Source organism: Mustela putorius, unplaced genomic scaffold (genome assembly GCF_011764305.1).
Source record: "Mustela putorius furo isolate JIRA1106 unplaced genomic scaffold, ASM1176430v1.1 tig00537335_pilon_pilon_pilon, whole genome shotgun sequence".
Classification (NCBI taxonomy): domain Eukaryota; kingdom Metazoa; phylum Chordata; class Mammalia; order Carnivora; family Mustelidae; genus Mustela; species Mustela putorius.
In genome coordinates, this window is record NW_025422457.1 from 908765 (window position 1) to 1485480 (window position 576716).

General features: G+C 42.6%; 4 protein-coding genes, 1 non-coding gene and 1 pseudogene across 7 annotated transcripts; 4 read left to right on the plus strand and 2 right to left on the minus strand.

Moving 5' to 3' along the window:
- The first annotated feature begins 32193 nt into the window (after nt 1-32193).
- XPR1 (xenotropic and polytropic retrovirus receptor 1) lies at nt 32194-286026 on the plus strand. The gene is made up of 15 exons (XM_045074328.1): nt 32194-32471; nt 65240-65291; nt 196244-196345; nt 208085-208308; nt 210940-211089; nt 211345-211428; nt 215714-215795; nt 228743-228933; nt 229144-229323; nt 235367-235538; nt 236656-236850; nt 267394-267560; nt 271660-271799; nt 276814-277035; nt 280078-286026. The coding sequence occupies exons 1-15, from the start codon at nt 32403-32405 to the stop codon at nt 280136-280138; spliced, it is 2091 nt and encodes a 696-aa protein (XP_044930263.1). The 5' UTR covers nt 32194-32402; the 3' UTR covers nt 280139-286026.
- LOC106007345 lies at nt 138061-139849 on the plus strand (annotated as a pseudogene).
- An 8840-nt stretch (nt 286027-294866) lies between the features above and the next one.
- Nucleotides 294867-343127, plus strand: KIAA1614 (KIAA1614 ortholog). Of its 3 annotated transcripts, none has more exons than XM_013064238.2 (10): nt 294867-294898; nt 308546-309489; nt 310222-310285; nt 320245-320388; nt 326842-328382; nt 330135-330291; nt 331707-331965; nt 336908-337035; nt 337679-337863; nt 341937-343127. In XM_013064238.2, exons 2-10 carry the CDS (start codon nt 308580-308582, stop codon nt 342128-342130), a joined length of 3582 nt encoding a protein of 1193 aa, XP_012919692.2. In that variant the 5' UTR covers nt 294867-294898; nt 308546-308579; the 3' UTR covers nt 342131-343127. The 3 variants fall into 3 exon arrangements, with proteins under 3 accessions (XP_012919692.2, XP_044930243.1, XP_044930244.1); XM_045074308.1 differs by lacking the exon at nt 294867-294898 and adding an exon at nt 306698-306926; XM_045074309.1 differs by lacking the exons at nt 294867-294898; nt 341937-343127 and adding exons at nt 306698-306926; nt 339740-340068.
- An 11365-nt stretch (nt 343128-354492) lies between these two features.
- STX6 (syntaxin 6) lies at nt 354493-401622 on the minus strand. Its single transcript, XM_004767898.3, has 8 exons — nt 401266-401622; nt 381299-381468; nt 378278-378372; nt 370362-370424; nt 366210-366335; nt 364855-364961; nt 360431-360525; nt 354493-356107 (listed from the first exon to the last, which is right to left on the minus strand). Exons 1-8 carry the CDS (start codon nt 401298-401300, stop codon nt 356031-356033), a joined length of 768 nt encoding a protein of 255 aa, XP_004767955.1. The 5' UTR covers nt 401301-401622; the 3' UTR covers nt 354493-356030.
- Nucleotides 401623-448819: 47197 nt separating this feature from the next.
- Nucleotides 448820-450982, plus strand: IER5 (immediate early response 5). The gene has a single exon (XM_045074317.1). The coding sequence runs from the start codon at nt 449057-449059 to the stop codon at nt 450020-450022; it is 966 nt and encodes a 321-aa protein (XP_044930252.1). The 5' UTR covers nt 448820-449056; the 3' UTR covers nt 450023-450982.
- An 80123-nt stretch (nt 450983-531105) lies between these two features.
- On the minus strand, nt 531106-531212 carry LOC123390372. Its single transcript, XR_006604960.1, has one exon. It is a non-coding gene; the product is annotated as a U6 spliceosomal RNA (small nuclear RNA).
- Nucleotides 531213-576716: the final 45504 nt, after the last annotated feature.

Genomic DNA, 576716 nt, shown 5'->3' on the forward strand with positions numbered 1-576716 from the left:
AGGGCAGGGGACAAGGACAGGTGTGAAAAAGACAGAATTTCCTACAGGTATTACTCATGAAAAATAAACTAGTTTTAAAAATAAAGTCATTTTTTAATCCGCTTAGAGAACTTTTTCAAACTCACAGAATTATTTTAGAAAAGTATCATTTTGGTTACATAATCTTAACTCTCAGTTTAGGAAAATGTTCAGCTAGAATATGTCAGATGTTAGGTAGAAGTGCCTGATGGCAAATTATTGATACATCGTTCAATTATATCAGCTCAACCCTACTATTTTGAGTCATCCGGCGGGGGGTGGGGTGTGCGGTGTAGGGGAAATTACATAGGTTTTAGAGATTCAACCTGGATTCAACTCTCCCCTCACTGACTACACTTGCAAATTGATCTTGAATAAGTTACTTAACTTCACAGAGCCTCAGCTTTCTAAACTAAGTGCATTTTGCAACAATACTGCATAAGGTGTTATAAAGCTTAAAAAAATACCTGTAAAATGCATTTTATAACCTGTTAAATCCTCTAGTGTACAGTAGGTACTGAATAGTGACTGAATGAATGACAGCTTATTATTCTAGAGTTTGCTACGTGTCCATACTGAAATGAAAAGGAGACAAACCGGTAGAGGAAGAGATGGGGAAAGGGAGGGAGAGAGAGAGAGAGAGAGAGGAGAAAGAAAGAGCTTCAATTTTAGTTTCTTTAAGTGTGGAATTTTTAAAGAATGAAAGTGACCGCTAAGATTTAGAAAAAGAAAAATGCAGCAATAGTTGAACAAAGGCTCTAGACTTAGAATAATACAGCAAAATTCTGAAAATGCCACTCACACATTACATACAGCACCTGTTGTCCTTTGATGCTATCTCAAATGTCACTGTCTTTGGGAAGCCTTTCCTGATTTCCCAGGCAAAGGTAAGAACCCCCTCCCAATGAAGGCCGGGCGCGAAAAGATTCACTGTGCCAATGAGGTGCCCTTTCAGAGGATTTAAAGCCAATAGAATCAAAAGAACTTGCCAGTTGGAGAGAAGAGGCCCCTTACCTATGTGACTTCCCTTCGCAGTAGTGTCCAAAGTGACAGCTCAATCACCTGAGTCTACTCTTGAGTCTACAGTTGGGCAAGAGGTAAAGTCAAACATATGCTCAAGGATGTTTTAACTTACTATCCACCACAGGTAGTTTGGGAGTATGGAAGCACCTCAGAAAGATGTTTAAAATCCCTATTCTTTTAGAAAGAACTTGATCTGACGGCTTGTGGTTAGCTGGCCCGCCATTACTCTCTCATTCCGCAGCCCTCGCCTCGGCCACATGATGCTCCCGCCCAGCGATGGAGACACGAGTAACATTTCAGGGACTTCAGAGCCAAACATTTCAGAGGTGACTCTGATGGCTGGGACAGAGAAAGGAGCCAGAGTTCTAAATTTGGTGTTAACAGCCAAACTGTTGACTTAAAATCCACTAGAGGAGGGGAAAATGACTGATGATGGTGAGTGTGGTTAGAAGAGCTTAAAGCAAAGCTGGTAGATAGCCATGCTTCGCAGTAAGCAGTGGAGGAAGGGGAGAGGAACTCAGGAAGAAGTATTCAGGGAAGGGACCAATGCCAAGGTCATTGGTCATCTTTTCCAAAGAGGTTTTGTGGGAATGTGCAGACGAATTCAGACAACAGTGGATTTTAAAATGAAGCTGGACTAGGGAGGTAGAGCGAGGATTACTGACGATCCTTGTAAGGAGAATGGCACAGAAGGAGAAGTGTCCACACAGGCTTGGCATCCTTAATTGCTCCCTCCCCACCCATGGGCAAGGTTATAGGCATCCTGTCAATGGAGACTAGATTCTAGATATCTACACTTTGAGAAATCTCCCTACTCTGGTTCCCATCCAGTTTCCCGAAACTTTTGGCTCTATCTTCCTATCTCCAGCTATAGATCCTTTAACTCTCATTCAGCTCCCCCCTCTCTGCCCACTATGTTTTGGATTAATACCACTTACGACTGTCTCTTTGTTTCTCACTCTGTGTCACCTGCAGTGCTGCCCTCAGCCCCTTTGTGCTCCCCATCCTAGGGCTCTGCTTCAGCAGCTTCTCAGCTGGGCACCCAGACCCTGATTCCTGGCCTTCCTCAGCCTCCCACCTTGCCCAGTTTGGAACAGAACTGGTTCAGAAGGAGGGAGATAGGCACACGGGATGGAGGAGGATAGAATCAAGGAAGGAAGTGACAGTTGGCTTCACTCTGAGAGGGACTGGATAAAGGGAAGGAATTGGTAGAGAAGGTGATGGGGGCAAGTTTCCTGAGTGAGTGGGAAAGTGTTAAGGGCACAGGTGGAGGCCTTGACAAGAGGAGGGGACACCTCAGCCTCTGAGATAAGATAGAAGGAGATAACAATGAAGATGGGCACAGTGGAATTTGTAGGCGGTGAGGATTATGCTGGGAGTGAGGGCTGCAGAGGTTGGGCAGGAGTTTTGAGCTTCTAAAAGTTTGAATGGTCAGTCACGGGAAAGGGAGAGTGAACTAACCAAGAAACAGCATTTTGAGTAACCCTGTGAGACTAGTAGAAGCTGGAGACCCAGGACTTGTAAATCATTTTCTCCCGAAGTGCGTTAGCCCATGAAGACCATCTCTTGTGAGCCAGGCTGACCATAAATCCTGGTGATTAAGGCCAGCACACAAGTCTTGATTTAGCTCAAGGGTCAGATGCATTGTCCTTAGGACCCTGGAGGAATCAGAATAGAAGAAACTTAATGTCCCTTCAACTCATCTCTTGGCTCTATGAAAGGAAGTGAAGGCCCTCTGGGCCACAAACATTGATTCGCCAGGAGAGTAGTAGGCCACATGGAGAAATTACCATTTTCCATGATCAAAGCCAATGTCTCACTTGCTGCACCCTGGCCCTGCCCTGATTGAGCCCTGATGTCAACCCAGCCTGTTTGCCAGATTTCCTGCTGCAATTGGAAATTCTCATGACCCTCACTGCCCATTTTCTAGTAGAAGATGAGCATGTGGCTTTCCTGGTCTCTTTGCCACACCGGACAGGAGAGTATCCTGGGAGAAAACCATGAAAGATTCTGAGGGAGGTCAAGCTTCGTGTATGAAGTTGGATCCAGATGGGCCATTTGCAAACTCCAACGGTGTCGCCATCTTGCCGACTACTTTGCCAGGGCTCTGGATCCTGGCCCATGACCTGCCTGGGATGTTAGTTCCAACAGCCTGGCTGGACCCTCCATGATGAACTGTCTGAGAATGTTCAGGGCTTAAAAACACAGCTGCTGTTGTTCTCTGGAATGAACCACTCTGCACAAGGGTGCCCAAGGAACCCCAACTCTACCATCGGGATATGATATGTTCCCTTAGCTGGCAAGGAAGACATCCAGGACTGAAGGGATTTCCCCTCCTTTCCTTGCCAGTCCATCTACCTTCCTGAGAATGTTCTGGCGCCCCTGCGGTTATGGAGATCCAAAGCTTCCTTGTTGCCCAGGCCCTTATAATCACAGTCCTAGGATTCCAAACACAAAGGATAAACAAATAAGTGCCAGGCCCCACACATTCCAAAACAAAATGCTGGACCACCTTTGTAGAGACTGCCAGTCTAGCCATCACCTGTTTCTACCCTATAAAGGAGTAAAGGGAAAGTAGCTGGTGAAGGATTGACTCAGAGACCGTGCACCCCACTTCATCCACAGGGAATGGGGGGTAGAGGTTTCCTTCTTACTTCAGGCCAAAGGCAAAGTCTTCAGGGAAAACTTAGTGAGTTTGACGTACCCTCAGGGTTAGCTCCCTAATTTGTGGGGCCCAGGGCAAAATGCAAATGTGGAGCCCCTTGTTTAAAAAGGAGGAAATGGAACTATAAGTACTAATTTTTTTTTTTAATTTTTTTTTTTTTTTTAAGTGGGGCTCTACTATTGCTCTAAGAAACAACTCCTCTTGAAGGCTGTAAGGTCTGCTTTAGGCAAAACTCAAGGCCTGGGTCTTTTAGGAATTCAGAGGTGAAAAACCATATGCTTTTCATGAATTGCTTACTGTGTGCCCTGTCTTCTTGTTTTACCCTCATGACAATCCTGTCATTTTTTACAGGTCACCCAAGTGACCCATGGTCACCCAGACAGTCGGGGGCAGGGATAGGATGCAGACCCGGGGTTTACTAGCTCTAAAGTCCACGTTCTTTCTATTGTACTTTAATGTCTCCCATGGAAGGTGGGAAAGGGTAGACTGCTGGGGTTTTCTGAACATCTACTCTTGCTTTCACGGTGCTTGGTGGAATTGGTCCAGCTCTTTGAGGATGAGCTTTCGCTTCTGGGCGACTTTCTTCCAGCCCCCACCCAACATGCGCATAATCTCCACTCTTCCCTGCAGCTCTCTGGCCACACACAGAGTTGCTGAGCTGCTGGTGGAGAAGGGAACAAAAATGTCTCCCATCGTCTTATACATTCATTTGTTCATTCACAACGGTACCTGACCCTGCTTCCTTTGACCTGTGAGTTCCCCGCACAATTGCACCACTTCGTCCTCCTCCTTTCAGCCTTCTCTCTGTCTGGGGCCGGAAAATTTAATGGAAAGACAACTGAGAGGTTATGTACGTGATGAAAGGAAAAGAAATTATTTCAGAGTAGCATGCTTTCTGAAATGAGATTTCAATGTATTAAGCAAACAAACCCCAAATGACCTGTCTGGCCAATTATCTTGTTCATCCAAGAATTATTTTATTACTCGATTCAGCCGTTGGCCCATGTAACTAACTGCTATCAAATAAAACAAAAAGGGTCATAATTAACCAGAAGCCGGGCAATGAGGCTGATGATCTTTTCCCTTGAGGTTGTCGCCTTGGGTTATATGTAAATTCGTGGCTGTATTTGATGCCTTGTCTAAAACATGGTCCAAAAGGCCAGAGCTGCAAGTAACCTTGACAAAGCAAGAAGGGAGAAGGGCCCAGTGTGGAATCCAAAGATTCCAGAGCTGGAAGTGTCATGGTGGCCATTGAGTCCAGGCCCTGTGTCTGACGTGTGAGGAGACCGAGGTTCAGAGATGCTGGATGAACTTTCTGAAGACGCCTACATAATTAAGGCAGGGTTGGGCCAGGAACATTTGGCGCCTGGCTGTAAGTTCAGGGCTTTCCCTGTACACACTGTTATTTTGCCCCTGGTTTTTTTCTGGAGGTTATTTTTGTTTACTTGTTTTTGGAGGCCCCTGAGTGGCTCAGTCAGTTGGATGTCCGACTCTTGGTTTCCACTCCGGTCGTGATCTCAGGAGCGTGGAATCGAGCCCCCTGTCGGGCTCCACGCTCAGTGTGGAGTCTGGTTGTCCCTCTCCTTCTCCTTTACCCCTCCCTTAATTGTGCTCTCTCTGTCTCAAATAAATACATAAAATCTAAAAAAAAAAAAAAAAAAAAAAAAGTTATGCCAGCAGAAATGAGAATACCTATTTCTCCATACTTCTGCCAATTCTAGAAATTCTTAAAGCTTTTTGAGTTTTCAGTTTTAATTTCGTGTTTCTCATAGGTAAGAATGGCATATTGTTGCTCTCATGTACATTTCCCTAATTACAACTGAGGCTAAGTATCCTTTAATATGTTTATTGGCTACTTACATTTCCCCTACTGTAAAATGCCTGTTTATATCTGAGGCACACTTTTCTATTGATTTGTAAACTCTCTTTGTATACGGTTACTGTCCTTTTGTTATATATTTTGAAAGTATTTTCTCTTAGTTTGGTTCTTGTATTTTAATTTCATTAATGATGTCTTTTGTCACAATAAAGTTCTTAATTTTTATAAAGCCTAATGTATCAATACTATCCTCTGAAAACTCTGTAGACAATTGAAAGATCAACCTGGAAATGACAGATGACCTGCACTTACAACCCATGAGCAACTGGTCACATCGCCCCATGGAAGGGACCAGGAGTATAAGCCCATGCCCTGAAGGTGAAAAACTGGAAATATTCAGTGAGCGGCTTGAATAACGACCACAATGGTCTAAATCAGAAAGAGACCAACAGAAGCAAGGGAAGAACAATAGAGTGGCAAAGAAAGGGTTAACATGTCTCCAGGTATTAGCCGAGAAAACTGTTGTCAAGTGATAGAAAATGAATTCCAGTCAAGAAGATGAGACTTCATATGAAGTAAACCTGGCGTATGATTCTAAGATGGACACATTTTCTCAAGAAGCTGAGAAGGTAAAGCCCTTAGCATTCAAAGAGTAAGCATGGGAATAGGTTGTTAGCTTATTAGCCATCGACTTAATCCTCATGCGAGGGGCTTGTATAGATCATCCAAATATCAAGTCACCAAGCCAGAGGGTATTTTTTTACTGTTTCTGGGGGCGTGGCAGAGCTGTCTGTTCTTGAATAAATACCTGCCCAGCCCCCATCCTCTGTGAGCTCTCTTAGTATGTGTGTGTGCACTTCCGTGAGCGGAAAATCAATACCTTCTTGGACAGATGGAAATTGAGCTATGTCAAGGCATACATGCATTGTCTGATAGCATCTTTCTGCCAGGAATCTAATATATTGATCAAATTTCCCTAGCAGAGCATCCGTGTAATATACAACGGAAACGAGAGGCTACTGGTAGGAACGTGGGCTCTACGTTTTGGGGAAATGTCTCCTTTCGCCGAAAAATCAAAGCTTGAGACCTTCATGCAGGGCACTGCCTCTCCTGACGAGTGCCCTAATCTGGCAATTTCTGGCAGGGATCACAAACAACGGGCTCTCCTATCTGCTCCTGTGTTTCACCTGCTTCTTACTGAGGGTGAGAAATGATTTTCACAGTTGGAACACTCCTGTCACACACAGGGTTCTGCCTCCTCCTCTCCTTCGCCTCGACCCTCTCCTCCCCCTTCTTTGAGCCCAAGCAGCATTCCCCTTTTTTCTCCGGTCACAGCAGCAAATGTGTGGGTGGCCATTTGGCTGAGGCTCTATAGAGCTGCAGAAGTTGTACCTTTGTATTGTGCACATGCTGTTTTGATTGTTGTTAATAACGTTTGTTATTAGTGTTGCTGTTCTTGTGAAAAGGTCAGGGTGATGACAGGGAGGAGATGGACGGGCTCTCTGCCTGACTCTTCCAGACGTGCTCATTCCCAGCTCCGGATAATGACACACTAGCACAAGGGTTACTGGCTGACCCTCTGTTCATCGTTGATGAGCCTGCCTTCAGCTGTGAAAGAGGAAGGGACACACAGAAGCAGAGAGGAGGATGTGTCTGTATTTTTAAATAAACTGCCTTGTGATGCAGAAGGCCTATGAAACATTTCAGATATTGAACCTTAGATACATGGAAAATTACTCACATGGTTTTATATTTTTCCCTTTAATGACTCTAGTAATCCAAAGGGAAATTATTCCAGTTAAATGACTCATCTAAAGCACGTTTTTCAACAGTATCTTGGGCAAGGAAGAATCTATTCAGAGATAACAATTTATTATTTAACATTTCGACAGGTCCACAGAAGTACAAGTCAATTGAGTCCAAATAAAGAAACGCGCTATTTTTAACAACTTCTACATGTTCTTGGCAGAACCTAGGCTGCACTTTGTAAGAGGAAAGAACGGGTGTGTGATCTCTTTCCTTCAGGTTTTCAATTAAAATGTGATAAAAAAAAAAAAACAATACTAAAAGAAAAGCAAAGAGATTGCCTCAAAAATTTTTATGAAGATACGATGAAACGATTAGCAAGGACAAAAGAAAGAAAGAAGAATGCAGAAACAAAGTGTGCCCGGGAACTAGAAATAGATGCTCCTGAAATAGAGAAATTGTACTATTGCTATTATTTCATTCCTATTAGTGAATAGGTTGTTAGAGGAGATTTTGTACATTGTAATATGCTTTTATTTCCCTATATAAGAGGTAACTTATTCTTCATAGATGAAAAAATATCATCCTATTGGAACTCTATCATTCAAATGTGCAACAAGTCTAATACGGGATTTTTATATTTTCACAATGTTTTCAAACATTTCATATATGTTACTTTATATAAGAAGCATGCATTGTTGGGACTCCTGGCTGGCTCAGTCAGTCCACTGGCTATTGATCTTGGGGTTGTGAATTTGGGCACCATGCTGGGTGTAGAGATTGTTTAAAAATAAAATCTTGGGGGCATCTGGGTGGCTCAGTCTGTTAAGTGTCTGCCTTCCAGCTCAGGTCATGATCCCAGGGTCCTGGGATCAGATCGAGAGTCAGGCTTCCTGTTCAGCTGGGAGTCTGCTTCTCCCACTCTCTCTGCCCCTCACAGGCCCCTCTCCCTTTCATGCCCTCTCTCTCTCTCTCAAATAAATAAGTAAAATCTTTAAAAAAAAAAAAAAAAAAAAAAAAAGAAGGGGCGCCTAGGTGGCTCAGTGGGTTAAGCCCCTGCCTTCGGCTCAGATCATGATCCCAGGGTCCTGGGATCAAGTCCCGAATTGGGCTCTCTGCTCAGCAGGGGGCCTGCATTCCCCTCTCTCTCTCTGTCTGCCTCTCTGCCTACTTGTGATCTCTCTCTCTCTCTGTCAAATAAATAAACAAAATCTTAAAAAAAAAAAAAAAAAAGAAGTATCCATTGTTGTCAGATACGTAGGGCAGGCATTATTATCCCTGTTTCATTGATGAGGCAATGATGACCAAGGTCATACAGCAAAATAATCATAAAGTTGGAACACATTTCTTCAACATCAAATCTGTTACAACATACTGCCTTCTTAGACCAAAACCTTGCCATATTTTTGGACATGTACACCTTTCTTTTCTTTCTTTTTCCTAGGACTGAGTTTGAGCCCGTAAGTCCTTGAACAGCTTTGTCTAATTTGTAACATTTTAATCTTTCTTCTGAGGGAATGACAAACTAGGATTTTATTCCCTTTGCTGTGAAAATGGAAATTATGTTGTACTCTGAGGGCCCAAAGAGGGAAAATTGGCCCAATTTACCACCTTCTATTACCTTCCCTTGGAGTGACTTATACTGACTGTGTTAATTGCATTAACAATGGAGAAATTAACATAGGTATGTCATGATAATTGGATATAGACATTCGTAAATCCAAAATAAGAGTTTGAGTAATCATAGCATTATGTAACCATCTGATTTCTATCTCTTACTTTTCTATGCAGGTTAGCTCTTTACTGTCATGTGTTTAGTGTTTAAGTCTGGTTTTACCAACATGTTAATAAATTGAATGTAGGATTTCTCATTTCCTTTGTAACCCTACAGGTAAAATCTGTCATCTTGAAAACACTTTTGAAGGCTTCTTCACTTAAAAACATTTCATGCTCCAAGGGTACCTGGGTGGCTCAGCTGGTTGAGTGACCAGCTTTCGATTTTGGCTCAGGGTACGATCTCGGGATCATGGGATTGAGCCCCACATCTGGCTCCATGCTCAGTGTGGATTCTGCTTGTTCCTCTCCCTCTACGACTGCCCCGCTTGCTCTCCGCCCCCCTCTCTCTCAAATAAATAAATAAATATTTTAAAAATATATTTCATGTCCCATTTTTGCTGAATACTACATATTTATTTCCTGCTTCCCATGCTGAATTTATGATGTCCTGCAAATAATCATGCTAATTGATTCCTTCACCAATTCATTTATATATCCAATTATATATATAATTCATTTATATTATATATAAAAGCTAATATGTATCGTACTCCCACATTTACCACATTATGTTGTAATTATCTGTTTCTCCTAGAATTGAACTGTCTGAGGGCAAACTCTGTGTTCGTAATCTTCTAATTTCGGGAGGCAGCTGGTACATAGTAGGAGTACAGTAGGTATTCGGATGAATGATACCAATGAAAATGCCACCTACTTGGCAGATAATATGACCAAACGCTATCTTGAGGTGAAGACAACACTGATTTCTCTTGCTTTACTTAAATCACTTTTCTTACAAATGAGAGGCTTGAAATATTTGAAAGAATAAGACTGTCTTTCGAGAGGAATTTAAAATTGCATTACCATGCAATTTAGATCAAATAAACAACCTATTTGGGGGGTGGTTGGATACTGAATGCCCCTGAAACTATTAAATATTTTATCAATATGCATCTTTTTTTCAGTAGGTTGATATATGCATGCTATAATCACAAGAAACCTTAGGTGGGCATCAAAATACACTATATTTTATCGGCATTGATGGTATAGCAGTGAGCATAGCTGCCTTCCAAAATACACTGTATTTTAAATCCTGGTAGAACAAATAAGAAATAATAAAAAAATATTTATTTCGTTGTTCCTTTGAAATTCTGCCTCTGGTTAAACTGAGCAGCCTTTCCAGAATCCCTGGAACTGTAATAACACGCCACTAAATGCTTTTGCTTGTTCAATTTTTCATTTGCAAAGGTAATCCACACTTTAAAACCTGGAAACCTCTGAAATGTGCATCAGGCAGGAGGCTGGTGTAGAGATTGCCTTGAGGTCAAGGCTTTCAGTTTTTGGTTGCTGAGTCGGAGGTTTTTGCTGAAGGCCACGAAATATCCCTTCATTAACTGGTTCTTGGCGGCAAATATAATTAAGAGAGAGCCACACACCAGAATGTTGTAAAAGGATAGACATCTCCTGTGGTATGAAAACAGAGCCAAAGACGCTGATCTTGGGAGTGTCCTAAGAGTCCTGTACAATCACTACCCTGTAGTTGGTGGGGATGTGACTGAACAAAATGGTCTGGAATAAAGCGGCTTTGTAACGCTGGTGGTTTCTGACAGATGGGGCCATTTTTGTGGGGCTGGCATGCGCAGAGCACACAGGCCTGACTCCACATGTTGGCGATCCCTCTGGTTTACCAAAGCCCTTCCCCGAGGACTCTCATGTCAGGCCAGTTCGGTGCGTGTTTGTACAGGTGGTGGATCAGCTGTTTTCCCTGGAAGCCATGCCCCTCTCTTTCCTTTCCCCATTGAGGGTCACTCAGGGGTGACAAGAAGTTCACTGCTCCTTGAAGGCTAAGCCTGCTGTTGCCGTGGCTGCCAAGACACAGCCTCCAGGAGACAGCGATTTGAACCTGGCTCGATGACTGCTGTCTCCAGACTCACTGGCACCACTCAGTTTGGGGAAGAAAAAAAAAATACACCTGGTAACATTCAAGTCCAGAACTGTAATGAAGTTAGGGTGACGAGATGTATCCTTTTAAAGGGATTAACCCAGTGTTCCAGGAAGCCTTTTGAGGATAATAAATTATTTATTTTGTCCAAAGGAGATCGGAATAGGAAGTCTTCAATTGTGCTCCTTGAGATCAGAATTTTCATCAGACCTTGACTCCCAGCAGCGGGGAGGTGGCTATCTGTGTTACACAGAACACGTCCACAGTGGATCATTGTTTTCACCTGGGTCATCCGTGCACGCTGCTGATCGTGTGTGCCAAGGGCTCCTGAACGCACCAATTCCACTCTGCTGAAGTCAGCTGTGAGAAAGCTGGATGATGTGGTTAAGTGGAGAACCCGAAACTATTTTGGGCTGGGAAGGAGGGATTTTGAAAGGCTAATCTCTGCCTTTGCAAGATTATATACTATGGATGACCCCTTTCATCATGCATTTTTCTCCTCCTTGCTTTACTAAACAGACTTGAACCATCTGCCAAAACCTCTCTTCACACCTTTGACACTCCTCAAACCAGACACTTTGCAATTTCCTGGACACAATATCAAATACTTGTCAAGTCCGTGCTATGTGTCAGGTACTGTGTTATATCTTCTACCTACACAAAAGCCCTTCAAGGTGGGTAGTAATTGTCTATTCTTTTATCCAATCAAGAGATACCCAGTGAGCATCTACTATATGGCAGGCATATGCTAAGCAATAAAAATATGGCTGTGAGGGGCGCCTGGGTGGCTCAGTGGGTTGAGTCTCTGCCTTTGGCTCAGGTCATGATCTCAGGGTCCTGGGATCGAGCCCCACGCCAGGCTCTCTGCTCGGCGGGAAGCCTGCTTCCTCCTCTCTCTCTCTCTGCCTGCCTCTCTGCCTACTTGTGATCTCTTTCTGTCAAATAAATAAATAAATTCTTTTAAAAAAAATATGGTTGTGAATGAAGCAGCCTTCCTAGCACTAAAAGCCTAGCAAAGGAGACAGATGTCAAGTAATGGCTGTCAGACAAGGATAGAAGACATGGGGACATGGAGTGAGGAGGTCTGATGTTGAGGTGAGGATGCTTACCCTGAGGCACGAATTAAGGTGGTGAGGGTGAATGCAGCAGCTGAGGAAAGAGTCTGAGGGAACGAGAACAAGTCAGAGAATGGCGAGTAGAACAGTGGTGTGGACAGCACAGCAGATATTTTTGGTCCAAATCCTGGTTTACCACTGACTTTACCTATGACTTTGGGCAAGTCACTCACCTTCTGTCCCTCTATTTGTTCATTTCTGAACGGGGATAGTAAAAATACTAAGTTGGTGGGTTTTCTGTCTTGACAAATGAGTTACTATGAACATAGTAACCATAGTTACCAGAACATAGTAAGCGTTATAAAAGTGTTAGTTATTTTAATAAGGAAGTGAAGGTATTCTGAGTTACTCTGTAGCCCAGAGCATAGAATATGAGAAATACAGAGAAAGAAAAAGAGGTGAGGTTAGAAAAACCTATCGTTTGGATTAAGGGGGTTGGCGGGGGCAGGGGTAGGTCCTGTGAGCATGTGAAGGACTTTCCTGATCTGGAGAACAGTAGAAAGTCACCGCAGGGATTTAAGCCCGGATATGACACAACCGGCTGCTCTGAGCCAGCTGGGGGCTGTGGAGATGAACCAAAGTGACTAGATTGGCGAGATATCTAGGAGGTAGAATTAAAAACGCTGGATTGAAAGTGTGAATCAGAAAGAGGGAAGAATGAAGAGCGACTACTTGGAGTAGAAAGAAGCCAGGTTATCCCTTATGTTTAAACAGCAGGGGGAGGTTCAGGGTAGCTGGGGACGAACACGGGCTGGTATGTGTGGTGGAGATAGTTGAGGAGAAATGGACGGTGGTGGAGGTTTGAGGAAGTATGACTTGAAATACAGTTTGTGGAGAATGGGAGAGAGAATTCGCTAGGGAAGCCAAGGCAGGGTAGGGGACCCAGGCGAGTTTGTGGTCTATTTTTTTTTTTTTTTAAGATTTTATTCATGTATTTGACAAAGAGAGAGAGAGAGAAAGTGAGAGCAGGAACACAAGCAAGGGGAATGGGAGAGGGAGAAGCAGGGAGCCTGACGTGAGGCTTGATCTCAAGATCTTTGGATCATGACCTCTGAGCCAAAGGCAGATGCTTAACGACTAGGCCACCCAGGGGACCCGATATTTGATTTCTAGTGGGACCTGACTGCTTTGGTGTAAGGTTTTCTCAGCAGCTCTGGGATGTGGAGACGTGAGCAGCTGAGAGCTCCAGGATAAGGGTAGTCAGACAATGGTAATTACGATCCGATCCAACATTTGTGAAGGTTTGCCAGATGCCTGGTGCTGTGGTAAGAGCTTTTCATATATTATCTCATTCGATTCGATGCAGGCAGGTCTTAAAGTTGCAGGAAAGATACCAGAGAGCACATGAACTGACTAAATTCCAGCCAGCAAATAAAAGCTTAGCTGTTTGGCACGTTAGTCATATGATTGTTACATAGAAATTGTGTTTCTCTGGCCTCACAAATTTATGGGAAAAATTAGGGTCCAAACAACAGTAATGAAACAATGTCTCTTTGGCCTTGTCCTATTTACTTTGAAAAACCCCTTCCTCAAGTTCTATTTAGTTTCCTCAGGCCGTTGTAACAAAATATCACAAACGGAGTGGCATCAGACAACAGAAATTTGTTGTCTCACATTCCTAGAGGCTAGAGTGCCCTGAAGCCTGTAGGAGAGAATCCTTCTTTGTCTTTTTCTGGTTTCTTGTGGTGGGGGAGCTGCCAGGCCTTGGTCTTCCTTGGCCTGCAGTCTCTACTTCGGTCATCACTTGGCCTTCTCCTGGTGTGTCTCTGTCTTCACACAGCATTTTCCCTTTCTCCTAAGTACACCAGGCATTGGATTTAGCCCACCCTAAGGACCATATCTTAATTTGTTTGCATCTGCAATGATCTATTTCCTATATGGTCATATTCTGAGGTACAAGGGTTAGTAATCCAACATATTTTTCTGGTAGATACAATTCAACCCATAACGAATTCCTTCCAATAGTTATGGAAGTGCCTTGGAGTATCCCTAAGTGGGCATGATCTAGTACTCTTCTTTTCCTACACACTTTCCTCTTCTCCTGTTTTAGTTTGATAACCATGGTACTTCTCACAGCGCATCAGGATCAACATACTGCTGCGAATGCTCCCAAACATCAAAGAAGAACCAGAGGGACAAGGGTCATGGAAGGGGCCATCATCTCCATGATGCCCCTGCCACCTGGGGTCCCCTTTGCCTTCTCTGTATCCATCAAGGCCTCACATGTCCCAAAGGTGACCTGACCCTGTGTGTATACACCCCCCACACGCATGGGTTGTAGACTATCCTACCTTATGCTTTGTTTTTGTCCACTCTTCTGTAGGTCCTGCTCCCTAAGCACAGCTGGGCTGAGATAATCAGTGACAGATGTCGTTCGGGACTTATTCATCTCTGTCACTGACACTGACCTTGAACCAGAATCCTTGAACCAAACTTATGAGCCTTGCTTCTCTTTTCCCCTGGTCTGATGGCTGTTATGGTCCTCCTTAGAACAAACTAAACCTCTGTTATACTTGAACATGCTTAGAAATAGCAACAGGAATCCTAGGATGAATGCCACATAGCTCTCAAGCCATGATTAGGACTTTCTATGATGTATGTTTAATTTTATACAAACAATTCATCTGCAGTGTATGCTTATCATCAAGAAGGGGTAGGTTGGGGGGGGGCGCCTGGGTGGTTCAGTCTATTAAGCATCCGACTCTTAGTTTTGGCTCAAGGAGTGACTTCAGGGTTGTGAGATCAGCCCCATGTCAGGCTCTAACTGGGTCTGCTTGAGATTCTCTCTCCTTCTCCTTCTGCCTCTCATGTTTGTGCTCTGTCTCTTTCTCAAATAAATAAATAAACATTTTTTTAAAATCATCTTTTGCCATATTAGAAAGGGCATTTTTCCATGTACTTCCCATTTTGTTTCTGTTCTCCTCCCCTTTCTGAGCCTACTGACCCCAGTGAGGTGTTTAAGTCCACAGCCCCTTCGAACCAGCCATAGTCCCTTACTGCAGATAGCACAGTCACACCCGGTAACATTCAGCTAGAGTATACCTTGATTTCTTGTAAGAGGCTCTATCATTAAAGTAATTATAAATGTTTGTACCTCATCCCCCCACTAGGATAGTTTTCACTTTCCCCACAGTAGGGAAAAGGTTGACTGTAATCATACCTGGGTGTCTTTGATGTGTCTGACTCCAGGTGTGATACCTTTCTTCCAATCAAAATATCAATCTAAAGTTAGTTAATCAAGCAACAAGTATTGGTTGAGAGTTTCTTACATGCCCTGCATTAGTGGAAAACAGACACAAGAAAATTACCTTTTTGGTCATTGTTATTTTATCCTCTTTAAATTGTCTATTCAAGGCATAGTACTGAGACCTACTATGTGTCAGGCACTGTGCCAGGCATTAGAGGATACAGCAGAAGCAGAGCAGACACACTCTCTCTCTTCTTAGACTACACCATCTATTGGGGGACCTGGACCTTAACAGTCTCACAGACAAATGCATATTCACAAATGCAAGATCTGTGAAAGAAATGTAAGGGTGCTATGTATAAGAGGGAGAGCCTATGTTAGATGGAGCATGGAGGATCCGTGATATGTAAGCTGACTTTCAAAGGGCCGGTGAGAAAGGAGGAGTAGAATAGCTCATACATGAGAACAAGGCATGGAAAGGCTCTGAGGCAGAACCGTGGTGCCTCCAAGAGACTGAAAAAAGACTAGTGAAGCTGGCGCACGGGAGGTTAGGAGGAAGATGAGACCAGACGAAGGAGAGGAAGGGCAGGACAGATGCTGTATGGCCATGGTAAGGATTCCAAATTCGACCATATGTGCCGTGGGAGGCACTGAAAGATTTCAAGCAAGAGAAAGGTTTGATGGGACTTAGGTTTTAAAAGATTGCTGACTCTTGTGTGGATACTGGAGTAGGACCAGAGAGGGGAAACCAGCTCGGAAGCTATTATTACAGTTCAGGTGAGAGAATATGGTGACTGGTGCTTTGGAGACAGGAAGAAATGAACAGATTCAAGAGATAATTTGGAGTTAGAGTCAACCAGTTTCTTTCTAAGGGAGTATGGAAAGAAAGCATCAACCGATATCGATCACTGAATTATTTCAGCTCCAATCCAAATAATCTGGACGTTAATCCGCTGCTTAGCACTGGGGTCACTGCCGAAAGCCTGTCCCAGTGCATTTCTGGGGATATAAGATTGAGCAAGACCCAATCCTCCAATTCAAGTGCAGAGAGAAAAACTGACTTTTGTTTTTGAGCATGCTTTGCCTAGGGCTTTGTGGTCCATCTCAGGATTTCAGGAAGTGAACAAATGAACTTTTTTTTTTTTTTTTTTTTTTTTTTTTAAGGCTGTCATCAGAAACCAGCTTTCAGAGATATACAGAGAGCAGGAGCAGGAAATGATGAATGATTTTCTTAATTAAGTAGACAATCTCCTGCCTACCAAGTCTCCTCCCCCATTCTTTGCTTTTTCTGTGACATTCACCAGTGAGAGCCCGTGGGAATTATCTTTGAAATACACCTGCCCAATACACCCAATCTGCATTCCTCACACCCTACCAGTCACACGGGCATACTCCATTTTCTACCAGCACACCCTTCTCCTTATCTCCCCAGATCTAATTGGTTCCTCTCCTAGCCCTCTTTCCCCTCCTTCTGCCCAGATGCTGGCTCTCAGAAGACAGCTGGGAGGACGTGAGGTGGCACGTACTGTAACCTGGTGGGACGGACATGCTGGGCTTCCCTAACTGGTTTTTCTTAGTATCAGTCTGTCACGCAAAAAGAGGAACTCCTTCCCTCAGTCAAGACAAAACATCTCTTTGTTGTAACGGCCAAGTCAGAGGATTCCGGTAGCTCGTGGAGGTGTCTGATGAAGAGGGGGATTTTGCTTTAGAGACCCGTTGCCTGACGTCAGGAATACGAACGAAGCACAAAAGAGCGATATGTTTCTGCACCAAACTCTCCCTTTCTCCAACCTCTCAAGGGTTAACTTAAAATGACAAAAGTGGGGCGCCTGACTGACGCGGTCGGTTGAGGGTCTGCCTTCAGCTTGGATTGTGATCCCAGAGTCCTGGGATTGAGCCTTGCATCAGGCTGCCTGCCGGGTCAGGAGTCTGCTTGTCCCTCTCCGTCTGCCCTGCTTATGCTCTCTCTCTCTCTAAAAAAAAAAAAAAAAAAAAAAAAAAAAAAAAAAAAAAAAAAAAAAAAGGGACGAAAAATAATATGCTCAATATGTTGATATGTTGATGATAGTAAGTTTCTCTTAGGTGATGAGATGGGGGTGGGTGTCTATTTTTCTACCTCCTTACACTTTTCTGTGCTTTCTAAATTCCCTACAATTAATGTCTATTAATTCTATCATTAAGAAAAAAACCCTAAAATTAAGACTGAACTTCCTTAAGGTTGGGAATGTTTTGGTTGGATGTACTTGCAACTGAACAGAATATCAAAAAGCTCTTACACACCCCAGTAGGACGTTAGCCACATTTGATAACAGGACCCCCATTCCCCAAATGCTTCAGATTTCTCGATTTTCTGGATAGACTGTATTACCCCTTGCTTGTGAGTCTGTCACTCTGGATTAAGTTTCCAGCCGTCCCAGGTGTTGGAGAAAGAGCTTAGATTCTAACAACATTTTTTTTTTTAAGATTTTATTTATTTATTTGACAAAGAAAGAGAGAGCACAAGCAGGGGGAGAAGCAGGCTAGAGAGGGAGAAGTAGGTTGGAGAGAGAGAAGTGGGGTCCTGCCATGCAGGGAGCCAGACGTGGGGCTCGATCCCAGAACCCTGAGATCATGACCCGAACCAAAGACAGACACTCAACGGACTGAGCCACCCAGGTGCCTCTAACAACATGTTTTACTAACAAGAATGGATCCGCATGGATCTAAAAACAGTCATGCTTTTTACTCCTGGGGATGCAAAAAAGCATATATTAAAGAACCTATTTATATTACTATGTGGAATCTACTCTGTTAAGTGCTGTTAAGAGTGAGTAGGATAGGGATGGTTCCTCTCCCTAAGGAGCTAGCTGCAATCTGGGAAAGGTTATTTCTCCAACTTTAAAGATGTTAAGTGTTTGCAGAAAACAGCGATTGTCCTTCTTTGATCAAGACATCTGTGAGACTTAAAAAAGACAAAGCCATGTCAAAGTGAGCTACGTAATGGCCTACAGCAATTTTTATAGCCTGAATAATAAGCAAAAACTCTTTTAAGTAATGAAAACGGATCATCTGAACCACTCCTCAGTAACCATTTTGATTCAGGAACAAAATAAACATATTTATTTATTTTTTTTTAATTCTTTGTAGTGCTGTCTTTGTTTTGCTTTTTGGTCAGGGCTTAAGTACAGATAACAGAAAGCCACTGTAGCAATTTTAAGCAGGAAGGACTGACTACAGGGAACGAGGTGCTCATACCACATTGAAAGGACCGGAGGAGTGGGCTGCTGTCTGCGGCAGCAAGAGGAAATCCTGGCTCCATGGGGATGCTCATCTCCCTTCAGGTTCGGTCACGAGGCCACCTTCATGGCCTGTAACCCAGGGTCTGACTTATGAAGAGCACCACCTCCATAAAATGAAATACTAGAGAGAAAGGAAAGGGTAAGCGAAGGAAATTTGTTTCTATTTGCATAACAAAGCAAGGAAGAAAAGAAGGTAGCTAGTACAGACCTTATTTCTGCATTTGGTTCCAAAGGCCCATAATTGGTGTTTTTAACTTTCTTCCACTCCCATTTCCTGGTTTTGTTTTGTTTTGTTTTGTTTTTACCTTCAGCCAGCACATCAGCTAATCACGCTACTTTAACTGATGGGGTAATTTGAATTTTCATTGGAAGGGGTGGGAACTTTTGGTGATCCTGCCTGTACTGGCCTGGGTCATCTTCAGTTAACTTTTCACTGCTGGGCAGGGGAGCACAGGGAGTGCCCTGGAGGTTCCCCTTGGTTTTAGGTCTACTCTTCCCCATCCATTTCATTTGTAGTGGAAATTCCGTTTTGCCTTGAAAATCAGAACAGATCATTCCAATAACACAAAAACCCCCTTTTACTTGTTGGTTTAACATCACAGAAAGCCCAGATTGCCCAATGGCTTCTCAGCTTCCCCTTTAATGGAACCATTGTTGAGTCTTCCAATGGAAGTGATCTTTCTATGGATTTTAAGCCTTCTGATCCAGCAGAGAGCCCAGCATTACACGTAGCAGATATAAAAACTTGATGGTAGGTAGCATTTTTTTTTAAAGTCGGTCTGCTTTTTTTTTTTTTTTTTTAAAGCTTTTATTTATTTACTTGACAGAGAGAGAGAGAGATCACAACTAGGCAGAGAGGCAGGCAGAGAGAGAGGGGGAAGCAGGCTCCCTGCTGCGCGGGCCTCAATCCCAGGACCCTGGGATCATGACCTGAGTTGAAGGCAGTGTCTTAACCTACTGAGCCACCCAGGGGCCCCATGGTAGCATTCTTATATATAGGGAGAGGTGATACTACCATTCTACTCTCTGGCTTCTAGACTCATGTCATCTGACAGGGAGATGAAACATCATGTCTTGGCTATTGGTTAAAGCATTGGTCCATTCTACAGCCAGCCCTCCAACTACTCAGAGTGGTGTCTCTTAGCTGATACCATAACTGAGTCTTCAGTAGTGAAAGGTCCCCCCATAATGGGTCTGTGATTAAAGGAGTGAGACTGATACAAAGCGAAGGTCAAGCAAAGCTTTACTTTGCGCCAAGCATCGAGAATTAAATGGACTGTTCAGGGTCGCCTCTTACAGAGAGGGCGACCCCTCCCTGCCTTACAGACTAACTTTTATAGAGCAAAGGCCACGTGATTGGGCCGGGCCACACATAGGTGGCCAATGAGATTGTAACACACAGAGAAAAGTGCACAGTCATGCTAGGTCACACACGGGTGGCCAACTGAATTACAATTCACCCCATAGTAGCTATATGAACTAGCCTATCACCTTGATCAGAATTGGCACCCAAAAGGTGGGGCCCACACTCCTTTTTGCTAGGGAGACAGTATGCGCGCTCTACTGATTGGATGTCTCCACCTGACCTGCCCTGCCCTTGTATTTGGGGTTTGTTACCTGGGACTGGTTTCCCAGACTTGCCTTTAAGTAAGTTCCCCTGGTGGGGGGAGGGGATGCAGGGTCAATTTACGTTTTACTGCATAAACAACAAAATGGCTGTTGAACCGAGGTGGGGCCGCTCGGGCTCAATAGGCCCTTACAGTAGGTTGTAATGCCATCCTGTAAAGGCATACACTTAGAGATGATGGGATACATGGTGAGACCAGTGAAATCCATAGACATCTTCCCTTTCTTTCAGTTCTTTGGTAGGAACAATATTAAATGGGGCACTGTAATGGCAAATAAAGATGTTCACAGATGGCACTGCTGGCAAAAAGTAGTTGGCAAAAAAGGCAAATTCCTATCTAGAATAATTACCCATTCCAGTAAGGATGAGTTACTTCCTCCCTTCTCAGCTCCTATGATGGAAAGAGTTCAATGTACATGACTTCCCACCAGATATCTGACTAGTCTACCCCCACTCCAAATATGGTCTTATATTAGGGACTCAGCATTGGTCTCTGCTGGCAGGTTAAAAAATCAGCAGTTGGCAGATCAGGCTTGTGGGGAGGGGGGAAGGCAATTGTTTTGAGCCCTTGTAGATCTCGTATCTCTGCTACTGCAACCATTGGATCCATGAGCCTATCGACCAAGCCCCAAGGTGGTTGGGAAGAGAGGCTGACTGACATTCATAGAAATATAAATCATTATGCATGTCTGATTATCGGGTACCCCTTGACAACAACTGTAGGCACATTTGTAATCTCTATGATGCATTCAGATTTCTTGGCTCTAAGAAAAAGCCGTCTCTTGTTAACTTAAAGAGAAATAGATTTTATTGTATGTCTTTGGGTTGCTTGAAGTATTAATGTGAAAGCTGGTGAACTAATCTAAGAAAAAGACAGAAATCAAGAAAAGTTTACAGCCAAAAACAGAGCAGAGGTCATGCCAGAGAACGATCAGGTTATACACTGCCTTTGGCAGTCCGACTTTGGACGCTCTCTGCCATTTTCACTGTTGGATTCTTAAATGTGCTTCCGCCTCAGAATATGCTTCTCCTATTGCCGCATCTTTGAGGACTTCCACATGAGACAAAATTCCTGGCAGGAGCATCATACTTGTCAATTCTGGGCCCTCATGCTTCCTGCCAAGGAGCTGGCATAGGGATTATCTGTCCATTTTAGGCCTACTAGGAGCTGAGGTCTCACTTCCCATCAAGACCTAAGTGATGAGGATACCTTGTCATCTAGAAAGATAGTTCCCCAAACCCGGCAAACAACTACCAGAGCCTCTAGGCCTTTTTTCTCCTCTGTATAGCAGAAATATCCTCTTCTTCCTCCTCTTTTTCTTCTTCTTTCTTTCTTTCTTTTCTTTCTTTTTTTTTTTTTTAAGAATTCCATTTATTTATTTGACAGAGAGACAGATTGAACAAGCAGGAGGGAGGGAGAAGCAGGCTTGCCACTGAGCTGGGAGCCTGACATGGGACTTGATCCCAGGACCCTGGGATCATGACCTGGGATCATGACCCTGGGATCACTTAGCCCACTGAGACACACAGGCGCCCTAGAAACATCACTTTTCTTTTTTAAATTGTTATCCTTTGTTATGATATTTTAACATAATATACTTTTTTAATCCTTTTCTGCTGCTATGAAGATTAAATTAAATAATGTATGTGGGGGCGCCTGGGTGGCTCAGTGGGTTAAAACCTCTGCCTTCGGCGGGGGTCATGATTCCAGGGTCCTGGGATCGAGCCCCGCATCAGGCTCTCTGCTCAGCAGGGAACCTGCTTCTTCTCTCTCTCTGCCTGCCTCTCTGCCTACCTGTGATCTCTGTCAAATAAATAAATAAAATCTATAAAAATAAATAAATAAATAAATAAATAATGTATGTGAAATACAGTAAATCTTGGTTGTTATAATTTGGTTTCCATTAGTATCTCAGTGTCTTTTTCTCAATTGTCCTGAGGCAATTTCTGCAATTCCTCACCTTGGATCAATTCACCTATCCTTTCCCTCAACTCCTGCTCCTAGACTGCTGTGTACTGCTGGGAAAATAGATAAAACCTTCCCAGTTGATTCTATCACAAGTAAATAGTTTCCAAATGCAAGGAAGCCTCAGTGCTAGTTGCATACTTCTTGCAATACCTCTTGTGTACCAACTCTGCTCCCATTTTCCCAAGCAAATGGATGAACTTGTCTCCTTTACAGAAGGAAAAGGGATTCCTCCTTTCTATCTGCAAACTTTTGTTTGCCTGTCCCAATCATGACTAATACCCCCAACCCCAAGTCTCAAATGATATTAAGTCTCTCCTCCCTGTAAGGGCTAATTGTCAGCATTCTTCTTACTTTTCTGGGTCCTTGCTTGAGCTTCTGTTCCCTGGATTTTCTGAATCACTTTACCAACTGGTTTCTTCTTGAAGGCTTGCAGTATCAAATGCTGCAGAGACAGCTTTTCGTACTCATTGGACATCACTGGTTTTGGGATCATCTAAATAGAACACTTAATTGTTCTTGTAGATAATCGTTTTGCTGATAAATATACTTTGTTATAATTGAAAGCAACACCAAAAAATACAAGGAATAAAAATCCCTTGAAATCTCTAGCCCAGACATAACCATTCTGAATGTCCTTCTTGGTCCTGTCTCACTATCCAAACATAGGTGTATTTTATGTCTAGTTTTATACAGAGAAAATTTATGTCCCCTTCCTTTCCTGTATAATCAATTTTTCTTTCTATACTGAATCATTTACACCAGAATATATACATATGGCTATTTCTCCAATCTTAAAAGAAAAACCTTCTATTATCACGTTCCAATGTAACTATTACCTCTTTACTCCATTCCTCTTTACGGATATATTTCCTGAAAAAATGATCGTTTCTTACTATATTGGCTTCCTCCCATTCTAATCTCTTCCTTTTGGTCTTCTTTGTGGATTCTTCCTCATCTTCCAAACCTTTAAGCACTGGAGTAGCCCTCGGATTTGTCTTCACACCTCTTCTTTTTTCTATCTACACTCACTTCCAGAGAGTCCATGGAATCTCATGGCTTTAAATATCTTCATTCTGTTGACTCACAAATTTATATCTCCATCCAGTTCCTCTCTGATGACCTCCAAACTCTAAATTGCCTATTGAACATTTCCACCTGCATATTTGGCAGGCATCTTCAACATAATACACCCAAATTGAACTTTTGAGTTTCACCTGCACCTCAAACTTGCTCCTTCTGAACATTCCCCAATCTCATTCTTCTAATTAATTGGGCAAAAGACCTCAGAGTCATCCTTGATGCCTCTCTTTTGCTCACATCCCACATCTAATTCCCCAGTGAAGCCTCCTGACTCTGTCTTCACATAGAAGACTATTTCCAATTTTTCCAGTCCAAACCACCATCATTTCTCTCTTGGATTATTCCAATACTGTCTTTACTAGTGTTCTTATCTTGTGGGATAGCTTATGTTCCTCCAAAAAAAAAATGGATATGTTAAAATTGTAGCCCCCATTACATGTGAATGTGATTTTATTTGGAAAACAGGTCTTTGTAGATGTGATCAAGTTATGATGAGGTCATTATACTCGATTAGAGTGAACTGTAATCCAATAGGACTGTTGTCCTTATAAGAGAAAACAGAAACAAAGCAGGGGGAACAGCCCTGCAAAGATTCAGTGATATATAGAATGAACATCATTTAATGATGGAGGCAGAGATTAGGGTCATGTAGCTGCAAGTCAAGGAATGCCAAGGATTGCCAACCACAATAGAAGTCAAGAGAAAGGCATGGAACAGGTCTTCTTCTGGAGACTTTGAAAGAATATAAACCTGCTGAAACTTTGATTTTGAACTTCTAGTCTCCAAAACTGTGAGAGAATACATTTCTGTTGTGTAAGCCACCCAGTTTGTGGTTATTTGTTATGACAGTGCTGGGAAACTAATTCACCTTGCTTTTTCTTTATCTCCTCTGAAGACTACTTGCCACACTGGGGGTGGAGGGGAAATATATATATGATTTATATGACTGATGATGTCACTCAAAAACCTTCATTTCCTCAAAAAGTTAAATAGAGAATTGCCATATGACCTAGCAATTCCACTGCTACATACGTGCCCCAAAGAATTTAAGGCTGAGAATCAGATACTTGTACACCAATTCTCATTGCAGCATTATTCATAATAGTCAAACAGTGGAAACAACCCAAATGTCCATCAACAGATGAATGGATAAACAAAATGCAGTATATTTTGTTTATCACTAACAAATGGCATTAATGATTATTGTTCACCGCTAACAAATGGTATATTTGTTTCTAACAAATGGTAACAATGGAATATTACTCAGATTTAGAAAGGAAATGCTGACACATACTACGACATGGATAAACTTGAAAAGATTATGCTAAGTGAAATAAACCAAACATAGAAGAACAAATATTATATGATTCCACATATATGGGGAATCTAGAATAAACAAATTCATGAAGACAGGAAGTAGAACAGAGGTTATCAGGGCTGGGGGGGAGGGAAGAATGGGAAGTTATTATTTAATGGAATAATATTTAATTTTATTTAATGGATTAATATTAATTATTTAATAGAATTTCTTTTTTTCTCTTTAGATTTATTTATTTATTTGACAGACAGAGATCACAAGTAGGCAGAGAGGTAGGCAGAGAGAGAGGGGGAAGCAGGCTCCCCACTGAGCAGAGAGCCTGATGCTGGGCTCGATCCCAGGAACCCGGGATCATGACCCAAGCCGAAGGGAGAGGCTTTAAACCACTGAGCCACCCAGGTGCCCCAGGTATAGAATTTCTCTTTAAGATTATAAAAAGTTCTGGTCATACATAGTGGTGATGGTTGTATAACACTGTGAATGTACTTAATGCCACTGAATTGTACCCTTTAAATATAGCTAATATAAAAATTTTATGTTCTCTATATTTTATTACAATTGTTAGAAATGTATAGGGAAAAAGTGGTTATTACTGCATGTGAAGGAAAAAGATAACTCCAAAAAAACTGAAAAATACAAAATCTCCAAAGTTTCATTTCACTCAGAGTCCAAGTCTTTACCTTTTCCTAAAAAGCCCTCAGCAATCGATTTGTCTTCCAGTTACCTGTCTGATCTGATCTTGCTCCCTGAAACATTCCTTCACTATACCAGTATCCTTCCTGTTTCTCCAATACACCAAGCATATTCTAGTCTCAGGGCCTTTGAACCTGCTGAACGCTCCGCATTACTCCCTGACCTGACTTCCAACTTCAACTCATATCCACATAGTTTTCTCCTTCCCATCCTTCAGATCTCTGACTAAAAATTATCTTATTAGGTGCCTCCTTAGCGCAGTAGGCAGTGTGTCAGTCTCATAAAAATTATATTATTAGTAAGATGATTACTATTGGGAACTGGAATACTTCCTGACTACCCTATGGAAAACCATACAACAATCTTTCTAGCCCTTACTCTGTTTTATTTTTCTCCATATATTTGTCATCATCTAACCTATTGCATACTGGTTGATTTGTTTGTTTATTGTCTTCCCATTTGACAGCAAATTCCCAGGACTTTGTTTTATTCACTGCTCTATCTGGAACAGTGCCTAGAACAATGCCTGGTAAGTAGTAACTGCTCAATAAATATTTGTTGAATGAATTTTTTTTTATTTTTTAAGATTTCATTAATTTATTTGACAGAGAGAGAGAGACCATGAGCAGGGAGAGGAGCTAAAGGAGAGAGACAAGCAGGCTCCCTGCTGAGCAGGGACTCAAATGTGGGGCTCCATCTTGGGACTGTGATCATGACCTGAGCCAAAGTCAGATGCTTAACTGACTAAGCCACCCAGGAGCCCCTGAATGAAAACTTTATTATTTATTTATTTTTGAGTGAATACTTTATTTTTAAAATTTTTAAAAGATTTTATTAATTTACTGAACAGAGAGAGACACAGTGAGAGAGGGAACACAAGCAGGGGGAGTGGGAGAAGCAGGTTTCCTGAGGAGTAGGGAGCCTAATGTGGTGCTTGATCCCAGGACCCTGGGATTGTGACCTGAGCCAAAGTCAGATGCTTAACCCACTGAGCCACCTAGGAGCCTATGAATGAATACTTTAAACGCTCTTTTATTACTTGTAAAATACCTTCCTTGCTCCTTAAAAAAATACTCCAGGCATATATAATCAAAAATTGTGTCTAAATAAAGGTATTTCTAGAAATTACTGAATTGAATCATTTGAAACTTCATTTGTAAATTCTTTTTTTTTTTTAAATATTTTTATTTATTTATTTGACAGAGAGAGTGAAAGAGCACAAGCAGGCAGACCAGCAGGCAGTGGGAGAGGGAGAAGCAGGCTCCCCACTGAGCAGGGAGCCTGATGGGGGGCTCCATCCCCGGACCCTGGGATCATGACCTGAGCCAAAGGCAGTCACCCAACCAACTAAGCCCTGTAATTCTTTATATTACAACTATGCCCTGTAAATTCTTTATATTAGTTCTTTTGTTTTGGGGGATTTTGTTTTTAGTTTCTTAAGAGGGACATTTAGTGCCTTGGTGCTGTTGTTCTAAATATTTTTTGGTTGTGGAAACCTTTGGGAAACTGTATGGACCCTTTCTCCAGAAACATATACAAATAACATGCAATATTTTCCATGTGATTTTATGGGGGTCATGAACCATCTCAAGTCCATCTATTGAACCCCTAGTTGGTCTAGGAGTCTACCATATTTTAAAGCTGCAGTGGGCCCCATGTAATTCAGAGTCCGGGTTGTATGGAGAACACGGCCTTTGCTCCTGTGAAATCCTGACTCGCTCAGCTTCAATGGGAGGTGTAGTTCAAGATTTGATCCCTCCTCAGGTCTTTACCCTTCAGCTTGATCACCAGTCTCATTTGCTCAAGCAACAGTTTGACTTTATGTTTATCACACATAATTCTAAGTTTTAGAACAGTTACTTTGTGGTAAGTATACCTGTTCCCAAACTTAGAATTAGATGTGATAAATATAAAGTGTCCAGACTCAGCACTTATGAATTTCAAGATAAATTGCTGAGCACGCTATTAAGTTCTCACTCTTTGTTATTCTACAACAGGTATACGGAAGAAATGCAACTTCAGATATATGAAAATAAGACGCCGTTCACTGCTCAGACTTCTGCAGCCCTTCATGTCTTCAAAGCCTCTTTCTCTGAGCTTACCAGTGACTCTTTAACTGCTAAGACCAATAGCCTAGAGGTCATTCTACTCAACGTCTCTGTAACATCTGACATCGTGGGTCACTGCTTCCGTTATGAAACTTTCGTCTTTTTAATGGCTTCTTTTACACGGCTGTCTCCTAAATGTGTTGCTGCTCCCTCTGGCTATACCCAGCCTCCTTCCTTGTCTCATCTTTTTTTTTTAAGATTTTATATATTTGTTTGAGAGAGAAAGAGAGAGAACATGAGCAGTGGGGAAAGGCAGAGGGAGAGAGAGAAGCAGGTTCTTTGCTAAGCAGGGAGCCCGATGTGGGGCTCTATCCCAGGACCCCAAGACTATGAATTGAGCCAAAGGCAGATGCTTAACCGACTGAGCCACCCAGTTGCTCCCTTGTCTCATCTTCTATATCATACTCACACCAGGATGCTTCTTCAGACCCCTTACCATTTTAGTGTATGCTCCCTCCCTAGGCTGATTCATCAGGACTTCCTCATCACTTAAATATGAATGGCTCCCTAGTGTTCAGTTCTTCTGTCTCTTTCCAGAGCCCTAAATTGTATTGCCAGTTTGGAGTACTGCACATCTCATGGATTCCTAATGATTTAACACTCCTAGACAGGCCTCAAACCTGCCTTCCACTTACATTCCTTATCTCAGTTCACGGCAACATTATCTACTTAGTAACTAGAGTTAGACCGACATGTTACACCTCCTTTTGTCCATCACTATGACTGGGATCAATAGTGAGCATAAAGTAGTGGGCAAGAACTAGGACTCTGGAGCTGTACTGCCAGGGTTCAAACCCAGCTCTACGCTTTATTAGTAGATTTTGAGCAAGATTCTCCTTTTTTTTTTTTTTAGATTTTATTTATTTATTTGACAGACAGAGACCACAAGTAGGCAGCAGGCAGTCAGAGATAGGAGGAAGCAGGCTCCCTGCTGAGCAGAGAAAGCCCGAGGTGGGGCTCAATCCCAGGACCCTGGGATCATGACCTGAGCCTAAGGCAGAGGCTTTAACCCACTGAGCCACCCAGGCGCCCCAAGATTCTTTTTTTAATAAAAATTTTTTTTAAAAAAGATTTTATTTATTTATATGACAGAGAAAGAGAGAGCACAAGCAGAGGGAGCTGCAGGCAAAGGCTGAGGGAGAAGCTTGCTTCCTGGTGATCAGGGAGCCCATCTTAGGGCTGTATCCCAGCACCTCAGGGATCATGACCTGATCTGAAGGCAGACGCTTATCTGACTGAGCCACCCAGGTGCCCTTGAGCAAGATTCTTAAGTACTCTGTCTTAGTTTACTCATCTGTAAAATGAGAATAATGACAGTAGCTACCTCCTGGGGTCCTTGCAAGGATTAAATACGTTTGTATTTACAAAGCACTTAGAACAGCATCTGGCACAGAGTGAGTGCTGTACGGGTGTTTGCTAATAAACTGGTCTCTGATTTGTCCTCCTTCTAGTCCCTATTGCAAACTGCTTACAGATATTTTCAAGGGGCTGCTAATTATTGAGTGGTCAACTGGTCATTGTGCTAAATGCTTTATAAGCAGAATCTCAAATAATCCTCATAACAACCCGCTGGGGAGGTGTTATTATCATCCCCTTTTGAGGGATGAGGAAACTGAGGCATTAAAAGCTAGTGTACTTTGGGGTGCCTGAGTGGCTGTGTCGGTTAAGTGTCCGACTCTTGGTTTTGACTCAGGTCATGATCTCAGGGTTGTGAGATGGAGCCTCATGTCAGGCTCCACGTTCAGTACAGAGTCTGCCTGGGATTCTTGCCCTCTTCCTCTCCCTTCCCCTCTGCTCCTTCCCCCACGCATGCTCTTTCTTTAAATAAATAAATAAAATATTTTAAAAAAGAGCTTATCTACTTTGCCCAAGGTCACACAGAGTCAAAATGCCAGAGCTGGGATTTTGATTCAGGTCTATTCCCTGAGCCAGTGTTCAAAACCAGGAATCTTTGCTATACTGTTTCCCCAAAACTGAGCTAGTCACTCAACTGCTTTACCGTTTTCAAAGACCCTATACCGCCCATGCTGTCATGATGTATTTCTTCATAGTCCTGTTCCAGTTTAACTCCATTTCCTGTAACTTTCCTCCATGCAGATGCCCCTCTCCTTCCTCTCCACCCCCTCCCTTCTTACCTTCCTTCTTTCTTTTCTTTGTTTTCCAACATTTTTGAATCCTTGAATGCCAGGCACCATGCTAAGTTGGAGAAAACAAGAGAAATGAATACTTTATCTTCAGAGAGTTCATAGCGTGACAGAAATTACCCTTGACATACAGGGAGGGGATTGTACCAGGGTGATGTGGGAGCCAGACCGAGGAAAGGAGGGAAAGGACTAGGAAGAGTTTCTCTGCCGAGGGGACATCGTGCTGTTTAAAAGGACATTCCAGTCAGACAACTTCTTGCTGTCTTTAACACACCCAACTTTTCCTTGCTTTTTGCCTTTGAGATCTTGGAGATGTCTTTCTCTCTGTCAGATTGTTGTTTAAGACTGTATTTCAAAGTCGCTTTGTCTGGAATATCATCTTTTCCTTCCCAGTCAGTTGGATATTTGTTTCCTTGTACATACACAAATTCAGCATAGATCCCACTGCAGTCTAGCTATTGGTCGATCTGCCCCTCTCTCTGACTAGACTGTGATGTCCTCGGGGGGAGAAAAAAAAAGACTCTTTTTTTTTTTTTTAAAGATTTTATTTATTAATTTGACAGAGAGAAATCACAAGCAGATGGAGAGGCAGCCAGAGAGAGAGAGATAGGGAAGCAGGCTCCCTATCTGAGAGAGAGCTCAATGCGGGACTCCATCCCAGGACCCTGAGATCAGGACCCGAGCAGAAGGCAGCGGCTTAACCCACTGAGCCACCCAGACGCCCCCAGAGTCTTATTTTTGAACTGTACTTCATTCCCAAGGTGGCACGACCAGCATATCATAATACTCAGTATAATTTTGTTAAATGAAGAGTTATTTGTTTATTTACAAAAGAAGGTGTAAGGCAAGGGGCCCTTCTGATATAGAGTAAAGCTATTCAGACTATTACTTATAGCCTCTAGAATAGTGCTCTGCAGAAAGTAGTTGTTCAATAAATACTAAGTATTTGATAGTTTTGTCAGTGAAATATCTGAATATCTGAAGTTATGTTAGGAATAAGGAAACATTAAATCTACTTCTTCAGATAAATTAAGATTTTCATGTCTAATTGAGCGTCAGAGCTCTGGATCAGGCATGAGAAAAATTAAGAATTGTTGGTTATAGAACTAGGATTGGGGATTTCCTTTCTTCCCTGGGTCAGGGCCTGTATCCAGTTTTGTGAGCAGCTAAGACAGCAAAGTATGGCTGTTGGGAGCAGGATGTGAGGTCACCAGGGGTTGCTGCCAAGAATGTAGCATCCTGGTCCATACTCCACTAAAGGCCCAGCAATCTCTTTTGCATCTGCTCCTGGTTCCATCATCCTAGGTGCACCATTCAGTCATTTCCCTCTCTGTGGTTGTGTCTCCTTACTGGGAGCATAGTCTTCTCTTTCACCCATTTATTTCTCCTAGGAACATTTACTTTCACTAGAGGGGGGATTGTTATGGTGGGGAGAGGAGAATGGTGTTGAGATGAGAGGAGACCTCATTGCTATTCTAATCCTTGTTCTCGTTCTTACGACGATTCCCCTTTCAACAGTGGTTGAAACTTATGTACAAGAAAGACTCATAGCCTCTGCCTATTTTCCATCATGCCTCATCCCTCTCCAGAGGAAATGATTGCAGAACCCCTACTAGCATGAATTAAGAGGAAAGGAAAGGGGAAAAATACAGGGAGGGAAAAAAAAAGTCAACAGCAAAGACTGATACTTCAGAATACTGTCCTGGTCACAGTGGTCCCCTGGTCTCTTTGGGTGTCACCAAAACTGTGAGAATTAAAGGACAAAGTCATGGAAGGGGTTTATAATTGCATTTGGAATGTACACAATAAGTGTTTAATAAGTGTTAGTTGTTATTATCCAGTGCTCCTTTACTCAGAATAGAACCTGGGTTTCTGTTCCATATCAGGTCATCTAGGACAATCACTCCCACACTCAAAAGAAGCTCTAACTGTATGAGTTATCTATTCCCTATGCTTCCCTAGGACAGTTCAGCCTGGACAACAGATGCATTTCTGGTCTCCCTGGGGGTCGGGGTTGTCACAGTACCCTTAGGGGATTTTCTTTCCTCCCAATATTAGTTTTCGTCTCAACTTCACCCCAAACCCCAGGAAGCTCAGTCACAGGTCCAGTTGGTAACTTTCCCCCAGTATGCCCCCTCCCAGTACTGGTTTGGCTGCAGGTTATGTTACTGAGCTTTCTGGTAGCTCTGGGACTAGACAATTACATCGAAATTCAAAAACAGCAAACAATTTTTGGCACTGTAATCTTTAATTAAATCCAACAAGCATTTATTGAGCGCCTAAAGCGTGTACAATACAGTTCCTTTAAATACGTTTGATTCTTAACTATTTAATCTGTTTTACTCACTTTGGATTAATGTTGATCCATCCTTAAGAGTTGTATGAAGAACAAATACTAAAATGAAAAACTGTTTGCACAACTCTTTGCAAATACAAACGTCTTGTGTGGCTTATTCTTGCTACAGTATTAATATTAATTGCAATAACAACACGGCCGCTTTCCAGGCAGGCGGTAGAGTACAGCCCTAAGGCCAACGGAGTCAGACGGAAGAGGTCAGGGGAGGTGCCTCCCGCACGTTCGGCCCAGAAGGGGCGGAGCCTCGAGGAATGTACCCAAACCCAGCCCCTTACCCTGCCCCTTTCGTCGGTGCGGCGTAGGCGGTTACCATGGGGATGACGTCTAGAGGGCGGGGCGGGGCGGGGCTATGGAGAGGAGGAGGAAGATGGCGGGAGGGCGGCTCTGAGGAGACCTCGGCGGCGGCGGAGGAGGAGAGAAGCGCAGCGCCGTGCCGCGCCGGGGCCCATGTGGGGAGGAGTCGGAGTCGCTGTTGCCGCCGCCGCCGCCGCCGCCTGTAACTGCTGGACCCGAGTGGGAGTGAGGGGGAAACGGCAGGATGAAGTTCGCCGAGCACCTCTCCGCGCACATCACTCCCGAGTGGAGGAAGCAATACATCCAGTATGAGGTACCGGCGGCCGCCGGGGTGTGGGAGGACTCGGAGGGGCCACCATCTCGCCGTCCCGACCTCCGCTGCCTCCTTCCGCTCCCGCTGCTTCCCCGCGCCTGGGCGGACTTTGACCCGGTGCGGCGGGGAGCCACTGCGGCATCCCCGCCGCGGCCGGCCCCCTCTGGGCCCCGCTGACCTTCCCCTCCCCCGCAGCCCCGCTGCCACCGGGGTAACGGATATGCAGGCGGCGGGCCGGGAGGGAGGGCACCGCTCGGCCCGGGCTGGGGAATAGTGGTGGGAGGGCGAGCCGCAGGTTGGGGAGTCGGGGCGGGAGGGCAGCCCGGGGTCGCGGCGGTTCCGCGCTGATCCCCTCCTCCCCGCTCACTCTGACCTCTCGTCCCCACCCTGGGCGAGCGCCCCCTCGCCAAGGTTAGGTTTTGTTTCTCTCTGCTCACCTCTTACCGAGGAATCCTCTTCCGAGATAAGCCCCTTTGGTGATTTTCTTCATTCCACAGAGCCCTTCCGCTTTTCCCCACTTGCCCACTGTTGACAAAGGCTTTGTAACAGGGTTGAAACTTGATTTAAATGTATATCATATATGCAGTGGTTACTGTATGCAAACGTATTGTAATCGTCTATTCTGTTTTGATAAGACGGTGACTGGTCTTTTTACCGATTGCCTGAAGTATACAAAGTAATCACATCTCTGGTTTTGACTCTCCTGTTTTGGAACGGAGTGAAGGGAAAGGGGAAGAAGGGAAGAGAAGAAAATAATTAAAATTTTCCGCTTTTCTCTCCTAAGATTTTTGTTAGCTAGGGAGAAAACTACTGTATTGTAAACAATGTACTTTTAAAACATACCTGTGTATTACAGATACCATGCCCGTCCCCCATTTCTGTGATAACAGCTCCTTGAGAGTATTCCGTAGGTACTGATAAGAAACCATACATTAATATATTAATATAGGGGAAAGTAAAGATAATGAACCCATTCATATATTCAGAAGGCAAGGTACCTGAAGAGCTTTAAGCACTGCAATAGGTTTTTCTCAGTAGCTGGCAATTCAGCGCCTGGATAGAGAAAGAAAGACTTATCTGTAACCTCCAGGAATTCACATCTATGAATGTGCAGGAACAAAGAGTATAAAATCAATATGAACACAAATATGTTAGCTACATTTTATGAATTAAAATATTTTAGTTCTCTACTTAATTTCTGTTCAAGTTCATTGATAGTATGTTTAGGCAATAGCACAAAGTTTATTTTTCATATAGCAGATGTAATAATTGAAGAAGACAGGGAAACCTAGAAGATTGTAAAATAAATTCCCCTTGTAAAATACAGTGTTTGATTATTGCCAGAAATGAAACACCCAGAATTATTAATGCTTTCTTGTCACTTAATTTTCTTATAGTGTTTTGTGGCTACACTTTGTAAGAATGAAATAAGGCACTAGCTTTTCAGCCTGTGGAGTTCTTGATTTATTGTTTCTAATAACATTTGGTCAGTTTTAAAACCTTGGCTAGGGTCCAGATGATGGTTTTTATTGAAAGGAGGGTATTGGTCTTTCATCTTGTAGTAGTAATTTTCAGCACCACTGCCAGTTCTTCATAGAGGCAGAGAACACAGCATGCCGAAGCAGCATCTTACACTTGTTAGGTAGTATGGAATGCTTAATTTGGGCAAAAGTAATAGTGGCTGGTTGTATGCTGTGATTCGTTTTAAGTATTACAGTACTTAACTGTCTCCTAGAATTGTATTAATTTGGAATATCTGGGACTGGAAAGGGAGCCATAAGACTTAGTTTGAAAATTCAATTACCTCTTGATTTGTAATGTCAGCTTTGTGGCTGGAGTAACCACAGTAATTCTGAGACTTCCCATTCACATACTCCGTTTAGACACTAACACTAATTGGTTAGGTTGGTTACAGAGGGAGTGTGACTGCATTATCTTTCCTGGGGCAATTATAAATTATTTTTAAAAATTCATTTATTATGGATAATTGAAATTTTGTTCTGTAAGAGTCCCTATTACATGACTCCTGTCCCAGATAAACTCATTGTTTTGTAGGTAAAATTAAATAAAGGGGACTTTGTGAATTGGAGCCTTGAAAGACATTTTTTTCTTTTTTTTTTTTTTAATAGGGTTGAGGTCTGTGTTGTATATTGTTTCTCAATAGCTGATGCTATTTCTTTAAAAATACTTAAAGAGGCATAGATAGGAGTTTTCAGAGTCCAGGCATTTTGGCAACTTAAAAACTTTGGGGGAAAAAAAGATAGCCTAAAAGAGAGTAGCTGTTGCCAGAGAAAGGAACTTTCTTATAAAGCAGTAACATGCAGTTTCTCATATATGAAGATTGTGCCCTGAAACACTGTTAGTAGAACAGACACCTGAGTTTGTTTTTCGAGCACTGGTGGTGAAATTTTGGGGTATTACCCCTGATGTGTAGCTAGGGTGCTTTCTAGTGCTGTGAACCACAATGAACTGTTCAGCTTCTTTGGTTTTTATGTCATTTCACTACATTAAATTTTATTTGAAATAGGCAGAGCATTAGAAACTGAAAATTTTGTTTTAATGTCTATAATTATTTGTATTATGTGTATACATGGTCAACAATAAAGGCAGTTCTTATATATGTTAGCCATGAGACCCTAGGGACAATCTTTTTGCCTGTTCAGAGCTCTTTCCTTTTCCATAAGATAAGAATATAGGGCTGGAGCTTTTCAAGTTCCATTATGGTTCATAGGTTTTTGGTTTAATTTTTAATGCTTTTTGGTTTTTGGAATATTAAAAGTTATCAATATTAGTGACTCATCAATACCCTAATAATTACTAGAGTTTCTGATTTAAATAAATTGTAGCGTTCATAACTCAATCTTCAGAGGGAGAATAATAAAGCATAAAAGAGAACAACAAGAAGAAACCATATAAAGAAAATCTATTTGATCCATTTGTGAATAGTTTTTACAGAGAATAAACACAAATGAGCAGAGACCATCCCTTTTCCAGTCATCTATTTGAGAGTAAATCTTGGCGTAGAAAATAGAACATCAATAAATCTTTGTGAGAACACTTTAAAAAAAATTAAGAATCAGTGATTGCAATTTTAGAGCTCTGTAATTGATTAATCAAAATTAACAGACCAGTTTCAGCCACATAGACTACTAGTATGATGGTGTTAATATTTTACAGCATATTCGCAAAAGAAGCAAATATATTTGGTGCCTTAGGCTGCTGACTTGTGTTTTCATCCCTAGGGTCCTGTGCTGCTTTGGTTTCTCAGGAAATAGGAAGGGTTTTTTTCAGTGTATACTGTAGTTTTGTAAGATACCAAAATAATGAGGTATCTAAATTTCAGGATTTTAAAGGGAATTTAAACACTATTTACTTCTTGTTTTTTCAGACAGGGAAACTCAAGTCCAGGGAGGTTAAGTTGTTTGTTGGGGATCATTTATAGATAGCTCATCTCTTGAGCATAGAAGTGTAAGCATTGGGAGTCAGGCTACCCTAGCTGTGTGACCCTGATGAAATTACTTCCTCTTTCTGGGTTTTAGGTTCTTCATTTGTAAAGTGAGAGAACTGGATTTGATGGTTTCTAAACTCACAGGATTATTTCCTAAAGGACCCATCTAGCTTTAAATGTCTGTGTTTTTATGATTTAATTATGTTTGTTATGTGAAGAAGACAAAACCTAAATTTAGGACTATCATTTACAAATTTTTAAATTTCAATTCAATTTAATTAACATGCGGTAGTATTAATTTTAGAGGTAGAATTCAGGGATTCACCAGTTGCATACAACACCCAGTGCTCATTACTTTAAGTGCCCTCGTTAATGCCCATCACCTAGTTACCCCATCCCCTACCCACCTGCCCTCCAGCAACCCTCCATTTGTTCCCTATCGTTAATAGTCCCTTATGGTTTGCCTCCCTCTCTGTTATCTAGGACTATTATTAATAGTATTTTTGTATATTAAAGTTCTTTTAGAAAAATTTTGAAGAGATTTTAGTCTGTGAATGGAAAGCTGACCCAGTGAAACTTTTATTTAATTTAAATAAGAAGTGATAATCCTGGATTGATTTTTGTTGTTGTTGTAGCATTTGGAAAAGGAGAGATTCTGTGTAAACTGTACATCCTTTATTTTTCAAGTGTAAGGACATATTGCCATGACATTATTGTGATTTTCATTTATAGAACTATCCCATGAGAACACTTGTGTTGCAGGCTTCAATTTCCCATAGGTATTATGTTGATTCATTAAGGTTAACTTGTCTTGCTGGAACTTGTTTGAAATTTCCAGTTTGGCCACCCGATGGGGCACAAACCACTTTTACTTTCAGGCACTTCTGCAAGTATAAGTACCGTATGGCATATTTAAGGTAACACTTGTAAATAAGATGCCTGGCACTTACCAATGTTTCTTAAATGAATAAATGAATGTTATATAAAAGAGGAACCTATTAGTATTCTTTATTACATTTGTATAATGAAGTATGTTAGGGTGAGTATCCTGGAAAGATTATACTTGTCCATCTATCCCTGAAGGTTGGTTTTGGATCAGCTTTTGGGTGAAGGCCCAGATCATAAGAACATAAGAATCTTATTTGACCTGTGGTGACCATGGAAAATTAGTCCTGGCTTCAAATCCAGTCATAATCTGGAAAGCATTTGAGAGACTGATTGAGTTGTGCTCGTAGGTGTTTTAAGTATATCTCTATCATAGTTCCCAAAGGAGAGTACCCCAAACTCTCGTGGAGTAAGAGAAGATAATACTAGAACTGTTTGTTATATGCATTTTTATGAACAAGACAAGGAAGAAATAAAATTTTACCTATATTTAATAAATGGACCAATTTGATGATCTCATTAGGTATTCTGAGAAAATGAAAAGGATTGCTAATAGTTTTCTTACTTGTTTGTTCACTTTCAGCAAATATCAATTCATCTAGTTTATAGGTACGTAGAATTTATGGATATTATCTTGTTTTGATTAAACTTAACTCTTATAAAATGAATGTGACTTAGACTTAAAAAGACTTGTGTAAAGAAGCCTCAACAATAATACCACTAAAGCAAGCATGTGTGAACAAAAAAAAATGGCAGAGCTGACAATTCTACTTCTAGTTCTAGTTTTCGGTCAGCCAAATTACAGATAAAAACAATGATACTTTAATAGATTGGATAAGAAGTTTGCCAAAAAAATTTCAAAATAATTAAGATAATTCTTTGAAATAAGATTTTACATCCACTGTCATCGACAATGAACTTCACACTAAGCGTATATTTAGTATTTCAAGTGTCCTGCCTTTGTCAGGTCTGTTTTTCATTTTATAACCATTATAATTAAACTTCCCAGTCAACTAATTCCTGAAGTTTGAACTAGACCTTTGAAATATTGAATCACAAAATGTTAAACTCAGGTTTTAAAAATAAAGCTTTTAAAAATGAAGCTTTTCAGTAGTTTTCTGAAAGTATTGCTATTGAAAATTTCTTAGATTAAAAATATTTTTGTACTATTTATAAGTGAAAGATAAAAATTGTTTATTTTATCATTGTCTCAGCTTTTAGAAACTATTTAAAAATTCTGTTTTAGAGGTGCCTGGCTTGCTCAGTTGGTTCAGTGTCCAGCTCTGATTTTCGGTTCAGGTCATGATCTCAGGGTCCTGGAACTGAGCCCTGTGTTGGGCTCCGCCCTGAGAGTGGAGTCTGAGATTCTCTCTCTCCCTCTGCTCTGCACTCTGTCTTTGCTCTTGTACTCTCTCTCAAAATAAATTTAAAATTCTTTAAAAAAACCAAAAAACAGTTGTGGAGGATATAATTTATCAATAAATATACACATACCAGAAGTACATAGTAAGCTTTTGTTTTTGTATTTGATAGGGAAATCATATAAAAAAAGATTTAGAAGACTTTGCTCAAGTTGTGCAGCTTAACTCAAGCTGGTTTGTGGGATTGCCTGGTATTGAGCTGGCCTTTGGGATTGAGAGTGTCAGAGTTCACTAGGATTGTCATTTGCTTTTTCCCATATTCCTGTTACCTAGTAAATGCTGAAAGAAGCCAAGCTGACAAAGCTCATGAATAAATGCCCTAAATTATTTATTCACTGCGACAAATATTTGTAGGGGTTCTATTTTTTACTGTGGGCTGATCGATTTGTGCTAAAATTCTAGCTCTTTTATTATCTTAAAAATAGAAAAAACAATAATATTTTTTGTTTTGTTTTTGGTTTTATGTTTCAGTGTTTTCAGAATTAAAAATGGTGTGGAAAGGGATGATTGCAGATTGAGGACTTTGGAACACTTATAAATTTGAGTCCCTTTGTAAATAATGTGGAAGACTTTTTCCTTAGCTTTTTAAACTTTTTATGTTATACACCTTCACAATAATATTTTTTGTTTTGTTTTTGGTTTTATGTTTCAGTGTTTTCAGAATTAAAAATGGTGTGGAAAGGGATGATTGCAGATTGAGGACTTTGGAACACTTATAAATTTGAGTCCCTTTGTAAATAATGTGGAAGACTTTTTCCTTAGCTTTTTAAACTTTTTATGTTATACACCTTCAAATCTGATTTGTTTTTATTTTTATATGTATTTATTTATTTAAAAAATGTTTTTGAAGATTTTATTTATTTATTTATTTGACAGACAGAGATCACAAGTAGTCAGAGAGGCAGGCAGAGAGAGAGAGAGGGGAAAACAGGCTCCTTGCTGAGCACAGTCTGATTGGGGACTCAATCCCAGGACCTGGGATCATCACCAGAGCTGAAGACAGAGGCTTTAACCCACGAGCCACCCAGGCACCCCTAATTTGTTTTTATTTTTTTTTAATTATTTATTTTTGGAGAGGGGGGAGGAGCATAGGGAGAAAAATCTCAAGCTGACTCCCTGCTGAGCACCGAGTTCAACACTGGGCTGGCCTGATCTTATAACTCTGAGATCATGACCTGAGCAGAAATCAAGTCCTACACTTAGCGGACTGAGCTACCCAGATGCCCCTAAATCTAATTTGTTTTTAGGAGCAGATTTAGTTACCTCTTTCTTCCTATCACTATACAGGTGTGGTATAGCTATAGGGATTAATTAGAAAATTCTCAAAGAGTTGTTTATTTATTAGAGGTCAGAGGAAAGTATAATTAACCTGCTATAAGCATAACTTAACACCTGTAACATTTTCTGTAAGAAGAGGACAATATGTTGATTGAGGGGACATAGTCTTATTTGTTGAGGATGACCTACAATATTTAGAAAGATTGTAACTAGGAATGAAGAGATATAAGGCCTTAGATCTAGTTCTGTTACTGACTATTCATAAAGAATTAGTGAACTAGTGATTTTTTTGAAGATTGAAGGGCTGAAATGTAATCATTCAGGAAAGTGGGAAGTTTTTAGATAATTGTGTGACTTATTTAGGGTAAATTGGTAAAGTTGTAATTTAGAGTAATCCATGTGCTTTCGAGGCTTTTTTGTATCTTAGAGCAATGGTTCTTAAACTTTTTGGTTTGGGGACCACTTGAAGCTCTTGACAATTATTGAGTATTCCAGTGTCTACTGATATATGCTGTATTGGAAATTAAAACTGAGAAATGCTTGAAACACAGGAGTATATAAGTATATCTACTAGAGACATGCTCTCACACTTCAGGCAGCCTCTGGAAAACACCATTTACTTGTCAAAGAATGAGGCTGAAAAACCAAATGAAGTTTTGTATTATTATTTAAAAAAAGAGTTTGGATCTTTTGGGATTCCTGAAAGGGTTTCTGGTTTTTGTTTTTTGGTTTTTGTTTTTAAGTTTATTGAAGTAATCTCTACATCTAATGTGGGGCTTGATCTCACGACCCCAAGATCAAGAATTGCATGTTCTTAAAATTTTCCCAATCTGGGGAATGGAGCCAGCGTTCCTGTCCTGGTTGTAGAAAGAACACCCCCAAAGATCAACGAACTAGAAAGACCTTGAGGCATTCGATTGTGATACTGACGAGTCATAATTTTAGACAAAAGCTTTTGAGAGCAGCTAGGGCTAAGAGATTCCTTATGTACAGAGAAGGTCCATCAGAATAACATCAGACCTTTCCACAGAAACCTGGCAAGCCAGAAAGGGCTGGCAAGACATATTCAGGGCACTAAATGAGAAGAACATGCAGCCAAGAATACTTTTTCCAGCAAGGTTGACATTCAAAATGGATGGAGAGATAAAGAGCTTCCAAGACCAGCAAGGTTTAAAAGAGTATGTGACCACCAAGCTGGCACTACAAGAAATATTAAGGGGGGGGGTTCTATAAAAAATAAAGAAATATTAAGGGGGGTTCTATAAAAGGAGAAAGAACTTAAGAGTGACATAGAACAGAAATTTATAGAGACCATCTATAGAAACAAGGACTTCACAGGCAACATGATGTCAATAAAAATGTATCTTTCAATAATCCCTTCCAACATGAATGGCCTAAAAGTTCCCATTAAACAGCACAGGGTTGCAGATTGGATAAAGCGACAGGACCCATCCATATGTTGTCTACAAGAGACCCATTTGGAACCTAAGGATATATCCAGACTGGAAGTGAAGGGATGGAGAAGCATCTTTCTTGCCAGTGGGCTTCAAAAGAAAGCTGGGGTAGTGATTCTTATATCAGATAAATTAGATTTTAAACTAAAGACTATAATCAGAGATAAAGAAGGACACTACATCATTCTTAAAGGGTCTGTTCACCAAGAAGATCTAACAGTTGTAAATATTTATGCCCCCAATATGGGAGCAGCCAACTACATAAGACAAATGTTAATCAACATAGTCATATTGATATGAATACATTCAATTAGGGGATCTTAAGACGCCATTTTCAGTAATAGATCATTCAAGCAGAAAATCAGTAAAGAAATAAGAGCATTGAATGACACATTGGACCAGATGGATCTCATCGATACATACAGAACATTCCACCCTAAAACAACAGAATACTCATTCTTCTCGAGCACACATGGAACTTTTTCCAGAATAGACCACATACTGGGTCAGAAATCAGGGCTGAACTGATACTAAGAAACTGAGATTATTTCCTGCCTATTCTCGGACCACAACGCTTTGAAACTGGAACTCAACCACAAGAAAGTTTGGAAGGAATTCAAACATTTGGAAGCTAAAGACCACCCTGCTTAAGAATGTTTGGATCAACCAGGAAATCAAAGAAGAATTTAAACAATTCATGGAAACCAAAGATAATGAAGACACTTTAGTCTAAAACTGGTCCATCTGGTCCTTTGGGATTCGGCAAAGGTGGTCCTAAGGGAGAAATACATAGCCATCCCAGCTTCCCTCAAAAAAACTGAAAAATCCAGAATACATTAGCTCTTTTTACACCTTAAAGAACTGAAGAATCAACAACAAATTAAGCCAGCCTGAAACACAACAAGGGAAATAACCAAGATCAGAGCAGAGATCAATGAGATAGAAACTAGAGATGCAGTAGAACACATCAACGAAACTAGAAGCTGGTTTTTTGATGGAGTCAAAAAGATCAATAAACCATTGGCCAAACTTATCCAAAAGAAAAGAGAGAGGACCCAAATTAATACAATTAGGAATGAAAAGGGAGAGAGATCATGACTAACACCAAGGAAATAGATACAATCAGAAATTATTACCAGCAGTTATATGCCAATAAGTTAAGCAACCTAGATGAAATGGATGCATTCCTGGAAACCTGTAAACTTCCAAAACGGAATCAGGAAGAAATTGACAACCTGAATAGACCAATATCTAGTAATGAGAATGAAGCAGTGATCAAAAACCTCCCCAAAGTAAGAGCCTAGGACCTGACGGATTCCCTGGAGAATTCTACAAAACATACAAAGAAGAAATAATACCTATTCTCCTGATGCTGTTTCAAAGAGTAGAAACAGAAGGAAAACTTCCAGACACTTTTTTTGAAGCCAGCATTACCGTTATCCAGGCAAAGACCCCACCAAAAAGGAGAATTTCAGACCAATATCCCTGATGAACATGGATGCCAAGATTCTCAACAAGATCCTAGCTAATAGGATCCAACAGTATATTAAAAAGATTATTCACCATGACCAGGTGGGATTTATCCATGGGACGCAAGGGTGGTTCAACATTCACAAATCAATGTGATAGAACAGATCAGTAAGAGAAGAGAGAAAAACCACGTGGTCCTTTCAATTGATGCAGAAAAAGCATTCGATAAGGTACAGCATCTGTTCTTGATTAAAAGGATTCAAAGTATAGGGATAGAAGGAACATTCCTCAACCTCATAAAATCTATGAAAAACCATGACGAATATCATTCTCAGTGGGGAAAAGCTGACAGCCTTCCCTTTGAGATCGGAAACAACAAAGATGTCCACTCTTGCCACCGTTGTTCAACATAGTACTAGAAGTCCTGGCAACAGCAATCAGATAACAAAAAGAAATAAAAGGTATTCAAATTGGCAATGAAGAAGTTAAACTCTCTCTCTTCGCAGATAACATGATACTTTATATGGGAAACCCAAAAGACTCCACCCCCAAACTACTAGAACTCATTCAGCAATTCAGTAATGTGGCAGGATACAAAATCTGCACAGAAATCAGTTGCCTTCTTATACACTAACAATGGAAATATAGAAAGGGAAATCAGAGAGTTGATTCCATTTGCTACAGCACCAAGAGCCATAAGTTACCTGGGAATAAACCTAACCAAAGAGGTAAAGGATCTATACTTGAAGAACTACAGAACACTCATGAAAGAAATTGAAGAAGACACAAAAAGATGGAAGAACATTCCATGCTCATGGATCAAAAGAATAAACATTGTTAAAATGTCTATACTGCCTACAGCAATGTCTACTTTCAATGCCATCCCGATCAAAATTCCACCAGCATTTTTCAACTGGAACAAACAATCCTAAAATTTGTATGGAGCCAGAAGAGACCCCAAATTGCTAAGGAAATGGTGAAAAAGAAAAGCAAAACTGGGGTATCATGTTGCCTGATTTCAAGCTTTGCTACAAAGCTGTGATCACAAAGACAACATGGTACTGGTACAAAAACAGACACATAGACCAGTGGAACAGAGTAGAGAGCCTAGATATGGACCCTTAACTCTATGGTCAGATAATCTTTGACAACGCAGGAAAAAATATGCATTGGAAAAAATACAGTCTCTTCAATAAGTGGTGCTGGAAAAATTGGACAGCTATGTATAGAAGAATGAAACTCGACCATTTTCTTACCCCATACACAAAGATGAACTCAAAATGGATAAAAGACCTCAACGTGAAGCAGGAATTTATCACAATCCTAGAGGAGAACATAGGCAGTAACCTCTTTGACATCAGCCACAGCAGCTTCTTCCAAGATATGTCTCCAAAAGCAAAGGAAACAAAAGCGAAAATGAACTTTTGGGACTTCATCAAGATCAAAAGCTTCTGCACAGCAAAGGAAACATCAAAACAAAGAGGCAACCCATGGAATGGGAGAAGATGTTCACAAATGACACTACAGACAAGGACTAATATCCAAGATCTGTAAGAATTTCTCAAACTCAACACACACAAAATAGATAATCACGTCAAAAAAGAGGCAGAAGACATGAACAGACACTTCTCTGAAGAAACATACAAAAAACTAACAGATACATGAAAAAATGTTCATCATTAGTCATCATGGAAATTCAAGTCAAAGCCACACTGAGATACCACCTTACACCAGTTGAATGGCCAAAATCAATAAGACAGTAAACAACAAGTGTTGGAGAGGATGTGGAGAAAGGGGAACCCTCTTATACTGTTGGTGGGAATGCAAGTTGATGCAGCCACTTTGGAAAATTGTGTGGAGATTCCTTAAGAAATTAAAAATAGAACTGCCCTGTGACCCCCCAGTTGCACTACTGGGTATTTACCCCAAAGATACAGTTGTAGTGAAAAGAAGGGCCTCTCTACTGTAATGTTCATAGCAGTAATGGCCACAGTCGCCAAACTGTGGAACGAACCAAGATGCCCTTCAACAGACGAATGGATAAAGAAGATATGGTCCATGTAGACAGTGGAGTATGATGCCTCCATCAGAAAGGATGAATACCCAACTTTTGTATCAACATGGACGGGGCTGGAAGAGATTTTGCTGAGTGAAATAAGTCAAGCAGGGGGAGTCAGTTATCATATGGCTTCCCTTACTTGTGGAGCATAAGGAATAACATAGAGATGTTGGGAAATGGAGAGGAGATGTGAGTTGGGGGAAATTGGAGTGGGAGACAAAAACCATGAGAGACTGAGGACTCCGAGAAACAAACTGAGGGTTTTGGAGGGGTGGAGGGTTGGGTGAGCTTGGTGGCGGGTATTATGGAGGGCACATATTGTATGGAGCACTGGGTGTGCTGTATAAACAATGGGTTTTGGAACTCTGGAAAGAAAAAAAGAGAGTTGCATGTTCCTTTTTTTTTTTTTTTTTTTAAGATTTTATTTATTTATTTGACAGAGATCACAAGTAGGCAGAGAGGGTTTAACCCACTGAGCCAGGTGCCCCAGTTGCATGTTCTTCTGACTGAGCCAGCCAGGCCCCCCTTCCTGAAAGAGTTTCTGAGGGTTGTTGCCTTAGAACACAGGATTCCTTTCAGAGTGTTCAGAGATGGCCTAAGTTCTCTAGTTGTAGGGAGCACAAAGAGGAAATAGGGAATCTCTTGGATGAGAATTCTCCGATATCTCCCCTATGACAAAGGGTGTTCATTCGGGAAAAGTGAAGTTGGCTTCCTAGGGAATTCCCAATTCCATTCTCTTTTCTTTGAATTGAATTAGTAGATATGTGGTCAGCTTGTCATTAAGGAGAATGGAATTAACATTTATTGAGCAGTTAGGAACCCAGTTTCAGCTTCTTTTCATAGGTTAATCTCATTTAATCTTCACAAGATAGATTTATTATTTTCATTTGAGAGAGATTAATCAATTTGTCCATGGCTACACATCTAACAAGTAATAGAGCTGAATTTGAAATTGAATCTGTCATAATTTAGAGCTCTTGCTTTTATACAGGAATTGTAAATAACAGAGGTGGTAGCAGGGCCATTAACAACAGCTGTGATTTTTTGAGTGCTTCCAGTGTTAGGCCCCGTGGTTAAGTACTTTACAAACATTTTCTCTTTATCACAAGCTATTTAGGTAGGTTCTTAGCTCTGTTTATAGATGGGGGAAACTGAGTCTTAGGGCAGTTGAGTAATTGATATGTTTATAGTGCTAATTGTGGGTAGGCTTCTCAATTCCTACATCATAATTGCTTTATGAAAAATAAACCAATAAATTCATTCATTTATATGTGGTGTGACCTGTTCTTGAGCACCTGCTGAAGTATTGGTTGGTGCGTTTTTATTCCCAAGCCTCAGTCTGTATGGTTTGGAGGTGGTGGAGTGTGGTCTGGAGGTCAGGGTTAATTTATATTTTTCTCAAGATTATCTATGTAACTATTATTAGATAAGCAATTGGTAAATAGAGGACTTTATGAAGATGAGGCCTTAAGAAAGAGATATTAGTGATAAGAATAAAAAGAGGAAAATAAAAATGGGCATAGCTGTTGCTATGCCAAGTTATGGCATTTGGCTTCTAGATCATAGATCATGGGATGTTAATTAGATGTGTAAGGAAATTCAGAGATTATTTAGCCCAGTTCCATTTTTACTTAAATAAAAAATGAGGTTTAGAGAGGTTAAGTGATTAAAGGTTATATGGTATATTTAGTGACTGAGTTAACACAATTAACTTGTTTTGCTTTATTGCTTATTATTTTACTTTCTTTGCTAGTAGGTTCATATGTGTACAGAGGATAAACTCTGAAGCCAGACTGCCTAGTTCATGTTCCAGCTCTGTAATTTACTTGCTGAGAGACCTTAAGCAAGTCATTTAACCTCTCTGTGCTTCAGTTTCTTCCTCTGTAAAATAGGGATGATAATAGTAGTTCCAGTACTTTGTGAGGATTAAAGGAATTAAAATAAGAAAAGTGCTTAGAACAATGGCTAGCACATAGTAAGAGCTATATATTTGCTATTAAAATTATTTCTCCAGCAGCGCTCAATGATAATGTTGGGTTAACAGATCTTTGTAAGGGAAACTGAGTCTTTAAGCTTCTCACTCTGGGCTTAACTAGTTCAGGTTTTCTTGGAAAACGGCTTTGTTTATTTTAGCTATTACTCCTATTATCTGTGATGCTTATTAATAAATTGTCCTTAACCTTTTTATATATAGAAAGAAAACTAGGTGGGAACAATTATGTGGTTTTGAAGTTCCCTGGTAACTTATAGTTTAGATATTATTTATTTAAGTTATAGACACTGTATTTTTTTTTTAATTGGGTGAAATTCACATATGTTTTAAGTATGACCAAGTAGCTTGAATGAGTTGAGTTTTTAGTTATTTTCAGTTTTCTGATGAAAATTTAATTTCTAATACTAGAATTGGTTTTAGAGTTAGAAAGACCTTTCAGCTCCTCTGTTTTATAGATCAATAAATTGAGGGTAGAGAAGCCAAGATGATGTAGTCAGAGTCTTAAAACTACCTGATAGTAGAGCCAGAAATAAGAATAGTGGCTTCCTGCTCACTGCTGTACCTTGCTGAGGCTTGTCACTGCTGTATAAATGTATGTATGTTGTTTTTGCTTTTAAATTTTAAGAATGTATTTTCTAAGAGTATGAATTTAAATGTTCTAATGATTATTCAGATACTCTGCATTAATACATTTATCTGAATCTAATTCATTAGATCACATTATCAACCTAAAATCATTCTTGTGTGTGTCAGTTAAAAGACTGAATAAATTAAGGGACCCAAACCTTAAAAATACTACTGTTTACTCACAGAAAATTAGCCATTGCCCTGTCTAGGTAGAAACTTGCCTTGGTTGAGAAGACAGGACTGAGGAATTATGGTAAAGCTTGAGGGGTTAGGTGAGAATGAGCAAGGCTTAGGAAAGTTGAAAAATCATTTGGCCATTTCTCTGTAATATATCTATGTTTCAGGGTTAACTCAGGTTATATCTGTATATTAGGGACAACCCTCCCCTCTCCACTAAGACCTCTTTTGACATGTTGCCAAACCAAATCAGGACGTATATGACTAGAGAAGATCAGAATGTGTGTTAAATCAATTCACGAAGTATTTGTGAATGACTGCCTCTTTTTTTTTTTTTTAAATGATGAAGGGATGACGATAATACTACCAGCTAATGTTTATTGATTGTTTATGTGCCAGGCATTTTACATATAATCCTTATCCTCTAAGGCAGGTTTTGCTATCCTTGTTTTAAGAAGACACCGAATCAGAAAAAAAAAAAAAAAAGAAAAGAGAAAGACACTGAATCTTAGATTGAGTAAGTTGCCCAAGGTCACATAGCTAGTGAGTAGTAAAAGCCAGAATTCAAATTTAGGTGTGTTTTATTTCAGAGCCTGGATTTTTAATATGGTATTACACTCAGGATTATGTAAGAGTCTAGAGATCTGAAGATAAGTGCCTGTCCTGGAGGAGCTCAGAGCTTGGGTGGTTTCCTCATCATAGTGTACTGTGATTGTGTTACAGAAGAATGCCAATTGAATTTGCTCTGGAAATCAGAAGTATTTATCTTGGAAATTTTCACAGAGGTGGCATTTGAACTGGGATTGAGTAGGGTTTGATCAGATGGTGAAGAGGATAAAGGGTCAATCTGGGCAGATAGTGTAACATTGAACAAAGAATAGTTGAAAGCATATTAATGAACTCTAGTTCATTAATATTAAGCATATTAATGAACTCCGGTTTAGTAGATAGGTTGGAGAACTGAAGGGGTGAGGTTGGAAGGGGGAACTAGGAGGGATGAAGAGGTGAGAGGTGAAGGGATGAGTACCTTGCTAAATTTATACACTTCTGGGTGTGACCCATCAAGGATTTTAAAGAAGAAGTTAGTGGGGAGGGATCATTACAAAGTGAGATGTTTAATTTAGATCTTGGAGGATGCATTGGAGACAACAAGATCAAAGACAGGAGAACAAGACATATGTATAGACAAAAGTATTGAGAACTTGAATCAGTAGCTTATTTAATCAATTTTAGTATGTATTTTTCCTATATTTTAACATTGAAATCAGAATATATCTTATAATTAATGCTGTGTCATAGATTAATTGGCAGACATGTTTTTCATTTTTAGAAACACAAAAAATAATGGTCTATGTTATTAGTGACGTCTTAGATTTGATTAAATTTGATGGTAATAGTATGTTTTACTTTTTTTTTTTTTTAATTTTATTTATTTATTTGACAGAGAGAAATCACAAGTAGTTGGAGAGGCAGGCAGAGAGAGAGAGAAAGAGGGAAGCAGGCTCCCCGCTGAGCAGAGAGCCCGATGTGGGACTCGATCCCAGGACCCCGAGATCATGACCTGAGCCGAAGGCAGCGGCTCAACCCACTGAGCCACCCAGGCGCCCCTAGTATGTTTTACTTAATGCTTGCTGTGTGTATGTCAGGTAGAGTGTGTATGTCAGTATCCAATATCTGGCAATGTCTGCCATATTTAGCAACTTTTTTCTTTTTTTTTTTTTTTAAGTAACAGAAGTTACTGAAACACCATGAGATCTACCTAGGATGTCATGAAGGGTTGAGTAAGAGATTCTTAAGAGCATGGTCGAAGAATGAATGGAGAAAGTAAGAAAAGTTCATCTTTGTCTCCATAGAGTGTGGCTGGAGCTCTAGAAATAAATTACTTTGGTATCAATTTAGAGTTTTCTTACATTGTTTAGTCAGCGCATGCAGATTTAGCCCTTTTATGTAATAAACTCAAATGCAGCCAGTGATAATGAAATTGAGATGTTGTCTTTCCAGTGTTTTTAAAATGTTTTTATAATAGCAGGTAACAAAGGTGTTGATGAGCAAGTGAGGCACCACTTCTTATCAGAGTTCATCATCTTAACAATAAACTTTTTTGAGTCAAATATTCTTGTTTGAAAAATGAGTATTGGGGGCGCCTGTGTGGCTCAGTGGGTTAAGCTGCTGCCTTCAGCTCAGGTCATGATCTCAGAGTCCTGGGACCGAGTCCCGCATCGGGCTCTCTGCTCAGCAGGGAGGCTGCTTCCTCCTCTCTCTCTGCCTGCCTGCCTCTCTGCCTACTTGTGATCTCTCTCTCTGTCAAATAAATAAATAAAATCTTTAAAAAAAAAAAAGAAAAATGAGTATTGAAATATAAATATCTCAGATTATACTGCCATTAGATATTTGCTAGAGAGGGCTACAAAATGTTTCCTCTAGAATTTGTTTGCTTAGTATGATGGACTTTGAAAAGTTCAGTTCTTGATAGATGGAAAAAGTAGACATTACATTGATTTAGAGACCAATGAAATTGAAATTATAATAACCCTCTGAGCCTGGGCATGTCATTTAGCCTTTCTCTGTTAAAATTTTCTCATCCTTAAACTGGGTATAATAATAATGTCTACTTTAGAGGATAGTGTGAAATGAAATGAATTGATAATTAGAAAGCACGTAAGATAGTCCGTATGTATAGGAAGTAATAATACTGCCTGTAGTAAGTGTTGTGTATATTAACCATTATTATGTATCTATCCCTAGTGATTTGAAGCCAAGCTGAGCAAGGTTCATTTATTTATTGTTGAGACAACTTGGGGAAGGGAGTCAGTGAAACTCTAACAAGGAAGAAAACAGCTTAGACACTATTCATGGACAAGTGGAAGCTGAAAGAATTTTACCTTTTTTAAAAGTCTGGTATTTCACAGAACATTAAGTTTATGTTACTACTTGATGGCTATTGATGAAATAAAAATACTAATTTATACATTTTTGAAAGTTTCTTTCATTTTTGAGGTAGATGAAAAACTGGGAAGAAAATTGGCAACTTTTTCCTTTTTTCTTCCACAGTTTTCTTGTGAAGTCTTATTAGAATTGATTGATAAGCATACAGTATTAGAGAAAAAAATGTTTTAGGAAAAGAAATCATCGAATGCCTTATTTTAAAATTCCCCCTTGACCTTTCTTTCATTTTAAAGACAATATAACATGGTGCATTTTATGTAGGAAACACTTAATAAACCACTATATATTTACAACTTTAATTATAATGATTTAAATTTTTCAACAATGTATCAATAATTATTAATAATTTAATGTGTATTTTGTGAATCTGCCCTGTTAAACACAGAATATTCTATTAAAGTTAACATCGGGATGCTGGATGGCTCAGTTGTTGGGCCTGGCTTTGGCTCAGGTCATGATCCCAGGGTCCTGGGCTCCCAGCTCAGCAGGAAGCCTGCTTCTCCATCTACCCACTCCTCCTGCTTGTATTCCCTCTCTCTCTGTCTGTCAAATAAATGAATAAAATCTTTTTTAAAAAAAGATTCATTCACAAGTAGGCAGAGAGAGAGGGGGAAGCAGGCTCCCCTCTGAGCAGAGAGCCCGGATGCGGGGCTCAATCCCAGGACCCTGAGGTTCCGACCTGAGCTGAAGGCACTGAGCCACGCAGGTGCTCCTAAATATTTTTAAAATAAAGTTAACATCTTCCTTCCAAATGTTGTAATATGCAACCATACAGAATATTGTAGTAATTGGATCATTTTATTACCACTAATATTTGAAATTAAATAAAAATATCATTGGTAAAAGATAAAGTAATAGTATTAAATCTTTTCTTTTTTTTAAGAGAGGAAGGGGACAAGGGTAGAGGGAGAGAGAAAATCCCAAGCAAGCTCCACAGCTCAGTGCAGGGCTCGATCTCACAACCCTGAGATCATGACCCGAGTTGAAATCAAGAGTTGGACATTTACCTGACTGAGCCATCCAAGTGCCCCTATTAAACATTTTTGAATGCATCACTTTCTAGTGTTCAGTGTTTGTGCATTTTTTAGGGAGTGAAGGAGGGAAGAATTCACTACAAAGGTTTAAACCTGGGGAAACTGGTTGAGAATAGCTACTTTTAAGGATGTTAACTCATGAAATTAGATCTTAAATATGCTGATTTCCTGTGCAAAATGTTTATATGGAGAGAAGGAGCTAGAATTTGAAAAATTGTATCAACAGATTATCATAATTGAGATAGTAGTTAAAGAATTCACTAAGGGAAAGTATGTAAGGCAGAAAAGTAGAGATCCAAATAGAGGATGTCTTGGGAAATATATTGTCACAAGAGTCAAGAGTTGTAAAGATAAATGGATTATTAGCAGTGACAAGCTGTGTAGACAGGTCAGTGAGAACGAGAATTAAGGATAAGCCTTGGATATGACAAAAGGAGCTTATTGGTGGATTCTGAACATAAATTTGTCTTTTGCAGACCGACTTCCAGGTCTTAAGAGGTTAAAGTCATTGATACAACACATGTGTAATTTTCATTTGAGAAATGTGGCTACTAATAGGGTGAGGAAAATAGGAACATGTAGGATAAAGCTTTAAAAGTTTCTTTGAGGGTATATGAGATATATATTTGAAGACAGTAGAGAAAATATCTTTAATTTTATCTAAGTTTTTGGCTTTAATTGCATTTCCCTTATTTATTGGCTGTGAGATATTCACAACGTTATTTCTCTGAAACTCAGTTTTCCTGTGTGTAAAAGGAGGTACTATTTACCTTTCAAGCTTATTGTCAGAATTAGATTTAATAATATAGGAAAGTATCAGCAAGGGCCTGACCTATGGAAGATACTCCTCAGTAAAGTATAGCTGTTAATTTCTGTCATTATTAAAGGTAAGCCAGGGGAGTAACTTTTATTCATTTATTCAACTGACATTTTATTTTAGGGTGTTAGTGCTTAATCTGATAAGACTCTTTCAATGTCGTGAAATTTCTTGGAAAGCAAATGATGGTAGCTAGACTTTTAGAATCCATTCTTTGAGAAACTACCTTCTGACAAATTGAATTACTGTATTTCATAGATCCTAAGATGCACATTCTCCTCTTCCAACACCTTTGAGATTGGGATTCACCTCACAGATAGTTTAATTGGTGATATTTTTCTTTCTTAATGATTCATAAAATAATGGTGTGCCTTGACAGTTGATGATGTCTTCAATTTAATGAAATATGGTAGTATTTTTTTAAGTACAAATATCTTCATGTATTTTGACAAGTAGTATTTTTGTGGGAACAGTGGGAACTACAGAGAATAGTTTGTTAAGGTTAATAGTTTATTAAGGTTTTGCTGTGTTGAAATTGGAGCTGTGAAGTGATCTGACACCCATCAATTAGAAATGGGGCAGATGACTGGCTCAGTTGGAAGAGCATGTAACTCTTGATGTCAGGGTTGTGAGGTCAAGCCCCATGTTGTATGTAGAGATTTCTTTAAAAAAACAAAAAAGAAAGAAGAAACTATTTGTATAGACATACAGGAAACAGCATTGCAGAGCTTTTGGATTCCTTTTTGTTTTTGTTCAGATAAACTGGCAAACTGTTACTAAGAGCAAAAGTGAGAACTTTATGTTGTGATAACTATTATTTTTGGGTAAAATCCAGTGTGTTTTACCAACCTGTATAAAACTTAACATGTTAAAGAGAGCTGGAAGCCAAAAGCATTAAGAGCTTTTCTTGTGACTGGTAAATGAAAATGGTTGGAGTTTTGTGTACAAATAAAAGATAATGAAAATTGGGAAAAATAAGAAAGGATTTTGCATTTTGATATTTCATGAAACTGGAACTGCTATAAAAGAATTTGATAAGGGCGCCTGGGTGGCTCAGTGGGTTAAGCCGCTGCCTTCGGCTCAGGTCATGATCTGGGAGTCCTGGGATCGAGTCCCGCATCGGGCTCTCTGCTCAGCAGGGAGCCTGCTTCCCTCTCTCTCTCTCTGCCTGCCTCTCTGTCTACTTGTGATCTCTCTCTGTCAAATAAATAAATAAAATCTTAAAAAAAAAAGAATTTGATAAAAATAATAATAGCTAACACTTGAAAAAATAAACCAGTGTGCTGATTTTGGACACTTAGGTTTTGTGTTACCAAGACTGTGAAGTTTACTAATATATTTTTTAAAAAGATTTTATTTATTTATTTGAGAGAGAGAAAGAATGAGAAGAGAGCATGAAACGTGGAAAGTCAGAGGGAGAAGCAGACCTCCTGCTGAGCAGGGAGCCAGATGCAGGACTTGATGCTGAGACTTCAGGGTCATGACCTGAACTGAAGGCAGTCACTCAACCAACTGAGCCATCCAGGCACATTTTCAATTTGTACTGTGCTAAACGCTATGGCCTATAAAAATTAAAGTGAGATTGCTCTCTGCCCTCAGAATTTACACCTGTTATCACAATAAATATAAGAATGAGCCATATAGATTTAATTAGTTAGGAGAGTTAGTTGTTATCAGCTTTATTTTATCATCAGAACAGTACTCTTAGACAAGGAGGATGCTGATTTATTCTGTCAGACCTGCTCCAGCCTAGAAGTGTGGCTGCATGACTTCCCAAGGGCATTCACTGTAAGTGAAATTACAGTGTTGGTGGCTTTGACATATGGGAATGCAATTTTGCTTATTATTGCTAAATAAATCATTTCAAATTGTCATAATTTTCCTTTATATAATTTTGTATACTTATAGGAATAAGAATCTTAGCTCCTTTGATCAAGATGAGTAGATATTGGTTATTATCTAATAACATGTACATTTTGTGACATAAAGGTATTTTTCAAATCTACCTCATATATTAATTATCTATTGCTATATAACAAGTTACCCCCAAACTTAGTAGCTTAAAACAATAATAAACATTTATCTCAGGCTGTTGCTGTGTGTTAAGAATTTGGAAGCAGTTTCACTGGGTGTTCTGGCTCAGAGTATTTTTGTGTGTGATTGCAGTTAAGATATTACCTGGGACTGCAGTCATCTCAAGGCTTGACTAGGACTGGAGGATCTAATTCTAAGATAGCTCACTCAGATGGTATGCAAATTTGTATTGTATTTTGTTTTGTTTTTCAGGAGGTCTCAGTTCTTTACCACTCAGAACTCTCTATAGCGCTGCTTCTGTTTTTTTTAGTGGCTGGCTTCTCCCAGAATAGGTGATCCAAGAGAGGGCAAAATGAAAACTACAGTGTCTTTTATGACCTAGCCTTGGAAGCAGCACTCTGTTTTTATGCAGTAATCTATTGTTTATACAGGTCAGCTCTGTTTGGTTTGGGAGGGGTTGCACAAGAGTGTTATCATCAGGAAGCAGGGATCTTTGGGAGTCATCTTAGACTTAGGGGCTATTTGGTCCACCTGGTATAAAAATCTAATGATTAAGAAAAGTTTTAGAAATAAAAGGAAGAATATCAGAAATAGAGGTAAATCTTAGAAAATAGGGTTTCATTTGAAATAGTAGGCTATGTGTCTTTTTCTCAAGCATGGCTTATAGAATTTGCAGTGCTTGGGCAAGATACTTTAGTCACCTGAGTCTCAAATCTTCTGTGGTAAAATGAGAAATGCCTTTGCATTAAAGAGTTAAAGCTCTGTTTTTTAAGAGTTAATGCGTTAAAAAATTAAAGCAGTGTATTCAGAATATTCAAAATGATACCCGACGGTAGGTATTTAGTAAATGTAATAACTATAATTGCTTTTATTGTTGATCAGTATTTGTGGCCATTTCCTGAGCTCTCATGTATACCCAACCTAATCTAATCTAAGCCTGATCACTCTTCTGAAACCATTTATTGATAGTTATAGGTGAGCTCCTAATCCTCAGATCTAATAATATCCTCTTAGTCTCTTTCTTTTTGATCTCTAGCAGCTTTTTATTTTTCTTTCCTTTAACTTATGGTTATATTTTTTTAAATCTTACATATGGATAGTTTAAGTTACAGGCTCTAAAGTAGAGAGTCAGAGTGTAGGCATCCTAATGTTAGCTGCTTTTCTTTATAATTCAGTTGTAGCATTCCAATTAGATAGAGAGATAGCATTCCATTTGGATAGAATAGACATCTATATTCACCATCCAGCTCAAGAGACAGAAGAATTATTAGTATAATGAACCCTTTCTCAATTGTTGTTTACTTAACTCAGATGTTTTCAGTTTTCTTTTTAAATTATTTTTCCAGTTTTATTGAGATATAATTGACACATAACACTATATAAATGTAAGGTATACAACATATTGATTTAATTAATTTATTATAAAGTGATTACTACTACCATAGTCTCAGGTAACACCTCCATCCCATCACATAATGACCATTTCTTTTTTGTGGTGAGAACATCTAAGATCTGCTCTCTTCACAACTTTCAAATATATAATACTGGTTTGTTGGGTATAATCACCATGCTGTACATTAGATTCTCAGAACTTCTTAATCTTATAACTGGCAGGTTTTTTTTTTTTTTTAAGATCTTATTTATTTATTTGACAGACAGAGATCACAAGTAGGCAGAGAGGCAGGCAGAGAGAGAGAGAGGGAAGCAGGCTCCCTGCTGAGCAGAGAGCCTGATGCGGGACTCGATCCCAGGACCCTGAGATCATGACCTGAGCCAAAGGCAGCGGCTTAACCCACTGAGCCACCCAGGTGCCCATAACTGGCAGTTTTTATCCTTTAATGAATATTCCCCCCCACCAACAGTACCCCAACACATAGGCATTGTAACCACCACTGTATTCTGAGCTTGGCTTCTTTAGATTCTCTGAGCTTGGCTTTTTTAGATTCCACATATAAGTGCTATCATACAGTATTTTTCTCTGACTTATTTCACTTAGATTAATGCCCTCAGCAGTTGTCCAAATTGTTGCAAATGACAGAATTTCCTTCTTTCTCATGGCTGAATGATATTCCATTATATATGTATATACCACATCTTCTTTATCCCTTTATCTTTTAACACTTAGGTTGTTTCCGTGTCTTGGATATTCTGAATAAATGCTGCACTGAACATGAAGGTGCAGGTACCTCTTCTCTAAGCAGCTTTTGATAGTTATTAAAGCTCTTCTTTCTTTTTTCAGTGTTAACATTAGTTTCAGGTATATAACATGGTAAGAATTAGATGTAATAATATAAAAACGTGCCACAGCTCTACACATTATGCTCTGCTTACCACATGTGCATCTATGATCTGTTACCATACAGACACTTTTACAATACCATTGATTAATATCTCTTCTTTCCTGAAATGCTCCTTTAATTTTTGTGGCCCTGTGTATATATATCTGATTTTCGCCTCGGTGTCTTCTCTGATGGTTTGTATTCTAAAAGTTTATGTGTTGGGACCACTTCTCACTTTCTGAGAAATTGCTTTTACCTAGAGCTTAGGCAGTTTCAAATCATCTTTATGTAAGATTTCCAACTCTTAACCACTAGCTCTGACGTATCTTTCAAACTGTAGATCTCTATTTTCATCTGTCTACTAACTATCTCAGTTATCCTATAGATACCCAAAATGGTTTGTCATCCAAATGCCTATCTTCTTTTTTTTTTTCCTCAAGTTTTTTCTTTTGTGTTTTTTCAGGTCAGTAGTATCAGGAACCATCCTTCTTTTTACCTGGGCTCAAAATCTGGGAGATCTTTAGATCCCTTAGTTCATGTTTGTTTGTCTAGTCTTTCCTCTTTGCTTCTTGGTTTTTGCTTCTTGGTATCCCTCTCTTTACCATATTTCACCTGCTTTTTTCTTCCATTGCTACTGCCTTAGACTTTCAATATGCTGTGTTTATTTTTTTAAAGTATTTAGCATATTGTGTTCTACTTTACCTAGTGACTTCTTGTTTGAGTCATCATTTCTTCAGAGCCTGGCATAGTGTACAGAGCAGACATCCAGTGATGTTCATTGAATGAATAAAGCTTGGTAACTTCCTTAATGATGATATTAATACTCTAGAAATATTTATGGTGTGCCTCTTTTATACAGTTATAAGCAAGGTGGCTAAAACCCTGACTTTACATTCATATGGGGAACAAGTGACACAGATAACTAAAATATAAGGTAGAAATATTAAGTGCTATAAATGGTTTCATATAGAGTACTGTAGGATTTTAGAGGAGGGAGTGATAATTTCTACCTGGAGAAACCAGGACAAAGCATAAAAGAGGTTAAGTTTGATCTAGACCTTGAAGAATAGTTAAGATTTGGAAATTAGATTTTAAAGGTGTGGGTAGGGTGGGGGATTCTAGTAGAGGCAATAGTTATAAACAAAGGCAAAAGATGAAAGAAATATTGAGGTCCCCCAAATGAGTAATTATAATAATAAATAATTCATTCTGGCTTTGAAAGTCAGATGAAAGTGAAAGTGATTTTCTTCAGTTTGGAAGATAAGCCTAAAAGATAGTTTGGACCATTCTGGGTACCTTAGAGACCAGCAGAGGATTATGAGCTTTATTTTGTGGCTATTGGGAAATCTTTGTAAATTTTTAAGCTGGGGAATCAGATTGATGCTTTGCGAAGATTGATAGGGCAGCAGTTTGTAAGATATTTTAGAGAGATGAAAACCTATAGATTGGTAAACCAGTGAAGAGTTCACTGAAATAGTGTAGGTAAAAAGATAGGAGAGAATGAATGTAAATGAGGTTGTGATAGTGGCATTGATTGAATCAGATCACTAAACTGATGGATAGAAAGGAGAATGTAAGAATGTTAACTCTGGGGGCGCCTGGGTGGCTCAGTGGGTTAAAGCCTCTGCCTTCAGCTCAGGTCATGATCCCAGGGTCCTGGGATCAAGCCCCACATGGGGCTCTCTGCTCTGCAGGGAGCCTGCTTCCTCCTCCTCTCTCTCTGCCTACTTGTGATCTCTGTCAAATAAACAAATAAAATCTTAAAAAAAAAAAAAAAGAATGTTAACTCTGCTAGGACAGGGATTTTTATTTTCCTCATGACACCTCATTCCAGGTGTCTAGAGCAGTGCCTGGCACATAGTAGATACCCAGTGAATATTTGTTGAGTGAGTGATTACTGAGATGGTAAATCTGTGTGATTTGGCTACTGGCAATGGCATTAAAAGAAGTGTAAAATGTGAGGAGAGCAGGCTTTGGGAAGAAATGAATTTTGGACATTCTGATTTTGTGTTAGGAGACATGTGGCTGACAATATAGTTTTGGGAGATATCCACATGGAAATAATAAAAGCCACATCAGTGAATGTGAGAATATATTAGTGCAGTAATTTATAAATGTGAATATAACATGACATGTTCCAAATTAGATCTTCCTATTTTATATGTTTTATACATTTAATAATTTCAATTATAATTTATGTTGTAACAATTTTTGCATATTAAATTGCCTTTTGCTGATGGGGTGCTTTTAAATTCTATGAAAATTGGCCCATGCATAATCAAAGTAGGGTTTTGTATTAAGTTTGTACAAGGGTACATTAATTTTGAACTTTAATATATTAAATTATAAGAAGTTGTGTAAGAGTTTTTATTGACTTTATAGCTTATTTCTGTCATCAAAAACAGAGCTAGGTTGGTTTATTTCTATATGGGGCTAGAAATGAGCATTAATTAGATGGTGATTCTTTGTATAGGACACATGAGAATGCTAGCTGCCCTCTTGAAGTTTATAATTTGATTTGCAGAACTGCCCTTAACACTTCAGTATCATGAAAACAAGCCTGATTTCTAAATAATGAGACAAAAACCAGGTCACAGGTAATGACCTATACATTATTCACAGAATACTCAGTATTTCTGGTGAAAAAATTAAAAAGGTAATGCATAAAGAGGAAGTAGAAACTGAAAAAGAAATAATTGAAAAAGAAATAAGTTTCTGGCGTACTGTAGATAAGCTCATGATGTACATATTTTGGAAAATATTTCAAAATTTTGTTATTCACAAGTTCCATTTAGAAAAGTTTTCAGATTAAAAAAAGCTGGTGATGTAAACTTTATCTAATTATTAAACACTTTTAGAGCCCTCTTAGCGCAGCAGGCAGCGCATCAGTCTCATAATTATTAAACACTTTTAATAGAGATTATGATTTTTTTCAAAGATTTTGTTTATTCATTTGACAGAGACAGACACAGGGAGAGAGGGAGCACAGTGGGGGGAGTGGGAGAGGAAGAAGCAGGCTTCTTGCGGAGCAAAGAGCCTGATGTGGGTCTCTATTCCAGGACTCTGGGATCATGACCTGAGCCAAATGCAGACACTTAATGACTGAGCCACCTAGGCACCCCAAGATTATGATTGTTTTGAAGGTTTATGATGAATATCCCTTTCCCTTCCTCTTTAAATGCCTGTTTGGTTCATTGCTTATTAATCAATAATTAGATTCCAGTGTGCTGACTTTGAATATTGAAGTCAATGAGGACAACATGGGTTAGATATTTTATTGATGGAGGTATTAATATTTATAGTATGATATATATGAGGCTAATGGTGATTTGATAGGAAGTATGAGTTTTTTTCTCCATTTTTTCAAAATTTTATTTAAATTCTAGTTAATATACAGTGCAGTGTTGGTTTTAGGAGTGGAATTCAGTGACTTACAGACAATACCCAGTTCTCATCATATCAAGTGCCTTCCTTATACCCGTCACTCATCTAGCCCATCTGCCACCCTTTCTATCCATCACTTCTAAGTTTGTTCTTTAAGAGTCTCTTGTGGTTTGTTTCTCACTTTTTCTTTTTTCTTTTTTTCCCCTCTCTCCCATATGTTCATCTATTTTGTTTCTCAGATTCCACATATGAGTGAAATCCTATGGTATTTGTCTTTCTCTGACTTTTTTCGCTTAGCATAATACACTCTAGCCCTATCCATGTTGTTGTAAATGGCAAGATTTCATTCTTTTTGAGGGGTGAGTAATATTCCATTGTGTTTATATACCACCCGGTAGGAATTTTTTTAGCTTCTGATTTGAGTTTGTGAAAAGGCCTGTGAAATGGCTTGTGCTTTGCAAGGGGGATTAATGATGATCTACTATGTGTTATTAAAAATTAACAACATAAGAAATTTGAAATGGCAGTATTATTGAACATACATGTTAGGTTTGAGCTATACCCTATATCATACAACAGATATATATTTGTGTGTGTGTGTGTGTGTGTGTATGTATGTGTGTATGTGTGTGTATAGTAGAAAGTTTAATATAATTAGGAGACCTTGTTAAAAAAGCATATGCAAACTGGGATTTGCATTATTTTCTTAGGAGTCTGTAGATTTCCCATGAGAATTAAAAATAGAGTATGTTCATGACAGGGATTTTCTGAAAATGTCATAGCATATTCTAGATCATCTAGATGACTGTCTTATAAACTAGTAAATGCCAGGAGATTGTAGTAACCATGTTTATGCTTGTTTGGTCATGTTGGCTCTAAGTAGTATTATACTACCTTATGAAGAGTTAATTGGAACTGAGGTATATCTAATGCATAAATGATTTATTTATGTCCAAATAGTAGATCACCAAATGATGCCACAACCCAGTGTATGAACTAAGTTTTGTGGTATTTCACATTGGATTAGCTAACATTCTTTGAGTATCTTTAATGTTCTAAGTACTCTTCATGTATAACCACGAGTTATCATTATTATAAGGATTTGTGTTTTAAGAAGTTTTAATTCTTGAAATAGACCTGTGAGATATGTGTGATCACTTCTCTTGTACAGATGAGGACATTGTTATACAGAGAAGTTAATTTTCCGAAGCTTACATAGCTATTATAGTAGGGTTGGTTTTTATACACATTGTCCAATTCCATAACTCCTACCCACTGTACTATGCTACCTCATAGTAGGGAGAGGTAGTAAGAGGATTATATCACATCTAATAGTCATATAGGCATTCCAAATTTAGAAGAGCAGATACAATGACAGCATTGTATTCGTGTTGCCAGTTGAGATTTTGTTTCAGCAAACCTTTTTTCCCTGTCATGTTAATGTTGGTTGAATAGTATTGGTTTTGTGCTTGTGTTCGGATTTGATTTGGAAGATTTTACTGTTATATGAGTTGTTATAAGCACTAAAGGAGTTTTGTCTTAGTACATATATTTCAATAACATGACAGAAACAATTTAACACTCAGATTACAGTAGAGATGTTGAGATAAAAGATTGCTTTGAATCCTTTGAAAATCCAAGAAATTTATTGTTGGGTGTGTGGGAGGCTCTGTCAGTTGAGTGTCTGGCTCTTGATACCAACTCAGATCGTGATCTCAGGGTTGTGACACTGAGCCCAGCTTCGGTCTCTGCCCTTTAAGGGGAACCTGCTTGGGATCTGCTCCTCCACCCCTGCCACACCATGCTCTCTCTCAAAGTAAATAAATAGATCTTTTAAAAAAATCTAATCTATGTAATGCACATGAATGTATATTGATTTTTATTATACAAATTCAGAGGTGTTTTTATTTTGTTTATTTTAGGCAGGGAGAGGGAGAGAGAATCCTCAGCAGGCTCCATGCCCAGTGCAGAGCCCAACACGGGGCTGGATCACAACGCTGAGACTGTGACCTGACCCAAAATCAGTGTCAAATGCGTAACAGACTAAGGCCACCCAGGGCCTGCAAATTCAGAGTTTTATATAAAGTAATGGATATCCTTAAAGGAAAATAGCATAAATTGAGGAACCTCTTTGAATGTGTTTTTTTATGTATTTGGATTTACTATTCCTAACCCAGGCAAGTGCTTTCATATTATAAATACATAGATACTAATGTAGACATTACTTTGTAGGGTTTTTTCCCCTTCTTAGTTCCTAATTGGGGGCTATTCTCATGTCACAAGAAAAAAATGGTATCTATCCTGTTTATGGAGTTTTGTAGACAATATACTAAAAAACTTAGAGGTTTCTATTCAGAGGAAAACCGAAGTAGTATGAAGGAGAAAGAATTGTCCCAGATTTTACTGAGAGTTGTGTTGATTGAAATGAAATTATGATTCAGTTTTACAATAAAAATGAAGGCTATCATTTTTCTTCTTATAAAATTTTAATCATCTTTTAAAAACTTAATTTAGTAAGCTTCCCTTTTGCAAATTTAATTCATTTTCGTAATATGTCAGTAAGGTACTGCCTAGTATCCTTTTGCAGTGTGCTTTGTTCATTTTTAAAATAATTTTCTTTGAGGAAGAAAGGTTTTTGAATTCAAGAACTATTTATTGAGCTTCTACTATGTAGAAGTCATCCTGCTTGTCATTAATGGTTTATTTCATTCTTGATATCATCATTTAATTTTGGTACACATGCCTGTTATACTCCAGAAGAACTTTATTCAGATATTTGAGTCTCCGATATTACCTGTTCCCATAATAGATTTATTTTTGTAAGCATTCTCTGGCTGGGTTTATGTGTTTCTTCTTATATTTTTCTATCTAGGGATTTACTTTCCTCTAAGTAATCTATTCATTTACTCTCTTGAAATATTTTATGGAAGACTCTAACATAACCACCACTCTAAACTTGTGTAGGATTTTTAATATGAAATTCTAGTCCAAACTGACAAAGACTTTCAGATGTTTGATAAAATCTTCTGGACTAGCTTCTTTTTTTAGACCAGAGGTTAGTGGTCCTTGAGACATCTGAAATTGTAAAGAAAATAGTGAATGTATATACTTTGATCTTCAAAGAAGTTCCATACCTTTGTCATATATACTTAGGGCTTTTGTACATAAATAAGTTTAAGAATTAGTGGTCAGTAAACACTAGGCTGAGCTTCAAAGGTAATCTTAGAAAAGTTGTGATCCAATAATGAAGGTTCTGTAAAAAAAAAAAAAAAAATGATTTCTGTTTGTGTGTTTTTAGATACCTCTTCTGACCAGTTCTTCTTCTTCTTTTTTTTTTTTTTTTTAAAGATTTTATTTATTTATTTGACAGACAGAGACCACAAGTAGGCAGAGGTAGGCAGAGAGAGAGTGAGAGAGAGAGAGAGAGAGAAGCAGGTTCCCCACCGAGCAGAGAGCCCGATGTGGGACTCGATCCCAGGACCCTGAGATCATGACCTGAGCTGAAGGCAGAGGCTTAACCCACTGAGCCCCCCCAGGCGCCCCCCAGTTCTTTTTTCTGATGCTGATAACCATTTCTCTGACACCAATTGGGTGTCTAGTAATTCACTTTAATTCTGATAAGAACTATCCAGAGTTAGCACAGACCCCATGGATAAGGGCTTAGTCCCCCAAGACTGCCTTCACTTGAGATGCCAGCTATAAATGGGGTACCCAGGATACCCATACTTCTGCCTGGGTGACTACAAATCTTTGGCCACTGGTGATTGAATTCAGTCCCCAGCCATTCCCTCTTTCTCAGAGATCTGGGGGTGCGGCTGAAAGTTTTAACCCTCTAATCACATTAATCAGGTGGTCAGTTTTTCTGGGGACCAAACACCACCCTGAAGCTATTTCGCACCCCCTCCCCCCACTACCCACCATGAACTGTCTCAGTGTATAAAAGAGAGTAGATTCTAAAGGTTTCAGAAATTTGTGCCAGGAACCTGAAACAAAGAGCAAATTTTTTTTTATTATACCACAATTGCATTACTGTGGTGTCTCAAATTTTATATAAATAGTGAATCTTACTGAATGTTAAGGTTTTAAGCATGTGCACTCTTAAAATATTTAATTATACATAGTTTTCCTATGAAGATCTTTTTAAAAAAAAGGGTTAAAATGAACAAAAATGTATTGATTAAAAATTTTAATTTTGTTTCATTGGGAAACTTTTTTACATATGTTGTCAAGCTTGGTTAGTCAGAGAACTAACAGATTGGTCACTGGTCTAAAGCAAATGATAAATTCACTTGGGAAGAATATAATTTACTAGATTTGAATATAGACGGGTTACCCAGAAGGTTTATTTCCTTTTTTGGGGGTTGGTTTAAGCTTGAAAGACTCTAGGGCAGTGGTTCTGGGTGTGGGGGTGCTGTGTTGATTTTGACCCTCATGGGACATTTGGCAGTATATGGAGATATTTTTGGTTTTTACAGTTTTGATGGAGGTGTTGCTACTGGTATCTAGATGAGCCTAGTGAGTCTCTTGATGCCAGGGATGATACTAAAAATCCTATTATGCACAGAGCAGCCCCTCAGCCTCCCCCCAGACAAAGAATTATCTGACTCCAAATGTCAGTTGGTGAGGGAGGTTGGAGGCCACTTTGGGAATCACCAAGTGTTAGATGGTATTTGAAGTTTCGAAGCTTTGGGACTGGATATAGCCACCTGTTTAGGACCAGCTCTTCAGCATTGGAGCCTTATCCACTCAGTTGATTCTACTATATTGATAGGTGTGGGGAAATGATTTTCATTACTGCTCCCAAACCACTTACTGGGAGACCAAACTGCAGCCATCCAAATTACCTAAATATTATTGGTAGTTAATTCACTGGTTTGGAAGAAAAACAATCTATAAATATATTTATAGTCTGGCACTCTTACGGAGGACATTCCACGCCTTCATTGAAGACTGTATCCAAGATAAAAAGAATTCCGGAGATTGTCTATGTAGCATGTGCGTGTACTTGACACTACTGAATTGTTAATGTGAAAATGGTTAAGATGGTAAATTTTATGTTCCTACAAAAAGAAAAAAGTTGTATCCATTGTTTCATGTTTTCTTAAGCACTGTTCCATATATACCTTTTGGACCATTGTTCTCAGTTTCTCTCGCTATTTTTTTTTTAGTCAAGAGAGTTTATGATCTCTCAGGAGAGTTTTCATTCTGTTCCCAATGCCCTTTAATTTTTAAAGTGTACATATTAGTCATTTTCTTAAAGATTGGACAATATTGGGTTGATATGAAAGTATAGTATTTGGGTTTCAGCTTACTAAAGTTAATTGAAGTATATTACTAAATTCTCAATTTAGTAGTCTGGATTGTGTAGTTTGGATATTAAAAAAGAAGTAATTGTTTAGCATCAAATGCTGTTAGTTTAAAGATTACTCATTATTTCATGCACTTTTTTTTTCTTTTAATAGGCTTTCAAGGATATGCTGTATTCAGCTCAGGATCAGGCACCTTCTGTGGAAGGTAAGATGTACTAATCCCTAATTTAGTCACATAAAATCCCTTTTTAAGGGAAGATATTTTAAACTGCGTAGTAGAAAACTAATAAATCCTGCCCTGTTATACAGATCTTTTATGCTTTTGAAAATATATGTTATGATTACTTTATATTTCAGTCAGCTTTTTGTTAAGCTCACATTTACCTAAAATAGATCCCTTACAATGTCCTTGAATCACCTTAGCATTGTGAATCACAGATACTGGTTTAGAGTCAAAGTTCTTATCTGTATCATCTCCCTTCCCCCCAGTATATTTTTATATCTGTCTCTCTATCCATCCATCGGTTCATCCATCCATCCTTTAGTAAATCCTTAGTCCATAATTAGTCTGGGCAATTTAGTTTTCCTTTCTATTTATGCCATGTTTTTTTAGATTGGGATTAGTAAACAAAACAATGAAGCATATTTACTGTGTATATGTGTGTAGGTGATATAAACATGTATCTAAATGCATGTGCACACTTCAGCAGTCAAAAAATTGCTGATCTAAGGGCAGTAGTTGTCTCTCCAGTTACCTTTATTGAGCTTTTCTGTTATCTCAGCTTCTGCTCACTAGCTCATTCCTTATGGGTTTAACCTTTGGTAGGTTTGGACAGCTATAATTTAAAGTTGTAAGAGTTCTTATGTCATTAAATAATGGAGCTAATTCAAGAGTTATTTCTTGAGAGAGTATTTCCTCCGATGCTGGGTAATCTTTTAAAATTTCATACCACCTTTTTCTCAGGAAGGATGAATGTGAAAAAGTATATACCAAGAATAATCTAGATCGTGTGTATAGATTAATATATTTATAAGACACCAAACTGGAGTTCTGTGAAGTCATTCTAGTGACAGGCTTTTGGAGGCTTATTTTTATGGCATGTAACAGATGCTTAAGTTGTTTAATATAAAAGTATAGGTCTATAATTAAAAAATCTCATTTCTTTGCCGAATCACTGAATTCTACTCCCGAAGCAAAAAAAAAAAAAAAAAACAAAAAAAACCCCCCACAACTCATTTTTTAAAATTACATAGAATTCTACATCTTTCATTTGCATTCAAAATGTGCTTCCTTTAACATCTTGAAATCCTTACCAGGGTATTAGCACTTGGGTATTAGTTTTATAATATGTTATTGAATTTTGGATTATAATAATATTTAATTTATTATTAAAATATATTTAATTTTCTAATGTTTAACAGAAAGTACTTATTTATCAAAATGTTCTTTATGTCTTAAAGAGTACCTCTCAAAATATTATAAAAATAATTTTCTTAAAATTTCATTTTAAGAAAAATGAAATTACATGGAAGTTTAACTGGTTCCCTCATCCTGTGTAATTTTTTATTATTGGTTCTTTTAATTTTATTATCAAGGTTGGGCTACTTCTCTTTAGTTTTTCTTGTATGTTTTATCATCCAGTTTGTAACCAACTTATTTTGACATGTTCTGGTGATCCTCATTCATCCCTTCATGCCGGCTCATGTTGCTAGTGATTTTCATACACTTTTAACTGTTATTAGAGAGAAACTGAATTCTGTGATAATATGTTAAAATGCTTATAATTAAGAACGTTTTTTATCTCATTGCTCAGAGATGTTAACTTTGGGCCCTGTTGTAAAGAGAGTATTGTGGCTGATCATAAAGATGTATATGCTGCTTTCATAAGGGAAATATTATGCACTTGTTTGTTCTTTCTAATCTCAGATTGGAGCCATGTAACTATATCTTCTTAAATGAATTCTTCTCTTTTGAGGTACTTAAGAATCAAAGGTATTGGAAAGTGGTTTACAGAAACACTATTCTGTGTAGTATTGAGGTTAGAAGATGTTATTGACTATAATTTTGTCTCATTTGATTGTGATACTATATTAATTTACTGTCTTTCTGTGGTGTTAAATTTGAATGATAATTATTTCTATCATTTATTCTTACCATTATGTTTTTATTGCTTTTATTTAGCTGTTATCTATAAATAAAGCAGCGTAAGCCTATCTATCAATAAATCTAAGATAGGGCTTTCAACTTTAACATTTTTTTTTTTTAAAGATTTTATTTATTTATCAGAGAGAGAGAGGGGGAGAGAGCGAGCACAGGCAGACAGAATGGCAGGCAGAGGCAGAGGGAGAAGCAGGCTCCCTGCTGAGCAAGGAGCCCGATGTGGGACTCGATCCCAGGACGCTGGAATCATGACCTGAGCCGAAGGCAGCTGCCTAACCAACTGAGCCACCCAGGCGTCCCAACATTTTTTTTTTTTTAAGATTTTATTTACTTATTTGACACAGTGAGAGAGAGATCCCAAGTAGGCAGAGAGGCAGGCAGAGAGAGAGGGGGAAGCAGACTCCCTGCTGAGCAGAGAGCCCGATGTGGGGCTTGATCCCAGGACCCTGGAATCATGACCTGAGCCGAAGGCAGAGGCTTTAACCCACTGAGCCACCCAGGTGCCCCAACTTTAACATTTTTTAAAGGCAAAATGTTTGCTAGGCCTTGATTTTGTTTTAAAATAATGCTTTTTTCTCTTTTTCTTCACCTTTTTTTTTTTTTTTCCTACACCTTAAGTTTTTAGTAGACTTAAAACTTTTGGTGCCAGTGAGCAAGTTTTTTCTGTCTTACAACTGAAGTATATCCTAAGTTGATAGTTCTCAATTGTGCTGTATGTTTAATTCAGTTTACTTGTGTTTGTTTTGTTTGTTTTATACAAATACTGATACTTTGTTCCCATCTCGAACAAATTAAAGTAGGATCTGGGAGTGAAGCCCAGGCATTGATAGTTCTACACTCTCCTAGGTGATTCTAATAAATAGCCAAAGTCTAGAACCCCTGCCATAAATCTTAAATAATTTTATATCAATATGATTAATGCTAACTTCTTTTAGATAGTAATTAGCCAGTAGGTTTACAAGATTCTTAAGTTCATTGATAATTAGATTATTCTATTAGAATACAGGAGCATTTGTTTTTTATAGCATCCAGAGGACGTTTATATTTTTCAAAATATTTATTGTATTGAATCAAATCTAAGTAATTAAGAGCTATACTGAATAATTACATGTGTTGAATGGTTATAAGGTACATCATTATTCAAGTTAAAAAACATTTTTGCTGGGGTGCCTTGGTGGCTCAGTCAGTCAAGCATCTGCTTTTGGCTCATGTCGTGATCTCAGGGTCCTGGGGTTTAGCCCCACATCAGGCCCCCCGCTCAAGTGGGGAGTCTGTTCCTCCTGATGCCCTCCCCCTGCTCACTCTTTCTGTCTCTCAAATAAATAAAATTTATAAAAACAGAAAAATTTTGCTAACTTATTACTTTAGATGAGTTATAGTAAAATAAATAGCTTTCTCATTCAAGGTGACTTGAAATGGGTTCTGTAAGAGTGAAGTGGTTTATTTGATAAAAGGCATAGTATATGAAACTGTTTGTTGATAAGAAGTTGACCACAGACACAATTTTTTATACCAGTGAGTCATTTTCTCGCAACTGTGTAGGACATTTCAATGCCTTTACCCTTTGTTAATAAAGTGGGCTTTTTCCTCACTTAAAAAAACACCACCAAACAAAATAATTTCAGTGCATTAAGAAATTAAGACATTTTCACCTAAAGTTGCTTTTTTTACTCAAATAAATAAGCATTCAGATTTATGGTATTTTGCTGCATTCATCCTTTCAGAGTAAATTACACGTGTCATTCATTTATATATTGATTCATGAAAAATAAAGGGTCTCTTTTTATTTAAAGTAGATGTCTTATAATTGTAATTAAGAAGTGCTCATATTCCAAAACAATATACATAAGAAAGTTTAAGGACTTATTCTCAGGCATTCTTTATCAATTTATTTTTAATCTCTTTTGATATATATCATTACTTACTCTTCTGGATAATCTGTTTTTTTGTTAACTATTTACATTTGGAAATGTTCTGTGACTTAGAAGATGACTTAAATTCCATGTTAAAGCTCATAGGATTTATTGATTTTTTAAATAATGGCATTAATAATTAAACATTTTAGTATTTAAATTGGCATTTTTTTTTCCTGCAGAAAGACTTGTAGAGCAGCATACCATGACAGTAGAATGAGAATATTAAAGTGACTAGAATTGTGGATCTTTTTTTTAATTTTTAATTTTTTAAATAAACATGTTTTTAATATATATATATATATTTATCCCCGGGGGTACAGGTCTGTGAATCGCCAGGTTTACACACTTTACAGCACTCACCATAGCACAGACCCTTTCCAATGTCCATAACCCCACCCTCCCCACCCTCCTCCCCCCAGCAACCCTCAGTTTGTTTTGTGAGACTGAGAGTCACTTATGGTTTGTCTCCCTCCCAATCCCATCTTGTTTCATTTATTCTTCTCGTACCTCCTTAACCCCCCATGTTGCATCTCCACTTCCTTATATCAGGAAGATCATATGATAGTTGTCTTTCTCCGATTGACTTATTTCACTAAGCATGATACCCTCTAATTCCATGTGGATCTTTTTTTAATGTCAAGATCAGGTATACACTTAGAATCTGTGGAGTCAGTCTTTTGTAGAATAGTGTTTCAAGGAATTTTTGGAAAGTGATGTGAAAAACTGTTAAACTCTATTGTGTTTTTACAATTCCTGCTGCTAGTGAGGTACTGGGTATTTGGGACAGGTTAATTGAAGCTGCCAGCTAATGGTTCTCAGCAGAAAATCAGCGACACCTTAACAGGATTATTTTGAGACAAAACAGTTTAGTATAGATGTGAAAAGAGACCACTTAATTGCAATACCCATTTGACGTAGTCAAATTTTCAATAATAGAGAACTAGTGGTAAATATAAAATGATGAATTAATTTTTTTTTTTACCTTTTCTTTCATGCTTTTTGTCTTTCCCCATTTGGTATCTCAGCCACTTTATGAAATTAATCTACTTGGGTAAATAGTCACAACTTTTTTGGGGGGGAATTTCCCCCTTTCCCACAGTACTTTTGATTTACATAGTTTATATAGATATAAATTTATACACTAATATTATTTATATACTATATTAATCAATTTTTTATTTTCTCTGATTTAATTTCAAGTAAAGCTTCAGGCTTTGACATTCTCTTTTTAAAATATACTTTCTTTTGTTTAGAAGCATTACTGTTTTCTGCTCTTTACTTGTGACAGCAAAATAGCATCTGACAGTCAACCTAGGTCACAGAATTAAGAGATCATTGACATTTCTAACTGAAAGGGACTTCATAAGATCATTTTGCCTCACCCTCATTTTAGATTTGTGTGATCTGAGACCACATTAATGTTGCATGGCTCAATAAGGACAATCAGGATCATTAATGTTGTATGTACCTAAAAAAGAGAGAATTCCAGAGGAAAAAACCAATATTGAAACATAAAAGTGACTTTTTTATATTGACTTTGCATTTTTATCCAAATGATATATTTGAATACAATTTTTAATTGGGTGTGCGTGTGTGTGTGTGTGTGTGTGTGCGCGCGCGCGTAAAAAAGATTATTTATTTATTTATTTGGTCGTGAGAGACAGAAAGGCAGAGGGAGAAGCAGGCTCCCCACTGAGCAGGAATCCTAATGCGGGACATGATCCCAGGACCCCAGAATCATGACCTGAGCTGAAGGCAGATACTTAACCATCTGAGCCACCCAGGTGCCCCGTAATTGAATATTTTTTTTGAGTCTCTGTATTTTTAAAAGATTTATGAAGTGTTAATAGTGAATAATACTGAACTGTATGACTTGCTGGGGAAAAGCTGATTTTATCTTTTAAGAACTCTCTCTCTGCTCATTTTTGTTGTTGTTGTTATTCCGCATGGTTCCCAGAAGTATTGGGGGCAGTTTATAGAATTAAAATTATTGGGTGATAGGAGTTACAGGGGTTAGAATACGGGAGAAATTAAGATATAATAGTACTATAAAGCTCCAGTAAATTTAGTATGTAGACTTAGATATTTTAAAGATCTTAGAACAGAAAAAGAACATCAGGTAAAAATTAAGGAAATCTAAGTATATTATAGATGTGAGTTTATAATAATGTTTCAGTTTTGGTTCATTAATTGGGACAAATTACCATACTTATATAAGATGTTAATGATAGTGGAAACTTGTGGGGGGTATATGAGAACTCTGGACTATCTTTGTAACTTTTTTGTGAATCTTAAACTATTCTGAAAGAAAACATTTATTTAAAAAAAATAGATGCCTTAAGGTTTTATACAATTGCTAGAAGCTAATTGTAAATTCCGCTCTGAATTTTCTGGGGTTAAGGAGATAGATGAGAGAATGATTAACATCACATAAGGTAGATTTATATCAGTTTCTCAGAAAGAGTTCAGCTGGGTGGCTTAGTCCTTAAACATCTCACTTCAGCTCAGGTCATGATCCTTCAGGCTCCCTGTGTAGCAGGAAGCCCGCTTTTTCCTCTCCCACTCCTCCTGCTAGTGTTTCTCACCCCTCACCCCCCGCTGCTATTGTCTGTCAAATAAATAAATAAAATCTTAAAAAAAAGAAAAAATAAAATCTTAAAAAAATAAATAAAATCTTAAAAAAATAAAGAAAGAAAAAGTTCTGCTGTTAATGGCCATGAGATTTAAGAGAAATTCTTCCTTTGGACCTTCATGAAGAGTATTTGGTGTGGTGATTAGTATCCCTAACAGCAGTTTTACAAAGAGCATGACAGTGGAGTTTCATAAGGCTCCTTTTTACAGTCCAAGGGTATAATGTAGAAATTTATTACTCTGACCAAAGGACCCCAAATAATCTGGTCCTGGGGTCATGACCTTACCTTTTACCATTTTCTCCCTTGGTTACTAGGCTCTAGTAGTCATTTTGCTTTTCTTTCTAAACCTAAATTAGGTCTAGTTTACTCTTAGAACAAGGCTTTTTAGCTCTCTACCTGAGGAGAATCATTTAATTCTTGTGGCTATGTCCTTCAAAGGGCATTCTGAATATCCAATCTTATATAGCCACTCAGTCACTATAAATTTTATCATGCCATTTTATTTATTTCTTGGCATATTATTTGTCACTTTCTGGTATCTTATGTATTTATTTTTCTCATTGATTTATTAGTTTTCTTGAGACCGATATAAGTCCCTTTAGACCAGAGATTTTTGTCTTTTTTTGTTTGATACCTTGTATCTGAAATACCTTATGTATTTATTGAGCACATCAATGAGTAGGAATAAAATGAATCCTTTCCCTCAATCTTCTTTGAAGCCAAAGTACTATTTGTGGTGAAAAAAAAGGAGTAGATTGGCCTAGCTTGCTTCTTGTTTTTATTTTTGTTTTTTAATTTTTAACTTAATCTTGAGATGCAGAATTTTGCCTTCTGGTTAGATGGCTAAGCATATTATTCGTTGTTGTTTTATAATGCTAATGCTGTAATTTCATAAGGTATAGTCTGAGATGACACATGTAGCATTTCTTTAAAACCAGTAGGAAAGCAGATGAGATTTTAATTTAAAGATTTTGTGTTTTTGTGGCATTGTGTTATCTTGATGCTGAGCGTTGAGTTTCATTTGACTACTGAGAAATCATTATTTTATAAGCTGTTGAGTGACTATTTTTTGTAAGACAACCTGCTTATTTTTGTGTTTTTTTTTTTTGTGTGTGTGTGTTTGATATGCTTTCTTTTGAAAATAATGAAATAAGCATAAATCTGAAAAATCATGTATGAATTATTAGAATTTTTAATCTATTTCAGCAGAATATTTATTCAGTGGAATATAGTTTTTAGATTATTTGTTAAAATGGAAAGATTTACTGATGCTTTGTTTTCCTTTCACACTCTGCCTCTCCTTATATTCTTTTTGATGGGCAGTTTATATAGCTAATATTAGCCTAGTACAGCTCTCTGACTCAGTTGGCTTAATATAACTATCTGATTTTCTGAAGTGGAATGAATAGATACAGTTAAGGACATAAGTCAGTGACCACAACTACACCAGTCTCTGCTATTCTGCCATGTCTTTTGTTTTCCTGTGCCCTCCCCAGTCTTGTAAACAGGTTTTGTTGGATCATTTTTGCTTAGGTTTCCTCTGCTTATTCAGCTTGGTTAGCAGATGTGTTACAGTCTCCCTAAGCTCCTTAGAATTCAGCTCTTAGTGGCATTGATGATGAAAGTATGCTTGTAAATTATTCATTACGATTATATGCTTGAATGGACAGAGTCCTCTTCAGGCATCTTCTTCTACCTCACCTCTGTCCCCAGGTCTTTGTTGTTTTAACAGATGTGAGCTTGCTTTTTAGTTTTAGAGAATGGAAGACTGAATTGCATTTCTAAAATTCATGAAGTAGTTTTTGCATGTGTGTGATTAATATCAAATCTATGCATTCATAATATATTACTTTTCTCATATTTATAATCTTGTATCTCCCCTTCCCCCCAGTTTTCCATTTTGTGTATCATTATCATCCTTAAAAATTATTTATATGACTCTTCTTAACTGGAAATAAAACTATTTTATATTTATAATAGGGAGAGTTCTGTCTAATTTGCTATATTTTCAGATTGTCTTTTCCACTTGTCTGTTAGTACTGTTTAGTCATTTATTATTGATTTTCAAAAATATTTCTGCTTGTAATGGGTTAATATTACATGAGAAGACTATATACCAGCGACTAGTAGAGAGTTTAGCTGAAAAAATGAAATACTGATTCATTTGTAGTCGTTGCAACCTTGTTTTTAGAGCCATTGAGAAATACAGATGGCTAAGAGTGAAAGTTGAGACAAGAGCCAAGCCAACAAGATAATTATCATCTCTATATCAATGATATACTTTTTAATCCTCTCATTAACTTCTTTAAGAAAGGATAGAAGATCTGATTGATATTCAAACCATGTAATAAAGTTTTCCTTCTTTTTTTCTTCCTTCTTTCCTTCCTTCCTTTCTTGTTTCCTTCCTCCCTCCCTCCCTCCCCTCCTTGCTTTTTCTTTCTTCTTTTGGATTTTTAAAAAATCGAAGTACAGTTGACACACACTACATTAGTTTCAGGTGTATACTGAAGTTATTTCTGAAGAGTATTATTTCATGTTTAAGTGGAGTAGAATTACATATTCATGTATATTGCAGAAATGGCCACTTCTAGATAGTATTATTACCTGCAAAAATAATCTGTGTGTTCCATAAAGGTGCCACTAACCTCAGGCTAGTTCACTAATACGAAAGACGTGCTTCTGAATAGTAAATAGTACTGCTCTTCAAGTTGACGAAATGCCTTCTTTTTTACTAAAAGAGAATTAAATATAATTGGATGCTCATTGCTAAAACACAAGATAATGATGTAAGTATGGCGTAAAATGATGTGACAAAAATGATTATCAAGTCTGAGTAGCATACAGGTAACAAGCTAGAAGAAAGGAAGAAACACTTGGGACACAGGTTTATAATCCTTTCTTTGCATACCACAAAAGTAAAGTGTTTTCAGTGTTTCAATTTTTCCTTCCCTTCTAAAAATCAATAACATATAAAAATACTGTATCACACAGTGCCTTTTTTAAAAATTGTAAGTTTGAGGGACAGAGGTCATGAAGTAGAGGGGATAATTATAAAACATTAAATCATGAAACAAAAAAGCTTTGGGAATTATTGGTATACTCTGTGTGGTAGAGGAAAAGATGATATATCAAATGATTGAACTTGATGATTTCAGATAGAGTTTCCTTAATTAGCTATTGGACATCTGGAACAATTGTTAAAGCTTCAAGATGGCAGACTTTAAAGTAAGATAAGTTATTTTTTTTTAAAAAGATTTTATTTATTTATTTGACAGACAGAGATCACAAGTAGGCAGAGAGGCAGGCAGAGAGAGAGAGAGAGAGGAGGAAGCAGGCTTCCTGCTGAGCAGAGAGCCTGATGTGGGACTCGATTCCAGGACCTTGAGATCATGACCTGAGCCGAAGGCAGCGGCTTAACCCACTGAGCCACCCAGGCGCCCCAAGATAAGTTATTCTTTATGCTCTTTGTTTTCTTTGGGCAGGACCACTATAGCTGTTTAATGAAAGAATGCCACTGAAAAAGGTGGAAAGAAACATAAAAAGTTATGATCAGTGAGTAGCTTCTAGCAGTAGATGTACATCATTGAATAAAAGAAACAAAAATTCCTGCCTTCAAAATGGAAAAGATGCTCAAAAAATTAGAGCCACAATAGCTTCTAATTATTGAGCCAATATGAGGAAGGAATATTTGAAAGAGTAGTTAATTCCTTGTATTAGTTTTCTGTGGCTGTTTTAACAATTTACCACAAACTTAGTGCCTTAAAATGAGAAAAATTTATTCTCTCACAGTTTTGGAGGCCAGAGTCCGAAATCCAGCTGCACTTGTGGAGTGTTGGAAGAGAACTTGCTGCTTCCAGCCTTTAGTGGTTGCCTGTTTGCTTGGCTTGTGACCACTTTTCCTCCAATCTCTGCTTCTTTATTTTGCCTTCTACTTTGTTTATTCTCCTCTGTGTATCTAAGTACATTTGTCATTGGATTTAAGGCTACCTAGATAATTCAGGATGATTTCTTCTCAGGGTCATTAATTAAATCTTAAAAATCCTTTTCCTAAATAAGATAACATCACAGGTTCCAGGGATTTGACATGGATGTCTTTTGGCTGGGGTGGTGATGGTAGTGTTTTTTTGTCTTACCACATCTCTAATTCTAAATTGAAAGAAAGTACATTGTAATGCTCTTACTTCAAATTGTAAAACACATCATCTACAGGTCCACATGAAGCATTTGGTTTTACATTCTAATCTAACCACTTTGAAAGGAACCGTCAAATGATGTCAAAGAAAAATTCAGTTATGACACCCAAAAAGTAAACAGCTGCTCAATAGACAGTCAGGCTTGAGTGTATAAAATAAAGGACAGTTTGGGGACCTGGGTGGCTCAGTTGATTAATGGTCTGACTCTTGATTTCAGCTCAGGTCATGATCTCAGGGTTACGGGATGGAGCTCCGTGTTGTGCTCCTCACTGGTCAAGGAATTTGCTTGAGATTCTCTCCCTTTCCCTCTACCTCTCTCTCTGCCCCTTTCCCCACTCACATGTACTTGCATGCTCTCTTTCTCAAATAAATAAATAAAATCTTTAATAAAATTAAAAAATAAAGGACAGTTTATTAGCATGTAACCAGAGTTAACCTGTAAAGTATCTAAACCATCCCTCCTAAGAATTTCTTTTATATTTCTAGTATCTACTCTCCTTCCTGGGGGAAACAAAAGCAAACCTCTTCCTAGAATACAAGTTAAGTGTCCCCTCTTCCCTCCAAAATTTCTACTATGGGAATTTTCAGAGATATACAAATATAGAGAATGTATCCAGGATCCCATTTACCCATCACGCAGCTTCAGTCATTATCAGTACAATGCCTAATCTTCTTTCATTCCATCTCCCAATTAGTTTGAAGCAAATTCAAACTATATTATAGTTTGAATTTATATTACAGATTGAAATTATATATATGCAACTACTTTTAAAGGATAATCTCTGGCCCCATTACCAAAGTAGAGTTGATACACATAAAAATACTTTTTAAAAAAAGATTTTATTTATTTATTTGACAGAGAGAGATCACAAGTAGGCAGAGAGGCAGGCTGAGAGGAGGAAGCAGGCTCCCTGCCGGGCAGAGAGCTTGATGCCGGGCTTGATCCCAGGACCCTGGGATTATGACATGAGTTAAAGGCAGAGGCTTTAACCCACTGAGCCACCCAAGTGCCCCTACACATAAAAATATTAATACTAATTTCTTAATATTAAATATCTGACAGGATTCACATTTTCCTAAGTGTTTTCTACTCTTTAAAAAAAAAGATTTGTTTGAATAGGGACCCAAATAAGATCCATCTTTTGATAAATTGCAGATTGATTAATAAGTCTCTTAATTCTCCATTGACTTATAATGGCACCATCCAATACAGTAGTAGTATATAGCTATTTAAATTAATTAAAATTAAAATGGAATATTCTGATCCTTAATCATCAAGTGCACAGTAGCCACATAAGGTTAAAGGTAACCTTATTGGAGAGCACAGAATATTTCTCTCTTTGAAAAAAGGTGTCTTGGGGTACCTGGGTGGCTCAGTGGGTTAAAGCCTCTGCCTTCAGCTCAGGTCATGATCTCCGGGTCCTGGGATCGAGCCCCGCATCTGGCTCTCTGCTCCACGGGGAGCCGGCTTCCTCCTCCTTCACTCTCTCTGCCTGCCTCTCTGTCTACTTGTGATCTCTGTCTGTCAAAAAAATAAATAAAAATCTTAAAAAAATTATTGAAAAAAGGTGTCTTGGTCAGAGTTGATCTATAGTATAGGTTTCCCCTCCAACTCTTCTGTTTATTTTGCATTTTCTGTTTTTCTTTTTTAAAATACTATTGTTATTTGGTAGAACAAACTGGCTAGTTTGGTTTTCTTTGTCTCCAAGAGTCTGGATTTTACTGATTACATTCATGTGGTATACCTTAATATGATTTCTATTCTTGGTATCTCCTGTAAATTTGTAGTTAAATCTAGAGGCTTGATCTAATTCAAATTAAATGTTATGCATATGTTTTTTTTTTTTCAAGGAACATTTTATACATGTGGATGTTTACTTCTATTAAGAGGGATATGTAATATCAGATTGTTTCTGTTTTTGTAATGTTACTAGCTATTGATGATCAGTGCCTAGCCCTAGATCCATGACTTTACTGAGTTCACAAAATGGTAATATTCCAGCATTCCTGTGTTTATTAGCCAGAATTTTATAAAAGAAACTTCCTTTCATAAACTGGTTATTTTTAGCTATGGTTTTAGAAAAGGTAGAGTAGTTGCCTACTTTTTACCATTTATTTTCTACTTTTCAAAATAATATTGATTCTCTAACATTTTCTGAAGATGAGTGGTGAAATTTTTTTTAAGTGTATTAATGAATTAATATGTTTAAACATACTTAGAATGTTTTGGTCCAGTATAGTTTTATCCGTATTATTGATGAAATTTAAAATTTTGGACCAGTAGGAGCCTCTTCAGGTGATTTCCTCACTTGTTTTGATATGACTGTCATAACCTTTGATAGCTTCTTTTCTATCTGATATGATAGATTTTTTCCACACTCATGTATTTCCACGGGTGGCATCTGGGATTAGCTATTTTGCAAAGGAGGCTAATTTCTTTTAGTGATAACCAATGAATCTTAATATCTTTAGAAGCCATACTGGGCACTTCTTTCAAAGTATCAGTAATACTGAATTATTCATTGTTTTAGATTTTCCTTTCTAGCAGAAAGAAATACCTATACATATATACTTATACCTGCCTCCGTGAGTCTTCACACACACACACACACACACACACACACACACACACTTAAAGTAAAAAAAAAATTATATATACATACATGTGTGTTTGTTCGCATGCGTATTTAAAAGAGATAAAATACCTGTTCTTTTTATTTTTTAACAATTTTTTAAAAAAGATTTTATTTATTTATCAGAGAGAGAGGGAGAGAGAGCGAGCACAGGCCGACAGAATGGCAGGCAGAGGCAGAGGGAGAAGCAGGCTCCCCGCCGAGCAAGGAGCCCAATGTGGGACTCGATCCCAGGACACTGGGATCATGACCTGAGCCGAAGGCAGCTGCTTAACCAGCTGAGCCACCCAGGCGTCCCAAAATACCTGTTCTTTAAAGCTTAGATTTCTTAGTATACTTTCGACTTGAAAGTATCTACTCTAACTGAAAAAGTGAAATGCGATGAGTTTTAAGATTGAGTAACATTTTTAGCATAACTCCATGTACAGCTTTTTGGGATTAGAGTGTTGGGGGTAGAGAATCTACCTGTCCTGATTAAATTTTCATTTTCTTTATTGAAGGTTGAGTGGTGAAACATAGTTTATCACCTGTGAGATGGAGTGCCAATTTGTGGTTCTTGATGAGAATTTGATCAGTTATGTGCTTGTTACAAGAGGTGCAATCAGTGAGGTTAGAAAGGGAAATTGAATTTATATTGGTGTGTTATCACATGCGATTAATTTTGCATATATACCTGAGGCACATGAATCTTAAAGTTTGAAATATCTACACTTTGAATCAGGCATTGCAAATCTAGTGTGATTAAATATATTTAAGAGTTCTATTGTTCTACAGTTGCTGTGCAGTTCCAAAATATGTTCTGATTAGGCTGTTCACAAAGGAATCTTTTAGTACTATAATGAGAAGGTAAAATAACTAAATTTATGTATTCCTTTTAGAAAGAATGGAACAGAATAAGGTGATTTATGTTGTAAGATGTATTATTTTTATACTCTTATTTTCCCTGACTGGGATGTCCCTCATCTTAGTAGAAGGATGGATTGCTGTTATCTTTTTAAAAGACTACAACCATGGGGTGCCTGAGTGGCTCAGTCAATTGGGTGTCTGCCTTTGGCCCAGGTCATGATCCCAGGGTCCTCAGATCGAGCCCTGTATTAGGCTCCCTACTTGGTGGCGAGTCTGCTTCTCCCTCTAGCTCTAGGCCTCCCCCTGCTTGTGTTCTCTCCCTTTCTCCTGTCAAGTAAATAAGTAATATCTTTAAAAAGACTATAACAACTAGTCTTTCTATTTAAGGAAAAACATGATATAGTCCACCAATGACACAGTAAATAAATTAGGGTATTTACAGCAGATATTCTCAGGAGCAGTTTATGCATAATAGCCATTAAAGAATTTCCATAAATAAAGTAGTAAGAAAATGATAAATGGAAGAGGTGAGATTTGCATTGGGTCTTAAAGTGTAGAAGAGGGCCTTCCAGGAAGAGAGAAACAACAGGGCAAAACCAGAGGTGCAGGACATTCAAGGGAGATTTAGTAGAGCACTGTAAGTAGAGGGTTATTACAGGTGAATAGTGAGCTGTAAGGAAGAGGCCAAATTTCCAAGGGGCTTAAATTTTTTTTTAAGTTGGACTTTATTTGGTTGACCAGTATACTGCAACATTTGGGCTGTTAGTCTAATGCAGGTCAGCATTAAGAGATGATCGTGAGTTCTTTGTTCTACTTCAGCAGTATCCAGAAAGAGTCTTGGTGCTGTTTTGAATGGATTTCACAATTAGAAGTCCAGAGGAATGCTGACTTTATTTAGTTATGGTATCATCCAATCTCCAGTTCCACAATTTTTGTGTTTTTTTATAGTTGTATCCTTTTTCGTGTTGGGAGTCCCCTAGCTGTCTGCCATTAACAATTAGGGCCACATGCTTGCTTCTTCAAGAGTATTGGAAAAAGCAGATTCATAATTTTTAGCTTGCTATAGGACCCAAAATATGCACAGAAATCTTTTTTGTGTGTGTGAGATTAATATAACTTAAAATTAATGATCTTATTTTTTTTTTTAATTTTTTTTTTTTTTAATTTGACAGAGAGAAATCACAAATAGATGGAGAGGCAGGCAGAGAGAGAGAGAGAGAGAAGCAGGCTCCCTGCTCAGCAGACAGCCCGATGTGGGACTTGATCCCAGGACCCTGAGATCATGACCTGAGCCGAAGGCAGCAGCTTAACCCACTGAGCCACCCAGGCGCCCCAATGATCTTATTTTTTAAAGATTTTATTTATTTATTTGAGAGAAAGAGAAGCACAAGCCAGGGAGAGGGAGAAGTAGAGTCCCCTCTTAGCAGGGAGCCTGCTACGGGGCTCAGTCTCAGAACCCTGGGATCATGACCTGAGCCAAAGGCAGATGCTTAACTGAGCCACACCCCCAAATTAATGCTTTAAAGTGTACTGAGATTCCTGGCATTTTTAGTGCATTCAGTTTTGTGCGACCATTATTTTTATCAAGACATTGGGCAATCTTTTTTTTTCTTTCCCTTCCAAAGTTTTGTTTTGTTTTGTTTTTCCATAATCTCTACTCCAAGTATGGGGCTTGAACTCACAACCCTGAGACTGAAAGTCTCATACTCTTCCAACTCAGCCAGCCAGGTGTTCCCAGACACAGAGCATTCTTTTTTTTTTTTTAAAGATTTTATTTATTTATTTGACAGAGAGAAATCACAAGTAGATGGAGAGGCAGGCAGAGACAGAGAGAGAGGGAAGCAGGCTCCCTGCTGAGCAGAGAGCCCGATGCGGGACTTGATCCCAAGACCCTGAGATCATGACCCGAGCCGAAGGTAGAGGCTTAACCCACTGAGCCACCCAGGCGCCCCCAGACACAGAGCATTCTTAAATAGAATTTACTTAAACAGAAAACAAGGCTTATTTTAAAGTAATTTTTGGCATGATTTTGCTTGCTGGTTTCTCAGTCTGTGTCACTTATAGAATTTTTTTTTTTTTTTTGAAGCTTCCTTGCATTCATATTTAAGCTTATAATTTGGGGGAATTAAAAAAAAACAGCTGGTAGAATGCATTTTTTGTTTTGTTTTGTTTTGGTAATAGTTGAAAAAATAAGCAACAAGGTGAAAACCTGATTTTTCTTTTTGATTCACTTTTGAATAGAGTGGAGTAGTTTATTGTTTTTCAAATTAGAGCTTTCCATCGGGCATTTGGATTTGGATTCTAACTTTTTAGTATGTCTGCACAGCACTATCTGAAGAGGGCTGTGGATTATAGGAGGACTTCATTCTCTTCTACTTTTATTATAGGTTGTGTGTTATGGACCTAGAAGAGTGAAGGTTATGCTTTCTGATTTTAGTGTTTTTTTTCTTGTTTTTACCCCATCTCTCCAAAAAAATCTACACAATGTTTATTTGTAGTAACCCAGTAGAAGCAAAGTGTTGATTGTTGTAAACATAAATTCTGGGCATTTGTGCAAAATATTTTTGAAGGATTTTAACTTTTATTTCTTAGTAAGAAGAGATTTTAGGGGGTTCTGATGTTGCTTGTGGATGTCTTCAATCTATATACTAATTTTTTCTCATAATCTCTTTGTTCTCTATGGAGGTGTTGACGTTGGTGCTGAAGTAATAACATAAAGATGGCATTGGTATTTCCAATTAGCATTTCTTATTCAGGTCCTTAGGAACCCCTAGTGAGAAATTAGAAAAAAACAATTAGGTCAAATTAATTAAAAAAGCTAAGAAGACTATTTAAGGTCACTATATTCAATCAGCATGATACTGTTTTTAGATTAATAAGTAAAAATGCAGTGTAACTGAACATATATTACAAATATAAATTTGTGAATTATCAGATGGATTTAATCACTAGCCAGTAATTTCTGCCTATTGTTCTTGTGTACTTTCATATCATCTATGATTTACAAGACTGATTTTAAAAAAGTACCCTTAATTTCTTGCTGTTTTTTCATTTAATAAACATTTTGTCATCTGCTGTAGTAGCATATGCATTTGAGGTAATGAAAAAGTTTGGCAGTAGTGGTAGTGGTTGTACCACATTGTGAGTGTGTTTAATACCACTACATTTAAAAATGGTTAAAATGGTGGGGTTCCTGGGTGGCTCAGTGGGTTAAAGCCTCTGCCTTTGGCTTAGGTCAAGATCTCAGGGTCCTAGGATTGAGCCCCACATCGGGCTCTCTGCTCAGCAGGGAGCCTGCTTTCCCCTTTTTCTCTCTCTGCCTGCCTCTCTGCCTACTTGTGATCTCTGTCTGTCAAATAAATAAGTAAAATATTAAAAAATTTTACTACAATAAAAAAGAGAAGAAATATGAGTAAATGTGTATTTCTGGAATGATTTCTTTGTAGCTATGGAATTTTTTTTAGATTTTATTACAGGATTTATTACTAGCGTAACTGGCTTCTACTTTTAGCCCTAAGTATTCAGAAGAACAGGAAAATGGAATCTGGTTATGAATTTTCTTAAGTGTTTTTGTAAATGTATTCTTCATGTGGTTAAAAATTATAAACTTTCATAAAGATATTTAATTTTCTGTGTTGTAAAATGAAGCATTTTGTTTTTTATAAAAAAATTTCCCCCCAAATGAAATGAAGTCTGCTTCTCATTTTTTAAAAGATAATCCTTGAATACCTTAATCTAACAAGCTTATAAGTGACAAGAAGAAAAGCCATTTTCTTTTTCCTGGTTAATATATATTTTTATCATCTTTATTGAGGTATGACTGATTTAAGATACTATACATACTTAAAATATGGAATTTGATGTTATGGCAGTTGTATACATACTGATGAAAGCATTGGTATAATTAAGACAGGGAACATCGCCATCACTGCCAAAACTTCCTCAGACTTTTTTGTAATTCCTCTTTTCCACCCCATCTTATTTTACCCCTTCTTAGTTAACAACTGATCTTTCTTCCACTGTTGAATCAGTTCGTACTTCCTAATGTTTTATACAGTGTCTACTCTTATTTACTGGGCTTCTTTCAATCAGCTGATTTTTTTTGAGATCCAAAGTGGTCATTCTATTTTACATTCCCACTTACCCAGTTTTTCCATATTCTCTCCATTGCTTGGTATTTTCAGTCTATTTAATGTTTAATCATTTTAGTAGCAATATAGTGGTATCTCATTGTAGTTTTAATTTGCATTACTCTAATTACTGATGATAATTGAGCATTTTCTTTGTGCTTATTTATCATTTATATATTCTTCAGTGAAATGTCTTTTCAAATCTTAAGCCCATTTAAAAAATTAGTTTCTTTATTTTTTCTTATTCCTGAGTTTTGGGAGGTTTTTTATATTCTGGATACCAGATCTTTATTAGATGTAGACTTTGCAAAGGTTTTCTCCCACTTTGTAGCTTTTAAAAGGTCTTTTCAAGAGTGAAAGTTTTAAAAAAATTTTTTTAAAAGATTTTATTTATTTAACAGACAGAGATCACAAGTAGATGGAGAGACAGGCAGAGAGAGAGAGGAGGAAGCAGACTCCCTGCTGAGAAGAGAGCCCAGTGCGAGGCTCGATCCCAGGACCCTGGGATCACAACCTGAGCCGAAGGCAGAGGCTTAACCCACTGAGCCACCCAGGTGCCCCAAGAATGGAAGTTTTAAAATTTCAGTATGGTTTCATTTATCAGTTTGTTCCTTTATGATCATTCTTTTGGTCAACTCTAAGAATTCTTTGCTTAATTCATGGTGCTATGGAATGAATATTTGTATTCCCCCCAGAATCATACGTTGAATGGAATCAGCACCCTTATAAGAGAAAACATGAGAGTGCTTGCTTCCTTTTTTTGTACTCTGCTGTGTGAAATGTGTGAAGAAACATAAGAGGGCACCTGACTACAAGCCAGAAAGAGGGTCTCATCAAAACCTGAACACAGTGGTACACTGATGTTGGACTTCCCAGGTCCCAGAACTATGACAAATAAGTTTCTGTAGTGTAAGCCACCTAGACTGTGGTAATTTGTTGTAGCTGTGTGAACTAAGACACAGGGTCACAAAAATTTTCTTTCACGTTTTCATCTAAAGCATTATAGATTTAGGTTTTGCATTCAGGTCTGTAGTCCATTTTGAGTTAATTTTTTGTGTTCAATGTGATGTATGGATGAAAATTCCCTTTTTAACAACAGGTATCGTTTCAACAGCATTTGTTGAAAAGACTGTCCTTTTCTTCACTGCATTGTCTCTGAATATTTGTTAAAAGTCAGTTGTCTATATATGTCTGGGTCTATTTCTTGATTACTGTAGCTTTAGTAAGTTTGATATTAGGTAGTGTTAGTTCTTTAGCTTTGTTCTTCTTTGGCTTTTTGTTTGGCTCTTGTAGGTCTTTTGCATTTCTATATGAATTTTAGAATAAGAGTCTACTGAGATTTTGATTAGGATTGTGTTCAATCTTTAGATTATTTTGGTGGCAATTGACATCTATATGATATCAACTCTCCTTAATTTTCCAACCTATAAATAAGATCCCTTCACTTAGGTATTCTTTTATTTCTTTTGACAACCTTTTGTAGTTTTAAGTGTACAAGTTTCTCACATCTTGGTCAGATTTATTCCTAAGCACTTAACATTTTTTGATGCTATTATAGTGTTGCCTTTTCATTTCAATTTCCAGTTATTCACTGTTAGTATATAGGAGTAGAGTTGATTTTTGTATATAGATCTTTGCTCTGCAACTTTGTTAAACTCACTCATTAGTTCTGGCAGCTTTACATACCATCATGTCATCACTTTTTTTTTTTTTTTTTAAGATTCATGAGAGAGAGAGTGACAGCACAGTGGGCAAGGGGCAGAGGGAAAGGGAGCATCTCAAGCAGAGTGCACTGGGTGTGGAACCCAGTGCAGGGTTTGATCTCACGACACTGAGACTACCACCCAACCCAAAGCCAATAGTCGGATGCTCAACTGACTGCACCACCCAGGCACCCCCATTATGTTATCTTCTAAATAATACAGTTTTACCTTTACCTTTCCAATCTAGTTGTCTTTTATTTTTCTTGCCTGATCACACTGGACAGAATTTCTAATAGAATGTCGGATAGAAGCATAAGAGTGGACATTCCTTCTGTTCTTAATTTCTTAAGAGTTTTTTTTTTCCCCTATGAGTTTTTTCCTTTTTCTTTTTTAAAAATTTTTTAAATTTTTTAAATTTTAAACATATAATAAATTTTTATCCCCAGGGGTACAGGTCTGTGAATCGCCAGGTTTACACATTTCACAGCACTCACCATAGCACATACCCTCCCCAATGTATATAACCCCACCCCCCTTCTCCCAACCCCCCCCTCCCAACCCCATGAGTTTTTATCAGGAGTAAGCAGTGTTGGACTTTGTTGAGTGCTTCCTCCCCTTCTGTTGAGATGATCATATTGTGTTACTCTTTTTACTTTGTTAATATGGTGAATTACATTGATTTTTAAATGAAAAACCAACTGTATTTCTAAGATAAACACCATTTCTTAGTTTGGGCTGATCTGCCAATATACTATAAACTGAGTGGCTTATAAGCGATAGATATTTATTTCTCACAGTTCTGGAGATGGAAGGTTAACGTCAGGGAACTGGTGTATTTGGTGTCTGTTGATGGCTCACCTCTGCTAATAGCCATCTTGTCACTATAACCTTACGTGGTGGGAGAAATGAGGGGATGTCTGTAGGGTCTCTTTTGTAATCTCATTCAGGAGGGGTCAACTCTCAGAACCTAAGCAACCTCCCAAAGGTGCCATCTTTTAATGCCATTGCATTGGGCATAAATATTCATATCAATTTTGGGAGGATACCCTCACTCAGTATATAGCAGTCTACTTTGTCATTGCATACCTTTTAAAAATATCACTGAATTAGATTTGCTAAAGTTTCATTAATATTCTTACATCTGTATTTATCTACAGGTGTCTTTTCTGGTAATGTCTTTGTCTTGTTTTGGCATCACAGTAGTGTTGGCCTCATAAAATGAATTTGGGAGAAATTCTTACCTCTTTTTTCTGGAAGAGTTTGTATTGCATTGGTATTGTTCTTCCTTAAGAATCTGATAGACTTCATCAATGAAGGCATCTAGGCCTAAAGCTTTTTCTGTGGGAAGGTTTAAATAGGAGTATTTAGATTATCCATTTCTTCTTTAGTAAACTTTGGTAGCTGATGTCTTTCAAGTGGTTAGTACCCTTAATCTAAATTGCTGAATTTATTGACCTAAAGTTGCTCATACTATTCCTGTATTATTCTTTTACTAGCTGTAGCTATGTGCATTCATTACTGATACTCACAGTTATGTCTTCATTTTGTTTCCTGATCAGTCTTGCCTAGAAGTTTATCTATTTTATTGTTCTCAAAGAACCAGCTTTTGGTTTCATTGATTTTTCTCTCCTTTTACTTTCTATTTTCTATTTCATTGATTTCCTCTTTGACCTTTATTATTTCCTCTTTTTCTGCTTACTTGGAGTTAATTGCTCTTTTTCTAGCTTTTGGGGTATAAGCTTTATTTTCAGTGTTACCCTTTTCTGTTGATCATCCATTTTTTTTTTTTTAAAGATTTTATTCGTTTATTTGACAGAGAGAGAGAGTGAGAGAGTACAAGCAGGGGGAGTGGGAAAGGAAGAGGGAGAAGCAGGCTCCCCACCAAGCAGGGAGCTCAATGTGTGGCTCTATCCCAGGACCCTGGGATCCTGACCTGAGTTAAGGCAGACGCTTAATTTGCTGAGCCACCCAGGTGCCCTGGTCATCCATTTTAATTGGCATCTTAATCCATGTCTTTGTTGAGAATGCTGTTGGTATCAGCAATCAGAATCAACTACTTCATAAGTTGGAAAGAATATTCTGGGTTATCAATTCAAATCAAAAGGCTAAGATTGGGGCGCCTGGGTGGCTCAGTGAGTTAAGGCGCTGCCTTCGGCTCAGGTCATGATCTCAGGGTCCTGGGATCGAGGCCTGCATCGGGCTCTCTGCTCAGCGGGGAGCCTGCTTCCCTCTCTCTCTCTCTGCCTGCCTCTCCGTCTACTTGTGATCTCTCTCTGTCAAATAAATAACATCTTTAAAAAAAAAAAGAAAGGCTAAGATTGTGACCTAAACATATCAAGATGCAGGCTAATTAAAAAGAATCTAAAATATTATACTCAGTACCAGAAAATCAGTTTGGGAAGTATGGGATAAGGGAGAGCAACTTTAGTGCAGTATTGGTTAAGATTTGTTAGTAGGATTCACAGTGCCTGGATTCCAGGTATGTAATGTCCGGGATCCCAGGATGTAATGTCGCCTCAGAAAATCCAATTTGATCCAAGCCTTTATTAATGTAGATACAGTGGTTAGAAAAAGGATCATAATAATTCCACTGTTCCTTACTGAATAGACCATTTCTAGAATCTCCTATTGAATTCTGAGCACCACATTAAGGGGTTTAGACATGCTAGAACTCTTAGCCAGAGTAAACAGATTTGTAGTGGATAAACCATGCATAGTAAATCTTGGAATTAGAGGATGTTAGAATGTTTATGGATTTTAGAGATTACCTTGTTTTTCAATTTAGGAAACAAAAGCCAGAAGCTATTGACTGTTTATTCAGTGTTAGCCATATAATCAGTGGCAAGTGTTGAAGAATGGATTTTCAGTTTCTGAAGATCATTTCAGCATTCTTTCCACTGAACCATCTTGTCATCAAACACTGGTTCAAAAAAGGTACGTGAGAGGTCTTGAAATCATCTGTGTGAGAAAAAAGTCAGTAACCAACAAGAAAGTGTTAAAGTGAGATTGTTTTTATCTTAATAAAAGATTGAGCTATCCATGTGGTTCCCAGTTCCTGGAGGTAGTCAGTGAGACAGTGGATTGAATAATCTCTTTGGAATGTTGTAGATGGATTCATGTATCAGATAAACTTTGGGCTCTATCAGCTCTAGAATCCTTTCTGAGTCTGTTTCTTCTTTTGGTGGCTGCCACAGTCTCTCCTTTACGAGTATTCATGCTGCTCAAATTTCCGAAATACTAAGTATTACTGCCACCAGCTTAGAATTCCCAGGGGTGACTTGTAAAAGGCACTCTTCTTGATTCCAAGGCAGAAATATCTCTTCCTGTCTACATTATGACCATTTTCTTCTCCATCTCCCCATTCCCCCCCCGCCCCCCAGATGTCAGGCAGGATCTTTGGGAAGATTCCCTACTTCTAGTTTTATAAGAAGAAATAGGTTTTTCTTTACTTTTGTTTAGAAGATGACTTCTTTCTTCTAGAACAATTCTTCTACCCCAGTCCTGTTTCCAAAGTTGAAGCCAGAATTTCATTGTTTTTTATACATATTTGTGTGCTAAAATGAATACTTTCTAATGGTGACATGTCTAGTGGCATGTCTGAAAAATATTAACTTAGACTCATAGATAGAAGTAATAAGAGATTTCAGAGATTATCTGGTCCATGTTTCATAAAGGGTGTTCTCTGGTTTGTTGAACAATTTATGAACAAATGTTCTATGGCCAAATAAGTTCGGGAAAAATTTATAAAAAGAATAGGCTTTTCTACTATTTATTAGTGTTAGTATTATTATTTTTAATTCTGGCACATTTCAGGGCCTTTCCTACTTAATATTTATTATATGTTGTGAATATAAAAGAAAAGGAGATTCATTATTTAATGTTTCCCAAATATATTTGACTATGGAACCCTTTTTTCTTCTTAGGAACAAAAGTTCTGTGAATCACTTTGGGAAAATCGACCTTGTCCACTTCCCTTAATTTAGAAGATGAGGTAACTGAGACCTAGGGAGGTGAGCCACATTCCAAGGGTCACTAGTTACTGATTGAGTAGAAATCACAGTTCTGATCAGTTTTGGCCCTCTTACAACAATAAAAAGTTAATATCCCTTCTACTTATATTTTATATTCATTTACTCTTTTTCCTTACCTCTTACCCACTCTTTTTCTCTTCCCAACTTTTTTGCTCTCTTGTCAGTCCTGTCATTTCTTAACATGGTTAAGATATTTGAAATTATGGTTTTATATGAGTTTTCAAATTATTTTTTCCTCTTAGAATTAAGAGTTTGTTTTTGTTGGTTGAAACCTAAATATATTATGTTTTTCAAAAGCAGACTCCATTGTGCAATTTTTAAAAAATGTCCGGTGAATTGTAGAAGTCTTCAAATGGGTGAGAATAATTATTATTTTCTTTAGCTTCTAACAATAGAAATTGTGACTCTAAGGTTGCTTTCATTCTGACATCTAATGTAGGGCTAACTATGGAAGTTTTGGTTTGTTGCTAAGGTCAGTAGGAATATGAAGAATTAGGGAACATAGATTGTTTTGGGTAGTTAAAGTTTGGAGTGGAGAGTTGACCTTATTGACATGAATGTAGCCCTGCTTAAAGTTAGTGACCTTGGGAGGCTATTTTTTCTCCTTGCCATTTCCAATGAGAAAGATGAAGTGAAATGTACTTTGCTTTGCTAAGATACTAATACTGACGTATGTAGAAATATTGTCAGTATGAATTATTGAAATAATTTTTATTTTTTTGGGTATTCTTAATTTCACTTGTTCTGTTTTCACTTTATGGTGAAATATAAGGTTATCTCCTTGAGACAGTTCCAACCTTTTAAGTGTGTAACGTGGAATATGTTCAAATGCTTATTGTAGTTACTTTTTAATGTAATTAAGTCTTTGACAAGTAAATAAAATTTGGGGTGTATTGGATGTTGCTCTGTAATAGTTGTTTGTTGGTATCTTTGTCTTATAAGCACTGTATGACTTGATTTGTGTCAGAATTTAAGTAACAGTAACCATGAGTTAGGTGTTTCAGTGTAGAGTATCAAACTCAGGATATTTTTTGAATAGTGAGCCTGTGTTTGGAATAAAATGAGTTAACATTAATTTAGATTTCGAGGCAGTGCTTTTTTTTTTTTAATATTTCATCAATTTGTTAGACAGAGATCACAGGTGGCAGAGAGGTAAGCGGGGGAGGGGGAGCAGGCTCCCTGCTGAGCAGAGAGCCCGATGTGGAACTCCATCGCAGGTCCCTGAGATCATGACCTGAGCTGAAGGCAGAGGCTTAACCCACTGAGCCACCCACTGAGCTATTAATGGGTTAACTATTTTTTTTTTTTTAAAGATTTTATTTATTTATTTGACAGAGAGAAATCACAAGTAGATGGAGAGGCAGGCAGAGAGAGAGAGAGGGAAGCAGGCTCTCTGCTCAGCAGAGAGCCCGATGCGGGACTCGATCCCAGGACTCTGAGATCATGACCTGAGCTGAAGGCAGCATAATGGGTTAACTATTAAAGAGTAAAACACTTGCCGTGCCTGGGTGGCTCAGTTGGTTGAGCATCCAGTTGTTTTTGCTCCAGTTGTGATCTCAGGGTTGTGGGATCAAGCCATTAAGTAGGGCTCCGCACACAGGGTGGAATCTGCTTGTCCCTTGCCCTCTGCTCCTCCTCCCCATTTGTCCATGCTATCTTTAAAATAAATAAGTAAGTAAGTAAAACCTTCAAAAAAAAAAAAAAAAGTAAAACACTTTGTTCCATTGATCTGAATGAAAGTTCTCTATTGATAATGTTTATTAAGTGAATCTGCAGCTTTTTGCAGAACTTAGTTTGCTACTTTACTCATGAATGTCAGTTGTGCTTTTATTTTTTTTTTTTAAGATTTTATTTATTTATTTGACAGACAGAGATCACAAGCAGGTAGAGAGGCAGGCAGAGAGAGAGAGAGGAGGAGGCAGGCTCCCTGCTGAGCAGAGAGCCCGATGTGGGACTTGATCCCACATGACCTGAGCCAAAGGCAGACACTTAATGACTGAGCCACCCAGGCACCCCTATCATTTGTCAGTTGATGGACACTTGGGTTGCTTCCATATCTTGGCTTTTGTAAATAATGCTTCAGTAAATATGGGTGCATATATCTTTTTGAATTGTTGTTGTTTTCTTTGGATAAATACCCAGTAATGGGATTACTGAATTATACCGTATTTCTATTTTCAGTTTTTTTTGAGGAAACTCCATTTTGTTTTCCACATTGACTGCATCACTTTACATTCCCCCCAACAGTGCACAAGGGTTCCCTTTTCTCTATATCCTCATCAACACTTTCTATTTCTTCTGTCTGATACTAGCCATTTTGACTCATGTGAGGTGATGTCTCATTGTGGTTTTGATTTGTTTTTCCCTGATGGTGAATGATTCTGAGCATCTTTTCATTTGTCTGTTGGCATCTGTATGTCTTCTTTGGAAAAATGTCTAATCAGTTCTTCTGCCCATTTTTAATTGGATCATTAGTGCTTTTTTTTTTTATTGTCTTATAGAAGTTCTTTATATATTTTTCTTATTAACCCCTTATTGGATGTATCATTTACAAATATATTCTCCCATACAGTATTCAGTAGATTACCTTTTGTTTTGTTGATGGTTTTCTTTGCTGTGTAGAAGTTTTTTATTTTGGTGTAGTCCTAGTGGTTTATTTTTTATTTTGTTTCCCTTGCTTGAGGAGACATACCGTAAATTTGTTGTTATGGTTGATGTCCAAGAGATTACTGCTTGTTTTGTTATCCATTTTAGGTTTTTTTGGTGTGTGTATGGTGGCAGAAAGTGGTCCAGTTTTAATCTTTTGCATGTAGCCCAGTACCATTTATTGAAGAGGCTGTCTTTTCCCTGTTGTGTGTTCTTGCCCCCTTTGTGTTAGATTAATTGATCCTGTAAGTGTGGATTTATTTCTGGGCTCTCTGTCTTGTTCTTTTGATCTCAGTGTCTTTTTGTGTCACTACCATACTGTTTTAATTACTGTATCTTTGTAGTGTATGTTGAAATCTGGGATTGTGATACCTCCAGCTTTGTTCTTTTCAAGATCGCTTTGGGTATTTGGGACCTTTTGTGGTTCCATGCAAATTTTGGGATTATTTGTTCTGTTTCTGTGAAAAATGCTGTTGGTATTTGGAGAGGATTTCACTGAATTTGTAGATTGCTTTGGGTAGTATGGACATTTTACCAATATTAGTTCTTCCAATCCATGATCATGGAAATCTTCCCATTTGTTTGTGTTGTCTTCATTTTTTTCAGCAGTGTTTATGGTTCTTCAAAATACAGGTCTTTCACCTTTTTGGTTAAGTTTATTCCTAAGAATTTTGTGTGTGTGTGTGCAATTATAAATGGGATTGTTTTCTTATTTCTCTTTCTGCTACTTTCTGTTAGTGTATAGAAACAAATTTCTGTATGTTAATTTTGTATATTGCAACTTGACTGAATTCACTTGTTAGCTGTAGAGGTTTTTTGTGTGGATTCTTTAGGGTTTTCTATATATTATACCACATTATCTGCAAATAGTGATAGTTTTACTTCTTCCTTACCAATTTGGGTGCGTTTTATTTCTTTTTCTTGTCTTACTGCTTTTGCTAGGACGTCCAATAAAAGTGGCAAGAACGGATATTCTTATCTTGTTCCTAATAATTAGGAAAAAAGCTTCCCATTGATTAGGATGTTAGCTGTGGGTTTTTCACCAAAGTTCTTTATTATATTGAGGTATGTTCCTTCTCAAACCACTTTATTGAGAGTTTTGGATAGTAAATTTTGTCACATGCTTTTCTGCATCTGTTGTGATGATCAGTTGGTTTTTATCTTTCATTTTGTTAATGTGATGTATCATGCTGATTGATTTGTAGAAATCATCTTAGCATTCTTGGACTAAATCCTGGTTAATTGTGATGAATGATCCTTTTTAATATATTATTGAATTCAGTTTATTAATATTTTGTTGAGGGTCTTTGCATCTGTATTCATTAGGGATTTCTTTTCTTTTTTTTCTTTTGTAGTGTCTTTGTCTAATTGTGATATCAGGGTCATGCTGATCTTGTGTAATGAATTTGGAGCTTTCCTTCCTCTTCTATTTCTTGGAATAGTTTATAAGAGAATAGGTATTAATTCCTTTTTAAATGTTTGGTAAATTTGTCTGTGAAGCTATCTGGTTCTGGATTTTTGTTTGTTGGAAGTTTTTTGATTACTGATTCAATTTCAGTATCTAGTAATTGGTCTGTACAGATTTTCTATTCCTGATTTAGTTTTAGAGGATTGTATGTTTCTAGGAATTTATCCATTTTTTTCCAGGTTGTCCAATATAATTTTTTTTTACTTGAAGTTTTAATCATCCATGAATTTCCTTTAATAACATGACAAAACCTGGAGAACTGCAAATCATTACCTGAATTTTTGAATTAGATTATTTCAGAGAAAAATCCCGAGTAATATACTCACATGTATTTCCTTAAACATGGAGAGGAAGATGTGAGTGGTTAACCAGTGGTAGACTTGACATTCTAGTGGAAGATACAGGGAGATTTGGGCAGATGTGAGTACATATAATTTATAAACATAACCAACATTATGGAAAAGGGTAGAATAATAGTATGGAGAAAATTTGTAGACTGATAGATGAGAGAGTAGGAAAAGTAAAATAGCTGTATAATAATTGTGTCTAAAAAAATAGGAATCAAGAGAATGAGCCAGTTTTGGGAAATGCCAAATAATAAATTTGACTTTGTGGAACATGTATATAACTGATTACGTGAACTTTTCATCGTTCTTATTTTGTTGATTAAAGTTTAAAATAGGGTGCCAGGCTGGCACAGTTGGTGGAGCATGAGATTCTTGGTCTCAGAGTTGTGAGTTTAAACCCTTCTTTGGGTGTAGAGCTTACTTTAAAAACAAAAATTAAAATAGTTTAACATTTAAAAATCTAATTTTTATTAATACGTTTTTCTCCCCAAACAGATTGTTAGCTTATTGAGTCTGGTAGAAGTTCACCTTAAACCTCGTTATGTCTCCCTTACTTTGGTTTAGGGATTTAATAAATATCAACTGATTAATTTTGTTGATGAGCAAAACCTTTGATGGGTTTAGAAGACTTTTCATTCAGAGGCTCATAATTTACTTTTGGTCTCCCAGAGTTTTTGTTAAGAGCAGAATCAGACTCAGTTTAGTCTCAAAAGCTCAGAATATCTTTAAAAAGAGATGTAAAACAATAAGGAGCAAGAGAAGAAATGTATAAGGAGACTTACCTGTCATTAGGTAATGAGCATGCTCCACAAGGAAGAGAAGGATGCAGTTTGCAGAGAGCAGTACAATTCTAATTTATTGTTAGAGTTAGTACTATTGCTATTACTCCCATTTTTAGATATGTTGCATATCTTCTGAATATCACACTGAAGCAGTAATTTTTTTCAATAAAGTCTTAGAAGTGAGTATGGAGACACTGGTAGAATGGGTAGTTGTAGGTGTTTGTTGATAACTCAGTCACATTGAGAAAGTTGCCTCCTCTATTTCTGTTTTACTGAGATTTTTTATCAGCAATGACTGTTGCTGTTTGTCAAATGCTTTTTCTGCATATATTGAGATAATTGTGTATTTTTTCTTCATTATTTTGTTAAAGTTGTAAATTACATTGATTCAATTTTGAATGTTAAACTCAACCTTATATTCCTGAGATAAATCCTAGTTGGTCATGACATTATTATTATTACTATTGTTATTTTATATATACCTAAATTAGGTCTGCTAAAATTTAGGGAAGGGTTCTTGTGTCTTTGTTCATGAGGCATATCAGTAGTAGTTTTCCTTTTTTGTAATATCTTTGGTTTTGGAATGTAATGTTGGTCTCATAGAATGAGTTGAAACTAGCTTTCCCCTTTTTTGTGTTGTAGAAGAATTTGTAGGATTATTTTTCTTGAATGTTTGATAAAATTTATCAGCAAAACTATCCAGCTCTATGGTTTTCTTTATGAGAAGATTTTTCTTTTTTTTTAAATTACAATTTCAATTTCTTGAATAGGTATCATAGATATACTTCTTGAGTGAGCTTTGGTAGTTTTCTTCTTTCAAGGAATTTGACCATTACCTCTAAATTGTCAGATTTTTTATAAAAGACATTCATGATATTCCCTTAATATCTTTTTGGTGTTTCCATTATCTGTAATATAACTTCTCTTTCATTTTGATATTGAAATTTGTTTATTTTTTTTCTGATTGGTATAAATAAAGGTTAATCAGCTTTATTGATCTCTTCAAAGCACCACATTTTGGTTTTATTATTTTTCCTTATTGTTTGCCTTGATTTGTATTTTATTGATTTCTACTTTTCAAAAAATTATTATTTCCTTCTTTTTCCCTCTGAGTTAACTTACTCCTTTTTTCCTTAGTTTCTTAAAATGTAAGCTTTTGTCTCTGTTAAAAATGCTGTTGCTTTATTTGGCTTCCAGCTGCAGTCCTTTGCACCGGCAAAGTCCAGGTTTTTGGCTTCATGACAGAGCATCAAAGAAGCCAGTGTGCAAGTCTTGGCAAGCTACAGAAATTCGGCTCACCTCTCTGAGGTTCTTCCCTCTATGGAACCGAGTCACTCACCTCATGTTTCTGTTCTTTCAGCTCTATTTGCTACTTTAAAACAGATTTACTTACATATGTTATTCAATATTCTAGTTGTATGACTAGATATGGGTGGTATGGACTGGGTACTAGTTAATAAGTGTATTAGTTTTGTGTGTTCAGCAATTTGCTCATCTAGACATGCGTATTTGTTCACAAAAGCAAGTTATGCTGCATTCACCTAATTTTCTTTTGAAGTTGGTTTTCCTAATTGAGTAGGAGAATGTCATAGGCAAAAATTTCAGGAACAGTTTTTTAACTTGTCATGCCGAGTTTGTGGACAGGATGAAAAAATGTGAGATGGATGATAATATAGTTAGGGGGATTTGTGGCTGATTAGACAACTTCTAACAAAGTATAGACAGATTGTGCTCGCTGAAAGGGAAGGTTTTATTTTAATTTTTTAGTAATTATTTTCATGAAAACAAGTCATGGTTTAACATTGTTTTATGAAGCAGTTAAAAATTTGTTTTTCTTGACAGAAGACACATAAAAAGATCTTGATGCATTGAAACAATGGTTTTTTACCTGGGCGTGTCCCTCAGAACCACCTAGAAATGGTTAAAAATATACAAAATTGGATTCCAGTTTATATACACACTGCATCAGAATCTTCAAGGTAGGATGTTCTGGGGAACATATTTTCAAAATAGGATTCTAAAGATTGTGATGGAAATTTCTACTTATGAATGATGAGTTATAATTAGTGGTATGCTGGAGCATCTCTTCCCAACCCTTTGTTTGGTGTTGGTAGTTTGAAATGACCATGATGGGAGTATTTACATTACAGATATTAGTAAAACCTGCAAGAATAGCACACTGGTATTAAATGTAAATAGGGATAAATGTGAACTTTAAAAAAACCTATTGAGTGGGAGAATGGTGGCATGATTGCAGTTAATATAAAAAATATTTAGGGATTTACCTATTTCTTGGTATGAGTCATTAGTAAGATATAGTTTTCAGAAAAGTTAATGTTCTATATTAACTTGTAAGAGCAAGAAAGGTCTTCATACTACTATGTGAAGCACTAATCAGATGATCTTTTTCTGGAGTTATGTAAATGGTTATAGATACTCTGTTTTTAAAAGCATATTGAATCTTCAAACCTCTATACTGAAGAAGAGTAAGAATTATTTTATATGACTGTATAAGGTAAGATTTTAATTGGTGGGTATGGAACAGCAAATTTTGCTTGTTAGAACTTTCAAATAATTAAAATAGCCCTAAAGTCTCTTGAACAAAATTCACACAAATGAATTTGAAGATCTAATTGGTTTTATTAAAGAATGTATGAATTGGATAGTACTCTCTCTAACAAGTAGAGAGGCTGTCTAAGGAATTATATAAAATGGAAGGTTTTTATAGATGGAGGGTGGGAGCAAGAAAGTTATTAGCAAAAGAAAAGATTTTTCCAGGAGCCTCTGTTTGGTAGGGTAAAAAGGGTAATCATGCAGATTACCTCATCTTTCTTTGGGGGATGGAGAGGATTTAGGTGACAAGACTCATTGGCCCTGATGGAAAGAATAATTTTCTGACTAACCTTTTGAGGCCCCATTTCTAGTGTGGCTGGAACTACAATTAGATTGAGTATTAAGCCCTGGTTTGGGAACTTGGTCTAAGTGACACCGCTTTGGACCTGTGGTTTTCTTTTTTTTAACAGGTTGTACTGATTGAGATATAGTGAGTTTTGGAATTGGTTGTCAGGTGGCTAATACACACAGGGATATTGGAGGGATTTTTTTTTTTTTTTAAAGATTTATTTATTTGAGAGAGAGTGCTAGCACAAGGGAGAGAGAAAATCCCAAGCAGACTCCCCGCTGAGCGCACAGCCAGCTATGCCTTGAGATCATGCATGACCTAAGCCAAAATCAAGAGACTTGACTTAACTGACTGAACCACCCAGGTGACCCTGTACGGAATTTTTGCATTTGGTAGGTAGCTGGACTAGATCAGTGATTTTTAACCATGGTTGCGTTAGAATCATCTGAGGAACTTTCAAAACAAAAACAAAACCACCTCAATGTACAGACTGCATCTAAACTGACTAAATCAGAATTTTGGAACATGGGCATCTGTATATTTTAAAGCCCTTTAGCTTATTATATTGTATAGCTGATAAGGAGAATCACTGGATACAATAAAGTATAATGTATTTTCCAGCTTAATATTACAAATATAATCCTGATCATTGGATGGTAACAATTTGTTTTCCTGGAACAGATTTTGAATCATCTCCATTTGTAAAATACTTAGAAAACCTGGGATATATAGGTCCCAAGGAAATGCATAGGCATTAATTTATTGAATCTAAGAACAGAGGTTGTAATTCTGGGAACCTGGATTAAAACATTTGTATGATAATTTTAATGATTAGTAAAATAATTGAAATTCAGTATGTTTAAAGTCAAAATGCATTTTAAAATTATGAAACAATAAAAAGTTATGAGTAGGAGCACCTGGGTGGCTTAGTGGGCTAATCCTCTGCTTCGGCTCAGGTCATGATCTCAGGGTCCTGGCATTGAGCCCCACATTGGGCTCTCTGCTCGGCGAGGCACCTGCTTCCTCCTCTCTGCCTGTGTCTCTACCTACTTGTGATCCCTGTCTGTCAAATAAATAAATAAAATCTTTAAAAAAGAAAAAAAAAGTTATGAGTATATTTAGAATTTTATTTCTTATGTTTAAAATGTGATGATGATATTGAGAAAGTATTAATTGTTGATGCTGGGCACTGGGCATGTTGGGGATTATTCTATCTACTTACTGCTTTATTAATTTTGCAATTTCAATAAATAGCTAAAAAAAAAAGAAAACCGCTAAAGCTAGTCTATTAACACACTGAAAAACAATGTGTTGCTGGTGTGTCCTGAAAACATAATGAATTAGGATGGAAAATTTTTCTCTTTTATTTATTTATTTTATTATTATTATTTTTAAAGATTTTATTTATTTATTTGACAGAGAGAGAGATCACAAGTAGGCAGAGAGGCAGACAAAGAGAGAGGAGGAAGCAGGCTCCCTGCTGAGCAGAGAGCCTGATGCGGGACTTGATCCCAGGACTCTGGGATCATGACCTGAGCCGAAGGCAGAGGCTTTAACCCACTGAGCCACCCAGGCGCCCCAAATTTTTCTCTTTTAAAGTTGGTTCTTTATTTTATGTAGCTATAGTCTTTCTAGGAAAAACAAATTATTGGTAAATTATATTGAATGCTTGGAGCAGATAGCCTTGGATGCTCACAAAGCTCAATGAAATTCTGTCAATGAAGATATTAGTATCTGAAGTAAGAGAGTGTAGATTGTATTTACTAATAATATGCAGAATGAGACAGTTTCCCCTACGGCCAGAAAAACCCCTGGTGTTCAGAGCTAAACATCATTAATAATGGTTGTGCTAATTTCTACTTCTTTTTCATACACTGTTTAACTGTAGGGATCATGCCTTTAAGTAATGGACTGATGGTAATATAAGAAATGTTGGGGTTCAGAGCCGAGTTGACGGCCAAGAAAGAATTCTTGAGATGTCTTCTGTGCAAAAAGGTGGTCTTTTAAAGCACGGGGTCATGACCTGTGGGCAAAAAGAGCTGCACTGGGGTCATGAGAGTGGCTGATTATATATTTTCAAGCTGGGAGGGGATTGGGGATAGTTTCCAGGTTTCCAGGACCTTGAGGGGGCTTGCTGTTGTTAGGAAAAGGTCATTTATTACTGTCTAGTAAAACCCTAGTCATGAGACCCTTCAGATGTATCAGTGGGCCATGTGCTTGGGGGATGATTGCTAACATGTATCTTGAGGGTTAGAGATAAAGGAATTTCCCAAAGGAATTTTTGTATGTTAAAGTAAACTCAGCAGGATCCTGGGGGATTGGGATAATGTTGAGCTAAGATTGCCTTTTGCCCATAGCAAAGTATTAACACTGAGGCAGCTGAGCTCCCAGAGGAAGGTCACTTTGTTTTAAGGACTTGTCAATAGACCGTAAGTAGTAAGGAAATTTAATTTTTTTCTTTTGCCTTTTTTTTTCCCACCTCAGTACAATCCGTTTTATACTGGGTAGAGGTGGTGTGAGAGGAAGCTTCTTTTTCCTTCCCTTCTATTCTCCCTGAGTTCCTTTCTTTCTTCTTGCCTGCTTTCCTTTCTCTTATTCTCATGAGTGCCCCATTGCCACTCTGTCTTAATCTTCTTTCACTTGCCTCTTCCCTTTCCTGATAGCTATGTCTGTCCTTGCCTGTGTTTTTTTCCCTGACAGTTTCTCCTACAGTCTCGGTCTCACAGTTTCCCCTTGTCTCTCTTCCTATCTTTCTAATGGTATCTCACCCTTGTCAGCCTTTCTCCTGTGTCTCCTGCATTTGTTCATCTGCTTCTTTTTGTCTCTCTCTCTCCCCACTCTCCCTGTTCCTGACTGCCAGGCAGCCTGTTTCACCCCCTCTCTGCCTTCTGGTTTCTCTCTCTCTCTCTATCCGCTTATCTCCTTCTTCATTTTGTCATTCCCTCTTGGTCTTTCTGTCTCTCTTGGTATGTCTCTTTCTCCCTAACTATCTGTCTCTCGTCTCTTCCTGTCTTTGTCTTTTTCTTGTTTTCTAGGCTATGTTCTGTTAAAGCTCTTTGTTGCTCACTCTTGCTTTCCCATACCTTCTGTCTGTCCCCCACTCTCCTTTCTCTCCTTTGCTTATTATCTGTTATGTGTTCAGTCTCTGTTACTAATGTTTCACTCATTCTTCCACAGAACAGTCATTGATGATATCTGAAGTACCCACACTGTCTGTGTACAGAGATGCTCTGGTGTACTCTAGGAATACCAACAGAATTTACATTTTTGAAAGAAATGTAATTGCTCAAACTACTAGTTCTAGGTAGTTCACGGTTTCGCTACATTCCTTTTGATGTTATGTATTTGTGAAGATGGATTTTCATTAGTTTTAAGGTAGCATGTATGTACTACTACATGAAAATCACTGAAATCACACATTGACCATGGTGGTGTCCAATGTGATTTCAGTGTTTGAGAAGTTACATGGTGCCCAACATGACCTAAATACTTAAGTTATTTAGATCTAAGTATTTAGTAAATGAAAATATTAGGTATTTTTTTTGCCCTGGAGTCACCATGAAGAATCTACTAGGACAGATTGTGGTGTGATTCAGGTAGAGATTCTGAAACTATGTTCCCAAAGTGGATACAAATTGAGGGATATTGTGTGACCCATGGTTATGTTAGAGGTGAGAAGTATTCATTGTGTGAATGGAGGTCTTGGTCCTTGGATTTCTGACAAGATTCTCATGGGGATCTGTACTTAAACAGACAGGTATAAGGAAAGTAGCAGGCACAAAGAAGTTTATTTAAGTGAAAATACACTCTCAAGGAATAGAGTTCCTCAGGGTAGAACTGGCCCATACGTTGTTTTTGAATTAGATATTACTGGGTCTTTCCAGATTGGGAGGAACTTTGATATACAGTGAGATGGTGTCTAATGGAGGCTCCTTCCAGTCATTTGGGAAGCTCGTCCCACAGGCTGGGAGGGGGAATTTTTTTTTTTTTTTTTTTTTTACCAAAACTGTCTTGGCAGCCTTTAGGGGTGGGGGTGCATGTAATGCAAATGCCTTATAATGAGTCTAGGGGTTACCCTAGGGCAGAGGTGGGAGAGGAGAGCTGCTTGTTCTTTACCTGTGGTTTGTGATCTGTGAGGCCCAAGGTTATGGAAGCTATATCAGGATGTTGAGCTCCAGGGCTTATAATATAGCTTTTAAAAAAAATCCTCATCCTTGCCTCTAGTTTAAGTGTCTATTAATCTTGCTCAAGGATTTGGGACTCTACCTCAGAGTGTTCCTTCCCTGATCATGTCTAGCTTCTACCTAAGAGTTATAATGGTGAACTTGGTAAAAGCATAACTTCCTTTTGCAGAGAGCACTTCAAGTTAGAGGTGTGTATAATTTCTGAATATAGTTCCAGAGTAAGGAAAATTCACTTCTCCTGTATGTCTCTCCTTTATTACTCACATCAAACACTTCATTTCTGACTCTCTGGCAACCAAATATGTAAAGTTTCTTTCCTCACCAAGCAGTTGTCTGTGACACCACTGGTGTCCCATAATTCCATTTTTAAAAGATTTTATTTATTTGACCAAGAGAGAGACACAGTGAGAAAGGGAACACAAGCAGGGGGAGAGGGAGAAGCAGGCTTCCCGCTGAGCAGGGAGCCTGTTGTGGAGCTCCATCCCCGGACCCTGGGATCATGACCTGAGCTGAAGGCAGATGCTTAATGACTGAGCCACTCAACAGCAACCCCGTACCCCATAATTCCATTCAATTCTGGCACTCTTTATTTGGAGTTAGTATTAGATCCCACAAGTTAGTGGCTCAGGTTCCCACCTCAGATGCCAGTCACAAGTCCCAGGTTGTCATCTGTACTTCTGACTGACTGGCTGTAAATCAGGGTTCTCATGGCCTGTTTCTTGGGGTTCAGTAATTTGCTATAATGGCCGATGGAACTCAGGGAAATGCTTACCTAATGTTTAATGGTTTATTATTAAAGAAATGATAACGGATACAGATGACAATCCAAATGGAAGATATACACAGGACAAAGTATGTGGGAAGGGCTGTAGAGCTTCCATGCTCTCACTGGGCACATTATTCTCTCAGCTACCCAGAAGCTCTCTGAACCTTGTACCTTGGGATTTTTATGGAAGCTTCATCACATAGACGTGATTGATCATTAACTCAATTTCTGGTCCTTTGCCTCTTCCTGAACTGTAGGGGATTGGGCTGAAAGTTATGAGTTTCAAATCATGGGTTGGTCTTTTTGGTGACTAGCCACCAATCTAAGAAGCCCACTAAACATTTCCTTATTAGCACAAAAGATGCTTTTATCACCCAGGAGACTGTGGGATTTAGTAACTGTGTCAAGAACAAGGTCAAAGACTGAACAACAGAACAAAAGATCCTCCTAGTGCTCTTATTACTTAGGAGATTACTGGGTTTTAGGAAAACCTTAAAAGAGCTTTGTGCCAGGAACTAGGGACAGACACTGAAACACGTATTTTTTCCTATTATTTCACAGTTCCCGAAATGTATCATCTTAAAATTTTCCTATTGACTTAGAGAACTTTAATAAGTCTATGACTCTAATCACACTTGGTTCTTAGTGTACATGTTTGGTGTTGTATGTGTGATTTATTACATTCTATGCTCACAGATTTGCAGCCACTTTTCCCTAGTAAATGTCCTGATATATAAACCATCAGGTTTCTCCTTGGATCATCTCTAATCAGACCCAAATTTAGGGATTCCCAGGGCCTGTGTGGATGTGGAATAAGTATGTCTTAACATCTTCTATCTTCTTTATTATATTGTTAGACTGTCTTTCTTCCGGTGATTCTGCCAATTTATGTACTTTCCCTTTATGGCTGTCAGCCTGAGAATATCTGTGTTGTATTTATAGCTGCTTTTTAAGCTTTATACCTGAAGTATTTCTATGAGGATAAAAGATTTCTAGGGGAATTCTACTCTGTCACTTTTTTTAGTTTTTGCAATATCATTTATTTGACGTTAATATTATATTAAATTACATTATATATTATATATTATGTGTCATAATTAACAAATTATATATTTTCCAGTTATATAATTTATGGTTTATAATGGTGGATGTTTAACACTTGCATTTTCCTAGAAACTGATAAATGTTAAATTTTTTAATACTGAAGATTACAAAATGTGTTCTTGAATTATTAAATATAAATTATTGCTTTTATCTCTTCAGTAGAACTTTAGAACTTTTAACTTCATCTTTTATTCTCTACTTTTTATATATGGTTGTTGCATATTTTAGTACTGCATATTACATATATTTTAAATTCTGCAGAGCATTACAGGTTTTGTTTTTTACAGTTAAAGGTCATTTATCCCATATTTATTTACTCTGTATTTGCCCTTTCTAGTATTCTCATCCTTTTCTGCTTTTCCATTTTTCCACTTGAGATCATTTTCCTTTTCTAAAGAACTGCCTTTAGTATTTCTTTTACTGCATATCTACTGGCAGAAAATTTTGCCAGGCTTTGTTTGTCAAAAAAACTTCCTTTCACCATCCTTTTTCAAGGATGTTTTTTCAATGGGATTATAATCCCAGGTTGACAGTTTTTCTTTCAGCACATTAAAGATTCCATTCCGTTGCTTTCTGGCTTTAGTATTTTCTGATGGAAAGGCAGCTGCCTGTCTTACTGTTGCTTTTTGAAGGTAATAAACCTCTTTTTCTTTATTTCCCCCTCTCTTCTTGATTTCCAGTAGTTTTACTGCAGTGAACCTAGATGTGGTTTTCTATGTGTTTATTCAGCTTGGAATTTGCTGAGCTTATTAAATTTGTGGATTTTTTTTTTAAAGTTTGGGAAGCTTCCTCAGCCATTATCTCTTCAAATATTGTTTTATCCCATTCTTCCCATCTTCTCCTTCAGAGACTCTTGACTAAATGTACGCTAGCCCATGTGCATCCTCGCATATATCTAATACTCTTCTGTATTTCCCATTCTCTCTTCTTAACATGCTTTGATGTTATAAATTGAACTGTCTTTCAGTATACCTATTTTAGATTCCATCATTTCTAGTCTGCTATTAATTCCATCTACTGAATTCTTAATTTCGTATATTGTATTTTTCAGTTGCATAATATCTATTTCATTTGTTTCAATGTATTTTGTTTTTCTGATGATTTTATCTTTTCATCTATTATGTCCATTTCTCCCAATATTTTCTTGAAATATTAATCATAGATATTTTAAAGGCCTTGACTTCTTAAAAAAATTTTATTTTTTTAGAGAGAAAGAGAGCACGAGCAGGTTGGGGAGAGGCAGACTGAGAGGGAGGGAGAGAATCTTAAGCAGGTTCCACACCCAGTTTGATCTCAGGACCCTGAAATCCTGACCTGAGCCTAAATCAAGAGTCAGATGCTTAACCAACTGAGCCACCCAGACACCCCGAAAGTCTTTGACTTTTAAATCCAATATCTGAATGATTTATGAGTCTCCTCTATTGTCTGGCTTTTCTACTCTTGGTTATCATGTTTTCTGGCCTATTTTTATTATTTGTAGAATACCATATGTAAAAGAAGCTTAGAGTTTTCAGATGAATAACATTTTTTTTAAAAGATTTTATTTATTTTATTTGATAGGCAGAGAGGCAGGCAGAGAGAGAGGGGAGGAAGCAGGCTCCCTGCTGAGCAAAGAGCCCCATGCGGGGCTCGATCCCAGGACCCTGGGATCATGACCTGAGCTGAAGGTAGAGGCTTTAACCCACTGAACCACCCAGGCGCCCCATGAATAACATTCTTGACTAGAGATGATTCCCTTTTCTGTTAGGCTGATATGTCAGTGGCTGAGTACTTCTTTCCACTCAGAGATTGAGCTGGGTTTAGGCTTTTGTACAGTTTTAGTAGTTTCATTAAAATTCTGGCTGCCCTTGTTCCTAAGTCCTGTCTTTCAGGTGCTTTGGGTAAGAGCCTGGCAGATCTGTCTCCTCAGTCCTGAAATGTAACAGGAATTCACTGAGAGGGACTTTTCAGTGGTTCTCAGCCTACTCACCACTCTCTAGCCTCCAGCACCAGGTACCTTCAAAACCTGGTAAATCTCTTGAGGAGCAAGCATGTTGATTAGTTGTATACTTGAGGCAAGGCCTCTTTCTGCCAGGTTTTTGTGTATGCTCAAATTTGTGACCCCATACAAGCACTAAAAATGCTAGTGGGCTCCCTCTCCACTCCCCTACCCCCCCCTCAGCCCCCACCACCACCATCAGAGATTCCCCATCTAGGTTAAGCCCAGTCCTTAGCTCATGTTCTATATCAGAAATTGACTCACTGGGGGGCACCTGGGTGGCTCAGTGGGTTAACGCCTCTGCCTTCCGCTCAGATCATGATCTCAGGGGATCAAGCCCTCATTGGGCTCTCTGCTCAGCAGGGAGCCTGCTTCCTCCTCTCTCTCTGCCTGCCTCTCTGCCTACTTGTGACCTCTGTCTGTCAAATAAATAAATAAAATCTTAAAAAAAAATAAAAAAAGAAATTGACTCACTCTGGAAACAAAGAAGCAACTGGTGATAAGTAGTTCTACCCTGAATAGTTCTCTAAGTCTTCATGGCTCCCATAGCAATCTGATACTTCTACAAGTAAGATTTTAAAATTGGTCCAGGCTTTTCTAGTTGTTGCAGTATGTTTGCTTTGATCTACTTCATTCTTCTTGAAAGTAGAAGTCTGTAAGCATTTTTTTTTTTAAATTAAAAGGATGCACTTATAAGAGCCATTTAATAAAATATAAACTTATTTCCTCATATATGATTTAGCTAAACCACTTCTCCCTGCAAGGGATATTTTTGATCTTTACTCTGAAAATATCAGTCACTTTTGTTCCTCCAGATGCAGAATACATTTTGAAGGAAATTTCCTTTGTTTACTGATAGCATAGGTAACCTAGGTAGAAAAAGCAGCAGAAGTAACAGAAGACATTTTACAAAAGAGCTGTTGGACATATAGGATGAGAGAAGACAAGTAAAAGGGAGTTTGAAGATTGTGGTCACTGTAAAGTAAATAATTTTGAAGATTTTTGAAGTCAAAATACTCTGGAGGATCAGAAGTTCCCAGCAAGGCACAGTTGTCTTTCAGATGTTTATATTCTAATTGGGAGATTTAAGATTGAAAAAGTTATTTTAGGTATTCTAGATCTAGTCTCCAAATCTCTTATCATTTTCCTCATTTTCTGTATCATATTTTTTGCTCTGTACTTAGAGATATTTCTTCTGTTTCTTCCAGGCTATAAATTTGGATTTGAGGGGTGAATATCTACCAAATCATTAATCAAGAAATTGTGTTATTTAGAAATTGAAAAAATTCCTTGTTCCATGTTCAAATTTACTTTAGTTGTCTGATTACATTATTCCATGTTTCATCTCTCTCCTTCAGTATTTTATTTCATTGACTCTTCTGATTATTTTGTGTTCTCTTACTCTGTACTCTGATTATTCTACTTGATATTTGCTCTATTGAGTCCCCTTGTCTTTGTAGTACCTTTTGAATTTAGGTCTGGTGGTTGGACCATATGGATTTGTGGGCATCTTGTGGATGGTTGAAAGCCAAAGAGTTCCTACCCCCATGGATCTGAAGTGGTAAAGATAGGCAAATTGCTGTCAGTTTCCTTATGGGGCAAGTAGGGGAATCCTTCTGTTTGCTATTTGCTCTGTTCTCTCCATAGACTCAGCCCACCCATTTTTTATGAGGATATTACGGAGGTGTGGATCACTAATGCTAGGCTGATGTCATTCTTTTCTCAGGATCCCGTAGTGTTCTGTATTGACAGCCTCCCAGAGTGACCTAGTTTTTTTTCCTCTTCCTAAGCCCACATGCTCTTCTACAATTGCTTGTCCAGTGAGTATCACTTCAAGAAAAACAACTGACAGTATTTGATTTTTAAATTTTTATTTTTTATAAACATAAATTTTTATCCACAGGGGTACAGGTCTGGGAATCGCCAGGTTTACACACTATACAGCACTCACGAAATCACATACCCTCCCCAATGTCCATAACCCGACCCCCCTTCTCCCAACCCCCCTCCCCCAGCAACCCTCAGTTTGTATTGTGAGATTAAGAGTCACTTATGGTTTGTCTCCCTCCCAATCCCATCTTGTTTCATTGATTCTTCTCCTACCCACTTAAGCCCCCATGTTGCATCACCACTTCCTCATATCAGGGAGATCATATGATAGTTGTCTTTCTCTGCTTGATTTATTTCGCTAAGCATGATACGCTCTAGTTCCATCCATGTTGTCGCAAATGGCAAGATTTCATTTCTTTTGATGGCTGCATAGTATTCCATTGTGTATATATACCACATCTTCTTGATCCATTCATCTGTTGATGGACATCTAGGTTCTTTCCATAGTTTGGCTATTGTGGACATTGCTGCTATAAACATTCGGGTGCACGTGCCCCTATGGATCACTACGTTTTTATCTTTAGGGTAAATACCCAGTAGTGCAATTGCTGGGTCATAGGGCAGTTCTATTTTCAACATTTTGAGGAACCTCCATGCTGTTTTCCAGAGTGGCTGCACCAGCTTGCATTCCCACCAACAGTGTAGGTGGGTTCCCCTTTCTCCGCATCCTCGCCAGCATCTGTCATTTCCTGACTTGTTGATTTTAGCCATTCTGACTGGTGTGAGGTGATATCTCATTGTGGTTTTGATTTGTATTTCCCTGATGCCGAGTGATATGGAGCACTTTTTCATGTGTCTGTTGGCCATCTGGATGTCTTTCTTTGCAGAAATGTCTGTTCATGTCCTCTGTCCATTTCTTGATTGGATTATTTGTTCTTTGGGTGTTGAGTTTGCTAAATTCTTTATAGATTTTGGACATTAGTCCTTTATCTGATATGTCGTTTGCAAATACAACTGACAGTATTTGTTCCCAGTAAGAAACTTGTGATTTTAAATGAAAATTAGAGTTTTGAAAACCTTCATCTGCCACTGTAAGCTTGACAGCTTCCTATACTTAACATTTCTTTTGAGACTAGTAGTAGTATTAAGTAGTGCTGTTTTATAATGATATGTATCAACTTTTGGAATATCTGTATAAGCAGTGAACTAATATTTTCCAAATGGCCAGTGCCTGATTTTACAACGTAGTGAATGGATGCAAGATCCATTCAAAGTATAGGATGGACCAAGGGGTTTTAATATTAAGAAAAGATATGCATTGCAACTAACCTTTGAGAAGCTACCACTTGTTGAGTTTTGGTGTAGTGTCAAAAAAGAATATCTACAATTATCTGTAAAGGATACTAAGAAGCATTCCCTTTTCTAGTTTTGTATGTGTATGGCTTTATTTTCTTTAATCACAACATACTGAAACAGACTTCATGCAGAAGCAGATAGGAACATCCAGTGGTCTCCTGTTAAGCCAGGCTTTGAAGAGATGTGAAAAAATGAAGAACAGTGCTAATCCCCTCACTACATTTCTTCTGTTTTGGAAAGTGTAATTATTTCTTTTAAAACATGTTACTTATATAAACACATTAATGGGTTTTATTATTTTTTTCTTTTTTTAATTGAGATATAATTGACATGTTATAATTGACATGTAACTTTTTATTAGTTTTAGGGATACAGTATAATGATTTGATATTTGTATATGCTGTGGAATGATTACCATATTAAATTTAATTAAAGCTATCACCATTTTAAAGTGAATTAGTAACTAAATAATGTAAGTGTCTGTGTTAACTTTTATATGGTTTATATCCATAGATAAAATCCATATAAAAAGCACTTTGGATCATCAATAATTTGGGGTCTCAGACCAGATTGTTTAACAGTCACTGGCTTGGGCGATGTAATGTAGGATCCTAATTGAATTTTCTAACTCTACCATATTATGCTTCCAAAATCTAATCTTGTTACTTTCTTACTCAAAACTTTTTATTGTCTATCAGGTAACACTTAATACTTGTTTACTTGGCTTGCAGATGAGTTTATCTCAGATTAATTTTCTAGCATACTTCTCAGTATTCTCTAAAGTTAAACTTGATTAGTTGCTGTTTCTTGAAAACTCAGTATTTTTTTAGTGAGTTGACTTTTGCTTATGTTACATCTTCTTAGAAGAAATGCAACTGTCTTCTGATATATAACAATAGGAATTTTGCCAAGTTTATAGATTCATTTAATGTCACCTTTCCCTAAAACCTTCTGTAATGCTCTTAGAAGAATATTTCCCTAATACTCCTAGCTGTTTCTTTTCCCATTATGGCACTGACCAAATTTTAACTTGTATTGTAGTTATCTGTCTACATGTTTTTAAAGGAAGAATAGGTTTGTACTTCTTCTTCCCAATGCATTCTGCTTATATACATTATGTGCCCAACAAACATTTATTTTATGAAGACTATTGCTGTATATTAATTATGGTAGTATAAAAGGGTCTTTCTCAAAATTTGAGAAATAATTTCAAGGCTTGTATATTGTTTATTCTTTTTTTTCTTGTTTTTAGCCTCTTAAATCGTGAGTTTAACATTACATGTCTAGGTAAATGGTTTTCCTGTCACATAGTCTAATTTATGTTTTAGAGTTGTGTTTCCTAAAATGTAATACATTTGTAATACAAATGTATCCAACAGATAGGATTATTTTAAGTTGTACAGTTACTAAACATTTTCTTTTAATCTTTCTATTATTTTGATGTGTAGTAGAAAAAATTAATATTAGCACATCATGATTTCACCAAGAGCTGTATTTTTTTTTAAATATGTTCCAGAAGTTATTAGTAGTTTTAATCTGGTTTATCCTCTTTTGACATAATGAGGCTAAAATTATGGCACAGAAATAAGCGTTTTATGATTATCATATTTCCTTAGCTAACAACATCAGACACTTTGAAAGGCTAAATGCATTGACGAAATAACGCAAGCAAGAAGCAACTATTATCCTTTGTTTTCAGATGCTTGTTTATCATTATTATCCCTTTTTATAGAACAGAGAAACTGAAAGGATATTATGTGTAAGAAGGAAAAAAAACATGGCGTATTTCTCATGGAGTTTTACTCTTTTTCATATCGAGCATTTTGGTCTTTTGACTTACTGCAACTTTTACTAAGAATCAAATAGGACAGACTTTCTTCCCCAGGTCAGTGACTGTAATGCTTTCCTCATGGTGCCTAGTATATTCAGTGACATCAGGTATTGTTTCTTTGGTTTCTTTAGTTTTTTTTTGTAATGTAATTTAGTCATCCCTTTTTCCTCTTTTAGTTACACGCAGTGTTAATAAATGGACTAAGGAGAACAGCTTAGCCATGTATCAGAAATGAATGTATTAACAGAAATGAACATATTAATCTGAGGATGTAGTTCGTCAGTGGATGGTAATACTTAATAAGTTTCCTGAATACATTCTGAATTTTCTCAACAATAATAATGTAATGATTTTCACTAAAAATTTTAACTGTATTAAGTAACTATTAATGTGATAGATTGTGCGGAGAAAAGGTTTGGGGAGATGATGGCCATTTTGAGAGATGCTCTACATATTTAATAGAGTTTTATGGTTTCCTAGTGGGGATGATCTTAATTTCTTTACCTTCAGAAAGGCATGTTTTTGTTTGGAACATTTTATCTTGGCAATATCAGTTATAAAACCAGGAAGCCAGTAAAACTGAGGACAGTCCACCCCAAAAAGAGTCAGAAAACTATGGGAAACATTTTTTTTTTCCAGTCATTTAAAGGCTAGGTGTGCTTAATGAGTAGAAAGTAACACTGGTCAAAATAATTTGATCTTAAAGTGAGATCATCTGTTAGGAAATCTTACTGGTATCCTTGCTGATATTTATAAATCTTAAATAGTATTTTAAATTGTAACTCCATGTGGTTGGTACACTTAAAATTATTTTCCCTTTGAGGGCAGTTTTTTTTTTTCTTTAACTAAGAAATTAAATGATTTTGATTGTTTGAATCAGAATATACAAGCAGAGTTGTTCCTACTTCATTTTTTGGTTGTGTGTGTGTGTGCGCGCATGCGTGCGCCCAACATAGGTTTCAAGATAGTGGTACTGGGATGACTGTTAGTGACTATTAAAATATTCTTACTGTTACTTTAATTTTGGATCAGGACAGTATAGTGGAACATGATGACACAGGTATTATGGCTTAAAAATTAACAGTTGTTCCCTACTAAAGGAATCAACCTTTTCTGGTCACAGTATTAGTTGTTTTTCTCACTTTTTATTTGAAAATTTACTTTGCTTAGGTCTTAGAAATAAAGAGCCCTTATGTGGGGATTCAGATAATAGTGTAGTTCTGCTTCCAAATTGAATAAAATATTATAAGTACTGTAATAATAAATACTATGTAAGAAATAATTTTCAAATACATTTTAAGTGTCAAGCTGTATCTCCTACTTCGTTTTGCTGTACAGTGTGTTATAGTAGTGAATATGGTAATGTTGATTTATGAGTGAAAAGGCTATTACTACTTTAAGACTGTACTTCAGGCAACGTACAGTTAAGTTAAATCTATGGGAAATTGTGGGGGAAAAAAGGATTTCTTTCATTTCTTGAACTTTATTGACCATATTGTTATCAGTAGTCCCAGTTTTTTAACAGATCAATCCAAGTTTCTGTGGCTTAACTTAATGAAGGTTTAACTCTCATTCACACAAGACACAGTAATATGCCTGATCAGGTCATTCTCCTAGATATGTTCCTTCCAAAAAGTGATTTAAGGATTCTGCCTTCTTCTGTCATGTAGTTCTGTCATTCAACCTGTGACCTTGAAGGTCATCACAGAAATGGAAAAAGGGTAGGATATTGTGTGGGAGATTTTAATTGCCCCAGTTTAGAAGTGGAATATATTACTCCCATCTGCATTCTGCTGGCCAGAACTCTGTTATGTGGCCCCTCCTAATTGCAGAGGAACTGGAAAGTATTGTTTATTTGTGTGCCAAGCAGAAGAGGAGTTACAATTATATTGGTAAGCACTAACATTCTTTTCCACACTGATATTTAGTAAACTTGTTTATTTGTCAAAGTTGTGGTATTTAGTAAGCATTTATTACATGCTATCTTATATGGAACAATTTTCTTTAAATGAAGGAATTTTAAAAAAATCAAAGAACCTCACAGATCTCTGAACATTAAAATACACAGTGAATGACTAATAAAAGCAGTTTTTAAAGGTACAAAACAGTATAGTTAAAATGTAATATATGTTAGCAGATAAAAAATTATTGGCAGGAATTGAATGCAATCAAGGAAAAGTGAGTTAATACCTGGTTCAACCTGATTTTAAGTGTGATATTAATTGAGAGAGGAGAGCATGGAGCTTTTCACTTGAGAAGAATGAACTCTAATGGAAAGTTAGCAGATAGACTTAAAAGGGATCATGTAAGAGAATTTGAAAGATAAGATTGGAGAGGTTTTTTAGGGTTCTCTCTGCTGGATCAAGATGTTTGATTTGATATTTAATAAATATTGATGTGTTTAAGCATATTTCTAACATTTTATTTCTTAGAGATAAGTAGAGCTAAAGTGGTTTATGAAAAGACAAATGTTTCTGGCAGAAAACAACAGAGCAGAGTGCTAGGAAATAAGAGAGGAGCTGCCTTTTGTTTTTTTAAAATATGATAATGCTTATTAAATTATCTTTCAAGAAATAGTAAAAGGCAAACTTAGTTATCTAAACCAAACCTAAGTACCATGTCTTAGAGAATAAATTTCATTAATGAGGAATGGCAAATATAATTATATAGTGACATAGGATAGAATTTCGGAAGACTTTCAAGTTCCATTGTCTTAAACAGTAGGTGATGTGACAGCCTCTTTCAGAACCTTTTGTGTGTGTGTGTGTACAACATAAAAGACTGGAGCAAATAGATTATGATAATTATCTATCATCCAGTAAGAGAAATTTGAAAACTGTTAGCATAAAGTAACATTTATAAATTGGTGGGTTAGAGAAATCTGAGATATGATTTTGTATGTAGGACATGAAAATGAGTATTATAATTTAACATTATTAGACCAGGGATTTTCAGAATGTGTTCCTTTGGACCAATAGCATCAGTGTCACCTAGGTACTTTTTAGATATGTAAGTTTTTGGTGGGGGGTGGGGGCGCCTGTGTGGCTCAGTCAGTTGAGCATCAGACTCTTGGTTTCTGCTCAGGTCATGATTTCAGGGTCTAAGACCTGAGCCCTATGGGGCTCCGTGCTGAACAGGCAGTCTGCTGGAGATTCTTTTTCCCTCTGTCCCTCCCCTTGCTCATACCTGTGTGCGCTCTCTCTCTCTCTTTCTCCCTCAAAATAAATAAATAAATTTTAGCTATCTAAATTTTTGGACCTCGCCTCAGACATACTAAATCAAGGGATGGGCTTGGTCAGCTGTGTTTTAACAAACTCTTCAAGGGATTCTAAAGTTTAAAAAACCACAGATTTAGAATGTTATTATTTTTCCTTTCTGTACCAGCCAGTAAAATTAAGGAGTTATGTCCTTAATAGGGTGCCTTAGTCAGTTATACTATCCATATCAGTATGTTTAAAAGGTAGAATTTATCAGAGAGTAAAATCAGAGCATGTGGAGGTTAGATGTCATTAGAATTTACAAGGAAATTCCTCCATTCTTTGCTGACACTAGAGAAAATCCAGGTTATAAGATTTCAGAGTTTAGGTAAATTTGTGTTCCCATTTTTCCTTTTTGGTATCATTTGTTGACATTTATCCAACAAGTCTTAGAGTGTTGAGTTTGACAGACTGACAGTAGACTTAGGTAGTTGTTAGTAATTGGTTTCCAGTGCCCCTTGATACAGTATGAAAATAGGTCTTTGAGAGAGGTAAGGAAAGAAGTTGTGCCTGTCTTGGGTTTGAGCAGGGATTGGAACTGTCATTTTGCCACTGGGTCATAGTTTGAAAGTCATTGTCCCAATGTAGGTAAAATGTCTTTCTAAGACACATTATTAGAGTTTAGATTTTTGTTATACATAATGAGCATTTAAACAGAAATGTGTAAAGGAGAGAGTTAGACCTTAAATTAAAATGTTACTTTAAATTAATTTGTATATTCAGTTATACATTTTAATTTTGTGTAGCATTCTCATTAAGAAAGGACTAAAGGAAACTGAAGAAATTAGTTGACAGATTGGCCTGTGGTATAAAATGATCTGATGTATAATGTAACCTAGTTGAACAAAAATGTAGTTTTACTTTGTTTTTAGTTGATAAGTTAATTTATGGTTATTAACCTGTGATTTGACTATTCTTTCGAAAAAATCCTGCCTAAGAAAGTTAAATGCTTGACTATCAGAACAGTGGTCCCAAAATAGAGTTCAGACTGTTTTTCAACCTGACACAGTTGTCTCTCCTGCTTTGCTTTCTTCCTGAAATGATGTTTCCATTTTGGGGATGCGAAGAGCCATGATTATTTATAGACTAGTGTGTTTTGGACAGGTGGTGTGTTTACACAGGTCAGTGGAATTATCAAATGTCCCGTAAGACCTCTAATGTGAACACATTTCATTTTATCATCACTCTTCATATTTAAAAAAACAAACTAATTATGTTAGGTAGATGGAGAACATTCTCTTTAATTTTATATTTTAGTGCAGCAGGTATCCTCTAATATTAAGTTTTCCACAGTTTTGGAATGATAGAGTTACTGTTAAAACATATAGCTTTATCACTGAAAAATTTTAAAGACTTTTTTTGGTATCTTCTTAAAGAGCTTACGAGTTATAAACATCTCTCCCCTTTTTTAGTTTCTGTTTTATATTTAACAGGAGATTTTAGGGAGTCAGATCCTATAAGTACCTAAAGCATTCGTAAATTGTTGAGGCTTTTAATATTTATAATTCCAGAATGGTAATAAAGTCATAAAGTAACTGTTGGTAATACTACATAACAAAAACTTTACAACTTAAAAAAACTAGTTTTCTTAAGCATGTACACATATTTTTCAGCTCTATAATCATTGCTTTATTAGTTATGTAAGTAACCTGAGAGTGAATACTCCAATTATTTTACTAAGATCATTCTGCCACAAGGACACCGAATTCTTTAAGTCAACCTGTATGTGTTAGTTGCCTTCTCTAGTAAGAAGACAGATAGCTGTCTTCTCTGTCTTATCTACTAGGAATAGTAGTTAGCTTGCCTTGAGACATTCGGCTGTTTCATCTTTTAAAAAATTTTTTTAATTTTTTACTAACATATAATGTATCATTAGCCCCAGGGGTACAGGTCTGTGAATTGCCAGGTTTACACACTTAACAGCACTCACCATAGTGGCTATTTCATCTTAAATCATATAAGGAATTGCTTTTACTTATATGTAGTAGGCAGGAACTACTTTCATTTTATTCCTTTTTTTTTAAATTTATTTTTTATTTATTTTCAGCATAACAGTATTCATTATTTTTGCAGCACACCCAGTGCTCCATGCAATCCGTGCCCTCTATAATACCCACCACCTGGTACCCCGACCTCCCACCCCCCGCCCCTTCAAAACCCTCAGATTGTTTTTCAGAGTCCATAGTCTCTCATGGTTCACCTCCCCTTCCAATTTCCCCCAACTCCCTTCTCCTCTCTACCTCCCCATTTTATTCCTTTTTAAGACCTCCTGCTTCTTCAGAACCGACTCCTCTCTGTTTAGAGACTGGATGATATAATATAGTCCTATTCGGAAAGATGTTAATAGTAAAATGGTCTCCTTCTTCTACTTACCTGTCTTCAGCTCCTTCTGGAATCTTCTCTTTGTTCTATGTCCATTAAGCCCCAGTTATCCAAAGCCATCTTCAGTTTTCTATATTCTTCATTTTACCGAATTAACAGCTCTTTGTAGGATCATCCTGATGCTTTATCTACTAGGAGTAGTAATTAGCTTGCCTTGAGACATTTGGCTATTTCATGATCTTATATCACATGGTTTAAAAACCTTTTTCTATCTGGATATTTTGTGTAACCATTTGTATTGATCAGTCTTTACTGTTCTGACAGTTCCTATTTTACCCTTCCTTCTACAAAGATAGAAAGAAGAATGTGTTCTCCTCCTGAATACATATAGCAGTAAAAAACCAGAATCATGTGTCAAATCCTGGAGGTGAGAAGTGGTCCCAAAAATAAACAAATAAATAAGTAAACCATAGTCCTTACAAGGAGGAAGATTCTTAATCATCTAATTCAGTGAGATAAACATTACAAGGAAAAAGAGAACCAAGAGCTGTGAGAGTAAGAAGGTGACATTTGGCCTTGAGAAGATTTAGTAAGAGATCAATGAATATCGTAGACGGTTAACATTTTAGCAGGGTCTTGAAGCAGGGCTAACTTATCCATTAGGAACAGTCACAGATTCACTTTAAGAAACTTAAATAAATACGGTTTCTCTTACACATGCTGCTGCTAGTTGAAGTGCCATGATGACTAGAGAAACACTACTTAGCTAAAATAAAAACCATTTGAATAAAGATGCCATTGATTAGTGAATGTAATGATCATTACGTTGAAAGGCAATATGTGCTTTAATATTTCCTCAGTTGTCAATTTAATGTCAGGTTTTCAGGAAAAAATGATATGTATACTTCACTGGTAATAGAAATGTTATTAAAACATGGTGGTGTAAGAAATACATTTTACATTCTAGAAGCACTATAATTTTTTGGTTCTACAAACCCATTGCCTTACAACTCACATCTTAGCATAGAAGAAACCTCCATGGTGAAATAAGGATTGACCATTTCAGACCTTGATTTTATTCAGCATTATAAGCTGTAACCTTATGTGTAAGTTACTTATTTCTATTTTATAGATGAGAGAAACAGTCAAAGAAAGATTTGGAGTATCTTTTTCTGGTCTGACATTTAATAAGGAAGAAGTGGGGTCAGGATTTTAAGCTGGGTAATCTTGATTCCAGAGATTTTACTCCTTAATCAGTATACTTCCAAGTTGCTAAATTCAATTTTGGAGTAGTTGAATAAAAGGTGTCTTTGGGACAGCTAATAGATGTTCTGCATGGTGTATAAGTCTAGATTTCAGCAAGTGGTGATATGGGCCAGAGATAAAGATTTTGATATCTTCCATAACAGGCGGTAGACTTTAGTTGGAAGAACCAACCCTGGAGATTAGTATCTTGGAAACCATGATGAGAGATAGGATGTCAAGAACTGTGAATGGTCAGTATTGTGAAATGCAGCAGAGAGATCTCAGAAGATACGGTTGGAAAAGGGTCTGTTAGTCTTAGCAGCAATAAGGATGTCATTGATGACTTGCAAAAAGAAGTATTTAATCAGTACTGCCTCTGTAATATAGAGGAGAAGTTGAAGCACAAAGAGATTAATCTTAGAATGTGACCTTTACTGGAAATTTTTAACTTTTATTTATTTATTTGGTCTTAGCAGATGTAATTAGTAAAGGATTGTGAGATCCTTGTCTGTAATGAGTCAGTGAGGAATGAGAGAGATGCAATTTAGTTCTCTTTACTACTTATAAGGGAGATTTGACCTTTAATATTTTTTTAATGTGACTTCATTGAATAATGCCTGTCGAATTGCAAAAACCCCCTTGAATTCAGAAATACATATTGTCAGACAGAATGTGTCTGTTCTGTGTTTGATAGTCCAAGTCTATTTGAAAACTGATCAAATATTGTCTTTAAATGATTTTAAACAGATCTGGGTATTACATTATGGCTCTCTCTAAACATGTAACTTGTTTAGACTTAAGAAAAATTGATTTCCAATTAACACCAGATTTCATAAAAAGGAAAATATTAGCTAAATAATTAATTCTGTGAGATGATATGTATTCCAAACAAAAACAGGCAACATCTGTTCATTCAGTTGGGAGGACAAGATTGAGCTTGGTCCTCTAAATTTTTAAATATTGTTCAGGATTTTTATTTCAAACATCTTTTAGGTACATTCATACTAATACTATGTCTCACTAGAATGTGAAGTCTTTGATTTATATAGTCATAAATATTTTTATTGATTGATCAAAGGGTGAGAGTACATCATCTGACATTCTCTTAACTCGAACTCCCTCGTAATGATTTCCTTCATCTACAGTATAATGAATTACATTAATTTATATTAAATCTTCTCTCTTAATAACTGAGGCTCTAGTTTTCAAAATTGACTTATAAATAAGATAGTAAGAAATAAATTATGTTCAGAATAACTCTAGTGTGTGTTCCATTGTATTCTAATTATGTGAAATTTTGTAATTCGTACCATATTAAGGTGTTTCAGAGGATTTTGAAGGTCTTCTAGTTTCAGCTCCCCATCCATTGCATGAATCCCTTTTACATTATTACTGAGCTGAGTCTTCTTTTCACACCATCAGGGATAGAGAGATCATGACTTCTCAAGGTATACAGCCTCTGGTCAGTCTTATGTGACTGTCATATACTAGACAGGCAGTGAACAAAATAGACACTTGCCCTGTCCTCATGAAGTCTGTAACCCAGGGGTGATTTCAAGTAATTAAAATAATGTAAGCATTCTGAAGAGAAATATATAGTGCTATAGAATAATATGACAAGGAAATTTAACATGATCTGGGAGGGTCAAAGAATTTTGTGTCAAGGTATTAGTGTTTTAACTAACATTTGGACGATGAATGGTTTAAGAAATATGTTGGGGAAGTTTTTCAAGTTTGGAACAGAGCATATGCCAGAATCTAGAGTTAAGCTTAGTACGTTTAAGAAACCTGAAAGAGGGCATTCTTCTCATCTCCATAGGAAATCTAGCATGTCTCTTACATATTGAGAACTAAAGGAACCTTAAAAGAATTTGCAGATTTGGAAGGTCAGCATTAGCAATATTGAAGTAGTTCCCTTAAGTGACTTTGTAAGAATTGGACATCAACAAAATAGGGAGAAGATGTGAAGAATATAAGAATACCTCTCACAAATAACTGGGTGGGGGTCGGGGAGTGGAGACAAAAGATGATATGAGATATTATGCAAGTAAGGGCAACAGGTTGTAAACATTGGAGTTAGTACTAGTATACCTAGAGGCTGGTAAGATAAGAAAATTCAGGTTATATATTACCTGAAATGGCATTTTTTAAAACAAATGATTTGGCAAAAATTATTTTCTTCCTTTTTGTTTCATGTCTCTCCTTGCTGGGAAATGGCCTTTTGCAGTAGTGATAATATAAATTGATATGGTTGTTTGATTGCTTGACATTTTTTTTAAGTTTTTTTTTTTTTTTTTTTTTTAATTTATTTGTCAGAAAGAGAGTACATATAAGCAAGGAGAGTGGCAGGCAAAGGGAAGAACAAGGAGCCCGATGCAGGACTCTATCTCCGGACGCTGGGATCATGACCTGAGCCAGAGGCAGTCACTTAACTAACTGAGCCACTAAGGTGTCTCTACTGACATTTTAAATTTTATTTTTTAAGTTAACATAGAGTAAGGTTTACTTTTTTGGGATGTACAGTTTTATGAATTTTAACATATGTGGTGGTATAGTCACCACCACAGTCAGGGTACAGAATAGTTTTTTCACCCCAAAATCCTTGAGCTATCCCTGTGTAGTAACACTCTTCTTCTACACATAACCTTCATTTCCCATCACTATAGTTTTACCTTTTTGAGAATGTCATATAAGTAGAATAATATGTATGTAACTTTTGGATACTGGCTTTTTCATACAGAGAAAGTCCTTTGAGATTCATGCAAATTGTTACTTGTATCAATAATCCATTCCTTTTATTACAGGTTTTTGTGTGAATATAAGTTTTTTATTTCTCTAGATACTCAGGAATGGGATTGCTGGGTCATTTGGTAAGTCTGTGTTTAACTTTATAAGAAACTGCCAAAGTGTTTTCCTGAGTGGCTGTTTCATTTTGCATTCCCATTGGCAACATAAGAATTCCAGTTCTGTATCCTTGTCAACACTTGATACAGTATTTTTTATTTTAGCCATTCTAATATGTGTGTAAATGGTATTTCATTGTAGTTATTTTTTTAGAGTATTTCTTATAATTAATTAATTTATTTAATTTGACAGACAGAGAGATCACAAGTAGGCAGAGAGGCAGGCAGAGAGAGAGAGAGAGGAGGAAGCAGGCTCCCCGCAGAGCAGAGAGCCCGATGCGGGGCTCGATCCCAGCACCCTGGGATCATGACCTGAGCCGAAGGCAGAGGCTTTAACTCACTGAGCCACCCAGGCGCCCTGAGTCTTTCTTATAATTTAAATAGCATAAAATTACTCATTTAAAGTATACAATTTAGATGTTTTTAGTATATTCAGAATAGTGCAAGCATCACCATAGTCTTAAGTTTAGAACATTTTCATTACTGTGGTTGTCTTTTGCATTTCTCTAGTGGCTAATGGTGTTGAGTGTTTTTTCACTTGCCATCTCTGTTTCCTAGTCTTTTGTCCATTTTTTATTTGTATCGTCCATATTCTTCCTGTTGAGTGTTGAAAGTTCCTTATGTATTCTGGATATCAGTCCTTTGTTGATTATGTGTACTGCAAATATTTTCTCCCAGACTATAGCTTGTCTATTCATTCTTTTATTTTTTATTTTATTTTTTTTAAAGATTTTTTTATTTATTATTTGTGTATGAGAGAGAGGGAGCTTAAGCAGGGATAGGAGCAGAGGGAGAAAAAGAAGACTCTCTTCTGAGCAGGGAGGCTGTTGCGGGGCTCAGTCCCAGGACTCTGGAATGATTACTGGAGCTGAAGGCAGACACTTAACTGACTGAACCACCCAGATGCCCCATCTTTTCATTTTTTAACAGTGTCCTTTGTACAGCAAAAGTTTTTAATTTTAATGAAGTCCCATTTTTAAGTTTTATCATTTTGGTGTCATCCCTGCGATCTCTTTGCCTAACCTCTGGTCACAAAGATTTTCTCCTTTATTCTCTTCTAAAAGTTTTACAGTTTTACATTTAGTCTTGTCATCTCATTTGAGTAATTTTTATGGAAGGTATGAGGTTTAGGACAGTTCATTTTCTTACATATGGTTGTTTACTTGTTCTAATATGATTTGCTGGGAAGACTCTCCTTTCTCTTTTGAATTGTGTTTGCACCTTTGTCAAAAATTAATTTGCCAAATTTTGTGGGGTCTATTTCTGGACTATGTTCTTTTTCATTGTTCTCTGTTTCTGTCCATCCTTATGCCAGTGTTATAATATGAACATTTTCTTGGTTATGTCTTAAATTTAGATACTGTGATTTCTCTATCTTGTTGTTCTTCAGAAATTTAATGATTTTCCTAGTTCTTTTGCCTTTCAATATGAATTTTAGACTCAGTTTATCTATATATACAAAAAATCCTCCTGGCATAGTGATTGGAAGTATGTTAAATCTGTGAATCAGTTTAGGAAGAGTTGACTTCTTTACTGTTTAGTCTTTAGTCCGTGACCTGTGGTAAGTCTCCTTTTGTTAGAGCTATTATAAATGGTGTTGTTTGTTTGTTTGTTTGTTTTAAGATTTATTTATTTATTTTACAGAGAGAGAGAGAGAGAGAGAGTGAGTGCGTGAGAGGGAGAAGGGGAGAAAGAGAATCTCAAGCAGAGTCCTGGTTAAGCGTGGAGCCTGTCGTGGGGCTCAGTCTTATGACCCTGAGATCATGGTACTAGCTGAAAACAAGAGTCCAGCACTAAACCTGCTAAGCCACCCACATGCCCCTGGTGTTGGTTTTTAAATTTAATTTGCCAGTTCATAGCTGGTATATAAAAATATGATTGATTTTTTTTTTTTTAAATATGTTGACCTGTGTCCTGTCACTAAAACCTCAGTTGAGTTTTAGGGGCTCTTCATAGATTGCTTGGGATTGTCTTTGTAAATAGTTATATTTTCTGAGAATAGAGGGAGTTTTATGGCTTCCTTTCCAATCTGTATTCCTTTTCTTTCTTTTTCTTAAATTATTGCACTGACCAACACTTCCAGTACAATGTTATATAGGTGTGTTGAGAGTAGCTATCTTTTTGTCTTATTCCCATCTTAGTCTTCACTGTTAAGTATATTGTTAGCTGATATTTTGCCTCCAGAAATGCCTTTTTATCAATTGTGGAAATTTCCTTCTCTTTAGTTTGCTAAATGATTTTACGTTGAAGTACATGGAGTTTTATCAGATGCTTTTTCTGCATCAAATGATATGATCACATGGTTTACTTTTATACTGTTAATAGGGTGGATGGCATGGCTTGATTTTCAAAGATTGAGCTATTTTTGCATTCCTGGGATCTACCACACTTAGTTGTGGTGTATTATTGTTTCTGTATATTGCTGGATTAAATTATGTAATAGTTTGTTGAGGATTTTAAAAATTTATATTCCAGAATGATATTAGTCTGTAGTTACTTTCACCTGTGTCGTCTTCGTCTAGTTCTGGTATCAGGTTAACATCATTATCCTAAAATGAATTGGAAAGTATTCTCTTCTTTTTTTTTGGAAGAGATCTGATAGTTTGGTATTCTTCATTAAACCTTTTGTAGAATCCACCATTGAGACCATCTGGGTTTAGGGGTTTTGTTTTTGGAAGAGAATTGTTTCTGTGATTATCCAATTTCTTTAGCAGTTATAGACTCCTTAGATTATCTATTTCATCTGGTGTGAATTTTGGCATTTTGTGGTTTTGCAGGAATTGGTCCAGTTCATCTAAGATGTGGAATTTATGTGCATAGACTTGTTTGTACTATTTATTATTACCTTTTTAATGCCTGGGTTCTGTAGTTATATCCCCTATTTCATATTAAATGTTGGTAATTTGTATCTTCTTTTTTTATCTGTTTTGCTTGGCTTTTTTTAAAGCCAATTTTTAAAAGATTTTATTTATTTATTTGACAGACAGAGATCACAAGCAGGCAGAGAGAGAGAGAGAGGAAGGGAAGCAGGCTCCCTGCTGAGCAGAGAGCCCAATGCAGGGCTCCATCCCAGGACTCTGAGACCAGGACCTGAGCTGAAGGCAGAGTAAAACCAATTTTTAAATAAAATAGCTTATTTTATTTATTTGACAGACAGAGATCACAAGTAGGTAGAGAGGCAGGCGGGGCAGGGAGCAAAGCAGAGAGCCCAATGTGGGGTCAATCCCAGGACCCTGAGATCATGACCTGAGCCGAAGACAGAGGCTTGACCCCCTGAGCCACCCAGGTGCCCCTTAAGTCAATTTATTTTTAATTTATAAAGAGCTAGCTTTTGATTTCACTGATTATTGAGTTTTTTGTTTTCAATTTGAGCGATTTTCTGTTTTTTTCTTTTTTCCTTTATTTTGATTGCATTGAATTTATTTTATTCCTTTTCTTTTTTTTTTTTTTTTTTAGTTTCTTAATGTGGAAGTTTAGCTTATTGATTTGAGACCTTTCTTCTTTTCCCATATAAATATTTTATACCATAAGTTTCCCTCTAGATACTCCTTTGCTGTATTTCTCCAATTTTGATATTTGTATTTTCATTTTTCTTCAGTTCCTTGATTCCATTCCATTCCATTCCATTCCACAGGTGTAAACCTGTGGGTTATCTAGAAGTGAGCTTAATTTCCATGTGTTTGGAGATTTTGTTGGTATCTTTTTATTGTTAATTTCAAATTCTTTTATGGTTTAGAGGGATGTACTTTATATAATTACAGTTTTTGTAAATTTGGTAATGCTTATTTTATGACAAAGGATAGGGTCTATCTTAGTGAATGTTCCATATGTACATATTGAAAAGAATAAAATGATGTTCTTTGGTGGAGTGTTCATAAATGCCAGATCCGGTTGGTTGATGCTTTTGTTCAGTTCCTGTATGTTCTTGTTAATTTTCTATCTGCCCATTTTACAGATTACTGAAGGAGATGAGTTGAAGCCATCAGCAATAATTGTGGATTTGTCTATTTCTCCTTTTAGTTTTATAAATTTTGGCTTCATGTTTTGAAACTCTTATTATTAGGTACATACACATTTAGCAATTTGTGAATTCATGATGAATTGGCTTGTTTCATTATGTGATGAATTTCATACGTGGTAATTTTCATGGGTCTGAAGTCTACTTTGATGTTAATATAGCCACTTAATCTTCCTTTGAATTAGTGTTTGCATGGTATGTATTTTTTCTATCCTTTTACTTTAAAAGTATTTATATCATTATGTGTAAGGTGAATTTCTTATAGACACAGAATACAGTTGGATAATTTTTTGAAACTCACTGTAACAATTTTTTTTTTAAGATTTTATTTACTTGACACAGAGAGATAAATCAGAAGTAGGCAGAGAGGCAGGCAGAGAGAGAGAGGGGAGGAAGCAGGCTCCCTGCGGAGCAGAGAGCCCCAAGCGGGGCTAGATCCCAGGATCCTGGGATCATGACCTGAGCCGAAGACAGAGGCTTAACCCACCGAGCCACCAAGGCATCCCAACCATCTGTCTTTTAATTGGTGTTTTAGATAGGTCATTTATATTTAATGTGATCATTGTTTCATTTGGAATTAGATCTATCTCTTTATTACTTGATTTTCTATTTATTTTTAATTTTTTAAAAAGATTTTATTTATTTATTTGACAGACAGAGATCACAAGTAGGCAGAGAAGCAGAGAGAGAGGAGGAAGCAGGCTCGCCACTGAGCAGAGAGCCTAATGCGGGGCTTGATTCCTGGACCCTGGGATCATGACCCGAGCCGTAGGCAGAGGCTTTAACCCACTGAGCCACTCACGCGCCCTATTATTTGATTTTAAAATTTTTCTCCATGTTTTTCATCCCTTTTTCTCTTTTGAGGAGGGAAGTTGTTTGAATATATTTAGAATTCTGGTTTTTTTTTTTTAATTTTTTATTTTTTTATAAACATGTATTTTTATCCCCAGGGGTACAGGACTGGGAATCGCCAGGTTTACACGCTTCACAGCATTCACGAAATCACATACCCTCCCCAATGTCCATAACCCGACCCCCCTTCTCCCAACCCCCCTCCCCCAGCAACCCTCAGTTTGTATTGTGAGATTAAGAGTCACTTATGGTTTGTCTCCCTCCCAATCCCATCTTGTTTCATTGATTCTTCTCCTACCCACTTAAGCCCCCATGTTGCATCACCACTTCCTCATATCAGGGAGATCATATGATAGTTGTCTTTCTCTGCTTGATTTATTTCGCTAAGCATGATACGCTCTAGTTCCATCCATGTTGTCGCAAATGGCAAGATTTCATTTCTTTTGATGGCTGCATAGTATTCCATTGTGTATATATACCACATCTTCTTGATCCATTCATCTGTTGATGGACATCTAGGTTCTTTCCATAGTTTGGCTATTGTGGACATCGCTGCTATAAACATTCGGGTGCATGTGCCCCTATGGATCACTACGTTTGTATCTTTAGGGTAAATACCCAGTAGTGCCATTGCTGGGTCATAGGGCAGTTCTATTTTCAACATTTTGAGGAACCTCCATGCTGTTTTCCAGAGTGGCTGCACCAGCTTGCATTCCCACCAACAGTGTAGGTGGGTTCCCCTTTCTCCGCATCCTCGCCAGCATCTGTCATTTCCTGACTTGTTGATTTTAGCCATTCTGACTGGTGTGAGGTGATATCTCATTGTGGTTTTGATTTGTATTTCCCTGATGCCGAGTGATATGGAGCACTTTTTCATGTGTCTGTTGGCCATCTGGATGTCTTCTTTGCAGAAATGTCTGTTCATGTCCTCTGTCCATTTCTTGATTGGATTATTTGTTCTTTGGGTGTTGAGTTTGCTAAGTTCTTTATAGATTTTGGACACTAGTCCTTTATCTGATATGTCGTTTGCAAATATCTTCTTCCATTCTGTCAGTTGTCTTTTGATTTTGTTAACTGTTTCATTTGCTGTGCAAAAGCTTTTGATCTTGATGAAATCCCAATAGTTCATTTTTGCCCTTGCTTCCCTTGCCTTTGGCGATGTTCCTAGGAAGATGTTGCTGTGGCTGAGGTCGAAGAGGTTGCTGCCTGTATTCTCCTCAAGGATTTTGATGGATTCCTTTCACACATTGAGGTCCTTCATCCATTTTGAGTCTATTTTCGTGTGTGGTGTAAGGAAATGGTCCAATTTCATTTTTCTGCATGTGGCTGTCCAATTTTCCCAACACCATTTATTGAAGAGCCTGTCTTTTTTCCATTGGACATTCTTTCCTGCTTTGTCGAAGATTAGTTGACCATAGAGTTGAGGGTCTATTTCTGGGCTCTCTATTCTCCATTGATCTATGGGTCTGTTTTTGTGCCAGTACCATGCTGTCTTGATGATGACAGCTTTGTAATAGAGCTTGAAGTCCGGAATTGTGATGCCACCAACGTTGGCTTTCTTTTTCAATATCCCTTTGGCTATTCGAGGTCTTTTCTGGTTCCATATAAATTTTAGAATTATTTGTTCCATTTCTTTGAAAAAGATGGTTGGTACTTTGATAGGAATTGCATTAAATGTGTAGATAGCTTTAGGTAGCATAGACATTTTCACAATATTTATTCTTCCAATCCAGGAGCATGGAACATTTTTCCATTTCTTTGTGTCTTCCTCAATTTCTTTCATGAGTACTTTATAGTTTTCTGAGTATAGATTCTGTGTCTCTTTGGTTAGGTTTATTCCTAGGTATCTTATGGATTTGGGTTCAATTGTAAATGGGATGGACTCCTTAATTTCTCTTTCTTCTGTCTTGTTGTTGGTGTAGAGAAATGCAACTGATTTCTGTGCATTGATTTTATATCCTGACACTTTACTGAATTTCTGTACAAGTTATAGCAGTTTTGGAGTGGAATTTTTTGGGTTTTCCACATATAGTATCATTTCATCTGCGAAGAGTGATAATTTGACTACTTCTTTGCCGATTTAGATGCCTTTAATTTCCTTTTGTTGTCTGATTGCTAAGGCTATGACCTCTAGTACTATGTTGAATAGCAGTGGTGATAATGGACATCCCTGCCGTGTTCCTGACCTTAGCGGAAAAGCTTTCAGTTTTTCTCCATTGAGAATGATATTTGTGATGGGTTTTTCATAGATGGCTTTGATGATATTGAGGTATGTGCCCTCTATCCCTACACTTTGAAGAGTTTAGATCAGGAACGGATGCTGTACTTTGTCAAATGCTTTTTCAGCATCGATTGAGAGTATCATATGGTTCTTGTTCTTTCTTTTATTGATGTGTTGTATCACATTGACTGATTTGCGGATGTTGAACCAGCCTTGCAGCCCTGGAATAAATCCCACTTGGTCGTGGTGAATAATCCTTTTAATGTACTGTTGAATCCTATTGGCTAGTATTTTGTTGACTATTTTCGCATCTGTGTTCATCAAGGATATTGGTCTATAGCTCTCTCTTTTTTTTTTTAAATTCTACCTATTTATTTGACAGACGGAGATCACAAGCAGGCAGAGAAGCAGGCCCAGAGAGAGGAGGAAGCAGGCTCCCCGCTGAGCAGAAAGCCCGATGTGGGGCTCGATCCCATGACCCCGGGGATGATGACCTGAGTCGAAGACAGAGGCCTTAACCCACTGAGCCACCCAGGCACCCCTATAGCTCTCTTTTTTGATGGGATCCTTGTCTGGTTTTGGGATCATGGTGATGCTGGCCTCATAAAATGAGTTTGGAAGTTTTCTTTCCATTTCTATTTTTTGGAACAGTTTCAGGAGAATAGGAATTAGTTCTTCTTTAAATGTTTGGTAGAATTCCCCCGGGAAGCCGTCTGGCCCTGGGCTTTTGTTTGTTTGGAGATTTTTGATGACTGTTTCAATCTCCTTACTGGTTATGGGTCTGTTCAGGCTTTCTACTTCTTCCTTTTCAGTTGTGGTAGTTTATATGTTTTTAGGAATGCATCCATTTCTTCCAGATTGTCAAGTTTGTTGGCGTAGAGTTGCTCATAGTATGTTCTTATAATAGTTTGTATTTCTTTGCTGTTAGTTGTGATCTCTCCTGTTTCATTCATGATTTTATTTATTTGGGTCCTTTCTCTTTTCTTTTTGATAAGTCTGGCCAGGGGTTTATCAATTTTATTAATTCTTTCAAAGAACCAGCTCCTAGTTTCGTTGATGTGTCCTATTGTTTTTTTGGTTTCTATTTCATTGATTTCTGCTCTGATCTTTATGATTTCTCTTCTCCTGCAGGGCTTAGGGTTTCTTTCTTGTTCTTTCTCCAGCTCCTTTAGGTGTAGGGTTAGGTTGTGTACCTGAGACCTTTCTTGTTTCTTGAGAAAGGCTGTACCGCTATATATTTTCCTCTCAGGACTGCCTTTGTTGTGTCCCACAGATTTTGAACCGTTGTATTTTCATTATCATTTGTTTCCATGATTTTTTTCAATTCTTCTTTAATTCCCAGTTGACCCATTCATTCTTTAGAAGGATGCTGTTTAGTCTCCATGTATTTGGGTTCTTTCCAAACTTCCTCTTGTGGTTGAGTTCTAGCTTCAGAGCATTGTGGTCTGAAAATATGCAGGGAATGATGCCAATCTTTTGATACCGGTTGAGTCCTGATTTAGGACCGAGGATGTGATCTATTCTGGAGAATGTTCCATGTGCACTAGAGAAGAATGTGTATTCTGTTGCTTTGGGATGAAATGTTCTGAATATATCTGTGATGTCCATTGGTCCAGTGTGTCGTTTAAGGCCTTTATTTCCTTGCTGATCTTTTGCTTGGATGATTTGTCCATTTCAGTGAGGGGAGTGTTAAAGTCTCCTACTATTATTGTATTATTGTTGATGTGTTTCTTTGATTTTGTTATTAATTGGTTTATATAGTTGGCTGCTCCCACGTTGGGGGCATAGATATTTAAAATTGTTAGATCTTCTTTATGGACAGACCCTTTGAGTATGATATAGTGTCCTTCCTCATCTCTTATTATAGTCTTTGTCTTAAAATCTAATTGATCTGATATAAGGATTGCTACTCCTGCTTTCTTCTGATGTCCATTAGCATGGTAAATTCTTTTCCACCCCCTCACTTTAAATCTGGAGGTGTCTTCGGGCTTACAATGAGTTTCTTGGAGGCAACATATAGATGGGTTTTGTTTCTTTATCCATTCTGATACCCTGTATCTTTTGATTGGGGCACTTAGCCCATTAACATTCAGGGTAACTATTGAGAGATATGAATTTAGTGCCATTGTATTGCCTGTAAGGTTACTGTTACTGTATATTGTCTCTGTTCCTTACTGATCTACCACTTGTAGGCTCTCTCTTTGCTTAGAGGACCCCTTTCAATATTTCCTGTAGAGGTGGTTTGGTGTTTGCCAATTCTTTCAGTTTTTGTTTGTCCTGGAAGCTTTTAATCTCTCCTTCTATTTTCAATGATAGCCTAGCTGGATATAGTATTCTTGGCTGCATGTTTTTCTCGTTTAGTGCTCTGAAAATATCATGCCAGCTCTTTCTGGCCTGCCAGGTCTCTGTGGATAAGTCTGCTGCCAATCTAATATTTTTACCATTGTATGTTACAGACTTCTTTTCCTGGGCTGCTTTCAGGAATTTCTCTTTGTCACTGAGGCTTTTAAATTTTACTATTAGGTGACGGGGTGTGGGCCTATTCTTATTGATTTTGAGCGGGTTTCTCTGAACCTCCTGAATTTTGATGCTCGTTCCCTTTGCCATATTGGGGAAATTCTCCCCAATAATTCTCTCCAGTATACCTTCTGCTCCCCTCTCTCTTCTTCTTCTGGAATCCCAATTATTCTAATGTTGTTTCGTCTTATGGTGTCACTTATCTCTCGAATTCTCCCCTCGTGGTCCAGTAGCTGTTTGTCCCTCTTTTGCTCAGCTTCTTTATTCTCTGTCATTTGGTCTTCTATATCACGAATTCTTTCTTCTGCCTCATTTATCCTAGCAGTGAGAGCCTCCATTTTTGATTGCACCTCATTAATTGCTTTTTTGATTTCAACTTGGTTAAATTTTAGTTCTCTTATTTCTCCAGAAAGGGCTTTTATATCTCCCGAGAGGGTTTCTCTAATATCTTCCATGCCTTTTTCGAGCCCGGCTAGAACCTTGAGATTGTTATTCTGAACTCTAGATCTGACATATTACCAGTGTCTGTATTGATTAGGTCCCTAGCCTTCGGTACTGCCTCTTGTTCTTTTTTTTGTGGTGAATTTTTCCGCCTTGTCATTTTGTCCAGATAAGAGTATATGAAAGAGCAAGTAAAATACTAAAAGTGTGGCAACAACCCCAAGAAAATATGGTTTAACCAAATCAGAAGAGATCCCAAATCATGCGGGGGGACAAAGGGGATAAAAAGAGGTTCAAAAAGAAAGAAAGAAAAAAAAGAAAAGAAAAGAATTTTTAAAAGGAAAACGAATAAAGAAACATATAAAAAGGAAAAAATATATATATTAGATAAACGTTAAAAAACGTTAAAAAAGAAAAAGGTAAAAGTTTAAAAATATTTTAGCAATAGAAGAGAAAAAAATGAAAAAGAAAAAATTAAATTAACTGCAAGACTAAAAAAATCACAGGGAAAAAAAAAAGAAAAGAAAAGAAAAAAATCACAGGGAGAAACCGTGCTTTGCTTTCTCCTCCTCTGGAATTCTGCTGCTCTCCTTGGTATTGAAACCATACTCCTTGGTAGGTGAACTTGGTCTAGGCTGGATTTCTTGTTGATCTTCTGGGGGAGGGGCCTGGTGTAGTGATTCTCAAGTGTCTTTGCCCCAGGCGGAATTGCACCGCCCTTACCAGGGGCTGGGCTGAGTAATCCGCTTGTGTTTGCTTTCAGGAGTTTTTGTTCCCTGAGCGCTTTCCATAGAGTTCTGGAGGAGGGGAATACAAATGGCGGCCTCCTGGTCTCCTGCCGGGAGGAGCCGAGAGCCCGGGGCCCCACTCCTCGGTGCGCCCTCAGAGAACAGCGCCCCATTACTCCCGTCAGCCTGACCTCCGGCCGCGCTCCGAGCTCACCGAGCCTGCGACTGGTTCAAGGTAACCCCGAGCTGCGAGCTTACTGTCGGCTCTGTCTCTGTAGCCGGCTTTCCCATTCCAATATGCACAAGCTCTGCGACACTCAGACACCCCCGATCCTTCTGTGACCCTGCGGGACCTGAGGCCACGCTGACCCCGCGTGGGCTTCGCCTCGGTTTAGCCTCTGGTGCTATGTCCCTCAGCGGAACAGACTTTTAAAAGTCCTGATTTTGTGCGCCGTTGCTCCGCCGCTTGCCGGGAGCCGGCCCCTCCCGCCGGGGTCTATCTTCCTGTCGCTTTGGATTCACCTCTCCGCCGGTCCTACCTTTCAGAAAGTGGTTGTTTTTCTGTTTTCAGAATTGCTGTTCTTCTTCTCTTTGATCTGCCGATGGATTTGCAGGTGTTTGCAATCTTCAGATAAGCTATCTAGCTGATCTCTGGCTAGCTGAAGTAGTCTCAGCCTGCTACTTCTCCGCCATCTTGACTCCTCCCCTAGAATTCTGTTTTAATTACCTTTATTTTTTTTTTTTAACCATTTCTATTTCTGTAGTTTTGGTGTTTAAAAATGGTTGCTCTAGGGATTACAATATATATATTTTACCTTTCACAGTTTACTTTAAGTCAGGATTTTACAATTTTATTTGGAGTGTAGAAACCTTAACACCAAATAGGTCTCTTTTTCTTTTCCCCTTTATGCTGTAGTTGTTGTATGTATTATATCAGCATACATTAAAAACCCTGTTAGAAAAGGTTACAATTTTTTTTTCGACTGTCAAACATTTTAAAGAACTTAGCAGCAGAATACTTCATTACATGTACCTAAATATTGATCCCTTCTGTTGCTTTTTCTTCATTGCTGAGGTTCTTGGTTTTTATTGGCATTATTTCTTTTACATCTGAAAAAATTTCCTTTATTAACTTTTAAAAGATTATTTATTTATTTATTTATTTGACAGAGAGAGAGAGACAGAGAGGGAGGGAACACAAGCAGGGGGAATGGGAGAGGGAGAAGAAGGCCTCCTGTCAAGCAGGGAGCCAGATGTGGGCCTTGATCCCAATACGCTGGGATCATGACCTGAGCGAAAGGCAGATGCTTAATGACTGAGCCACCCAGGTGCCCAGCAATTTTTTTTTTTTAAAGAGTTGTATACTGGCAACAGATTTTCTTCCATTTCTCTTTGTTTCACCTTCATTTCTGAAGGCTTTGTATTCTGTGTCAACAGTTCTTTTATTGGTGTTCTTGAAAAATATGATTTCATCACCAAAATTGGCCTCCTTGATTTCTGATAAGAAATCCAGTTATTCAAATTGTTGTTCTATAATAACTAATGAGTTGTTTTTCTCTGGTTACTTTCAAGAATTTAGTTTTAGTTTTAGTTTTTTGCAATTTGATTATGGTATGTTTGGGCATGTATTGCTTTAGATCTCATTTGAGGTTAAAAGAAAATACTTTGTTCAGAGCATTTCTGACATTAAATGGGTCGGTTTTCCACACTGAGCAATTTTCTAATTCTCTGCGGTTACCAGCTGGTTTTCTACAATTTAATGCACTTCTGATGCTACCTAGAGTTAGCACAAAACCCATAGGTTAAGGTCTTACAAGACAGTAGCAAATACAGATGCCAATAGCAAGTAGTGGGTCCCCAGATTACCTGTTCTTCTGTCTGACTTGGCTATAAATTAGGGTCCGACAACCTCCTCCTCAGGTTCAGTAATATGCAATAACAGCTCACAAAACTTAGGAAAATACTGTATTTTCCTAAGTTGTTCATTGTTCCAGATGAACAATGAACAGCCAGATGAAGAGGTACAAAGAGCAAGGTCTGGAAGCATCCCAAGCCCAGGAGCTTCTGTTACCATGGAGTTGGACGGCACTGCCTTCCTGGCATATGGATGTGGTCACCAACCTGAAGCTCTTGGAACCCCTTCATTTGGGATTTTTATGGAGGTTCCTTTATGAAGGCATGGTTGATTAAACCATTGGCACTCCTCAGCCTCTCCCCTCCATGGAGGTCAAAGGTAGAAAGCTCTTTCATCCTTCTTCCTATTTTATTTTACTCTGTGGTTCAGATTGGCGAATTTCTTTTGATTTATCTTTAGGTATATTGACTTTTCCTCTGTCATCTCTATTTTTTTGTTGGACCCCTTCAGCGAATTTTTATTTCCATTGCTGTTTTTCACTTCTAAACTTTTGATTTGGTTCTTCTTTTTATCTTTTATTTGTTTGTTTGCTGGAGCTTTCTGTCTTTCCTTTCCTCTCAAGAAAATATTCTTATTCGATGAAGCATTTTTTTCATAGTTTTTTGCAACGTAATTCCAACATCTGCATTATCGTGGAAGTTGGTGTCTGCTGTCTTTTCTACACGTGTTGAGATTTTCCTGGGTATTTGTATGCCAGGGAATTTTGGGTTGTGTCTTGGACATTTTGAATATTATGTTATGAGATCTAAGGTCTTGCTTATATCCTGTGTAGGGTGTTTTTTTTTTTTCTGTTTGTTTTTTGTTTTGTTTTTGAAGATTTGCTTTAAAGAAGACTGATTGGTTCAGTTTGACACAAGTATGAACTTCATTTTCTGTGGTTTGTGATTTTTTACATTAGTGTCTTTTTCAAAGCCTTTGTTTTGCTTCTCAGATATGTCCTGTGGGTATTGTCAACCAGTGGCAGCCTGGGATCTGTACACTTCTCAAAATTTGTGCTAAGACGTTTAGGCTCATTTTTCACATATGCAGCTTGCAGGTGATCTCAGGAGTTCATAAATAACTTTATGGGCTTACTTTCCCAAGGTCTTTTCTCTGTGCATTGTCCTTGGTCCTTTCTAGTTCTTTGGAGTTCCACTTTTTGGTCCTCTGGTCAGATAATTAAGGCTTTATTTATCCCATATTGCTAAGCAATTCCTCTGATTTTGCCAGTGTCTTAGGCCAAGCACTGCAGGGCAGAAAGAGAAATGGGTCCATTCCTCTTCTAGTATTTTAGTTTCTGCAGGTCCCTATTGTCACCATTGTTACTGCCTCCACTATCAAGGAATTTCTTGGGTTGTGGGGTGCAAAAAAATGGATAAAAGAAAAGAAAAGCAGGGATTCCCTCTACTGAATGTTAAGAGATCACTTTTCTTTTCCTCAAGTCAGATTTACAAGATATCTGGCACTCTGTCTACTTGGGTGCCGACTTTGTGTTTCAGGACTGCATTGAGGCCAGGCCAATGGATATCAAAAAGGAAAAATAATCGCTATCCCTGTGACTGCTTTGCTTGTACTTCAGATTCTCATCTTTGTCTCCAAACTATTTGCTCTTACTTACTTTTCAGAGCCCTCAAATAATTGCTGCATGCATTATATTTAGGTTTTATAGATGAATTCAGTGGGAGAGAAAGATGGCGTGTGCTTACTACATCTTACTCAAAACCGAAACCTTGATTGCTTGTTTTTTTTTTTTAAATAGGTTATTTAAAAAAACTCCTCTTCTTCTCTAAACAAACAAACAAACAAACAAACAAAAAACCAGATTCTTTAATACATTTCCTTGGGTAATCTTCATAAACCTATGAATAGGGAATTTTTTGGGGTGTTTAGTAGGGAACATGAATATAGGAATCACTTAAAAATTTGCTGCTTTGTTAAATGCCTATCTTACTGATTTAAAATTACATTTATTTTATGTAGCATGATCAAAATTACCTTCATGATTTTTACAGTTCACTTTTCAAATTGAAATCTACTACTTGTGTTGTTTTTATTTTAAGTTTTCTTTTGTTCTTAATTATGAGTAACCATTATATTGTTATTTAATATTTGCAACAGCTGTGTCTTTACTCACAACCTCTTTAGTGGATCTAATCAAAGACTCTAATTTCATTGCCTGAATCCAAAACTTAGAAATTGGTATACTTTTTTTTCTTTTTAAGTTTCCTGGTCATCATAACAATTCAGCCTCAGTGGGTTATTGTAGCTGCCTATAAACAACTTTTATCTTAGTTTTTATCTTCCCTGGCTATCAGGATAGGCACTGTTTTCAGAAGATGTTAAAGGTATGGGATAAAAATGTACTTATTTTTCAAAGCTCTTATTCATTCACTTGGGAATGAATTGTTTAATTGTACTTTTTAGCCCATAGAGATTCACAGGTCAATCTGTAATTTGTAATTTGTCTTGTTAGGTTTTTAGTGTTCTTAACCTTAGGGATCATTTGTTGTTTCTTTAGTATTTGCTGTCATTCAATACACAGTGAATAAATTATCTGAAATTTGGATAGTGAAGTATTTTTTTTTTATTAATAAGCTAAAAGGGAAGGGTTTGTCACTGGTTACATATGAGGCATTGCAGAAATGTTATTCTGACTTTAATTGAAATCTGCAAGGCAGAAACAATGAGATAATATAGATAAATATAAGGAGTAAACACATATACACAGAAAAATAGAGATTTTTTTTAGTCATAAGAGATAAGAAGGCTGGCCATTCCCTCAGTTTTGATGGCTTTCCACTTCCCAGAAAGCATACCTCAGATTTCTGTGGGTAGGTCCCTAGTTTTCCAACCCAAACTCTATGTTCATGTAGCTGACTCTCCCTTATTTAAAGTGATTAGAGTGTCTGTTCTTTGAAATCAGAAGGATAACAAAAATAGGTATACAGGGGCACCTGGGTGGCTCAGTCAGTTAAACGTCTGCCTTCAGCTCAAGTCACGATCTCAGGGTCCTGGGATTGAGCCCTGCATGGGGCTGCCTGCTCAGCACAAGTCTTCTCCTCCCTCTCTATCTGCCCCTCCCCCTTTGCTCCTGCACTCTCATTTTCTCTTTTAAATAAATAAATAAATACAATCTTTTTAAAAAAGGGAAAAAAGCTGGTATACTCAAGTATTTGCAAAGAAAAACATCCTTATGTGACTTTTAATATTAAATTTTCATATAAATTATATCTTTGATAACCTGGTATGATCCAGCACAGATTTAGAGTTTGTTATACCTCAGCTTGAATCACAGTGTTACCATTTACCAACTGTGTGATCCTAAATAAATCACTGCTAAGTTTTAGTTCCCTTCTGTGTGGTGAAATATCATACAACAATATGCTATTGCGTATCTCTTCCCAGCTCTGTGTTCAGTGTGTTTTCAACAGTAGCTTGAAATGTGTTGTGATTTATTCATACCACAGAAATTGGTAAATAGCACTAACCAGAGCTTGATTTATTGTTTTGTTGGATGTCTAGATTTAAGAAAGTGATGGAAAAAATAGCAGTAAAGCAGATTAAACTTAAAAGTTTCTTGTGTCTTGGGGGACCTGGATCTCACAATTGGTTAAGCCTCTGACTCTTCGTTTTAGCTCAGGTTGTGATCTCAGGGTCATGGGATCGAGCCCCACCTCAGGCTTCCTGTTTAGGGTGGAGTCTGCTTGGGATTCTCAATCCCTCCCCCTATCCCTCCTTACATGCACACACGTGTGTCTCATTCTCTTTCCCTCTCTCTCTCTCTTACTCTCTCAAAATATTTTTTTAAAAAAAGTTTTTTGTGTCCATTGCCTATTCTTGGTAGTAACTCAAAAATTGAGGAGATACTCTAAACTATAGGCTTACTTCATTTTATTGCATTTTACTTTATTGAGCTTCACAGATACTGCATTGTTTACAGATTGAAGGTTTGTGGCAATCCTGCATTAAGCAAGTTTACTGGCACTATTTTTTGCAACAGCATTCACTCACTTTATATCTTTGTGTCATATTTTGATTCTTGAGATATTTGAAACATTTTCATTATTATTATTTGAATTGCTTCAATTTCATGATAAAACTTTATTGGATGAGGAGTTACTTCCTATGGATGAGCAAAGATAACGGTATCTTGAGATGGAATCTACTCCTGGTGAAGATACTGTGAAGATTGTTGAAATGACAACAAAAGATTTTGAATATTATATAAACATAGTTGATAAAACAGTGGCAGGGTTTGGGAGCATCGACTCCAATTTTTTTTTTTTTTAAAGATTTTTATTTATTTATTTGACAGAGAGAAATCACAAGTAGACGAGAGGCAGGTAGAGAGAGAGGAAGGGAAGCAGGCTCCCCGCTGAGCAGAGAGCCCGATGCGGGACTCGATCCCATGACCCTGAGATCATGACCTGAGCCGAAGGCAGCGGCTTAACCCACTGAGCCACCCAGGCGCCCTCGACTCCAATTTTTAAAGACGTTCTCCTGCCGGTAAAATCCTATCATATGGTGTCATGTACTACAGAGAAATCATTTGTGAAAGGAAGAGTCAGTCAGTATGGCAAACTGCCATACTGCCATTCTTATTTTAAGAATTGCCTGAGTTGTTGAGCAGCGGGAGTTGGGTGGCCAGTTGGTGGGGTCGGGGCAGTCTCCTACTGCTTCCTGGCTGCAACCATGGCTGACAAGACCCCCAGGAAGGCCAACCACTCAGTGCTTGTTAGGCATAGCCATGGCCTCACCACACCCGTGTCCCTCACAGTGGCCACCATCACCTCCAAACCTGGGCATAGCAGTGGCTCCAAGAAACTAGTGATCAAGAATTCTGAGACAGGTCTAAATTGCCTCATAAGTAATGTTCAGGACACGTGGCAGAAGCTTCTTGAGGCAGAAAAAGCCATACAAATGGTATCTCCATCAGATAGAACTTGGAAAAACTACTAAGCTGTTGAAAATCTGTTCTCACAAAGTTTCCTCAACACTACAAACAGCTGTGCCAGGTCTGTGAAGATCATGTCCAAGCATAGATCATTCGGTTTAGAGAAGACTCACCAGACAGTGTTTTAGTTTTAAAGAAGATTAGCACATGCTGGCAAGATCATTGCAGACAAATGATCATGATCAGAAGTATTGTCCTGTTTTTTGCTTTGTACTTACTTTGTACTTTGCTATGTACTTCAGAATTCCATGCTTCCTTCTGTTTGGGACATAGGATTGGAACTTTTTAGAAAACATATCGTTAGTAATAAAATGGCTCAGAGTAAAGTATTGGTGGAATTCTGCTATTAACAAGAAAGAAGCAGCAAAGCAGTGGCTAGAAGTTTATGAAAAGTCTGCTGAGTATGCTTCCTGACCTTCAGGTATATAAAGATTCATTTGACCTGAAATTTTTGGAAGAAATGAATTGTTTATATGCTGCAGAATATCCTAACCATGTAAGTTAGCATTTAGAGGAAGAAGGAGATTGAGTAATCACATATTAAGACCGTAGCACATAGAAACCACTGATTGCTTACATGGAGAAACAGCTTTTCAGAGAACATTGAACAGCAGTTCTGTAGAAAGGGCTTGACCACCTCCTTGATGAGACCAGGGTGCCAACCTCACTCAGATATACCAGCCATTCAGCTGTTTGTAGCATGGGCAGCAGTTTCTGCTGTGCATTGGAGTGACTACATCAAGACTTTGGAGACAACAATTGTTATCAGTCCTGAAAAAGAACTATGGTACAGGACCTGCTAGATTTTAAGGATCATGTGGACCGTGTGATAGAAGTGTGCTTTTCGAGGAACGAGAAGTTCGTCGCCTTGATGAAGGAATCCTTTGAAACATGTATCAACAAAAAGCCAAATAAACCCTCAGAACTGATAGCAAAGCACGTTGATTCAAAATCAGGAGCAAGTAATAAGCAACAGATGAAAAGCTGGAGAGGATTCTTGACAAGGTAATGATAATATTCAGGTTCATTCACAGTAAAGATTTCTTTGAAGCCTTTTATAAAAAAGATTTAGCAAAATGATTCCTCAGTGGAAAAAGTGCCTCAGTACATGGTGAAGAATCTGTCAAGTTTAGTCGTCAAAACTAGAGCATGAATGTGGTGCTGCTTTCACTAGCAAGCTGGAAGGCATGTTCAAGGACATGGAACTCTCCAGGGACATCATGATTCATTTCAAGCAGTATATGCAGAATCAGAGTGACCCAGGCTCTATAGATCTAACAGTGAATAGAATTATGATGGCATACTGACCAGCATACACACCTATGGAAGTGCATTTAACTCTAGAAATGGTTAAATTTTAGAAAGTATTTAAGACATTTTATCTCAAATTAGAAATTAGTTCAGAAAGCACAGTGGTAGAAGTCTTCAGTGGCAAACTACATTGGGGAATGCTGTTTTAAAAGCAAATTAAAGGAAGGAAAGAAGTTCCAGGTGTCCATCTTCTGGATACTGGTGCTTCTCATGTTCAGTGAAGGGGGTAGGTTTAGCTTTGAAGAAATCAAAAGGGCCATGAGAATAGAGGACAGTGAGCTGCGAAGAACATTACAGTCCCTGGTGTGTGGCAAAGCGCGAGTTCTGGTTAAAGTCCCGGAAGGAAGGAAATGGAAGATGGGGACACATTCATGTTCAGTAGGGAATTCAAATACAAGTTGCTTTGAATAGCCAGATTGGGATGAAGGAACCCATTGAAGAATAAGTCAGTATCATTGATAGGGTTTCGGGAAAGATAGTATCAGATTGACTGTACTGTTGTCAGAATAATGTAGATGAGAAAGACTCTTCATCATAATCTTCTAGTTTCTGAATTGTAAAATCAGTGAAATTTCCAGTAAAGCCTAGAGATTTAAAAAAGAATTGAATTTCTTATAGACAGACTATATAGAGAGAGATGATCACCACTACATGGCCTGATTTGGCCAGCTGCTTTCTGTCATTGAGACACTAGAATGTATCTTAAGAGCAGTGAAGCATTTCTGTCCTATTTCCAAGACTTCTGAGATTGACCCAGCAGAAAGACTTTTGGATTAGAAAGAAAAGATGGTTGGTTCTTGGATTACCCTTCACAAGCTTAAGGGTTTGCAAACGGGCATATGTGTCTTTCCCTCCAGTTCTCCCTCTTAACTGTTTTGCTGCTTAAATTGCTTTTGTTGCTTTGTGCAGAATGACTTTGAGATTGGACAAGAAGATACTGGTTAAAAGAGGTTCCTTTTTAAGATATTTCTCTTGTGGAAAGCTGCAAGTTTGGTTTGGTGTCTGTGTGTGCTTATGAAGCATAGTTAAAAAGACCCTCTGTGCTGCGTTCACAGGCTACAGAGATGACTGGTATACTCCTGAAGGAGTACTCTGCTCTCTTAGTTTTTGGACACTTAGTTTAGAAACAAGAGTCCTTTGTTGGCAGACGTTGGGAAGAAACAATGTCAAAAGCTGGCTAATCAATTTTGCAACATAAATATTGGCATCTGTTTGTTTCTTTTATGTTCCATACATTTTAAACTATGATGACTGACGTTTTGGAGCAAGGTTTCTCCGTGAGACCTCTGGTGTGTTGAGACAACACTGGGTCAGGTCTTCTTGCTGTGGTTAACCCATGAGCATCTTTGTTCTACTTTCGTTGAGCTGTTTTGTGGGTTTTCTGTTTAGGAGTTTGGGAGATAGTGTGTTTGTGTTTACACGTTTCTGAGACTGAGTCTAGCAGGCCCCCTGTTTTTTGCACTGGGGTAACTATTGTTTGATTCTTTTCATTGCGTTGTTTGTACGATTGCTTTAGTAAAGTTTGTTTTAAGAGTTATGCTGTTCTTCTTTGTGCTATAACCACTGTAAAAAGTGTTATAGGAGACTTAAAGTCTTGATACTGTGAAGTAAAAGTTATTTTGTTAAAAGATTAAAAAGATTTTGTTGGCACTGGTTTCATGTTTTGTGTATATATAGGTGCCATAACTGTAACAAAAATACTTTTCTAGTAGCATTTAAGAGTAATTACACAAAAGTATATTCCATTTTGATTCAAAGGTACCAAAGGAATTTTGATCATGGTATAAATGTTTAAAGCAATATTTTCTGGAATATACCAAGTTTATATAATTGGGTTTTGTGCTAAATTATTAAAAAGTTTCTCCCTTTTAGAAACTTGCATGTTTAAAATATGACAATTTATGGGTTTCCTTGTGAAAATCCTCATAATTTAAGTAGTCATTATTTCTGTATTTGTAAATTTTCGTTTGTGAGTTCTATAGTATGTGGTCTATAAAAGACCAAACAGATTTTTATTTTTTAAGTTCTATGTTCATTGTCTCTAGAGATTGTTAATATTGTAATTTAATGTAAAATTACTTTGAACAAAATTAGTTTAATTGGCCTTAAAAAAAAAATAAAAGAATTGCCTGAGCCACCCTAACCTTCAGCAACTACCATCCTGATCAGTCAGCAGCCATCAACACTGAGGTAAGATCTTCCACCAGCAAAAAGATACAACTTGCTGAAAGCTTATTTTTTAGATATATAGTATTTTAATTAAGGTATGTACATTGATTTTTTTTAAGGCGTAACGCTATCGCACATTTAAATAGACTACAGTATAGTATAAACATAATTTTTATATGCACTGGGGAACTAAAACATTCATTTGACTTGCTTTTTTGCAATTAATTTTATTGGCAGTAGTCTGGAACCAAACCCTCCAAGGTGTACACGTATCATCTAATTCAGCAAAGAGGTTGCTTATATCATTGACAAATGAGTGAGGTTATGACATATATCATTGTTTCACTTTCCCTTTATTATTTAATGTAAATGAACATATCGAATAACATTAAGATTGGCATTATATTCATTTATCGGTTGCAACCCTAAGTTGGCTTCTCAGGAGTTTGGCAAAATCAGTAGAGCATTCTGTGAGAATTAGTTGGCTCTAAGAAATTCACAATAAAGAGTATTGTATATTTTATTATAATTTCAAAATTGTGTCCTACAGCCTTCAAAATTTATAACAAACACACATTTCATACACACACCCCTGAGGGCTGATTGTTAAACATTTATCAGCACACCACTGTGTCTGGCACAGAACAAGCATTCATTAAATGTTGCTTTCTCTTCTCCTTTACTCCCCTTTGGCCTTTTCAAATAGAATCAAAATATCTGCCATACTTTGTGTAATCAGGGTTGGTGAAAATAAAAATAGCACAATAGCACTGACTTTAACTTAATGGCTATTATATTCCTTAGTATTATCACTTTCACCAGTATTAAAACATATCTTACTTAGAAAGACAAATGAAAATTTGAGGGAGTATGGTTTTCTTTTGAATTCGGTTGCTGGGAGCTTTAGGTAAAAAAGCCAATACCCAATTATATTTCAAAGAGGGACATTAGAAGCAAAAGGAATATAGTATGTATTGAATATTGAAAAGCAACTATGAATCGTAGCACTTGTCAACATTTTCTTGAAAATGTTACCTACGAATAATTAAAATTTTTGCTTTTATTTTAAAACTTTTTGTTCTTTTTCTCCCTTCTGTCCCTCTTCTACTTCAGTAAGGAAATGATTTTATTTAAAAAAAAAAAAAATTTAACACTGGTTACAGTCACAGACTGATTTTCTTTCACTCCAAAGGTGAATTATGGATTCTTTGACAACCTTTTATTTTCTGTCATTATGATGATTTTTGTTCCCATTTTTAGTCTGGAATAACACATTTTTTAAAGCTCCTGTTTGACAGGTTCTTGGTTTTTTGTTCTTTATTTCCTTACATATTTAGAGTATATTGTGGGGGTCATATAGTTACTCTTCTCATTTCCCCTACCTTTGTCTATTTTAAATAAAAGAAAACCAGCTGTATTTCTGTAGTGCATAGCTGATTGCTTTCAAACCTCCCAAAGGAGACAAACTAATTGCTAAACATAGAGAAGATGAAATGTTGAGATACCATTCTGTGTGGATTTAATAGTTACTAATCACAGAAGAGTAAGCCTTTACACGTTTTAATCCTATTACTTCCAGAAGAATAACATAGAGTAATAGTGTTTCCTCCTCACGTATGTTTGCAAATATATACGGGAAGGATTGAATTATGTTGGCATCTTTGTAGAAAACTAAGTGACCATATGTATGTGGGTCTCTTTCTGAGCGCTCTTGTTCTATTCCACAGGGCTTATGTTCTGCCACTTGTCTTTATTACTATAGCTTCATAGTAAGTCTTGAAATCAGACAGTAGACATCTTTCAGCTTTTTCCTTCATTTTCAAAATTGTTTGGCTATTCTAGGCTTATTGCATTTTTAAATAAATTTTAAAATTTTGTCAAGTCTTGTAAAGAAAAAAAACCTGCTGGGATTTTCATTGTGATTGCATTGAATCTGTAAATCATTTTGGTGAGAACTGACACTTTAACAGTGTTGAACTTGTAATCCATGAACATGATGTATTTCTGCACTTACTTAAGTCTTGTTTACTTAGTCTTTGCAACGTTTTTAGTTTTCCCGGTAGTTTTAGTCCTCTACACTTTTTTTCCTCCATACTTTTATATATATACAGATCTTGAATATATTTTGCCCAGTCTATCCCTAAGTATTTCATATTTATTTTTAAAGATTTTGTTTATTTATTTGACAGAGATCACAAGTAGGCAGAGAGAGAGGAGGAAGCAGGCCCCCTGTTGAGCAGAGAGCCTGATGTGGGGCTCGATCCCAGGACCCTAGGATCATGACCTGAGCCGAAGGCAGAGGCTTTAACCCACCGAGTCACCCAGGCGCCACAGTATTTCATATTTTTGATGTTATTATAGATGATACTATTTTTAAATTTTATTTTCTAATCATTTGTTGATAGAATATAGAAACACAGTGGAATTTCCTGGTTAAGTTCACTGTGTTTATAGATTTCTAAAGATATGATACATATACATTATGTTGTTTGTGAATAAAAACAGTATTAGATTTTTTCATTTCTGATCCATGTTCCTCTTTTTATTTTTTTTTATAATTGTTAACCTGCAAGCTACAAGGCATTTCTTATTCATTTATGTATTTTTGTCTAATCATTAGTAACTTTTAAATTTGAGATCATAATTACCAATTTCTTAGTAAATAGAGGAACTCTTTGGTATAGCTGTTTTAAATAAGGCCAGTCATTCAAAACATGCCTTTCATATCAGTACTTAGTAAATAAAACTTGGAATGAAGATATTAGAAAATGTAAGTTTCTTATTTTTTACAAAAAACTGAAGCTATTTCTTCGAAGCTTCTTTCAAGCTACATCTTTTATCTGCTACTATTTAAAAATTTAAGACATATTTAATATTAGTAGATTTATTTTCTGAGCCAAGTAAGATTTACTTATAGAACAGCCAAATCCGCTGATAGCATTTTAAAATTTTGAGTGTTCTTACATAATATAGTTGTCAGGATGCATTACAGTTTTGTACATTTCCTGGAAATTAAAGGTCGGTCACTTTCAGAGGTAGAATAGTTTAAGTGAACTAATAGTTCACTTTGCAGTGTCAGACCCTCTTTCCTGTAAAATTGAAAGAGCAGATAGCAATAATCATTGAAATAAATCTCATCAGTATGTCTACAATTTTAAATGTATAAGGGATGTTGAGCTCATCTTTCCTATAGACTGTTGAAATTTGTTTCCATCAAGGAGGAAGGAGAAAGGAAGAGTTATGTCTAAAGGGAATAAATGTCGTCCATAAGTCTGGGGATATGAGCTTGGACTCTTATAAATATAGAAAGCAATGTAATGATAGTATCATCTATGACACTTAGTAATGGAAAAAGAGGAAGGAGGTAGTATGAGTATGAGAGAAAATAAGATTGAGGCTTCAAGTGAAAGTTGTATGTTTATTGTATTAAAATTAACATTTACTTGCAGACTTGAATGCTAACCTTGGCTGGCAGAAGTGGCAATGGGATAGGAAAGGAATTTAGGTTATAAATAAGAACTGAAGAAATATGACTAAATAAAGGATAGTAGTTAGCTTAGATGACTAAATTTTTTAAAGTATTATTCTCTCTCTTTTAAATTATATGGCTAAATTTCTTGGTTCTTTTGGTGTCATTTCATCATAGAAGTTAAAATGATATGGATATGGAAGTTTACCAAAAAACATTAGACAATAATGGTGTGTCCCTATTCTTTATGTTTTCTGAGAGCCTTAACAATAGAAACTTTTTACCAAAAGGCATATGAAACTTACTGGATTTTCAACTTCAATATGGAATACTATTGAAATACTATTCCATACTATGGAAATATGATAAGAATACTATTCCTATCATATTTCTTTGGAAATTTTTAGGAATTTCCTCATTGCTCTACCATACACCTTGGTTAAATAACTTGATTGTTGTGAAGAAGCTTGATTGACTATAATTTTAATTGAGGATTAACAGATCCTAGAGTCCAAACTCTTTCATAGACTGTGCCTCTGGAAGGTCTTGATTGTGTAGTAAAATTGAGCAGTCTGTTATATTTTTTAAAAAATACAGCAATTTCCAAATCATAGATCTTCTGGATTGTCACTAATTCTGATCACAAACATTATCAATGTACTTTTAAAGAATACTCCAAAAAAAAAATGAAGGTAAGGTTACTGATAATGATTTTAGATAGACAGTGAATGGTAGAACTAAAAAATTTTCTCCAATTTGATATTAAAACATTAAGCCTTAGAAACTGATACAAGTACCATGTAGTAAAGAAGTATCAGGTAAAAGTTCCTTTTAATGATGTAAAAACAAAAGCCCAAGATAGTTGTGTAGAAAAAGCATTGTGTTAGCAGTGGAATCTGAATTTGAATTCTGACTCTGCCACTTAGTTGGCTTTTGGCAAATCACTTGGAGCCTGACTTTGCTCTGTAAAAATGGTAATTGGTATTCTGACATTTCAAGATTCATGTGTGCAAGCCCTAGCACAGGACTCTAGCATAATGTAGATACTCAACAAATAATAATTGCATCTCTTTAAAAAACAAAATAAAACAATTAGTACTTGATAAAGTAATCATGTTTAAAAAGGCAGTACTGAAAATATTAACACTGTCACTTCAGTTGCATTGCTAATAAATAATCTAAGAGGAAGAGCAATTTTCCTCTTTTTGGTAGTAATATCATTTGTATTGTTATCAATATGACTTATGTCTATATTTTTCTAAAAAGATCTTATTTATTTATGTATTTGAAAAAGAGCATGAGCCAGGGTGAGGGGCAGAGGGAGAAGGGGAGCCTGATGTGGGTCTTAATCCCAGGAGTCTGGGATCATGACCTGAGCCAAAGGCAGACTGCATAACCGACCAAACCACCTAGGCACCCTTGACATATAGCTATATAATCAACCTACTGTATTTTGGCTGAGAGAAGGAAATGTCTTCCACTTCTAGTGTAGTCCTAGCATGGTGCTAACCATGCATTCCTATATATGGTTATCAAATGGGTGAGTATGTATTTTAAGTTGGACTTTTATTTCTTCAACTGTCATAACTGTTGTTCTTATAGTTCTTCTACAATATTGTTTCCTACCACTAAAACCCATCTGTCCTCAAACATGTCAAGCTTTTGTTAGAGCGTTTGTATCTTCTATTCCTTTGTCCTCACATTTTTACCAGGCTAGCTTCTTCCTTCTGGTTATTCAAGTCTCCATTCAAATGCCTCCTCTTAACAGAGATGTTCTCTGACTACCCATTCTCAAGTCATTCTCTGTGCACTTGTTACAGTATCAGATTACCTGGTTTCATTTTCTTCATAACCATTAAAGCAATCTGATAGTACCATAGTTTATTTAATTACTTGCTAATCGTTCCTTTAGAATATGAGTTCCATAAGAGGAGGGCCAAGGGCCCTGGGCCCTAGTGTGTCTTATACTGTATAAATGGCCCCTTGTGGAAAAGTTAACATCATTTATTTTGATTAATAGTGTCTTTGCCTGTGTCTAAACGGTTTATTTCTGCTAATTGACCCATATATGAGAGCTTATTTCTGTTCTCTCTAGTTTTCTGTTTGGAATTTTCCACAGTCTAATGTTTTAGAAAAGGAAAATATAATAATATAACCCATTATTACAGAAAAGTGCTTAATGGTATGGAACCCAAATTTGCCCTGTTTTCTTCTTTTTATATTTTAAAGTAACTTTGTAACAGTGGGCTCTTCTCCCTCAAAATTTTTCATGCCCCCTTTTTTGTTTTCTCTTCCTCTCCCCTCTCCCCATTACTCCCTTACACCCAATAATTTACTTCAAAAGCCAAGTGCACAATATTAGAACCTGAATGGAATGAGGAGGGCACCTACGTGGTAGGGAGTAGGTCACTGCAACCATGAAATACTGGTAACACACAGAGGATTGATCAAATAAGTAAATATGTTGAAGGTGATAGTAGCTAGGTTTCTTTTAGAGAAGGAAATCACAGATATGGAGAATGGTAAAACTAGAATGAACCCTATGGTGTTGGGCTGGCATTGGAGATAATACGATGAGCTCATGGTTTTCAGCATACATAGGTAGACGTGGTATGTGGGTATGTATACATATGTCATTAACTCTGTGTCCTAAGAGGGATTGGCAATCAGGACTGCAATAACAGTAAACACACTGAGCATTCAGGTGTTAGTTTCTAAATATAATTAGTCCCACTCTAACACATGTTTTGAAAACATGAGTCTGCTGCAATACAATTACTGGATTAGGGGAAAGGTAGAACACAGCATGAATTTTGTGTTTAATTATATGTGGTTTCACCCTTAAGAAATACGAGGTGAACTCAGGTGAACCAAACTCTGTAGAAAGACATAAAATGCACACATGTGCACACCTTAACATTTAGCATTTACCTTATTTTACTGCTTATGTTATGTGCCATACCCATCCACATTTGGTATAAACTTCCCCTAATTTGATATAGCTAGCCTTCTTCATAGCACAGTGATTCACAAACTTCAGCCCTTCACACAGCCATTTCCATAAGCAACCTTTAGATCTCTTTGAGGGTAAAGTGCCATGTTTACTGTGGCATTTGTGTATTTCCTAACCATTTACCATATGTAAAAGTGTGTTGCTTTTTCTGTTAGGTTCTTTTTTTTAAATGCCCTGATGAATGTTTCGAGTTTGTGCTTCTAACCCCTTTAACCATAAGCCCTATGGTTTTTACTAAGTGACTTTATATAGTTGCAGTGATTTTAAGGAACATGTATGTCACCCTATAGAATTGACTGAACCTTTCTTCACTAAGCAAACCAGAATTCTTTGGAGAAGTGCCTGTTGAAGGACCAGGAAAGGTAGCATACAAGATGAGCCTGGAATACATTTTTGTGCCACAAAGTAAGGAAGTGCTTGAAGATGGTAGGTACACATTAAAAGGGATAGAGAAACCTTGAGAGGTTTTGGCTTCTACTGGTCAAATCTAGGATATTTTAAGCATCAAAGTAAATAATGATGGTAACAAATGGAGATCTGTAAGTCTATACCCACATAAATTTAAAAATGAATACATTTAATTCTGAGGAGGAATAGAATATTTGCATGGTTTTGTACTATGTCTCCACAAAATACTTACTAATTACCAAAGGGGAAATGAAAATAAACGAGTAAATTTAAAATTTGGTTGGGAATAGAATATGGTCTCAAAATACCTGCTTCACAAAATGCTTATTAATTACAAAGAGGGAAAAGAATTCATAATGGAGAAGCTGCCACTTTACGGTACTACGTTAGTCAAATAATGAGTTAAAATTATCATTAAGTGGACAAGTGAGAAATCGTGCCATTTGGTCAAATGCAGTAAGAACACAGCATCACTTCTGTGATGTTCCTGCCAAACATGCATAACTTGAATTTAATCATGAGCAATTTTCAGACAAACCCAACTTGAGGGACAGTTTATAAAATAATTGCCTGTTATCTTCTAAAGTATAAAGGTCATAAAGTTTAGGAAAGAACTAAAGATTCAGGAAAGGAAAGATAGAAGACTCTAAGAAGACATGACCGCTAAATGTGACAGGTAATTCTGGACTGAATCTTTTTAGTATAAAGCATACTATTGTAACTTTTGGAGAAACTTGAATGGGGTCTGAAGATTAAATGGTATATGTATCAGTATTTATTTTCTGGTTTTTTGTTGTTGTTGTTGTTGTTGTTGTTGTTGTTGCATTGAAATTATGGAGGAAATGGCATTGTTTATAGAAATATAGTCTAAATTATTTGAGGGTGATAACAGTTTGCAATTTGTAGATGTTTTAGGAAAATGAAAGATTTATTTTTACTTACCTGGTTTTTCTCTAATGTGTCATTTTTCCATATTGACAGTCAATTCTCTGACTCCAGGTGGGTGTCCAGTAATTTAGTTATATTCTGGTATTAAGTACCTAGAATTAGCCATCAGATCACATAAGCTTGAGGGTCAGTCCTATGGGACCTTAGGTGCTAGCTGCAAGTAGAGTCCCCAGGCACCCATACTACTGCCTGACCAATTGAAATTCTGGGGATTCCCACAACCCACTTCCTCTCCACGTTCAGTAATTCAATAGAATGAGTTGCAGAATTCAGGAAAGTGCTCTACTTAATATGCAGGTTTATTATGAAGGATATACTCTGAAACAGCGAAATAAAAGAAATGCATAGAGCAAGATATTGAGGGGTGGGGTGGTTGATGCCGAGCTTCCATGCCCTCTCTAGGCACACACATTAATATATTCACCAACCCAGAAACTGTCTAAACCCAATTGCCTAGGGGTTTTTATGGAGGCTTCATTATATAGGTTTAATTGATTAAAATACTGGCCGTAAAAAATAATAATAAAATAAAATAAGGTAAAATAAAATACTGACCGTGGGTGATTGAACTTAGACTCTAGCCCCTTTCTCCTCACTGCAGATTGGGAGTGGGGAATGGGGGAGTTCTAACCCTGAAATCACTGACTTGGTTATTCTGGTGACCAACCCTCATCTTGAAGTTATCAGCACTCTAAGATTGGTGATGTGGGCAGGGCTACTGGATCGGCCTCCCTTTTGGGTCCCAGCGTATTAAATAACTTTATCAGTACAAAACCATTTTTTAAAAATCAGAACAATGTGATGGAATAGGCTTAATTTTTTCAATTGATATTTAATTCACAGACCATACAGTTCACCTATTTGAAGTATATAGTTCAGTGCTTTTTAGTATCTTCATGGAGTTATATAGCCAGCACCACAGTCAATTTTGGAACATTTTCATTACCACCCCCCACTCCCCCTGCCATTTCTGTACCCATTAGCAGTTACTTTTTTCTCCTCTTTATGTCCTGCGGTTGTAGACAACCACTAATCTGCTTTCCATCTCTATGGATTTACCTATTCTGGATGTTTAAAACTATAAATGCAGTCATATAATATGTGGTCTTTTGTGACTAGCTTCTTTTACTTAACAAAATGTTTTCATAGTTCATTCATGTTGTGTAACAGATATCAGTTTTCATTCCTTTCAATTGCCAGATGATATTCTATTATATGAATATCCATATTTTATTTAGCTGTGTATCAGCTGATGGACATTTGGGTCACTACCACCTTTTGGCCATTATAAATAATGCTGATAGAAATATTTATGTACAAGTTTTTATGTACCCTTATGTTTACTGTTCTCTTGGGTATATAGCTAGATGTGAATTCCGGGTCACATGGTAACTGTATTTAACCAACTGTACTAATTTACTTTCCCATCAGCCATGCATGAGGGTTCTACTTTCTCTATCCTTACCACTTATTATTTTTAGATTATAGCCATCATAGCAGTATGAAATAGTATGCCATTGTGGTTTTAATTGCATCTTATATCTTCTGAACCTCTTTTCACGTACTTATTAGTCATTTATATCTTTTTTAAAGGAAGATTAATTTATTTGAGAGAGAGAGAATGTGAGCCAGCAGGGGTGAGGGGCTGCTGGGAGGGACAGAGGAAGAGGGAGAGAAAAAATCTCAAGCAGATTCCCTGCTGAGAGGGAAGCCTGATGAAGCCTGATGCTGGGCTCAGTCTCAGCACTCTAAGATCATGACTACAGCTGAAATCAAGAGTAAGGATGCTTAATTGACTGAGCCACCCAGGCACCCCACCATTTATATCTTTTGGGAGGTAATGTCTATGAGATCCTTTGCCAGTTTTGAATTTGGTTGCCTTTTTATTATTATTTTTAAAGATTTAATTTTATTTTTGCGAGAGAGAGAGAGAAAGAGAACAGGAGCTGATGGGGAGGGGCAAAGGAGAAAGAAGCAGGTTCCCCACTGGGCAGGGAGCCCTATGTGGGGCTCAGTTATGACCTGAGCTGAAGGCAGATGCCACGCAGGCACCCCTGGTTGTCTTTTTATTATTGAGATTTAGAGTTCTTTATGTATTCTGGATACAGATCCCTTGTTAGTTATAGAATTTGCTTATATTTTCTCCTTTTTTGTGGTTGTCTTTTCTTTTTCTTTCTTTCTTTCTTTCTTTTTTGATGTCCTTTGAATCACAAAAGTTTTAATTTTAATGATGTCTAATTTATCTATTTTTTCCTTTCATTGCTTGTGTTTTCAGTGTCATATTTAGGAGGACTCTCCCCAATCCATGGTCACAAAGATTTTTCTGTTTCTTTCTAAGAGCAGTGTACTATTATCTATGACACTTAGTAGAGTGGAATGGAACACTGGCAAAAAAAGAAGGTCCTTAGTCCATTTTGAGTTAAATTTTGTATACGATATAATATAGGACTCCCACACCATTCTTTTGCATGTGGATAATCAGTTGCCCCTTCACCATTTGTTTAAAAGTCTTCTTTTTCCTCATTGAATTGTCTTGGCACCTTTATTGAAAATCAATTAGCCATTAATGTAAGGCTGTCAGTTATATTCCATTGCATCTGTATGTGTATTGTTATTCAGTATTCTATATCTTTAATTATTGTAGTTTTATAATTTTAAAAATCAGGAGTGTAAGTTCTTCAACTTTACTCTTCTTTTTCAGGATTGTTTTAGATATTCTATGTTCCTTGTATTTCTGTAAGAATTTTAGGATCAGCTTGTCTATTTTGGTAAGGAAACTGGCTGGGATTTTGATAAGGATTATTTTGAATCTGCAGATCAATTTGGGAAGTATTTCCATACAATATTAAGTCTTTGATCCGTGAACATGGGATGTCTTCCCATTTATTTAGACATTTTAATTTCTTTCGAGCAATGTTTTATAGTTTATAGAGTATAAGTTTTACACTTCTTTTGTTAAATTTATTCCTAAGTATTTTATTCTTTTGGATGCTTTTGTTAGTGGAAATGACTTATTAATTTCATTTGAAATATTTTTACTTTTTAATATCAATATTGAAAGTTCTTTTCCTAAGTTGAGCTTGTTTTGATGTTTTGTTTTTCTGGTCATCATATTTGGAAAAGATACCTCACAAAGAAAAGTAGGTCCAGATGCAAGTAGTTGTAAGTCTATAAAATTGTTCACCAATTTTTTAGTGTGCAGACAGGAGCATTTATGTGTGTGTTTTTCAGGAATAACAATTTAAAAAAATCAAATCTCATTTCCAAATGTTGTTTTTCAAAAAGCTGTCTTCATTATTACAGACCACTTTTGAAAAGCACATGCTTTCTTACTGATTGTTGAAATGTTACCCTTACTTTAGAAGGACAGATTGAATTTTTTTTTTTTAGATTTGGGTATGTGTTATACTACTGACAGTCACTTGTTACAGAAAAGGTCAGCAAATAAGGAACTTCTTTCTAGTTTTAAGCTCAACAGCTTATTAATTAAAAGTACTGTGACATGAGATAACCCACCCACTTTTGTGTTCAACAGATGATTTTTTTTTTTAAGGTTTATTTATTTTAGAGAGAACGAGAGAAAGAGGGCATGAGCAGGGGGAGAGGATGAAGGAGAGAAAGAAAGTAGGCTCCAAGCCCGAAGCACAGAGCCTGATACAGGGTTCGATCCCATGACCTTGAGATCATGACCTGAGCTGAATCAAGAGACACTTAACCGACTGAGCCACCCAGGTGCCTCTACAAATGATTTTTATTGTTAGCCTATCTTATTACAAACTACTATAAGGATTTCATTACATTTTTTCATACTACATTTTAAAGGTATTGCTTTATTAAAATAATTAATGACTTCAATGAGTTTGTGCAGCCCTTGAGTTCTTCTTTCTTAAATAGATTTATTGCAATAACTTGTTGTGAATGATACAATGGAATATTTTTACAAATTCTGTTCTTCCTCTTTTGCTCACCTTAATCTTGTAATTCTTTTTATTTTAATTATAAAGAAGTTGATTCACCTCTTTATAAATGTTTTTTCATTAAACATTGCTTTTATTAAAGAGGTTATTTGCTATTAAGAGTATATGTTCTGCAATACATTTTTCCTTAGTGTATCACCAAAAAATTGTTCTTGTACTTCACCATTAAAATAAAATATGGCAATTTCATAAGCTGAGACATAATAGAAAATCTGAAAATAGAAAATTTTTTATTCAACCACATAGGCAACATTGTATAATTTATTCTTTTTATTTTTTCAAGCCATCAGGCAGTTTTTAATGTATTTTTCAGTAGTGTATAATGAAAAGCAAATGTGTTTCTGTTTCCATATATTTTCTGTGCAATGCGTTAGCATTTTTCTTTCCATGGCAGGAGGAATCCATTTCCTCAGTGGTATGTGGCTCTTTGTAACTGTGAAAAAGTTGCAGAAGTGGTTTCTAAACATTTTTTTATTGTGCTATCTAAAATTTTATCAAATACTTTTAATATCTTATGACTTTAAGTCATTGCTGACAAATTCATGAAGTTTTATCTCCATGTTTATGTACTTAGTTGTTAAATGCCTGTATATCTTGATAGAGCACATGAGTGTTGGGAGGAAGGTAAGGGGTATAGGAGAGAGAGAGAGAGGCAAGTGGATTCTGCGCTAAGCCCAGAGCCTGACTTGGGGTTGAGACCCACGACCCTGAGATGATAACCTGAGCCAAAATCAAGACTAGGACGCTCTACCAGCTGAGCCATCTAAGCACCCCTAGCTTCATACTTGCATTAACTAGAAAGTACACACTACAGTAAATACCTAGGACAAAGTTTATTGTTGATAACAATGGATATAAACCCATATTTCAGATAGCCTTACTGCTGTTTTTGAATTTCATTAGTCAAATTTGTCAAGTCTGAATTAGATCATTTCTAATTTTGCTTCAAAGTGTGACTAATTTTGATATATTGAGAATGGAAGTGTTGGCTCCCCTCTTTTTATGTTGTTTGCTCATGCTTATGTTATTAAGGTATTCTATCCATGGCTTTGCTTTATTTATTTATTTATTTATGCAGTACTTTTTAAATATTTCAGTTCGGTTTTTCAGTAGGCAATTTATATAGGCTGTATTATCATTTTAGAAAAATATTTTATTTATGTATTTGAGAAAGAGAGAATGAGAGATGGCAGAAGCAGAGGGCGGGGCAGAGGGAGAAGCAGGCTCCCCCTTAGGCAGGGACGGGACTAGATCCCAGGACCTTGGGACCATGACCTGAGCCAAAGGCAGATGCTTGACTGTCTGAGCCACCCAGGTGCCCTATATAGGTTGTATAAAAACGCAAAAAACACTGTACACAGTGAGAGTAAGTTTTCCTTTCAGTCCTTTTCCCTAACTACATGGTTCTCCCCATAGCGTCCCTACTATAAATTTCTTACAATTTCTCTTTTATTTTACATCTTATTTTTTCCTTTTTAATATATTTTGGAGATTATTCTGTAGTATACAAACAAATACCTTGTTAAAAATGTTACATGATATTGCACTGTAAGAGTTTCTTGTTTGGGTGCCTGGGTGATTCAGTGGGTTAAGTCTCTGCCTTCAGCTCAGGTCATGGTCTCAGGGTCCTGGGATCGAGGCCCACATCAGGCTCTCTGCTCAGCAGGGAGCCTACTTCCCCATGTTTCTCTGTCTGTCTTTCTCCCTACCTGTGATTTCCCTCTCTGTCAAATAAGTAAATAAATAGATCTTAAAAAAAAAAAAAGTTTCCTGTTTATGTAATGTTATTCTTTTTTTGTTATAATTTTTTAAAAAGATTTTATTTATTTATCAGAGAGAGGTGGGGGAGAGAGCGAGCACAGGCAGACAGAATGGCAGGCAGAGGCAGAGGGAGAAGTAGGCTCCCTGCTGAGCAAGGAGCCCGATGTGGGGACTCAATCCCAGGACGCTGGGATCATGACCTGAGCCGAAGGCAGCTGCTTAACCAACTGAGCCACCCAGGCGTCCCCAATGTAATGTTATTCTTATGGGCTTTTAGGTTCTTTTCAGTCTTTTGATATTACAAACAATGCTGTAATGACTATTTTACATATGTTGTTTTATATTTGTATATCTGTAGGATAATTGCTAGAAATGAAAATTGCTAATAAATTGCCATCTATACAAGTTGTGTTTTTAAAGACTGATTTATTTGAGAGTGAGTGTGGGAGGTGAGGAGAGACAGAGGAAGAGAGAGAGAATAAGCATCTCCCCAATGAGTGTGGAGCTGCACACACAGTTTGATCCTAGGACCCTGAGATTATGACCTGAGCTGAATCCGAGTTGGATGCTCAACTGACTGAGCCACGCAGGTGCCCCCATAGAAGTCATTTTTCATGATCTTATCAGGGATGTATGGGTGCTGTTTTCCTTCACACCTTCATTAACACATTATAATATCGGATTTTATTTTTACTTAATAGATATATACAAAAAACCTGGGTCACTCTGTTTTAATTTGCTTTCTCTTACCTTGAGTGAAACTGAACTTTAATAGCTGTGCACATTTTTTTTTTTTTTTAATTCTGAATTGCCTTTCTATAACTACTACCCAGTTTTTTCCTCTTGGGTTGTTGCTTTTTAAAAAATTATCAGAGACACTCTTCATCTATTAAGGGAGTTAGGCCTTTGTTACATGATTTGCATATACTTTTTACCCAATTTGTGGTTGAGGTTTTGACTTGTGATGATTCTTTTGTCATTCAGAAAATGATTCTATTTTTAAGCAAATGAATTTATAAAACTTTTCTCTTATGATTTGAGACAGTTAAAAATTCTTTTGTATTTCCTTCTAGTGCTTTTGTAGTTTCACTATTTATGGTTACTCTTTGATTTATTTAGAATTTTTTCGTTGTAAGGTATGAGAGAGATCCAACTTATTTTTTCTTTCCCATATGGTAACTTACCTTATTTGATTGAAATGCTAGCAGTAATGTTTTTAATTTGCTTATGCATTTTGTGAGAGTAATTTGACATTTTTTTTAAAAAAAGATTTTATTTATTTATTTATTTGTCAGAGAGAGAGAGAGAGAGAGAGCGAGTGAGCGCACAAGCAGGAAGAGTGGCAAGCAGAGGTGGAGAGAGAAGCAGGCTCCCTGACGAGCAAGGATCCCAATGCGGGACTTGATCACAGGGCCCTAGGATCATGACCTGATCCAAAGGCAGGGGCTTAACCCACTGAGCCACCCAAGCATCCTGACATTTTATAATATGGTCCACAGACCCACTTACTAAGGCACCTGTTAACGTTAGTGTTGACTTGAATGAATGAGCCAGGGTTTTGTGTGTTTTTTGTTTGTTTGTTTGTTTTTGCTTCTGTTTTGTCTTATCCTCTGTGTTGTAGAATTCCCATTTTTCTCATAGGATATCTCAAATATTAAAGGTAAACATGACCATGAAACAGACTATGGACCAAGTAAGGGTATTAACTTTTTATCTTTATTATGCATATTAGTAAAGCTTACTTTTTGTTTGAATAAAATGTACAAATGGATAATCTAATATGTTCTTGCCCATCCCATGTCATTCAGTTTCAGTCACCCCACTCTGGAGACCACTTATCTCCACTATGACTATTATAAGTTCCAAAGAGGGATATTTAGTATAAATGTACTTTTTAAAAAAATAAATATACCTTTTGAATGACTCTTTATATTAAGCGCTATAATGGCAATCAAGTAGCATAAGCATGACATTGGTTGTGTTTCTATTCTAGATTTTTAGCGTATGCATCTCTAAAATGATTTTCATATCTGGGAATAGCTCAGGTGTTTTGAACTCTAAAATTATTTCAGTTTGTAGAGAAAGCTTTCAAGATGGCTATATTTTAACTAGTTGAAAGGATGTGCAGAAAGTTATATGCATATAACTGGATGCCAGACATACTCAGGATAATTGAGAAGTAGATCCACCGCATTGGTACAGTTCTTTGTCTTTCTATTGCTGTATTGCTTCTGTTTAGGAATAATGGAAAGAATTAGACCTTGTACAAGCACTTAGTTGGTAAGTGGCAGAGCTAGGATTTAAACCTAGCCAGTCTGGCCTCCAGAACCATTTTTTTCCCCCAGCAAGTAGCATAGTCCATCAAATTCTATTTTTTTTTTAAAGATTTTATTTATTTATTTAACAGAGAGAGAGATCACAAATAGGCAGAGACAGACAGAGAGAGAGATGAGGAGAAGCAGGCTCCCTGCTGAGCAGAGAGCCCTATGCGGGACTCGATCCCAGGCCTCTGGGATCATGACCTGAGCCGAAGGTAGAGGCTTAACCCACTGAGCCACCCAGGCGCCCCAGTCCATCAAATTCTAAATGATCTTTACATTTCCATTAGCTCCAGCTAGTTTAATCTCCCTACATACACTGATTTCAGTATTCAGTTCCAGGACCTTATGTAAACTATTTCCCTTATTTGTTTACATTGCTTCTGTTCTCTCTGACTTCTAGATTTTTCCTTACCTTCAAAAATCCAGATCAAGTTCCATCTGATACTACTTTCAAATATATGCCCCCTTTTCTGAACTTCTAATGTATTAATAGTATGTGGGTTTTACCATTACATCATTCTTGTTTTCTTTATGGCATTAACTTATAGTTTTCAAGGAGATGATAAAACCTTGAAATCTAAAAAAAGTAGAAAAAAAGGGAAAAAAACACACAGAAAACAGAAGACCGCTGAGATAGAGTTTAACTCACTGTGGTTATATAACATTACCATTAATAGAATTAAGAGTAGAACTTAAAATTTTCTGTTTGCTGGTCCACAGTCCTTTTCATCATGCCATTCTGCTTCCCAATATTTAGTAGGTTCCAACTTCATACTTGTTACTTCAATAGCTAGGAAGATTGCATTTGTTGGTGTTATAGCCATATCCTAATGCTACGAGTTCAATAAGGCAAAAATGACTTTACAAAAACCATTATATAGGTACATAACAGATGTTTTCTGTGCAACTTGGTGATAATGGAAAGGAATGAAATTAAAATTAGGAAGAATGAGGATAGATTTGATAAATCTTATTACTTTTCTGATGTACACATCATAGTGTGATATCATAAGGAGAGGAATGATGAATCTGGTGCATAATGCAACATGCAGTAGGCATTTATTGGGTATTTTAATTACCAAATATAATTCTATATAAGAGATAAACTTTAATGTTTCGGCCTCAGGTTTGAGATGTAAACTTAAAAGAATAGGATATAATTTCAGAAAATTTTTAAAGAAATTGTCATTACTGTTAAGTATTTCTAGCAGTTTTTTTTTAAAACATTTTAGTGAAACTGTAATTTTAAAATAAATTATAGTAAATAAGGCTTACAGTGGCTTAAAACTAAAAGAGGGAAGAGGTGATTTCAGGGGGAAAAATCATCAATAAGTTTTCACTTTATATCCTACATTAACATGTTTATATCTTTCGCCCTTTATTTCTTATTTTGGGGTGAAAAAAATGAAGCAGTATGCAATGAATTACAAATTTATTGTTTTATAACTCCCTTTAACAGAAGTTTTATTCATAACCCTGTTTAATATGTTTTATCTGTTATCAAATAAATTTGCCCCCAGAAATGGTGACGAAAGAGTCATGATGCTGTGTATAGTTTCTGACGCTGAAGCTACAAATGCTCAACTCAAAAAGGGAAAAAAGCAAATTTTAAAGAACTTTCTCTTGTTCCTTTTCTCTTAAGTCCTTCCGTTCTTGATTTGACCAAATTCTTGTTAGAACCTACAAATCAGGTGCTCCCAGATAACTCTGTTAGTTAAGTGTCCAACTCTTGATTTCTGGTCAGGTCATGATGCCAAGGTTGTAAGTTCCAGCCGTGCATCAGACTGTGGGCTCAGAGGGGAGTCTGCTTGAGATTCTTGCTCTCTCCCTTTACCTTTCCCCCTGCTCACATTCTCCTTCTCTGTCTCAAATAAATAAATAAATATTTAAAAAATATATATTAAATCAGTTTTTGGATTTAAGAGGAAGAAGGAAGTCTTAGTAAGTTCCAAACACAATTTCTCTTTTTTCAAAAAGAAAAGTTTTTGTATCTTTGTAATAACCTTTGAAATACAGCATTAAAAAAAAATTGAATTGCTGACAGTTTTAAAGCAGTATAAGTAGAAGAGCTTTAATAATAAGAAAAAGCTCCCACCTCCCACTCCTATTCAAATTCAGTAGGAGATTGAATTTAGATATCATAGGGATGATTGGTTAGAAAATAACTGAAATCTTATTCATTAAAAGGTAAAGGGAATTAATTGTAGTTTTCAAGGCACAATGAACTGTTAAAAGATGGATATATTTAGTCATTTTGATAGTGTAAGAATTGTAAAAATATGTAAAATCGTAATTTTCAGTGCATTTCTCTTTGTTGCAGATTCCTATAGAATATTAACTAGGTAAAAGCTGCCTGTGGCTTCTCATTGTATATATTATTTTTTAAAAAGTATTTGTTGGTCTTTTAATGTAATAATTTCCAAATAGTTGTAGGAGATAGGGAGTTAGAAAAACTGGCATGGGTCTGGCATAGTTAATATTTCTCCACTTCTTTCCAGATATATAAGCATTTGGGTCATGATAAAACTTTACGTGGCGGCACATGGGTGGCTCAGTCTTTAAGCGTCTGCCTTCAGCTCAGGTCATGATCCAGGGCTCCTGGGATGGAGCCACACATCCAGCTTCCTGCTCAGTGGGAAGTCTGCCACTCCTTCTCTCACTCCCCCTGCTTGTGTTTCCTCTTTCACTGTGTCTCTCTCTGTCAAGTAAATAAAATCTTTAAAACACACACACACACACACACACACACAAATCCCTTTGAGTTAATTCCTTACTTTTTTTTTTTTTTTAAAGATTTTATTTATATTTGACAGAGAGATCACAAGTAGGCAGAGAGGAAATTCCTTACTTTTTAATGGTACTTTTAAATTCATCAACTCATTGAGAACACTGAGAAACAGGGTATTGTAGCAGGTAAGTTTGGCCCCAAGACCTGGACTGTAATCCTACTTATGCCACTAATTTGTGTCCTTGTGTCCATGGACAACTTTCCTAACTTCTTTAGGCTTATTTCTCCATTTTAAAACTGGGAATAAAAATATTACCTGCCCTCTGGTTGTAAATGTTGAGAGAGGTAATCCACACAATTTATTATAGAACATAGTAAGTATTCAATAATTGCTAGCTACAATTCTATTCTCTTTTAAACATTTTTTAAAGTTTCCATTTTAAAACTGGAAGTATTCTCATATTCTTGGACTTTCTCTTAAGAGTTAGTGTTATGGGAGCACCTGGGTGGCTCAGTTGGTTGAGCATCTGCTTTCTGCTCAGGTCCTGATCCTGGGGTCCTCAGATGGAGCCCTGCATCTGTCTCCCTGCTTAGTGGGGAATCTGCTATCACCCCCTTCTTCCCGCTCATGCTCTCTCTCACTATCTCTTGCCTTTCTCAAACAAATAACTTTTTTTTTTTTTTAAAGAGTTAGATTTATGAGGGACACCTGGTTGGCTCAGTTAAGTAAGCATCTTGTTTTGGCTTGGGTCCTGATAGGCCCACCTATGGCTCCCTGCTGAGCAGGGAGCCTGCTGCTCTCTCTCTCTCTGCCCATGCCCCTTGTGTTCTCTCTCTCCCTCTGCTGTCTCAAATAAATAAAATTTTAAAAGTCTTTAAAAAATACTTATGAACAAAAAATGCAAGGGCAAAATTGTTCTAGCATGGTTTAAAGTAGCAAAATTAAAAAAAAATAATGTAAATTCCAAATAGAAACAAACTCCAGAACATTCCCATGAGAGAGCACTATCAAGCTATTAAAATCATGATGTTAAAAGGGTATATAATAACATAGGGAAGTACTCTTTTTTTTTTTTTTTAAGATTTTATTTATTTATTTGACTGAGAGAAAGATCACAAGCAGGCAGAGAGGCAGGCGGAGGGAGGGGGGTGGGTAGCAGGCTCCCTGCTGAGCAGAGAGCCTGATGCAGGGCTCGATCCCAGGACCCTGAGATCATGACCTGAGCCAAAGGCAGAGATTTAACCCACTGAGCCACCCAGGCGCCCCCATAGGGAAGTACTCTTAACATAATGTTACATAAAAATATGTAAACTAAACACATTGATAGTAATCCCAATTCTGTACAGTGCATCCACCATACATATAAGTTCATGGAGGTAATATGACAAAACAGCGACTGAGATAGTCATGAATGGTAGGAGTAATTGATGAGTATTTATAACAAAGGCTAATGACTCTTAACCATGATAAACTTAAAAAAATTTTTTTATTTAAAGTTAGTGAGTAGAGGTTTGGTCTAAAACTAAGTTTTGCTATGGTGTTTATTTAGTTCGAGTGCTTTGTAAACACTGGATACTGTGTATTATTATGTCCTATTCATAGCTTTCTAGGAGGATTCACTTCATTCATGGAAAATTCATAGGTCTGCTTCTGGACTTTTTGTGCCGGAAATAAATGGTTCGTATTGATGCTTCTGTATGAAACTCTCAAGTCCCATAATTCTGTTAAACCTTCTTTTGGGGAATGCACCTGAATTAAGATTAAAGATGATTAAGATTACAATTATGAAAAAAATTTTTTAAAAAGATTGCAGTTATGCAATTCTTTATGACTCTGAGAAGGATGGAACATGCAGAGGATTTTGTACAATGAAATTATAATCATTATGTGTTTTACTCTGCAGGATATATGCGTACTACCCTTTAACAAAGTTAAATAGAAAATACAAAATGTGAATCTGAGGAACACAGAGACTTTGGTATAAGAGTTAAAGGTTTCTTATTCCACTGGATGTATTCCAGCCTATTTAGATATTTCAGGTTTCTTTCCTTAGTAACTAGAGCCATTTCTCAATGTCTTTAAGGCCCTAAGCTGTTGTTTATAATGTTTCTCACAATCTTGCCCAAATAAAAGGACTTCACTTCTATGTGAATAAAAATTGTACCACTAAAGATTTCACTAAGTTCAGAAAAAAGCATTGCTTTTCATTGGCTAACATTCAGTAAGTTCAGTCAGCTGCAGTCTGCTCGCACTAATTTGTTCCAGGCATCTTGGAACAGGAAAAACTTGCTGTTGTGGCCCCTTCTCTTCAGAAATTTTAGCATTCTGAAGCAGTAGGTCTTAATTTTCTGTAAGGGAAGGAAATCACTTTAAGTATTTTAAGAAAAATACAGGTATCTCCTGTATTTTATATCTAGTTTCAGAAGGAATTCCTTACAATTGATCTGTGAACTTCTTGTTATGAATGCCAGTTTTAAGGGAGTCTTTGATTTTCTTTTCTACTTTTATGTTTTGGGAACTCCTTAAATAGTGTTTGTCCTTTTCTAAAGGAGAATTCCCACCCTGTTACTTCCTAGGTATATTATTTATGTTTTAATACTTACTTTCCTTAATTTGATGTTTTTTAATGTTAAAACTAAGGTCTGATTTTCTTGTGAAGGAGTCATGAGGTACTAATACATGTCCAGAGTTAAACACAGAAGATGTGGAGTTTGCAACCTGTAAAACAGAGCCTATCCTCCTGTTTAATAAAGGAGCACATCATTACTTTGAAGTTGACAAAGTAAAGGGAGGTTTAAATACCTTACTATCACATTAAGTGAAATCTTTATTGGAATAATTATGATCTCTCCCAGTATTTATTAAGAAATATGTTGCCTACATCAGCCCCCTGGGAGAAATATAGGAACCAAGGGTTGTACAAAGTTTAGTGACCCTGACATAAGACACGAAAGAGAGCTGAGGTGGCTCAGATGGCTAAGCATCTGCATTTGGTTCAGGTCATGATCTCAGAGTCCTGGGATCAAGCCCTGTCTCAGGCTCCACACTCAGCAGAGTCTGCTTCTCCCTTTCCCTCTGCCACTACCCCTCCTCTGCCACCCTCACTCATGCTTTCCCTCTCTCTCAAATGAGTTAATAAAATCTTAAAAGAGACCTGTGGGGTATCTGGGTGTCTCAGTGGGTTAAAGCCTCTGCCTTCGGCTCAGGTCATGATCTCGGGGTCCTGGGATCAAGCCCCGCTTCGGGCTCTCTGCTCAGCAGGGAACCTGCTTCCCTTCCTCTCTTCTGCCTGCCTCTCTGCCTACTTGTGATCTCTGTCAAATAAATAAATCTTAAAAAAAAGAGAGAGCTGAAAGATACTTAGATGAATCAAGTTCGTAATAGTTAAGTCACCTGAAGAGAATTGCACTTATTACTAAGGAGTGTATACATTTGTTTTAAGATTTAAATTGTATAATAAAGTTGCCTATATGTGGAATTTAAGCTCATACTGTCTTGACTCCCCTAAATATGTGCTATGCTTCACCTGGTGATAGATATCCTAATTGTACGCAGAAATTATTCACCTCCAAGGATCTGTGATGTGTGCTAAGTGCAGAAATGATCATCAAGTTGAGTTCTTTCATTGCAAGCAATTGAAGTTGATAAATCAATGAAATGGGGATTTATTTTACTTTTTAAAGAGATTTTATTTATTTATTATTTGAGAGAAAGAGAGCTCAAAAACTTGGGGGCAGGGGTAAGCAGAGGGAGAGGACAAGTGCACCCTGCACAGAGTGCGGAGTCTGATGCAGGGCTCAATCCCACAACCCTGAGATCATGACCTGAGCCGAAATCAAGAGTTGGAGGCGTAAGCAACTGAGCCACCCAGGTGTCCCTAAAATAAGGATTTATTAAAGGATATTATGATAGCTCATAGAATTGAAATAACAATAAAATCAGATCGACTGCAAAGAAAAAACCAGGTAAACTTCGGTGCTCCCTGCAGTAGGGCCTGTGCACTTAAACTTTTAGAAAAGGTCTATCAAATTATCTGTGACAAAGGACATCTATAGCTGTTTTTTAAATTCAGTATTCCTTCCTTTTTTTTTTTTTTAAGATTTTATTTATTTATTTGGCAGAGAAAGAGCAGGAGCATACAAGTAGGGGGAGCAGCAGAGGGAGGGGGAGAAGCAGACTCCCCGCTGAGCAGGGAGGCTGATGTGGGACTGGATCCCAGGACTCTGGGATCATGACCTGAGCCGAAGGCAGTTGCTTAACTGACTGAGCCACCCAGGCACCCCTCCATAGTATTTCTTTTAAATAATTATCTTGGTTTTGTGAACTTACTACTATGTTTACATGTAAATACTGTTTAATTTTCATAGTTTATTACTTAATTAGCCAGCATATGTTTGCACATGTTCTTGGTGTTTGGTTCAGTGCTCAATTCTTTCTTAGATTTGTGTTTTTTAGGTTTTTGGCTTCTTAAAGTGCTTCTTTTTTCTAAGCTATGCATTTAGAGAGATGGTTTTTCAGTTTTATCCAGCATTTTTAGGTGTTCTGTTCCATGAAGTTTTCTCAGCATATCTAATCTGCTTTATTTCCAGAAATGGCTGTTTTAGTCTCTTCATCATCAACTCAAAATAATCTTGGTAAAAGTGCATCAGATCAAATAATCCTCTGGTTACTATCTTTTACAAATCTTACATTGTCCCTTTATCTGCCCCCTGCCTCTCTTTAGCTTCATTTTAGATTACTTTCATTTTGTGTGGGTCCAGCAGTCCTAGCTACTTTTCTCAAGGAAGCCATGTTCTCAACACTCACATACTTCTTCCTGCCCCAGTTCTTCCTGTCCTCAGTTCTTTCTTGATATCTCGGTTGTGTCATTTCATCAGGAAGACTTGCTTGACCACCTTTACACTGGCTTAGTTCTATTGTCATGCTCCCTTAGCATCCTTTGCTTTCTTTTTTATTACCTACATTGCTCCTTAACAATTACTTTTTAATAATCTGTTTTCTCTCAAAGGGCAGTGACTCTTAGCATTCTTGATCACTGCATTCCTAGTCAATAAACAGCACAGTGCCCGGCACATGGTAAACATTTAAAAAAGGTTTGCTTTGACTATGTAACACTGATATTTAAGATTTGTTATTAGAATTCCCATTAATTAAGTAGCATGGGGAATGATGTTACAATTAACTCATTCTCTTGTCTGTGTTTGAATTATTTATTTTTTAATTTGTTTGCCTTTCAAACCCTAAATAATTTAATCTTTTTATTTTGAAATCATTTTAAATTTAAAAGTTGCAAGAATGGGGTGCCTGGATGACTCATTCAGTTATGTATCTGACTTCATCTGCGGTTATGGTCCTGAGCTCAAGCCCCATGTTAGGGTCCATGCTGAGTGGGGAGTCTGGTTGTCCCTCTCACTCTCCTGCCCCTCCTGCACCCCTTCTGCTGCTCCTGAGTGCTCTCTTCCCCCGTCAAATAAATAAATAAGATCTTAAAAGAAAAAGTTGAAGAATAGTACAGTGTATGTATACTCTTCACCCAGTTTTCCCCAGTGTTGACAGCTTGCTTAACCATGGTACAGTTATCAGAACCAGGAACTTAACGTGTTGGTACAATACTATTCCCTAAACCATAGACCCAATTAGAATTTTACCAGATTTTCTACTTGTGTCTTTTTCTGTACAGGGATCCAGTAGAGGATCCCACAGTGCATTGAGTTATTATTTATTCTTCTTCAGTCTGTGACAGCTCCTTAGTTATGACTTTGATACTTTGATGAATAACTAAACTTCGATGAGTTATTTTGTATAATATCTCTACACTTATTTTTGTCTGATGTTTTTTCATTAGTAGATTCATGTTATGCCTTTTGTCAAGAATACCAAAGAAATGATGTGCCCTTCAGAGTACATTGTTTCAGGGCGTATATAATGTATATAATTTTGATATGTCTTTTTTTTTGTTATGTTTACCTTGATTACTTGTTTAAATAAGGGTGCCTGCTTAGATTCTGTAACAGTGAATTACTATTTTCCCTTTTGTATTGATAAATATCTTACTGCTCCTCAAGCTTTTGCCAACTGATTTAAGCATCCACAGGTTTATCTTACCTGCATCAGTTTAATACTGTGGTAGTTTGCCTCATGGTGATTTTGCTTTTCTCTCATTCCTTCTACTTTTATTAATTAGAGTTCTTCTGTAAGGGAGAGCTGTTCTTTTCCCCACACTTATTTACTCAATTATTTATATCAATATAGACCTATGGATGGGTTTTTGTTCCTGTGGATTATAATACAGTACTATCATTTTATTTTCTTGCTTTGAACTTTTGGAGCTTCTTCAGGCTGGCTCTTGTGTCCTTTTTTGAGAATTTATTTTCTGGTATCATAAGATATTCCAGGCTCACTTTGTATTTTCCCTGCACCAGCCCCGGAATCAGTCTTTTTTCTGAAGAGCCCTGACTCCTTTTATCGAAGCATGGTATTTGGAAAACAGGATCTAAGGACTAGCTGTGCTCATTGTTAGAATATCATTTTTCCTACATTCTGACAGTAGAAAGAGCCAGGAGAGAGAGAGAGAGTGTGTGTGTGTGTGTATACCCTTGCATATACACATATCTGTTTCTGTTTATTTGCATACATTTAACAACTGTGAATTCACACTGGTATCTGATTCCACTCCCAACACATAAAGTTCTTTTTCTTTGTTTTTAGCTCCCCAAGTCCTAGTTCCCTAGTACTCCTTCTCTGTTCTGTGCCTGAATTCACCTGATACTCCTTTTCCCAAGAGATATAGACTACGTATAGTCAATCATTTAATGTGTTAGGTATGCTCAGAGCTGTTATGGTGAGTAATGTTTCTGAAAAGAGTTATTTAAGAGGGTAAATGTCAGAGAACAAGGGAGATAATGTGAATATGAATGTTGGGGTTCGGGGAAGAGATGATTTTGGCATACTTAGGAAGGAAATGTTCAGGCAGAAGGCCAGCTGGTCTTAAGGTTCAGAGGTGAGAAAAGTACGATTCAGGGAAGTGAATATAGTTCAGGATGGCTATACAGGTTGAGACATAGAGTTTGTAGTTTCATACCATTGTGGTTGGAAAAGATGCTTGATATGATTTCAGCCTTCTTAAACTTACCCAGACTTGTTTATTGATCTAACATATGATCTATCCTGGAGAATGTTCCATGTATGCCTGAGAAGAATGTATGTTCTGCTCTTGGTAGACTGAATGTTCTGTAAATGCCTTTTAGGTTCATCTGGTCTAATTTACAGTTTAAGCCCAGTGTTTGCTTACTGCTATTCTGTCTGGATTATCTGTGCATTGTTGAAACTGGTTACTGAAGTCCCCCCACTGTTACTCTGTTTCTGCTTCTCCTTAGAGGTGAGAATCAACCCCCCCCCCCCCTACTCTGGGAGAAGCTGGGAGTTGGGAGTTCCCTTCTGATTGTCTGGCACTTTGCTAAGGGGCTTATGGCAAGAACATATCCCAGTCTTTCCTGATCATTCCAGTAGGGATGATGTGGACATTTTCTCATTCGCCTGCTCTGTCAAAGACACTGAGCTAGTTTCTGGATTTTTTTTTTTGCAGAGGGAAATTATTCTGTAAGTAGCTGTACATTCAGCGTACCTGTGGGAAGAGGTGAATTCAGGAGCCTCCTAAGTCACTGTCTTGGACTAAACCTTCAATGCATGTTTTGTTTTAAGAGAGATGCAGCTAGAAAGAAGGCTTTAGTTGCTTGGGATAAGAAATTAGATAAGGTTTTGTTTTGTTTTGTTTTGTTTTGTTTTTGATTCAGTTGACTGTGTTCTTTTTTCTTCAAGAAAATAGGAACTTTACCACTTGTCCAAATCTTCTATTTAAATATTTAAATAAAATCACTGTTTTAAAAATTGCATTTTAGTAGCCAATTGTTCATTTCCTTATGTTCATTGTTTTATATACTTTTCCTTTGCTCTTTCTCAGTACGATTCTGGGATGCATTTTGTTAATTTTTTGTTAATCATTTTAAGAGTCTTTTTGTTGGTGGTGGCTTTTCTGCCCTAATTTGAAGAATACTGAATAGTCTCAGAATATAGAGTAAGAAGGAAGCATATAAAACCCTGGCTTTGAGGGAATTTGAGTTAAGAATTTAATTTTTTTTTAAGTTGGTATGTTTCTATGAAATCAATAAAATTAGGAATACTGGGGAAATTTTTCAACAAAGATGTAGTTTATGGATCTTAAGGAATTAGCAAAGAGTAAAAACACTTTAATTTTTCAATACTTACTTTGTTAGAAAACTGTGGTTCCTCTCTTTTTATATCTGATTGGAATATTGATGCTATATTCATCCTAAATGTATTCTATCTTTAGCTAGGTGCCTTGCACTTTAGAAAGAAACGAGGTAGTTGCATAACTGTAATTCTTTGAAAGCTGTATTTCTGGAATAAGTAACCCGAGTGGTTTTACTTCATACGGTTCATTCTTGTACTCATGTTTGCAAAAAAAACAATAAAAAAACCCTGAAAATGCAGTTAAGCTAATATTCTTAATCTTGGGTAGTCAGATATTTTCTTTATGCTTGCTTATAATAACTCCAGTCTTTTTTTCTTTTTAAAGATGTTATTTATTTATTTATTTGAGAGAGAGAGAGAGAGACAGCATGAGCAGGAGGAGGGGGAAAAACAGACTTCCTTGCCTAGCAGAGAGCCAGGCTCGATCCCAGGACTCCTGGGTCCTGACCTTAGCTGAAGGCAGTCCCTTAACCTACTAAGCCACCCAGGTGTCCCTAATAACTCCAGTCTTAATAGTATATATGACCTGTTGCTTTGCAAAAATGAAAAAGAACTGTGGTAAGTAATAATTCAGCTAAAGGTGGATTTAGATAAATTTAAGTAAGTGGCTTTAAATAATGGCATTCACTTTCCAATTATATGAAGTGATTAATTAGGCTATCAGAATTAGCAAATGGAAATCCTTCAGTAAAGTCTAGATAATTCTCTTGAAATATCATCTGTATACAAATTAGTATTTTGTCATATTGATTAAGTAAAGAACAGTGCTGGAAAAAAGTCCTTTATTTATTGTCCATTAAGGAAATCCATTTCCAGTTCTTCAATTTATAGTAAATCCTGAAATTGATTTGCTTTAGTAATTGCCAGTAGTCATGCAGGTCGTTTCAAATAGACATTCCCCGATTTTACAAAAGAAAGCTTGGTCTTTTGCCAAATCTGATTTTTGTTACAGTGCTTTACCTGCATAACCCGCAAAGGGATAGTCTGAAATACTCAGATTGTTGGCGTGGACACTGAGAAAGTAAGTTTAATTAACAGGATAACAAATCCTTTTGAAGTCAAATTGTTTTCATTATTATTTTCAATGAATTGAAGGAAGAGTTGTGAGCTTATATATATTAAAACTAATTTTAAACAACAGATCCATATGCAGTTTTGGGAAACACATAGAAGGAATTCAGAAAATTGATTTTACTACAACAGACTTTCATTCTGATCTATTTATTTATGTGAAAAGAAATTCTCAGCACTTACATCTATAGGATAAAAATAGTGATATCAGTGCTTCTTCATTGTCTTCATTGTCATAATATTCTACCAAATGTGATGCCCATCTTTCCAGCAATAATATAACATTTATCAGTGGGTATATGAGCTAACTGGGAAAAAAAGAATCCATCTATTTAAATTTAAAAATTAAATTTATGGGGTGCTTGGGTGGCTCAGTTGTTAAGTGTCTACCTTCAGCTCTAGTCATGATCCTAGGTGAGATCAGTCCTCATCCAGGTCCCTGCTCAGCAGGAAGGCTGTTTCTCCTTCTCCCACTCCCTCTGCTTATATTCTCTCTCTCCCTGTCTCTCTCTAAAATCTTTTAAAAATAAATAAAATAAAATATTTAAAAAATAAAAAATTAAAATTAAATTTATTTTCAAGTTCGAAATGGCATTTTACTTTTATGTTTAATATTTATCCAACTATTACATATTTATGATGTGTTAATATATTGTATTTCAGTAACTGAAATGATAATCCAATGTAGAAGAAATTTTAAATATTTACAACTTTATGGTAAGGAGAGTTTTTGTATTTAAATTTTAACATATTCATTAAATGGCTAGGAAGTATGATAGGAAAATACTTTATTGATGTTTAAACCTAAAAATATATTAGAATAAATTCTGTAATATAAGTAGAGTGGAAATACAAATTCAGGAAAACAAAGTAGAAGAAAAAACCCAAAATGATATAAAATTTCCAACTGTTAGAAAACTGTTAGTTTGTATGTTCACTAATGAATGATAGTGGCTATCATATTGCTATGGCATTTAATAGCCACATTTAGAACAATGTTATTTTATTTGAAAAAATAATTACAAAGTAACAGAAATTACATTTATTATTTTTTTAATTAACATACAATATATTACTGGTTTCTGAGGTACAGGTCTATGATTCATTAGTTGTATATAATACCCAGTACTTCTTATATCATGTGCCCTCCTTAATGCTCATTACCCAGTTACCTCATCCCTTGACCTCCTCCCCTCTAGCAGACTTCACTTTGTTTCCCATGATTAAGAGTCTCCTGTGCTTTGTCTCCCTCTCAGGCTTCATCTTGTTTTATTTTTTCCTCCTTCCCCGATGATCCTGTGTTTTTTTTTTTTTTTTCTTAAATTCCACATATGAGTGAGATCATATGATAATTATCTTTCTATGATTGACTTATTTCACTTAGCATAATACCCTCTAGTTCCATCCACATTGTTGCAAATGTTACCATTTCATATTTTTTTTCCAATGGCTGAGTAGTTTCCCATTGTATATATACCACATCTTCTTTATCAATTCATTGTCGATGGACATCTAGTCTCTTTCCATAGTTTGGCTGTGGTGGACATTACTGCTCTAGACATTGGGATGGAGGTGCTTCCTTAGATCACTACAATTAGTATCTTCAGGGTAGATACCTCATAGTGCATTTGCTGGGTTATAGCTCCATTTTCAACTTTTAACTTTTTGGAGAACCTCCATATTTTCCAGAGTGGCTACACCAGCTTGATTTCCACCAGGAGTGCAAGAGGTTTCCCTTTCTCCACATTCTTACCAGCATCTGTCCTTCCTGACTTAATAATTTTAGCCATTCTGACCAGTGTGAGATGTATCTCATTGTGTTTTTGATTTGTATTTCCCTGATGCTGAGCAATACTGAACATTTTTTCATGTGTCCTTTGGCCGTTTGTGTGTCTTCTTTGGAGACACATATCTGCTCACGTCTTCTACCCATTTCTTGATCGGATTATTTGTTCCTTGGATATTGAGTTTGGTGAGCTCTTTATAGATTTTGGATACTAGCCCTTTATCTGATACATGTCTCATCCTGTCCGTTGTCTTTTGGTTTTGTCGACTATTTCCTTTGCTGTGCAAAAGTTTTTTGTTTTTTTTTTTTAAGATTTTATTTATTTATTTGACAGAGAGAGATCACAAGTCGATGGAGAGGCAGGCACAGAGAGAGAGAGAGAGAGAGAGAACCAGGCTCCCTGCTGAGCAGAGAGCCCGATGTGGGACTCGATCCCAGGACCCTGAGCCGAAGGCAGCGGCTTAACCCACTGAGCCACCCAGGCGCCCCTGTGCAAAAGCTTTTTATCTTGATGAAGTCCCATGAGTTCATTCTTGACTTTGGAGATGTGTCTAGCAAGAAGTTGCTGAGAACGAGGTTGAAGTGATTGTTGCCTGTGTTCTCCTCCAGGATTTTGATGGATTCCTGACTTGCATTTAGGTCTTTCATCCATTTTGGGTCTGCCTTTGTGTATAGTGTAAGCAAATGGTCCACTTTCATTCTTCTGTATGTGGCTGTCCAATTTTCCCAACACCGTTTATTGAAGAGACTGTTCTTTTCTTTCCTGCGTTGTTGAGGATTAGTTGAACGTAGAGTTGAAGGTCTATTTCTGGGTTCTTTATTCTGTTCCATTGATTTGTGTCTGTTTTTGTGCAAGTCCCATACTATGTTGATAATTAGAGTTTTTTTAATTAAAGATTTTATTTATTTATTTGACAGAGAGAGATCACAAGTAGGCAGAGAGGCAGGCGGGGGGTGGGGGAGAAGCAGGCTCCCCGATGAGCAGAGAGTCCAATGCGGGGCTCAATCCCAGGATCCCAAAATCATGACCTGAGCCGAAGGCAGAAGGCAAATCCTCTGAGCCACCCAGGTGCCCCGATAATTAGAACTTTGAAATAGAGTTTGAAGTCTGGAATTGTAATGCCACCAGTTTTGGTTTTCTTTTTCAACATTCCTTTGGGTATTCGGGGTCTTTTCCAGTCCCGTACAAATTTTAGAATTATTTGTTCCAACTCTGTGAAAAAAAGTTGGTGGTATTTTGATAGGGATTGCATCAAATACGTGTAGCTTGCTCTAGGTAGCCTAGAAATTTTTAAGAATATTTGTTCTTCCAGTCCATGAGCATGGAACGTTTTTCCATTTCTTTGTGTCTTCCTCAATTTCTTCTATGAGTGTTCTGTAGTTTTCTGAGGACAGATCCTTTGCATCTTTGGGGCATAACAGGAATAATAAATAAACAGGGTTATTATAAATAAATAAATAATAAATAAATAAATAATAAACAGGGTTTATTCCTAGGTATCTTTTGGTTTTGGGTGCAGGTGTAAATGGGATTGACTCCTTAATTTCTTTTTCTTCTATCGCATTGTTAGTATACAGATATGCAGTTAACTGTGCATTGATTTTTAAACCCTGCCACTATACTGAATTCGTGTATGAATTCTAGCAATTTTTGGGTGGAGTCTTCTGGGTTTTCCACATAGAGTATCATGTCATGTGTGAAGAGTGAGCGTTTGACTTCTTGCCAATTCGGATGCCTTTTATTTCTTTTTTGTTGTCTGATTGCTTAGGCTAGGACTTCCAGTGCTATGTTGAACAGCAGTGGTGATAGTTGACACCCCTACCATGTTCCTGATCTTAGGGGGAAAGCTCTCAGTTTATCCCCATGGAGAATGATATTCGCTGTGGACTTTCTGTCAATGGCTTTTATGGAACTGAAGTATGTTCCCTGTGTCCCTCCACTGTGTAAAGTGTTCATCGAGAAAGGATGCTGTACTTTGTCAAATGCTTTTCCCATGTGTATTGATAGAATCAGATGGTTCTTGTCCTTTTCTTTCATTAGCGTCGTGTATCGCATTGATTGATTTGCGAATGTTGAACTACCCTTGCTGCCCAGGAATAAATCCCACTTGTTTGTGTTGAATAATCCTTTTAAAGTACTGTTGGTTTCATGGTGATAATTTTTGCATCCATGTTCATCAAGAATATTGATCTGTAGTTCTCCTGGTTGGCGGGATCCTTGTCTGGTTTTAGGATCAAGATAATGCTGACTTCATAGAAAGGGTTTGGAAGTTTTCCTTTCATTTCTATTTTTTGAAAGAGCTTCAGAGAAATAGGTATTAATTCTTTAAATGTTCGGTAGAATTCCCCTAGGAAGCCATCCAGCCCTGGGCTCTTGTTTGTGGGGAGATTTTTGATTACTGCTTCAATTTCCTTCCTGGCTATGGGTCTGTCCTGGTTTCCTCTTTCTTCATGGTTCAATTTTGGCAGTTTATACGTCTCTAGGAATATATCCATTTCTTCCAGATTGCATAATCTGTTGGCATATTATATAGTTGCTCATAATATGTTCTTATCATTGTTTATATTTCTTTGTTGTTGGTTGTGATTTTTTGTCTTTCACTTGTGATGTTTCTTATTTGGGTCCTTTCCCTTTTCCTTCTTGATAATCTGGCCAGGGTTTATCGATCTTATTGATTCTTTCAGAGAACCAGTTCCTGGTGTTCATCTGTTCGCCTGTTCTTTTGGTTTCTATTTCATTGATTTCTGCTCTAATCTTTATTAATTCTCTTCTCCTGCTTGGCTTAGACTTTATTTGCCGTTCTTTCTCCAGCTCCTTTAGGTGTAAGGTTAGATTGTGTATTTGAGACCTTTCCTGTTTCTTGGGAAAGGCTTGTGTTGCTATATACTTCCCTCTTAGGACCGCCTTTGCTGCATCCCAGAGGTTTTGATAAGTTGTGTTTTCATTTTCATTTGTTTCCATGAAATTTTGAAAATTCTTCTTTAAGTTCCTGGTTGACCCATTCATTCTTTAGTAGGATGCTTTTTAGCCCCCTTGTATTTGGGTTCTTTCCAAATTTCCTGTTGTGACTGAGTTCAAGTTTCAAAACACCAGTCTTTTGGTACCAGTTGAGGCCTGATTTGTGTGTGCTAGTATGTGCTCTATTCTGGAGAAGTGTTCCTGTTATGCCCCAGTAATGGGTACATGATTAAAGGAGTGAGACTGATGCAAAGTGAAGGTCAAGCAACGCTTTATTTCGCGCCAAGCATCAAGAATCTAACCAAATGTTCGGGCGGCACCTCTTCCAAGAGAGGGTGACACTTCTCTGTTTCACAGGCTAGCTTCTAAGGGCGTAGGCCATGCGGTCGGGCCTGGCCACGCACAGGTGACCAATGAGATTGTAACACATGCAGGAAACTCCACAGTGATGCTAGGTGACCAGTTGAGTTACAATTTACCCTAGTAGATATTTCAACCAGCCTATTACACTTTGATTGGGATTGGCGCCAAAAAGGGCTCCCAAAGAGCAGGGCACATACTCCTTGGTAACCAGGGAGACAGTATGCATGCCCCCCACTGATCAGATGTCTCCACCTGGTCTGACCCACCTTTTTATCTGGGCTTTTACCTGTATATCCCCTGGGGAGAAGGGGAGCAGGGACAGTTTCTAAATAGGTCCTTACAGTTCCATGTTCACTCGAGAAGAATGTGTGTTCTGTTGCTTTAGGATGCAGTGTTCTAAATATATCTGTGAAGTCCATCTGGTCCTGTGTGCCATTTGAAGCCCATATTTCCTTGTTGATCTTTGGCTAACGTGATCTGTCTGTTGCAGTGAGGGGAGTGTTAATGTCCCCCCCATAACTGTATTAATTATCAATGTGTTTCTTTAATTTTGTTATTAACTGGCTTATATAATTGGCTGCTCCCAAATTAGGGGCATAAAAATTTACAATTGCTAGATCTTCTTGTTGGATAGACCCTTTAATTATAATACACTGTCCTTCCTCATCTCTTATTAATCTTTGGTTTAAAATCTAATTTGTCCAATATAAGGAATGTTACCCCAGCTTTCTTTTGATGTCCATTAGCGTGATTCATGGTTTTCTATCCCTTCCCTTTCAATCTGCAGTTGTCTTTGGGTCTAAAATGAGTCTCTTGCAGACAGCATATCAATGAGTCTTGCTTTTTTATTCAATCTGATACCCTGGGTCTTTTGATTGGGGCATTGGCCCATTTACATTCAGAGTACTGAAAGATTTGAATTTAGTGCCATTGTCTTACCTGTCAAGTGACTGTTACTGTCTATTGTCTCTGTTCCTTTCTGGTCTGTTACTTGTGGGCTTTCCCTTTGCCTAAAGAACCCCTTTTATATTTCTTGCAGTGTTGTTTGATGATCATAAAATCTTTTAGTTTCTGTTTGTCCCTGAAGGTTTTTTATCACTCCTTCTGTTTGAATGACTTCCTAGCTGGATAAAGAATTCTTGGCTGCCTAAATTTCTCATTTAGCACCATGAATATATCCTGCCAGTCCTTTCTGGCCTTCCAGGTCTCTGTGGATAGGTCTGCTGCCAATTAATCTTTGTACTATCGTAGGTTACAGACCTCTTGTCCTGAACTCCTTTTGGGGTTTTAGGTTTATCTCTAAGACATGCAAGTGTTATTATTATATGTTGGGGTGTTGACTCATTTTTATAGATTTTGAAGAGTGTTTTCTGTGTCTTCTGTATTTTGATGCCTGTTTCCTCCCCAAATTAGGGAAATTCTCCATTATAGTTTGCTTCAGTGTACCTTCTGCCCCCCTCTCTCTCTTTCCTCTTCTGAGATCCCAATTGTTCTAATATTTTTTCACTTTACGTATCATTTATCTCTTGATTCCTCCCCTTGTGATCCAGTAGTTGTTTATCTCTCTTTTTTCAGTTTGTTTATTCTCCATCATTTTGTCTTTTATATCACTAATTCTGTCTTCCTCATCATTTATCCCAGCAATTTTTTATTACATGTCACTAATAGCCTCTTTGATTTTGACTTGATTAGATTTTAGTTCTTTTATTTCTCTAGAAACGGAGTCTCTAGCGTATTCTATGCTTTTTGAAGCCTCGCTAGTATCTTTATAATCATCGATCTATTTTCTAGTTTCGACATCTTACTTATACTGATTTGGTCCCTGGCAGTCAGTACTGCCTTTGTTCTCTTTTTTGAGTTGACTTTTTCTGTTTTGTCCTTCTGCCCAGAGAATAATAGATGAATGAGAGAACCAAATACTACAATGGCAGTAATAATAATATGGAAATATACAATAAACAAATAGAAGAGACCCAAAACCAATAAGGAAAAATTTAACGGAAGGAAAAAGAGAATATAAAAGTACAAATGAACAGAATAGAGCAATACACTGGATTATGTGTGTATTTTGGTCTGGTTTTGTTTTTTGAAAACTAGATCCCAGTATTATAAGGGACAAAAAACACATATGAACAGAACTAAAATTAAATACAATAAAAGGATAGAATGTAACTGTAAAAATGTAAATTACACAAAAGGAGGAAACAAAAGAAATAAAACCCAACATCAAGGGGAGGAGTCAAGATGGCGGAGAAGTAGCAAGCTGAGACTGCTTCAGCTAGCCGGAGATCAGCTAGATAGCTTATCTAAAGATTGCAAACACCTGAAAATCCATCAGCAGATCGAAGAGAAGAAGAACAGCAATTCTGGAAACAGAAAAACAACCACTTTCTGAAAGGTAGGACCGGCGGAGAAGTGAATCCAAAGCGACGGGAAGATAGACCCCGGGGGGAGGGGCCGGCTCCCGGCAAGCGGCGGAGCAACCGCGCACAAAATCAGGACTTTTAAAAGTCTGTTCCGCTGAGGGACATCGCTCCAGAGGCTAAACCGGGGCGAAGCCCACGCGGGGTCAGCGTGGCCTCAGGTCCCGCAGGGTCACAGAAGGATCGGGGGTGTCTGAGTGACGCAGAGCTTGCGGGTAATGGAACGGGAAAGCCGGCTACAGAGGCAGAGCTGACAGTAAGCTCACAGCTCCGTGTTACCTTGAACCGGTCGCAGGCTCGGTGAGCTCGGAGCGCGGCCGGAGGTCAGGCAGACGGGAGTAACTGGGCGCTGTTCTCTGAGGGCGCACTGAGGAGTGGGGCCCTGGGCTCTCGGCTCCTCCGGGCCGGAGACCAGGAGGCCGCCATTTGTATTCCCGTCCTCTGGAACTCTACGGAAAGCGCTCAGGGAACAAAAGCTCCTGAAAGCAAACCCAAGCGGATTACTCACCCCGGCCCCGGGTAAGGGCGGTGTAATTCCGCCTGGGGCAAAGACACTTGAGAATCACTACAACAGGCCCCTCCCCCAGAAGATCAACAAGAAATCCAGCCGAGACCAAGTTCACCTACCAAGGAGTGCGGTTTCAATACCAAGGAGAGCAGCAGAATTCCAGAGGAGGAGAAAGCCAAGCACGGAACTCATGGCTTTTTTCCTGTGATTTTTTTTTAGTCTTGCAGTTAATTTAATTTTTTCTTTTTCATTTTTTTTTTTTCTCGCCTTCGGGTAAAATTTTTTTTTTTAACTGTTACCTTTTTCTTTTTTAACGATTTTTTACTAGTTTATCTAATATATATATATATATATTTTTTTTTACATTTTTCTTAGGTGTTTTCTTTTTTTAAAAATTCTTTTCTTTTCTTTTTATTTTTTTTTCTTTTCTTTTTGTTTTTCTTTTTTTTCTTTCTTTCTTCTTTCTTCCTTTTTGAACCTCTTTTTATCCCCTTTCTCCCCACTCACGATTTTGGATCTCTTCTAATTTGGTTAAAGCATATTTTCCTGGGGTTGTTGCCACCCTTTAGTATTTTACTTGCCCCTTCATTTACTCTTATCTGGACAAAATGACAAGACGTAAAAATTCAACACAAAAAAAAGAACAAGAGGCAGTACCTAAGGCTAGGGACCTAATCAATACAGACATCGGTAATATGTCAGATCTAGAGTTCAGAATGACAATTCTCAAGGTTCTAGCCGGGCTCGAAAAAGGCATGGAAGATATTAGAGAAACCCTCTCGAGAGATATAAAAGCCCTTTCTGGAGAAATAAAAGAACTAAAATCTAAGCAAGTTGAAATCAAAAAAGCTATTAATGAGGTGCAGTCAAAAAATGGAGGCTCTAACTGCTAGGATAAATGAGGCAGAAGAAAGAATTCGTGATATAGAAGACCAAATGACAGAGAATAAAGAAGCTGAGCAAAAGAGGGACAAACAGCTACTGGACCACGAGGGGAGAATTCGAGAGATAAGTGACACCATAAGACGAAACAACATTAGAATAATTGGGATTCCAGAAGAAGAAGAAAGTGAGAGGGGAGCAGAAGGTATACTGGAGAGAATTATTGGGGAGAATTTCCCCAATATGGCAAAGGGAACGAGCATCAAAATTCAGGAGGTTCAGAGAATGCCCCTCAAAATCAATAAGAATAGGCCCACACCCCGTCACCTAATAGTAAAATTTACAAGTCTCAATGACAAAGAGAAAATCCTGAAAGCAGCCCGGGAAAAGAAGTCTGTAACATACAATGGTAAAAATATTAGATTGGCAGCTGACTTATCCACAGAGACCTGGCAGGCCAGAAAGAGCTGGCATGATATTTTCAGAGCACTAAACGAGAAAAACATGCAGCCAAGAATACTATATCCAGCTAGGCTATCATTGAAAATAGAAGGAGAGATTAAAAGCTTCCAGGACAAACAACAACTGAAAGAATTTGCAAATACCAAACCAGCTCTACAGGAAATATTGAAAGGGGTCCTCTAAGCAAAGAGAGAGCCTACAAGTGGTAGATCAGAAAGGAACAGAGACCATATACAGTAACAGTCACCTTACAGGCAATACAATGGCACTAAATTCATATCTCTCAATAGTTACCCTGAATGTGAATGGGCTAAATGCCCCTGTCAAAAGACACAGGGTATCAGAATGGATAAAAAAACAAAACCCATCTATATGTTGCCTCCAAGAAACACATTTTAAGCCCGAAAACACCTCCAGATTTAAAGTGAGGGGGTGGAAAAGAATTTACCATGCTAATGGACATCAGAAGAAAGCAGGAGTGGCAATCCTTATATCAGATCAATTAGATTTTAAGCCTAAGACTATAATAAGAGATGAGGAAGGACACTATATCATACTCAAAGGGTCTGTCCAACAAGAAGATTTAACAATTTTAAATATCTATGCCCCCAATGTGGGAGCAGCCAACTCTATAAACCAATTAATAATAAAATCAAAGAAACACATCAACCATAATACAATAATAGTAGGGGACTTTAACACTCCCCTCACTGAAATGGACAGGTCATCCAAGCAAAAGATCAGCAAGGAAATAAAGACCTTAAACGACACAATGGACCAGATGGACATCACAGATATATTCAGAATATTTCATCCCAAAGCAACAGAATACACATTCTTCTCTAGTGCACATGGAACATTCTCAAGAATAGATCACATCCTCGGTCCTAAATCAGGACTCAACCGGTATCAAAAGATTGGGATCATTCCCTGCATATTTTCAGACCACAATGCTCTAAAGCTAGAACTCAACCACAAAAGGAAGTTTGGAAAGAACCCAAATACATGGAGACTAAACAGTATCCTTCTAAAGAATGAATGGGTCAACCGGGAAATTAAAGAAGAATTGAAAAAAAATCATGGAAACAAATGATAATGAAAATACAACGGTTCAAAATCTGTGGGACACAACAAAGGCAGTCTTGAGAGGAAAATATATAGCGGTACAAGCCTTTCTCAAGAAACAAGAAAGGTCTCAGGTACACAACCTAACCCTACACCTAAAGGAGCTGGAGAAAGAACAAGAAAGAAACCCTAAGCCCAGCAGGAGAAGAGAAATCATAAAGATCAGAGCAGAAATCAATGAAATAGAAACCAAAAAAACAATAGAACAAATCAACGAAAGTAGGAGCTGGTTCTTTGAAAGAATTAATAAAATTGATAAACCCCTGGCCCGACTTATCAAAAAGAAAAGAGAAAGGACCCAAATAAATAAAATCATGAATGAAAGAGGAGAGATCACAACTAACACCAAAGAAATACAAACTATTATAAGAACATACTATGAGCAACTCTACGGCAATAAATTCGACAATCTGGAAGAAATGGATGCATTCCTAGAAACATATAAACTACCACAACTGAACCAGGAAGAAATAGAAAGCCTGAACAGACCCATAACCAGTAAGGAGATTGAAACAGTCATTAAAAATCTCCAAACAAACAAAAGCCCAGGGCCAGACGGCTTCCCGGGGGAATTCTACCAAACATTTCAAGAAGAACTAATTCCTATTCTCCTGAAACTGTTCCAAAAAATAGAAATGGAAGGAAAACTTCCAAACTCATTTTATGAGGCCAGCATCACCTTGATCCCAAAACCAGACAAGGATCCCACCAAAAAAGAGAGCTATAGACCGATATCCTTGATGAACACAGATGCGAAAAATACTCAACAAAATACTAGCCAATAGGATTCAACAGTACATTAAAAAGATTATTCACCACGACCAAGTGGGATTTATTCCAGGGCTGCAAGGTTGGTTCAACATCCGCAAATCAGTCACTGTGATACAACACATCAATAAAAGAAAGAACAAGAACCATATGATACTCTCAATAGATGCTGAAAAAGCATTTGACAAAGTACAACATCCCTTCCTGATCAAAACTCTTCAAAGTGTAGGGATAGAGGGCACATACCTCAATATCATCAAAGCCATCTATGAAAAAACCCACCGCAAATATCATTCTCAATGAGAGAAAAACTGAAAGCTTTTCCGCTAAGGTCAGGAACACGGCAGGGATGTCCATTATCACCACTGCTATTCAACATCATACTAGAGGTCCTAGCCTCAGCAATCAGACAACAAAAGGAAATTAAAGGCATCCAAATCGGCAAAGAAGAAGTCAAATTATCACTCTTCGCAGATGATATGATACTATATGTGGAAAACCCAAAAGACTCCACTCCAAAACTGCTAGAACTTATACAGGAATTCAGTAAAGTGTCAGGATATAAAATCAATGCACAGAAATCAGTTGCATTTCTCTACACCAACAGCAAGACAGAAGAAAGAGATATTAAGGAGTCAATCCCATTTACAATTGCATCCAAAACCATAAGATACCTAGGAATAAACCTAACCAAAGAGACACAGAATCTATACTCAGAAAACTATAAAGTACTCATGAAAGAAATTGAGGAAGACACAAAGAAATGGAAAAAATGTTCCATGCTCCTGGATTGGAAGAATAAATATTGTGAAAATGTCTATGCTACCTAAAGCAATCTACACATTTAATGCAATTCCTATCAAAGTACCATCCATCTTTTTCAAAGAAATGGAACAAATAATTCTAAAATTTATATGGAACCAGAAAAGACCTCGAATAGCCAAAGGGATATTGAAAAAGAAAGCCAACGTTGGTGGCATCACAATTCCGGACTTCAAGCTCTATTACAAAGCTGTCATCATCAAGACAGCATGGTACTGGCACAAAAACAGACACATAGATCAATGGAACAGAATAGAGAGCCCAGAAATAGACCCTCAACTCTATGGTCAACTAATCTTTGACAAAGCAGGAAAGAATGTCCAATGGAAAAAAGACAGCCTTTTCAATAAATGGTGCTGGGAAAATTGGACAGCCACATGCAGAAAAATGAAATTGGACCATTTCCTTACACCACACACAAAAATAGACTCAAAATGGATGAAGGACCTCAATGTACGAAAGGAATCCATCAAAATCCTTGAGGAGAACACGGGCAGCAACCTCTTCGACCTCTGCCGCAGCAACATCTTCCTAGGAACAACGCAAAAGGCAAGGGAAGCAAGGGAAAAAATGAACTACTGGGATTTCATCAAGATCAAAAGCTTTTGCACAGCAAAGGAAACAGTTAACAAAATCAAAAGACAACTGACAGAATGGGAGAAGATATTTGCAAACGACATATCAGATAAAGGACTAGTGTCCAGAATCTATAAAGAACTTAGCAAACTCAACACCCAAAGAACAAATAATCCAATCAAGAAATGGGCAGAAGACATGAAAAGACATTTCTGCAAAGAAGACATCCAGATGGCGAACAGACACATGAAAAAGTGCTCCATATCACTCGGCATCAGGGAAATACAAATCAAAACCACAATGAGATATCACCTCACACCAGTCAGAATGGCTAAAATCAACAAGTCAGGAAATGACAGATGCTGGCGAGGATGCGGAGAAAGGGGAACCCTCCTACACTGTTGGTGGGAATGCAAGCTGGTGCAGCCACTCTGGAAAACAGCATGGAGGTTCCTCAAAATGTTGAAAATAGAACTGCCCTATGACCCAGCAATTGCACTATTGGGTATTTACCCTAAAGATACAAATGTAGTGATCCAAAGGGACACGTGCACCCGAATGTTTATAGCAGCAATGTTCACAATAGCCAAACTATGGAAAGAACCTAGATGTCCATCAACAGATGAATGGATCAAGAAGATGTGGTATATATACACAATGGAATACTATGCAGCCATCAAAAGAAATGAAATCTTGCCATTTGCAACGACGTGGATGGAACTAGAGCGTATCATGCTTAGCGAAATAAGTCAAGCAGAGAAAGACAACTATCATATGATCTCCCTGATATGAGGAAGTGGTGATGCAACATGGAGGCTTAAGTGGGTAGAAGAAGAATAAATGAAACAAGATGGGATTGGGAGGGAGACAAACCATAAGTGACTCTTAATCTCACAAAACAAACTGAGGGTTGCCGGGGGGAGGGGGTTTGGGAGAAGGGGGTGGGATTATGGACATTGGGGAGGGTATGTGATCTGGTGAGTGCTGTGAAGTGTGTAAACCTGGTGATTCACAGACCTGTACCCCTGGGGATAAAAATATATGTTTATAAAATAAAAAAAAAAAAATGAGTAAAACCCAACATCAAAAGAAAGCAGAGTTATAAGCAGACTGTGAACACAATAGAGCAGTATACTCTCTCCCAGGTATATTTTAGTCATTTTGTTAAAAGAAACTACATCTGAAAATTTTAAAGAAAGAAAAAGTTACATATGCAAAAATAAAATTAAATACGTTGAAAGGGTAGAATGTACTGTAAGGATAAAAATTTAAAAAAAAAAAATAACTTTAGAAGACCAAACATCAATACAAAGGAAAAAAAAAGGTAAAAAGAAAAAAAAACGAACAAAAAGAGAATTTTATCAAACTGATGAACAGGACTGTACACTAGATTTCGGGTGTATTTTGGTCTGTTGGAAGAAACTGCATCCCAAGACTGTTAAGAAAAACATATATATATACAGAAAGAAGATTAAATATGACTGTAGACAGTGTCAAATTGAAAATTCAAAAAGGTTTTTTAAATAGTTTATAAGAATTGATGAAAGAAGAAAAATTTTAAATTAAAGGAAAGACTAAAAAATCATGGGGAAAAAGCTATGAATTTTATGTGCTCTATTCCTCTATCAGTGGAGTTTTGCAGTTGTCACTGTTGGGTAAACTTGGTCTTGGCTGGATGTTCTTGCTGATCTTCTGGGGGAGGGACCTGTTACCATTGATTCTCAGTTGTATTTGCCTGAGGCAGAATTGTACAGCCCTTGCCAAGGGGCCAGGGTATGGAATCTGCTCCCGTTTGGTCTATGTGTCCTTTGTTCCCTGAAGGCTTTCCGCACAGCTTTAGAGGATGAGAATGAAAATGGCGCCCTCTCAGTCCTTGGAGGAAAATTGAAAGCTTAGGGCCCTACTCCTCAGTGAGCCCTCAGAGTTTAGCAGTCAGTCATTCCTGTCTCCCTGGTCTCTGGCTGCCGTTGATGGTCATCCGGCCGGTGACTGGGTGTTTCTGTCTCAGGCACATAACCCCGTTTGGAATCTCCAAACCCTGTAATCTCCTGTGGCACACTCTTGTGCCGCTCCTCCCAGCAGGGGGCAGGGGTGGGTGTCTTGTCATTTTTGCCACTTTCTGGGCCCCTGCTCCAAGAGCCGTGGCTTGACTGTGCCATGGTTCGTTGTATATGGCAACCCCGATTTGAGAGCCCACTCTTGGGCTCACTGTTTGCAGCTGGCTTCCCAACTGTGTTACCTGGGAGGTCTCTGCACTCAGGTACCCCACATCTCCTGTGACCTGGAGGATCCTGAGAGCACAATGTCTCAGCTAGTTTTCCACCCCTGCTTAGCCACCTGAGTGATGGCCTTCACTGAAGTAGAGTTCTAAATGTTATGATTTTGCACTCCAGTGCTGTATCATTTGCTCGTACTGGCTTATTGAGGCTCCCTACCTCCATGGTTTATTTTCCCATATAGTGCCTTGGAATCACTTCTCTGCACCTTTTATCTTAAAGAGAGAAAGTGGTCGCTTATCTATTTGTAGAGTTGTAACTATTCTTTTCCTTGATCTCTGGTTGAGTTCACAGGTGTTCAGAATGACTTGATAGCTATCTAGCTGAATTCCTGGGATCAGACGAAATTAATGTCTCCTATTCCTCTAGCGTCTTGGACTCCCAGAAAATACAGTTAAACTACTTAAATGTATACAGAATCTTTTGTCATAACAAATATATGCAAAATCGTTTTCCAGAATTTTTTTAGAGGTTGCAAGAGCAAAAAACATTTGAAAACACTGGTATGTACTTGCTTTACTACTGAATTATGCTCAGGATAGAATTATTTATCATTACTTCATTTATTGGCATTTTTTGCCTCGCAGATACTAGGTAAATATTCATTGGGGTCATAGTCTTGTTATCAGAGTTAGTGCCACTGAGTTTAGTTTCATCTCAGTTATGTGTCACTGTGTAAACTAAAAGAATTTTTTGTTGTTTTACCACAAGTATTTTAAAAGCACATTTAGTGAAACCTCAAGACAGATCAGAAAATTCTGTTTAGGACCACTTTAACCTAGTTGGATTTTGTAGAAATTAGCAGCTTTAATTATGGAACAGGAAATTTGGAGCTGCCAGAGCTTTAGAGTGATGTGCTGTCATTTGTCAAAGTGATGTCATTTGGCCAGTGATGCGCTGTCATTTGTCAAAGAGAAAACCAGAGCCAGAGGGGCACTTACTCAAGCTAATACAGGTAATTGACAGTAGAACCATAACCTGGTGATTTTACCTCTAGACTGTTTCTTGAATTTCCCTGCTTATCTCTAGTGTCTTCACCCTAGTTACGGCTATCATGATCTCTCATTTGACATCTACTATAGTACATATGAGTGGTCTCCCCACATCCCTTCATTTACAAAGCATATCTGATCACAGTTTTCCTCCTCTTAAAATTCTTCAACATATAAACTTGGTTATAGGAAGAAGACTAGTCCTTTATCCTGGAAAGCTGTAACTGATCAGACCCCTGATTGTCTGTTTGGCTTTAACCACCATCTTTGTCCCCCTTCCCTCCTGGATTCCAGTCACACAGACCTCTTCAGTTTCTCAAATGTACATGCATGCCCGTTTCTGTAGCATCTATATGCCATTCTTGCAAATGTGCTTAGAGCTCTTTCAGTCTATCCAGATGCCTACTTATCCTCCAGATTTCATCTTAGATGACACTTACGAAGATCCCACACCTCCCTTCCTCTGAGTGTGTGCAGACTAAATAAGTGCTGTTGCTATTTTTTCTCATCTGTACATTTTCTGAAAGATCTATATTACATTTGTATATTTATGTGATTATTTGATTAAAGTCTGTTTTCTCAGGTAGAGTGTAATCTCTGAGGGTGGAGTTTACATGGATTTTGTTTATCATTGTATCCCTAGTGTTTGCCCCATTGTGTGATATATAGAAGGCACTTAATTCTTGTTGAATGAATGACTCTTAGTTCTATTTCTACTACACCAATGATTTTAGAGTAACATTTTTATTTTTGGAATCTTCTTAGCCATATGCTTTATATAATTCACCCATCTGTTGATGAAGTAGCATTTGAGAAAAAATAGAATTTCAAGTTATTTATTCCTAATTTGTAAATCACACTTCAAAAAAAAACACATTTTTTTCTTAAAAATGTGAAATCAGTAGTGCTAAATATTCTTCCTATGTTTGATAGAACCCGGTCACATGTTAATTTTTATTCATCAACTCTTTCATTTATGAGTAGTTTTTGAGAAGCTAAGAAGTCATAGAATATACTGGATATGGAATATAAAAATGCAAAGAGTTGGTGGCGATATTAAAATTAGTGCCTTTCAAACAGTGTTCCACAAAATAATGTTCTTGGAAATTTTACTAGATACTCTCCGCTCTCTTTTCCATCTTTCCCCTGTCATTCCCCCTCTACCCCAAGGAAATACTGGGAACATAATATACCTATCTCTTTCTCATTGAATAATAACAGTGTATTTTAGCAAAATAAAGCGTCTTTTGCCTTTAAGCAGAGTTTTTCAGTTTTGGCACTGTTGACATTTTGGACTGTTAGATCATTCTCTATTGAGAGGCAGGGAGAGAGAGGATGATGTTTCCAGCCTTGTAGGATGTGTAGCAGCATCCCTGTCCTCTATCCATTAAATGCCAGTAACACCTTTCCTGTTACGACAACAAAAAATGTCTCCAGACACTGCCAATAACCCTGGGAGGCAAGATCATTCCCAGTTGAGAACTACTACCTTTTTTAAAAAAATTATTATTTATTTATTAGAGAGAGAGCGAGAGAGAGCAGACACATACAAGTTGTGGTGGAGGGGCAGAGAAACAGGTAGACTCCCCACTGAGTGTGGAGACTGCATTGGAGGCTCCAGGACCGTGAGATCATGACCTGAGCTGAAGTTAGACACTTAACCCACTGAGTCATCCAGGCACCCTGAGAACTGGTACCTTAAAGAGACCTGTATTTATACTCCTATTTCCGAAACTTATTTAAACTCCTTGGAATTCTTCTCCTCATTCTTCTCTTCCTCTACGTACCTAATGTCCTGGGAAATGTTATTTTAAATGATCATTTAGTGAAAGTAAACTAATTCTACTTTTTGTTTTTCAGCTTTTTAGACTCCTGCCTAAAACCCTTCAATATTTTTCATTGCACTTAGAATAAAATTCAGACTCTCCTTAACATGGTCTTTGTCTACCTCCCTAATCTTAGCTCCAGTTACTCACTACCTGTTCTTAGTTCATTGTAACCTGCCTTTCAGTCCTCAAGCACCCAGTTCCTTTCCCAATATGTTATTCCCATTCTGTGTGTGTGTGTGTGTGTGTGTGTGCACAATAGAAATTTATCCTCTTAGAGTTTTGGAGGATAGAAATTTATCCTCTTAGAGTTTTGGAGGATAGAAGTCTGGAAGCAAGATGTCAGCAGGGCCATGCTCCTTCTGAAAAGTCTAGAGGAGCTGGCCATCAATCCTGTGCATTCATTCCTTGGCTAGCAGCTGTATTATTCCAATCTCTACTTCTGTCTTCATAGGACATTATCCCTATTCAGCTGTGTATCTCTTCTCTTTTTTTTGAAAAATTTTTTAATTTAAATTCAGTTAGCCAAGGTATAGTACATTATTGCTTTTTGATATAATGTTCACTGACTCATTAGTTGCATATAACACCCACTGCTCATCATACCTTGTACCCTCTTTAGTGTCCATCACCCACTTACCCCATTCCCCTACTACCTCCCTTTCCACAACCCTTGATTTGTTTTCTGGAGTCAGAGTATCATATGGTTTGTCTCCCTCTCTGATTTCTTCTTAACATATAATGTATTATTTGTTTCAGGGGTACAGGTCTGTGATTCATTGGTTTTACACAATTCACAGCACTCACCATAGCACAACCCTCCCCAGTGCCCATCACCCCGCCACCCTCTCCTTCCCACTGCCCTCTCCTCTAGCAATTCTCAATTTGTTTCCTGAGAGTAGAGTCTTATATGGTTTGTCTCCCTCTCTGGTTTCATCATTTCATTTTTCCCTCCCTTCCCCTATGATTCTCTGTCTTGTTTCTCAACTTCCTCATATCAGTGAGATTATATGATAATTGTCTTTTTCTGATTGACTTACTTTGCTTAACATAATACCCTCTAGTTCCATCCGCATTGTTGCAAATGACAAGATTTTGGGGTTTTTGATGCTGTTATTCCCATTCTTGAGAATCATTTTGCCCTTCCTCTTTCTCATCCTTTAGGTTTCAGATTAAATGTCATCTCCTATGAAGAAGTCTTTTCTGACCATTTCTTACCCTACCAAAAGGATAGCTGTCCATCCCAGTACCTGCCTTCCATCTCATATCCTGTTACCCTCCCAATACTTTTTAATTTTTAATTCATTGTTTATTTGTGTGGGTTTCTTTCTGCCTCATCACTTAGAATGCAAACTCTATAAGGGACAGGAGCCACACCTGTCTTGTTTATCGTTATGTATATATCCCCATCATTTAGCTCAGAGTCTAGCATCTAATAGGCACAATAATTATTTGTTGAATAAATAAATGAATATGTTTTAATTTATCAGTATGTTTCTGTTATAGGATTAAACTTGGAGCTAAAATTTATTTTACTGAGATATAATTCACATACTATAAAATTTGCCCTTTAAAGGTAATTTAAGAGTTTCTCATACATTCACCAATTTCTACAACTATCCCCCCTACCTGATTCCACAACATTTTCATCACTCCTCATTCCCTGCTCCCCCAGCTCCTGCTAACTACTAATCGACTTTCTACCTCTTATGAATTTGTCTGTTTTGGACATTTCATATAAATGGAATGTGTAGTTTTTAGTGCCTGGCTTCTTTCCCTTTATGTAATGTTTTCAACATTTATTCATGCTATAGCATGTAGTGGTACTTCATTCTTACGGCTGAACAATAATCCATTATATGGACAGGCCATATTTTGTTTATCCATTCATCTGTTGATAGATACTTGGATTTTTTACTTTTTAGCTGTTAAGAATTATGCTGCTATATACATTTGTGTATAAGTTTTTGTATAAATATGTTTTCATTTCTCTTGGGTATATACCTGGAAGTGGAATTGGTAAATCACATGGTAACTATATTTAATTTTTTGAGGAACTGCCAAACTGTTTTTCCAACATGCTTGTACCATTTTTACATTCCCACTAGCAATGTCTGAGAATTCCAGTTTCTCCTCATTCATGGCAACACTTGTTATTGTCTGTCTCTTTTTTAATCATAGCCATCCTAGTGGGTATGAAGTGGAATTGTGGTTTTGATTTGCATTTCCCTAATGATTAGTGATGTTGAAATGTTTTCATTTGCCATTGGCCGTGTATGTGTGTATGTGTGTGTTTAGAAATGTTTATTCAGATCCTTTGCCTGTTTTTTTTTTAAAGATTTTATTTATTTATTTGACACAGAGAGATCACAAGCAAGCAGAGAGGCAGGCAGAGAGAGAAAGGAGGAAGCAGGCTCCCCACGGAGCAGAGAGCCCGATGCGGGACTCGATCCCAGGACCCTGAGATCATGACCTGAGCCGAAGGCAGCGGCTTAACCCACTGAGCCACCCAGGCGCCCCCCTTTGCCTGTTTTTTAATTGGGCTATTTGTCTTTTTATTTGTCCTTTATATATTCTGGATACTAGACCTTATATGATACATGGCTTGTAAATGTTTAACCCATTCTGTGGTTTTTCTTCTTAATAGCACTCATTTAAACATAAATTTTTAAATTTTGATGATGTCCAATTTATCAAAACTTATTCTCTCATCCCTTCTGCTTTTTGCGTCATATCTAAGACACCATTGCCTCATCTAAGATTATGAAGATTTATGCCTGTTTTCTTTTGAGAGTTTTACAGTTTTAGCTTTTACATTTAGGTATTTGATCCATTTAGGTAAATTTCATTTATGGTGTGGGGTTGGGTACAACTTAATTCCTTTGTGCATGAATATCCAATTGTTGAAGTTTCATTTAAAAAAAATTTATTAATACATCATAATTTTTCACAAAAATTAACACTGTTTCAACATTTGCCATTAAAAAAATAATGTCTGAGGGTGCCTGGGTGGCTCAGTGTGTTAAAGCCTCTTCCTTCAGCTTGGGTCACGATCCCAGGGTTCTGGGATCGAGCCCCACATCAGGCTCTCTGCTCGGTGGGGAGCTTGCTTCCTACCCTGCCTGCCTCTCTGCCTACTTGTGATCTCTCTCTCTCTCTCTCTCTCTGTCAAATAAATAAATAAATAAATAAAAATAAAATCTTTATAAAATAAATAAATAAATAAAATCTTTAAAAGAAAAATAATGTCTGAAGCACATCCTGTCTACCATACATTATGTTGTGCATAGAATTCTTAAAGATTTTTAAAATCCCTGTCTTCAGTGTCTTACAGATCTGGAAATTAAGAACATCGAAAGTTGTAATAAAAAGTTGAATAGAACATATAAGTAAGGTATTTGAAGAAATTAATAATGATTTTAAGGACTTGGTTTTTGAGAGAATACATATGAAAGATGACATTTCTGCTATAAAAATAAAAATATTCCCAGGGCAGCTGGGTGGCTCAGTTGGTTGAGCATCCAGCTCTTGGTTTCTGTTCAAGTCATGATCTCAGGGTGGTGATCGAGGCTTTGCATTCAGCAGGGAGTCTGCTTTAGTTTCTCTTTCCTTCTCCCACTTCCCGTGTTCATGTGTGTGTGTACACTATCTCTCTCTCTCTTTCAGTCAAATAAATAAATCTCTTTTTTTTAAGATTTTATTTATTTATTTGACAGAGATCACAAGTAGGCAGAGAAGCAGGCAGAGAGAGAGAGGAGGAAGCAGGCTCCCTGCTAAGCAGAGAGCCCGATGCTGGGCTCGATCCCAGGACCCTGGGATCATGACCTGAGCCAAAGGCAGAGGCTTTAACCCACTGAGCCACCCATGCACCCCTAAATAAATCTTTTTAAAAATATAAAAATAGAAATATTTCTGGCAATTGCTGTAAAAAAGCATTTGGTGGTGGTTTCTGTGCAGTAGGAATGTTAACTCACTAATGGTGGGGAGGGATGAGAAAGAAATTTTCTGTCATCTATAAATTTGAGGTAAAATTTTGACCATAATAGAGGTGACAAAGAAATCTCTTCCCTCTCTCTCTCTCTCTCTTTCTCCCTGTCTCTGTTTCATAAACTGACTGAATTAGTATTTATTTAGCTCACAGCAAAGGGTTCTCTACGGAAATGTTCTCTGAGTCATTCTTCACCAATTCTGGTGAATTTTTTTTTCACCCCTTTGTCTGCCTTTTTTTTTTTTTTCTGCTGATGCTAACCTTATAATTGTTGATACATCTTGCTAAGATTTGCAGTTATATATGCTACCTTTTTAAAAAGTAGCCTTAGTCTTTGAGACTTATTATTGAATTCAGAACACATTAAATTCATTGTATTAGTGAATGTGGGCTCCCATTACAGAATACCATAGATGTTTGTCTTAATCAGTAGGACTTTTTGTTTTCACAGTTCTGGAGGACTGAAATGCAAGGTCAGGTGCAGGCTTTTCTGGTAAGGCCCCTCTTTTCAGGCTTGCAGAGGCCCTTCTGGCCTCTGGTTTGATAAGCTCGTTAACGATTTTGGATACTAGCCCTTTATCTGATATGTCGTTTGCAAATATCTTCTCCCATTCTGTCAGTTGTCTTTTGGTTTTGTTAACTGTATCTTTTGCTGTGCAGAAGCTTTTGATCTTGATGAAGTCCCAATAGTTCATTTTTGTCCTTGCTTCCCTTGCCTTTGGCGACATTCCTAGAAGAAGTTGCTGGGGCTGAGGTCAAAGAGGTTGCTGCCTGTGTTCTCCTCAAGGATTTTGAGGGATTCCTTTCTCACATTGCGGTCCTTCATCCATTTTGAGTCTGTTTTTATGTGTGGTGTAAGAAAATGGTCCAGTCATTTTTCTGCATGCGACCGCCCAATTTTCCCAATGCTATTTGTTGAAGAGGCTGTCTTTTTCTCATCGGACATGCTTTGCTGAAGATTAGTTGACCATAGAGTTGAGGGTCTATTTCTGGGCTTTCTATTCTGTTCCATTGATCTGTGTGTCTGTTTTGTGCCAGTACCATACAGTCTTGATGATGACAGATTTGTAATACAGCTTGAAGTCTGGAATTGTGATGCCACCAACTTTGGCTTTCTTTTTCAATATTCCTCTGGCTATTCGAGGTCTTTTCTGCTTCATATAAATTTTAGGATAATTTGTTCCATTTCTTTGAAAAAAATAGATGGTATTTTGATAGGGATTGCATTAAATATGTGGATTGCTTTAGGGAGCATAGACATTTTCATGATATTTGTTCTTCCTATCCATGAGCATGGATTGACTTACTTTTCTTTGTGTCTTACTTACATTTCTTTGTGTCTTCCTCAATTTCTTTCATGAGTACTTTGTAGTTTTCTGAGTATAGATTCTTTTCCTCTTTGGTTAGGTTTATAACTAGATATCTTATGGTTTGGGGTGCAATTATAAATGGGATTGACTCCTTAATTTCTCTTTCGTCTGTCTTCTTGTTGGTGTAAAGAAATGCAACTGATTTCTGTGCATTGATTTTATATCCTGACACTTTACTGAATTCCTGTACAAGTACTAGCAGATTTGGAGTGGAGTCTTTTCGGTTTTCCACATGTAGTATCATTATCATCTGCAAAGAGTGATAGTTTGACTTCTTCTTTGCTGATTTGGATGCCTTTAATTTCTTTTGGTTGTCCAATTACACTAACATTTTGATGCTTACTCTCTGATTGCCTTCCTAAATGGCTTTATACATTTATAATTCTCACCAGCAAGGAGTGAAAGTTCATTTACCTTTACCATTGCTGAAATAATATTTTAAAATTTATTTCAATCTGATGGTTTAAAAGTTATATTTCATTATTTTGAAATCACATATAACTGATATCTAGAATGTTAAGGATCCTTTCTTTGTTGGCCATTTGTATTTTTCTATGAATTGCTCTAATTGACCCATTTTTCTTGTGGAGTATCTCTTTAATACTAATTTGTAAGAAAGTTTTGAAGTCTATTTTGCATTTATTTTAAATGTTGCAGATATGTTTTCCCTGTCTGTTGCTTGTCTTTTAAGTTTGTTTATGGTATCTTGTGGAATGGAGATTTTTCATATTGTGAGAATGTCAGTCATTCCCTTTATGGCCTGTTTTGTGCAGTGTTAGGAAAACTTTCCCCATTAGAGTTGTTTAATTTTTTTCTAGTATTTTATAACATTGTTTCTTTAATTCCATTTGAAGTTTATTTAAATGAATGGGTCAACCCTGTTTTTAATATGGTCCATTATTTTCTCATTGATTTGAAGCATGGTTTATCTTATTCTTAAATCTCTATGAACCGTTTCTCCTGAAGTAGACTGTTCCTGTGAAACCTTGTGTAAGCCAAAATGATGTGAAGACGCAGTTACCATTAATTTATATAGAAACATTTTTTAGTGCTCCCAGAAGCAAAAAATATCCTTTCTTAGGCTCTTCTTAGGACATACTTTGCTAACAGATGCACAAAATAAATGAAATAAAGTGCAGATGCTCACAGACATAGTTCAAAGTTCGTGAGATGCTGAGTGCAGTTCCCAGGGAAGGAGCTTGGTGGTGCCACTCTTACTACCCAGGCTGCTTGCTGCCTTTGTAATGGCTTGCTACAAAACAAATGCTGAAAACTTTTTTTTTTTTTAAACAAAAATCCTCTACAGATTTCTTTTCAGTTAGCAAACACCAGTACTCATATTATGCCTTCTGTAAAAACAAAGTAGTGTAACTTGAACTTTCAAAAATGGGGGGTACTTGTATATGCAGATCTATTTTCATATACACTTCTTTCCTCTTTTCTCTCTTTTTGCCATTACTTTTTAGTGTTGCTTTAATCTTATTCTACTCTCTTCTGATTTGTGGCTATTAAGTTATATGTGAACCAGAAATCTACATAAAGGACTACTGGTATTTTAGGTAAAACATGAATAGAATTGTTCATGCTTTAAAAATACATAAAATTGGGGCACCTGGGTAGCTTAGTCATTAAGCATCTGCCTTTCGCTCAGGTCATGATCCCAGGGTCCTGGGATTGAGCACCATGTCGGGCTCCCCCCTGAGTGGGGAGCCTGCTTCTCCTCCTTCCACTCTGCCTATTTGTGTTCCCTTTCTCGCTATGTCTCTCCAAAAAAATAAGTAAATAAAATATTTTAAAAATACATACAATTTATTATATGTTTCCATTTCTAAGGGGCTTATTTAGATTTTTGTTGTTGTTGTTTCTAGCTCTTAGTAATATTTCACTTTATTTTGAAGATTTTGTTTATTTATTTGAGGTAGAGAGAGCATATGAGCAAAAGTGGGGTGGGGGGGTCAGAGGAAGAGGGAGATCATGACCTGAGCCAAAGGTAGATGCTTAACCAACTGGGCCACCCAGACATCCCTCTTAGTAATATTTTAAATAGTTGATGTTGTTTAATATGTGACCTCTATATAAATATTAATATGTTAAAATTACTTTTTAAAATAGCAGCTATGTTTAGATTGCTTTAGTGAAAAACTTTGTTCCTTTAATAGAGAAACAAAGTAAATATGACCAAGCCTATATTTTGCTTTTGGGTTTTCTTTCCTAACAATACAATAAAGAATAAAATAAAAATGAAAAAAAAATGGGTTATAAAGTAGAATGAGATATCACTCTGACATTAAATCAGCTGCAGCTAAATGCTATCAAGAGCAGCATCTGTTACTATGGATCATCTCTAATTCAGGGTCACCTTAAAAGGAAGCTTTGACTTGCTTTATGGTTTCTAAAAATAATTCATAGTCGCCTTGGGTAGCTATAGCCTTTACTGTACCTAAATTACAGAGCTTACATGAGGAACTTAAAGTGGCCACCCTTTCTGTACTGCAAAATCAGTAGAATCCTGCATTGTGTGTTAAGTTCTAAAGCATAAGTAATAGAGAAGTAGATGTATAAATAAGTCAAGGATTTGTGTAGTGATAATTTTTCTTTACATTTGTGTTATTCAAATTAGATGAATAGATTTGACATGCTTTTTAGAACTTCATTTTAAGTTTTTTCTTTAAAGTATCTCTGGTACAAAGAATTAGTATGTACATGTGTGTTGCATATTACTCAGGGAAATTCTGTTTCTCTTATTTCTCAATAGATGAGTTGTTTAAGGGTTTTTGGGATAGCACTAAGATTTGAAACAGCTGGGGAACATAAAAGGACCTATACTTTTTCTACACATTTGAAGCTTAGATTGCCCCCAGAGATCCAGAAATAGGATAGTTCTAAATTATGATTGGCATCTGGATTCTAGGCAGATCTCATTTGGAAGAGAAGCATACCTTTTTAGGCTTGGGGGTTCCTAAAGCCACATCTATCTGTACTTAGGGTATTCAGTAAATTGACAGCTATGTAACAGTACTCACAAAGTGGATCCAGCCTGCAGAGGCATGTATTGATTGGACTACACTGTGTTTTAAAATATCTAGATTTGTGGCTTGTCCTGCAAATGGGAAGATGTGACAACTTTAACCCATCACCACAGGGCAGCAACTAACTAGATGGACATGTGCTCTCACTTGACAGAATCTATACCACTCCTTAACCTGAAGGTGTCAGTTGCCATTTATCACCATACTTGTACAATCTCCCATTTGCTCAACTCACTTGTGTTCCTACTCTGCAACTATAGGCTTAAAATACATAATTTATAATCATTAGTCTACATTTTTTTTCTGTATCTGGTGCAGCTAAGTGAAAATGAGTAACAATTTAATATAGTAGAAACAACTCATTTTTTTCCAAGAACATATATATTTGTCTTCATTTTCTGTTCCTTTTTTTATTCCCTGAAATATTTACTCTTACGAAATTCTACTCATTTCAACACCCAACACCTTGAATCTTTTGGTCACATCTGTCCAGAGTAGTGTCTTCTTCTCCTAAAGTTTTAGAATATTTATTTTTTTTCACCACTATAACTTTATTATAGTAGAAACTTAGAGAGTCTCACTCAGTTAAAAAATGACTGTGTTCCTATGAAGAGCCCTTTCATTAGTCTTTGCTTAATGTGGTTCACAGTTCATTGTTGTCATTTGGAAGAATAAGGAAGTAGTACCTTTCAACTTTATTTCCCTAGTTTTCTTAATTCGCCTTTGGACATCATATTTCAATACTGTTTTCCTTGCTTTCAGTTACAGATGAGGACACGGTAAAGAGGTATTTTGCCAAGTTTGAAGAAAAATTTTTCCAAACCTGTGAAAAGGAACTTGCCAAAATCAACACATTTTATTCAGGTGAGTAGTTTTTTGGTACAACATGCAGAGAACAATTTCTGCTGCTGAGGAAAGAAAAATTCTCCCATATCAGTATTTAACCTTCTGATTGTAATTTTTAAATTGGGGCTTTTTTTCCTCCTATATTGTACTTAGGGATATTTTCTTTAGCTGGGGTAGGAACGCATCTAGTACCTCAATAATTTAAGCCTAATACAGTCATTGCCTAGTTTCTTTTGCAGTTGCAAGGATTTGGGAACCTCATTGTGAACTAGTACTTTGATAGAGCTTCACTGAAGACCAATCTGAAGCTTCAGAAGAGTCAGAAATTTGATTTTATTATTTCAGAGCTAAATTAGACAGTTCCTGCTTATTAATTACATTACTTGGCCTATCCATTGTATGGAATATTCCTTTCTGTCTCTCTAGAGCATTGTCTCCAGAGTGACATCTACAAGATGCTATTGGAGTTAAGAAGGAACTACTAGAACTTCCATTTATTTATATCTGGCCCTTTAAAATTCTGTTTTATATATATATATATATATATTTATTTAATATCCTACACCTTTAGTATCTTTTTTTCATCCCACAAAGCTCAGGTTTCTTGACTCCTTCATCTATTCCAATTGTCAAGGCCCCCCCCACCAGAATTATTTCCCTCTTCATCAGTTATCTTAACCACTTTGTCCCTTGTGCTTTTTAATCTCCTCACCCTCATTACCTTGTAATGCTTCTGCCCAGTGAAACTCCCAACTGCAGACCAGACCAGCCTTTTACCTTCTTTATGCCTACCCACATGCTGCTTAGGATAGCCAGGTGAAAAAAAATCACAGCAGAACAAATTTAAACCAGTATTAAATTCACTGTTAGATTCTTAACTATGTCATCAAAGCTTCCCATGGGTCCTAATATATTTCCATGCTCCAAAGTGGGTTCATTTTATTTTATTTGCTTTTTTAGTAGGCTTCACACCCAGCATGGGGCCCAACACAGGGCTCAAACTCATGAACCCACAACCCTGAGATCAAGACTGGAGTTGAGATCAAGAGTCAGATGCTCAACGAACTGAGCTACCCAGGTTCCCCTCCAAAGTGTTTTTCTAAACCCAACACCATTCTTTTGAATTCTCTCACCACCACCACCACCAATTTCTCCGTTACGCTCATTATTCCTCCTTCTTTACAAACAAATAGAAAGGACTTCAGGGGCGCTTGGGTGGTGCAGTGGTTAAGCATGGAACTCTTGGTGTTGGCTCAGGTCCTGATCTCAGGGTCATGGGATCAAGCCCTGCATCAGACTCTGAACTCAGCACAGAGTCTGCTTGAGTTTCTTTCTCCCTCCCCCCCTGCACACACACACACTCTCTAAAATAAATAAATAAGTCTTAAAAAAAAATTTTTTTTTAAACTAAAGAACTTCAGCTCCTATTGGTGTATAATATGTATGCATATCTATACCACTCCTCCCCTAAGTACTTGTTGACAGGTTTACCCTTAACTTTTTTCCCTCCAGTCTTTTTAGAAAAGATAGCCTTCTTAGTCTCTGGCAAATCTCTACAACTGCTGACCAAATTTTAGCTCCTCGAGACCTTGCTCCAGTAATTATTTCTTCTAAGAATTAGTAAATAAATGCATCACTGACCTCTCTCTTTACTGTTTAGTCTCCTTAGCAAGTCACTTCCTTCTAGCAAAAAAGAACAAGAAAGGAAGCAAATACCTTAATTCTGTGTCCTTCTCATCTTTTGCTTATGACTGGACTTCCTAGGCAAAGAGAGCAATTTATGCAGAGGCATAGAGCCGTGAAAGGACACGGTATATATGCATGTCCTTTACACTACTTTGTAAGCACCTAGAATGCAGAGACAAAATAGAAATATTATTTGAAACTGCAATGGATAGATTTTTAGCAAGAGAAAAATGTACAGAGAAATTGCAGTGTGCAAGAACAAAGATAATTTCTGGTTAGGAGGTAGGAGGAGGAGAGGAACCAGCAGTGTAGATGGAGAAGGAGAGGGCAGCCATGAAGAATGAGAAGAGGAAGCTAAAAGAGGAAGGCAAGTGCAGGGGAAAGAGTGTTTAGACTGAGAAAGGCCTATAGTCTATGACCTAAGGCTGTAAATGCAAAATGTAAAAGGTCAAGTTAATTAGCATTTTTCTTTTGCTATGGTTTTTTAGGGAAGGATCTCTGAGCCCAACTCTGGATAATTTAGATCAGAAAGAGTACCTAATGCTTCTTGGTATACAAAGCAGAAGAAATATTTATTCTTAACAATAGATACATATTTTTAATATGTTGAGTTATAACAAAAACTGTATACGAATTGTAACCCATTGCATCTGATCAGATATGTGTGTTTTATGTATGTTTGTATGCATCTATATGTGTGTGTATATGCAATATATTTAAACAATTAACATTTTTTCATGGAATTATTATTCCTTACCATGTGCAATATATTCTGTTTTCTATATTTATTTCTGTTTGACTTATAAAATGCTGATTTATGATCCACATAATTGCTTTTATTACCCCATATTGGGTTACAACCCCAGTCTAAAAAATAGTGTCTTAGATTTTATCGCTTTTCAAAAATAATCTTAGGGTTTCTACTATTAAAAATTGGCTATGATTATAAATGACTTTTTCCTGTTAGTATTGGCAGGGCCAGTTGGGCTTGTCTCTTGATGTCACCACAGAGTAGGTACAAATTGATAATCTTCAGACTAACTTTTTGTCACATCAGGAAGTGATAGGTAATATGAAGACATGATTGACAGAAACAGAATTTGGCACTTGTCCTAGACAGTATCATTTTCCCCCTTATTTAGCCACCTTCTCCATGGGAGATTGTCTTATAGACTGCAATTCTCATACACTAGGGCACAGAAAAACCATAAATAATACAGGGGTGAGTTCAGCTTATAAACGTACCTCTGCCCACTTGTGGAGATATCTCACAAATTATTCAATGGTCAGCTAAAAATGGTCACTTTAAAATGAGATATAGTCTTGATTGAAACTTCTAAATACCCCAAGCAAAATGCTATACAAGCTAAACAAAACAGAATGAATACTACTAAAATATAGATACTAATTTTCATATCAGTTCTTTTACCTACCAGTTATATTTTGGAGTTTTGAACCTTACTGTTTTTTTTAGAAGAAGTTTACCATTTAACTTTTCTAGACCTCCATGTCCTTGCTTGTAAAATGGACAAATTGATTCCCAGCCCTCTTGGGTTCCACCTGTAAGGAGTCAGAACCTATTGTCAGTATTTCACAAAACCTGATATTAGTAATTTTATTGGTTTTTGTTTTATTACATATTTTTGGTTAATAAGATAAGCATTTATATTAATGAAATAATTTTTTTACATTAAAAAAATTGTTTATTTTAGAGAGGGGGGACAGAGAGTGCATGTGTCAGGAGAGAGGGAGAGAATCCACAAGCAGAAACAACCCCCCCCCCCCACACACCCAATGAGCACAGAGCCTGGCACAGGGCTTGATCCCAGGACCCATGAATCACCAGCTGAGCTGAAACAAAGAGTCAGATGCTTAACTGACTGAGCCACACAAGTGCCGCAGTAGATTTAATATTTGAAGACCATGGAAGGAAAGGGAAGTGTTTTAAAGGAAGGCTCTCTTTTGATGATAGCATTACTAATCACTGAAGTCTCCTAGGTCTCTTCTAAAATGGCATCAATCCTGAAAGCTATAGTGCTAGAAATCTTTTTTGTGGTCATCAATAATGTTTTTTTCCATTGGTGATATTAATCACTATGTTACAACATCTTTCTCTTTGCTAGAACCAGTTTGCTTTCTCTCTCCATTCAAATACTTTGCTTCTAAGCAGTGTTTGTATGTGCCTACGTAAAAACAAAATCTTAGAATGTATCTGTTGCTTTTAATATTCCACAATTTAAATAGACAAGGCCTTTTTTTCTTTTTTCTTTCTTTCTTTCTTTCCCCCCACCCCCATTGGAATGTTTTAAATAGCTAGGGGCTTCTTCCTTCATTTCTAAACAATCTCAGGTTTTGTTTTTTGGTTTTTGGTTTTTGGTTTTTTTTAACCTGTCCTAATTTTTGGCTTCAGTTATTGTGACTTCACAGCAGCGTTATGATCTTTTCCTTTCTTTACCAAAATAGAGAGAAGAAAAGAAGGAAAGAAAATTGCAGTAGTGTTATTTATAAGTATATGAATTATGGCAATAGAAACAAATTTCTTGGCTATAAAATATTTTCAGGCTTTATATATATTGAAGACCAATCGGATAATAGTTACTCAGAACTATTCCTGTTATAGTTATTCCTATAATCCTGTTATGTGTTTTTCTTTATTCTAACTAAATTTCAGGGGTTGTATATTATACCACTGAGTGTGTGTAATAAAACATAAGCATCTTTTTCAATGAAATACTAAATATTATTGTACAAGTGATTATATGAATCTAGTACTCACATAGCTAAATTATGACTTAATGACTGGTTTAGCTCTTTGTTTGTATGTGCATAAAGACATGGATTAAGTATATATTAATTAGGGTGATCATAGGTCTGTAGTATTGTTTAAAATTCCCATTGGTCTTATTATTTTTTCCTACGTCATGATTCTCTTGAGTTTATTACAACAGAATCCATTACTTAAAAGCTGTTGAAGAATGGGGTTTGGGAGGTTGGTTAGGAGAGCAGTAAGGGACATGAATTAAAGCAACCAGACTGGCTTGCTTTCTTGTTAACATAGCTGATGAAAATTAAAATTACCATTATTTATCTACTATCCACAAGGGAGGATTTTTTTAAAGGAAGGTTCCTTTTTTGGTGGTAACGTTACTAATCCCCAAAGTCTCCTAGTTTTTGTTTTTTTTATTTTTAGTATTTTTTTTTATAAACATATATTTTTATCCCCAGGGGTACAGGTCTGTGAATCCTAGTTCTTTTTAAGACTGATAAGATTTTTTTTTCTTTCTAAGACTGATAAGATGGGGTATGTCCCTGGTCATGGCATAATATAGTTGTGGGATGGCATCTTCATTTAAAAAAAAAAGCTATCATCTAAATTAATATTTTTTTAAACTATAAGTTATGGCCCAATACATGGGTTAGGAAATTAAAATACATTGGGGCACCTGGGTGGCTCACCACTGCCTTCGGCTCAGGTCATGATCTCAGGGTCCTGGGATCGAGCCCCCATTGGGCTCACTGCTCAGAAGGGGAGCCTGCTTACTCCTCCCCCTCTGCCTGCCTCTCTGCCTACTTGTGATCTCTCTCTCTCTCTGTCAAATAAATAAAAATTAAAAAAAAAATACCTGGGGTCATCATGAGCATTTAAAAATAATATGAATAGAATAGAATAGAATAGAAAATACCAGACTATATCTAAAATGTTTATTTACCAATTGTATCTATAATTTATGTACAGTAAATTGTTTATGTACAACATGATGCTTGGTATTTTAGAATTTTGCCAAGTACTATGGAAACTGACATGAAGAAGCATTGATTTTACTTGGAGGAAAAGAAAGGGATTGTGGAAAAGCCACCAGAAGAAGTAAAATTTAAATTGGATCTTTGAAAATGTGGGGCATTTCCACATGCTCTTGGAGGAGCATTTTGGGGATAACAGTGGTCGAGGACTTGGAGTACAGTATTCCAAGGAAACACCTATCCATATGCATCGTGACATCAAATTACATGACATATTGGGGGTGAGGAGGATTATAGTCTGCTGAGCTGGACTTAGGGAGTAAGGATTCAGTTATTATGGGAAAAAATTGAAGAATATTATGTTTTATTCATATGTGGAGATTTTAGACTTCAGTATTTGAGGTATAACAATTTCAGGTAATAAGAATTCCAGATAAAAGCAGAACAAAAAAATTCATGTAATATAACAAAATTAACTATCCTGAGTCACTTAGGGTTGGTCAATTTTCTTACAAACTTACTTTGTATTTCAAATAACACTGAGGTCCATAATTTGAATTGGCAAGCTTGTGACATTGCAAGATAAGTATACAAAAAATAAATGTATTCTAAAACACTGACTTTATCAAGAATTATTCTTCAGTCCCATAACAATGTAATAGCTTTGTTATTCTGAAGATAGCTTATAGTTCTGAAATAACTTTTCTAAAAGTAAAAAATATATGTATAAATGAAATATATATATGAAAACTAAGAAAAGTTTTGTTAACCCTATAGCTCTTTGAGGGACATAGGTGCTTTGAAAATTTTTGAGTAGTTACTGGAAATTTTTATCAAATATTTTATTTTCTGAGAACTTATGGCATTAAACATATAATATTAAAGTAATAATTTGTTCTCATTCAGACCCATTTGATTTATTGGCATGAATAGAAATTGAAATTTATTGTCAAAATAGGTTCTCATCAGCATTTATAAAATTACCTAGAAATGTTCATTTTTATTTTTTGTAAGTATATTTGTAGATTTTAGTTCATAGGCCAAAGTGCATTCTTATGTATACACATTTACCTTTTTCCAGGTTCCGTGCTGTCCCCAAATGTTTGAGATTTTTGGATATCTGACTCTAGAAAACTGAGCTGTCGTTGAAACATAGTTTGGACCCTTGGTGTCAAAAGCAGTGTTTCTCAGTGTTTCTTTTTAAACTTGTTGATAAGTATTAAATGCTTTTGCTAAGTATAAAAATCTCACACCATAAGTTTTGGAATATTGAATTTTTTTTTCCCCCAAATTACATGCTTTTACTCCCCTCCTACCAACCAGAGATTTTCCCTCACATGCTCCTCTAGATAGCCTTGTCCTTAAGGAAGAAGATAGTTCCAAAAAAAATAACACTACCCCTGGTAATGATTTCTCCTCTATTTCTGTATGGGAACCTGGATTACTAGAGAATTTTTTCCTACATATTCATTAAGTCAGTCAGTCATTCAGGAAACATGGGTTGAGCCTACCATATACAAGTTCTTATAACTACAAAAATGGTGATGATAATCCACACAAAAGTTTATAGGTGAATGTTAATAGCATAATTTATATAGTGCAAAAATTAGAAACAATTCAGATGTCTGTCAGCTCATGAATATTTAAACAAAATGTGTATCCACCCAACAAAGTATAATTCAGCAATAAAAGGACCAACTACCGATACGTGATACATAGTGGATGAACCTCAAAATCATGCTAAGAAGGCAGGCAGATGCAAAAGACCGCATACTGTATGACTCCTTTATAAGAGTGTTCAGAAAAGGCAAATGTGTAGAAACAAGAGAGCAGATCATTGGTTCCCTGGGGCTGCGAGGTGGGAGTGAGGATTGACAGCCAGTGGCCCTGACAGAAGTGTATGGGATGTTGGAAATGTTCTAAAATTGGAGGATGCTGATGAGTGTACAACTCTATAAATTTACTAAAAATTAACAAACTATGTTTACCATGGGTGAACGCTATGCTAAGTATACCTGAAAAAGCTATTAAAAAATTTTTCACCATTAAAAAATGAAGATTTTTTTGCCCTCAGAGAGAAGTATTGGTTCAGAGAGCTCTCAACAGGCAATGAAACAAACATATAGACAAAGAATTACATTCAGTGTGCTTTGTATGTGTGTTTGTGACCTCATGAGTGTCCAATGAAGGGAGTTTCAAGGTGTGGCTGAGTTTTTAGGCTAGAAAGACTTTACATAGAAAATGATATTTGAGATTAGCTTTGTAAAAGGAGTTTGCCAGATGGGGAGGTATTTGTTTCCTGTCTTACTGCTGTCACGTAGGAAGTAGTGGTTCTTTCTTTCCGTTTTTTGGACTTCTTTCATTTTTAATATCCATAAAAATAGTTACAAAATATACGTATTGACAACTGGCTAAGGAAGGTAAACAAATAGCAAATTCATATATTAGATCAATAAAAGTTGATCATTCATATTATTTTCTAGCTTTTGTGTCTTGCTAATTACCTAAGATTTCTAATTAGCAAAGTAATTTCTAGTTGACCTTGGATAAATTATCACATTCTTTCATTAAATATATGTTTGTATTTGTATATATTATTTTTTCAAATGGCTTTTAAGTAGTCAGACATAAATAGTCAAGTTGTTAACAGAGCAGAAGTGTTAAATATATCTTTTGGTCTAGGAGCATCATGAAAAGTTGTTAACAGAGTTGAAGTGTTAAATATATCTTTTGGTCTAGGAGCATCATGAAAAAATTACACAATCACTAAGTGCACCATGAACTAAGAAAGAACCAAAAAGTTCTACATTGATTTTGACCAGAAGGACAGTAAAATGAACAATTTTGCAATAGAATTGCTTAACTTTTATAAAAAGAACATCCAAGGGGCGCCTGCGTGGCTCAGTGGGTTAAAGCCTCTGCCTTTGTCTCGGGTCATGATCCCAGGGTCCTGGGATCGAGCCCCACATCGGGCTTCCTGCTCAGCGGTGAGCCTGTCACTCTCTGCCTGCCTCTTTGCCTACTTGTGATCTCTCTCTGTCAAATAAATAAATAAAATCTTTAAAAAAAAAAAAAAAACTTCTAAGATTCATTTTGCCTTTTCAGTGTTAGATTTGAAAATAGGTGAATTGTTCTCTTTCTTATAATATGGAAGACTAGGAAGAAATTCTGAATACCTCTCACTATAAAACAGTAAAATGCTACCTAAAATATGCAGAATTATTAGATACAAAATAAAATACATGGTTAAGATAGCTAAAGACCTGAAAAAAGTATCAAAACTATGCACAAAAAAGAAACTATCAAAATTGACTTTTTGAAATAACCAATTAGGGGGACATCTGGGTGACGTAGTGGGTTAAGTGTCTGCTCAGGTCATGGTCTCAGGGTCCTGGGATCAGCTGGCGCCATGCTCCCTGCTCAGAGGAGGGAGTCCACTTCTCCCTCTTCCCCCACTTGTGCTCTCTCACTTGGTCTCTCAAATAAATAAAATCTTAAAAATAGCCAACTAGAACTTTTCAAATGAAAATATAATCTCTGAAATTAATATCTTAACTACTTAAACCTGAGAATTAGGTAGAGATTAAGAGAAAGTTTATACACTTGAACATAGAGCTGGAGTAGTTACCCAGAATGCAACAAAAAGAGAAAGAGAGGAAATATAAGCTATGAAAAGAGCAACAAGTTTAAGTGGCCATAGTTGGTGTCTGTGATTTGCTTTTTCCACTAGCTGTTTCCTATTTCCTTTGCCCTCAGCCTTTCGGAAGCCCAACTGGCTGGGGTTCTTTACTAGATGGGATGACCCAAACTTTAATTACTGAAGAGTCTGAATCCTTAATAATTCTTTTCTTTGATTTTTAGAGTTTTCCATTAACTTTCATTACTTGTCATGGAAAAACTAGGTTGTGTTCCAGAGAGTCTCCTGGGTTATGGACACAGTCCTCCTTACTCCTACTGTGTATCAAAAACTCACTTTCCCCTTGGTAATTAAGATCAATAACTAACCAGTAAGTAACTTTTTTGCCTACTAGTTCAGTGGTATGATGAGTACAAAATGGCATGACTGCCAGATGGCAGTCTCATGTTCCAGTGCAGTAGAATCATTGTTGTATTCCTCTGAAAGAAGCATTTTCCACTAAGAACTAAACAATAGGCAGAGTTCAAGTTGCAAATCGGAAAGCAAGAATTAAGTGAGTGTTTTTTGGTTATAGTAGGGAGAGGAGCCACTCCCACTTTGATCCCTTGAATAGACTCTGTATTTGGCTATGTTTGTAAAAGCACCAATAAATATAATGGTCTTAATTCTGCATCCTATAAAACAGAACCCAGTTCTTACAAATTGTTGTCTCCCAACACACTTTGTTAAGTCTCTCTTTAGGCCAGCAATTTCTGGATAGGTGGTAAGATCTTATTATTCCATGGATATCCTTATTGCTTTACAACCTTTCCTGGGAAATGAGTTTCCTGATCAGAAACAAAGCTGTGTAGAATACCATGAAAATGGATAAGGCTTCCAGTCGATAGTGGTGCTAGCCAGGAACATTATGAGCAGGGAATGTACAACCATATCAAGAATACATTTATTCCAAAGAGGACAGATCTCTGCCCCCTGCATAAAAGAAGACATCTCATGGATTCACCCTGCCACTAGGTGGCTGACCAGCATTAGTAGGGAACGGTGCCATTTCTGGGGCTCAGAGACCATGCAGGTGTCTGTTGCCAGATGAGAAACTGCATTATTAGTTACATAGCTGCAAAGCAGGTGCTACAGACTCTGTTATTTGTTCCAGTGGTGATACCGCATCTAGAAAAATAGCTGCCATCAGAGTGACCACTATGCTATAAATTTACTACTATTAAATTTACTGTAAATCTATTAAATTTAAATTTACTATAATCCACAGTCATTTTTCAAGATCCATCTAATTTCTGCACAGACTAATCAGATAAATTAAATGGGGATGTGATAGATATCAACATCCCTGAATCTTTCAAGTCTCTGGTGATGGCACTAACCTCTGGAGTTCCCCTAGGGATGTGCTTTTGCTTCTTGGTTATTATCTTGATAGGGAGAAGTTCTAGAAACTTCCATTAGTCCTTCTTAAAATAATAGCTCATCTGGGTCACAGTCAATATGGAGATTTCTACAAGTGATCTGGTGTCTCTACTCCAATTATACATTCTGGAACAGAGAAAGCAATCATATTGTGAGTCTGGGGACCAACTGAGCTAATATTTCATCTGTCACCTGAACACTATAGACCTCCATTTGACTGCTGAACCAAGTGGCATTTGGAGTCTTCAGAAGTTTGAATCAGTTCAGAAGTACACAGAAGGGATAATTCTGGTGGATTCCAAAAACCCTTCCTCCATAGTGTGTTCTCTGCCTTCTCCCAGTTACTCAAACATCTACCTAGGTGTTGTTATGAAGGGATTTTTGCAGCTGTAAGGTCCCAAATCAGTTGACTTTAAGAATGAGAGATTATCCCAGGTGAGCCTGATCTACTCACATGAGCCCTGAACTATTCCGGAGGAGAGATTCAAATCATGAATATTAACAAGGTTGTACAACCATCACCATTATATAATTCTAGAACATTTCCATCACCTCCAGAAGACTCCATACCCATTAGCAGTCACTCCCCATTCTTAGTGCCTCCTAGACCCTGGCAACCACTAATCTTTCTGTCTCTGGATTTCCCTGTTCTGGACATTTCATATAAATGGAATAATAATAAGACAATATGCAGCATTTTGTGTCCGGCTTCTTTCACTTACCATGATTTATTTACGATTCATTCATGTTATAGTATGTACCAGTACTTCATTCTTTTTTATGAATTTAGGTTGTATTTTTTTTATGAATTTAGATTGTATTCCACTATTGTGATTACAAATTCATGAATATGTACAAGTTTTTCCGTGAACATATATACCTAAGAGTCAAATTGCTGGATCTTACTGTAACTAACTCTGTGGTTAACTTTTTGAGAATTGACAAACTGTTTTCCAAATTATAATGTGGTTGTACCATTTTGCATTCTCACTTTTGTGGCTTTTTAGATTCTCTGTCTTCATCTGTAAAAACCAAGGGTAAACTTGAGGTTTTGCAGGGAGGGAAATGTAGGAGCGAAAGGTAGAATGAAATGGTAGACTAAAACACTTTGTTCCTATCCAGTACTAAATATTATATGTAACATGTAACATTTTTTTTTCCTAGAAATTTTAGGGAAACAGGCCAGAATAAACAGTAACTAATCAAAAGTCAGTGAGAACTTTACCAGTTTTTTTTTATCTTGATGATTTGAAATTGTTTTTTTGTTTTTATAGAAAAGCTTGCAGAGGCTCAGCGCAGGTTTGCTACACTTCAGAATGAGCTTCAGTCATCACTGGATGCACAGAAAGAGAGCACTGGCGTTACTACACTGCGACAGCGCAGGAAGCCAGTCTTCCATTTATCCCATGAGGAACGTGTCCAGCATAGGAATATTAAAGACCTTAAACTGGCCTTCAGCGAGTTCTACCTCAGTCTTATCCTGCTGCAGAACTATCAGGTACTTAGAGTCTTATCCTGGAGAATGGAACCTTCAAATAATTGAGAAGTTTGGAATTAACCTTGAACGATACTAATGGGCCAATCTAAAAAGGAAAATCTCTAGCATGTCATTATTTTTTAGGTTCTTAATATGATGTCAGATGTTCTTACTGGCTAAAAACCACATATCAAAGGTAGCAAAATAGTGTTAATAAGACTTCTATTGTTGAAGATCAGTTTTCTAAAACCTTTTTTACAGTATGCACGAGTAACCCTTGATTCATGGTTTACTTCCTATTTTTAGAGGCATCTCTAGCAGTATGTAGAAATAAGAAATTATGTATGTCCATCCAGCCATTGCTGTCTATGTAAGAGCTTTACATTCCTCCAAGCCTATAACAAAATTTCCACAAAGACAATTAGACAGTTAATTTTCCTGAAACTAACACTAGTAATATAAAAGATACTAACTTTACAGCTTTGCCACTGAGAATCCTTCCATTGTATAATCCACATACTATAATATAACTTTATTAAAATCTGTATGGAATTACTGGGTCTATTTTATACATGAGACTAATATAACACTGTATATTAACTACATTAGAATGAAAATAAAATTTTTTAAGAAAGTAAAAATGTTCTGAAAGAAATGAGGTCACAACAAGCAAGTATAGAGACTGGATATCTAGGCTATTGTGATGTGTCACTTAACATTTTTAAAATCCAATCTGAAAAGCTGAATTATCATGTACATTAAATTATGGAGACAGAAGGCATTTCTAATTCATTTCTAATCCTTTACATGTTTGCTTACATATTTAAATCTACGATGAATTTATTGAAAAACAGGTTATTTGTTCAGTAATAAACTTTTAAATAGGCAGAAGCATCTGATCTTTAAAGAGACCTTATATACTATTCTTTTTCCATTTTATTATTGTGATTAGTACTGCTAATCAGTGGTTATATAAAACATATAAAAAATAAAAGGTTATACAATGAAAGTATTCTAAGGGTAAATATTGGAGTTTTAAAATAAAAAGTCATTATAATCTCATATCTGCAGTAATCTAAGTTGTTAATGCATGTACTTATTTCCCTTTCTTTCCCTGTCATAATTCTACCTTCTTTGGTAATTTAATATATTATCATTCAAAGAAGAATCCTGTTGGAAAATAATTTTAGAAGAATAGTAAAGTATACAATGAGAAATTCCTTTCCTTTGAAATTTATCTGTAGCTTTACAATTTATATTTAAAAAGAAGTAAAAATACATTTTTTCTTTCTTATAATGCTATAAAACATTAACATTTCATATTTCATTGATTATGCTTGTGTGTTTCAGAGAAATACCCTTGTTAAATTTTTTTTATTAACTTTCCCAGAAGCGTTTGCTTGGGGTCACTATAACAAGCTCCTTGGGAAAACAAAAATAATTGTTAATTATAAAGGTTCTTTTCTATTCTCTATTCTTTAAGGCTGGCTGTTTTGTAAGAATATGTATTGAGAGTGAAGAGAATGGAAAATTAATTGAAAGTAGTCTCTAAATCACAGTGTATGCACCCCTGGGAGAATTTAATATGATTTCTTAAATTATGAGACAGAAATGATAAAAAAACAAATTAGCAAGCAAGCAAAGTCTAATTTGGAGTAAATGCTTAATTTGTTTACTGATAGGGATATGTGATCAATAAATTTGGGAGGTCTCTGGTTTAAAGAACTATACAAATCTACAGTTTCTTGCTTTTTTGCATGTATCAAAGAATAACAATTTGAGAATGTAGAAAAGTATAGTATTTTGATATCGTAGAAATGGAGGAAGAGTGCAAGCTCCTCTCCATTATCAGCCAAACCCTGTATGTATGATAAGTGTTACTCTTTTTGCACTCCCATCTCCAAACTGAAAATGGATGGAAGCAAAATGAAATTAAAAGAAACAGATGATCTTCCATTTTCTATGCTGGTTCATACATGCTTACATAATGGGGGGAAATACATAGCAATACCAGGACTGGTATATATATATATTTAGTGTATGATAAATCCAAAATATTTTTCTGATTGTATCCTTTTGATCATGAAGCAAAATAATACTAATTAACCTTTTTGAGAATAATTGAAAGACTTTTCCGTAAGAAAATGGAAATAAAAATGTTTTGATTTTAAGACTTCCATTAATTTACTTGAAGTAGAAATCATAGGGTTCATAATTTAGGGTTTCTTTTGTTACTGATGGCATACTACCTTGAAATAAATAGATAGGATAAGAAGAATCTTTTTTTTTTTTTTTTTTTTTTTTTTTTTTTTTTGAGAGAAAGAGAGAGAATGTGGTAGGGAAGGGCAGTAGGAGAAGGAGAGAGAGAGTCTCAAGCAGACTCCTCATTGGGCGTGGAGCCTAATGTGGGGCTCGGTCTCACTACCCTGAGATCAATACCTGAGCTGAAACCAAGAATCAGTTGCTTAACCAACCGACCCAAGGAAGAAGAGTCTTATCCTTTTGGTAGTAAATGCTTATATGAAAGCATTTACCATTTGCCATTTCCCTTAGTACTCAGTCATCAGTCAGCTCATCAATGCATAGTGCTTATTATTTTTCTACATTTATGATGGTGGAAATTATAGTGGTTTTTCTCATTTCTTTCTTTAGAATCTGAATTTTACAGGGTTTCGAAAAATCCTCAAAAAGCATGACAAAATCCTGGAAACTTCTCGTGGAGCAGATTGGCGAGTGGCTCATGTTGAAGTGGCCCCATTTTACACGTGCAAGAAAATCAACCAGCTCATCTCTGAAACTGAGGTATAGTAATCTTACTTATGTACTACCTATTTTCAATAGCATTAATGTCTTATTTTTAATGAAATAATTCTTCATCTGTAGTCTCCTTTTGTAATTTGTTGCTAGCTTTGAATACTATGTTCTTTACTCATGAGTTTTGTCTTTTGCTTTGTCAGTATACATTCACCAAGAAGTTATCAGAATACCATGTATGTAAATGGTTCAGAATTATTTATGTATTACTCAAGATTAGTATAATTGAATGTGTCTTTCTAGGCTGTAGTGACTAATGAACTTGAAGATGGTGACCGACAAAAAGCTATGAAGCGTTTACGTGTCCCTCCTTTGGGAGCTGCTCAGGTTAGTATTTCTTTCAGTTGTTTGGTTTTGCCTATTTAATCAACACAATCTGTTTAGTTGATAAAATATACTAGTTTCATTACTTTCAAAAATATGTCAGGGGCACCTGGGTGGTTTGTTTAGCTAAGCGTCCAGCTCATGATTTTGACTTAGGTCATGATCTCAGGGTTGTGAGATTGAGCCCCATATCCCACTTTGTTCTGGGTGTGGAGTGTGCTTAAGATTCTCTCTCTCCCTCTCCCTTTGCCTTCCAACCCTGCTCTCTCTCCTTAAAAAAAATAAAAAGAAAAGAAACAGCCAAATTTTAAAAGTAGTTATTACTATTGTTATTTTGTTTTTAAAAAATTCCATGCCAGGTCTTACTTCATGATGAATTGTAGTGTCTTCGCACCTTTCTCTTCTTATGCTATATTCCTTCTCTTGTGACATGCTAACTTCTTGGCCTCCCCAAATTATAAAGATGAGATACTTAATTCATGTTATAGTCACCAAATGATTGTGATTAGGTATTTAATGATATGGGGTGGGAAGATTCAAGTATGCTGGGCTACTTACAAAACTTCATCCAAAATGCCACAGTTACATCAAAAAACAAACAAAAAAAAAACTATTTAGTGACATCCACACAGTAATTATACTAGAAACATTAAGGTGACATATTCTGTTTCATAAAATAAGTCTCAGTAAACTTAAAAGGATTTAAATCATAGAATAAGTTCTCTGAGCACAGTGGAATGGAAATCAATAACAAAAAGAGCTTCCTTATTCTAATAAAAGGCATTTATGAAAAAACCTATAACTAATAACAGACTTAATAGCGAAACTCTGAATACCTTCTCCCTAACTAGGGACGAAAAGAGGATATTCCTTCTAACCACTTTTATTCAACATTGTACCACAGATTCTAGCCAGTGCATTAGGGTAGGAAAAAGAAATAAAAGGTATTCAGGTTAGAAACAAAGAACTAAAACTCTGGTGGAGGTTTTGCTGATGACATGCTAACTTATATAGAAAAATCCAGTGAATTATTAGAATAGCTGCTAGAACTAATAAGTGAGTTTAACATGGTTGCAGACTATAACGCCATAAATAAACTGCATTTCTATGTGCCATTCAGAACAATTAAAAAAAAAAAAGGTGTCTAGGTGGCTCAGGTCATGATTCTGGAGTCCCAGGATTGAGTCCCACATCAGGCTACCTGCTCAGCAGGTAGTCTGCTTCTCCCTCTGTGCTTTACCCTGCTTGTGCTCTGTATTGCTCTTTCTCTCTCTCTCTCTCAAATAAATTTAAAAATAATTTTTTTTAATATTTTTAATTTTTTTTTTTTTTAGGGATTTTATTTATTTACTTTGACAGAGAGAGAGCACAGCAGGGGGAGCAGCAGAGGAAGGGAGAGAAGCAGGCTTCCTGCTGACCAGGGAGCCTGGTGCAGGACTCAGTCCCAGGACCCTGGGATCATGACCTGAGCCAAAGGCAAACACCTAATTAACTGAGCCACTCAGGCACCCCAGAATAAAACATTTTTAAATGCTATTTATAATTGAAATATGTAGGGATAGATCTGACAAAAGATGTATAAGATCTTTACATTGAAAACTATAAAATATTGCTGAGAGAAATTAAAAGAGACAGATGCATGAGAGATATATCATATTCATGAATTAGAAAACCCAGTACTTCAAAGTTATCATTTCTTCTTAAATTGATCCATAGATAGAATACAGTCCAGCTCAAAATCTCAACAGGGCTTTATATTTATTATACATGTTTATAACTGGTTAGCAAATTTAAATATTTTATATAGAGTTAAAAAGGACCAAGAAAAAACAAAAAAACTTCACAACAACTTAGTTGAAAGATTGACACTACCTTGTATCAAACTTACTAAAACTACAGTAATCAAGACAGTGTGGTATTAATGTCAAGAAAAGTAATAGGTGAGTGAAGCAGAATAAAAAGTCCAAAAGTAGACCAATAAATATATGGTCAATTAATTTAATGTAAAGACAGTTCAGGGAAAAGGGTAGTCTTTTCAACAAATGGTGCTGGAGCAATTGACTTCCATGTGCAAAGAAAAGAAAACAACTTCCACACATCTTTCACATCATACAGAAAGTTAATTTTAGGTATACCATAGACTTAAGTGAAAACCTAAAAGTACACATTTTTGAAGAAAATACAGGAAAAAGTCCATCATGATGACTGGTTTATGCAAAGATTTCTAAGAAATAAAACCAGAAACTCCTCATCAAAATTTAGAACTTCTGCTCTTCAGAAGACAATAGTAAGAGGGTGAAAAGAAAAGCAACAGACTAGGAAAGAAATAGAACAGATAAAATATATAAATATAAGAACTTCAGTACTCAAAAATAAGAAAACAACCAGCTTAAAAGTGGGCAAGAGATCTAAACAATCAAAGAGGTATGTGTAGCAAGTAAACATGTGAATGTTCAGTATCTTTAGTCATAGGGAATGTTCATGTGAATTTAGTCATGTGAATGTTCAGTATCTTTAGTCATAAAGATAAAAATCTTTAAAAAACAATAACAAAAACATGGATGTATGGAACAATATGGGTACATCTTAAAATAATTACACTGAGGGAAAGAAACCAGACCAAAAGAGTATATACTATATGATGCTGTTTACCTAAAACTCTGGAAAATGCAAACTGTGTATGACAGTAGATCCATGGTTTTCTGGGAGGTGGAATAGGGTGTGGTGAGCAGTAAAGTGTTACAGAAGGGCATAAGGAATCTCTTGTGGGGGGCAATAGATAAGTTCATTCTCTTGATTATGGTAATAATTTCCTAAGTGTTTAACATATATCAAAACATCAAATTGTATGCTCTAAATATGTGCAGTTTAGTGTGAGTTCTATTTAGTAAAACTATTAAAAAGTAAGAAAATCTTGAAAAATTAAAGTATTTGTAAATGCAAAAAGAACTGGTGAAGCTGAGCAAACATGAAAATGGTTATCCTTGGTGAGGAGGAAAGGTTTATGGATCTGGAATGAATAGGGACTTCAAAGGTAATAGAAATGTTCTGTTTCTGATGATGGGTGATAGGTGTAGGAACACTTTATTATTCAGTTCCTAATAGTTCAAATACATTATATGTATTCTTTTATATGTGATAAATTGCACAATTTTTTAAACTAGAAAAAATTTTTTTGAAAATACAAATGGCTTTCTTCCATCTGGATGCATTCAATCTTTAACAATTCAGATACCTGTTACTGGATAATTTGTAGGTCACAGAGATTCTCAAGGCTTTTTTTCATTTAAAGGTTTTAGGAAAACATTTAAACTATCTTAAATGTAGCATTTAAGATATTACACCTTTAACAACAATAGAAGTTCTTTATAATATTCATAGCAAATATTTAATCCCACAATATTTTCTCTCTCCTGTTTCTCATACCTTTATGTTTAAAATATCAGAACACTTTCTTTTATATTAGAAAACAGTTTACTTCCTTTTATCATTTTCTAAATAAAAACCTACCAGTGCCTTCTTAGCGCAGTAGGCAGCGTGTCAGTCTCATAAATAAAAACCTACCATAAAGTAGAGAAAAATACTTTTGAACCTACATGCTCTGGATATTCTGATATTCCAGTTCTCTGGAGAATGTCTATTGTATCTCAAAAATTCACGTTAGGGACACCTGGGTGGCTCAGTCAATTAAGTGTCTTCCTTTAGTTTAGGTCATAATCCCAGGGCCCTGGGACTGAGCCCCATGTTGGGCTTTCTGCTCAGTGGGGAGCCTACTTCTACCTTTCTCTGCCTGCTGCCCCACTTGCTTGTGCTCTCTCTCAAATAAAAAAATGAAATCTTTTTAAAAAATTCACTTTGTTACCCCAGTGTTAATAGTGTAAGTAATATAGAAAACAAGTGTTCTTAATTTTGCCATTGTCTCAATACCAAATATGTGAATTCCGAGTAATAGTGACCTACAAAATTTAAAGAGATATATCTTGTGAAAATGAAATTGCACTTAGATTTCTCCTACAAGAAAAACTCAGTATATATATAATTCAGTGTTTAAGATTAAATTCTTGGTTACTTAGTAACTCAGATTTTTGTAAAGGAATTCAAATAACTATATTACAAGAGAATTAAGGATGTTTCTCTGGTTCTGATTTATAAAAAATTCAGTTCTTAAAATATTTTTGTTTTCATGGTAGAGCTTTGGGACGGACTCATACTACTAATTTATTACAGCATATACTAAATGTATGCAGTGTTTTGCCCTTTGATCAGCATGCTGTTTTTCTGTCTACAGCCTGCACCAGCATGGACTACTTTTAGAGTTGGCCTATTTTGTGGAATATTCATTGTACTGAATATTACCCTTGTGCTTGCCGGTAAGTTGTTTAAATTTTGAATTAAATTATCCTTAGGAATATGCCTATGTTATATTCTATTTCTCTGTCAAAACTACCACCAAACTAACAGAGCTGCTACCGAAAGAGAAATTTGCCAGGGCTAAGTTTTGGTTGTTACATATGATTTGAAGGGATGGGGTGGTATTTGGTCATTTGTTCATTTTTTTTTAAATTTTGGGTATAGTTATCCTTTAAAACATTGCTAGATTATGACTTTTATTCTCCATCGTTCTCTTATTTTTATGTATAATTTCTTGTTCAAAGTTCAGTTATCAGGAACCTCAGCTTCCTTGATCACAGTTGAGAGTAATTAAGGATGCAAAATTGATGTACTAAAGTTCATTCACTTTGCTTATTGGAGTCTCTCTCATGTCATTTCCAGATTGTATTTGCAATTACTTTGAATATAATTTTAAGAAACGTGGTTGTGTAATTTCCTATTCTAAAGAAGTTAAGAATTAGAAAGAAATTGGAGGAATTGCTGAAGCAAGGGAATTCCCAGCATCAAGAAATGATATAACAGCAAGAGAGACATTATCTTACTAAACTTCCCAACAGAATTTGACATACTCCTCAGCAGCATTTGACATTGTGGATCATTCCTTCTTAAAACCCTTTCTTTACTTGGTTTTCCTGGGAAACTGTATTCTGCTGGTAGTTCTTTCCAATCTCCTTTGCTAACTATTCTTTTCTTTGTGACATCTAAATGTTGGACAGTATGGCTGGGCTGAATCCTCAAATTTCTTTCTCTGTCAACTTTCATTTCCTACCTAGGCAATCTTATTCAAGCCTGTGTCTATAAACATTATCTGTATGCTAATGACTCTCAAGTATGTCTGCTCTCTCCTCTGAATGATAATCTAATTGACTATTTGGATTTGTAGTAGGCATTTCAAACTTAGGAGGACAAATTTTTTTTTTTAGCCCCAAATACTCTTTCTTTTCCATAAATCATCACTTTTTGTCAGGGTATCGGGCCACAAACCTGTAGCCTCTCTTTTCTCTCATACCTTATCTCCAGTTGATCAGCAGATCCTTACTTTCTCTTTAAAATGTGGTTGGTTTGTTTGTTTTTGGCTCTGCATTCAGCATGAGGTCTGCTTGAGATTCCCTCTCCCTCTGCCCTTCCCCCTGCTCATGTGCACTGTCTCTGTAAAACAAAATAAAATCTTTTTTAAAAATTAAAATGTTTTTTTTTTAAGTATAGCTGACATACAATGTTACATTGATTTCAAGTGTACAACATAGTGATTCAACAACTCTGCATTATGGTATGTTCGTGACAAGTGTAGGTACCATCTGTCACCATACAACACTATTATAATGCGATTGTCTATATTCCCTTTCATCCCCTGACTTATCCATTCCATAACTAGAAGCCTCCTTCGCCCATTTTGAATCTGACCACCTCAACCAGTGCCATCCTTGTCTAAGCAACTGTTTTTTGCTTGGTATACTGCAGTAGCCTTCTGAACTTGTCTCACTAGGCCACTCTTGCCTCCTTTTAGCCACCAGCGTCTTTTCTTTTTTTTTTTTAATGTAAGTTAGATCGTATCACTGCCCTCCTCAATATCTCTTTATGGCTTCTCTTACAATCAAGTTGAAACTTCTTACTATGGCCTAGAAGACCCTATAGGGTCTTGCCGTATGGGTCTTTCTAACTTTATATCCTGTCATACTCTCCATACTCAGTTTCACTCTGTTTCCAAGTACATTTGTGGTGGTACTATTCCTTGAACTCACCAAGCTCATCCCATAAATGATCCCTTGTAGTTGCCTAAATGTTTCTAACACAGTGCTACACATATAATAGATGTTTAAGAAAAAACTTATTGAACTTGCTTTTCCTGATTAACATTCTTCTTAAGATTGTCAATTATAAATTATGAAATTATAACCCAAGTTGTAATGACTCCTAGCAAGCGTATGAACTTAACCTGTTGACAGTGTATTTTCATTTGTGTTTTTAGACTTCTCCCTCCTACCAATTACTAAAAATTATATCTAATAAAATCATGAGTAAGCTCATGTTTTAATATTGGCATAATTTATGATCATATTTTAATTTAGTTCTATTTCTTTAAATGAATGCAGTCTATTTATATAGACTACATAGAAATATTGCATAAAAACCCAGCCCTTGATTTTTGAGCCACTGTTAGGAAAGAAACACTGACTTGTCTTAAAAAACCCTTGCCTGGGTTTCAGTCTCAGATCCACTGTTTGTTAATTGTTTTGGCTTTAAGGATATCATTTAACTTCTCTGAAATAACTTCCTTATTAGGTGAACTTACTACCCTAAATTTACAAGGTTGTTTTAGAATTCATTCATTCAACAGGTAAATTTTATGTATTTCATGATTATGCTTGATATTATGAGTCTTAAATAAGAGAATCCCTTTCCTTATGAAGTTTATTATGTCAGAGAGATTAAAACAGTAATAATACACTACAAGACAGAAAATCTTAAATGTTCTAAGCAGGTCAAAGGAACAAAGTGATTACTTTAAATGAAAGCATCAGTGAAGACTTTATGGAGGAAATGGCATTTTTGCTGGACACTGATGGAGGGAAAGGCATTCTAAGAGGAAACAGATAAGCAGAGATTTAGTTGGTAGGGGACCAGGGTAGGGCATAGGAGGAGGGAGTGGGTTACAAAGGGGAGAAAGGATAAATCACCTAGTGTGAAGGAGAGTATTAGATAATAAGAGTGGAAGATTCTTAAAATCACTTCATGGAGATCAACTAAGAAGTATAAGTAATACATAGGTCGCCTGGGTGTCTCAGTCGGTTAAGGATCTGACTCTTGATTTTGGCACAAGTTGTGATCTCAGGGTCTTGGGATTGAACCCCATGTCACCTGTTGGGCTCTGTGCTCAGCAGGGAGTCCACTAGAAATTCTCTCTGCATGTCCCTCTCCCTGCACTCCTCCCTCCAGTCACATGCACACATGTGCACACACTGTCTCCCTGTTTCTCAAATAAACAAATCTTACAAAAAAAAAAAAGTAGTACCAAACATGTTTATAGTTGTAAAGTACCAGATCAGTATAAATTATAAGGTGTATGTGATGGGAGTTGTTCTTTCTAAGAAAAACCTCAATCATTTGTGTGTGAAGTTTTTTTTTTTATTTTCAAGATGAGTATGGTTATAATTATCATCATTGTCAAATAATAAGAAAAAAATAAACTTCATTCTTTTTATGTGAGTGCATTGAAAAGTTTTCTTAAATTCAGGGACAAATTAAGGTTTTGTTTTCTTTTGTAAATACAGGCTTTTGTGAGACACTCTAATTTTTTGTTTTTAACTTATGTGGTTTATGCATTTAGGGTGGTGCATTATGTTCTCTCACCTCAGAACACTTCTTTGTTTGATCTTTATGTTGGGCCAAAAGGAGGAGGCAGAGCAAATATAAAGCCAACTGTCTATCCTTACTTATCTCCCAGCGGGTACTAAAAGATAACAGTGTTGAGAGATGAGAGAGAAACACAGCAGTAGTAATGCATGTACAAGCACGATTCTTTTTTTCATTCACATCAAAAAATAATGTGCATAATTGCTGTAGTTTCTCAAGGGGATATGACCTGATATTTAATAATTTGTCTGAAATTCACATACTTCAGATAGTTTGATGAAGATGAAAAGTTACCTAATTAGATTTTTTTAAACTGTTCTCTTATAAATTTCTAGTAATCTTTATTTAATTTGATACAATAACAGTATACCATATTTCATTTTTTGGTTTCATAAAGATATGAGTTTGGCTATTTAAAACACATAAAACTGTGTGAAATCACAAGCACTCATACCCTAATAGTAAGAGTAGTGATTGTTTCGATCTCTTTGGAGGATAATTTCACAGTATATGTAAAATTTTAAATGCAGTCACTTTGGTCTAGCAATTTTATTCCTAGAAATTTATCTTACAAACGTATGTGGGTATAAGGACATAAGGACATACATGAGATGTATGTATTCACTACCATTTCATTTATAGTCGCAAAATCCTAGAAACCACTGAAATGTCCATCAGTTAGGAATTGTTTATAAAACTAAATGATATTACCTCTGTACAATGAAATGTCATGAAGGTATTAAAGTGAATGAATGAAAATGGGTATAGCACTTTGGAGAACTGTTTGGCACTCTCTACCAAAACTGAACATACACTATACTGGGTTGTTTCTATCCCCCAGTTAATGTGTATTGTGCTGCTGTGAACACGCATATTCATGGATTTGTTTGGGTACCTGGTTTCAGTTCTTTTGGATATATGTCTAGGAGTGGAGTCATTCAGTTATGTGCTAATCTATGTTTAATCTTCTGAGGTGCCACCAAATTGTCTTCCATAGAGGCTACACCATTTTTCCTTTTCACCAGCAATTTATGAGGGTTCCATGTTCTTTACATGCTTACCAACTTAATCATTTTCCTTTTTATTTATTTATTTAGTTAGTTATAGCCATCCTAGTGGGTGTGAAGTGATATCTTGTTAATGTTTTGATTTGTATTTCCCTGATGACTAATGGTATTGAGCATTGTTTCATATGCTCAGTGCTCAAACTTGTTGGCTATTTGTTTATTTTCTTTGGAAAAATGTCTAAGTCCTTTGCTCATTTTTTAATTGAGTTGTCTTCTTCTTAAGTTACAAGATTTCTTTATATGTCCTGGGTAATAGACCCTTACCAAGACACAAGATATGCAAATATTTTCTCCCATTGTATAGACTGTTTTTCACTTTCTTCATTATATCCTTTGATGCACAAAAGTTTTTAATTTTGATAAAGCCTGATTTATCTATATTTTTCTTTCTTTGAACTAATTTTTGTACATGATGAGAGATAGGGGTTCAACTTCATTCTTTTACTTATGGATATCTAGTTGTCCCAGCACCATTTGCTGAAGAAAATATTCTTTTCCACTGAATGGTCTTGGCACTCTTGTTGAAAACTAATTTATTCATGAACTCCCAATTCCATTCCATTTGTCTGAATGTTTGTTTTTATGCAAGTACCACACTGTTTTATAGTAAATTTTGAAACCACAAAAGATGAGTCCTCTAACTTTGATCTTTTTCAACAATGTTTTGGCTATCCATGGCCTCTAGTAATTTCATATGACGTTAAGGATCAAGTTTTCCATTTCTGCAAAAAAAGACCATTGTAATTTTGATAGGGATTATAATAAATCTGCAGAACACTTGAGCATTGCCATCTTAACAGTATCAAGTCTTGTAAATCCATGAACATGGAATTCCTTTCGGCAATGTTTTGTAGTTTTTTAACGTACACATCTTACACCTTAAGTAAATTAATTCCTACATGTTTTATTCTTTTGGGTGCTATTGTAATTGGAATTGTTTTCTTAATTCCGTTTCAGAGTATTTGTTGCTGATATATACAAAAACAACTAACCTAAATAGTAAGACGTGGTTTCAGGTCAGATCCTGATCTTGGGGTCATGGGATCAAGCCCTGCATTGGGCTCCACTCTCAGCACAGAGTCTGCTTCAGATTGTTTGTCCCTCTGTCTCTCCCCACACCTCTCTCTAAAATAAATAATTAAATCATTTTTAAAAGAAGGATACCCTAATATAGCACCTAATAATACCATTCTTCATTTCCTTTCCTTACTTTTTTTTTTTCTTTTAAAACCCTTATCACTATCTGACATTTTACAGAATAGTTTCTGGAAGACAGATATTTTTTCTGTTGTTTATTACTGAAATTCCAGCTCTTTGAATGCTTTTAGGTATAGTAGGCATGTAATAAATATTTGTCAAATTAATGAAAAAAAAATGAGGCTTCCTCAAGCAAAAGGAAAAAGAAACTGATGTATACTGAATACTTGTCATTGTTTTAGGCATGTAACATATGTTTATCACATTTGATCTTTTTTTAAAGTATAATTTCATCTTTATTGATATTTTAAAAATTTATATTCAATTAATTAATGTTGTATTATTAGTTTCAGAGGTAAAGTTCAGTGATTCATCAGTCTTACATAACACCTGGTGCTCATTACATCATGAGCCTTCCTAATGCTCATCACCCAGTTACCCTATCTACCCCCCCACCTCCCTCCCTCCAACAACCCTTGGTTTTTTCCTATAATAAAGACCCTCTTATGGTTTATCTCCCTCTCTGGCTTTATCTTGTTTTATTTTTCCCTCCCTTCATGATAATCCCCTATTTTGTTTCTTAAGTTCCACATATGAGTGAGATCATATGATAATTATCTTTCTCTGATTGACTTATTTCGCTTAGCATAATACCTCTAGTTGCTTCCACATCATTGCAAATGGCCATATTTCATTTTTTTTTCCAATGGCTGAGTAGTTTTCAATTGTATATATACCACATCTTTATACATTCAGCTGTCAATGGACATCTAGTCTCTTTCCATAGTTTGGCTATGGTGGACACTGCTGCTCTAGACATTGGGAAGCAAGTGCTCCCTCAGATCACTACATTGGAATCTTTAGGGTAGATACCTCGTAGTGCAGTTGCTGGGTCATAGCTCTATTTTCAACTTTTTGGAGAACCTCTGTACTGTTTTCCAGAGTAGCTGCATGAGCTTGCATTCCCACCAACAGTGCAAGAGGGTTCCCTTTTTCCACATTCTTACCGGCATCTGTCATTTCCTGACTTGATAATTTTAGCCATTCTGACTGGTGTGAGATGGTATCTCACTGTGTTTTTTATTTGTATTTCCCTGATGCTGAGCAATACTGAACATTTTTTCATGTGTCTGTTGGCCATTTGTGTGTCTTCTTTGGAGACACATGTCTGCTCACATCTTCTGCCCATTTCTTGATCAAATTATTTGTTCCTTGGATATTGAGTTTGGTGAGTTCTTTATAGATTTTGTATACTAGACCTTTATCTGATACATGTCTCATCCTGTCCGTTGTCTTTTGGTTTTGTCGACTATTTCCTTTGCTGTGCAAAAGCTTTTTATCTTGATGAAGTCCCAGGAGTTCATTCTTGCCTTTAGAGATGTGTCTAGCAAGAAGTTGCTGAGACCGAGGTTGAAGTGGTTGCTGCCTGTGTTCTCCTCCAGGATTTTGATGGACTCCTGACTCACATTTAGGTCTTTCATCCGTTTTGAGTCTGCCTTTGTGCATAGTGTAAGCAAATGGTCCACTTTCATTCTTCTGTATGTGACTGTCCAATTTTCCCAACACCGTTTGTTGAAGAGACTGTTCTTTTTCCATTGGATTTTCTTTCCTGCTTTGTCGAGGATTAGTTGAGTGTAAAGTTCAAAGTCTATTTCTGGGTTCTCTATTCTGTTCCATTGATCTGTGTCTGTTTTTGTACCAGTACCATACTATCTTGATAATCAGAGCTTTGAAGTAGAGTTTGAAGTCTGGAATTGTGATGCCACCAATTTTGGTTTTCTTTTTCTATGTTCCTTTGGGTATTTGGGGTCTTTTCTGGTCCCATGTAAATTTTAGGATTATTTGTTGAACTCTGTGAAAAAAAGTTGGTGGTACTTTGATAGGGATTGCATTGAATACGAGTGGTTTGCTCTAGGTAGCCTAGACATTTTAAGAATGTTTGTTCTTCCAGTCCATGAGCATGGAACTTTTTTCCATTTCTTTGTGTCTTCCTCAATTTCTTCTATGAGTGTTCTGTAGTTTTCTGAGGACAGATCCTTTGCATCTTTGGTTGGGTTTATTCCTAGGTATTTTTTGGTTTTGGGTGCAAGTGTAAATGGGATCGACTCCTTAATTTCTCTTTCTTCTATCACATTGTTAGTGTACAGAAATGTGGTTAACTGTGCATTGATTTTTATATCCTGCCACTATGCTGAATTCGTGTATGAATTCTAGCAATTTTTGGGTAGAATCTTCTGGGTTTTCCACATAGAGTATCGTGTCATGTGTGAAGAGTGAGCGTTTGACTTCTTGCCAATTCAGATGCCTTTTATTTCTTTTTTGTTGTCTGATTGCTTAGGCTAGGACTTCCAGTGCTATGTTGAACAGCAGTGGTGATAGTGGACATCCCTGCATGTTTCTGACCTTAGGGGGAAAGCTCTCAGTTTATCCCCATGGAGAATGATATTTGCTGTGGGCTTTCTGTCAGTGGCTTTTGAAGTATGTTCCCTCTGTCCCTCCACTGTGAAAAGTTTTCATCGAGAAAGAATACTGTGTTTTGTCAAATGCTTTTCCCATGTGTATTGATAGAATCATATGGTTCTTGTCCTTTTCTTTCATTAGCGTCGTGTATTGCATTGATTGATTTGCGAATGTTGAACTACCCTTGCTGCCCAGGAATAAATCCCACTTGTTTGTGTTGAATAATCCTTTTAAAGTACTGTTGGCTTCATGATGATAATTCTTGCATCCATGTTCATCAAGGATATTGATCTGTAGTTCTCCTGGTTGGCAGGGTCCTTGTCTGGTTTTAGGATCAAGGTAATGCTGTCCTCATAGAAAGGGTTTGGAATTTTTTTCTTCCATTTCTATTTTTTGAAACAGCTTCAGAGAAACAGGTATTAATTCTTCTTTAAATGTTCAGTAGAATTCCCCTGGGAAGCCATCCAGCCCTGGGCTCTTGTTTGTGGGGAGATTTTTGATTACTGCTTCAATTTCCTTCCTGGTTATGGGTCTGTTCTGGTTTCCTCTTTCTTCCTGGTTCAATTTTAGCAGTTTATACGTCTCTAAGAATACATCCATTTCTTCCAGATTGTGTAATCTGTTGGCATATATATAGTTGCTCATAATATGTCCTTATCATTGTTTATATTTCTTTGTTGTTGGTTGTGATTTCTCATCTTTCACTTGTGATGTTAGTTATTTGGGTCCTTTCCTTTTTCCTTCTTGATAATCTGGCCAGGGTTTATTGATCTTATTGATTCTTTCAGAGAACCAGCTCCTGGTGTTCATCTGTTCGCCTGTTCTTTTGGTTTCTATTTCATTGATTTCTGCTCTGATCTTTATTAATTCTCTTCTCCTGCTTGGCTTAGGCTTTATTTGCCATTCTTTCTCTAGCTCCTTTAGGTGTAAGGTTAGATTGTGTATTTGAGACCTTTCCTGTTTCTTGGTAAAGGCTTGTGTCACTATATTCTTCCTGGTTAGGACCACCTTTGCTGCATCCCAAAGGTTTTGAAAAGTTGTGTTTTCATTTTCATTTGTTTCCATGAAATTTTGAAAATTCTTCTTTAAGTTCCTGGTTGACCCATTCATTCTTTAGTAGGATGCTTTTTAGCCCCCTTGTATTTGAGTTCTTTCCAAATTTCCTGCTGTGACTGAGTTCAAGTTTCAAAACATAGTGGTCTGAAAGTATGCTAGGAATAATCCCAATCTTTTGGTACCAGTTGAGACCTGATTTGTGTGTGCTAGTATGTGCTCTATTCGGGAGAGTGTTCCATGTTCACTCGAGAAGAATGTGTATTCTGTTGCTTTAGGATGCAATGTTCTGAATATATCTGTGAAGTCCCTCTGGTCCAGGTGCTGTTCAAAGTCCGTATTTCATTGTTGATCTTCGGCTAAGGTGATCTCTCTGTTGCAGTGAGGGGAGTGTTAAAGTCCCCTCCCATAACTGTATTCTTATCAAAATGTTTCTTTAATTTTGTTATTAACTGGCTTATATAATTGGCTGCTCCCAAGTTAGGGGCATAAAAATTTACAATTGCTAGATCTTCTTGTTGGATAGACCCTTTAATTATGATACACAGTCCTTCCTCATCTCTTATTAGTCCTTGGTTTAAAATCTAATTTGTCCAATATAAGGAATGTTACCACAGCTTTCTTTTGATGTCCATTAGTGTGATTCATGGTTTTCCACCCCCTTGTCTTTGGGTCTAAAATGAGTCTCTTGCAGACAGCATATCGATGACTCTTGCTTTTTTATCCAATCTGATACCCTGTGTCTTTTGATTGGGGCATTGGCCCATTTACATTCAGAGTAACTATTGAAAGATTTGAATTTAGTGCCATTGTCTTACCTGTCAAGTGACTGTTACTGTCTATTGTCTCTGTTCCTTTCTGGTCTGTTACTTGTGGGCTCTCCCTTTGCCTAAAGAACCCCTTTTATATTTCTTGCAGGGTTGTTTGATGATCACAAAATCTTCCTGGAAGGTTTTTAACACTCCTTCTATTTTGAATGACTTCCTAGCTGGATAAAGAATTCTTGGCTGCCTAATTTTCTCATTTAGCACCATGAATATATCCTGCCAGTCCTTTCTGGCCTTCCAGATCTCTGTGGAAAGGTCTGCTGCCAATCTAATCTTTGTACCATCGTAGGTTACAGACCTCTTGTCCTGAACTACTTTTGGATTTTAGCTTTATCTCTAAGACTTGCAAGTGTCATTATTATATGTTGGGGTGTTGACTCATTTTTATAGATTTTGAAGAGTGTTTTCTGTGTCTTCTGTATTTTGATGCCTGTTTCCTCCCCAAATTAGGGAAATTCTCCATTATAATTTGCTTCAGTGTACCTTCTGCCCCCCCCTCTTTCTTCTTCTGGGATCCCAACTGTTCTAATATTTTTTCACTTTATGTATCATTATCTCTCTATTCCTCCCCTTGTGATAGTAGTTGTTTATCTCTCTTTTTTCAGTTTGTTTATTCTCCATCATTTTGTCTTTTATATCACTAATTCTGTCTTCTGCCTCATTTATCCTAGCAGTTAGAGCTTCCCTTTTTTTGTCACATATCACTTATAGCCTTTTCAATTTTGATGTGATTAGATTTTAGTTCTTTTATTTCTCTAGAAAGGGATTCTCTAGTGTATTCTATGCTTTTTGAAGCCCCACTAGTACCTTTATAATCATTATTCTGATCTCTAGTTCTGACTTCTTACTTATATCAGTACTGATTAGGTACAGTAGTACCTAATTAATACAAATCAGGCAGTCAGTACTGCCTCTTATTCTCTTTTGTCAGGTGAGTTTTTCCTTGTCATTCTCGGAGAAATGATCATTTTTCTATTTGTATAATTGCAGCAGTTCTTTTCTTAGGTCTCTTATTGAGTTTGCAGGTGTTTAGAATGATTTCAAAGCTATCTCAGTGAATTTCTGGGACCAAACAAAACTATGGTCTCCTCCTCTGCCATCTTTGAGTCTTTGGTCATATTAATCTTCTTGATAAACTCATGAGAATTGATATTATCACCATTGACCAATAAGGAAACGGAGATATGAAAAAATAAAATAATTTTACCTCGAGTAGCTATGATTTGAATTCTGGTCTACAATATTTGACTTCAAAGCAAAGGCTTTTTCTACCCTGTTATTTTTAAATTATTAAATATGCTATGTACTATAGAGAATATAAAGTTAAGAAGTAAATAGTTATTTAAATTAAGGATAAGATAGTATATCATCAAATTTCAAATGAGTCTAATATTAATTATTAATTAATAAATTATTAATTTTGTGGTTATATAGAAAACCGAGAAATCTTTAGCCAAATTGAAATATTTGGCACATAGTGGGTTCAAAATGAAACAATGATTCAATAAATTTATGAATAGGTAAGGATTTGGCTTTTAATATTAAGTAGAATGTGAATTGGTGGAGAGAAGGTGCAAGGTCATTTTAGGTATGGGGGCAACATAAGCCAATATGAAAAAGCAAATTTGTGAAAGACTAATAAAATTCACCAGGAGATAAAAATTAATGTTTAAAAAAGAGCACTGTGGGGGCGCCTGGGCGGCTCAGTGGATTAAGCCACTGCCTTCGGCTCAGGTCATGATCTCAGTGTCATGGGATTGAGCCCCACATGGGGCTCTCTGCTCAGCAGAGAGCCTGCTTCCCCCTCTGTCTCTGCCTGCCTCTCTGCCTACTTGTGATCTCTCTCTCTGTCAAATAAAATAAATAAAATCTTTAAAAAAAAAAAAAAGAGCACTGTGGTTTAAAGAAGAGTGAGTTGAAGACCAGTTTGTGGTGAAGAACTTGAATTACAAGGCTAAGGTGTTTGAACATTGTAGCTATTAGAGTACTACCGAGTAACAGTGGTACTGAACATTTTTATGGGCATACGGGCATACGAATGTAATGGTTAAGACTGTGGGGTTTGGGGTACCTGGGTGGCTCAGTTGGTAAAGGGACTGCCTTCAGCTCAGGTCATGATCTTGGAGTACCAGATTTGAGTCCCGCATCAGGCTCTGTGCTCTTCAAGGAGTCTGCTTCTCCCTCTAAACCTACCCCTCTCTCGTGCTCTCTCTCTCATATAATAAATAAATAAAATATTAAAAAAAAAAAAAAAGACCCTGTGGGGTTTGGAGCAGAACTGTCTGAGTTAAAATCCTGGTTCTGCCCTCTACTTGATTGGTAATCCTGAGCAAATTACTCAGCCTCTCTGTGCTGTAATTTCCTCACCAGTGAAAGGGGGAGAATAGTTTTTAACTCATAGAACCAGTGGGAGGATTAAATGAATTTTTACATGTAAAAATAGAGAACAATCCTTAGCACATAGTAAGTATTCTATAAATACTGTTACCATTAATATGACATTACCTTGTTCACTTGCTTTTATTTTCAGTTGCTTTCATGAATACTACGTCTTAATTTTCACAGCAACTCTATGAGATAAGTATTACTATAATCAGTTTAATAAGAGAGAGAGCAAAGCCAGAGAAGTTATATGATGCCAGAAATACTTAGCTGACAGAACTGATCTTTTGGTTTTAAACAATTTTGCTCTTATTCTCTATAATCTAAGAAACTAATGGAACAATGGACTAACATGTCAAATGTGAAGTTTTAGGAAAATTATTCTGGTGAAATTTTGCAGAGTGAAATAAAAAAGGGAAAGAATGTGGAAGCAAGTTTCTCATGCTCTTGAGATGATCTAGGCTTGGGTTTTATTTGTAAAAAGCTTTTTATGCCAAAGACTGTGTCATTGAGTATTAAGAAAAAAGATAACTAGAGGAGACATTATGAATTTTCTAACTCACCAATTAATTGATTTTTTTTCAGCTGTATTTAAACTTGAAACAGATAGAAGTATATGGCCCTTGATAAGAATCTATCGAGGTGGCTTTCTCTTGATTGAATTCCTTTTTCTACTGGGCATCAACACATATGGTTGGAGACAGGCTGGAGTGAATCATGTGCTCATCTTTGAACTTAATCCAAGAAGCAATTTGTCTCATCAGCATCTTTTTGAGGTAATCAAAGCAAGATACAAAGTCTCATGAATTTATTTCACATTAGCTATATATAGCTGTTTTCATGGATACTGAAATCCACCTTCTACTTGAAGATTATGGACATAATATCTAAACTTTTATTCTACCTTTGTTTTATTAAAGATGTATCTGAGTAATGGTAAAAATAAAAATAACAATTTTCTCTTTGTCTTTCCCATCCTTCATCAGATTGCTGGATTCCTTGGGATATTGTGGTGCCTGAGCCTTCTGGCATGCTTCTTTGCTCCAATTAGTGTCATCCCCACATATGTGTATCCACTTGTCCTTTACGGATTTATGGTTTTCTTTCTTATCAACCCCACCAAAACTTTCTATTACAAGTCCCGGTTTTGGCTGCTTAAACTGCTGGTAAGTCCAGAAATTTGTCTACCATTTTTAGAGTAGCATATTGGTCATTGGCTTCCTCCAGGTGGAAACCCAGTCTGCTGTATTGTGCAACTCCAGAAGGCATGGTTCACTTCATAGTCTATGTGAGTGGTGCTCTAGAGCCAGGGATGTAGAATATAGTGTAATTGGTACACCTTATATTGTACTGTGCAGTGGCCCTGGGAAAAATACTCATGCATTTTTTTTCCTCCTAAAAAAGAGGATGAAGTGTCCAGATATGAAATGATTTTGCAAATTAATAATAATTAATTCATGATCAATTTAAGTACTTTTAAATACAAATTATTTAACCAGCTGTGATAATATGTAGAACTCTTTGAATTTCTTTTTTTTAGAAGTGGTGAAGCTATTATTTTCCTGTAAATTGATAGTAGTAGTGAACCATTTTTATTTTATAAAAGATTAGTTCTCTAAAATCAGTAAGAGTATCTTATCAGATTGACATCTTTAATTTGAGAAATTGATTTTGATTATTGTTTATAATAAATTGCATTTCTTTTTCCACTTTACCTACTTCTTAATGATCTCAAAATCATACAGTGTTAGCAATAGTATATAGAATTTCTTGCAAAAATAGCTACTGTTATTTTTTGTGATAGTGTAAATATAGCTTGGGGAAGGACTTTTGCTTACTCCTGAGTTAAACCAGCTCTATTTTCAAAAGTAATCAGGAATGCTCTCCTGTACTTGTTTCTTAGGTTGTGAATGACAACTAACAGTAAAGTGAAGATTAGTGATTAAACTAACTAGACTGTACACATACTTTCAGAATTCTTATAGTTATTATCTTACTTTTTTTTCTACCTTAGAAAGTATACTGCCTTGAAAATTGTAGTTTTAACTTCTTTTCCCTTTTATATGACCATTAAGTTTAGCAGAGGTTTTTTTTGTTCTTACCGGTACATTTCCTGTATCTAGCATTAAATTTTTTTAAATCTGAAGACATAAATTATGGCTTTCCTATTAAAAAACATAGTAAGCACACAAGTAAAGAGCTAGTTATGTTATAGTACAGGTTAAGTATGTATAGCAATCAGGAAAAGAAAATGGCCCAGATCTCCTTGATTTATTTTCCCCCTAAGTTGATTATTATTTATTTGTATTTCTTATTTCTTCCAGTAGCATTTTTATCACGAATTGAGAATATCCCTCTTTTCCTCCAGTTTCAGTAAATATAATAAATAAAAGAGCAAATCATTCCTATTAAGTATAGCACCACTAGGCCTAACTTTGGGTCTAAGTGTGGAACTTAGATATACAAGGTATTTTGAAAAGTGTGAAATCACCTTGCATACATTTGGTCATCATTTAGAAAACATGCTTTTAAAGGACTTTTTTTTATGACAAAAATTTGAACCAGTTTTTTTGAAATTTATATTAAAAATAAATCATGTCTGGGGCGCCTGGGTGGCTCAGTGGATTAAGCCGCTGCCTTCGGCTCAGGTCATGATCTCAGGTCCTGGGATCGAGCCCCGCATCGGGCTCTTTGCTCAGCGGGAGCCTGCTTCTCTCTCTCTCTCTCTGCCTGACTCTCCACCGACTTGTGATCTCTCTCTCTGTCAAATAAATAAATAAAATCTTTAAAAAAATAAATAAATAAATAAATAAATAAATAAATCATGTCCAGTTAGTACCATATTAGATTACCTTTTTATTTTGAGAGCATTTGTCATTTTATTGCTAGATTTTGTAGAATTGTAAAACTTAGTTGCAGAAATATGTAGTATTCTTCTGGTTAGAAGGAAATAACTTTAAGATTATAAATACCTATTATCTTCTGCTTCAACTATTGTGAAATCTCTATATAGTTATTTGAAATGAGGTCTGAAAGACTCAGAAAACTCAGACGTTAATATGGTTTGCATTATTGCAGTAACAGAATAATACCATTGTGTACATTGTGTGTAAATGAGCATTTCCCCAGTGCATCCTTCTCTATTTAAATAATAAGCTATGATTCATGCATGACCAGTTAGTCTTATTAGCAGAACGATTCCCCATTGAGTAGACATTTATCGATGCATCCGCTGTGTGCTAATAAATGAGGACTTATTGATGGAATAAGTTGGCAGTGATAATATAATAAGGAATAACAGAATAGTAAAATGCACCATCAGAAGCAGTGAAATGACAAAGAAGCACTATGGTTTGTTATATGTGTAATAATAATTGTATACAGGAAAAATGTTTATAGAGCATCTTAATATTAATTGACCTATTAACTTATTTTAATTCAGATCTTACTGAGAAAACTTAACCTGAAACTTATATCTAGTGAATTAACAAAAATATTTCCACCCTAGTTATATTTCTCTTTTTTAAAAGCCTCATCGTAAAGTAAAAGTATATTTCCTTCTTTTTTTTCCTTTAATTTTCAGTGGAAAAGAATATATATCACTTAGCCATAGTGGTAGGCATTTGATGTCATTTATAATCATATTTAAATCTGAATCTATGGAATTTATATGCTATAAATCTCCACCAAAAAGCTAAAAAAATTTTATTAGAAATTCATTTATTTTGATACTTACATGTCAAATTAGTAGCTTATTTGCATTAATTAGGTCATAAATCTCTGCAGATCTATATTTATCCTAATTGGAAATCCAACTGGGAAACATAAGCAATGGCTCACATTTTCTTTAAAAAAAAAAAAAAATTTGGGACGCCTGGGTGGCTCAGTTGGTTAAGCAGCTGCCTTCGGCTCAGGTCATGATCCCAGCATCCTGGGATCGAGTCCCACATCGGGCTCCTTGCTCGGCAGGGAGCCTGCTTCTCCCTCTGCCTCTGCCTGCCATTCTGTCTGCCTGTGCTTGCTCTCTCCCCCTCTCTCTCTGATAAATAAATAAAATCTTTAAAAAAAAAATTAATTCTAAATGGCTACTTAACGTATTTTTTTTAAGATTTATTGATTTATTTTAGAGAAAGAGGAGGAGAGTTTGGGGGAAAGGGGCAGAAGGAGAGAGTCCTAAGCAGAATCTACACTGAGCATAGAGTCAAATGTGGAGCTCCATCCTAGGATCCCAAGATCATGACCTGACCCAAAACCAAGAGTCAGATACTAAACCAACTGAGTCACCCAGGCATCTCAAAGCTACTTAAAGTTTTTAAATTAAAGTCCTTTCCTATATAATTTGGAAATTGATTTTTCCAATAATTTCTTTTGTTCTATAGTAAAGTACGCATGTCTCTACTGTGAGAATAGAGAGGTATTCTCATTAAATAGTGCACTTTTCTGGACATTTTAATGTGCTAATTTATTTCATCCTTTAAAAACCATGAGGTTGGTTCTATCAATCAACATTTTATAAATGAGGAAACCCAATTTCAAAGGAGTTAAATGCATAGCCAGTAAGTAATGGAGATGGAACTGAGCCTAGGCAGTCTGGTTCTACAATCCATACTCTTAACCACTGCCATTTAACAGTGAGACCTGATAGTGACCTTACCTAAGGTGTTTAACTTTGATCTAGTGGTTCAAATTAAAGAATATAAAAATCAAAGGGTATGACTATTCACAAACCTCTAAAAGTAGAAATTAAACTTCATTTTCTTAACTATCTGCATTAACTTAGAAAATGATGTTAGCATATATCCTTTGTAATACCTTATTAGTGGCTTTTTGTGTATGTGGGTGAAACACCAGATTTTTTTGAATTGTTGCTAGCTTTCTTAATACTGTTACCCAGTGAATCATTATCATTTAAATCAAAATCACAATGTAGAAGTTGGAAGCCCTTAGCCAGAATTAGAACGGAAAGAGGAGAATTCTCCTTACTCAAAAAAGGGAATTCAGATAAATATAAGAAGAATCTGACTATGTGTAAATGTCAGGAGTTCAGTATGATCTGTTTATTTTCTACCCCCCTCACCTTTACCCTAGCTCTGACAGAGCTACTTGCTCTCCCTTCTTTGTATTTCTAGGATATTTTGTGTATCTATCTGTAATAGCACTTATTACACAGTGCTGTCATTATGTCTTTAGGTACCTATTTACCCAACCAGACTTTGGTTCCTTGAGAGTAGAAACCGTGTTTTATTTATCTCTGTACTTCCACAATGGCTGACATTTGGTAATAATTAATCTTTGTTAAATGTTGTATGTCTATAATTATATTGATTCCTTCCTTAGTTGTATTATACCAACATTTACTATCCCCTCCTTTTTTCCTTTTTTCATTTTCTCTCTTCTGTAAATTTTCCCCTCCAGTTTCCATTTTCATGGCATTCCCTTTCTTTTGTAATCCCATTTCCCTATCTCTTAGTGCATTCTCCTCTTCTGCTCTTAAGGAGGTTTTCCTTTATTAGCTAGCTTTTGAGGCTGGATTTGGCAGATTATGAGAGGGATGATAGCCTGTCTCATGTCCACAAGAAATTTGCTCTACGCTATCGTTTTCACGAAAGTCCATGACTAGGGATTGAGTTAGATTTCCTGATCCTTTTGATGTTATATCTTGAATTATCCTCTTGTTCTCTCTCTTTGAATCTTTAAAGTCTGCTCTGCACCCCAGAGTTTCTTAAAATACTATATAAACTGGTACCAGAACCTCTTCATGCCTAGTTAACTAAGATCTCAACCACTAAGCCCCCACCTCTTACCCCACCCCCCGAAAAACTTTATGGTTACAAATGATAAAGCTTCTCTCTCTGGGTTATTGTACAACTTATTAAAAGAGCAAGAGAATGATCAAGAAATTGAGGCATAGACTCAAAATTTTTATCAGCTCCAGAAAATATTGCAAAGCCTGTACTATGCCTTGCAGAGATCTAGACTAATTTCCAAAGACCCAGTCCAATACCTTTCATAGATAGTTGGTGTCCAGGATGGATTCATAATATAGCCATTTATCACCATCAAATAATAAAGAGAATTGTTTACAAAACAAATAGAAAGAAACTGCCTAGTGTGAGGGGAAAGAGCCATTAGTCTCCCATGCTTAATATGTCTACTAAATGAATATAGCTAGATGGTAAGAGAGCTGTAATTTTAATTTCTCAAAACTGCTGCTCTGTGAGAATTCCTTGTATTAGGAGTTCATTTTTACCTGTTTGAGATAGAAAGGGTCTGACAGGTTGAGGGTAAAAGCTGCCTTCATCCCATCTTCACTTTCCTTAGGGCCTCTCAAGGCATTCTGCACAATTGGAGCCTGTTTCTAATGGTTACATTAGTATCTAAGTCTTCCTCTCTCTGCAGTGCCAGATTTCCCTTTGCATTGCTAAACAGTCTTCCACAGAATAGGTCAGGATGAGTTTGTTCAAGGTCATCTGTAAAAGGGGGATATGAATAGTATCAGGCTCATAGAATTGCTTTAGTTAATGGATTATGAAAAATACATTATGAGAAAAATACATAGCATGGATTAGTACACAGTAAATTTAATCTGAATTCATTTGACATTGTTTTATAACTGGGGATATGATTTGATGATTTTCATGGCATAATTTCAAGATAAATACCATTATTAACAAGGCATTAGTGAATTAAAAGTGACTTTGATTTAGAGAATAGGCAGGCATGCTTCAGGTGATGTACCATTCTTCCTTTCCTCTCCCTTGTAGGCAAAGAAGAGCTTTGTATTCAGTTAGCTAAGCTCTCATTGCAGCTAAGATGGGAGGATATTCCAGAAATTATCGTAGCACATGGGTGCCTAGCAAAATTTACCCTATAGCCTAACACTAGGCATACTCTCTGTGCTTCCATCTTCTGCCACCCTCTGCTTTCAGCTTCAACTCTTCCCACCCTCTCTGCTTTCTAACTATAGCTATTTCTGCCTTCTCTATCCTACTTTAATTTCCTTTCTTGGTTATCGATTCAACTCATTCCCTTCACTACTAATGCTCAACCTAGCCACTGTTGCCAGGTCCCTTCCTGTGTTAGTGATTGGTTCATTGGTTTCCATTTTATCAGCTAAAGTAATCATGCTGCATGGTCAGACAAAAATTAGAGAAATTGAATATGAATTTTCTTGTTTCTGTGTTTTTAAATTTTTTTTCATTCCCCCAGTTTCGAGTATTTACAGCCCCCTTCCATAAAGTAGGCTTTGCTGATTTCTGGCTGGCCGATCAGCTGAACAGCCTGTCAGTGATATTGATGGACCTGGAATATATGATCTGCTTCTACAGTTTTGAGCTCAAATGGGATGAAAGTGGGGGCCTGTTGCCAAATAATTCAGAAGGTAGGGTATGAATGTGCATCCATACCTCTAAACTGCCAACGTAAATCAAGAAATATTGGGAATGAGAAATTTAAGATCATGATGAAAACTCATCCAATAATATTACAAACTTAATTAAATGTATTTGGCACTCTTTTAGCAATCTCTTTATCTGATACAATTTGGCTCTTTAATTATGTTATGATTTTAGCCATCCATTTGCCAAGAGATTTGCAACTTACACTTAAAAGAATTTAAAACCAGAAAAAAAAAAATTCTAGTACATTGGTAGTTATATCACGAATGCTTTAATGCCAACAGTTTCCATTACAGTATTGCTGTATTATGAGCAAAAATACTGATTATTTAGAGAAGGATCACATGCTTTGAGAAAGTCATTATGGATTGTTTTTTAATTCTTACTGGGGATCTTGTTTTTTCTTCTGGCTCTTTTCCCCATGCTTGGTGTATTATTAAGGAATTTTGCCTTAATGTCAAAGACCAAATTTAGACATATTATGTAACATCTAATAAAAGTTAATAAAGCCAGTGGCAACACGTTTTCATTGATTGCCAGCAGACCACAACTCTGTTGCAGCTTGATCACACTATAATGCATCCTCAGAATTTGAAGAAAATTTGATTTACCAACTCCATTCTTCTCATTTAAAAATATAAACTCTGCTCTTCATTACAAAAGGGTGGAGTAGAGTGTGTATAACCCATTGCCATAAATTATGGCACTTTGGAGTTCATGAAATTAACTAGAGTCATCAGGGATATTTGTATGTTTTCCAGATGTATTAAATTATGGAACTAACATTTTTCCTTTAATTAGTGTACTCATCTTCTAATTTTCCTATAGTTTTATCACATTGCAAAGAAAGCGATTCAGAACAGGTAGTCTGAAATATGAGAGGGCAGATTTTCCCTGTCAGTTCACCCTATGGAGTTACCTTCTTTCCTTGGCTTATCTATCACTAAAAAGTTTGAGAACGTAGTTGTTGCAAAAAAGAGATTCTGAAACACAGGATTCTTGCTTTTATGGACTTTTGATAGTGGTTATAACATATAGTGAAATGATCTGAACAGGTTATTCTCTTAAATTACAATTTTTTCTCTTTTGAAATCTTCACAGAACCCGAAATTTGCCACAAATACTCATATGGCGTGCGGGCCATTGTTCAGTGCGTTCCCGCATGGCTTCGTTTCATCCAGTGCCTGCGCCGGTATCGGGACACAAAGAGGGCCTTCCCTCACTTGGTCAATGCTGGGAAGTACTCCACAACTTTCTTCACGGTCACGTTTGCAGCCCTGTACAGCACTCACAAAGGTATTCTGTGACTGCGAAGAGATCTTTTAAAACCCGAAGATTTTTCACAACTTATATCTGTTTCTTACTTTGGTTGCTCTTCCATTTGTCGTGCTCTTTTTTCCATTGAAGTTGGAATCCCCTCACTTATACTACTTTGTTCTTGAACACAATTTTAGTCTCATTCCAGGACTTACTAACATGTACCGCCAAAAAGAGTCAAAGTCATCCAGAAGAGGAAGGATTTGTGATAATGTGTAAAATCCTGATTATGTTTAATGTGCTCTATCTTAGACACCTTGGGCTTTCATTTGGTTTTTTAGACCCTTGTTCATTAATGAGGTTGGGAAATGCTAGGTGAAAAAGATTCCCTCTGGCAATCATGTATATTTTTAATCGCATTCCTTCACCAAGTAGTAAGGATTGTTTCCAGCCCATTTAACTGCAAATTAAGTTCTCTGATCTCTCTAGTTTCTTATCTCCATAGCAACCAGTTATTACTTGAGACTGCTCTTCTGTTGGGAGGAGAAAAAAGCTTTTAGGTTCTGAGCCACATGCAGTCAGTCCTTTTGAATTTTTAACCTTTTTCCAAGAAATGTCAATCAAACCTCTTGCTTGCTTTTACTAAAATGCATTCTGTCTTTGTCTATTTAAATCAGCTATCAGCCCACCCCTTTGAGGCTGCACCCTCATCTGTGGGTGGTAAAGAAGTGTTACTTATTGAAATTATTATAATTATTTTTTAATACTTAAGTAATTTTTTTTCAGTGACTTTTTTGAATTGAAATACTGTATTTTAGGAGCCTTAACTAGTAGCTCCTAGCTACTTAGCTGAAGTATGTCTGATGGTCTTGAAAGCCTGGGGTACTGGTGTTTTCGTGAGGCTTGCAGTTTGGTCTAGTAGAACACTTTTTAGCATACTTCCACTTTTTGCAGTAGATTCTGCAGTTACAGTAATATTGATAATGCAGCCAATAATTTTATCATTATGTAGGCATTCTGATGAAACGATATAATTTAACTAAGTGCTTCCGTGAGAGAAACACATCCTGAAAGCTCCCATAATTTTAACTCTTGCTAGGAATGCTATTCTTTAGTCTGGGCAAGCATCATGATTCACAAGGTTGTTACTAGACAATTTATAAGTCAGACAACTGATTTGATACATGGTACCTTATGCCTTAAGAGCCCTTTAGTTTTCTCCCATGCTGGGTAACAAAGTGGTTTTGGTTGAATATTTTAGGATGTAAGTTATCTTTAACTATACTGATACTATTCAGGATGAAGGAGAAAATCTTAATTCCTCAAATCTGTGCCAGCTTCACATTTAATAACCTAAAGCTAGAAGCATGGTTTGGATTGTATTGTGATCTTCAGACTTTTTTTTGTGCTCACATATTCCTTCAAAGAATTTTTAAAACGATATTATCATTTTTATTTTATTAAACTATTATTTAATCTATATTCTCTGGCATTTTTAAATTTACGTCTGAAATTTTTATCTTAAGTTTATTTTTTTTTAAGATTTTATTTATTTATTTGACAGAGAGATCACAGGTAGGCAGAGGGGCAGGCAGAGGGAAAGGGGGAAGCAGGCTCCCCCCTGAGCAGAGAGCCCAATGTGGGGCTCAATTCCAAGACCCTGAGATCATGACCTGAGCCAAAGGCAGAGGCTTAACTCACTGAGCCACCCAGGCGCCCCTCATCTTAAGTTTAAATAATTTCCTAAAATGTAGTTTACATTATATTTTAATTATTCAAAAACAATTTTTTAATTTTTTTTAAGATATATTTATTTGACAGGGGAGGGGGAGGGCAGAAACAGTATGTCTCGAGCGGACTGCACTGAGCACAGAGCTGGACAAGGTTCGATCTTACAACCCTGAGATCATGACCTGAACCAAAACCAAACTGAACACTTAACTGACTGAGCCACCCAGGTGCCCCTTAAATATTCACATTTTATTTTATTTTATTTTTAAAGATTTTATTTGTTTATTTGACACAGAGAGGGAGAGCACAAGCAAGGGTGAGAGGCAGGCTGAGGGAGAGGGAGAAGCAGGCTCCCTGCTGAGTAGGGAGCCTGTTGTGCGGCTCAATCCCAGAACCCTGGGATCATGACATGATCTGAAGGCCGATACAACTGACTGAGCCACCCAGGTGCCCAAATATTCATATTTTAAAATAAAACGGCTAACCATTTTTATTAAGTGTATTCAGGTAGTCTAAATATAAAAGCATAATACTTACCATGGTTTATTGTTTTAAAAATAAAGCAACTTGGGGCGCCTGGGTGGTTCACTCAGTTTAGCATCTAACTCTTGATTTCAGCTAAGTTCCTGATCCCAGGGTCACAGGATCGAGCCCCAGCATCATGCTCTGCACTCAACATGGAGTCTGCTTGTTCTTCTCCCTCTGATCTTCTTCCTGCTCCCCTCACTCCCACTCTCTGGCTCTCAAATAAATGAATAAATAAAATCTTTTAAAAATGTGGAGCAACTCTGACACAAATTTTACATCTCTTTTCCTTGAACTTTATTTTAATGTTATGTATTTTATGTTTTAATGACTTTTGTTTGATATATATATGTAAATTAAAATTAAGTTATTGATTTCCTGTTACTAGAAGATACTGAGAGATTTTTCTTCCTGTGTTGTAGTCATCATTACCCTGATTATTATTTATAGCTGGTCAAAGTAACATTACAAATGTATTATAAATTTTAATAATTATCACATAAACATTTCTTATTGAGAAAAATTTCTGTTACTATTTCATTTTTCAGTTTTTATAGAAGTAAACTCTGAGAAGCCTTGTTAAATAGCCATATATGTGAGAATGCAAGTTTTATTGTTGCAGTGTCACTCAATATTTAGATAAATCGTCAGTTATACACAAAAGTTGCATTGTGGTCCATCATCATTAATTATTTTTATTGTTTTATCAAGTTTTCTTACCGAAAGCAAAAAGTTGAAAATAAACTGAGGAAAGTAAAGAATTAAACATAAACTAAACGGAAAAACGATTTGTTGATTACTAGAATCATTCACTTTCTTTGTTTATAGTGCGTATACCAAGAAGCTTGAGTAGAGTAGGACTATAGGATGTTTAATTTCAGATGTTTCTTGGTTAGCTCAGCATGCTCGAGAAATAATTAGGAAAATTGTTTTTTCTTGTGAGGATTAAATAAGGTATAATGTACATGGAATCACCTTATAAACTCTAACTTGCTATACAAATGGAATTTATCATTAAATGAAATAGAATTTTCTTTGCTGTCTAGAGCTGGTATAGGTATGACTTCCATAAGGAGAATCTTTTTTAGGGGAAGCCCTGATGATCCCTTGGGTGAGGGCGTGGTACTGGACAAGTATCAGTTAGGAATGTGTTTGACTTTTTGTTCATGTAACACAGATATTTACTCACTAAACTTGATTCATATTTCACAGTCAAATTTTTTAAAAGCAAGCATTTTTTAGAGGGACCATTGGTTATATATCTTAATTGGTTATATATCTATAAAATATTAAAAAAAAAAACCTTTGTATTGTAGACACAGTAAATATTTCTGAAACTTTTTTTTCCCCCAAAGAAGCATAAAACAGAGAGGAAAAAATTGGAAAGACAAGTCAGGGACAGTTGAGTGATGGTCAAAAGTAGAATTTGATTTCTGTTGTTTTATTGGATAGTGTTCCAAGAGAAAAGGTATCAGAAAACATACACATTAGAAATAATCCTTGAGGGCGCCTGGGTGGCTCAGTGGGTTAAGCCGCTGCCTTCGGCTCAGGTCATGATCTCAGGATCCTGGGATCGAGTCCCGCATCGGGATCTCTGCTCAGCAGGGAGCCTGCTTCCCTCTCTCTCTCTCTGCCTGCTTATCTGTCTACTGTGAACTCTCTCTGTCAAATAAATAAATAAAATCTTAAAAAAAAAAAAAAGAAATAATCCTTGAGCCGGAAAAATAGGTTCTGTATAGTTAATGGGGTAGATATTTTTCTATCGAATTTGTAATCGAATGATGATAAATTTTATGAGGAGAGGAAAGCATAGAAGATGGTGAGGTAACCTTGTTCAGATTCAGGAGTTTCAGAGAACTAACCTACAAGAGTTACCATAGTAACTGCATTATTGGGGGCATTTCTGAGGTTGTTTCAAAGGTTGTCTATGCTGCACGATTTGTAAAACTGGAAGCACAAGGGTTACCTCTGTACCTAGAATCATTTTTTTTAACAGCGAAGGAGGGGCTTAGACCCATTTTAGAGAAACTAATTATAATATTTCTGCTAGCCCTTGCTTGTTATAGTAAGGAGACACATTTTAAAAATTCCGTATATTTTACTTTCCATCATTAATTTTAGACACAAAAGAATTCAGCTAGCAGCCAATCTCCATATCTTAAGAATTCACATTTCATTATAAGCCTAAATTTGAAGCCAACTCCTACAAGTTTTTTTGTTGGAATTAGGATTGGAGGAGACAGGAAAGTGTTTTGAATGTTTTTTGTGTGTCCTTGAGGTTCCTTGGCTTTGTCAAGAAAAAGCCTGTGGGAGGTACAATAATAGAAAAAGCCATTGTGTTATTTCTGACCCGTTGATAGGGGACCCAAAAGCACTTCATTAGACTTTCTGTTTTTCATTTATAGTTTCCAACATTCTAAAATATTCATAAATTCTCAGTGGATTTTGCTCTTTGTTTTTCTCTAAATCTATAGAAAAAACCTTATTTTAAAAATACTGAATATTTTACTTTAAACTTTTTTATTAGCATTTGCTAACAAGCATTTGCTATTAGACTTTAAAAAATACTTGGAAAATCAGAGATATTCTCTGCTCATTTAAAAGCTGAGTTCATTTATGTTTGTTTGCTTGGTTGTTTTCCAGTGCCCCGAGCCCTTCTAGATCCCTTCTTGTTTAACAGTCTGTAGGGGTGTTGTACCCCCTAATGAGGATTCCTCAGCAGTAGTGCAGTGCCTTCAGTGCAAATAGTCATTTCATTGTTTTGAGTGAGTACACATAGTCCCAAAGTGCTTCCTCTCTGGGGAATGGTCAGTATGTACCTCTGTTTCTACGCTGAATAATAAGCTGTTATGCCAGAATTTCCAAATTTTAGACTTGTTATATTATAATAGAAACACTAATTTTTTTCTAATTCTCTAGGGAAACTTTTGTTTCATTAACTTTTTTTTTAAACATACACACAAAAATTTTAAAAATGACTCATTTGGATAAATGCTTTCACTTTTGGCATATTATTAAAAGTAGCTCAAATCTTTAACCCTTTTGAAATTTGATATATTCTGCTGTAATTTCTCTAGCCTAACTAATCCAGACAAGAAATAGACTTTTTTTTAAAAATTTCATTATTTGCCAATATTGGTTTAAATTCTGCTGATGGTAAAATCAATCAAATGTGAGATACTGATTATTAATTTCACTTTTATACATATTTCTCAAGAAGCTTTATCTACTTGGCATTATACTAATTTTAAATGGTTTTATAAATATAAACCAACAATCCCATTTGTACTTCATCTTAAATTGCTTTAAAAATACTAATTATAGCTTTGAATAAATTAAATTTCCTTTGAAATCTTCTTTGTCATTTAAAAAAAAAAACTTTAAAAAAACCACCACATATCCTTATGCCCTGATATCATTTTTGTTGTCTTTTCTGTAGTCATCTTTGTTTTCTCAGTTGCTTATACAACTGATCCATGTAGTTTGGTAGCATTTCTATATAAATTATGTTGCTTTAAAGAATTCATTTACAAAGTGTAAAGTTTAAAAATAATCTGTGTATTGCTTAGAAACTGAGAAAGAGGCTCTGTGATGTTTAAAATAAGTTGAACATTATGAATTCAACTTATGGAACAATTTTATCTAATTGGAAAGGAATTTAAAGACAATTGCTTGCAAACAGAATTTTTAACTTTTATTTCAGTTATATGTAATTTTACATGAGAACATTGGTGGCAAGTGTAAAAATCAATGAAAACTACTGTGTCTAGATATTCTCATCAGAAAAAAAAGAGGCAAATGTATTATTGGATATGAATTCTAGCTTTTATTTGAATAGCAGATTATTTATGAGTCTATTTCCTTCAGTTTTATAGTATAATACAATAATTTTACTAATCAGCTATTACTACATAATAAGTCACCCCAATACTGAGTAACTTAAAACAGCAGTAATTTATTCTCAATTATGCATCTCTGGGTCAGCTGGGAATGGATGGAACTAGGCTAGACTCAGCTGGACAGCTCTGTTTTAGGCCACTGTTCCTGCTGGGCTTTTGGCTCTTCCCTGCTGGTTTGGTTTGGGTCTGTCCTATGTGTTTCAACTTGGGGTCCCAACTAAAGAGGCAGTAGTTACCCCCAAGGAAAACTCCTCACGTGGTACTAGCAGAAACAATTCGTATTACATAAACATTGTAAGCCTCTGCTTGCTTCGTATCTGCTAACCTCCTACTGGCTGAATCAGCAAGTCATATCTTCAGGCCCAAAGGCTCATTCTGCTCATTCTGAAGCCAAAGCAAATTATTAAACACATCAATGGGGTAAGACATGAGAGAGGGGTATTGGGAGGGGGGATGGGGAGGTGGTGAATATTTTTAAACTGTAATCAATCCACTAAACATAAATCAATTTTAACTGATTTTTTTAATTGGAAAAGGATATAAATAGTTCTAAGAGTAATTAAACATGGCTCATAAAATAAATGGAAAGTGTTCTACTTCACTGATAGCAAAAGAAATGCAAGGTGAAATATTTAATCAACGAAGTGATGATGCTTATTGCTAGCAAGAATGTAGAGATGAACACTCGTTCTGTTCATAGAGTATAAATGGGTAAGCAATTTGGTAATTCTACCAAGTCTTAAAATCATTCATACCTTTTGACCTAGTAACACCCTTTCTGTAACTTTTTCCTGACAAAGTAATAAAGAGACGTGGGTAGAAATGAACTTACATTTACAATATTATATAGTAAACTGAATCTAATAAGTGTCCAGCAATAGGAAAATAATATGGCACATGGAATATTACATTGTGGCTTGTCAAAGGTAATACAAAGCACCTACAAAGAGTAGATGAAGAGGGGCGCCTGGGTGGCTCAGTGGGTTAAAGCTTCTGCCTTCAGCTCAGGTCATAGTCCCAGGGTCCTGGGATCAAGCCCCGAATCAGGCTCTCTGCCCAGCAGGGAGCCTGCCTCCCCCTCTCTCTCTGCCTGCCTCTCTGGCTACCTGTGATCTCTGTCAAATAAAATAAATAAAATCTTTAAAAAAATAAAGTAGATGAAGAATAATCATATTATAAGAAGCTAATGTTTATTGAATATTTCTATGGGTCAAACACTCTTAAGCACTTAACATGCATTGACTCTTTTTATCTTCACAGCAGCCTTATGAGGTATTAGCATCAGAGGTGAACAGTATTTAAGAGTGCAAACATTTTATTTAGGAACTATTGAGGATAGAAGAAAAGAGATCTCATTAGAGAACTAGGCTCGATTATGAGTATAGGAACAAACAAATGAGGATTTATAACCAAGGAGAAAGGTAGGGGTCAGTGGATGAAAAATTACTAAAAGGAAACATCAGGGGTGAGGGAGGATTCTGGTTAAATTAACTTGACGGGATTCGTGCTAAGGGAAGACCAGAATGATTAGATGAGGGGTGGAGGATAAAGAATCTGATATATTGGATGATCAGATATTGAGGGCAAGCTTTCCTCTCAAAACTGACTAAGATTCTTGCTACAACTGGGTGATATAGGTAGGCTTGACAAGAATAGACACCAAGTTTGGGGCCTAGAGCACTAGAGGTAGGTTAAGGAGAGAGTCTTTATCAGAGGTGAGCACTTGATCACCGTTTTACAGAGGAGGGCATTGAAAACAGAGAGGTTAAGTTACTTGCCAAAGTCATACACTTTTAAAAGTGTAAGAAGCTAGGTTATGAATCTGAATACAAACAGTGTAGCTCCAAAACCAAGTAGCTGTTAGGTGGCAAAGATAGGATTCATACCCAGGTCTTGTGAGGATTTTTTATTCTACCATACTGCCTTCTAAGTTTATAGAATACTCTGAGCTCTTCCCAAAGATTAAATGTTAAATGTTAAACTCATGGTAGACAAGGGCAGAAAGATCAGATAGAGCAGTGTGCTATTCCTACATGTGCCAAATAAATTTATGTTTGAGAAAGCATAAAGGTATGTTGTGGTAGAATAATTCAAACAATTCTTTTAAGAGGGTACATTTTCTGATCCTTTGGTCCTAATGACCACACTCATGGAAGCCAAAGACGTTGCCAGGCACTGCTATTTCACATTAACAGTCACAGGCTTTTCTTAGTAGGAGCAATGTGGAGTCAGCCCAAATACGTAAATAATTTTCTCAAAAATTGAAAATCATTCTTGAATTAGAGGGAAGCAAGCACTAACATATTAATGTTATTTGGATTTACGGAAAAATAGTTTGACGTGAATAATTTACTTAGAATTGTATTCTTTGTTCAGGTCTTAAAATTCACTTCTTAAACAATACCTGAGGTAATTAGGTATTTGTTGAAGCTCACTCACCATTTTCTTAATATATATGGTTAATAAACAAGGAATGTTGCCAGCATGCTTCTTAGAATGTAGTGAGCAAAATATGAAAAGATAGCCTCGTGAGCTTATACTTGGTTTCATTGGTGCTTTGAATAAGGTATAAGATACGGTTTTCATGGAAATTTTTAAAGGAATTTTTCTTACATTAAAAGCAGTATTTTCTTCACATATTAAAAAAAATAGTGCGCTACTTAATAGCATGGAAAATAAAGCATCTACCTACTGTTTAAATATTACATGGATGTGTTGCATTTCTTTGTTTCTGGTCATGTGGGATTCTCAGAGCTGCCTATAAATATTTTTTAGTTGCTTCAGAATAATAACCTCAGGCATAATTTTCTTTAAAGGCAGAATTGTACTGCTGGCAACTATTTTATCCCTACTCTCCTTAAAGGAAATGAACATCCACCAAACAAAGTGGAATACTAAAGACTACCCAATTTCACAGCTGGTGTGGAAAAGACTGAATTCCTGAGGAAAGATGAACTGAAAGTCTAGGGTCTGTTGTATAATCTTCCTCTTCCTTTTCAGTTATGAATACACAAACAGTTCCTGACTTACCAATGTTCAACCTAATGATTTTTCAACTTTTTGATGATGTGAAACCAGTACTCATTCAGTAGAAACCATACTTCATGTTCTAAATTTTGATCTTTTCGTAGGCTAGCAATAAGCAGTAAGATACAGTCATGATGCTGGGCAGTAGCAGCAGCCACAACTCCCAGTCAGCCACGCAATCACATGGGTAATTGACCAACACACTTAGAATCATTCTGTTTGTCACTTTCAGTGTAGTGTTCACTTACGTGATATATCCAGCACTGTATTATAAAACAGGCTTTGTGTTAGATGATTTTGCCTAACTGTAGGCTAATACAAGTGTTCTGAGCACATTAGATTAAGGTGTATTGAATTCATTCTCAACTCATCATGTTTTCTTACCATAGGTTTATTGGGGTATAACCCCATCATAAATCGAGGAAGATCTGTATGACTAAGTATATTTCCTTCCTCAAGAACTGAAAAAAAAAAAAAATGATTTCAACAGATACTTAAAAGTCAGTTTTTTTAAATCTTTCCTTAAACCATCTGTTGGAGAAAGTAAACCTTCTTGAGAGAGACATCCATCTCTGCTCAATTTCATGAAGTCCTCTGCCAGTAAGGATTTCAAAAGCACCATCTTGGTGAAAGGCGCTATTTTGTCTGAGAGAGACATGGGTTTGGAGCTAGATACAGTAAGACTAGGTTAACTTAGCCACTTATTAATTATGTTACCCTGAGAAAGTGACTCCACTTCTTTGAGTTGGAGGTTAGTAAAATTGAGATAATTCCTACCTCATAAATTTATTATGAGAATTAAATTGTATAAGTATACTATAACTGGTGGTAAGTGGTTACTATTGGTATCCTTTCCATGATCTATAATAAAGTGTGAAAAAACTCTCCTGCAAAATATTAGGAAAAGGGTTTTAACTGCAGACCTGGAAGAATTAAAAATAATTATGAGTAGGTTTCTGAATAAAATGGACAGTTTATTTTTATGAAATTGTAAATTAGCAACCCTAATCAAAAATTAGGGTCTGCCTTTGGCTCAAGTCATGGTCCCAGACTCCTGGGATCAAGTCCCACATCCCTGCATGGGCTTTCTGCTTAGCAGGGAGCCTGCTCCTCCCTCTCCCTCTGCCTGCTGCTCCCCTTACTTGTGCTCACTCTCTCTCTGTGTCAAATAAATAAACAAAATATTTTTTTTAATAAAAGCATAATTCAGAGAAAGATAATCCTCAGTAAAACTGTAACCCAGTCTTACATATGAATATACCAGAAAAATTCCTAATAACATTAGGAGCTAGAACCCACCAGAATGTTAAAAGAATAATACACTATGACTAAGATATTTTAGGGATAATTTACCATATCACTTACGGTGGAGGAGAAGCCATGTGATCATCTCAGTAAATGCCAGACACATTGACTAATTTAAAAAGATACATGTATATGTAAGGTTACATCCTAAATACAGCGAGTACTATATTTTTTATACCACATACACACATATCTATCATGAGCAAAGGTGAAATATTAGAGACATTCTCATTAAAATCTGGACTAACATAGGGTATCTGCCATCATCACTATTATTTACATTTAACATAAATCAGACCATTACCCTTACGTAAAAAAGTGAAAAAAGTAAGAATATTTTTTTTAAAAATTTTTTTAACATTTTATTTATTTATTTGACAAACACATATCACAAGTAGGCAGAGAGAGGGAAAGCAGGCTCCCGCTGAGCAGAGAACCCTATGCGGAGCTCAATCCCAGGACCCAGAGATCACGACCTGAGCTGAAGGCAGAGGCTTAACCCACTGAGCCACCCAGACGCCCCTATTAAAAATGTTTAAAGCATGAATAAAAATATATCAATATTTTTAAATATGTTAAGTGATCTCATTTTATTTGCCTTTTTAGGAAATTTTTATGATAAATGTGCAATTTTTTATAAACAGGAAAACCGTTTTCATTTAAAAATTAAAAGGGTGTTGGACTTGACCATATTTCTTCATGTGGTCTTTTTTTTTTTTTGCTTCTTGTATTTTATTCTAATAGAGCTATTTGCCACTATGTAGCTTCTTGGCACTCATGATTTTGTTTTGAATCTGAATCTGAATCTGAATCAGATGGATTGATTGATTTATAAATACATCAGGAAAAGGTTATTTTGCCTGCTGCAGGTCACATGGCAGTAAGTAGCAAAACCAGAATTCTTAGTCTCTGGATCCATTCCTTTTTACACTCTGAAAAGTTTTATTTCCAACAAGGCAGCAAAATGTAATGCTCTGATTCTCAAGCTTTGGTACGTATATGAATCACCATGAATTATTACTTAAAAATACTTAATTCTTGGGCCCACTTTCAGTCTAATTCAGTAGGATTAGGGTGATGACCCCAAAGTTTGCCTTTTTAATGTGTGTCTCATGATGCTTCTACTGAACACACAAGTAAATATTGAAATAGAAAGAATAGAGATTTCAAATGGATATGGTGTTACACAAATATGTAAACTATTAAGTTTTAGTACTGCTTCCTTTTACTGTACTACTTGTAAGATCTTAGACAACCAAGCAATGAATGGAAGGGAAGCATAGAACATGCTGAATGAGAGCATGGGCTTTACATTATAGCACCTTGAACATGTTCCTGATGATAACAGTCCCTACTTCATAAGAAAGTTCTAAGAGAAATTCGTTAAGGAGAAAAAAGAATGCAGGGCAGAGACAGACTAAACTTGTTAGTCTAACAGAAGTTTCAACAACACACTCAAGAAAAAAGTACCAAGGGTTCTTTATTGACAAAAAGATTTTGTTTTCCCATCAGCTTTTATTCTGCTTCAAGTCATTAGAGACTACTTAAACTTTTTATCTTTAAATCTCAAAGTGTATTGATGACTCCAATTGATGAGATAGTTCCTGAATTAAATATTTGAATAGATGTTTCGGAAATACTGGTAAAGTTTGAAATAATACAGGCTATACTCCTAATTTGAAAGAAAAGGTATCAAATGAAAATTTCTATAAAAAGGCATTACAATCTTGGACTGTTTCATGCTGAGACTAAGAATTGTTTCAGATGGCATTTTTAGATCTGGTATGTTAAACTAGTATAGAATGTTGGCAACTTGTGTGAAAATGGTGGAAAAGATTTTGGCATTCCCTCTCCATGCATGCCTCCTATTATATATATCCTCATGTTTTTTTAGATCTGTTAATTAACCATAATGTGGAATATATATTACTATTTTTTACATTTCTAGGTTCATTTTTGTGATCTATATTTATTTTTTATCCAGCTCTAATTACTGTACACATCTATTATGGCTGCTGAAATCTTACCCAATCTTACTTCCATTTATGTATATATGTATTTATTTATTTACTTATTTATTTAGGCTTTGAACCTTTAATAAGAAAAAGAAATATATGGAGCTCAACACTGTGTTTCATGTGTCTCTAGGTCAAGGTTTTTAGGATACATGACAGACCTAGCGAACAGGACATACATAAACAGAAACAGTCATGGTTACAGACTTAAAAACTAGTGCCTGGCACAGTTAAATCTCCATTTCCTCATCACTCAGCGGCATGTTAGGGATTCCCCAACTGATGGGGAACAGACCTCTAGATTCTGAACACTTCAAGGTGCCCTCCAGCACTTCCACCTCCAGCAGAACTTGGTGCATCTCCCTCAGGAATTTCTCATTGTGTTCATACCCTTCAGTCAGCCCCTTGGGCACCTCCACCAGATGTAAGGTATCCGCCGCCTCCAGAAGCAACGCCCATTCTACCTCGGGTATCATACATGCCAGAAAGTCTGGGTTGAACTCCATGGGGTTGATGGAGACCTATGTGGCCTGCCAGGCCAGCGGGGTTTTGTTAGGGACAGGAGCTTGGTTTCCCTATTCCGCCCAGGAGACGGATGTGAGACTTTTATTTCTATTTTTAATAGACTGTAATTTTAGCTTGTGTTTACGACTTAATTTTTTTCAGTTCAATTAAGAAAAAAGTTCCTGGGTGCCTACTTGTTATCTGTCAAATAAATAAATAAAATCTTTAAAAAAAAAGAAGAAGAAGAAAAGAAAAGAAAAAAGTTCCTGCCCATGTGAATGTACTATTTGAAGCTTTCTTACAGCTTCAGGAAACAAGCACCTGAGATATTGTCAAAAATTTACAGAATCCTTCTTTTCTTTGTAAAGTGATTTTGGTAGATAGATAGATTCCATTTAGTTAAATCATGTCTCTTTGCAGGAGAAAAGGCAGAAACACATAATTAAAGTTATTTTTTAATTCAATTTAATTAATATTTACTGTATTATTAGTTTAAGAGAGGTGGAATTTAGTGATTCATCAGTTGCATACAACACCCAGTGCTCATGACTCCAAGAGCCCTCCTTAATGTCCGTCGGCCATTTACCTTATCCATCCCCACCTCCCTTCCAGCAACCTTCAGTTTGTTTCCTATAGTTGAGTCTCTTGTAAGAGTTTGCCTCCTTTTCTGCTTTCATATTTTATTTTTCCTTCCATTCCCCTATGTTTGTCTGTTTTGTTTCTTAAGTTCCTCATCTGAGTAAAATCAGGTATTTGTCTTTCTCTGACTGACTTATTTTTCTTAGCATAATACCTTCTGGTTCCATCAAGGGCATTGCAAATGGCACAATTTCATTCTTTTTGATGGCTGAGTAATATTCCATGAAGCACATAATTTTACCCACTCCAGAATTATCATTATTTGGTGGAATTACTAAAGGATTTGGGAAAGGCAGCAAGCAATCTTTAATAATCACTGAAGAAATCATTTTATTATTGATGAGCCAATAAATAAGAATTTTACAGGGGTGCCTATGTGGCTCAGTTGGGTAAGCATCTGCCTTCAGCTCAGATCATGATCCCAGGGTCCTAGGATCAAGCCCTGCATTGGGCTCACTCCTTGTCAGGGACCCTGCTTCCCCCTCTCCCTCTGCTGCTTGCCCTGCTTGTGCTTGCTCTCTCAACTAAATAAACAAAATCCTTAAAAAATAATTTACAAATAGTAAATTGAATATAAATACAATTTAGCAATTGAATTGCCTTCTTCTGTCATATCTATTTTATTCAACACTTACAAAACACCTAGAGTGTTAGTCTGTGTTTGGTGCTAGAAAGGTGTAGATGAACACAATATATCTTGCCTTTAAGACATTCTCCTTTTTTTTCTCTTGGAGCTCCCAGTTTAATAAGCTAGAACAATAAAATAGAACATTAAAAGTGTAGTAATTCTGTATTTATCAGTCTTGTGTAAAGTACTGAGGTGGTTCAGAAGAGGGAGTAGTTAACTCAGGGTTTTGAGGAACAGCCAATTTTTATTTTTTTAATTAAACTTTTAATTTTGAGATAATTATGGATTTGCAGTTGTTAGAAATAATGGGGGTCCTATATACCCTTCACACAGGTTCTCTAATGATAACATATTACACAAGCATAGTACAATATCACAGCCAGGATACTGACATTGGTACAGTCTAGTATAGAAGGTTTCCATCACCATAAGGATCCCTCATGTTACCTTTGTATATCCCACTGTCTTCCCTCCTGCCCCCACTTCCTCCCTAGCCTCTGACAATCATTACTATCTTCTCCATTTAATAATTTTGTCATTTCAAAAATGTTACATAAATGGGATCATATAGTCCTGTAACCTTTTGAGGTCTGCTTTTTTCATTTAGCATAATTCTCTGGAGATTCATTCAGGTTGTTGAATGAATTAAATTTGTGCCTTTTTATTGCTAAGTAGTATTCCATGGTATGAATGGAGGTACTTTAGTTTAACCATTCACCCACTGAATGACATTTGTGTTGTTGCCAAATTCAGACTGTTATGAAGATAGCTGCTATAAACATTAATATGCAGATTTTTTTAAAGATTTTATTTATTTATTTGACAGACAGAGATCACAAGTAGGTAGAGAAGCAGGCAGAAAGAGAGAGGGGGAAACCGGCTCCCCCGTGGGCAAGGAGCCTGATGTGGGGCTCGATCCCAGGACCCTGGAATCATGACCTGAGCCAAAGGCAGAAGCTTTAACCCACTGAGCCACCCAGACACCCCTCATATACAGATTTTTGATGGATATAAATTATCATAGCTCTGCCATAAATCCCCAAGAGTGCAATTGCTGGTTGGTGTGGTAGCTGCATGTTTAGTTTTTTTATTTTTTGTTTTTTTGTGTTTTTTTTTGTTGTTGTTGTTTTTTTGTTTTGTTTTGTTTTTTAAATTCAGACAGAGATCACAAGTAGGCTGAGAGGCAGGCAGAGAAAGAGGAGGAAGCAGGCTTCCTGCCAAGCAGAGAGCCCAATGCAGGGCTCAATCCCAGGACCCTAGGATCATGACCCAAGCTGAAAGCAGAGGCTTTAACCCACTGAGCCACCCAGGCGCTCTGCATATTTAGTTTTTTAATAAAAACTGCCAAACTATTTTCAGTGGTTGTACCATTTTCCATTCTTAGCAGCAGTGTATGAGTGGTCTGGTTTCTCCTTGCCAGCTTTGATGATGTCACTTTTAAAATTTTAGCCATTCTGATATGTATGTAGTGAATATCTAACTGGTTTTAATTCTGTTGAACATCTTTTCATGTGCTTATTTGTCTTCTGTATATCCTCTTCAGTAAAATGTCTTTTCATGTCTTTTGCCCATTTTTGAATTGGATTGTCTGGTTCTTTATTGAATTATTGTTTTTTAAAACATATTTTAGAGGGTGCCTGGGTGGCTCAGTGGGTTAAGCCGCTGCCTTCGGCTCAGGTCATGATCTCAGGGTCCTGGGATCGAGTCCCGCATCGGGCTCTCTGCTCAGCAGGGATCCTGCTTCCTCTCTCTCTCTGCCTGCCTCTCTGCCTGCTTGTGATCTCTCTCTGTCAAATAAATAAATAAATCTTAAAAAAAAAAAATATATATATATATATATATATATTTTAGATACAAGCACTTTGTTGGATAATGTTTATAAGTATTATCTCCCAGCCTCCAGTTTTCTTTTTTCTTATTTTTAGTGATTAATGGACTTGAGATTTTAGTATAGTTTTAGATTTGTTGAGTAATGGAGCAGATAGTACCTAGAGTTCCCTATACCTGCCCTACCCATCCCACCTCACTCTCAAAGTTACCCCTTTTATTAACATCTTGCATTAGTGTGGCATATTTGTTACAATTAATGAGCCAGTATTGATAAATTATTACTGACAATATTCTGTAGCTTACATTAAGATTCATTTGTTTGTGTTTTAGAGTTCTGTGGGTTTTGACAAATGCTTAATACCACATATCCACCATAACAGTTTCATATGGGATAGTTCCATTATCCTAAACATTTCCTATGCTTCACCTATTCATCTCTCTCTTTCCTCTTTATTCCCCCTGAGCAACTACTGATCTTACTATTTCTATAGATGTGCCTTTTCCAGAATGTAGAGTCCAGTAATTCCCCAGTTGCATATAACACCCAGTCCTCATCACATCACGTGCTCTCCTTAATGTCCTTCACCCAGTTACCTCCTCCCCCATCTACCTCCCTTCCAGCAACCCTGTTTGTTTCCTATAGTTAAGACTCTCTCATGGTTTGCCTCCTTCTCTGATTTCTTTCCATTCTCTTTTCCCTCCCATCACCTACGATCCTCTGCACTGTTTCTTGTATATGTGTACCCTTTTCAGACTGATTCCTTTCACTTAGCAATAGGCCTTTAAGATTCTTTAGGTTTCTTTTCACGTTTTGATAGCACATTTCTTTTTATTGCTAAATAATGTTCCATTGTATGAATGTACCACTTTTGTTCATCCATTTACCTCCTGAGGAGAATCTTAGTAGCTTCCAGTTTTTCATAGTTATGAATAAATCTTCTATAAGCATGCTGGTTTTGTTTGGTCATAACTTTTCATCTTGATGTAGGAGTACAATTATGGTAAGACTATATTTAGCTTTGTAAGAAACTGCCAAACTGTCTCCCAAACTGGCTGGACCATATTACATTCCGACCAGCAGTGAATGAGAATTCTTGTTTTATCACATCCTTCTCAACATTTGGTAGTCAGTTTGGGGGAGGGGGGGTAGCCACTCTTATTAGGTGCATAGCGGTATCTCATTGCTGTTCTACTTCGTAATTTTCTAATGACAGTATGATGTTGAGCATCTTTTCAGATACTTATTTGCCATCTGTGTATCTTCTTTGGTAAGGTATCTGTTCAGATCCCACAACCATTTTTTAATTGGGTTATTTGGTTTATAATTGTTGAATTTCAAGTGTTCTTTGTATATTTTGAGTACAAGTCACTGGATAATATTTGCAGATATTTTTCTCCCAGTCTGCAGCTTGTCTTTTCATTTATACAGTCTTTTTATTTATACAAATCAAAAGTTTTTAAGGTAAAATCAAATTTAAAAATTAAACTTGTAAATTTAAAGTTAAGTTTATTGGTTTTTTCCTTTTATGGATCATGCCTTCAGTTTTAAATCCAAGAACTCTTTGCTCAGCTTTAAATCCTGTAGGTTTTCTGTGTTTTTCTTTTCCTAAGAGTTTTATGTCTTATATTCAAATTCATGATCCATTTTGAGTAAATTTTTATATAAGGTATGTGACAGATTGAGGTTCATATTTTTGCCTATGAATGTCTCTTCATAATTGCCCCAGCACCTTTTGCTCAAAAGGATATCTTTCCTATATTAAATTGCTTGTGTGCCTTTGTCAAAAATCAGTTGGGCATATTTCTGTGAGTCTGTTCCTGAGCTCTCTGTTCTGTTCTGTTGATCTATATATCTGTACCTCATTAGTCTTTTTTTTTTTAACTTTGATTTTTTTATGGAATAAATTTGATGTATGACATTTTGCAGGTTTAAGGTATATACTTTGATATGTGTTGGCATATGATTGCTGATGTAGCATTATTTATCACATTACATAATTATAGCATGATGTAATTGTTTATTGTCACTTCATTGGTTAAATTTATTTATAAGTATTTTATTGTTTTAACTCTATTGTAGATGGGTTGGTTTTCCTTATTTCTTTTCACATTCTTTATCATTAGTGTCAAAGAATGCCACTGATTTTTGTATATTGATTTTGTATCTCGCTACTTTACTGAAATTTATAATAAATTCCAACACTTTTTTGACTGATTCTTTGGGATTTTCTACGTATCGGTCAGCAAATAATGACTTCTTCCTTTCTGATTTGGATGCCTTTTATTTCTTTGTCTTTCTAATTGCTCTAGCTAAGACTTAGAGTACTATATTGAACAGAAGTGGTTTGAGTGGGCATCTTTGCCTTGTTCCCGAATTTAGGAGACACACTTTGAGTTTTTCTCCATTGATAGCTGTAGGTTTGTTGTATATGGCCATTACACGTTGAAGTATGTAACCTGCCATACCTAGTCTGTTAAGAGTTTTTGTCATAAGGGACTCCTGAGTGGCTCCGTCAGTTAAATGTCTGCCTTCAGCCCAGGTCATGATCCCAGGATCCTGGGATAGAGTCCCATACCGGGCTCCTTGCTCAGCAGGGGGTCTGCTTCTCCCTCTGCCTGCTTCTCCCCATGCTGTGTGTGCTCCCCACCTCTCTCTCTGACAAATAAATAAATAAAATCTTTTTTTAAAGAAGAGTTTCTTGTCATTAAAGATGTTGTATTTTGCTTTTTCTGCATCTATTTGAGATGATCATGTGATTTTTATCTTTCATTTATTGATTTGTATATTACATTAATGATTTGTATATATTGAGCCATCCTTATTACATTGCAGGGATTAATCCTACTTAGTCATGATGTATAATCCTTTTAATGTGTTTGTGAATTCAGTTTGCTAATATTTTGTTGAGAATTTTTATATCTATTATTCGTCAAGAACATTGGTCTATAGTTTTCTTGTGGTGCCCTTATCTGTTTCTGGTATCAGAGTAATGCTGGCTTCATAGAGTGTGAACTCACTTCATGAGTGTGGAAGTATTTCCTCCTCCAGGCTATATTGGAAGTTTGAGGAGCATTCGTGTTAATTCTTCTTTTAATGTTTGGTAGAATTCTCCAGTGAAACTATCTTATCCTGGAAGTAGTTGTCTGTGTTGGGAATTTTTTGATTACTCATTCAATCTGTTTATCTGCTATTAGTCTATTCAGATTTTCTATTTCTTCCTGATTCAGTCTTGGCAAGTTATAGGTTTCTAGACATATGTCCATTTCTTCTGGGTTATATAATTTATTGGCATAAAATTGTTCATAGAAGTCTCTTACAATTCTTTTTTTTTTATAGTACCTATTGTAATGTCTCCTCTTTCATTTCTAATTTATCTAAGTCTTCTCTTTTTCTCTTAGTGTACCTAGAGCCTTATAAATTTTATTTTTTTAAAAGACAGGTTTTAGTTTTATTGATCCTTTCTATTATTTTTCTGGTCTTTATTTCATTTATTTCTGCTCTTACTATTCTCTTTCTTTGAACTAACTTTGGGCTTAATTTGCTCTTCTTTTTCTGGTTCCTTAGGTGTTACTTTCAGATTGTTTATTTGAGTTTTTTCTAATTTCTTAATTTATGCATATTATAAATTCTCCTCCCCAAACTGCGTTTTGCTTTATCCTGCAATATTTGATAGGTTGTTTTCATTTTCATTTGTTTTAAGATAATTTTTTATTTCCCTTTTGATTTGTTTTTTGACCCAATGGTTGTTTAAAGTGTGTTACGTAGTTTCTACATACTTGTAGATCTTCTCACTAACCTCTTGTTGATTTCTAGTTTCATACCATTGAGGTTAGAGAAGAAAATTGGCATGATTTCAGTCTTCTTAAATTTTATATAATTTGGGGAAAATTTTTTTTTTACTATGATTTGTTTTATTGCCTATCATGGTTTGTCCTGGGGCATATTCTATATGTACTTGAGAAGAATGTATATTTTGGTCTTGGTTGCATGTTCTGTATATGTCTATTAAGTCCATTTTTCTAAAGTGTGGTTTAATTCCAGTTAAGCCAATTTGTTCATTGCAGATAGCCATGTATTGAAGTCCGCAACAATTATTGTAATGTTGTCTATTTCTTCCTTAATGTGTCAGGATTTCCTCTGCCATTTTATCTTTGCCTTCTGGTTATTTTGTTTCTCCATTGTTTCTTTTACCCTTTTTGTGTCTACCTTTATAAGTTAGTTTTCCAAGGTGATTTGCTCAATCCACTCCTTTTGTTTGTTTGTTTCCTGTTTCTGCTGTAAAATTTTGCTTTGAGGTATGCATGTAACGTCTCATAGATAAAATAATCCTTTCTCTGGGGATAGCAATTTATCTTCATTTACCTTTAAAGTTTTCAACCTTTTACTCTTCCCCTTTGATATTTTTAATATCACATGTTAACTCTTCTTATGCTGTGATTTTGATACCAAATTATAATGTTCTTTTAATTTTTGTGCTATAGTTAAGAGCTTAATATACTGTTCTAAAAAAGAGTTGAGGCACCTGGGTGGCTCAGTGGGTTAAAGCCTCTACCTTCAGCTCAGGTCATGATCCAGGGTCCTGGGGTCAAGGCCCGCATCAGGCTCTCTGCTCAGCAGGGAGCCTGCTTCCTCCTCTCTTTGCCTGCTTCTCTGCCTACTTGTGATCTCTTTCTGTCAAATGAATAAAATCTTTTTTTTAAAAAGTAAAAAAAAAAAAAAGAGCTACAGTATTGTATGACTGTCATCTTAATTAATTTTGTGTACTTATGTTTTAGCTTCAAGAGTTCCTTTTAAAATTTCTTGTAAGGCAGGTCTGGTGGTGAACATCATCAGCTTTTATTTATCCGAGAGAGGCTGTATTTCTGCTTCGTATCTGAAGGATAATTTTGTCAGAGTAGTGTTCCTGGATGGCAATTTTATATTTCATTTATTTTGAATATGTCATTCCATGGTCTCCTTGCCCATAGTTTCTGCTGGGAAATCTGCTGATAAACAAGTGGAGATAACTTTGTAGCTACTGTCTTTTTCTCTCTGGCAATCTTCAAAATTCTTTATCATTGACTTTTGACTGTTTTTTTTTAATTTTTAATTTTTTTATTAACATATATGTATTATTAGCCCCAGGGGTACAGGTTTACGTAGTTCACAGCACTCACCATAGCACATCTCTTCCCCAGTGTCCATAGACTTTTGACAGTTGTAATGTAGTAGTCTTGGAGAAGGTCTTTTAGTGTTGAGATGATAAATATTGTATTAGCCTCAAGGACCTGAATATACAATTCATTCTCTGGGTTTGGGAGTTTCTCAACTATTATTTTTTGTTTTTTATTTTTATTTTTCTCATCTTTTCAAAATTTTATTTTATTAATTGATTGCTGGAATATAGAAGTAAAATTGGTTTTGGATAGTGATCTACCCAGTAACCTTGATAAATTCATGTATCAATTCTGATAGATAATGTATAGATTTTACATTTTCTATATACACAAGCACATTGCCAGCAAAGTCCATTTTATGTCCTCTCTTCAGATATTTTATTTTTCTTACTTATTGCACCAAGTATGACTTCCAGTAAAATGTTGCTTAAAAAATAGAATTATTAGCATCCTTGTTTCATTTACAAATCACAAGGAGAAAATTTTTAATAGTTTACCAGTAAGTATAAAATTTACTGGAGATTTTTTTGGTACCCTTATCAGAATAATGATGTTCCCTTCTATTCTTCCCTTTGAAAAGAGATTTTTAATCACAGACTATCATTGAGTTTTATCAACTGCTTTTTTTGCATCCATTGGTATTGAGATTTTTCTCCTTTATTCTTTAAATGAAGAATATTATGTCACTTTTTTATTACTAACAGCTATTATTTTTTAAATGTATTCTCTGTTCTCTTCTCCCTCTTTTCTCCTTCTGGGATTCCCATTATTCTAATAGTAGCTTTTTTTTTTCCTAATGGTAGCTTTTCCAATGGATTCAGATAACTGTCTTACAGTTTCTTCATTTTTAAAAAATTTTTCTTTCCTCTTCTACCTGAATTATTTCTATATTTCTGTTGTCAAGCTTGCTAATTATCTTGTCCCATATGATCTGTTATATTCCCAATGAATTATTCATTTCATTCATTGAACTCTTCAGGTCCAGAATTTGTTCAGTACTTTTTTTTTAGATTTTCAGTCTCTTCTGTAAAATATTCCTGTTCATTAATTTTATTCCTGAGATCACTGAATTATTTTTTTGAGTTTTCTTGTAGCTCTACTCCTCTCCTTGCTTACCGCGCTATTTCTCTCTCAAAATAAATAAATAAATCTTAAAGGAAAAAAAAAAAGATTGTATCTAAAGGACAAGGAAGATATAAGGAGTTTATTTTTAGCTCTTATGAAACAAATTCCTCATAAATGTGTATGTCTGTTATTTAACTTTTTCATAGTCAGCTTTTTTTTTTCTTTTTTGGGGGTGGGTAGAGGGAAAAGGACAGAATCCTAAGCGGGTTCCACACCCAGCATAGAGCCCAACACCAGCTTAATCCCACAACCCCGAGATCATGACCTGGGCCGAAATTGAGTCAGATGCTTAATGGACTGAGCCATCCAGGTGCCCTTATATTCAGCTTCCTACAAGTTTTCAGAGATTCACTGTATATGAAGTATGCCCAGAAATCATGTTACCTTCCCCAAATCTGTTAGAAGGTAAGGTATTGTGTAGAAAATTAAAAAGTAAAACACAGGCATTGCCCTCAGTTTAATTTAGCAGATATTGATTGTTCTTATCACATAGAGTATAGTGCATAGGTCCTAGAAAAATGCTGTCATGATACCTTTCCTAAAAGACATTATAGTTTAATGGAAAAGACAATTTGGTACATGCACACACACATACAATTCACTCCAGTGTAAAGTAAAATTCCTTTTTAAATGCTAGATAGGATAGCCTTACAGGAAAGAGAAAAGAAATGTATATGTAATAATGAAAATATAAGCACAAACAAAACGTTTTATGAAAAGAATACCATAGGAAGGGGGAGATTGCCTTTTCTAAACTTACAGGTGTTTTGTTCTTTGCTTTTTTTTTTAACTTTTTTTTTTTAAGATTTTATTTATTTGACAGACAGAGATCACAAGTAGGCAGAGAGGCAGGCAGAGAGAGAGGGGGAAGCATGCTCCCTGAGGAGCAGAGAGCCTGATGCGGGGCTCAATCCCAGGACCCTGGGAATCATGACATAAGCTGAAGGCAGAGGCTTTAACCCACTGAGCCACCCAGGTGCCCCTGTTCTTTGCTTTTATTATTAAATTTATTCATCTCAGAAATGTTAACTTTGGAAAAAAGGGGGGGTTCATGATAACTCTTACTGCTTTTCTAAAGTCTTCAATTCAGTTTTTACACTCTTTACATTTATAGACCACCATGTCTCCTACTAACAAGAAAGTTGAGCCTATCAGGAGTCATTTCCCTTCACCCACCTTCTACTGATGTACTTACTTAATCCAAACCCATCGCTCACTACATACTTTTTCCCAGTCTTGGGTAACTGTGTTTCCCTCCTAAAGGCCCTGACCTCAATTTCTTTCTGTCTCTTTCAGGATCTCGCTCAGGCAGTCATTCTTTTTCTTTTCCAAGTCTTCAATCTCTTCATCATTACTAGCTCCTTTCCTGCAGCCTATGTACATGCTCAAGAATCTCTGACCCTAAAAAGACTTCCCTTATTTTGTTAAGCCATCTAGAATACTCTTTTCTTTTCTCATTCTTACATCTCAAAACAGTAGTCTGCCTGTCCTCACTGTCTCTATTCCTACAGCCACGATAACTTTGTATAATCATGTAAATATATTTTAAGATCTTGAAATATAGAAACATTAGAATTTATATTTTGAAAGAGATAAGGAGAAACTGTAATGTTTGAAAGAGCTCTCATTTCTTTGGATCTTTGGTGTAAAGAAACAGGATAAATACAACCAAATTTAGTCAAATGCAGTGTAAATGGACAACTTCTATTTCTGATTGCCTTACCCTTTTCATAGAAGGTATTTATTTTGGTGGTTCCAAAATGGGTTCAACCACTGTCTTATATATATGTGACTCCCAAATCTGTATGTTAGGTTCTTATTTCTGTTTCTGTTTGTCTCCTGAACATTTTCCATTTCAGAGTCTCATAGGACCCTAAAGCCAGCATGTTCAAAATTAACTCTTTTTTTCTCCCTTACCCTTCTTCAGGCCCATGTTATTTTCTATCTTACTGGTTCACGGCCCTTTGCTGCCCAGCTACCCAGGTTAAACTATGAGTTGTCCTTGACTCTACCCTTTATCTCACCTCAAAATTCACCAATTCCTGCCAGTAGTACTTCCTTTTTTTTTACCTGACCTCCCTATACCTTGTACTTCTACCCAATTTTAGTCCTTATCATTTCTCACCAGGCTACTACAACAGCCTCCTTATTTATTAGTACACCACTTACAGTCTTTATCCCTCCAACTCTTCTGCTCTCCAAGCACTGCACTACTTAGTAATATAGTTACTAGGAGCTACTAGGTACATATAACTACTGAGCATTTGAAATGTACCTAGGCAAAACTGAGATGGACTGCAAAATACAAAATGGATTTTGGAGACTTATGAGAAAAAGAATGTAAAAGCTCTCAATAATTTTATATTATTAAAATAACACTTTAGGTATATTAGTTTAAATAAAATATAGTATTAATTTTAGGGGCTTCTGGTGGCTCAATTGGTTAAGCATTTGACTCGATTTCAGCTCAGATCATGGTATCGGGGTCGTGTGATTGAGTCCCACATTGGGCTCCATGCTGGGTGTGGAGCCTGCTTAGGATTCTCTCTCTCCCTCTCCTGCCCCCCCCCTCACCACTCGTGTATGCTCTCTCTCACTCTTTTTAAAAAAAAAAATGAATTTTACATGTTTCTCTTTACCTTTTTTTTTTTTAAGATTTTATTTATTTGAAAGAGAGAGAACACGAGCAGAGGGGAGGGGTAGAGGGAAAGAGAGAAGCAGACTCTCCACTGAGCAGGGATCCCTATTCAGGACTTGATCCCAGGACATGAGCCAAAGGCAGACACTTAACTGACTGAGCCATCCAGGTGCCCCACTCTTTACCTTTTAAAATATAGTTACTAGAAACCGTAATTAAAATCACATATGGAACTCTTACTCCAGTTTTTCTTGTGACTGGCTCCTTCTCATCACTCAGGTATCAACTTACAGGTCTTCTCTGTCTGAACATTATCTAAAGGAATTCTACCAGTCTCAGCCGTATTACCATGTTCTTTTTTCTTCATGTCACTTTTCACTGTGTAAAATTACCTTGTTTATTGGTATATCTGATCATTGTCTGCCCCTACTAAGTAGTAAGCTTCACAGGGACAGGAAAGTTGCTCATTAGTAAATAAGATTTACTACCTTGTGCTTAGTACCTAGAACATCTGACCTATAGTAGGTACTTACTCATTGCATGGGTGGATGGCTTCTACACTGTTCAATGTGGCTCAAGACTCAGCTTAAGTAGTACCTCCTTCAGGAAGTCTTTCCTGGCTGTTATTGCTCCTGAAAGCCTGGTTTATTGATCCCTCTGTTATGCACAGTTCTATAGTTGTACTTATACATTATCTTTTTGTTTACTTCATATCTCTTCTTTTACCCTTAGCCCTTAGTATTTCTTCAGTATATCCATCCCCATTCTCTAAAATATGCCGGTTACCTAATAGGCATTCACCATGTTTGTGGAATATAGAAATAAAATTTTTCTTTTGAGTTAATCTTAAATATTATAACCATATGGTAAACAATGCAGCTTATAATAGACAGTAAATATCTGTTGCATGAATAAGTGAATTCCTGTGTAGTATTTTCTTATTATTAAAACAATATAGCAGGGCTGCCTAGATGGCTCAGTTAGTTAAGCATCTGCCTTTGGCTCAAGTCATGATCACAGGATCCTGGGAAAATATCACTACCCTAATAGCAACTATTTTCTTTAGCCTACTTTTCCTTTTAATTATACAAGTAAAACATGGATGTGTATATATCACTATAAAAATAAAATTCAAATAATACAGAAATACCTAAAGTTTTAAAAGTGAGTCCCTTTAATAATCTTAACTTCCTTCATCAGGCACCCTTCATTAAGTACCTCTGTTTTTTTCTATAAACATAAATTTTATATATCATATGAAGTAATATATGTATAGTATTTAAATTATTTTTCACATACCTTAGAAATATTTTTTAATGTTTCTTCATAGTTTTGTGGACTGTCTTTTCATTTTAGAATTGAGACAGATATAGAAAAATAAAGCTGTCTAGTACAAAAAAGTTCGTTGGATAAAGATTCCCATTTCTAATTTCTTCATTTATCTTTAGGCCTAATGATTTCTATTTTTGTCTCAATCATTTTAAATTATGAATTTTCTATAATTACGAAGTTGGAAAGAGGCAGAGTCTGGATTCAGACCCAGATCTTCCTACTTCAAATCCAGTTATCTTTTCACTTACTGTCTCTCTGAACTTAAGCTTTCTTAACTATAAAATGGGAATAATAATGTCTTTCTTGCCTGTTCTTAGGATAAATATGATAATCACCTGAGGACATATAATACATGTGACCGACCTCAAATTTTAACTAAAACGCCCTAAAGATCAGAGGAATATCTATATCCATTTTTAGATAACCATATTAATCTTGTTATTCAGTGTTTTGATGCTTTTTAGGTCATGGGAATAGAACTAAGATTTGCTAGATAACACAGTCATTCATAACTTAGCTTACCTGTATAGGTTTGGGCTTTGAAAACCGTGTCTAGTCCATTTTATTTTTTTAATTTAATTTCAGATTAGAAACTAGTAAACTGCATCAGAGTAGAAAGGTTTTGTTTGAAAAGGGAACCATTCACTTTCTCTTTATACAATGCCACTATTTTCATTTTAAAAATATCTTCCCCAAAATGTGGTTATAGATGATCTTCAAATGTAATCTTTCTGGTTTCTCTCTTAGCACTTTTCCTAACACATTATTTTGCTTTATCCCTCCTATGGTAACCATGGGTACAAAACTTTAAGAAGCTTATTTCTATTTGTTTTACATTCAGCAGATACCATTACCTTAAATACTTCTTTTATGAATTATGCTTCTAACATGACAGGTGTGTAATAGAAGCTTAGGGTGGAATAGCAATGACTTGATTTTCTCTGATTCTGAACATCACTAAAGTGGGCTACCAGAGGTAGCCAAGAGAGAATTAGATGTAATTGCTTGCCTAAAGTGATAATATCTTTCCAGTACATCCCCTGAATCCCAATAAAGGCAGATGATTTCAGGGAGAAGCTCTCCTCATTTGGGAGATGGGAAAGATCAAGTAAGGGTAATAATTAAAAAGAGACCAAAATGTAACACATGTAGACTGGGTATACACTAATCATTATTTGAAAAAGTAAGATAAAGCACTATTTATTCCAAAATATTCTGTTGAAATACTTGCTTTTTGAAGTCCGTGAAGGCCTGTATGTGTTTCATAGAAATTTCATGGAAATAATACGAGCTTAGAAAGGAGGAAGGCAGGTGACTCACTGTACCATTTTAAGAATTCTACTCTAAGAATAGAACTTGTATTAAAATCTAGAACACATTAAAGAAAACAAGCATATTGATTTTTGTTTCCTGGTTAATTCTTTCTTTTGAACTCCACCCCCCACAATCTCCTTTTAATAATAATTTGAACTTGATGATTTCTTTAGTAATTAGAAAAGGATATCAGCTTTCAGTAATAACACTTGATGTTACCTATACTTACTTGAGAAATACTCATTTTTTAACCTTTTGCTGAATGTATCTATTATTTTAGTCTAATTTCATTTCTTTTACTAGCAAACAAAATAATGGTTTGTTGTTGTGAAAACTATATGAGAGAATATATATGAAATGCCTGGCTCATAGTAAGCATTCAATTTTTTTAAAAAGAATTGCAAATATAATTTACAGTTAAGTTACTTTCTTTACCTCTTTGTGTTGATCTTGTTTTGAAAATATGAGAACACTGAATTTTATTAAGGTGCTACATTTGCTTGGTAATTTTCTTTGCAACCCTTAGTAGATAAGTTCTAAGATTTTTTAATGCAATTATGATACTAATTATTGAATAATTCTACTCAGCTAGACAGTGTCTATCTACAGAATGAAGTAAACATCATAACACATCCAACTAAACTAGATAGTAACTGTTTTGTTAGGACTTTGAACTTATTATTTATGTGATACAGTATTACAGTATAAATACTCAACCCAATTTACTTTTGGTGAAGAAGTTTTTATGAAAATAGTTCAAACCTGAAAATGTGTTTATATCTAAACTTGACTGGTCACTTGTATCACATCACTTGTGGACCACTGAAAAAATATTGGTTTCTATGTCCAACCGCTGACTTTCCAGAAGAAGCTGAACAGTGATGGGCTAACATGTTTAACAAACCAGCTCTTAGGTAGGAGGAGGGCTAGGAGATACTGATCTGCAGTGTCTGTTGACTTCCATGGTGTAAATACTTCTATAAGTTACTAAGATAATATTGAATGTTGGGAAAAGATGTACAGTAGCACAGCATTATATAATAGTTCTATCATACAGATACCAAAAAACATACATAACCTTAAAAGGGTAATAGCAAAATTTAGTAAATTAATTTGTAGTAAAATATAGTAAATGTAGTAAAATGTAGTAAAATTTAAAGTAAATGTAAATTAAAGTAAATTTTTTAAAAAGTGAATTAAAGTAAAATGTAGTAAAATTAATTTGTAGTAAAATGTAGTAAATGTAGTAAAATAATTAGAGTTTTTATTACCTTTGTTTAATTGTAAGTTTATATAATTAAATTTTAATAATTGTGTTTAACCGTCAGCTTAGTTCTGAAAATATAACAGTTCTTAAGAGCTTGTATGAACTGATTAATACTAGAAACTATAACATACCCATATTTTTTTAAATCAGCTAAGTAATTCTGATGCAAGCAACCTGCCAGCTTAATTATTTTTTCTAAAATACAGATAAGATCCTGAGTACCAAGAGTCATTCCATAGTCAGACCCAAAATGTCCTTTCCAGACTCGTTTTAAATCACACCCATTCTCTTATATCCTCCATATGGCACCCAAACTAGATTTAGATTGTTTGCAGCTCCTTAGACACACCTTGTACTCTCCCAACCACCTTCCTTTTCATTATCTTCCTTCAGCTTTGAATGTCCTTGCCTCATCTGCCTGACTTCTGCAACACTGTTTATTCATCCTTCTACAAGTAACTCAAATGCTACTTCCTTTTATTTCCTACTGTTGGAAACATTCCTATTCTTCTTGATGTTCTCATAGTGATTTGTTTATACTTCATTTTGAGCTCAAATTTATCATCAGTAACAAATGGCTATTTCCACTTAACTATATTATAAATTTCTAAAGGGTGCCTTTGAATCATTCGGTACTTAACACTTTTAATACCTAAAAATGATTAATAAACACTTGTTTTAATAGGAAGGACTTTAACTTATTTTAATAGGAAGTATGTGGATAAGGCATGATACATCCTTTATTTTCTATGCCTTTGGGAAACTAACCAAAATTTAAACTTTTTTGAATTAGATGTTTCAAACCTTTTTCTTGTTAATTGAGGACCACATTAATACCTATATCCTGCACAATAACAGGGAATACAAAAATGATGACTCAAGCTTACTAAAGAAGAATTTCACTAGAGAATATATGAAGGACTTAAGAGTAAAAAATACTAAATTATATAACTACATATACAAATTATTTTTATTATTCTGATTTAGTATACTTTATAGTATTCCCAGCATTTGTATCTATAAACAAGCTGTAAAAAAAGCAAAAATACTATGCTTTGCTTTGTGATTTGAGAGAAATTTGCTTTCATATATGTCCTTAAGGATAATCATTCTGTTGCTTTCTGGCATTTAATCTGGAATTAAAAGTATCTGCCTTCACAATAAGTATAGACAAGATCTAAGTATAAAGGGAGTGTTTTAAAGTAAAAACAATCCAAGAATTTCTTGAAGCAAATGTAGCACATTTCTTATTAGTGGTATTTCATAATTTTTTTTTCATCTTTGACCCTAATCCGCCACCTGATGGCAAAAATTAAAATGACATCTTTTGTAATACTCAAAACTTCATTGCAGTTATTTGGGTTTTTATGTATTCATTTTTATGGAGCCTCCAAAACTCCAAATACACATTTATACAAATTTTATGTATTTGGTAAATGTTTGATGATTACTTTGTATTTCAGGAGAATTGGAGGTACTATTTAACTTCTGTTAGACAGTGTCTCTACTAGGGAAGTTTGTTTAAAATCTTAGTTCCTTTATGGAGCTGTATACAGAGTCTGTTTTTTTAAATTAGTTTTGTTTAATGGGGAATTTTATTTAAATCTCTCAATTTTCTCTTTTACCTTTCCCGTTTCTTTCTTCAGAACGAGGTCACTCAGACACCATGGTATTCTTTTACCTTTGGATTGTGTTTTGTATCATCAGTTCCTGCTATACCCTCATCTGGGATCTGAAGATGGACTGGGGTCTCTTTGATAAGAATGCTGGAGAAAACACCTTTCTCCGGGAAGAGATTGTATACCCCCAAAAAGTATGTACAAAGCATGCTTATTATTTGTTTTAAAAACAACTCCTGTATATCACCAGCCAACTCCTGTTATGATGCATACCTAATCCCAACCCAATACATTGAGAAAAAGCAACTAATCACCAAAAAATACTAATTCATTCAGTCAGCAAAAATAATCAGGTTTTTACTATATGCTGGGCACTATAGAAAATAAAAACAAAGTTGTAGTTCTCAAAGAGGCCATAAACTATATAAAACAGGTAAGCCAGCAAATTATAATACAATGCAATAAAGTCTAGAGTAGAGGAATAAATAACTTGCTATAATTTATGACCTAATTTTGAACATGCAATTCACTGTTTCACATTCCCTCTATTCTTTGCCTGCTTTGCAAATTCCTGTTCCTTCTTTTTTATTTTAATTCTTTATTTATTTTCAATTGAAGTATAGTTGAGGCATGAGTGTTACATTAGTTTCAGGTGTACAGCATAATACTTCAGCACTCTGTGTTATGTTGCACTCACAAGTGTAACTACCATCTGTCAGCATGCAGCACTGTTTCAGTACCATCGACTATATATTCCCTGTGCTGTACTTTTCATCTGAGTAACTTAATTCATAACTGGAAGCCTATATCCTTCCACCCCCCTTTACCCATTTTGCCCATTTCTTTACCCCCCACCCCTCTGGCAACCATCAGTTTGTTCTGTGTATTTGTGAGTCTGTTTCTACTTTTTGTTTCTTAATTTGCTTTTTAGATTCCACATATAAATGAAATCATGTGGTATTTGTCTTTATCTTCTGATTTATTTCACTTAGCATTGTGCCTTCTAGGTCCATCCATGTTGTTGCAAATGACAGCATCTCATCCTTTTTTATAGCTGAGTAATAGTCCATTGTGTGTGTAAATATATATACATCTTCTTTAGTCATTTGTCTATCAGTGAACACTTCGATTGCTTCCATACCTTGGCTGTTGTAAATAATGCTACAGTAAAACAAAGGAGTACAGATATCTTTTCGAATTACTGTTTTAATTTTCTTTGGGTAAATACCAAGTGGAATTACTGGATCATATGGTCTATTTCTTTTTTTTCATACTGTTTTCCACAGTTGACTACACCAATTACATTCCCACCAGCAGTGTATGAGGGTTCCTTTTTCTCCACATCCTCTCCAGTTCCTCCTCTTAAAAAGTCAGTTCAAGGATTACAATCTCTAAAAAGCCTTTCTTTTTCTAAGCATATTTAGCCATTTGTCCTAATTCCATTTTAGCCTCTACAAACTTCTGTTATAGCAGTTATCACATTGTTTTATAATTAACTGTTTAGGTATCCATATCCCTCACTACCCAACATAGTTCCAAGCATATAGTAGACTTAATATTTGTAGAATGACTAAATTAACACTTGACTGAGTCAGCAGTGCTATGAAAGCACAAAGGAAAGGAAGTGCCTGAATCTTTGGTATGTCAAGAAGGTGTCCCTTTTCATTTATTTCAGCCAATTTTTGTTAAAGTAAAGTGCCAAGCTGAAAATGTATGGATAATTCCTTACGAATTATTTATATATGAATAAAAGGATAAAAGAGTCTAAATTAAAAAGAGGACAAAAGTGCCAATCTGAAGATATATGGATAATTCCTTAGGAATTATTTATATATGAATAAAAGGATAAGAGAGCCTAAATTAAAAAGAGACCAAAAGTATCATTACTCAGATAATAAAAGAAATTTAACAATCAACTAGGAATCCTGGTAAGTGAATTTTGATCTCAGGTGTCTCACTAAATTAGCTACATAACTTTAGGCAACTTTACTATAGTATATTCTCTTCTACCACATAATCTCTTGATCCTTTCCCAGTTCTGAAATTCTGTGATGAGGAGGGATATATAGATTGGGTCACTAATAATTCATACTATGACAGAATGTCCCCAGTACCTCAAAACTACACTTTGAAAAGTGTGTGAATACATAATATTCAGTTGATGAATAGTGAAAGCTGTTTTAATAAAGTGAGGACTAAAGTAGGAGAGTCATACAAAGAATGATATGTCAGGTAACTTTAGATAAGCAAATGAAGACAGAAAGAAGGGTATTAATTTATACTGATCATTTGTTACATAAGCTATAGCAATAATCCCAGTGTGCAGATTTAGAACATATGACCAACAACAGACTAGAACATATCTTTATAAATCTCATTTGAAAACAAAATCAGGGAGCATCTCAGTTGTTAGAGCATGCCACTCTTGATCTCAGGGTTGTAGGTTCAAGCTTCATTGGGTATAGAAATTACTTTACAAAAAACTTTTTTTTTTAAAGAAAGTAAGAAAATCGGTAATGTCAAGTACAAGTCAGAGAGCAGACATGAGTTCAGGTAAATTATGGTCCTTTTGTGCGCACCAGAATGTTATGCCTTATTGCTCCTTACATTGTTCTTGCCTTACTGAACAATGTAATACATTTACTTCTCATGCTGATTGCTTAGATAAACTGTTCATATTTTCATATAAATGTTAACCCATGCCTCCTTTTAAATAGTTCTAACATATTGGCTTCTGTGTAATTAAATTAGTGGATAGTTTTTCATTCAGTTTCCTTATTGCATATTTTCATGACCCTAGGAAATGCAGTATATGGTTTCCTACATTATAATTTGCAGATTTATAAGAAAAATGTTCTGCTGGATCGCCACATCCCTTTTAATCTTAGAAAGAAAAATACTGGAATAAAATTCATTTACACAAAAAGGGAAGGAAAGCTATTGGTGGAATCCGGTGAAGCTTCATTTAAAAATTAAGAACACAGTGAAATCCCAGTTCCTAGGGATTAATAGTATGTATTTCTGAGTACCACATCCTGGTCCAGGGAGTATTTTTGTTTTCTCCATATTAAAACTTCATTTTTCTATGTCACTAGTCCTCACGTTAAGTGTATTCCTCCCCAAGACTTTCACATTTTTGGTAACATCAGCTCCTGCATAGTCAACTGTGGATCATGTTAAGACTGACTTAAAGTAACAAGAAATTGCAGTTCTTCACTGATGAGTTCACTGGATGTGAATTTATCCAAAAACTGCATTATCACTGTATTGGATGGATGGGGGAAAAAACAGGGAGGGTATGTAAGTATGTTAAAATCTTCATAAAAATTCATCCTAATCAGCAGTGGATAACATCTCCAATTGATTAATCAAGATATGCCAATATACACACATTATTTAGAAATATGGAGGATAAATACTAGGAGAGATAGCTACAAATCCTGAAATTGTTTGTGCCTAGAGAATGAGAAGAGAAGTGGGCAAGGGGACTGCTCTTTTTTGTTGTTGTTTATAGCCTTCTAACATGACTAATACTGCTTGTTATTTAAAAAAAAAATGCAATGGTATAAATACATGGCAGTTCTAGTTTCCATAAGATCTCACAACCTTTAAATACATATATTTAAAGAGCTAATTATCCAGAGATTAATATGAAACAAATCCATGAATTACAGTTCTAGTCTGCTGGCAATTTGTATACTTGAAACTTTTGTGTAGCTAAAACTGGACTCCTAAATAGTGGATACTAGTACCTATAAGAATTTGAATGCTGTCTTTCCCACGTAAAAATAGTACATTCCTTAAATTCAACCCATGTTTGTGATATCCAACCTTCATTTTATTTAACAACCTTGAAATAAAAGGTAAAACTCCTTCAAATGCAGAGTAAGGTAATATGAAAATAAAAGTGCAAATAACACAGTTAATCTGCTAATCGTTTTGCTCTTGAGTCTTTATTAGCATATGTTGTACATATTAATATATAATCTCAATCAGATCAAGGATCTCATCTGGTTTATATTTCTGGAGTTTAGAAGAGAGCCTGGCATACAGTATGAGAATAAAATATAGTAGTTAAGTAATTAATGAAATTCAAAAAAACTTCATTTTGTTATTGTACTTATTTAAGAATATAAATTAGTGAGATTTTTCTAAAATAGAAAATAAAAATCATTTTTCCGCTTTAACCTGTGCTTATTGGTGGGACATACGTGACTCTTGTTGCTGTGATAGATGTGCTTATTGGTGAGAAACATAATGGGAAGTGTACTCACTTTGCTTATTATTCCTTAGGCCTATTACTACTGTGCCATCATAGAGGATGTGATTCTGCGCTTTGCTTGGACTGTCCAAATCTCAATTACCTCCATGACATTGTTGCCTCATTCTGGGGACATCATTGCTACTGTCTTTGCTCCCCTTGAGGTTTTCCGGTAAGCAAACTACCAGAAAGTCTATCAAAGTTTCTTTCCCCTAGAAGACACCCAATACTTATAAATTAGAATTTATTAAAACAGTATTTATACTTGAAAGGCTTAAATTTTCCAGCTTTTCTCAAACTTCTCATTAGCCTCAGAGTTGGAAAATCCTACTTGAAGGTCTAAGAGGTTAATTCTTAACAAAGTTAAAAATACTACTAATGGTGGCTTATAAGCTTTTTTTAGAATTGGGCTCCATTAGAAGGGTCATGAGTGGAAATTGGGAAATAAAAAGTTTTAGAACAGAAATTAAAATAAAAATCTTTTGAGAATTATTATTTGCAATTTGACATTTTGGGTTATTCAGGCAGCTTTTTCACTAGAAACAAAGGAAATGCCAGAGGAATTGTCTTTTAAACCTTCCTAAAGATATCAGCAATCTAATAATATAGCCTAAAATGTAAGTAAAAGCAGGTACCCCAAGGTAAGCAAAGCATTAAAGCTAATTTTGCACGAAAGAAATTTGCCAAATCTAGAGCAAAAAAGGCACAAATTACAAATAAAAAAATCCTCAAGACATATATATATATATATATTTTAAAGTAAGATGAGGGACACCTGGGCGGCTCAGTCAGTTAAGTGTCTGACTCTTGATTTCTGCTCAGGTTATGATCTTGGGCTTGTGAGATCGAGCCCTGCGTCTGGCTCCATGCTGATCATGGAGCTTGCTTAAGATTCTCTCTGTCTCCTTTTTTCTCTACCCCTTCCTCACTCCCCTTCTCTTAAAAAAAAATAAAAAAGTAAGATGATATTATGAGCAGCTTTATGCCAATAAAGTAAAAACTTTGGAATGAACAAATTCCTTGAAAAGCACTTGATATAATGAGCACTGGATATTATATAAGACCGGTGAATCACTGAACTGTACCTCTGAAACTGATAATGCCCTATATGTTAACTGAATTTAAATAAATAAAGTCAAGAAAGAAATAGAATATCCCATAGGTTTATATGTATTAAAGAAATCATATTCATATTAAAATCTTTCTCACAAGGGGGATGTCTGGGTGGCTCAGTAAGTTAAGCACCCAGCTTGATTTCAGCTCAGGGTCATAATCTCAGGATCATGAGATGGAGCCTGTATCAGCTCTACGTTCATCAGGGAGTCTGCTGGAGATTCTCTCCCTCTCTTTCTCTCTAAAATAAATAAATCTTTAAAAAAAAAAACTGTAGGCCCAGGGAATTCCTCCAAATATATGGAGATTGAGGAGGAATTATCAGTGTATATAAAACTCTGGCAGAGGAAAGATGCAATAAAAGGAACACTTCTGGGGCACCCGGGTGGCTCAATGGATTAAAGCCTCTGCCTTCAGCTCAGGTCATGGTCTCAGGGTCCTGGAATCGAGCCCCAAGTCGGGCTCTCTGCTTAGCGGGGAGCCTGCTTCCTCCCTCTCTCTCTGCCTACCTCTCTGCCTACTTGTGATCTCTGTCTGTCAAACAAATTTAAAAAAAAAAAAAAAAGAAAGGAACACTTCCCAGTTTATTTTGTGCAACCAGCATGACTTTGATATCTAAACCTACGAGGACATTCCAGGAAAGACCAACCAGTCTGTTTCATGTAGAGTAATGCAAAACTCCTAAAGAAGATATTAGCTAATGAGTCCAACAACATATAAAAAGCATAATAAATCACAACCAAGTTAGTTTCATTTTAGGAATGTGAGTTTTAATATTAAAAATCATTTAACATTTAAAAATTAATCTGTGCTAACTCACCACATTAATAGAATAAAGGGGGGACATCCTTCATGTGTGTAGAAAACACCATTGAGAAAAGTTAGTACCTGTTCATGAATAATTCAAAGATTATCTACAAAAAACATAAATAAGATCATATTTAGTGGTAAAACACTGTAAGCTCTCCCTTGAGATCAGGAGTGAGATTATTATGCATGTTGTCTCTTCATTTTAACATCAGACTGCAAGTATAGCTAGTGTAGTGTAGGATGGGGAGGAGACATAGTGAGAATTAGAAAGGAGGGGCACCTTGGTGGCGCCGTCTGTTAGGTATCCAACTCCTGGTTTCAGTTCAGGTTTGATCTCAGAGTTGTGAGCTCAAGCCCTGTGCTAGACTCCATCAGCAATCTGCTTGAGATTCTTTCTCCCTCTCCTTGTGCCCCTCCCCCCACTGCCTCACATGCGTGCCCTCTCTCTCAAATAAATAAATCTTAAAAAGTGGGGGGGGGGGGCACCTGGATGGCTCAGTGGGTTAAAGCACCTGCCTTTGGCTCAGGGTCATGATCCCAGGGTCCTGGGATCGAGCCCCACATCAGGCTCTCTGCTCAGTGGGGAGCCTGCTTCCTCCTCCCTCTCTGCCTGCCTCTCTGCGCTTGTGATCTCTTTCTGTCAAATAAATAAATAAAATCTTTAAAAAAAAAAAAGAAGAATTAGAAAGGAAAAAATAAAACTAATTATTCATCCATTGACATGGTTGCATATGCAGAAAATTCAAAAGAATTTACAAATAAGCTATTAGAATATATGTAGCTGCATTCCTGAATACAAGGTCAGTATAAATAAAAATTTAATGTTCTAAAAAACAATCCCAAATAATTAGAAAATAAAATTTTAAAAACACCATTTTGAATAGCATCAGAATAGATCATATATCTAGGAATAAATTTAATGAATGATTATGTGTACAAAAATTGACAAGCCAGTTCTATAATTTATATGGAAACAGGACAAAGAACAGCTAAGACTAGAGGTGCCTGGGTGGCCAGTCAGTCGAACGTCCAACTCTTGGTTTTGGTGCAGGTCTGATCTTATGGTTGTGAGATCGAAACCGGCCTCAGGCTTTGTGCTCAGTGTGGAGTTGCTTGGGTTTCTCTCACCCTCTCCTCTGTCCCCCAGCCCCTGCTTGCTTTCTCTGTCTCTAAATACAAGTGAATTTAAAAAAAAAAAAAAAAAAAAAAGTCTAGAATAGCCAAGACTATGCTGAAAAGAAAAAAGTTAAAGAACTTATCCTCTCAAATATCAAGACTTACTATATAGCTACAGTAATTAAGACAGTGTCTGGTATTAGTGAAAGAATAGATAAATTGTACACTGGAACAGAATAGGGAGTCCAGAAACAGATCCACAAATACATTGACACTACCTGATTTCTGACAAAAGTAGTTAAATAATGGTGTGGAAAAAGAGGTTCTTCAATAAATGATAGTAAGTCAACTGGATATCCATACGGGGGGGAAAATGAATCTTGACTCTTACTGTATACTGTATACAAAATCAATTCCAGGTGGACTACAGAACTACATATGGAAGGTAAATCAATAAACTCTCTAGAACATAGGAGAGTGCTGTAAAGGCAGCTTTGGGTGTATAATATTATACTTTTTATTTCTGAGTGGTAATTACACAAGGTGATCACTTTACAGTAATCAAGTTGCACACTTAGTGATTTGTAAAATTTTTTAGATTCTATGTAATACTTCAATTTAAATGCTTATTTTAAAGAAAGCAGCCTAAAAGAAAGGATTATCATCAAAGTGGCAGTTAGGTTGACTGCTGACTTCTCAACAGTAACAATGAAAATCAGAAGTCATTAAAATGATACTTTCAGTGTGCTAAAAGAAAATGACGGTCTACCTAGAGCTCTTCCTCCATGGAAAATATCTTTCACAAAGGAAAATAAAGGTATTTTCAGACATGTTTATAGCATTCCTCTGAGTCAGGATGACCACATCTATCACAATGCTCTGATAAAATAAGATTAAACCTGAGAGATAAATATTGAATCTGGAAACAGTATACTTGTTGCTGTTAGTGCTCCTCTCAATCGTGTGTCATCCCTCGTCTTCACTTCCCCAAATTTCTAGGTCTAGGACCTGAGACTCTCCATCACTCTAAGACTGACCCCCCTCCCACTTCTTCCTCTTCCACATAGGATGCTGCTTTATGAATTTTTAAAAAATGTTTTTCTAGTAAAGAAAAAAAAAGCTCACTTTTTAAATTCTTGATTATTTCACTTCTTTAAAAATTATTTGCTTAAAAGTAGAATCAGATATCCTGTCACCCATGAAAACAAACGCAAAAAACTTCCTTTGAATCTACTTTCCTCCTCCAACTCTTGCCCGTTTCTGTCTCCTCTACAGCAGAACTCTTCAAAAGATGTCTGTACTTGGTATCTCCACTATCTCACACCTCCCCATTCTCCCTTTAATTCAACTCAAGTCTTTTTTCCCCAATACTCAAACTAAATTGCTTTTGTTAATAATCTACAGTAATTACAGTAATAGCAGCAAACACTCATGTATTGCCCACCGTGTGCCTGGCACTGTTATGAGCCTTTTGTGTGTATTAACTGATGAATCCTCACAACAATCTTCGGGTAGACACTGTTACTATCCCATTGTGCTGATGACACTGAGGCGTAAGTTAAGTAACTCATCCCAGGTCATTATACTTAGTAAATGGTGGAGTCATGAGTTGAATCTAGACCGTCTTTCAGAAATCTGTGCTCTTGTATCACACTGCCTCCCTGTTTGCTAAATCCAGCATTCAGTTCTCTGTACCTACCTTACTTTACCTCTCAGCAAGGCACTGTTTTCACTTCATTTCTCAGAGGCCTAGTCTTCCTAACAATTCCTTCTCAACTCCTTTAGCGGTTCTTGTTCCTCTTCCCAAATTGTTAATGTTGGAATGTTCCAGGGTTTAGTCCTCTGCCCACTTCTTTCCTCCACTTATATTATTCTTAATCCCATGACTTGTGCAGTTCTCCAGTCCCAGACTCTCCCTAGAACTGCAGACACATAACCTTCTAGCCACTGGAATTTCCCCCTTTGCCTCAACCTTTCTAGTTCCCTCCCCACCCGCCCCCACACCATCTTTTCCTGTTCTAATATCCTAATCCTTCATTCCTTGTTTTTATTTCGTTGAGTGGAAACTTGGTAATACTGGGAGGGTTACAGGTTATGATAGCTCAGATTTTATAAATAATTTGCTTACTTACCCCATTTTTGCTAAGGCGATTTGTGTGGAACTTCTTCCGCCTGGAGAATGAACATCTGAATAACTGTGGTGAATTCCGTGCCGTGCGGGACATCTCTGTGGCCCCTCTGAATGCAGATGACCAGACACTCCTAGAACAGATGATGGATCAGGATGACGGCGTACGAAACCGCCAGAAGAACCGGCCATGGAAGTACAGCCAGAGCATATCCTTGCGCCGGCCTCGCCTCGCTTCTCAGTATGTATGGAATCTGCTTTTCAGAGACCAGTTTCCTTCAGGTGTTGACCCTGGTTAACATTTAAGCCAAAAAGGTATCAGGTTGAACCACATGGAAATCCTGGCATTCAACCATTTTTCACCTACCAAAAACAGCAAGAGCAGCAATTTCATATAATCCAATCTATAGAATGTTTTAACACAGAGAGTAAAATGTCATTAATACATTAATTAATACATTAATGCTATGAATTTGACATTAAAAGTACACTGGGGAAAATTTGATGGAAAATAATTTACTTGACTCTTCAGTATGTTTTGTATACAAATAATTTTCAAGTTACAAACTTTAGGAATCCTGGCTCTGCAACTTGACCTCTATGTAACCTTGACCAAATTACCTAATTTCTCTATATTGCCCTTCCTCTGAAAATTGAAATTAATCTGATCCCTGCTTATAGAGTGGTTATGACATGGGATTTAGATCAGTTTCCTCACAGAAAAAGTTCTTATATATAAATAGCTTGTATTTATTATTTTTATTTTCTTACCAAAATACCCAAATAGTATTTTTATAAGCCATTAACTTTGTATGATCCTAAAAGGAACAATAAATGTAGACTGTATTGTGGCTGCACTTGGAATTTAGAAACAGATTTCACAGTGGATTGGAATGACGGGGGAGACTTAAGTTGAGCGTGGGCAGTTGTCTAAAGGATAAGAGAATACTTGACTAGGCCAGAGGCACAGTAAAGACAATTAAGGGCAGAAGGGAAGCTATGTGACTAGAACTATAGTAAAAAACAAAACAAAACAAAACTGTAGCTGAGTAGATGAAAAATGATTATAAAAGGCTGGAAAATACAAACTTGATCATATAGGCAGGAAGGATTCAAAGATTGTTTTTCTTTTTCTTTTTTTTTTTTTTTTTGGAGAATGTTTTTCATGATAGAATGACGTGAAAGTAGTATTTTCAAAAGAGGCTTTAATGCCACTGTGGAAGATACGTTGGGAAATGGAACCCTAAAGTCCAGAAAACCAACTGGAAGGCCACCATGGTATTCTGAAGTATCAGACATGGAGGACTTGGGTTAGGATGCTTTACAGTAGGACTAAAAATAATATAAGGAGATGTTTTAAAGGACCTAAAAAAATTAGGAGGTAGTAATAGTAACCCATAGATATAGAAGAGCAGAGGAGAAATTGCCCAAGCTTCAGACAGAATTTGGAAGTTCTCTGAAGAGGACAGGTAGAGAAAAGAAAAGCCGGGAGCTAAGCCTGAGGAAACACAGAGAAAAGGAAAAAAGGAATAAACAAAAGGAGCAAGAAAGGAAGGACCAGCGAGGTCATTGGGAAGAACATCAAAACAAAGCATGAGACTGTTGTAGTAAGGTCACAGAGTTTGAAGAAGCAGGAGGAGGGTCTGGGAGGGATGGTGGGGTGAACAAGTAAGTGCAGCGGGTGGGAGGAGGTAGTTGTGTCATTGAGCATTATCCTTGTCCGTCACCAGCAGAGGGCAATCTAAACATACACTATTTCTGCTTCAGAACCAGGGAAGCTTTTGGGCACTAAACTATTATGTTCAATTCCAGGAGTGAAGTGGAAAAACACTGAGATAGTAGACTGCAACCAGAAGAAGATGTTTAGAACAATGGAACAGGTTATGTGCAATGGAGAGAGCAGGAAATCTAAAATAAGAAGTTTGGAATTTGAGTACTTACTCTGTGTCTCCCGCAGCCTTTAGCACATCCTTTACCTTGCTAAATGTCAGTTTCTACCTCTGTCAAGTGGAAATAATGACACCTAATTCACAAAGGACCACTTGTACCTCATAGGGCTTATGAAATGCAGATTATTTTAATATTATCAAATCCTATTTCTCATCTAGTACAGGAGTGTCTCCCATTGCCTCCTGATTAGATGGCCATCTTATGCTGACTGGAAATTGTCGGTGATAATGAAGTTTATAACTAGATGGGGCACCTAGTTTTATTGTTGGATGGTCATTATGGTGGCTAGCTTACGTTAGGCTGAAACGTGCTTCTCTGTAACTTTAACCAGTTGCTCCTAGTTGGGCTACCATGTCTTAGTCTCCTCCCTCTTCTGCATCATACCCTGTCAACTTTTGAAGACAACTGTCCTGCCTCTCCTTAGGTCTTATCTTCTGCTGGTTTACTCACCTAGTTTCATGTGCACCTCAAATGGCAGTATTTCTATCAGTGCTCATCATAATTCCTCATATTTATCTCATACTTATGCTTTTTATATCCATTTTCTCACTTGATATTGATACTGTCTCCATGAGGTAAGAGTACTGTTATGTGAAATGGGTATTATTATTCCTGCCTTATAGAGATGAAAATAATAACAGTCAAAAAGTTACATCATACAATTAGTACTCAAACTCAGATCTTCTTTTTTTACTCAAGTAAATTAACATACAGTTAATAAAACATACAGTGTTTTATTAGTTTTAGGTATACAATATGATTCACTATTTCTGCGTATTACAGAGCATTCATCACAATAAGTGTACTCTTATTTCCCCCATCTTCCCACCCGTGTCCCCTCTGGCAATCAGTAGCTTATTCTGTGTATGTAAGAGTCTGAGTTTTTTGTTTCTTTTTTTTCTCCTTTTTTTGTTCACTTGTTTTGTTTCTTAAATTCCACATGTGAGTAGGATCATATGATATTTGTCTTTCTCTGACTTACTTCACTTAGCATTTTACTCTCAAAGTCTATCCATATTGTTGCAAATGGCAAGATTTCATTATGCTTTATGGCTGATCAAACTCAGTTCTTCTAGATTGCTTCTTTCTCTGCTATGCATGTCTGGCCATTTTTCTTGTCACCTTCTTGTGGTTGCAGTCTAGTTTCTTAATGTTTTTCCAGTAATACCCAAAATTGAGTATGAACCTCCAGGAATAGTCCATCTGGTGCAATATATAATTCCCATTTATGATGTATTTTTAGTGGTGATAAGATGGGATATGTACCTAATACCATTAACATGCTTGTATTTTAATAATGGACTAAGTGCTTTTTTCCCCCTTATTCCACTAGATCCAAGGCTCGTGACACTAAGGTATTGATAGAAGACACAGATGATGAAGCTAACACTTGAATCCTCTGAAGTCTAGATTAACATCTTTGGTTTTCCTACTCTACAATTCTTTCCTCGACCAACGCAACCTCTAGTACCTTTCCAGCCGAAAACAGGAGAAGACACATAACACATTTCCGAGCTCTTCCCGATCGGATCCTATGGACTCCAGACAAGCTCACTGTGTTTCTTTTCTTTTCTTCTGGTTTAATTTTCATTTTCTATTTTTAAAACAAATATTTACTTCATTTTGCCAATCAGAGGACATTTTAAGGAACAAAAACATAGTATCTTATGGATTGTTTACAATCACAAGGACACAGATACCTATCAGGATGGAAGAACAGGCATTGCAAGGACCCTCTGATAGGACGGTACCGAGATACCTCGGCTTCCGCTGGGCCCGGTTTTGACTGGTTGAAACCGGACATTGATTTTTAAATTTTTTGTCAGTTTATGTGGAGAATTCTTTCCTTTCCTTCATACCCAGCGCAAATGCACTGGCCGCACTTGCAGGGAAAGTGCAACTTAGAGCAGTACCTTCATTCATGAAGCTACTTTTTAATTTGATGTAACTTTTCTTATTTTGGGGTGGGTTGCTGGGTGGGCGGGAAATATGATGTATTTGTTGCATATAGTTTTCTCATTATTTATGAAACTTAACCATAAAAGAATGCTATAACTCCTGTGCAGTGAAGGTGGTAACAGTGAAAGAAGACAGGGGAAACTAATGTTGGACAGCATGTGAGGGTTTAGTCCACAATACCTCTTTCATGAGACGACTCGCACCAGTTTGACTTTTTCTTTTCTTTTCTTTTTTAATTTTAAGCCAAAGTTTTATTACTGATTTTTTAAGTTGCTGCTGCTTTAGAATCCTGAGCATGTCTTTCATAACAAAGCATCTATATACTTCTACGTAATGGTTGAAATTTTTTAAAAGATCTGATACTTTTTTTTTTAAGGAACAAATGTGGAATATATTTGCCCATACTCCAACCATAACAACTGAAGTTATGCCTTATTAAGTTTCAGCATTTAGGGTAATGGAAGTATAAACTTTACTGACTCTGAATGAGAAGATAAGCTATTTCAGAGACTCCCTACACCTTATTGGATAGTTTTTCTTTTGGATTCACTTGCTTTAGCCAGAATTTGGTCAAATTAAAAGTCTGTTTTGGGGAAACCATATTTTTGAGAGCAAAGAACAAATTATCCTTCTACTGTCACATTACGTGAATAAAACAGACCTTGGCAGCCATTTCTCCCAGCAGTTTTAAAGAATGAACATTAGATTTCATTCCCTCCTATGAGACAAAAAACAACCTGCTTTTAAGATTTTGGGGGTCTAAACTTGGTATAAACAAAAGGTATGTTTCTCAGACCTTATCAGACTCTCACGGTCTGTGCACACTGCCCATTTTTACTTCTTTGTCTAATTTCTTTCCTACGTTCCTAAGTCATCCAAATAAGCCCCCAAACCTTAAAGGATTTTGCTTCCTTGAATGTGGTTGGCATTAAATTGAGCATTTCATTATCTAACAAAATTAATATAAATACCAGAAAAAGTGAAATATGTTTTAATCCACCCATCCCCCCGCAGTCCAGATGAAGATTCCAACATCAACATCAGTAGATTCATGAAAGTAAATTACTTCTGCCATTTTCAGCTTAATCTTGGGCAAAGAGACAAATGAGTAGAAGGGCAGCTGTTATTATCACTTACTTAGTCTTGAAAACACATGGTCACTTGCCCCTTACAATACCCCCATGGTCAGTAGCTCTTCTACCATGTATTGCCAAGTCTTCCTTACACCTGTTGTGATTCTAGTAGATTATATTAAAGTTACTGTTACTACCAAAATTCTATCAATTAACTGACAAATAGTTCATTTTTAAAGGAGTTTATTCCATTTTTATTCTGACAAGCTTCCAAAGTTTTTTCCCTTTCCAAATTGCGAGATTTTTTTTTTTTTTCCTGAAAAATCATACAAATTTTTGGCTTTTGTTGTTTTTTATGTTTTGCCAAGCATGTTCTTTGGCCCAAAACTAAAGAGGAAAAGTTTAATTACTTTTTTTTAGTTTAATCATTTATAATCAGTGGTAATAATTTAGTGACCTTTAATAGATTAAAGGTTTCATTACTTATACTTGGAATTTTTTTTTTCTAACTATTTTGTTTTTGTACTTTAAAACTATGGGGGAAATATCACTGGTCTGTCAAGAAATAACAGTAATTATTACTGAGTTGGATAAGTCCAGTGGACCAGCCATTTCTTATACAAATAAAACTGGTGGTACTAATGTGTATCCAGAGCAATCTGAATTGTCAACTTCATTTTCTGTTAGTGGCACTATATAATGACACACATAAAATCTTATAGTTGATTTCTGGTATTTGAACTCCCCAGTGTTTTTCTTTCAGTGTATCCTATGGCCAATTTGATCTTTCCTCAACTGTTATGATTCTAAACCCTAATCAGTATTATTTTTTTCATAGATAATACAATGTTAGAGTTTGTTCCTTTTCTGATGTGTTTATCCTTTTAGCATAGTCTGTTCAAGAATGAGAAGACTTATGTAACATTCAGCTTACCAGGACAGATGCTCAAATAAGTATTTAAATACACAGCTTTATGTGCCTTGTGAAGCTGTAGAGAGAAAAGCAGATTTTTCCTCATCAAGAGGAAGCAGTTTGAGAGACAGAGTATACATTTAAATTTTCTTCCTTGAAAAAAAGGCAATGTGCATTTTTCTCTTCTAAGTTTTAAATGCCCTACCAGTTGCCAATGCTGTGTCCTACCTAATGCTTTATTGGAGATGTCTGTACACTGAAACTCTCAGAACTTTTAGGAAATTATTATCACAGAGTCATTTTAAAGGAGTAGCAGTCTAACCAAAGGTAAAACTTCATCTGATTTTAGGTTTAGAAATTCTAGTTTTATTTTATTTGAGAATCAGTTTAAATACTCCCCAAAGGAATAAAAGGGAAGTATTAAATGAATAAAGTTCATTGATATGTATAGAGAAATCAGAAGACAAAGAAAAATGGCTTATTTTCTACTCACAAACATGCACCTATGCTTAAGGCTGCCTATACCATTAAAATGGAATCATTGATGATTTCATGCCATACAGAGAGACAATAAAATGATAAAATTAAGTCATCATTAACTAGGTTATAATGGTAATTTTATGGAAAATGGAAAGAAGTTGAAAACCCATATGCAACTTTCTTTTCCAGTCTCTCTCATTTTTCTACTTAAGAAAGCTGCTCAGCTTCAGAGTCAGAAGCAATGCTGTGAGAGTATGCCAGTCTCCTCATCAGTCACCTGTATGGCCTCTTAAGGAAAATGGGGCCTAGCCCCCAGGATCTGCAACTCCCCAAAGTTTTCAGCATGAGAGTTTTAAGATTTTAATAGATTTTACTAGAAGTAAGTTGTTGATATAGGGTATCCTTCCACCGTAGTCTGACCAAAGTACATTCATAACTACAGAAAGCAAGAAGCAGAGTCGCGCAGCGGAAGCGTGCTGGGCCCATAACTACAGAAAGCAGTGCATCCTTTCTTAAGAGGTGAACTAAGGCGAGTTAAAAATAAAAAGTAACCTATTACTGATTTGTACTGGCATCAGATTAACAGACATTTAGGTGAAGAAATTAAAATGATTGTGGAGATAGCAGAGAAGAGTGGGAAGGTGTTGGATTGTGGCAGCAAGAAACAGGGCAGTTAAAAAGGGTGTGAAATCAGTGGCATCAGTCTTGCCTCTCTGTCTCTCCATTAGTGGTTATGCTGGTAGAGCCCTGCCTTTATGTTCCCATCATTTTCTTTTATTCCTTTGCATTATTTAGGAAATAATGCCCAAATGCAATTTCCTAAGTAATGACTAGGAAAACTTCTTAACCTAAGGAAACTAATTTAGGAAATAACCCTATCCATGGCATTATTTTATTCAAAAACTCAAGATTCTCTAAAGTGATTGCACTGTTTGGTAAACAAATTTCAGAATACAGTTCTCCTTAATTTGCATGAAATTTTCCTTTCTCAGAAAATAAGTACCTCTTGCTATATAACATATTTAAATTTTTTTAATTAAGATTGCTTCTCAGATTAAAAAAAAATCATGTTGAATCTATGGCTTTTTCAACTACAAAATTGCCACACTTTTCTCAAATCTAATAAAGCCAGCATCATTACATATAAAATCCGTAGTTTCTAGGTAAAGACAATACAAGTTATGGTAGCACTTCAGAAAAAGGTAAAGAATAAATCAGATTTATCAGCTTATTTCATTTTATAATGCATCTAAATGTTATTTCTTATGATGATTAGGAGAGTTAAAATGAGATTTTGCAAATTACTTAAATACGTTTCTACATTTCAGGAATCAGTCTTGATAGTAAATCTTAAAAGCAAACTTTCTGCATTATACTTGCAATCTATACAATGTCAGAGCACAGTGATAATGTGGGATAGAATTGATTATATTAGACCCTAAGAAACTTGTAATGGTCAGTGCTACAGACCAGTAATTTAACTGGCATTAAACCACACTCTACTCACCACACTTGAAAAAGTAAAATTTCATTAGATGGAAAGAGCTTAATTTAAGCAATATGAGTAGTTTGCCTGGGAATGGAGATGAGCCTCCTGATTGGTACACTTCATAATGGCCATTCTTGTATGAAACTGGCAAAACTCTGATACTGAGTTGCCCCATAAAAACAACCTCCCATCATATATTTGCTTACTTACAGTGGAAGAGGAAGTAAGAGGGACAAGATGAGTGTTTCCCCTGAAGTGAAAAGAATCATTATACTTATTTTCATCTAAAATATGTTTCCTTGTAGCAGACCTTTGGTTTATTTTATTAGTATATCGAAGCCACCTTCAGTTTGTTTATGGTGCCATCAACCTAAGGAGGACAATCAAATAACCAATTGTTTGCCTTGGATTCAGTGTGTCTGCTAATTACAGTCTCATCTTGTATACCTTCAAAACCAGTTACTTGACTAAACTTCTACCACATTACCTTAGTTCTTCCTATGCCCTTTCCTCTGGACCACCCAAATCAGAGGGAAGACTTACTACCAGAAAGGTGTGGACTTAAAAGAAAGAGCAAGGATTCCATCTCACTACCCAAACTTCCTGAAGTTCCTATCCAAATTTCCCTGATTGTCCTGTAACAACACCAGCATGGTGGGAATAGGGAGAAAGATCATGGGGAATCCTGAAAGAATGCTGTAATTGATCATGGCATTGTTATTCTTTTGAAGTGTAAAGTAAAATTGTGATCCACTCACATTTGCAAAAAGAGCGGAATTCAAGCTTTATCACATTAAGATTAATTTCTTGCTATATTCTGGATTAGCACAGAAGCTTGTATCAATGAAGACTATTTAGGAGGGGAATAGGGTGTAAAATGTATCTGTCTTTTCAAATCCTCTCCCTCTACTCATGTTTCCTTCACCCCCCTACCACATTGTGTTGGTCAAATGATACTATTCTATGAAACCCTGAGCTATAGTTGTCAAAAGTAACTATGGAATGTGATTAGTCCTCTGTGGGTGCTTCTTTCCCTCTTTTTTTCTCCCTTGCTTTCTTTCTTACTCTCTCCACTCTGGTAAATGGAAAAGGTGACGTCAAAGAATTGATGCTTGCTTGGACTCATGTTGTATCTGTGACTATGCTATTAGCTGTCTCCTTTTTCCTTCTTATATGGGTAGAATTCTTACAATGTGTGGAGTTCCCTTCTTGATAAGTAGGTTAAATGCACAACGTGGTACTGTTTTATAGTTTCTAGATGGTTGTATAAAGCAAAAAGTTAATGTGGTTATGTGTTTTTAAAAGAAAATAAGTGATTGGTTACAAACTCTGTCCTTTTTTCATTATTACAAGCTCTGTTTTCCAACAGTTTGCTGACTCCTTTGTCATTGGCGAATGGCTTGTGTGATTGCATGTTTTTCTCTCTGGGTTTCTTGGGATTCCTGAACATGATTCTTCTTAAGACTAACGTGTGTAAGAGTTTAGGACAAACATATTTCAAGGATGAAACATTTTTTTAACTTTTTCACTAAACTGAAAAATAATCTTAAATGGCCTTTTGTCTTTAGGAGTCTTAGGCATCTAATGGAATGATATAACAGCTCATTTTTTCCTACTCATACAGAAATGCAATTATTAGATGAAATGATAAGTTTAATTGTGTTTTGGAGAGTTGGACTCTGTTTTCACTGACATATCCATGTAGAGAGGAGACAGTAGCTATAGGACGATAAGATTGGATGGCTTTTCTAAGTGTCACTGATGCCTACAGAAGGCTAATGAACCACTGAGGGCAAGTATCAGGTAATTGAAAGCCAGATGGGAAACGGCCTTTTTAGTTGCATACAGCATTCTCATTTCCTACAGCAGGAATCAAAGGGGGAAAGGAGAGAAAGAAGACCAAACCAGGACTTAATAGAGTAGCAGAATTTCAAAGACAGACGACCAAGACAGATCTGTTATGTAAGGTCAGGGTCCTTATCAGGAAAATTGGACACATCAGATACAACATCTAATTGGATCCCCTTCCAAAAGATTTTAATTCCACAAGCTCCTGGGAAAAGTCCGAATCTATAGACCTATTTCCCCATAATCCTCATTAACTCCCCAATCCTACTCCATGATAGGAGACAGTAAAGAGACTTCTCTTCTGCAAGACAATACATGCACACTCAGGATCCTCATAACTCAGCTGGGACCACACTGGCCCAGCTAAGGGAAGATAGAGACTACACTAAAGGGACCATAAAATAGTACAGGTACTGATAGGAGTTGGAGGAGATCCTGAGGATGCCTGAAGAAAGGAGCCAGAATATAAGATTGAATAGAGAAGAGTTGTTGACTTGGAAGTACACCCCCAAGATACAGAATTTAATTCCATAGTAAAGATTCCAGGAATTAGTGCAAACTTGCTACTAGCATGGCTACCAGAAGCATGGAAAAAGTGATGGCCCACGTGAGTTAAAAAATGGCCCAGTTGAGTAGAGTTAAAATCCAGAACTGCCTTGGCAGACAGTGAAGGATAGAGCTAAAAGTCTCAGGGAAGCAGTCATGCTGGATATACTATGGCTGGAAGGGCAAGAGGAAACCATGGACAAAGGTCCTGAGGTTCAGAGGTTCCCTAGCATCACCAAAAATTCAGAGGTGACTCTTTATAAAGATGCCTCTACCAAACAATGTCGGCTGATAGCAGCAACAGGGGTGATAGAACTCAAACAACAGAGCCAGGTGGCAACCTAAAACCATCCAAAGCCAAGAAGTCACGATTACTCTCCTGATGGCAAGGTCAGAGTGGCAGCCAAGAGGGCCAGAACCACAGAGAGGTATGAGATAATTCCTATAACAGTGTCCCTAGAGACAAAATAGATGGGCAGTCACCCAGCTTGTACTACTTAGCTTATACTAGCAGAAGTCAATGATGGGCAACTTCAAAGCTGAGGGCAGTTGCCCCAGTAAAAAGTCATAATCCCTTGCCCTATTTCTTAACCTGAGCAAGCCAGTTTTCAGACCCAGAACTGCTGTCAAAAGAGATGACTGGGTCCATAGGAGGGAAAACACTGCAATATCATGGCAAGTATACATAATAGTGATTAGGTAACTACCCATTAGGAAAAAGGGAATGCCCAGACATTTGAGAACGGTTGGACATAGGTCATGAGTTGTCATTAATGGCCCAAGATCTGAATCTTCATGGCCCCCATGTTAGAGTGGGTCCTATGAGGGCCAGATAATAAATGTAGTCCTGACCAATGTCCAGTTTACAGAGATCCTCAGCATCCATGGCCTCACTCAAATAGGAATGACCTATTTGGTGGTTGGCCCAACCCCCACTTGCATCCTTGGTCTGCAAAATAAGAGCTATCATATTGGAAAGGGCCAAGTGGAATTCTCTCAAATTAACTTCCGTCACGTATAAATAAACGTAAAGTCATATTGTGGGGAGAAGAGAATAGAGATTTATTGCCATATTCTATTTACCTCCTCCTCTCAGTCCTTATTAGTTTGACCAGTCTGGTCCCTAAAGAAACCACATGGAGTAGGAAGGGTAACTAAACTAGTACAATCTCAAGTATAATAACGCCAGTTGCCGGCACAGTGCCAGATGTGGCATCTTCATTAGACCAGATCAGTACCACCTCAAGAGTATAGTATACAGCCATTGATTGGCATTCTTTTTTCTTTAAGTCAAAACAAAAGATCAGAAACAATTCACATTTCCATGGAAATAATAGACATTAATAGTTTTGCTCCAATGCCATGTTAAGTTCAAACATACCCATGCCAGCTGGACATCCACAGAACAACACATTCATCTATTTCATCAGTGACATATTGAGTCAGATAACCAAGAGATGACTGGCTTGCTGGAGACCTTTATAAGACACGTGTGTTCCAGAGGGCTGGAGCTAAACCCTGCAACAATTCAGGTACCTGCACAACTCTAACATTTGCAGAAGGCCAGGAGTCAGGTCCAGCAACCAGGACATCTGCAAAACAAAGACAAATTATTGCATCTTTTACCTCACTATGAAGAAGGAATCAGGCCTGGTCAGCCTCTTCAAGTTCTCGAGTCAGCATATTCGATACCTAGAGATATCGTTGACTCATGCATCTCGTGACAGAGAAGGCAGCCAACTTTAAGTGAATCCCAGAGCAGAAAAGACCACTCTGCAGCCAGCACAGGCTACCAGGCAGGGAGTCCAGATCCATACAATCTGACAGGCCTCCTGGGATTAGAGGTATCCTTGGGGAGGAAAGGCACCATGTGGAGTTTGTGGCAAGTTCCCGTGAGAGAATCACAAGGCAAGCCCCAGGGCTCTGCAGCAAGGCCATGCCATCTGCAGTGAGGAATTGTAGGTTGTTGGAAAACAACCCCTAACCTGCTAGGAGGCCCTGGTAGAGAGAATCACCAAGTACTTTGTAACCAAAATCGCCCATTAAATGCAGGGTCTTCTAAGACCCAATGAGACGAGCCCAGCAACAACCCATCATAAAGTGGAAGTGGGACCTCCAACAGGAGGAGAGGGTACAAGCAGCCTGCATGAACAGGTAACCCAGACCCCTGCTCACCTACCATGATTTCCCAGAGGTTCCTCTTCCTGGGCACACCTATGGCAGGATGAGGGATCCTGTAAGTCCAACTGGAAGAGGAGGGGAAAAACCCGAGTTGTTGCATGGATGGGCTGACTCCATACGTGAGAGCCAGCTGAAGTTGGAGAGCCTCCTACGGGGTGAAGGGCGGTGGGGAGGGGCCTTAAAAGATAGTAATAAGAGAAAATCCTCACAATATTCAGAGCTTTGAGTAGTGTCCTTGGTGCAGAAAAAAGAAGTGTCCCAAGGTTAGAATATATTGGCAAATGGCCCAGCTAGCTGATGAGGAAAATTAGGGTCTGGGATGAAGGTGTGTGGATGGACTTATAGAGAGGACTCAAAGGAGGAAAATCTTTGTATTATATGTTCAAATCCCCAGAGAGCATCCACCATTGATGAAGAACTAAATCAAGTAGACAGATGACTCAGCCCACTGGCCTCAGCCAACCTCTATCACCAGCCACTCCAGCGTTGGCACAACAGAAACATGAACAAAATGTGGAAGCAGTGATGAAGCTATTCATGGGCCAACGGCAAAGACTCTCACTTACCAAAGATAATTTGACTACTGCTGCCACTAAAGTTATCCTGCCTATAGCAGCACCAACGAGTCCCCAGTAGAGCACCATATTGATTGGTCTTCCTCAAGAGACAAACCGACCACTTGGTAGCAGTTTGACTACCTTGGGCTCTTCCTGCTCTGGAAAGTTCAGATATCTGTTCCTTGTTCTCAGAAGAATAGATATATATACAGGTCATGGGTCAGCACAGTCTCAACCAGCACCACCATATGGTTTGTGGAGTATTCGATCCACTGGCATGGGATTCTATATCCTATCACCTCAAACCAGAGGACCAACTTTACAGCATAGAGGTTCCATGAAAGCTCGTGAACGTGGAGTTCACTCTATCATAGCATAGAACCCATCTCTCAGCTGCCAGCCTGGAAGAGCACCGAAATGGAATAGTGAAGACATAGAGTGCCACATCAGAGGCAACACGTGGAGTATGGGTGTCATCCTCCAAGGTTCGGTACATGCATTGAAACAAAAACCTGTACATGGTGGTACTGTGCCCACAAAAAGGACACAAGGGTCTGAGTACCACTCCACTTAACACGGTGTCCGTTAATCCACTTTCTGCTTTCTGTCCCCCTAACTCAGCTCTGCAGGACTGGTAATCCCACTGAATTATGAGCTCAGGAATTGGTGGCTTCCTATGTCCAAGCACCAGCAGGCAGGAAGAGGAATCACCTTCCTGATAGTGTCATCGACCCTGATCACCAGGAAGCAGAAGGGCCGCTATTACACACTGAGGGCAGGGAAGATTACATTTGGCACCCGAGGGTAGAAAAAATGTTTGTGTTTCCGCGGACACTAGGTATCATTTATATCATCATTTATATCACATGTTTCCAGGTTATCAGAATCTGGTCGTGCTCCTTGTTTTCAAGTAATTTTTCAACTTTTTGTAAATTGTAGGTAATTATATGTAAATTTTGTCTCTTCTGGGAGTGATTTTAATTGATGTATTTCACACTGCATTAAAAAATTTTGTCCCTACTCGCAATTCATCCCAATATCCCTTAGTGCCAAATATACTTGTGCTCTTTTGACTTTCTTGAATTTTCTATGTATACACTTATCTCATCCCTCTTTGTATCTGTTTGAGGGTCCTGACTTTTTTTTTTTTCCTGAAAAGAAAATTATCTTTTAATACAAGTGACTCGGCACCTTTTGTACTCTCTTGCCCAGTAGTAACGGTAAATGGAAAACTATAGGAACCTCCACTTACAAAGGGGCTCAGGTCCCCTGGAGAGGAGGTCTGGGTCATATCAGACCAGCCTCTGAAGCCAGAGGAATGGTAAGCGATGATGAGAGAACCCAACCCCACCACCGGGGGGTGCCTCATCCTACTAACTCCCCTTTCAGAGTTTCTCCTCAGGAAGAAGCATTCACCGTAATCCTGGAAGAGACGCTGTCTAAACATGTATGAAAAAGCAAACTGAATGGAACAAGGAGTGAACTGTAGGGGACCCGGAACTGCAACGAGCACCCCTCTCTCCAAAGTCGGACTTGGGGCCCAGGTGTGGGGCCCAGGTGTGGGGGCTGAGGGTCTGACAGCTCCTTCAGGGTCTGCCTCAGGGGCAGAAAGCTGCCTCACCCAAAACCTGCCCTTCCTGACTAGACAAATGCCCACAGAGTGACTGTACTTTATTCTGGGGACACGAAGGCCCAGCCATCTTGTCCCCACACACAACACTCAGAGGTACAATATTCACCCCAGAGTTCCATGCTGGGTTGGCCCCGGTTTGGTCAGGCCTGCCCTGTGGTGCAACGTCTCCCTGCCTCAGCCGGCTTCTCCCCCTTACTTTCACAGCTCGTCCACCCCAAACTCCCAGTCACTGCCTTCTTTTGGAAAACCTGCCCCGAAATGCTAGTGCCCTTGCTTCTAATCCTTCTTCCCTTATAGTCTGGAATGTCATTTGATTTTATATTGTTTTTTTTTTAAACACCCGTGCAACCATGTCATTTTGTCAGTGACTCTAAATCATCAGTGACTTATCGGACCAGGTTATTGGCTCCCCTATGTATGTCAGGAGACTGAGAAGTCAAAAACTGTGCTCTCAGGGTGCCTGGGTGGCTCAGTCAGGTAAGCGTCTGCCTTTGGCTCAGGTCATGATCCCACGTCAGGCTCCCTTTGCAGCGGGGACCCTGCTTCTCCCTCTGCCTCCTCCTCCCCCTGCTTGCGCGCTCGCTCTCTCTCTCTCTCTCTCTCTCTCTGACAAACAAATAAATAAAATCTTAAAATAAAAAAATGAAACTGTACACTATTCCGTCATTTTAGACCTTACCCACAATCAGTTCTGTACATTAGAGGACACAAGGCCCTTTGGAATTTGACCCATCTGCTAGTCCTCATCTCTGTCCTCAAAATGGAGGCACCAGGAAGGTTCCAGCATGAGGCTGATACTCCGGAGAATTCTCCCCTCTTGCTCTTCACCTGCGCAGGTGGTGCCAAGAAGCATTACTTCCTTGCTCCTTCAAGAAGACCCAGACTAAGGCCACCAGTAACCCCCTCCACCTTTAGAGTTCTCCTTATCTTTCTTTTCTTCCTTTTTTAAATTGAAGTTTAGTCAACACACAACGTTGCATTAGTTTCAAGTGCGTAACACAGTGATTCAGCAACTCTACACGTTATGCGAGGCTCCCCACCAGTGCAGCTGCCATCTGTCACCATACAATGTCATCACGTTACCATTGGCTACAGGCCTTATCCGCACCTTTCATCCCTATGACTCACTGAGGCCAGAACTGGAAGACTGTAGCTCCCATCTCCTCCCCCATTTTGCCCATCTCCCTACCCCGTCTTCTCTGGCAACCATCCGTTTGTTCTCTGTATGTATGGGTCTGCTTCTACTTTTTTGTTTCTTCATTTTTTGTGTGTGTTTTATATTCCACACAGGAGTAAAGTCATGGTATTTTTTCTTTCTCTGACTTATTCCACTTAGTCTAATACCTTCTGGGTCCAACCGTGTTGTTGCAAATGGCAAGATCTCAACCTTTTTTAAATTGCTGAGCAATAGAGCACTCCTTATCTTTACTGAATCTGGTCACTTGTCAGTCTACCCACCGCTTCTAATCCCCCACACTAGCTTGTTCTCAAGGACTAGCATGTTGTCTATTTTTCTACCTTGGGTGTCCAACCATAATGTCTGGTTTACATTAAGAAATATTAATTGGACAAATTCATCAAAAGATCATTTTTTGTATATTCCTAACTGCCAAAAACAGAAAACAAGAAACTATCCACCAATAAGTAAATGGATGAACAAATTGGGTATACAGTCTTAGTCTGGTAAATCTACCATAAAAAAATAGTACACACTATGTAGCTTAAACCACAGAAATTTATTCTTCCTTGTTCTGGAAGCTGGAAGTCCAGGATTAAAGTGTCAGCAGATTTGGTGTCTGCAGAGGCCTTTCTCCTTGGCTTGCTGATGACTATCTTCTCACTCTCTCTTCACATGGCCCTTTCTCTGTGGATGTGTCAAAAGATAATTTTTAAAAGAGGGCATGATCGTGCCTCTCATGTAGTTGTAATGGCTGTAAGAGGAACACATGTCAGAGATGTGATTTAAGCCATTAATGAAGGAGAGAACCAGTACCATGGTACCACCTAGGCAAAAGAGAATCCAAAACACAAATATACAGACATCTGGAAAGCTGAGAAACATTTACAAATAAATGCAAAATCAGCAATATTTTGCTAGTCAGTATCCATGGGACTATCCACTAAATACAACAGGCTTTTCTGTGGATAAAAGTCATTTGCATGACTCTCCATTTTTCTACAACTTAAAGAATTATAAAATAGCTTAGACAATCTGGAAGGATGCAGTAGACAGTGATCCTCTTAGTCCAATGTCTTTCCCGTTTTCTCCTACAGTTTAATTAATTTCTAACTCTTCCTCCCCAAATTATGCATTTAATTATCCAGTCATTTAACATAATTTTTTTTTTTTTTAAAAAACCACACAGCAAAATGCTTTGTTCTCAGATACGCTAGAGAACAATCCTTTCCGGCTTTAGCCAGTTAGCTAAAGCCAGCAGTCTGGTTTGGATCCTGAGGGAGATGGAATCCCCCTGTCCGCTGTCCTCCCGTTTCCTCTAAATTTTCACAGATATGGCCCAATTCTTAGCAAGAGGTATTATTAACAATATCAGTATTAGCAAGGGGAAGACTTTGTTGTCTTAGCTTCTCTGAAGAGTTAGAAAAAGCTAACTGTCTTTCTGGTGATGTGTAGGGCTCTACCAACAGTGATTTTCACCATGGCTTTCCTTGGAGGAGAGAGAAAAGACTCGTGGGCCCAGCTCCCAAGGCAGGTACAGAAATGGAGCTGGATGCTAGGGGAGAAAGGTTGGGGGAAGGAGCCCCCTGGGGAGAACGGAGAACAGGAGTCTAGTGAGGCTGTTCCGAGTGAACAGCATCTAGGAGGGAAGGTTAACAGCCGTGAACCACACAGACTGTGTCTCTAGACGTAGCAGCTTATGAAGAGGTGACTCAGGCGGCTCAAAGGGCAGGACTTTGCCTGTGTTCAGTCAGAACTTTCAAGTGCTTGAAAACCTTCAGACACTGGCGCTGGCAGAAGGCCTTCTAAGAAGCTGCATAGAGCCCACGTTGGCCAGACCCCTGAACCCACCTGAATGGGCTCTGCTCCCTCTGCTCAGGGAAGGGAGTGCTCCACGCCCTGTCTCCGCCCTCGGAGACCTCTCCCAGGATGCCCTGAAAAGCCACTGTGCGACAGGCACGTCACACCCTCGACACGCGCTCCGGAACACAACCCTGGGTCTCCCCCAGGGACTCCCTGGGGACGCTCGAACCTCCCCTGGGTCCCCCCCACCACTTTGCTCTCCTCCATAGCGCTTTTAAACCTGTCGGGGGTCCACCCTCTTGAGTCAGGAGCTCTTTGCCTTTTCTTACCAGCTGACCTGTTTATTACTTTCAAGACACTAAGTTTGTTAAAGAAAAAAAAAATTGCCTAACCAACCAACCATTTCTATTGCATAATAATCCTTGTCCCCATGACAACCGATGCTGCCATTCTGAGTCGATACAATATCAGTCAAAAGCAAAGACACGTCTCACGGTAAATGTATAATTTCCATTCAGCTTCTTTAAATATTAGATATAGCTTCTGCTTTTCTCCCCATTTGGTGTCTGGGGACCCCAGGTTGGGAACTTCTGAGGGCTAGTGTTGAGCGGGTGCCAATCAAGCTGCCCTAGTTCTCCCTTTTCACAGATGGGCAAACGGAGGCTGTTAATTTTAATAATCAAATTGGCACAGAATCAGAGTATAAACGGAGATTTTTTTTTTTAAGTCTCCCTTTTTTGGTCTCTGACTCCTAGCACTAGGTTTTCTTTTCTTTTCTTTTCTTTTTTTTTTTAAAGATTGTATTTATTTGACAGACACAAGTAGGCAGAGAGGCAGGCAGAGAGAGAGGAGGAAGCAGGCTCCCTGCTGAGCAGAGAGCCTGATGCAGGGCTCGATCCCAGGACTCTGGGATCATGACCTGAGCCGAAGGCAGAGGCTTTAACCCACTGAACCACCCAGGTGCCCCAGCATGAGGTTTTCTTAAAAACAAAACAAAACGAAAAACATAAAACGGAGCTGGGAGAGACTGCCACTTGCCCCCAAGGGAGCCTTTTCTGCAGATGGACCTCTCTGTGGGATCTTGGATTTTCTGTACAGCTGCTGCCTGCTCCTTCCCTGAGGTGGAGAGGCCTCGCCTACCCCGGGAACAAGGAACCTGAGACATTATCTGGTTGGGTCGTCCCAAGTGGGTGTCCAGGATGTTGACTCTTATTTTGAGGGAAAGGGCTTCTGGGGTCAGTTACTTTTGAGAAAGGCAGGGTTAGACAAATGTAAGCGGGTTGAGTTGAGTTGAGTTTTCACTGTGGGACTTCCTTCGAAATGCTTCTGGGCCTAATGACCTGGCAGGAGAATGACATAGCATATATTATCACCCAAACCTACAGGACCTGAATTCTCTTTTTCATAGGAGACCCATTAATACCTTATGGAATTCTGGGGTTCCGGGGAACATTAGTTTGGGACCTGTGAGCCCCGTCCACCATTTCCTGAAGAAGAAACTGAACTCCATGGAGTGACCAGGCCAACCTGCTCTCCGGTTGCCAGAGTCCAATTCTGTACTTTTCAAATCTGGGTCCATACCTCACCCACCATGTCCCTTAATTTAACGCCAGAAAAAACTTAGCAGGAGATCACAGACACGGAGGGAATTCTGCTCAGAGAGAAGCTGCTTCTGAGGCTCATGTGTATCCTCAGCAAAATCGCCCAGGCTGGTGGGGGCAGGAGGGACCTGGGAAACAGGGACCCCACAGGACCACAGGTCGAGCAATTGCATGGCCAGGGCGGGGGGTCTGGAAAGGGCTTCCCTCTGGAGGCCCCAGATGATCCTAGTTCTAAGGCAGCCCTCCCCCCCCCCACCCCACCGCAGCACAGAGGGAAGCCCCAAAGGCACCTTCCACTCAGGAAGCACAGGCGTCCCCGGGCCCCCGCAGACAGGCCCCTCCCTGGAGTGTCCCGCATCTCCCGGCCAGGGTGGGAGAGCTCCGGGCCAGGGACCCCCAGGGGCCGCCGTGAAGGTGTCTCCGGGAGTAAGAGAGGAATCCGCGGCCAGGAGTGAGGGCTCCGAGGGGCTCCAGGCCGACTTGCCCGCTTGCTGGAGGCCGTGTTCCAGGCAGTGGGCCCCTTTCGAGAACAGCCTCGGGCACTCGCTCCAGACACCGGAGGCCACAACGAGCAATGACGAGCTGCAGCTTTCCGGGGGGCCGTGGTGCTGCCATGGCTCAGATGTCCCAAAGCAGCTTCTGAGATTCGGGGAGCCCTCTCCCACCCAACACCTGAGCCACTCTGCTTGGCCAGGTTAGACCTCCATGGGCCAAGCCAGGTCCTCCTCCCTCCCTCCCTGCCCCTCAGAGTGTGGCAAGGGCGCACTGAGCAGCTGTCCTCATGCCTAGGTGACCACCCCCATGGAGCCCCAGGGACGGGACTCTGATTCGAGAGGAAAGCATTCTTGGGACGCGCTGATCTGAGAACAGCAGTCTAGTGGGGTCTGGGTGGGACTCTCTCTGATACGTGACGCAGCCATGGGTGGTTTCCAAGCCTGGCTGGGGCTGGGGCGGGGTCGCTCACCAGCCTTGTTAACTGTGGGCAAATTCCTAGGCCTCCTTGGGTCTTGGCATCCTCCTCTGCAAGATCAGATTTGGGAGGCTTGTGGGGGGGTGACTTACAGTGCACTTGCAGGCACCCGCCTTCCACAAGAGGAGGACGGAGGTGAAGGACAGTGTATAACCCACATCCCTGTGGACGTGGAGGGGCGATGTGGGGAGCGGCGCCCACAGACCGAGACCCGAGCCCATCAGCCCTGAGAACCTCCTTAGAAAGTCTCTTCAACAAGTACATGGATTTCCACCATCCTCATCACCTGCATCGGGCTCTCTGCTCGGCTGGGAGCCTGCTTCCTCCTCTCTCTCTGCCTGCTTCTCTGCCTACTTGTGATCTCTATCAAATAAATCAAATCTTGAAAGAAAGAAAGATAGAAAGAAAGAAAAGAAAGGAGTGAGGATAACCAAGAAAGAGAGAGTCATGGAAGCTGAAGGAAGAGACAGATCCAAAAGGGACCGAGCCACAGTCTCCTAAATCCCGCAGCTCTGGGCCCCAGCACTTGGGAGCAGGGCACGATCACTACGCAGTTGCAAAGATGACGGCTGTTTTCACGTGAAGGGAAGACTCATTCGGAGCTAGAATGAGCAACATTTCTTCCTTTTTAAGATTTTTCGTGAATAAACCTCCACAGAATTAACAAAGTTTTTAACCACAAGGCCGCGCGTGCAAGGCGCAGGTGGTTGCGCAGTCGTCTCCTGGACATTCAGGAACGCAGCAGAGAAAAGTGGTGCGGGTGTGGTCAGCGATTCCGCTTGGTCTCCTCCATTCACTCACCTCGGGTCTGAATCCTGCCTCCGCCACCTACTGTCCCGCGGGATGCTTGACTTTTCTACACCTCATGGCTTTGCCTAGAAAAGTGAGTTCTTCCTGATGAGCATTGCTGAGAAGATTCTGTTAAAAGACACATATGAAGCACTTAGCGTGGTCTTTGCACATTAGCGTTTAAGAAATGTTAACTGTGGGACTCCTTCGTGGTTCAGTCCCTTAAGCATCTGCCTTCGGCTCAGGTCATGATCTCAGGGTCCTGGGATGGAGCCCCGCTCAGTGGGGAGCCTGCTTCTCCCTCTTAGGCCCTCACTCCCACCTCCTGGCTTGTGCTTCGTGCTCTCCGTCTCTATTGAAATAGCATCTTTTTAAAAAAATGTTGATTACAAAAATAACCTAATAATAATTATTTTTAATCTGGTCAACAAATATTTATTGAGTGTCTACTATGTGCCAGGCAATATGCTAGGACAGAGCTGTCCAGCAGAAATACAATGCAAGTCCTAATGGTTAGTAGCTGTTTGTACTTCCTCTTCTCCTGTAAACTCTTTACGTGCTTTGCTCATGTTTCCTCTGTTCTTTAATGTAGCGGAGTCACATCATGACTGAAATTTGTACTAGTCTAGTGACAAGTGATTTCGAACACCTAGTCACATGTTTGTTTGATCATTTGGATATTTTTTGGGAAAGGCCTACTCAAGTCTTTTGTCCATTTTTAAACTTCATTTCTGTCTTCTCATGATTTTAAGAATTTCAGGTATCTGTTTGGCAGACAGATATTGCAAACATCTTCTCCAAGTCTGTGATTTGCCTTCTCACGATCTTAAAGGTGTTTTCTGATAAACAGAGATTCCTAATTCTAATGAAGCCCAGTTTATCATTTGTCTTTTATTTTTTTTTAATTTTTATTTTTTTTAATTTTTTTTTAAGATTTTATTTATTCATTTGACAGACGGAAATCACAAGTAGGTGGAGAAGCAGGCAGAGAGAGAGAGGAGGAAGCAGGCTCCCCGCCAAGCAGAGAGCCTGATGCGGGGCTTGATCCCAGGACTCTGGGACCATGACCTGAGCTGAAGGCAGAGGCCTCAACCCACTGAGCCACCCAGGCGCCCCCATTTCTGTCTTTTAAAGTCGGTACTTTTTGTCCCTCTTTAGGAAAGATTTCCCTACCCCAACATCATAAAGATCTTCTCTTGTTTTCTCCTAGGAGCTTGACTGGCTTTCATATTTTGTTCTATGATCAATCCCTCATTAGTTCTTGTGAATGGTAAGAGGTAGGGGTCAAGGGGTCAAGATTTACTTCCTTTCCAGGATGGATATACAATTGACCCAGCACTGGTTATTAAACCAGCAGCACTGGTTACTGCACTGCTGTGGAGCTTTGGTTGTAAATCGGGAGCTTGTACATGTGCGAGTCTGTTTCTGGACATTCTAGTCTATTCTATTTGTCTATACTTTTACTACTGCCACATTGTCTAAATTAGAGTCACTTTATTGTAAGTTTTGGTATTTACTAGCATAAGTCCTCCAGCACTGTTCTTTTTGAAAGTTGTCTTAACTATTCTATATCCTTTACACGTCCGTATAAACTTTAGGACCAGCTCGTCAATTGCTCCCAGAAAGAAAAACTGTTGTAATATAGATCAGAATGCATTGAATACTGTTATGGGTTGAGCTATGCCCCCCCACAAAAACCTCATAGGTTGGAAGTTCTAACCCTCAGTACCTCAGAATGTGACCTTGTTTGGAAATGAGATTGTTGCAGATGTAATTAGTTAAGATGAGGTCATACTAGAGTAGAGTGAGTCCCTAATCCAATATGACTGATGTCCTTATAAGAAGAGGAAACTTGGACACAGACACGCACAGAATGAGAACGCCACATGAAGACTGAAGTTGAATTGCCACAAGCCAACTACCAGAGCTGGAAGAGAGGCGTGAAACATCCTTCCCTAGAATCTTCAGAGGGAACATGGCCCTGCTGAGACCTCGATTTTGGACTTGTGGCCTCCAGAACCGTGAGACAATACATTTTTGTTGTGTCAGCCCCCCATTTGTGGTACTTCATTACCACAGCTCCATAGAACTGAAACAAATACATTGAACAATTCAGGAGAAATTGACATCTTAACGATAATTTTTCTGATCTATGAACATGGTATATTCCTCCGCTTATTCACATGATCTTTAATTTCAGTAATGTTTTACAGTTTTCTTTTTTTTTTTTTTAAGTATTTACTTATTTTAGAGAAAGAAAGAGAGTATGTGAGCAAGGGGAGGGACAGAGGGAAAGGGAGACAAGCAGACTCCTCACTGAGCAGGGAGCTTGACGTGGGGCTTGATCTCATGATCCTGAGTTCATGAACGGAGCTGAAATCAAGAGTCAGACACTTAACTGACTGAGCCACCCAGACATTCCTGTTTTGTAGTTTTCAATGCAAAAGTCTTGCATTGATCTTTGTCAGATTTTATTCCTAGGCAAGTGATGTTTTTTGATGCTTTTCTTTATGGTACTTTTTATAAATCTCACTTTCAACTCGTTCATTGCTAAGTATATAGAAATGCAATAGATTTTTATATATTGATATTGTAGCCAGAAGCCTTGTTAAATTTACTTCTTAATTTAAAGAGTTTGTAGTTTCTTTGGATTTTTCTATAATAATAGAATAAGCAAATAATTTTGTTTCATGATTTATGCTTTTTTTTCTTTTTCTAGTTGTATCATACTATTTTATTACAACACTGAATAGGATAGAATAGTCTATTGTACTGGATAGACTTTCCTTGTTTCTAAACTCGGGAAAAATGTCCCATATTTCACTACTGAGCATCATATTAGTTATATATATATATTTGTAAATGTCCTTTATTAGTGAAAGAAAATGTAGGATCCATTTTTATACTATGTGTATATAATATGTATAGTAGGTACATATACTAACATGTACTCTATATATACTATATTCATTATGTCACATTACTCTGTTTATTTTGGCATCAGTTCCTCTCTGAATTATTATAAACTTATAATACAATTCCGTATTTTGTAGAATAAACCTCCTCTCCTCCTTTTCTTCTTTCCTTTCTTTTATAATTTTTTTCTTAAATATTCTTGCCTAAATATAGAGTCTTGACTGAACTCACACTTGAATCTTTAAATTCAATGAAAATTGTCATCTTTATAATACACAGTAAATGTTGTGAGTACTAAGTATTTCTCCATTCACCCAGATCTTCTTTGACATATATAGTAAAATGGGTTTTTTTAATGTAGTTTCTATATTTTTAAAAATTATGAAATATGTTTATGTACATTATATATATGATATATTACACACATTCTACATATGATATGTGTATACATATAATGTACATTGTATATATACCACATATTACACACATTCTACATATGATGTTATGTGTATACATATAATGTACATTGTAAAGAATAATAAACATCCATATATTCACGGCCCAATTCAGTAAAGCATTACTCTGCCTCTGAAACTCTTCTCCCCAATTGTCATCCACCATTCTGTTCCCACACCGAGGAGGCCATTATAAAATCATCTGTGTTAATAATTCTCTTGCTCCCCATTAGTGTGACCCCATAGGCATGGCATGTGTCCCTACAGAATGTATGGTTTAGTTTCATCTGTTTCTTTTCCTTGCTCTGTTTGCTCTACAACCCGTAAGAATCGGCCACGTCGTTCTGTGTAGCTACCATTTTTCAATATCGTTGATCTCTAATGTTCCATTTTACAAATACACTAAATCATCCCTTCTCCTATCGATAAACATGTGGATTATGTTCAGTTACCTTGTATTGTGAACAATGTTGCCATCAATGGGTTATCGCTTTTCTGGATTCTACTTCTATATTTCTTCATAGCCTCTCATATGTCTTAAGCAAAGCACTACTCTATTTCTGAGCACTTCTCTCTTCTCAAGATGGAAAACTGTCACAAACATGACTTCAGGTCTCAGTCATGCTCCGGCACCTTTCTCCCTGAATCTGCTTTCATTCTGTAGGTGAGAAAAGTGACTCGGCCCAGATGTAGTGATCACTGACAGGCAGGCGAAAGCCAGGTGTCCTCTCCTTGTGCCGATGCCGCCCCCCGCAGAGCAGGCGCCGTAGAATAGGAGGGAGGGCATTCAAATAGTTTCCTAATCCCAGTCACTTCCCTGTGATTAGGATTATGAAATGAAAAGTTGTGGTTTGGACTTGGGCATGGGAACAGATGCCTGGCAGAGTGAGGGCAGAGGTGCGGTGAGGGGCATCAAAGGCAGGGAAGTCTGAAGTCCTTATCTCCAGAGGAGGTCCCTGTCCCATCACCCTGGGGGACGCCCTGTCCAGCCGCCTGGGGGAGGGGTTCAGGCTGACGCCGGCGAGGTAAGAACCATGCTTCTCTTCTCCTTGGGACTTGGACAATTCAGGCAGGTGGGACATAGGAGAGCGTGTGTGCGTGTGTATGTACCACGTGCATGTGCACGCCCGTGTGCTGGAGTGTGTAGAGACGCATAGCAAGGTGGCTGCTCCCTGGAGGTGCCCTGCTGTCCTGTTGCCTGAATAGGTGAGCCTCACCCACCCTGCCTGCGCTAGTGCCTCATTGTCTGCTCTCTCCTCCCCCATCTGTTTCTTACTCTGAGAACTATGTGATCTCCTGATTTCCAGGCTCAGAATGGAAGCTTAATGCCCCTTCCACTGTCTGTGATGCTTGAGCACTGCGGGAGGCAGGAGGAAGGGCAGGGCAAGCAGGCCTGGGCGCCAAGGGAAACCAGAGGCAGTTAGGAAGCCTGCGTGCTGGGCCTGGCCCTGCCAGGGACCGACTCTCGCAGACCCTGAGGCAGGACTGGCCATGTCGAGCGAATGAACCAGATCCTTCAGAAATGACCTTGATCCTTGTAGCAAGCAGTGGCCCCTCTTCTCCTGTCAGGCAGCCTTACTTGATAGGGACTTTTTCTTTCTTTCTTTGAGCTGCTTGGCATTTAGTCAATGCCTTTCACGCGGCAGGCACATGGTGGGGGCCGGGGACACAGATCCAGATCAGGAAGTGCTCTGTGTCCCATCAGTGTGACAAACGGTCTGGCCGTAGCGGTTAGGAGGCCTGTGGAAGGAACTGGGGAGGACGTCCCTGAGGGGGGCCATTTGAGCTGTGTGGAAGGTCTCCTCGGAGACAGCCAAACTGCATGTGAGGGGAAGCAGTGTGTTTCAGGCTGAAGGAAAGCCCGGGAAGACAAGGAGATCGGAATCAGCAAGGCCGGTCGGGGGAGCTGGAAGCAGTTCTGTGTGACAGGCGTGTGGGACGGGCTGTCGGGCTGGGAGCTGGAGCCGGAGGTCCACAGGCCTTACAAAGGGGCTGGAGTCTGAACACAGGACCCTTCTCCCACCTGACGGGGCCTGAAAAGCTGCTAGCAGGCTGACTGCGGGCCTTACTCCAGCCAAGAGAGTCAGAATCTCCATGAGCAGACCTTGGACTCAGCCTCTCACCAGTGTCCCAGGAGCATCCACACAGGCCCAGGCCACACCAGCCCTTGGCAAGTGGCAGGAGAGTTCTAAGCAGGGGAGAGGCGGGCAGGGAAGAGACAGGTCCCAGGGCTCTCTTGAGCCTCTGCTGGAAGGAAGAGGGAAGAGCCTGAGGGCAGACCCTGGAGCTATGAACCGCATCCCCAGGAGCCGTCAGTGGCCTCTGCGTGCTCCTCAGATCACGTGCCCCATGTCCAAGACAGGGGTGACCAGCTCCTCCAGGGGGTACAGTGGAGGGATGGCAGAGGCGCCCTCCCACCTCATTTCTACCCCCCCACCTCTAAGGGTGTGACCTGAAGGACCATCTCTGACCCCTCCCTTTATCCTAAGTGGAACCTGATTTCCACATCCAACACGGCTCCTCGCTCAAAGCTGTGTGTCCAGAGCCTGTCGAGGGAAGGCGGGCAGGAGGCGTGAGAGGCTGTGTTTCCATCCAGGCTACGTGGAGGGAGGCTTCTTGGGATGGTGGGTTTCCCTCATCGTTCAAATGGAGGAAGAAGGCTATGTGATTGCTGCTTACCCCATATTTTTGTTCCTCCAAAACACGGTAATGAAGGATTCTGATACACAGGACATAGGGGCCATGCTCGAGGTAACCCACCTTCCAGGGACGTCCACTTCACAGGACAGTGTCCAGCCCCTCACCCGGACCCCAGATGCCCTCCAGCAGGCCACGTCACCTCTGCTTTGCAGAGCCAGCCCTGCCCTTGCCTTCTCCAGTGTAACTTTGACACGTAGTAACAGGGGAACCAGGCAGTTTCACACCTGCTGCCTGCGTTTATGCTAATTCTCCCCTGCCCCCAGCCCCGTCTGGCTGGCACCTGCTCTTTGTCCAAGACCCTGCGCTCCGTGATACCCCTCCTACCCAACACACACCTCAGTCACACACCTCAGCTGTTCCTGTCAGCCGACCTTCACCACCACCCTGTGCTAGCCTGACTGGGGACAGCTCACATGGGAAGTTTCTCTTTCCCTCCCCTGCCCAGCTTGACCAGAAATTCCTCAAGGACAGGGCCTGTGGGTATTATATTTTGACTTTCCTGTGCCTGGCGTATAGTAGAAACTCAATGCATGTTTGCTGAACCAAATAGAATCCAGATGAATGAGAAATACCTTCCCACGTGTGACTGTTGTGGTAATTCAATAGCTTCTGAGGATAGGCTTCTTGGTACATGTAGATGGCTTTTAAAACCTCTGTAGGGTTTAAAAACCATCCCCCTATATTAAGTGTAAAGTCACAAATGTAATGAGTAAACTGAAGGTGATTATTTGCATCTCAAAAGGGGGGGCAGGTTTCCTTTAAACATTAAGCTTTTGCTGGAACTTTCAAAAACTTGCCTTACAGATCATTAACTTCCGGGGGTGGGGAATAGGAGTCCTGAAATTACTTACCTCTTGGAGTCTGGGCTCTGAGATGCCTCTGAAAAAAGGAAGGAAGGCAGAAGATCTGGGAGCCCCACCGGACTGGATTCAGATTCTGAGTAGACTAGCCGTGTGGCCTCAGGCAAGTTCTTTCACCTCTCTATAGCCCGATTCCCTTATTTCTAAAGAAATACACTATACTCACTTGGTGGGATTATTGTAAAGATCTAAGGGATCCTATATGGAGTCTCTTAGCTCATAGAAGTTCCCCAATAACAGTAAGAGTATTGTTGTTTGGTTTGGAATTGCCAATGGATGCGAGGAAGAGGTCTTAGGAGGTTTCCAGAACTTTACCTTGGATAGCAGGAGTAAGGAAGGCAGAAAGTATCTAGACCGGAAGGGCTAGACCAGGGCGGCAAGCGTGTTTTTGCTCTCACAGCACTTGACAATGTTTTGATTTTTCAGGCTGACTCTTTCCATGCTCAACTCGCACAGGCATAGTGCCGGCCACACTCTGTGGCGTGGTTGAGCTGAAGGTCTTGAACGCTAGAAAGCCTACCACTTATGAGCTCTGTGATCTTGGGAAGATCACTTAACTCAGTTTCATAATCTGTAGAAACGAGACAATAACAGTACCCATCTTTTACGGTTACCCTATGAGATAAAGAACGTAAAGTGCTTAGCCCAATGCCAGGTGCACGGTGCCTCCATAAATCTCCATAAATGGCACATGACTGTGTTACGCAGGGATCCGTACTAACAAATGGCGGTAAGTGCCCTGCTGGAAGAACAGCTTGGTCTGGGAATATGGAAGGAAGTAGGGATTCACTTGCAAGATCGCTGACCCCAGACTTTGGAGACCACCCAACAGGAGAGCTGTGTGACCTTGGACCTGTTCTGTAACATAGAGGATTTGCCCTAGATAATCTCGCAGGTTCCTAAGTCAGCCCAAGGGCAATATAGCCATCTCCCCAGATAGCTGCTCTCCGTTCTGGGGCAGCGGTGGGGGGGCTCGTGCCTTGCCCAGATGCCCCCACCTATGACAGGGTAAGGCCTCGCCTGGAAGCCATCCATCCCCTCCACCCCGGTTCAGGCACTCAGCCCATTGTGTGGTCTTGCTGTGCCTGTCATCTAGGGGGTGACAGGACCACACAAGCACAAAGGAGCACAATCCATACTTGAGCGAGAAGCTTGTCTGGCTGAAGGAACCATGAACGAGCCCTTTTCCCTTTGCAAAGATTTCTGGAATCTCCTGGGTCCTAACTCTCTTACTATTTCCTGTCCTTTGTTGACAAATGTTTGGAAACAGGTGAGATTCGTTACCTCCCTCTGGGTGGAAAGAGAAAGAAAGCTCCGTTGGCAGGTGAAGCCCTTTAAGGCTACTTCCTCCCAGGTGTGGAGAAAGTGGCAAAGTCCCTTCAGGAGTCCCCAGGGCTCTGAGAACCCGTCCCTGTCTCTGGGGCTGGCAAGGCAGGTACCGGGCTCTCCCGCTGGCCGGGCGGGATGAGGGAACCCGCCACCACTCCGGGTACCCTCGAGCCTCTGAAAGGCAGAAACGAATGACCTTGACCTCCGAGACAAGGGCACCTCGGAGAGAAGGGCCCGAGATCTCTGGAAAAGTTGTCTAAACAAAGGGCATTCCTTAGCTTCCCCCCGGACAGCCGAGCCTCCTCCCCAGCGCCGGGGGCAGAGTTCCACGCACTCCCGCGGAGCCGGCAGGAACGCCGCGTTTCCCAGCCTTGGCTCGCCGGCAGCCGGGTCCCACGCCGCGCGCGCCCCGAAGCCTCGCCGGGCCGGCCCCGCGCGAAGGGGGTCGGTCCCGCGGGGTCCTCCGAGCGCCCCGCGCCCCCTCGGTCCCCGCGCCCGCGCCCCGGCCCCGCTCGTCCTCCTTTCCCCGGGACGGGGGAGCCCGCGGCCGCCCGCGCCGAGAGCAGGAGGGAGCGGAGGGCGGCGGAGGCCGGGGAGGGGGCCCGGCCCCGCTCCTCCTGCCCCTTCCGCTGCTCCGCCTTTCTGCCCTCCGCGCTCCCTCTCTCCGCTCCCGGCCCGGGGCGCGCCGGGCTCGGCCTCTCCCGGCGCTGGCAGAGCCCATGCCGCTGCCTGCCAGCCCGGGCCGCGCCCGCTTCCCCCCGCGGACCCGCAGGCGGCCGGCGGCCCGCACCCCACCGCGCGGCCGGAGCGCAGGCCGCAGGGCCGGAGGAGGGCCGCGCCGCGCGGCGGGATGGAGGCGGCGCCCGAGGCGGCGGCGGCCCGGCCCGCGGGCGGCGGCCCCCAGTGAGTACGCGGGAGCGAGGCGCCGGGCCGGCCGGGGCGGCGGGGGACGGGGGGGGGGGACCTCGGGGAGCGGAGGGGAGGCGGGGAGCGGGAGCCCGGCCTCGGAGCGGACCGGGGCTCGGGGACACCGCCCTGCGCGTCCTTCCCGCGTCAGCCTGTGGGCGTCGGAGGCGACCCCGGGCTCGGCCGGCTGCCCCGGAGGCTCGGTGCCCCGGGGAGCCCCGCGCAAGGCTCGCGGGCTCCGGCGGTGCGGGGTCCAGGGCCGGCCCGTCAGGAAGTTCTTTTCCTCTCACTGGCATCGCCCCGAATCCCCTGCTTTCGGAACCGAACTTGAGAGAAGAGGATTCGGGGGCTGCAAAGTGAAAGTTGGTAAATTCTAGACCAGCTGGTAGAGGAAACCATCCCGCCCTCCTGAAGAGACTCCTTACACTTCGCAGGCTTAAGGCTGATGTGACATTTGCGCTATGTGCGTATTGTGCCTTTTGAACCACGTACAGTCCAGAAACACGTGTACATCGAATTGTAGTGCACGACGGTGGAGGGACCTGACATGTCAGAGAATCCTGTGGTGAACTTTAGTTCCTATCCGAAGTGAAAAATTCACTTCTAATTTGTAATTCATGTAAATATGAATTTTTATACATGCGGTTTACTTCAAGGGAGACCTATCTAAATGTACGGTGTTTAAGGAGCATTTTCTCGGCGAGTGGGGTAAATATTGTTGCACTGAACCACTTGGTGAGTAAAATCCTGTGCTCACTTTCACTCTCTGTGAATACACTGACTTCAGCTCTGCCACCAAGGAGCCGTGCAATTCTGGCGAGTCACTTAACCTCTCCCGACTGGAGAGGGGGTTGGGGGAAGGGTTAATAATCACCCCATCGCTGAGTGCTTTAAAGAGCCCTGGCCTTAGAAGGAAATTGGCTTTCCACATCCAGCCTCCTTTCAGCCCGTGTGACCAGATCTTTGTGTGCCTCAGTTTCTCTGTCTGTGAAAGTGAGGAAGATAATCCCCTTCTGGCAGAGTGTGTGAGGATCATTTGAGAGAGGGTGTTGGAAAGCTCTGGCAGGCCTGCCTGGCACAAAGCAGATGTGGCTAGGAGCTGGTGACCGGTCGTGGCCACCCTCGGAGCACAGCCCCATGCTACTGTCCTGTGGCTTCTACACAGGGAGGCACCTTCGACCAAGGGGTCAGATCCTGTGTGGTATCTTCCTGAAGTCCCTCATCCCTTCTGGTTCCCCTTAAAAAGGGAGGTGCCTGTTAGCTTTGAGCAGATCTGACATTCTCTCCTGAGACCGCCTGTCAGCAGAGATGGGGGCCAGGGATTGGGATATCTGACCCCTGTTGTCACTCTGGTCCACATTTGGCTGTTGTTTGAAGCTTCATTGTGCCCTATCTGTAAAATGGGAATAGAAAAACTAGAACACTGCTCAGAATTGGCAGAAAAATCCCAATAACTTATTTGTGCCATCTAGTGATTTGCACTTTTCAAAGTTCTGTCCCCGGGTTGTTCGCATCTGCACAGGGCTCGATCCGAAGGCACTTTGGGGACCCAGAGGGTTGTTAGAGCTACTGGCCACATGCTGGGTCTCAGGAGCTTTGTCTGTTTTCTCCTCCAGAGGGACCCAAATAGGGAGCAGAACAGCCAGCTCCATGGAGATGACCTCAGCTGTGGAGAGAAGTGGCCGTGAGCCACAGCTGCATAATGGACACCTTCCAAGACCCTGGTCCTGCTCTCTGGAAGACCGAACCCCCAGCCTGATGGCCCCCCAGCATGGCAGGGCATGGGGCATGCAGCTCCAAGGCCCCTCTGTGCTGGAGTCCAAAGTGAGGGCCTTGAAGGAAAAAATGTCCACAGGCAAACAGGGGGTGAGCCCCTGCCTCACTTCTCATGAGCGGCCGTCCAAGAAACCCAAATTCAGGCGAGTCAAGGGGGGCGCGCCTGAGATTCTGTCAGAGCAGCCTTCCTTGCCCGATGCGGAGGAGGTCCTCCCTACCCAGAATCCACCCGATGGGCAGCTGGACAGCGGCATCAACAAGGAGGAACCTGCCCAGAACGGCGGTCCCAGACCTCCCAGGCCACCCTCTAATGGGCTGGAGTGCTGGAACGGGAGGAGCCCGTGGCCTCCAGAAGCAGTACAGGCCTTGCCGGACAATGAGGGGAGTCTGCCGCCAGGGTCTGGCTCTTTGCAAGAGAACTTTGTTCACGGAGTCACCCTGGGCCGGCCTGGGGGCCCTGGGCCTTGTGACAAGGTCGCCCACGTGCCCAACCTGAGGAAAGGAAGGTCCTACGCCCTTCAGGATGGTCTAGGTTCAGGCAGAGACCTGGACAGCTTGTCTCTGACCTGCGAGGAGGACTTTGCGTCCAGGCCAGCCCTACTGGGGGGGCTCTGGCGAGCTGCAGAGCTGGGGGCTCTGGGCACCGGGGGCAGTGCCTTATCCCTGTCTGACCAGGTGGAGATGAACCGCCTTCTGCTGCAAGAGATGTTAAATGTTGGGGGTCAAGTCCCGCCCAGGGTGGGAATCCCAGCCTGGACTCCATCCTGGGACAGACGCCCACCAGGTGAGGCTCACTCTGTAGGCCTGGGTGGCGGGGGCAAAAGGAGGGAGTCCGGGAGGAGACAAGGGGCCAGAGGGTACATGTGGAGGGGTGCGGCAGGAAAGGGAGAAGAGCACAGCCGCTGGCCACCTCGTTCCACAAGATGTCCTGTTATTCTGGGCTTTGACACAGACTCCTTACCACCTCCCGGCTAGTCTACCTGCTGAAGACCCCCATGAGCCCCCAGACCAGTTGGAGGCTACCCTCTGAGCTTGGGGTGGAGGCGACCATGATTTTTTCCCTGTGGCTTACAACCCTTTCCGAAGAGGCTTCCTGGACCTTCCTCAGATGACTTGCCCCCAGCCCCAGTGGACCTCATCGCCTCCTGGTGGAGACCCCCCCCCACACACACACAGAAAACACAGGCATTCTCTCAGGTGGCTGCTCTGCTGGGAAGTGCAACTGTGCAGGCCAGGGAGAGCCTTCTTACACGTCCTACCTGCCACTCCAACAAAAGTCCATTCCTCACCCACACCTGAGAGGACCCACACGGTCCCCTTGGCCCATGGCAGTGCTCACCAGCGGTCACCGTGACAGACTGTGCCTCTGCTTCCTCGGCTGAGACCCAGAATAGAGTAGAGTTTATCTCGGGAGTAAGCCACTCCTGGGGAAAACTCTTCTCCGTGTGCATGAAGTGGCAGCTGAGAGCCCGGTTTCTGGCTCCGCCCTGATCTCTGTTTCTGTTCTGTGTCCTAGAGCGGCCAGCAGGGGACGTGGACTGGGACTCAGGTGTCTCCCTCCAGGACTCAGATCAGAGCAGGTGAGAGCCCAGGACGCACGCATCCTCTCCCTCCAGCCTCGCTGGGCTCCCCCTCGCTTGCCCAGCACCAGGAGAGTGGGAGGGCTCCGGAAAGCCAGGGGCAGGCAGGACCCCACACCAGCAGACCGGTGACAGTGGGCCACTGTGGATCCTCATATCTGAGACCCCATAGAAGTTGTCTGCCCACCCCCCCCTCCAGAGTCCCCATGGCTGCCTGGCTACTACTCGAGCAAAATCACTGGGGCAGGACGCAGTGTCAGAGCATTACCAATGACCCACTTTACGTCCCTGGGCGTCCTTTCTCGGCCCTGGGCTCGGTCTCTTGATCTTTAAGTTGGCCCACGTAGCATCTGTCTGGCTTCCTTCCCAGGACTGTGGTGGGGCCATCAGGAGACACTGGTTGTGAAAATCCTTAGGGCAAGTCCACAGATTGCAAAGCTTGTCCCCCACAGCATCTTCCCCAGCCAGAGAGCTGCTAGTTCTGTAAAGGGGTTTGCCTCCTCCGACCTCACCTGTGACATCCCACAGGCGTGCTGCAACCCTGCCACCAGCGTCCCCAAGCAACTGTGCTCTGGGTGGTCAGGACAGGGGGCCACACTCCCAAGTTTCGTGTCCTGGCAGGATGTGGGCTCAGTGGTGCTGAGTGGCCACCCCTGGTGCCTGCTCAGAGGTTGGCCTCCGTCTTCAGTGAGCTCCTGGCTCTGCGCTCACCAGGCTCTGTGTCTCCGGCTGCACAGTGACATCTCTTGGTGAGGGTCTCCCAGCTTCTGTGGAGGGCAGAGGTCAGCATTGTTGCTGCTTCATTCCCAGGCCACTCCCTACATAAATTCCACTTCCGTTGACCTGCCTTCCAGAAAATATGGAAGAGTCCCCTCCACACACACAAATCGAGGCTGCCCCCGTTCAGGCGATCCAGCTTTTGCTTGGTGACTGGCCTTTGCTGTGGCCTTGGCCAAGGGCCGGGTGGAGAGGAGCCTTTCTGACACCTTCGCTGCTCATTAGTTATGACTTGGAAGCATCATTGACTCCCCCCTGCCAGGTCCCCACGTAGCCGAGCCACCGTATGGAGGCGTGTGGCTGCAGAAAGGACCGGTCCTCAGGGACCCGCTGTCCTCCCCAGCCCCTCCTCCTTCCCTGGGGAGCCCCAGAGGAGGCAGCTGGGGCAGACGAACCTCGAGTCCTGTGAGTTGGGGCCTTCTCCTTCTGCACCTGCTCTGACGTGCCACTTCTCACACGCCCCTCCCCCCGTAGGGTGTCTCCCCTGGGGGTTTTGTCCAGAGCTCGCTGTTGAAAGGAGAACGTGGATAATAAGTACTAAGAATATCCGTTTTAGAGGAGGAGAAACTCAACTATGGGGAAGGAAGGGACGCCGCCCCAGTCCTGTGCAGCGATCGTGTTTGTGTGGAACCCTTGGGATGGGGATTTCTGGACAGTTGCTTCAACCACCAGGCCACCTGCAGCATTTGAGGGTTCAGGTCGGGTGTAGGTGTGCCGGGGTAAGGTGTGTAGGTGTGTGCAGATGTGTGTGTATGTGTGATGGGCGTGTGTGTGTAGAAAGAAGCTGTCTTAGTGAGCTCTAGGACTGTGCCCAGCGTATATCTGGGCATGGAGTTGGCCTGCGGAAAACTTTGGCCTCTGGGGTGCCTCACCGACCTGCGGTGCACAGTCAGGCCCCTCCTGAGTAGACACCCAGGCCCAAGGGCCAGGGAACATGCCTAGTTCAGGGATGAGGGAAACATCGGCCTTGTCTAGAAGCCCCCTTGGACAGAGCTCCTCATTGGTTCTATTCCTGAGTCTCCTGGGCAGAAATTGAAGTTGTCCCTAAGACGCTGCAGGCTCCCTCTGTTCCCTCAGGGGGATGGATTTATTGGCACCTTTTCCTTATAGCTGAACTTCCCCTGAGATCTTGGAAGTAAGGTCTGCTTCTCTGCACTCTGTAGTCCAGCAGTGCCAATGGGACCAGCATCCTGGGGACTTAGTGTCTGTACGGAGGGGCCTAGGGCTCTGGGCAGGGGTGTGTTCTGCGGCAGTGGCCGTGCTTCTCAGTGGCCATCCTTGAGGGGGTCAGAACAGACTCTGGCAGTGAGTCCTCTGATCTCCTCTGCAGGTGGGACGCAGAGAAGGTCCAGCCTCGCATTCCGGTCCAGCATCAGTGTCTTTGAGAATTGCAATCAAACACCCATTGACCATATTAATCCAACCTTTACTTAATTATAATTGTCTATAGTTGTTATCGCTTTGCAGGGCTATCAGAAACGATGGTCACTGCAGAGCCTGAGACAGTCATCACGGTGTGCACGGGATGCAGGCTGGCCTGTTAGGGGGGCAGTCTCCGAGACAGTTGACCTTGCAGGTGGGTCACCTGAGATGCTGTGGGAACACTAGAAGTGCTCCGGGACCCTGAAGGCTAAGAGCCAAATGCACAGGAGACCTCCATCCCCTGACTCCAGGGCAGCCCCCTCTACTGGGAAGGTTGAATCCTAGAGAGCTGGAATGTGGCGGTGCCTGTCCTTCCCTCTGGAAGACCATGCCAGCCCCGCCCTCTCTCAGCCCCTGTTGTGTGCCGGGCTTGTGCCAACTCTCTGCCCACATCCTCACTTTATCCTAATAACTAACCGTGGCAGTTGTTCCTAGTCCCTGACAAAGAGGCCCCTCTGGGGAGAGGTTAAGTGACTTGCCCAGGGTCATACAGCTAGTAAGTGTGGGAACCAGGGTTTGCTGGCAGAGCTGCCTGGTGCCACAGTCTGGGCGCTCACCCACACGCCACACTGCACCAGCTGTCCTCTGGGCCCCACAGGCCGCTCCTCGAGTTAGGGATCTGGGGGTCTTCTGCCTCCCCCAGTGCCGGCGAGGTGTTCTGAGGGAAGGGCAAAGAAGGGGAGGTGCCAGGCTCCATGGGTTAATCTTGTTTCTCACCCAAGCACTGTTGAGATGATTTGGGGAGTGGGGTTCATGTTTGGGGAGAGGAGGACGTGGCAGGCAAGCACTTCAGAGAGGGCAGATGGGGGCCAGTGCTGTCGGCCACCTGTTCGCGGGCTGAGGGGGATCTGGTGGGTCCGAGACAGGCGCAGGGAGGAGAGTGAGGTGGGCGCTCTGCTCAGGGCCGGCCCTGCCCTCGTCCATGCTTAGCAGCCCGTGGGCATCCCACCCTCACTGATAAAATGGCCTGGACCAGCTCGGCCTCTTCCCTATCTGGAGGCACTGAGAGAGCAGATCAGGATTACAGATTGCCTTAGGATCCCAAGTTGACCCGGCTTGGGCAAAACATCCGTGAAGCCAGGGGAGCAGTGTAGTCAAGGCAATCCGCATCCCAGGGCTGGTCCCCAAAGGGAGTCTGAGCTGAAAGCAACGGGCCTTGGGCGGCGGCAGGTGCCAGCGCGCCCCCTTGAGGCGGACTCCGGCTCCATCAGGACCTTCCGCAGGGGATCCGTGCCCTGCAGGGCGGTAGTGATTGTTCAGCCTTGGGGAAAATGGAGAGAAGAGGGTCTTTGGGGCTGTGTTTTATTTGTGCTCTAATGATGAAGGAGACTCAGAGGATTCCCAGGTTGTTGACTTCCCCCATCCCTGTGGCAGAATCGTGCCCCCATTTCAGAAGCTGAGGCCCGAGGGAAGCCCAGCCCCCCCCCACACCTCTTCATGAGAAGAGAAGGCAGAGGGCCAGCCTGCAGCAGCCCATACCCTAGTGGGTTCCAGTTTTCCGGCCCCTGCTGGGTCAAAACTCCCTGCCCCAAAGCAGCTCATAGACCCCAGTGCAAAGGGAGGCAGGCAGGGATCCCCCAAGGATTTCAGAGGCCTGGCCTGTGGCTCAAGGGGTCAGGCCCACAGCTGCTAGAGCTCCGGCTTTTTAAAAATTAACATATTAACTAGCATTTTCAGAGAGCATCCTGTGAACCAACCTCTGTGTATGATTTCAGAGGGAACTGCCCATTTTTGTGCTCACTGCTGTCTTCACCTGTATCAGCTTTAGCCATAGATGCTGCTGCTGGGTCTCCTCCTGGAGCTCCTTGGGGGCAAAAACTGTGCCGATCTTATCTCCAGCGCCCTGTGCCTGCCATGTAGCGACACGGAACAGGCCCTCAGAAAATGTATGGCAGAGGCTCAGAGGCAGGAGCGTAGGTGGGCTTGGTAGGAGTGGGATGGACACAGGACAGGACGGCCCGTGTGCGTAGGGCCTGCAGGCAGGCTTTCGAGAAGGCTGAAGCGGGATGCGTGGATACTACAGGATACAAGACGGGAAGGCTGGCTCTCCATTTACGGAGAGGCATGGAACTGAGATTTTAAGTAGGGCAGTGAGAGTGGACTGACATTCTCGCTCTTCCTCCTGCCGCACCCACTGCCATTCGTTGTCCGACAACCGTGTCTTTATTTTTATTTTTTTTTTAAGATTTTATTTATTTATTTGACAGAGAGAAATCACAAGTAGATGGAGAGGCAGGCAGAGAGAGAGAGAGGGAAGCAGGCTCTCCGCTGAGCAGAGAGCCCGATGCGGGACTCGATCCCAGGACTCTGAGATCATGACCTGAGCCGAAGGCAGCGGCTTAACCCACTGAGCCACCCAGGCGCCCCCGTGTCTTTATTTTTTTAAAAGGTTTTATTTATTTATTTGACAGACAGCGATCACAAGTAGGCAGAGAGGCAGGCAGAGAGAGAGGGGAAAGCAGGCTCACTGCTGAGCAGAGGCCTGATGCGGGACTTGATCCCAGGACCCCGGGATCTTGACCTCAGCTGAAGGCAGAGGCTTTAACCCACTGAGCCACCCAGGTGCCCCCAGTGACCGTGTCTTTAGACTACAGGGCTGTTGCCGTGGCCTGTGGCCTGGCACCCGTGTTCCACAGCTGGTGAGAGGGTTTGGAGATCATTCTGGCTGACTGGTCAGGTTCTAGATCTTCTGAGCCCCTAGGATTAGGGAGCATGATGAGTCCTGGGGGTGAGCATGGGAGAAGAGGCGTTCTAGCACATTCCCAGGATTCTCCCGGCTGTAGGGGTACCAAGGCAAGGGAGTGGGGAAGGATGGCAGAGCCACAGCCTGTCCTTCGTATCCCCAGCCACCCCCCATCCTGCCCGCAGACTCAGATATACAGACGCAAAGGAAAACTGGAGGACAGCCCCCTTGGCACTCCTAAGCCCACAAGAGCACACCTAAAAAGAAAAGGTAAACCACTCACCAGCGTTCCTATACTGTGCTCTGGATTATGTAGGGTTCTAAGTGCTGGGTGGAGAAGGAGGAACCCTAACGCTTGAAGCCTTGACGCACAGCTCGTGCCTCCTGGAGCACGCATGCCACTGTGTGACCACACTTGCCCACGCGCCACACATGGAAACCTCATGACGGTCCCAGTCTCTGTGAATACAGAGGCTGCAGAAAGCTGCTTTACTCTAGACCACTTGTGGGCTTGGGCTGACATTCAAGAAGAATCCATTCAAACTCCCGTCCTGGCCTCCAGAGTTGAGCTGGCCACTCTCCCTCCTATGGGGGGGAGTCTTGGGCACCTGGCTCTGCACAGGGAGGCCAGGTGGTGCTGCCCAGAGGGGCCGCCCCCTAGGGAATTTGTTAGCCTTCAAGATGGCAAGAACAAAGCCAGCGCCCTACTCTCCCCAAGTAAGTTGGCGTCTTAAGGAAGCTCTGTTCGCCTCGCCCCAGATCCTTTCCAAGGTGTTCAGTGAGACAGCAACCAATTTGTAAGGGCGCCCGCTCCTCCTTCTCTGGTCAGAAGTTGCCTTTTAATTCTCTGGGAAGCAGCTGCCTTCCGCTACCAGTCTCCTTGGGCTCCCCATTCGACGGGCATCGCCTTCTCGCTAAGCCCTGTCAAGAGTGGTCCAGAGCAAAACCACCAAGCCTTCTTGAGTTTCAGAACAGGTTCCCTTCCAAACATACCTTTCCCTTGCAGACGAGGACAATGTCATCTCTTTGGGATTTCAGTTCATGGTTAGGGGTTCCATCCTTTGTTCCTAAGAAGAGAGTAACTTAAAATAAATAACCCCAATAATATCAGCAGTAGGAGTAGTGAATGCTAACCTGATTGAAACGTACCCAGTAGCCTGCTCCTTTTAAAAGGATCTCAGTCTCTCTTCTCAGCTGAGCCCTTCGTTAGCAGATGAAGAAACTGAGGCTTAACCCCAGAGTAACCTGCCAGGGTGACCCGCTTGTAAGGGGCAGCCCAGAGTTAGGACCGGGTTAGGCTGCTCCAGAGCCACACTTGGAACCCGTGCTCTGCTCCAGCCTGGCATGTATTGCCGCCCACGAGGGGGAAGGCCCCAGTGATAACACCCCCAGGATAGCATCCCACTGTCAGGCCACACGGGGTCAGGACTCAATTTCAGGCCCGCCTCTCGGGGAAACTGCGCACAGTGGGACAGAAGGAGGGCTTGGCCCTAGGTCATCTAAAAGCTTTATCGAATACAAAGATGGAACAAATGCAAGACAAGAAGGTTTATACATGTCCTGTATGTGATACATTTCCCCTTTGCCCACGGATCCTGGAATCTAGGAAATGTCAGATCTCTTTATAGTCCAAATTATTTCCCTAATTCGAGTTCCTGGAATCAAAGGGTGAGACTGAGACTTGCTGGAGATTATTATTTTAATCCAGGATTATAATGGCTGTAGAAAGAGTCTACTCTGTCCTGTTGACCTCCCTCCTTGGCTAGGAGAGGCGAGGTAGCTGTCCTGGTGATCTCCACCTGTCTGGCCATTAGGGGAGCTGAGGTCAAAGCTAAGTATGTCTCTCCACCAGGAAACTGGCTTAGAGGGAGAGACCAGACGGGGGGCCCAGGCCACCCTTGTCCTTGCAATCAGCTTGGGACACTGGTGGTTGGAGGGACAGAGGGAACGGCCAGAGTACTCCTGTGGTACTCTAGCTGTCCCCAACAATTAGTTCCTTTAAAAGAAAAAAAGAAAGAAAGAAAGAAAGATGATTTTATTTATTTATTTGAGAGAGAGAGAGAACATGGGCAGAGTGGGGGACGGTCATGCAGAGGGAGAGGGGGAAGCAGGCTCCTCACTGAGCAGGGAACCTGTCACAGGGCTCAACCCCATCATGATCTGAGCCAAAGGCAAATGCTTCACTGACTGAGCCACGCAGGCGCCCCCAAAATTAGTTCCTTGTAGGTGTTGTTGCTCCTTGGTAACTAAAGCTCTGTGATGTGAACCCCCCAGGGAGAGGACCTTAAAATCCCCCACCCCAGCCCGTGGGGTCCACCAGACCGCCTGGCCAAGACCTGGGCTCCCAGGGTAGCAGCGCGAGTCTCTGCAGCTGTCCAGCTCGCACTGTCTGCAGACGGCGGGGACTAAGGCCCAGGGAGGAACAGCGCTCAGCCTTGTTATCCCTGTGCCCTACCCGCTGAGCTGATGAGTCCCAGACGGCCAAAGCTTTCGGGAGAGGAGCAACATGGTCTGTTCTGAGATGGAATTGCCTAAGCGTAGCCATGCACGGACCGCCCCAGCCCTTCCAGGAAATTTCCACAAATGTGGGAGCTGAGATGGCGGGGTATAGGCCGTGACGGGAAGGGGTTGGCTCTAGGGCCGCATGCCCTGGGCAGAGGCCAGGGCCAGACTAGACAGGAAAGCCTCGCTCGGATGGAAGAGTCTGGACCTGTCAGGCTGGCAGGGCCGGCACCCCTGGGGCAGACGGGCAAGAGGCAGCAATGATTCCGGGGGGGGCAGTTGGGCTGGGAGAGGCTCAACGTCCCCCGGCACTGCAGCCGTTGCCCGCCCCCCCCCGTGACAAGGAGCCCTTTCCCCCTCCGTGGGGCTGGCCAGGGCCAGGAGTGCCTGCCCTGCTGACCTTGACTGCCATCTGTGAAGGGGGCTGCCACTCCCCACTCTGCTCAGCTTGTCACTGCACGGATGCCTTCAGGAGCCTAAAAAGCCTTACTTTTCCAATCAGTGGAGAAAGCAGCTTTGTTTGCCAGGAACCAAAGCAGGGCAGCTGATGGGAAAAAGAAAAAAAAAAAAGAATTAACAGCTCCAAGTAGAGGGAGCAGAAAGGAAGCAACAAAGCTGGAAAATGGCTTAAAAACCTAGGGGCAAGGCCGGTCCTGGCAGCATCTGGCCAGCTGCCTGGGGGCCCTCCTGCCTGCCCACCAGGTCTTGTGACAAATGCCCTGCGACAGCCGGGGAAGCACAGCTGTCACCGGAAGGCTCGGGGCGTGTGGGCGGGCAGCCAGCGGCCCGCGGCTGTAGGGGCGTCTCTCGGGCTGGTAACCTCATTATCTCTGCTGTTGGAGCAGGAGCCCCAGGGAGCACAGCTGCTCTCAGCAGCACATCGGAGGGGCCGCCTGCCTGGGAAGCCGTGCAGAGCAAGGTCTCCCCTGCCAAAGGAGGCTTCACGGGGCCGCAGGCCTGGAGATGCACTTTCACGTCCCTCCAGTAAACCCGCCTCGTTCCAAAACTGTGCCTGGGCCTTGCCAGGGTTCGTATGCACAGATGGTGCCTTTATTCTAGCAGTTCTTTTTTTTTTTTTTTTTTTCCCTTGGGCCCCAAAGCAAGGTTAGGTGCAAAGCATGAGCAACAAAGAAAGAGACAAAAGCAAGCAAGAAGAGAAAAGAATAGGCAAGAAAAGAGAAAAAGAAAGAACCACAGACTGCCCGAGCTTGTCCAAGGATGTCCCAGGGAGGCCCCAGAGTTATGCCATTTCCCACTCACATCTGTCATCTGTCATCCAGGAAACTGCTTGCCGCCTTCCCCCCGTCAGGCCCCTTTCTTGGGGTCACCCATGCGGTGGGCGAGACACAGGATTTGGGGGGCTTTCATCTGAGATCTAAGCCTGGCTGAGCCTCTACCTGCTTGGGCTCTCTTTTAGTGGACCCTCCCCGGTGAGGACAGCCCAGCAGCTGTGACAGTGCGGACAGGGGCAGCCGCGGGGGATGCTGAAGTCACATCAAAGAGTGTGACTCCAGCCACAAGGCCTCTCAGGCTGCCCTGGGGACCCAGGGACGGGAGGAAGGAGACGACAGAGGGTGTGGGAAGGAGACTGGAGGCAGGGGGGCTGGCGATCGTCTGCTTTGCTCTCCACTGATGTTCGACCTTGAGCTGTGTGCCAAATGTTCGTGTCTGCTGCAGAACGTCCTCATCTGTCAAGCAGCGAGCACACCTGCCCTGGGCCAGCCTGGCTGGGGAGAGGGAGCTCGGCGGAGAGAAATGGCTTGTCAGTGGGAGGTTGTGGGGCTGCCTTATTCTGTACCCTGGTGTGGGCTGTAAGTCACTGTTGGCCAGACAGCTTTGAAAGAGGGCCACCGCTCTGGACTGTGGCTCTGGACCGGCCCGGGAGGCCACACATCTGGCAGGTGGGGAGGGCTGGCAGAGGACCTTTATTACGAAATTCGAGCCATTGGCTGACTTGGTGTGGGTCTAGCTTAACTTCTCTCAGCCCTGAGCTGATGCCTGATGGGTTTGGACGGGGACTGAGGCAAGCAAGCACCAAGATTTACAGAAATGTCATTCTCCGCAAGGAGCAGAATGCGACGGGCTGAGGCCTGACTCCTCGTGTCTGCGGTGGGGGCTTGCATGGGTACGTGTGGGTGCAAAGAGAGGCAGAAGGAGAGAGGGAGGTGATGTGTGTAAAGACCATCTGGCTGGGCACGGGCCCAGTCCGACAATGCCAGGCCCTTCCCCCGCCCTCCCGGATAACTCCCATTGCCTGCCCAGGGAAGGAACAATAGAATAATCTGGAGATTTCCCTGCCCTTCTTAGATCCTCCTGGGATCTCTGCATCCGGTCGCTGAGCAGATGTCCAAGGCGGGCCAGCTCCCCGGCCATGTCCAGAGCCATCGCCCAGACCCTAGGCCCAGGACCCCAGGCCCCGGGCCGGCACCCTCTGTGCAGGAGCTGGACAAGGAAGGCTGCACATGCAGGGCATTTTCTGGCACAGCCAAGCTCAATGCTGTGAAAGCCCTTCTAATCCGTGTTATTTTCTTCTAATCCCTCCCCCGCCTGCTCTGGCCTGTGTGTCACCCTGCAGGACCTTTGGTCCCAAGCCGGAGTCTGTGCTGAGCCCCAGGCATGAGGAAGCCAAGCATCTGCTGCAGCGAGCCCGCATGAAGGCCCGGACGCGGCCCCTCCGTGCCAGCCATGAGATCGTGCCCGCCGTTGCCCAGGGTGGCCGGTGAGTGGGGCCCCGGCCAGGCTGGCCGAGGAGGGCTGTGGCAGGGAGGAGAGGTAGGATCTGGCCGAAAGGCCGCTGCTCCCTCCTCCCTCTGCCTGCGTGCGTGGGTCCCATGTCAGGGCCTTGATCTGAATCATTTAGTCTCTCAGCACACCTTGACTGGGTGTCGAGGGAGGTGGAGGGAGTGGCTTGAAGGCCAGAGAGCTCCGTGGAAGCGCGTCGTGGAAGTCAAGTTGAACAGTGTGGAGGAAATCTCCAGGATCTGACGTAGGTAGAGAGCATGACCACACGTGCATCTTGGTAAAGCTATTCTGGCTCCGATCCAGGGGCCCCGGGGCAGTGAGCGCGCTGTGCTGTGGTCCTGGTGAGATGGGACCGGGAGGAGGCTGCAGAGACAAGGCATTGCCAAGAGCCAGAAGCAGGCAGGTTTACTGAGGCAGCAGAGAAGGGAGACATGTTGAGACTCTGGAACCAGACCAGTGGGTTCATACCGGCTTATGCCATTAGGGAAGCCTCCGTGCCTCAGTTTTGTCATCTGCACAGTGGGAATTGTTACAACGCCCATCCTACGGGGTTGTTGTGAGGGTTACATGAAGTCCCACGTGTCAGGTGTTTAGAACTGAGCCCCGTGCAGAGTGGGGACTGTGTGGGTTAGTGACCCGTAGCCCGTGAGTTAACTGGACATGGGAAGTGTGAGGCAGGGAAGCATCCCGGGTGAAGCCCAGGGTCTGACTGGGTATCTGGAGGTTTGGTGGTGCCTCAGCCTGGGGGTGAAGTCTAGCTGCAGGGTCAGGCTTTGGAGGGGGCTGCCCGTGAACCTCGCCCTGGACTTGCCTATCGGGCAGTTGGATACGAGATCCGTAGAGGAGGAGAGAGGTCAGAATGGCCTAATTGGACATTACCCTGCTTTCACGATGTTAGGGTCGTGGGTGGGGGTGAGCCAACTGGACATGAACAAGTTCAAGGACATTCAGACCATCACTTCACCTAGGTGACCACTCCTTGGGTGACCTTGATCCTGTCATCGCGCCGTTCCGTGTGCTATGCCCCTCCAGGAACCGTTGACACATGGAGTTCACACACCCGAGCCAGTGCATCTGGGTGGGCCTGACCCGGAGCTGCCAGCCCGTGCCACACCGGGCCAGCCCCAAAGCAGGACGTCTGCACTGTTGACAAAGCCTGTGATGGGCACGCTGGCTGTGCTGGTTTCCATCACATGGTACTAGCGGGAGCGGGGATTCTCCGTGGAACTGGACCATATGCTCTCTGATGGGGAGCGCTGAGCCCGCTCATGGAAGGTCATGGCTCCGCTGAGGTGACTCCAGCATGTGCAGAGGGCTGAGGCCTGCCTCTGGGTTCAGTGTCACGGTGACACCTAGGAGGGGCTCCAGAGATCCTAACCCGGCAAGCAAGCTCCCCTTTTATTTCTGCGTCTGTGCCTTGTCTCACTCAGTGTGCTTGGAGGACACTAGCTGGGAATGGGCATGGCTTCTTGGGAGCATCCAAACTCTTCTCCTCTGCATGTATGTGGCACCCAGAGCCATAGAGTTTCACAGAGCCCTCCGTTCCACTTTCTATAGATCCTTGGGCTGGGTTTTGTAGCCACAAAACAGTCAAGAGGATGATTTGCAAAGCAGACGTGACTGTATGGCGGTCCTGTTGGACACCTTCTGTTCCCCAGATCCCCCAAGCAGCTCATAACAATCCCAGTCACTGACCTTAAAGTACGTTCCCTTTCATCAGGCTGTCCCCTGGCTATCGAAATGCTATGGAAATGCAAGGTGACCCACTTTAACAGCTGCCGTGTCCAGAAAAGAATTACTTCGACTTGGCAGCACTGGTGAATCCTCAGAGGGGGTAGCTGAAAAATCAACGCCAGATGGCTCGCTGCAGATGCTTCTAAAGGTTATGCTTGTCAGATCACCCTGGAGAGCCATGCTGAGTTCACATGGAGATGCCACACAGGCCCCAGGCCTGAGTCAGACGCACCAGCACCCCCGTACCCTCCCCCGCCCTCGGCCCAGAGGCATCCCTCCTTCCAAAGAGCAGTTCAGTGAAAGATGGATGGGAGAGAGGGGGCAGTCTCCAGAAAGCCTTCTCTGTCCTAGGTCTGGCTGGAGGTGGCTGGGGCAGGCCCAAACAGACAGGCTTTTCCCGCAGGTGAAGAGGTGGCAGTAGCTGCCTTTTCTGGAAGCAAATCAGTGTAGAAACCCAGTAGCTCCTGGAAACACAGACTTTTGCCATTTGGGGCACAGGCACACTGAGGTTGCTATTCCTAATACCAGGAGGGCAGAACATGCCAGAAAGATGCAGGGTCCGGGAGGCGGGTGCACCACGAGAGCTCTTGTCCTGTGTCAGGTCGTGGCTCTGTTAAGACTCTGGAGCATGTGTGGGTTGCATGGATCGTGTGGTTGGAAACGCACAGTTATAGGAAGTGAGCCTCCAGAAAGGGCTTCTGCTCGCCTCTTGTTCCAGGGGGATGGGGATGGGATGTGGATTCTCTGGCCAGAGCCTTCCCTTCCCGGCAAGAGGGCTCTGGAGAGCTGACCCAGAAACCCCCACATGGACAGCGACCCCTCAGATCCTGAGCAGTGGAAGAGACACAGGTGCAAGGTGGGGTCTTCAAGGGCCAGCGCTCGGGGCTCCAGGGGATTCACAGGCACCAACAGAGAACGGTCCCCAGCTCAGGGATCCCAGGAACCTCCCTGGCCATGCGGAGACAGGCAGGGAGACCCTGAACCACCCAGGGGGCGATCCTAGCGAAGAACTTCACATCTCAGCTGCGAACCCCTCTCTGAAAGCAGACCCACATTATGACTTTTGGGGGTCCCAAGGCATTCTGGCCTTGTCTGCCTTCCTCCATAATAAAAGTTAAAAGTTACAGTTTACGACCATGCTGATTTAAAGGTATCCCATATTAGAATGTTTTCTTAGACTTTAAAGACTGTTTTCTTCTGATTTGAAAAGAAATTGAAACATTTTCATGGGTCCCTGGAAGTATCGTGGCCCGTAGGCGTTGCGACTGCTGTGCACAGTGGGTAGATAGGGCCCGGCTGAGTGTGAGCTCCAGACAACAGAAGGACTGATAGCTCTGCAGAATTCCTCCAAGCAGAGCTTTTAAGCACAGGTTCCACTCAGGCCTCAAAGCAGGCAGACCCACGTGCTTGACAGTAGTTTAAAAAAAAAAAAAATTTCCTCCTGGAGCAGTGCTCATTGAAAGAAGATACTGGAGTCAGGATTAGCAGCCAGTGTGCAGGCCCCCAAGACCCAGTGCATCCCCGGGCAGGGAAATATTTAGCCAACACCTAGTCGCCGCCTCCAGGGAGGCCCCTGTGCTTGCCCTGTGGCACTTGAAGCTGCATGATTTAGGAAGTGTTCGCCCCCCACCCCCCTTAGTGTGGCAGGCAGGACCCTGGCTGTCACTTTCCTTTGCCCGCTCAGCATTCCCAGTTAGGTGACCAGCAGGCCTGAGGGATCGGAGGCCTAGGCTCCAAGGTTTGAGCCTGTACTCTGCCTGACGAGGCCCGGGTGAGGGAGGGCCCTAAGCTCCCAGCCGTAGCTGGCTCCCGTGGAGCTTTGCAGAGACTCAGTCTTGAGCAATGTCTCTCTGACCTCACAGCCCACCCCTGATTCCCAATGATGGTAGCCTTTATACACCGTATTGGACACCCTCAGCCATCCAGACCATTCCAACCCATCAGGACTGGGAGGTCAGCCAGTGGCTTTGCTGTCAAGACACAGAGGCAGGGGTAGATAGGGCTGGCCAGTGATACCCCCAGGGCACCAGTCACGTGCACGTGAGCCACAGAGGCAATGCCATTTATTCAGACAGAAAGGACAGCCGGGACGGACAGCCTGCCCAGTCCAGTGGATGCTGTGTCTGTGTCCGGGCCGCTGTCCCCACTGGCTGGCCTGCTTTAACAGTAACCATTAAGCATGTATGGTTTCTTCCTGCTGCTGTCTGAACTCCTTTCCTTTTAATTGTGTATCGGAGTTGTCCTTCTGTTGGGTAGCCGTAAGCTTGGTGAAGGAGAAACTCACGTTAAGGCAGCCTTTTGGAAAGCATTGGCATCCTTCTTCCAGAGTCACTGGAGCATCGAGTTCGGGGAAGGATTAGTAAATCCACTAATCGCCCACAGACATTTCATTATAATAAGTTGCTGGCGTCTCCAGGCAGCTTGAGCCAGTTGTGCTCTGTACACAATGCTACTGGAGAAGAGTCTACTTCTCTGTTGGGAGAGGTGGGGGAAGGGGGGGCCAGAGGAAGGTAACATTAGGGAAGGCTTCGGAGACACTTTGAGGACTAAAAACAGTAACATAACACATGTAGTCCATGACTACACCAGTATAGATGATTGCATATGTGGGCACATTTCTAAGCAATTGGAAAGAGGTAGCAGGTCTCCAAAATGCAGGCTCCTGTCTCCAGGCAGGAATAGACCACCAGCTCAGTCAGGGTCTAGTTCTATTTTTGTGGCCCTGTCTGAGGGAGAAAACATACCCACGGCTTGCCTTTGCAGCCGCTCAGGTGCCCGTCAGCCTGGGAGCTGGTCCTGTGTGGCCTCTCCTTTCTAGGAATGAGGTCGGACCATGTGGTCACGGAAGAGCCTTCCAGCACTAACATCTTGGGAGTCTGTGATGACACATGAGTGGGGCCAGTGGTGCAGGTGTTCAGAGGAGGAGATACAATCACGGTGCGTTAGGTTTCTTCAGAGGAAAAACCAACAGGGGTGTGTGTGTGTGTGTGTGTGTGTGTGCACGCATGTATGTGATTGTGAGAGAGAGAGAGAGAGAGAGAGAGTGTGTGTGTGTGTGTGTGTGTGTATAGAGAGAGAGAGGGACTGAGATTTATTTTAAGAAATTGACTCATGTGATCATAGAGGCATGATAAGTCCAAAATCTGCAGGGTAGGCTGGCAGGCTTCAGACTCAGGGCAGAGTAGCAACTCCAATCTAAAGGCATTTAGTCTATTGGCAGAATTCCTTCTTGCTCCAGAAAGATCCGTATCTGTGCTGTTCAGGCCTCCAGTGGGTTGAATGAGGTCAGCCACATCGTGGATGGTAATCAACCTTATTCAAAGTCTGCCCACCTAAATTTAACCTTACCCAAAAAATGTCTCCACAAAAACATCCAGAAGACCGTTTTACCAAGTAGCTGGGCACCGTGGTACCCATCAAGTAGATGCACAAAAGTAACCACACACGTGGGATGTCGATGCAGCAGGTAACATGTAACAGATAGGATTCTGATGCAGGCAGGTTAAGAAAAAAGACCCCCCCCCCAAAAAATACCCAGGAAATAGGGCAAGCAGGCTGCATGAGGGGGATGAGGTAGGAAGCCTGGGGGGCCCTTTAGAGTGGTTGGTGGGGGGGCAGAGCTGGGGAGGAAAACATTGCAGAAGGTGGAGGCCTGGTGTTTTTACCACAAAGACTGGGAGCTGAATCTTGTACCCCCTTGGGGGACAGTGTGACAAGGCTGTGCTCCAGAAGGACCAGCAGACAGGAGGCAAGGAGTCTGGGTAAAAGGCAGGAGTCCAGTGGGAGTGATAGAGAAGTGATAAATGAGAAAGATGGTGTGAATGTCAAACACTGAGCAGTGCATTGACAGGGACGCCACTGCAGGGGAAAGGAGGGGGACATTTAGTCTTTCCTTAGGCAGCCTTTGATAGAAAATGCCTGGAAACTCAAGTTCCTGGCTCCGGGGGGGGGGGGGGGCCCTGGTGTGAGATTTATGTACTGTTTTCTTGAGCGGAGCAGGACTTGACCACCAGCACAGTGTCTCCCGGAGCAAAGGCCAGTGACAGGATGACTCTTCCTAGCACAATCCTGTCCTCACAGCTTTTCAGAGTGTGGGGAAGGGGCTGAGGAGGGCAGGTAGGTGGGTGCTGGAACAGACGATGCAGAGCCCAAGGAGAAACATTGGTAGCATTCTGTCCAAATTTTGTCTGAGCAAGATGGTTAGGAACCCTGAATGGGCATCCGTGGGAGCAAGAATGCTTAGAAACCCTGACTTCAGGTCACCACATGCTCTGTGGAGACTTAAAATTCACTTTCCCATTAAACCTTTATCGCAAATACAGCATTGGGAGAGTTCATCCCTACCCAATGCCCATGAATGACAGGCTCGCCTCCTAAGTGCATGCACACACGCACGCGCACACACGCACGCACACCCCACTACGAGGATTTTGCTGTCATCCTTCTGTACATCCCCTGTTCCTATATAACGTTTCATCTTGAATCAGGCTGTGCCAGGCTACAGAAGGAAAGCCAAAAGTAAAGAAGCGCCTATCGATTTTGCGCAGTGCTGGGTCTCAGAATCGGGATGGGCTTGGAAGTTACTCGGAACCCACGTGGGGTAACTTTGGAATTGCGGTTATCACAGAGCTGTCCCCCGGGGTACCTTCCTCCGGGTCTCCTGCCTGTGACCTGTCTCCCCCTGTCTCCCCACCAGAGACGACCGGAGAAGCCCAGCCCCGGACGCGAGGATGCCCTTTGCCTGCAGAGACACGCCGCAGAACGGGAACACGAGCGACTCCTCCAGCGGGGAGTCCAGCAGCGGGCAGTGGCCGAAGCGGGGCGCCTCCCCGTCCCGCGTGCGCTTCGAGGACGAGTCAGCCCGCGACGCCGAGTCCCGCTACCTGGAGCGGCTGCGGCAGCGCCCAGCGCGGGGTGGCGCGGGGCACTCGGCGGCGCAGGGCCCGCTGCGCTCCAAGCCCGAGCTCGCCCACTACGTCCGCGGGGGCTTCGCGCGCACCGACGCCGGCGAGGGCGCGCTCTGCCGGCTCGTGGGGCGGCTGGAGCAGAGGGGCTTCCCTGTGCCGCCCGCGCGGGGCAGCGACAGGAAGTGCCAGGCCTGCGGCAGCTGCCTCGACGACAGGCGCCCCGGCGCGGACCCCAGGGCCCTCCGGGAGCGCGAGGGGGCGGGTGGCGGGCCGGGGGTGCGGGCGGAGCCCCTCAGCGCTCGGGGCCCGAGCCCCCCCTTCAGGCCCCTCCCTGCCGAACCGGGGGGCCACACCGAGTGGATCCGGGAAACGCACATCGGAGACGTGGTGTGTCCCGGGGAGGCGGACTCGGCGCTGGACAGCACGGACACCTCCGACAGCTGCAGGACCGACAGCGAGGAGGCTGGGACCTCGCAGCCCAGCAGGGCTCGGGGCCCGGCCCGCAGCAACAGCCCCCGTCCGCGGAGCTCCAGGCCCCGAGGAGGCCCCAGGTGGTTCCGGAAGGTCGGATTGGAGCTGCCAGGGAGCCCTCAGGCGCCTCACTACCTGCCGGTGGTTGAGCACATGGAGGGCGTCGCGGAGGTGACAGAAGGCAGAGGACACCTGCCCGAGGGGACTAGGTTTCCCAGAGAAGATGCTTGCGCCAAGCCGCCTACCCTGGAATCCAAAAAAGCTTCTCTGGGCTCCCAGCAGCTGCCTGGACCAGGGCTGGGAAACCACTGGGTCCACGCTGTGGATTCCCGGGCTCTGAGCAGGACAGCCTATCTCCTGACCCCTTCCACGAAGCTGGGGTCCTCGGTGCCAGGCAGACAAGCCCTGGATGGAGGAAGCCATGAGTCTCTCCAGACCGTCTCTGCTTCCTCCCTGCAACAGAGTCCCGCAGAGCCCTCTGCCCTGCACCAGGCCCAGAAGCCGACTTCCTTCTCCACCGAAGGCTGGGTACCAACCCCTCCATCTTCAAGGAAAACCACTTCACCTGTGTCTTGCAGGAAGGCAGCCCTGGCTAGGCCCCGCAGGCAGAGAGAGCCTGTGGACCCGCCTCTGCCTCCTCCGAGAAGTGGAGTTCCCAGGACCTGTGAGCTCTCCCCTGCCCAGACCCAGCCCTGCAGCCCTCCAGTCAGGCATCCTCTGCTGGCCCTGTCCACCAACAACTGCAACAACAGCACGCCTCTGAGGCTGCAGGAGTCCCCTGGAGGGGCTGGCCTCGAGGGCAAGGTAGAGGAGGGCCCCTGCAGCCAGGAGCTGCCCCCAGAGAACAGCAGCAGCCACGGTAAGCAGAGACCCCAGGCCAGGTGCTCTGAGCCCTTCCTTACCTTACATCTGACTCGATGGCATAGCTGTGCATACTCCTGGCAGCCTCTTGGAGCCCTTCAGAGCAGTGGCAGGTGTTTCCAGAACGTGCGGGGTCTGTGGGTTGGCTATAAGACTCGACATCAGCCTGGACACAAATTAGCCACCTCCTGGGTGGGTAGGGGGAGGCAGAAGTCAGGGAGGCGGGGGTGATTCCCTCTGACTGCGGGGGACCCTGAGGTGTGTACAGAAGCAGCAAACTCTGGCTCCTGGAGGCCTGGACTTTAAGGGAGTTTTACTACTAACAGAGCAGGAATGATGGAACAGCTCTAGGTTTACTGTTTGCTTAGAGCAATCGGTGCCTACAATCACATGGTTGAGGCGCTTTCCTTCAACATCTTCATTTCATTCATTCCCTCATTCATTCGTTCAGCACTGATGGAGCACCTGTTACATGCCAGGCATCGTAGCAGGCACTGTGGGGAGTACATAAGTGAACGAATTCAGCAGGAGTCCTGCCCTCGAGACCTTCTGTGGCCAGGCAGACATGCCGTCTAGTCACACAGCGGTCAGTAGGCAAAGCCCTCCCAGACCCGCAGCCCTCCTGGACAGGATCCTGGGTTTCAGCAGGAAGGGCTACAAAGGGGTGAGGGACATCACCACCGCCTTTGGAAGATGTCCTCATATTGTGGACCAATCCTGGGCATCACTGGTCATGGGTTCTGATCCCTGGTGCTGTGATCTGAGGGGAGCAACTCGGCCGTTTCACTCTTAGGCAGAGATAACAGATCTGCCCCCCACAGCCTTGCCTTCTCATGTCCAGAACTGTGACAGCCCTGGGGTTGGGGTGGCTTGGGAGGGATCCAGGGCCTGGAAACACAGTGGAAGAGGACAGAGAGCTGGTAGACCGGGCTGACATTACTGAAGATGTGACGGCCAAGTGCCCTCCCCCGGGGGTGCTCGCCACCACCTCTGCTGCACATGGGGACACAGACATTTTCCCTCTCCTTCCCCTGCTGACGGGAGCCTGTAGAAGGCAGGCACTCCCCTGAGCTGCCTGTTGCCCACCCCCTTCTAAGGTCTGGTTTCTTTGGTGGGGCGGGCTCTAGGCCAGTTGCTGGCTGCCCCCAGCCACTTCCTGAGAGGCTCTTGTCCTACAGCCGCTGGCCTTTCTGGAAAGCTTGGCCTTCTCCAGCTCGGACTCCTCCTCTCATTAGCCAGGAGGTCTTGGCCAGGCCACGCTAGCCCTCCATGCTCCAGGCTCTTCCTCTGTAACCTGGGGTCCTAGGAGAGCCTGTCTCCTGGGAACCCATGACGTCATCTCTGTAGAGGGTTTAATTCATTGCCGAGCACCTCAGACATGCTCCAGAAAGGTGCCTGTCATTACAGCTGTTAGACCTCCTAGCCAACAAGACTGTGGTTTGCGTCCCAGGAATGCAGAAGTTCCCCATTCCCAACCATGTCTCTTGTTATAGGAAGGGCATGACTTTTCACCAGCAGCCCCCTCATTGTACAGACATTTATTCATCACCAGCTGTGTGCCAGTTGCGGTGCTGGGGGTGGGCTACCATAGCAGTAAACAGCCCCTCATTCCTGTCCTGCTGTGTGGGGGGCTCTCCACTGCCTCTGCTTCTCTCCTGGGGCTCCCGCCTCTCTTGTTGGGCATGTCCCCTCCCATGACCGTGACCTGCGGGGACGGCTCAGCGACACGGGAGGGCTGTGGTCGTTGCAGGAGGAGTGCAGGGCTTTCCCGACCCCGCAGCTGCTGGCACAGTCAGCTCCGTGAGCATCACCCTCTCCCTGGCCTCGGAGGAGCCAGAGTCCAGCCAGGAGCCAGAGGGAGGTCTGCAGAGGCCAGAGATGAGTCCTGGAGGGCAGGTGCCATCCCGGTGAGTGACGGGAGCAAGGGCCTTGACTGTGGGACGTGGGGGGCTGGGTGGAGAAAGAGACCCCCGCTCCGTGGCATGACTGGCCTCACTACTCCGAAATCCTTAGAGGCTTCCTAGACTTCTTCTGGGCATGGCACCGTAAGACTCCTCTCCCCGCCACTCTGAGTGTGTTGCACACGCTTGCTCCTACCCTAGGCCTCAAGCTCCTGGTACTGTGGTCGGCACACTTGAACAGACAGTCCCGACCCTCGGGGTGCTCCCCAGGCAGGGTGGCCAGAGAGCCACTCGTTTCTGACTCAGGGCTGGGAAACAAGCCTGGCATTCACCTTTCTATTCATTCTCTCCTTCCACGCGGAGGGGCTGAGTCCTCGCCCCGAGTCCTCAGTCTCAGTGAGCCAGTGCTGTGGCCATGACGTTCTTTCCTGCACTACACCACATTCCTGGTGACACGGAGAGCCAGGGCCCCATCTCTGGCGCCTTGTGCTCTCCAGAACCCCAGCCCCTACACTCGCTTTCCCCCGACTTCTCCACGAGGCCGAGAGGCCCCTGACTGAACCGCTTCCCCAGGCCTTCTTCTGGCAAACTCCCCATCCACACAGTGCTCGCTCCCACTCGCCTCCTACTGGCCTCTCTGAGCCCCTGGCATGGCCCTCCAGTTCCTTTCCCGGTCTGGGCTGCATGACTTCTTTCTGACAGCTCCAGCAGCTCCAGTGGCTCTTGCCTTCATGGTCGCTCCTACATTCCTTTTAGGCACAGCAGCCATTAAATAATGTCATTTTTCCTGCTGAAAACCCCCAGTGGTTTTTTCTCTGCCCCTTACCTTGGCTTCCGTGCTTGGTGGAATCCAGCCCACCTACCTGCCTTGCGGGCTCCGACCCGGTGCTAGTGGCCTACATGGGGCCTCTTCCTGCCTGGGAGCTGTGGCCTCCCCCTGCCCCGGGTTCTCGCCTGCGGCCTCGGCAGGACGGCTCCTCCTTACCGTTCGGCTCCCAGCCCGATGCCATCTTCTCAGAAAGAGCTGGCCACCCTCTCTCTCGGCTTGGCATTTCTCGATACTTGCTGTGGGTTTTTCTCCTTCATTTACTAGTCTGAGAGTAAGGACTTTGTCTGTGCCGTGTCACATACCCCTGTTGTTTCTAGAAAGCACAGAGGCTCTGAAGAAATGCTGAATGAATGGATGGAATGAATGGGTGGGTGAACCCGTAGTTGGGGGTGAAGCACAGGGTCTTGCCTGAGCTCTTGTCTGGAAAAGCTGCCCAAGCAGAGCATCCTGCGGATGTCCTCTCAGGCTTTCTGTAGCCACCTGTCACGTTGTCCACAAGGCTGTCCATCCTGGGGCCCGCAGGACCCCAAGGGACGGTCCGCCCTCCCCCCAGCCACCTGCCGCCCGCTTCACGTCCAACCTTGCATTGCAGAGCATCCCCGGGGGTGAGCGCGCGACCTGGGCCGCGCTCTGCCGCCCCTTCTGACAGGAGCAAGAAAAGCAGCACCAGCCTGGTCTCCACCCTGGGGCTGAAAAAGCTCTTCCAGGCCCTCGGCCACGGCGCCAGGCCCAAGCTGGGCAAGGCCCGCAGCCATAGTGTGGAGCAGCTTCAGCCCCCTGCGCCGGGCCCGGTGCCCCACACCAGCACCCCCAGAGTGAAGAAGGCCCCGTCGTTACAGTCCCTGCATCTGGTGAGTCTGAAGGGTCCAGCCAAGGGCTGAGTGGCATCGGTGCCACTGGAATGGAAGGTGACATGATGGGAAGGGCTGAGGATGCCCCCAGAAGAGCCCAGGTGGAGAAAGGGAAGCTACTGGCCTCCACACACTTGATCCACGAGACCCAGCTCCCCGCAGGGGTAGACAGCACCCCGCGATTCCGTTCTTCCACAGATGGGCTCATCCTAAGCTTCTCTTCCACAGATAGGTTCATCCTAAGCTTCTCTTCCTCCCTTTGTCTCTCCCTCAACTCTGCCACCTCTGCCAAGTCCTAGAGTCTACTGCCTGATCATTCTGGAACCTTCTTCATGACCGCAGTGACTCTGTTAGTCTGCCCAGCTCACCTCACACCCAGACTAGCGCGAGAGCCTCCCCACTGGCATCCCTGTGGAGTCTTTCTCCACCTGGTTTCCACAGTGGTCCTTCTGATACACAGATCTAGTTATCTACCCCCTTGCCGAACATCCGCCATTGGCCCCTTAACACCGGCGGGGTAGAGTTCAGATCACCTGACATGGCCAGAGGGCTTCTGTGATCTGCTTTCATCTCTCATCACTCGCCTCCTAACGTCCTGTCCTCTCTGATATCCTTGACCTTGCTGTTCTGTCATTAGGCCACACACTGTCTGACTTTGAACCTTCACTTGAAATGTTTCTCACACCTTCTCTCCCTGCTAATGTCTGTGTTCATCTGGCAACTTTTCAGAAATTGCCTCCTCCATGAAGGGGCTTCCAATCCTTTCTTGGGCTGAGCTGGGAGGGGGTGGGGGCTGAGGGCTCTGCTCTATGTTCCCATCCTATCCTGTGCTTCTCTCTTTCAGGGAACTTGCCATGTAGTATTTTAATGGGTTTTTGTCTGCCTCCCCTCACTGGAGTGTGAATTCTTTGAGGAAACACCCCTTGATCTTTATATTCCTGATACAGGTTCCCCTCATGTCCAAAATTAGAGAGTTCCTACGAAAATGTCCACAAGCCAAAATGGTATAAATTGAAGAAGCAGTCACTGTTAATTAATATGGAAATTTTTTTAACACTCTCAGACCCCCAGAATAACCTCCCTCTGGCTTTTCTGAAACCCCAGGACACCCCTGGCTAGCGGATGCACACATAAACCAAGCTGGAGCCCAGACACTCACAGATGCAGTGGTGTGGTGGCTTGATGTGAAAACACTGACAATTGCTGTATCTTCTTATTGGATTGTCCCCTTAATGATTATATCTTTGTCTCTTGTTACAGTCTTTGTTTTAAAGTATATTTTGTCCAGTATAGGTATGGCTACCCCGGCTTTCTTTTCATATCTTCTTACATAACAAATGTTTCTCCATCCTCTCACTTTCAACCTGCATGTGTCCTTAGGTCTGACATGAATCTCTTATAGGCAGCAGGTCTTGCTTTTTTCTCCATCCCAGAAGCTTGTGTCTTTTGATTGGAGCATTTAGTCCATTTATAGTCAAAGTAATTATTGATACACATGTACTTATTGCCATTGTGTTACTTGTTTTATGGTTGTTTTTGTAGTTCTTTTCTGTTCCTTTCCTCTCTTGCTCTTTTCTCTCACAGTTCGTTGGCTTTCTTTAGTGATACACTTGGATTCCTTTCTCTTTGTGTTTTTTTTTTTTTTTTTTTTTTTTTCATTATCTATGACTGGCTCGTGATTTGTGGTTAGTGTTGAGTTTATCAATTACATCTTCTGCATATAACAGTCTACATTAAGTTGATGGTCACTTCAGACCAAACCCATTCTTTACTCCTCTCCTCCCCACCTCCCCACTCCACATTTTAAGTATATGGTGTCTTACTTTACCTTTTTTTTTTTTTTTTAACTTTGTGAATCCTTTGACTCATTTTTATAGATGTACTTGACTTTACTGCCTTTGGGCTTCATAATTTTCTTATTCCTGTTTCTGGTCTTTCCTTTCCACTCAAAAAGTTCCCTTCAATATTTCTTGTATGGCTGGCTTAGTGGTCATGAAGTCCTTTAACTTTTGGCTCGGAAGCTCTTTATCTCTCCTATTCTGAATGACAGCCTTGCTGGATAGAGTACTCTTGGCTGCAGGTTTTCTTCCTTTGGATGTATCATGCCCCTCCCTTATGGCCTACAAAGTTTTTGCTGAAAAATAAGCTGATGGCCTTATGGGGTTTCCCTTGTATGTAACTGTTCTCTTTTGCTGCTTTTAAAATTCTCTTTATCACTAGTTTTTACCTTTTTAGTTACTATATATCTTAGTGTGGACTTCCTTGGGTTGATTTTGTTCAGGGCTCATTATGCCTCCTGGCTCTGGATCTCTGTTTCCTTCCCCAGATTCAGAAAGTTTTCTGCCCCTTTTCTCTCTCTTTTCCTTCTGGGATCCCTATAACAAGAACATTTTTATGCTTGATGATGTCACTGAGTTCCCTAAGTCATTTTCATTTCTTCTTGCTATTTTTCTTTCTGCTTTGCAGCTTGATTGCTGTCCAATACTCTATCTCCAGGTGACTGATCCATTTTTCTGCTTCCTCTAGTCTACAAGTTATTCCATCTAGTATATTATTTTTCATTTTAGTTATTGAGTTCTTTATCTCTGATTAGTTCTTTTTTATGCTTTCTATCTCTTTGGTAAGGGTCTCACTGGGGCCCTCCACTCTTTTCTCAAGTCCAGTGAACATCTTTATGACCATTATTTATATTATTATTATTATTACAGAGAGGGAGAGAAAGGGGGCAGGAGGGACAGAGGGAGAGGGAGAGAGAAATCCAAAGTAGGCTCCATGCCCAAAGTGGAGCCTGACACGGGGCTTGATTTCACAACCTGGAGATCATGACCTGAGCTGAAATCAAGAGTCTGATGCTTAACCAACTGAGCCACCCAGGTGCCCCTGACCATTACTTTAAATTCTCTGTCAGGCACATTGCTTATCCCTGTTTCATTTAGCTCTCTTGCTCTGATTTTGTCCTGTTCTTTCATTTGGGACATATTCCTCTGTCTTCTCATTTTGTCTAACTCTGTGTCTGTTTCTATGTGTTAGGGAAATCAGCTATGTCTCCTGCTCTTGAAAGTAGTGGCCTTATGAGCAAGAGCTCCTGCCATGCCCTATAGGGCAGTGTGCTCTGTTCCCCAGAACCTGGCGTTTGAGTGGTGTCCCCTGTGTGTGTTGCACGTGCCCAGCTGTTGTGCCCTCAGTCTAGTCATCTGCAGTGGCTCTCTTTGCCATTTATGGGCAATGTTTGGTCCCTGTGGTGTTAATGGGCCACTGTTGGGCTGTCTTAGACTTGACTCAAACCAGGAGTTTGCCAGAGATGCAGTAGTGTTGAACTACAGGACATTTTCTCTGTGTTGCTCCCCGAGAAGTTTTTGTAGGTAGGCAGGGCCTGCAGTCAGACCGGATGTCTGCCCCCAGCCTGCCACTGGGACCACAGTCTCAGACCGATGTGCATGGTTATCATTCCCTCTCTCCAGGGCAGGAATCACTGTTGGGGCTTCTTTGCGCACTATCAGGCTGTGGCACCACTTTGAATGGGCTCTGGCCAAGGGCATATTGGAGGGGCCACGTGCACAAGAGAATGAGGGTATGGGCCATGCTGTTAGCAAGTTAGGTGATAAGTGTTGGTGCTGTACTTGTTCTCCGAGTTATCCATGTGTCTAGGCTGAGGGGCAGGGGAGGGAAATGGTGCCTACCAGCAACTTTGTTCCTAGAAAAGTCTCCCAAAGATCCCTGCCCTTCCAGCACAGGCTCTATTAGTAAACAAATCTCCCTCCCATATATCCCAGTTGTTTTTCATACTGCTGCTTCTCTCTGCTGTATTTCAATGGGACTTTTTGCTGTGCCATCTCTTTAAGTGCAGGGATTCAGTTTCCAATCATCTTTCCAGGTCTCCCAGAGCCAAGGCCACTGATTTTTAAAGTTCCGGTGTTAAGCCCCACTGATTTTAAGAACTCCTGAAATGAAGCCTCTCTGGTTTTCTTTGTCTTTTTTAAAATTTCTTTTCTTTTCTTTTTTTTGTTTAAAAGACTTTATTTATTTATTTGTCAGATAGAGAGACAGTGAGAGAGCACACAAAGCAAGGGGAATGGCAGGCAGAGGGAGAAGCAGACTGCCAGCCAAGCAGGGAGTCTGATGCAGGACTGAATCCCAGGACCCTGGGATTATAACCTGAGACAAAGGCAGAGGCTTAACTGACTGAGCCACCCAGGCATTCCAGGCCTCTCTGGTTTTCAAAGCCAGATGTTATGCGGGTTCATCTTCCATGTCAGGTTCCTCACGCCTGGTATGCCTGGCATGAGGGTTTGGTCCTCTTCTCTCTCTGCACCCAGAGTCTCTCCCTCCCTCCGATGGTCCTGCAGGTCCAGTTAGCTCCCAGTTTCTGCCCCTCCTACCCTCTTCAGTGTGGACTCTTCTCTATGTTCAGGTGCAGAGAGTCTGTTCTGCCAGTCTTTTGGTTGTTTTATGGGTTACTTACACTGATATGCATGTTATCTAATTGTATCCATGGGATGAGGTGAGCTTAGGATTGTTGTATTCAGCCATCTTTCCTGGAAATCCTCAGATAAAAAATTTTTAATGTAAACAATCATAAAAGTGATACTAAAGAATCACAAAATCACAAAAACTCTAAAGCCATGTTTATTATTCTTCAATTAATTTGCTTTCACTCTTATTTCTTAATGAGAAAATTAGATTTTCTTTATAAATGAAATTATTAGTATCCTAGCACTAAGATTTTTGGCCAAAATTAAAATTGACCTTCAGATCACCTGTATAGACCTATCTGCTTGAGTAAATTATGGTGATTCCAGATGGGCACTTTGAAGTAGTAACAAAAGCTTGTATCCCCACTTTCATAAAAAGCCCTTGACTGAGTTCACGGTTGGGGTCAGGTCTCTGCCAACCCCTGGCCCCTTGTCTTTTCTTACCTGCAATATTGGACTCTTACCACCAGGTGTCGCCGTCCCACCAACATCGGAAAGCTGCCTCCTTTCAGAACCTCCATTCTCTGCTGAGTGGCAAGGGAGACCGGTCCAGCCTCTACATGGTAGGGGAGTCAGGGGACCACAGTGCAGCTGGCCGGTAAGAGTGGGCAAGTGGCATGGGGGGTAGACCCAGAGCGTCATCAGTAGAGGGGTAAGCTTAACTCGGTCCTTCATCAGGTGCCATGGGAGTCTTGGAGCCCACACCTCAGAGACTTGCCCTGTGCACCTGAGCTCTGAGAAGTTGTAGAGTTGGTAGAATGGGGGGAGTTGGAAGGTTTGATTCCTCCATCCCTCTGCTGTCTGATGACATGCTAAAATTAGAATGTTCAGAGAGCTTCCTGAACCAGGAATATCTGATTAGAGATCCAGAGACAGGGTCCCCAAAGAGGCACCTGACTTGTGTCCCTGTCTAGAGGACTCCCACCCCCGCCCCCGACAGGACCCTCTGGGGTAGCTGCTCTTCCCTGCGGCTCCATGGCGTCACCTCAAGTGGCCTGTTCCCTCCTGGAAAAGTTCTATAACATTATAGCTTTTGTTAGACTCTCAGAGAGGTCTGTGTACCACAAAGATCTAAAATTGTGTGGAGGAGGTGGGAAGAGGGGAAGTAGGGGGCCTGGGGTTTGCAGTGGGCTTTGCAAAGCCTCAGAGAGAAGAGGTGTCTGTCATTTTTAAGGAAGGGAGTGATTGGGCCCCAGGGCCCAGCCCTCTCTGCACTCACTGTGTCTCTGGTCCCCTGGCAGAGTAGCCAAGGCCTCACCCCGGCGTGCCCTCAGTGTGGAGGACGTGAGCACCCCCAGCCAGACGCGCATGGTGGGCCGCGTGGTAGAGGTGTTCCCAGATGGCACAACCCAGCTGCAGCTACAACGCTCCCCAGAGGGCTCTTTTGGCTTCTGCGTGGCCTCCGGGGATGGGCGCCGCGACACAGGTATGGCCCCTCCCCTCCTCTGGGCTCCACATCCGTGGGGCCTTAGCAAACCACTTTTGGCTGTGGGCATTTCCAGAATGTGGCTGAGACACAGAGCTCCAGACTCAGACAGCCTCATAACCAAAGAGCTGCAATTCTCCCTTCAGGGGCTCTTCGGGAAGAGTCAGGTGCGGGGCTGCTGGGGTGGGTAGGGAGGGCGAGACGGACTTTGCTGCCCTTGTACTGTGTGCTGACCTCCTGAAACCAGAACCTTGAAGGCTTCTTGCTGGAGCGCCCAAGGGAGACGATGCTTGCTGGGTCTCGGGAGCCCTTTGATGTGGCTGATGTGTGTAATGGCTCTCTTCCTCCTGCGGCTGAGTGTGTCGGGGCATGTGGAGCGTGCCTGCCTGGCTGGGCATCTGAGCCCCTCCCGCAGCGCTGGCCCCAGAGGGCAACGCGCTCAGGGATCCTGCCCTGGCCACGCTCTGCTGAGTGATCGCCTAGGTCAAAGTCATGTCACCGGGAAAAAAAAAATCTGCCTGCTGCCAGGTTTGCACACTGCAGCGAGTTCTTACCTCTGTTCCATCCTTCATTGTTTCAACAAGTTTGCACTGAGCTCCGACCAGGTGTTCTAGATACAGGGTAGGGCAGGAGCGGTTTTTTTGAGGACGGTTTGTCCTCAAAAGCCCACGTTCCAGGGAGGGAGGCAGCTGTACCTACAAAAAAGTATACACGTTTATATATGCTCCAAATGAGGTGCCAGTTAGCAGAGAGTTCGAAGACACAAATCCAGGCAAAGCGGGGTAAGGGCTGGCGAGCGGGTGGGGCAGCCCGTCCCAGCGGAGGATGCTGGAGCAGACCCGGGGGAGGGAGGAGCGGGTTGTGTGCCCGGGTTGTGTGCCCGCAGAGCTGATCTGCACGGAGCAGCAAGGGGGAGAGAGGCTGAGCCTGGGAGGGCGTTGCCCGCCCTCCCCCGCCCCCCCCGCCCCCCCCCACCGCACTGAGCTGGAAGGCGATGGGACTTGGAGCCCCACCAACGTGCTCTGATTTGTGCCTGGAACCGTGTCGCTGCCCCACGGCCGGACCTTGAACAGATGCTAGTGAGCCAAAGGTGGACCAGAGAGACCCTTTGTAAAGATCCTGTGGTGGAAAGACTTGACGGTGGGGGTTGGGGCTGGGGAGGCGGTGGGGATGTGGGAAGGGCTGGACTTGAAGGCGGTGTGACTCAGTTTGCTGATGGATCTTACCTGAGCATGGGAGGAAGAGGATGAGCTCCCCCCACGCTGGACCTCAGGGCGGGTACGGCGTCTGTCCTCACAGGCAGATGGCATTTGTGAAGCTGGGCTGGTCTTCCCAAAGCGCTAGCAGGCTGGTAGGCACCCCGCCTCCCCTTTCCTCAGTGAGGGGCGGCAGGCCTTCCAGAGGGGCAGAGAGGTAGGTGACATGGCACGGTTTGTCCTCCAGAGCCTCTGCTTTGCTGTGTGGCCCACGCAGGTTACTTACCTTCTCTGAGCCTCAGTTCTCTCGTCTCTAAGCTGAAGATATGCTCAGACCTGCCTGGAAGAGTCAGGAGCTTCCCGTGAGGGCCCTGGGACAGTGCCTGGCACTTCTCTTCCCTTCCCTCTTCACGAAGAGCATTTGTATTTGGGAAGCAGAACTCTGCCAGGGACTTCCATGATCTGCCCCGTCTGTCCGTGTGAGGTCACACACACCCGGGCAGGATGCTCTGCCCTTTAGCGTCCCCCAGAGTCCTGCTGGGCCGCATTGCAGGCGGTCACAGAGTTGATGTCTGCTGGGCAAGGGTCTCTGGTGACCAGGGCTCCTTGGGCTCTGCCCTGGCCCACCCCCTAGGGCACCCCTCACCTGGGTTGGTACGAGCTCTTCCCTGCCCTCCCAGGTGGTGCCCTGCTCCTGCTGCTGCTGTTGGCCTTTGGACATCTCTCAGAGACCCCCAGGCACGCGGGACGTGACTGGTGCTGGTGCCTGCAGGCCACAGACTGTCCTCTGACAGCCAGGGGTCGCTTCTGCTGGGCCTCAGGGGGGCCGTGAGCTGGGGCCGGTCTGCATTCCTCGCCAGAACATCAAGGTGCTGGGGTTAACTTGCTGGCTGTCACACCGGAGAGCCCGTGAGAACAGCAGGCTTGGCCTGCTTCTGAGTGCCACACAGAGATCAGACGTGCCTAACACAGGCCATTTCCAGCAAACAATAAATACCTACGACAGCCATTCTCCGTCCTATTTTTGTCATGACGTTCTGTGCTGAAGCCTCCCCCGGGGTCTCCCCAGAATGACTGGCACGACATGTCCAGCCCTGGCTACGTGCTTTTGGAGTTTCTCCTGGCTCCCCACATGCACCTCCTGCTTACAGCGGCCATTTCTGTAGGCCCACCCCTCCCCCTCCTGACCGGCCCTCTCTCTGTGCCCAACATGCAGACGGGACAAGTAAGCAGTTAGAGCCTCCGGAAGGAAGGGGACAGAGAGAGGCCGGGGGTTGAGAGAAAGGCCTTGAGCCCCTGAGATGGTCGGCATCCCTCATCAGGAGGGAGGCAGCCTAGCGGCCAAGGCTCGGCTTGGCTGAGAAGCCCCCGCGCTGGGAGAGTTCCACAAGTCAGACCCGGGACAGGCTGTGTCAGAGGCTGCTTTGGCTGGACTCTGAGCGACTGACCTTCAGGCGCCTTGAGGGAGAGTTCAGTGCTCCCAGACCCCCATTTCAGAGGGTGGCTCTGCAAGGCTTGCTGGAAGCTGGGCCGAACCAAGCTCGTGTGGGGCCAGTGGCGGAGGTGGGGGAGAGTAGAGGCAGGACATCCCACTACGGTTCAAGTGTTTTAAATGCCCTCAGGCCGGAGACGGAGCCACCAGAGGAGAGGCCCCTGCAGGCCCTTTCTAAGGAAGCGGATTCTAGGATGCAGAAGTAGAGTGGAGTGTGCGGCCCGGGCTGGGGAGCTGCGAGGTCATCTCAGGCAGCGCTGAGTGACCCCCCTGAATTCTGCACATCGTCCACAGCCTGGCCTTGTGCGCTCAGATCACCCGTGTTCACTCAGTGTGTGAGGGGGTGCGGGCTGGTGCCCAGCTTTCCCCGGAAGACTCTTCGCTCTCTTAACTGAAGGGGAGTCTGGAAGGTTTTCAGAGGAAGTTGAGGTGAGAGGGGTCCCTCAGCAGGACTGGCCTGCACTGTGCACCCAGGAGAGTCCCGGGGAGCTCAGGCTCACCAGCCTCAAGGCCCCACAGAGTCTGCTCCTCTGGTGTGGGCTCCCCGAGTCGGACCTAGGGAAAGGGGAAGAAGTGGGTTCTGCCTAGACTCACTCTGCACCCAAGAGACCCGGGGACGGTCACACAGGCCAGGCAGGGCCTTCCGAGGGGCAGTGTGGGGGACAAGATGTGTGTGAATAAGGGACAAATGAGCCAGCATGGTTTTTTTTAAATAGGGTGTGGAATTTCTATGTTTCCTGGGCTTTTGCCCGGATGCTTCCAAATCCCAGAGAGGAATCACTCTGAGGAAAACTGAGGCCAAGGCTGGTCCTAACAGGAATACGAAGCAAACCAGGTTTGGGTTGACCTCAGCCACGTTCCTCACTCCAGTGATACCTTCCCACGGCCCCACCTACCTGGAGGCAGCAACTGGATGGTATTTGTGAATCCCAACCAGTGGCAGGCGTGAAGTTGGTCTTTTTCTTAACTTTTAAACATCAGTTTCCTTCCTAGTCTACAATCAAAGCTCACCTCAGGAAAATGTAAGATTACCTCATTCACACTGGGGTATACACAAATAACAGCTTAGAGCATTATTAGCTGAAAGTGTTCTTTCATTAAAGCCTTATTTGTGCAGCTTTTTAAAAGAGAAAAAAGAAATGTTACCCTCAGGTATCATTTCACACTGTATCTATGTAGAAAGCCAGTTGTGGTTGTGAGGTAGACTAATGAGGTGTGTACCTGTCTGTGTGTGTGTGCGCACGCGCGTGTACACGCATGGAGCAGTGCGCTGTATGAGCACCTGCACCCCCCACCGCCGCCTGGGACAACGCCCACCTGGTCAGGGTCCCACAGAGCTGCCTCTTTGGATTTCATGTGCTCAGTTGTTCTGTTTTCCTTTGCAGGGTTCTACGTGCAGGAGATGGCTGATGCGAGCATGGCCAAGCTGTACTCGGGGCTGCTGGGGGTAGGGGATGAGATCCTCGAGGTGAATGGGGCCAAGGTTGCAGGGCTGGGCTTGGCTCACATTAAGGAGCTCCTGGCCCACGCAGAGAGCTTGTCAGTCCGTGTGCTGAGGCAGAGACCTTTCCCTCGGTGACCCAGGGCTGCTCTTGGCCTGTCACCCCCTCGGCTGCCCTGACCTGCCCCGGGAAGGATGGCTGAAAATGCACTGCATGAAGCTGCTTCAGGGACAGGAAACAGGTCATGGTGGTGTGTAGCCCCTGGGCTGTGGTGGGGCCGCTGGGGTGGAGCACCTTCAGGGGAGGGCGGGATGGTGCGTTCTGTTTAAGGATGTTAATTGATGCTGAACTGGGGACAGAAAACATGGCTCTCCTTCCGAACCGGGAGTGGTGTCAGTGTCCTTCTGTACCTTTGTTGGCAGGAGGAGGAGAGAGACTCAGGGGTACTTGTCTCCTCACCCCCAAATCTCATCCCACTCCCGAGCAGGGACTCCCCCAGCCTCTACACTCCAGAACCAAAGAAAGTGCTTGGCCCTATTGGCCGTGAACCTGCCTTTAAAATCTCAAGTTCTCCATGTCCCATTTGACACTTTGCTCTTTTTCCAGAAATGGGTGAAGTGTCCTAATGTAATAGCCTTATAGCCATTGGCCATATATTCTAAACCCAAAATTGGAACATGTGGTCTGGCATGAGAGCTTATCTGGTAGCCAGAATATTAAGAATCTCTGGGAAATTTCTGTGATATATAAAGTTAAGGGGGAAGAAATGAACCAGAGATTAAGGTCAAGGAAGGGCAGCTGTGGCCAGTAGGTCTGGCCAGCCAGCCGCTCCCCCACAGCCCCCTGCCCTCTGCCTCTGCCCAGGGCGGGCGCTGGCGAGCAGGGCCTGCCTGTTCTCTGGTGGAGTGTGGACACCAGCTGCAGCTGGTGCCAGGCTGTCCCCAGCCACATGCGCTCTGCCCAGATTCCCTGGTGGCCTCTGTGGGTGGGCCGGCAGGGAATGCAATGACAGGGTTCCGGCAGGGGGATGGGCTCTCCACCTGGATGCTTCCCAGCTCTCAGCCCAAAGGGTTGGGACTCTCTGGGAGTAGATGACTGTGTGTCAGTCTTAAATTATTAAAAAGCAAAGCTGAAGCTTCTCTTGCTCTGAGTCTCTCAGTTCTGGCCTGGATGCTCACTTGACCTTGAATGGCCTAGAATAGGGGTCTGGGGTGGGGGAAGAGGGAGGGAGAAGGTGGGCACAGCCGTGAGCTGTGTTGGGCTTGCCAGAGGGGAAGGCCGGCATTGTTCCCTGGGGTTGGGGTGACAGTCAAGGTAGATGCAGAAGCTTCCAGAGACAGCCCTTCGGCTGGGAGAGGAGCCTTGGGCAAGGTACATTTCTGAGCAGAAGACGAAATGGAGCTAGGGGCTTTGGGTAGGTGATACTGGGGGGTGGGGGGCAGGGATTGCAGAGGGCAGCTTCAGGGCTGTTGGTAAAACACACAGCCTTTGCTAAAATGAGTGTCATAGTGGCTCTCAGTGGGCAAGGTCACTGAAAGGCACTTGTGGCCTGAGGGAAAGGTGATGACGGAGGAGGCGGACAAGCCTGTATAGTGTGCTGTGAGAGATCTCGCTGCAGGCCTAACCTGCAAGAGCCAGTTAAAACCCCTCTTTACTGCCCCCTGGAGGCTAGGGGTTGAGGCGTGCTCCCAGGGCCCCTCCACACTATAGAATGGGGAGACTGAGCCACCTGGGGGGAGGAGGCGAGGCAGGTGTGTGGGAAGAATGGGGAGGCTCCAGCAGGGGAGCAGGGGAGCCAGCAGACAGGGGCACGGTGTGAAGAGGGTGCTGGGACAGCTCAGAGAGCAACCTGGCCCCCAAAACTTGGAAATGGCCCCATGTCAGAAACTACAGTCATGGGGAAACACTGGCAGCTCCTGTACCCCAATTTCTGGCCTGGAGGTCATGAAGTTTCAGGTTGAATTAAAGCTTCTAGGGACAAAGGCACTTCTCTTTTTTCTGCACGGTGATCGCAGACAGCATGCCCTTCTGGCTCCAACTGGGAAGAAAGGGAAGAAGGGAGCTCCAGCTGGGTCGAGGCCCTGGAAGGTCTCTAAGGAATCCTGAGCCGCTGCTCCTCTATTACTTCCTGGGGACAGGGCCAGGCTCTCAACACATCCTACTCAGTTCTTAAAAAACAGACCTGCCAGATATGCTCTGTGTCCTCGTCCTTTACACAGATGGAGATCCTTACACAATGACGGGACATTCCGACCTGGGATCTCTGACGCAGGCCCACTCCTCCCGCTGCTACCCCTCCCACACACACCCCTACTCTGGGAAAGCCTTGAAGAGAGGAGTAGACACTCTGGACCGTGTGGGAAGTAGATGTGCACTTCTTGACTAAAGTAGTGCCAGGGGCCCTGAACTGTGTGGGTGGGAGGGCACTTGGATTCCTCCGGACCCCTGTCTGACGGTCCCCATCTGCTCTGCCTGGGGAGCTGCTCGCCAGGTCAGCCTCTGTCACCCACACAAGCATCAGAATGTTCCTTCTTGGAACCAAGTGCATTAACTAGGCGCCAGGCCCTAGGACAGCAGTTGTTCAGGATGATGAGAAAACAGCCTCCAGTGGCCGCCGTCTAGGGTAGATGCAAGCGCTAGGCCTGGTGTGGGCGGCTGAGCAGGTGAGGCTGGTCCCTGACGCAGCCTGGGGTGTTCAGCCACCGTGGGGAAGAGAGGCTTACCCAGGAAGGGCACCTATGCAGTGTTTTATAACAGGAGTAGGAACTTACAGGGAGGATGAGGGAAAGGGCACAAAACAGACAGCACGTGCAAAGGAGTGGTCTTTTCCTGTGTCTGACTTATGTTCCTGCTGCCGGCAGGTGACTGGTAATCTGTGTCCGGAGCTCGCTCCCCAGGAGGCAGCAGACGCTGGGACTATGCAGAACAGAAAGAGGCCCCAACTTCGGCCTCACACATGACAACATCCTTAGGGTGACGTGGGGGTGGGGAGCAAGGGGAGAAGCCGAAGCCGCGGGGTGCGCTGGCCTGGGAGGAAAGCGCCGTCCTGGGCCGGCCGGCTCCCGCTGTGGCCTGTCACAGCGTTTCCTCTGGGCGCCTGTCCCGGTGGCCAAGGGGCCCGCGGGGGACGAGTGCACATCTCGCAGGGCACGGCCTGCGCCAGGAGCCCTGGGAGCGAGGACAGAACCTGGTCGCTGGCGAGCGACCAGGAGGCCACTGTGCGTGGGCAACCGCTCCGCTTCCTCCCGGCCAGGTTTCTCTGCTCGGAGGTGCGTGTGACCTCCAAGCCCTGCGGGTCGCGACAGTTCGCAGGCGGTCGGCGCTCCGTCCGGGAGCCCTCCCTGCCACCCGGCCGCCCGGGAGGTGTCGCCCTTGCCCGCCTCCCGGCCTCTCTCGCGCGGCCGCTCTTCCGCCGTGGTCTCTGGTCCCCGCGCTGTCCCTCCTGGCCTCGGCGGGGGTCCGGGCGGGAGACAGGGCTCCGTGCACAGTGCCCCGCCTGGCGCAGGCTCGCTTAGAGCCGCATGGTGACTGCAGCTGGAAGTTTGCCAGAGGCTGGGGGCGTCTGTGTGTCTGTGTGTGTGTGTGTGTGTGTGTTGGGGGGGTTACCCGCCCCCTGCCATCAACACACACAGGACACCTTATTGGGCACCGGAGGCCAGGTAGAGGCTGGTTCCCCCTTCGCCCTCGAGGGACGCAGGGCTGGAGGGGGTGGGGGAGGAGGGCGGAGGGCCCAGAGGACCCACCTGACCGCGCTTGGCTGGAGCTGGCCAGCGGAATGGGATGGGAAACCAGGTAACTCAGGTCCCGCAAGCTTGGCAGGGTCGCTGGAAGGGAGGGAGTAGGAATGGTGACTGGTGTGTGCAGTGTCCCCAGTCTCAGGCTGGACAGAGAAACCGCAGGCAAGGCTCCATTTTGGGAAGTCAAGGTTAATTCAAGGGCCTGCAGTCTCTACACCATCTCCCAGCCTGCTCTGTCTGCTCGACAAATACTCCAGAGCTCTGTTGGGGACTTCAGGATTCAATTCTGAATCCTTCCAGCAGCTCTCCGAGGGAGGGAATACTTCTCTCTGGGTTACAAACTAGGGGCCTGAGATCCAGGTTAAATTACTTACCCAAGCTCACACGGCAAACTAATGGATGTTGGATTTGAACCCAGGCCTCTGCGACTCCCATCCGTCATGCATCCTCCCTCCTGGGACCCTGTGGGGCTCACGTTATCCGGAGGCCCTGCAGCACCCCTCCTGGCCCTCACAGACGGCCCTGGCACCTGGCTGGGCCCACCCCATTGCTGACCTTCACCAGGGCCGGGCTGAGGGGTTCGCTTCCGCTTTTCTTCAGGGAACTGGCATTGGCGCACCCACCTTTCCGCAGGGGAACAGATCGCTTTTCAGAACAGTGTTTCTGGATGCAGGTGTAACCCACTCATGGGTCACAAAATTGGTCGAGACCAACATTTAAAAGAACATCAGTGCTTTGCACAAACAAGTGTAGGTTTTGTTTGGGAACTGCCTCTGCCAGGGATGGGGGTGTCTTGAGTTGTAATTTAAAGGGTCCTTAAGACCCTGCTCCAGAGGACTCCAGAAACATGCCCTCAGGGCTAAGCCTGGGGAGGCTGCCTCTGCTCTCTGATACTCCAACCTCTTTGGGGGGCAGGCTGCCTCAAGAGGCTGCAGAAACTTTCCTGGACTGAGTGTGCCTGGCCCCCAGGGGAAGAGGCATCCTTGATCCTACATTCTCGTCGCCAAGAGGCCCGTGTCCCAGAAGCACAGTATGATGATGTGACTGGACTTCCTGCTCCTCCAGACTGGCCTTGGTGCGGTGGGATTCGTCCCTAGGTATGTATCGGCAGGAGCTCAGGCTGTTGGTGCCCTGATCTGGCCACACCTGGACCCGCACACTCACCCACTTCAGGCTGCATATTCAAGTGCCCTTGTCCACGATGGACTCCTTGGCAGCCTTCAGAAAGGTCAGAGGTGCCTATCCTGGGAGGTGCTCCAGGACACCTGTGTGCTGACTTGGGACCCCTTTCCTTAGCTCCCATATAATCAGGTACAAGCGCTCTTTATTGTGGCTCTTCTCAAATAGAATTTCTTGCTTATTCTCCACCAAACTCACCTGGCAACAACTGGACTTCCCTGGTCCGTCTCCTTAACCCACTTCCCAACCCAAGTCCCCAGGCTAGTTCTGGAGCTATTCAGAAGGCCCTGCTGTCACCTGATCCCCTTCCTCCCCTCCCTCCTCCCTCCCCAGCATCCTCTCTGAAGTTTCCCTCCTTCCTATAGAGCCAGAGCACCTGCTTAGAAATGGCAATAGCCTTCCTTGGCAAGGAGCTCTGCCCAGCTTTCTCAGGCTGTGGGCTTGGCCAGGTCGGAGTCCAGGGCCCCGAGGAAGGGGCTGCCGGCATTGGCTCTGAGTCTCTACCCATGGAGCCAAGCTTCAACAGCTGCCCTGCCAGGCCTGGAGGACATCCGGGGCTCTCCTGTGGCTGCCCGGCTGCCCGCTGGGCCTGCCTTTGTCTTGTCCTTCTGCAGTCTGGGCTCAGGCCCCGACTCACAGTGTGGGGCTGATGTTAGGGGTCTGGCCAGGTGCCAGGTGCTGGGGAGAGGCCTGCCCTGCCCTTGGGATGCCCATGTCCCCGGGGTGGAGACAGCCACAGCTGCAAAGAGACAAACCAGCGTGCCAAGGGCTACAATGGAAGCCCCAGGCAGGGGCCCCGATCCACCTGGTAAGCAGAGAGGCTTCCCAGAAGAGCCCGCCGTGGGCTCACCGGCCTCTGTCTGAGCTGTGGTGTTACCTCAGGAGCAAGGAATGCTGGCAGCCATGGGCGCTCACAGCGGCGTTCAGATGCCACAACGCTGCTTCTCCCCCCCGGGCGCCTCCGATCGCGTCTCCAGGCTTTTCTGAGTTCATTAACGAGTTTGGCTCACTTACTTTTTGCACATTTCCAGCCAGATAAGAGCTCTGAAACATTTTATCAGCAAGGCTAACCTGCTTGAGGTCCTTGACGAGTAGACTTTGTGGACTGCAGGGCGGGCGCATAGGGTCAGAGACATGGTCAAATCCAGGGTACCCGGTGTCCAGGTTTCAGCTCCGGTAATTCTAGTTCAGAGCGTTAACCTAGCATGGACTCATACTACAGCTTTTCGGAGTCCTTGTCCTCGCCTCCACGTTACCTCCTCAGGTTAGAAAGACGCCTTCCCGAGATGCTTGCCTCCCCTCAGATCTGCCTGGTGCCTTTTTTGTCTGAATGGTGGTTGACCTCATAAGGGTCCGGTCAGACCTGGGTTCTCATCCTGCCATTTCCTCATGGAACCCTGCGGCAAATTCTTAATTGTTTCATACCTTTTTTCAGGTATAAAATGGGCCTTGACAGGTTTTCCTTCGCGGGGTTGTGGGAATTAAGTGAAGACATAAATTTCACTCCTCACCGCATCCCAGATGCCTTGGCTAAAGACCTGCCAGCCCACCAGATTCTCATCAAATGTTGGTTAGAATTTCAGCTGCTATTTCAATATAAAATTTGAGAAACTTTTTTTCTAGGAGTTGATGATCCCTTCCCAGAGGGTGACCAATCCTTGTGTGGACCTCTGTGAAAGCAGACAGGATGCGTCTGATGGTGTGGTGGGGAAAGGGAAAGCCATCACAGAGGTCAGAAAGGTTGGATCTGGATTTCTCCCGTCCAAGCTTCTGGAACGCATCCCCTGCTGGGAGACAGATTTGTGGGGATATCTGCACCAAACAGAGGGGTCAATAATACTCTGTCATCAGTGTCACTTGGGGAGGTGTTTCCAGACGAGGGAAACCTCAGACATGCCACGGATCAAGGTTTATGGATCTGAACTATGTTCTCTTGGATGGTGCAACGTGATGGCAGCATGGCCTTCCCGTCCTAGGAGTTTAATTTGTGCCTCATGTCTTTGTATTTTCAGAATTTTATGTAAGATCTGTAGCCAGTGGGGACTTTTTGAAAGACAGCAAATCACTCTTTCGCTGCACAGCAGAGCCAACAGTGCAGTCAAGGTGCTGGTCGGTCCAGAGCCCTCAGCCTTGTGGAGCGGTGGGTTGCTTTTCACCTTGTCCACACCACAGTCCACATTTCGTCAGGCTGGGGTGGGGAGGAGTTGCTTTCATCAGGGGCACACATAACCATGTCTTCCTCCTAGATCCCATCCTCCTCAACTATTAGCTAGAACTCTCAAAATAAGCCCTCGTCTCCCTAACAAGGCTTGTTATAGGTTGGTTTGCGTCAACCCTCCTCACTCTTACCTTTGGGGTAAGTCAAAAGACTCATGAAGCGCTGATGTCCCAATTTCTGTGCTCAGTGCTGGGGGCACGGTAAGCGGCTCTGCCTCTCATCAGCTGTGTGACCTTGAGAAATAATACTTGTGTTCCAGTTTCTGCACCTGAGATGGTTATTAGATGAGGAAACCTCACTATTTCATGCAGCCGTTTTAAGTCTCTGCAGACAGAGAATACCTAGAACAGTGCCAGGCGCACAGAAGGTGTTCGGCTAATAGGAGTGAGGATGATGATGACAGATGGAATGATGAAGGTCTGTGTCCTTAAGGCACTCATGTAGCCTCGTGACCTTGTCCCCACACAGAACTGAAGGCAGGTTCTTTCAACTGCCAACTGGGATGGCCCATATTGTTGTTGGCCAACACTTCGGTGAGGGGGAAATAAGACTCAGTCTTGCTTCCCTACTCCCCACACACTCCCTGTCCCAACTGAAACTGTGCTGTATGATATTTTGAATATACAGTGTGCTTATTTGGGGGTTTCATCATTCATGTGACTTGCCCAACCAAGGAAATCACAATTTATAATTCAGACCTTCCAACAGCCACACACTTTCCCAACCCCAGGTGCATGCATATGTCCATGTTTATTAATGGGGGCAGAAGGGGGGCGCTGTGTGTAGGTATGAAAAGAAATAAAAACAGAGACAAAACCCAACAAAACAATGACAAGAACAAACAAAACAACAGCCCAAGACAAAGGTCATGGTCTTTCCATTTCTCTTTTAATACTGAACAGTAGTATTCTTTGTACAGCTGTAACATGATTTCAAGAGCAGAAGTAAGAAACATTACTGATAGACTCCAGGGTGTAAAAATACCACTTTGAAAGACGGCTAGTTGAGATTTTTCTTACACAGTATTTTTAAAAAGTTTTCAAGTGTGTAGTGTCATCAGTTTGTTTAATGTCAGAATTACGCGCAAAGCTGCAGAAGAGGTTTTATTATGCAGGGATGGTTTACTGTAGCCTAAATTCCACGACGCAGTAGCAGTGCTTCTGAAACTAGACTGGGTGTCAGAACCCCCTTGGAGGGTCTGTGAACGCCCCAGAGGCTGTGATACAGCAGGGCCGGTGAGGGGTGCCTGAGAACCTGCATTTCTAGCAAGCTCCTGGGCGATGGCTGCCTAGGCTGGTCCCACACCGCACTTGGAGACCCGGCCTGTAGAAAAAGCAAGACGCATCTACCTGTGGTGAGGAGTGTCGACTGGCACCAGGACCACCGGGCTCTTCTCATGGGGACTAGCAGGGGGATGGGGGGGGCACCACCTGGAAGTCACCTGGGCATCTGCAATTCTAATCTTTTATCTCACTTCTTTAGTTTGTACCTTCTAGTTACTTAAAAATGAAACACTGTAGGTTATTTATCTTTCTTTTTTTTTTTTTTTTTTTTTTTTAGATTTTATTTATTTATTTGACAGAGAGAGATCACAAGTAGGCAGAGAGGCAGGCAGAGAGAGAGAGAGGAGGAAGCAGGCTCCCCACTAAGCAGAGAGCCCGATGCGGGACTCGATCCCAGGACCCTGAGATCATGACCCGAGCCGAAGGCAGCGGCCCAACCCACTGAGCCACCCAGGTGCCCCTATTTATCTTTCAAAAGAAGATTCCATGGTTTAATGTGGCTGAGTACTGCCAGGTATTACACATTTCATTTTTTCATTACACTAATTTCTGATTGCATATGAGCTAGTGAAAGCGTATTTTTCCACTTAAAAAAATGAATCCACAATCATTTACAGCTTGCTGTCTTTGGCCCTTTCCTGGTTTCCAGGCCACCCTCACCCAGGGCATTCTCCCAGCCTGGGTCAACCTAGGACGGAGGCACATCAAGCGTACAAGCAAGTTCCAGTAACTTAATCTACTGGGAGGCACCTGGCTGGCCTCTCCTCACCCTGCACGGATACTTTCTTTTCCCGAGGACTAGGACGTCTGCCTCTCCCAGGGCAGACTTCACCTACAGGGTTGCAATTTCCAGCCTGGAGCAGGGTCTCAGCTAAAACCCACTTTCTGCGGAGCAGAAAGAACAATGGTTAACGTGGTCTCAGCCCAGGGCTAACGGAAAGCCTGGCCTGTGTGGCGCATTGGGCCGACACTGAGCTACACAAGGTCCAAGTACTCAGCGAACAGTGAGGCTGGGGGTCTTATTTCTAACATCCCCTGGATAATCGAGTGGCTTCTGGGTTCAAGAACTCCTAACCTTAAAAAAAAAAAAGAAAGAAAAGGATAAAATACACTTTCTCACAGGTCCATGCCAAGCAGCCAGGCAGGTGACTGAGACATTCACTGTCTCAGCAGAGTTTCGGTCTACACAGACTTGGGGAAGGGCATTTCTGGACAAAGGTCACATGGGAAGGAAAACAGCACCAACACATTAGCTTATGTCGCAGGGAAACCAAGTTCTTTCTTCCCCACCTTGCCACACACCTGTATCATAAAGAGACCAGAACATGACAAACTCCCGCCTACAGGTAGACGGCATCAACAGGGCCGGCCCGCCGGAGCTTTCGAAGCTTCAGTGTTTATCCAAAAGCAAAAAACATCAGATGGTTGGGGTGAGGGATGCGCATGACAGGTCACTACCGGCCTAACTTGATATGTCACCGAGGTCACTTGTCCCAAGCTGTGCACGAGCTCCCTGGGGCCCAAGTCCAGAAAGCAGTGCAACAAACGATCCCCGTGTCTGTGCGGGGAGCCGTGCTGGGCTCGTCCTAAAACAAGAGGATTGAGCTGAGTGGTCCGAGCCCTTCCAATGGCGCTGTCGGCGACGCTGACCCCAGAAGCCAGCCAGTCCGGGGTTCAGCCCTGCCATGAGGTTCCGGGCCCTGAGCCTTAAGAGCGGGAGCCTCGGAGGTTCACTGCACGACTCTCCCAGTCTGTCTGAACGGCTGTTCTACGCAGAATTCTCTTGATTTTCTGGACCTGACACCTGAGGGCAGCTTCAGAGTGTCACAGCAAGGGACCTCGGCGAGGCCGGTGTCCACACTGCAGGCCTTGCAAGAGTAAGACCTTCTCCCTTGAAGCGCAACCATGTCTATGAAGGCGGGGTGGGGAGGGGGGCGGTGAGGACAGGGCACACTCGCCTGGTGACGCAGCTGTCCCTGCTCAGACCCTGGGAGAAGCCCGTGGCTGTGCCCCCGCTGGGCAGCTCACGGGGGCGCCATCTTCCCGCCCGGACTGGTCAGCGACAGCGCCGCTGTCGGAGGTCTGCGAACCCTCTGGTTTCACCTCTCTCTGCTCTTGGTGAAAAAAAACCATGCATTTCAAAAATGTTATTCTTAAAAAAAAAAAACAAAAAAACAAAAAACAAACAAACAAAAAACCTGGCAGGGAAAGAAATGCCCGCGAGAGAAAGACAAAGGGGCGGGTCGCGCACGCCGCGGCGGCCAACTTCCGCTCTCGGGCCGGCTGTTCCGCTTCCGAGTTCCTCCCGCGGCCTGAGGTGAAGCCGCGCGCCGGAGCCCAACGCGCTTCAGGACCGTTCCCGCGCGTCACGCCGGTCCCAGATCCTCAAACGCGACGAATTCTCTAGAAAGGTAACGGTCGCACTTTATAGCCGGGGAAATTACCAAGAGAGAGATCTTGGCTCTGCCACCGTCGCGTACAGAAGGTACCGCACTTCGCAGAGACAGATTTCTGTTGCAGTCAGACTAGATTTCTCTTCACAGCCCCGAATCTCACGAGGTGAGAAGGAGTGGGAGTTGCCAAGCGGTTGGCTACCAGACCCATCAGTCTGTTTAACTCTGGCTAGAAGCGGGGGATAATGGGCAAGCTCCCAAGTTTCCTCCCTTGGGCTCTGGCGTGAGGACCCTCGTGCGGCTCACGCGGCTGCGACTCCCAGCGGCCCCCGGCAGCGGGCGCCACGGAGCGCCGGGGCGCGCAGTCCGCACAAAGGCGAGATGGAAACTCGGGACTGAAAACGAAAGGTATTTCGGTTTTCCAGCTGGATCCCCACTCTGGCAACCTCTCTCGGTGCTTCATTCCCCCCACCTGTCCCCCCAAATCAGCTGATTAGAAAAACCTTCCAATAAACCGATAAATGTAAGCCGAGCTCTCTTGTATCCACCACATCCCGCCAGTTCCTTAGAAATGACATGTGTCGGGGCGCCGAGGCTGCGGGGAGAAGCCCGCGCGCTACAGCATGTGCCTCTGAGCAGGGCAGAGGGTCATCGGGGTCTACTCTCCCCGTTTTACAGGCAAGGGGACCACGCAGGGGCCCCCCCAAAGCCCGGCAGTGTTAGGATCGCTGATGAAGAAACATATGTCCTCAAAAATCAACCTAAGCCCCTGGCTTGTTCCCTCGGGCTGCCCCGTTTGCATTCTGAGCTGAGCGGAGACGTCTGCGGCGATGCCCAGTTCGGACACAACAGGGTCAGACCCAGGATCTTGCTGGCGGGGCCGGAAACTGTGCTGGGGGCAGAGCTAACGCGGACGATCAGCTAAGAGGACGCCCGTCCAAGAGCGGTTCCTGCGAGGCGCAGAGATGGGGCACCCGCGGGGAACGCAGGCACTGCCCGCATCTAGAAGTAAACTTTCTCCTCCTAAGGAATTCCCCGGCCAGGTTCAGTGGGAGTCTGGTCTACAACAGCCACTGCTTAGCAAACATCTGAAATTAAGTGAGGTCCTCGCGCCAATTCCAAATCTCTCCCGACATTTAGTAATTACCCGGGTCACAACACTTGGCCCGCCGACCTCAGGAAGCATCTTACCCATTAATGACCAGGCACGCTCCCAGCAGGCCCCAAGGACACCCATGACAGTGGTGCAGGGCACAGTAAACCTGGTAACAGCAGGAGAAGAGCACGGCTTTTGGATGGCGTGATCATACAGGTCCTTAGGCTGCTGGCCGCCTCTTGTAGCGCGGAGTGTGGATTACAGTACTCAGACAAGGTCCCCATGTACATAGACAAAGACCTGTTCATTTTAATGCAAACCTAAGTACCATCCCTGTTCTAAGTTTAGAGAAAACTATTTGAATGAGTCTCAAAACTTGTAAAACAAATAATCTAGTAGCCTACGTCTGAAGCCCTTTGTAGTAATCTTGTGGATTTTTTTGCTAATTTGAAAAAAATAACTTATTTATATATCAAATAGAGTGTAAACGTGGATGTCAGCCACCCTTTTAGTTTTATAAATCTGCTTTTAGCTTTCAGCAAGAGGCAGATTTCCTTACCTACTGTGATCCTAACCATGAGAAAATACCCTTCTTTAAAAAACTGTTACAAATATTTATTAAAAAGTGCAATTCATAAGTCAGCTGGGCAAGTACATCATTGCAAATCACAAAAAAGGGGGGAAAAGCCCAAAGCAAATAAGCAAAAAAAACCCCAAGAAATACAGACAAAACATGAAAAAAGGGAAAAAGGAAAAAAAAAGAGAGACTGTGCCGAGGAATGGGCCCCAATAAAATGAGGAAACAGGAAGTCAAAGCTAGAGCTCTATCCAGACGTTGCCGTGCTTTCCAAGTGCAGAAGGTGGTGGGGAGAGCGTGGCCTCTGCCACCGGGCTCCGGGTCGGCTGATGCTCTACACCAGTGACGGCATCGGGGAGGTGATAAAAATATCCTACAGACTCCAGGACGCTGGAGGCATCATCGGAAGCTTAAAGTTTAGCATCTCAGCATTTCAGCTACTAAAACTCAATTAAAGCATCCGTTCTTCAAATTTGAATTGGCTCAGTTATTTGAATGGGTAATAAAAAAACTGAGTTGTCATCTCAGTGGGAAAAAACCCCACCCAAGTTCACCTACAGCCATTCTTGCCATTCCTCCCAGGTTAAGAGAAATCTGGTCCAGAACTAGCCTTTTTGGTCATTACGGTTTCTGAGTGAGTGTCGCTGTACCTGCCAGTGTACTAACCGCCCCTCCCCCCATACAGAGTGCCACAGCAACGACCTGACCCGCTGCCAGACCGGCCCTGGGTCCAGACCGTCCAAACAAGTGGCTGAGCTGCGCAGCAGCCGTACAGGTAAGGAGCGTCCTAGAAACACAAGCAGCCCCAGGGTAGCGACCTGAATCTGGCGAGGCTCTGGCCTCCAGCAACCTCGTCCACCCTCCCCTCAGCTGTGCAAACTCTGGGTCACGCTGCCCCCTCCTCCCTTCAGTTCAGGCCACCAGCTGTGGGCACCCCCAAAGCCTTGTGCTTTCCATTATTTTCCATTAGTTGTTTCTACCACAGAATAATGAGCCTGGAAAAGCAATTTTATCCCAGCACTTATCCCTGAAAAATGGACCACTGCATTTTCTGTCACAAACTGCTTCTGGGCCTTGTGTCCCCAATAGCAACCAGCTCTGGGGGGGCATTGGGCCGTGGGGCCACTGCCGCCACGGGAGAGGAGACCCGCCCGGGAGCCGGTGCGGCCAGCGCGGTCCCGGAGGGCACAGGCGTGCTGTCTGGGCAGGGGAAAGAGCGGCCAGAGAAGGATGGAATGAGCAACAGCAAGCACTAGTTGAGTCGCGAACTTTCCTGGATTCCTCAGAGGCTGTCCTCGGGGCCCGGGCCCCGGAGGCAAAGCAGCGGCAAGCCGTCCTCAGGACAGGCGGTGCTGGGCGCGCACAGTCGTCCGCCTCCTCTTCCCATCGGCCCTGCCAGTGCCGGGGCAGCGCCGCTGTCTCCGCGGCAGGGTCGTGAGGAGGGAGGTCAGTGCAGGCTGTGTTTTCCAGACAGGAGTGTGAGGAGACGGCAACGCCGGGCGCTGCTGCCCGCCTCCCCTGGGGTCCGTGCGCAGGAGCCGCGCGGGGCCGCCGTCACAGCACTAAGAAGAAGACCAGCACGACCAGCAGGACCACGAAGAGGACGGCGATGGCACACCACTGGCGCCGATCTGGAAGGCAGGACAGGAGGATTAGTGCTCGCGACGCTGCACTCCCCAAGGTACAGCCACAGGCAAGGCCCCGAGGCAGAGCGGGGACAGAAAGCACACGGGTGGGCGCACAGATGCTCCGGAGCCTGCCCGGGGGGCCTGCCCCACGCGTGCGTCCACGGCTCGGCCCATCTCCTGAAAACGGGCCTCTAAGTGCGTGCTTCGTGTCTTAAGCCGTGAGTTAGACTCTGGCTCTCGGTTTGCTGCTGCTCGGGGGCACCGTGTCCATGGAAGGCGGCTGGCATCGGCCGTACAGACCAAAGCCCGTCTGCTTTCATCTCCCACCGAAGTGAAATCATTTCATTCAACAGGAATCATGTTCTTTGCTCAATGAGCACTAGGGAGGGTGGACAGAGAACAGAAGCGCCTGCTGGTCACTTCAGGAAACGAGCTGAGAAAGCAAACTCTGGGATCAAGAGTACGATCCACATTGCCCCACAGCTGGTCAGGAAAGGAGTAAGATCACTTCAACAATCGGCACAGCCTGCCTGACAATGAAAGTGGAATGTCTTCCCTGAAACATTCTGCCCTATCGACACCTGAGGACAAGCACCGGGAGCTAAGTGGCTAGAGTCCAACTAAATGGTGAGAGCAAGGAGGCTCGAGGGGCAGGAGGGGGCAGGAGAGCCAAGGGGAAGCCCCAGGGGAGCCCCAGCTGCACCCACAACCCTGGGTGCGGAGCCCTCACACTGCACAGCAGCTGCCTGGCCGGGCTTTGTGAGTGTGAACACCAACAGCCTCACACACTCTGTGGCCGGGCCGGGCGTGGGGCCCAAGATGCTGCCATTGCCAGGATGCCTTGTTCACTTGTGCAGGTGTATAAAGAACACATGGTCTTTCTGCAGACGAGTCCTGCATTTTCCACGAAGGGTCAGACTGAGAGAACAGGATTTCATGGGCCTATGAAAATGCAATTCAACAGCCAGAAAAGATCACTCGGTTTAAACAGAAACATAAAGTCATATTGATTCATCAGAAGGTTATTGGAGAGCCTGCAGACTGTGGCATACCATAGTTATCAAGAATCACATTATATAAAGGTCTGAATCTAGGAAAACAAATTGCCAAACTTGCTACAGAGCATAGCTAAGTCCACAGACCAAGCACTTAAATTACTTAAATGTCATGGAGAGCAGAATCTTAGAACCGGCCAACAGCCAGCCACCAAGTAGCAGTAAGCAAAGTAAGTATCATCTCAGTGCCAACCACCTTGTTCTACTTCAGACGTGCTACAGACTCACTAGTGTGATCAGGGTAAAGACCCCAAGTCTGTCAGTTACTTACCTGACAAGGGCTAGTTGAATGGGCATGGGAGGCAGAATCAGCCTACTCAGAAAATATTTTTAATCTGTTTATCGCTTCACTGGCCAAGAAAACTTCAGTATCTAGCATTTTTTCATCTATTTAAAAATGTTTATGATGTTTTAAAAACCCTCTCATTAAAATTAGTCAGTATTCCTCCAGCACAAAACAGTCAAGGTAACTGCTTCCTCACCACCCCTACCCCCCAGCCTCATACAGATCCCTGCCCTGCTCCCCAACCTGCCATCTCAAACCCAGATTCCCGATGCTGAACCAGTTTTCCACTTTCTGGCTTTTCGCCAGCCTCTGCCCAATCCCCTCCCACCCCCAGTCACTTTCTCTTCCACAACTGCATTGAACTGGGGGTTTTCATCAAGAAGTTGGGTCACACGAGCAGCACAACCCAGAACTCTGTTCCAAGCCACCTTCCTCTGTAGTGGAAAGCTGCTGCTGGGTTCACCGGAACCAGGAAAGCTCTGGGAGCCATTACTCCAGCTGACTTCTCCCCAGAAGGGGTTGAGTCCTAACCACAAAGGCTTCTGTGCTTTCAAGTGAAAAGCCTAACCAGCTTGGCAAGTTTAAGGCCTGCCTCAAAAAGTCAGAGAGGAACAAAGAGAACTCCAACGGCAAGGTCCCCCCACCTTCCAGAATATTTTCCTTCCCTAAAGAGAAAAGATAACGGAATTTTGGAATGTGAGGGGAAGAAAACCTCCGTATCTACTCAAAAGAATAGACTTTCCTTGGGTCACTTGGAAAGGCAGGTGCATCTTGGCTGTCCTTGGCCATGGAGCAGCCAGCCATGGGGAGGGCAGCTGCCCTGTGAGTGCTCAGTGACCGCCTCGTCGAAAGTCCGTGTGTCTTACTACACTTCAAGGACAGATGAAAAGATAGTCAACCTGCCCCAAAGTTTTGGAGAACAGAGACAAATACAAACTGCCTTGTTGTCAAACTGAAGCCAGCACCACTGTGCAGGAGGTCCCTGAGCAAGCTTTCTTTTGGGAGCGAGCAAAGATTAAAATGAAAACCCCAGGCGAGCTGTCCAAACTGAAGGGCCTTTCAGGCTGAATGCTCTTTCTCTTAGACAAACATAATTGAAGTCCCCACTTTGCTCCCCAAACTTTTCTTACAGGATAAAGTAGAATAAAGCATAAACAAGGCTCAGTGCTATTTATACACACTGAACGGCTTATCACAATGCAAGTACTTTTCTAAATTATTCATACCCGGAATGCTGTGAAACAAAGACACAGTGCATCTTTGTTCTTTGCTCTTCCCCAAACAAAACTGGTGCTGAAGTAGCTACTTGACTTTGTGACTAATACATACACTAGTGAGAGGTCTGGTGTTGCAACTGGTTATATAATAGTTCATTAACTTTTTTTTTTTTTTTTTTTAAGTAGAGGGGTGAAGGTGGGAGAGAGAACACGGAGCAGTAAGGAAGGCGGCTTTGCTAACCTTTCTCTGAAGAGTGTGAATGATGAACTAAGGGGGCATGTGCTTCCGGCAATGACTTGCTAGAAGCATAAAGGTATTTGTCCCTGGAGAGGAAGAAGGAAGCCTGGCTACCAGCTTCCCTCTGTTTTGGATCTAACAGGTCTTTTGCCCTGCAGGGCCATATTCTGCCTGTCTAGGTATTTTTTTAAAACAAACATTTGGTAAGTACTAATACACGGGAGACACTGTTAAACACTTGCAGATTAACTACTGTTACTTCATTTAATCTTCACAGTGATCTTGAGACCAAGGCATCAACCTATTATTTTACAGATAAGAAGCTGAGCCCCAGACGACTGTTCTATAACCCATGAGCTGAAGTGCTGGAAAGCAAATACGCATTTGTATTTAAGTCTCAGCTCAAAAGTCCGAACTATCAGACCCCATAGCACAGACCTGAGGGAAGGAAACCCAAAGAAAGACATGTCAAGAAATGGGGGGGGGGGGAATCTTGGTGGGGGAGCTGGGAGCTCTGGTTCAAAAACAGCTACATCAGCTCAAGGAGCAGCTCAGGTCCCCCTTCACCAGGCCACTCCAGCCAACGAAAGAAAAAAGGAGATACTGGATTTTCTTTAATTTAAAATACACTATTTCTGGGATGCCTGGGTGGCTCAGTTGGTTTAGCATCTGCCTTCAGCTCAGGGCATGATGCTGGGGTCCTGGAATGGAGCCCCACGTTGGGCTCCCTGCTCAGCGGGGAGTCTGCTTCTCCCTCTGCCTCTCCCCCCTGCTCATGCTCTCTGTCTCGTTCCCTTGCTTTCTTTCAAATAAATAAAATCTTTAAAAAAGAATAAATAAAACACATTATTTCTAATGTACTAGAGGAAGCAAGGGTTGTTACAATAAAAAAAAAATACGGAGAGCCTGCTTCCTCCTCTCTCTCTGCCTGCCTCTCTGCCTACTTGTGATCTCTGTCTGTCAAATAAATAAATAAAATCTTAAAAAAATAATAGAGTCATTGGAACATATTTTCCTACACAGTGACTGATTTGAAAACTGTTAATTCTTCACCCCATCCTGCTGCAAACCCAATGGAGTATTTCACTGTGGATTTAAATGAAAACCATTAAATTAGATCTGTAAGGCCACCTTATTCTGAAATGGTAGGAGTTTCTCAATGAAAGAAAATCAGTCCAGAAGAAAACAGTAACTGGCTTAATTACTTATAAGAGTAATTTTATAATAAGTTCCCTATTTTGGCAAGGAAATAGAAAAAATTATGTAAGAAAGGATTTTCTAAAGAGAGTTGGTCTGCCAGGAGAAGAGCCACCCAACACCACCAGCCTTGTGCAGTGGGGGGGTGCAAAGACCACTTCTCAAGCCACAAGCAGCAGACAAGGCCTGTGCAAACTAGTCTTCCTTCCCGACCAAAGAACAGGACCAAAAATGTCCCACAGGAGAGATCCGAAGGGGCATGCCTACGAGAACCCTACAGACGGTGTTTCTAGATTTCAATAGGAATTCTTAAGCTTTAAATACCATACATACCACTGGTCATATGAGATACTTTTGCAAGTTTCTTCATCACATTGTCCAGCCGAGACTGAGTGCTCTCCAACTCATGAGAAAAGTCATCCAGCATACTAGAAAGAGAAGCAGACCCAGAAGGGTAGCTGATCAGCATAAAGGCTGGGCAATGCATTGGCCACAGAATTAAAACAGGATCTATGCCTCCATTTTGGCAAACCTAAAACCAGTAATTTTGGGATTCAAGCCCCCAATCGATTACCCAAAATCCTTAGCACAAGATAGGTTTTTGAATTTGGGGGAATTAAAAAAAAAAAGGTACTAAGTTGCACGTGCTGTGTATTAGCCAACAACCCCAAGCAGGGTCGGGGCAGACCTCGTCATCAAACACAGTAATATCGCCTCAGAGCAAACCATGAGGGATCATAGCTGCAGTCAGTTCAGGTCAGGTTCTTCATAGTAGGAACTTGCTGAAAACCTTTTTAAAAAGACTTTTTTTTTTTTTTTAAAGATTTTATTTATTTATTTGACAGAGAGAGATCACAAGCAGGCAGAGAGGCAGAGGAGGAAGCAGGCTCCCTGCTGAGCAGAGAGTCCAACGCGGGGCTCGATCCCAGGACCCTGAGATCACGACCTGAGCCGAAGGCAGCAGCTTAACCCACTGAGCCACCCAGGCGTCCCAAAAAGACTTATTTTTTTAGCACTCTCTCAACTTCATGATCGGAGATCAGGCAGTACGAACCGGACCATATAGTAACACAAACTCAGGGGCAGGGCAGCATATGCAGAGGAGGCTAAGCAAAGCCCAACAAGCAGGCTTCGCCACTTGCTTACCTCACTGCCCTGACAAGGCACCCCACTCTGGGACTGTTTTCACATCCATAAAATGGGACAGCTTCCCTGCCAGGGTCTTGTGGGGGCCAGGGCGTAACACAAAGCACTTTATGGCAATGAGTTAAACATGCTTTAACCACATAATAATCTTCCTAACCGTGCTCTGTGCTTTGTCACAGAGCTGGGAGGCCCTGGGACTGACACTCCTGCAGGTGTGCCCTCCTCATCTATACCCACAGAGGAGTCGGTGTTTGCCTGCTAAGAGAAGTGGCTCCAGGAAGCAAACACTATTGGCTGTCCAAGCTGCAGCTGGGAAAGAAAACACCAAAATACTCTAACTCCAGCAGTGTTTCATAAATGACAAAACATTCCAGACTTTTCCAATTGGAGAAAGACAACTATCATGTGATCTCCCTGATATGAGGAAGTGGAGATGCCACGTGGGGGGTTTGGGGAGTAGGAAAAGAATAAATGAAACAAGATGGGATCGGGAGGGAGACAAACCATAGGAGACTCTTAATCTCACAAAACAAACTGAGGGTTGCCGGGGGTAGGGGGGTAGGGAGAGGGTAGTGGGGTTATGGACATTGGGGAGGGTATATGCTATGGTGAGTGCTGTGAAGTGTGTAAACCTGGCGATTCACAGACCTGTACCCCTGGGGCTAATAATACATTATATGTTAATTTAAAAAAAATTCCAGACTTTTCAACTTGCGGTGAACATATGATTATTCCGAGTATGGAACCTAACACACCAATTAGTAGCAGAGGTCTTATTAAAAAGGCCTTATTACCCTAGGAGCATCAGTGGCAGCTAGAAATGACTGGGCTTGGTCTGTGCCCACAAGAGGCACCTGACTACCCACAGGATTTGGGACAACCAACTCCTCATTAAGTCAATTATTAAATAAACTCCACGTTGACAACTAAATAAACAGATCTTTGTCCCTTACCTGAAATTTCAAATTAACACACTATTAGCTCATCTAAGATCCTGGTAGCATCTTGGTCTGCAGCTGCAGACCTACCCAGGCAGGGCCAAATATGGAAAAACAAGAGCCACCCTTGTATGCTGGGCATGACTTTTCCTACTGAGGACAAAAAGGCCAGTCACCCAACCTCCAGCCCAAGGACACCCACTAAACTAGGTTTCTAGCCCAGATCTGACTCGGTGCTGTCCAAAAGAAACAGACTGTAAGTCCGATATGCTATTTAATATTTGCTAGTAGCCACATTTGAAACAAAGAGATGAAATTAATTTTAATAATCTGGGTTTTTGGCTCATATATCCCAAATATTATCATTCCAACATGTAATTAAGAGAAATCAATCACAAGCTATGCTACTTTTTTTTCCACAGGAAGTCTTCAAAACTTGATGTGCCTTTATACTCAGGGCACAACTGTGTTCAGACTGGCCACATTTTATGTCCTTATGGGCCACAGCTGCCAGTGGCCACTGTGCTGGAGGACACAGGTCAAAATCCAAGACTCAGGGACTTTCCTTTTATTTTCACCAGAAATATTATTTTTTAACCAAAAAAATTACCAATTTTTTTAAATTTTTACCAAAATTTTTGCCAATATTATTATTTTACCAAAAATATTATTTTTACCAAAGTGAGACATAGTTTAAAGAGCTAAGTAGCATATTCAGGCTTTTTAGTAAAAAAACATGGATGTTTCCTGTCCCCTTGGACAACTGCTACCAACCCCTCCCACTATCCCCTGGGTGCTTCTCCATGAGTTCAAGTAACACACTCACAGCAGAATCCTGTCCTACCGACTCGACTCTAGAAAAGCCAGGGCTTAGCCCTGCGTCCACCTCCTTCCTCATTTCTGCATCCATCCCACCACTCATCCCCCTTCCTTCCAGAGGACCGTGTCACCACGTGATGAGCGCGCCCTTCCCAGCTCACACTGCCAAGAGGCAGGAACGGCATCTGCTCCTTGGCGCCCCCTGTGGCTGGCGGAGGATTCAGCTTTCTCTGGTCTGTCGAGTCAAAAGCCATTCATTTTCCTACTTTCCGGGACCTAAAATGTTATGGTTACTGCTTCTTATTTCATGCCCTATGTCCCCACAGGTCTTAGGACAGTTTTTTAAAAAGCTCCCTCTGCTAGTGCCTTAGTGGGCTGTCGGGAAGGAGCGACATCAAGGGTGTGTTTGGTGTGTTCAAGTCACCTCTTTAACTGATGTCTGCCAGGCTTCTCTACCATCTACTGACCTCGAGGAAGAGTCAGGCAACTAGTCCTTCTCCACCCACAAACTGAAATTTTAGGGGAACAATGCATTTTAGAAATTCAACACACATGCCTAGACTCCCACTCTTACAGCTTCCCTCTAGTCTCCCTGCCTCCAGTCTGGCTCCGCTGCCGTCTGTCATCCAAACCACAGCCAGATGGGTCTGCCCCAAATGTAAACCTGTCCATGGCATTAGTCCCAACATAACCTTCCTGGTTTCCCATCACCCTCAGGAGAGAGAGTTCTAACCTAACCCCTTAATGGGGCTTCAAAGGCCTCCCTGCTCTGTGCTCAGCCTCCCTGTCTTGACTTCTGCAACCCCCCTTTGTCTACACACACCAGACCTTTCCATCCCATGCACTCTCTCACTCTAACCCCCAGGTGACCCTCCCCCCGCCCCTCCCCCAGCCACCTTCCACTCATCCTTCAGGTTCTAGTTCCAAACATTTTCTCCAGGACCTGGGCTAAGTCAGGTCCGCAGCTTGAGCTGAGAGAGGGCTCGGACGGCACCACACCCTTCCCCCTTCCGTCTCTGCGCCTCTTAATGACCTGCACCGTCTGCAGAATGTCTGTTCTGTGCAGTAACTGGTCAACTCTGACGGAAGACAGTCTGTTCTGTTCCCTCTTCTGTGGGTACCCAGGACCTCCCAGCAGAACAGATACCAGTCTGAATTTCTGAAGAATGAATGTGTAAGGCTGAATTCAAGACTGTGATAGGAGAGGTTCTGCAATATCCTCGTAGATGGTCTTATTTTTTCAGAAAGAAATCTGTGGAATGAAAGCATTTAAGGATGCTTTTGGTGTCCTACTTCTGAGCACAGAAGGGGACTGTGCTGAAGGAAAAAACAAAGAAACTCAGCTATGTTTTCATCTGCTTTGTTTTTACTTTTTATTTTTGAGAGGGAATTTTTTTTATTAATCAAAGTTAAATTTAAAAACTTTTCTTCGTTAAGTTAAAGTTAAAGTTTAAGATGTTTGACGGAGGAGAGTCACAGGATGACAGAGGGAAGTCAGCTCCTGTCCTATCCCCGTCAGGACCCAAATCTCCAGGGAGGTTACACAGCCATATCTGTCTCATGTTTCCATCCGTCACAACACTCTGCGAATCCGCTCAGAGGAAGCTGTATCTGCTTTTGCAGGGTGTAAAAATAATCATGAAAATAACTTTGCCCAAACCCTGCTGAAAATTTTATCTGATAAATGTGCTTCTTTGGGGGAGGCTAGTCTGGAAGACAGAGTAAAGATGCAGCTAGATAATTAAAACAGCTTTTGGGTTTACTAGCCATGTAACTGTCAGGCTTTTTAGGGGTCTCCCAAGACGGCTCTGCCCCTCCATTTCACTGCAGCGAGAGGGGGTATGTCACACTCACACGGCCTGCTCCTCCAGCTCCCCTCCAATGCGCTGGGACATGTTCTTCAGCACCCCGATGCTGCCAGAGACCAGCTCCAACTGCTCATCCTGCTGTTCCACGATCAACTGGTGCCAGAGAAATAGGAAATAAGCAATTAAAATCCATCTTACCTGGTTCCAAGCCCAGTACTCTAGCAGCTGCTAGCTTCTTTGCCAACTTGGGACAATTCTCATTCAGAAGCAAAGCCCAGAAATCGAAGGACCAGACCATCGCCTCTGAGAACACACTGCTCAAAAGGCTGGGTTGTCAAGCTACTGATATTTCCTGCTGATCCAACTTGTGAGCAGTCAGCAGGCCCGGAAACCACCAAGAGCGAGTTACTCTGGTTGGCTCAGGTCCAATGCAGGAATAAGCCAGGGTCAGAAGCACCTGTGCAGTGACCACCGAGACATGGGATGCTGAGGAGAGGAAGGCCACTGCCAGGGCCAAGGTCTCAACCACAACAGACTGCCTCAGCCTGACTACAAGAGAGAGGCCAGCTAATCTGTGAATGCAGGAGAGCTGTATGCACAGTCCTGTCCCTCCTCCACAAGGACAAACTAGGGAAGCCCCGTGGCAGTGAGCCGCATCAAGGACAACTACTGAGTGATAAATAATTACTTTTAATTGTGGTGTAGCCTCCTCATTTTTTATTAAAAAAAATCTGCTTGATTAATAGCAGTTTAAGTAGACAACTGGTTACACAGACACACTAAAGGAAAAAGAACACACAAACGTAGGTGTATACGTAAAATGTAATATTGAAGAACCAGTAGCTTCAATGGATAATCCTCAAATCCCCAGATACATTATTATCAGTTTCCTTTTTAAACCACAACCCAAATCAAAAGCCACGATGGAAACATAATCAACCTTCCTTTCCTTTTCCTTCTACCCTATAACCTCCACCAACGCAATCTATTTCTACATATAATGGAACCAACAATAATTTGCAATGAAAAAACAAGGACTCAGTTTTTCTGAAAGTGCCTTTGTTGAGATGAACAAAAAACTGAGCATACAAGTGGAGGCGGGGGAAGAGGCTGCTGGGGTGCTTTCTGTGTTCTTGTTTTTGTTTTTAAGTCAATGGCCTTGTCTGTAGGTTTTGGATGTCTGGTCTGCCTTTCCTAAGAGATCTAATCAAGCTTGGTTCTCTTGAAAAGGTCGTGCTCTGAAGAAGGTTTTAAAAACCCTTCATCTACAAAACCGCTGTGCACGTGGACACAGGCAGCTGCAGGGCGAGTGCGGTCCCCCTGGCTGGCACTGGCCACAAAGCCCCCAGGCTGGGGGGACGGAGGGGAGTGCCGCGCTCCCGCCCTCGGCTTCTTGGGTACCTGTTGCTGCGCCTGCTGCTCCTCGATGAAATGGGAGTTGGCTAACTGGAGCTCGCGGTCGAGGCGCCCGTATTTGTCTGTCGTTCCCGTGCTCCAGTTCTGGCCACCACTGTCCCCAAGGAGTGCCTGTGAGAGCGGAGCAGGGGGCAGCCGGGGCCGGGGAAACAAGCCATTACTTTCTGAACCAACGCTCTGGCACAGGGGCTCGACGAGTTCAAACGCTGCTCACGGTGCACTTTCTGCTGGGTCAGCCCTTGTGCAGTGGTGTGGGCTGCTGCCTGCGTGGCACAATCTCAGGAATGCCAGGAAGGGCACCCGCTGCCTCCCAGCTCTCCCAGGGCAACTCATAAATGGGCTTTGTCCCATGCAAACACGGATAAAGGTCAACGTAAAATCAACAAACGCCCATCTGTATACCGCTTTACGATCTAAAAGCACTTGGTCTCTTCAGGCCAGCTCTAAATTTTTTTTTTTAAGATTTTATTTATTTATTTGACAGAGAGAAATCACAAGTAGACGGAGAGGCAGGCAGAGAGAGAGGAGGAAGCAGGCTCCCCGCTGAGCAGAGAGCCCGATGCGGGACTCGATCCCAGGACCCTGAGATCCTGACCTGAGCTGAAGGCAGCGGCTTAACCCACTGAGCCACCCAGGCGCCCCAAGATTTTATTTTTTATTTGACAGGCAGTTCACAAGTAGGCAGAGAGGGAGGCAGAGAAAAAGGAAGGGAAGCAGGTTCCCTGCTGAGCAGAGAGCCCAATCTCAGGACTCGATCCCAGGATCCTGGGATCATGACCTGAGCTGAAGGCAGAGGCTTAACCCACTGAGCCACCCAGGCGCCCCCAGACCAGCTCTCCTAGCACCCTCGGAGGTTCATCAGAGACCCAGAGGTTCTAATCTGACTCCACAGATCAGGAGCCCTTTTCATTCAAGTATGAGCCGGGAAAGTTTCTGCATTTCTTTGGAAGGAGGTGGGAAGAGCTCCCTGGAATGACGAGCCCAGTCACAGCCCCTCACGTACAGGAGATACCAGAACCACCAATGTCTGTTCACCCGAACCCATGAGTCAATCCCCGTGCCCCCTGGCTGGACTAAAAGGCTGCAGGCGTCCCAGACAGGAGCCGGGGCTGCTTCGGAGGCAGGCGGGGCCACAAACCAGCACCTGGCCCTCACGACCCAAGCAAGCACGGGTTCCCATGTCAGAGCTCTTCCCCAGCGTCAGGTTTCCCACTATGAATTCAAGGAAGTTTGCAGCCAGAACAGGATAAGTCTGGAAAAAGGATAAGTCTCCCTTACATGAAGAGGCCGGCCAGGAATGTGAGAGCTCATTCTCGGTAGCGGGCTCTGACCGGGAGCCCCTCGAGCCTGTCTGACCAGGTGGTCAAGGTCAGCGCTCCCGTCAGCCCTGCACAGAGAACCAGAGATGCTGCTGCTACAACACTTCTTCCTTGTGGAGGCACCGGATCTTCTTAGCAGGTACTTCTAATCCCTGGAACTGTCAAAGGCCTCACGGGTTACTCTGTTTTCTGTCTGCAAAGCTTTTCAACAGTCCCTCGATACTGACATGGACCTCCTGGTCTGACATTCAGAGGTGACTTCAGTCAAATAGCCACACAGGGTCGGGTTCGGCAAAGCTCAGGACGCAGAGCCCAAGTTCTGAGGGAGTTTGGAGAGCTGCCAGCAGCTCAGGACCTCAGTCCAGCCAAGAAGCTGGATGGGGACTGTCTCTGGCATAAAGCAGACCCAAGGCCTTTTGTAGATGGCTCTGCCCAACCTGATCATCAGGCTGTCAAGTTTAAAAGATCCTGCTCATTCCGTGGCAAAGACTCTAAGAATCTCTGCGGAGGACACGGAGGCCTAGTGACCATGTTTTCAAGGTCACAAAGTCTATGTGCAGTGCATCACGAGGCTACCCACAGAGAACTGGGGGCTCTACCAGCCTTGTGCACTCCTGGGGTCATAGTCGGGGCTCTTCTTTCTAGTCTATCTGTGGTCTGCACTTAGGCAGACATAGGTCACGCCGGTAAGAGCTATCTATGCTTTACTGTGAAACAGACTAGACGTCACCAGTCTGACCTCGGGAATCTATCTTCATAGAAGGAGGAGAGAGAGGGCCTGGGTGCAGATGCCAGAGTGGAAGGTCCTGGCGAAGCAGAGGCCAGAGCACAGTGCCTCATCCTGGCACGGGGCAGCGAGGCCGACTTGGCCTGCTTGCATGTGACACAGAAAACTGGCCCTGCCATTCCATGGGAATCTGTCCTTTCACTCCATGCCAAAAACAAAATCCCAAGCCATACTCAGAGAGACAGGGTGTAAGTACATATTTTATTTATGATAGTTCAACTTTCACTATCTGGAGAATAAAACAACTCAAGTTCAGCGTGACGGAGGCCTGGTGTTCCCCATGTCACTGTCACAACTGCTTTGAGAGTAGACACGAGAAGGGAGCTGCCGGCCGTGGCCATGCCCTAGCTCCTTTCAAGAGTTAATGCCCAAGGGTCACCTGGGTGGCTTAGTGGGTTAAGCCTCTGCCTTCGGCTCAGGTCATGATCTCTGGATCCTAGGCTCAAGCCCCACATCGGGCTCTCCACTAGGCAGGGAGCCTGCTTTCCCCTCTCTCTGTCTGCCTCTCTGCCTACTTGTGATCTCTGTCTGTCAAATAAATTTAAAAAATCTTTAAAAAAGAAAAAAAAAAAAGTTTGTGCCCGATATGCTGGGTTTCCCCTGCTGCAATGCTGAGAGGAAGGGAGGGAGACAGGAAGGAAAAACCCCAACAGTGACTTGAAGAATGAAATGCAGGGAAAGGAAACAGGAAAACTAAGTAGGTGATATCCTGAGAGCCCCTCCCTTTCTTTGATCTCTTACTTGTTTTCGGATTCAGTGGGTCAATACCTGCAGGTCTGAATTAAGGATGTACTGATTGCTCGTTAAGGACGATGAACTGTTTCTTAATAGTCTATTAAAAGGGTTATCAGTAACTTGATGGAGTCTGAACAGACCTGAAGTTAAATCTAAATTTTAGGCAACTGTTGTATTTTTTTTTTTCTTAAAGGATTTTTATCAGTCAGAAGGGAATTTCTATCCAAAGTGTCTAATTTTAAAAAGATACTTAAGGGACGCCTAGGTGGCTCACTCAGTTAAGCATCCGACTCTTGGTTTTGGCTCAGGTCAAAATCTCAGAGTCCTGGGGTCGAGCCCCACATCAGGCTCCCTACTCAGCAGGGAATCTGCTCTTCCCTCTGCCTCCGTCTCTCCACCCTGCTCACATTCTCTCTCTCTCTAAAATAAATAAAATCTTTAAAAAAAAATTTTAAAAGACACTTAAATTCAAGGACTGGTCTCCTGTAGCTTTTTTTTTTTTTTTTAAGATTTTATTTATTTGACACAGAGAGAGAGATCACAAGTAGGCAGAGAGGCAGGCAAAGAGAGAGAGAGGGGAGGAAGCAGGCTCCCTGCGGAGCAGAGAGCCCGATGCAGGGCTCGATCCCAGGATCCTGGGATCATGACCTAAGCCGAAGGCAGAGGCTTTAACCCAGAGAGCCACCCAGGCGCCCCTGGTCTCCTGTAGCTTTTATTTTTGATAGGACATTATCTGCCCTGGGGTTTTAAAATCAGGTTTCATAATTTATCTGTAATAACTAACAAAAACTGGACCTCACCTTTAAAAAGTACTTAAAACAATGAAAGGTTTCATTTAACACAAATTAAAGGTGCCGCCAATGTCTTTACATAAAATTTCACTTGGTAGACGTTTAGTAAGTTCTACGGGCAATGGAATAGCAGCTAGTGATTTAAAAACAGCTCATGACATAACTGCCCCTCACTGCTTGGGGTCCAGCAGAGAAAAAAGAGAAAACAAGCCATCAGAGCACTTTCCGGAGAGAACGGCTGTGTGCAAGGCCTATGGGGATAAGCAGAGGGAGCTACGGGGGCCCAGACGGGAGAAGCAGAGGGTGTGCGGGAGGGAGGGAAACAGCACCGTGGCCCTGGGGCCCGCGGACCAGACTTGTACAGCACCTGCCAGCCTCCCGCCAGACGCAGCACGTACAGGTCTTCTGGGTGAACACACGGTACACAGACGTCAGCATTTTTCAATTCCAAACATCTAACCATGCGACTTTCTTTGGTTGATACTGTGTTCAGAAGTTCACTCACCTGTCTATTTTTTCGTTCCGCTAATGCCTGCACAGATGAAGCCGACATCTGATCCTTCATGTCCTAATGAGACGAGGAGAAGACCAGAAAACGAGTGAAAATAAAATCACGGTTCATGTTTTATAGGCTAACAAAATACACATAGATTATTATGAATTTTTCTAAACAAAAAGACAACATCCTTTAGCTTCTAAGTCTCAGAAACAAAGGAAATAGACACACTCACATTCCTGGACACTGAACTCAAGGGAACTCATATTTCCTGGGTACCTGCCGGGACCTGCAACACCGTTGTACACTTACACACGTTGTCACTGAATTTTCACAATGACCCTGTGAAGCTGCTATTATTTCCATTTTACAGGTAAGAAGACTTAGATCTAAAAAGGCTAAGGTATTTTCTTAAGGTCACTCAGTCCGTAAATGGCAATCCTGGGGCACAAACACAGAAGTCTGTGTTCAAGGACTAGCCTCTTCACAAACAGAATACATGTGAAAACCACACACTTTAGGATCAAGTCTTTTTACCATTAAACATCAGAGGACACTTTCTAGTATTCTTCTTTTATTTATTTCTGAGTGAGACTCATGTGCAGTACAGACTCCCCTTCCTCCCTGCCCGCCTCCCTTCTCTCCTCCCATAATCTCTGCACCCAAGGCTCATACTCACAATCCCAAGACTAAAAGTCGTATGCTTTACAGACTGGGGCAGCCAGGCATCCCCAGTATGGATGATTTCCAACACAAGAGTGGATTTCTAGAGCAGTACCAAAAATAATCTTGTATGGAAAGAAAAATGAATGGACCCATTACTTAATCTGAAGCAAAACACTTTATTAAATATGAACCCTTTTCCTTATATTTAACCCCAACCCAATATACTTTAAAATGATTAGAACTGAATACATGATCACTGTAATACAAATTTTCTTTGGAAAAAAAAAAAAAAGAAAGGCTGCCAAAATAATTTATAATTTTCTGTTGGCAAGTAGGCTATTTTATAGCTGCAAATGTTGAGATATTAGGCTCTTAGAAACTTCTTCCAAGCCCCGTGACAAGTGAACAGCAGATCGAACAGTGCCAGTTTTCGTGATTCCTACTGTGGGGAGTCTGAATCACGACCACCTTGCTTCAGCTTTCCAAGCGCCCATTTCTATGTTTGGCAAATGCTCACTAAAGCCTACTATGCACCCATATGGTACCATGAGCAAGGGAAGGCGTCTGCCCGCGCAGGGCAGGTACTGTGGTGGACAAGGGGCGAACAGTCATTCCACAGACACGTCAACAAGGTGCTGGGAAGGAGGGGAGAGAGGGCTGAATTGCATGAGTGATGGACACCACTTTAGAAGGTCGGGGGTTACACTGGAATGGAGATCTGAAGGGCAAGAATGAGCCAGCAACAGAAAGAGCTAAAGGCTGAGAATTCCAGGCAAAGGGAACAGCAAGTCCAAAAGCCCAGAGGCAAGAAAAAGCTCAGTGCCTCTAGCTCTGGAGAAGGCAGGCCAGAAAGGCTGAAGGAGCCAACTGTGCGTTCAGGGGTGGGGGAAGAAGGGAAGGTTGGCCAAATATGGGGGGGGGGGCGCTGGGAGGGGGGCATCAGGTGGCTTAGATTTTATCCTGAGGCAGGGGCTGGCAAGCTTTATTTGTAAAGGAGTAGATATTAAGTGTTCAGTCCCTGTCATAGACCCTGTTGTGTATTCTCTAATCACCCTTTAAAAAATGTAGAACTGTTATTGTATGGATCGCAGGCCCTGTGCAAAGGCAATGGGAAGGCCTTGAGGCATTTTAAGCAGGGCCATGGAGTATTCTGGTTCATGTTTTTAGAAGCTCACTTTGGTGTTTCTGCAGAAAAAATGTTAATCAAGCAGAGCAAAGGTAGAGCGATCATTTTCCTATAACCTGTCAGGAAGTACCAATGCTGCCCCAGGTGAGAAAGGCTGCCTGCAGAAGGAGCGAGCTCCCTGCCGTTGGGGGCCTTCAACAAGAGGGTGCCCGAGCCCTTGGAAATGATTCTGGGTGGGCAGCGCATCTGAGGGTTGCTCTGTCTAAGGTCCAACTGACCCAGAAATAGGATTCTCTCCTTATTTCATTCATTCAAACTTCAAAAGATAAAAAATAAAAGCCCATCCACAGACACCGAGAAAAATATACTTAGTAAAAGAAAGTATTCACCGTAAAAACAAAGAAATAGATACTGGTATATATTTTTTAATATATATATTTTTTAATTTATTTATTTGACAGAGATCACAAAGGCAGAGAGGCAGGCGGCGGGGGGGGGGTGGTGCCACATGGGGAGCAGGCCCCCTGCTGAGCAGAGAGCCCAATGCGAGGCTCAATCCCAGGACCCTGAGATCATGACCTGAGCCGAAGGCAGAGGCTTAACCCACTGAGCCACCCAGGTGTCCTAGATACTGGTATATTTAAAACAGAGGGAATTCAGTTATACAAGCCAGAGTTCTTAAATGTGTGAGATTTGCTTGATTCGGTCACAGGAGGCAAAACGCAGGTCTCTTGGATGCCTGGGTGGCCCAGCTGGTTAAGTGTCGGACTCTTGGCTTCCGCTCAGGACGTGATCTCAGGGTCGTGACACTGAGCCCAAGGGCTCTACGCTCAGAGTCTGCTGGAGATTCTTTCCCTTCTTCTCCCTCTGCCTCCCCCAAGCCCCTTGCGCCGACACTGTCTCTCAAATAAATAAAATCTTAAAAAAAAAAAAAAAATGCAGGTCCCTGGAACCCACCCAGATCTATTCAGGCAGACTCTAAGGTCAGCTAACAAGTCCCTGTGTGAGTCTTATAAAGTCTGAGCTGCTCTGGTCTAGATTCTAGAAGCCTGGAAGTGAGCCTGTCACCTAATAAGTATCTTCTAGACTGCATGCTCCCAATAACCAACTAGAGTTTAAGATGACATTTTGAATTAGTCAAATAATAACAACACTACAATCCTATATGTATTACTAACTATGCAGAGCAAATATCTGAAATGTTTATTGGCTTGGATAATAGATGCTTTAAAAATGCACTTAAGGGGCACCTGGGTGGCTCAGTGGGTTAAAACCTCTGCCTTCAGCTCAGGTCATGATCCAGGGTTCCCGCATTGAGCTCTCTGCTCAGCGGGGAGTCTGCTTCCCTTCCTCTCTCTCTGCCTGCCTCCCTGCCTACTTGTGATCTCTCTATCAAATAAATAAATAAAATCTTTTAAAAAATAAAATAAAATAAGAAAAATAAATAAAAATGCACTTAATACATTTTATAAGCCTTTTTTCAAAACAATGAACATTATTTGCATAATGAAAATATCAACACATGTGTATGGAAAAAGTAACCAAAGTTCAAGTAAACTTTGAACTTCAGCTGTAGAATGTGCTTTTGCTGTTAGAAGTCGGGACAATGAGCAGGAATAAAAGATTGTAAAGGGGCAAAAGGAAGCTTCTAGGGGGTGCCGGGACTGCTCTGGAATGCTTCGAGGTGCTATTTCCACGGCTGGGGTCAGTTTATAAACTCTTCACACTGTGTACTTGGGATACATGTACTTTTCTCCATTGTTATACTTCAATAAAAATGGAAAACGAAACAAAACACTACTGTTCTTCAACAATGGCTGGAAGGTAAACTGGACTCTGAGAAAACTTGACATTTTGTATCAAGAGCTATGATATTTGTATTAAATATTCATGACCTTGACCTAGCAATTCCACTACTAGGATTTATTTTAAGAAAACAATATAAAGGGGGTGCTTGGCTGGCTGCGTTGATAGAACATGCAACTCTTGATCTCAGGGTTGTGAGTTAGAAGCCCACATTGGGTGTGGAGATTACTTAAAAATAAAATCTTTTTTAAAAAAAAGTAAAATATATACCAAAAAAAAGGAAAGATGTACACAGCAGTGTTATTTATAATATGTAATATGAAAGGAAAAAAAAAAAAAGAAAGAAAAACAGAAATAAGCAGCAGGTCCAAACCAGAGAATAGAAACTTAGAGTAAACCCAGAATAATATGTCATTACTTTTAAGAGTCTATTTCAGGATCATATAATGGCTACAGACAATACATGAAACTGTTAACAGTGATTATTCCTAGGAAGTGGAATTACAGAATGGGCAGGGGGCATTTTCACCTTTCTCATACAGCAAAATGACTTGCATTTTTAAAACAGCAAGTATGAATTACCTTTAATTTTTAAAAGTAAAATTTAAAAAATGCTTATGATTGCTTAACAGTATGATCAGAATTATGTAAAACACAACTGCCACGTGTTAAGAAAATGACTATGAGAAAACATAACAAAGTTTTGTGTTTATTATTTTGAGCTTAGGTTTCTTTTTCTATTTTTTCTCTTATTAACATTTTTCTAATTTTCTTTAATGAACATACATTACTTTAATAAAATATATGTTGGGGGGAGGGGGCGATTAGCCCCCATGGCCGTGACTTCTCCAAAAGCTGTGTGGCGTGCACCCTGTGTGTGGCCATGGCAGCAGGTAAAGCACTAGGCTTTCACTTCTAGGATGACATTGTTTCTACAGATGCTAAAAGTTGTGAGATACCATGCAACAGATTATGTTCTGGTATGATTAATTAGGATTTAAGAATTTTAAGCTTAGTCACTAAACAGTTGTAAGCATTCTGTAATAACCCATCAGGCCAAAAACATACTCAGTTGTCTTTCTAACACATGAAGTTTAAAACCAGCAGTCAAGAAGCAGTACCAATATGATTTGGTTCATCTGCCAAAAGACCAGTACAAGTCCTGGTTATTTACACTCCTGTTCCCATGTCATGGTATCTTCCAGACTGAGTGAATGGGACACTACATATATCCCAGTGCTTCCCACTAAGAGGTCTCATATCCCAATGTCCTCTGTGCCCACCCTGTACACCTCATCGTTGTTGGTTAACCATGTCTGTCTTGACTTAGAATGAAAAGTGAACAATTCTTGGGTTGGAACAAGTTGGGTTCCTTTCCCCACTGGGATGTACGGTTCTCATTCCTTTGAAAGTTAACATTAGAAAATGTCTAAGAGGGGGCGCCTGGGTGGTTCAGTGGGTTAAAGCCTCTGCCTTCAGTTCAGTTCATGATTCCAGGGTCCTGGGATCAAGCCCTGCATCGGGCTCTCTGCTCAGCGGGAGCCTGCTTCCTCCTCTCTCTCTGCCTGCCTCTCTGCCTACTTGTGATCTCTGTCTGTCAAATAAATAAATAAAATCTTTAAAAAAAAAAAAACGAAAGAAAGAAAATGTCTAAGAGGATCATTTAATTGATAAAGAAAACACAGAGCCAAAGAAGCTAACTGACTTGCCACGATGAAAATTTATTAAGGTCACAGATGAGCCTAGAACTCCATTCTCCTAACAGCTCCTTCCCTGAGTTCCTCTGCCACACACTGCAAAACCTTCTGCTACGAGGTGAAAATGTGGTCACTCCTGGAACAGATTTCCGCAACAGAAAAATTCCCCATGCAAAATCACTGATGTGGTGATAACCCCACAAATGTACAAATGATTACTTCAACATTATCAAAGGCTATTTATGCACACAAAAGAATATTTTGCTTTCTTCAGTAAAAACTGCCAGCAAACTGTACAACCTTAAAAGACACTTGGGAAAACAAGACGCCTAAAACAAGGAAGGCTTCTAAAAGCAAAACCAATGGACATTAAGTGAAAAGAAAAAAAAAGAAAGATGTGATTCTTCAGAGAGAACAACCACAGACACAAATGTACAGTGTATCATGGACTCTCCCGCCTGAGAAGGAGAAAGCACTACGGGCATCAGCTGCGGATACAAACGTATTTCTTTCACAGCAACTAAATGAAAACCTACTGATAATGGTTAACAGAGGAGTTTACATGAGCTTGTGAAAGACAAATCCCATACTGAAGCGTGGTCATAGGTCTCATTTCCCAAATCGGCGAACTCTCTGACTCCACTCCGTCTCCTCCAATTAGAACCCAGAGATCTCTGTCTACAAATGCTGCTTAACTAAATGCAATAATGTTCAGTCAACACAAGGTGCTTAAAAAAAAAAAAAATCCAAGTTAGCACCATGACTACCTCCTTCTCTTCTTACAGGACTTCAGTTAGAATTTATCGAAATTAGATCAGCAAAAGCTCAGTTAGGTACTACTAACCTACAACTAGTAAACAGTAACAGTAACAGCTTCCCCAAAATGGGTCATAACTAAAAGAAGAATGATTAGAAACTCTAAAATACTCAGTTGGATTATATAGTTAAGTATGATTCAGACCTCAACTCTAGAAGGACTGCATCACTACATATGAAATGTGGACGTGGTTTAGAATATGTCTTTCTGGGGCACCAGGGTGCCCTGGGTTAAGCAGCTGCCTTTGGCTTAGGTCATGATCCTGGAGTCCCGGGATTGAGCCCCAAGTCAGGTGCCCAATCAGCCGGGAGTCTGCTTCTCCTTCTGACCCTCGTCTCATGCTCTCTCTCACTCTCTCTAATAAATACAATTTAAGAAAAAAAAAAAGAATACTTCTTTCAAAGAGTATAATTAAAAAACCTTTTTCAAGTATTAGAAAATGAACTTCAGTTTCTACTTGCAATTATACCAACTAACTTCACTTTCAATATATTCAGCTCTGAATCTCAATGTGCAGAATTTACAAGTACTATCTTGCGAAAAGAACAAACACAACGACCGAGTTCAGGAATTTGTGTTTCACTGCCTGGGGCCACTTAAATACCAGCCTCTACAGAAGTGTCATTCAGAAAATCTACTACAAAAAATAAAAAAGCAAACTATATTTATAAAATAAATAATTGGGGACTTACCTTATCGGAAAAAGGGGCTTTCTTATCAGAACAGAATTCTAAATTGGCTAGAAATTAGGACTAATACAAATGCTCAGTGTATATCAATGATGTACCCACGTCCCAAAAGGTTAGTGGCCCATTAAACTATGGGCTTATTTAACAATAATTTATACACACATATACACACACACACAGAAAGGCAACTACTGAATAAAAGAAGATACAAGAATTAGTTAAAGTTCAGTGATAACCTACGATTTGAAATAATTTCAAAAGGAAATCACATGACATAAAGTCTTTGGCAAACACATAGCAAGGTTCCTGCCTGAGATGACTCCTAAAAAGCCATATGTTAGCACTGGTATGATCCCAAGTTTCTTTATTCAAGGAAGCTGCTTTCTAGTACATATGTTAAAGACAGCTGGTTCTCTTACATCTAGTTATGCTAATCAAATGGCTTAGCCATATAGTTTCAAAATACAAACATATCCCAAGAAGACAAGATTTGACTTAAATGGTATTTTCTCCTCGTTTTTCTTTTCTTTTTTTTTTTTTTAAACAATAGGTTATTAGCTCTATAATTTGAGGCCAGAGACTTATTCACTTGGATTGGTGTTTTTCACTCTAATGGATGCTTGCTCTGGACAGCTCCCGGAAGGCTGTCAAGCCGTTGTATATGGAAATGTCAGTAACATGGGTTGCAAAAGTTCCAGAAGCAATTCAGATGGTGGAAGAGGCCGCTATCCAAACCTAGTAAGAGTCATTCTTCACAATGCAAAGTGATTACCAATCAGTCAAGAAACCAAATGGTTTCTACAATAGTAGTTCTTCCTTTTGTCCAAAAATACGGTATACCGAGAAATTAAGAGGCAAAAAGATAATTGGTTTGGAGAAATGGGAGCTATGGACAAGTAACCTCCAAAGCCAGTTACCTATTCTCATTTTTGCTCCAAGAAAATAAACCAGATAATACTCAAATAAATTTCTTTATTTGAATCATAGAAATCAGGAGGGACACTGACATTTAATTCATACTAAAAAGTCACTTTAGAGTTGACCTATTAGTTTACAATTAAGAAAAAGAGTTTTGAGAAGTGTGGCTATTTCTTGCACAAATAACATGGTAAGATATTCCTTACCCTGACAACTTGCCGAGTACTTGTGATGAAGGTTTTTCTTATACTCAATTCAGTTGCATCGAGGTTGAATTTTCTAGGATTTGCTTCAACTATGCGTGGGTCAAAAAGTTAAGGGAAAGCAATTTCATCATTAAAAACCTAACAAACATCATGTTAAACCACACAATCTCTCACAGGTAAGCAATACAATCTGTCTCAGTGTTTCTTAAAACACTGTCAACTTGACATACATCATTCTCGAACCTTCTCTTCCCACAACTGTGATGGTCTCTGTGCCTCGGAGTGGAGAAGAGCCACCCAGGTGAAGAAACAACAGCCCTTGCTGAGTTCGTTACAAATCCATGGTGAGACCATGGCTGAGCCCGGCTCTCCCAGATGCCTGCCAGCACTCTTTGTTGATTCTTTTCTGACTCCAGACCAGCTTTCCCAAGACCACTTTGCAAGCCTTTTTCACCTGCTGTTCCAGATTATCTCATTTATGTCAGGAAGCTAACCCTGCTTATTCTTCTAGAGGTCAAGGCTTCTTCAGTGAAGTTTCCCCTAATCATCTCGTTCCCAGCCTGGTCCTGCTGCCCCGTGTCAGATGCTCACATGGCTCTCTGGTCTTTTCTCTTACTGCCTGCAAATACACAATGCTGTTATTTGATTAACAACTGTTCCCCTGTCCCCTGAGCCTTTCACAAACCCCCACCATGAATTCCACGAGGCCTGGTATACTGTTGTTGTTTTTTTTTTTTTTTCTTTTTAAGATTTTATTTATTTACTTGACAGAGAGAGATCACAAGTAGGCAGAGAGGCAGACAGAGAGAGAGAGGAGGAAGCAGGCTCCCTGCAGAGCAGAGAGCCCAATGCGGGACTCGATCCCAGGACCCTGAGATCATGACCTGAGCCGAAGGCAGCAGCTTAACCCACTGAGCCACCCAGGCGCCCCTGGTATACTGTTGTTTTATCACTCCAATCTCAGTAACTAACAAAATACCCAGCTCATGGTACACTCAACGATTATTTGTTGAAGGAATGATGAAAACACAGGCATACCTCGTTTTATTGTGCCTTGTTTTACTGCACTTAGCAGACACTGTGTGTTTTACAAATGGAAGGCTTCTGGCAACCCTGTGTCGAGCAAGTCTATGGGCGCCATTTTCCAAGAGCATTCGCTCACTTTGTCTCTGTCACATTTTGGTAATTCTTACAATATTTCAAGCTTTCTTATTATTATATTTGTTATAATTATCTGTGATTGTGACTCACTGAAAGCTTAGATGATGATTAGACATTTTTTGCAATAAAGTTTTTTTTTTCTTTTAAGATTTTGTTTATTTATTTGACAGACAGAGATCACAAGTAGGCAGAGAGGCAGGCAGAGAGAGAGAAGGAAGCAGGCTCCCTACTGAGCAGAGAGCCCGATGTGGGGCTCGATCCCAGGACCCTGAGATCATGACCTGAGCCGAAGGCAGAGGCTTAACCCACTGAGCCACCCAGGCACCCCGCAATAAAGTATTTTTTAAAAGACTTTTTTTTTAAGTAATCTCTACACCCAACAAGGGGTTTGAACTTAAAATCCTGAGTTCAAGAGTCACATGCTCTACTGCCTGAGCCAGCCAGGTGCCAGCAATAAAGTACTTTTAAATTAAGGTATATACATTGTTTTTAGACAAAATACTGTCGTGCACTGAATAGACTACAGTATAGTGTCAACATAACTTTTATATGCACCAGGAAACCCTAAAAATTCACTTGTGTTCCTCTACTGCGACTACGATACTCACCTTACTGTGGTGGTCTGGAACGAACCCACAGTATCTCCAAGGTGTACGTGCACCTGTAACACTTCTGTCCTCTTTTTCTCACAATTTCTCGGTCTCATCAATCTTCTTCTCTTCCCTCTATCTCAAGGTATCTCCCTGTACCTGTGTTTTTGATCCCACCTTCTCAAGTTTTGTTCCACTAATTTTTAACAATATACTTTTTAAAATAATTTAAAAGGTACCCAGGGTCATATGATAAATAGAAATATGAACAGATAATGCCCTCCACTTATTAACTGCATATGAACCTGAAAAGCTGGTTTCCTAGATCACACAGAGAGAACAAGAGAGAAGTGAGAACATGCAACTGGCATATCTTCAAAATTTTTGATTAACTGGAATTTTTCTAGCTGAAAAAAGGCCATCATTCTCTGGTTCGTCAGTGGACTTCCCAACAACAGCATGACTTAATAGATCCGCTTTTACTAAATGCAGTCTCATGGCACAAAATGCCTCTCTTGGACACTAGCACTGTAACACATCACTTCTTGAACAGGAAAAAGTCCACAAAAGGATTTTCTTTTGGTTTCTAATTAACAGTGTAGGACACTGGTCTGTATACAGCTCTACGGAATAATGACTAACACTCCCAGAAGCTCACTGCGTGGCAGGCCCCCCACTTATCTGCTCAGCTTACACCACCCCTATGCGATAGGTACCACTGTTACCTGAACTTTCTACTGAAGAGGAAACTGAAGCAGAGAGCAAGGTGCCCAAAGTCACATGGCTGGTAACTGGTGTGGCCAGGACTTGAACACATGGTCTGTTTTGAGGGACCAAGCTCTGAACCACTGCGCCACACTGTCTCCACGTGGCCAGATTTATCACACACTGTAGAAGGTGACCCTACACCTTGGCTTACTGGGCAATTATTTCAAGTGTGTCAAGGTACAAATAAGAGCACTATCGGGGCGCCTGGGTGGCTCAGTGGGTTAAGCCTCTGCCTTTGGCTCAGGTCATGATCTCAGGGTCCTAGGATCGAGCCCCGCATCTGGCTCTCTGCTCGGCAGGGAGCCTGCTTCCTCCTCTCTCTCTGCCTGCCGTTCTGCCTACTTGTGATCTCTGTCAAATAAATAAATAAAATCTTAAAAAAAAAAAAAGAGTGCTATCAATTATAAAGAAAGATTCTAATCAATGTACTTGAGACATCAGGATAAAAACGTGTTCACTTTTCTGTTGACCCCAAAGGCACAGGCACCATGGAAAAGGATATTGATGGTCTCGTCAAGGTCCTCGAGATCCCACTCTATGCTCCGGAGGTTGTTCCTCAGCTCATTGGTGGTCCAGTCGATTTCTTCCCTCGTTGCCGTAGAGGGGTCCTGGAGGAGCTCTGTCCATCTCTGAAATAATCCCTGGGCGGTGTTGACGGCTTTCTGTACCTCTCTGCAATCAAGGTGAAGGGAAAGGACAGAAATCACAGACGCGTTGCATGAACAAGTTAACTACTGCCTGATCTAGTTAACACCGTGATCACATACCATCTTCAGCGACTACCATCCCCAGAAGTGTTTTAGACCTTTACGGAAGGATCTTGACGAACAAATACCAAAATTCAAACCTTTAAGAATAACAGTATTATGTTCTCAGCTGATTTTGGAATAAAATGGTCATTATTTAAATAGCTATATCAGGTTTATTTGAGAAGGACAATTTTTTGAGAATTATTTGAGAAGGCAAGTTTTTCTCTGAAGAGCCTATACTTAAAAGCCATGTAAGAAACAATCCTACAAATTAACTAAAGTGCCATTAACATTCACACACGCAGCCATTTCGTGTGCTAGTAATCTGTATTCACAAAAACAAGTCCTAACACAGCTTTCCTTTTCTTGGGGGGTGGGGGTAGTGGGAGGTGAGGGAAAAAAGGGTCAAGGAAGGGTTATATTCATGCAACTAGCCTTTTAGAAGGGAAGTACTTTAATCTGAGACTTAAAAAAATTGTTTTAATTCCAGTATTGTTAACATACAGTGTTAGGTGCGTTTCAGATATACAATACAGCGATTCAGTAATTTCATACACCGCTCAGTGCTCATCATGGTACGTGTACTCTTAATTCTCTTTACCTATTTCCCCCAGCCCCCCCACCCCATACCCTCTGATAATCATCAGTTTGTTCTCTCTAGTTAAGAGTCTGTTTCTTGGTTTTCTTTTTTTTTTAAATTTTGCTCATTTGTTTTATTTCTTAAATTCCACATGAGTGAAATCATATGATATTTGTCTTTCTCTGACTGACTGACTTCATCTAGCATTATACCCTCTAACTCCATCCATGTTGTTCCACATGGCAAGATTTAATTTCTTTTTACGGTTACATTAATATTCCATTGTTTATATATATACACCTCATCTTCCTTATCCATTCATCTATCAATGGCCACTCGGGCTGCTTTCATATTCTGGTTATTGTAAATAATGCTGCTATAAACATAGGGGTGCGTGTATCCCTTTAAATTAGTGTATTTGTATTTTGGGGGTAAATACCCAGTAGTATGTTTCCTGGATCACAGGGTAGCTCTATTTTTAACTTTTTGAAGGACCTCTCTACTGTTTCCCACAGTGGTTGCACCAATTTGCACTCCCACCAACACTGCACGGGAGAGTTTTTATTTCTTTGCATCCTCGCCAACACTTGTCGTTTCTTACATTTTTGGTTTTAGACATTCTTGACAGGTGTGAAGCGATAACTCATTTTAGTTTTGATCTGGATTTCCCTGAGGATGAGTGATGTTAAATATCTTTTCATGTGTCTGTTGGCCATCCGTAGGTCTTCTTTGGAGAAATGCCTACTCCTGTCTTCTGCCCATTTTTAAATTGGATTATTTGTTTTTCAGGTGTTGAGCTGTATCTGTTCTTTTTATATTTTGGATACTAACCCTTTTATCAGAGTTGTCATCTGGAAATATCTTTTCCCATTCGGTAGCTTGTCTTTAATCTGAGACATTTTAAAATCCAAAATCTCATTAGAAGATTTCCTAGTATTATTAGCTTTAAATATATATTGTTATTTAAATATGTATTAAACATACACGTAGCAGACAAGTGTGTTTCTTGTTTAGAGAGTGAAACTAGGCCATAAAGTGCTATGATTTAGAATGCTTTCAAATTAGATAAAGTCACAAAGTTGTAAAAATTTTCCCACTTCCGTTCTCATGGATTGGAAGAACAAATATTATTAAAATGTCTATACTACCCAAAGCAATCTACACATTTAATGCAACCTTATCAAAATACCAACAGCATTTTTTAGAGCTAGAACAATCCTAAAATGTATCTGGAACCACAAAAGACCCCATAAGCAAAAGCAATCTTGAAAAGGAAAAAGCAAAGCTGCAGGCCTCACAATTTTGGACTTTATAACAAAGTTGTCATCATCAAAACAGTATGGCACTGACACAAAAGCAGACACAAAGATCAACGGAACACAACAGAAAACCCAGAACAGACCCACAAGCATAAGGCCAACTAATCTTTGACAACACAAGAAAGAAAATCCAATGGAAAAAAGTCTCTTCAACAAATGGTGTTGGGAAAACTGGACATCCACATGCAGAAGAATGCAACTGGACCACTTTCTTATACTACACACAAAAATAAATCCAAAATGGATGAAAGACCTCAATTTGAAGTAGGAAGCCATCAAAATCCTAGAGGACAACACAAGCAGCAACCTCTTTGACACTGGCCATAGCAACTTTTTACAAGACATGTCTCCTAAGGCAAGAGAAGCAAAAGCAAAAATAAACTACTGGGACTTTATCAAAATAAAAAGTTTCTGCACAGCAAAGGAAACAATCAACGGAACTAACAGGTAGCCTCCTTCCTGGAAAGAGATATTCACAAGAGATCTATCTGATAAAGGGTTAAAAAAAAAAAAAAAGGACCAACCACTTTTGAGGCAGCATTCTATATTAGTGTAGAGAAAATGACACTGTAACTTTTCGGATATGCAAATAAAGATAAGAGAAAAGAAAAACAACAATAAAGTTTAGCCACCTAAAAATGGGCCAATATCCACAATTTAAATGTTATAACTGAATATTATTGCCTATCAAAGCCAAAAAGGAATCATTTTATAATTAATTATATGGTCTCTTATATCAAATATTATAATCTCCACACACCTAAACTAAGAGATCTGTTTTGATCCTTCAATGATTCTTAACTGGTACTTCTGGGGGTTCACTCAGGGTGTTTGCTTCCTATAGCTTTAAGACAGAAACTGCAGTTTCTGTCTAGAAACCCTAGTCCCTCTGACAGTTTAATCCGAAGATAAAGCACTAGCAAAATGAAGAAAGGTACCTTACAATAATATTTCGGTTTGAGAATACTCATGAGAGCTAAAAAGAGTCTTAAAACAGAGAATAGAGCTATGCGGCCAGGCTGAATATATCACTGAGCTGTATGGCCAACAGAGACGTCTCCCCAGGTCTGTTCAACACCCAGTTTAAGGTTAGCAGGGTCCTCTCATTGTTCCTCCCACATCAGCCTTATACTTTCTGTGTTAATGAGAAACTCTATTTAACATAGAGTTAGGAGAAGGAAGAGACTAAGCATGCGTTTTTTACTTTTTCCTATGGTTTCTGTCTGGTTTGGTGGAGAAAGAGGTACACATCTTCCCATAATACTGGGTACCTGGGTTTATTTTTAGGTGTTGAATATCACCTATGGTACTAGAAGACAGAGTTAAAGAGGCATCGATCATGACATCTCATTTTAAAGAATATAAAAATTAGCAATTCTGTAAAGTACATATAAATTCCTTTTTGAGAACTAAGAAGCCTTAAAACAAAGAAGCCTGAGGCCAGGGCATACCACACTCTCCATCCCCAGAACATGATTATATGCTCAAATTAAATTCTCTATGGTAGCAATCCATACACTTTTTCTTTTTAAGGTTTTATTTATTTGAGAGAGAGAAACAGACAGAGATAGTGAGAGAGAGCACAAGCAGGGAGAAGAGGAAGAAGCCGGCTTCTTACTGGGCAGGGAGACGGACAGGGGATTCGATCCCAGGACCCTGGAATCATGACCTAAACCAAGGCAGACGCTTAACCAACTGAGCCACCCAGACATCCCTCCATACACTTTTTAAATCTCAGGGATCCTTTGCACTCTTCAGAATTACTGAAGACCCCAAAGAACTTGGATTGTACAATGGAATATTACCCAGGCATCAGAAAGGATGAATACCCAACTTTTGCATCAACATGGACAGAACTGGAGATTATGCTAAATGAAATAAGTCAAGCAGAGAAAGTCAATTATCATATGGTTTCACTTACTTGTGGAACATAAGGCATAGCATTGAGGACATTAGGAGAAGGAAGGGAAAAATGAAGAGGGGGAGGGAAACAGAGTGGGAGTGAACCATGAGAGACTCTGGACTCCGGGAAACAAACTGAAGGTTTTAGAGGGGAGGGGGGGGGAGGATGGGTGAGCCAAGTGAGGGGTATTAAGGAGGGCATGGACTGCATGGAGCACTGGGTGTCATATGCAAACAGTGAATGGTATTAGTCACTGTATGGTGACTAACGTAACAATAAAAAAAAAAAGAACTTAGATTGGTGTGGGTTATTTATCTATTGCCATTCACCATATTAGAATTTCAAACAGATGTTTAAGAAGTATTTATCAAGTAATCAAATAAACTAAACCTGCTACATGTTAATATTATGTTTTTTGCAAAATAAAACTTCTAAAAAACAAACAAAAAAATTACCCTGTTTCACATGTTTGCAGATCTCTTTAATACTAGTTTAACAGAAGACAGCTGGATTCTCATATCTCCTTCTACATTCAGTCTGTTGACATGTTTTGTTGAAGTATAGAGGAAAATGCAGCCTCATATAGATAGACAGATGGAAAAGGGAGGAGTATTTTAATAGCCTGTTTAATTGTGGATATTCTTTTTTGACCCAATATCAAAACTTAACAAAGCGGCAGTTTCTTAAAGGTTAGTTGCAATGTGGAACCTGAAACTGTATCAAAGACTTTTTCAACTCTTCATGTATTACCATCCATTGTATTTCGAATGGATCCTTTACCTGCCCATGTTTGATTTTATCACATATACTGGTCATCTGGAAAGTATTAGTTTGCTGAGTACCACAGGTCTTGAAAATGCTGACTCTTTTCATTAAACAATATCCCAAATCATATAACACCACCACCAATCTCATCAGAAAAAATTAACTACTGGGAACCTGCAAGATAATAGGAGTCGATAGAAACTTTCCAAAATTCTGGAAAAACAAAAAACAAAAAAAACAAAAAAAACCCGAGCTATTTCAGCTAGCAACTCAATCACAAATTGCTTTTCAAAGACAACCATCTTATACCATAATATAGCAAAAGTGCTTTGCCATACTCTCAGTTTGTCACACAGAATAGTAAAATGTGTACAAAGGCTGGGGAAAAACATTTATGTGACATAACTGATCAATGTCTTTTTATCTAGAATATAATTTTTAAAAATTCTCAAAACTGGGGCGCCTGGGTGGCTCAGGGGGTTGAGCCTCTGCCTTCGGCTCAGGTCATGATCTCAGGGTCCTGGGATCGAGCCCCGCATCAGCTCTCTGCTCAGCAGGGAGCCTGCTTTCCCCTCCCTCTCTGCCTGCCTCTCTGTCTACTTGTGATCTCTGCCAAATAAATAAATAAAATCTTAAAAAAAAAAATTCTCAAAACTTAGCAAGAAAAACAAACCTAATTAAGAAATGGGGGGGGTGGTAGGAAATGAGCAAAAGATGTGAATAGTCACTTCACCAAAGACGACATATGGATGATAGTTAAGCACACAAGATGTTCAATACCATTAGTTATTAGAAAAATGCAAATTAAATCCACAATGAGATACCACTACTAACTGAGAATGGTTTAAAATAAATGACTGACAACACCAAAGGGCTGACCAGTAGTAGAGTAACTGGAACTCCTGTGCATTTCTAGTAGGAATACAAAATGGTACAACCACTTTGGAAAATAACATGCCTTTCTTAAATTAAACAGGTTTATGGGGCGCCTGGTAAGCAAAGGTAGTTAAGCCTCTGCCTTTGGCTCAGATCATGATCCCAGAGTCCTGGGATCGAGCCCCCATCAGGCTCCCTGCTCGGTGGGAGGCCTGCTTTTTCCTCTCCCACTACCCTTGCTTGTGTTCCTTCTCTCTGTCAAATAAATAAATAAAATCTTAAAAAGCAAACAAACAAACATGTTTATCATATGACCCAACAACCTCACTTCTAGGTGACATGAAAACGTACATTCACACAACCACCTAGAAATTCTTACAGTAGAGCTTTAATCATAATTGTCAAAAATTGAAAACCACCACCCCTCAAGCAATAGCAACTGACCTGACAAGACCTCCAGCCAGCCCAGACCACCCAGACGAGTTTGAGTGTAAGCCCCAACTCAAGCCTGCGCAGACAGATCATGGAGTGACTTCTAGAAGGACCAACAACTACCTTTATCGCATTATAATATTAAATTCTCCACCCAAAGAGGAGCATAGGCCTCACTTACCTACCATACAATGTACACACAGGCATGTTTCCTGAAGGCACATGTGCGACCTTCCACCCACTCTACATATGACAGACAAGCTTCCCCTTTTTAAATAATCATCCTAATCCAAAATGAAAGGAACCCATCTACACTTGCTCAGGGAATCACAGCTTTGAAAGTTATTCCCCGTGATCTCCTTATTTGCTGCAAATAAAGTTTCCTTTGTGCAACCAAGCCACCTGGCACAGTATTTTTTTATTTAATTTTATTTAAATTCAATTAATTAACATACAGTGTATTATTAGTTTCAGAGGTAGAGTTCAGTGATTCATCAGTTGCATAGAACACCCAGTGCTCGTTACACAGTTTTATCTGTGACTCACCAACGAGCAAACTCACATTAGTTCAGCTACAATGGGACACAGAGAAACCTTTGGGGGGGATGGGTCTGTCCTATATCTTATTTGTGGAGGTGGTGATTGCGCACAACTGTATCCATTTGTCAAATTGTGAAGAAATGTACACTAAAAATTAAGATCAATTTTATGGTAGACAAATTAGAACTTTAAAATCTGGATGGCTCAGTTGTTAAGCACCTGCCTTCAAGCTCAGGTCAAGATTCCAGGGTCCTGGGATCGAGCCCCACATTAGGCTTCATGCTCAGTGAAGAAGCCTGCTTCTCCCTCTCCCACTCTCCCTGCTTGTGTTTCTGCTCTTCCTATCTCTTTCTCTGTCAAATAAATAAATAAAATCTTAAAAAAAAAAAAAAAACAGGAAGTGTCTTTAAGGATCAAGATTTGATACAATTAATAATTTTTAATTTTTCAATGAAGAACATTTTTAAGGGAATATGCCTTTTTTCTTTTTCACTGCAAGGGAGGGCAGGCTAAGGCAGGGCAGTTTTACCCGCCACCACAGCTTTTTGCACCATTGGTGTAAATGTTAGTACAATGGAAAAAGCAAACGACATCTGAGTTATTATGCAAAGTGTTTTAGGTTAAGGGAGTCTTCCATGAAAGGGTCAAGAACCCCTTGAGATCCAAGGACCACACTTTCGTAACTGCAACTCCTAAGACACTGATAGTCGGACTTGATGGGGAGGAGGGGGCACACAGATGGATTCAATTCTGGTAGCACAGAGTGAAATCAAGGAGTCCTTAAGCATGTTCTGAAGAAGACATCAAAGAAATGGCAGGAATCAGAAAAATGCCACAAAGCAATCCCAGGATAACATTCAACACCCACAGGCCTGCCCAGTGACCTGGCTTATTCCACTCTCAATCTCTTATTTTTTTCAAGAGGTTTTCAGTTAGTGGCACAGACACAAGAAAGGGAAAGTGGTGATTATTTTGCAGTTCTAAGACAAATGTTTCAAGGAATTACAAAGGTGAAAACTATCAATTGTTCAAGTCTTGAAGAGCCGGAACCTGTAATGTGTCATGGAATCCTATTTTAACAGCAGCTTGTGGGGTCCCTCAAAGTCTAAAACACCTCCCAATTTCATTTCAGTCTAGTGCTAGCCTGAAACAAGGCGGCATGAAAGGAGAGTAGAAAACATCGTGTGTCACAGACAAATCCTTCTTTAAGCCAGATATTTAGGGTAGCCAGAATTTAAGAGAACTTGGGATTTCTGGTCAGTTTCAAGAGCCCCAAGCCACACCTAATAATGTGTGAGACTCTAGCGAGACAACTCATTCAATCAGGAACCATTTGTAAATATCTGGAACTAAATATTTACAATCACTAGGCATTCCAAGGAAATCAATCAGGACAGAGGAAAACAACAACAAAAAGACAGAGGAGTATATGATAGCGTGATCTGTTTGAGATTTGTGAGGGTTTTAACAAGGGAAGAAGAGCCCACTGAGTTTTCTTCACACGACTCTCTCAGGAAGGGCAACGGAGTCGTTTCTGTAAGAAGTGGCGGGTTAGGCAGGCCCCCCTCTTCCCGCCCACATACATGCCCAGCATAGGCGGCTCTGCACAGCCCACATGAGCCCAGCACCCTGACCAGACAGCAGCAGTGGCTGACTCCTTGGGCAACAGAGATCCAATTTTGTGTAGTCTCCAGAAAGGTTAAAATCACAAAACACTGCTTTCCTTTTCCTGTGAAGTGCGGTTTACTTATTTGAGGTTTTCCTTTCAACTATGTGAAGGGAATGACTGGTGAAGTCTGATGCCCAGAACTTTCCATGAGGGGCCAGGTATACCATGACTTTTTGGATCTCTTTGGATAAGCAGACTTCTAGGTTAACCACCTGCTCACCAACAGCTCTGGGAATCCTGTCTGGCACCATGTCGCCAAAAACTTGCTGACTGCTTTCCTAGAAGTACAGGGTTAGCACCTGACCCAGAGAAGGTCCCCACAACAGTCAAACAGATTTTCTGCTGCTACATCTGTTACAGATGTTTCCAAAGTCATTTCTGTCTTACCCAGTTCACGGGCAACAGAAGTCACAGTGTTGGAAAATGCCAGGGATGAAGATCTTCCACCTTGCTGTCTACCAAATGGTCTATCAAAATCAAGGGACCTGTCATATCCTCATGGGTTAAACTCCATGAACACCAGAATGAAGGTCCCTCACTGTGGTCCACATCAATGCCCAGAGAGCTACTGCCAGGCAACTGTCAAAAGTGAAAACACAGTCCACATCTTTGAAGAATCTTTTGGACCAAAATGAAGTCATCAAAGCTTTCAAAACCAGATTCTTCCACTCATTACACATAAAAAGTTGACACTGTCAGAACTAACCTAGTTTGTTTCCGAAGCCAAACACTAACCCTCTGTCATTGCTAGCTGAGCCTCTCCCATACAACATTCTAGTCTGTTCTACCATGGGGAAGGGCCCAATATCCCAACCAACCTCTAGGACTAAAGGCAATACATCTAGATGTCCATTAAAATCACCAAATTTTCTTCTCTAGATCTTGCCAAGTTTCTCAGAAAAGTTGGAGGAAGGAGTATCTCAGCCATTAGGGAGCTTTGATTTTGCAGAATCTGCCATTCGGCTATGCCAACAAGTTGCAGAGTAACTGTAGCTGCAACCTCCGTCAGCCTTCTAATTTCTCCTTTTTTCTTTCACCATGCTGACAGACTCCAAATTGGCATCTGTTCCAGTTCCTGTGGCTATATAACAACCATCCCAAAACTTAGTGGGAGTAAAACAAGCATTTATTATGCTCATGGATTCTGCAGGTCAGGAAACCAGATGGCTGGTCCCTGCTCCACAATGTCTCGGGCTGCAAAAACATGGGCTCCCCAGTGGGGTCTCTGTGTCTCTGCACATGATCTCCCTAGCAGAGCAGCTGCAGTATAGCTGGACTTCTCACATGTTAGCTCCGGACACCCCTGCCTTCCGTCCCAAGTCAGGAAGAAGCAGGTGGAAGCTGTATGGGCTTGGCTATCTTTTAGGACTTAAGCTTCGGGAGTCAAGCAGCGTCATCTCTGCCTCATTCTGTCAGGGGAGGCAATCAGGTCCCAGGGAAAGGAACTAGGATCTCAGCCTGGTAGGTGAATGTCAGCTTCACAACTTCAGAAAAGCAAAGGGGGCACGATAGATACTGGGATGACCACCTGTAGAAATAAGACAATCGGCCACAAGACCAGTATCTGGGGCAGGCAGCGCTCGTTCTGCACAACTCTACTGAGAGGTTCCTGTTTCATCAATAGACTGAGAGGCTAGGAAAGGCAGACGGTGTCCATTCCAGTAATGAAATCTGAAAAACTCGGGCTCTGCGAGCCTCTGTAACCATATCCCCCTCCCGCCCATATCCTACCAACCTCCTTCCACCACCAATCCCTCATGCTAGGTAAGGGGGGAGCTCTGGTTGCTGCTGGGCTTCCGTACTCACATCTTCTGTATTTGAGGGGAAAACCACACACACTCCTTTCACTTGACCTCACTGTCATTTCTGAATTCAACTGTACTGTGATACCTTTTGCAATTACTCTTGTCGGGGAAAAACTGACTCTACTTATTTACCTACAGTTATATAAAATTTGACCTCAAATCTGCTGCTGCTTCCACAACCCCCCTGGGATAGTACCGCTACTACCAATGACACTGCAGGTCAGAGTCATGACTGGCTTGAACTCGTCTTCACTTTCACTGTACTTGCCACTACAGCCTTCATAGCTGTTTTTTTGAAACTCTCACTTCCTTTGTTTTTGTGACATTGTGCTTTTAGTTTGTAGCAGTTTTCTCTTGCCTTTTCTTCCACTTGGTCCTAGTGTTTCTCAGCACTTTTTAGAACTGCTAGGTGCTCATCAATACTCAGAGGTTCAAATGATCCCTTTTAGCTGAAAACTCCACTCCCCAACAGCATTACCAACCCTAGTCACTCACCCAGGATTAATTCCTGGATTTTTGGCTGCCTGCAGGTCCATTCCATTTGCCTAAAACCAAACTGATCTTATTCTGCCTACAAGTAAATAAATAAAAAGCAAGGATTCAAACAAACAGATAAAGCAGAAATAAAGTCTGCTTCCTTCTCTAACTTCCCCTTTTCAGTCAACAGTGCCTCTATCTTCCAAGATTTCAAACTTGTCTAGACACTCTTCCTCTTCTCACTTTGCACAACTTCTACTTAAGTTCAATCACTGGATTTTAGATCTGGAAGAAACTTTCAAGATAACTAGTCTGCACTCGTTAAACACACAGAACTGGGCCCAGGAATCTTGGCTGTTTGCGTCATACGCTTCTGACCCTGACTATGAGGTGCCTTCCAGTACCAAGACTACTCAATCCCATCTTTGCTAAGCCTTTGGACAGATCTGTTTTCTTTGTGGAATCAGAAGACCTGGGTCTGAACCCGTAACAGCTGTTTGACCATAGGCAAGTAAACAGTAACTGCTAGTTAAAACTGCCTCTTAACTGCTAGTTAAGAACTCACAATAGGAAACAGGGGCGCCTGGGTGGCTCAGTGGGTTAAGCCTCTGCCTTCAGCTCAGGTCAGGATCCCAGGGTCCTGGGATCGAGCCCCACATTGGGCTCTCTGCTCAGCGGGGAGCCTGCTTCTTTCTCTCTCTCTCTGCCTGCCTCTCTGCCTACTTGTCATCTGTCTGTTAAATAAATAAATAAATAAATCTTAAAAAAAAAAAAGAAGAACTTACAATAGGAAACAGATTAAATTTAAACTCCTCAGCTGGGTATTCCACATCTTCCCCCAAACTGGCCGACTTTAATATCCAACCTAATTTTTTTCACTAAAACAAAATCTGTGTCAGTTGGCAGGGCTCCTTCCCATCCTCCCCTTTCTCATTTGGCTCTAGACCTCTGCTGGCTGCTTCCCCAGCAAAGAAAGAGTCCCTACATCTCTGCAAATGAAAAGCAGACATTTCCTTTAAGGGCTAGAATGAGACCCTATACTTGCTTCACTAAAATGTCCTTGACCAACAGTCCTACTGCGGTCTTTCCTTTTTTCAGTCTCCATAACATCTCAATTCTACTCTGAAATCTTACACACAATGCACATTGTCTTTTGCCTACACTCTGCATATCTGCATAGTGTTGTCCAACTAGACTACAATTTCAGCCAAATATAGTATTAGGCATTCAATAAACTTAAAACAAATGTGTGCAAAGTCTTTATGGTGAAACATCTGATTCTGATTTTAAAACGCAGAATGTGAGATCTCACTTACATTCATTTCATTACACTAAGATTTCCTTGCAAGCAATTGATTTCTTTTTCAGTGATTATATCAATAAATAGTTCTCTCAACAATGTGAATAAAATGCACAATGCTCGCCTTCAAGAAACTCACAATCTAGAGTTAAGAAGGCAGCACATACAGACAAATGCCAATTAAAGAATATAACGTAAGAGGGGTGTCTGGGTGGCTCAGTGGGTTAAAGCCTCTGCCTTCACCCCAGGTCATGATCCCAGGGTCCTGGGATTGAGCCCCACATTGGGCTCTCTGCTGAGGAGGGAGCCTGCTTCCTCCTCTCTCTCTGCCTGCTCTCTGCCTGCTTGCGATCTCTGTCTGTCAAATAAATAAATAAAATCTTAAAAAAAAAAAAAAAGAATACAACATAACATACACCATATTGCTCATCTGCTTACTCAGGCCATTATTTCAACATTGATCCACAGCCAAGAACCTGGAAATGATCCTTACTAAGGCACACAAAGCCTCCAAAACAAAATACTAAAGAGCCACAACATTCATGCCTTTTACCTACAGGAGAGGCTCACTTGGTACCAACAGACTCTCATTGCTCAATTTTGTGGTTTTCTAAGTTAGTTCAATTAGAAGTTGCAAATTCTAAAAAGTTGCCAACAAGACAGGGAAAAATACAGAACCCCAAACTCAAAATGTATGCACTCATCAAACAAGCACCACATGAGTCCCTAACAAAATACAAAGATGAAAACAACACAATTCAAACATGGCGTTTTTTTTCTCTTCGCAAATGAGTAATGATTTCTTAAAATGAGAATCCCAGGACTCTTAAGAGATCGGGGAAATGGATGGGGGTTGGAGAGAGAGTGGAGACAGGGTATATTCTGGAGGGCAATCTGGTAATACGCATCGGAAACTTTGAAAACGTGCTTACTCTTTGAATTAGCAATTCTGCCGCAGGAATACAGGCTCTGGAAATAATCAGAAGCAGCAATAAAGACGTGTCAGGCATTCACTCTCCTTGCCACTACTCTATTTGTAATAGTGAAAAACTAGAAACATCCTGTCATCCTCGGTAATCATTTATATTACATTTATATGGCAAAATACAACGTAGTCCTCAAAAGCCCCCCCCACTGAAGACATTTTGAAGATATTAAAAAATCCAGCTGGCCCTCCAGTCCCCTTTCTGCCATCTTTCAGTGCCGCCACAATGTGCACATGAATGTCCTGGCAGAGTCTCCAAGAGCATTAGCCACGCTGAGGAGGCAAACGCCAGGTTCTTCCTCGGCCATGCTCCGAAGTCCTCGCCCCGTCTCTACCTGTGAGGACGAAGCAGGGTTACACTGGCGAACGTGAAGTCACGGGAGATCAGAGAGCTGGGAAAATTGCTGTGAAACCCACAGGCAGGTTAAACATGTGTGGAGCGATCAGCCCCAGATGTGATGTACTCAAAGATCTAGAAAAATGGCAGAATAATCTGCTCCCGTACCACTATCTTGGTTTCATCATATGGATAATCTCTGGGATCAATCAACCTCTTACGAGTGGCCTCATGGACCATGAAGAAGCAAGATGAAAACACACAGGAGGGAAAATCCCGGGATCCTTCTTCTAGGGATATAATACATATGTGTAAATAAGGTGCCTCAAAAAGAAAAAAATATACAGATGAAAAGATTATAATACAGTTTGATCCCAATTTCTAAAACAATTATTCGATAATAATAATATACACATATATAAGTCCTGGCCTTTCTGCTTATAAGTGTATAAGCCTGAAGTTTATTTTGTTTTGTTTTAACTAAGTTTCATTTTCTTCATTTGTAAAATGATAATAATAGTATGAGTACTTACTTTGTAAGGACTAAAAAGATAATTACTGTTAGGTTCTTAGCACAGTGCCTAATACATAGTAAGAGATCAAAAACTGGTGAAAAATATTGTCTATAACTATTTTTTTAAGGATTTTATTTATTTACTTGACAGGCAGAGATTACAAGTAGGCAGAGAGGCAGGCAGAGAGAGAGGAGGAAGCAGGCTCCCTGCCAAGCAGAAAGCCCAATGTGGGGCTCGATCCCAGGATCCTGGGACCATGACCTGAGCCGAAGGCAGAGGCTTGAACCCACTGAGCTATCCAGGCGCCCCCTGCCTATAACTATTAATAGAAGTTAAGATCAAAAACACACAAAAATTTTAACAAATTATTTCTGGATGGTGGCATTTCAAGAAATTTTTATTCTTTTTATATTTTTGTTTCTTAGATTTTCTAAAATAAGCATATATTGGTTTAACATTAGTTTGAATGTTACTCAAAAACCAGTAAGACGTGGTCTTTCCTCTCAGAAAGGGCACCTTATTTGGCTGGAAACACAGAAACAGACCTTTTTCTTTTCTTTTTTTTTTTTTAAGATTTTATTTATTTATTTGACAGAGAGAGAGGAAGAGATCACAAGTAGGCAGAGAGGTAGGCAGAGAGATAGAGTGGGAAGAAGGCTCCCTGCTGAACAGAGAGCCTGATTCAGGGATTGATCCCAGGACCCTGAGACCCAGAGCTGAGCTGAAGGCAGAGGCTTAACCCACAGAACCACCCCGGCACCCCAGAAACAGTTAAAAGAGAATGTTTACTGGGCATTTAACATGTGCCCCCAACTGCTAGGCCATTTACACGTATTAATTCACTTTATCCTTATAACCAATAAGGCAGGTATTGTTAAGTCAATTTTGTACAGTGCTAAGCCACTTTGTAAAAACAGGTTCAAAGAGGAGAATTCAATAGCCAAAGTTACACCAAGTAATTAAAAGGTTATGATCCCAACATTGGGTGGGCTCGATTACCAAAAAACAGTTCTTTCACCAAACTTCACTGCCTTCTGAAGTCAGATAAAAAGAAAAATTACACCCAGAATCCACGTTCCTTTCTCTTTACCCCCCTTTACTCTTACAGAACTTATCACCACCTGACATACCACGTTAGTGGTCTGTTTCCCGTCCCTAGAATGTAGTCTCCGTAAAAATGGGATTTTGTTTGCTCTCTGCTGTACCCTCAGCTCCTAGCACACAAAAACAGACACTCCATAAGGGTGTTAGAATAAAGGATTCTGAATAGAGAAGTGACCTAATCGTGTCTCTGTGGACACATCTGGTAGCAGTGCAAAGCTTGCTGAAGAAGTTGCTTGCAGACGTCCAGGTGGGAGAGAACTAGGACAAGCACTACAGTAGAAGAACCATAAATAGGGAGGGAGAAGAGATTCCAGAAGTATCCAAGGGATGGCCCTAATGGGACATGATGACCAAGTAGACGTGGGACTGAAGGAGAATGGGGAGTCAGGAGTGGAGAGCTAAAAGGAGGAAGATCTGGTGAGGCATCTGGAGGGAGGGAAGAGAGTGGGACCAGAGTGACCAGATGTGCTCAGATACACGGGCAATACCTGACGCAGGGGAATAACGAAGCTGCCCCAGTGACAGCACATGGGCAGGATCCACCCAAGAGGCTACGAGCGAAGGGCAGGGGGAGGTGATTCAGGAGACCCTGGAGTTTCAGACACTGAGTTCTGGTGTTATAAACACCACTGGGAATGAGGCCAGATTGGGTCCCCACATGCCCTGAGAGCTCAGCTGCCCCACTGTGGTGGTTTTCTCCTCTGTGTCCTGGGATTCTGCTCTGAATGGGACACTGATCGTGTCAAACCCTCACAAACCTAGCCCAAACATCTGGGCATTAAGAACTGCATATTTTGGGGCACCTGGGTGGCTCAGTGGGTTAAAGCCTCTGCCTTCAGCTCAGGTCATGATCCCACGGTCCTGGGATCGAGCCCCACATCGGGCTCTCTGCTCAGCGGGAAGCCTGCTTCCTCCTCTCTCTCTCTGCCTGCCTCTCCGCCTACTTGTGATCTCTGTCTGTCAAAAAAATAAATAAAATCTTTAAAAAAAAAAAAAAAAGAACTGCATATTTTGGGGCACCTGGGTGGCTCAGTGGGTTAAAGCCTCTGCCTTTCGCTCAGGTCATGATCTCAGGGTCCTGGGATCGAGCCCCGCATCGGGCTCTCTGCTCGGCGGGGATCCTGCTTCCCCCTCTCTCTCTGACTGCCTCTCTGCCTACTTGTGATCTCTGTCTGTCAAATAGATAAAACAAACAAACAAACAAAAAACAGAATCCCTACTGAACTTTAAAAAAAACAAAAAAGAACTGCATATTTCAATTAACACAGCTTTCTAACTGGTCCCCTTTTAAATCTTTCCTCACATGGATGTCTCCAACAGTACTACCAGATCAATATTCCCCAAAACCCTCATTTCATTCCATTTCCCAGATTGAAAAATCTCCAATGGCTTCAAAATGAGACTCTCCTTGACCCTATTCTATCTATACTGTGAAGTTTTAACAGTGTGAGTAGAGCCAGGCAGTTAGAATTTGAATCTTGGGTCTACCATTTCTTAGCTGTGTGACCCCAGGCAAATAACCCCTCTGGGCTCCCTTGGTTCCTCATCTCTAAATGTGGGTGGTACCCACATCACAGAGCTGTTCCTATCAAGTGAAAATGTTTATAAAGTCCTTACTGAGCTCAAAACGCCTGAACAGGAGCTGTATCCTTTAAATGTTAGCTATTATTATTACTTCCCTAAATAAACTTCCTATAGTACCCGGGACACACTCCTTGATCATTTCTAATACACAATGCCCATCTCAGGGCATCTGTTGGCGGTGTTCCCACCCAGGAACCACTACTCCTCAACCACCACCACCACCACCACCACCACCACCACGAGTATTTATTTAACATTTACACCGTATATTCAAGGTGCTGGGCTGGAAATATAGGAAAAATAAATAGCCCCAAACCCTCAGAGCTCATAGTCTAATAATGAAAGACAGCCAGAGGAAGAGGTGTAATAACGTGTTACAAGGGCCAAGGGAAGCACTTCCTGGAGGCAATGCAGTTGCTTACACTGATCTTCAAAGCGTAGTGGGTGAACCAGGCAGAGTGGGTGTAGGCGGAGTAAGAGCAGCCAGGACTGTGGTCGTAATCACTAAGCCTGACCTTGCGGGAGCTCTGCGCTGAGAACGGGCAGACGGGCCAGAGGGTAAAGGACGGCTGCATCACAGTGGTCATGGAGAGTCTGGACTTTAAACAGGCAGCCACGAAATGATGTTAAGTGCAGAACCCCTGCTTGGGTTCTTCTACCCACCATGGGCTCCACACATGACTATGGAATGCCTGCAATGCACTGGTTGTGACTGAGGAACTAATTTTTTAATTTCAATTAACTTACATTTAAAAGCTGATATGCAACTCAGTTACTGGAAAATTTTTAAGTATGTCTGGGATGTTTGGGTATGTGAATCTACTCTTTCAACTGTAAATTCAATATACTCTAAATACAGAGCAAATATTCCTGATGAAACTTTAGTGTCCAAATTGAAATGTTCTGTATGTGTAAAATATACTCCAAATTTGAAAACTTAGTACAGAAAAAGTAAAATATCCTATTATAATCTTCATATCAGCCATCTGTTGAAATATTTTGAATACATTAAGGATGAAATTAAAATTAATTTCACTAGTTTCTTTTTACTCCTCCCCCTTCTTTTTTTTTTTTGAAGTGAGCTCTACACCCATTTGTGGGGCTTGAACTCATGCCATGGAGATCAAGAGTGACATGCTCCACCAACTAAGCCAGCCAAATGCCCCTCTTTTTACTTTTTAAGATGGCTACTAGAGCATGCCTGGGTGGCTCAGCGGGTTAAGCCTCTGCCTTCAGCTCAGGTCATGATCTCAGGGTCCTGAGATCAAACCCCACATCGGGCTCTCTGCTCCGCAGGAAGCCTGTTTCCGCCTACCTCTCTGTCTACTTGTGATCTCTGCCTGTCAAATAAATAAATAAATAAATAAGATGGCTACTAGGAAAATGGCATATATGGCTCACATTATATTTTAGATAGCACTAACCCAAAAGAACCAAAGGCAGATGACTAGAAGCAGGCAAACCAAATAAGAGACTCTTTAATAAGAGTCCAGATGAGACACAGGCCTGAATTATCTCAATTCTACCCATCTTCATAACCTAATTCAAGACCTACTACTACTTCTAAAAGCTTTTCCAATCATAACCAATTTTAATGAGTTGCTTTTCTCAGAACTACTGGGGCAGTTAATCTTCTGTAACATTTGTTTTAGCACTCAATTTATCCCCTGTCATTTCTACTTAATTTGGGAGTGAGTTGTTTCTCAGAACCATCAGCTGCTAGGCTAAGGGCCAAAACGTAGGCATCTAATTTTCCACGTTGTGTGATGCATTTTCAATACTTCCAATAAACAGAGGTACACAGTTCCCCAGATATCCTGTCACAATCTGGAGACACCCTTGTGGCTAACTTTACCTTCTATGGCAGAAGATATCACCAATCTCTTCCTTCAGACACCTTAAGGACACAAGCTAAAATGATAAAAAAAAAAGTCAACCAAGAATCCAGGCCAATGTTCCGATACAGCAGTGATATCTCATCAGTGGGCAAGCACTGGTAGACTCTATAGGATACTATCAGGGGAAAAAAAGGCCAAGATGGTGCCGCAATTTAGCATTTTCAGATTCCATTAAAAATCAAACAAACAAAAAACTTCTGATTATCCCTGGTTTCCACCGCCAGAGATGATAACCTTTGCAACCTGAGCATCAAGAACTTTCATTTGAGGGAAAGACACATGGCTTTAACATTTAAAAATTAACCTCTAAACTAATCCTTCTAACAAATAACACATTTTCCAGGTAGAGAGCCACATATTACTAATCAAACTGCAACTCAGTTTTCCCATCTACCTTTAAGTAGGATGAAGAAAGAGACCTTTACGGAAAATGTTAAGAAATACATATTTTACTGCATCATGGATAACAAAGTACTTCACCTAAAGTACCATGTAAATTTTCTTAGAAGAATCCTTAAAAAACACAAACACTCAAGCAACTGGTCAGCATTAAAAAGAAACTAGCAGCAACTAGTTGGAAGCAAAGGGACACTTTGTGGTTATTAGCCCTGATCTGGGAACTATGGAGTTGTCAGATTTTTTTTTTATGTCTGACATTTAAAACATAAAGCTGACAAGTTACAACAGCATGAAAACCGACCCCCCCCCTTTATTTGTTTAATGGTTACAAAGATAATCTAACAAAGTGCAAATAAAGTTTCTATCTCCAAACAATCGAGCAATCAAAGATGGAGTCAGGACAGCTCCTAGGGAAAAAATAAGTTAAGGCAGCTCTGTTCTGAAAGGCTGGATAAGAATGGGGGAAACCTGTCAAAGAGCCTGGATGAAATCAGGGAGTTAAAAAGAAAGCACTCACTTCCTTTAGCACTGTGGGAAAATCCCAGTTGCTAATAGAAAGCTGAGGAAAGTTTAGTTTGGCTGATTTCATTTTGTTTTCCTTCCAACATCACCGCCGAGTTCGAACGACTGCTTTCCTCCCCTCACATTACTCAGTAAAAACGCCCCCACTGAATTGAGTTGTCTTCCGGAGCCCTGCTCCCCCGCAGCCCAGCCTGCAAACGTGCTCAGACGCCTCTGGGCGTGTAGTGGTCTCACCACTCTGCGGGCCGGCGCTCCAAACTCAATGGACAATGGGAGCTCACCCCCATCAACGCCAACTACAAAGCTCAGGAGGGCCATTTCCCTTTTCCTGCCCAGATGCTGTTTTCCCTCCTTCGAAGTAGGGCCCCGTGCTCCACTAGAGCCCCGGTGTGGGCTGGGACGCGTGTTGCCCTCCCCACCTGCAGAGCTGCTGATCCCCTAGCACCCCAAGTAAGTTGCATCTCCGCGCACAGCCCAAAAGGGATCCCCTTCCCCAGGGGCTTGGTTGGGGGTACGGTTTTCGCAGTCCAGGTAGGACGGAGAGGGGAGGTCTCTGGACGCTTGGTCATGGCCCTGCAAGCTAAGCCGTCCTCACTGTCCCCTCCCTAGCCTCCACTTGTCTCCCCTCCCCCTCCAGAGAGAAGAGCGGGGAGGTGCGGGCTGGCAGCACGGCCACCTCCTCCTCCAGTGGAGCCCCCGGGGACACTCACCCTTTCACCACAAAGAAGGGGTCCTCCATGGACATGGCGTCCCGGAGCCCGGCTGCCTCACGCCCGCTCCGCGCACAGGGCGCCCGCGCCCTCCGAGCCTCCTCCGGCCCACCCCACCGGTCTGCCGCAGCCGCCGGGGCTCGGCCCGAGGAACCCAGAGCAGCTGGCGCGCTCAGGCCGGGGCGCACGAGACCGCCGCCGGTCCAGCACTCGATCGCCCCGCAGACCGAACCCCCGACTCTGACGCCGGCCCCCGCGCCCGCCTCCTCCGCCGGCTCCTCCCGGCGCGTCTGGCCGGCTTGACCCCGCCCCCGAGCCCCGCGGCCGCGGCCAACCACAGACGCGGTCCGCTGCACCACTTCCGTACCCGCTCTCACGTGACCAAGGCCAGCCCCGCCCCCCGTCGGCGGGGCTTGGGCGCTACGTCACTCAACCCTGGAGGCGGGGCTCGGAGGCGGGTGGGCGAGGGCTACAGTTACTCCCTTGGCGACTCAGGTTTGCTCCCTCCTGGAGGGCAATACCTGATCTTTATGATTTTTTTTACCTTTCCTGTACTTTTAACACTTAATTTTGATGACAAGATTTATAAGTTCATCTTGTCCAGGCAATAAAGCACGCTCATATACATTATCTGACTATGATAATGTTGCACAACCCCTTTATGTAGTTCTTACTATGTGTCCCGCAATGCCCTCAAGGCTGAATGTACATTATCGCAATTTTCCTGGGGGTAAGGTATTATTTCCAATTTGTAAATGACAGAAGTTCAGAGGTTTCAAGACTGCCTGTGGTCACACACCCTGGACCTGGCAGTCACAGATTCTATGCGCTCTCTGCTAAACTGGGTGTATTTTCTATTGCCGTGCACCCTGCAAGTGAGCAGTAAAGTAATTTTTCTCATACAGCATACCGGGCTTCCCTAGAGAGAGCTCCTTTAAGAGACTAAGAAGGGACCAGTTATGGCAATTTCTTCCCCGCTGTAGTTCAAAAGCCCTTCCAGATAGCATTTTGGTCAAAACAATTAGCCAGCTCTGGTGCTATGTATGCTATAGGCTTTGTGAACTTTAACTGCTGATGATTACTGAGCACTTAACTGTGTGTCAGGCACTGTACCGCTATCTCAGTTGCTCTCATAATGAGATAATTGCCATTATTATCCCCATTTTAAGAATGAGAAATCTGAGATTCTTGGAGGTTAAGTGACTTGCTGAAGGTCACCAGTCCTTTTGGAGATGGAAGAGTCCTCAGAGCCAGACAAAACCCATGTGAACCTGGATTCTATTATTTGGTTTCTCATCTCAAAACATGAATAACAATATTTAGCCTGTGGATTATCGTGAAGTTTAAATAATAATACATGTAAACCCCAAGGCCCCCAAACAATGGGGCAGCAATTGCAAAGGTGCAACTAAACCAACATGAGTTTGCTCTTCTGTGAGTCAGAAACTGAACCATGTTGAGTCGTCACACAAAGAAAACTTTTATTTTCAGCAAATAAGGAGAGTCTTGGGAGTCTTGACTTCCCAAGAGAGGGTGGATGGGTTCCTTTTGTTTAGGATTAGGATGAATAGTTAGATAAGGGAGCCTTGTTCGTATGCAGAGGCAGGCATAAGTTTGCCCAGTGCCTTAAGGAAACATGCCTATACATGCGTTGTACGTTATGTGAATGAGTGTAAGTCTCCTCCTTAGGCAGATATATTATAATGAAGTAAAGGTAGTGTAGGTCACTCCAAAGGTCACTCCATGGTCCATCTGCACAGTCATGAGTGGGGGTACAGGTAGTCTGGGCTGGTGGGAGACCTTATCAGGGCCTTCAACATCACCTGAGGGGTGGTTTTGGGTTTCCTGTGCCTGAGTTGAGAGGTAAGCGGAAAGAAGAGCTTAAGGCAAGGTGTAAGATAAAGATTAGTGAGTACAAACAGGTAGACATGTAAGCAGTCAATGAAGCTGAGGAGGAGAGAGGTGAAAATCTCCATTCTGGGATGCCTGGATGGCTCAGGGTCTGCCCGTCAAGTTAAATGTCTACTTTCTGCTCAGGGCATGATCCCAGAGTCCTGGGATTGAATCCTGCATCTGACTCCTTGCTCAGCGGGAAGCCTGCTTCTCCCTCTGCCTGCTGCTCCCTCTGCTTGTGCTCTCTCTTTTTCTCTCTGACAAATAAATAAATAAGATCTTAGGGAAAAAAAGAAGATCTCCCTGCTTCTGAGACCCAGGAGGAACAGCGAGGTCAGATGTGGGGAAAAGAACTTTGGAGAGAGAACCATTCAATTTGGCTATGGGCATATTGAGATAGGAAGGTGAAAAGGATCATTGTTCATTCATTCAACAAACACATGTCATTGAGGGGCAGATGAGAATACTGATTAAGAGCCATACTCTTAATACTGATTAAGAGCCACATTGCTCGAGTTCAAATTCCAGTTCTGCTGCTTCCCCACTATGGTGTCTTGGGCAAGCTATTAAATTTCTCCTTGTTCTCATCTGTGAAATGGACTGCATCCCAACACCTTCCTCACAGAGTATCACAAGAATTAAATGAATTAATGTGTGAAAGGTGCTTAACAATGCCCAGCACCTGCTGTGCTCTTACTGTGTGCTAGGCAGTGAGGACACAGACATGAATAGTCTTGGTCCTTGCCTTCAAGGAACTCAGATTGGTGGGACAGACAGGACCCATGGAAAGGAAAGCTATAATTAAAATGAGGGAGAAACAAAGGAAGTTACTTCTTTTTTTTTTTTTTAAAGATTTTATTTATTTATTTGACAGAGAGAGATCACAAGTAGGCAGAGAGGCAGACAGAGAGAGAGAGAGAGAGGGAAGCAGGCTCCCCGCTGAGCAGAGAGCCCGATGCGGGCCTCGATCCCAGGACCCTGAGATCATGACCTGAGCCGAAGGCAGCGGCTTAACCCACTGAGCCACCCAGGCGCCCAGAAGTTACTTCTTTTTTCTTTTCTTTTCTCTTCTTTTCTTTCTTCCTTTCTTTTTTTTTTAACTTTAACATGCCTCAGGTCCTGGCATACACAATTACTCAAAAAAAAAATCTCAGCAAAAAACCATCTCCCCCTATTTCCCTGCCTCCCCCCAAAAAAACCAAACCCTTAAAAATTCTTATGGAATAAAAATAAAATAAAAACAGTAGTTGCCTTGACGTGGGTGTATTGACTGGGAAAGGAAATTTTCTGAGGGGTGGATGTTGTATATCCTGATAGGAGTGTGGCTTATACAGTCAAATGCCTTTGTTAGACCTCATAAAACTGTAACATTTAGATTCTGTTCATTTCATTTCGCTGGAAGAGGCTGCCATGCCACCTCTGAGTTTTCTGTGCAGTCCTGAGAGGGCGTCCAGGAGAAACTCCAGTCCCTGAGTGAGTCTGCAAAGGTAGGAGAGTGGGTGATGGAAGGAGCCTGCTGGGGGCCAAGCACAGGTCACTAGGTCAGGGATTGGATGAGAATGAGGATCAGAAAGTATAGAATCACATCCTATTATTAAGGATTCCAAGGCAGACCAGAGCCATTGCTTTCCCCTAAAAGCTGGGGGGGGGGGGCATGACACCCCAGCAAAGGAATCCCTCCTACTCTAAAATGGGAATAAAAATACCCAACCTGTTCCCTCACTGGGTTGTTTTAAGGATCAACGGGTTGCTGTAAGTGTCCCAAATCCTTTTAAAAGAGTAATTTAAAAATGTTTTCCTTGGGCACCTGGGTGGCTCAGTGGGTTAAGCCTCTGCCTTCAGCTCAGGTCATGGTCCCAGGGTCCTGGGATCGAGTCCCGTATTGGGCTCTCTGCTTGGAAGGGAGCCTGCTTCCTCCTCTCTCTCTGCCTGCCTCTCTGCTGCTTGTGATCTCTGTCTGTCAAATAAATGAATAAAATCTTTAAAAAAAATGTTTTCCTTGTGGTAAAATATAAGTAACAATTTACCATCTTAACCATTTTTAAGCATTTAATTCGGTAGTGATAGATATACTCACAGTGTTGGCTTAACCAATGTCCAGAACTCTTTTCATCTTTGCAAAAACAAAACTCTGTACCAACTCAACGACTCTCTTCTACCCTCCCCTCATCCCCTAGCAACCACCGTTCTACTTTCTGCATCTGTGAATTTGACTACAGTAGGAATCCCCTAACCAAAAACATGCAGTATTTGTCTTCTTGTGATTGGCTTATTTCACTTAGCGTAAGGTCCCCAAGATTCATTCATGTTGTAGCATGTGTCAGAATTTCCTTTTTTTTTTAAATGCTGGATAATATTCAGTTGTGTGTACATACAATATTTTGTTTATCTATTCATTTATCCATGGTCGCTTGGGTTCCTTCTCTCTTTTGGCCATTGTGAATCATGATGCATGAACATAGGTGCACAAATACTGGTTCAAGACCCTGCTTTCAATTCTTTTGGGTATATAACCAGAAATGAAATTCCTGGATTGTATGTTAATTCTATTTTAATTTTTTGCGAAACCACCAGAGTGCCTCCACAATGGCTGCACCGTTTTACAATCCCACTTACAGTGCACAGGGTTTCAATTTCTCCACATCCTTTCCAACACTTGTTATTTTGTTTGTTTGTTTGTTTTTAATAGTACCCCTACTAACAGGTGTAACGCAGTATGTCGTTGTGGTTTTGGTTTAGAGTTCCCTGATGGTTAGTGATGTGGAGCATCTTTTTGTGTGCTTGTTGATCATTTGTGTATTTTCTTTGGCAAAATATCTATTCAAATTCTTTTTTTTTTTTTTTAAGATTTTATTTTTAAGTAATCTCTACACCCAATGTGAGGCTTGGGATCTTGACCCAAGATCAAGAGTCACATGCTCTACCAACTGAGCCAGCAGGTTCCCTTCAAATTCTTTGCTTATTTCTTGAGTTGTTTTTCGTTGCTGAGTTCACTCTCAATCCTTTTTGAAACAGCACAGAGTAAGGGAGAAAAGTGTTACATACACGTTAGGTATTACATTCTTCATCATTTTCCCAATTTTTTAAAAACCCTGTGTTCTAGAACACTCCAGGAAACATTCACTTATGTTGGTTTCCATTGATCCAGCAATGACTATGTTTCCCAGTCCCAGACACAGGAGACAGACACACAGTGGTTATTTTCTTTTCACTCCTTGGATGTTACCAGCATCTCCCACTCTTACTCTCTACATATTGGTTTAAAATAAATAGGGAGGAATTCTATTCAACTCATATATACCAACATTAAGAAGTGATTAAGAGGGGCACCTGGGTGAGTCAGTGGGTTAAAGCCTCTGCTTTCGGCTCAGGTCAGGATCTCAGGATTGAGCCCCGTGTCGGGCTCTCCGCTTAGTGGGAAACCTGTTTCCTCCTCTCCCTGCCTGCCTCTCTGCCTACTTGTGATCTCTGTCAAGTGAATAAAATCTTAAAAAAAAAAAAGTGATTAAGAATTTTTTTTTAAGTACGAGCCAGGCCTGGTGTGGAGCCCAAAGCAGGGCTCAAACTCACAACCCTGAGATCAAGACCTGAGCTGAGATCAAGAGCCAAATGCTTAACTGACTGAGCCACTCAGGTGCCCCAGTGATTAAGAATTTATAGAATGTACATTTGGTGATTATTAGAGATGTTTTAAAGTGTATAATGACAAATATGGAAAACAGCAAGACACAACATTGAATATATGATACACATTTTTTAAGAGATTTTAATTATTTATGTAACAGAGAGAGAGATCACAAGTATACAGAAAGGCAGACAGAGAGAGGGAAGCAGGCTCTCTGCTGAGCAGAGAGCCGGATGCGGGGCTCCATCCCAGGACCCTGAGACCATGACCTGAGCCAAAGGCAGAGGCTTAACCCACTGAGCCACCCAGGTGCCCCTATGATATACAATTTTATATACACTGTTCATTTATATGTATACATTTAAACATATATACATTCATTTTATATACATATTTATACATATATACAAATGTCTTTATACATAGAAAATGTTTATATGTATAAAAAAGGAAATGTATTTAAAATTTCATAATTTTTACTTGGATAATCAGAAATACAAAAAGTAAAAAAAAAAAAAAATTAAAAAAAAGAAAAGTGAGAAAGCCAAGTGACCACATGTTCAAAAACTACATCAAAAGTTAGCAGTCTTTTTTTTTTTTTTTTAAAGATTTTATTTATTTATTTGACAGAGAGAGAACACAAGAGCAGAGAGAGAGGGCTGAGCAGGGAGCCACATGTGGAACTCTATCCCAGGACTGTTTCTAGAATCAGGCAAGTTAAGCATGCATGAATGGATGGATATTGATACTATTAAAAGTTAAAATGTGTTATTGGAATTCAGTGACCTCCTTGACAAAATAGTGAATTTGAACCATTGTAGGAGGACAGGTTGACCTTTACCATTTTCTACAAATTTGTCAGGGTACAGGGAATCTCTCCTGGAAAACAAGAGAATCCTAAACATAGTAACAATGATTGCTAACATTGACTTACTATGTAGCAGACATTGTGCTAATCCATGCACATCTTCAGAAGTGGCTCCAGAATTTCTACGTAGGGCAGGTTTTAGAAAGTGCTTGTAAGCCAGGGCAAGGAGGCTTGAATTAAGGTTACAAGATAGACCCACTGCCTTTCCTTAAATTGCAGGTTTATTTGGGAAGGCTCAAGAGGGCCGATGTTGATTGTGTGTGTGATACTAGTGCTCTAATGTCCCACCAAGTAACTGGTCACCTCTTGGTTCCATCACGGGGATCTCACGGAATCCTCACAACCCTGCAAGGAGGATACTTTCATTACCCCTTTTCCACATGAGAAATATGAGGCTCTGAGAGGTTGATAATTTGCCCCCGGGCTCATAGGTAGGAAATGGCAGAGCCCCATTGGAATACAAGTTTGTCTGACTCCTAAACCCATGTTCTTTGCTACCGTATTCTACTGCCCATTTGCACAAGGGCTAGTCTTCCCCAAAAATTAGCAAATGGATTTTACCTAAGCACCTAATGGTTCAGATTAGGTAATGGTACCTAATGGTTCAGATCAGACTTCAGACACACACCCCCATGCACTCACCCATGGGCACACGTGCTTGAGCACAGGCACACCTACTGAGTTTTTAAAAATAGCCAAGAGGAAACTTATTTATTGACCGTGATAAACTACATTGTATGAAAAACAGCATTATTTAACAAACAGACTCTCCTGCTAATTTGATAATTTGTCTTTTGGTTTTTGAGGGTGACCTGTCCTATTGGGTCAGATTCTTCAGATGGGCTTTTTGATAATGTAGATATTAAAAGCCAGGACTCACACACACTCACACACACACACACACACAAAGCCAAGGTAAAATTAAAGGGATCCATAGTGAACAAGATAAGTACAGAACACTAAAAAGTACAGCCCAAGATTTAAGGATAGACAATTGCTCAGAGGGAGGGCTTGTTCTTCCCAAGGAGAATTCACAGACCTCTTACCTACCCCAGGGATTCCCAGCTTAGGGGGTGTGGCAGGCTTCACTTGTCCTTTACAATCTTGATTATCATCAAATCTATTTATTTGAGAATTTAGGGACCGTTAAAGCAATTCTCCTTTTTATTTTTATTTTTTATTTTTCTAAATTAAATTTAATTTTTTTTTCAGTGTTCCCAAATTGATTGTCTTGATTCTCCTTTTTGAAATCCACTGTTAAAAGAAGAACAAAGGGAAGAACAGAGGAGAAAAAGAAGAAGGAAAGGAAGAAAGAAACATAAAGATCTGAGAAGAAAAAGTGTTAGGAGGGGCTGGAAGGTTCCTGAATATTGATTTCATTACTTGGCTTCTTTTTTCTTTGGGGAAATGAAAGACAAATAGTTTCCCACTGCTGCTGTAACAAATGATCATAAACTTAGTGACCTAGAGCGACACAAGGTATTCTTTTACAGTTCTGGAGGTCAGAAGTTTGAAAGTGGGTCTCCTGAGCTAAAATCAAAGTGCTGGGAGGTTGCATTCCTTCTTGGGGTTTTAGGGTAGAATCTATTTCTTCTCTTTATCATTCTAGAGGCTGCCTGCATTCCTTGGCGTGGGTCCCCTTTCAACAATGGCCTCCTTTGCTTCCATTGTCACATCTTCTCTGAATCTGACTCCTTTGCCTTCCTTTTAAGACACTCTTGTGATCATATTGGGTCCACCAGATAATCCAGGATAATCTTCTATCTCAAGATTCTTAATTTAATCATATCTGTTAAATCCCATGTAAGATAACATTTTCACAGGTTCTGGAGATTAGGATGTGGATAACTTTAGGGTGATGGGAGTGAGGACATTATCCTGCCTACCACAGAAGGAAGCCAATGTTCACAGTTTTGCTGCCTACAAGGGGCATCATAAACCAGAACCACATCTGATATTTCAACAACCTTGTGCAACATATGCCAGGATTTGCTTTTAATGCTGAAGAGACTGAGCCTTGGTGCAATGTGGGATTCTGCCCAAGGTCAAGCAGCTGGGACACAAACCCAGATACCTGAACCCCAGCACAAGCCAGCCTTCCTCATGGCCCTGCCTCCACTCTACTCTCCCATTCACCTCTACTTCCTCTTCCCAATCTGGGCCCATCCCCCAGCTTCCCGGACAAGCTTAAGCTGCTGTTTCTCAACTTGATATGCTCTCCTGACGACCAACTGACCGACTGAGGTATAGTCACAGCTTGATCATAGGGATTTCTAATCAAGCAAGTCAAGTGGCTGCCTCTCGGGATCTTCTTTTAGGACTTTTTCTTGCCCTCCTTTATTCAACAAGCATTTTTTGAGCTTATTGTGCTGGGTGCTAAAGCAACAAGGAATGATAGACCTAAGCTAAAAATAACCAGACAGTCAGTGATACATACTGTCTCAGACAAAAGGGGTCTAAGATTGCAGGAAGCCAGAGGAGGGAGTTTCAAATTCTGGGAGCTTTGTGTGAATCTTTTACCTTGACCCTGGGTGCAAACTAAGCTCCAGTGAAGAACCAAAGGCTTCTTTTCTTTTGAGCTCCTTAAGGGACCAGGTATTGTTGGTCTTTCTGCGCCTTTGCACATTGCTCTGCTCCAAAAATAATTAAAAGTTGGGAATAGGGTCAAGACAGGCACACTAAAAGGATGAAGCAGTGTGTGAGACCAATAAAGGGTTAAAAGTCACCTTGGAAGGCCATAAGCCCTGCCATTTTGTCTCTCTATTCTACCTAGCAACTGATGACACTCAGTATTTCTCCCTGTTTTTATTAGGAGAGGGCCCTGGGTGTTGCTAGGTTGTTGAGCTGCTGCAGAGCAAGATTTGGTGGAGCCACTAGAGACTTTTCATGTCATCAGCCTTCCAAGGGATAGAAGCCATTCTGGAAATACCCTCCTGGCAAATTCCTCACTTTCCTGAGTTTCAGGGGTGCTGAAGAGTGGGGCAGATCCATTGCTCTGGCTTATTTCTGGTTTTTGTTAGTTTGTTTTCTCTTTACCATAAGCCATACTTGTCACAAAAGATCCCAGAAAGATAAAAATGATGGTTCTGGACTTGTTTACTGGGTGTAAAGAGATATCAACTGAATAGGAGGATTCTTTTTTCTATTGTTTAGGGGATCCATGTCACTGGGAAAGCACATGAGCCTTCTGTTGTCTGAAATACATGAGAAGGCCCACGGGCAGGAAGCACCAGGCTTCTCTGTCTTAAGCAACTGCTCACCCAGCAAGGGGCTGGTCCTCCAGAGTGGTTTGGCAGGCAATGTCTAGAAATCAGTCTGGGCTCATGTACTTGACAGTCAAAAGCTCTTTCACATCATCTGTATATTAATTCCACAAATGTTGGTTGATGAGCTACTAGATGCAAAACACTTTGGGAGATACGACAGTGAATCAGACAGACATAGCTCCTGCTTCTATAGAAATTTAATCCAGAAAAGTCCCACCATTCAAGTCAGAAAGGGGAAAGACTGGGGGTGAGGATAAGAGATAAATGATGGAAAGAAGAAGGGAGGAAGGAGGAAACGGGTGATATTTCTAGAAGCTCAAAGCTTATATATCACATAATACCTACTCTACACATAGTCTTTCATGTGATAGTCTTACAACCCTTTGTGGTAGGCTAAGAATATATCCCCATTTCAAGATAAGGAAACCCAGGCGTAGAGTAGGGAGGCTGACTCAACTCACGAACAAAGTCTCAAGTAGACACAGGTCCTCAAGCCCGTAGTCCCAGGCTTTGCCACAATGTCACGGCACTTTTGGATGTGGATATTTAACATGCTGATCGTTGGTAGAAAATGAAATAAAACCAGTCAGCCATAAAGGACAGGAAAGGTCGCTTTCCGCTGGCTATTTTCCTTCTGACTCCTTAGACTCCAACCTTTCTCTGTTCTATCTTACGCCCTGAGAAGCTGACGGCTACAGACTGCATCGCCTTATTGCTCTCGTAGGCTGATACCTGTTTGGGTACACCCCGTGGGAGGCCCTGAGAGGAAAGAGATCAGAGAGCGGGGAGGAAGGAGAGGTTGGGGTATTTCCTTCTTCCTCCTTGCCCTCATTCTGTAACGCGTCTGGGGGTAGCTGTGCGCCTCTGCTACGCAGTTTTCCGTAAACAGTCCCTTCCCCATGGTTCTAGCTCCCACTGAGCCTCAGTGAAACTGTCTGCTACTCTTACCTCTGCAACTCTAGGGTCAGTAACAGGCCTTCCATGATTACCAGTTTCTGCGTGCCGTGTTATCCCTTATTAACTCCCTTAAACTTGCCCATGCCTATGCAAAGGGTCCCTTCCTTCAGGGGAAGGCTGTTTCCTGCCCCAACACTGACTGAGCGTTCTTGAGCACAGAGGGATGCTAACAAGGGAGGCGGGATTATGAAAAAGACTTGGTCTCCTTGATGTTTGTGCCTAAGGCAGGCTCTGAGTAGGCGCTTCTAGATGGGAAAATACAGGGAAGAGATACCAGAGTGTTTGGGGTCAGGAATTGTCAAGATAACTTCAATGTCACTTCCACTGTGTTGCTTTCCTTGACTCCATAGTCTGCGGTACACTGCTCCTCCTCTGCAGGCCCATAGTGCCTGTCCACAGTTCTAGGTTCTACTTGCGAAATTCTTCCCTTGAAGGCAGGGAGAGATCTCCTCATTTGCCTCTTCTTTATTTCCCAGGCACTACCTAGTGACGAACAGGCACTTAATGAATGCTTCCCAAGTGAATCTATGTTCAAAGGTAATATCCCTAAGAAACCGAAGTTATCCGACTACGATGAGCCATAGAGAATTTGGGCAGCAACAATGACTACAAAATTGCACCTGTGGTTTACTGTCATCATAGAATTTGTCTCAAAAACAAAACCAAAACCAGATGTTTCACACGTTACAACCCATCCTGTTCTTCACTTCAGCCTATGGGAATTTGTAATCTGGTGGGGGGGGGGCATACATGGGTTCCCTCTTGCACAGCCATATATGCTTTGTGTGTTTAACCTTGAAATAACCAAGGTCAGTCTCTTGGTATTACTCACAATTCTATGGAGATATCAATCTGTTATATCAATCTGCTCTTCACAAATGGTTGAATCCTTCACCGACAAGGACTGATGATGGAGAAGCCCCCTGCGTTAGAAGGCAGATTTGGAGATCATCTGCTTAGAAAAAAGCCTAGAGTTCAAAAACAGTTAACATGAGAAAATGTGAGCCTTGGCTATAGACTGTAGTAGACTTCAGTCTGTTTCCATGGAGCTGTTGCCAAGGTACATGCAACCGAAGACATTTCTCTAAGACAATGATCCTCTCCCCTAAGGCCCTCTTCTTCCTGGTTGACATTGAGACTATCTACATCTGAGAAATTCAACCCATTTGTAGCTTTTTCTTCTGACTAGTTGGAATATCTGCCTATTCTTTCTTAAAGCCCCTTGACCTTAATCCTCTTACTCCAGGGGGTTACCAGCAACTAGAGGGAGGAGGCCTAAGGTAAAGATGAAACACATGGCTCTTGATGCACTAGTTTTGTGAAACCCAGATTGAGACAGATGACAAAGGACATTCTTTCCGATGTCCAAAGGTATATTTATTCTGGAAAACCTTTTATGAGTATGGGTATCAAATCACATTTTGTTACAACTTCAATGAATCATGTAAAAAGGAGGAAATTCAAAAATTAGAATTCTTCTGGGAAATATGAGGCATATGGTCATCATTGTATGCAGAGAATACTAAGAAAAAAAACCTACCAGAGCTCAGCCATTCATTCTCTAGAGCTCTATGTGACCCTGCAGTGTTCTCCTTGCTATTTTTCAAACACATGGAGTGGACAACCTCCTAGAAGGCTTGGACTTGCTGCTCTCTCTCTGGAAGGTTCCCTGCCCATGGCTCCCTTCCTTCCCAGATCCAAATTTCTTCTCAAATGACACCTGCTCAGAGAAGCCTTTCCTGGTCCCTCTATCTATAAGATCAGCTCTCTTTACACTGTCTCCTTCCTCTGCTTTATTTTTCTTCACACACTTGGTCACCACTTAATCCTGTTTTATGTATTTATATTTTATAAAAATATATATAATATATATATTTATATTTATAATATAATATATATATTAATTGTTGTCAGTTGTCCTCATAGAAATTAGATCAGAGAAAGGGACTTTGATGTGTTCATTGCTGTATCCCTAGCAGCTAGGACCGTGCCTTCTGGAAATTCAGAAAAGAATAAGATTTATATGAAAGAAGACATCAGTAACCTCCAAAAAGGGTAGCCTCAAAAGAGTAGCTAAAAAATTCAAATTGCCACAGTCAGCGCACACAGCGCTCTAAGTTCCCGTAGTTAGGTGAGTGGTTAGGTCCTTGTTAGGGATAGAAACGTCCACACAACTGCATGGTTTGAGAAGCATCCAGAGAGCCTTAAAACTAAAAATATCACCATCCACTTCTCCTCATTCCCACAATGCCTGAAATTCCAATGAGTAGTTCCCAGAAATCATAATCATTTTGATGGTATTAAGGCACTGGGCCATTTGGGAGAAGTAATGAGTAATAATCAGAACTGTGTTGACCTGGTTATCCAATCATGACGCATGGCCACTTGTAGGAAGATGTGGAGCCTGAGCCCCCAGGGACTGGGAAATCAGGGATAATGAGTCATTGTGACACAAGGGGGCGGGAGAGAGCAGGGATGACCAGGCAAGGAGAAGACCAGAACAGAACCTGGAAAGTGCCCCTACTGTTCAGGCCACTTGGGTAATCTCAGGCGGGTAGACCTCACGGCCACAGGAGTGTGATTCCTGGCTCTTCCACTTACAGATTCTAGGGATGATCTTGAGCAATTTTCTTCACCTCTCTGCACCTATTTTCTGTCTGCAAGATGGGAATTATAAGACCTACCTCGAAGGGCTGCTATGAGAAGTAAATGAGACTCCCGTTGATGGAGGACTTAGCTTGGGGCTAACACAGGGCACGTACTCAGTAAACAAATGGCAGTTCTGACGGTTGTTTCCAATGCGTCTACCCTTCAGGCCTCATTGGAGGCCCAGCTTCTCAGAAGGTTGGCCACCTCCTTGGAGCGTTTCTGGATTCCTTCATATGAGAACAGGGTCTCTCCATGTACTGAGATGGTAGAGCACGAGGCTGGTACTTCCTTCATCGCACTTACTGCTTGCTGCTGCGTGTTTATTTGTGCATTATATTTATTGATGTTCCATGCTTTAGTTCTCCGATAATACTCCGATAATAATCAGATGATATCTGATTTTACTGTTCCTGACATTGCCTCACAATTTCCTGTACATCACAGATACCCAATAAATATAAATTGCCCCATGGATGAATATCTGTAAATCCTTGATCAATTATTTTGTAAGCCAGTGAGTTTTCACAGTCTTTTGTAAAAATGGCCCCAATGGGTCATCTACAGGTTAAAGGGGGACATAATTTAGAACGTGAAGTAACCACTGCCTCTGGTCTAAGGGCTGTTTGGTTGCGTTGTTCAGATTTTTCAGCAATGTCTATCAGAGGCTGCTGGGATAGGGCAGCCAATGTCCCTTAAGAGGCAGCTGGACTGGCCTGGACAGAAGACTAAATCCGAACTTGCAGATTTCAGTTCAATAAATGAGTTGATGCTGATAATCTGGTCATGAAAAGGGAGATGAAAATTTAATTTCATAATTACTGGAGCAGGAAGAGAGAATCGAAAGCTGAAATTGAATTGTATGAAATCAAAAATGGTCAGAGATAGGCTTCTTCAAATGATTCAACCTGCATAATCATACTAGAAATCTGATCATCTGGGCTGCGTTTCGTTAGGATAGAAAACATCCTAAAGACTAATGTGCCACCAGAGAAAGGGTACCATGGATTTTCCGCTCTCTTCTCCATTCTGCGTTACAGACTTCACATCTGTTAATCAACTTCCCATCACGGCTGAGATAGCATTTTGGAAGCCCAACTAAGGAGCAAGCTTGACTTGTACTTGTGGACACAGCAGATGGGTAAGTGGGCCCATGGCAAACCAAGGGGACAGGACCGTGATGCCCCTGGAGCAGAGCCACGTCGCAGCTGCACGAGGGGAGACGAGCAGATGATGGGCAGATGGAGGCCAGCCTTCAGGGGCTGAGCAGCCTTTGAAGTCAGGGCTGGCTGGTGGAGACAAACTGCTCTGAAATCAGGAACTGGATTGAGATCGAGGCTGGCAAAAGGGACATTACACAGTACTTGGACAGTATTGTCAACAGACCATGTTTCTATTTCCCTCCTATGAACTCCAGACAATGCAGATTTTTATGAGGTTATATTTTGGTAAGAAAATGAAATTAGGGATGCCTGGGTGGCTCAGTCCATTAAGCATCTGCCTTCAGCTCAGGTTATGATCCCAGGGTCCTGGGATTGAGCCCCACATGGACTCCCTGCTCAGTGGGGAGTCTACTTCTTCCTCTGTCTGTCTGTCTCTCTCTCTCTGACAAATAAGTAAAATCTTTTCTAAAAATTAAAAAACCTGACATTATAACAATTATAAATATTATGTGTGGAGATAATGCCAGTGACACTCACATTAGACAAAATCCTCCCATTATACTGTTATGCCAGAAGTTATTAATACTTTGGGGGGTTTTTGTTTTGTTTTGCTTTTTGCTTGTTGGCACATCCGAGGGATGTAGACCTCAGATGTCATAAGAAGAACCCCAGATTCCAAGGGAAATTCTATACCAATCCAGATTCGCTCAGAAACACAGTCTTTTTTCAAATCCCTTTTCCCTTCTCCTCTCCCATTCTTTGCCTGGAATTTGACTTCTGTGAGGTTTTTTCCCTTATGAATAATATGGTAGCAATTCGTACCTGTTTCGTTCCCCCTCACTCCCTCAGCTCCAGTCACGAGCCTTCTTGCTGCTCCTAGATCCAAGCCTGTCCTTTCTTCCAAGTGTTTGTATAGTCCCCCTGCCTGGACTGGTGTCCCCAGATAGCTGCCTGGCTCCCTCATCCCCAGCAGGCACTTGAAGGGGGGGGGGGTCTTTCTTAAGCACTGCTGTTTTAATTGCCTTGCTTTGTCCCTTTGCCGCTCTGTTTTTCTCCATTGCACTTTTCAGAAGACATTTTTTGTGTTGTCTGTCTTCCCTCCCTCCGTCTATTAGGGTGTAAGCCCCCAAGGGCAGACATTTGTATCTGTTTCATCTGCTGTGTGCTCAGAGCCTAGAACAGTACCTGGCACTCACATGTTTGTTGAATACACAGACGGATACTAACAAGGTGTGAGGACTTTGCTTCCTTCTGCCTCCCTCTCTAAAACAGTTGGGTATCTGCAGAGTAGCCACAAAACCTTTCCAGATGTGGAGAAATGGAAGAGTTTCAAAACTGGTTACAGATCCAAGCATCTACACGTTGTGCAGATTCCAGACTAGGTGTAAATGAGATTTCAGCTCTGCTCCCCGTTCGCCAGCCTGCACGTTCTGAAAAGTAATTTGAAAAGTATACATTCCAGGTTAAATAGATGCATATTCACTTCAGCATCTTTCCAAGCAGAGAAATCAAATGCTTTGCCAACAACTTAATTCACAAATATTTACGAAGCTCCTACCATGTGCCAAGCTCCCTCCCATAGGCCTTGGCAGGAACCACAAAGGAGAGAAGTGAAGTCCCAGTCCTCAAGTGCCTTAGGATCCAGAAGGCAGTAGAAGGTAAGCAAAGATAAAGAGAACTGAAGGCAGTAGAAGGTAAGCAAAGATAAAGAGAACTGAAGGCAGAACATGATAACTACTGATTTCAGCGTAATATTTATACTGCTGCTCAGTCTCGCTCTTAGTTTTATAAGAACCAACACTTCCATGATGAGAGACTCTTGTGTCCCAACTGAGAGCCTTCCACTGGTTGCTTCCTTATCCCAACCCAGATCCCCCCACCCCCCAGCCCAGGAAGGAGAAGGGGGAAGAAAAAAGCTGCAAACAATGAAAAGGGCCTTGAGGCTTTATGTTCTGCCTAAGCCTGGGGAAGACCAGACTCTGTCATCTTGCTCAATGAGGCAGCAGATGTGCAGGACCACACTCCATGGAGGGGCCTGCAGGGCTGGGTGCCTACTCTGAGCCCGGCCTCGCCACCCCCTACCCCAGCTAGAGGAGCAGGGAGAAAGGAGAGGACAGTACAGTCAAGCAGGAGGGGCCCTGGCAGGACCTGGTTCAGTCTCAGGGACTCCTGTCTTCCTTCAAGGTTAAGGTAACAGTAGCCTGGCCTTGCAGTGGCCCATTCCCAAAGACAATCTCCACGTAATGAAACCGTTTTAGAGGAAAGGGAAGTATGGACAGACTTGTGTACACCAAAGCCAAAGGCCGACTGAACTGTTTGGTGAAATGATTTTTTTCATATTTCTTTCTTAAATATAAATTTATAAATAAAGAGGGAGGAGTCTACATCATTAAGTAGTATTCAGCCTGGGGAATGGGAGCTCGATGCAGTCCGGGGTTCCCTGCCGTGGCAAGGGCCACATGCGAAAACGATCTGAGTGCTAGGGGAGTTCCCAAAGTGTCAAGGGTATTTGGCTGGGCAATCTGGAAACACCGTGGGGAGTGTCTAGTACAGTCACCGGATGTGGATGTGGTCCCCACACGACAGAGGGCCCCCGTCACCTACTCATCCACTGCCTTCCCCATGGGACAAGGAAAAGCACTGTGCTTTTAAAACGCTTTCTCTGGAGGCCTGAGTCCTAATGTGGGTTCTCTGGCTGATCTGGGTGTGTGTGTGTGTGTGCGTGTGTGTGCGTGCACGTGCGTGCGTGTGTGTGCGCGCATGCGTGAGTGCGTGCGTGTGTATGTGTGTGTGTGCACGCGTGCGTGCGTGCGTGTGTGTGTGTGTGTACTTGCACAGGATAAAGTAGGAGCCCTCATTTACCCACTAAGAGCCTTCATTCATAAAACAAGGGCGTGGGTTATAGGGTTATGAAGCCCTCTGACAGCAACCCCCAGGGGACCCGTGTGTAGTCCCAGGTGCTTCCCTCACAAAGTCCAGAGTCATACTGCTTTCCACTTCACTTACAAGTTGAGATTACTTGTAAAATTTCATCCTAAGGTTTCCAGACCAGAACAAAAAAAGCCTACAGGTCTTGGGCTGGAGCTCTTGGTCCTCTCCAGAGTCCAGTTCCCAGGGTTCTGTGATTATGTAACATGAAATAGCAGCTAGGTCCTGGGAGGAATGCAGCTGAACACAGAGCACTGATGTGGGCTGTGATGGTCCACGACTCTAAATATCTTTCTTCTTTGCTGTCCTTCCAGGGACTGACTCGCTGACATATTTTCGCCTGGGCATTTCAGATCCCAGCCATGGGGTCACTGAATCTCTTTCTCATCCCATCATTACATATGGTCTCTTGGCAGAAGGAGCTGTGGGCTCCAAGGACAGCAGAGAACCCCTTGCCTGGTCCCTGGGAGAGGCACACTCGGCTGCCGAGTTCCTGGAGCTAGAGCACCTGCAGAGTCACCATGATCACTCAGAGGGCGCAGGCAGCAGAAATGAAAGCTTGCCCCCACTAGCCCCCATTCCTGCGGGGAGTTCTCGGGGCTGACAGTGACCATGAGCGCTTGCTGAGTTGCATTCTTTTGGCAAAGCCTGGACAATCTGGTCGACCGCGTTCCATGCCTGCCATCTGCCCGAGCCATCTTCCAAATTCTCTTCCTCGGGAGCCCTTTGTCCTTTGCCCCCCGTATCCTTATGCCACTCCCACTCGGGCTTCTAACCGGCATCTTCTCCCTTCTCCCTTCTCATTCTAAATGTGACCATCTGGTGTCTCATTTCCTGGTGGCCAGGCCTATGCACAGTGACATACTACATTAACTTTCCCAGGATATTTCTGGCTCTTGCATATCTTTCTCTCCTTTATTGCATTATAAAGTTTATTAATCGATCATTCCCATTATCGGATAATTCCCCAAGGCAAAAATTATCAGGATCCTACGGCGTGCAAATATCTGTTGCTAGGTGGGTTTTGTGGTAGGAACGTCCTGGAGGCGTGCCTGCGGGATGATGCATTGGGGGCACAGGAGGCTTCCAGCCATACCCGCAGTCATCCACTGGGTGCCCCCCTCTATGTCCCTGTCTAAACCCCTTCCCAACCCACACATGCGAGCCAGGCTTTCACACTTACCAGAGGAGGACTGGGTAGGTGTTTTTGGAGGCCAGAAGCACTACATTCCTCCGGCATGCCTACGATGGACAAGATTTCATTTCTTTTAATAAATACCTTTTTCTGGATGGCTACAGATAATATGGCTCACACTACGAAGCGGGTGTGGAAGGCCAGCTGGCATGAGTTAGAATATAAAAATAACTCTCTGGAAGAAGAACGTGTTACCCCATTAAAGAGGTTTCTGGAGTTTGGGGAAGGTACTTGCAAAGGACAGGTGAAAAGAAGGGAGAACACCAGGTCCCCAGAACCCATGGTTTTACATAGAGCTTCCTCTAAGCTAGGTCACCCTATTCTGAAATCCATCTTGTGATTTGGACTGTGGTGATTGAGGACACCTGAAGTCAGGCACCCAGCGACCTGTGGCAGAGGGAAGCCGTTCCATGCCGAAATCAGAAGAGGCAGGCAAAGACTGGTGCCCAGAAGAAGCGCCTTCCAGCAAGTCCCATGGCTCTGAAGAAGCACAGTCGCTGGCAGACCGCGGTGAGGTGCTTGGAAAACAGGTGCCCGAGAACCCCACCCTTGCTCTCCTCCGGCTCTCTGACATTTCCTGAGGATGTTCCCCCTTGCCAGCGGCCAGACCCGCCCAGGCCAGGGAGCACTGGAGGGGCCGTCCGAGGAGCACAACCTTCCAGGGCACAACGCAGAGCAGAGACTAGACCTGGGGGCTACAGTGAAAGGGTAACCCGTCCACGGCGGGCTGTGTTTGAGTTCCAGGACCAAGATCGGTACTTCTCAACAGAAGTACGCACTGGAGTCAGGAGAACTGATTTTCCAATATATGTTATGGATTCGTCAGGAGCAGGGGTTACTATTATCAGAAAAAAGTGGAGCTTGTAGATGCTAAGCTGGCAAAGCAATAATCTTGAGTAAAATAAACAGTTGTGATAATGCCTACAGCATAGACATTGGTGTGAAAAACATGTGTGAAAGCACTTTGCTCTGCTTACACATCGTTTCTCACTGTTGTTGCCAGACCGAAGAAGGTCTGACAGCTTAGGATCTGGCTGAAATCTGTGGCCAACTTGGGCTTGTACCGGACCCTTAGTCACTGAGACATTGAAGGCCAAGGCTAGGCAGGTTTGAAGACGGGGCCCTAGGAGTCTCCACTCCCCAGATCTTGATGCATGGCATTCGCTTTGACCATAAAAAAAGAGAACCCTTAGCTGCCTCGCCTTCTGCTCTCAGGGAAGGGAGAGGGAAACTGGGGAAACAGTAGGAAAACTGGAACAGAATTGCAATCTGTTGGGATTTGAGGGTTGATACTAATCCTGTTGATTCTCTCTGGGGTGAGGAGCTCTTTGGAAAGAAAGGGGGAGAATCTGGGCTCCTAGGTTGTATGGGAAGAGTGCGGGAAGTATGGTTTTGGGGTATCTGCCCCCCATCCAAGCCTCCTCTCCATCCACCATGATCTAATAAGCTGTCAACCCTTTGGTCAAAACCCCTTCCTAGAAAAGTATCTGGAAACAATTTCTTCTGCGCATTGTCAAAAAGCAGCATCTCTCCTTGTGGCATTCATATTTTATTTTTCATGTTGAGAAGCCTTTTTGTTCTACTAAATTTCATGCCTCAGGAGAAATAGAAAGAAGGTATTGCTGAGGTAAGGCTCTTTCCTGTATCTGAGGGCCAGATAGTAAGGGGGGGCAGGGGTAAAAGGTGAGGCCTACAGATGAGCGGGAGGCAGCTCCTTCCGGAACACCATCAGGCTCTGTGTGGCTCACATCTGGATGGGCCCCAGTTCAGTGGACATATTAAGGACAGCACCATCTGGAAAATTAGCAGAATAGTCAAGAGGAAGCGAGGCAGTTTTTTGTGGTCACTACTGGAGCCCCTTCATGATATGAATTTCTGGAGTTCCCTCGAGGGCATGACCATGACATGATCTATTGATTACATATGTGTGTTTCTGACAGTCAACTTTTTAGTCCATTTAGCTGTATAACAAAACACCATAGGCCGGGGTACTTATAAACAATAGAAATGTATTTCTCACAGATCCGGAGACTGCAAGTCTGAGATTAGGGTGTCAGTGTGGCCAGATGGGGACCCTGGTCTCAGTTGCCCACGGTGGGCTTCTGACAGTGTCCTCACGTGATCGGATTGGGACAGGGATCTCTCAGAGCCTCATCTGTAAGGGCTCTAATCCCATTCATGAGGGTTCCCCTTAAGCACATCCCAAAGGCCCCACCCACTAATACTGTCACCCTTGCTGTTGGGTTTCAACATGGGAATCTGGGGGCCGGGAACACAAACATTCAGACAGAAGCAGTCGTGAACGTGGCCGCCCAAGGACGCCAGGCGGTTCAGAGCCAAACCAGAGCGGAGGTGGCTGGGAGAGCTCTTTGCGTGGATTTGCAAACAAGGAAGCCTGAGTTCTGAACTCCAGGCTTTTGCTGAATTACTCATCACAGTCACACATGTTGTAACTCAGTTTTCCTTTTCTGTGACTCATAAAAGTATTTCAAAGGTTAACAGTAAATGATCCTGACACACTTTCCAAACACTCAAAACTATGAGGCTTTTCCCCTGCTTAGAGGACAGAACATGGCTGAACTCAGCACGCTACCCTGGTAGGAGACACACAATAAGTACGTTTGTTGTTGACGGACCTGGGCTCTGGCTCATCCTTGGTTTTGGATGTTTCCTGCAGTAAAGAAAATAAATTGCGAGACCCAGTTGCCAAGTTCCAGCTTTGTAATGCTCTGTACCCACGACACTTGTGCTTAACTTTATTTCTTCTTCCTAGAGCCCCCACCGGTCAGAGTAAATCATAGCTTTTCCAAGGATTACAACTCCTTTCTGCAGAGTTCAGGACTTCTTCCACGCTACCCCCCCCTCAGGAATTTGCATGATCTGGTTGAAAAATGGGGAAGAAATTGTCCAAGAAATAGTTTATGGGGACATTCTTCCCAGTGGGGATGGAACCTATCGGACATGGGTATCAGCTGAGTTGGATGCTCGGAGGGGCGACCTCCACTCCTCCCCATGCAGACTGTGGCCTCTGCATGGTTCTTCAGGTCCCCCAGGGTAAGGATGGGTTGTGGCTGTCTGGGGAGGGAGAGGGAAAGGGCAGGGCTGGAAGCACTGTGGGCTTTTTTAAATCGGTGGTTCTCTCACTCTGGGGCCTTAAAGCTCCTTTATTCTTAACAATTACTGAGGACTCCAAAGAGCTTTTGTTTCTGTGGGTTATATCTATTACTCTTTACTGTATTGTAAATTAAAAATGGAAAAGATGGGGGCACCTGGGTGGCTCAGTGGGTTAAAGACTCTACCTTCGACTCGGGTCGTGATCCCAGGGTCCTGGGATCGAGTCCCATATCGGGCTCTCTGCTCAGCAGGGAGCCTGCTTCCCTTCCTCTCTCTCTGCCTGCCTCTCTGCCAGCTTGTGATCTGTCTGTCAAATAAATACATAAAATCTTTTTAAAAATTTTTTTAAAAATTGAAAAGATGTTTAAGTATCAGAAAACACAACCTGTTGGCTGTCAGAGAGATCAAGCCATCACGAGTCATGTAGCCTCCCGAAAACTCCACTGGGCACATGTGAGAGGTGCAGATGAAAAGAAACAGGGAAATCCTGACTTAGACCCCAGGGGCTCCCTGAAGGGGTCTTGAGGTCCCTGGAGCGTTCAGATCACACTTTGAGAACCGCAGTTCCTCTGTGTCCATTTATCACCCCACCCCGAGCTTCGAAGTGAAAAGCAAGAGTAAGGGAAGTAGTGCCCGGCTTCCTGCTGATCACAGGGACAAAAGTCCCCAACAGTTGACAGAGAAGGGGAGGAGGGCTTGTGGAGTTTTCCTCACTTGCTGGCTCTCAGAACCAGAAATGATCCTGCTGGGGGTCTATTGTGGGAGGGGCTGGAGTTGGCATCCTGGGGGGCAGTGGGGAGACAGAAGTTCCCACGCTGCGAGCAAGTGGAGGTGGGGATTCTAGGGGCCACAGACTGTCACTCCTGCAGCTCCATACAGTCTCGTTTTGGCGCCAGCCACTCCAAGCTCCATTTACAAATGGGTTAGGCGTCACTTTGCGATCACAGGAGGACCGGGAACACCGCTCCCGCGAGAGAGGAAGCACACACCATGGCTAGCGCTGGCAAGGAGAGTGGTCTGATTCACAGGCGAGGCTGGGCACCTGATGAAGACAAAGCCCAACTCCCAAATCCCGTCCAGGCGAACCGCCCTCATAGCCCTTGAGTCAAGGGCTCTATCTTTGCCAAGCTCTATCTTTATTATTAACTAATATCAACTTTTAAGGGAATTTTGTCCTTGGTTTCAAGACTTGAGTAAGTTTTCTCCCAATCATGTGAAAATCCTTTTCTTTCTAAAATCATCTTTCAGGGCCACCTGGGTGGCTCAGTCATTAAGCGTTTGCCTTCGGCTCAGGTCGTGATCCCAGGGTCCTGGGATCGAGCCCCACATCGAGCCCCACATCAGGCTCCCTGCTCCGTGGGGTGCCCGCTTCTCCCTCTCCCTCTCCTGCTGCTGGTGTTCCCTCTCTCGCTTTCAATCTCTCTGTCAAATAAATAAAATAAAATCTTCTAAATAAATAAATAAATGAACGAATAAAATCATCTTGAAGAGTAACCTTTGGAAAATGGGATTCAGGGTTATGAGAGATATATGGGCTCTTGACACTTTGGGGAAAAATTAATTCACTCAGTAACTATGTAGTTGATACCTGCTATGTTCTGGGGACTGTACTGGGTTCTACAATATGGCAGTGAGAAGGACAGACGTGGTTCCTGCTGTCAGAGAGCTTGCAGGCTAGCCTTACAACAACATTCCCCTGCTTCTGGCTTCTTTAGATGCACAAATTGATCACAGCATAATATTGATGAGACCTGGATTATGGATTTGAACCCACTGTGGGCTACGAGTTCAGCTTTGTTTCATAACCACAGACTTCAATCTCAATTTAGATGATACTGCACAAAGCATGTTATTAGATCAGAGTAAAAACCAGCTCCTTTACCAGAAAATCAACTCAGGAGTTAGTGAGTGATTGATGTTTTCTTTATAAAGTAGAACACTAATCCCAACCCAATAAGAAATAACTTCTGAAGCTAAATATGTAAATAAACAAAAAATAATGAATTAACTAATAATGACACACCCCTTTCAAGAATGATACACACTATGAGTCCTTATCTCGTGGAGTTTGTGAATTTGAGTTAAAACTTGTCAAGTGCTAAGAGAATCTTGACGAAGCAGGCTAAAAATGTCAATGCTGGCTTCTCAGATTTTGCTGAACATTGCATAATTTGTTTTTGAGCTATAAGAAAAACTGCATATATCTGACTAAAAACTTTTCCTTTCAGAGCAAAATGGAGTCATCAACGCTTTTACACCAGATCAATGATTGGAGATATCTTCTTCCCAGTGGTTTTTCAGCTAGGAAGCATGGTCTTCTCTTCCCCTATAGACTCAAGTCCAGTGCTCAAAATTCTTGGCCCCATCCCTGATAACCTCTGGATATCATAGGTTTGAGCATTTATGGCAGAAAGATAAAGAATGACGAAATTTTTGTGCGACCAGAGAATCTCAGAACTGGAGGGAACCTTCTGATCCAGGACAGGAGACGTTCTCTCCAGTGCCTCTGATGGGAGCATCCTGCTGCCCTGGGAACACCCCCAGTGCGGGGCAGCTTACGATACCATAAGGTGCTCTTTCTCTTCTTTCATGAGAATGTTTATTATGTAGGAGTTGGAACCTCACAGTTGCCTTTGCTGTGACCCGACGGATGGGGTTGGATCAGCCCATGAGATTAGCCAGTGAGCTTCTACAATGGCCTGTGAATGGCTGGACCATTTTACACATTTCCTGGCCTGCGAGAAAGTGAAAGTGCCCTGTTCTTATGGCAAATCTGCTGGGTAGCTTGGAATCTTGGAAGTATGCCTGGTCGGATCTGTGGAAGTGATCTCATTCTTTCTGATGTTTGTGGGAAAGTAAGAACACTATTTATCAGATGTGTTACCACCTTCAGTGGCACCGCAGTGACCTGGACCCAACTGCAATCTTTAATGCAGAAGTGAGAGTATGTCTCAGTCTCGGACTGGGGTTCGATTCTTCCTCTAATGGCTTCTCAGAGACAGGGCTGCCTCGCCTTTATACATACACTTATTCTCCACATGTATGCACCGGGAATAAAGCAATGCTTCACATGCCCTCGATTTTCCTTATGCCCCTAAAATCCTCACCATCATTTATCTCTAGTCCGGCTGAATTATCCTAGGATGGACATCAGTGGCATTCATCTGTCCCACTCCTTTGACCCTGCCTGACCACACACTTCAGCCCGGACACTTACTTCAGTGGCCCAACTTTGACAACTGGCTTTGAAAACGTCCCTTGGGCTTGACCCTTCACTTCCCTTGACTGGGACATTTGTCCTCTGGCTTTAATATCACAACCACAGGTAAAGACATTCTCAGTGTGCCAGGCCTTAAAGAACCCGCCTGCCAAGCCTACCTCTTGCTTCACTGTCCCCACCTACTTCCATGGATGAAGGTCCTACTCTACGTCTCTCCCTTCTCGTGCCGGCTGAGTCTCAGAAGAGCACAACTATCCCCACTTCTCTTGTTTTCAGGGTTGCCATGAGCAATTCTTATGCCATCCTTTAAGCAGTGTTGCACTGTGAAGAGAGCAGCTTTACGTGGGGAATGGTTTCTCACCATTAAAATAGTTAGGACTTGGTATATTTCTGGACAGACACTGACAGTGAAACAGGTGATATGTCTATGTAAATGTCTTGTCTCTCCAACCGCCTGGTACGCTCCTCAAAGATATGAATGATCAAGGCCTCTTTGTGCTACCAGGGCTTTACCCTACACTTAACACAAAAAGAAAACGTCCAAATAGATGAAGGGGAGGAGGCAGAGGCAAGGTCAAGACCTTCTGTAATGCGCTTGCTGCATTTCTGCTTCTCCTGTGGGGACTTTATGATTTAAGAGCTACATACATGTAACATACAGGGGTGCCTTTAAATAATACCCAACATGTTGTAAGCTTCATTTTACCAGTGGTGCAAAAGTCCATTATTTCTTAACAATTTTAGACCTGTAATGGCTTTATTTTTTTAAAGATTTTATTTATTATTTGAGAGAGAATGATAGTGAGAGAGAGAGAGCATGAGAGGGGAGAGGGTCAGAGCGAGAAGCAGACTCCCCGCTGAGCGGGCAGGCCAATGCGGGACTCGATCCCAAGACTCCAGAATCATGTCCTGAGCCAAAGGTAGTTGCTTAAGCAACTGAGTCACCCAGGCGCCCCCGGAATGGCCTTGTGAACTCATTTTGCTGACCAGATGCTCATAAGTGGAATCCATGAAATATCTGATAACATCATCTCAATCTCAAACACAACACCCTGTGCTGTCACCAGAATCAGGTTTTGACTTTGGGCTGTCTTGACCCAATATGTGGGTTAAGAACACTGGACAGAAATCTGTTGGACTCTGCTCTCCTCCTCTTCCTTCCCCTTCTTCCTCCTCCTCCTCTCCCTCCTTCTCCTCCTCCCTCCTCCTCACCCTACTTCTTCCTCTTCAACTCCTCTCCATTTATTATCTCTTTTCTTTCTAAGCGCATAGAGACCAAGATGTAGCTCGTTTCCATGGCAGTGTAACAGGCAGGGAAGGAAAGCAGTTTGGAGAGCAGTGTGAAGGTCAGATGAGGTTTTCCCGGGCCGCGCTGCTCTGCCCCAGGGGTCCTGAGCTGTCCCATCAGATGACTGGCGTCCCTCCTCTGTCTCTCTCTCCTTGCTCCCGCTATTTTTGAGTGCTTCTGAGCCTTCCCTTATTTCCGAGGAGCTGCTTGGTTTTGCCTCTTCCTTTTTTGGCCTGAGACTGTTTCTGTAATTGCGGCCATGAGGAATAGTCATCCACAACGGAGGCCAGTGGTCACTTTCTGGCACAGTGGCTCAGCAGGGGCACACCTGATTCTGAGCACATCTGGGGTCTTTGTGTTCACATGTGCCGGTCACGTGTCCCCATGGGCTGATCGCATGAGTGCATATGCTCTGGGGCCAATAAATTAATTTATGGTGAGAAACACGATTGCCAAGTGGGTCAGATATGTGTCTCAGCTGGTCAGCAAATTTCCTGGCAACAGAGTCTACGTGAGAACAGCTAATCAGGGTCAGAAGAGTGCTTGGTGGCCCCAGAATCGGTGCAAGGGGACACATTCTTGCTCTTTAGGTCCCCCTTTCACACACAATTTATTGGTTCACAGAGTTTTCTCCAGAGAGGAGAGGTACTTGCCTGAAGACTCAGACAGCGGGCAGTAGCTCTAGAAGGGAGCCCAGGTCTCCCAACCCAGGATTTTTCCACTTGACTGAGGAAGAGTCCCTCACCACCCTTTCTGAAATGTCTTCACTACCCTTCTTTCTGGACATTCGCCATCTTTTAGCCTTTTATCTCTCTGGGACATCTCTGCATCTCCCTTTCTTACCAGGCTGCCTCTCTCTGATGTCCTTCTGGCTTCTGGTTGCCCTAAGCCCTGCAGGCTGTGTGACAAATCCCAGCTCTAGTGGCTTCAAACAGCAACAATCATTTTGTTATCTTCTAAAGTCTGTGCAAGTCAAATCTAGGTAGGACTGGGCCAAGACACTCTGGCTGGGGATTACAGTCAAGAACTTTCTGGAATTTGCTCCAGGTAGAAACAGAGACTCTCCTTGTGGCCTGTGTAGATGAGACTTTGTAGATGTGAGGGCTTCCTCACAGCATGCTGGTCTCAGGGCAGCAAGACGGCTTCATGGCAGCTAGCCTCCCTCTGCAAGTATCCCAAGAGACCAAGGCAGAGGTGCATAGTATTTCTATGACCTAGCCTTAGAAGTCACAGAATGTGACTTTTGCCATTCCCTAAGTCAAGACAGTCCCAGAATTCTCCTCACTTTCAAGGGGAGGGAACATAGACCCCAACATTCAATGATAGGATTGTCGAAGTCGTGAAGGAAGAACACGGTGATCACCTTTGGCAAGATAAACCTGTCATAACTGGCACACCCCACCATCTTTTCCCCATCCCGCCCTGTAGTGTTTTTTTAGGGTTGCCATGACATTGTAAGGCTAACTGGGTGGCTGCTGAAACAATAGAAATTTGTACAAAATCAAAGTGTTGCCAAGGCCATGCTCCCTCTGAAGGCATCAGGGAAAGAACTGTTCTAGGCTTCTCTCCTAACTTCAGTGTTCACATGGTGTTCTCTCTGTGTGTGTGTGTGTGTGTGTGTGTGTGTGTCTGAATTTCCCTTTGTTAGAAGGATACCCGTCCTATTGGATTAGGAGTCCACTCTCTTCCAGTACGACCTCATCTTCACTAATTTATATTTGCAAGAACTCTATTTACAAGTAAGGTCATATTCTTAGGTGCTAGGGGTTAGCACTTAAGCATGAATTTTGGATGGACACAAGTCAACCCGTAGCATACCCCTATCAGACCTCTACAGGATCCCATCAATCCAGCAATGCTCCTTTTCCTCCAGCATATCAGCTAGCAGTGAGGAAATCAAAGTAATTAAATGAATTCACCCTGTAGTGAGACTGAAGAGTAGTGTGCCTTATCTTAACTCCCTATGAAAAGAGTTAAATCAAATGAATCTGGTGGAAGTTTGGATTGTTCTGGGGAAATTTAGGGAACAGCAATCCTTTCTTTAAATCATTCCACTCACTTTCCTTCTATTGATAAGGCTTACCGCCCAGCCCTGCAGAACAAGGAAAGGTGTTCTTGGCCTCTCGATGGTGGAAGGAGTTGTTCATTGGTTTACTCACTCAACAGCTTCTCCTCTTGAAGCAGTGGCTTCTGATGCCTGCCACTTTTGATTCTCGGTGAGAAGGTCATGTTCTATGAGAAGGGGGATGCTTATGTCTTTTAGTAAGTTAAATATGAGTTCAGACCCCAGGACTCTGGACTTCCTGAACATAGATTCCTGGAGACACTCAGAGCATAGGGACCCCGGCAGAGGAACCCCCTCTACCAGCACCACCAGACTGTGGCTCCAGGGGGACTCGCCAAAGCTTTCACTGTGGCTTCCTTCCCCAACAGGCTTCCTTTTTGCTTCTCCACAGTTGGCTTTGCTGAGTTTAAAAAAAATAAAGAAAGAAAAAAAAGGCGAATACAGCAGCCACTTACACAAGTGACTTATCACATAGCAAGATAAATACCATTTACGTCATCAGATGTATCTCTGTTGCATATCTTGTTCGGTAAACTCTGTAAACTCAGCAAACCTTGCCCCCGTACTCTTATTTCTGGCTCCTGAACCAACTGAGGACATGAGCAGGGCTATAGCTAACCCATACGGAACTTTTGTGAAAATCAGAAAATCGTTCTTTTTCTCTGGTAGACACTGACCCAGGCCAGGTCATGGCTTAGCCCAGCAGAACACAGAGAAGATTTCTACCCTGTTTGTCCTCTCAGTGGGACATTCTTCTGTAGGGCTCGGCCTTATATTGCAGCTCTGGTCATAGCATCAGAAAATAGATGGAAATTGGCTGTAGACTAAGACGAATGAATTGATTTGGAAGGGGAAGAGTGACAGTAGAAAAAGATAGGTCAGTTCCTTCAAAACGGTAGAACTAGAAGCCCTGTTTGTAAACCCGAAGAGCTATAATTATCTAAAAGGTTTTACATAATCCTATCATGGAGTTTATTTATGGCAATCTATTTTTAAAATTTTATGTCATATCACACAGTCTGTTTGCACAATGCTTTGTATGTATTAGCGACTCAGTAAATACTTCTAGAATGAACCAGTACAGTATTTTAATTAGCTCGTCCTCCTGTACTGGCGCCAAAGAACAGGGTCATCTTACAACTGAAGTCATAGAGGAGAAATATCCCACCCAAGATGGTGTGACATTCCAGGGGCCCAGAATGAACACTCCAAAGGCTTGTCTGAGTTCTTCAAAGGTTTTAGCAGCATTAACGTTCTTTACTTAATACTCCGCCTTGTTATTGCCTAGTCTGTGACATGAGTGATCTGGAACATTCTAACTACTCTCCTCCTCCCCCACACATGTTATCAGGGACAAAACCAGAATTCAGAGGTTCTCACACAAGGCACACCTTTTTATGAAGGTTCTGACAAGAGGTGTCAAGAAATGAATTCCCAGCCATCTTGATGGCCCAAATATCTGAAACCTAATATATATCTTTTATTCTTAAGGCCAGTGAAGCTGTTACATAATATGAATTTTCCTTTCTATTGTTATGCGGGTATTTCGTTAATGAAAGTTCTTGCAAAACACATTTCATCCATTCGTATCAATGACCTGGAAAGTGTGTAAAACTGCTCCTTCTCAGTGGAACCGATCATGTACAATTTTTTCTTCTCCCCTTTTCTCCCTTCAGAGTTAGCTGAACCCAGCAGGAACTTCTGCATTTGTCCTTGGCGGGGGTGGGGTGTGAGAGAATGTTGGAGACCAGAAGGTTCTGAGTCGGTTGGAGCTGGACAGTTGGAGCTGAGCGGCGGCGGAGTGGCAGCTGGAGAGCTGAGTTGGCCCGGAGCCCTGGCAAGCCCAGACTGGGTCTGAGGCAAGTACCGTGGCAGCAGCCAGACCTCTGAAGGAGCAAAACAGGGGCCAGAGAGTGGGAACAACTGAGGAGAAAAACAGCTTCTGAGAAAACAGCTTCTCAAATGGAAAATACATTCAGGGAACAGGAGGCTGCCGACGAAATGGGAAGCCACCTGAATGGAAAGGAAGTGAAACCAAGAGAGAAATGAGACATTCACCCCAAGCTAAGGCAGTCTTTGCTTTTTTTCCCTTTTGAGGTAGCAGTAGGGATTCTGAGGTGAATCTGTTATCCGAACTCAGTGAAAGTTCTACTTTGATCCTGAGCCACATGGTAGTGGTGTAAATAGGGAATTCTGGGAACACACCGAGAAGATACAAATTCTAAAAGCTGACAATCCTGGGGAAATTGAAAGGTTGAAGTAATAAAAAGGAAAACATTTGGAGTCCCATCAACTGTTAACAAACAACCCCTTGAGGCACGCTGAAAGACCTAAAAGCATGTACTCTGCGTGTTACTCACAAAACGGTGACAAATACATGGTCTGTGCGTTATACACAATAGGAAGTTGCCAAACCAGATGTAACCCCCAGAGGCTGAGTAGTTTGGGCTACCCTCCACCTTTCCTTTAAAGATCGAATTTGTCATCGACCCCTGAGGATCAAGGAGGGCTGAAGATGAAGGCTAGCTACTCTAACCCAACATGGCCCTTGAAATTGAGATCAAATTTCAAAGCTCTGTAAACTTGCCCAGCTTCACAGACTTGAAATCACTCCACGGGATGACTTGTTTATAGCCCCCATGATGAAATTTTCAAGGACTGTCCCCTGCCAGAAGGAATTAGCAGTTTATCTATGTGACACTGCTTAGGCTGTATTTTCATTAAAGCCACCAATTTTATTAACTCCCAATTTCTTGCCAATAATCTGCCATAGATATTGGCATTCAAATTCAATTCTTATGGCCTTCATCAGCTCTTCATAGGATGCATGTTCTATGAGGCCTGAGACTCCAGTGCCCCGCACGTGGTAGGCACTCAGTATATATGCATAGTGATTAAATGAATTTCCGTAATGCCCACTCGGAGCCAGACTAGATAAGGCAATGGAGCCTGATGACATTTTGAAAATTAGCGAGTGCTGGGGCACCTGGGTGGCTCAGTGGGTTAAACCTCTGCCTTCAGCCCGAATCATGATCTCAGGGTCCTGGGATCGAGCCCCACATCGAGCCCCTGATGGTGACCCTTTGTGGTCATGCTAAAAAACAGGTTGGATAAAACTTCAGACTGAAATAGGAGGGCTCGTATATCAGTATTCATTCATGAAGAAGAGGTGGGAGAGGGGGAAGGGGTGGAGGAGCCCAGAGCTGTCTCCCTCCCCGAAGCAGCTGGGCTGGGCTTCCATGGCCAACCGGCAGTTGTGAGGGTGACATCTAGGAACTCAGAGATGTCTGGCGATGCAGAGTAAGTTCTAATCCGCTAGTTTCCTTTTTTGCCTTCCGGATTCCCCAACTGGCCAATCCTCAGAATTAACTCCCCCTCTAAACTCCTAAACGCTCTTTGGCTCTGCCACTCCACACACACTTGCTATCCTGTGTTGGTATTTATTCGTTTCTACACAGCCTGTCACTCCAGCTAGACCTCTGGCTAGATTCTGGCTTAACCCCTTAGGAACACTGCTTGCTCATTTGGGGCGGGGGGGGACACAGTTTGAATTCCCTCTCCTTCACTTAAAATCAGGGTGATTTCAAATCACTTTACTTTTCTGAGTCTCACTTGTATAAAAAAAATTTTTTTTTAAAGAAACAACAAAAAACAGGGCTAGTCAGGGTGCCTGGGGCGCTACGTCCGTTGAGCAGCCGACTCTTGGTTTTGGTTCAGGTCATGATCTCAGGGTCACGGGATCAAGCCCCAAGTTGGCTACACACTCAGCACGGAGTCCGCTTGAGATTCTCTCTCCCTCTCCCTCTGCCCCTCCTGCTGCTCGTGCTCTATCTCTAACATAAAATAAAATCGGGGCACCTGGGTGGCTCAGTGGGTTAAGCCTCTGCCTTTGGCTCAAGTCATGGTCTCAGGGTCCTGGGATTGAGCCCCACATTGGGCTCTCTGCCCTGCAGGGAGCCTGCTTCCCACCCCCTCTCTCTGCCTGCCTCTCTGCCTACTTGTGATCTCTGTCTGTCAAATAAATCTTAAAAAAAAAAAAAAAGTAATTCATTTGGGGAGTACTGGGGTCATTTTCACTGCTTTAAAACCCCATAGAAGAAAAAGTGAAGGGTATTTGGTGCCCGGATCCTGCTGTCTTTCATTACTTGAAGATGTCCTCACCTAAGGTTAGCATCACCTACTACGTGACCGAAAATCTCATCACTTGGGGGTGAGCTGTTCAAGATGATTTGAACCTCAAGTCTCTTTGCACAGACAGGAGGACCACCCCTTAAGACCAATTATCCTTCAGCCATTCGGGTTGTTCAGTTCTCGAGCTGGTTTCCTTACAGTAACTACTTTCTAGAAGGTCAGAGCTATGCCTGAATCTATAGGTAAATCACCCATTTTCTGGGGCTCTTAGTGACCTAAGGGGAATGACTAACGCTTCCCATAGGACAGTACTGGCCACCATAATGAATGGGCTCTAGCTAACTGTTGGTTTCTTAGGGGCAGTTCCTCATGGAATTTATCCACATGTTGGTTAGGCAAGATGGGCTGTGTTTATAAATCTAACCCTGGTCAGTCTTGTCCTCAACAGTTCTTCCAGATTCTTTTCCCTCCCTCAGGCTCCCTGATTGACCTCATCCCATTTGCCTCCATATTCACAGAAAAAAGCCGAGGTTCACAGAAGCTCCTGATCTCCCCAGCCTCAAGGGAACCCGCAAGCCATCTCCCCCTCACCTCCATCCCAGTGCCTCCATGGAGGTATTCGACTCTGTTCTGGGCTCTGTTCCCACCAAGGCTCTCGATCCCTTCCTTTACTGACCTCCCAAGACCTTCTCCGCTGATCGTCCCTCCCCCTGCTGCAGCTTTAACTGCTCAGACTGGTGCAGGTGCACAGAGAAAAGAGCAGAATTCACAGCCAGCCAGACAAGCGTTGGAATACCAGCTTCTCCATTTACTACCTCCATTTACTCCTCCACTTACTAGTGCGAGCCTAAGCACTTTTTAAAAAAGATTTTATTTATTCATTTGAAAGAGAGAGAGAGAGCGCGCACACCAACAAGCAGAGGGAGTAGGAGAAGGAGAGGGAGAAACAGATTTCCTGCTAAGTAGGGAGCCGTCAGTTGACCCTAGGACCTGGGATCATGACCTGAGCCCAGGGCAGATGCTTAACCGACTGAGCCACCCAGGTGCCCATTTTTTTTTTTAATTGTAGTAAAATGCACATAACAAAGTTCACTATCGTAAGCATTTTTAAATGTACAGTTCAGTTGTGTTAAGTAATTCAGATTGTGTGCAACCAATCTCCAGCACTCTTTTAATCTTATAAAACTGAAGCTCTGTACCCACTAAATGACACCCTACTCACCCTTCCCCAGCCTCTGCTAATCACCTCCTGTTTTCTGTCTCTATGAGTCTGACACCTTTAGGTGAATCATATGGTATTTGTCTTTGTAACGGGCTGACCTCACTTAGTGTAATGTCCTCAAGGGTTATCCAGGTTGAAGCATGTCTTATGTTTTATGGAATTTTCAAAAAAATTTTATTTATTTATTGGAGAGAGAGAGCATGAGCAGGGAGAGAGGCAGAGGGAGATGAAGAGGGAGATACAGACTCCCAGCTGAGTGCAGAGTGATCCCAGGGACCCTAAGCCCAAGTTAGATGCTCAACCAACAGAGCCACCCAGGCTCTCTTGAAGCAAGTTTGAAAAAAAAAAAAAAAACAACTTCAGTTTCTTCACATACAAGGTCCCACACCTTCCCCAGGGTTGTTGGGAGGGTTACATACTATGGGAATTCAACATTGATTGGGTCCTTTTCCTCTTACTCCCTGAGATTTTTTCCTGGATTCAGAAACCCTCCCCGGTTCCTACTTAAGATCTTCCCTGATCTTCACCATCAGAGATCTTCTGAGCAGGAGATCAGCGAGCTGTCTCCACTCCTCACTTCCTTGTCACTCTGCTGCTCTGTAGAAGGATTTCTATGTCACTACCCCTTCAGTCATGCTGTTGCTGGGGAAGTCACTGGAAACTCCCAACTGTCCAATTTACTTCTCTAATTTCACTTGTCCCTTCTGCAATATCTGACATGAATTAAACATCACCCAATGTACTTTCATTGTTGAAAGCTCATTCCTTGGCTTCTGTGATGGCACTGCGTAGCATTCTGAGCTGGTCAAAAAGATACTTAGGAATAACATGAACAGAGGCTGTGTTTGAATGTATTGTTTTATTATTATTATTATTATTATTAAGTGAACTCAATGCCCAGCAGGGGGCTTGAACCCCAAGATCAAGAGTTGCACGCTCTACTGACTGAACCAGCCAGACACCCCTAATGTAGTCTTTTTATTCATTCAACATCTATTTTGTGAGCACCCTATATGTGCCAGCTACTGTCCCAGGTTCTAAAGATATCTTGGTGAACCACACAGACAAATGTGGTGCCCTGGCATGCTTTGGGGGCGGATACTACTCCATTAAGGATTGGATGGTGGCTGGAGCTCCCCTGACCCACTCCCATTTTTCTGTACATTATTCACTTCTGCACTAGAAGAAAAGGTAGCTCAAGCCTCTTTCTCTGACACCACAAGCCTTGACCCTCAGCTCACGCCTTGTCTCTGTGACCTGCATCACAGGAGGGTTCCCTGTGCCCTTTTTGATCCACCCTTGACCTCGCACAGAGTCTACTGGAGGATAATGAGAGCTCTATGATGATGATGATTTCTGCTATCGATGACTTTCTATTCTCACCTGCCTATCTCCTCTGTAAGGAGGTGAGCTGCATGAAGGCACCGCTGGATGGGGCCATACTCATCCCGGTGTTCCCAGGGCCTGACACAGCGCCTGGTACATAGTAGACAATCACTAAATGTTCATTGGATGAAGGTGAGTAATTTTATTTTTTTTAAAATGTTAACAAGAATATTGCAAGGCTCTTCTGTCCTTCTATATTTTGCTGGTTTAGAATCTGAACTGTAGGGATTTTTAATAAACCCAGAAACAATTAGGAAACATCTCAACTCCTTTTTCCTTTAAATAGTCCCCCACTGCCACTAATTTGGCCAAGAAGGTTGGGCTGCTCAAAGGCTTTTTCATTCTTCTTTTGCTAGAGCACTGGAACTGGAAGGAACCTTAGATGAGCCTCACCATTGCATAGATTAGGATCCCGGGGCCCATGAAGTGTCATGGCTGACACAGTGTCCCCCAGTGGGCAGCAGCCAGGAGAGACGTGGTATCCTTTGGGAGAGGGTCATGGGCGTATGGAGATGGGGGACATTGAATCCTTCACGGAGCTCAGAGACCACTTCCAGCCCAGCTGCTCACCTCACGCTGCGTGCTTGTTTTACAGGACCAGCAAGGAGCCACAGTGATGCCCAGACCAACCACGGGTTTTCTGAGTAGAGAAGAAAGAACCAGGCTCAGTATTTCAGGCACATATTTACAACCTTATCTTTTCTTACTCTAAAATGTTCCTGAATAAGAGCTTTTGAGCCAAGAGTCTTAGTTTGCAATTCTAGTCAATACAACTTGATTTTGTAAGACAACCTCCAGAAAGGCCCAGGATATTAAGTGATACAGGACTGCAGAGAATAGTCGGTAGAATTAATGTGCTAATGAGGTAGTAACACAGCTTTGCTCAGGATTAACACATTCAGGAGCCAACCAATTAACTCTCCTTTCTACTACCTCCCAGGCATATTCAGTGTCCAGAATTTGGTAAAGCTCCTGGCCTCTGTAAATCTCAGCTCTCCTGTGCTTTTTATTGTTGTTTGGGGAGAGGGGAGCGCCTGGAGAGCCTGGGGAGTGGGGGAGGAGTTGGATAAATGAATGGCCTAAAGCTAGCTGATTGCCAGATCCCAGAGGGAGCCATCTTATACACGAAATACTGGTCAGGTACCTGCATTGCCTTGTACTCGCTTAGCATTATCCCAGCCCTTCCAGCACCCTGGTTTGGGTCAGAGCAGAAGCTGTGCTCTCTGGGCTGCAAGTCTCCTCTATTTTTCCTACCGTATCGGTGTTCACTCTGCTCCCGAACTGCTCTCCCTCTAACATGCAGAGCCCTTGCCAAAGCAAAAAGAGGTAAATGTATAACAATTGAGTCAGCTGCAAATACCCCTGAAGGAGGGTCCTTTGGAAAGATCACACACATGTAGACTCCCAGTCCTCTCTCTTTACTTTAGAAGCCCTTCAATGGTCTCCGAAATACGTCCTCTCATAAGGTCTTAAGACATTTCACAGAGCCGAGGTTGGGAAGCTATGCTTTAAATGCTTTATATTTGAATCACTCTCTACTGCTCCTCCATTCTCTTCCCTGGAAACCTCTTCCTCCAGGGAGAAGAGCTATTTGTCTCCTCTCTTAATCATTAATTCAACAAACGTGTGCTGAGTATAACCCTGTGCATGCCACACACCATGTTAGGTGCTGAAGAGGAACAAGGCTGGTTGGAACAAAGTCAATGAATGCTGTTACTTCTCTACCTTGTCTACCTGTCAGAACAAAGTTTGCCAGTCGTATATTGCCTTTTCTGGAATATCAGGAGAGAAAGAGAAAATGTCTGAGTATGCCAGGTGTCTGGCTATACTATCTATTCTCCTATTCATCCATCCATCCATCCATCCATCCATCCATCCATCCGCTCATCCAACACTCTGAGAGTCCTTCCAACTCACGAGTGCCCCCTCTAGAACAAGCCCTGTGCTAAACACTGAGTTTCCATGCAGGAGAGCTGCTTACTGCCCTCACGGAACTAAGTACCAGTTCAGAGGGACATGGTCCTATGATCAGACCATGAGCTAGAATGTCACTATTAGGATGCAGGCATGTCTAGAATGCAAAAGAAACCAAGCCCGTGGTCTCTAGCAGCTGAGGTGGATTGGGAGTTAATTCATGAACAGGTTTCAGGTTTTGAATAGCGGCTTTAATTCCCTTTGGGTGCATTTTCAAGGAAACAGCAAAATCCAATTCGATACATATTCTTTGAGGGCGTATTCGGTTCTCCTTTTTCTCTGCCTTCCTCCTTCATCTTCAAGCTCCCGACCTTCTGGAAGGTGCGATTCTGGTCTGTTTCCTTTGTTTAGCTCATCGTGAGCTTTCCGTTCCCATCCACATCCCCACTCATGACAGGAGACATTTCAGGACCCCAGAGAGCCTGGGCTGGCAGAGCAAATTGACATGTGGGAGCGTGAGAGGCAGTCTTTCAGAGAAAAGGAAGAGGAAGAGACAAAAATGGCAGGCTGAGAGAGCAGAAAAGGGCAAAAAGAAATAAGGTAAGAGGACAAGACAGAGAAAGAAGGAAGAAAACAGAGGGGGTGGGGGACGAGCAATAGGACCCTAATGAGGTCTCCCCAGATGTGGCTTTGAGCGATTTCTGCAACATGGACTCCGGTTTAGAGAAGGGCCCGCTGGAACAGTCCTTCCAAATATGGGGGCGCGGTGGAGCAGAATTGCAGGAATACCAGAAGACCTGACTCACTCACTGAACTGCATCTTAAAGGGCGGTTTTGCTTTAATTATTGAACTGGGGGAAATTATGAAATTATGAACTGGGGGGTGGAGGTTAGAAAACCTCAGCATCCATCATGTGCTGCTTTTGAAAATTATTATTTTGGAGCACAAGCTGTTTCCTGTCTTAAAAGCCTATTATCTATCTATCTTCCAGGTGGAGCTTGGGCTGCCTGCTAATTTAATCCCCTGGGTTTCCCCCTCTGCCTTCAAGATCTCAGAGAGACGCAGGCTTTAAAAAGAGGGCACCTTTGTGTCTTCCTCCCCTTAAGGCCCTGGATCTACCCTGGCAGCTATGAAGATGCTATTTTGGGAAACAGCAGCTGAGTGGGGAAGATTGTTAATTGTTTGTCAAATCCTTCTAGTCTAGTTAGATCACACCAAAAGAGAGAGAGAGAGAGAGAGAGAGAGAAAAGTCCTACCCTTTCCCTTCATTCTATTTTCCTCTTGCATCTGTGAGAGGAGAGGGGAATAAGGAGATCCTTTTCCTCTCAAGCACAGGCACACAAACAGTATTTTTAAAAAAATAAACCTAATTCTTCTACCCATTTGGAAATACATAAACATAATATTGGCCCAAGAACCAATCAAAATAGTTTAAAAATCATTTATAAGCTTCAAAACAAGCAAACCCAGAACCCAAACAAACAAAAAACTCCTATCTTCACCGAAAAGTCTTCAGGGGCTCTGCCATCCATTCGGACCCAACCGGCCCTGCCCAGTAGCATTTATTCAAACCACCGCGGCCAAACTGAGCAGATTCCCCCTCCCCCCAACAGCCGCTGACACTGGAAACAATCCTGCCCCGGCACACTCATCGGAACACCCACGGTCACACGCCCTCATTCCATCACCGCGAGGACAAATTCAAAATCAAACAGAAAAAGACCCAGCCCGAGAAAAGGGTCCTCGGGACTCTGACCTCAGGAGCCCCCACGTGACTCTAAACTTCCTAAGCATTACGTCAGCCTGCGAGGAAAAAACGGGATGGAAAGACTGGGAACCAAATGCTCGCGCTTCTTAAAAGGGCAACGCCACAAAACATTTTGTAACTGGTGTTTCTCTTTTGACTCATTCTCGTAATGGCAGGATCCTAGTCCTACTTGACTTTTAAAGGACACCTTTTTTCCTTCCACAAGGTTTTTTTTTTTTTTTTTTTTTTAAGGACTTTATTTATTTAGGCAGAGAGAGGAGGAAGCAGGCTCCCCGCTGAGCAGAGAGCACGATGCGGGGCTCGATCTTGGGACCCTGAGATCAGGAGCGGAGCCAAAGGCAGAGGCTCCACCCTCGGAGCCACCCAGGCGCCCCATCACAATGATCTTTTGATACTTTGAAGGAATGCCAAAAGGAACGATCTTTTATTAAGAGAGGAGTTGGACTCAGAGAACTTTATAAAGTGATAAAGGTGCAGGGAAGGATATGAGCGTGCTGCCTATTTCAGAATCGTTTTTCCTCAAAAGCGCTCAGACTGCTTTATAAACATAAATCTGCTAATCCACACACCAGCTCCTGGTTAGACAGCAGATCTGAAACTTCCTTTTTACACTGCAGGATGTGTCTGTATAAATACTTACTCAGAATTTGCTTAGTCAAAATGAACATGAGATGGGTTAGTGATTTGGGGTTTTCAAACTGAACGAGCATTCATGTTAGCATTTAGATCAGCTGTGTTGATCTAAAATGGACTTGACTGATGATTAGAATTCGCGCTATGAGCTTCGGCGATTAGAACCAGAGTGGAGAGAAGAGGCGAGACTTTTTTTTTTTTAACCGGTTGAAGATATGCAGGTTGTCCCTAAAGAAGATGCTCTTACCTAACGGGGTTTTCTGTACATCATTAATCCATAATAAATGTTTAATCAGAACAGAGTAGGCACGCAATTATTTTCTCAGTAATAAAGTCACACATTTGTAAAATAGCATGGCAGAAAAAGCAAACTTTCAAAAATCAACTTATTTCCTGTGGGAAGAAAATAGCTTTTACAGGGAAAAGGTGGAGCTTAGGGTCATGAATAATAATGAACTAAGATAAGATAAAATGTATTTGATGTGATATTTTGGTTAATAGGCTGCCAGAGTATTGTATGTGGAGTACTCTTTTTTTACCCTCTGCCTGGCTGTGTTTGAATACTTTAGCCTCAGATTTGGGGAGCCCATTAATAACTTGTTTATCAACTAGTTATTGATCTCTCAATATGTACATGGCAGTATTCATGGGTATAAAGGAGGAAAGATGCAAAGAAAGTATAATGTAGCATTTCCCAGCACTTGAATGTTATTGGGAAATGAGAAATATATCCATGCAGAAGTGAAATAAATACCGTGCAAGTAAATACAATACGAAACAAAAATAAAAAGGTTATCATAACAAGTGGTATTGTGGTTTTAAGTAACAAATGACTATTAGAGTATGTGTGCCCAAGTGAGTACACCTTAAATACCAGTGGGCATGGAAGGCTTCCTGGAGGAAGTGTGGTGCAGAATTTGGGCAAGAGGGGAAAGAGCATTCTGTTGAAGTAGAAGGTAGACATAATACTTTTGATTAGACTTGTCTAGCTGGGAAAGAGATGGGGCCTTTCTGTTGCTCAGGGAACTAGAAAGGTTAAAAAGGTTTGACTAGATTAATAGAATCTCAGAATTCTAGACCTGAAGTAATCCTAAAACAATCATCTAGTCGGCTGGTTCTCAAGCGTGACTGCACATTGTAATCACCTATGGAGTTTTAAAAAATTCCAGTGCCCGGGTCTCACTCCAGTTTCTGATTTAAGTCATCTGTGGCGAGGTCTGGGCGGCTCCGTATTTAAGGGCTCCCCAGGTGATTCTACTGTGCAGCCAGAGTTTGAGGGCCACTGATTTAGTCCAACTCCCCAATTTTATAAGATAAAGAACATGCACAGCTGGTGAGAAACCAGGCTCTATTCACCACTCCAGGCTGTTGTCTTTGACCGTGTATTGTGTGGTACTACAGAGACCGGGCCAGAGGGTTGGATTTTTGCCATAAGGGTCATGGGGAGCCACTGAAGGTTTTTGTGCAGGGAAAATGGCATGTTGGAAACAAAGGGTCCTGCAGCTTCCAGGTGGACATCAGAATCTGAAAAGGATAAACGTGCTCTAACCATGCGGGAGAATGGGGTTGTCCAAGTGAGTTTCTGAAATTTGTTTGCATGTTTGTGTTTTGAATTTTAGAATATTGTGATAACTTCTGTGTTCTCACATCAGATACGTAGAATTGTGTTTCACCACCTGTGTGGCTACTTCTCGGTTCTAGAAAGAATTTTCGTCTTGCCGATTGGCTGCGTTTTTTACCCTTTTCTTAGATTTTCTAAGAAACTAAGTGTTTTAACAACCATCTTAGTGTTTTATAGTTTACTTCCTTTTTACTTTATCTTCCCTCTCCTATCCCTCTTCTCCAATCAAGGACATTTGTTAATGGCTCACAGTATGCTCATGCATATTTATACGTCCACACCACCCTACCCTTTTATTACCGTGACTATTTTCCAACAGAAATATAAATTGAGGGGTGCCTGGGTGACTCAGTCGGTTGGGCATCTGACTTCTCAGATCATGATCTGGTTCACTGGCCAGCAGGGACCCTGCTTCTCTCTCTCCCTCTCTCTGTCAAATAGATAAATAAAATCTTAAAAACAAAGAAGAAATATAATTTGAGCCACCTATGTAAAAAAAAAAAAAACAGGTTACATTAATTTTAGTAATATAGTCTATTTAAGTCAGTATATCCAAAATCTAATAATTTCAGCATGTAACCATTCTAAAAATATGAATGAGACATTTTATGTTCTCTTTTCAATACTAAGCCTTTGAACTCTGCTCTGTATTTTATAATTGTAGCATTGATTCGGATGCTAAATTTTCAATCTTCAAGAATATTACTTAAGAAGGTTGTGTTTCAAAAAAAATGATTTTACCCTGTTTCAGTTTTTAGATTTAAAGTAAGTAAAATTTAAAATTCAGTTCCTCAATCACCCTAGCCCCATTGGTCCCATGGCTACTCCATGGATCAAGGCAGCCTAGCATTTCATATGGTAGTAGCTTTTCATTCTGTGTCTTGAGAGGGTGGAAGCCTCATTTTAATGAGTTTAAGTGCTCTATTTATGGAGGAATCTGTTCTCTAGGAGTTCTAAAGGAGGCAAGGTATGACAAAGATGATTATAAAAATAACCTAAGTTTCTCTGAACCAAGATATATAAATTAGGACAAGAAGGAGGGCTAATTTAGGAAAGGAAATGGGGAAGAGGGAAAAAAAGGCAGGTTTTGATGCCCACTCCTGGTCGAATGCTACTTGAAAAAAAGAAATTCTATAGTAGTCCAACAGCCAAAAGGGAGGGGAAAAAAAAAAGATGTAAGATATGGTAGAAGAGTGAGAGAGAAAAATTAATTAATTAAAAATTAATTTAAAATTTAATTTAAAAAGTAGCTTTGGGGGCACTTGGGTGGCTCAGTCGGTTAGGCATACGACGCTTGATTTCGGCTCAAGTCATGATTCTCCAGGTTGTAAGATCGAGCCCCATGTTGGGCTGCACGCTCAGCTTCAGATTCTCTCTCTCCCCACAACAACAACTGCTTGCGAGCTCACTCTCTCTCACATACACACAAATAAATAAATAGAACAACTGTGTCTCCTTGACAGAGCAAGAGGAGTATTGCCTACATAAAGTGCTAATAATGTATTTTTGTAGAATTTTCCCCTAAAGAACTCAGGATTTCATACAAATGACTATTCGCTTACGTAAGCAACTTTGACCCCTGACAATTTCTAAGTGGCCTCACGTGGCAAGGTAGGCTCCGTGCAGAGAACCTAATCCCAGCCCCCTTCCTCTCACTCTTCCTTACTTCAGTAAGTACTCCTTACTTACTTACAGAGTGGGCTATGGAGTGTATCATCTGTGGTGTGTTTGCCTTGTTCTTCTACAGACTAAACTTAATTTAAGACAATGTAAGCTCTGTAATCATCTGATAATAATCTTTAGTCTTCAAGCTATCATGCAAGAAACGGAGAACAACAAGAAATGAAGTCAACAGCTGAGGGCACGCAGGCCCTGCTCTTACAGGAATCCTCTAGCCGGAGCCCAGGAGCACCTGAGTGGGAACAGGTGTGGCCAACTCTCCTCGTGCTAACCTGCTCATGTGTGTCCAGGGGAGAGAATGGGGGTGGAAGGGTGGACCTGACACGTGGACACGCCCTGGCCACTTCTTCCAGAGCAGTTGCTTCCTGGGTCCTTGTACTGCTACCACTTTATTTTATTTTATTTTATTTTTTTAAAGATTTTATTTATTTATTTGACAGAGAGAAATTACAAGTACCTGAGAGGCAGGCAGAGAGAGAGAGAGAAGGAAGCAGGCTCCCTGCTGAGCAGAGAGCCCGATGCGGGACTCGATCCCAGGACCCTGAGATCATGACCTGAGCCGAAGGCAGCGGCTTAACCCACTGAGCCACCCAGGCGCCCCCCCCCCTTTTTTTTTTAAACTGAAAAAGTCTCAACAACTGATAATGGCAAATTCAAACTCAGTTACCTGCTTTCTAAAGCTCAGGAAATGTTCTAGATCTGTCTTTTAGTAGGGGGGAGGTAAAGCTTGCTGAGCATAGCGGATCAGTTCTCAAGGTTCCATTCTGTTGTTTCAGGATTCGAAGTCCTGATGATAGTAGTGACCTTGCTCAATTTCAAGTCAGTGGGCACTTCCCCAGCACCTACTCTGTGGTATTGTAGAAAAACCATGTACAATTCAACAAGCGCTAACTATGGGCACTGGTATAAAAAGAAAAATATCAGGAAAAAATAGACTCAGTAAGTGCTTCTATGGTGCTGGGAGCTGTTAGGTATTGTTACTTCCTTTTTCTTTTTTTTTTTTTAAGATTGATTTTATTTATTTGTTTATCAGAGAGAGAGCGAGAGCACAAGCAGAGGGAGCTGCAGGCAGAGAGAGAAGCAAGCTCCCTGCTGAGCAAGGAGCCTGATGTGGGATTCGATCCTAGGACCATGGGTTCATGACCTGAGCTGAGAGCACTTAATTGACTGAGCCACCCAGGTGTCCTAGTATTGTTATTTCCACTTTACACAATAGGCCACTGAGGCACAAAAAGGTTGAATAACTTGGGCATGACTTTCTCATTTCAGTTAGACTTGAAATAACTTTCCAAAAGTCACACAGCAAGTAAGTGGTGAAACAAGGTAACCTGGTCCCAGAACTCTGCACTCAAGCTTTAGAAGCCCATGGGTTTGCAGTTCAATCCTACCCTCTCCACCTATAGCTGCATGACTTGGGGGAAATTACTGGGCCTTTCAGAGTCCTAGTTTTGTGATTTACTTTCAGAACTTTATAAGGATGATAAATAATGTTTGGAAAGTGACTAGCACAGTACCTGATAGACAACATCATGATTAGAAATTCATTAAGCCAAGTGCATAATCGCCCAGTATACACTGATATGGCCTCCCCAGTTGTTAAAACATTGTAATGGTTCCATGCTGGTTGGCAGAATGTCTGCCCTAGGCCCCTGAGTGCACCCTTTCCTGGCCACTCGGCACCTCGTGCAGGAATCCGCCTTAAACCCTGGTGCCATAAGGGCCTCTAGGATTCTGTTCTGGTGGTTACTGCCTGCGTCATACATTTGTTAAATATTCCCACTATCTTCTGGCTACAAACATGAGATGGGCTCCTGCCTTCAGTGACCCGCACAATTTGAAAGGGACCCTGAACATGACCGGTGCGAAAGGAAAGCAGTGCTGAGACACCATGAATGCAGTGGCAGGGGTGAGACTCCCAGCTCATGTGGGGCAGCTTTACTGACTGCTTACTCTTTCAGTTCCCTGTTTGAGTGGGTGGTGACATCCCAGATCATCACCGTGGTTCCTTATGTTTCTTTCTTTTTTGTTTTTTAGTTCTTACCTCCTCTTAGTTTAGGCCTTCACGACCCTTTGCCTAGACTTTCACAAGAGTTTTATAATTGAGTGATCCTCTTTATAGTTCAGTTGTAAATTAAGTGTACTGACTGTTCTATAATCTATTCTGTGGTTCTCTTACTCAACAACCTTGGGTAGTTCCCTGTGGCTCCATGTCCTCATTGAGACGTTCATGACCCACTGTCATATAGCTCCAGCCCCTATTTCTAGCATTTACCACTTACTCTAGATGTCTGTCACATCTGCCAAATGATATGTTCCCTAAATCAAACTTTGTTGCTTCTGCCACTCAGAACTTGTGATCCTACCTCAGCGTTTTTCAACACCCTCTTCAAGCATAGCTTCTTTCTCTTATCTGTTTCTTCTCTCCTCATCCTCTTCTCCAAACCCTGGGTCTTGTGTGGGGTGATATTTTCTAATTAACATACACTGATAGCTTCTTATGTGCCAGCCTATTCTAAGAGTTTCACATGTGTTACCTTGTTTTATCCTCCCAAAAACTCCAGAGGTGGGGACTATCATCTCTATTTTAAGATAGAAAAGATGGGGGTCCCTGGGTGACTCAGTGGGTTAAGCCTCTGCCTTCAGCTCGGGTTATGATCTAAGGGCCCTGAGATCGGGCTCTCTGCTCGGCAGAAAGTCTGCTTCCCCCTCTCTCTCTGCCTGCCTCTCTGCCTACTTGTGACCTCTCTCTCTGTCAAATAAATTTTTTTTTTAAGTCTTTAAAAAAAGGGAGGGGAGGAAAAAGATGAAGGCACAGAGAGGTAAAATAACTTTCCAAAGGTCACACAGCAAGAAAAAGTGGAGCTAGAATTCCAACTCAGGAAGCTTCCCTTCAAAGCCTGCATTCTTAATCAGTGTTTTATAGTGACTAATAACTCTCAAAGAAAGATAAAATAGAAGAAATAATTTTCAAGTTATTACTCAAAGTATGTGTCTTGCTTCTGTAATTATTCATGTTACTATTTTATCTCCTTTATGCAAGCTGAAAATTCCTAGAGGGGAGGAACCCTGGGTCTCATGGCCTGGTGTCTCAATTACCATTAATAAGTTGTGGCTTAAGTTATGTTATTGAGCCATCACATCCTTTGGAGACCTCTTGACTTGAATTGGCCATTACCAAGCCCACTTTTCACTATTTCTCCCAACCAGATATCCCACTTGGCCAAACGCTGGTATAGGATCAGGCCAACTATTCCATGTGGAGTCTAAGAAAGCTTTGCTTAAGTTTATGATTCAGATTGTGGCCAAGAGTTATCACTTTTAAAAATTTTAATTCCAGTATAGTTAACATACAGTATTATATTAGTTTCAGGTGTACAATATAGGGATTCAACACTTCCATGTATCACCCAGTGCTCATCACAACAAATGCCCTCCTTTTTTTTTTTTTAAGATTTTATTTATTTATTTGAGGATGGTAGAGAGAGCAGGAGTGGGGAGGGGCAGAGGGAGAAGCAGACTCCTCACTGAGCGGGGAGCCCCATGATGTGGGCTCAATCCCAGGACCTTGAGAACGTGATAATGATAATGACCTGAGCCAAAGACAGACCCTTAACTGACTGAGCCACCCAGGAGGTATAGGTGCCCTCCTCAATCCCCATCACCTAGTTCACACATTCCCCCCACTCTGGTAACCATCAGTTTGTTCTCTACAGTTAAGAGTCTGTTTCTTGGTTTGTCTCTGTTTTTCCTTTGTTGCATTTCTTAAATTCCACATATGAGTGAAATCATCTGGTATCCGTCTTCCTCTGACTTATTTCACTTAGCATTACACTCTCTAGTTCCATCCATGTCATTGCAAATGGCAAGATTTCATTCTTTTTTATGGATGAATAATATTCCATTATGTGTATATATTACCCATTTATCTGTGGGTGGTGAGAGTTGTCATTTATCTTCTGCATAATAGAGTGGATGTGTATGTGATTTCTCCCTTTTAGAGTTGGAGAAACTAAGGTTCCCTGCAGTTCTTTACCCAGAATCATTGGCAGGTCTGCGCTGGAGCTTAGGTGAACGAACTCAGACTGACTCTCCAGGAACCCAGGCCAGGACTCTGGACAGCCCCTGTGGTGATTCTGCCCTAACGCCATGTACTAAGGATCCCTGGATGGACTAAGTTGATGACTGACCAGAAAAGTCTGGAATAGTCTTCCCCTGTATTTTTACCTTGACACAAAATAAAAGTATGACATCATGATGGGAACACAGGACTTCTCTATTTGTATTTTTAGAACTTGGTAGATTCTTCCATGGGTGAACGGATCAGCGCTTGTGTTGAGGAGAAATCTCTGAGGAGAACTTGTACCGCCTTTCATTGTAACCGATGGGATAAGTGTGTTTGAGAACGAGGCGACAGATGATGGCTTTAGTAGAGAACCAGTAATTTCGCAGCTCGTCACAATTCCTTAATAAACAGCCAAAAACTTAGGAGCTTTTAGAACCCCCTTTTCTTTCTTGGGGCGGGGGGGAGGGGGGGGAGTCGACCGATGCTAAGCGTGTGTGTGTGACTCCGGGAAGGCAAGGCACTCTGCTAAATATCTTGTGGTAATACTATTGATTACCCAGGGGTATACTCAGATGAAAGTTCGAGCGGGTTAGTTCCCTCTGGTTCTGGCTAGCCAGCCCACGAGCCATTAGAATCCTTAACTACACACCCCCCTCTAGCTCCGCCACCGCCCGGTCAGCCTCCGCCCCGTCACCCGCCCGCGGAGCACAAGCCCGGACCCGTCCGGCCAGCGCCGCTCGTCGTCGCCCCCTTTAAGAGCCTGCTCCGCGGGACTAACGTTCGAATGGCCCAGGCGCCCCTCCTCGGCCTCCGATTGGCCGCGCGCGGCGCACGAGGGCGCGCCGGCCTGCCCCGGAACGGTTGGCGGCCCGTCGCGATTGGCGGTCGAGGGGCGTATATAAGGCGCCGGGCGGCCGGGCTGCCCTCAGTTAGCGACCGGACGTGGGACTGAGCTGTTGTTTGTGGTGACTAGGACGCGGGGGGTCGCTGAGCGCGTCACCGGAGTCGTTTCTCTTCAGCCTTCGGGTATCGAGAGTCCAGCCCCGGACCGGACTTGTCGACGCCATCTCGTTTCCTCTCAGCTTCCGAACGTGAGCCGGGGACTCACCTCACCTCGGCGCCGGCCCCGCGAAGGGGAGGCAGGATGGAGTTCAAGCTGGAGGCTCACCGCATCGTCAGCATCTCCCTGGGCAAGATCTACAACTCGCGGGTCCAGCGCGGCGGCATCAAGCTGCACAAGAACCTGCTGGTCTCGCTGGTGCTGCGCAGCGCCCGCCAGGTCTACCTGAGTGACCCGTGCCCGGGCCTCTACCTGGCCGGTCCCGCGGGGAGCCCGGCGGTGTCGCCGCCGCAGCCCGGGGAACCGGCGGCCGGGCCGCCCGCGGGCTGGGGGGAGCCGCCCCCGCCGGCCGCCCGTGCAGCCTGGCCCGACGCCGAGCCGCGGCCGGAGCGCCTCGCTGGCCCCGCCGAGCCCGCGGCTCCGGTGACGGGCGCCGGGGACACTCCTCGGGGCGGAGAGGCGGAGGCGGCGGAAGCTGCCTGGCGCCGCGTGGAGGGACAGCGCGAGGCGGCGGAGGGAGGAGCCGGGGGCCCCGCCGGAGGCTCGGACGGCTTCCCCGAGGGGCCCCGTGGGGCGCGCCGTCCTTGCGGCTGCCCCCGGGGAACGGAGGACCGGCCGGGGCCACTGGGCGCGTGCCCCCGACTTGACTGCTGCTGCGCGCCGCGGCCCGCCGAGGACGAGCCCCCAGCACCGCCAGCGGTCGGTCCCCGGAAGCGCGGCGCGGCGGACGTGGGTGGCGGCCCCGGGGACTGCCCAGCGCCCGGTTCCAGCCCGAGGAAGAAGCCGCGCCGGAACTCGGAGGAGCAGCCGGGCGGGGCGGCGGCCGCGGCGGAGGAGGAGGAGGAGGAGATGGAGACCGGTAACGTGGCTAACCTCATTAGCATCTTCGGTTCCAGCTTCTCGGGACTCTTGCGGAAAAGCCCCGGGGGCCGGGAGGAAGCCGAGGGAGAGGAGAGCGGTCCGGAAGCCGCCGAGCCCGGGCAGATCTGCTGCGATAAGCCGGTGCTGAGAGACATTAACCCTTGGAGCACAGCCATCGTGGCCTTCTGAGCCCCCGGGACCCCGTCGGGAGGAGGTTGAGCAGCGGGGTGGCCTCGACGTGAGGCTTGGAGGACGGCCTAGGGACCGGAGGCGCTGAGCGCGGGGCGGAGACCGCGGGTGCTGCGGGGCAGCACGGACTGCCCTTGGGCTCGGCCCCGCTGCGCCAAGCCTGCCTGCGGTCTCCCCTGGAGACTTGGGCGTGTGAGGCTTGTCGCCGGCGGACGATCGTTCACTTTTGTGTAGTGTTATGTCTGTGTACGTCTGTTCGTCTCGTTAAGACTATTTCGTCCTTCTGGAATGCATCACCCCTTTCCCAGGGCTTAGGAGATTGGGGGCAGACAGGGACTTTCCTCTGCCGCCAGCACCGAGAAGGAAGCGGCTGAGAGCGCCGGCGCTGGGGAGTTCCCCTTTCGTACTCGGGGGAGGAAGGGACTTTACACACACCCCTCACATGAAAGCTAGCACCGCACCGGTGCCAGGAGTGGCATTTCCTTACAGGATTTCCTAAAACTAGAGGGATTTAGTCTGGGGTAGAGACTTGGATTCTTTCTCTCCCCCCACCCTCCCATCTCACTGAAAAACGTTTATACCCTGTGATTACTCGGGGAAAAGGGAATCTGAGCGGCCCTTGTCTTCCCCACAGGGAAAAAAAAAAGCTTGATGAACTTCACAGAAGAGTTCAAGCTTGGAAATATGGAGTTTATAGAGAATAGATATATTTTTAAAAGCTCTAGATCAGAACTACTACACAGTGCTTTTAAAAAGTGTTTAATGAGACAAAAGTTTACAGACAGAAGCCCTAAGTGGAAAGACGTTATGGTTTTGTAGATACGGTGACTCCAGTCTTTGTTGTATAAAGGTTGGGGGAGCTGACAAGGTTTTTGTACAGTATTTTCTCCTTCGTTGTATTGATTTTTGTATAAAAATGTAACTCTACGTGTTTAACACGTATTAAATATTTTGAAGCAACTTAATTGCCTCCTTGTCTGTAATCACCTGTCTGGGTTGGGAGAGAAGTGGGAGGAGGGGAACTATGCTTCGGCCTGGAAAAGTGTAGTTCTCAGTATCAGTCATGCACAGACTGGGGACATTGTTTGCTGACTTCACTAAAGACCAAGAGAGACCCCTTTACGGTTTCTCCCCTGGATGGGAGAATAGCTATTAGATACTAGTATCAGTGGCCGGCCAGTTTTTTGAAACCTGTCACTGCAACTGCTTTTTTAAAATGTCAGTTTAGCCCAATTTGATTTTGTACAGGCCAATCTAATGGTGTCTGTTATTAAGTAACTTTAGTGCCAACTTCTGAAGCCCTTCCTATATGCAAAAATGTTTTCATAACAACTACCTTTTAGTATCCTGTTTAAACTATATAACGGGTTATCTTTCAGTTTTGTTACTGAAATAAACTAACACATGAAGGAAGCTGATGAGGCTGACTTACCTACTTGGTCAGATCCACCCTGCAGTCCAGTGGATGTCAGGATGGAATTTTCAATGTTTTTTTTTTCTTTTATTGTTTTATCTGTAGAAAGTAAATGCATCAGTGAAAGGAAATTGCTTGTGTCGAATTAGATAAGGAAGGAGGGCTAGGCAAATTCAACTTAGCAAAACTTCCTGGTTTGCTCCTGGTGTTTGGGTCTTGGTAAACACTTAGGTGATGACAGCCAAATCATCCGTCAATTTTACTATAATCACTGCATTTAAGAGTGCTTTTTGTCTAAGGCAAATGCTGTGTTTGAAAGGTATTCATTAATCTATTTCAAAAGCAAATCAATTAGAAGGATATCTTAAAATATTGTTGCTAGTACTTTAAACGCTGGTATTGGTTTACAACAGCTTATAAATAAACAGGGTGTTTAAGAGATGAGACAAATTGAGGTTGGGCAAAGCTTTAAGTAAGGGTTATGACCTTACTTAGAGAAGGAGCAAATGAATGGTGCTTTGGTGTTCCTAAAGTCTTGATTATGTGAACTTCTGTCATAGCTGAGTAGGCCAGTGCTTTGACTTTTTGACAGATCTATTAGTGATTCATTAAGTATAAGAAACTTTCTGCTTTATGCTCTATCACCTTAATAGTATATTCTTAGAATTAAACCTTGTCTAATCAGTCTTATTAAAATTGACGTGTTTTTCTTTCAGAGATTAGCTACTTGAGTTCTGTTGTAGCCACAAGAGATCCATTTGAGTGCTGACTCTTTAAACTGAAGAAGGGGTCCAGGGCCTGAATTTTGCAAACATTTCCTATTGCTAGAAAGTAATTATGCTTGAGCAGCTATCTCAGTGCATTTTTATACTTGGAAGGAGGTAACATTTGGTGTGTTTAAGAGAGTTGATATATTTTGGATAAGACTAAAGTTCCTATTGATGTTTTCACGTTAAGATCAGCTACAGGACCATGTTTCTGTTTAATTTAGAGAATATAAATGGACATATTTGATAGGGAGACATAGCTTTGTAGGAAACCTGAAAACAGCATTGTTTTTGTTGTGGGATTGATGCAGAAGCAATGTAGTATAATGGTTAGAGCATGGGCTCTGGAGCCAGACTTCCTGGATTTGTATCTTGGCTCTGCTACTTATTAGCTGACGAACTCCAGATTACTTCCTTTTTCTCTGCCTCAGTTTTCCCAAATGTGAAATTGAGATAATTGGACCTACCTCAAAGGGCTGTGAAAATTAATGAGTTAATGCCCCTGAAATTCCTTAAAAAAGTGAACATAGTGAGCAGAATTCAGTTACCATTATTAACTTAGAAGTGATTTTGTGTATAAATCAGATATATTACTGTCAAAGAATTGTGTATATTTGTAAGAAAGGCGAGTAAGGGAGAATCTAAACTTAGCCTATCTGTGAATACTGGGTTCTTTTATTCTCTGAACACTTGGCAGTTACAAAGCCTAGTTGCATCAGCATGGTTTTGTTCTCTATGTCTCACACCGATTCTGACTTTCCTGATCGTATCAACTCTATTTTCAGGGAGGAGTAAGCAGGAGTGAAAAAACACTCATGGAGCAAAGATCTTGTTGACAAACAAATGCTTTCTGTGGGATGAGTAAAGAAAAAAAAATAGCCCATAGAGTTATTTTTAGCCTGAATTGCTTGGGCATAGAATGTTTCTTAAGCCATGTTAATTGATAGGTCCCGGAAAAGAGTCTTCCTAGTGCCAGGATAGGGTTATCACACACATCTAAATCAGATTCACTGTGACTAGAAATGAAGCTACAGCTGTAGTATCTAACCACTTGACCACTGGGAGGGACCCCTTCTCTTGATCAAATTAACCTTAGCTGTGGTCTAGGAAAAAAAAATTTTTTGAGTGCCATGTAAAAACTAGCTGTTAAAAGTGCTTAAAAAATTTTTTTTTTTTTTTGTTAGAGCACAAGCAGGGGAAGGGGCAGAGGGAGATGGGGAAGCAGACTACCGGCCAAACAGGGAGCCCAATACAGGGCTTGATCCCAGGTCTCTAGGATCATGACCCAAGCTGAAGGCAGAAACCCAACTGACTGAGCCACCAAGGTGTCCATTTAAAGTGCCTTTTGATGAATACTCCAAGAAGATCACATAGATGATGAATAAAGGTGATAAGCTTTAGTATAATGCTTCTTAACCATGTCACTTTAAACCTATCTTCCCTCTCAGAAATCATTGATTGTATTTGGGGAAAGGAACTTGAATGATGGAAAGCTTGAACTGCCCCTTCAGGTGACTGGATTTTCTCGAAGGCACTTACTAGAGTTAGAAGAACCCTTCTAACCCTATAGTTCATCACTGATTGGATTTGGGGAGGAGAAGTAGAAAGGAATGGGCTATTTAGCAACATTGGTAGAATTCTTCTCAGACTAAAGATACAGTAAATATTGGGAACGGTATTAATGACAAAACTGCTCTGTTTTATCACTGGATTAGACTCAGTCTCTTACCTCAACTTGCTAGGCACGACAACTCAGAGCCCGTGAGATAGGGTTGAAAGGCTAATACCCACTGCGACGTGGAGTTTGATGGACACTTATTTCCTTACACTTTTTTTAAAAAGTAGAGTTAGTTCAGTTCACTGAATAACCAAAGAACTTCTGATCTCTTGCCCTAAATATTCTTGTCCTGTTTGTGAATTTTTTATTCTTGTAGGCTTGCTTTTATCCCAGCAGTTACTGAAAGAAGACGAGAATGAAAAGAAACAGTGATCCCACCCTCCCGTGACTATGAAAGGATCCATTACTATTAGGTGCAGAACTCCGGTGGGAGTGAGGTCTGCTTCCCAGGATTCCTGGCACTCTTTCCAGTAATGAGCAGTTTGTTTCTCAGCCTTTGAACCATTATTCACATTTAAAATTCTACCCAGTGGAAAGCCTTGGGAGGAAAAATACAGTGGAAGCAGAATTGATGTTAGGAACCATTGTGATCTTAACTCATGTCCTTGGAGTTCTTTCCTAACAATTTCTGAGGGTATAGAGAAGAGAATGTGTGAGAGCAGAAAGTCTAAAAGGATACCCGCATCTAGTAGAATGCCTCCTTCCTGATCCAAACACAGTTTTTCCCAATGCCTGCCACCCACCCCTCCCCCAGCAGGAATGAGGATTTTAAAAATAAAACCCTTCTCCAGCTCTCTCTCAGAGGAATATAGCCCAAAGCGTCTTTGCTGGACTATATCCTGGGGTTTATCTCAGACATTTGGAATCTTACAAGCAGGGAGGAAGAAGCCTCCTGGGACTGCATTCCTAAGAGGGCCTCTCCCTCTCCCCTACTCTGCGGATCAGCAGCATCTTGCACTACTGAATGCTGCCTGCTGAGGGGCAGGTGAGTGAGTCCTGGCTGTCAGCTTCCCAATGCGGCAGGAGGAAGGGCTGATCTGGTCGCTGTCTCTGCAACGGAGCATCTTCAGCGGGTGATTCTCTTAAGGCCCCTGGTGCTTCTTTATAAATCTACTTACTTTATCAAATGAAGTTTTCTGGGTCCTGGTCACAAGAAGCCCCCATGCCTGTGTGATAAGCCACATCTCTATCTTAAAGAATGAAGGTAAGACCCAGCTTTCCCCTGTGTACCCATTTGGCACCAAGTCAGTCCTGGTCACCCTCTGCTTTCTCCCTATGAATTTGGGCCTTCCTAGTGCCAGGATTGGGGCCGCAGCCCGTCACTCTACTAGATGCCAGGGCAAGGCTCCCTTCAGTGTTTCTAGAACTCAGGGATGTGCCAAACGCCATGTGTTCCTACCTGCTGGTTTTCGCTTCATTCAGTCTCTCAAGTCTTGGGGCAGGGCAGCTCCCGGAAACTTGCTTTCTCTAAGGTAAAAGAAAACCATTCTTTTCCCTTGGCTCAAAGCACTGACGTTCGTCTCTGAGGGGCAGGATTTCCTTTGGTTACTCTCCATACTTGATCCCTTTCCTGGATCCCATTTGAGTTCTTCTCCAGGTTGATCCACATCTGCGTGGCTCGCTCCTTCTAGCCAGTCTCAGCATCACCCTGCCCTGTGGCACAGATACTTCCTTCAGTGCTGTAGTTTTCTTTCCGTTCTCTCTGGGTCCTAGTCCTCCCTCCACCCTCTCCTGAGGACACTCACATTCATTGTTTACCTGGGGAAGAGCTGTGATGGGGAATGCTACCCTCAGCTAAGATGCAGCAGAGTTGGGTTTCCTGACCTTGAGGCATGCAGAATCTCTGGAGACTCTATGCCCGAGATCAAGCCACAGCTGTGGTAGCTGGTCGCCCAATCCCGGTGCCTCACCAGACCCCCAATTCCATCATAATAGCAGGGGGTGGGTTTGGGAGTATCTGTCTAGAAACAGGAGCAGCTGCTGAAAAACAGTCTGGCTTGTGGCCAGATGAAGGGAAGGAGAGGCAAAGCCAGGGGAGCCCAAACTTGGGATTCACAGCATTTCCGCTCCCCCTTTCCTGGAACTGCATGTGCCGCTTTTTAGAACAGATAATGAATCACAGAGCTGCTCTGATGAAGACATCCAAAAGGGCCTCTTCCCCTTGTCTCCCCCATCCAGGTTTTGATTAATAGAAACTTTTTACAGTAGGTTACCAGCAATGGGAGTAGGGGAGTAGTTACAAGCCTGCTGGAATCCTGCAGCACTGGTGGCCGGTGGGGAGTGAGTGAGACCAGACCGTGGGAAGAGATCCTGTGGGCTGGGGTGGAGGGTGGAAGAGATCCTGTGGGCTGGGGTGGATTCCCCCTATTGCAGGGAATCCTCACGGAGTCAAGTTGTCCTGCTCAAAAAGTCTGCTGTGGGCCGAGTGAATCCAGGGCAGGAGCACCCCACCTACGTTTTTCTCCCCAGCTTTTCTCAAGCTGCACCCGTTTTCTTGAGACAATTTCCAAGTCCTATTTTTGGTTTGGAAAAGGGTGAAAGTGCCTTGGCATCTGCATTTATCAGCTTGCTCTCTGTGTGTAACCTACTTTAGAGACTGGAGTTGCTTTTATTTTTATGGCTATGGGAGAAATCCCTGAAAGCAAAAATTCAGTTTCAGAAGCTGAACTTAAGGGACATGGGACACTATGTTGAGGTGGTTATTACTCTATGATTTCTGTGGTTTTCTCCCCGCCCCCACCCCACCCCACCCCACCCCACCCGACCCCACTTCCTCTTCACAATGTCTTTTTAAAAGGTGCTTCTAATCTGCACAGCTAAGAACAGTTGTAAAGATGCCGTGTGGGGGAGATTCTGGCATGTGGGCTGGACCAGCTGTCTGCTTCCCAACCTTTGAGTCACCTCAGCGTCAGGCATCTGGCCTCCTAAACATGGAGCTTGCAGCTCCTTGAGGCTCCTGAACCTGCCTATGAGAGGAGACAGAAAGGGAGAGGTCTCCTATTTATCAGTCAGGAAAGAGTAATGAGGTCCAGAAAGTGAGTAGGTGGTCTTGAGCAGTCAGGTGAGAACCCAAACAGAGGCAGTGTTAGAATTCACACCAGACCAGTCCTTGGGACCCCTCTGAGCAAAGAAGTTGCAGACCAGAATCTAAAATGTGACTCACTCTTTGGAGAATCATTCATTTTTCTTGGTTTCTATTTATAGTCCCCCCCCCCCTCCAAAAAAAAAGAAAGAAAGAAAATAAAGGATCCACTTGCTTCACAATTGTGAGGTGGTTAAATTAAGGTTTGCAAAGCAAAGTTAGAAGATATAAACAAACCAGCCCTGGGTCCTATCAATCAAGTGTTCATAGGAACACCCAGAAGTAATTCATCAATGGGGAACACGGAGATGCAAACAATAGCATCCTGGTTCTCAAGTTGGATTAATTTCCAGATGAGCTACAAAAACAACGCAGGAAAACCCCCAGGAAACCTGACAGTTAGTCAAATGTGATCTAGCCCCTTGCTTCTCCAAGTACTGTCTGTGGACCAGCCACATGGGTATCAGCTGGGAGTTTACCAGAAATGCAGACTCTCAGGCCCTACACCAGTCCTACTGAATCTGCATTTTAACAAGGTCCCCAGGTGATTCGTCTGCATATTAACATCTAAAAAGGAGATCTTTCCACCAATCTCTGGGTCAAGTGGAAACTTCTCACCTTGAGGTCACTCAGGCCTAGGTTCCCAAAACTATTCTTTCCCTCTAGATGCCTCCTGCCATATGGTATTGCCTGAGGGCTTGTGGGGGTGGGGAGGCTTTTCAAAGGGGCTGTGGGGACGTGGCCAACTTTAGGGTTGATTCTTAGAGCCGAGAGCATAAAGAAACTCTCCAAGGGTACCTGGGTGGCTCAGTGGATTAAGCTCAGGTCATGATCTCAGGGTCCTATGATCAAGCCCCACATCCGGCTCTCTGCTCAGCAGGAAGCCTGCTTCCCTCTCTGTCCGCTTGTGATCTCTCTCTCTCTCTCTCTCTCTGTCAAGTAAATAAATAAAATCTTAAAAAAGGGAAAGAAGGAAAAGAGAAGAAACTCTCCGAGCTAGAGAGAAGGGCCAGAGCAATAAAAGGGAAGCCTAGAGGTAGGAGCCGGAGGAGGAAGAGGACCACCGCCAGCAGGAACAGTTTGCCGAGAGGGAAGTCAAGGAAAACAAGAGCAAAGAAAAGGTCCTCGAGCCAAAGATGGTTACGGTGAATTTTGAGAGCGGTTCTGGTAGAACATGGGAGGCAAAAAATCCAAATACAAAGTTGTAGAGTGAAGGATGTGGAGGCTCTGGCTGCCCCCAACACTTTGGCATAAAAGGCAAAAGAGAACCAGGATGACAGCTAGAGAGGTCAGTTGAAAGGGCCTTGTCTTAGGACCGAACCAACCAGAAACAACCAAACCGAGGGGAATGGGGCTTGAATACCTAAACTGCTTAAGTATGCGTCCCTTATCAGAAGGAATAAACACTTTCTTCTCCTTCTCCTGTCAAATAAAAGGAGACTGGAGACACTAATAAATCACTCTAGGGACCTTGTTAGTATCCGCAGCCAGCACTCTCTTCCTCATTCTCAGCCCACGAAGACTCGCAGCTTGAAACTCCAGCATACCGGTTGGCAAGGTTAACACACGCGAGAGGATTCTGGAGGATAAAGGATCACTCTCCCAGACCCCAGCGACGCCTGCTACTCATCTAAAGTTCTCTATTTCTGATGCTTCATCCTCTTTACATATCAAAACATCAGAAAGCAGGCATGTTTTAGGAGGAAAGCAGAAGTTGGGGCTCTTGACAGCAGAAACACACACACACACACACACACACACACACACAACCTGGTAATCTGTTCTCATTTGGAAAGCCAGTAATGAATGAGCGTGGTTTTTCCTGGGTAAAAATGTTCTCTTCCTTCCCTCCCAAGCAAGTCTGACCTCATCTGTCATTTTCAGTGTTATGGAGGATTAGTCTGAGGCTGAGAACAGGTTGAGACATGCCCCACAAAGGGGCTCCAGATCCTGAGAGAAGCGGGAGGGAAGCTGAGCAGTTTTAGGCCTCTCAAGGCAACGATGAGAATCGGGAGTGGGAGAGGAGAGGGGTGGACGGATGGGGAAGGCAAGAGAGACAGATGTCTGTGGTGATTTCAAAAGAAACACCAGACTAAAATAAACTTCGAGTCAGAAAACAGGACGAATGCGAGAAGACGAAAAGGTAATGGACTGAGAACCGCAGTGTGTTTGTGAAAACACAGCCCCATCCAGATGGAGGAACAGCATTATCCCCCCAGCAAAGTCTTCTGGAAGGGGGCGGAGGAGTTGCAAAATAGCTAATAGCTCTACGTGGTAGCGGGATCATTGGCTGCGAAAGCTATGAAAGTCACAAAGCGACATTGTTGTTGGACCTCCGTCCCAATTTCTGGAAGGGTGACAGGAGGCCCTGGTCCATGCAGTCTTGGCCTGCCTAGACTGTCAACCCAGAGCTCAAAATTCCTTCAGTCTATTTGCTTTCTATCCTCATTAGCTGAAGCTATTTCTAAAAACAAACAGATCATCTCCTCTCGCAGATTCCCTGGTGGCCCTTTCCCCACTGCTGTCTGCCCCCAAGGCCTTCCCCTCACTTCTATGTGCTGCTTAGACTCAAGTTCTGTCTCAGACGCCAGGGCTGCGGACTTCGCTTCACCTCCCTCCTTTGCCAAGACATCCAAACACTTGCTAAAGCTTAGAGCATCACCTCCAAAGCCAGGCTCATTTCCATTCCTCCTTCTCACTGCCACCTTCTTCCTTCCTTACTTCAAGCCCTTTATGACTTCAGTCTCATCTCCCTCTTTCTCCCAACACCTCCCCCACCCCCGCCCCAACCTGGTAACTAAGAGATTACTCATCTGACAATGTCGTTTTGGTGTTGTGATCAGTCTCTGACTCAGAAGCCTCAAATGACTTTCCATATTCTCTATGAACTCCTCTGCCTGCCATTCAGCTTTTTCAGTCAACCATCATTTATTGTCTACTCCGCACCAGGCGCTGAGTACAAAGTTGAGTTAAGAAATTGATATCTAGTGAGGAGATCAGCAGAAAACTCATTACAATTCAGGCTCGATACTACGATATTGCAGAAATATTGATGAGGGGTGTTTAACCCCGACAGAGAGGGTCAGGGAAGGAGTCCTGGGACGAGATGGTTATTTCTATGCTGATTTTCAAAAGGCTAGTTGGAGTTAGCTAAATGGGAAGTGAGTGGAAAAACATTCCAGGCAGACCCAGGTGCATGTGCAAAGGCCCTGAGGCCAGAGAGCTGATAGTATCAGGATATCACAAATGCTTTATTCTGGCTGGAGCATGGCTAGGGAGAGGGACAGGGTCCCAAGGATTAGGCGAAATCAGACTATAAAAGGTTAGGCATTCCATAGGAGGGTTTTGGTTTCATCTGGAAATTTAGGGGCGAGGGGAGGGAGTCTTTTGAGCAGATTTACACTTAGATCCATCATTGCCTATAGTGTGGAGACAGGACTAGGAGTGGCAGAAGAGGAAAGACTGGAGACAGGCTAAGGCAGGGGCCAGTAGGGGCTGTTGAGTGAACCACATGGGGAATCTCTGGGGCCAACAGCAGCAGTGGCAATTCACCTGAGGTACCTATTATACACTGTTATGTACATGTTTGTTAATTTTCCAAAATTCCTTACCTCTCCCTTCCTCACTGGATTATAAATATTTGAAGGATAAACGCTGGAACTTACTGGATCCTAATCTTTTTTTTTTTTTTAATTTAAAGATTATTTATTTATTTATTAGAGAGAGAGAGATAGAGCACAAGCAGGTGCTTGTGGGAGGGAGAGGGAGAAGCAGGCTCCCCATTAGCAGGGAGCCCGATGCAGGACTCCATCCCAGGACCCTGGGATCATGACCAGAGCCAAAAACAGACGCTTACCCGCTTACCTGACTGAGCCACCCGGGCGCCCCACCAGGTCTTAATCTTATCCATGTGAGAGCCTTTCTGTGTCTGGATCCGCAATGATAGCAGCTGAGCCAGAGAAAGTTAAGAAGTGGGGTGAGGGGGAACTAGCCTAGAGGCAGTAGGCAGGAGAGAGCTCGCAGCCAAAAGAGAGAAAGGAATGTGAGGTTTCTTTTGGTCCGACCCCACATTTCCTGCAGCCCAGCTGGGATCCCCCTCCAGTTTCTGAGAAGCAAATTCTGAATCACCTCTTTCTTCCTAAATTCTCTTTCCCCCAAAGGATTCAGAGACTCTAAGGGGTATTGAAATGGGGAGGGTAGAAGAACCATCTGATGCTTTCCCCTTCTCACAAGGTAGACAAAGAGCAGTGATGTTGACAATGGCCAAGCTGGGCAAAATGTAGCCAGAACCGAGCCCTCTGCCTCCCAGCCCTGGAGCCTCGCTTCCAGTGAGGGTGGAATTTCACTTGGAAGGTGGGCAGAGGGTGGTGAAGTTAGTCTTGAGAAGCTGGGTGGGAGGCAGCCTTGAAGGAAGGCAGCGTCCTCTTAGGCAGTGAATAGAATCTAATCATTTAAGGCACTCCTCTGGTTACAGGCTGTCCTGTAGGTAATTGCTTGTTTATTCCCTCCTACTTCTTAGAGGCTGTCGGACTCCTGCTGCTCTGGGAGTTGTGGGCTTACTGAACACCCCCCTTTACTCTCACCTTCTCCACTGCACCGAACCCATTGGGAAGGAACAAAGACCAGAGTTCAAGTTCTAATGAGGTCTCCAGTGAGGTAGAGGTGATCGTCTTCGTTTGGTCCCAGGCAGAGAGAGGTATTGAAATCCCAGAACCAGCCCTTAAATTGGCTGTTGGCCTGGTGCTCAGAATGAGTACCCCAGGGATGTGGGCATGCCTGGTTACAGGCTTTCTGGGACAGGGGCTTGAAGTGCAAGCAGTCCTCCTGGGCTCATTTCTTCCCCACCAACGACAGTTCCTTCCCCGGGGAGCGCATTTGAGTGCTGTGATTTAGGAAATCCTTGGAAGTCAGAGTGGATTAAAGACATGATAAACACAAAAATGCAACCAGTACTCCTAAAGAAACCAGAGGAAGATAAGTGACCCGTTGTACCTGGCTATATACGTGGTAAGAATTTGGGCTTGTTTCCAAAAAGTGACAGAGAGATGATAGTCCCCTCAATAACTAGGGTCTTTATCTGCATTTCCATTGCGAGGAAGGATCATGAACTGGTTTAAGTAGGACTCTGAGCCTCTGGAGATCTGTTATTCTGTGTAATCCATTGCCACCTTGCTAGGAAAAGCTGTATCTTCTTCTAATTAAAGCACATTATCACTTGTTTACAAACGGTGAGGGCTACAATAGACTAACCCTTAGGAGATCACAGGTCAAACAAACACACAAAGATAACTTACTACGGGATGTCAATAAGAACCTAACTGAAGAGTTAATCATTGCTTCTCTTTAGGGTTATTAGGTCCTTAAGGACTCTCTTCTGTTCCAGTTCGGTTCTCCCCTTTGGCCAGGGCCCCAGGGAGGCAATCAGAGTCCTTAGGTAGAAGGAAGAGCAGCATCTCCAGTGGCATCTGAAGCATCTCTGCCCCTTCCTTCCCTCCACTCTACCCTGCTGTCAGCAATCCTTGGGGCTCCCCCAATTGCCAGTGTTTTGCCAAGATTCCCCTGTCTGGACCACTTTCCCCATATACCTGCCGGGGCAAAGAATTTTCGCAGACGCTTCTCCTTGCTATAATTATTGGTTCACATGTTTCTTTTCCCGACCGGACTGTGCCCTCCCCACCTCAAAATCGCGTTCATCTTTTAGCCCCCAAACCTAGCTCAGAACCTAGCACGCGGTTAGCACTTTCCGGGAGCCCACGGGATGCTCTCCTGGGAGACTCAAGTCTGGGTTCAGCCCTTCCCGTTCTGTATGACTTTCCGCAAGTCATTTCATCGTTCTGAGTTTTAGCTTCTTCGTTTTAAAATAAATCCTGCCAATTCCAACTCACACGGTTACGAATTAAAAATGAGACAAGTGTGGAAGCGCTGAACAAAACGCCAGGTGGTGGAGGTGGTAGGAGGGGCGCTGGGCTCCAAGAGCACACATACTTGTCTCAGTTGGCTCCGGCGGCCATAACAAAATACCACAGACGGGGGGAGGGGGGACTTAAACAAAAGAAATTTATTTTCTCACAGTTTTGGAGGATGGAAGTCTGAGATCAGGGTGCCAGCACAGTTGGGTTCTAGTGAGGGCTCCCTTCCTGGCTTGCAGATGGCTGCTTTGTCATTGTGTCCTCACGTGGTAGTGGTGGGCTTGATCTCTCTTTGCTTCTTCTTCTAGGACCACGGCCCTGTTGAACTCACTTAACCTTGACTTACCTCTCCTAAAGACCCTGTCTCCAGATAGAGTCACGCTGCGAGTTAGGGCTTCAACGTCCGCATGGAGGGAAATGCCAACAGGGACACAATGCAGTCCGCAGTAATGTGAAAGGCGACTCAACAGCACACAGAGCCCTTCAGTCCTGCCTCCACGGTCCCCCAGCTTGCAGATCTGGTCTCCTCCTGAGTCCAGGCACCCTGTTGTCTTGCTTTCTGGACCATAGATGGTCTCTCTAGTCCACTATCAACATTTATTCTTTTAGAATTCCATGTCTCTTATTGGGGCTGCTCTTTGGGCTTGAGTTTTGGTTCCTACCCTTGGAGCGTTTAGTAGTTGAAGCTGTCTTTTAGGCAAAGAGGTAAAAAGGAAGTCCTCTTGCCAAATTAAGTCAACGACCCAGGAGTGGTCCTACAAAAAATACCCGAGTTTCTGACTTAATTTCTCGCCCTGTTCAGAGGAGACTGGAAGGAGGTAGTCTGTATCCTACTAGGCTATTTGGAGAAATAACCAGCAAAATCTTGGGATAGCACTTTGCAGCTACAGTATGTGAACCAGTTTATAGATGTCCCAATATGTGTCCAATATGTGTTGGGCATATCCTAGGGCTTCTGAAGAATACCTCCTACTTATCTCATCCCATCTTCATAACCACCATCTCCCAGATGAGGACACTTAGGCCTAACAGGTGCCTAGGTCCTCCAACTCTTCACCCCCAAACTCACTCCACCATACAAAGGAACCCCCATCCCACTTCAAAGAAAACACAGGGCCCTAAGGAGCGCAGTCTACCTCTTCAGCATCTCTGCTAAGACCAGAAAGAGTCCAGCCTCTTACTTGTTAAATACGAATCTTTCTTTCTTGCTCTGGAATTCTATGGAGTTTGAAGTACAATAAATGGAAAGCGGTGACACTCTTAGAAGAGACCTGACACATGCAAAATTATTACTTTATTATGTTCGTTTGACTGGAGACTAAATTTCAGGGGATCCTGACTACTTTCTTAGTGTATTTCCTTGAGATGCCTGGCCCACTTGGAACAACGGAATGAAGGAGGCATTATCTGGTTTTAACCCTATCCATTCATTAAACATTAATTTAGTTCAGAATCTACGTGCCTGGGGCTCTACCCCGCAGGAGCTCACATTCCAAGTTAAGGCAGGGGTAGACTCTACCCCTTAAGAGGGGCGGTATAAATGGAAATCTCTGTGGTTTGCGCCCCTCCCCCGCCCCCCGCAGCGATCTGGTGGCTCGGAATGTCTCCGTTCCGCCGCACTCACTCTGGAAGCTGCAGACACTCTTTGGGGTGGGGGGGGTCTACAACACTCCCTTCTCAGCACACCAACAAACTGCGCGAGGGTACTGCACGGTCGAAATCCTCAGGCGGTGGGGGTGGGATCGGTCATCCCAGCATGGACCAATGTGCAGTTTTTGTTTGTTTGTTTGTTTTTTCCCCGCGAGATGCGGTGCGGTTGGGGAGGGGGCTGCCCGGAAGGCACGACCCCGGCTCCCGACAGCGATTCCCGCTCGGGTCTTTCCCTCCAGCCCGGGGCCCCCGCGACCAGCACTTCCCGCCTTCTCCGACCCCGGCCCTCTGGCCAGAGACCGCTTTATTTTCCGCCCCGCTCTTCCGTCTGGCCGAGCGGGCCGAGCGGGCCGAGGAACCTCCGCCAAGGTCTCTTCCTTCCACCCCAGGAGGACGGGCGGGGAGGTCTGGGGAGGTTTTCGAGGGGCCGGGAGGTCACGCGTGGCCGGAGGAGGCTCCGGGGAGACCGTGCGACCGGCCAGGGCGCTGTCGCAGCCTCCGCAGCCTTGGGGCTTCCTCCCCCGCTCCCGCCTTTCCGGGCCGGGCCGGACGAGAGGAGGGGAGGCTTCCCGCGTCGGCTCCCGCGGCGCCCGCGGCCCGGCCCCTCCCCAGCGGGTGCAGGCCGGGGCCGGGGCTGAGCGCCGGGCGCCGCGGGCGGGGAGGGCGGAGGCGGGGCCGGGCCGCGCTCCGAAGCCCCTTCGGCGCGCCGCGGCCGCCGTTGCCAGGGTTACCGGGGGGCGCTCAGGTGGAGGGGAGGCCGCCGCGGCGGGGGCCGGCGCAGCGGGCGGGGCGGGGAGGGCCGGGGGCGGAGTCGCTGCCTCGTCGCCATGGGAACGGCGCAGCTATTTCCAACCCCGGGCGGTGCCAGTGGCGCGGTGCCAGGGTGCGAGGGTATTGCAGGACAGCGGCAATCTGCTGCGGCCGGGGACCTAACAATGCGCTCCTTCTGTAGCGCGGGGCCCGCCGGCAAGAGGCCCGGCTAATCGGAGGGGCCCGGGCCGCCCCCGCGCGTCGCGCCTGGCGCTCCTCGGCCGGGAGCCCGGCTGCCTGGGGCGCTCCCGGCCGCACGTGCTGCCCCCGCCGCCGCCCTCTCCAGACAAAGCGGGCTTCCCCTCCCCACTCGATGGACCCTTTGATTTCTCCCCACTGTCGCCTTCATCTCTCACTCGTCCCACCCCGCTCAGCGGCCTCCTGGGGAGCCGTCTCTTTTGTGCTCGCCACCTTCAATTCGGCCCTCGCTCCAAAGCTTTGCCCTAAAAAACGACTCCGTTTGACCTTGCCCCTCTCCCACTCTGTCATCAACTTTGGTAGCTTAATACCTTTGTTAAAAGGGCGACGGCCTCCCCCACCCTCTCATATTTTTCAGCTTCGCGTTACCTTTTCTATTGTCCGCGCCCCTTCTTATCAGAACCGACTTTCTGGTCTCAACCTTTTCAAGACTTCAGAAACCCTTTTGCCTCTTTCCCAGTTTCTTTTCCACTTTTTTCCCCCTCTCAGCAGAAGAGAGATTGCAAATGGCTACCTCGGTTGGATTCTCTTTGTATTTCGCTGACACCGCCCTTTTCCCTGGGATCCCGTTATTTGGGTGCCGGGGTGGGGCTGTAGTTGGGTGTGTGGGAGTTCTATAGCTCCTGGCAAAGCGGTCGCTTTGCTTGTAAGCTCAAGTGAGGGAAACTTCTGGAAACTGGCCAGAGACCCCTGAAATGCAACTTGAGGACTAAACATCTCTCTCAATCCATTCCTGCTTGGTCACTCTTTAGTTCGTGCACCATCTGCCTCTTCCCACCTCTAGACCCTTTACCCCACCCTTTACCCCTGTCCCCGCGCCCCTCAACATCACATTGTTCATCCCTTTGGCACCAGCCCTAGAAGAGGAAAGGGCAGGTCCTCCTCCCCAGGAAGGAAGGTGGGGCAGAGCAGCTCCAGCAGGAAGGGAAGGAAAAAGGAGGGAAGGAAGGAAGTGGCCAACAGAAGAAGTGGAATCCGGTGGGAGGGCTTTGCATTGTTTTAACTTCTTTCCTTTTTAGCAAGGCAAAGCCAAGCCCAAGGCCATCCTGGAGCCAAGGTTATGCTGCCATCTCTGAGAGCCCCCGCAGGGACTGCCTGCCTTAGCCTGCAGAGGACAAGTCTGAGGGTTTTGGTGGACCTATTTAAGAGGGGTGGGCAGAGTTCAGTGTATGCTGCGGATTGTAAGCATTTACACTTTTAATGTATTTATTTCCTTTTGTTTCTTTCTGTCCAACAAAGTCAGCTTTTATTTTATTTCCTATTTCCATAAAAAGCCCCAGGGTAGAACGATGCCTCAGGTAAGGAAAATGTAACTAACACTTCCCCGGGATCCTCTAACTGTGAATCTGCTCTCATAGTCTAGAACACTTCCTATTTACGTTGGGCTTTATAGTTTATAAAGATCTGCCACTTAACACTACCGCACCTCAACCATTATTATTACCCCTACTTGGTCCTTTTCACCCCCTTACTTTAAAACTCAGCTCCTCGGGGAATAAATACTCATCAGTACTGCCGTCTATTTTCTTCACCCTTTTCCTGGGCTTGGCCCAAATTATAGGTCCCAGGAACTCAGTGGGGGAAGTGTTTTGGTCTCTGTGAGGCCTGTGGGTCTTATAAGCTGCTTGATGATAGACTAAAAGAGGTTTGTCTTTGTGATTGTTATTTGCATTAATATATCTTTGTATCACCATTCACTTAATATCCAAATGCCTAGAAAACCGCCAGCCAGGTTCCTGACTGTAGAGGTGGCGTCTTGTTCTTTGAAAGCCTCAGAATGAGAAAAAAATAAAAAATAAAAATAATAACTGGGTTGTGCTTTGGAAGAGCTTGTCTGAAACATAGTCCGAAGCTCAACCTGCTGTTTGTCTTCCCATCTTCTGGATGGGCTAACCGTGTCCTGAACACTGAGCAGGGGACTAGAGGGTGTGGGTGTTGGTTTTTCTCAGCCAACGGAAGCTCGTTCTTGCTCTCTCTCTGTGAGCCCTCCTGCGGGAAAGGGTTCTCAACAGTGCTCTGACGGCCCCGGATGGGGGTGAACGTCTGGAAGGGGCCCAAGAACTAGGATCCTTTTGTGTTCCTTTGGGTTTTAAGTTGCTGTCTCATTGGTGGAGGAAGGCTTGAAGGCATGGAGAACCTACCGGCTCCACCAACTTGGGACAAGTGTGGGCAGAGCTGTGGGGGTTGGCTTCCTTTTCTTCTGTCTTACTCATCATACTCACTGGGTTCTCTAGAGGGAATTTACTATCTCCATCTATTAGCAAACCAATCTGCAAGCCAGTTAGCCCTGGGCGCTTTCTTGGGGCACTGAGTTAGTGCCTCAGGGAGCTGACCCTCTCTCAGAGAACAAGCCCTACAGTTTTGTGGTCATTGTGTGGAGGGGCATGGGGTGCAGCGCTGGGGAGGGGAGATTTCTGGCAAACAATGGAAAGGATCTTCTAACCAGAGGAGACCTCAACACTGACAGTGGCTGGGCTTCCTGAGGCCTTCATGGTCATGGAGATGGTCAGGGAGCCCAGGCTAGATGTCCATCTGTCAGAAATCCTGTAGCTGGTTGTGGGGTTGAACTGATGACCCCCACAGTCCCTTCTAACCCCGAGAGCTTGCAATTGTGGAATATACTCTTGATCCGAGGCAGTGTCCAATGAACGACTCAAACTTTACAGGGATTCTATTTATCAGTTATTTATCAAGTGTATACTTTGATTAATACACTTCTGTCCCCCATGACTTCTCAGGTCCGCGTCCTCTTACACCATTGCCCTGTGGTTTGTTTCTTCTTGAGATGCTGGATTGAAAGGTTTGGGGGCTTTGATCTGTGGAAAGGAGCAGAAAAGAGAAACCTTATTAATCCAGACAGAAGGGCGGAGGGAGCGGGGCGGCGTCTGTGAGGGTGAAAGCCGAGTGAGGGCTGAGCCCACCTGTCAGGACGCGCTAGGCTGGGGACAGACAGGAAGGAGCATCGGGAGGAAGATGAGGTGGAAATGAATGGGCCCCTGTAGGAGGAGGTAATGAGGTAAATCAGAAAAATCTGTCACTGAGATCCAAGAAGAGCCTGGCAGCTTTAATCTCTCTTGGTCTTTTTAAAAGATGAGGCATGTCAGTTAGAGGTCCCAGCCTTAGAGAGACAGATCTGTTTTGTTGGCTCCGGCCAGGAGCCTGAGGTTGGAGCAGGTGGGGGCTTGCCAGGGCTGCTGTGAAAGGTGCTGCTAGCCCAGCCCTGGGGCAGCCGGGAATCAGCTGTGGTGGGGCAGGGGCATCCTTCTCTCCCGTCCTGCTAAGTCCCAAGAACTCCTTCCCTGGCTTGGGCTCAGTAGCATCCCTGACCCCATGCAGGCCCAAGGCAGAGTCTCTATCTGTAGGACTCTCAGGAGCTCTAAGCCGGGAGGAGTGGCGGGGTGGGGTGGAGGTCACACTGCAGGACGGTGAATGGAGGAAGGGAGGGGTCCCAAGAAGTCTCATTTGCTTCTCTGTTCAGGGAAGCAACCCAGGAACCGTTGAATCAGAGTTCTTGGCGTCCTCGGGGATGCAAACTTCTGCTTTGTTGGTTTACGTCTGTGTGTGTATCCGGGAATAGCCTCCTCCTTCCACAACTGTGGACAATCAGAGGCTCTTGTGCCCAGAATGTCGCTCAGGGGGGCTGCGTCTTACAGTTCCAGAAGGACCTGACTGCGTGACTTGAAGGACCTTGTAGGGAGGAGAGGGGCACTCACTCGCCCCAAAGCATGACTCCTCCACACCTGCAGCTTCTGCTGAGACAAATGCTGTCTGTTTGGGGATGCAGCGGCCATGGGTCACCATCTGCTCTCAGGAGTAGACAGGCAGACATGGGAAAGGGCCACCCAGGATAGACCAGGGGCCCGAAGGAAGGGGATCAAGGGCAAGGGAATTTTGCTGGGCATAGGAACAAGTCAGCGGAGAAAAATCCAAACACCAGGCTACGATTAGGAGCTGTTTTTTTGCCATCTTCATGTGATTCCCTGGGAGCCGAAGGGCTCTGAGGCAGAGCCAGGGGCCTGACCGGCCTGCGACACCTCAGTGCCTCCCTGGGATAGGAGGGTGCTAGCATGGAATTTCATTTTTTTCTGTTCCGAGATTGAGCACAGGAAGGCTGCTGCTGGGAGTTTTGCTCATGTCTGAGTTCAGATCATCACAGGGTTCTCTGCTTTGAAGAATGAACGGAAGCCCGGGGCTCGGTTTGACAAGGGCTCTGCAGGGGCATGGTGGGATGCCATTGTAGGCCGCAGGAAGTTCTTCTCCTGCCCAGATGATGGATGCGACAGGCCTCTGCGAGGGATGTGGCCAGATGCTGGTTGCTTTTCTGGTTTTAGCTCTCAGGGGTGAGGTTCAGCTGGAAAACCCTGGTAAGTATTTCATGCAAACCAGAGTAGGACCAGAGGCACCTCACCTAAACTCAGGGTCCTCAATGTCACTGAACCCTGGAGTTCTGCCTGCAAGAGGCGAGGCTGGGTGGGTGTGGGGGGTGGTGGGTAGCGGCTGAGGTGGAAGCCCAAAGAGATGGGGTAGAGGATAGACTCTGCAACTTCAGAGGAACTGACTTTGAGGCTGGCCCTGGGCAGAATGATCGGGAGTGAGGCGGCTGTGCCTCTACCAGTGTAGACAACTGAGCTCATGCCGCGTAAGCCAGGCATCTCCTATCCAGCTGTTCTCAGAGACTCCAATTCCCCTATTCCACCTGTCCCATGGCTGATCCTTTGGCTTTATCTCCAGTATTGACAGAGACTTTCAAGAGCTCATCAGGCTTAGGGGACAAACAGAGGCTTGCCTTCCCTTTCAGAATTAAATCCTAATGCTTCAGGGTTACGGACTCAAGTCTTCATGGTCCATTTCCTGCCTACCTTTCCTGCCTCACCTGTCGGACACCACCCTGCGTAGACAACACCCGCTAGTCACACTGAATTCTTCGTGGTTTTCCTCCCGTGGGGTACTCATTCTTTCTGTCTTCACCCGTGCTGTTCCTTCTCCCTGGGACACACCTTTCCCTTCCCCCACTCCAGAGATGCCTTCAAAAGAGCTTGTGTCTCATCTTTTCCAGAGCCCCTTCCCCGATGCCCTTCATCCACTTCCCAGTCCAGAGTAAAATGCCATTTCCCTGTGTTCTGCACGAGAGTACACGTGCCTGAATCACAGCAATTCCCCTATTCCATTGTTGAAATTTTCTCCTGCGTCTCCCGGACAAGAAAACTTTACCTTCCCAGCTTTCCCTGTGCTCGGGTCAGTACCTGATATACAGTCAGCGCTGGTTTATTTGTTTAGTGGCTAATTGTGTGTTCCCTTCCACCACCCCCACACCTCGCATCAGAATTGAAGCCCCATAAGAGCAAGGATCTTGCCTTTTTGGTTGCTCTGCTAACCCCCAGTGTCTAGCACATAAAAAAATATTTGTTGAATGAATGATTAGAAGTCACGCGCTGTGATTCACATGTTGGCCCTCCCCCCAGTGCCCCAGTGACCGTGTATAAGTTACTCATCATATCTGGAATGGTCGTGTGGGGCCGTGGAGGGACGTGTGTCCAGAGCACCGCCCTTGGGCACCACGTCAATTCATCGCTGCCTGGAATCTGCCTCCAGCCTCCATTCCTCTGGCGAGTTCCGTGCAGGATCCCCAGGCTTGTGTGTGTGCAAGTCAGGAATATGGAGGAGCGGATGTTGTGGGGAACTGCGGCCAGCGGACAAATGCTTTTCCCCTTTCTTCCTCATGACTGATCTTGCAACATTTCAAAGTATCCTCAGATGGCCCCGGAGGACTGGTCAACCAGCCAACCTTTTTGGACAGCTTCCTTGTTCCCCACTGTGTAGGCTCCCCCTCTTCTCTGTGCCTGCCTTCCTGGGTCACATACCAAGTGCACTACTCACATGTAAGCCTTTGTCTCAGGCTCTGCCTTTTTCTTAAAAAATTTTTCTTTTAAGTAGACTCTATCCCCAATGTGGGGCTTGAACTCATGACCCTGAGATCAGGAGTCACACACTTTAGCAACTGAGCCAGCCAGCTGCTCCACAGATCCTGCATTTTAGGGAATTCAGGTAAAGACGACCAGGTTCCACTCCTGGCTCCTGCTGTGAACTAGCTCTGTCTTTGGGTCAAATCCTTTGGCCTCTCAGCCTCTATTGCCTCGGCTGGAAAATGGGTATCATGAAGCCACACAAGGTTTGCGGCATCTGATAATGTGGTATATTTGAGAGTGTCCATTCCAGTTCCTTGTATATCAGGGACTTCCTAATGGCTTCTTTCTCTTCCTACTGCCTGTCTTTCTGTAAAAAGGCAGGTCTAAGAAGCCCACCCGGCTCCCTAGTTGGCAAGGCCTCATGAAGAAATGTTGCTGAGTGTGACTTCCCTTCTGGTGGGAAGGCCAGACCAGAGGAGCAAAGGGTGACTGGGCCAGATGACTCAGGCATTTGGCAACGGGTCATTCTTCTTTGGAGCATTATGTAAACATTGGTCAAGGGAGTCTTGCAACAGGCCTGACAGGTGGGAGGCGGGAAGAGGCGAGGGTGTGGAAGCAGGAGGAGGCCGAACACATTGCTCACAGGGCGCTGGGGGGGGGCATGTCAGAGATGCTCTTCTGGAACAAGTATGAGGCCATGTGTACAGGGCCTACTCGTGGGGGGCAGGGTGGGGTAGGGACTCCTCAAGTTCTCTTTCTGCCCCACATGTGTTTTCCTGTCCGCCCCACATCTTTTCTCACATGGCAGCCTTTTGCTTCAAAGAAGAGCCCCAGAGTTTTTGTTTCTGGGCCCCTCCCTCTCCATGCTTCCCCTCCGAAAGAGCTTAAGTCCTAAAGCAAAGAAGATGGATTTCTGGCTCACTGTGGCGATGGGAGAGAGATCTGGGAGGAGGTCTTCTGCCTGGTTCCCACTTAAATTTGTAGTCTACATCTCCTCAGCCTACAGATAAGGCAGGTTCTGGGTGCAATAGGCCCACTGGCCACTGGGAAGCTCTTTGCGAAACGACGCAGCAGGGCTAGGTCAGCTTTCTTGGCGTTTAGTCGTTACTTTTTCGAGCTTTAAGGCTCCTGGTTTCACCGTCCCTGACAGTCTGATGCTCTGAGCAGCCATCCTCGCTCACTGTTTGCTGAGAGATTCTTTTTCTCTCTTCTCCCAGCCTTCTGGCCCCAGGAGACCAGGGGAGACAGGAAGCTGGGGCCAGGAAGAAAGTCTGAAGCCCACCACAGAGGTGACTCTTTCTCCCAGAGCCCCCCCTGTTCCCCTCCACCTCCCAAGGGGGTAGATTCCTGCCCTCTTAGGAGGCCAGGAAGGGAGGGGGGAGTCACCAGGGGACCTCAGCCCTGGCTAGTCTCTTCTGCCCCTGCCTTCTCCCTGTCCCTAGGAGGCACCTCCCTGTTCAGCGGTCTGTTTCTCTGGGTCCTGTTGCCAGCTGGCCAGCAAACTCACCAGTCACTGGTCTCTGAGCCCCTTACTGTGCCCCGCCCCGAGGTCTCTGTGCTATGAAAACAGGTGCACCTAGACACCAGTGGCTTTGCTGCCCTCTGCCCTCCCCCATACTGTCTGTGAGGCAGCAGCGATTGGTTGTTGGAGGCTCAGGGAACTTTCTCTGGAGGGAAGTGGCTGAGAATGGAGGGGAGAGGGGCAACGAAAGCAGGGAGAGAATCATCTCGGAGCCTCTAGTCTCGGGCTCCCATCCCCCACTGCGGAGTTCATCTGGGGATGTGCATCTAAATAGCCACACATGCGGGCGCCACCTGCTTGTGCTAACCTCCCGTGCAGGTGGCTGGTCTTCAGTCAGACTCTCTCCCAGCCCCAACCCTCCTTTTCACGCTCTTGGACAAACCCCCCTTCACCCCCGCACACACTCCAGACCCAGCTAGGAGACCACAGATCGCCTGGGTCATGTCCTTTATCACAGTGATTCTCAGAGCATGACTTCTGGACCAGCAGCACCACTTGGGAACTTGAAATGCAGATTCCAGGCTCAGCCTGCTGAATCAGAACCGCTCAGGAGGGGGCTCCGCCTTTCAGGCTTACCTGCCCCATCCTGAGATGCGTTCTGAAGTGTGAGCTCCGCTGCCTTATCACCATGTCTGCAAGAGTCTGAGCAGAGGAGCTCTGCTCCTGAGCAGGGAGGCCAAGGCAGGGGCAGGTAACCGGCCAACAAGCCGGGCTTCTGGGGGAGCATCCTGCAGGCTGTCCAAAGGTGCTGCAGGCCACCACCCACGACAGCAGCTGAGGCCTCCAGGAGTGTCCAGCGGGCACTTCTCACTACCATTTCTCCGGGCCTGGGAATCAGAGTGGATGTGCTCTTCTCCCAAGGGCTTGAAGAAGAGAGCGGGGAGAGGGGAGGACAGGGAGAGGGGAACATGGCTTCTCCTCCAGGGCTAAGTTCAGGGAACAGGGATTTGCAGGATGGCGCATGTTAGCTCAGAATTACAGTGCTGTGGTGGTTCCAACTGTGTGGCCAGTCTTCCCTGAAGGGGCCCCTGTGACAGTGTCATCTGGTTACTTTGATGAGTCGGGTGACGGTGCCTTATTTATGGACACATGGAGTGCTGTGGAATGAGCACTGGACAAAGAGTCAGGAGACAGGAATTCTTCTGTCCACTTTGAAACAGCTCTATTGGGACGCAAGGCAACTCCTTCTGGCCTCAGTTTTGGAAAACTATATACAAACCATGCTATATACAAACCATACAAACCAAACCAAACCATACAAACCAAACCATGAAAACTATATATAAACCATGTATATGGAAAACTATATACAAACTATCAATACAACGAGAGTAACATTATCAACTTCATTTAGCTGAAAATAATGCCTTGAGGACAGGATAAGACCCTTGTGACATTTTTTGGTAAGTTCAAAATGTTGGTTATCTAACCCTACAAAGCTGGCTTTTGATTTGTTTATGTTTCTGGGAGCCAGGGTGGCTTAGTGGATGAAGTGTCTGACCTTCGGCTCAGGTCATGATCCCGGGGTCCTGGGGTCGAGTCCCTGCATCGGTCTCTCTGCTCAGTGAGGAGCCTGTGTCTCCCTCTCCCTCTGCCCCTCCCTCCTGCTCCTGCGCGTACTCGCTCTCAAATAAATAAATACAATCTTTAAAATCTAGCTTTCTGAGATCTGAACCCCAAGTGCAAACAGAACTGAGGGACAGCTTGGTGTGTGGGAAAGAACAATGGAGTGGAAGCCTGGAAGTTTGGACTCTGGCTTCAGTATGGCCTCACCAGCAGTGTGTGTCACAGGTGAACCACATTCCCTCCTGGATCTCAGTTTCCTCATCTGTAAAATGGGAACATTAGATTCGCTGATATCTAATGGCGTGCCAACATTGAACGGTCTAAGATTCCAGGACTTCTTTTTTTTTTTTTTTTAAAGATTTTATTTATTTATTTGACAGATCACAAGTAGGCAGAGAGAGAGAGAGAGAGAGGAAGAAGCAGGCTCCCTGCTGAGCAAAGAACCCGATGCAGGGCTGGATCCCAGGACCCTGGGACCATGACCTGAGCCGAAGGCCGAGGCTTTAACCCACTGAGCCACCCAGGCGCCCCAGATTCCAGGACTTTGATCTGTTTGTTTGTTCTCATGGTCTTCATTCCCAGGCAGGCTTCACGATGCTCTGGCCTTAGCCTCACAGAGGGAAAGAAGCCAAAGGAAAGACGTGGGGCGCATCAGGCTATGACCTCTAGACCCGGGATTGAGGACCAAGGGAATGGAGGATGCAGACAGAGGCAGAGTTGCCAGGCTTTCTAGAAGGGTGGCAGGTCATTCTCAGAGAGAAAATTTGCTACAAGTCTGGGTGTTTTTTTCAACCACGAAGCTCAGGTTGGCGGCTCATAAACAAGGGAGTGCCCAAGAGAGAGAAGCAAGTGGGCGGGCTTTATAGGATTCTGTCCTTCCTCATTGGCATCATGACACTGCTTGGAATTCGCTCTTACTCTTTCCCACCACAGCTGACAAAGCTGGAGGAGATAGAGAGATAAGATGGGGCAGGCGATGGGGAGTGAACGGTGGGCTTAACCTTCTGCACTCCACATCTCTTCCTCATCCTTAGCTGGCCTTGAGTGGGCCACTCAGAAAGTAAGGCAGAGAGCAGACCACTGGCTTCAGGAAGGAAAAAGAACCCAGCATTTCCTTGACAAGACCAGCCCCCTGTATCCCAGACAGCATCAGTGGTTCCCTTGGCTCTGGACGCTTGCTGGCCCCACGCAGGTCAAGGGCGTGTGCCCAGAGCCTCAGTCACATCCTTCCTCCAGCTTCTTTGGGGGCCACTCACAGCTTTGGGGAGCAGCTTAAGTGGCAGAACCAGTGTCAGAGCGCCCTGGGGCGCTCCAAGGCTGTGGCTTCTACTCCTGGGAACAGCCCAAGGCTAGTTCTATTCCCTTAGTCAGCACAGGGCGGGAAGGGTGAGGGCCTGGGAAAGGCCAGTGGCGTGAGCTTCTGTAGCAACTGCTTCTTGGTAAACACAGTGATAATAGCAGGTCTGGGATTACGGTTGTTACCCCTGGTAATTATCGGCTGTAGCGCATTCTCTCCCCTAGGTGGGCCACACCGAGCTCATCACAGCACAGGGGGCCGCAGAATAAGCTCCAGGTTTCCCAGATCGCCTCCTCCAGTTGCTAGGCAACTAGGAGTCTGTGCTGGAAGTGGGGTGCGCGGGGCAGGGGGTGGGGCGGAATCTCATTTAGGAAAATCTCCCCAGGTATCCCAACCAACCCTCCGCAATCTGCATGGATTATTCTCCAAGCGAAGACCTCGGATCACTGACTGCTCACCTCAGGGGGGCGTCAGAGGATGGTCCAAATGAAGGCTAAACTGGGCTGAGTGAGATTGGAGTTGGGGGGGCAGCGTAACAGGGAGGGGAGGCTGGTCTGGGAGCAACCCCTTTCCTGAAACATCAGAGCTGCTGTTCTGGGGCTGAGTTAGCACGCGTTACGGCCATGGCCATGGCTAGTCGGAGTAAGAGGCAGCCCGTGGTTGTCTGCCTTGTACTGGCCAGAGACGGTGCAGGGGTGACCCTGGACAGAGAAGATGTAGGGGAGGAAGGTGGGTTTGTGTTCCTCGGCCTGTTTTCTGTGGCCAGCCCCGAGGGAAGCCTCAGGGAGCAGGCCCTGGTGTCTTGTGCTCTACTCCAGAGCTCCACAGACCAGTGTTTGAGGCCACGGGGGAGGAGAAAGTTCTTAGAGCTGCTTCCATTTCCTGCTCCAGGTGATGTCATTTGGGGGCAGGTGAACGGACGGACGGACCTGATGTACTGTCTCCGGCGGGACCTGGGAGTCACTCTGGAGCCCCTGGGCACCACAAGCTGAGCAGGGACAGAGTCGGGAAGAGGGAGGAGGAAACAGCAGGAACTGTTGGTTCTGGACCCTGTTAACCTTGACCTGGCACGAATGACAGTTCTCTGTTGGGTTTTGAGGAGTGTGTCTAACTGCTTAGCTCAGGGGGAAGACCTTGGCTTTAAGGCAGAAACCAAACACAAAGCAATTAAAATTCAAGAAACCTTCCTTGATCAGGCACCCAGATGGGCGTGGCGCTCAGGTGCCAGGAGGAAATGGGGGGGACCCGAGGGACTCAGCTCCTCCCTGCAAGGAGCTCACAGTCTAGCCGGGGAGGCTTCACGGGCTCCTGAAGCCGGAGGTCGTTTTTCTTCCTAGGAAGGAGCCTCCCAAAGCAGCCAGAGGTTGAGGCTTTGTCCTACGGTGGAGGGAATAAAATCCTGTTGATCTTCCCAGAGCGAGACTTGCCTCAGGGCCTGCATGTCAGAAAGCAGCGCTCAGCCTGAGTCAGGCAGGTGAGCGCTTCCACCTCCTGAGCTCTGGAATCCTGCTGGGGCAGGGAGGCTGGGGAGGAGCGGGAAGAGGCGAGGCACAGCCCTGGCGTGGGAGCAGAAGGGGTGGTGCGAAGAGCTCCCTCCTCCTGGCAACCTTGACGGGTCCTCTCCCTCTAGCTGAAAGTGCCTCGAAGAGGCCATGATGACAAGAACAAGCTGTCCGCACGCTGGTGGTGATTGTATCTCAACGAAGAAGCATCGATGGGCACCATCACCTTCAGGTTCAATAAATACGGAATTTGCACCGCCTGCCAGCTATGGGGCTGGGGGCTTGGACGGACACTCGTGTGGTTTATCTTCTCTCCATCATTCTATGACGTAGGTGTAGAGGAGGAAGCAGAAACTTGAAAGCCAGGGAGTCTGTGGGGACCACTTACTGGACTCAGCACTGAGCTCTGAGCTGCTTGCAAATACAACTCGGTGTCCTTCAGCTGTTTCAAAGTCAGTATACCCAAAACCAAGTTCACTCGGATTGACTCCTTCATCTAGCTGCCCGAAAGGCGGGAAAGTTCTCTTTGATGCCTCCTATTCGCTCGCCCCTCCTTCCTCTATCTGTTCTTCTTACCAGTCACACATTGCTTGGATCCATTTCTTCTTTTCTGATCCTGGACCATGGTCTGAACGCAGGCTCTAGTAATGAACTGCCTGGTCGTCACAGTGGCCTTGCCCAGAACCTTCTCCACCCTCTCCCACCCAGCCTTCTGCTGGAGGGCACATCTCTCGGACCTCTGGGATCCCGTCTGCCCATTGTTTTGAATAAAAGGCCCTTTTGGATTGGACCTTGATTACCGGTGGTACTCTCCGCCTTGACCTGCACGCTTGCTGCTGGCCCCCAGGGCAGGACCTGCGGGCGGGTCCGGGGGCAGGACCTGCGGGCGGGTCCGGGGGGTGGGGGTTCCCGTGCTGCCCGCCTGCCTCTCTTGCTCAAGCTGGTCTTCCTTTCTGGACCGCCCTTTGCCTCAGCCACTCCCTTCACTTCCCTGCCTCCCATTTCTGTCTTCCAACCAAACCCAGGCTTCCCCCTCTTTTTCTTAGCATTTCCAGACCCCAGGTAGAGGGCGTTCCCTTGTGTCACCTGTCCCCAGAAAGGAGCCTGGGTCTCTGCTGAGCAGAAATGGAAAGATCTCGTGCTTGACAACCCCAGGGCACATTGACAAACGGACAGCCTTAGACAATAGTTTTTTAAGTGGGGAAGACACAGCAACATGCCAGTTACAAAAAGAACTTTTATAAAGATGTGTGGAGCTATCCTTAGAGTTCACTATCGGAGGGAGAGAGTCGGTCTTTGTTGAAGCCGATGGTGGACCGTGCTGAGCCTTTGCGTCTGTCAGGCCCCTGTCATGAGCCATGCTTGGGACTGGGGCCCAGAGATTCTAGATGGCACGACCATCGTCACCCAGCAGTCACCTGCCGCTCTTGAGGTTCACTGGCTACTCCTGCTTGGTGGTTGCCGGGCTGCCTTGTTTGTGGTGCTGTTCCTCCTCCTGCTTCTTCCCATTCCTCCACCCCTTCTCCATCCTCCTCCTCCGCCCCTTCTTCCTCCTCTTCCTCGCCCTTCTCATTCATCTGCCTCCTCCCCACCCTCCTCCCTCTTCTCCCCTCCCCCCCTCCTCCTCTCCCTCCTCCTTCCCCTCTTCTTCCTCATCCTTCTCCTCATCCTACTCCCCCAATCCTCTCCTCCCCCCCCCCATTCTTCTCTTCCTCCTCCCCCTCCTTCTCTTCCTCCCTCCCCCTTCTTTTGTTTTCTCCTGGAGGAGGCCTCTTTGAAGGTCATGTGAGACCACACATCTGAGATCGAGCTCGGAAGCCTCTTCCATTGTAACCCACCACATGTAGCTCGCTCTGACCTCGAAGTTCCTCTATTTTCTAGAAGTTTCGTGTTTGCTCATGTTGAGCCACAGCAGAAACCCCCTTGAGTGGCCTTAAGAAATCATAGCAAACAGCACAAACCCAGCATTTCTATTCTTTCCTTACCTCCTAGTTTCCAAATAATCCTCCTTCCTTGGCCAGACACTCGGTTGCCTTTATGTCATGTCTTTATGTTGTTTGAGTTTCAGACTTGACATGGTTTCCCCTGTGGCTTCCGGGAGCCCCATGGGGCCGTTTCTCTGTTGCAGGGGCAACCGCCCAGCTGCCCTGCCTGTCAGCCCAACAGCTCTGAGGTCTCCTTTCATTTATTTATTACATTCATTGATTCACGTAACAGATGATCACTGAGACGCTCCTGTTGGTCAGGCACCGTTGAGGGCGTGAGGAAAGCAGGTGGGGTCATGAGCGAATGATCTTATAAAGCTTACCTCGTGGGACGGGACTGCAGAGGGGACAGACAGACACCTGCCCTCCCCCTAGAACAACTACAATAACAAGTCCCCAAAACAAAACTCTAAGACCCCAAGAAGTAGATAAATAACACACTTTCAGGTACTTACAAGAACTTCAAGGCAAATAAAATAGGATGGGAAAAAATGAAGAGAAGTGAAAAAAATGGAGAGAAGGAAAACGTGCACAGGCCTGGGGCCAGGAGAACCTTGAGGAGGGGAGAGGAGGCCAGTAGGGGGCACCGCAGGGGCTGAGGGGAGGGGAGGTGCGAAGGGGGGAGGGAGAGGGAGGCAAGGGCCGGATCACCCGCATCTTACGTGCCCTGGTAAGGAAGTGGGTTTTATTCTACACAACATGATCGAAGGACCACTCTGGCTGTTGTGGAAAACAGATTTTAGGCACCAAGAATGGGGAACAAGGAAATCCACTGGAAGGCTAATAGACTGACCCAGGCGAGCAGGGATGGGGGGCAGTAGAGGGAGAGAGAGAGAGATACAGTGAAGATGGACTGTGGAGAGGCAGCCAGCGGGGGAGGGGGAGATGCTCTCATCTGGGACTCAGAAGTCCCCGGGATCGCCCACCCCCACCAGCTGCGGGAGCTTGTGTGAAAGGCCTCACTTCTCGCTTCTCGGTTGGCTCATCTATAGAACCAGGCAGATGGCTCTGCCTGCCCTTTTGTTGGGTCGGGAAGGGAAGAAGGGGTATGTGCCCAGCAGCGCGCCTCTGTAACACAGCCTCCAGCCATATCTTTGCGGTGCTGAATGTTGGGTGAGGACACTCGAGAGGTCACAGTATTCCAGGGATGTCCTGGAACACACCTCTTCTCTATGAAAATGGTGAAAAGGCGAGGCTCGCATGGAGGCTTCGTGTAAGTCAAAGCTCACTCATGGCTGATGGTGAAGGCCGCCTTTGGGGGTCATTGCTTTTCAAAGTGGCGAACTTGGCTTCGGGTGAGGAGGTACCCAGGGCTGGTGGGAGAGCGCAGTAGCCCAGAGGGGACTGATGGTGGCTGAACAAGGCAAAAGGGCTTGGACCTGGGGGTGAGCCTGTCACTGTCCGGAGGGGTCGCTGGGAAAGGTGGCTCTGGACACATGGCCTTTGCTGGATGAAAGCAGGCAGGCTAAGGAAGAGTCTGATGGACTGACAGGTTTCTGGGAAAGTCTTAGCGAGGGGTTTTGACCTTTCATGGGTGGAGTAGGTCAGTTTCGAGCCCTTTCCATGGAAGTTCTGAAAGCAGAGGTCCCACCCTTGGAAATCACCTATCCCAAGCTGGCTTGCTGTCAGGTCTGGCCTGCTGCTCTGTGGGAGCCAGCCGACCTTGGGGCAGGGTGCATGGACTTTTATTAAGGCGGGAATCAAAGGTCAGCATAATGTGAGCCATATTCATGGGCCGTGCCCCTTTCTCTTTAGCTTTCTGAGGTCTGGACTCTGGAACCTCAGGTTTCTAAAGGGAAGTGGATGGGAGCTGAAACTGTTCACATCAGACATGGCTGGCATCTCGCCAAGCACCGTACACGACTCATAACGCTATGAAGTCAACATTATCATCACCATTTTTTTTTATATTAGGGAACTGAGGCTCCGAGAGGGAAAAGCATCTTTTTCCAAAGTCTCTTGACGGGTAATGGGCGCCCGAGCCCACCTACTCCAAACCCCAGCTTCTGCACAGCGTCTCCTGGACAGACTAGGTATATATCAGAACCTTCCAGAAGAGGGGTTTTGGGATCTTGATTTTTTAAAAAGTCCCTTAGTCTCCTGTGATGGCTAGCCAGGACTGGAAGCTTCTGCCTTGTACCGCATGGCTTTCCTAAATGCCTTCATGAGACATTTGAACCGAAAAGATGGAGTAGGCACCCACCTTTGGAACATGACTTTAGCAGGATTTACCAAATCTAATCTATCGGTGTTAAGTGGCTTTCTGGCTGAGATGCAAGTCATTGAACTTCTCTGAGCCTCAGTTTCCCCACCTGTGAAATGGGGATCCAAAACCCTTCCAGGACCATTACAGGGTTAGGGACACTACAGCAAACCCCTAGTGCACGGTCCAGTTCAGCTGCCACTGAATGATTGGTCCAGCTCAGCTGCCACTGAATGATTGGTCGTCATTCACGGGATTCACTGCATTGTCAAACCTCTTGGAAGGGGGAGGTGGGGGACAGTCAGCTTCTCTGTGGCCCATTTAGCCATTCTGAGGTCCTTCCTTGGCACAGTCTGCCCCATAGAAAGAGCAGCCTGCCAGGCGCTCTTCCTCTAGGGAGAGCTAGTGTCCCCACAGGCCACTGGGCCCTGGCCCCCAGTGCTTAAAGCTCTGGCACCCGGGGCCGCTCTCTGCTTTTCAGCTGGCGAGCGTGCCCCCTCCCTGGACTGGCCCAGGGGCACACTGGGCAGGGGGAGCTGGCAGGGAGAGCTGAGAAGGCTGGCCCTGTGCCCTACTCCTCTGCCAGCTGGGTGGCTGGGCCGGGCAGCAGCTTGGACTAGCTCGAAGGCCCAGCAGGGGTCTCTGTGGGGCGACAGCCTCCCTGAGCCCCTCAGCTAGCACCAGGCCATCTGGAGCCTCTGTCCCCTTTTGTGTGACGGGGGAAGGCGGGGTAAGGGGAGAGGGGACAGATTTCTCTGGCCCGCTCTTTTCCAAACTGAGAAGAAGAAGCTGGACGTAGAGGGCACGGGGCTTGGGAATGAGGTAGAGGGCACTCTGGGCTCAGGGCTCGGCAGAAGGGATGGGAGGGGGTGGTCCGAGGCGTGAAAGGGGGCAGGTTCATGAGGGGAGGAGGAAAGCTCAGGAGGGACAGGTGCAGCGTGCAAACTACAAGGGGACGAGGCAAGAGAGAGAGAGAGAGCGAGAGAGCGAGCGAGCTGTGTGAAGAGGAAACCGTGGGTGCTGCGGAAGAGGGAATAAAAGTCCAGAGAAGGATGAAGTCCAGGAGGAGGAGAAGGTGTACAAAATCTCTCCGTGTTGGATGCGTGACGTTGCTGCTGTATTTCTGTTCTAGGAAAGAGGAAGTGAGAGCGCGTGGGCTGGGGGCCCCTTCCCGGGCAGGGGCCCTAGGTGAGGGCGAGCGGCAGACAGAGCAGTCCGGGGGGAGGGGGCAGCCCAGCCCTGCCCAGCAGCTGCCAAGTTTGGGTCCCAGTCAGAACGGCCACCAGGCAGAGACTTTGGGAAAGGAATGGGATGGCTGGTCTCTAAGGGTGGGGAGCGAACGGGTGTTGACACAAATCCGTCCTTCAATGGGGTTCACTTGGGGACTAAAAATGTGCATTTCTGAGGCCATTCGGGAATGGACTTTGAAGAATTTCACATATGGGAATTTATAGTGGCTTTGAGGGCACGGGCCGCTGTCGAGCTATGGAATATCCCTTCTCTTCCGCGCAGGCCGCCGGGCGTGAGTAACGCAGGCGCAGGAAGAACAGTGCGGAGTGTGCCGCTTTGTGCGTTCCTGCTTCTGCATTCGGGGAGTGTCCGGGAGGACACAGGAGGTGGTTTGTTTTCTCCTCTGGGGGCAGCACAAACTGGCCTCGGGTTGGAAGCCTCCTTCTCCCTGGCACTTGCCTGTCAGACTCCAACCCTGGACCCCTGGCAGAATGAAGCTCGCTTCCCCTCCTGGGTTTCTTCTAGGGTCACCCCTTCCTGCTGGCCCTGAGATGTGTGTTCACCCTCTTGCTGTCCTCGAAACCCACCTCGTCATCTGCAGAAGGCCTTCCCGGCCTCGGTCTTCTGGTGCCGTCTGGAGAGAAGGTCCAAGTCGGTGTTAACCTTCTTGAAGCAGGAAATCCACACAGAGCTCGTTCATGACTGGTAGAACCCCTCCCGCTAATCTAAGTGATTTTATTTATTTTATTTTATTTCATTTTTTAATCCTCAAAGTGAGTGATTTTAGTGCAGATTTGGTCCATTTAGCATCAACCAACACGGGATCCCCGCCCCCGACATTAGAGTCATCCGAAGATCCTAGGTTGGCTGGGGGCTCTGGGAAGCACTTCGTGCAGCTCTGGCGGTGGGGGTAACCCATAGCGGATGTGTATACCTTGGTCCTCTCCTGCCGAGCTGTCAAGGGCTCAGGGGGGGCCTTGTGTGTGCGCCATTCTGTGGAGACTTAAAGCCACTGTGGGGGGGGGGGTCTGATGAAAGTTTGGATGAGGGGAGTCACGTGGTCAGGGCTGGCCTCGCAGGGGGAACAGAGGCCAAGGTGGTCAGGAGGAATGAAAACTATAGGGCAGAGCTGGCCAGGAGGATGGTGTGGTTGTTTAGAGAAATGGGGAAGTCACAGAGAGGAGATGCTTTTGGGTTAGGGGGAGGAGACATGAGGAGATTAGAATTTGAACCTGGTCAGGTCAGTTGTTAGCTGGACTTCCAGGTGGCCATAGGGAATTAGGAGGGGCTCCCTGGTCACCAACCCTAAAACCTCATCTTGAATGTCCAGCTGCTTCATTCTCTCTCAAGACGCTGAGCTCACCGTCTGGGACTCAGGGACTTACATTTTGTATCTCTCAGTGGCATCAGAACCTTGGATGTCCTGGGAGCTGAGGGGCCCAGTTCCCAGACCGGGCTAAGGGACAAAGACAACAACTATATAGTCCCTGCCCTCAGATGTGGGTTTCTCAGATCTTCAGGGAAGCTACAGATGAAGAATTTCCCTAGAAGTCTCTTTCTACAAGACCTAAGCCTCTGGTTTTCTCAGGGAAGACCTCGTTCACCCTTCCACAGGGGTACGGAGGCCAGCAGCGGGGATAGGGTCGCTTTTTGGCTCAAGGGTCATGACAATGGCCCTGCCTGACCAGGAGGAAAGAGACAGCTTCCTTCTCTTGGCTTGACTTTTGCATGAGAGGGGAAAGAGACAGTGGCCCAGGCTGTTGACTCCTCCCGGGGCCTGATCTTACAGTTCGTGACCTCTTCTCGAACAGCTGAAAAACCTGAACCTGGATCTTGGATTAGGGTGAATCCCCCTTCTCGGTGAGGAGGCAGAGCTCTAAGAAGAGGTGACTTACAGATAGGATCCACTCATCCACTTTCCTCATTCACTAAGGATGCATCTAGTGTCTACTCTGGGTCAGACAAAGGATAGTTGAGCTGAAGTCTCGCCCCTAAGGGACTGAGAATTGGGGGGCACAGATGCACACTGAGGGGTAGGGGGGTTGGATGTCCTCACAGAGGAAGCAGGCTTCAGCTCAGTTCGGGGTTAAGTAGGAAACTGTCCAGGGAAGAAGGAGCAGAAACTGTTCTCAGAAATGAAAACAGCAGGAGCACCCCCAGAAATTCTGATTTTGTGGGTCTGGAGAGTGGCTCAGGAGCTGGCATTTTAATTCTAGAGGATTCTGACTGGCAGTCAGGGGTGCAAGGGCTCACCCCTGCCTTGTGTGTGGAGTTCTGCTCCTCATGGGCGGGTCTTATTCAAGGAAGCGCAGGAGTCCAGGTTGCCGGGCCTGGTGGGAAGAGAGCAAAGAGCCGGTCTGTGTCGATTCGGCCTGCTCTCCCTGTAAGATCTGAGCCGGTGGCTTCTGTGATCTCCCCCTCATCCCTTCCTGGGGCCACCCCCTTGCTCTGGCTCCTGCTCTTGGCAGACTTCTGCAGTGGCCTCCCAACCAGTCCCCTGCCGCCAGGAGCCAGCCCCAGTGGGGGCATCCATGTGACCTAGGACACATGGGGGCTCCTGTCATTCCTGACCTGGACGGGGCGCTCCCGCCTCGCAGGGACCTGGACAACGTCTCCTCCGGGCAAGAGAAATCCTGCCTTTGTAGCTCACATCCCACCTCCCATTCCTCTCCTGGGCTGGCCTTCATCTTCTGTGTCTGCACGCCCAGCTTGTCCTTCAAGGAGGAGGTCAAGTGTCTCTCCCAGGAGTCCCCTCCCCGCCCCCGACCCCCGGAGTTAAGGGTCCCATCTATACTCCTGCACCATATGTGCACACCCTCTTCTCCCCCTCAGATGGACACGTCTGCAGCCACCACCAGCTTTCCTTTTTAAGGGAGGAAAATCACTCTTTTTTTCCCTCTGTGCACCTTAGGTGCCTTGATTGGGGCCCCACAAACTAGGATGACAAAGGACAGATTAGCGAAAGAAAATGCACAAGGTTACTCCATGTTGCATGGACGCACGGGAGCTCTCAGTGATGAGTAACTCAAAGGGGTGCAGGGAGCTTGGACTTCTAGAACATCTTAACGGAAGAACAATAGACTTGTAGAAAAGGGACAAGACCAAAGAAAACAGTTGTCAGCTTCCACAGGTGGCAAGCTGTGAGAAAGCAAGTATCTGGGGGAAATTTATGGAAGATAAGGCCTTCTCCGGCCTGATAAGGGTCAGGAGTAACTTCTGATCTTCCTGGTAGAGAGGGGAGTGGGGACCTCGTTACAAATGTATGCACTGATTTTGGGCCAAGAGTAGGAGGGCAGAGGGCTCTTCTGGGGTTTTCTCTGCTGCCTTGGGCTCCAAGTCTTTACACCAAAGCAGCTGTTTTGGGGTGGGGTGGTGTATTCGGCTCCCCTTCACTCACCAGACCTGGCAGCCGCCAGCCCACAGCAGGTGCACAGCAAAGGCAAGGGCGACTCTGCCGCTGTGAGCAGAGTCAAGGTGAAGTGGATGGCAGTGGCCTCACTGCAGATGGACCTTCCGTCTGGGCTGCTCTCCTGGTTTTAAATGAGGAAACTGTGCTTCCCCAGAAGAGGAAAGGCTTGTCATAGATCATTCTACAAATGTCAGAGTTGGCATTTAAGGCAGTGCTGCCTCAAGTGTTTTTGTGACTTTGTGTTGACAGCACTGGACCTTCGTAGGGGGAAGAATCAAGGGACGATTCTGCGCTACCCTTGCCTTCTTCTGCCTCCTACACCGGCTGCCCCTTATGCCCCCTGCTCTTTTCTCCCAGTTGCCTGATTTTATTGTAGGTGATTTATTTTTGGCTTCCACCGTCAACCCCTCTGCAGGTCTACTCGCCATTTCAGAGACTGTCAGGGAGGCCCGTGCCTCATTTATCACGCCTGCCTGGGAGCCAGGGAGTGCGCATGCCTTGCAGGAAGGGGCAGCGAGGGACGGGGACGGCAGAACGACTAGCAGTGTGTCCCCAGATCCCTGCATCTGTGCGTCAGCAGTCCAGCCTGAGGCCGAGAGGGAGGGAGACAAGCCTGGGCATGTCCGGTGGGGCAGGCTGGCCCGGAGCCCATGTGTGTGAAGCCCACAGAGATCGCTGGGAACTGCTGCTACTGGATTCGTAAACGTGCTAAACCGGACCAGGGCCTGGAAAAACCGCCTTGGTCCGGGGAAGGGAGGAGAGCCGTGCTCTGGGGGAGAAGGATGGGTTTGGAGGACGGTGATGTGATGATGTGGGTGGTAGCGGTGGGGGGTTCCTGGGGCGAAGGGCTCCTATTTGCTGGGCACAGTGCTCTGGTCCTTTGTAGGTCTGAGGACCCCACCTTGAGGTGAGACTTATCCCTACTTTCCTATTTACATGTGGCAGTTACAGATGAGGAAACTGAGGCTCAAACCTCTGGTCATTAATGGAGGGCCACACGGCCAAGCCCCTGACCATTCTTTTTTCTGGAGACTTCGAGAGTCCTGAGGACACCCAGAGATACTGGATGGGGTGTCTCGGGGGGTCTGGAGCAGGTGTGGCTCAGAACCAGCCAACTCTGGGTTCCTCTTGTTCTTGTGTCTCTGACTAGCAGGTCTGGGAAAGCATGGGCCACGTTCACAGGTCTTTAAAAACAGAAAAGTGTTCATGCTTGACTCTAAAATAATACACTTTCTTTAGCCTTTGCCTAGAAGGAGGTACAACTCTCTTTAAATGGCTCTGAAAGGTGCTTCCTGCTATGACTCCTCTGGGCCCTTCTACCTGGCACAAACCCTAACAGCTTAACCCTTCTGGGCAACACTACAGAAAAAAATAAATCCCGAGTGTCATAATTGGCCACAAGCTGAACATGAGTAAGCAGCAGAGAAACTGATTTGTAAGAAAAAGCGGATTCGGGGCAAGTGTGAAGTGTGAAAGGGAATTAGCCCCCCTCCCTCAGTGGGACAAGGCAGAGGAACCTCCCTACACGTGGTGCTCCGAGGGGTCACTTCTAGGTCACATGTTAGGAACTCGGAACCCCTTCCTTCACAGAATCATTGTTGCAAATGCAGGCCAAGTTCTGAAGCTCGCTTAGAACGGTGGGCAAATTGCTCGGATCCTCAGAGCTGCTGAGAAAAAATAGGAGAGAGCAATGTAGCAGCCATGTGCTCCCCTTCCTTCGTTACATATGACTGGGGAAATGCGCCTCGGATACGTGAGGAGGGGAGTGAGGATGTCATGCGAGAGACAGGATACGTGAGGAGGGGAGTGAGGATGTCATGTGAGAGACAAGGCTTCCTTCAGTTTTCAGGCTGATAGAATTTGGCACACCTCTGCCTCTTCCCACCCCTTGCCCCTACTTTCTTTCTAGAAGGCTTTCAGCAATTCCCCAAGTCATTTGCATGTGTGTGCACATATGCGTATGAGCGTGCATGTGTACACACACACACACACACACACACACACACACACGATGGGACAGGACACCTCTTCCAGTGCCCCCTCCTCACCTGCTGGTCTGACTCCCAGTGTGAGATGCTTCTTCATGCACTTTGCTAAAGTCTGACAATGACAGTGTGACAAAAGGCAGTCCTCGCTCCAAAATACATTTCCCTCTAAATTGTGCCTCCATCCTTCTGGTGCCTTCCATCATCATTTTCAACACCTTGGTCGTCATTTCTCGTGGAGACAAGCACACTAGGTAGAATGGCTCCTTCCTTCTCACTCCCTGCCCCCGCTCCAGTCCTCAGTTCGATTTTCCACACAGCGTCCAGAGCAACTCTGGACCATTTTTATCAGGTCATGTCACCCCCTTCCCCTCGTGGGTAGAGTGAAATCCAGCTCTTACCCTGACCTTGCCAGGTCTGGGTAGTCTCCCCGCCTCCAGGCTCGCCCCTGGCGTCGGGCTTTTGCTCTTGCCTACACCTCCGTCTGGACCACCTTTCCTCCCTGCTGCCTCTTCTCATCTGGCGGATGTCAATTTAAATATTAGTGTCCTCCTCCAAGAAGTCTTCCTGGATCTCCCTTTCTAAAAGGCCTCCTAGGGTGCCTGGGTGGCTCCGTTGGTTGAGCAACTGCCTTCGGCTGAGGTCACGGTCCTGGAGTCCCGGGATCAAGTCCCGCATTGGGCTCCCAGCTCCATGGGGAGTCTGCTTCTCCCTCTGACCTTCTTGCCTCTCATGTTCTCTCTGTCTCTCTCTCAAATAAATAAATAAAATCTTTAAAAAAATAATTAAAAAAATAAAAGGCCTCCTACGGTGCTCTCTTTCAAGATCCTATTTATTTGCTTCAAAACATGTAATCACAATCTGCAGTGCTCTTGTCTGTTTACCATGCCCTTGTGTATTGTGTATCTTCTCCACCAGAATGGGATTTTATTTATTCATTTATTTATTTATTTATTTATTTATTTATTTATTTATTTAAATATGCCCCACATGCAGCATGGAGCCCAACATGGGGCATGAACTCATGACCCTGAGGTCAAGACCTGAGCTGAGCTCAAGAGTCAGATGTTTAACCGACTGAGACACCCTGGTGGTGGAATTTTGAAAGCCTGGACTGTTGATCACTGTAGCTGCAGTGCCCAGAACAGTGCCTGGCAGTGAAGGTGTTGGTCAATGTTTGCAGAATGAACAGGTGAATCTAAAATGCATCAGCGGGAGCAGATGAAAAAAAAACGCTTCTGTGCTAGGGAAATTTTATAGACTGAGAAGAGATTTGGGGACATGGACGCTGCACAAGCCCCCAGAATCCTGTGATTGAGGACAGGCTTGGAGTCAAGGTCAAGGCATGAGGCCGTATACATTGTATGAGGCCTTAGTGGTTGGAGGGCATCTGGCAGCTGGGTTGGGTGAGAAAGAGGCTTGGAGGGGCGCCTGGGTGGCTCAGCGTGTTAAGGCCTCTGCCTTTGGCTCGGGTCATGGTCCCGGGGTGCTGGGATCGAGCCCCGCATCGGGCTCTCAGAGAGCCTGCTTCCTCCTCTCTCTCCTCTCCGCCTGCCTCTCTGCCTACTTGTGATCTCTGTCCATCAAATAAATAAATAAATAAAATCTTTAAAAAAAAAAAAAAAAGGGGCGCCTGGGTGGCTCAGTGGGTTGGGCCGCTGCCTTCGGCTCAGGTCATGATCTCAGAGTCCTGGGATCGAGTCCCACATCGGGCTCTCTGCTGAGCGGAGAGCCTGCTTCCCTCTCTCTCCCTCTCTGCCTGCCTCTCCATCTACTTGTGATTTCTCTCTGTCAAATAAATAAATAAAATCTAAAAAAAAAAAAAAAAAAAAAAAAAAAAGAGGCTTGGAAGCACAGATCCTGAAGTTAGTACCTGATGTGAGAGGTGTAGGGACTGATGTTTTCGGGGGTGGGGGCGGTGGGGGCGGAATTACCGCTGGTTTAGACCTTATTGCATCTCTGCTTGTAATACATCAGACTCTATCATTTAAATGTGAACCCCAAGCCCCACTTTCCCATTCATATTCAGGGACTGGAGAGTAGTGTGGCTGGGATGAAAACAATCATAGCTTAATCGGTTTTAAATATGCTAATGTCTGTGTTGAAAGCACAGTGATGTGAACAGATGGGAGCACACCTTTGGAGGGTGTGACCTTTCTGCCACAAGGTGGGATGACTAATGAGAGAAACAGACCCTTAAAAGATAGCTAAGGGAGGTAGTTCTGAAGAGTCAAGTAGAGATCTAGGAGAAACTGAATTCACGACACAGGAAGGATTTGCTGGTAAGGACAGAACGCAAGGAGAATGGGACACGAAAGAGGTGGAGTTCTTTTAGATGTTTGTCTTGGGCCACAAGAGAGAAATACGATATTATCATTGATATTATAATAATGGATTTTCACTCTTGGGAATCAAAATTTTCCTACTCACTGAACCAATGGATTTGTGGTTTCAGGGGAGCTCCATGTGTCCCCGAACGAAAAAGTCTTGCTTAGCTTCACATTTTAAGCCAGATTTTAGAAAAACCCATAGCAAGCTAGTAATCAGTGATTTTGAGAGCCTGGTTCTTGAGAGGGAGGCGGTTTTCTACTTTTCAAGAAGATGCCTTTTCTGTATGTAGAGCAAAGCTTGGGGATCGGAGCACAGAGCGATGTGTTACGCCGTCATGCTGAGAAGGAATAAAGCGTTGGACACAAAGGAAGTACTTGCCCCGGAGAAAACCTCATCTGGTGCTGGGAGAAGCTTGGAGCAAGACTCAGGAGAGAAGAGGAGTGTGGTGAGGTGCCCCTGCTCACCAGTCAGATGGGAGTGAGGGACAAGGGGGCAGAAACAGACCAGATGGGGTGACAGGAAGTAGAACATTGATTTGGATCCCTGGGAAGAAAATCCCTTATATGGGATGCCCACGGCGTAGAGGAAATGCTGGCAAATTGTGTTTCAGCACAGGGAGGGCCTGACATCGTGGCTCCTGCTTTGTCTCTAGAACTTTCTGGTGATGCCTGGGAGTGGCCAGCATGCCCCCATTGAGGCGTGACTGGGTCAGGGGAACTTCTAGGCTGAGTCTTGGAGTAGACAACAAGAGCTGGCACCAGGGGGAAGGTGTGGCTGAGCCCTGGTGGGTCAGTGGGGCTGGGGCACACGGAGGAGGGGGCCCACAGGGCAGGCGCGATGGCCAGACCGCCCAGGAGTACATAGTAGGCACTGCATACACAGAGACAACAGGTTGTAAACATCTCAGGCCCGGCTAGACAAGGGGCGGGAGAGGCGATGGCTTAGGGTCAGCGCATTGGAAAGGTACTTAAGAGGTTCTCATTCTGGACAAGATCAAAATGAATGTCCAGCGTATTTAGATCTGTGAAATAAAATGAAGGGGCCATAGTGTGGTCCCATTCTTCTCTGGGCCAGTCCACTATCTTCTGGAGTCATCTAGTCATGATGGGGTCTCACCCTGAGACCAAACTGACAAACCGACTCCATTCAGAGTGTGGTGAGAAACTGCCACGTGAGAGTAAGGAGGAAGGCATCTAGAATGTGCCGACTGGAGAAGGACGATTCAGGGTGACACACTGCTCAGGTTCTCTAGGTCCCTGAGGGCAGACTCCATTTGGGGACATTATGGGCAGAGCATGAGATTTCAGCTCCAAACACAAAAGAACCATTCAAGAATTCTGAGCTGGCACCGGCCAGGCACTTCCTGGAATTGGTGTCTCCAAGCCAGGATATTACGTAGGAAATTCAGACAACTTTTAAGATGTCTTCCAACCTTAAGATTATGTGAATTGCTGAATGAAACTCTCATTCTAGAATTCATGACTCAGAAGTGGCTCTTACTTTGAGTTGGGGTATCTGAGCAGAGTGAGGCCCCAGCTCCTCAGGAATCAGATGGCCCTGACCTTGGAGATTGGCTTTGTCACTCACTAGGTGCAGGACCTTGCAGAATTTCCTCCACCTCTCTGAGCCTCTGTCTTCTCGTCTATGAAATGGCAGTACTTACTGGCATTAAGTGAAAGAATGTGATAAAAGATCACAACAGCTGTGTGTGTGTGTGTGTGTGTGTGTGTGTGTGTGTGTGTGTGACAGTGAGAGAGAGGGAGAGAGAGAGAGAGAGAGAGAGAAGGGGGCCAGGAGGGAAAAGCAGGTGAGTACGGGCCTTGGAAGCACTATAAAGATCTCATTACTGCCTATAGTTAATTTTTGTCTTCATAGGAACCCACTTACAGAGCATCAGTTTTAATGAAATGGTGATGTAGACTCTGATAGGGTGTGGACTGATTCTGGCTTGAATCCTTAACAGGAGGGGAAGGCGAGAGTTTGAGCTGGGGAGGAAGGGAAGCCCCTGGGGAAGGGGCAAGAGAAAGTCATCCCCTGAGGGCCACAAAGAGAGGGCCCTGGCCCTGGTCCTGGGTTTCTGGCCATGGGATGAGCCTGGCTGTGTGGGTGCCCTCCCTCTCGTGAGAAAGGAGCGGGTCTGGACAAGCTCTCCCTTCCCCAGGACCCTGTGAGGTACAGCACCAGCACCGTGTGGGGAGCAACCCTCAGAGGTGCAGTGAGTGAGGTTTTCTTTCAGCTCCCCCACCTCTGCTCCAAGGTCATCCCCCTCCCCCACCTCTGCTCCAAGGTCATCCCCCTCCCCCACAACTCCCCCTCACTTTCTTCCTCCTAATTCCTCCCTCACAGCTCAGTTCCTCAGAAACAGCTCAGTTGTTCACAAAGAGGTATAAGTGACTGACGAAGCTGAAAGAGCTCCCTCTCCCAGGGGCACTGGCGCTCCAGGCCAGGCCAGACTCTCCACAGGGGCGGTTCTCCTCAGCGGGGGGTGTGGGTGGGGTGAGCCCCACTGACAGACTCTGGGCCCAGTCCTGACCCGCTTGAGCCCTGGTGGATGGCGGTAAGAAACCAGGCCCCAAGCCCTGCCTGGGGGTGGGGGAGTGGCCCCCACGCTGGAGGAAGTGAGTGGGTCCAGCCTGGGGCCTCAAGCTGACTCAGTGATTCCTGGAAGGTGTGACATCACGGTGACATCGCAATTCCCCACCCCAGCCAAAGTCAACAGGAGAGTGAGTGATGAGTGTCTCTCATGGGCACTGAGCCCTGAGGCCTCCAGTTACCAAGTCCCCCAGATCTCACAGGCCACTTAACGCTGCCTGCATTAATCCAACCCTTCTCCAGATTCCCACAGCTCAGATCATCTTTCTCTACATGCATCCCATGTTCTGGGCAGTCTTGATTGATTTTAATAATTTTGTCCCTTTGTTTTTCTATGTAGATAAATTCACAGGGGTGCCTGGGTAGCTCAGTCGGTTGGGCATCCAACTCTTGGTTTCTGCTCAGGTTGTGATCTGGGGATGGGGATGGGGGGGTGCTCATGGGATTGAGCCAAGTGTCCAGCTCAGAGCTCGGTTGGGGAGTCTGCTTGAGAGTCCCTCTCTCTGCCCCTCCCCCCGCTCAGGCTTTCTCTCTCTCTCTCTCTCAAATAAAGAAATAAATCTAACAAATAAATAAATAAATTCACAACTCATAAAAAAAAATCATCCCAGTTCTGACCCGTTGTGTCCTGAGGTTTGGGCAACAGAGCAGGTGATCATGTGTACCCTTGTGTCTTTCTTCAGTTTCACATCTGTGGGTCTTTTGCAGTATTAATAGCTCCGGAAGTGTCGGAAGCTGTGTCCCTTTACTGCTTCTGTCCTCTCCAGGACTCCTGAATGGGGCTGAGGATGAGCGGCAGCGAAATCGCTAGTGTGGGGCGCTAGCTCCTGGTCTTGCCTGTCAGGCGCTCTCGACCATCACAGCACGAAGGAAGGGGCATCTGCAATAAGGGCCCTCTGGCTGGGTAAGAAGAAGTCTTTTGCTCCTGGGTGCTCTCTTGAAGGGTAACAGTCGTCAGTCCCCGTGTGGGTTTGGGGGGAAAACCCGGCTGGACTGGTTGGGATCAGGAGTGCTTGAAAAAACCACTCCCTGCTTCCCTGTTCCCGCAAGGACCCGACTCCCTGGGAAGCTGAGTGGCAGACCCACGTGGCCGAAACCGGGTCCTTTGTCACCTGGAGTCTGAATGCAAGCCCCTCCTCCTCGGTCCTTCATAGCCGCGCTCCAGCGGTTTCCAGGGGCGCCCGGGGCTGGCCTCACGCTGCCCGATGCTGCCCCCTGCAGGCCGTTCTGGGGCACAGCGCTCAGCCCCGGGGGGCTTGCCGGCTCCTAGCCCCTGCCTTCCAGAGGGTGGTTTTTCATCACCTAAAGTTGTCAGAGCAGCTAATAGCCCATGAACATGGAGAGAATGAGGCTTCTCCAAGTGAACTGGGTGTTGAAAGACACTGTGATAAATGGTGGAGATAGTGAGGGTGACTGATCAAGATGCTCGTCTAAAATGAGCCGGTGGGGGTGGGGTGAGGTGGCGCAAGAAGGAACCAGTGTTTACTGCGACCTTGTCGTTTACATCAAGGCTCACAACAATCCGAGAGGCATGTGTTCCAAGCCCCTGGCTGATGAACGATGGAGTCGAGTCGTAGGTTAACCAACATGACCCAGGTTATACAACCAGTAAATGGTAGGGCCAGGACCGGAACTCAGTGACACCAGAGTTGTGACAGCAGGTGTCCCATCACTCCATGCCAGCAGAATCCTGCCCAGGAGGAAGATCCCTTTTTCTATGGTATGACTGGGGTTCTTTGGAATGAAGGTGAAATTTTAACAGCGTTGTCTTCACTAAGAGTTTCAGCTATACCCTCCATGATGTGATTTTAGGGATGCTGGGAAGATCTCTCTACCTGAAAAAGATGCCCCCCCCCCCACAACTTGCCCATCATGCAGCTCAACATGTCACTGTAGGAGAATCATTCCTTTGATTAGCGTTGGCTACATGGTTCTCTCTTGTTAACTGAACATGATTCCTGAGGGCGGGGTGGGGGAGTCACATCTTCCCTCAATGAGGATTAGCTCGTCACATTGGTTTGTCCCCGTGATAGAGCATTAAGGGTGTGGGGAAAGTGGAGGACAAGGGTTCCCAACTACATGTTTCATCTTTTCCCCAACCCTGCTTTTTTCTTTGTTGTCACATGGGCCCAGAAATCTCCAAGGTGTACACCCTCCCTCCATCTAATTGGTCAAGAAGTCACTCCCGGCCCACTTCCTAACGGTGCTTGCCTCTTCCCTGTGCACACCCCAGTCTCTGGTCAGCTTGTCCCTGGCTTGTTCCTGGCTCTGGGCCTTTAATCAAACGCTGGCACAACAGCGGAAGAGAACTTTCTAGAATGCAAATTGGCCAATGCTGCACTTCCTCTTAAGATCCTCCGCATTGCTCAAGGAACGCAAACACCTTAGTATTGTATACGCACCCCTCGGGACCTCCTGGCTACCCCTCCCTCTAGCCCCAATTCTGCTTTGTCTCTGTCCATTCCTCCGTCACCCCCTCCTCCATCCCATTTCTGCCGCCTTATCTGACATTTTCCCTTTGTCACCTTAAACGTTCATTCACATCTTCATGCCTTTGCCAGTGCTTTGATTTTGTCAGGAAAGCCTTATCCCCTTCGGTGGTCAGCTGACCACGCCTTGGTGAAGCCATCCCTGATTCCCACCCCAGGGACCCCGGGAGGAGGGGTTTTCATGTCTCCGTCTCCCCCACTAAGCTGGAAACATACATGAAGGAGTGAATGAGTAGATGAAGTCAGCCGATGAGCGGGCTCTCCATTTCAAAGGATGTGCTGCTTTGTCCACATGAATACAACCGGACGGTGGCTGCCAGCGTGAGCGCCACTGCGAGGCACCAGATGTGCGCATGTGAGCCTCGGTGGGCTACACTGGCTCTGTTATGATAAGTAATTTGATGGGCCTTGAACTTACTCACACAAGCAGAATAGTTTCAGAACATTGCCATGGAGACGGATGAGGCCTCAAGCAGCAGGGTACCACTTAGGCAGTGACAGATTTTACAGAAAATGGGCTTAGATACACCTTTCTTGTCAAAAAAATAAATAAATAAATAAAATTCCCCAGCTAATGGGAAGAGTGCTTCAAGGCAGAATGAAACCTTCCTTGCACACACACCTCCCCCCGCCCCCCCGCCCAGTGAACAAAAACCCCCCAAAGTTTGGAAAACGGGGACGTGGCAGGGCGGGAAGAAGGTAAATGCTTAGCGATAGGCCGCAAGACAAAGAGAGAACGAGGTTGCCGACGGGCTGACATGATGCCGGAGTTCCAGATGTTGTCAGAGAATAAGCGGAGGAAGAAGATGTTCCCAGTATGTAATTATGCTCGGGAAGACGAGGAGGGAATCCTGTTGTGTGGAGTGATGAGCTATCACACGGAACGCGCGGGCCTGGAGGAAACGTGTCCCGGGGGCTTGGGCAACGTATTCATCATTTCTGACAGAACTAGTACTAGCACCTTCCAATTCTCCTTCGTCGGCGGAGAGTGACCTTCCCTGCCTGGTAGAAATGTGTTCTTTCCGGGACCGGCTCAAATGGTCCCACGTTATAGGTGAAGCTTTCCCTGAGTCTCCAGGAGGGGCTGATCCCTTTCTCTGTGTGGCTCCTCTTGTCCCTTCATTGCATCGCTGGTGGCATTTATTCTCACGTCCGTGTTAGCTAGACTGTGGGCCACATGAGGACAGTGCCCTTGTCTAGTCACCTTGAACCCGCTGACCCCCAGGGTGGTGTCTGGCATAGAGCGTGTGAGGAAACGAATTGTCTTCACCGACCCCCAAGCGGAAGTCCTAACCCAGGAACGCAGAGTGCGACCGTACTTGCAGACAGGCCCTCAGAGAGGTGATTAAGGTAAAATGAGTCATCAGGATGGGCCCCAGTTCAAGCTGCCCGGTCTCCTTATAAGAGAAGGAAATCTGGACACAGGAGGCATCAGGGGCCTGGGTGCACAGGGAAGACCGCGTGAGGTCGCAGCGAGAAGGCGGGCATCTGCGGGCCCAGAAGAGAGGCCTCAAAAGAAACCAGCCCTCCTGACACCTTGCTCTGGAACTTTTAGCTTCCAGAACTGTGAGAACATGCATTTCCGTGGTTTCAACTGCCCAGTCTGTGGTATTTTGCAATGGCAACCCTGGCAGCCTGATACAGAGGACTTCCTCAAAAAAATGTTTGTCCTTTTTTTTTGGTCAAATGAAGATAGAAACAATGATTATGAGTCGAGGCAAAGTAGCAGTTTTTGGTTAATTATGTTAGGAATAGAACCTCCAGGATGGCTCACTGCTACAGAAAAAGCCATGTGTCTGAATTGGGAAGCTTAGTTATGTACTCACATAGATATATATCTATGTGAGTATATGTGTGTGTGTGTGTGTGCATACAATTTATCTTTTAATAATTTATTTTGAAATAATTTCAGACTTTCAGAAAAGTTGGGAGAACAGTAAAATCAATTCCTATATCCCACACCCAAATTTCCCACTCCGTAACATTTCAGGGCATTTGCCTTATTAACCGCCCTCTCTCCTTCTCTCTCTCTCTGTGTGCCTGCATGTGTGTATGTGTATGTACACATATGTGTGTGTATCCATGTATATACATGTATGTATTTTCTGGACCACTTGAGAGCAAGCTGTGGGTATGAAGCCCTGTCACTTCTACGTACTCCGGTTTTATTTCCCCATAGACAGCGGTGTTCTCCCTCAAACGAGGGTCTTCTATCTACTCACCATTCAGCCATACACATCAGGGAATAAACTTCGGTACGTCAACACTGTCTAATCCAGAGATGCGCCATTCAACATTTCCCAGCTGTCTCCACTATCTCTCGCTCATGATTATGTCTAGAAACGCATGTGGCCTTGCTCTCATGCCTCATTAGTCTTCTCCCATCTGGGACAGATCCGCAGTCTTTCTTTTCCTTTTATGCCCTCAACTCTTTGAAAGAGTACAGGCCTTTCGTTCTGTGTCTTCTCAAGACCGGGCGTGTGTCATGCTTTTTTGATAAGAATGCCACAGAAATGATGGGATGGGGAAACATATGGTGTCAGGCCGTCCCCCCACTGGTGATCGCTCTTTCCCTCTCTTTCTCTCTCTCTCCTTTCTTTCTTTTCTTTTTCTTTCTTTCTTTCTTTCTTTTTTTTTTCCTGGTATCTTTCGACCACTTTCACTTATTTGGAGTTATTCATCCTGATTGCTAGTCATGTTGGTGTCTGTCAGGTTTCTCTTATGTGAAATCACCATTCCCCCTTTTACATTTTGTGGGGAGATACTCCTGCTTTTTATCAAACTTCCAACCCCCGATCTTAGCCTCCATCCATGTCCCTGCTGAGATCAACCATCACTCTGACAGTTGCCAAATGATTATTTTCTATTTTTATCATTCCTCCTCCTTTTATTAATTGGCCGGTTACCCTAGGAAGGAGCATTCCCATTTTCTGTGTTTGTTTGTATATTCATTTCGGCAGGAGCTCTCATTTCTTTCCATAGGTTGTAGTCCATTGCCAACCTGGTTTATCTTGCTATTCAGATGGTCCCCCCACACACAGCCTGTGGGTCTTCCAGGATTCCCTGGCTCCTTCTGGTGTGCCCCATCATGGTCAACACTTTTTTCCCTTTCTTATTTATTTATTTATTTTTGAGATTTTTAGAAATATTTTATTTATTTATTTGACAGACAGAGAGACACAGCAAGAGAGGGAACAGAAGCAGGGAGAGTGGGAGAGGGAGAAGCCAGGCTTCCTGCTGAACAGGGACCCTGATGTGGGGCTCAATCTCAGGACCTCAGGATCATGGCCTGAATCGAAGGCAGATGCTCAAAGACCGTGCCACCCAGGTGTCCCACCCAGGTGTACTTTCTGATACAACATGTCTCAGGTTCATCTTGTGCTTTTCCTGCCCCAGCCTGGAATTTTCCCTAGGGAGACCTGCTTCCTTTCAGTGGAGGACGGTATTTAGAAACCAAGATCTGGGTACTTGGTGTGTTTATTGCTACTGGGATGTCATTCCTTCTAGACCCTTTTGGTGGAGAGAGCTAGGAAATACACGCATATATACACACATGCGTATATACATACTGAAATCTGTAACTATTTCTATATAAGCCTGTATTTGTATATTAAAAAAATGAGCTGATATTTGTACCTCTATTTCCATTCTGTCTTCATGGTTCTTTATAGCTTTCTCCCTTTCTATATTTGCAACCCCCTTCTCAAACTGGCTCTCATCATCCTCAGTATATGTATTTATTTGCTCAATAAGTTTATTTATTTGCTTAATGCTTATTTGCTTAATAAAATCAATCTCCCAGTCATACCAGCTGTATCTTTTACCTCCACTCCCTGCTCTGACCCTTCAGTATCTTGTTTCCTTGGGTAGCAGCAAGTATCCCATCACAGCTGCCCCACAGCATAGCCCTCTCCTCCTGTCAGTATCTGGTGAGGGCTTGATGCTGACTAGTCCATGTCTGGAAGGGAAGAAGAAAGAAAGATAAGGAGGCTGTGCTGATTGCTTTAACTGGAAGCTAGAAAGAAGAAAAATCAGATGCCATTAAACCTAACTAGCAAGTGCTTTATCAAGTACTGATTAATAAGAAAGCATGGGGGGTGCCTGGGTGGCTCAGTTTGTTGAAAAAGTGCCTCTTGTTTTCGGTTCAGGTCATGATATCTGGGTCCTGGGACAGAGGCCCTTGTGGGGTCTCTGCACCCAGGAGGGAGTCTGCCTGAGGATTCCATCTCTCCCTCTGCCTCTCCCCCAACCCGTTCTCTCTCGCTCTCTCAAACAAATAAATAAATCTTTAAAAAAAAAAGTATGGATAGATATACATTGCATGTATGAACTGGTAATGAATATTCCTTTAATAAATCATCCAACAGTTATGTTTAAATATATTGTTGTTGTCCCTCTCTTCACAAATGCCATATAACCTTGTCGGGGGTGTGGAAAATATAAAATCACAGTGATAGGTCAGAGAAACATTCAAGGGCAATTCACAGTTGGGTACAGGCCTTAAGGCAAGGATACATCTTAGAAATTTGTAGCAAAGTTAAAAAAGAAATTATCCTCTAAAGTTGAAGTCCATAAAAATCAACCTCAAATGAATAGTATTAACAAACAACCTTGGGGTGGGTCCATCTTGAAAGATGACTTGTAATTGGCTCCTGGGTATAACCAGAGTGCTTTCCAAATCTCCATCAAGAAGACTGAAGACCCTTCCCAACCCTGTCCATGCAGTTATGCATTCATTCATTCATGCAACACCAGTCATGTTGGTATCTGCCAGGTTTCTCCCCTGCAAAGTTATCATTTCTCTTTTCAGAATCACTAAGCCCTGGGGGACATAACAGGGGATAAAATACAGTCCTTGTGCTCAGCAAGTTCATAGTCTCATTAGAGAGACAGACCAGTAACCTGTTCATTTCTAAGTCCCTGGAGAGGAGTAAACCCCTGAATCGGACTTGGGAGAGGGTGTGTGGACAGGTTTCCCAGAAGAGGGGACATCGAAGGTAAGACCCGAAGGACCGGTGGGAGTTAGCTAAGAGAAGAGCTAAGAGAAGGAGTGTGATAGAAAGGCTGAGAGGAGAAAATATTATAGGATGAACAGCCATATGTTTTAAGATCTGGAAAAATGAGAACACTTAGGGAGTGGCAAGTTCAGTGTAGCTGGAATATCAAATTTAAGGGGGGATGGGGGACATGGATGAAGAGTTATGTGGAGACAGAATCATCAGAGGTCTTGGAAGCCATATTTAGGCATCTGGACTTCATCCTAGAGAAGAGGAACATCCCTCACGTGTTTTAGGCAGATACGTGATGTGATCATAGTCCCATTTTAGAAAACTCCTCTGGCTGTGTACAGTGAGTTAGCCAACTTGAGGTTAAGGGCACAGTCTCCATAAGTCTGCCTTTACTTCACACACCAGCTCCAAGTTTTATCTTTGACTAATTCCAATTTGTATTTTTTTATTATAATCAAAGTCTACTCCTAAGTATAAAACTTGCCCAAATATCAAATTATCAACTGTGAGGGTAGTCATGGGAGCCCCTGAATTTGCAGCCAGATGCTATGAAGAGAAGGTGATCCTGGGGGTCAAAGATAAAATCAATTGGAATCAGGAGGGTGGATCCTGAGAGGGTTCCAAGCATGAAGTTTCTGTGTCCTCAGAACGCACTGCTTCCCAGCATCTCTAGATGAATACACAGAAGTATTGCCAAGTTCATCTGAGCTTTAGTTTTATTGAGGCTTCATTACCTAGGCTGATTGAGTAAATAATTGCCCTCATCTTTGAACTCAATCTCCAGGTTCTTTTTCCTCTCTGGAGGCCAGGCTGTCACAGGGCCTGGAGACCCAAACACAAATCACATGGTTAGTCTTTGGGGGTGGGGTTTGACCCACCCTGACTTCCATGTGGGACGTGTCCCAGGATTGCTTAAGCTTGCGTGTGTGTGTGTGTGTGTGTGTGCACATATGTGTGTAATAAGGGGAGGTTCTAAGCAAGTTGTGATTGTTACTGTTTCGTTGAAAGTCAGACATACATCCTACTGTATTGGAGAGACTTGAAGAGGGGTATGTGTTAGCCTGGAATGAACAGGGATGAGTGTTGAGAGGAACTGTCTTTCCTCTCTCTTCATGTTTCCGTATAGAGGGAGTTGGATTAGGGTAACACTGTTGGCTTCCTTCTGCCCCTTCCTCTTTTCTCCTTCATAGTTTAACAGCTTAGTGGGCTTGGGAAAAGGGGCTGAGGATACCTGGCTCAGTCCCTCCCCGACTCTCACTTAGCAGCTGGCTGCCTCTGGAGAGTGTAGGTTGTCTTGGCTTCCGGTAGGTGCTCAGCTCAGTGGAGCAGGGCGCTCAGCAGGAGGCCTGCAGGGATGCAGTTCTGCAGCACCCAGGAGGGCCAGTGTGCCTGGTCCTGGAGGCAGGGTTAGGAAGATCTCTCTAACTGTGTGCCTAAGTGACCTTTCCGGGATCAGCTTCAGTATTGTGCAGTTCAAGGAAGAGAGACAGTCTCTCTTTCTAGCTCTCCCAAACACAGGGCTCCCAGCAGAAGTCTGAGGCCAACTTGCCAAGGCCTATCCCCATACCCTGCCCTGATACCCTGAGACTGGTTTTATGGCTTCCTTTCAGCCCGAGTTCCTGTATTCGCGTGGGCCACCATAACAAAATACTGGGGAGCTTAACTGCAGAGACATTCTTTCTCACAGCTCTGGAGGCTGGAAGCCCAAGATGAGCGTGCCACTGGGGTTGCTTTCTGCTGAGGCCTCCCTTCTGGCTCTTAGACAACATCTTCTCACTGGGTCCTCCTCACATGACCTCTTTTCTGTGCGCATGCAGACAGACCGAAAGGTTGCCAGTAGCTCTTTCTCCTCTCCTGGGACCCCAGTTCTATGGAATCAGGGCCCCACTCTGATTCAGTGACTTCATTGAACCTTAATTACCTCCTGAAAGGCTCAATCTCCAAATACAGTCATATTGGGGATTTTGCTGGTGGTGGTGGCGGGAGGGGAGGGGCGCCACAGTCCATGCCACCACCCATTTAGAGATCTTTCCCGTTGCCTTTCACGATTAGGATATAGTTATACAGTCTGGGTTGTGATAAGGTTAAGAATTTTTGGATTATAATTTCAGATTGGTTTTAAGAACCATGAACCTGGCATTCAGGAATTGCCTGTTCATGCCTTCAGGATTGTGATACTTGGGTTTTGCATATAATCAGTGTCAGTGGACTTTGGGCAAGACACCAAAGGGCATGGATGATGGATCAGTCCTTTGTACCCAGGTGCTGTCCCCAGGTGCATCTGGGGAATTTTCCAGTGATAACCAGCAGGTGCTATTTGTTATGTCATAAAAGTCCTTCAAGTCCGAATGATTTAAAGCTGGGGGCAAAGGTTACATTTGAAGATTATTCGTATCTTATTCTGACGTCATTCCTGAAAAGTTCATGCTGCTCATTATGGCTTGTTATGGTGATAAAGGGGGTGACTTTCTGGGAAAAATACTACTAAGTGGAAGGAAGGGATTAAATACTTAAAACTCTAAAAGGCAGGCAAAATTATTGTTCTGATTCAGGCTTTCAAATTCCTCCCATCTTCTCCCATGATGTTGGCAGGTGATGCAATGTTGATATATCTCCAAAGAATTTGCTAGCCACTCTGGGCAGCATCTGCTCTACTGGAAGGCCACAGCCTTGGAATGAGAGCCCCATTGCTGGTCACAGACAGCCCATGTCTGTCCTGGGAGCCAGATTTAAGGGAGGGCTTAGCAGGACCAGGTGATGAAAACTAGACTGTGGACCACAGAGCGGGTAGAACTTCGAATTGTGCCTCTGTTGTTGTAACTTTCAGCATAGAACTTCACCTTTCCCAGCTTCTCCAAGCCGCTGTTTTTTGTTCTGTAAAATGGGAACGATACCACCACCAATACTGTTATCGGGATCAAATAAGACGGTGTACGTAGGTGTGAGCATGTGTTGTTGACCGTAACGTACCCCTTCTCTCAACCAACCCAATTCCATCAGGAACTACAAGGCATGGTGCCCGCGTTCTCCATGATGTTCATGCTCTCCACGAGACCGCCGTTGGCCTCCAGAACCCAGTGAAACATCTCTTCCGGACTCTCCACCTTATCACCTGTGAGGATCATATCCTGTTTGCTGGGTGAGCTTTCTCTCTGAATCTGCATTTGACTTCCTCAGCTAGGCTGGTCTCTCTCTGTCTGCAGAGATTTTCATATATTTTTTATGTTTCATTTTTGAATCCTGGAACAAAGGACTTGCTCAAAAAATAGGGATCGGCTGAGATCTCATCTACTTTTGTCTCCCCGGAATTGGCCCAGGGTCCTGAGCTAGCTGAACTCAGCCTATAGGAGGTTGTTACTACAAAGTAACACCATGTTTATTCTTTCATCTGTTTATCTAGCAGCCCTGCCATGACTCACACATCCACATGAGGACTCCTGCCTTAGAAGGAGGCACTTTGAAGGCTATTATTCCAAGGAGCCTGTCACCTCTGAAAGCACTTTTAGAACACCTGCTTTGAGTCAGTGCCCCTGTCAGGATGGTGAATGCTTAACCCCTCTGGGAACAATTATTTCTGGAGGCAATGAAAGTCATGTTGGCCAAGTTTGATAAGGATGGTCTTCCAGAGGGTGGGTGGGTGTGGAGAACGAAGCACAGTGGGTGGATAAGCAGTTAATATTTAATTAGGCATTTCCAGTGGGTCAAGCTCTTTGCGTTCACTTTCTTTTTGTTTTTTTAAGATTTTATTCATTTATTTGTCAGACAAAGATCACAAGTAGGCAGAGAGGCAGGCAGAGAGAGAAGGGAAAGCAGGATCCCTGCTGAGCAGAGAAGCCCAGGACCCTGAGATCATGATCTGAGCGGAAGACAAAGACCCAACCCACTGAGCCACCCAGGTGCCCCTTATTTTATTCTTTTTTTTTTTTTTAAGATTTTATTTATTTATTTGTCAGAGAGAGAGAGAGAGAGAACACGAACAAGCAGGCAGAGAGGGAGGCAGAGGCAGAGAGAGAAGCAGGCTCCCTGAGCAAGGAGCCTGATGTGGGACTTGATCCCAGGACCCTGGGATCATGACCTGGGCTGAAGGCAGCGGTTAACCGACTGAGCCACCCAGGCATTCCCCCACCCCACTTTATTTTATTCTTAATAACGTCTCTATATGGCAGGTGCTATGATCACCCCCATTTTCCAGACAAGGAATCGGAGGCACAGAGTGCAAAACACATTCTCTACAGGAGCATGGTTACTTTTTTCTCCCCTATTACTAAGCTAGAGTTAGGGGGCCTGGAAGCAGGCAAGACAGACATCCTCGAGTGACCTTTCAGCACCCCAGCAGAGAGTAGGAACAGGGACATCTATCTAAAGACAACAAAGCCAAGAGCAGTGACTTTTGAACTGGTGGGGGCTGCGAGGTATGAGAAGGCAGGAACCCCGGGGGGAGCCGGAAAACGAAAAGGCCGTGCTGGCCCCTGGAGGGCTCCTCTGGGAGAGATGGGACAAGAGGGGAGAGGACTGGTCCAGGACTGGGGACCCCGGAGCAGGGGGAAGATGGTCACCAGAATTCCTAGTGGAAGGAATTCTTCTCGTGCCTCTCTTTTTCACTTTCTAAAATTGGTGTTCGTGTTTGCTGACTGTAAGAGAAGCTCAAATTCATGGTGGAGAACTTGGAACACGTAGAGGTATATGAAGAAGACAAAAAACGATCTGGAGGTGAGCTCTCCTCCCCAAGATCCCAGGCCTTGCTAAGATGCGTGCTGAGCCCATCCACACGCCCCAGGTTATTTATAAGCTCCCTCCTTCTGCTCCACCCACTCCCCTCTCTGCTGGGGCCAGGGAGGCCTAGGGCCAGGACATTCCCTTGCAGCCTCCACAGGCTGCTATATAAAGCAGCTCCTCGCGGGGCTGGATCAGGACGTTCCTTATCTCTCTGCAGCAGGGTTCTGATCATGCGCCCAGTTGGCAGGCGCTCCGAGCCGCGCCAGTGTGCTCTGGTTGCTGCCACCGGGGCCTCCAACCCCCATGTGCTCGTCTGTTCTGGTTGTCGCCGAGCCTTGGCCAACGACACTCACTGAAACCTTCAACATGGAAAGCCGTTTGCTTGTTTCATTAGAGGGCAGTTGCCAGGCAGCTGAGTTGAACTGGATGGGCTTGGCACGAGGGATGGGGGTGTTGGGCCCATGCGAGCGCCATGGTCAGTGGCCCCCTCCCGCAGCAGCTGTGCCTAACCCCCATTATTTCAGCTCCCGCCCTGATTTCCCTCTCCTCTCTCTTCATTAGTGCTTGGCTCAGAATTTTCTACATCCATATGGCTTCTGCAGGCGAAGGCCTTCCGTGGCTGGTGGCCTGCTGTGTCTCAGTTCCAGAATTCCGGGCTGGACTTCTCCCTAAACGACAGTGGACTCTAGCAGATGTACTCTCTCTGCCTGGAAAATAAGTTTTGCCAAAGGAGGTAGAACCAATTTAATCGCCATGAGTTGGGGCGGGGGGGTGGAGGGGCGGACAGGAGAAGCATCCTGAAAAAATGCATAAACCTTTCTTAGAAGGCAGGGGAGGGACTGTAGAGCATTTCTCAAACTGAGAAGTTACTTTGAGACTGAAAAACAAGGAGGCCACACCATACAGTTTACAGAGAGTTTTATTCAAGGTAACTTACTGATGGTGGGTGGGGATCAGGCAGGGGGTGATCCAGCAGCAGAGTTATTCTCCACAAAGTCTGGATCTTAATCTACAGGTTTTATAGAATGAGGGTATGTGCGGAAGGGCACTGTGGTGAGACCAAAGGGTTCACATGCATCTAATAGATATGAAATATTTAATTAGATCTTGTGGTCCCACCTGTGTGTCAGGAAGGGGAGACACTATGTGATCTTTAACAAATTTACAGAGGGCCAAAGCAAGCTTCTCTCCATCTCAGCCTCGGCAGGCTTTTCTAAGGTATGTATATTAATCTCTTAGGACTCTGGAACACGGGGGTAGGGGCAGTGAGGGGGTGGGGAGTAGAATTGCGGGGAGTCAGTGGTTAGATGTGAACTAGATAAAGAGCTAAAGACAGTGTCAGTAGTGTTAGCTTTCCTACAACTCTAACTCAGACAGAACTAGCATGAAGTCCTAGCTCCTTTGTTGAAAAAGAGGTGTGATCATGAAACAAGTTATATATTCCCTTTGAGGCTTAGTTTTCTCATCTTTAAGATGTAGAGTATGATATCTTTAAAAACTCATGCAAAATTTAAATAAGATGACATATAAACATTGGAAACACTTTACTTGGTATTATGGTAGCTATTATAGTTTTTGTTAATATTTTTATTTATGAGCATTTGGATAAGAGCGAAGTGGTGACTTCTTTTATTTAAAAGATTTTATTTATTTATTTGACAGAGAGAGACACAGCGACAGAAGGAACAAAAGCAGGGGGAGTGGGAAAAAGAGAAGCAGGCTCACCACTGAGCAGGGAGCCTGATGTGGGACTCGATCCCAGCACCCTGGGATCACGACCCGAGCCAAAGGCAGATGCTTAACCAACAGAGCCACCCAGGTGCGCTCTTTATTCCCTTTTGGATTCCCAAGGGGAACTCTCGACTTTGGTTATTAAGAGACTCATTTAGCAAAAAGGCATGTGTTTCCATTGATATTTAAGTGAGTTTTTCAAGTTCTTAGAGTATTTTTCCAAAGCAACATCTGGGTCTCGAGGAGGTCCGGTTCACCTATGTATTGGCCTGTGAGAATCGGATCATCAACCTCATACAAAAGGACAAGTCCGTGTACTCATGGCTTCATCAAAATTTAGTAGCAAAACATCCCCGCTATAAGCTACAAGGGATTTCAAGATGGAATGATTATATAGGAAATAATATATATGAAGTTATACATGAAATAATAATAAAACATGGCTTATCAGAACACAGGAGAAACAATTAAGGCAGTGTCCAGAGAAGAATACATAGGTGAGATTTTATGTGACAACTTGCATAGACCACAGGGTGCCCAGATACCTGGTCAAACATTATTCTAAGTGTTTCTGTAGGGCGTTTCTGGGTGAGGTTAACACACGAATTGGCAGACCGACCAAAGCAGATTGTTCTTCCCAGTATGGGGAGGCCGCATCTAATCTGTTAAAGGCTTGAATCGGATAAAAGACTAAGCAAGCATTTGTTCTTTCTGCCTGCCTGTCTTTGAGTGGGGAACCATCCCTTCCTGCCTTTGAACTTGGACTGGGACGGGAACTTACATCAGTGTCCCTCCTGGGGCTCCAGCTTGCTGGCTGATGATCTTGGGACTTCTCAGCCTCCATAATCTCATGTGCCAATTCCTTAGAGTAAATTTCTTTATATATCCTAGAGATTCTGTGTCTCTTGAGAACCCCGACTAATATACATAGTCTTATAATGAATTAATAAAAAATTAAACAGGAATGATAAATGAAATAAGCATCCCACTGAAGCAGTTGGGAGAAAGGCAATAAACCGAAGGAAAGCAGAAGGAAGGAATTAATAAATGTTAAAGCAGAAATCAATAAATTATACAACAAAAAAGTTTTATGATTAATAAATTATAACAAGCAACTCACAAATAAAGCGAATTCCTTTAAAAAACACGATTTATGAATTGCCGACTAATCCTGTTGAGAGAAAAGAAGGAAAAAGGCACAGGAAAGAGGGGACTAAGGGAAAACAATCATGATGGACGGAAACAAATCTTAGAGACTATTTTGCTCCACTCCATGCAAATACATTTTAAAACTTGTCTTGTAAAAAAATGAACATTACTCAAAGAGATTTCTGGACTTTGTCCTTGGCTCCTGGGAGATCATCTCCAGGACCTTGGAAAGTCCTGCCTGATAAGAATGTCTTTCTTTACTTGGGGGCCTCAGGCCATGCCAGACAGTTTAACCATGTGATTTAGGATGGGAGCTTTGGGCTTCATACTATTTGCTCTATCTTGGCTCTGCTCTAAAGGTCAGTCACCTGGGTGGTCGATCATGTCTATGTGGTTGACCTGCAGTGGAGACTCTGGACACTCAGGTGAGTTTCCCCAGCTGTCAGTCCTCTGGTTGCATGTTGTTGCTAGGGAGAGTAGTGCTGGCCATGGGTCCACCAGAAGAGCTGGAAACTCATTCAGTGCTTGGAAATTTCCTGGATTCTGCCTGGTGGAACTCTTCCTTTGGCTGGTGTTAATCCACATCCTTTCACTGTAATGAACTGTAACCATGGGCACAACAGCTTCCAGTGAGTTCTGTGAGTCTTTCTACAAATTGTTAAACCTAAGGGTGGTCTTGGGAACCCCATAAGTTTAAAAAACCTGATATATTGGACACTTCTCTGAAAAAGTATAGTTCTCCTTAAATTGAATCAACAACATGCTGAATCAACAACCAATGTTAGTTTCTCCTTAACAGATAAATGAAAGTATAAATGAAATGAACGTATAAATGAAAAGAAATCCCAATAAAACTAATAGTTCATATGGAAAAAGAAGATGGAAAGTGAATGGGAAGCTAGTCCTATAAGTTCTAATGCATATTGTAAAACTATAATAATTAAAATAGTGTAGGACATCTTGCAGTTGAACAAAATAGAAAAATCCAGAAATAGACTAAAGCCTATTGGGAATTTAGCTTATGATAATGATGGCATTTCAAATCATTGGGAAAAAAAGATGAATTATTCAGTAAATAGTGGTGAGACAACTGAGTAGCCATCTGGAAAAAAATTAAGTTGGATTCATACCTAACTTCTTATATCAGGATACATACCCGGAGAGATCAGTGATTTAAATTTTCTAAAATGCTAGAAGATACTGTGGGAGATTAAGAAGGAAACTAATGACTATTTTGGAATGAGGAAGAACTTTCAAAGTATGCCATAAGATAGAAAAGTCACAAAGAAAACAGATGATAACTTCTATTGCATTAAAAATTCTATATGGGAGGGGGGAAATACCTGGATGGCTCAGTTGGTTAAGCAACCAACTCTTGATTTTGGTTCAGGTCATGATCTTAGGGTTGTGAGACTGGGTTCCACACTGGGCATGGAGCCTGCACTAAGAGTCTCACTCTTGGAGCGCGTGGGTGGCTCAGTTGGTTAAGCATCTGCCTTTCAGCCTGGGTCATGATCCTGGAGTCCCTGCACAGTGGGAAGTCTGCTTCCACTCCTTCTCTCTCACTCCCTCTCTCTCAAACAAATAAATAAAATCTCAAAAAAAAAAAATTCTTCTTCTCCCCTGTCTCCCTCCCAAATTATGTATGGAAAACCATACGTATTCTACAGAGTATCGCCAAATCAGGAAAAATAGGCTGACATTCCTACTACATAAAGACCTTTTACTAATCAATAAGAAAAATGACAGGATAATAAGAAAATAGCAAAAGATATGAACAGAAAGCTCACAGAGAAGGAAACATAAATGATTTATAAATATATAAAAAGGTACTTTACATTGTTCATATTAAGAGATATTGTGAAATAAAACTACAGAGAAATAGCACTTATTGTTAAAACTTACCAAGTTCACAAAGATAAAACATCTGTTTGTGCACTTTGCTGGTACAAACACAGGGAACAGAAAGTCTTCTATGTTGCTTATGACATTGATTCTGTACAAGCTTTATGGATGGCAGAAAGTGACAAACACACATACCTGTTGGCTACTGTTCTACTAGTAGAAATTTATCCTAATCGCTTTTGAACAAAACAAAGTATGCACAAAGTTATTCATTGCAGCATTGTTTGTAAGAGTAAAATATTGGAAACCACCAAACTGTTCATCAAAAAAGGATCGTCCTGGGGCGCCTGGGTGGCTCAGTGGGTTAAAGCCTCTGCCTTCAGCTCAGGCCATGATCCCAGGGTCCTGGGATCGAGCCCCACATCGGGCTCTCTGCTCAGCAGGGAGCCTGCTTCCCCACCTCTCTCTGCCTGCCCATCTGCCTGCTTGTGATCTCTCTGTCAAATAAATAAATTTAAAAAAAAAAAAAAAGGATCGTCCAAATACATTATGGTGACCTGAGCCAATGAAATACTATGGCGCTCTAAAATCAACCAAGGAAACTCTTTATGTACTAATGGGGGAAGGAGATACCGACCCACTTGAAAGCGAAAAAAATAAGGGCAGAAGAGTATGTGCAAAACAGTGTGCTATCGTATCTGCAAGACAGGGAAGAAAAGAACGAGAGCTAATACGGGCTGTGATTATACCGTGCTCTGCAGACGGGGGTCATTGGGGCACAGAGAGGCTGCCCAAGGTCATGGACCAGTAGGTACCAGGCAGTGCTGGGTCTGGACCTAAGGGAGTCTGGTTCCCGAGTTTGCCTTCTTCCCACATGCCATGTCCCTCTGCATGGACACGTGTGCATATTTGTTTATATGTCCATAAACTGTCTCTGGTGGCTAAGGGACAGCTGTGGGAGGGTGTTTCTCACTGTAGTCCCTTTTTGTACATGTGGCTAATGAGCCATCGAAGTTTTATCTACTGATACATTTAAAACAAATAAATTTCTGATTGGGAGCAGAGTTCAGAGGAGAGGATATATTGCGTAGGACTCGGTTCTCTGAGGCAGAAGTCGAGTCCTGGGTGCTGAGAACTGAGTGTCTGTCCCTGCCACGCTGGGGAAACCGCATGGCCTCAGTACGGCTCTGATCTGCTCAAGGGGCCAGCAGAGTGGGAGTGGGTGGAGTGGATACTGAGCCAGCCCACTGTCTCAGTGAGCCCACTGCTGAGCTCAGATCCGAGACCACAGAGCTGGGCATCAGGTGGGCCCTGGGCTGGGCCTTGTGCTGGGGTCTCTGCTGTGATCCGAGGTGGGACGTGTCTTCCCACGGGCCTCCTGCATCAGACGTCCGCTTGCTTGTTTCCCCTCTCCCCCTACCAGGGCATTCGGCTTTGTCTGGCGGGGCTTGCTTGACAAGCTCAGGGCAGTGGGATGGGCAAGGTCTGCGTCGGGTGACGCAGATCATGTTTCTGTGCAGGAAAGTATTCTTGGGAATAGAGGTGGTGCTGCGCAGAGGAGAACCTTCAGGCTTCCAAGAGTTTGGACTTGACCCCACTCTGGGTGAGTGGCCTGCATAGCCATGCTGGGTGTCACCAACATCCGAGAGGGAGGGCTGCGGGGCCGAGAAGCTCGCGCTGCCAACAGCCGCTCCCCCCGGAGAAGAGTCCCTCTCTCCGCTTGTCCTTTTCTGTTGGCCTGTGCACAGCCTGATGCCCTGAGATGGGAGAGTGTTGGGTGTCAAGAGGCCACCCCTCCCCGCAGCTGCGCTCCTCAGGCTGCGATGAATGAGCCAGGATACCTGCGACAAGCGGGCAGCAATGGCAACAACCACACAACCACGCAGAACGATCGCACAAGTAACAACAGCAGTAAGTGAAAACTGCAACAACTACACAAGCACCCAACAGCAGCAGCAACCATACCATCTGCACAACCACACAGCACCTGCACAGCCACACAACATCCTACAGTCATAAAACACCCACACAGTCACACAACACCCACACAGTCACATGGCACTTGCATAGCTACACAACATCCACACAGCCATACAACATTCCCACAGCCACACGACATCCCCACAGCCACACGACATCCCCACAGCCACACAACACCCACACAGCCACACAGCACCCCCACAGCCACAGTGACCTGCAGCGTCCACGGCCATTGACCCAGTGTGTTATCATGCTCTGACTTAAGAGCAGAAAGGGGGTCTCCGAGACCTCCTGCCACAGATCAGTGGAGGTCTGGAAGGCTGGGTAGCTCTCGGGCTTTTGGGCAGGAAAGGGTTGGCAGGAAGTTGGATCAGGGGAGCTGGGTTTCATCTGCTTCTCTGAGAGATGGAGATGGAGGTGGAGAGATGGCCTCGTCTCCTTCTCTGAGGGGAGGTGTGGTCCCTTGAAGACTCCCAAGTCACTTTGGCCCTCAGCCCTAGAGGAGAGGGCATCTTTCTCACTTCCCTTTCTGAGGAGGGGGGCATCTGTCTCGTGCTCCTTCCCTGGGGACACCCTGCGCAGCTCAGCACTGAGCTCTGAGCGTAAATGGTGCTCTCCGGTGGGAGGGGAGGGGACCAAGCAGTGGGCTTTCCTCTCATTCCAGCGTCCTATTTGCTCTGGCACATCACACGAAGGAGCGAGCCCCTCGCCTTCTGAAACCCGCTCTCCAAAAGGAGCATGGCGACAGCAAGCTGTTGTCCAGACCCCTGGGTACTACCAGCACAGCCCCATAGAAAGCCTCTGTTCCATGCAGCCTGGCCCTGGTGCTGGTTGCCAGGACAGCGGAGGGCATGGTCCACACGCGCAGGGACTGACTGTGTGCGTGAGGAGATAGGACCGTGCCCAGAGAATCTCTCCAGACTCTCAGTGGAGGCGGCCGGAGCCCTGAGGCAGGGGAAGCCGCAGGAGGCCACTGGAGCTCTCAGGAAGGTTTCTTGGAGAAGGTGGAGCCTGATCCAGCTCTAAAGGAAGGATTCCACTCGCCCAAAAGAGAGGAGAGGGTGTTCTGGGAAGGGGAACGACATGAGTGAAAGCCCAGAGGCCTCCTGAAATCTGGTAGCGTCACTGAGCAGTGAGGCTAAGAAGGGCAGGAAGGAGGCCGTAGGACGGCAGAGGGGGTCAGAGGCTGGAGGGGGCATCTTGGAATGCAGAGTCCTGGGCACCAGAGACCACTGAACGTTTCTCTGAAAGGCCGGCAGAAACGCATGTAGCGCAGGGTCCCCGGTTGTGGCCGCCCTGTGTGGGACTGGGCAGTAGGACGCCAAGGGTGTTGTTGCGGGTGGGGAACAGATCAGGCCAGGTGAGGGGCTGGGGATTGGACTCAGTATCCCCCGCGGCAGTGGAAGGCAGGGAGGGGGTGGGCAGGAAGGACACAGGAGAAGAGAGAAGAGGAGACAGGGTCCGGCAACAGCTTGGATTCGGGGAGGATTCGGTGGCTCCAAGGGATGCTGTTTGGGCCACTGGCTGGAGGGGTCCTTAGTTTCCGGGGAGAGATGCTGACCTCGTGCAGCCCAGGAAGTAGGGCCGTGACCGTGGGGGGAGGCACAGGAGGCAGCTGGCTCTGTGGCATGGAGCCCAGGGGCATGGGGTGGCGTGGGGTGCACCTAGGTGGTGACAGCTGCAAGAGCAGAAGGAGTGAAAAAGGGCCAGAGGGAAAGAAGCAGAGGGCCGGGGAGAGAACCGGGACGCGGCTGCAGACACAGGCGAGGAGGCCGGAGTCGGAAGGACTCCAGCTGCCGGGATGTCCCCTTTGTCCTTGGTGCCTCCCCTCTGCCTTCCTTCTGCTTCACGGCAAACGTCAGCTTCCTAAGGGTCACAGCTGTTTACCTATCTGTGCGCCCCACTTCTCTGGGAGCCCCAAGAAGGCTGTAGCTCTGTGTCCAGTGAGGGAAAGAACTTACCTGCAGGAGGGGTGGGCCCTGAGATCTCAGTGATGTGTGTGGTCCTGGGGACATCTGAGCGGCAGACCTGTCAGGAAGCAGGCTGTCCCTCTTGTCTAGAATGCTCTTTCTCTCCCGGGCTGCTCAGACAGCAGCCTCCCTTTCGTGAGTACCTGGGTACTGGGCATAGTGGGGCAAGTCCAGTGACAAACTGGGCACAGCTTCCTTAGGGTTCTTCCAGATCTTGCTTCCTTCCTACTAGTGGCCCAAGATGGAATCAAGGAGGAAGAGAGAAAGCAGGCAAGGCAAAGAGTCCATGGGGTAAGAAGCCCTGAGGACCTAGATGGCCGCACAGGGGAAGCAGGAGTGGCTGAGGGACAGGAGGAAGATGGAATTTTCCGAAGAAGAGAGGAGGGAGTGGGTTTGGGTCAGTTTGAAGTTTAAAGTCAATTGAGAGAGAAAGGGAGGGCCTGGCAGACTCATGTGTGTGGGACAGAGAGGCTGAGCCCAGGAACCACCGGGATGGGAAGGCACAAGGTGAGCTCAGGCCAAAGGAAGCCCTGAGGCTTCAGCTCAGGAGGGCGGGGTTGTGTAGACAGAGAGCGGGGAGTCTCGAACCCAGGAGTGAGGACGCCTCAGTCAACACGTGATGCTGTCAGAAGAATCCCCCCTGGGAGATGGGCAGGTGGCCCAAGGAAGGCCTCCAGAAATCTCAGGTGTTCTCCTGGGTACCGGCCAAGGAGAAGCAGTCAGGACCCTACGCGGGCAGGGCAAGGATGAGGGCGTATGGGGGCAGCAGGGAGCTGAGGCATGGCCCGATGCCTGGGGGTGCTGGGGGCAGCAGGGAGCTGAGGCATGGCCCGATGCCTGGGGGTGCTGGGAAGTTGGGGGTGGTGGGAGGTGGAAGATGTGAATGGGAAGGGCCAGCTCAAGATGTAGGGAACCCTGGGACAGAGGTGGGGGTAGGGAGAGAGAGGGGCAGGGGGAAGAAGAAGGGAGGAGGGGGAAGTGCTTTCTAGACCCGAGGGGATGAGGTTTCACAGAACCGGCATCGTCTAGGTCATTTCCTGCTGAGCCCATGCACAGGAGGAACTGGACAGTCTCCTCGTATCACCCCGGTTCTAGGCTGCTGCCTTTCATTCTGTGCAGGTCTAGAGAAGAGACAGCGCCCCTCCTCCACTCTGGGAGAATCGTCAGTTTGCTGACAAGTACTCTATGCTTCCTCTTTTCTTCCTTCAAGGAAAGGGGAACCAGTTCTCGAAGCTGTCAGAACACTGGCCTCTGAGGTTTGCCAAAGGGCTTGTCCTGGCACTTGAGAGGGGCTGACGGGCCCCTGCCACCACATTCAGCAAGAACATTTTCCTTTCTCTTGTCTAGTTCTAGGCCATTGGTTCTCAGCTGTGGTTGGATGACAGTATTCCCCACTGGAGATTGAAAAAAGAATCTTATTGCCCAGGTAGTCCCTGAGATCACTGAAATACTAATCTTAGGGGAAGACATCAGTATGTTTGAAAGCTCCTTAGCAGATTTCTGGGTGTAGCCAGGCTTGGGGAGCTCAGTCCAAGGTTATAGTTCCTGTAAATGCCTCTTTGTTTATAGCTAGAAAACCTGGTCCAGGCTAAAAGTTGGCCAGCTGTTTCTTTCTTTCTTTTTTTTTTTTTTTTTTTTTAGATTTTATTTATCCACCTGACAGACAGATATCACAAGTAGGCAGAGAGGCAGGCAGAGAGAGAGAGAGAGAGAGGAGGAAGCAGGCTTCCTGCTGAGCAGAGAGCCCGATGTGGGACTCGATCCCAGGACCCTGAGATCATGACCTGAGCCAAAGGCAGCGGCTCAACCCACTGAGCCACCCAGGCACCCCTGGCCAGCTGTTTCTGATATAATAATGTTTAATTTTTTTTTTAATTTGACAGATAGAGAACAAAACTAGGAAGAATGGCAGGCAGAGGGAGAGGCAGAAGCCGACTGCCACTGAGCAGGGAACCCGATGCAGGGCTTGATCTCAGGCTTCTGGAATCATGACCTGAGCCAAAAGCAGATGCTTATTCGACTGAACCACCAAGGTGCCCCTATTATGGTGTTTAAAATGGGGCAAACTCAGCTGGGCCTTGGGGAGAGGTGGGTAGGGCAATGGGTCATCACCTGCATGAAATACTCTGGAATTAGATCGCCTCCCTCTCCTCCCTGTCAAACAGCTGTTTTTACCTCACACAGTCCCTCTAGTCTTGTTCCTAAGGGTCGGTAAAATCCCCCTGCACCTGCCTTCTTGCTTCTTTGGCTTCCTGTCTTTGTATAGATCCAGACAATGATGCATGTGTCTTAGCTTGAGCTACTATAACAATATGCCATGAGTACCTGGGTACTGGGCATAGTGGGGCAAGTCCCTGGTGTCTCTTCCACTTTCCCCATCATGGGGGCTCCAGCCTCATAACTTATCTAAACCTAATTACCCGTCAAAGGCCCCATCTCTAGTACCATCATAGTGGGCATTAGGGCTTCAACATACGAATTTATTGGGGGGGGGTGGACACAAACATTCAGTTCATAGCAATGTGATTATCTTGTTCTACCAGAAAGATTTCTTATCCTTACAAAGGAGTCATTAATCCCTAGTTCACTTCCTGACTTTGAGGGCTGAGAGATATACTGCTTGGGAAATGCCGGATATAATTCCTGGCTCAAAGCTGGAAACAACATGTTGTAGCCATTATTGTTACTGTTGTTTAGATATGTTGTGCTTTTGTTGTTCAGTCCCAAATTGTTGTCTTTTCCATTATGATATCATTCCTTAGTATTTCTGTTACCTGGGACCCACAGACTATTAATACTTTTAATTATTGAATGCCTGAAAAAAAATTTTTTTTTCTCACTCTTGAATGGATGATAGTTTAGCTGGGTACAGAATCCTGTGTTGATTGGCAACTTTCAGCACTGTGCCAGAGTTCCTCCTGTGTTTCCTGGCAACTATTGCTGCTGATGTTGCTACCCATCAGATTTGCTTTCCTCTGTAGATTGCCTTATTTAATATGACCTTTTCCTTTATCCTTATGTGTTCTGTGGTGTCACTTTTGATGTTTGGGCACCTAGATACGTCATAATGAAGGTAAGAGTTCCTATATAACCATATCTAGAGTTCTTAGTGAATTCTAACTTTAATACTGGAAAACCTCAGGTGTTCCCTCCATGGACATCAGTTCTCTCTCATTCCTTTTATTCTTTTCTTCTGGAATTGCTATTAGCTGTATGTTGATGCCTGTTAGTCCACATCCCATGTCTCTTAACTGCATTGTGTGTGTGTGTGTACATATATATTTCTCTTTGCTTTTTCATACTTTTAAAAATACGTATTCTCTGGGGTGTCTGGGTGGCTCAGTGGGTTAAGCCTCTGCCTTTGGCTCAGGTCACTATCTCAGGGTCCTGGGATTGAGCCCCACATTGGGCTCTTTGCTCAGCTGGGAGCCTGCTTCTCTCTCTCTCTCTCTCTATCTATCTCTCTCTGCCTGCTTCTGTGCCTTCTCGTGATCTCTGTCAAAAAAAATAAATAAAATCTTAAAAAAAATAAAAATACGTATTCTCTCTTTGTGCTGCATTATGGGTGATTTCATCAGTACTGTCTTTTAATTAATTAAGTTCTCTTCCATTATGACTTCAGAATGTTCATTCAATACTATTTAGTTTATTTATCTCAATGTCTATATTTTTCATTTCAATCGGTTCTTTTTTATAAATTGCTTTTTAAAATGTTGCCTATTTTTTGTTTCATAAATTATTATTATTATTATTATTTTAGATTTTGTTTATTTAACTGAGAGAGGGAGAATGAGAGAGAGAGCATAAGAGGGGAGGGGGTCAGAGGGAGAAGCAGACTCCCTGCTGAGCAGGGATCCCAATGCGGGACTCCATCCCAGGACTCCATGGGAGTCAAAGGCAGTAGCTTCACCAAGTGAGCCACCCAGGTGCTCCATAAGTTATGTTTCTATTTATAATTATTAATCATTCCTTTATATCTTTGAGGATTCTCAACATTTCTTCATAACACTTGTTGTTACCTGACATATAATTTTTAGTAATTGTTTGTCACTTCTATTATAATGTAAGTTCCATGAAGGCAGTCACTTTGTTTTCTTTTTTTTTTTTGTTTTGTTTTGTTCATTTCAATTTTTTAATTTAAATTCTAGTTAGTTAACATATAGTGTAATATTAATTTCAGGGGTAGGATTTAGTGATTCATCACTTGCATATAACACCCAATGGTCATCACAGCTGCCCTCCTTTATGCCCATCACCCATTTAACCCATGTCCCCACCCACCTCCTCTCCAGCAACCCTTAGTTTGTTCTCTGTAGTTAAAGTCTATTTTATGGTTTGCTTGCTTTACCCCCAACGCACATTCTTCTGTTTCAGTTCTTAAATACCACATATGAGTGAAATCATATGGTATTTGTCTTTCTCTGACTGACTTATTTTGCTTAGCATAATATTCTTTAGCTCCATCTACATCAAATGTCAAGATTTCATTCTTTTTTATGGCTGAGTAATATTCGTGTGTGTGTGTGTGTGTGTGTGTGTCACATCATTTTTTTTTTAAAAGATTTATTGGTAAGAATGAGTGGGCGGGGGGAGAAGAGAGTGGGGCAGAGACAGGAAATCTGAAGCAGACTCCCTGCTGAGCATGGGGCTTGATCCACAACCCTGATATTATGACCTGAGCTGAATTAAGAGTCCAAAACCTAACCAGCTGAGCCACGTCTAAACCACATCTTATTTGTCATTTGACAAATTCACCAGATGATGGACATTTTGGCTCTCCCATAATTTGGTTATTAATGATAAAGCTGTGGGGAGCACATAAACATGGGGAGCATGTGCCCCTCAAATCTATATTTTTGTATTCTTTCAGTAACTACCTAGTAGTACAATTGCTAGGTCATAGGGTAGCTCTATTTTTAACTTTTTGAGGAACCTCCATACTGTTTACCAGAGTGGCTATTCCAGCTTGCCTTCTCACCAACAGTGTAAGTGGGTTCCCCTTTCTCAGCATCCTCACCAACATCTGTTGTTTCCTGTGTTGTTAATTTCAGCCATTCTGACAGGTGTGATATGATATCTCCTTGTAGTTCTGATTTGTATTTCTCTGATGATGAGTGATGTTGAACATTTCTTCATCAGGATGTCTTCTTTGGAAAAGCGTCGATTCATATCTTCTGCCCATTTCTTAATTGGATTGTTTGTTTTTTGGGTGTTGAGTTTGATAAGTTATTTATAGTTTTGGGCTATTAACCCTTTATCCGATATGTCACTTACAAATATTTTTTCCCATTCCAAAGTTTGTCTTTTATTTTTTATTTTTATTTTTAAAAAGAGTTAATTAACTAATTTATTTTAGAGTGGGGAGAGCAGAGGGCGAGGGAGAGGAAGAAGGAAAGAATCTCAAGTAGACTCTGCATTGAGCACAGCGGCCAACACAAGGCCTAATCCCATGACCCCGAGATCATGACCTGAGCCGAAACCAAGAGTAGGATGCTTAAGCAACTGAGACACCTAGGCACTCCTCAAAGGTTGCCTTTTAGTTTTGCTGATTGTTTCCTTTGCTGTGTAAAAGGTTTTATTTTAATGAAGTCCCAATCGTTCATTCTTGCTTTTGTTTCCCTTGCTTCTGGAGGCATATCTAATAAGAAGTTGCTATGGACAGTGTCAAAGAGCTTGCAGCCTGTGTTCTCCTCTAGGATTTTGATGATTTCCTGTCTCACATTTAGGTCTTTAATGCATTTTTTTCATGCATTTTTAATTTATTTTTTGTGTCTGGTGTAAGAAAGTCGTTCAGTTTCATTCTTCTGCATGTTACTGCCCAGTTTTCCCAACACCGTTTGTTGAGATTGTCTTTTTTCCATTGGGTATTCTTTCCTGCTTTCTTGAAGACTAATTGACCATAAGTGTGGGTCCATTTCTGGGCTCTCTATTCTGTTCCATTGATCTATGTGTCTGTTTTTGTGCCAGTACCACACTGTCTTAATGATGACAGCTTTGTAATACAGCTTGAAGTCCGGAATTGTGAGGCCTCCAGCTTTGCTTTCCTTTTTGAAGATTGCTTTGGCTATGTGGAATCTTTGTGGTTCCATATGAATTTTAGGTTTGTTTGTTGTAGCTGTGTGAAAAATGCTGGTGGCATTTTGATAGGCGTTACATTCAATGCATAGTTTTGTGTAACACAGACATTTTAGCATTATTTTTTCTTCCAACCCATGAGCATGGAGTGTTTTTCCATTTCTTTGTGTTATCTTTAATTTCTCTCATAAGTGTTCTCTAGTTTTCGGAGTACAGATCTTTTACTTCTTCGGTTATGTTTATTCCTAGGTAGCTTATGGTTTTGGGTGCAGTTGTAAATGGGATCGACTCCTTGATTACTCTTTGCACTGCTTCATTGTTGGTGTAAAGAAATGCAATAGATTTCTGAATGTTGATGTTCACTGACTTTGTGTATCAGTTTTAACAATTTTTTGGTCTTTCATATTTTCTACAAGGAGTATCAGGTCATCTGCTAATAGTGAAAGTCTGGTTTCTTCCTTGCCAATTTGGATGCATTTCATTTCTTTATGTTTTCTTTTTTTTTTTTTTTTTTTTTTTTTTTTTTTTTTTTTTTTTTTTTTTTAAAGATTTTATTTATTCATTTGACAGAGAGAAATCACAAGTAGGCAGAGAGGCAGGCAGAGAGAGAGAGAGGAGGAAGCAGGCTCCCCGCTGAGCAGAGAGCCCGATGCGGGACTCGATCCCAGGACCCTGAGATCACGACCCGAGCTGAAGGCAGCGGCTTAACCACTGAGCCACCCAGGCGCCCCTCTTTATGTTTTCTGATTGCTGCAGCTAGGACTTCCAGTGCTATGTTAAATAACAATGGTGAGCGTGGACATCCCTGTCTTGCTCCTGACCATAGAGGGAAAGCTCTCAGTTGTTCCCCATTGAGAATGTTATTAGCTGTGGGTCTTTCCTAGATGGCCTTTATGATGTTGAGGTATATTCCCTCTAACCCTATTTTGTTGAGGGATTTTATCAAGAGTGGATACTGTACTTTGTCAAATGTTTTTTTTTGCATCTATTAAGAGATTATATGGTTCTTCTCCTTTCCTATATTCATGTGGTATATCATTTGGTTGTTTTGTGAATATTGAATAACCCCTGTAGCCCAGGAATAAATCCCACTTGATGGTGGTTTATGACTCTTTTAATGTGCTGTTGGATTCAGCTTGCTAATATTTTATTGAGAATTTTAGCATCCATGTTCATCAAGGATATTGACATGTAATTCTTTTCAGTGGAGTCTTTGATTTGGGGATCAAGGTAATGCTGGCCTCATAGAATGAGTTTAAAAGTTATCCTTCTGGAGCACCTGGGTGGCTCAGTCATTAAGTGTCTGCCTTTGGCTCAGGTCATGATCCCGGGGTCCTGAGATAGAGCCCCGAATCGAACTCCCTGCTCGGCGGGAAGCCTGCTTCTCCCTCTCCCACTCCCCCTGCTTGTGTTCCCTCTGTTGCTGTGTCTCCCTCTGTCAAATAAATAAATAAAATCTTAAAAAATAAAAAAAAGAAGGTATCCTTCCTGTTTTGGAACAGTTTGGGAAGAATAGGTATTAACTTATTAACTCTTCTTTAAATCTTTAAATATTTTGTAGAATTCCCCTGGGAAGCTGTCTGGTCCTGGACTTTTGTTGGGACATTTTTGATTACTGATTTAATTTGCTGGTGATCAGTCTGTTCACATTTTCTATTTCTTCATGTTTCAGTTTTGGTAGTTTTTATGTTTCTAGGAATTTATCAATTTCTTCCAGATTATCCAATTTTTTGGTATATAGTTTTTCATAATATTCTTTTATAATTGTTTGTATTTCTGTGGCGTTGGTTGTGATCTCTCCTCTCTCTTTTTTTTTTTTTTCAAAGATTTTATTTATTTATTTGAGGGAGAATGAGTGAGAGAGAGCATGAGAGAGGAGAAGGTCAGAAGGAGAAGCTGACTCCCCAAGGAGCTGGGAGCCCGATGTGGGACTTGATCCTGGAAGTCCGGGATCATGACCTGAGCCGAACGCAGCCGCCCAACCAACTGAGCCACGCAGGCACCCTGATCTCTCCTCTCTTTTTCGTGATCTTATTTATTTGGGTTCTTTCTTTCTTTCTTTGATAAGTCTGGCTAAGGGTTATCAATTTATTAATTCTTTCAAAGAACCAGCTCCTAGTCTCTTTGATCTATTCTGAATTTGTTGTTGTTTGTTTCTATATCATTGATTTCTGCTCTGGTCTTGACTATTTCCCATCTTCTGCTGGTTTTAGCCTACATTTACTGTTCTTTTTCTAGCTCCTTTAGGTGTAAGATAAGGTTGTATATTTGAGACCTTTCTTGCTTCTTGAGGTAAGCCTATATTGTTATATACTTCCCTCTTATGACTGCTTTTGCTGCATTCCAAAGGTTTTGGATCATTGTGTTTTCATTTTTATTAGTTTCCATGAATTTTTTTATTTCTTCTTTAATTTCATCATTAACCCATTCATTCTTTAGTAGGATGTTCTTTAATTTCCATGTGTTTGTGTTCTTTCCAAATTTTTTGTTTTGGTTGACTTCAAGTTTCAAGTTTATTGTGGTCAGAAAATAAGTATGGTATGATCTCAATCTTTTTGTGCTTGTTGAGGCCTGATTTGTGACCCAGTATGTGATCTATTCTGGAGTGTTCCATGTGCACTCAAAAAGAATGTGTGTTCTGCTGCTCTAGGATGAAATGCTCTGAATATACCTGTTAAGTCCCTCTGTTCCACTGTGTCATCCAAGGCCCTTGTTTTCTTATTGATTTTCTGCTTAGATGATCTGTTCATTGCTGTAGTGAGGCATTAAATCCCCTACTTTTATTGTATTATTATCAATGAATTTCTTTGTATTTGTTATTAATTGTTTTATATATTTGGGTGCTCCAAAGTTGTGGGGGTAATATTTGCCATTGTTAGATCTTCTTGTTAGACCCCTTTATTATGATGTGGTGCTCTTCTACATCTCTTTTTGCAGTCTTTGGTTTAAAGTCTAGTTTGTCAATACAAGTATGGCTACTCTGGCTTTCTTTTGATAGCATGATAAATGGCTCTCCATCCCTTCCCTATCTGCAGATGTCTTAGATGTAAAGTGAGTCTCTTGGGGTGTCTGGGTGGCTCAAAGAAATTCATTAATAAGGCGTCTTTAGATGTAAAATGAGTCTCTTAAGTGTCTACATTCTGCTCAGGTCATGATCCCATGGTCCTGTGATCAAGCCCCACGATGGATGCTTCACTGACTGAGCCACCCAGGTGCCCCATGGGATTTCTTTTCCCTTGCTCCTTTTAGGACTTTTTTCCTTATCTCTGTATTTTGCAGATTTCCTATGATATGTCTTGATGTTGGCCTGCTTTTGTTGATTTTGATGGGAGTTCTCTATGCCTCCTGGATTTGGATGTCTGTTTCCTTCCATATATTAGGAAAGTTTTCAGCTGTATATTCGTCAAATAAACCTTCTGCCCCTTGCCCCCTCCTCTTCTTATTTTCTTTATTATTTTATTATTATTATAATATCCTTCTTATTTTCTTTTATATTTTCTATATTTTATATTTTCTATTATATCCTTTTTATTTTCTTTATTATTATATCCTCAGCACTCAAAATAGTATCTGGGAAGCTGTAGTTGCTTAAAATATTTGGTGAATAAGTAATGAAATCTTTAAAGATTTTTTTTTTATATTTGACAGACAGAGATCACAAGTAGGCAGAGAGAGTGGGGGAAGCAGGCTCCCTGCTGAGCAGAGAGCCCAATGTGGGGCTCAATCTTGGGCCCCGGGATCATGACCTGAGCCGGAGGCAGAGGCTTAACCCACTGAGCCACCCAGGCGCCCCAGTAATGAAATCTTATTTAAAAAAATCAATATTGGATTGCCCTACTGTTTCACTTCATCTGAATTGAATTCACTTTCTGCCATTGCAATTTTTTTTAATACAAATTTTGATTGCCTTTCTTAGTCTTTCTTTTGGGGGAGTGACTATTAATAACTCTGATCTCTCTCTCTCATGTCCATGCCCCCAAACTAGTGGTTTTATAGTTGCTTCCTCTTAACCTCCCCCCCCCCCCCGCCCCGTTCTAAACCAGATCTCCTACCATCAGCTCAGGTATCTGTGCTGTCATAATTTGGGAATGCCACTGATCTTGTCATTGGCCAGGGAACCCAATTCCACTTCCTGCAGAGCTAAGAAGTTTGGTATAAGCCTCAGCTCTGGAAGCAGTTACGTATTTTATGCCCCTGGTTCTTGAGTGTGGGAGCCCCACCCAGTCCCTGGCTTGGGGACTCCTCACATGGCATTCTCTATCTCACCACAGCAGGAAAGCTCCTCATTGTCTCTGCCTGCTTCTCATCCTGGAGACTCACAACCCCACAGCATCATCCAGCTTAAAGTGTCGCGTCTCTGTTGTTCTGGTCCTCAGAGATGGTCCTCTTTTTTTTAAGCAAGGCTTTGGTTTTAAATTTTCAAATTTTTATATTTCATCTGTTACTGTTAAGTGTTTGGAGCACAGGGGGCCTCAGAGCATGAATTTATAGTACCATTGTGCCCGCAAGTCTTACAATGACTGCTCTCTTTGACTTCCCATTAAACCCGTAATAGTACCAGGCCTGCAGGCTTTTCTCTTCAAAGTAAGGCTCCTGAGGCTGGGCGTGCACTGAAGCTCATCTCACTCCACCTCATTTCACAGAGGAAGCAGTCGAAGCTCAATGACATGCTTTTGGCCACTCACTTTGTTAGTAGCAGAGCCAGGAAGGTAAACCTGATTAGACTCCCTGGGTCTTTGACCGTCCATTCGCCTCTGAATCTGTTTTCTCTCCTACTGAATGGCTTTCCTGCTTTACTGTTTTGTCTGAGACTTGCTTATAATTTAAGGGTTCTACAGTCCTCCATGGTCTCTCCCTTTTCTCAAGGCCTGACACTTAAGAGGGAGGGCAAGAAGATCAGCTCTCATAATTACTGAGGACCTGCCTTGTAATGGTTCCGCCTGTGGGGTCTACTGGAGCTCATGGTTAGAGGAAAACTCACATTTTTATATACGCTGCTGCCCTCTAGTGGCCACAGTGGGCATCAAATATATAGTCTGAAACAGCAAACAAAACTGCCCCAGCACCAATCTGTCTTGAACATATTAATGTTCTTGTCGTCATAACTTCCCTGCTCTGCATGGAGACATAAATCTAAGTCCTATTTATTTGATCTTTCAATGTCAAATATGTAAGATATATATACGTAGAATCCAAAGTTGTAATCGACCTCTGTGGCATAAAACATTCTTCAATTGATGCTGACCATCTAGGCAGCACTGTCCAACAGATATATAATGTGAGTCACATAGTAATTTGGAATTTTCTAGTAGCTTCGGGGTGCCTCTGATGGCTCAGCCACTTAAGCGTCTGACTCTTGATTTCTGCTCAGGTCACGATCTTGGGGTCATGAGATCGAGCCCTGTCATGGTTCAGAGGCGAGTTTGCTTCTCTCCCTCTCTCTCTGACCCTCCCCCTGCTTGTGTACTCTCTCTAAAGTAAATAAATAAATCTTTAGAATTTTCTAGTAGCTCCATTCTTAATAAAGTAAAACATGTTAAATTCGTTTTAATGATACATCAATATAGCCCAAATATTATTTCAATAAGCAATCAATATAAAAATTACTAAGACATATTATACATTTTTTGTACTATGTTTTTGAAATCTGGTGTGAATCTTACAATTTCATCACATCTCAGTTCAGACCAGCCACATTGCATGCAGGTGCTCAACAGCCACACGTGCCTAGTGGCCCCTGAACTGGACAGCCAAGGTCTAGAGCGTCGTTTCTAAACTCTGTCTGACCCTGTTGTTGCACTGATGTTTGTAGGTTCCCAAGGAACGTTTTCACCAATCTGCAGCCAAATGAGAAAAACATGAGCCATGTTTTCTAATATATAAAGTGAATGTAAGATTATTACCTGTCTTGTTTGAGAGGTTGTCCTTCTGACTTTGTCAGTGTTCATATGTTCATTCTTCTATGAAATCATGGTCACAGCAGATCATCAATTATTGATCAAGTGGTCTTATTTTGCAAATAAAGCATTTGCAATCCTCTCAGGGCCCTGCGCTTTTTGTGCACACTTCACTGATGCTGTGTGATGCACAAAATTCTGCGAGCTGGCAAGCGAGGTGGCTTTTTCCCCTGGCTGCGACGATCGATGGTCACAAATGGACACACACCTGTGTGGGGAGGCTCCTGGGCGCTGGTTGGCATGGCATCTCTACACCTTTCTGTCTGCCTCAAAAAAGCATAAGGAAATGCAAGTGAGTGAGCCTGATATGAATAGAGGGGTAACCTTGAATTTACTCTGAAAATCACAACACAGAGAGTAAATCAAGAGCAAAAACCAAGTCTGAGCAATAATTAGTAACAAATGACTACTCAACCGAGCCTACACGCTTGGTTGTCACATAGCAGGGAGAGGACCTTGTATTTTCACGTGCCTGGTTTTTTGTTTTTTGTTTTTTTAAAGATTTTATTTATTTATTTGACAGACAGAGATTACAGTAGGCAGAGAGAGAGGAGGAAGCAGGCTCCCCGCTGAGCAGAGAGCCCGATGTGGAGCTTGATCCCAGAACCCTGAGTTCATGACGTAAGCCGAAGGCAGAGGCTTTAACCCACTGAGCCACCCAGGTGCCCCACGTGCCTGGTTTTTAATGCAGAGCCCCAGAAGCTGATGAAGTTCTAAAGAGAAGCCACTGTTCTATGGGCAAGGTGTTTAATGTCTTCCCAAACTCTACAGCAAGCAGCATCTGGAGTGGGCTGGGTAGGTTTGTCTCACTGTATATGGCTAGGGCATGGAGGCAACCGGGGCTCTCCCCTCTGTATTCAGTGGGGGGTCTACTTGGCCGTGGCTCTAGACTGGGGTCTGGTCCCTTTAGCCCCCTTCTCTGATTGACACCCCCCCCCCTTTGGCTCACCTGTCTGTGCATGTCCTGATCTGTCGCAGCCCATCCCAGGCTTTGAGGCTGATCTTCAAAGTGTCCTTAAAATATACCTTCTGGGGGCGCCTGAGTGGCTCAGTGGGTTAAAGCCTCTGCCTTCAGCTCAGGTCATGATCCCAGGGTCCTGGGATCGAGCACCGCATCTGCTTGATGGGGAGCCTGCTTCCTTCTCTCTCTCTGCCTGCCTCTTTGCCTACTTGTGATCTCTGTCTGTCAAATAAATAAATAAAATCTTAAAAAAAAAAATACGCCTTCTGCTCACCCTGCTTATAAATTCAAGTCTTTAGCTCTCTAACTGGGCTGCCACTAGGGTGCTCATTAGCAGTTCTGTTTCTTTTTCATATATAACCCTTACTCTTGGGGTGGGAAACGGGGAAAAAAATGCTAGCAAATTGAAATTTTGTATATCGAATAATTTTGATTGCTCTGGGAGCTCACTCTTTAAGAAATCCTACGGCAAAATCTTCTGTAAATTAAGCCATTGGCCTTTTATCGGTTTTAAAAAATTCAAGTTTGAATATAGTATCTTGCCTGCGGTTGGGGGGCAGATGGTGTTTGTATTATTAGAAAGATGCACAGAAAATGTGGAGCCTGGGGTTCTCCCCCTCTGTATTTAAATAGTGGAGTGTAATCCCAATTACCCAGCTCGGAAGCAAGCAATTACACTTAGTATGAATGAAAGGACCCAGGTCAAAAATTGTGCCCAAGGGAGGCATCTGCCTACACATCCGGGTTAATGGTCCAGCCATTGCTTTAGTGGATGGTCAATGAGGTGTGAAGACAACAGGCCAAGAAGGGTGAAACTAAACCTCCGTCAGCAACTTGCCATTAGTCTCCTGACCTCTCTGCTTCTATTTCTTTGCAACCCTGAGTGTTTATTTATTAATTTATATATATATATATTTTATTAATTTATATTTAATACACTTCATAGAGTCTTGGTTGACTCAGAGTAAAGATTTGCTTTTGTGGGAAGGGCATTAACAAAGCCCCTTCCCTAAATAAGTTTCAGCGGCAAGCCCCACGGTCACGGACTCTGATGAACCTTGGGGTTCTGCCCTCTGCCCCTCTTAACAGGCTCTCTGGCCCTTTAGATGCTCGGCCCCCACCCTCTTGTCTTCTGGCTGCAGATCCCTCCCCTCTTTGCCACCTGGAAGGTGTGGGTGGACCTAGTGGTCACAAACTCATCCTCAGTGAGATCTCCTGGGTTTGCCTCCCCGCCTCCATGACCTGTGAGTCTTGGCAATTCACTCGGTGGGAGCGCTGGGAGGGAGCCAGCCTGCTCTGCCCTCTCTCCTTCTCGTGTTTCTGATTCTGGGGTGGAATTCTGAGCTAGAGCCTGGGCTAGGCCTACCTTGACTTTAACCTAGCCCTTCTGGGAACTCAGATTTTGCTCCTGACCCCTGTTTCCCTGGCTGAATTCCCTCTCTCAGAAAGACTGCATAAGCTTTTTTTTTTTTTAACTTGTTTTGAAAATCTGTTTCTTAAACTGTGGCCTGTGAGCCGTGTCTGGCCTACTGCCTGGTTTTGTAAGTTAGTTATTTATTTTTAAATTTTTTATTTATTTTTATTTCTTTACTTTTAAAACTTTTATTCATTTATTGGGCAGAGAGAGACGCCGTGAGAGAGGGAACACAAGCAGGGGGAGTGGGAGAGGGAGAAGCAGGCTTCCCGCTGAGCAGGGAGCCCCACAATGGGCTTGGACCCAGGACCCCGGGATCACAACCTGAGCTCAACAACTGAGCCATCCAGGCACCCTTTTTGTAAGTAAGTTTTATCGGAACACAACCATGCTCATTTCTTTATATATTGTTTATGGCTGCTTTCTTGCTACAGCAGCCGCTGAGTAGTCATGCGGCTCTAGTCTAAAACGTTCACTGTCAGGCCCTTTGCTGAAAAAGCTTACTGTTCCTTGTTTGTAGGGGTTGAATGAAGTCCTCTAAAAAAGGTATGTTGAAATCCCCAGTACCTCAGAATGGGGTCATATTTGGAAATAGGGTCTTCCCAGGGGTAACCAAGTTAAACAGAGGTCATTAGGGTGAGCTCCATTTCAATGTGACTGCTATCTTTATAAAAAGGGAAGTTTGGGCACAGAGTATATTAATAATTTTTTTTAAAAGATTATTTATGTATTCGACAGAGAGAGAGAGAGAGTTCGCAAGTAGGCAGAGAGGCAGGCAGAGAGAGAGGGAGAAGCATGTTCCCCACTCACCAGAGAGCCCAATGTGGGGCTCGATCCCAGGACCCCGAGATCATGACCTGAGCCGACGGCAGAGGCTTAACCCACTGAGCCACCCAGGCGCCCTAATTATATTTTCTCATTTTCTGCATTCTTGATGCAGAGACATCTGGAGCTGGGGTGAGAATGCCATTCCAGGATCAGCCAGCTCCTGGAGATAGCAAAAGACTTGCCCAGAGCCCTGCCTGTTGTCTGCAAACTAACCATTCCAAGGCCCAGACTCCAAACTGCCTCCTCCATCTGGCTCTTCCATCCCAGGAGGTAATATTCCTCATCACCCGGGGGCCAAGTACTAGACCACGAGGCTCCATCCCCACAGCCCGGAGCCTGCTGAGCTTATCCAACCTATCTAACCCTAGACCTGCTCAGCCTGCTTGTCTTGCTTCTTCATTCCCTCCCGCGAAAGCCACAGGGAGGACTCATGGCCACGCTTTCTCCTCACTCTTTCTGCCTCCTGACCAACCCTGTGTGGCCTGGTGTGGTGTCCGTGCCCCCTCCTCCTCGGGGAGGGGTAGTGACAAACTAGAAGTAACAAACCAGATTTTCAATGGCAGTCATCCCCTGATCTGTTGGTCTCACCGCACTTGAATAAAAACCAAAATCCCAGGTGCGTTTTAGAACAGAGACATATTTAGAACTAGAATGTCACCTAACACATTATTTTATTTTGTTTTCTTTATTCCTCATTGTTTTTTCACATAAAACATCTGTGTGGTATCTTATCGTTGTTTTAAGATGACCTTCATACACCTTACCTCATCTGGGTATTTCGAGGTGGTCCGGCCAGCGAGCGGCTCCTTTAACCCCGGACTGAGGCTCAGAGACCTCAGGGGACTGCACGAGATCCCTCCAGAGGCAGCAGGTGGGGAGAGCACTGGTGTTTACTGAGGGCTCCTGCACTGGCCTCACAGGGTTTCAGGACCCACCCCCACAATTAATCTGAGGGCTAGGAGCTGAGCAAGTCTGCTAATGATCAGATAGCTGCGGACATCAAAAGGATGTCTTCTGACCTCACTTTCCCTGTCTTTAGGTGGCTGCTGCTGCTGCTGCTGCTTCTGGTAAAGATTATTTATTTATTTATTTGAGAGAGAGAGAAAGAGAGAGAGCACAAGTTGGGGAGGGGCAGAGGGACGAGCAGACTCCCCAGCCGAACAGGGAGCCTGATGCGGGGCTCCATCCCAGGACCCTGGGGTCACGATCTGAGCTCAGCCAGCTGGGCCACCCAGTTGCCCCGTTTCCGTGGTTCCTGAAGGCCAAAGTGCATTAGGAGTTTGGACACCTGCAACCCCAGGCTGCCGGGTGGGAACCGGCTGCCACCGCCTGGACCGTCCAGGGAAGTTTTTCCTTCAAAGGACAGGGCCGAACCCAGCAGTGTGCGGGGGAACAAGGGACCAGAGCTCTAAGGCCCCTTCTGCTGGCCCTGTGGGGTGTGGTGAGGCGCCGAGGAGGGGAGGATGGGGAACGGTCTGGGGCTGTTCCCGTGTGTAACACTGTGGTGCGAGCTGGAGCTGCTTCTGGTCAAGGCTTGGTCTGGAGGTCAAGATTCCCTGAACTCTGACACCAGGAGCCCAGCCATCTCCTGAGATTCTTTTCTTTCTTTCTTTCTTTTTAAATTTCACTTTTAATTTTTAATTTCACTAAAAATATATTTTTCTGGGGTGCCTGGGTGGCTTGGTGGGTTGGGCCTCTGCCTTTGGCCTGGGTCCTGGCCTCGGGGTCCTGCAATGGAGCCCCGCATCGGGCTCTCTCCTCGGTGGGGAGCCAGCTTCTCCCTCTCTCTCTCTGCCTGCCTCTCTGCCTACTTGTGATCTCTGTCTCTCTGTCAAATAAATAGCAATCTAAAAAAATCTATATGTATATTTTTCTAGTCAGATATCACAATTTCATTATCCAGCGCTGCACATGGGGGCTTCCACTCATACTCTTTCCTCTGCGTTAATCCTCCAAGCATGGCGGTTCCCTGGGGAAACTGCGCAAAGTGCAGAACGCCTCACGAATTTGTGTGTCATCCTTAAGCAGGGGCCACGCTAATCTTCTCCGTATTGTTCCAATTTGGGGATATGTGCTGCCAAAGTGAGCACTCATTTCATGTTATTTCATATTTCTCGCACCATGATAAGTGCTCTCTTTAATCCCTCTCCCCTGTTCCCCCGTCCGCCACCCACTCTGGTAATCATCAGTTTGTTCTCTACAGTTGAGTCTTTTTCTAGGTTTCTCTCCTTCTCTTTTCTTCCCTTTGCTTGTTTATTTTGTTTCTTAAATTCCAAATGAGGGAAGTCATACAGTATTTGTCTTTCTCTGACTGACTTATTTTGCTCAGCGTTATACCCTCTAGCTCCATCCATGTTGCAAGTGCAAGATCCATCCTTTTTTATGGCTGAGTAATATTCCTGTGTGTGTGTGTGTGTGTGTCTGTGTGTGTGTGTGTGTGTGTGTGATCTTCTTTATCCATTCGTCTATGCATGGACTGCTGCTTCCATAGTTTGGCTACTGTAAATAATGCTGCAATAAACCTACAGGTGCGTGTATCCTTTTGAATTAGCATTTTTGCATTTTTTAGGTAAAAACCCAGTAATGCAATTCTAGGATCATGGGGTAGCTGTATTTTTAATTTTTTGGGAAAACTCCGCACTGTTTTCCACAGTGGCTGTACCAGTTTGCATTCCCAGCGACAGTGCATAAAGATTCTTTTTTCTCTAGATCCTCACCAACACTTGTTGTTTCTTGTGTTTTTGGTTTTAGCCGTTCTGACAGGTGTGAGGTGGTATCTCCTTGTGGTTTTCATCTGCATCTCCCTGACGATGAGTGACGCTGGGCATCTTGTCATGTGTCTGTTGACCATCTGCATTCTTCTCGGGAGAAATGACTTGATGTCTTCTGCACATTTTTAAATTGGATTGTTTTGGGGGTGTTGAGTTTTATCAGTTTTTTTTTTGTATGCTTTGGATACTAACCCTTTATCAGATATGTCATTTGCAAATATCTTTTCCCATTCAGTAGGCTGCCTTTTAGTTTTGTTGACTGTTTCCTTTGCTGTGCAGAAGCTTTTTATCTTGATGATGTCCCAATAGTTTGTTTTTGCTTTTATCTCCCTGGACTCAAGAGACATAGCTAGAAAAATGTTGCTATAGCTAATGTCAGAGAGATAACTGCCTTTGTTTTCTTCAGTGATCTTGTGGTTTCAGCTCTCAAATTTAGATGTTTAATTCATTTTGAGTTTATTTTTGTGTGTGATGGAAGAGAGTGGTCCAGTTTCATTCTTTTGCACGGAGCTGTCCGGTTTTTCCACCATTTGGATTTTGTTTGCTCTTTTTCAAGCTCCTTTAGGTGTAAGTTGGGTGGTTTATTTGAGACTTCTTGCTTCTTGAGGTAGCCTCGTATTGCCCTCTCTGCATTTTATACTGCCCTTCTGCTTTCATTCCCTTCACCCCTTTGTTCACCTGCCCTTGCCTGCTCACCTTCCAGGTGTGTGAGCAGCCTTCCGGACTGTCCCAGGAAGAGCCGGCTGCTCCGCCTGCTCCGCCCCAGCCCCTGGGACACAGAGCTTGTGAGCACATCTTACACTGCCTTGTAATGACCTGGGTACAGGTTTACCTTCCTTATTAGACGGTGAGCCCAAGAGATGGGATCCTGTTTTTACATTTACATTAATACTCTGTTTTACATTTAAATGTCTGTTTCCTTGCACAGCAGAACCTGGCTATTACCAGGTACTCTGATCCTTGATGAATAAATGATCCAACCAATTAACCAGACTAGAGTGCCTCTTAGGTTCACTAGTCTTTGCTAATGGCATCCCTCTGTCTGAAGCAACTGTGACTCTCCATTAGCCACAAAATTGTCACCGGTGTTAAAAGTTGAGAGATTCTTATACCCATGATCTCTGATTCTTTGTGGTTCCATTGTTATCAAGATTCTTCCACATCAAGAATATCTTATAAAGTTATGCCAAGATTTGGGGGATCACAGATAGGGGTAACCCTTCCATTGGGGACATCATTTCTACTTCATGGATGAGAACACCGAGTGTCCGTGGTCGGGCCTCACAGCCAGTCAGGGGTGATGATGGCGTCGGGGCTGGCCTGCAGTCCTTGTCATCACGCAGGGCTGAGCTGGGGTATCCCTTGGCCTCTTTTGCCAGAAAACACGGTTCAGAATATGACTCAGTGTGTGCTGGCCCCCAAATATAGCCACATCTTAACCCCCGGCACCTGGGAGTATCACCACACATGGCAAAGGACACTTGGCAGTTGTGATGGATCGATCGATCGATTGATTGATTTACAGCATTTTTTTAAAAGGATTTTATTTATTTATTTGACAGAGAGAGAGCACAAGTAGGCAGAGCAGCAGGCAGAGGGAGAGGGGGAAGCAGGCTCTGAGCAGAGAGCCCGATGTCAGCTAGATCCCAGGACCCTGAATTCATGACCTGAGCCGAAGGCAGAGGCTTAACCCACTGAGGCACGCAGCACCCTGGCAGTTGTGATTAAGTTAAGAATCGTGAGATGGGGCGACTCCCTGGATTACCCAGGAAAGCCCTATCATCACAAAGGTCCCCTAAGTAGCTACCAGGCCCTCCAGACACATGGTGGGGCAGAAGCAGTTTCCTTCGTCTGATGAAAACTTCCTGAACACCTAATCCATGCCAGAGGATGCTCTGGGGGCCTGGGCTATAGCGGTGAGCACACAACTCGAAGTGTTGCCCTCAAGGGGTTCACAGTGAGCCACAGTGATCTCTGAAGGATGTAGAACATTCCAGGCAAGAGGAATGTCAGGACAAAGGCTCAGGGGCAGGACGCTTGCCAGACATTTTCCAAGACAACAAGGAGCCCAATGTGGCTGGGATGGCGTGGGGTGGGGGGAGGGGCAGTGCTAAGCATGTGTGTGGAGGCAGAGGGTGGGTGATGAGGGGCCTCATGGATCTTTAGGTCACCTGCCAAGGGCGCCCTTGGGGGGTTTTGAACAAAGGAATGAACTGGTCTGAGTGTTAAAGGGATCCCTCTAGGAGACCTGAGCTACCACCTTCTTTATCTGTTCTGTGGCTGCACCCACTGAAGTATCAGCCCTCCACTAAATCAGGAGAAAGAAAAAGAAACCAGTCTTCGTGGCTCCATCCTTGGCCCTCTTACCCCACTTCTCCCCATTAGTGGAACCACCCGTCTATTCGTGGCCTATGCATGGTCCTCCCACCACTTCTTCTGCATGGCAGTCCCCACCTCTTCTCCCCATACCTTATCAGTCATTTACACTTTAGTATAATCAAAGATATGTATCCCATTACCTTCTCCAAGGTTATGAGTTGAATTGTGGCACCCAAAAGATATGTTGAAGACCTAATTTCCAGTACCTCAGAATGGGACCTTATTTGAAAATAAAGTCATTGCAGATGTAATTTAGTTCAGACAAGGTCACACTGGAGTAGGGAGGGCTCTTAATGCACTGTGACTGGCGTCCTTAGAAAAAGATGACGTGGAGATGCTGGGGAAGACACTGGGGAGATGCAGCTGTGGTCAAAGAGCAGCAAGAAATGTGGAAACCCCCACAGCTAGGAAGAGGCAAGGGAAGAGCCTGCCCTAGAGCCCTCAGAGGTGGCAGGGCCCTGCCATCCCACACCTGGATTTCAGACCTTTAGCCTCTGGAACCTTGAGAGGATATGTTTCTGCTACTTTAAGCCCCCCAGGTTGCAGGGACTGAGGAAGCTAGTGTCAGGGATGTTCTCTTTTTTAGAGTCTTAATTGTGAAATGGAAGATTTTATCCTATCTAAAGAAACGTCTGGCATGTTATCCTACTAATCAGACTTTACCTGAAGATAATGGTGTTGTGCTGTGGGCGGCATCCTGGGGCTGCATGAGAATTCAGAAGGGCCCATTTTGCCACTGCCTAGACACAGACACTTGTATGTGAATGTTCACTGGAGCATCGTTCAAATAGGAAAAGGTACAGACAGCCCAGAGGTCCACCCGCTGACCTGTGGCTGAACAAAATGTGGCCTTTCCATACAATGGGGTATGAGTCGGTGGGAGGAGGAATGATGTACCGCTATCTGCTACAAGGTGCACGGCCCCAAAAACATGATGCTGAGGGACAGAAGTCGGACACAAAAAGTCACAGACTCTAGGATGCCATTTATTTACTTATTTTTATAATTTTCTTAAAGAACAGTAGGTTTTATGCCTATGCACCATCACAAGACATCAATCTGCTAAATAGAAACTGTAACGGGATTCAAATATAAAGATGGTTTGTGTCCAGCCAGGCCAGTGAAAGGCACCAGCAGATTATTTTTTCTATAGTGATAACTTGTAAGAGTTAACTCCGAAAACTGTCAGGAATTATGTTATATATATATATATATTTTTTTTTTTTGAGAAGATATCATCTAATTGTCCTAGTGACTTTAAAATGTAGAATATATGTCAAGAATTTATCAGCTACTTTCTCATAAAATGCCAATTTTTAAAGAATGTATTTAAATCCCAGAAACTACGGATTTTTAGTTTTTGGCAATGGCTGTGGCTATTTATGTGTATAATAGTGATTTGTATTTAAAAGTCTTCACGAAAGGGGCGCCTGGTTGGCTCAGTGGGTTAAAGCCTCTACCTGCAGCTCAGGTCATGGTCCCAGGGTTCTGGGATCAAGCCCTGCATCGGGCTCTCTGCTCAGCAGGGAACCTGCTTCCTCCTCCTCCTCTCTCTCTGCCTCTCTGCCTACTTGTGATCTCTGTCTGTCAAATAAATAAATAAATAAATAAATAAAATGTTTTTTAAAAAGTCTTCACGATGAAATTATTTACTTGACATGCTACATTTAAAAAAATCACATTTTAAAAATATTAGAGTGAGGGAGATCATTCTATCACAAGCCCAAAAGTCATAAGATAAATAAAAAAATTAAAATACTTAAAAATCCTGACCAGTAAAAAAGACATAAAAAGTAAGAGCTATTTTTTATTTGTGTGCAATGTATACACTTCTACACCTCTCAGCACAGTTATTTCCTATTTATGGGTTAGCAACCCACCTGGATTTAAAGAAAATTTTGTGTATGTATTAGCTATAGGCAGAAGATATATGAATATGAAATTTAGCAAAATGTATGCCACAGTTAACCTTTTCTGTTTTTTTTTAAATTTTATTTTTTTATTTTTTAAAATTTTATTTTTAAAAATTTTTATTGACATAGAGTGTGATATTGGTTTCAGGAGTAGAATTAGGGGATTCATCACTTGCACCCGACACCAGTGCCCTCCTTAATGCCCACCTCCCATCCGCCTCTCTCCATCACCCCTCAGTTTGTTCTCTATTGTTAAGAGTCTCTTATGGTTTGCTTCTCTCTCTCTCTCTCTTTCTTTTTCCCATTTGTTCATCTGTTTTGTTTCCTAAATTCCACATATGAGTGAAATTCTAGTCTTTACCTTTCTCTGACTTATTTTGCTTGGCATAATATACTCTAGCTCCCTTCATGTCATTGTAAATGGCAGGATTTCATTCTTTTTGATGGCTGAGTAATATTCCATTGTGTATGTATATGTATATATACTACATCCTCTTTATCCGTTGATCAGCTGATGTACACCTTGGTGTTTAACAAGTGATGGGCACTTACACACACACACACTTCAAAATCATCTTTATTCATTCATCAGTTGATGGACATTTGGGCTCTCTCCGTAATTTGACTACTGTTGATAATGCTCTAAACATTGGGGCCCATGCACCTCTTTGAATCTGTATTTTTGTATCCTTTGGGTAAATACCTAGAAGTGTAATTGCTAGATCATAGGGTAGCTCTATTTTTAATTTTTTGAGGAACCTCCATACTGTTCTCCAGAGTGGCTGCACCAGCTTGCATTCCCACCAACAGTGTAGGAGGGTTCCCCTTTCTCCACATCCTTGTCAACACCTGTTGTTTCTTATGTTGTTAATTTGAGCCATTCTGACACGAGTGAGGTGATAGCTCCTTGTTTTGATATGTATGTCCCTGAAGATGAGGGAAGCTCAGCATTCTTTTCATGTGCTATTAGCCATCCAAGCTTTCTTTGGAAAAAGGTCTATTCATGTCTTCTGCCCATTTCTTAACTGAATTATTTATTTTTGGGGTGTTGAATTTGATAAGTTCTTTATAGATTTGGGATACTAACCCTTTATCAGATATGTCCTTTGCAAATATCTTCTCCCATTCATAGGTTGTCTTCTAGTTTTGTTGACTGTTTCCTTTGTTGCAGAAGCATTTTATCTTGATGAAGTCGCACGAATTCATTTTTGCTTTTGTTTCCTTGTGTGATTCCATTTATATGAAATGTCCAGAATAGGCAGATCCATGAAGACAGAAAAACAGAAAGCAGACTATTGATGGCCAGGGGCTGGAGGTAGAGGAACAGTCAGTGACTGCTTAATGGGTCTGGGCTTCCCTTTTGACGTGATGAAATGTTCTGAAACTCGGTGGTGGTGATGGCTGCATAATCTTGTAAAAGTACTAAATGTCACTGAATTGTGCACTTTCAGTGGTAAATTTTGTTATTTTACCACCCCTCTACGTGAAACCCAGGGTTCCTGCTCCCTACATTCAAGAGAGAGGAGACAGATGATTAACAAAGAAATACATATTTCTGGAAAGTGCTGTGAGACAAAGCACAGGGAGTGACAGGGAGGTGCTAACTGATTGTGTGGTTGGCCTTTTCAAGCCGAATGCCAGTGAGAGGGCCGAGGACATAGTGCAGAGGAGACTCTCCAGGCTGCAGAAACAGAAAGGGCAAAGGCCCTGAGGCAGGCTCAGGCTAGGAGTGTCAGCAACCGAGCAGGAAGAGGGGCACACAGGTGAGGAGCTCAGAGAAGAAAGAGGCTGGAGGTGTGTGGGGGGAGGGCCCGAGGGCCAGAGCACCCTGGGGACCTGAGGGGCACAGGCAGGACAGTGAAGGGCAGGAAGCCATGGCAGCAGGGGTCTGATCTGCAGAGCTCTACACATGGCATCTCCTGTCTTGGTCACCAAGCAGCACCGTCACGATTAAGGAGATGCATAACTATGTGAAGTGTTTGTGCTTTTTGAGCCGATCACCTGGGGATGCTTATTGAACATTCAGGTTCATATTGAGCGATGTGCTGTATTTTCCACAGCAGGTCTCCTGCTGTGCCTCTGCTTGGGGCTCCCTGACCCCCTCACTCTGTTTTCCCCTTCCCCCGTCCACATATCACTGCCCTACGCAGTTGTATAGCGCTGTCCTGGTTAATTTCTGTGTCACTGTGGCTAGGCTGTAGCACCCAGTTACTCAGTCAAACACTCACCTGGTGCTGCTGGGAAGATACTTTGTAGCTGTGGGAACATCTACAATCAGCTGACTTGAAGGAAGGAGATTACTCTGGATAGCTCGGGTGGGCCTCGTCTAATCAGTTGAAAGGCCCTCTACATCAAAACTGAAATTTCCCAATGGAGGAAGAAATTCTGCCTCAACACTGCAGCCCCAGTTCTGGTGGGAGTTTCCAGCTGGCCAGCCTGCCCTACAGATTTCAGCCTGGGCCATTCGCCCCAATCACATGAACCAGTTCCTTGAAATAAATCTCCTTATGTCTGTCCATACCCACACACACACACACACACACAGAATCCCCACTGGTTGTGTTTGTCTGGGGAACCCTGGCAGATGTCATGTCTCCCTCTTTGTTTATCATCCCCCTCCCTTCGGATGCAGGCAAGTGCAAGGGCTTGCCTCTTTTCTTCATAGCTGTGTCCCCCAGAACGATGCCTGGCCATAGTGGGTCACTTGGTATTGCTTACTGGATAGTTTTTTTTTTTTTTTAAAGATTTATTTATTTATTTATTTGACAGGCAGAGATCACAAGTAGACAAAGAGGCAGGCAGAGAGAGAGGAGGAATCAGGCTCCCTGCTGAGCAGAGAGCCCGATGTGGGGCTCGATCCCAGAACCCTGGGATCATGACCTGAGCCGAAGGCAGAGGCTTTAACCCACTGAGCCACCCAGGCGCCCCTGGATAGTTCTTTATACTTCTGGTTAATTTGTGTGGTTGTTGAATCAGTTTGAAAATCAAGAGAGAAAAAAAAAGGGGGAAAAAGAGGCACCCTAGTCTTCTGTGAGCTGGGGATTTCCTTGCGGGGCCCGGGGCTGTGGGTGCTGCTGTGGAGTGGGTGTCTGTCTGCAGTTGGGGAAGGGCAGTGGCCGTGAAGAAAGGTTGCAAATTTAAACTCAACTTCAGATTCTCCTAGCAACATGCACGCCCTCAGCCGGGGTAGCCCAAGCACCGAACACTGCCGCTGGGGCAGTGTGTGTTGCGGGAGAACAGTGCCTCCTGCTTCCAGCACAGCTGAAGGTACCTTGTGACATCAGGAGGGGTGAGCAAGGTGGGCATTGCCTTATGTTTCCCGAGTAATTGTTTTAAAGCAAGGTGTGCACGGAGCAGGCTTAAGCCCTGGTTTTTGTTTGTTTGTTTGCTTCAAAGCTAGTGGTTAGGCCAAAGCCTCTAGTTTCAGAATATGTCCCAGAAAGGCTTGCAACTAGGGACAGAGTCTGTAGGAGCTTAGGAAACAACCGATTCTTCTCCTGTTTGGCTCCCAGCTGCCACAAGCCAACCGCATCAGAGCAAGAAGTGTGGGGGTCTAGGATGAAAAGGATCAAGTTGGCGATGGTTGGGGCCGGGAGGGCTCTGGGTTTCCAGATTTTGTATGTGCTTCATTACATTCACAGACTATCCTGACCTCAGTCCTCTGTGGTGCCGGAGGCTGGGCTATGGGGGAACAGGAGGGCCCAGATCGCTGCCCCCAGCTGCTCCCCAACTTGCACTTTGCAAAAGAGGAAACTGAGGCAGGAGGGCTGAGCAGCCCATGTTAGTGGCAGAGCTGAGAGCCAGGCCCAGCTCTGTCCCATTCCCAGCCACCGTCTTTCTCCCACATCTGCTGCCTGGGTCGGATGGGACAGCATCTGCTCCGGGCTTGGAGGGGAAACCCACAGAAGATTGCTTTGGGTCTATTTTCTAAGAGGATGCCCTTAAGAACAGAAATTCAAGTTCCCCTAGAGAAGCCTCTGCTTCAGAAGGAGTCATGGAAAAAGTGCTGTGTTCATTGAACTGATTTTATTTTCCTCTTGGACACAGGGAAAGACTACAGCTCCCACTACAATAAGGTGGTGTCATGGGACTGAGTTTCTGGCCAAGGGAAGGGGCTAAGGGGATGAACACCCCTGCCCAGCATGGCCCCCAAACCTGCACGTGATCCCCCATGGGCTTTCTTCCCACCTTCTGGCTGGATGCAGAGGGCCCAGGTGGGACCCCAAGACCCGGGACGATGGGTGGAACCACTAGGAAGGAGCCTGGTTTTCTGAATGATTTCATGAAACAGAACAGCCCCTCCACTTGACATAACAGATTATGAGTGAAAAACAAGCCTGTGTTGTGTTGAGCTCATGGCCTTGGAGGCTGTGATGCTGATTAGTACCCAGCATATAGGAGGGTATGTGACAAGATCTTTTTTGTCTGGGGCGCCTGGCTGGCTCAGTAGATCATGTGAGTCTTGACCTTGGGGTTGTGAGTTTGAGCCCCACATTGGGTGTAGACATTACTTAAAAATCAGATCTTAAAAAAAATGATCATTTGGGTTGGAGGAGGAGAGAGAGAGTGGTACTTGGCAGAAGTGTCTCCTGAGCAGGTAGGGGAGCCTCCTGCTGACAGACAGATGAGGTCTGATGAGCCCCCTTGACTGAGAAGAAGAGCCGGTGTGTGTGTGTGTGTGTGTGTGTGTGTGTGTGTGTAAATTGCAGTTAAGCACCCTCTGGTAGGACCTTTTCTGAACTAATTAAAGGTAATAATAATTATAATAATAGTTAATGGTAATAATAATAGCAACTAAGGAAACTAATAATTAAAATAATAAAAGTTAACTTTTATCACATACTCACTTTTCCAAGTGCTTTACATGATTATCCTGTTTAATCTTTGTAACAGTCCAATGAGGCAGGAACTATTAATGTTCTCCCCATTTTATAGGTGAGGAAACTGAGGCCAGCAGAGAGGCAGAACTTCCCCCAGTGTCCACAGGAAGTCAGCAGCAGAGTCAGGACTGGAGGGAAGGTAGGCTGGCGATCGAGCCCGCCTCTTACCCACTCTGTCTGCTCTGTCTTTCTGGAATGTGCCCTAACTCTTCTTAATGAGGATGAGGAATTCTGCTTTCCTCCTTCTTTGTCTGAAACAAAGGCAGAATCAATGTGGGTGCCCAAGTCTCCAGGTTGGTGAGGAAGCCGTGCCATTGATCTTGTCTGAGCTAGTGCCAGACATTCCTGGAAACATCCCAGCGGGCACTGGGGTACCAGCGGGCACTGGGGTACCAGGGAGGAGGTCAGCCGGGAGGGGGAGAGGCCGCGGCCTGTTTTTGTTGTAGGTTTGAAGCAAGGGTCTTGGGTGGCCTTGCTCAGGCAGGGGAACCAGTGGGGCTGGGCTCAGTGTTCCTCTGAGCCCAGTACTTCCCTGGAGACCCCGGCCCGGCCACAGAGCAGGCTCTTGGTGGGAGGACCCCTGGCTGCCCTTTCCATACTGTGTCCTAAGACGAAGGCTGAACATCTTTCTATCTTATACAAGAGAAGTGCCCAATGTTTGTTGGATCTATATCACGAATACTTGTAAAAGGCCTTCTGTGTGCCAGGAGATGTCCTAGATGCCGGGGATGAAATAGTGAGCAGAACGGCGTGGCCTCTGCCTTCATGGAGCTTTCTGTCTGGATTCTAGATGCTGATGGGTCGCTGGAGGTTGAGCTGGAGGTCATAGGCACTAGAGAAGTGGGATGGGGTGGGGAAAAGGCTCAGCGGGGCAGGGACCCCAGAATCTGCTGAAACTAAGCCATGCAATCTGACTGGGGAGGGTTTGCCTACCTGCAAGTGTTTCCAGACAACTAGAAACTGTGGGTAGCCGTGTTTCGTCTGTAAATACAGAGAAAGTACATCTCAGAGGTGGGGGAGCGGGGGAGGAAGGAGCCATCAGTGGGCTGGTTTCCCTCAGGGCGCCAGGAAAGGGGGGGCTGTTGATGGGGAATTTGGATAATCCTTTTTTTAGGGCCAGCAGAAACTATGCCCAGGACGGACTCTTCCCATTTTTTATGTCACTTTGGGATGTACATTTGATTTGCTCCATGCCACAGGCATTCCGATTTAGCTGAAGATGTTGTCTTGCATCAAATTAGGAAAAACATAATCCTTGGTTGGTCTGGAGCCTGGAGCCAACCTACTGACTCTGGTGCCTCCTTGAACAGGAACATTGCATAGTGTAAGCATTTTCTCTTTGACTGATGTCTGGCCCTCGGGGGCAGGCGACTCCATGTCCCAGTGCCTTAAACAGGATGTGTTTGGAGAAGAAGCAGCCTCCGGGGGCTTGAGGATTTGTCCCCTGTTAATTTAAGCCAGGACGGGAGTGCAGAATCTCCCTCACTGTCCTCATGTTCCCTATAAGCTCTGGGACCCCCGCATCCTCTATGTCAGGTTTAGCACAACCCACGTAACTCACGGGGGAAGTGGGCCAAGTTTCCCAAATATCCCTTTTGCGGGTATCTGTCTGGGGCTCCTGCCCCCTGTTCCTGGCTGCTTTCCGGATGGCTTCCCTTCACTCACCTATCTTCCGTGGAGCCTCCTCTGTGCCACGGGCTGCTGGGGGCTGGAGGCAAAGTCAGAGAAGAGAAGCCCCCCTCCCCCCAATCCTGAGCATGGTCTCTGTTTACCTGGTCACCTCCCTGCTCCACTAGACGAAGCCTGGTGAGAGTGCGCTCTCAGAACTGGGCGTTAGCACACAGTAGGTGCTCAGGAAACAGGATTGCTGCCATGGTGAATAAAGGGACACCTGTCCTCAAAACGCTTGTGCCAGGGGAACCAGTGACTGTAGTGCACCCAGCGACTGTGTTGGGAAGCAGGTAAGCAAGAGGAGGGCATGTAGGGAAGCCCCTGACAGGGGGCTCGGTGGGCCACTTCGAGGAGGAGGCTGTGTCTGAGCGGAGACCCAAAGCCAAAGGCGGTCTGGCAAGCAAGGGGAGGGGACTGGGCCAAGGACGCCCTGGACAGTGACGGAAGCGGAGTGGGGCAGGACCCATGGCAGGTCAGGGGACAGTGGTTGGAGGTGAGGTAGAAAGGTCCAGGGCGGGTGGCTCAGCTTATCTTTGGCCAAGCCGCTCCACCTTCCCTGACTTCCCATTTTGGGGGGAGGGCGCCTCTGCTCCCCTGAGACCTTTCGGCCTTCCTTTGCAGTCTATCTTCTTCTCTCTTCCTTGGGATTCCAGTCCTTTGGTTCTGTGCTCGCCCTCCCGCCTGGGGCGTTTGTTCTGGTAATTCTGCTCAGCCCTTACCTTCTGCTGCCTGGGTCACTGTATGGGCCACCTGACATCGGGTCCTCCTGTCCTTGTCTTTTTGGGCTCCGATCTACCCCACACACTTCTTCCAGATTCTTCTTTCTGGAGCTCAGTCCTGATCACAGCTCTCCCTGCTCAGTAGCTTTCAGTGGCTCCCGGGTGCCTTATTAAATTAGGTGAAAATGTCTTCACTTAGCATTTCAGGATTCCAAGCTGTAAGATCTACCCAACTTTCTAGAATCTTCTTCCATTATTGACATTCACCGTTGTGACACCACCATTGAGTTCCTTCTTCCTGGAATAGCTGTCCCCATATCCTCAAATGTCTGTGGGGTCCTACAGATCTTTCAAAGCCAGTCTTAAACTCTGCTCTCTCTGTGAAGCCTTTCCCAACTCAGATATTCTGGCTCTTACCTTGTAAGGCAGCACAGTCTAACCTTCTTGCTGAACCGCTCCTCCCAGAGCACGGGGGACTATTATCAAAGGTACTGCCAATGGGAAGGGGCTAATACATGTGTTACGACCAGAGGGCACAAGCAGACCCCAACACCCAGAAAACACTATCCACAAAGTCTCAGAGGGCGACTTAGAGGCAGAGCAGTGAAGAAAAGATTCACATTTGATGGTGGCTAGGCATGGACCCCACACCCCGCAGAGGGAACTGGGCTGAGCCAGGGGACTGAATTCTCTTCAAATGTCTGCTCTTCCTGTGCTCTGGCCAGCCACATGGAAGGACAAGGGAGGGCCAGCCTGAGCCAGCGAACCACACCTGCCATGTGAACGGAGGCGAGGACCAGGCCAGTCATGCCCCAGCCCACATTGTAGGAGCAGCGCCCACACTCATCTGCAAATCTGGGTCCATCACTGTCTTTCCATCCGGCCAGTCCAATGAGCATTCCCCTCCCTTGGGACAGAATGACAGGGGAGGTGTGCAGGGAGGGAGTCCTGAGAGCATCTCCCCATGTTACCTGGGAAGTCTCCCAATACCCAGCCCAGCACTGAAGACGGTGATGCAGACTTGTTGAATTAACGAGGAACCAGGATTGCCAGCATGAGTCAGGTGATGGTCAGGGTCTGCCAGAGCTGGAACCTGGCGATGGGGTGGCCACTGTCCTCAGAGTGACCCCCCTTCCCGCCTCCATGCAAGTGCACACATAGCGGTACCCAATAAATGCTGACGACCCACTGGGCTGGGAGGATCCAGAGGTGATGTCTCTTAAGGTTTCACACCCAAAGATTCTGGAAGGTTCTCTGGAAGACTGTCACAGAAGAAAGAGGTGCTGCCTGGCGGCATGTGAGCAAGCCTGAGAAGCAGAATGAATCAGGACAAAATTCCTGGGAGGTGGAAATACATGGGCTGTGAGAGCAGCGAATGTGACCCTCTCTGGTTAGAGAGAGAGGACAAGAGGACAAGGGCAAGAAGGGGCTGTTAGGACCTGCATAGGGACCCTGCAGCAAAGGGGACTTTTAAGAGATGTCTTAACCAGAGGAACTAAAATGCCAAACTCGTGTCTGCCCTGATGGGTGCCTGGCCTCTGGCCAGTCTGCTCCAATCATCCCTCCTAACGCAGGTCTTCTCACTCTGCCCGTGGGAGAGAGACGGTGAGTAAATGTGGTTGGCTCCCCGCTCCGTGCTGGGGTGCAGCACGGGGCCAGGGCTGCTGCTGCTTTCTCTCCCTGACTCTCATTCTGTCTCGAGGCTCCAGGCGCTGGACTCTGACGTGGGGGTAGCCTTGTTATGGAGACACTGGGCCAATGGTCAGGAGCCCAGGGCTCCACCTCTGAGAGCAGAATGGGACCTGCAGTTGGATTTGTTCTTGTGCAAGGAATGTGCCTCCGCAGGTAGACTCGGGGAGGCGTTCCCACTATCTGAATAGGTTCCGAGGCTGGCAGGGCTGTCATGGGTCAAGGTCATGTCCACGGATCTGTGATTCCACCTTTGAAGTGGTTCCGAGTAGGATCCTAGTCAATTCTTTGCTTCTTCATCTTCTGAATGTTTTGGGGGATCATAACGTCTATTCCACTGGTTTCCTAAAGAGCAAGCTGCCTTCTACATGCTCTATAGTAAAACCCTTAAGACATTCTTGATCATTTAAATTTCCCATATGGAACCTTGCGATTTTGGATCTCAGCTCCGTGTTCCTTTCCTTCTCCTCCACATGCAGTCTTTCCTCTGAGGAGTTGTTCACAGTCAGGACTTGCCGGTCTTCCTCCTCAAGCAAATGTATTTGTATTTGCCTGTGCTCACGTGATTACTAAAGTCGTGTGGACCAGAAACTTCCAATAGCGGTGGTTTTGTCATGTCATTTGTCTTCCAAATGCTTCCCTTAGCGTCCTGTTCTTTGAGTCTCACAAGCCCTGTCTGAGGGAAGTTGGAGGTGTTTATTTTTATCACCCTCTTTCTCAGGTGCAAAATGCAGGCATGAGCTGAGGGAGTGGAACCAGCTCCCAGCAGGGATCGGAAGCCGGACTCCCTCCAGACGCCAGTGGTGGGAAGGGGCAGCTGCTCCTGGCCGCAGGGCCCTGAAAGCCTCTGTCTTAGTTTCCTCATCAGCCCAGGGCATGGCGGAGGCAGGGATATCAGGGGACAGGATCCTCGGCCCCAGCCACCGGAGAAGGCAGGGGTGAGGTAGGAGGAATGGGCACCGACAGGGAGTAAAGGCCCCCTGCAGACAGCCCTGCCACAGGATCGCTGCTTTCCCGACTGAATTAATTACTCCGTGTGACCTAGACCCTACAAGCCCTTTGTCTCTGCAGAGTCCCAGCAGCCGGGGTTCCCTTCTGGACCTCCAGGCTCTCAATTCTTGCAATTCTGCAAGTCGCCACTGGGTGGCGAAGCCGGCCGCCGTGTGCGGGCCCGGGTAGCAGCTCTAGCTCCAGGCACCGGTCCTGCCTTCGCTTGCCCTGACCCCCAGCCAGGAGTGGGGCTCCTAGCGGCGCTGGGAAGAGGAGGCGAGGGGAGGGGGGCATTTTTCGGAACTTAAGGAGGTGGGGGGGGGGCTGGGGGATGGGTAGGTGGTGGCGGCTGGGACGCTGTGGGGCCCGGCGTGGCAGAACAAGGCTCAGGAGCACTTAAAGAAAGACGAAGTGGGTAGGTTGGCATACTGGGAGGTGCGGCAGGGTAGGGTGGGGAGGGGTGAGGCGAGGAAGGGGAGGCTAAATCCTCTTTTCCCCCAGGGTTTGTTCTTTCTCGGGAGTAGGATGGGCTGGAAAATTGCATTTGAAAAGAGAAGAAAAAGTCTCTGGGCCATGAGTGATCTAGGGTGTGTGTGTTGGGGGGGGGGGTCGTCTTTCCTATCTGTTTAACAAACACACAGAATTTACTATGTCTGACACTTCCCACTTGTTAACTCATTTAATCCACACCATGATCTCAGCCTGCACCGTTGCAGACCCTAAAGCACAGCTCCCCCAGCTACACAGTGGCAGAAGCAGGATTCTACTGGGGCAGCCACCCCCTGCCCCCCAGCAGCTTCCTTCAGGGTGGGGAGGAGCTTCAGTCCCCCTCCTCTCTTACAGGACTTGCAGGGAGTGAGGCCAGCCTGGCAGCTCTGCGGTGGTTCAGTTTTGATGCCCTCCTGCTTTGTCTGCTCATTTACCCCCGCCTTCTACAAGTATTGGTGGAGGCCTTCTGCTTGCAGGCACGGGGCTTGGCACTTCACTGTCAGTAAAACCAGCCACAGTCCTTGTGTTTGCGACACCAGTGGGGGAAGACAGAGATTCATCAGTCACACGCGTGGCATTCCCTGAGATCAGTGTTCTGGAGAATGGAACCCCACTTTCGTCTTTCTGCTCCCCTTTCCTCCTGACCCCACTCCGTCCTTTCCCACTGCGGGCCCACTTGGCACGTCTGGACCCCGGGCTGTCTGCTAAGATGCGAGCTCAGAGCTAAGGTGATAGATGGGGACTTAGCTGTACAGCCTTCTGGGACTTTGAAGGCAGATCACATCCACGGTCTGACTTGGCCTCGTCCAGGACAGGCTGGCGTGATCACCCAGGGAGGCAGGCTCTTTAGAATGGGGTTGCTCCAATCCAGCAAAGATTCTGGGGGAGACTGGAAAAAGTCTTGGCTTTCAGACTTGGGATTGACCCAGACAATCACCCGATTTGTAGTGTTCATGGATTTCTGTGGTCCAACGGATGGAGGAGGATTCAGGTTACTAATATGCCGCTGGTTGCGGAGCTGGAAAGAAAGGTGCAAAATCCGCCCTCGCAGCCTGGGTGGGATGCTCCACACACCAGCACCGGGTCTCTTACTTGGGTGAACGGAGGCAAGTGACTTAATACAGTGAGATATAATTTCAGCCTCTCCATTTGGAAAATGGTCTAGTAACACTTCCCTCAAAGTGTTGGTGGGGAGGATGAAGCGACTTGCTGCTGTCCCCACCTCGCTCACTGTATCCTTAGTATAGCCATTCTCACTCTGCTTGTTTGGTTTTATGTCTGTTTTCCAGTGAACTCTGAACTCCTTAAAAACAGGGGCAATGTCGCATTCATCTTTGTATCTGCAGGGTCCAGCACAGGGCCTAGTGCCGAGCACTGAGTAAGTGCTCAGTAAATGTGTCCCTTTCTAACCTTAAAGTAGAGCCCTGTGTGTTTTGGGGGGGGGAGTGGAATGGGGGGGATTGAATAACAGCCACTCCCAGAGAGGGTCTTCCCTGGGGTCTACCTTTGGCTACTTTGGCTCTTTTTGTGACTCTGGGTGAGTCATCTGGTCCTCGGCTTGGGCTTTCCCTGTGAGCGTGGGGAGGGTTGGCTTGGTCACCCCTGCGTGGATCTTTCTGGAGGAGCCCGCATTGTTGGGTCAGGTTTCAGCTTTCTGGTGGACTGGCTGAGGACCATCTGAGGGGTGGGTGTCAGAAGGATTACGCTGAAGGTCTTCCCTGCCCCTAGACTTGGAGGCTGGCAGGGGCTGGGGCTCAGATCAGAGCCTTGAGCAGCTATTTCCAGGAGCCTTCCTGGGCTGCTTCCTAACCCTCTCAAAGTTTCTGGAACAGGGTGGAAGGAACGCCAAGGTAATGACATCGCCTTTTGAACCCTAAAAATCAAGCCTATGCATGGGAAGAGGAGCCACTCTGGCCCTCTCCCAAGGGAGAACAGAATCTTTCATCAGTCCTGCCTGCCCCGGTTCTGAGGCAGCTGGGAAGGCTCCCCGTGAACTTCCCCTGGGGTGGGATGGGCTCTCCTAAGTCTCCTGTGTTCCCTGACCCCCTGCACCCACCCGCTGCCACCCACCAGCCTACAGCTCCTTCCCTCCAAGCTTCCCTCCCTGCTTTGTAGCTGCTTCTCCATCTCCAAGGGTACGTCCCTGAGGTGAGGGCTGGACAGGACAGAGAGGAGGAAAAAGAGCCACAGGGAGACGGATCTCTGCAGGAGGCTGCCCTAACGACATTCTTACCTTCGTCCCCACGTACTAGCTCTGGTGGCCCCACACAGCTGCCTGGTGTCAACTGTGCTCCCCAGGGGGGCCCTGGAGTGTCTTGCATCGCCAAGCCCAGAAGGTGTCTTCTCCCAAGCAGCCCAGTGCGAAGAGCCCTCTCTTCCTTCTTCCTTTCCCACCAGGACTCTTGGCCCGGTGTCTTTGAGGTCCCTGGCCCTCCAGAGGCCACATCTGGTTTCGTGACAAACCCGGCGTGGTCTGCCATCCTTGTTGGTGGGCTGTGTCCTGTCTTCTCCCTGCCCATCATTTCCCTCATCGGCCCACACCTGGACTCTGGCTAGGAATTTCTAACAGGACCCCACATCCTCGTTCTACAGCCTCTCCATGTAAGTATGATCTCTAATGTAAATCTCACATATTCTTTCTTTCATTCCTTCCTTCAGCAAATGTACATCAAGCCCCAGCTCTGGGTCAGGTACTGGAGATACGGCCATGAGCAAGGCAGACAGGCCTCGAGCGTCCTTGAACGCCCCAGTCCCATGGCTCTGGGAGGTTTTCAGGGCCCATGGAGTGAGGGGCACATCGTTCAGGATCAACCCCAAACTATTTTTCCAGCCCCTTGATTTTCATCTCCTGCCTATGAGCTCAAGCCACCTGAGATTCTGGATGAATATTTCGAGTGTCCATGCTTTAATCTTAGGAGAATTCCATTAGCTAGAAATGATCGTGGCAAGGCCTCCTGCCCAAGGATTTGTGGTGGTGGTTGGAAGCTGACTTTGCTACATCTGGAAAACCTCACGAGGGACTTAACGTCTGTGTCATGAGGAAGATGAGATGAAGGGCCATAATTTTAAAAAGTTGTGTGGCATCTCTTCTGCCTACTAGTTTCAGTGGAAAACATAGGGAAAATAAGAGCAAAAAAACTATTATTAAGAGACAGGCACCAAAAAATAAAAAGTGAGCGAGAAAGAAAAAAATGCAGCAGACGCTAGAACAACCAGGTTGAGCTATGTGGGTCCACTGATACGCAGATCCCTCCCCCGCCGCCCAGTAAATACAGTGCAGTACCGGAAGTGTATTTTCTTAATAACATTTTCTTTTCTCTACCTGACTTTATTGTTTTTTTTTTTCAAAGATTTTATTTATTTATTTGACAGAAAAAGATCACAAGTAGGCAGAGAGGCAGGCAGAGAGAGAGAGAGAGAGGGAAGCAGGCTCCCTGCTAAGCAGAGAGCCTGATGTGGGGCTCGATCCCAGGACCCTGAGACCATGACCTGAGCCAAAGGCAGAGGCTTTAACCCACTGAGCTACCCAGGTGCCCCTACCTGACTTTATTGTAAGCACACAATGTGTAACACATGCAAGATGCAAACTGTGTGTTAGTTGATTGTTTATGTTTTGGGCGAGGCTTCCGGTCCCCAGTAAGGTATGTGTAGTTCAGTTTTGGGGGAGTCCAAGGTTGTATGTGGGTTTCAACTGCATGGGGGTCCATGCCTCCGCCTTCTGTGATGTTCAAGGGTGAGCTGTCCTGGAAATGCCTCGCTGGCTGAGAGACTCCACTAGCCAGAGTCTCAGATAGTGCTTGACTGCAGGCTGGTGACTTGTGACTGTGACGGTGACTGATGACTTGTCCTGTGCAGTTGTTCTGGGAACCAAATGACACAATTCACCTAACCCAGCTTTGAATAGCACCAACAAACCTTGGTGAGTCACAAACCAAATGCTTCACAGCAGCCTGGACAAGGGGGAAACACAGCGTGTAATTCACGGCAGGTCAACCGTCCCGTCTGCTATGTTGATGTCCAAAAAGCTTTGAAATCCTAAAGTTTTTCTATTCATTTGTAAGAAACTGATCTAGTGGCAAAACCTGACCTGAGCTGGTACTCACCCGTTTATGGTCTTTATACATCCCATTCAGTGTAAATGTTCAGCTTACATGTAAGGTTCTCTGTACAACTGTGAGGCTGTTTAATCATGACGTGCCAGCCCGGACCTCCAGGGCAGAATTACGCAGTATAAAGTGTCTGCACTTGGGCGCCTGGGTGGTTCAGTTGGTTAAGCGTCTGCCTTTGGCCCAGGTCATGATCACACAATCCTGGGATTGAGCCCTGTGCCGGGCTCCCTGCTCAGTACGGAGATTGCTTCTCCATCTGCTGCTTCCCCTGCTCATTCCCTCTCTCATTCTCGCTCAGATAAATTAAAATCTTAAAAATAAATAAATAAAGTGTCTGCATTCTAGAAACTCTCAAAATTCCAGAGTCTAAATTCTGAACATCATCTGGCTCCAAGGCTTCTGATACAGGATTTCAGATATGTTTTGGGAAATTCTTTAGAAGAAATCAACTCTTTGAATTCTCGGAGGAACTTATCATGGCCTTTGGATAAGGAGTTTTAAATGATATGCTGATAGATAACGTGAATTCACCCAACAGATATTTATAGTAGTTTAAAAACAATGCAGGTTCATATTTCTTTTTTTTTTTTTTTCCTGTCCCTATGGAGTTTCTCTGAACTCCTAAGACAGAAAATGGTATAAATGTGTGCCTGTCTAAAGTTACATGGAAAGCTGTATCTGAAAAATCTAGACTTTCCTTAAAACCTAGATCCTCACCACAACTGAGGATTATTTGGCTAGAGTTGGCTCAGATGTTCCTGTAGCACTGTGACCGGATGAAAGGGTTGCCAACAGTCAATATGGAAGGTGGCCTTATTGGAATAATTTCAGAATAAGCGTCACCTCCCTCCCTGGGTTTCCGTCTCCTCTTACAAATGTGGATAACAATAGCACAGTGTTCATGGGGCACTTGCTAGGTGCTAGGCAGAGTTCTAAATATTTTATATATTGTGTAAATCATTTAATTCTCACCATGACATTGTAAGTTATAGTACCCCCATTTTCACAGGTAAGGAAACTGAGGTACAGGAAGGTTAAATCATGAGCCCAAGGTTATCCAGCCAGTAAATGGTGGGTCTGGGTTTTGAACTCAGGCAGTCTGGCTCTCAGAGCTCAGGTTCTAAGAATAGTAGTTCCTCCACTTCCTGCCTCCCCTTCTTCTCAAGGGCTGCAGTGCTAATTACTAATCAATCTAGTTCATTCCTTTAAATAGCCTACCATTTCATTAGTTTAGTGAAATGGGAAGTTATGTGGTTTTGTTGCCTTTTCTTCTGTTCCTAATCTGCCCATCATCTGCTGCCCGTCCATCCATCCATCCATCCATCCATCTGTTCATCCATCCAAGATTAACGCAACGTCAGTAGTTACAAGGATCCCACTTATCCACTGTTCGCTTCTAGCCTCTGTGGACATCACTTACCTTGTCGGTATCAAACGGCATCATAACCTTTACCTGGCAGACTGCTTGTATTCAATGAGCTGTTTCATGTAGAATGTCTAGCCTGGAGTTCACATGACTCTGTGTCGTTGAAAGAGTCATAATTACATTGAAAAAATTCTACAACTGGTAGAACTACGGATTTCACTAGTGTTCCCACCTTCACATTTATTCGAAATCAGTTATATTTCAGTTTTAAAAAATTGAATCCTGCAGCACCCTAGGAGAAGATAATCCTCCAAATGTTGAACTGACTACGGGGCCCACGTAACCTTGGCCACCACCCCCTTCCTGTGATGGAGGGAGCCATCTGCCTGTCGGCTGGCAGGAATCGGGCACAGTGGCCTCCTCTCTTTCCCTTCCTGATCCCTGTCGATAAGTCTGAGCCGCCTTTCCCCAAAGGAAGAGGATAGAAGGCTTTGGAGGGGGCTGGCCTTCCTTTTCCAAGGGGGCAGTGGAGAGCATCAGGGAGGGTATGGACTGGCCCTGGTGGCAGCTGGAACACGTATTTGCTGCTAGAGTGTTCCAGCAACAAGGTCAAGGGCAGCAGTCGGAAATTTCTAGTCCCCTGTGCTTCTGATCTTGGATGTGGTGGTGAGTGGAGGCAGGCAGCCTTTTGCCAGAGACAGCTTGGCACTCAGCTCCCACCATCTGGGTTGTGAATGCTGTGTGTGTGTCTGTGTGTTTCTCCGTGTGTCTCTTTGTATGTGTGTTCTTTCCATAGACAGACTCTCTAGCCAGATGTCAGAAGGTTTCAAAACAGGGGCAAAGGAGTCCTTAATCAACTGTCTCCCCATCCGTCTTCCCAATCTCACCACTTTCCACAAGTTAATTGTGGAACAGATTACAATTCAAAAGACTTGGAACTTTTTTTTTTTCTTAGGACTTTATTTATTTGAGAGAGAGAAAGAGAAAGCACGAGTGGGTGGTGGGGCAGAGAGAGAGGGAGAAGCAGGGAGCCAGGTGCCGGGCTCGATCCCAGGACCCTGGGACCATGACCTGAGCCTAGGGCAGATGCTTAACCGACTGAGCCACCCAGGTTCCCCAAGTTTGAACTTTCATTCATTTGTTGTTTTGTCTCTGTTATCCAGGTAACAAGATAGTCCATATTACATAATAATTCATGGTCAAATGGTCACAAACCAAAACACAAGAGAAACCAAGCACCCACAGGTTCAAACTACCTTCTGTGGTTCCCTCCCCCATGCCCTCGGAAGGAAGCTGACATTTCTGGATTACTCTGTGCAGTCAAGGACAGGGCGGGATGTAGTGAGCTACAGGGGTGGCTGAGAGTCCAGGAGGCCCATGATGTGAGACCAGTAGCCAGCGGCCAGCCAAGATTCAGCTGAGAGACTGGCCGGCTTCCACACAAAGACACAGAAGCCACACCTATGCAAGGGTATAGCGGGGAGGGGCTTGATGAAGGGACATTGATGGGGAAGCCCACTGCAGACCTTCTTAAGGACTCAGAGGCAGGGGTGGCCCCAGGATCTGTGTGGAGCCCATATTGGAGCACCTGGACTATTCCCTCAGCTGGAGAGGAGTGACCTGTTGCTTCTGGAGTCTGAGGAGCAGAGGGCATACCCTAGAAATAGAAAATCATTTGCCGCACTTTTTTTTTTTTAATTTTATTCATTTATTTGACAGAGAAATCACAAGCAGGCAGAGAGGCAGGCAGAGAGAGTGCGGGAAGCAGGCTCCCTGCTGAACAGAGAGCCTGACGTGGGGCTCAATCCCAGCACCCCGAGATCATGACCTGAGCTGAAGGCAGAGGCTCAACCCACTGAGCCACCCAGGCGCCCTGTCATTTGCCTGCTTTTATGAACAGCAAGGCTCCTGGAACCAGTTGTCTTGAAAGCGTAGCTGTAGGGTGAACTTGCAATCACTGAGTCACGCATTCAACAAATCCTCTGGAGCACTTAGCTTTGCTGTGGCAGGGGCTGAGTGCTGAAGACACAGCCACGCACAAACAGAATCAGTAAACCTGTTGTCACCAAGTCTGCCTCCTGGTGGGGCGGCATGGATCATAAATAAAGTAAAATATATGGTGTGTTGGCTGGAGAAAGGTGTTTGGAGAAAAAAAAGGGAGGGAGAGAAAAGGGATGTTGGGGAGATTGTATCATTTTATTTTTTATTTTTTATTTGTTTTTAAAGATTTATTTATTTGACAGAGATCACAAGCAGGCAGAGGGAGAGAGAGGAGGAAGCAGGCTCCCCACTGAGCAGAGAGCCCGACTCGGGGCTTGTTCCCAGGACCCTGAGATCATGACCTGAGCCGAAGGCAGAAGCTTAGCCCTCTGAGCCACCCAGGCGCCCCGACTGTATGATTTTAAGTGGGGTGGCAAATAAAGGCCTCACTGAGGCAGTGCTCAAACGGAATCAGAAGGAGGTAAGAGGAGACTTGTGAACACCTTGACAAAGAGTGGGTTAGGCAGAGGACATGGCAGGAGCAAGGGTCCGGTGGCAGCGGGAGCACCAGAGCAGAGGCTGCAAAGGAAGGCCGGTCAGAGATGACCCAGAGAGAGAGGTGGCTCATGTAGGACCTTCTGGGTTATCTCAAGGCCTTTGTCATTATCTAGGTGAGCGATAGAAAGCTGTTGGACCGTTCCTAGCACAGAAGGGACTTAGGGTTTTGTAGAATCACTTTCCCCAGGTTCTTGAACAGAGACTGTAATAGTTCTGGCCGTAGCTCTGGGAGTGTAGTGAGATGGTCCCCAGGAGAAGGGGAGGACATCTTCAAGGCAGATACGAGCATGGTGACTTGCTGATGTGAGACTGTCTGATGCGACAGGATTGTTGACATTGGGTACCTGGGGAGGGTGTCGGATGAGAAGAGAGTGAGGTAAACTCACAAACTATAACGTGGAAAGAAAAGTGCAGTTCTGTAATATCGTCCTGTACGTCAGACTGCACGTGTCCATACGCAAGAAGTGCAAGGTGTGTGGCCGCGGGCCGTCAGAGGCAGGCAGGGTTCTGTCTGGGTGGTGGGTGATCCTGAGTTTCCCTCCCCCCCATACCTTTCTGTAGTGTTTAAAATTTTTTTTAGTAATAAGCAGGTGTTATTTATATAACCAAGAAAAAAAGAAACCAACAGAGTTCTTTTCAACTTGGAAGAATAAAAGAAAATCAGTGAGAGTATATTGAAGATTTTGTGGTTTGTTCTGTTAATATATTTCATGGTCTCAGGCCCTCAAGGGATCAGCCTTAAAAGTGGGATGCAACCAATCGAGTAAGGAGGGTGATGATTTCTTCTTCAGCCGGGCAAACAGCTACCTCCACCTTTGAACCAGGGGCTGCCCAGCCCAGCGGGATCCATTTCCACCTGCTGGTTTGGGAAAGGCAGAGCTGCCTGGCCCTCCCTGTCTGTGCCGAGGGTCACGAACAGCCCATTCAACACTCCAAGTTCATTACTGCAGAAAGGTGTGAGCGAGGTGTGCAAGGTGAATGAGCCGGAGGTCTAGGGCCAAACTGTACCAGGTGCCTGAATAAAAATGCAGGAGCCGATAAAAAGGAGCAAATGCCACTGCCTAGTGCTTGTGGGACCCAGAGCAACAGTTTTCAAGGAGAAAGTCTTCGAAAAGCAGAGGGAGGAGGAGGGGGAAGAGGAAGGCAGGGCCTGCTCTTGTTCGGATCAACGCTTCCCTGCGGAGTTATCTCACATGAAAAATCAAGCCCCGAGCAAGCTGAGGAAACAGTTCTCTGCAAGTGGGGATTCCGTGAAAATTTAAGGACCTGAGCTGACATATGCACTCTGTGTTGTTTTAATATGTGTTTAATTGTGTGTTGTTTTCACACCTTCAGTGCATTAAGTGCATGTGTCGACAGCTTTGAAACCCCAAAGTCTCAGGGTCTCCCCTGGGGACCACTGTGAGGGCTGCACGGGTTTCCCACCTTCCTGAGCCTTTGGGGACCCCATTCCTGGGGACTTTGCCCAGAGAAAGGAGGCTGGAGTCGGAAGAAGTCGAGGGCCCCCAGGGTCCCTCTGCCACACACCTGTGGGTGAGTTACAGGTGTCCCCAGAGTGGCAGAGCCACACCACAGGTTACCAAGGCAACACCCGCTCCTCCTGGGACAAGAGAGGAAGGGAGCGCTGACAGAGTAGGATTTCATGAGCTGCCTTTCCAGAGGGATCCAGGCTAAAAATACCCACGCAGTTGGCACTCTCTTGGCTTAGGGAGCCTCTGAGTGTGTTTCGCTTCCCAGTGGTGGTCTGGTCCCTCAGAGGACAGTGCAGCGCCACCTGGGGTGGGGAGGCAGGCACTTGAGAAGACCCAGGACTGCCTTCCTGACCTTGCCCAGAGGCCAGCAGTAGGGCTGGTGCGAAGAGGAGGGTGGGGGTTTTCCGGGCAGACACAGGGCCTGTCCGATTTGACTGTGCCAGAAGTCAACAGGTCAGCCACTTCTGGGCAGCCTACCCAGAATAAGAAAACCACTGGCAGCTCCGGAGGGCACTGGCGACAGGTACAAAATGCTCTTGAACCTGCCCGCCCGCCCTGGGTCTGCGTGACCCAGGCATCCCTGGTTCTGGGTCTCTGCGCTGTGAAAGCCCTGGAGGGCGGTGGTCTGCGCCGGGCTCCTGTGGGTTCCAGGATGCAGTCACAAGGACATGTCCGGGAATCGAGGCCCTCTGAGGCTGGCCATTGAGTGCAGCCTCCACACCCTGTGGGTGTGTGAGGCTCGAGGTCATGACCAAAGGCTTGCACCCCCGGCAACGGGCCGCCCCGGCAGAGAGCCCACCTGGCTCACAGCATCCACCCCAGCGGCTCGCTGAGGCTCCTCCACCTTCATGTGGCACAGGATCGTCGGGTGCTTGTGAAAGTGCAGGTTCTGGCTTGGCAGGTCTTTGTGGAGCTTGAGACAGTATTTCTGATGGGCTCCTGGGTGGTGCCCCTTTTGCTTTTTCTGTGGAGTAGCAAACATGAGGAGGGCTTCCGGGCAATGGTTCTCAAACAGGGGAACTAATAAGAATCCCTGGGAGGCATTCTATCATCCATTTATTTATTAGAGAGAGTGCGCTCCGGCAACTGGGGGGAGGGGCAAAGGGACACGAGAGAGCGTCCCAAGCAGACTCCGCGCTAAGCCTGGAGCCTGATGTGGGGCTCGATCTCACGACCCCGAGATCGCAACCTGAGCTGAAACCAAGAGTCAGCATCTTCACCGACCGTGCCGCCCAGGTGCCCCTGCTGGGGAGGCATTTTAAAACTCCAGATCCAGGGCCACCTCTGTGACTTCTTGAGTCAGTCATCCCATGACAATACGTCAGAAACGCTAAAGGGTGGTTTGATGTCAGACTTCGACTTTGCAACCACTGTCCTGGAGCCTTCGGTGGGTGGGGAGACACGGGAGAAACGCCTCCTCCAACCTGCGTGGTCCAAACATTTGTCTTCTCTATTTTTGGTACGATCTGTCCTTTGCCAACCTGGCCGACCATCCTTCTTCTTCCCCAAATATTTATTAAGTCTCTTCTGTGTTTCCATAAGGGTCTCTTCTTTCTTTTCTGGCTGGACAGATAGACGGCAGATGACAGACTCTGCTTCACGCCTGCAAGGCTGCGAAAGTGAATTAGAGAAATCTCCAGTGGCTTAGAGTTCACTAAGTTGGTTTCCTTACATGGCTGCAGAGCTGCTAATGTGTTCTTAATGAGCTGCCATTTACTTATGCAAATAGCGGGGCACAGATGCCAGGGGGATTAGGACCTGGCATGAGAGGCGTGCCTCTGCATAGCGCTCATGTTTTAACACAGGAGCCGCTGTCCTTTTGGACCTAACCTCATTTTTTGCCTTTAATTGCTGCCGTGTGGGCAGTGTGTTTGTGTGTGCGTGCGTGTGTATGAGCATGGGTGGGTTAGGGGGTCTCACCAAGCCAGCCTGGTACGAGAGCATTTCTCCCAGCCAGAAGTGGGAGTCACAGACCTCCCCTGTTCACATCTGCCTCGAACCTGGCCAGAGACCACTGATGAAGACCAGGAAGGGGGGAGGCCAGGGGCCGTTGAACTGCTGGGTGTAATGGGCTTGCCGGGTCTGCGCACCGCTGTGAGTGTCACTGCTGGTCTTCATGGAAACTTTTAGCAAAGATTCGTTTGTGTCTTGTCAAAGGCCAAAAAACAAAACCAAACAACAACAAAAACCAACCAACAGACACAAAAAACCCCAAAAACACCATGGGGGGCAAAAAAAAGCCCTGTTTTTATTTCTCTCCTGCTGTCCCAAGAAACTGGCCCTTTCCCACGGGAGAAGATGCACGATGGTGTGAGATTTCTGAGCGCCCGGTCCTGGCCTGGGCGCTGGCATCTTTGCTGGCATGTCGGAATGCAGGCTGGCCCGCTGGCTCACGGGCACCGCTGACATTTGCTGCCATGCCAGACTCTGTCCAAACAGAGCCGAAGAGGCCTCTCTTCCCACTTCCAAGAGCTTTTGGAACATGTTATCAGAAAGCAAAAATCTGTCTAAACAGGCACAGCGTTCTCGGGAGAGTCGGTGCCACTCTTCCTGTGTGCCGCTAGGCCTGCCCACCCTGGCATCTGACTGGCATTGTCTTGCTGCCGCCCCTTTCCTCCGGCAATGACTGCGTTACTTGCGAGTTTTCGGGCTCGCTGCATGCTCTGCCCGTCCGGCTAGCCTGCCCCATAACCTGGCGGGAAGAATCCCTGATCCTGCCGAGGGAGGCTCTTCCTGAGATTCGATGCCTGTAGCTTCCCTGTCCTGTCCCCACAGCCCATGGCTCTGCGGGCCCTGCCCCATCCCATCCCTTTCCCTCTCTGGGGCTGAGCCTTCTCCGCTGTGAGCCCGCACAGCTCCTTCCTAGGCACCGAGGCTTGGTGGGGACCGTTGGACCCCATGGCAGCTGGGACGATGAAGGTGTCTTTTGGTCTGTGCCTCTTCCCTCCAGCCTGGGAGTCACCTCTATCAAGAGAGCTGTGAGTCCAGAGTGGGGCAAGCTGTCCTCTGCTGCTTGAGGCTGGGGAGCGGAGGGAGAAGGCTATGAGGCGTGGCAGACGGCAGGAGCGCACTGTGGTCGATGGCGGTGCAGGTTTCAGCCGCAGCTGTCGCTGGAGGGGTAGACATAAATCACCGTGTTTCTTGAGTCTCCATTTCCCATCTGCAAAATGGGGAGATGGGGCTGGCCTTAGCTGGCCCACGCTGATTCAAAAAAAGAGGAACAAAACAAAACCCCATTTGGCTTAACATTCGAAAATCAGAGGTTTCACATAAAAGTATGGATTTTCCCCTTATCCAGAAGAACGGGCGTATTTGGCAACATGATTGCCTCTTGGCAGCAACTGAATTCAGCTGAGTAAGTGCTGCCCTTTTTTTGTAGGCTGTGCTCTGCAGCTGGGTCCACCCTGGGCTCACTTCTGACAACACATGTATATCTATGTCTTTGGTTTTCTAGACCCATCTATTAATTTTTCGGGACTGCCGTGACACATTACCACAAACCGAGTAGCTTAGAACTACAGAAATTTACTCCTCTACAGTTCTGGAGGCTGGAAGTCAGAAATCAAGGTGCTGGCAGGTCAGTGCTCCCTCACAAGTCTCTAGAAGAGTTTTCCTCGTCTCTTTCTTGCTTCTGGGGGAGCTGGCCGTCCTCGGTGCTCCTTGACTTAGAGAAGCATTGTCTTCCTTTCTGCCTCCATTGCCACGTGGACCCCTCCCTGGGTCTCCCTGGTCATTGACTGGGGTCCACCTTAATACTGTATGAGCCGTGTCTGAACTGGATTACATCAGGTCACATTCGGAAGTTGCTGGTGGACATGAATTTTGGGGGACACTGTCCAACCCAGTGTAGTGGGCCGGCAACCCTTGGTCCAGCTGGCTTTACGTCCTCTGACTCGCTGTCCTCCTGACTTCTTTCTTCAGTTTTCTTCCTCCGGGTGGCATTTTCGCTTTCCTTCACCTCTCTGGATGTGGCACTGCATCCCATGCTCTCCGGATGTGACTGCGCATGAGGCACCGCCGTCCTCTGCTCTTGGTTTGGCTACTGGAAGGGCCACCTTGGAGACAGTCATTGCTCTTCTGGAGGTTTTGTTTGTGTGCATCGCTGCAGGACAATGGGAGCTGCCCTGGGCTGAGTGGGAAGCAGGCCGAGAAGGGCATGTATTTTTCTTTTGCCCGGTCAGACGCAGTTCTCAGTGGTGCTCTCTCCGAACAGCCCCTTTCCTGACTTGCACTTTATTCTAGCACTTACTACTAAGTTGCAACGAGGTGTTAACAGAGCTGTTTCCTCTCTAGACTCTGAGCTCCATGAGGTCAAAGACGGTGTTTTTACTCGAGCTATTCAGCCAGGAGGATGGGAGGCCTGAGGCAGGTGTTGATGCTTTAGGGAGCTCCCGAACTCCATAATCAGGGTGGGCACCCTACCACCTTCCCCCTGCCCCCCTTTCATGCCACTGTAGGCCCAAGGCTGTTGTGTTACTCTGCTGAATGCCCCAGTTTCGGACTCTTCCATGGGCTACCCAGCCTTGATGGGTGCATAATTGAGAAGAGATGGGGATCTAGGCTTTTCCTTGCCAGGCCCTCTCACTGCCAAGTCTGGTGTTGTGTGCGTTTTGGAGTTTCCTTCTCCTAACCTTTAATCCCCTAATCTTCAATGTTAAATAGAAACATTTTATTTAATTGCAGGAAGGCATTCTCCCCAGATCTATCTCCAGAGGTGGGGCGATGCCTACGGTCTGCCTAATCCTGGCAGGTTTCATGTCCTTTGTTAAGGTCCTTCATCCCAACGAGACTCGGTTTCCCCATCTGCTGTGTTCATTATGGGCCATTGTCATGGATTTAAACGGCGACTGGTATTGTAGAAGCTAAACATGTGGTCCTAGGACAGTGTCTATCAGGAGGATGTGACAGGGAGAGCCAGGGAAGGATGCTTCCTTGGAACATGGCATTTGAGCTGTGCTTTGAAGGTAACTAGTAGGAGTCTGGTTGGTGGCGGTAGGTGGAGACAGGGAATGGCGGGTGCAAGACACATGGACACCTCAAGGTAGGAGGGCATAGCACCAACCAGGACCAGGGAGAAGGCTGGTGTGTCTGCATGTTGGAAAGCAAAGGGGTAAAGAAATAATGGGGAGGCAAGGAAGGCAGACTGGGGCTGGACCACACTGGGTGTTGTTGGGTGCCTTGGGAGCTATGAAAGCAGTTTAAGCAGGGGAGGGGCATGTCCAAATTCACATTTTCAAGCGCTCCCTCTGGCTGCAGCGTGGGGGATAGGCTTGGAAGAGCAAGAGGGAGGAGGAGGATGGTAGTAGCGAACTGTGGGAGCCTGCTCAAACAAAGCTTGATGATCTTTTAGGCTGTGGTGAAAGGCGTGGGATGGGGCATAGTAGGCAGATCTGGAAAGTACTGGGGTGGGGAGTCAGCCGGACCCGGAAACAGTCTGGACCTGAGAGTGAGGGAAAGGGAGCCCTCAAGGGTGATTGAGGTTTAGGGTTTATAAGATTGGGGGGTGGCATTGGTCATGGTGAAGAACAGTGGATGGGCCCAGCCCTGGGGGAGAACATCAGGTGGTTGGCTAGAGATCTGACTGCAGATCACCTGGTCCCAGGGACTGGCCCGTAGGACATTGCTCATGGAAACTCTCGGGCTCTTTAAGGAATCCTCTGTGGTTAGATTCAGAGACAAGCCCTGTGCTCTCTTTCCCCATTAACTTGGGTCTACTCCGACCCTTGTAAGAAACCGTCACTGAAAACATGCTCAGTCAGGGAGCTAATTGATCAAGCAGGGTAACAGTTGGTGCCCTGTGGGCATTAAAAAATATGGTTCCCTTGTGTACTGGAAGTTAAATGTCCTTCCCAGGATGAACCGCTTTTATCAACCACAAGTGAGCAGGAATCCTTGGACCAGACCGCTGGGCTTCGGCTACTCATAGGCTCCTTGAAGCTGGGAGGTCATTCACCTTTCATGAGCCTCTACTTCTTTTGTGTTATTTTTTTTTTAAGATTTTATTTATTTATTTGACATACAGAGATCACAAGTAGGCAGAGAGGCAGTCAGAGGGAGAGGGGGAAGCAGGCTCCCTGCCGAGTAGAGAGCCCGATGTGGGGCTCGATCCCAGGACCCTGAGATCATGACCTGAGCAGAAGGCAGAAGCTTAACCCACTGAGCCACCCAAGTGCCCCACTTTTGTGTTATTTTTTAAAGATTTTATTTATTTATTTGAGAGAGAGAGAGCATACATGAGTTGAGGGGCAGGGACAGAAGGAGAGCGACAAGCAGACTCCCCGCTGAGCAGGGAGCCCGATATGGGGCTTGATTCCCAGACCCGGACATCATGACCTGAACCCAAGGCAGATGCTTAACCTACTGAGCCACCCAGGTGCCCCCTGAGTCCCTGCTTCTGAGGGGAGGATCCATAAAGATGGTGAGGCTGAAAGGACTTTAAAGTTAGATGTCATGAAGAAATCTGTGGTGTCTCATTACCGTTGTGGCCGCAGCTCCCCCAAGGCCCCGTCTCCTGCCCCTTGCAGATCAGAAGGCAGAGGGGATTTGTGTCAGTGACCACAACATCACTTGGTGGGTGTGGCTGTCGCCACTGGTCCTGCAGCCAGATTTTTATGTCACGTGACACTGTTCTTACGCAAGAATTTTGCAAATCCAGTTCCTTGAGACGTTGTGCCAACTCCTTCAGTGAAACTGAAATCTTCCACATCTGCTCTGTTCCTCTTAGTCACTAATTTTGGTAATTTGATTACAGAGGCAGTCCTCTCTGCCGGAGCTTTTCTGCTCTGGCCAAGGAAACTGGTTCTGGGTGAGGTGTTATTGCCCCTCCTTCTGCACAGGTTGTTTTTCCTTCATGTTTTGTTCTTGAGTTTGGGAAATACAGCATTGACAGGAGCTGCAGTGGGTCAACTGCCTCTGGTTCTTTTTAGAGCAGGGTAGAGAATAAACAAATAAATACATTCATCTGTATGTAAGTACCTTGGACAGCTGCTTCTGGAGAGGATCGATACCTGCCTGTGTTTTCCTCTATTAAAAGGGGACAGGCGCAGAGTTTTTTATAGATGACTTCGCTCCTTGGCACTGAGAACCCAGCCCACTGTTTGAGCTGTGAAACTGTGGGTAGGTCTTTGGCTTCTGTGGGCCTCTGTTTCTCCACCTGTACAATGAAAGCATCTAAGTTGCCTTTTCTAGCTCAGAAGGTCATTCATTCATTCATCCATCCATCCATCCATCCATCCATCCAGCAAATATTTGTTCTAGGCACTAGGGAAGTAGCTGTGAATAAATCAGACACAAACCCTTGGCTTTGAAATACCTAAATCCTAGCTCTATAGTAGCATTCAGGAAATAGTGCTTGAGCCCCTACTATGTGTCAGACACTGTACTGGGCACTGGGGAGACAGTGCTGGATCATGGAGAAGCTCCTTTGATTTGGTGTGTGTGGGGGGGTTTGTGGTTTGAGAGGGAAGAAATAAAGTAATAAAGGGTCCTTATTGTGTTATAGGGTGAGGAAGAGAAAGCTAGTGGTCCTAGAGGGGGAGACTTGCCCCAGTCTAAAGTTGGGGAAGGTTTCTTGAGAAGAGAAGGCTGAGCTGAGAGGAAGGGGGAGGAAGAGGGGAAGGTGGGTTATTTTGGGCAAAGGAAAAGCTTTGAAGAAGCTGAGGGAACTGGGGGAGGTCTGAGGCGGCCAGAGCTGGGGAAGTGAGGGGCAGCAGAGTGGGAGGGAACTGGAGATGTAGGCAGGGGCTCTTTGCCAGAGCCTGGTACACCTTGAAGTCTGGAAGGGGGCAGAGAGACCCAGGACCTCTGAGACCACTCGGAGAGTGAGGTGTTCCCAGTGGCAGACCCTGGGCTGGAGGATGCTACTCCCAAAGTCAGGTCATCTTCAGCCAGCCCTGTCCCCCCTTCATTTACATTCAGATCTGTACTGTCTTCTGGGCCATTGGAATGGCCCTTCTGTTTGGCTTCCTCTGATAAATGGCTTACCCTGATTTCTTTCCTTTCACCATTTTTTTCTCCTGAAGAGATGTTTATGGGATTTGAGGCATCTGAGGCAGTTGGTGGTATGGAGGGCTTTCTTGATGGTTCAGTCTTGTTTTACCTGTCTTGTGTCTTTTTCCTACACATTTTCTTTGGAAGCCTTGTTGAGGGCTTGTCTGGGACTTAACTTTAGTGGGAAGGCCATGTGGGAGTTGCAGGGGAGGGGAGTGGCCAGCAGAACGTGAAACAGCTAGTACCAAAACCAAGAAGGATCTGCAGACATTTCCTGTCATTTCTGAATAAAGAGCCAATGCCAAACTCTACCACTTTGTACTTAAGCCAGCAAATTTAACACAAATCTCGTATGAAAATAAAACATATGGTTTTCCAGGGCACTTCGTGGCTCATTGGGTTAAGCCTCTGCATTCAGCTCGGGTCATGATCCCAGCATCCTGGGATCGAGCCCTGCATCAGACTTTCTGCTCAATAGGGAGCCTGCTTCTCTCTCTCTCTCTCTGGCTGCCTCTCTGCCTACTTGTGATCTCTGTCAAATAAATAAATAAAATCTTTAAAAAAACACAACATATGGTTTTCCACACAAATTGGAACTCCTGGGATTGTCACACCTAGTGACAACACTCCTGCCTTCTGAACTTTAGCCACACTGGCCACCTTAAAGCTCCTCAAACACTCCACACTCCCTCCTTCCCCAGGGCCTTTGCACCTGCTGTGCTTTCCCCTTGGAGCATTTTCCCCTTCACCTCATACCCCTTTGCCTCTTTTCCCCTAGTCCTTCTTCTTAGCTCACCTTACCTATCACTTCTTCAGAGAAATCTTCACTGGCCCACACAGGTGAGATTGGGTCCTCTTATATTCTACCATGGCTCCCTCTTCTCTTTGGGCATAGCACTCATTTTCACTTGTAGTTCACTATTTGTGAAGGAATCTGATGGTTTCCCACTAGACTCTCAGCTCTCTGAGGGCAGGAGCTTGTCTGTTTGAGTCATTGTTCCTTCAGCACAGAGCATGACGTCCGGCACACACTGCGTGTCTGTATACGTATATTCGTTGGGTGGACAAGCCAGCATAAGCCTCAGTTTCCTAGGCTTTTTGGATGCGCTATTGCCACAAGGGAACTTAAGAAAGCAGAAGTCACACAACAGCTCGTTGGCCAGAGCTTTTGTGAAACCCAGGCTGACGTACCTGTCAGGACACGTTTCAGTTCACGTTTGACAACAGCCCTGGCTGAAAGGAATATGAACAGACTGTTTGGGAGGGGGGCATTCAGTCCTTTATGAGAAAGATCGGACATCTGGGCAGAGAGCTGAGAGTATAATGTGGCTGAGAAAATGAGTGGTCATCGAATATCTGTGTGCTCCCGAACTGTGCCGGCTTCCTCATGGTTATGCTGGGGACATGTGCCTGGTTCTTTCCAATGGATGACAAGTGGAAGGATTAGGAGCCGTTTCTGCCTCTTTCCCGTATGTTGAAGGCATATGTCCATAGCACAGAGTTGTAAGATGGAGAAGAGCCTCCTAGCGTGAGGCAGGCTTTCTGTGAATGAGAAATAAATCTTCATTCCATCAGACCGTTAGGATTAACATTCTTCTTATCAAAATTTCATCTTGGTTGATCTGTCACTGCGGTATATCATACACTGTCCCGACCGATACCCTCTAACCACACTGACGCTTCCTCATGCATTTTCTCAAAAGCCAAGTATTATCTCCTTTTATCCTTTTTAAATTCTTACCTGTTAACCAGATGGTTTCAGACTTTCAGGAGTTTGTATTAAGAATTCCAGACACCCCACCAGTGGTTTGCAGACAACGCAGCTCCTGCCAACATGTGGTTGAATTGGTCTCTCGACACGGTTTCCTTCCCCTCCCCCGGGGAACAATGTTTCATATGAAGTGAATGTCTTCCAGTGCCTGGTGGCGTTTCTGACAGCTTCTGGAAGGGGAGTTCTGCTTGGCAGATTCCTGGAGTGGCTTGCACACCTGCTCTCCCCTAGGTGAGCTGGGGCACAGAATATTCCCTCTCTCATCCTGATCTGCTCCAGTTTTTTAGCAGGTTCAGATCCCAAGTAGAACCAAAAACACGCCCCCCCCCCCAAAAACTAAGACAGTCATTTATAGGATAAAGGAGCCTGTTCTCAGGGAGAGATGCTGAGGAACATCTTCTGAGTTCTGCTGCTTCTTTCTTCTTTCCTTTGAGAGACCCTGGGAGGATGGGGGTCAGGGACCTGCTGAGGAGGAGTGGGCTTTGAGCTGATGTATGGGAGACCAGGTCAGCTGACAGATCCTCTCAGCGCTAGGTGGCCTGTTGCTTGGGGCAGGCTCTCCCTAGCCGGCAGACTGTGAGCGGACCGCTCCTGTCCTCAGCTGTAAGATAGTGTGTGTGTGGCAGGAGGGCAGGGGAGGCTGTGTAGCCCTCCATTGTCAAACTGCTGACTCTCAGGGCTCAGAGGCATGGGTCAAGGGGGCAGAAGACAATGGCCCTCTTTTCCAGAAAAGCTCTGCTTTGAATTATTTCATTTGGGTAGTGGAATAATCAGCTGATGTATTAACTGATCTATTAATCAGTGCTTTGTTCTGGTTGTCATGAGAGGTTCCAAAGAAGGAGGTTGAATTTTATTTTCTCCCATATTCTCGAGGTCTGGACTCCTTGCCCTAGGTCTGTTAACAGTGTTTGAGATTCAGGACAAAAAAGTCATGCACAGGGAAGACCCTGTCCCCAACCTAAGTTTTGTTCAGAGGTGGGTAGTGCTGGAGGAGAGGAAAGAGAGTCTGGGGCTCAGAGTGGTCCTTCCTGGGACAAAGGGGCTGGCAAGGGCCTGTGAGGGGTGGAGGCCTGTACCTTGCCTGCTGATGTGAGGGTAGTGGTGGATGGATGGTTGGCTGCTGGGTTTTCAGATGCCAATTCTATAGCCTTGACAATAGCCTTGGGTGGGTGTCTGTGGTCAGGGATGTCTTGGTGAACAACAGGGTTTGGGAATAGAATAGGGTTGAGAAGGGTGATCTCCTCTGCAAGGAGCAATGGTAGAGGAGGGGACAGAGGACAGAGCCTTTTCCCCAGTAACCCATCCCTTGGGATGGAGAAGAGGGTGCTCCAAAGACTGGCTATCATCAATAATTTCAGAGCTGAAGAATGTTTGAAGTGGAGAGAGTAATTTCTATGTAAGCATTCTGGTAAACTGCTTAAAGAAATCTTGGTAGAAAAGTCCTGGGAAATGTCTCCAGTAACTTATTATTATTTACTATTCAAAATAAACGTGTTCTTTTATACCTGATTTTGTATTAGTTATTTTGTATTCTTTTTCTTGCAGAGGGCACTGAAATTGCTTCAGGTTTCACAAAACCCAGGTCTGACACTGCTGATGTGAATATGCAGGTGTTTGGGATGTGTTTGTGACAAGCAGTGACCAGGATGCCTCCAAACACCGCTGTCCTTTCTACCGTTGGCGCTTTGGTCCAGACCAACCTCACCCAGGAGTGCCTTCCTAGGCCTGGGGGTGGGGGGCTTCAAAGTCCCCACGTGAGCCACTGCCCATGAAGCTCTTCTTTCCGGGTATGACCAAGCATGGTTTCTCCCCACTTCCAACTGTGCTGGGCATTTCTTTAAAATCCGGTTTGTGAGTTCCCATATAGAACTTTGTGGTATTTTTTTATGTTGTTGGTCCTGAATTGAGATTCGAGTGCCAGACTGTTAACTTTTTGTATCATTTTGTCCTATCTCTGCAGATCAGCATGTAAGCTCCTTGGCGGGGGTAAGGGGGGTAGGGGGGGCGAGGTGGGGAGCTGCTTTCATGAAAAAAAACTTTGTATTTCCTACGGAGCATGTCTCACGCTGAGCTTCTTAAACACATAGCTGTTGGTTTGGTTGAATAACAATGCCTAAAATATTTCCAAAGTTAAAACAATTTACTCTCTTACTCAATTAAAAAAAGGCAGAACAGGTAGATATCTTCTCTGCTTTATATAATTGAAGAACTCAGCTTGAGATACAGCTCATGTACTACCCAGAATTAGACTATTGTTCCACGGTAAGACAATTATAAGCCATTTTAGATAGATGGTTCCATTTTATTTTTAATTTCTTGCAAAAAGTAGAAATTTCTAGCAAGGCCCTTTTCAGCGGGTCCTGTTTATCAGAAAGCCTTCTCTCTGCCTACCCCAGAACACCTCTGCTCTGATTTCAAGCTTGCTTATATTTTCCAGCTGGAGAGATCTCTTCAAAACATTAAACTCTCCATCTGAAACTAATGATGTACTATATGTTAGCTAGTTGAATTTAAATTAAAAAAAAAAAATGATGGCAGCCCATTGCTTGAAATCCTCCAATGAGTTAAATAAAACCTGGCACCTTCTGTGACTTCCCACCCTGTGTGAGCTGGCCCTGCCTGGTTCCCTAGCTCTTCCTGCCCTCTTCTTTTGCTCCACTATAGTCACATGGCTCTTGTGCTTCCTAGGACATTCCAAGTGCTTCCTGCCTCAGGGCCTTTGAATGTGCAGCCCCTTGGCCTGCTACTCCTCTCACTCCTTATCCCTTAGGTCTCTGCTTATCTATCACTTCCTCCAAGGTATTTTGATCACCCATTACAAAGAGGCTCTTGCTCTGCCAGTCTCTATCACAGACTGTATTTATTTCTTGGACAGAATTTTTCACAGTCTGAAGTAACTTTAATTATTGCTTGGTTTAGCTGTTTATATTTTGTCTTCCCCACAAGTGAGTTGTGTTTTTTTTCTGTTTGTTTTTTAAAGATTTCACTTATTTGTCAGAGAGGAAGAGAGAGAGCACACAAGCAGGGGGAGCAGCAGACGGAGGGAGAAGCAGACTCCCTGCTGAGCAAGGAGCCTGATGTTGGACTTGATCCCAGGCCCTGGGATAACGACTTTAGTCGAAAGCAACTGCTTAACCCACTGAGCCACCTACGTGTCCCCACCCATAAGTGGGTTCTATGAAGTAGGGACCCTGTCCATTTTAGCCACCAGTTCTACTCCTACTTGTCTCATGGCAGGGGTTCTATATGTATTTATCAACTAGAGGACAGAAATATTCAATGTGTTGATCTAAGAGTAAAGAAGGCTCAGTCCCCCTCTGCCCCTCACCTTGGAGTTTGGTTATGTGAGGCTCGCCTGAGTCTGAGAGACGCCTGGTGACCGATGGCCATCTTTATTTTTTTTTTTAAAGATTTTATTTATTAATTTGACAGAGAGAAATTACAAGTAGATGGAGAGGCAGGCAGAGAGAGAGAGATAGGGAAGCAGGCTCCCTGCTGAGCAAAGAGCCCAACGCGGGACTCGATCCCAGGACCCTGAGATCATGACCTGAGCTGAAGGCAGCGACTTAACCCACTGAGCCACCCAGGCGCCCCCCAATGGGCATCTTTAAATCAGGTCAGTTAGCTGGCCTGGCTGGCAGGTCAGTGGGCTCCTTGCTCATGGCTCTGGCCCTTGTCTAGACACTTGCTGTAGTCAATCCTCCCTCCTGGCCCTTCCAGCTGGTCTGGGAAGGCGTAGGGAGCTAGTGAGCACCAGGTGCTGCTTATAGGGCTGGGAGAATACCATGTAGGAGGCCCCCTACCGCCCACCACAGTCCCAGCTTTTCCTGAGGTCTCCAGGGGTGAGCACTGGACCCGCAGCGAGGCCAACAGAATGGGTTTGGTGGTTTGTCATCTCAGGGGAGGAGGGGACCTTTCAGGGAGAGAGTCCGGGATGAGGTTTTAAAAGACACTGTTGTCTGAGGTGACAGGGAACAGCCCGTTTTAGGGCCCAGGGTCTCACTTGGGAGTCAGTGGATAAAAGAATGATTTAGTAGCCGGAGAAAGGGAAATCAGCTTCTCAGGCTTTTTCCAGCTGCTCAGCCACAATACCATCCAAGAGCTGACCTTTCATGTGGGCGTGTGCGGCCAGCCTGCTGGGACAGACCAGAAGAATCAAGCCAAGAGATGCTGATGGCGAATCTCAACTGGCCAAGGGTGTTGCAGCCGGGGGCCCAGCCTTGCAGGGAGAACAGCCCGAGAGCTGGGAGATGGAACGCAGCGCTCAGATGCTTAAAATGGTGCAGAGGGCTGCAGCGGAGGCTGGAAACAGCACACTAGGCCTGAGAACTGTACAGGAGGCAGGACGGGCAGTGTCCGGGGAGGAGATGGAAACTGCCGCCCCTGCCGGAGAGCAGGATGGGCAGGGGTGCTCGGGAGCCCGCAGAGTGGTGGGCGTCACAAACTTGCTGATGATACTAAGCTGCCCTCAGCAGAGCCTGTTTCATAGAAATGGTCTAATTTGGGTCTCTGAGGAGCATACCGTCAGCCCCACTTCCTAGATGCGGAAGCAGGTACTGGGGAGGTTGGATGAGTTACCTGAGGCCTCTGGCTTGTTAGTGGCAGAACCAGGCTCGGAAGCTGGGTTTGCTGATGCTGAGGACAAGCCACAGAGGTGCTCTGTGAGTTTTGCAGCTCCCCAGGAGACGATGCTCACCCTCCCTTTCTGGATCTTCCTCCTCCCTCCAAATCCTAATCCATCACCCTCCGTTCCAATCAAATCAGGTACTGAGAGCCTTCAGCAGGTTCAAGCCAGTGCAGACCCTGCTGCCTTACTCCACTGGTCCATGAGGAACAGGTACTTCTCACCCTGGACTCAGGCCACAGGGACCTAGAGACCCTGGGATTTGGAGCAGAGCGAGATGGTGATTCTGTAGTCAAGCATTCTCTCCCAGACTATACCATCAGGGGGATGTAAGGCCTATATGTTTGGAGAAAGCAAGTGATGCTATCAAAACTTCCTTCAGGTTCATTGGCCTGACTTAGGTGGTATTTCTTTTTATCCCAGAGAGACTGTGGGAGATTGCGTTAATGGCCCCTAGTCTTCCCCTCTCTTTATCCATGCTCTTTGCCACGTGGCTGCATTTCCTTCTTTCTTGAATCCGGAACTAGTCATGTGACCTACTTTGGCCAATAGGATAAGGTAGAACGGACTGTAGTTCCCAGCCTGGACCTCAAGAGACCTTGTGTCTTCTTGCCCTCTTGCTCTCTCCCTGGAAAGATCATGCCTGGGCTGGCCTGCAGGTTGATGAGAGGAGGAGGATGAGAGACATTTGGGGTGGAGCTGCCCCAGCTCGGGGGCCCTGGTCAAGCAGCCTGGAGAGCCCCCAGTAGATCTGCAGATGCCTGAGGATGCAGCCCACACCAGCCCCTCCAAATGGCCGTGTGAGCTATTGCTGTTCAATTTTGTATGTCACTGGGACTTTGTGGCTGGCAAGCAACAGCTGCCGGTGCTGGCTAACAGATACAGGGATACTTTAAGAGTTAGCAAAGACCAGAGCTCTGACAAACTAACTCAGTATATTGTGTAGAAGTAGAAAAAATGTAAGAAAGTTGATTGACAGAAGCTTAGCTCAGGAGAGCACCTATGGATCCCGAGTCTAACTCTTTATCTTGCAGTTCCAGAATTAGAGTCCCAGAGATGTGAAGTGACTTGTTCCAGGCCACCCATGTGTGTGTCGAGGATAAAAGTCCAGTTGCCCAGTCCAGGCCTGCCTCCTTGTATAGCTCAGATGGGCGCCCTGGGCTGGTGGCTGTCCCACCATGTGGGCTAATGTCCAGGGGGAAGATATGCTCTACAACCATGCTCTTCAACTCAACCCTGAAGACTCTTGGCTTGGGGGTCTGAGACTAAGTAAATGGCCTTAAAGCAGGAGCCCAGTCCCAGAGTGGCCACTCCATCTTTCAGAATTGGCCTCCTGGCGGTGAATGGTGGCCAGCTGCAACTTTCACCTGGAGGCCCAGTGGTCCCTTCTGAGCTCTATAATGCCCAATGGGTCCTGTTCCCAGAAAGCTGTGACATGGCCTCAGGACTATTCAGGTGGTTGGATTACACTCTAGGCTGGCATTGTCCTGTCTCTGGAGTCCGAGAAATGCTCCTTTGAATACTGGGCATGGTATAGAAGACAAGGTTGGTGTCTTCCTGTGTTCCCAACTTCACCTCTTGTACTTTTGTTCTCCCAGAGGTGGACCAGGGTGCTGGGTAACGGGCAGTTGGGTGTGAATTTGCATGTGCATTTGCGTGTGTGAGTGAATGTGGGGCATGAGACTGGAGTGGGACCATTCCCAGGTAGATATACTCAGAGATTGGTGAAACTCTTTTCCTGGATAGAACACGATGGGTTAAACAATCGTGCTTTTCCATAATTCCTCTGTTCTAGGGTCTCCCACTGGCCCTGTCTCCTTTTCATTCCCTTCTTACTGGAAGCATGAATTAGATTTGTGCTGGGAAGATCAAGATGCCAGCCTAGTTCTGGGAGAAGGAGCAGACTGAAGGGGTGGGTGGGGGCTCTAGGCAGCCAGATTGGAGAAAAGACCCTACTGAGCCCTTCCGCTTGGTCCACTCCTGTCAGCCTAACTCTCCATTCAGGCTTCAGAGGGCCTCTGGGACTCCTGGGTCTGTTGACTCGTCAGGACAGAGAGGCTGAGCTCTGTCTGCTAAAAGGAGGTCCAGGACCACCTCCTGGACTCCAGACACTTTACATGGCAGTTCTCCAACTGGGTTGCATTTCAGAATCACTTGGAGATTTTCAAGGACCTATGCCCAGACTCCATCTCAGGCAATAGGCTCAGAATCTTTGCGGGTGAGAGCTTAAGCAAGATCTTTTTAAAAATATGACTTATTTAAATAATGTTTATACAATTTTATTTTTTAATAATGGCCGTATTTAATAATGGGTTCACAGAATTCATGAAAAATTAACCATCCGCTCTCCCAAGCTGGTATAAGCCAGCTCCAGCATGCCGTTTCATATCCCAATGAGCCCCAAATTTCTATTTCCAACCAGGAACTTTCTCAGTCCCAGGCTTCTGTAGCTAACCTCCTGCTTCTCATTTCTATGACTCACAGATACCTCAGACTTAACACATCCCAAAGCAAATTCCGTATCTCTCCCCCTAGTGCCGCTTTTTTCCCCACTGCTCCCTGTATCTTCATTCAGATGTCCGACCAGAAACCTTGGGTCATCCTTGTTATTTTTTCTCCCTCAGTGACACGTTTGCCCGCTGCCTGCGTTGAATCCATCACCAGGTGTGAATCTGTTCTACCTCCAAGTAGACCTTGAATCCATGCCCTTCTCTACATCTTCTGTGATACCTCTCTGGCCCAAACTATTAGCATCACTCCCTGGACCTCCTAGAGCAGCCTCTGACATAGTCTTCCTGATTCAGTTCTGGTTTTTCATTCAGCCATGTTCCATGAAGAGCCATAGTAAGTTTTTTTCAAATGTAAGGAGAACCTTCTGTTTAAGTCCCAATAGGCTCTTCTCACTGCACTTAGGATGAAATGTTTACTCATCACCATGGCCTCTAAGCAAAGCCCACTGAGGTTTCCCATGATATTTGTCACTGGGCTCATGCTACCCTTGTGCCATATAGCCCTCTGGTTAGTTCCTCCCACCCCAAGCTCCCTCCTTCTTCAGTGCTTTCATGTGTACTCTTTTTTTCTGTGTGGGAGTCTTCTTTCTCTCTCTTTTTTAATGCAGCACAATTGACATACATTATTATATTAGTTTCAGGTGTACAACATAGTGACTTGACGTCTGTGTACATTGCAAAATGGTCACCATGGTAAGTCTCATTACCAACTGTCACCTTACAAAGTTAATGCAATAAAATTGACTATATTCCCTATGCCTGATGTTACAACCTCAAGGCTTATTTATTTTATAACAGGAAGTTTATACATCTTGGTACCCTCCATCCATTTTGTCCTCCCCCAAACCCCCTCTCCCCTGGTAACCTCCAATCCCTAGGTTTTATTTGTCTATTTTGTTTTCTAGATTCCACATATAATGAAACCACGTGGTATTTGTTTTTCTCAGTCTGACTTTATTTCACTTAGCATTATACCCTTAAGTTCCAACCATGTTGTTACAGATGGCAAGACCTCATTCTTTTTTAAGGCCGAGTAATATTCTATTGCATTTATCTACCAATCTTTGTCCATTCCTCTGTAGATGGACACTTAGGTTCCTTCCAAATCTTGCCTATTGTAAATAATCCTGCAATAAACATAGGGGTGCATGGATCTTTCTTTTTCTTAAGTGCCCAGCATGGAGCCCAATGCAGGCCTTGAACTCAAAACCCTGAGATCAAGACCTGAGCTGGGCTCAAGACCTGAGTTTGATACAGGCACCCCACGTTATCCCACATACACCTTTTTGATTAGTGTTTTCATTTTCTTCAGACAGATATCCCTAGTAGAATTGCTGGATCATATGATAGCTTTATGTTTATTTATTTATTTATTTTTAAAGATTTTATTTATTTATTTGACAGAGAGATCACAAGCGGGCAGAGAGGCAGTCAGAGAGAGGGTGGAAGCAGGCTTCTCGCTGAGCAGAGTGCCCGATGCGGGACTCGATCCCAGGACCCTGAGATCATGACCTGAACTGAAGTCTTAACCTACTGAGCTACTCAGGCGCCCCTATTTACTTATTTTTTAATGTTTATTTATTCGAGGAACCTGTGTACTATTTTTGAGAGTGGCTGTACCAATTTGCATCCCCACCAATAGTGCACGAGGGTCCTTTTTCTTCACACCCTTGCCAACACTTGTTATTGCCTGTGTTTTGGATTTTTAGCCATTCTGATAGGTATGACGTGATATCTCATTGTGATTTTAATTTGCATTTTCCAGATGTTGAGTGATGTTGAGCATCTTTTCATATGCCTTGTTGACATCCGTATGTCTTCTTTGAAGAAATGTCAATTCAGATTCTCTGCCCATATGTAATTGGCTTTTGTTATTGTTGTTGTTATTGGGTTGTATGAGTTCTTTATATATTTTTGATATTAACGTCTTCTTGGATATATGACTTGCAAATATCTTCTCTCATTCAGTAGGTTGCTTTTTTTTGTTTTGTTGATGGTTTCCTTTGCTGTGCAGAAGCTTTGTAGTTTGATGTAATCTGAGTAAGACATTTTTGTGAATTAAGTGATTCTCAAATTCAGCCTGAGTTGGGTCCACTGCTTGCAGAGATGGATCTGTAAGAGCCACCTGAAGGTGCTTTGACCCAGTGCTATTTGGAAGTATTTGGTGGTGAGGCAGTTCTGTAGGTTAAGACACTGCCTGCAGGAGGCTGAATCATGGCATTCAAAGATATTAGAGTCCAATCCCTGAAACTTACAACTATTATCTTATTTGGACAAAGTGTCTTTGCAGATACGATTAAATTAAGAACCTTAAAATGGGAAGATTATCCTGGATATTTTGAGTGAGCCCTAAGTAGAATCACAAGTATGTTATAAGAGGGGGCAGAGGGAGATTATACACACACAGACGAGAAAGTGATGGGAAGATGGAGCAGAGAGACCTGAAGATGCTGGCCTTGATGACTGGGGTGATATGGCCACAAGCCAAGGGATGCTGGCAGCCACCAGAAAACAGAAGTAAGGAACAGATTCTCTCTAGAGCCTCCACAGGGAGCACAGCCCTGCTAGTGCCTTCATTTTGGTCCCACGAAGCTGATTTCTGACTTCTGGCCTCTAGAGTGGTGAGAGAGTAAATGTGTGTTGTTTTAAGCCATGCATTTATGGTACTTTCCTACAGCAGCCACAGGAAACGAATACATTGCTTACCTGGAGAGACCCTTTGAGATGTCAAGTCAACATTACCCTTTCTGGGTAACATCTCCTAGCCCAGTACATAACTCACATGAATCCCACCCTTCAACCAATTGGCCAAATACTATTAATGAGGGGACCAGCCCCACATCAGATCAAATGGCAGTTACAAAGCAGGATGAGTAGCAGCACAGGGCGCTGACGGGACTGGAATTGAGCCAGCAGACAGGGCTGGCATCCCTTGTGGTTTTCTACCTACTGGTCACATGATAACAGAGGAACTATAGAGGTATCTTCAAGAGCTTATCAAGGCAAGGAGAGGGGCCTGGGGGAAAAGGGGCAGAATCCTTGGAAAGGATAGAATAGTTTGAACATAGGACTATGCCAAAGATTTTGTGGAAACATGTGCACAGATAAGCTTGGCTGGAGCCATGGCTTGAAGTGTGGAGATTGTTCTAGAACTTCAGGGTTTGAGCAACTCATGAATTGCTGAATTGTCGAGGAGCATTGTCTGGGAATCTGCCCTTAATACAAGCTCCTGGGGTTATTATCATTTAGATGATTTACTGGTTACATTTTTAGAAACACTGAGTTCAGGTCATAGATAGAGATAGAAAGTTGAAAAAGTTGTTTAGAGTTAGGCTTATTGACTCTTCAAAATCAGAAAAACTTGAAATATTATCTAACTATGTAGTATTTCTTTTATAGCTATACCATACCTTAAATTCTTATTTCCATCAAAGTAATGGACATGTATGAATTTAAAAGTTAAAGGCACTGCAAGGATTATAATGAAAATCATCAAGTCCTCATTCTACCTCTTCCTATCTCAGATTCCAAGAGGCAACTTCTTTCAACTCTTTCAGCTGTTTATTCTGGGTTTAACCTCCATATTTCCAAATAACATGTACATACTGCTACTTCTTGATTTTTCAATTTGAGGCATTATTGACTGACTTTCCTCCAAAATTAACAATTAACTTTTCCATCCATTTCCCTGTCCCCATCAGTAGATCCAATTCT

Bases quoted from the DNA above. Each gene is read 5' to 3' on its own strand.
- STX6 (XM_004767898.3), bottom strand. From the start codon at position 401,300: ATGTCCATGGAGGACCCCTTCTTTGTGGTGAAAGG. The intron at 378,373-381,298 runs ATATCCTTTTCC...TTTTTGACCCAC, and splicing joins GGACCTTGACGAGACCATCA to GCATAGTTGAAGCAAATCCT. The intron at 366,336-370,361 runs GTGAGTGAACTT...CCGCTCTCACAG, and splicing joins CGGAACGAAAAAATAGACAG to GCACTCCTTGGGGACAGTGG.
- KIAA1614 (XM_045074308.1), top strand. From the start codon at position 306,874: ATGGAGGCGGCGCCCGAGGCGGCGGCGGCCCGGCCCGCGGGCGGCGGC. The intron at 331,966-336,907 runs GTGAGTCTGAAG...TCTTACCACCAG, and splicing joins CGTTACAGTCCCTGCATCTG to GTGTCGCCGTCCCACCAACA. The intron at 337,036-337,678 runs GTAAGAGTGGGC...GTCCCCTGGCAG, and splicing joins GACCACAGTGCAGCTGGCCG to AGTAGCCAAGGCCTCACCCC.
- XPR1 (XM_045074328.1), top strand. From the start codon at position 32,403: ATGAAGTTCGCCGAGCACCTCTCCGCGCACATCACTCCCGAGTGGAGG. The intron at 208,309-210,939 runs GTACTTAGAGTC...TTCTTTCTTTAG, and splicing joins TCCTGCTGCAGAACTATCAG to AATCTGAATTTTACAGGGTT. The intron at 235,539-236,655 runs GTAGGGTATGAA...AAATCTTCACAG, and splicing joins GTTGCCAAATAATTCAGAAG to AACCCGAAATTTGCCACAAA.
- IER5 (XM_045074317.1), top strand. From the start codon at position 449,057: ATGGAGTTCAAGCTGGAGGCTCACCGCATCGTCAGCATCTCCCTGGGC.